The sequence below is a fragment of the Loxodonta africana genome, chromosome 5, assembly GCF_030014295.1.
Source record: "Loxodonta africana isolate mLoxAfr1 chromosome 5, mLoxAfr1.hap2, whole genome shotgun sequence".
In the NCBI taxonomy this organism is placed as follows: Eukaryota; Metazoa; Chordata; class Mammalia; order Proboscidea; family Elephantidae; genus Loxodonta; species Loxodonta africana.
In genome coordinates, this window is record NC_087346.1 from 119964684 (window position 1) to 120524844 (window position 560161).

Here is a 560161-nt window from a genome sequence, read left to right on the forward strand (position 1 = left end):
CATAATTGACGTAACTGATGTCACTGAACTGTACACATGAAAAATGTTGAATTGACAAATGTGCTATCTATGCTCTTAAAACGGAAAAAAAAAAATGGCATTTAAAACTTGATTCTCAAATTATTATTTTTAAAATATAAAGATGAGAAAAACATGAATATTTGTCGATGTAATTTAGATAATAAATGTATGTTCTCCTTGGAGATGAACCTTGATAGTGCAGGATATGAGAGTATGATTCATTTCATAGATGTGTAAAACCCAAAGGGTCTGCTTCCGTAATTCAGTTGGATCAAAGTGCAAAAGGAGGAGATAATGATAGTGTCTGCGACTCTGTCCAGGATTCCACTGTTTTGTGTCTGGCAACAGCCGTTACCACATCCACAATTTGGATTTTAAACTTGAGAAAATGACCCAGAATCTTCACGACATGTGAAGGGATATCACGGCAATAGCCACTCTACAAGGGCTGGGGACAAACCTGTCAGTGTGCATTCTTTGTCAATGAGGATATGCATCAGCTATTGTAACATTTTTTATTGTAAAATCACATGGTAGCACCACATTTAGCTGTGGATCCAGTCTTAAACTCACTTCCCTCCAACTTTTTCAGTGCCAAATTGTTGATCCCAACAATCATTTCAGAAACAGTCACTATCACCTCCTGCAATTACTTGAGTCTCCGTATTTCAAATTGAAAAATATTGGCCTTCACTGTGCAGCTTCTCTCTGCTGCTCGTAAATTACTATTTGAAAAATTAACCAAATAATCTTTAAGCCACAAAGACGATTGGTGAGACCCCTCTTCCAATCTTGCTTGCAAGCAAAAGAAACAGATTCAAACAAACTTAAAAAAAAATTAGGGGGGTTGCTCAAAGCATTTGGGGGAACCTCAGAACCCATGGGAGGCTAGAAGTCTTGGGTTGGAAGGTAGGCAGGAACTAAGAGCTGGTGAAGATCAGGCTGAAGGAAACACTGCAAAACTCAGAGCAGAAATGTATGGTGTGCACCGCACCTGATCCTGCTGTGAATGGCCCTCAACCATCTCCACGTCCTTGCAGTGGTTGTTCAAGATTCTAAATTCCCAGAGACAGCACCTGGCCCCTTCGGTTTGTGAGAGGCAGGCACTTCCACCCAGTACCAGTTGCTGTCAAGTCCATTCCGATTCATGGCGACTTCATGTGTGTCAGAGTAGAACTGTGCTCCATAGGGTTTTGATGGCTGATTTTTTTAAAAATAGATGACCAGGACTTTCTTCCAAGGTGTTTCTGGATGGATTTGAACCTCCAATATTTTGGTTAGCAGTTGAGTATGTTAACCATTTGCACCACCCAGGGACTCCCTCAGCCCACTACCACCCCTCAAAAAATAGCCCATGGTGGAAATTCTGTAAACAGTAGGTAGAGTGCTGTTAGAATGGTAGGATTGGACACTGGGTCATAAAACTTTGCAAGTGTTCACCATACCTGGGCCCTGCGGAGAGTACTTTAGTGGGTTAATTCATCCATGACTTTATTGCATCTTGAGAACGTTCATCTATTCAAAGTTGCTTCAACACATGTCAACTGAGTTGAGCCCTTCTAGGCTAGAGGCTTAGGAATACCTTGGTGAAAAAAACAAACACAGCCCTGCCTTTATGTAGCTCACAGCCTGGCTAAATTATCTGTAAGCCAAAGTAGTCACTGATCTCACTCTTACTGCTATGGGCCCACAGTTGCTGTAAAACAATTCTATCCAAACCTCAGCCCTGACCTGGTAGAAAGCCTGAGCAGGAAGAATGCCATTGGCATAGATGTGGAATATTAAGGACTAATATCTCTGAGTTTAGCAGATCTTAAAATTAAAAAGTGAGCTTGGTATGGACTGAAGGAAATGGAGAATGTGATCATATCACACAGGGCTGGGCCATTGGCTGGTGATTCTCAGAGGCTAATGGGCCCCAGCACAGCTTACCGGAAACTGAGTAACACTGTCACACATTAGTTCAAGTAAATAAGCATTCCCATTCCTACAGATTTGTTTGTTAGAGACAATAATTATACATTCAGTGAATGAGCTGACCTATCTAAAATTTGTGTGCATGTGTGTGTTTAAGTGTGTGTGCACGTGTGTATCTGAGTGTGTGTGTGTGCATGTGTGTATCTGAGTGTGTGTGTGTTTGTGTGTGTTTGTCTTGCTGTGCTAACTAGCAAGCATTAGGAAGAGTTAACTTTTCTTTTTCTCTTTTTTCATGATGTCATCTGGGCATCTATGGTGGTCAGTGTTACGGAAACACCACAGGCCTTGGGGGCCTCCAGGTCTGACTTTGTCAGTTACTTACCTGTGTGGCCTTGTTTCTTTATTTCTGTTAGAATAATAGTATCTAGTATTTATCACACACTTACCATGTACTAGGCTCTACATTAAGAATTTTAAGTATATTACATGTAATTTAATTTTTCCCAAAATCCCTTGAGCTTTTATTTATGTTTATTTTACAAATCAAGAATCAGATGTAGAGGGGCTAAGTAACTTGCCAAAAGTCACACAGCTGGTAAGCGTAGAAGAGGAAGATATTAATCCAGATGTGTGTGACCCCAAAGCCTATGCTCTCTACCACCTCATTCTACTTCCTTCTTGCAAGATCTTTCTGGAATGATAGGTTCAGCTGAAGGTGACCAGAAACCTCAAAATTTGCCCTTACAATCATCAGGGACAGAGGCTCCTTCTGCCTTGTTGCTTCACCACCTTCAACAAGTAGCATCTACCTCATGAACTAAGGTGGCAGCTCATGTCCAGCCATCATGTCCACATTCCAAACAACATAAAGAGGCAAAAAAAGTTCCTGTCCCATCCTTTAATGGCACTTCTTGAAAATTGCACGCTACACTTCTTCTTACATCCTATTGACCACATGGATGCACGTAGCTGCAAGGGAGGCTGGGATATGTAATTTTATTCCAGGAAGCCAGACCCCAAGGTTAAAAAACCAAACAAATAAAATCTGAAGATTATATTATTAAGGAAGAAAAAAGGATGGACACTGGAAGACAACTAACAATCTCCGACTCACAAGATTATTGAAAATAAAGGAGATAATGTATTTAAAGCACTTAGCTCAGGCACATAGTAGGTACAGAAGCACATAGTAGGCACTCAGGAAATAACACTGTTTTATTGACCATATTGTCGGCAGTTGTTTGGACAGAACAAGGGGATAATGAGTGGTTTAAAGTCAGGAAAGGTGTACGTCAGAGTTGTATCCTTTCACTATACCTATTCAATCTGTATGCTGAGTAAAAATTCAGGAAGCTGGACTATACGAAGAAGAACACAGCATCAGGATTGGAGGAAGACTCATTAACAACCTGCGTTATGCAGATGACACAACCTTGTTTGCTGAAAGTGAAGACAACTTGAAGCACTTACTAATGAAGATCAAAGACCACAGCATTCAGTATGGACTACACCTCAACATAAAGAAAACAATGTCCTCACAACTGGACCAATAAGCAACATCATGATAAACGGAGAAAAGGTTGAAGTTGTCAAGGATTTCATTTTGCTTGGATCCATAATCAACAGCCATGGAAGCAGCAGTGAAAAAAATCAAACAACACATTGCATTGGGTACATCTGTTGAAAAGCAAAGATGTCACCTTGAAGACTAAGGTGCACCTAACCCAAAGCCATGGTATTTTCAATCGCATCATATGCATGTGAAAGCTGAACAATAAATAAGGAAGACTGAAGAAGAATTGATGCCTTTGAATCGTGGTGTTGGCGAAGAGTATTGAACATACCATGGACTGCCAAAAGAATAAACAAATCTGTCTTGGAAGAAGCACAACCAGAATGCTCCTTAGAAGCAAGGGTGGTAAGACTTTGTTATCAGGAGGGACCAGTCCCTGGAGAAGGACATCAAGCTTGGTGAAGTACAGGGTCAGTGGAAAAGAAGACCTTCAACAAGATGGATTGACACAGGGGCTACAACAATGAGCTCAAGCATAACAACAATTATAAGGATGGTGCAGGACCGGGCAGTGTTTCGTTCTGTGGTACATAGGGTCACTACGAGTCGCAACTGACTTGACAGCACCTAACAACAACATTGTTGAGGAAGCAAAACAACCATATGCAACACATGGAGAAAATCATTTATTCAAACCAAGCAAGGGAAAGGCACAGAAAAAGGATGAGAGAAGGAAACATTTTTAACTGCCATGGTATCATGTATCGGCACCTCCATTCTCATGCACTTGAAAGCACGACCTTCGCTCATTTGCAGCAACCTCAGGGCTACACGGAGAGCAATAACAAATAGATGCTTCTGCAGCCACCCCTATCAGCATCAGCACATACCACAGGAACCGCCGGACGATGATACCACAGGTAAATAATTTCCTCTGCAGCAGGTAATGGAAATGCAGTTTTCATTACCGGAAGAAAATTGAATTCTCAGCCAGCCTCAGTGGGTTCCATCTGACCCGTCCCTCAGTCCTCATAGGATTGTATGTAGTTTTCATTCCCTTCATGATTAACCTTTGCCATGAAGAGCGGGAGCCACTTGGGTAATGGAAATCCCCAGGAAATCTCACATCGTACTGCCATTTTAACAAGCTCCCGCAGCCATCCTGATGCCAGGGCCTTACATTTTTGTTTTTGCACTTTGTTTTTCAATTGTGGTAAATATATATGTAACAAACGATTTGCTCTTCCAACATTCTTCACATGTACAACTCAGTGAGTGACATTAGTTATGTTTATCATGATATTCAACCATTGCCATTACCAGTTTTCCAAGTTTTCCCATCACCTTTAACAGAAGCTCTGTATCCCAGAAAGGGACAATTTTTAATCTGAGGTGAAGATATGACTCAGTAGGGGAGGGTGGGTCCAGATGGCCAGGGGAGGGTGGGTCCAGCTGGCCAGGCTGAGTTGGAGAAGTGACAGAAGTGCAGCCAGTGTGGAAGGGGGATAGAGAGGGAGGAGTGGAGAAACAAGGGAAGAAGAGTGGCATGGAGGGACCTATGCCATTGACTATTCAGAAATGTACTGAAAGACCTCCCCTTGGGTGGGACGTATCTGGTGAATGATACCGTGAATGCTTCCAAAGACAAACAATTTTTTCAAACAGTTTGGCTCTTTGAACTGAAAATGATCTGTGGCTGTGCAATGTTCTACCTTGCTCAAGAAGAGTCAACTGTACAGGCATGAGGCACAGATGGTCCTTCAGATTCTCCTTTCCTCTGACTTCTGGGTCGCTGTTGCGTCTCTGATTCTTGGAGGCCCCTCACTCCCTTCCCTGTCACTTCAGGCTCCTTCCCCACGGATTTCATTTTTGCCCCACCCAGTCATCAGTGTAGGTAAGGAGCTAATAGACTTGTGACAAAGAGAACATGTGCTGGGCCACATAAGCCAACATGATCAACCTCGTAATTCTGCTGAGAAAGCAAAACAATCATTGGACATCCTCTATTTGGCAGAGGCCCACCCTGCTTAGAGCTTCAGCTTTTATCACTTTCTCATTTTTTCTGTCACTGCTCGTCTTATGACCTAAAGGTTTCTAGCTGCCATTTTCTTAGCCCAGAACTGATAATGTATCAACTATGTGCAAGTAATTTCCAGAAGGGAGACTATTGTAAAATTAGTAAAAAGGAAAAGTTTGATCTTAACTCTTGTTGCCGTTGTTATTAGTTACCATGAAGTCAATTCCAGCTCCTGGAGACTCCATGTATGCAGGGTAGAATTGCTTCATAGGATTCAAAGGCTGTGGCCTTTAGGAAGCAGATCACCAGGCCTGTCTTCTGAGGCACCTCTGGGTGGGTTTGAACCGCCAGCCTTTTGGGTAGTAGGCAGGTGCTTAACCTCTTGCACCACCCTGGGACTCTCGGCTTCCCATTGTTTTGTGGCCCCTTGTATATTTCAGCCATGACCAATTCCACATGCAGTGGTCAAGGGGAGAACCACCTTGTAGAGCTGAGTGCTTTTCTCTCTGAGTGTTCAAAATTCACAGGAAGAGAATTGCCATATTCCGTCATTTATTCATTCATGCATCATCTCGTTCTTCTTCTTGCCCAATCTCTCTTTTTGGGGACACTGCTTTTGCTATCGCTGACAGCAGCTCATGGTCAGTGGAACTAAATTCATCTATTAGTCTCCTGAAAGGCAATCTACCAACCTATGGTCAAACTAGGATTTCTGGCTGAGAGCCTCTCCACTGGTCATCAGCTAGGTTCAATTTCCTTTTCAAGACTAGGAGCTGCCCTTTCCCACTTTTGCTGTTTATCCCTGTTTAATTTGCATATACATATTGGGAAGATATTTGAGTTTGTAGACAATAGAATCAGCTAGGAGATCTGCAGAATCTGACTTATTCTTTCTCCTTTTGCAGCTCTAGATGCTCAGGGAATGCCTAGGCAGATTCAGCCACTTGGTACCCCTCTCAGACCCCAGATATAGAGCTGACCCCTGTTCCTTGGCCTCCTGCCAAAAGGCAGGCCGGTAATGACAGAGAACAGATAGAGTGGACCAAGGAAATTTCATAGAATTTCGTAGTTACGAGGAACCTCAGAGGTCATCCACCCATGTCACCATCATGTCACCTTACAGGGGGAGCTTTGGTCAAGTTCACACATGAACCCATGCAGGAGCCAGGCCGAGAGCCTGGATCTCTGGCTCCCAGTTCAGGGCTCACTCCAATGCACCCACTATACCTGATGGGATGCTGTCCTGGTTTGTACCAAATAACATCCCCTAAATGCTGTTGCTGTTGGTAGCAGCCACTGAGTCAGCCCCCAATTCGTGACAACCCCATGAACAATGGAAGCAAATGCTGCCCAGTCCTGTGCCATCCACATGATTGGTTACAGATTGGACCACTGTGATCCAGAGGGTTTTCACCAGCTGATTTTTGGAAGCCCATTGCCAAGTCTTTCTTCCTAGTCTGTCTTAGTCTGGGAGCTCCGCTGAAACCTGTTCAGCAACAAAGCATCACAGAAGCCTCCACTGAGGTAGAGGTGATATCTATACAAGAGGGGCATTGGTCAGGAACTGAATCCAGGCCTACCACATGGGAGGCGAGAGTTCTACCACTGAACTACAATTGCCCCTCTTCTTCAAATGCTACAGTTCTCTATATCATGTGGAGATACCAACAAGACATAAACGTAGAACAATTGACAGCAAAAAAGAGGCAAGAGCTTTAGTTTATGTTGTTTATGGCCATGTGGTACTTCTTTTGGCCTATTCCTATGGAGGATAATTGAATGGATCTGAAGGAGGGGAGAAAGTAGAAGGAACAAGGCAAGATGGTCAAAACATAGCATGGTGGTTGAGAAATAGGCTATAAGACCAGCCTGCATGGGTCTAAATCCCAGCTCTCAGACTTACTAGCTGTGTGCTTAACCTTTCTGTGTCTATTTATCTGTAAAAATGGGGATAATAATATTATCTACTCAAAAGGTGATGATTAAAGGAGTTATTCCATGGAAAATACTTAGAACAGCGCCAGACAGAGTTAGCCATTGTTATTATTACCACGAAAGGAAAGCAGCAGGAATAACCAAGAGAGAGACACACGGCATCTCTTAGGCCTGAGCTGAAAGTAAATCCATTTGATAACTAAACTTACTCCTACTTACCATGACTTGGAATTGAATCGACGGCAACTAACACTAATTACTTCCCAGTTGAGACCCTGGGTGGTACAGTTAACACACTCAGCTGCTAACAGAAAGGTTGGAGGTTCAAGTCTACCCAGAGGCACCTTGGAAGAAAGGCCTGATGATCTACTTCTGAAAACCCCATAGAGCACAGTTCTATCTGGCACACATGGGCTCACCAGGAGTCAGATTCAACTGCATGCCAACTGGTATTGGTATTCCGAGTAGTATTACTAGGAAGCAGTATAGTGCAATGAAAAGGCCTGGGTTTTAAAAACTGTATTAGTTAGAGTAAGATTGTTGTTGTTGTTTTTGGTTGCTGTGGAGTCACTCCAAAACATGGTGACGTTATGTATAACAGAATGAAATGTTGCCAGGTCTTGCACCATCTTCATAATCGTTGATATGTTTGAGTCCATTAACTCTGAGCATAAGACTAAACTGTTGTAACAAAGAGACCCAAAAATACATGAGTTGAAGAACAAAGGTTATTTCTCTGTCACATAACAATCTTGACGTGAATGGCAGGTCAGTGAAGCAGGTTTATTCGTTGAAAGTCATTCAGGGACCCAGGGTTCTTTCCAGATTATTGCTCTGCCATCCCTTTCAAGACCTTTATCATCTGCATTGTCAAACTGAGTCTTACCACATCTAGGTTTTAGCCAATAGATTGGAAGAAGAGAGAATGGGGAGGCATGCCTGTAGTCTTAAGGCTCAGGCTCAGAAATGGCCTCATCATTTCCACTCACTTTTAACTTCCAAGATATTAGTAACATGGCCACACCTGGCTGCAAGGGAGGCTGAGAAAGGAGTCTGGCTGGGCAGCCATGAACCCAGAAAGGAGGAGAGAGAAGACTCTGTTCAAATCCAACACTGAATTACTTGTGTCTGGGGCATATTATATAACATTTTTCCTCTTCTTTTTGCTTGTTTATTTAACCAGTTCTCTACTGTTGGGTGCCCATTCAACAAATATTCCCTGACCAGCTATTATGTGCCAGGCATTATTCTAGGTCCTGGGGATGCAACTGTGAGCCAGGCTGACAAAGCTCCTGCCTCTCTGAGGCAGACTTACTGGGAGGTGAATGAGGGGCCTTCCAACGGCATTCTAAATCAATACTCATTTTCATACGTAATTTTATATTGTTAATTTTTTGTATTGTTTTTCTTTAAAAAGGCGCTCATATTGATATGTATTTCAGGCCCCATAAAACTTGGGTCTGCCCCTACTGTTCTTGTGGAGCTCACATCCTAGTTGGAGAGAAAGAAGATAAACAAGTAAACAAATAAATACCTATTACACCACCCATCCGTCAATTTGTGGCGCTGTGGTGGCTTGTGTGTTGCTATGATGCTGGAAGCTATGCCACCAGTATTTCAAATACCAGCAGAATCACCCATGGTGGACAGGTTTCAGCAGAACTTCCAGACTAAGACAGACTGGGAAGAAAGGCCTGGTGATCTAATTCCAAAAAGTAACCAAAGAAAACCTTACGGATCTCTTTCAAAAACTATCTAAAAACAAAAACAAAACTCAATTCCAACTCATAACGACCTCATAGGGTTTCGAAGGCTGTAAATCTTTTCGGGAGCAGATCACCACATTTTTCTCCCATGGAACAGCTGATAGATTCCAACCTCTGACTTTTTGGTTAGCAACCAAGCACTTTAACCACTGTGCTACCAGGGCTCCTTAAGTACTATCTGTATGGGATCAAATTGACAACAGCAACTCAAAAAATTAGATAGAAACTTTAGGGGGAGTGAGTTTTTGAGAATGAAGGAGGAACAACTCAGAAAAGCAGAGTGAGAATGGTTGCACAACTCAAAGAATGTCATCAGTGTCACTAAATTGTACATGTAGAAACTGTTGAATTGGTGTATGTTTTGCTGTGTATATTCTCAACAACAACAACGAAATAAATAAAATTTAGAAAAAAATACCCTACAGATCACAACTGAATATTGTCTGATATAGTGCTGGAAGATGAGCTCCCAGGGTTGAAGGCACACAAAATACACAATAGCTTAACAATGGGCTTATGCATACCAACAATCATGAAGATGGCCCAGGACTGGACAACATTTTGTTCTGTTGTACGTGGGGTCGCCATGAATTAGAGCCTGCTCAATGGCAACAAATGACAGCTTATCCTGTGGTGATAAGTATTATCATGTAAAAGAAAAAATTAAGGTTAGGGTAGGGGAAGAGGGAGAAGCCCTGGTGACACAGTAGTCAAGCACTCAGCTGCTAACCGAAAGGTTGGTGGTTCGAATACTCGCCACTCCACGGGAGAAAGTTGGAAAGATGTGGCAGTCTGATTCCATAAAGATTTACAGCCTAGGAAACCCTATGAGGTAGTTCTAGCTGGTCCTGTAGGGTCACTGTGAGTCAGAATCAACTGGATGGCAAGGGGCTTGGTTTTGGGTTTTTTGTTTTTAAAGGGGAGAGAGCATGATGGGAAATGGGGCACTATTTTACTTAGCATGATTTGACTCTCTCTGAGGACGCGACATTTGAGCAGAGGTTTGAACAAAGGGAGTTGTTTCCACTTTTTTATTACTATAAGACTACTATGATTCACCCTTTTGTACACAAATCTTTGTGGATGCGTCTGATGATTTCTCTGAGTCTATTTCTGGTAGTGGGATCAATGAGTCAGAGGGACAAATGTTTTTAAGACTCTTGAAACCATGTGTTGAATCCTATCTTTTAACTGAGACTTCTCATTAGGGTTGTCAAAGAAGCAATGATAAAGATCTGGATTATAAGACATTTTAAACACCATGTCTTCAAAGTTTAAAGATGTGTTAAGACTCTTAAGGGTTTCTTGTATCTGGGCTGTCTGGGCTTCTCCTTCCCTTAGGTCCTCACTAGCTTTTCTCGCCTCCCATACCCACACACCTGCATGCAATTCATTATCTTAGAATTATTTCCTAAATCACAGAATTTTAGTGCTAGAAGGAGCCTTGGTGACAATGAATACATTCCATTTCTCCACTTTATGAATGAGGAAACTGAGGCCCAGCGATATCACCTGACTTGTCCTAAGCTTTATAACCAGTTCATAAAACCAAAAACAAACCCCTTGGTCTTTGAGTCAATTCCAACTCATAGTGACCCTATAGGACAGAGTAGAACTGCCCCATAGGGTTTCCAAGGAGCAGCTGGTGGATTAGAATAACCGACCTCTTGGTTAGCAGCTGAGCTCTTAACCACTGCACCATCAGGGCTTCCGTGAGTTTGTGGCAGGGTCAAAATTCGTGTTTCTTCAGTCAAACTCAAAGACAAATGAAATGTGTTTGCTGTATTTTGTGAAGACAGAATTTAGAGCAGAAGTTATAAAATAAACACCATGGATATGGCCTGCCAGAGTTACCTACCTTGTTATGAGGTAAGAGGATGAATTGAGGTAACATACGCAAAGCACTTCAAAGATCAAAGACCGCAGCCTTCAGTATGGATTACACTTCAACATTAAGAAAACAAAAATCCTCACAACTGGACCAATAAGCCACATCATGACAAACGGAGAAAAGATTGAAGTTGTCAAGGATTTCATTTTGCTTGGCACCACAATCAACGCCCATGGAAGCAGCAGTCAAGAAATCAAAAGACACATTGCATTGGGCAAATCTGCTATAAAGTGCCTCTTTAAAGTGTTGGAAAGCAAAGACGTCACCTAGAAGACTAAGGTGACCCAAGCCATGGTATTCTCAATCACATCATATGCATGTGAAAGCTGGACAATGAATAAGGAGGACCAAAGAAGAACTGATGCCTTTGAATTGTGGTGTTGGTGAAGAATATTGAATGAGCTGCCAGAGAAATGAACAAGACTGTCTTTGGGAGAAGTACAACCAGAATGTTCCTTAGAAGCAAGGATGGTGAGACTGTGTCTTACATGCTTTGGACATGTTGTCAGGAGGGATCAGTCCCTGGAGAAGGAAATCATGCATGATAAAGTACAGGGTCAGCAGAAAAGATGAAGACCCTTAACAACGTGGATTGACACAGTGGCTGCAACAATGGGCTCAAGCATAATAATGATTGTAAGGATGGCACAGGACAGGGCAGTATTTTGTTTTGTGGTACACAGGGTCTCTATGAGCAGGAACTGACTTGACGGCACCTAACAACAACAACGAATTGCAAAGTGCATAGAACAGTGCTGGAACATTTTGAGTGACATTTAAATGTTAACGATAGATGTTACTTCTATAGCAGAGTAAGAGATGTGGGCCCTGTGGGAAAGGAAGCAGGTGTGGGGCAGTGTTGGGTGGTCTTGGGACCTGCAGGCACAGAGGGAAGACCTCAGCAGAAAGAGGCTGGCCATTATGCCCCCAGAATCCCAGGCACTGGGGAAGAGTCATATGAGACCACCCAGAGGGAAAGACTTTACAGCCTGGGTCAAGGGAACTGCAGAAGAAGGGGGCCCAGCTGGAGGCCTCTGCAGAGCCCATGACAGGGTCAGCTTTAATCTTCTGCCAGCCCACTCCAGGGAGGCCAGCTGCCCAGCCTGAGGGCCTGAGGCCACCCAGCCACGTGAGAACTGTCCTATTCCCTTACCTCTCCCTGTTCCTGGGCTTCAGTCCAGGCATGGAGGAGAATAGCAACTAGCCAGGGGAGGAAGTGAGCAGAGAAAGAGGAGAGGAAAAGGACCCTGTCCCCTTTCCAGGGCATGCTTCCAGGATGAGGCCGGGCTGAGCCGAGGGAGGAGAGAAGATTTAAGACTCCATCAGTTTCAGAGATTTAACTATTACCTGGGACTGGGAACGCTGAGATATGAGTTGAGGTTGTTTTTTGCAACTCAAAGGACTTTTTTCTTTTTCTTCAGGAGCATGTTTATTGTGATTGAGAGGATACATCAGATGCTCCCTGAGCTATGAAGGGTAAAAGGAAATCCTTTCATTACAAACTGACAAAGGTAAAAGGTAAAACATTGTCATTACAGCATGTACCACATTCTCAGAAATAGATCTGGGTTTAAGACAAATGACATAATCCCTAGTCATTTACAGCTACTTTTATAACTTTAGACAGATAACGAATTAGGCCAAAATGCACTGTAATATTTGGTAGACTTCAGGCCCAGTATCCTTAGTAATCACAAAATATATTTTTATATCTCAAAGACTTGTCATAGAACTTTTTTTGCCTGAAACTGACAGTAAGGTCACTAGCCTGCCCAAGTAATCACTGGGGGTAGAGGAATTCTGCCACTATTAAATAAAGTTTAAAGGGACAATGGAAAATAGGTAGATAGCTAGACAGCTAGATAGAGGATGGATGGATGGATGGATGGATGGATGGATGGATGGATGGATGGATGGATGGATGGATGGATGGATGAGTGGGTGGGGGTGGGTGGGTGTGTGAGTGGGTGGGTGGATGGGTGGATGGACAGATACGATAGACAGAGTTGCATTTTGTTCACAATCCCTGTTTCAAGCTTATTCAATATGCCAGTTTTATATGATTTCAATTTCACAGACTTTCTGGCTGTGTCACATACATGCAGTGTTGTTTCTTAAATAACCACCTTCCCCTAACAGAATCCACTTTCATTCTACTCTTAGGCACGCCATCATGAGTTAAAATTAATTCCCTTTATTTTAAAATTTATTTTAAGGTTCACTTTCCTGATAGGATGCATGGAAGTTTTATATTCTATAATCCTTTTACTGACCTGAGTCCCAGTAATATACATTATCCCCTGTTGTCATAGAGTCAATTCCGACGCATGGCGACCCCATGTGTTGCAGAGTAAAATTGTACTCCACAGAGTTTTTAATGGCTGTAATCTTTACAGAATTAGCTCGCCAGGCCTCTCTTTGGCAGTGCCACCAGGTGGATTTGAACTGTCAACCTTTCAGTTAGTAGTCAAGTGCAAACTGCTTGTCCCACATGTGGGCCAATATTACTCTGAAATCAACATAAACTCAAAATTTCAATCATCATCTCCTAATGTCCCCAAGCCAGAGTCCCACATGGTGTTCTCATGTCCCACAAGATCTTCCCCATCACCCCCCACTGAAAGCCTACACATATAACGTGCAGTCAGCTGTTCATTTATTCATTCATTCATTCATCCTTTGTTAGGTTAGACTCACCTAGCCCAGGGCCTAGAGACCCTCTATATGCCAATTAGAGAACCTGGGTGGTACATGTGATTAACGCACTTGGCTGCTAATCATGAGTTCAGGAGTTTGAGTCCATCTAGAGGTGCCTCAGAGGAAAGTCCTGGCAATCTACTTCTGAAAAATCAGCCATTGAAAACTCTATGGAGTACAGCTCTATTCTGACATGCATAGGGTCACCATGAGTTGGAGTGAACTCCACGGCAACTGGCTGGTTATATGCCAATCAGTCTGTGGGGTGCTGGAGATACAAACTTAATAGCTGAATAACACGAAGCCCCTGCCTCAAGGCAAGCACCATGTGGGAGGAAGTTGGACATTAAATTATTGGGAGGTGATGAGGACAATTTTGACATTATGTACAAGGTGCAGTGGGAGCACATAAGTAAGAATAACAACTCTAGCGGGTAGTGGGTCAGACCAGCTTCACAGAAAAGAAGATTATTGAGGCTGGGAGAATCAGTAGAACTTCCCCAGGCAGCTGAAGGGAGAAGGGGCAGGCAGAGGGAATGGCCTGTAGAAAGCTGCTGCACTAGTCAGGATAGCTTAAGTTATCCTGTGGTAATAAAAGGACCCTGAAATCTTCTTAGCTTAATATAACAAAGGTTTTTTTTTTTTCTTACCCAAATTAAATGCCCAGCTGGTATGAGAGAGAGTGAGGGTGAAAAATAGTGTGCTACTGATGATGTAAAAATGTAGGTTTTCCCTGGAGTCTGGGATTGGCCATTCTGGAGGCTAATCATGCTTGTATTGTAATTTTACTAATGAAGTTTTAAATTAACAACCACTACTTGCATGATATGAATAATGTTTAGAAATGTTATTAGACTTTTAGGGGTTAGCTGGGAGAAGTATGGGGCAGGGCTCTGCTCCACACAGCCACTTGGGGACCCAGGGTAATGGAGGCTATGCACTCTTACAGCTGTGCCTCCTAGAACATGTAGCTTCCAAGCTGGCATTGCAGGAAAACAAAAAGCTCAAAGGTGACACGCTGGTTCTTAAATGCTTCAGCTTCAACAAGGTGATGCATATCACTTCCACTCACGGCCCATCAGCTAGAACTAATTACATGCCTCACGGCACTGTGAAATAAATGAACATGGATACTCCATGAATAGTAAATGTCTCTGTTATAACCACAAAGTCATAAAATAGTTTCCTGTGTTTAGGAAACTATGACTAGCCCAAAAACAATTGGAGAAAAGAGTACAGAGGGAAAGTTGTCAAGAGATGAGTTAGGGAAGGTAGGAAAGAGTTGATGAAGTTCTTGTGTGACATGCATAGGAATTTGAACTACCCTATGTGAACAGTGGAGCCCCAGTGGGGCAGTGGTTAAGAGCTCAGCTGCTGACAATAAGGTCAGCAGTTCTAATCCACCGGATGCTCCTTGGAAACCCTATGGGGCAGGTCTACTCTGTCCTATAGAAGGGTAGCTATGAGTTGGAATCGACTCAATGGTAATGGGTTTGTTTGTTTTTGGTTTATATGAAGAGTAGAGTTTTTGAAGGGTTTTAAACATGCTATCATGGATATTTGTGTTCAAAATACATCTCACATACAGTGATATGAAGGATGAATTGGAAGCGACTGAAACAGGAGATAGAAAGGCCAGTTCGATTCCTATAATTGTCCAGTTAAAGATGACAAAGGAACTAAAATAGGGTCATTGAGGATGAATATGAAAAATGTTAAAGACGGAGTCAATAGAATGTCATGACTAATTAAAGATATGAAAGAGGGAGAAAAATATGATGGTTTATGGATTTCTGATTTAGATGGGTCTTGGTGCCGCCAATCAAGACAAGGAATACAGAAGGATGAGCGGGTTTGGGGAAAAGATACTGAGGGAAATTTGGGACCTAATGAGTTTGAGGTTCCCATTGGGCATTCAGATGAAGCTGTCCAATTGAAAGGTATGGATGAGGTCAGGACAATGTCCTTCTAAAAGCCCAAGGAGGGTATATTAAGGAACACAGAGTGAGCTGGGAGGCATGGAGCACGCGTTGGAGAGGAAAAAAAGGGATTGGACAGGGTAACTCCACAGTGAAGATGACAACTGAAGAGGGCTTTGGAGAATAAGTTAGACCTTTTTCTCTCATAGCTAACGATAAACTACTGGAGGCCAAGCCTACATATCTATTCAAGCATTTGGCAAATATTTATCGAGCACTTACTTTGTGCCAGGTTCTGTGCTAGGCACTGAGAATATAATGGCGAGCAAAGTCGGTACAATTCTTATTATCATGCAATTTATAATCTAGTGGGTAGACTGACATGGATCAAATAGTCACCTAGAAAAACATATTATCACTTACACTGACAAGTGATATGAAAGAAAATCACCAAATGTTAAGAGAACATAGCGCAAGGAATTGTGCTAGCCTGGAGGCTGTGAAAGGCTTTTTGAGGAAGTATTGTTTGAACTGAGATCTAAGCTAATTTTAAGTGAACAGGGGAAGGAGGGAGAAATAGTCCAGGCAAGATTCTGAAGAGGGCATGGGGTTCATCTGATCTGAGGATCTGAAAGACAGCTAGTGTCGCTTCAGTACTGAAAGTGAGGAGAAGCTGGGGCTGGAGAGCCTAGCCTGCAGGGCCTCATAGGGTGTAATCTTCATCCCACGAGCAAGGGATGGAATGGAAAGCCAGTAAATGAATTTCAGCAGGAGTAGGAGAGTGTAGATTTTTAAGAAACCATCTGGATGGGAATGGTTGGAGAAAGGTAAGAATGAAATCAATTAAGAAACTATTGCTCTGGTCCAGCCCTCAGAGGATGGTGGCTTGAATCGAGGTGGTAGCAGTGGAGAAAGAGGTCCCTAGGTAGTACAAATGGTTTGCACTCAGTTGCTAGTCTGAAGGTTGGCAGTTTGAACCTACCCAGCAGCACTGCAGGAGAAAGGCCTGGTGACCTGCTCCCATAAAGTTGATTCCGACTCATAGCAACCGTATAGTACAGAGTAGAGCCGCCCCATAGAGTTTCCAAGGAGCTCCTGGTAGATTTGAACTGCTGACCTTTCAGTTAGCAGACGTAGCTCTTAACCACTATGCCACCAGGGTTTCCTCCACAAAGATTACAGCCAAGAAAACCCATGAAACAGTTATACTCTGTGACTCAACCCAAAAACCCACCGCCATCGAGTCAATTCTGACTCATAGCGACCCTATAGGACAGAATAGAACTGCCCCATAGAGTTTCCACGGGGCGCCTGGTAGATTTGAACTGCTGACCTCTTGGTTAGCAGTTGTAGCACTTAACCACTACACCACCAGGGTTTCCACTCTGTGATTAGAGAGGTATTTCTCTAGGCATTCAATGAAAGAAAAAACAAATAAATGAATGAAATCAACTGTCTGTATTTGTAGCTATTCCATGTTTTGCCTTGCCTTGAGTTTTAAAACACTGTTTCTCCAAAAGGTTACACTGATGCTTCAGCATACACCCTCCTGACATCCAGTAATGGATATTCGGTCTCTGAGGAGTAGGAAATAAAATGGTGTCCTGGACAGATGGTGGGCCTCCGTCCAGTGAGGAAGAGGAAGCCCCACAGAACACAGAACAAGAAGTTGGACCCCTGAAGAGGTCCACCGGCCGTGGAGGACCCAGGGCAAGGGACTCTCTGAAGAAGGAGGTCTGTACAGCACCTGCCAGCCAGAAAGCTTCTCTCATCTGATTTTCTCTAACAGCATGACTCACAGGAAACGTGTTCAGAAGGAGCATAATATACAATTGAGCTCTCTCAAAGCACCCTACAAGACAGTGTTATTACCTAAAAAGTGCTTATGCTTTTTATACTCAGATTTTCCTTCTCTGTTGTGCTTCAGGAGGTGGTGGTGTTTCAGTGGGAGAATTCTCGTCTTCCATGCAGGAGGCCCAGATTCGACTCCCAGCCAATACACCTCAAGCTCGTCCACCACCTGTGTGTCAGAGGAGGCTTGCACATTGCTGTGACGCTGAACAGGTTTCTGTGGAGCTTCCAGAGTAAGATGGACTAGGAAGAAAGACCTGGGGATATACTTCCAAAAAACAGCCAATGAAAACGGTATAGATCAAACACGGGGATGGTGCAGGACCAGGCAGTGTTTCATTTCATTCCTCTGTGTGTAGTGTCACCGTGAGTCATTGGTGACTGGACAGCAGCTAACAGTACCAGCTGTACTTAAATGCTGCTCACAGGGATCAGAATGGATGAGAATGCTAATGTGGTCTTTGCAATATACAAGAGGGTATGTCTCTTCCCAGTGGCTGGTGCACACTTAAGGGTCTCCTCAGCATCAGATTTCCCCCTCCCGAAGGAGGGCAAAGCTGTAGTCCTTGGCGCGAAGAGGCATGGCACACTTTTGCGACTTGGGATTTGCTGAGTTCAAATTGTTCGCTCCTTTGGGTACCTAATTAGATCTACGAATCTGCACTATGAGGGCCTTGTGTTCCTGCTCCTCCTCCATCATGCCAGGGAAGGAAGGAACTCAGAGAAATGAAAGGCCAGCCATCTTTGTATACCCAAAGTGTCTCACAGCTGACAGAATCTGAAAAACATTGTGGAATTGCTCCACATTGTAACTTCTTACTATTGTTCAACAGATTTAAATCATTAAATTGGAGAATTTAATTTAAAATCAATAGTTATTATCTTAATTTACTAAGCTACTTGTGAAGTGATACATATACAAATGACTCAATGTTTGTTTAATCATGAGATCATATTCAAATTTATGCCCAAATTCCTATGGCTCTGAGCTTCTTGCTCAATGGCAGCAGCTAAGCCCACCTTAAAATTTTCCTTTTATTTGTGGGTGATCCCTAAGGAATCTTTTGGCCACAGGAAGTATACAGTCTTCATTCTCCATTTTCTTTTTCTGCAGTAAATCTTGTGGTTGCAGTCTACCAAACAGACTGTTGAAGAAACCTTCCTGTCACCACTACAGATAGTGCCCTTCCCAGGAAGCCAGTGGCCTTGGCACCCCAGGCTTCTGGTTCTCCCAGGTTGCTGCTTTTCCAGTGTCAGTGTCTCCAGGAGCTATGGGGAGGCTGGCCTTCTTCCCAACTCTGTGCCACATCTTGTCATTTGGCTCCTGAAGCAGGATTGCCTGTGTCTAGAGTCTCACATACATCACACCTCAACATAAAGAAAACAAAAATCTTTACCACTGGACCAATAAGCAACATCATGATAAATGGAGAAAAGATTGAAGTTGTCAAGGATTTCATTTTACTTGAATCTACAATCAACACCCATGGAAGCAGCAGTCAAGAAATCAAAAGACGCATTGCATTGGGAAAATCTGCTGCAAAAGATCTCTAAAGTGTTGAAAAGCAAAGACACCACCTTGAAGGTTAATGTGCGCCTGACCCAAGCCACGGTGTTTTCAATTGCCTCATATTCATGGGAAAGCTGGACAATGAATAACGAAAACTGAAGAAGAACTGACGGCTTTGAATTACGGTGTTGGTGAAGAATATTGACTATACCATGGCCTGCCAAAAGAACAAACAAATCTATCCTGGAAGAACGCAACTGGAATGCTCCTTTGAAGCAAGGATGGTGAGACTATGTCTCACATACTTTGGACATGTTAACAAGAAGGATCGATCCCTAGAGAAGGACATCATGGTAGAGGGTCAGGGGAAGAAAGAAAGGTCCTCAACAAGATGGATTGACACAGTGACTGCAACAATGGGCTCAAGCATAACAATTGTGAGGATGGCGCAGGACCAGCAGTGTTTTGTTCTGTTGTGCATAGGGTTGCTATGAGTTGGAACCAACTTGATGGCACCTAACAACAACAACAGAGTCTCACAAAGTCTTTCAAAAAATACCTCCCGTCTTAGGTGTCTAGTGCTGCCATAACAGAAACGCCACAAGTGGATGGCTTTAACAAACAGAAATTTATCTTCTCACAGTTTAGGAGGCTAGAAGTCGGAAATTCAGAGCACTGGCTCTAGGGGAAGGCTTTCTTTGTCTGCTCTGGGGGAAGGTCCTTGATCCCTCAGCTTCTGTTTCCTGGTTCCTTGGAGATCTTCAGTGGCCTGGCATATCATGGCTTGCTTAAATTGCTCCTTTTATATCTTGGAAGAGATTGACTTAAGACATATTCTACACAAACCCTACCTTATTAACATAATAAAGACAACCCATTCTCAAATGGGGTTATAATCACAGGCATAGAGGTTAGGATTTACAGCACATATTCTTTGGAGGACACAATTCAATCTGTAACACTTCCTTTAGCTCGTGACCCTTACTCCTCCCCTTGGAGAAAACTCAAATCTGGCCCCAAGGGGAGTGGAGGACAAAAGCCATGCCATCCTTCTACTTTCCTCTTCATCTCCTTTCTAAAGGGTCCTCTGCACATTCCTCCTTCAGTCACACACACAAAAAAAACCAGTTGCCATGGAGCTGAGCTCAACTCAGGACGACCCTATGTGTGTCAGAGTGGAACTGTGCTCCATTACATTTTCAATGGCTGATTTTTTGGAAGTAGATTGCCAGGCCTTTCTTCCAAGGTTCCCCTGGTTGGACTCAAACTGCCAACCTTTTGGTTAGCAACCTAGTGTTTAACCATTTGCGATAAGCTCAAGGCATATCCACAGATACCCAAAGAACCACATGGGGAAAAAGAGTGGTAGTTATTCCTTTTCCTTTTTTCACCAGTAGCATCAGAGTCTCAACCCCTGCCTGCCCAGACACCCTTTACACGCAAGCGCACACACACACAGCCCACAGGCATAAAAACCAAACCAAACCCAGTGCCGTCGAGTCGGTTCCAACTCATAGCGACCCTATAGGACAGAGTGGAACTGCCCCATGGAGTTTCCAAGGAGCACCTGGCGGATTCAAACTGCTGACCCTTTGGTTAGCAGCCGTAGCACTTAACCACTACGCCACCAGGGTTTCCAGAGCCCACAGGTATATGTATATGCAAATTAACATATTCATATGTATGTATTATATATGTACACATATGCACATACAAGGAGCCAAAAGGTCAAATATCAAGGTTTTAATAATGGCTACTCCTGGACTCCCGGACCCTGAGTGTCTGAGTGGTTCTTATTTTTGTCTGCTGACATATCCACTTGCTCTGCTTTTGTTGTTGTTGTTGTTGCTGCTGCTGTTGTCGTTTTACCTAAAATAAACATTTCATGCTTTTATTTTCCAAAAATCACTTCAGATATTAACAGTTGGCTAAAAACTGGAAGCCCTCCAATTCATTTTGGTCTTCCTGTAACATACATCCAACCATTCCGAAACTATTAGTTATCGGCTTTGTGTCTCAACCTGACACAGAAGCTGGTGAGAGCTAGCGTCTGCCCCCTGACTGTGTGCCAGGCACGGTGCCAAGCGCTTTACATGCATCGCACCCCTAATCCTCTTCTGAACCCAGGGTGTGCACTGTAATTCCCACTTCGCCGGTGAGGAAATAGCGACTTAGAGCAGATAAAAGCTAGAGCGCAGCACGATTGATGCCAGATGAGACAAGCAGAGACCCAAGTTCTGCAGGAGCCCAGGGGCCCACAGCCCTGCCTGCAGGGAGGGAGGTCTGTTCAAGGCACTAGTTTGGGGGCTCCCTCAGACACTGGCTGGCTGGATTCCCCTTGCTCAGGGAAACATCCTCCGTCTTACATGGACTCCAGCATCCTGGAGGTAACCGAGAAGGGCTGGGCCCCTTTCTGGAGCCTTGCCCACCCCACCCTCAGGCCTCTTGAAGCGTCAGGAAAGCCCAGCCAGCCCATGTTCAGAGTGGCTGTGGTTCTGCCACACCCACCCCACCCTACCTCCTGCAAGAGCTTAAGTCAACAGGCACAGAAAATCAGACAGGCCATCTTGGGAGAGGGAAAAAGGAAAAAACAAAACAAAACACTGCAGCTGCTGTCTAATTGCCATTCTAAATAGCTAGAGCCTTTTCAGGGGCAGAAATGAATTAAATCAGCCTTTTTTCCCCCGAAGGGTGGAGTATTGACTCCACCCAAGTCACACCCTAGTTGCAGCTATTTATAATATCTAAATGCCAAGTGAAACCTGCCAGGGTACAACAGAAGGGTAGACAAGGCAAAGGTCCAGCAAACCCCATTATCCCCGTGAGCAGACACAACCCAGGCCCCGAGAGGACCCTCAGCAGAGGTGGGAGGGGAAACTGAGTGCCTCCTCCGGCTCTTCTGCCCAAGTGGATGCTTCTCTCTTAGGTTCCACAGTGCAGGGAAGGTGCTAGGCAGGGGTCGGCTGTACCTGTTGGATTGGGAGCAGCCACCGGAGTCCGAGAGAGCTCCCACCGCAGCAGGCCAGAGCAGATGGGCCAATGGTGGCTTTTGGAGTTGTCAGTTTGGGTGATTTTGGGGGCCTCAGGTCCAAGGCCATGTAGAAGCTGGGTCACTTTGGAACGCGGTGGTTCAGAGCATAGAGACAAAGATGTAGGGGCAAATCCCAGTTTTCCCTCTCAGCAGTTGCACTTTACGCCTATTTTAAACTCTCCTTGGGGTCTCGGCTTCCATATTTGTGAAATGCAGAAGGCAATTAAACCAGCCCATGGGATTTTTGAGAACACTGAAGAGACAGCATTTAGTGTAGTACCACAGCCTTCAAACAGCAGCTGTTACTATTGGACTTTGTGCCCAGACCAAAATGCCTCTCTGTTGGCCACTGCCGGCCCCAGTGGGCAAACACAGGCTCCTCTCATCATGGAGGATAGAAGGGGCTTGGAGACAGATCACATCACGCTTGTCATTTCCTGCTGCTGGCGTGCCATGGCCGTGGCAGAAGGAAAGGCAGCCTTGAACTAACTAACAGGTTATCTAAAATACCAGTTACTAGTACCTTACTGGGCAGTTCTGTTACCAGAATGATGTTCTTGCCTCTTACTGCTCAAGAATGAGCAGGTAAGGCATGTAGAGTTTTCCACACAAGCAAAGCTTTACTGAAGAGGCTTACAAGCGGAGACGAGTAGGGCCTACAGCAACACTTACCCTCTTCTCACAGAACAAAAGAGGGGCCTGGGTTTTTACAAGTTCTTGGGCGGGAAAAGATTCATGTTTATTCATAGACACAGGTGAGGATATGTTATCTAAGGTGCAGTGCACAGCAGCTTTCCAACATGGCTCCTGTCCCGGAGGCCTCTGGGTTTTGTAGTAGGACTTATTATGGGGTGTCGCACTTGCACAGTCTCTCGCTCGCCAGGTTCGATTCCCTGGCTGGGGCTGCAGCCCCTCACTGCCTGTGGTGGAAAGTCACACAGCAGTCATAGGTGGATGTTCTGCACCTGTCCCTGGGCCTGGTTTTCTCCAGCTGTTTCTGAAAGGCAACTTTAAAGAAGTTTGCGGGCTATTTTTAGATACCCTGCCCCATTGTTCTGGAGAATGGCTTTGTTTCTGCCCTTGGCCTACTTCTTGTTATTTGTTTGCAGATTTGGGGGCCCCTGCTAACCAAGAGGTTGGCAGTTCTAATCCGCTAGGTGCTCTTTGGAAACTCTATGGTACGGTTCTACTCTGTCCTATAGGGTCGATGTGAGTCGGAGCCAACTTGACGGCAGTGGGTTTTTGGTTTTTTTCTGTTCTTTTAGTTCTTTTATAATTCTACTCTGTCCTGTAGGGTTGCAATGAGTTGGAATCCACTCAACAGCCACAGGTTTATTTGTTTGTTTTTAATTGTCAGTGGGAGCCCTGGTAGCACAGTGGCTAAGAGCTACAGCATTCTACGGCTGCTAACCAAAAAGGTTAGCAGTTCAAATCCACCAGCTGCTCCTTGGAAACCATATGGGGCAGTCCTACTCTGTCCTATAGGGGCTCTGTGAGTCGGAATTGACCTGACAGCAATGGGTTTAGTTGACATTTAGTCAGTTCCAACTCATGGCGCCCCTATATGTTTTAAAGTAGAACTGCTCCGCAGGGTTTTCAATCCTTGGAAACTCAATTGGGCAGCTATACTCTGTCCTACAGGGTCGCTATGAGTCGGAATCGACTCGATGGCAGTGGGTTTGGTTTTTTTTTTTTTTTGGTGACCTTTAGGAAGTAGATGGCCAGACCTATCTTATCAAGTGCCTCTGAGTGGACGCAAACGACCAACCTTCTGGTTAGTAGCCAAGCGTTTAACCAGTTGTGCCATCCAGCGACCATTTGAAATAAAACCCACTGCCGATAGGCCCCCGATAAAATCAATTTAGCAGCTGGTGCTCACGCTGCTCTAGCTCAGCTGGTCAACCAGTGAGTTAGCAGCCACTCTCCTAACCCCTCACCCTCACCTCATGCTCGTTTTGTTTTAAATATTGTTGCTAATTAGAGCCCTGGTGGTGCAGTGGTTAAGGGCTACCGCTGCTAACCAGAAGGTCGACAGTCTGAATCCACTAGCTGCTCCTTGGAAACCCTATGGGGCACTTCGATTCTGTCCTACAGGGTCACCATGAGCTGGAATCAGCTTGACAGCAACAGGTTCGGGTTTTTTGGGTTTGTTGTTAGTAGCTGTTGAGTCAGCTCCAACTCATGGTAATTCCATGTACAACAGAAGGAGACATTGCCCGGTCCTGCACCATCTTCGTGATCATTGGTAGGTTTCGGTTCATTGTTGTCAATCCATCTCATTGAGAGTTTCCCTCACCTTTGCTGGCCCTCCACTTTGCCAAATATGATATCCTTCTCCAGCAATCAGTCTCTCCCGATAATGTGTCCAAAATAAGCAGGTCAACATTTCAGACAATATTCTGTGATCCATAAGGTTTTTATCGGCTAATTTTTGGAAGTAAATCATCAGGCCTTTCTTCCCAGTCTGTCTGGTTTTCCCTAGTTGCTCCCAAAACCGAAACTCATTCCCTGTTGAAATCCTTCTCTCCTATCTCCGCTCAGCTCCATCCTCCCTTTCTCCAGGGAAACTTTCCTGACCCCTAGACCACATTGGGAGCCCTGGTGGCACAGAGGTTAAGAGCTATGGCTGCTAAACAAAAGGTCAGCAGTTCAAATCCACCAGCCACTCCTTGGAAACCCTTTGGGGCAGTGTTACTCTGTCTTATAGGGTCACTGTGAGTCAGAATCGACTCAAAAGCACACAACGACAGACAACCCTGGAATATCTTTCAGAGCTTTGAAAGCAGCTATTCCTGTAGAAATATAATACAGGCCACATACGTCATTCTAAGTTTTCTAGTCGCCACATGAATAAAAGTAAAACTAAACAGGTGAAATTCATTTTAATAATATTTTATTTAACCTAACATATGAAAGTAAACCCTGGTGGGGTAGTCGTTAAATGCTACGGCTGCTAACCAAGAGGTCGGCAGTTTAAATCTGCCAGGCACTCCTTGGAAACTCTATGGGGCAGTTCTACTCTGTCCTCTAGGGTCGCTGTGAGTCGGAATCAACTTGACGGCAGTGGTTGGGTTTAATATACGAAAATATTACTTCAAAATGTGATCAGTATAAAAATTATTAAGACAGTCGCATTCTTTTTTTTGTACTCTCTTCAAAATCTGGTGTGTATTTTACACACAAAATCAATTCAGAATAGTCACATGTGCTCGGTAGCCATGTGCCCAGTGGCTACCATGTTGGATAGCACTGATCTAGAGAATTTACTTGTTTTGCTATTGTCTTGTTTGGGAGTCTCCAGCTTGAGTCTTTGATGCTCCCTGTTTTGGGGTTCTGACATATGTAGGGGTGACTGGAGAGGTGGTGGGGGCAGCACTCTATTTGCAGCTAGTTTGAGGAGCTTCCAGGAGGGAATTCCATCTGAGAGACGGAATGCCAGATGGGACAAGTGGGATCCAGGCACACAGCATCACAATGTGCTCCTCTCCGGTCTTCTTCTAATCGTTTGGGTATTAGACTTGGGGTGGAGGATAGGCGATGGGTACTGTGAATAAGACATGAAAAGTCATTTCCCCCTAAAGATCCGTAGAGCATTGGTTGTTAGTTTCTTAGCACTGCTGTATCAGAAATGCCAGAGGCATGTGGCTTTAATGAACAGAAATGCATCTTCTCACAGCTTAGGAGGCTGGAAGTCTGAATTTAGGGCCCCAGAATTAGGAGATGGCTTTCTTTCTGTCAACTCTGGGGAGGACATCCTTGTCTCAGCTTCTCTAGCCCCAGTATTCCTTGATTCCTTAGTCATTTCCACACGACATCTATCTTTCCCATTTGTGCCTAATGTGCTTTTTTACTATCTCAAAAGTGGTCATGTTTAAGACACACCCTACACTGATATGATCTCATTAACATGACAAAGAAAACCCTATTCCCAAAGAGGATTACATCCACAGGTATGGGGGATAGGATTCTAGCATGTATTTGGTGGGGAGGGGGTGCACAATTCAAGCCATAACAGGTATATAGCAGCACTGCTTTGTAACCCCTCTATCAGGGTACCAAAACAAACCAAACCCATTGCCATCCAGTTGATTCCAACTCATAGCAATCCTAGAGAGATGATGTCAACTCCCTCTAAGCTGCATTGTGACGAATCATTTTGTGTGGCTTTTTTTGCTGTGGTCTTGTAATTCTTACCCAACTGCTGACATGGGACTGTGCAAATAAGGTAATCGTGGCCAACCAAGAGGATGGGTCAGTTTTGCCATCCTGCTAGGCTTAAAATGAGCCATCCCAGAGGGCGGAAGGGAGGAATCTCACTACCATCAAGGAAGAAGAGCCAGGAGCAGAGTACGTCCTTTGGACTCGGGATCTCTGAGCTAAGAATCTCCTGGAACCAGGAGACTGAGAGAGAGAGAAAGAGCTGTAACACTGAAGACAGCAAGAAGCAACAGCAGAGAAATGGCAGCAGGAGACCAGCAGAAGAGACTGGCAGGAGATGTCATGGTGGGCTTCTGGCCCACAGAGAGAGAAAGCTGAGTGCCTTTGGGCAGGAGGCTTACTGGAGGAGTAGGATGCCTCTGGGCACTTGGTGGAGCTAGGTTTGCCAACCCCACAGAGCTAGAGCTGAGCGCCTTCCACAGAGGCTCACTGGCAGGAGTGAGGTGCCTCGGGGCACTTATCAGCAGAACTACATGAGCTTTGTAAGGCTTGCTTGAGCAGGGCAGAGGCTAAGGGGTCAGAGAGAGGTGTGGCGGTAGGTACGGCTGAGTAGAAGCTGTCCTGATGGAAGAACTATATCTTGAGAGCTTTCCAAACCTGAATTGTAACCTGCTACTTCCCTTATAAACTCCATACACACGGGTATTGTCTTTGAGTTCCGTGTAGCTGTTGCAGTGAATCATCGAACTCAGCAGAGAAGCAGAGAGTGCCATGGGAGGGAGGGCTGGTGACAGAATTGGTAAAGACGGTGGAGAGAGGAAGCACGTCTGACCTCCACCTCATAGAAATCAGCCTTGGGCAGTTGATCTTGATTCTCCTTCCCCCTTGTGAAGTTAAAGCAGGTCAGATGCCACGGCCATGCCGTTTTTACAAAGCTCGCACAGCCTGGAGTGAAACTTTCCATTGGGTCCAGGCTGTCATCATTGAGGAATAAAAGGAGCCTTCCAGGGAAGCAATCTGATGAAGCAGAAAAAGAATGGAAGGGGTGAATCGTGGGACCACCAGCTGTAGGAACATTGGCAGCGTCTTCATGCAGCCTCAGAAAACTGGAAAGGCTTCTTTGGCTTCCAGCGTGTCTGCAACATTTTTGTGTTTGTGGCCTTTGAAGGATTGGCGGGCCTCTGCAAATGAGAAATAGTTTCCAAACACATCACATGAAAAATATTTTCTTTTCATGCTCTGAGAACCTGAGCTTATTTAGGTCTGATCCTACCAGCGAACATAGAGAAAGAGGCTTTCTGACTGGTGAGGGGCTTGTGGTAGCAGCCACAATCATCCCCATTAAATCACAGGACTGATTCCGCCTTGTGCAGAGAATTCTGGAACCTTCTGGTAAACCCAATAAGGGTCCAAGATGTGACTTTGTGGCTGCCGTCAGTTCTTAAGCCATGGGTGACCCATGGTTTCACACATGCCCCACCCTGCTACAGCAGCTGGTACCATTTCTGGCATAGCCCTGGAGTTGTCCCAAGCCTAGAATTGACCTAGCTTTGCCAGGCATTCATTCCTCTGTGCTGACTGCCCATTATGCACAGACTACCAATGAAATTACTGTATGGATTTAGAATCTTGGTGGTAAGAGAAATCACCACTTCCATTCTCAGAGAATCTACAGGAATAGCCTAAACCAAACGGACATCTTCTGGCAAACATGGCTTTAGTGCAGACCTGCCCTCAGGGAGGCACGATTTTCCCTGGAAACTGGGCCTTCCTGATTTTGTCTAGACTTCTCTAATGCCTAGTCCCTGAGTGGTACAAACTGTTAACATGCTGAAGTGCTAACTAAAAGGTTGGAGATTTGAGTCCACCAAAAGCTACCTCAGAAGAAAGGCCTAGTGAAAACTCTATGGAGTACAGTTCTGCTCACACGGGGTCGTCATGAGTCAGAATTAAATTGACAGCAACTTTTTTTTTTTTTTTTGGTTTCTTATGCACATCCAAAAGATACCACGTGGACACCCTGTCCTAGAAGGTATAATTTGAGCCAAGACCTGAATGAAGATATAATTTCCCAGAGAAAAAGAATTTCTTATCTTCTTAACACCATACAATTTTAAAAATTCTCGGGAAATGAGGTTCTTCTGATAACTGGACTTATCTGGTTAACAGGAAAATGTTTTTATTTTAACCAATGATGCTGAAAATCTCTGTCTCATGGCCCAGTGCCTGGACCTGTTTTTAATCGTTCAGAACCCTGCCAGGCTGCAGGGCATTGTAAATCCAGATGGCATAGAGGGTACACGTAGAAAACGCAGAAGCCACCGCATCAACCCCGGCTCCAGGTCTGCCACTGGAACCCATGCTGGCATTTTGTTTCTCTGTGGTTTTAACCAGATCCTTTATATGAGCTCACTTGGTTGTACTGTATCCTCTTTCCCTAAAATCTAAGCATAAAAAATCAATTTGAGGGCTCCACTTGAGGAGTGTCTCTAGTTAGAGCAAAATGTTTCTGGCTCACACTTAGCGCCTGACCACATTTTGACTACGGGATGACTTTAGCTTTCACTTGGCAAGAACATTTCCATTTGGCTTCTCATGAAGTCATAGAAATTCTAGATATTTCTGTAGTGCATGATTGCCTGGCTTATTTATAAGAACCATCCATTGGGCTGAGCTGTTCTTGTGTCTGGAGCCACTTGTATTATTACAGTTATGAAATGTTTATTTTCTTAGATCAGCTTAACCTGATAAGGCACTTTTGAGCCATTAAGAATCTTGTAAGTCAAAATCGTTTAGCTAGGGGATGACTCTTCTGGTGGGGGCAAAAGCCGATGAATTAATGGGTTTTAATGTTAAATGGGTGTGACCATCACAAGCTCCTTCAAGAAGTGGTGTTGAAAAGTGGTATAGCTTCATTAGGAAGATCTGCTCTCAGGCAACTTTGTTTCCTCTGGCTCACATCCCAGCTAGGAAATGGAGCCCCAAAGAACCTGGAAAGATGAGGCCACCTCAGCAGACAGAGGGATGAATGTTGAGTGTACCGGAAATACAGGGCCTGTTTGCAACCTGGCTGGGTGCAAGAAGCCCAAAGAAAATATTCTATACTAATAAGGTTTGAACAGGCCATGGATTTAAAACCTAAGAACAAATCCAGCTGAAGGGTAATTTGGCAATGACTATCAAAAACGAGAGGTCCCTGGATGGTGTAAAAGGTTTGCACTTGGCTACTAACCTAAAGGTTGGTGGTTTGAACCCACCTGGTGGCATCATGAAAGAAAGGCCTGGTGATCTGCTGCCATAAAGATTACACCAAGAAAACCCTACAGAGCAATTCTACTCTGTAACACGTGCTGTTGCCATGAGTTGGAATTGTCTCAATGGCAATGGGTTTGTTTTTTTTTATTTGGATCAAAGATAGTGATTTAGTGGTGGAATTCTCACCTGCCATATGGGAGGCCCAGGTTCGATTCCTCATACACATAGTCACCAGCCATCGCTGGTGGGTCATATGTTGCTATGATCCTGAGTAGGTTTCAGTGGAACTTCCATACTAAGATGTACTAGGAGGAAAGGCCTGGAGCTCTACTTCTGAAAATCAGTCATTGAAAACCCTATGGATCACTATGGTCCAATCCACAGCTGATCATGGGGATGGCGAAGGACTGGGCAGCGTTTCATCCCATTGTGCATGGGGTCACCATCAGTCAGGGCCTGACTCAGCAGCAGCTAACAACTATCAAAAATAGAAGATGCATTTTCACACATTCAGCAAATATTTGAGCCCCTCTTTTTTGTGCTCTAGGTGCTGTTCTAGGCATTGAGGATATAACCGTGAAGAGACAGGCCTGGCCCTCACAGATCTTACTTTCTTGTGGTAGAAACAAATGGATAAGCAAATAAACATGTAAGGAGCTGCCAGAGAACAATAAGTAAGGGGCGCAGTAAGAGAATAGAGAGTAAGAGGTGGATGGAGTAAAGGAACAGTTTACCGTGTTAGGAGGTCAGCCTTTCTGAGGAGTAATATTTGAGCCAAGACCTGAGTGAAGTAAGGGAACAACCAAGTGACTATCTGGAGAGAAGCTTCCAAAGCAGAGGGAGCAGTAAATGCAAATGTCCTGAGAAGGGAACATGTTGGTTTCAGAGAGCCAGGAGCCAGGGTGTCTGGGGAGTAGTCAGCCAAGATGAGAGGTAATAATCAGGGTCAGAGAGAGAAGAGGAACAGGAGCATATCTTATAGAGGCTTTCACCAGACTGCAAACTGTCCCCCAATATACATTCTCCCCTTCTTCCTCTTAGTAATAAAATCCCTACCATCTTTGCTGGGCTCGTGGGCTAGGGACCATATCTCCTGCCTCTTGTGCAGTTGGGTGTAGCTATGTCACTAAGTTCTTGCCAATGTTATGTGAATGAAAATGATTTCTGCTACCTCTTGTGCTCCTAAAATGTATGGGCAGTGCTCCCTTCTCTTTTTTTCCCTTCTCACAGGTGGAACAAAGACCTAGGGTGATCCATGTGGACAAGGGGAAGATCCCAGGGCAGAAGTTCTTATTAAAGTGTGGTCCCTGGACCTGCAGCATCAGCATCACCTGGAAACCTATAGAAATACAAATTATTGGGGCCCACACTCCAGACCTACTGAATCAGGAACTCTGAGGTTTGGGCCCAGAAATCTGTGTTTTAACAAGCCTTCCAGGAGATTCTGATGCAAGCTCAAGTTTGAGAACCATAGCTACACCCAACTGCACAAGAGGCAGGAGATATGGTCCCTAGCCCACGAGCCCAGCAAAGATGGTAGGGATTTTATTACTAAGAGGAAGAAGGGGAGAATGTATATTGGGGGACAGTTTGCCCTGGAGGAGAGTTTTCTCAACTTTAGCACTATTGGCTTTTTGGACTGAGTAATTCTTTGTTGTGCACTGTAGGATGTTTAGCAGCATCCCTGGCCTCTACCCACTACATGACAATAGCACACTTTCTGGTTGTTACAACTAAAAATGTTCCCATACGTTGCCAAATGTCCCTTGGGGACAATCACCCCTAGATGAGAACCACTGCCCTAGAGGATGAAGGAGCAACAGGACAGAAGAAACCTGGGTCTTTGGTTGGCCTTGTAGAACAGAAAAACTCCCCATCCTAAACTAACCACCTGCTTCTGAACTTGTTAGATGAAAGATAAATAAATTTTTATTTTGTTTGAACAACTGTATTTTGGAATCACTATGCAGAAGCTTAGCTTGCATCCTAACTAATGCCAGTTTTCCAGGCCATGATAAGGACTTAGGATTTTTTTTTTTTTTAGTATAATGGGAAACCATTGGAGGGTTTAAAGCAGGATAGTGGCATGATTTATGATTTTAAAGGATCACTTTATACTCTGGATGCTGTATAAAGACTAGGGAGGCAGAAAAGTTTTTTTTTTTTCCCCAATGGACTAGCTGTAGTACATAAGAGAAAGAAAGGAGTCAACCAAGCACCTGAGTAAAAGGTGGTGCCATTGACTAAAATGGAGAACCACAGGGGAAGAGATGGTTTGAAGGGATGGGGACTACATGGGTCTCCTAGAGTTGCTGTACCAAATTACTACAAACTAGGTAAATTAACACAACAGAATTTTGTTTTTTCACACTTCTGAAGGCTTTTTGTTGCTGTTGGGTGCCGTTGAGTCGGTTCCAACACATAACGACCCTACGTAAAACAGAACGAAACACTGCCCGGTTCTGCACCATCCTCACAATCATTGCTATGTTTGAGCCCATTGTTGCAGCCACTGTGTCAATCCATCTCGTTGAGGGTCTTCCTTTTTTTTGGCTGACCCTCTACTTTACCAAGCATGATGTTCTTCTCCAGGGATTGTCCCTCCTGTTAACATGCCCAAAGCATGTGAGATGAAGTCTTGCCATACTCACGTCTAAGGAGCATTCTGAGCGTACTTCTCCCAAGACAGACTTGTTCATTCTTCTGGCAATCCATGGTATATTCAGTATTCTTCACCAGCACCATAATTCAAAGGCATCTGAAGGCTAGGAGTCTAAAATCAAGATGTTGGCAGAACCATGATCTCTCTGAAGGATTAGGAGTGGGATCCTTCCTTCTATCTTCCAACTTCAAGTAACTCAGGCATTCCTTAGTTTTTGGAAGCATAACTCCAATCTCTGCCTCTGTCTTCACATGTCCATTTTCCCTTTGTGTCTCTGTCTGTCTTTTCTTTTTCATAAGGACATCACTCATATTGAATTAGGACCCACCCTACTCCAGCATGATCTCATGTTAACTTAATTCATAACATCATTAAAGACCTTATTTCCAAACAAGGTCATATTCACAGTACCAGGGGTTAGAACCTCAACATACTTTTTGAGGAACACAACTCAACCCATAACAAAAATTCAGTTTATTCTCTTTGCTACAGCACTTTCACTGCTGGGAGTTTATCTTTCAGACACACTTACACAAATTCACTGAAGTATACATACAAATATTCTCATGGCTATGGACCTAAATGTCCATCAATGTGGGCCTCATTCAATAAATTGTGAGATTATTCTGAAAGGATGTCAAGAAGAATAAAGTAGATATGTATGCTGCAGTGGTCAATAATACAGGCTCTTAAGTCCAGCTGCCTGTGTTTATATCTTTCTGGCTCAATCTTCATGAGCTGTGTGACCTTGGGCAATATTACCTCTTTAGACTGTTTCATCAACTGAAAAATAAGGGTAATGATGGTACCTCTCTAAATAACTGTACCTAGTGTTTTTCAATATTTGGCTCATTCAAAATAAGTACTTTATAAATGTTAATATTATTGTAGTCATCATCTATATGTCCTGATATAAAAATATTTCCAAGATTTTAATTTTTAAAAAGAATGAGCATAAATGTTGTGATTCATGTAAATATATGTCTATCTACAAAAACATACACATTTTTTGTAAGATGTATACCAAATTTCGGAAGAAAAGAAACTGATCAAAGCAATTACCTTTGGGTAGTAGGACACGGGCTGAGGGGTCTTAGGAGGTCTTTGTTTTTATATGTTTCTGTTGTGTGTTTAAATTTTTGTCACATTTATGTCTGGTGTAAGGTCTAAAATTAAGGCCCAGTATTACACACTGCCTTGACATCTGGGGGAAACGGGAAGGGCCTGGAATGGCCTCACCACAAGTTCCTCTCCCAATTCTGTTCCTTCATATAAGATCCCCTAGCCAAACAACCCTCCTTATTAAGAGGACCAGGTACAGTTCCTGCTTATCCCTGAGTGGTAGGTTTTAGTTCCCTACCAGGCCGTAGACTTGTTCAAATAAGGAAACCACATCCTCTCGTGGGAACCAGGGGGCACCCCACACTTTTGATACTACAAAGCCCACCTTTCATAGCCCCTGATTGTTCACTCAGTTTCCGACTGCAATCTCCATGTGACCCTGCATGGTGTACAGTGTCCTCCTCCCCCAGACTGTAAGTATATGTGACGAATAAGCTGCTGTTGGGCTTATCTGTCCAGTGTTGGGTGACCTGTGTCCAACCATTCCCAAAGCCCTAACGTGTGAATTCTTCTCTCATCAACAGAGTGAATATGTGATTAAAACAGTATGTAAGATATGAAAAAAAAAGTTTTTTAAAATATCACATATTGAAAAGGAGGAAATTAGGTTTTTGTTACTGTAGAACTTCTAGCATCCTTACCACATGCTGACATAGTCTTAATCTAAGAGGAGCAAACTGCTTGACATGGTGGGCTTGAGAACACTTTTGGAAGTGCTTATCTAGCAGACTCTGGTTAATCAAACCTTCCTAGGCCAGGAAAGAGTTAAATGCGGATAAGGCTGGCTACCAAAAACAAACAAACAAAAAAACAAACCCATTGCCACGGAGTCAATTCCAACTCATGGTGACCCTATAGGACAGAGTAGAACTGCCCCATAGGGTTTCCAAGGAGCTGCTGGTGAATTTGAACTGTCGACCTTTTGACCTTTTAGCAGCTGAGCTCTTAACCACTGCATCACCAGGGCTACAGCCACAGAAAAATCTGTTCCATGGAGTTTTCTGAATTCAGACTGCTCCTTTCACACACAGCTAAATGCTCCTTAAGTTATGACAGCTCTTTCAGGCAAATTTAAGACTAGCCCCTAAGCAATTAATTCCTAAGAAAAGCCCCCAAAGCAGTCTTGGTCTTTCATGGTTTATACATTCCTTTGTGGATGAATTACCTGCAAATTCCTCAGGAGCCGGAAGAGGGGAATTTGTGCTCTGCCACACTGCAGTATACGTTCACCCTTCTGCACCCCATTTCCCCATGTGTCCTTAGACAGTGTTATGGATTAAATTGTGTTCCCCAAAAAGATATGTTGAAGTCCTTGCTCCTGGTATCTGTGAATATGACCCTGTTTGGAAATAGGGTCTTGAAGATGTTATCAGTTAACATGCAGTCATACCAGCGTATGATGGGTGCTAATCCAACTAAATGATGTCCTTATAAAATAGGAGAAGAAACAGAGGGAGACAGACAGAAAGAGACGAAAGCTATTTGAGAATGTTTAAAACCACCCACTTTGTGGTACTTTGTTACTGCAGCCCTAGGAAGCTAACAAGGAGCCCTGGTGACACAGTGGTTGACAGTTTGGCTGCTAACCAAAAGGTCGGCAGTTTGAATCCACCAGCCACTCCTTGGAAACCCTATGGAGCAGTTCTACCCTGTCCTGTAGGGTTGCTATGAGTTGGAATTGACTCGATGGCAACAGGTTTGGGTTTTTTTTTTTTTTTTTGGTTTAAGAAGCTAACATAGGTACTTACCCTGCCCATGCTCCTGGGATTAAGTTATCTGCCTTCCACAGTCTCTCCCAATTTTTCTGCCTTCTTTTTGTTTCTGTGGTTTGGGGCAGATTTTTCTTCTCCCACTCACCTGCCCCTTTTCTGCAGGGGAGAGTTGGTAGTGGTGGTTGTAAATGTTTAAGTCATGGCGATCATCCATTCTTAGTCATCTTTACTATTTATTCAAAAGATCCTCAGGCACACAGAGGTCCTAGTGACCTATCAAAAACCTTGGCAGCTAATTGAGGCCACCCTCCAACCTTTGCTACCCAACCAATAACGATGATCATTCTGCAATTACAATCTGATCAGCAGCCAATCATATCTTTCCTCATTAAGTGAACTAGTATTCCGTCAAAGGGGCTCCTAACAGTGCTCTGGTTTTTAGCTATTATGATAGTAATCACGTTCTACACTCCATGTTCTCACTTTTAAACCGTCTCTAGAATTACTCAGATTTTTAATTACTCAGATTTATACTATGAGGGTGGAGCAGAGATAAGTGGCATAACCCCCTCAAATGTGGAACGTCTTCACAGCAATGGGAGAGAGAAAATAGAACAGAGATTAAGAAAAGAGACTTTTTTCCCATTTTGCTAACCTAGGTTTCTCCAATTTTGTACTTGTCCAACTGCACCCCGCCTCCCCCACACCAATGGTTCTTTGTCTATCAGAACTCCCTGGAGGGCTTGTCCTGAATTTCGGACTTAGCAGGTTGAGGCAGAGTCCAAGAATTTGTACTTCTATAACAAGTTTTCAACTGCTGCTGATGCTGTGATCTGGGACCTGTACTTTGCGAAACACTGTCCTACACATCGATTTAGAACCTGACATTTAAAATGGCATCTCGTTAGAATTAGGTCATCGTTCCAGCTTGCCAACATCAATCAAGATCCTGTCTGTCATTCATTGCATTTGCTTTATGGCATCCACGCATCTGAGAGGCATGTCTCTAAATCCTCACATAGGTCACTGATAAAAATGTAGACTAGTCCTGGCTAAGGACAAAGGCCAGGTAAGGCAATTAAACTCCTAGCCGGCAGGCTGACCTCAATCCATTATCAACCATAGCCGTCCTCAATCCTGATTAAACTATAAAATCACCGGGGGGGCTTAAAAAACAAAATCCAGGCCCACCCAGGTGCGTCTGAGCTAATTAGCCTGGAGTACCCTCAGAGACCCTTTATTTCAGGAAAGACCCTTATTTGGGCTCCTTGTTATACATATCACCCTTACGAAACTGAAGCAGATCTTTTCCTTGCTTTGTATTTTGAAGTCATCAGACATGGTTCCCAAAACCGACTGCAGTTAGAAGATTGGGGATGAACTCTAACCCTGTGACCAGCCATTAGATTTGAACGTCTCCTCATCTCACCCAGCTATCTTCTTTGTAAAACGAGGTGGGAGATAGTGGTTCTAGTATGAAGTAGAAGGTTTCCTCCAGCTTTCCTAATGCAAGATATTTTTGAATCATGCTGAATCTTTAAAGCAGAATTCAGAGGTAAGACAATGCAACTTGTGAAATATTTTATATCACACAGACAATTTGTGGGGTTTAATTTGTACAACGTTTGCTAACATTTGACAGAGAGGTGGGTGATGGGTGAGAGAAAGTCCTTGGTGCCAGCAGTGGTCTTCTGCAGTTTTTAGTCTTCAGTAGTGCACCATCGCCAACCTTCAAAGTCAAACTCAATCTATGGATCTGAACTCTACGAATTACTAATCACATATGCTGTACTTGGACGAAGGGCTTCTGCAACATGGCTCGTACATGCATGCTACTGTCCAAATTAAGCAGGTTCCAAAATTAACTGTGGTGGTTTATACAGTTTCGACTTGGGTAAGTCAGAACTATGTTTCCCTTCCCTGATGGTTCTAAGTTAGAACTGGTCCAAAGATATATGAGATTTGGAAGGCAACAGTTACTCCAGGGCCATCTTTCTCTGAAGATTATTGTAGTTAAATGTGGTGACTGGTGGACAAAGAGATGCCTGGTGAGTTCCAGGTTAAGCCCTACTCTCCTCCACTCCATCTCCAGCTATTGTTCCAAGAGAGACCCCAGGCCCACCACCAGACACCTGGCTACAGCTCCACAGAGGCGGTTGCTATACAGCAGCAACTGCTCTACAGACTTCTTACACGTCACGTGTAGGCCCAAGTTGGCAGCCGAATATGTTGTGCTTCTAGATTGACTGGTGACTTCTCTGATTCAAACACCTCCTCTAGACCTTTCACTTCCCCAGCTCCTCACACAACTGTGTTTGGTCTAATTCCTGTAACAAATCCCGGATCCCCTAACACTCAGAGCGGCTCTATCCAGTTCACCAACCAACCAAACACACAAATCCCCAAATGGACATTGTTGTTCTGACTACATGTAGCCCCGAAAAGGGAACCAAACTGAGTGTTCAGCACAGAAGATATTCTTATATATGTTTTATGTAACAATAGTGCACTCCTTGAAGGCTCATAATGTCTAAGTGTAAGAGGCCATAAATGCTTTCAAAAGATAGCCTTCACGTGCACATGTATGTGTACATGTATCTGTGTGTTGAGGGAAGTACAATATTAACTCGTTACCATCGGGTGACGTTGAGTCAATTTTCGCCTCATAACCACCCCATATGACAGAAGTGAACTGCCCACATAGGGTTTTCTTGGCTGTAATCTTGTGAGCAGCAGATTGCCAGATCCTCTCATGGAAACTTTGGGTGGGGTTTGACCTGCCAACCTTCCACTTAGCAGCCAAGTATTTAACTGTCGCACCACCACTAGCTCCTTTAAACCAACGAAACTTACTTGGTTTAAAAATTTGCCTCCGAGAGTCCTCACACAGTGATATGAGTTGGCTCTAAGTATCTTTCTTTCCCCTTCTAATTTACCGGCTGAGACTATATCCATGTCATAGCCACAGGTCCTTGTCAACAGTCCACTCTGCCCAGTGCAATCCTGTAACAGCACTCATTGTCACATACAACTGATGTAGCTGGTCTCATTAGTGCTAATATTCACACCCTGTGCAGAAGTGTTGTAACCTAACAAACACTTGGGTAACAAGGGAAACAGACGTGAATAGAGCGCACATGATTTTACTGATGGTTAGGTAATATTCACACTGTGACCTAAAGGTGTTCATGAGGCATTCACTCACTTCTGGGCTGAAAAGCAAAGCTCCAAAGTTCAAATACAATAAAAAGTGTGGGCTTGAATTATTGTTTTATTGCCTTCTTGCTCTTATTTAATGCAGAGCCAATATTCTTAAGTAATGTACTAAGATGTCCAAAACCCAACACTATTAAACATTCAAACAGTAAAATATGATGTGGAAAATTCCCTCAAATGTCAACTCCTCTCAACCATATCTGGTGGAATTAATTACTCAGGACACAGACTACCGGACTTGTCATCTTGCTTTTCATAGAACTGCTAGACTGACACAGGGAACAGAAAAGAATCCCATTTAGGTACTGGGGGCAGCATTTTGTCTCCCTTTGAAATGGCTAAGGAGATTTAGAAAGACTCCAAATATGGCAATCCTTCTTTTTACTCCATGCTGAAGAGAGACCCCACTGCTGATGGAGGTAAAAGAAACTCCTTCTGGAATAGCATCACAGATACTATTATAAAAAGAAAGACCAGAGTGATTCTGTAGTCAAGGAAGGGACAGCTGCCGGTACACTTACTTGCCTCATTAACCCAATCCTTTGTAAGAAAACAATCTGGTCTAAGACTGAAGCTTCATGCAGTGACCAAATGAGACCCAGGCAGCTGCAAGCAGTTGTTTGTTGAAGGCACAGGGTCCTCATCATCCTGAGGGTGGAGGTCACTCTGCTGTGAGTTACGTTCAAAACCTGTGAAAAAGGTGGTTCAGTGGTAGAATGCTCTCCATGTGGGAGACCTGGGTTCAATTCCTGGCCAACTGTACCTCACGTGCAGCCACCACTCGCCTATCAGTGGAGCTTCCAGAGTAAGGCAAACTAGGAAGAAAGGCCTGGTGATCTACTTCCAAAAATCAGGCAGTAAAAACCCTCTGGATCACAACAGTCCAATCCGCCCCTAATCATGGGGACGGCCCAGGACCGGGCAGTGTTTCACCCCCTTGTATGTGGGGTCACCATGAGTTGGGAGCCGACCTGACAGCAGCTAACAATAATAACCAACCTTGGAAAAACTGTAGTCAGCTGCCATACATCTGACTGCAATTTCAGTCTCCCTCTTTTTCAAAGTCCCAGCATTTTTGGCACTGATGAAAATCCTGATGTACCCTGCTCCTTCTGCAAGGAACCAGATTTCCAAGGGGTAGAGACTCACAGGGCCACTTCAGACTGCGTTACGTCTTGCAACAAGCAAAAATAAACACATGACTCTGTAATACGAATATGAAACTACAACAAAGATAGAAGTATCAGACTCCACAACTACTGGCCACAAGCTAGGAATAGCTGGCAGAGTCTACAGAAAATGGTGATTTTCCCATGGAACATTCATCTATCATGATTTTAATCAATACTAAAGGGGTAAGCAAAAATGTATGAAAACACTATTATTATTAAAAAAACAAAAACAAATTTCCTTAAACACTAAGGATAGTGATAAAATTTAAGTTGTCCAATTTAAAGAAATCCCTTTCAGTCCTTCCCAACGGTCATCTTAGGCTCTGTACATAACAAGAATGAACAAGAGCTAAAGGCACCCTGCCAGTGACGCTGAGAGTCTAGTCCCAAAAACCCTCTTTGGATGAACAAGGTACCCACACGTTCTGCCAGAGGACTCATCTCGATCCCTTTTGGCTTTTGAAATTCCATAGCAGTGTGCATGTTCTTCAGAGTCCCCGGGTGGCGCAGATGGTTAAGTGTTCCACTACTAACTGAAAGGTTGGTGGTTCGAACCCACCTAGAGGTGTCTTGTAAGACAGGACTGGAGATCTGCTTCCGAGAGGTCACAGCCATGAAAATCTTATGGAGCAGTTCTGCTCTGCACACATGGGGTCGCCATGAGTTGGAATCAACTTGACAACAACTGGTTTGGTTTTTTGGGTTCATGAGTTCTTTACAAACATGGTGATACTGAAAAAGGAAGCAACAAGGAAACATAAAGGTGCATTTATTCATGTCCATGCCACCTAACTCTACTGGTACAGATTTCAGGAGCAGAAGAGGGCCAAATCAGAACCTAAAACAACAAAAAGAACATTCACCCTCGTTGAGTCACAAGTTTTAGTTCAGAACAATCTGCGTGCTGGCAAAGCCAGTTTCCTCCCCGAGAAGCACACTTCACGCTTCGTTCTCTTCGCCAGCATCTCCTGTCTCTCTTCGTTAAGGCTTGGACAGTGTGAGGTGGTGGTGCAACCTCCCCTCTGGAGGGGTGCTCTGGGGAGGCACCTCCCCCCTTGTCAGTCACCCGCAGGCTCGGGGTCAGCGGGGGCCGGCTCTGTGCGGCTCAGCCCTGCCGTCTGTCTCCGCAGTTCCTCCACTGTCTGCAGCAGAGCAGACCTCTCCAGCTCTAACGCCAGGGTCGCCTGCTTCAGCTTGTTTTCGCTGGTCAGCAGCTTCTCAACTGTGGCTTCAAGACTTTGGATCCTACTATTTGCCACCTAGAGAATAAAAGAAGAAATGAGAACAGAACTGCCCAGTGATAACAAAGCAGGAATCCATTGAACATTTCACCGTCCAGCCTTGGGGCACTTTGGAGCCGTATTTTGGCAGAGCCAAGTGTAGGCATTTACTACCAGTTCTTTTTTTTTTCTTTTTCCAGGCCACACCACACGGGAAGGCTCCATTTCCCAACTTCCCTCGCAGGTAGGCTGGGACAGGCTCTAAAAACACTCCCTGAGATCCTCCAGCATCCCCTTCCCTTGATGTGGCTACTCTGGAAGCCACGTGTGGAGATGGAGCCAAGACCATATGGAAGAATCCTGAGTTCCTGAGTCACCAACTATAGAGAGGAGGCGAAAGAATGTTTCTTGAGGAAGAGGTAGAGCTTCAGGGAGAAAAACAAACTTTTTTTTGTGCTAAACTATTGAGATTTGGAGATTTATTACTAGCCTAGCCTTTTTTGACTATGCACATACCTACATGGGCAAACTGATTTTGCACTGACAGTCAAAATGGCTTCTATGTGAAGGATGCAGTAGAAACAGTGCTGTTATTGGAAACCCTTTTTTTTTTTTTAATTTCTTTAGGGTAACAGACATCACGAGAGACATGGGGATTTCCCCCCAAACATGCTAAGAGGTTGACAAGCCTTACCTCAGTGGGAGAAGCAGTATCCTCATTCCCACCCTAGAGATAAGGAGCGAGGTTCTCAGTTTACATCTTCAGTGCCTCCCGTGACTGTTGAGTTGATTTCAACTCATTGTAATTGTCATGGATTGAACTGTGTCCCCGCAAAATGCATCAACTTGGCTAGTCCATGATTCCCAGTACTGTGTGACTGTCCACCATTTTGTCATCTGATGTGATTTTCCTATGCGTTGTAAATTCTACCTCTATGACATTAATGAGGTAGGATTATTGGCAGTTATGTTAATGAGGCAGGGCTCAATCTACAAGATTAGGCTGTGTCTGAAGTCAATCTCTTTTGAGTTATATGAGAGAGAAGTGAATAAAGAGACATGAGGACCTCATACCACCAGGAAACAAGAGCTAGGAGAACAGTGTGTCCTTTGGACCCGGAGTCCCTGTGCTAGGAAGCTTCTGAACCAGGGGAGGATTGATGACAAGGATCCTCCTCCAGAGCTGACAGAGACAGAAAGCCTTCCCCTGGAGCTGACGCCCTGAATTCTGACTTCTAGTCTACTAGACTGTGAAAGAATAAGTTTCTCTCTGTTCAAGCCACCCATTTGTGATATTTCTGTTATAGCAGCACTAGATGACTAAGACAGTAATACTGTAGGACAGAGTAGAACTGCCCCAAAGGTTTTCCAAGAGTAATCTTCACAGAAGCAGACCGTCACATCTTTCTCCCCCAGAGCAGTTGGAGAGTACGATCTGCCAACCTTTTGGTTCACAGCTGAGAGCCTAACCACTGTACCACCAGGGCTCCTTCTCCAGCACCTAGCACACAATTAATGTCACTTAAATAGGCCTTCCAGGTGCTTCTCTCTAGCAGTTATCCCTCCCTCTCCTATCCTCCGGGGCAGGCTTCCCAGACAATGAGTGAGCCGGCTCCAGGGACACTGCTGGGTTCCCTGTGCAAACTACAGGAACTCCAACATGTGTTCTGATGGCCCTGAGGCCTTTCCAGCCTGTCCCTCAGCTCACAGCTGCATTCTGGAGAGCTCAGGTCACTGGGTTCAGTAAGGCACTACTCTGTCTTATAAATCCAGTCCAGATTTTTATATTTCCCCATTTATTTTAGGCGGGAAAATGGCACATCTATTTTCCTCATTTTCAAAACAAGGGAAGCAGTTTTTTGAACAAGACAACACTAGTGCCAGACAGACAATTCGTGACTCAGAGTCTAGCTCTGGCTGTACCAGCAGAACAATCAAAATAGAACGACTGAGGTCCTCAGAGCATTAGCTTCCAGGCAGCGATGCTCATTCTTGGTCTGTATAGCTAAGCGACACTCTCTGATTCTTACAACCCCACCCACCCATCAACAAGGCCTGGGACAGGTCCCACGTCATCCAGAAAGGATCTCCCACTGCACTCCGAGGAATATCATGTAATTGGCCACTTTGCAGGGCATTTACTGCTCTGCAAGAATATCTAGTCTCCTAACAAGACTGAATGAGGCATTGGTGGTTCAGTGGTAGGGTTCTTGCCTCCCATGTGGGGAGACCAGGGTCCAATTCCCAGACAATGCACCTCACGCATAGCTACCACCCGTGCATAGCTACCACCCGTCCGTCCGTGGAGGACTGTGTGCTGCGATGATACTGGATAGGTTCCAGTGGAGCTTCTAGACTAAGACACAATAGGAAGAAAGGCCTGGCGATCTACAGTTACATGCTGCATGACCTTCATTCAGCTCCAACTGCATATGCGTCCATGGTCCCGCATGAACCCTCAGGGGGATGCCCCACAGCCCTATTTGACATCGAGCCCGTCCCACCACCCTCCATCCATGGGAACAGGTGCCCCTGCTGCTGACAGGAGTGGGTGCCAGATCCAACCCCCGAGCACCCAAGGTCAGCAGGCATCGCAGGGGTGCCCTGTTGCTGAAACTGCTCCCCTGATGCCCCATCTGTGCCTGGAGCCTCCCAGCTGTGACCTTCATGGGGCTGCGCGCCACATACCCGTCGGGACCCGGTTGAGTGCTCTGCAGCGGGAGCTGCTGGGGCTGGCTCTGCACAGCAGCCCGTGGGCTGTGTGCCCGGGAGCCCCAGTCCCGTGGACCCAGGCGTTCACAGAACGTCCAAATCACAGAATGTCCTATTTCACAGAACGTATCATGGACATTAAGCAATGCATGACTGTACTTCAGAAAACCAGCCAACAAGAACCCTATGGGTCACAACAACTTGATCTGCAACCAATCACGGGGAGGGCGGACGACCAGGTGACATTTCATTCCATTATGCATGGGGTCGCTATGAGTCAGGGGCCCACTTGATGGCAGCTAGCAACGATGACAATGGTAGGAAGCACACCCTGTCCTTCCTGTGGGTCTGGCCTCCCACAGTACCTCACTCGGTATGGGCTTGCAGTAACTTGTAGTTGATTATTATGAAAAATTAAATGCATTAGTATTTAGCACTGTTAGATATGTCTATGCAATAGTCTTAAGTATTTGGCTGGACAAAACAGGCTGAACAGTTAGGTCTCCAGCTTATAGACTGCGTTCTTAAGTGTTTAACAATAAGAAAATAAATGGGGCTTCGGTATGCTTAACAACTATATGAACAGGAGAAAGCTAGGAAACAGGTCAACTTTGATACTTTGCAACAACAAAAAATATATACCTATGAAAATTCAGTATTGTATTGAACAACTAGCTTTGGACAATCTATGAAAATTACAAAGAGAAAAGGACCATGATCCCCAAAGAACTTACACAGTCTGGCTAAAAGGCAGTGAATCTTTGTGACTCAAAGAGGGTAACGGGAAAGTGGTATAGAGACACACACAACTGATACGCCACAGTCCATACCCCAACTCTGAGAGCAGTAGGGCCTTATGCACCGTGGTGGCCCCTGGTTCCCAGCACAGCAAGGACCCAGCAAAAACTGGTGGATGTGCCTAAACTGTAGTCACGAGAGACACCTCCAGGAGTAGACCACCCAGTCAAGAGAAAAATCAGTGCAGGGAGAACATCCGTTATTACCCACTACAGTTTGATGCCTTTCCTGAGAACTGTTGATACCTGGGTCGCTATGAGTCGGAATCGACTTGACAGCAACAGTAGATATCTGAGCAGTTTTCCACAAGTCTCTGTCTTCACAAAAGGGGTAGAGTATCACAGAAAGCAACACACAATTGCTTTCCGCCCTTTGTCACAAAGAAACCACTTGGGCATCGTTGCTATCATTGTTAGATACGGTTGAGTTTGCCCCAACTCATGATGACCTACAACGGAACAAAATGCCGCCTGGTCCTGCGCCATCCCCATGATCAGCTGCAGATCCAACAGGTGCTCCAGGTGGCCCACAGGGTTTTCATTAGCCCAGGAAAACAAACCTCTCATTTGAGTGCAGCCTATTTTAACAAACCAAATGCTTCAAAGGCGAATGTGCGCTTTGTTAGAAACGTGTCCATCATGTTATATTTTAGGGGCACAAGTCTTACTTGGAGGCCAATTAAAATTACCCTCCACACCCCATAGTCTCACAGGCCAGACAAGGCTCTTTATCCCCCTGAGACTTCCCTAGTTTCCAAAGCCCTTCACATTAAGCCAAGACTTCCTGGAGAAATTGTACACAGGCATATTTTCAGTTAGAACAGCTCAATCTTAGGGCGAAAAAAAAAAAGGAGCTACATGTCAGAATATGACTGGTAGTTAGGACTGGACAGGAGAAGCATTTGTCTTTGTTCCTCTACAGCAAATACCTACCAGGGTCTACTGGGATTAAGCCCTGCTGGGAGGAATGCATTTTAGACAAGGGTTGATTTGTCAGGCTCTTCAATGCTGGCCTTTCTCACAGTGTTGCCAAGAGTTGTCTGCAAAGCAGCAACTTTCCGGAGAAATATCAGAGCCTCAGTTCAAGACAGAAAGTTTATTCCAGGAATATATATAATACATATTTTGGGTGAAAATATGTATTTTCTTCACAGGAACAACAGAAAAAAAAAAACCCACCCTCAAAATAATCCCTAACGCTGACACTATTGCCACCCATGTGTCACATTAAAAAAGGAGAATGTATGGTTACTTTACTTCTTGTGTTTGACAAAGGGGCATGCTGAGCAGTTAGGGATTCTTTTCCTCATCTCACACTGACAGGGGAATCAGGACAGACAGGGCTAACAGTCTGCCCAGGGTCACAGTGAAGGTGGGGACAACACTGGGGTCTGGCAAGATTCAGGTCTCTTGCACCTCAGCGGTTGCCCTGTCTCACCCTTCTGTGTCTTTATTTGCCATTCTTTTGTATGTCCTCATCTGCTTTTATCCATGTTTAAGATGGAAGCTTCTAGAAGGGAGAACTGTGCCCCTCATTAATCAAATCTTTGTACTTGCACCAAGCACTCACAAATAATGATCATACGGTCTGTTCTGTTAGGCAGATTTCTGTGTCCCTTTCCTCTCTGATGGTCTTAGCTGGTTTCCCTTGCAGAAGTTAAAGCCTGGATTCCCTTGTCATTCTCAAAGCACAATCGCTGGCATTTAGCTAACTGTGCCACATCATCCTGAGCCAAGTTCACTCTGGGTCCTTCTCCTGGAAGGGGTAAGTGCAGAAACTGCCTCACAGAAAGCTCCAGGACTGTCTGACCTTAGAACAGGATAATCTGTCTGCTCCTTAATAAATAAAACGACCCGTTCTCCTAGGATACCTTTGATCTCAACTATAAAAAGATCAGGGCGAGAGAAAGGTCCTCTGGTCATGGGAAAGCCCGGTCTGCTGGTGCCTTTGGTGAGTTAATCAACTACCATATACTTGTGGTTCAGGAAGCTGCTTTATAAACACGCTCTACCTGCAATTGTTCGAGGAGGTCAAGGTTCTGTTTGCGTAAGCTGCTGTTGGTTTTCTCTAATTTATCCATTCTTTGGTTGTCACTGAGAGGGGAAGAATCGATAAGCTCTTCTTGAAGCACGTGGTACTCAACTTCATAAGCTTGTAACTGTTTAGAAATGTCCATCTCAAACACCTGTTATACACAGAAAAGTCATCAGGCACTGGAAAATGAGAAAAACCACACACACACACACACAAACACACATTTCAATAGCATCCATTAAGCACCTACTTTTTTTTTTTTTTTGTAGGCTTAGCACGATGCCTGGTGCTATACGGGACAAATAAGAAAGTCTCTATATGCTGAGAAGGTAACAGTTTTATTTGGGAAGAAAGGATATGAGAAACATCTATAAATAATTCTAAGGTAGCAATAAGTATAGGTTTCAAAAGGCAAAACCTCATTTTTAATTAAAAAAAACCCAAACCCGTTGCCATCGAGTCAATTCTGACTCATAGTGACCCTATAGGACAGAGCAGAGCTGCCCCAAAGAGTTTCCAAGGAGCACTCGGTAGATTCGAACTGCCGACCTTTTGGTTAGCAGCCATAGTGCTTAACTACTGTGCCACCAGGGTTTCCCATTTTTAATAAGGCTTTCTAAAAAGCTATTTTAAGCTCTTATTCCAGTACTGAATTCTTTTCTCTGAAAATTCTATAAGCCTAGATACACCAACTAAGGTTGAAAAGGAGAAAATAATCACAACCCTGTATGCACAGTCACCGAGTCAAAGTTTAATTATAGTTCAGTTGGGTTTTCAGAGTTACAAGAAGAGCTAAATAATGGAACTGTTTACTAAAAATCCTCCTTGCACATAAGAGATGCAGAAATGAGCCCAAACCCAAATGTCACCCGCACAGATGAGTGAATAAGAAACAAAGCTCGAGTTGTCTTCCCATAATAGTAACAGTGACGAAAAAAACCACACGTGTGAAAAATAACCCCAAAGTGCAAAAGTGACTCAAGTTCTTGTGTTTGTACTTTCGATTGATCGATGCAGAGGGAAGAGAGGGTCAGAAGACAGATTATGATGCTGCCCAAGGTGCCTCCTTTCTCCGCTACTGTTTCTAAGGAATAACCCCGCGGGGCTGTGCCTCCCAGTCCAGGAGTGAAGCCTCAATACGCATTTGGAAGATTTGGGATTTCTGTCACGCTGGGATCATATAAGAAAAGTCAGCAGGTTCAGAACACACATTTAGAGAATGAAGTTAGGAGAGCGGAAACCAACTCTTCCTTGCATTTCCTTAAGAAAGAAACTCTAATGAAATCAATGAAAAATTAAGTTCCCCTGATGGCCACTCTATTAGCATTCAACAGGGATGAGTCTTATCTTCCCTGAAATCAGTTTTCAAAGAAACCATGTTTGCTTTCTTATTTTATTTCCGCTTCCTTGAGGTGAAGTTTTCAGCGTCCTGATTTTCAATTTACTCAATGCATAAAAGTCATTCCATGCCTACAAACTAAAATCCACTACATTTGTGGTGTGTGCGCGTGTGCATGTGTGTGGATGGTTTCCTGTACTGAACTGACTCTCTTTTGTCTCTCAGACTGACTGTACGGTTGGTAGTGATTATTATCCCCTTTTATAGATGTGGGAACTGTGGCTGGAAAATGTTCAATGATCTGATAAGGCAGAGGCTTTGGAGTCAGCCCTCAAATAGGGGCTCCATGGGAGACTCTGAATGTCCTTGAACAAGTTACTTAACACTCTGGCCTTTGTTCCTCACCTCATATATGGGGCAATAACACTTATAACCAAATCCATTGCCGTCAGGTTGTTTCCGACTCACAGAGAGCCCATGTGTTACAGAGTAGAAACTGCTCCATAGGGTTTCTTAGCTGTAACTGCTTTTTTGAATTGTTGTTGGAAATATACACAGCAAAACATACACCAATTCAACAATTACTACATGTACAATTCAGTGACACCGATTACATTCAAGTTGTACAACCATTCTCACCCACCTTTTCCAAACTGTTCCTCCCGCACTGACATAAATTCACTGCCTCCTAAGCTTCCTATTTAGCCTTTCCAGTTGCTACTGCCAGTTTGATCCCATAAAGATAGTCCTTTAAAAGAGAACAACGTTCAAAGTAGACATTCCTTACTAATTAAAATAAACTGTCATTTCCCTTAAAGAAAACTTCAGGGAATATTTTTGGTTTAAGGTTTAGAGATATCTCAGGGCTATAGTTTCAAGGGTTCATCCATTGGCTACAAATTTGTACAGGTGCAGATCACCAGGCCTTTCTTCGGCAGCATGGCTGTGTGGGTTTGAACCACCAACCTTCAGGTTAGTAGCCAATCGCAAACCGCTTATGCCACCCATGGGACCATTCAGGTAAATTCTGAGCATACTCCATGGCACAGTGAATAGGTGCTCACTTGGCTAACCGATTTGCTTCCACAGACTTGTCATGCAACCCTCACGTTTCAATCTTGAGTGCCTCCGCAAAATTATAAACGATTCCACGTCACAGAACTTCTGAATAGCTCCAATAGGGTAAAAATCACAAACGGGAAAACTGAGATTGCTGTGGCGTTCGTGTGCAATAATACACACAGTGCTGAATAAATGTCACACCGCACACAATTACTTTTTTTCTTTCTTCTACAACGATTTATCTTTAAATGATCTCCAACCTGGAAAGCTTTGGCAGCAAAACCTCTGGCCTTTTATAAGGATTGATCTGCTGAGGTTAATGGCTCTCAGCTGTGCCCAGAGCCTGACTTCTTCCTGGCCCCCATTAATCCCCAGGAACCATCCCCAGGTCATAACCATCTCTGCTTAATTGCATCATTATCTCCTGATTGCCAAAACACTTACAGTCCTTGATTTTACAGTTATGCCCTGGAATTTATCTCAAACCATGGCAGTGCAAGGCTGGTGGTGAAAGGCGAGCCCTGGGCCCTGAACAGGCTTTCAGTCCCCTGGTCAATTACTTGGGGAAGGGACAGAGGACAGAAGAACTGGAGGGAGGGGCTCTGACCTTGTGCACTTACAGGTCACGGTGACCTACTGCCAGTTTCAGTTCTTGGCCAGAGAAAGAGCAAACCCAAAAACCAGCTGCTATAGAGTCGATTCTGACTCATGGCGACCTCATGGGTTGTAGAGTGGAACTGCTCCACAGAGTTTCCTAGGCTGTAATCTTTACGGAAGCAGATTGTCAGGCATTTCTCCTGTGGAGTCACTGGGTGGGTTTGAAATGTCAACCTTTAGGTTAGTAAAGTTGAGTGCTTTACCAGTTGCACCACTCAGGGGCTCCTAGAGAAAGAACTGGCAGGCAGGCCTAAAATTAAAACCTGATCCTACAGTATTTGTCTCAGAGAAGCATAATCAATTAACAAAAAGAGGAACTGGTTGTTGGTGGGAAAGCAAGGTTCACTGTGAGGTCTTTTCATTTCTTGTCCAAGGCGTATGTGAGGCTCAACATGTGTAGCCCCCTGCCCACCGTGGGCACAGAGACCAGCTCTGGCTGTGTGGCCCTGCCCTGAGCACCAGTCACTTTACGAAGCTGCAAGGGTGGTGGCTCTGCAAGGTGAAGTGGCTTTAATCTTCTTAACTCTGTATTTCAGAACAATTCCACTAGAGATGAAAGCCTGGTGGCATAGCGATTAAGAGCTACAGCTGCTAACCAAAAGGTCAGCAGTTTGAACCCACCAGGAAATCCTTGGAAAGTATGCTCCTTGCTCCTATGGGGCAGTTATACTTGATGACAACGGGTTTGGTTTTTTGGTGTGTAGTCCTTTGGTGGTGCAAACAGTTAACATGCTTGGCTGCTAACTAAAAGGTTGGAGGTTCGAGTCTACCCAGCAGCACCTCAGAAGAAAGGCGTGGTGATCCACTTCCTAAAAATCATCTATTAAAAACCCTTTGGAGCACAGTTTCCCTCTGACACGCACGGGGTTGTCATGAGTCAGAATCGACTGGACGGTAAACGGAAGTACCTTCCTATCACCCTGGCTCTTTGTTTCTCCAAGGTTTTTATGCAAGTTTCAGAATTTGTGGGATGAAGTGAACATGCTTTTCTTCTTGTTGAATTAAGACTTACCCATTTTCATATTTGCAATGGTTTGCCAAAAAGATAAATCATCCATTTTTTAAGTTATTGAAGCAACACAGCTACACTATAGGAAGCTTGAAAAATAAAGAAACACTACCAATACAATTTCCATCATCTTATATTTTCTTTCATCTTTTTTCTATAAGCATGTTTTTCTAGTTATAAACACAAGCACACTCTCCTATCCTATTTTTTCACTTATCATTATATCATAAGAACTTTATCATGTTGCTATGTATTTTTTGTAACCATAATTGTAAATGGCTTTGTGGCATTCCATAACCATATTTACCCATTCATCAATTGTTGGACATCTAGTTACTTCCAAGTTTTTGATATAATAACTCTAAGAAAATATTCTCGTACATATGGTTTTCCCCATATTTTGAGTTATTTCCTAAGGATATATTCCAAGAAGTGGGATTACTGAGTTGAAGGGTATGAATATTTTTCTGGCATATGACACATATCACCAAATTGCTTCTCAAATGGGGATAATCAATGCAGAATGCCATTAGCAACATACAGATGTACCAGACACAGCATATCCTTGGCACTAGATCATGACATTAAAAAATTTCATTTTATAATCTAGTAGGTAAAGCATTAAAAAAAAATTTTTTTTATGTATATGTTATTTAAATTTGAGTTATTCATGAAGCTAAATATTTTCCCAGATATGTTTACTAGATGGATCTCCTCTTTACTGAGTCATCTGTTTATGTTCTTAGACCCCTTGCTATCAAAGACTCAGCATTTCTCTTTGCAGACTATGGCCACGCTGTATAATGAATCCATTAGCTCTGATGTCTGCACAGTCAGCCACGTACTTTCCCCCTTCATAACCCCTAAATCCCACCCCTATCTGTTGATCTCGTGGCATACCAAGGGCGGGCCAGTGGGTGTGGTCTTCCAGGGTATCTGCAAGAAGGGGGTGCGTTGTCTGCGGTGAATTTAAAAACCATACAGAAAACCCAACTAAAAGTTGGTCTGTTTTTTATTATCACCATATGAGAGCAATTCTAAAGAATGCCAGTTGTAAAACACTCCTCCCTACTGTGCCCCACCCTCTTGGTGTGGCATAGATTGGCCTTTTAAAACCCCGACTTGTTTTTAACAGCACACACTGCTCAAGCATTGAGGGCTCCTCCCAAGGGCGGAACAGAGGCCTTGGCACAGCAGTTTTGAGGGGCGTACTCTGCACACAGGAATCTGATTAAGATGCTGGTTTCTGTCCTCCAAGCTTAAGTAGAGCAAGGAATTCAGTGTGTTTTTAATAAAGTTGCTCCCAATAGAGCTTCACAAATGTGAAGTCCCCTAGGGACCTGGATAAATGCATGTTCTGATTCAGTAGGTCTGGAGAAGCACCCCCATGCCCCGCGCCCCCCAAAAAAGCCAAAGCTGTTGCCATAGAGTCAATTCCGACTCATGGTGACTCCATGTGTTACAGAGTAGAGCTGCTCCATAGGGTTTTCTTGGCTGTAATCTTTACAGAAAAGGTTGATCGCCAGGCCTTCCCCCACCTCCCGGCCCCCTGCAGCACAGCTGGGTGGGTTCAAACCACCAATCTTTAGGTTAGCTGCTGAGTGCAAGCCGCTTGCGCCACCCAGGGACAGGAGCATGCCCCAGATTCTGCATTTCTAACACGTTCCCACATGATGTGATGATCTGTGGGCCAAACTGAATAGAGCCTTAAGACAAAAAAAAAAAAAAAAAGAGCCTTAAGGGTGTTAGAAATAGGCTTTTTGCCCCATTTGCCAAAGCGCCCTCTCCCCTGTCAGCTCTGTTTTTCTTCCTTAAACTGAACCTGAGGCTTCATGGTCAGACCGTGCTCACGGTGACAAGAAAACAGCAGACATTACCGAACTCCCTCCCTGCATTCCTGTTTATTCCAAGTTTCCCTTCTTGAGGCTGGCCTACTGGCAGAAGATTCTCATGGCTCATATTCCACCAACAGTTGCCTTGGTAGGTACAAAGCCACACTGAGGAATATGACAGAAGCTTCAGCTGCCCTTGTCCTTCCACCCTGGACCCTGTCAACTTTGGAGCTGCCCCTCCACGGCCACTCCTCGCCTCTCCTTACTGAGCCAGTGCTCCAGAGCCCTGCCCTTAGCTGCTTTCCCTCCCGGCTGGGTCCAGACTGTTCCAGATGCCCAAGCTGAGGCCATCTGTGCAGAGGGCATTTAATGACATGGACCTACGGCTATAACAGAGGACCCCTAGACACCCGCCTTCCCGTCCCCGGCTGATCTGTACAGAGGACAGTATGTTCTGTCACATGCAATGAATGCACGCATCATCTCTTCCCTGTGGGCCTTCAAGGACTTGGGCTTGGGGGTTCTCAGAGGCCACTGCATGTCAACCCCGCTCTCTGAGGACATGAACCTAGAAGACCCTCTGAAGGCAGGGAGGGGCGGAGAGAGGTGGAAATACACAGAGCACTCAGATGTCAAGTTCCAAATGGAAAACAGGGGAGGGAAAGAAGGCTGACAGTTGCCTGACATTATTTGTTTCCCATCAAGACTCCTGGAAGAATGAAAACCTAAGCCCTATAGCGCAGGTTTTGTTCTCCACACTCCCTCACACTTCTAATTCCCTCCAAAAACCTGTGCACATCAGGCTCCCAGGCGTTCTCTGTTCTCTTATCCCAGTGCCTCTGCAAATGCTGTGATCTTTTAGTCCAGGGGTTGACAAACTACAGGCTGTGGACAAAGTCCACTGCACGCTTTTATAAATAAAGTTTTATGGCAACACAGCCATGCTCATTCATTTGCACATTGTCCATGACTGCTTTCATGCTGCCAGGCAGAGGTGGGCAGCTGCAGCAGAGTTGAGTCTCTGGCCCTCTACAGAAAACGTATGCTGACCCCTCTCCTAGCTCATTCCTTTAGGTACAGCTGAAATCAACCCCCTCAAGTCCCGACTGGCAGCACTTGGCCACTCCGTCGGCCAGGCTCCCACGAACCCTTGTATAAGCACCACACACGTAATTAGCGGATTACATAGGATGGAGTGGGTGAGGCCATGGGCTTTGGAGTCAGAGAGACACGTTACAATCTTGGCTCTGCCGTTTAATACAGAGTGTTGGATCTGTTACTTGCTCCATGCCCAGTTTCCTCACCTATATAAATGGGGATTATAATACCATGTGCCAGAGTTGGTAAGGAATCAATGGAAGAATAAATGCAAAACACATGGCCCAGTGCAAACCAGGTACCCACACAAAAAAGTGTTCTGCTTCATGTCATGTCCATTTCTATTCTTCCAACACTTAAAAGAACAATTGATGCATATGAGGTACTCTCAGTAAGTGTTTATCCTTTATAGAAGAGAAAATGGGACTTTGTGGGGAAAAGGCTAGGTATCCAGGGAGGTAAAATGAATGCCAGCTGAAATTGCAGCCGTGGGGCCAGGAGCAAGGGGTCAAGATGGGAACTCACTGAATAAAGACATTGGTCTATATACCAAGGCTCTCTGGGTTTGCCTTAACAGCTATAAAATATAGGCAATGGAAGCTCTAAGAAGGGAATAAATGAATATAAATGCGAGGAAGTGAAGAATCAAAAGGGCAGAGAATTCAGTACACGTATTAGGAAAAAGAAAACCAGCTGCCATCAAGTCATGGCAACCTCGTATGTCAAAGTAGAACTGTGCTCCATAGGGTTTTCAATAACTGGTATTTTGGAAGTAGACTACTAGGCCTTTCTTCCAAGGTGATTTTGAGTGGACTCGAACTTCCGACGTTTTGGTTAACAGCTGAGCACGTTAATCGTTTTTACCACTAATACTGAGGGGTTCCTGAATGATGCAGCAGTTAATGCACTAAAAGCCGTTAACTAAAAGGTTGGAGTTTCAAGTTCACCCAGAGGCACCTTGGGAAGAAAGGCCTGGTAAGCTACTTCCGGGAAAATCAGCCATGGAAAACCCTACGAAGCACAGTTCTACTCTGACACACATGGGGTCACCATAAGTCAAAATTGACTTGACGGCAACTGGTTTTCAGTATTAGAAAGTAGGTATAATACAGAAAAACTCTGATAAAATGACACCCAGGGGCACTTCGTGGTGCTGAGTAGTTGCTAAGAGCACTGAGAGGGTGGAGGGATCCGAGTTTAAAACCCCACCCTTCTACTTTGCAGCTGAGTGATTGTGGGCCAGTTAATTAACCACTTTGAGCCCTAGTTTCCTCATGGGTTAAAACCACCTATCCTCTCAGGAATGTGATCACAACTAAATGAGATCATGTGCGTATACAGCTTCCCACATAACCTTGCAGAAAGGAAGGATTCCACAGTCAAAGCTGTTCACATCAAGAGGAATGCACTAGAGAAGTAAAATACAGAAAGAGGAAGAGCCTGTCAGTTAAACGGGGATAAGTGCAGAGTGACCAGAACTGCACTTGCACATTGGCAGTTAACAATGTGCACACAGAGATCCAAAGGGACAACTGGTGCGAAATCTTCTCCTTTTTCCAGGCCACACTTGCGTCTTTTCCTGTGCTCAATGCCTTAGGTGGAGCAGCAAATGAGAATCACATACACGGCAACTGACATCTCAGTATGATTCACTGGAACCACTGGGTTCCTCTTGGACTATGAGGAATCTCTACAATAAGGATTTCTTTTTTTAATAGCTTTATTTCACTATTTGTCATTAACAAATTGTTTCACGTTTTCATTAAATTTGGAGCAAGTGAGTTAAGTTCTAGGCTTATGAGAGGCCTGACAGCTGACTCTGAAGCAACTGACAAAATCTTTTCTAGAACATTCTTAGCCATCGTGCCTCTGGTTACTTCCAATGGTGACCTCGCCACTCTGCACAGCAGCTCAATTCTTCCTAGTCAGCAATCATTACAGAAAGATTCTTAAAAAAGAAAAAGGATTTTTCCTCATACAGAGTTAAAAATCTGCTCCTCCCCCCAATCCAGACAATTTGCTAACTGGTCTAGTTGTAATTCCCAGCTAAATTTCTCTTTTAACCCAGCCATTTCAGAGAGTAATGGTTGTACTATACACCAGAGTACTGACGCCACAGATATGGAACTGAATTCTGTAAAAGACCATGTCATGGAACAAACTTACAGACTATATACTCCCTACCACAACTCTGCTGTCAAAGACCTATTTTTTGAAAATTCCAATTAATATCATTCAGCAGAAAAATTAAAGCACTCATTTTATAAAAGATTTTTTTTTTATATACTTTATAATTGGATTTATTTTAGAAGAACAAACTACTATGGACGAAACCTCTTAAAAGGCAGAAATTTTCCACCGATAATGTGTGCTGCGATCGCACCTAAACATCACCGCCATGTTTCCATGTGGCATTTCACTAGCAACACACACACATGCACACACACACAACATTTAGTCACTTCATTCACAGACAAGAATATTTGCTACGTGTCTCCTCTATGCCTGACATAGTACAAGATGCTGTTAAGAACACAAAGCGGTAGGAAGCCACCTCCACGCAAAAAGAGATGTAAGTTTCTACATAGCCGGGACCACTTAAGCCTGTGGATGGTTCCAACTGACCCATACCTGATTGATGGTCTTTTCCATTTGTACCAACCCCAGGTTTGGTAGTGTGTTTTTTATAAAGTCAACTATGGTTTCTAGGTTTTCATGTTGCAGAATCAAGGGCTTATGGCTTCCCAACAAACTTAACGCCACTTTAAATACGACTTCTGATCCCTGAAGAAAGATCATATCTGGGGAAACACAGAAATGCAGAAAGTTAAACCAAATCAGTTTCTGACGAAATAACATCCCGTTTCCTTTTCCACAGTAAAAGGCTGCACACTGCAGAGCAGAAGGGTGGGAAAGACAACAGCAAATCATGAACTTTATTTCCTTTCTAGCATGATATGTCAGGTAGGGTTGTCAAGGCAATATTGCAAATAATAATAATTATATATATACACACAACTAAGATTTTGTCATAGCTTCAGAGAAATCTTTTTCACTCCAAAAAAATAAATTCAAGCAGGCTTCAAAATTAAAAATGAGAAAGAAAAATGATCCCTTTTTATTAGTCTGTTTCTCCAGGAATACACTCTGGATTTTCAAGGACTTGGGTTTTTATGGGTAAAACTGAAAGATTTTTATAGGTACAGCATCAGAAATTAAGATAGAATAAGTGAAAAGGTGCCTCTGTTTCCTGTTTTGTAATGAAGGGTTGAATTAGAAGGTCTCTTTTTTTTAAGACACAGCTGCATAAGTATATTATTAAACACTTTTATTGAATTTTAGAGTAATAGAGTACAAAATATTTTTCCCTTTGAGAAATTCAAAGAACTTTGCTATGGTTACTTTCTAGTTCTTGCCATATTTTAGTTTTAGAATAACTGGCAAGCATTAGCAATTCCTGTGCTAATTTTATACAGTGAGAGGGAGGATGGCCAATGTAGCTGGCTAAACAGGAAGCACAGCCCTGACTCCTCCTCCATCATACATTTGAAGCCACTCAAGAGAGAGAGTCAAATGTCCTAGGGTTAAAATACAGCCATAGTAACTAATTATCAGGTGAGTAAATTCAGTCCAGTTATCTAATAATTGGAATAGGAGCCTTTGGGTGAACTCAAACCCCCAACCTTTTAGGTTAGAAGCCTAGCATATTTAACTGTTTACCCCACCCAGGGATTCCTTCTAGGTGGTTTAGCACGATCATATTTAAAAGCCATTAGAAGACACAAAAGAGCCTTGGTAGCGTACTGGTTAAGAGCTCAGCTGCTAACCAAAAGGCCCGCAGTTCAAATCCACCAGCTGCTCTTTGGAAGCTCTATGGAGGCAATTCTACACTGTCCTATAGGGTCACCATGAGTTGGAATTGACTCAACAGCAAGTTTTGTTTTGTTTTGTTTTGTTTTTTTTAAGAAGACAGAAAAGCGAAGGTCAGACTGTTACTATGCAAACGGGAAACATCAAAGTGATTTCTGGACAAAGCACAGGGATGAGAAATTATAGACCTAGGTCTCTGCTGGCCAGGTTAGCCCTTGAGATACTCTGTGACCTTCACAAGGTCCTTAACTGTGTGAGCTGACTTGGTGCCAAATGGATGGGCCACAATGCTGAGCTGGGTGCAGCCCTGAGCAATGATGCCACTGGGGTCAGCCTGTGTCTACCACAGCTCAGAGCCTGCACTGTTCCCAAACATCACAGCTGCTGAGGTTTCAGGGTGGAAAACGGAAAGGACCGAGCCCTTGCCTCGTTCTTAGGTTTGGTTGTACAGGCTGAAAAGACAAACTAGAGAGCTGAGATTTTATCTCTGAAACCTTGAGCTTCTCAGGGGAAGTATTAGATGTATCAAGTCAGTGCCATGGAAGAATATACCTGCAAATTTTGGCATTTTTATTGTTTCTACCATCAGAAATATCTGATTTACAAAATATACAGTCTGTCCATGCAATTCACCACTAGAGGAAATAAAAAGATCTAAAATGGTACTGTAACTAAGATGTATTTTTAAACAGAAACGGCATTTGCAAAGGCAAAACGGTAAAGCAAATTTGAAGTTTCCGCAGCTTAGACAGTAAAACTTCCTTTCAATATGTAAACTGCTACAGCTGTACAGAAACTGATATGATCAGAATAAATATCAAGACATTTGTGATATCCTGGGGATAGGATCTCACTACTAAACTGATGATTTGCTATCATTTGCTATCTTTAGTTTCAGAAGGACAGACAGATTACCACATCTAAAGTCAATTAAAATAGTTATTGGGGAACTTTTCTGAGTATAATCAGATATGCAAACCACATCAGTGGTCTCTTAAGGTGAGCAATGCATCTTCCAAGTTTTAAACCGTTAGGATCTTGGTTTTTACAGCAAATTGACTTAGTAAAGTGCTTTCTGTAATTCTAAATTAAGACATTTCTGAACTGTGTGAAGAAAACAAAGGGAAGCTTGGAGACTTAAAAAAAAAACAACCGAAACTATGGGCACAATACAAAAATAAAACAAAATATAATCCTGGACATGTTTATTTCATTGGGTAATTCCATTCAATGTGATAACAAAGATCTCTTCTTCCTTAATGCTAAAGAAAAGGAGCCCTGGTGGCGCAGTGGTTAAGAGTTCAGCTGCTAACCAAAAGCTTGGCGGTTCAAATCCACCAGCCGCTCCTTGGAAGCCCTGTGGGGCAGTTCTACTCTATCCTATAGGATCACTCTGATTCGGAATTGACTCGATGGCAACGAGTTTGGTTTTTTTTTTGGGGGGGGGGGTACTGCTAAAGAGTACTCTTCTGCTGAGAAGTTTCTTCTAATTTAACTCAACAAACTTTCATTGAATATCTAACATCAGGCAATGTATTAGGCACTGGAGATTAAGTCATGGACAAAGAACAACGAACAAGCTGCAGAGACACCAACAACTACTGCTTAGGTAGAGTTATGCCTAGAGGGAAAGGAAGAAGTCCAAGAAAAGATGACTGCCGAGCCCCGCTTGAAAAACCAAGAAACTTGCTAGGTAAGAAGTCAGGGAATGATATTCTGAACAGAAGGAAACGAAGGTGTGATGGCTAATGTTATGTACGTGTCTACTTGGCTAGGCTGTGATTCTCAGTGGTTTGGCAGACATTGGACTAGGTGTTCTTACATAATGTAATATAATGTAATCACCTTCCATGATGTGATATGATGTAATCAGCCAATTAGCTGAAAGAGTTTCCTTAGGGGTGTGGCCTGCCTCCAGTATATAAATGGATGTTCTGGCAAAGCTTGCTCTCTCAACCCTGCATTCTACTCATCACCTGACTTCTGGTTCTTAGGAAGTAAGCTTGTAGAAGTTCCTGGCCTGCTGCCTGAGGTGCAGATTTTGGGCTTGTCAGCCCTGGCTACTACATGAGCCAGCAGAGGTCTTTGGCCTGTTGCCTGACCCATGGCTTTGCGACTTACCAGCCCCTACAACTGTATGAGCCATTTCCTTGAAGTAAATCTCTCTCTCTCTCTACGTATATAATTTATATATAGAAACCCTGGAGGTATAGTGGCTAAGTGCTGCGGCTGCTAACCAAAATGTCGGCAGTTCAAATCCACCAGGCGCTCCTTGGGAACTCTATGGGGCAGTTCCACTCTGTCCTATAGGGTTGCTATGAGTTGGAATTGACTTGATGGCAATGGGTTTGGCTTTTTGGGTTTTTTTATACTTATATATACATCTTAACGGTTCTGCGCCTCTAGGGAACCCAGATTAAGACAGAAGGTGTAGGCACAGAGAGATGTGAAAGACCCATGTCATGTCCAGGAATCTGAAAATAGTTTGGTATGGTAAGAGCTCTGGCTATGTGGGGGGAAATGGCGGGGTGTGAGGTAAAAGGGAGGCAGGGGCCAGATCACAAAGGGCCTTGTGTGCTAGGCTAAGCAATTCTAACGTTACCCTGGATATAGCAGAAAGTCACTGGAGGTTTTCTCTCCCCCCCCCCCCACCCTTTTTTTTTCCTGTCTGAGCAGGCTAGTGCATTTGGTAAGATGTAAGGAGATGATGTTAATGACAGCCAGGTTGTGGGTCTGATCCCATAGTTAGGTTTGCAAGGTTTAGACTGAGACGAATCACCTTTTAAGAGCCGCTGACAAGAGCACCCCAACTCCTAACACTAGACTTATAAATGCATGTTGCTAGTTGCAAGAGATGCTGGATTTATCCTGTCTCATGAAAATCCACTCAAGGACCCACCGTTCTGAGGAAAAGCCAACGGGCTGTCTGCACTCATGAGGGCCAGGAGGGCTCAGCCTCAGCAGCTTCCAGGCACGTATGCCAAGTCCCTGGGGTGTGCAAACAATTAAGCATTGAGGTTAACCGAAAGATTGGTGGTTTGAAACCACTTAGAGGTGTCTTCGAAGAAAGGCCTGGTGACCTACTTCTGAAAGATCACAGTCACTGAAAACCCTATGGAGTGCAGTTCTCTGACACACACGGTGTTGCCATGAATCGGAGTTAATGTGACAGCAGTTGGTTTGGGGTATGCAGTAAAGGAATGTCTGGGGGTTAAGGGGAGGATCCCTGAGAGTTCTGCTTGGGATGCAAGGGCTCCTACCTTTATCTGACTAACTTAGGGGTAACTCCTATATCCTTTAAGCAATTAGTATCTCCAGAAATTTCAAAAATTAAATAAGCTTTTTAAATAGTAGAAAAATGTTATCCAAAAGCCTCGTGTCCCAATCCAACTATTTTCAGTTTTGCCTATCTTCCAATGCTTATATATTGTATTGTGGAAAATGTTTAAAAAAGAGTGATTCTTCTTGGAAAAGTGAATTCATTTCCTGCATTTGGAAACCACTGCAACAAGAAAGTGAACTGCTGGAGCTACCCGCAGCAGCATCCAGCTCACAACATAGCAGCCAACTTCCTTGCACGGAGACTTTCTTTTTTGCTTCTTCCCTTTCTTCTCTCCTTTTTCAAGCTACCTAGAAACAGGCAAAGGGTTTTACCAGGCAGGCAGGAGAGGGAATCTTAACTTGGGCTGACTCCACCACTCTGCACGCTATTCGCTGAGAATTGTCCAAGTGACTACTTTCCTTTGAAGACATCTGGGGTGCCCTATTATTCTGTTAACGTGCATTGGAGCCCTACTTGAAACACCCCGTGGTCTCAAAGTGCAATTTTCCTATGGGGAAAATGCTAAAAGCAAAGCATGTGGCCTGGGAGTGAACTTATATTGTGCCTATTTCCCAGCCACCTTTGTGAAGGACAACCCCTCTCCTTAACTTTCTCCTGGGTGTCCTCGAGCTGTCACACCTCCACATTCCTATCAGGAGCTGGTAGGAGGGAAGTGAAGGCTAATGAGAGTGCTACAAAAGGACAGAATATGCAAACAAGATCCCCTCATCACCACTCTATCACGTTAACTGGAGAGCTGGATGCTTTTCCTGGCTATATGAACAATATTGCTTTCCCAATCTATTTTAGTCTTAAAGCCTCTCTGAATCCTTCTTTCTCTTACAAGTGGCTTCTGAGTTTTTTGCCAAATCCTTGGTTTTTATACTCTACCTCCTCTCTCGCCCACTTGGAAGCACATCCTACAGAAAACCTCAGGAGCCTAACACTGCAGCCGTCTCCTCCATCAGGGGCCAGCCAGGCCCTATTTCTCAGATGTTCTCCAAAGACAGACGAGATCAGAAGGAGAGCAAGCATTGATCCCAGGGCCCATCTACCCCTAAACTGGAAAGAAGCAGGTCATTTCACATCACGTGACACCCAGGCAGAGGCCTGCCGTTCAGAAAGCAGGGATTACATTTGAAGGTTAAGGCATGTACATCCTTGGTGGCTGTCCCTCCAAGGAGGAAATACCTAATTCAAAGTGACCTATTAATTAACATATGAGCTATGCTGACCTCCGAGAAACGCTTCACTTATACATAAAATTGTCAATAGTTAACAAAGGTCCATTTGTAGTTAGGGTTTATCCAGGCTTATAATGCAACAGGCTCCAGGCCAAAAAAGACCACAGGGCGTGAGTGGCAGCTTTCGGGAACTGAAACAAAACTATCTACCCTCGTGGAGCTGAAAAAAATAATGGTTCTGTTAAGTCACTGATGCTAAATACAGAAATGGGTTTTTGAAAACATCATCTATTCTATGACACCTACTAACAAGACAGTTTGGTTTTAAGTACTGAAAGATGGGACAGGCTGTGCAAAAACGCAGCTTTTGTAAAGTATCATCACAACACAGTGCTGCCTTAGAGAAACACTTCCTGCTTACAATCTGAGCCCGAGCCCCTCAGCCAGCTGGGCACAAACTCACTTAGTACAGCAGGGGCTGTGGGGCTCAGGAATTACAGACAGTGGCACTGCTACAAGTAATATATAAGAAACTCTGAGACCCACCAGTGACTGCACAATGCAGCCATGCATCACTTAACGTCCACAGTACGTCCTGTGGAATAGGACGTTATGTGATTTGGATGTCCTGCGAACAAGTTTCATGCCACAGCAGTGATCACCAATGTGCTGTAAGGGATCTGCTTTTGGGTTTGGTCCTCAATCCACATCACTGGCAATTTCTCCATATCTGATATAGGTCCCTCTCACATTTTAGGTAGCCTTGTAGCTTTCAGTGGAGCCGATCCTTTAACAGCTTGAAGAATTTTTTGTTTTTGAGGATCGTCATGATTGTCGAGTGCGATGTGCCTAAATTGAGAGCAATGGTGTTCACTGATTTTCCACCTTCGAGTTGTTTAATAACCTTTTGTTTCACTTCCAGATCGATACTTCTCCTTTGCCTCTTGCTGCTGCTATCACTAGCACTGGTTTTGCTGTGTTTGGGAGCCAGGAAGCATTTTATAGGAATATTTTTGACATGATGTGGTACATGGCTGTATAGAGAAAAATATCCTACTTTTTACTGGCTTCAGCTTTTATTGACAAAGTCATTACAATGACTTTATGGAACTCCAAATTATTCTGCAACATAAAAATTAAAAAAAAAAATCCATTGCTGTCAATTCGATTCTAACTCATAGCAACCCTATAGGACAAAGCAGAAGTTCCCCAGAGGGTTTCTAAGGCTGTAATCTTTATGGAAGCAGGCTGTCACACCTTTCTCCCGTGGAGTGGCTAGTGGGTTTGAACTGCTGACCTTTCAGTTAGCAGCCGGGCACTCAACTACTACTCCATCAGGCCTTCTTTTCTGCAACATAAAGGATTGTTATTTCCAAAGCAGAATACATATTTTTTAAGTGCCTCTTACCCACTTTTTGTTCTTACCCACTTACACAGTCTAAGGAAACATTTCTTTCCTAGAGTTCTCTGGCCTTGCTGTTATTGTTGTGTGCCACCCGGTAGATTTCTGACTCCTAGTTAGTCCATGTGACAGAGTAGAATTATTCCATAGGGTTTTCTAGGCTGTTCTCTTTATGGGAGCAGAGTGCCAGGTCTTTCTCCCATGGAGCCACTGGGTGAGTTTAAATTACCAACCCCTCGGTTAGCAACTGAGCGCTTAACCATTGTGCCACCAGGGCTCCTAAAATCCATTGCCACAGAGTCAATTCCAACTTATAGTGACCCTACAGGGACAACCTACCCTACAAGTTTTCAAGGAGTGGCTAGTGGATTTGAACTGTCAACCTTTAGTGGTTAAAAGCCAGAGCTCTTAACCACTATACCACCAGGACTTAGCGCCCTAGAATTATCCCTATTTTAGGTGTGCCTGGCCTGGGGCAGTGATGAACTCAGAGACGGCCCCTCCCCTCCCTTCCTCCTCCAGAATCTGTGGCATGCCCAGCCTCCTTTGCTGAAATTTTCCTGACAGTGCAATTCAATGCTTGAGCTGTTTTGAACCATTAACAGCATCCCTTCTTCCCCTTTCAGTCCTTACTACCTTCCATTATTGTGTGAAAAATATAGTAAAGAATAAGAAAAAACAAATGTAATTAGGGTGGTGGTTGGTGTAGTGACCCCGTATGACAGAGTAGAACTGCCCCATAGGGCTTCTGTAATCTTTACAGGAGCAGATCACCAGGCCTTTTCTCCCTTGGAGCTGCTAGAGGTTCGAAACCACTGACCTTTCGGTTAGCAGCAAAGTGTTTGACCATTGCACCACCAGGGCTCTTTGTAATTAAGGTAGACTAATGATTTTCTTTTAATTTCCAGTGAAAAGACAAACACACAGAAGTTATGGGCAAAAAAGGCTGAAGCCTGCAGCTAAAGAACTTGTAGTTGCTGTGAGTCTTTTGTTAGCAAACTAGACACACAACTTTGGGGCCATTAATTATCGTTTCTTTCCCTTTTCACTAAGATATAAAAACTTCCTGAAATCTCACTACCATTTTGTTTAACTACAAGATAATCATTTTATTGTCATGATTTTTTTTAAGGACAGGAATAAGAATCCATTTGTGGAGGTTATTTTTCCAAAGGGAGCGGTCAATATTTTAAGAACATGGATGCTTCTAGTAAAGCCAATGGAAATCCTTTAAAGGCTCCTGTGGCTAGAAATGAATAATAATAATCTAGTACTTTGGGGGCAAGGGGAGGAGAGAAGAAAACTCAAGGCCCATTTATATGAAAGAGCAAGTTTTTTAAAAAAATTCATTTCTAAGATTTCTAGAATTTGGATATATATATCTACTCAAAGTATGCCTCAAAGTACTCTCAGTGCTTTTGAATAGCCTCGTTAAGATGTTCTCTACTTATAAAAACAAGTCTTAAAAAGTATAAGATTACAGATTTTTAAACTACCAAGTGGCTGACCATAAATAACATTTAAAAGACTTCATATGTGATTACGTGTCAATTCTTTAGTAACCTCCTTCTCCATGATGACGGTTAATGTTACGTGTCAACCTGGCTAGGCTATGGTGTTCAGTTGTTTGGTCAAACACTAGTTGCTAAAATAGTTAAAAACTTGTTGCTGTCCAGTCATCTGTGACTCATATTGACCCTATACACAGGGTAGAACTGGCCCCATAGGGTTTCCAAGGCTATAAATCTTCACGGAAGCAGACTGCCACATCTTCTCCCTCGGAGCAGCTGGCGGGTTCGAACCACTGACCTTTCGGTTAGCAGCCAAGAACTTAACCACTGAGCCACCAGGGCTCCTTATGAAGTAGTTACATGTGATTAAATCAGTTGCCCTAAGTAAAGCAGATTATCTTCCGTAATGTGATTAGGCCTCAACTAATCAGCTGAAGGCCTTAAAAGCAAAACAGGAGTTTTTTCTAGGGTGTATTCTGCTACAAGTGATAAAAAGACATGTTGCCAGAACACTTCACTCTTTCTGACGTCTGACCTACAGATCTTGCTGGCCCCCATAATCATGTGAGCCAATTTCCTAATATAAATAATCTCTCTCTCTCTCCTTCTGTCTCTGTGTCTGTGTGTGCGTATACAGCAAGCTATATCTTACTGGTTCTATTTCTCTAGAGAACCCTAAGACACATAGTAAAAAATAAAAAAGAATCTAAATTATCAAAAATATTACTTTCATTTTGAAGCAGAGAAAACGAGCTGGCAAGCAATGACCGTGTTCACCGTATCTCACAAGGTTCCTACTATCCAAGAGAATGGCCCCACCCCTGCCATCTCAAGACAGTTATGAGACTTTGCATGGGAACGCCTATTAACTGACAGGGATAATCTTCTCTAAAAGCAAGTTAGGAAAACGGAAGATGGTTTTAGATGTGAACAATCTGAGGTTATAGCAGGAGCACAGAAGCAGAAGCCACCTGTGACATTTGGGAAGATGAGGCTGGAGGCACCATGAGATGTCAAGGCTGAAGATGGGAGGATGAGTCATTGACAAAGAAGTCACCTGAAGTCCTGGCATGTGGTCTTCAAGAAGAGTGACTACAGACAGAATGAAGAGTTGAGAGGAGAGAAAGGGGGGAAGAGGGTGAGGAGATGAGAAGGGAATCTAGAAAGAACCAAACCAAAAACCAAACCTGCTGCCATCGAACTGATTCCAACTCATAGTGTCCCTATAAGACAGAGAACTGCCCCATAGGGTTTCCAAGGAGCGGCTGGTGGATTCAAACTGCAGACCTTTTGGTTAGCAGCTGAACACTTAACCACTGTGCCACCAGGGCTCCAAGAAGGAACAGTAGCCCAGAAACCACGGGGGTGCGGGGGGAGAGTTTTAAGAGCTATCAGTCAACATGGAGTCCCTGGGTGGCGCAAATAGTTAAGTACTTGACTACTAACCAAAAGGCTGGTATTTCAAACCCACCAGAAGTGCCCTGGAAGAATGGCCTGGCAATCTGTTTCTGAAAAGTCACAGCCTGGAAAAAACTATGGAGTACAGTTCTACTCTGCACACATGAGGTTGCCGTGAGTCCTATTTGACTCAATGGCAGCTAGTTCGGTTTTGTTTCTGATCAGTCAACAGAGTCACAAGCCAGAGATGTTGAAGAACATGACTCATGAGGTTATATGCCTACAATGTATGTCTAGGGCTCTTTGGCCAAGTCTTATAAATGTCTGCTCTAGTGAGAGCCTTGTTTTAAGTGAATCTGATCCAAATCCTGTAAGATTGAAGGCACCTAGGAAAGCCTAACAATTTTCAGAAATGAAACAGGTCTTGAAATGCACAAAACCCAGCCCGATCTGAACTTAGAATGTCAAATAATACCTTGTTCTCATAAAAGACACAGACATAAGAAGAACCACCATGGAGGAACAATAAATGTTTTCTCATTTCCTGGTTCTGGCAGATAGATTTACAAAGACTTACCAAAGACTCTGGCTACAAATCCCAGTGGAAATTGGGAGGCAAACACGGTAAGGAACCAGGGTGCGGCATAGAGGCTGGGGCCAATCTCGTGTTCTTCTAGGTGGTTGTAGAGGTCTCTGTGGTAATCGTGAAGCAGCCTCGAGAGCTGGTACATCTGGATCTACAGGAATATATGCCATTTAGGTTCACAGTCAGGTAGCTGCCATCGGTGTGAAGTTATTTATCCTATTCACAGGAATACTTCCGAGGATATGGTTAATTTTTAAGAGGAGAATTAAAAAAATTCTTTTTGGTTTGTGATATCAGTTGACCTCAGCTACTGACTTATCTAGCAAATGTTTGCTGGGTTTTTTTCTGTATATGAGGCACTGAGCTAGGTGCAGGCCCTACAACACCAACACTGGCTCTCCTCCTACACTACTTCCTCTCCTTTTATTGGTCCCTTGTGTTCCTTGGCTAAGAGAATCTAAACATCTGCCTTCTGGAAATAGTTCATAAATTCTCTTACAAATACACATTCTTAGCAAAACTCAGGGGAATTAGAAATAAAAGGCCAGCTTTCTCTGCAAAGAGTAAACTGAGGGCATATTATGAGTCTGTAGGGGGATTCTGTTGAGCATGGGCCCCACTTCCTACCCCAAATTACTCGATAGGTAGGACAAGTGTGACTTCTTTAGGTTTATAACGTATGAAATATATAGGTACTGGGCAAGCAAGTTAAAATAAGAAAACAAGTGCTTACGCTGAGATAAAGGAAATGGCTTTTTCCAACTAAAGCTGAATTTCAACTTAAAGGGCTCCCCCTTCAGGAAATGATAAGGTTCTGGCAGGAAGCTCACTCTAGTTCCCAGCAGCTCATGATGAGTCCCAGGGCTGCCAGAGTTCCTACAGCCAACCCGGCTTTGAGCAGCCCCTGATCTGAGTCCAAAGACACAATAACCCAGAGAGAGGGAAGACCCTACTGAGATGCTACAAGTTGGATGTGTACTTTTCAAACTGGAGGAAAAGAGTTTTCAAAGGCTCGGGCACCCCAATCCTCTTAAGTGCCAGCTGTGGCTCTTCCATATCCAAAAGAGTCTAATCAACAAGGCCATCATCCCCAAAGCGACTTGTGTTATAATACTAAATGAGATAAAACTCAAAAATGCCACTTCTCTATCACGTGACAGGTGCCCTGACATTGAAGCCAATAGAGAAAAAGTAGGAAGAACCTGACACTATGTGTGGCAAGTGTCATTTGGGTCAAAATCTTTTCGGTGAATGAAATGGCTTACTTTTAGAAAATTCTTTTTCATGCGGTTCACATTCACAGCTCAAGGGAAAAGGATTTTGGTGCTCTGAAAAAGTCCTTGGCTCTAATATATCCTTTCCAAGGATATTTTCTAAAGCTCTGGAATGACGGCATCTTCTTGGTAAATGAATACACAAACAGATGTGTCAATATTTTAAGCAAGGTTTAAAAAATATTCTGGAAGCAGGATACAGAGTTCTCCCCACCTCTGACAGGCAGTAGTACCAGCACAAGACACTTGAAACGCATTTCTTTGTTTGGTTATCTTTTGATGTGACTCTTTCATTCAACAAATATTGACTGGGTGTCTACTTCATCCTGGGCACTGTTCTACTGATCTGTCAGCTTGTCATACCATGGTGGCTTGCATGTTACCGTGATGCTGGAAGCCATGCCACCAGCATTTCAAATACCAGCAAGGTTACCCATGGTGCACAGTTTTCACTGGAGCTTCCAGACTAAGACAGGCTAGGAAAAAACTTGAAGAGTGAAAGCCTTATGAATGGCAGTGGAATTAGCAAAGGATACTGAATATACAACAAATCTGTCTTGGAAGAAGTACGGGCAGAATGCTCCTTAGAAGTGAGGATGGTGAGACTCCATCTTACATACTCTGGACATGTTATCAGGAGGGATCAGTCCCTGGAGAAGGACACCATGCTTGGTAAAGCAGAGGGTCAGCGAAAAAGAGGAAGACCCTCAGTGGGATGGACTGACATGGTCGGTGGTGGCAACAATGGGCTCAAACATAGCAATAATTGTGAGGATGGCACAGGACCAGGCAGTGTTTCATTCTGTTGTATGTAGGGTCACTGAGTCAGAACTGACTTGATGGCAGCTAACAACAACTGTTCTAGGAAACAATTCTAAGATGAGTAGGTTTCTTCCCCTCTCATTAAGCTTATAAACTAAGGAAGTCATAAAAATAAGCAGGTAAATGAATTGCCACTGCCATCAGGTCGATTCCAACTCATAGGGACCCAAAAGGGCAGAGGAGAATTGTCCCATAGGGTTTCCAAGGCTGTAAATCTTTACAAAAGCAGATTGGCACATCTTTCTCCGGAGTGGCTAGTGGGTTCCAACTACCAGCCATCCGGTTAGCAGTCATGCACTTAACCACTCTGCTGCCAGGGCTCCTGGTAAATGAATAAGGAAACAAAAAAGATAATTTCAGATGGAGAGTGTGTAATGCAAAAGAAACGAAACAGGATAATATAGAGTGTGCCTGGGGGTAAAAGTGGGGAACATGACATCATGGTGGTTAGGAAGGGTTTCTCCCAGGATATCATATTTGAGCTAAACCCTGGATGACAAGAAGGTACTCAAGTAAAGTGCGGGGGTGGGGAGTGGGGGAGAAATAGGGGTATCACTGGCAGAGGAAGTGGCAAGTACAGAGGCTCTGAAGTAGGAATTAGATCACCTGAAGATGGTTTGGGAGTCCCTGGGTGGTACAAGTAGCTAAAAAGCTCAGCAGCTCACTGAAGGTTGGAGGTTCTGGTTCACCCACAGGAATCCTGGAAGAAACCCCTGGCAATCTACTTCTGAAAAATCAGCCATTGACAACCCTGTGGAGTACAGCTGCCATGGGTCGGACTTGACTTGTTGGCAACGGTACTGGTACCGGAAGATGGCGTAACACGTTGTTTAATCAGTGTTCCTTGGGAGACAGCGTTTGGCCTAGGGAGTGAGAGTGAGGGCTCTGGAGTAAGACAGGTCTGGGTTTAAATCCCACCTCTGCCTCTTGCTGGCTGTAGGACCTGGTCAAGTGACATAACCTCTTTGAGCCTTAGTTTTCCCATCTATAAATTGAGCCAATTAATAGTGTCTTCCTGGGGTTACCTTGGAGGTTAAGTGCAGAGGGAACACCTGGCAAAATGCCTGGCACAGAGTAAGTTATCAGCAATGACAGCTATTACAATGTTAAGTGATGGTGAAAAAGCGCCTTAGATATGGACATTTTTACCATGTGTCTTCATCAAAGACATAGGAATGCTCCATACCTGTAAAATAATCATGTCCGGCCGATACTGTTTCCGCAGTCCCATGTCAAACATGAGAAACTTGAGCATTTTAAATGCCTCCTCCTCACTCATATGAAGCAGCAAAATGCCTGCGACGAAGCTGAGGCCTTGGCAATACCCCACCTCCTGGTCTAGAAGTGAGTAGGCCTTCAGAATGTTGTACAGTGACAGCTGCCCTGCTCCCAGCTGGGCCGAGAAGTACGGATGTGTCGGGAAGGTTCGCCCTGTGAAAACAACGCATGTGAATTGTTATAAAAAAGAAAGCCTATTGAACCAGAAGCCTGATCTGCTTCAGGTTAAAACAATAAATCTTTCAAAGTGGATCAAGTAAGAAATCAACCTGTTAACACTACTACCCCCGCTCTGTAAACAAGGTCAGCCGGTTGTTCCTGGAATAAGGCTTGCAATTAAAAAACAGCAATTACCCAGGCTTTATTTGTGGTGTTTCAGGGGAAAAAAATGAGAATTACCTTCAGTCCTGCAAATATCTGGATTTCAATCTAAAACAAAAAGAAAACTGCTGATCCTCTCCTTGAAACATAGCCTCTATTCTCAAGGGGAACAACAACAGCTGGAATGTCTTTACCACCACCCTATCTCAACTGAGCTCTACTGGCACAAAAGGTTAAGCACTTGGCTAACCACAAGGTTGGCGGTTTGAACTCACCCAGCAGCTCCACGGGAGAAAGGCCTGGTGATCTGCTCCCATAAAGACTACAGACAAGAAAACCCTATGGGGTAGCTCTACTCTGTCACACGGGGTTGCTATGAGTCAAAACTGACTGGAGGACACCCAATACCCCATCTCGACATCAACAACATGGGGCTGGAAGGCCTCACCCTGCTACAGCCACTCCCCTGGTCGGATTTTTCTGAGCCGCACAGACACCACATATCTTGCCTGTCACGTGCGTATTTCTGTAGTTTTAGGCCACCGGCTGTGTTTTACAATGGGCTGAGGAGCAGCAGGGATTTTCTTTTACATCAAGCATTTACCTTCCAGAAAGAGATTTAAAAAAAAAAAAAAAACCCATAATTTCCTGATTATTTTCACAAAAAGCTGGTATTCAAATGAGGTTTACAGATTTCTTTTGCCCAGGAGGCTCCTGTGGCTGATACCTGTCAAATCCTACCTCGCCCTTCTTCTGGAATGCTGCCTGGGAAGTGTGTTTCCCAAGAGTAGAAAACCGCCTGATGAAGAGAAAAAAAATCTGGAGCCAACCTGCTGGCAATGAGGGCCAAGCCCAGACCTAGGTTTGAATTATGGTTTAGTTTGTATCTGCAAAGGCAGAAGGTGCATCTATGCCACAAGTCAATTATTCACCTGAATTATCTGGCCTCGCTAAAGGGAGAAGGATACATTCGTGTGTCCTACTCAGCCTTGTGAGAAAGCATTTAATCAATCTACCTTGGTTTAGCTGAACTTGATTTCAGAAGACAGCAATAGTCTTCTAACTACTTTCCTGATTTCTTGTCCTGTATTTATTTCTTGCTTGTTCCATCTCTTCCCCCCAACAAATCTTGTAAAACAAAACAAAACAAAACAAAACAAAAAACACTCTGCACATATCACTCTGCTGCTAGAAAGCAATCAACAGATCACTAGTGCTCAAACAGCAAATCAATAGCTCACTATCAGCCTGTGCTTACCTCCCTGCCTAACCTCCCCCAGCTTGATCCTCTACTCCAGGGCTTAACCTAGGGACTATGGAGCTACGGTGGGGGCTCTAGGGAGTCTCTGAGCCTCTTCGATTGTGTGCAGAATTGAGTGTGCATGTGTATGTGAGTGTGAGTGGGTGTGGTTATGGCTGCTTATTGTCCAAGTCTAGAGCAGCCAACTCAGTTCTAGAGTGTGAGGCTGCCATTCATGAGTGCCAGGGATGGGGCCAGATCCGCTGATCAATGTTGAGAGGGTGAAGCTGCCATGCTCAAGGGGGCAGAAGAATGGGGGCCAAAGGGTGGGATGTCTGGGATTGAACTGTGTCCCTCAAAAATTCGTGTCAACTTGGCAAGGCCATAATTCCTAGAATTGTGTGATTGTTATCCATTTTGTGATCTGGTGTAATTATGTGTTATAAATCCTAGCCTCTATGCCTGTGGTTATGGTCATATTTGGGAGTGAGTTATGTTAATAAGGCATGATTAGGTCATGTTAATGAGGATTAGGGTGGGATACACCACCCTTGCTTGAGTCACGTCTTTTCTCTTACAAGAGATCAAAAGAGAGAGAAGAAAGCAGAGGAGGGACCTCACTATCACCAAGACAGAAGAGCTGGGAGTGGAAAGCGTCCTTGGGACCCAGGGTCCCTGCACTGGGAACCTCCTAGAGCCAGGGGAAGCTGATGCCAAAACACAGGAAGATTTCCAAGAACACAGGGCTCACAGATGTTAGAAGAAGACAAGGACCTTCCTCCAAGGCTGACAGAAAGAGAAAGCCTTCCCCCAGAGCTGGTGTCCTGAATTCAGACTTCTAGTCTCCTAAACTACGTGAGATTAAAGCCATCCACTTGTGATATTTCTGTAACAGCAGCACTGGATAACTAAGACAGTTGATGATTTAAACCCACCCAGAGACACCTCGGAAGAAAGCCCTAGTAGCAATCTGCTTCCGAAAGGTCAGAGTCATGAAAACCCCATAGAGCACCGTTATACTATGAAACATGTCATTCGCCATGAGTCAGAATTGACTCAATGACAGTGGGATAACCTAGCACTGGGAGCAGGAAAAAACCTACAATTTATAAAGACCATATATATGTTTGGGTAAACATGTTCACCTGCCACAGGTGACTCAAATCTTGGGGAGTGCTCACACAAGAACATTTTTAGCCCCTTGAACCTCTGTCCACATTAACAACAAGCAAAGTTTTGTCTACTATTTGCTATGTTTGTTCAAAGTTTGTGAAAAGATTCTAGATTAAGCTTCCAAACAAAAAGACAGGCTGTTGAAAGATAGACACACCCAGAAGAAGCACATTTACTCTAGAAGACTCCAACGACAGGAAAGTGGCACAACAGTTAAACTCTCAGCTACCAACTGAAAGCCTGGGGGTTCAAACCCACCTAGCAGCTCTGCAGGAAAAAGGCCTGGCAATCTGCTCCAGTAAAGATTACAGCCTAGAAAACTCTACAGGGCAGGTCTACTCCGGCACATGGGGTCGCTATGAGTCGAAATCAATTCGACAGCAGCTAACAGTGCAACAAGAAGAGGGATATCAGGTACAAACTGGAATCCTTCCTACAAACGCATCCAGCTGAGAGGCCTGCCTCTATAAACTGCATTTTATCATTTACCATGAACAGAGAAACACAGGTCTTTTAAACCTCCCTTTGTAGCAGAGTCTTCCTTCACATACAAAACGAGAAGCGACATGAAGTGGAGAAAGTCAAACATGAGCACAAAGAAACCCGCTTGTTCACATGTAACAAGTTTGTGTCTTGTGTGTCTAAGTGGAGAAACATGCTGGAAAGGTCCACAAGGTGACCCATAATTCAGACATTATTTTCTCAAAGACCGACAACTTAATTTTCATCAGGTGTCCCACAATCTAAGTGTTCCTAAGGAATCTGACTCATCTACAGAATGTTTTTCAGGATGAATCTTTTCCTTCTCTGTCATTTTGAAGACAAAGAAGAGCCCTCATCCAGTAGCTTCAAACATGAATGGCACCAGCACCACCTGGGTACTTGTTAAACATGCATATCCCAGGCCCCTCACCCAGAAATTCCTAACCAGAGCCCATCAGGGATGGTGGCCTCTGGAATGTGTGTTGTTGACAAGCTCCTCAAGGGATTGTGTAGGCGATCCATTTACTGAGTAGTGAGAAACACCATTCCAAACTTAGAGTGTCCTGCCTACTTGAATTAATCTTAGGTGAGACCCGTGGTCTTCTCAGCTTTGTTTACTACGCTGCAGCTGTTCCAGAGGCCAGGGGTCTCTCACAGCAAACACAGGGCCACCTGCAAAGCTATTCAACTATTCTTCTAGGGGATCTGAACAGTTGACTGACAAGCTTCTTTCTTTTGCTCCTTTCACAAACAGCCTGGAGGTTTCTGCCTCTCTGGGGAGTGGTTCTGGCAAAGCAGCAATCCGACTCTCACCCTTTATTTCTCTGGGCCTCAGTTTCCTCACTTGCAGAAGAAGAGTCATCCTATGATTGAATGAACTTTAAGGTCCCTTGTGGGTTGAGGATTTGTGATCTTAAGGTTTTCTTAAATTGATGCATTTAGCGCTGAGTAGAATTTGCATTGGGCAAATCTGCTGTAAAAGACCTCTTTAAAGTGCTGAAAAGAAAGATGTCACTTTGAGGACTAAGGTGCACCTGACCCAAGCCATGGGATTTTTGATTGCCTCATACGCATGTGAAAGCTGGACAATGAATAAGGAGGATGAAAGAACTGAAGCATTTGAATTATGGTGCTGGAGAAGAATACTGACTATATCATTGACTACCAGAAGAACGAACAAATCGGTCTTGGAAATGAGGATGGCGAGACTACATCTCACATACTTTAGACCTGTTAACAGGAGGGACCAGTCCCTGGAGAAGGACATCATGCTTGGTAACACAAAGGGTCAGCCGAAAAAGAAGATCCTCAACGAGATGGATTGACACAGTGTACATCAATGGGCTCAAACATAGCAATGATTGGGAGGATGGTGCAGGACTGGGCAGTGTTTTGTTCTGTTGTACATAAGGTCACTGTCATTAGGAACCAACTCGACGGTACCTAACAACAACAAAAGAACTTGAGATGAGAGACTAAGGAAAAAAACGCCCTTTCTCTGATCCCTCCTAATTTTAATTAATTAATTTGGTCATCAGCTGTTTACCTTAGTATCTGTCTTCCCCACTAGAATGCATGCTTCCTAGAGTACCTGGATTACACTAGGTGCTCAAGAGCTATCTGTGGAGTTACTGGTGAATGGTATGGCTGGAGAAATTAAGGAGGGAGCACTCTTCTAAAAGCAGATTATTAGGAAGCATCTGGCTGAGTCCAGTGACCACTGGAGCTAGCTTCTACTGACTCTCAAGAGCCGACTACGCATACCTCTACTCAACTCCAAGACCAGTGACATCAAGTCGGTAGCTTGAAATTGGCCATGGTGGGAGTATTTACACTCAAACCAAAACCAAAATCCACTGCCGTCAAATTGATTCCAATTCATAGTGATCCTATATGGAAGACCCGGTGGGGGGTGGCAGAGGTAGGAGGAGTTCCTGGGTGGTGCAAATGGTTACCACGCTAGGCTGCTAACCGATAGGCTGGAGGTTCTGGACCACAGAGGCACTTTGGAAAAAAGACTTGGTGATCTACTTCTGAAAAATCAGCCACTAAAATCCCTACGGAGCACAGTTCTACTCTGACATATATAGGGTTGTCATGATTTGGAGTTGACTCCATGGCAACTGGTCACGGAGGCTCCTGGGTGGTCTTCACAGTTTACACTGAACTACTAACTAAAAGGTTGGAGGTATGAATCCACCCAGCAGCACCAAAGAAGAAATGCCTGGTGATCTACTGTCATAAAATTATGACCATTGAAAACTCTATGGAATACAGTTCTACTCTGACACACGTGGGGTTACCATGAGTTCAAATCAACTCAGCTACTAACTGAAAGGCTGGCAGTTCCAATCCACCCAGAGGCGCCTTAGAAGAAAGGCCAGATCTACTTCCAAAAGATCACGATCATTGAAAACCCTATGCAGCACAGCTCTACTCTGAAACACGGGTGGTCACCACAAGTCAGAATCAACTTGACGGCAACTAGTTATTGGTTTCGGGGCGGGGGGTAGGAGTCAGCTGTTGAACATTCACCAGCACACCACTGAGTCAAAGAATGCAGGGGGATTCCAGGCCTCTAGGAAACAAAATCACCTCCGGCATTATTCTTTCCTTTACCACCCCCCTTTCTAATTCAACCAATTTGTGCTTTGCAGTAATAATTATATACACCCTCTTCTCATTTATTGACATGGTTAGGTTCCAAAGGTCAAGTTATTAAGCAAAATCGGCATTATGTGAAAATGGAGGACGATCACATCAGGTCACAAAATGGAAGATGATACAGCATTACACAACTGCCAAACCACTGAGAATCACGGCCCAGCCAAGTTGACGCATACCTTAACCATCACAGCCAACGTTACTCTCGCCTCCCACCTTGGCATTCATTACTGCCAGATGTATGTCATTCATGAGCAAAACAATCAGTAGATTTTTCTTTAATACTGTTGTAATTGCAAAATGTCAGATAACAAGACAGTCAGTAAGGAAGGAGAAGGTACAGTGTTTCATAGTTTATGAAGCACTTGCTCCAGCCCATCACCCACATAGGTTTTCACCTTTTCTCTTCATAAGACGTGTCATGCAAAAACTGTATACAAGGATAAATGTTAACTCCACATCCTAATTTCACAATTTCTTTAAGAAAATATTTTTGGGACTTGCCCTTAAGGAAGTCCTCCTCACACGTGCTTGTAGTTATGTTAGTTATGTGGTTTTATTTTCTGTATCCAAAATACATCTTGACTCCCTCCAACCAGATCGTATCTTCTCTGCCCTAGTCATTTTTAGGTGACCAATAAATACTGGTTAGTAAGGAGATAAAATGTACACACACGAAGTACATAAAAAGTACATGTATTACCTCTAAAGTGGAAATTGCCAGGCCTTTTTTCTGTCTTAGGCTGGAAGCCTCATCGTAACCTGTTCATGCAGGTGGATGGTGGCTGTGCGTGAGGTACACTGGCCAGGAATCAAACCCAGTCTCCTGTATGGGAGGGAAGACTTCTACCACTGAACCACCACTGCCCCGTAAGAACAAGAAGAAAGGCCTGGTGATCTACTTCCAAAAAAATCAGCCAATGAAAACCTTAAGGATCACAACAGATCACAACAGTCCAAACTGCAATCCACCACGGGGAGGCGAAGCTGAGCAGCATTTTGTTACACTGTGCACAGAGTCACTGTGAGTCTCAGGTCGACCTGATAGCAGCTGACAACCAAGTGGAAATAACAGCTGCCCAATTTCATACGGGTTATGAAATCCAACAAAGTTTGAGAAAATGTTTCTCACACTATAAAACATGACAAAACTATGTCAGGTGGAAACCTGTCAGAGAAGGAAAATTCAAATATTTTCTGTTAAATAGTGACAAAAACGCCATGACTGCCCCCTGTCAAAGGTGGAAGACTTGTAAGACCCAGAAAAACAAGGCAGTCCCATTGAGTCCAGCTCTCACAGGTTTCGCTGTTGTTATTCTTGCATGCCATCGAGTCGATTCTGACTCTCTGGAGGAAAAAATCTTATAAAGAGCTATTAAGACTAAAAGCCAATTTCAGAAAGTAAAGCAAGAGGCAGGAAAACAAATACCAGTGAAAACCCAAAATACATACAACTGACAACCATCCTGTTCTTCCGTCCAAGATATGGATGATTGTTTTTAAGAAAAGCTAAAAATACTGATTTGTGTTTGTTCTGTATCACACACCTGTATTGGGCCTTGGGTTAGTTATAAATCAGAAAACCAGTTGCCACTAAGTTGATTCTGATTCGTGGTGACCCCACGTGTGCCAGAGTAGAAGTGTGTTCCGTGGGCTTTCAGTGGCTGATTTTCTGGAAGCAGATCACTGGGCCTTTCTTCCAAAGCACCTCTGGGTGGACATGAACCTCCAGTCCTTCAGTTAGCAGCCAAGCGTGTTAACCATTTGTACCACTCAGGGACTCCAAGTTAGCCATTGCTGTTATTGTTGTTGTTAGTTGCCATCAAGTCAATTCCAACTCATAGCGACCTCACGTGTGCAGAGTAGAACTGTGTTCCAAAGAGTTCTCAAGGCTGTAACCTTTTGGAAGCAGCCTCACCAGGCCTGTCTTCGGAGGCACCTCTGGGTGGGTTTGAACTGCCAACCTTTCAGTTAGCAGTCAAACACTTAACCACCTGTGCTACCAAGGAACTCCTAAGGTAGCCACGTTGTTGTATGCTGTCGAGTCCCTTTTCAACTCACAGAGACCCAATAGTGTAGGTTAAACAGTATAGATTAAATAGAGTGTGTAGATTAAACAACTGATTTGGCAGAGGTACAACCTCTTGGTGAGAGGTGAGGCAGAGTCTAGAGGAACTTCTAAGTGAGGTCTTCCTGTACCCGAAAGAGCCAAGCCAGGCTGTGACCCGCTCTTGGGTTATCCCAGTTCAAGTGAGGAGAAAAAACTAACCGGGTCAGGTCACTGGATAGAGCCTGGATTGTCGCATGGAGGTGACTTGGGAAATGTATTATTGGAAACAGAGGTTATTTTTGACCCTTGGGAGGGTGATAGGAGGGCATCCAAAATGGAGGTCAGGCCAGAAGGACCGGGAAAGAAGTGAGGTAGAGAGAGGAGGCCAGCGCTGTCCTGTTGGGGTGGCAGTGGGGGCTGTAGATGGCCTTTGATGGGTTTAGGGGGTGAGGCGGGAAGAAGGCCAGGGATGGGGAGGATGTGAGGGTATGCTTGGCTGTGCCGTGACAGAAACGGCTGAGTCATGGGCTTGCATAGATCCTGTGCCAGCTGGAGGAGAGGCTGCGGTCAAGCGTCTCCTCAGGGGAGGTCAGTGTCTCCTCCCTCAGGGGAAGGCAAAGGCGAACACCACTCCCCAGGGGATATGCCTGGCCTGGAGGCGGCCCTAGTGCTGATCTAGCGTTTTCTGTTCGCTCTTGAGAAAAATCATTACATCTGGACAACACAAGACCCAGACAATCCTGCCCGTGGAAGGATGAGAGGAATACTGAAGGGAAACCGAGGGAAGAGCTCATCTGAATCAGAGAGGAGAAAATATGTTCCCTTCTCCTCCTCCCATCCTGCCAAGGGGCTGGGGGAGTAGAGAGAAGCTGTCTGTACTGACTCCCTCTCTAACTCCTAGCCTAAATTTATTTTTTACTGCATTTCACATGATAGGAACATGATGTCATTTTTCTGTTACTCATCACATTAGCAAACACAAGCTACTGCCAATTCACAAAAAAACTGATTTCCTTGGGGTCAGTGGGCCAGACAGGCTCCAGCCCCACAGCTTGCACTTTGATTGCCCTCATGGCTTGTCAGCATCCTCTTCGACCCAGCCAACCACTTCTCTGGGCTCAGAGGGAATGAGGGACGGAGGCGCCTTACTGTAGCACAGATCGACCGTGAGTTTACGTCCCAGCACCTCCGCTCGCTTAACTGTGTGTCTGTGGTCAACATTTGACTTCTCTGTGCCTCAGTTTCCTCACCATTTAACAAGGATATGGGACCAACTTCCCAGGGCTGTTGTGAGGGTTTTGTGAGATTGGGGAGCTTGTGCAGTACTTCATATTCAATATTGTAAAAGACCAGGCATCTCCTATGTGACAGGCACGGTCATGCAGCCCAGTCCAGCCTACAAAGGGCTGCATCCTATTTGAGAGAAAGGTGATACAAAGCTGCTAAGACAGAACTGTGAACAGTGTGGATGGTGTAAAAATCATGGGCTCTGAAGTCACACAGCTTAGCAGCAGATTGGGCTGTGATGCCTTGAGCCAAGTTGCTTAACCTCCCTGTGTTTCAATTTTCTCATCTCTAAAGTGGGGCAGAACGATATCTACCTGACTGTGTTGTGAGGATTAAAGAAAGTTAGTTATTTAAGTAATGCTTGGCCCAAAAACCAAAACAACTGCCATCAAGCTGACTCTGACTCATGGCGACTCAATGTGTTTCAGAGTAGAACTGTGCTCTGCAGGTTTTCAGTGGCTGATTTTTCTAAAGTAGATCACCAGGCTTTTCTTCTCAGGTACCTCTGGGTGGATTCAAACCTCTAACCTTTCACTTAGTAGCCAAGCACTTAACTGTTGGTGCTACCCAGGGATTCCTAATGTTTGGCCCAAGGTAAAGGCAAAACGTTAGCTTTAATAATGACAAGAATAATACATGTGTTAAGTATCATGAGAGCAAGAGGACGAGGTGGTACAGAAGTATATAGCACAGGTACCTAATCCAGTCTGGAGGTGGGGACAAAGGCTATGGGCAGGGACAGTTTCTCAGTGATGACATTTAACCTTAGACCTAAAGACTTCTTGTTGTTAGTTGCCATTGAGTCGTTTCTGACTCACTGTGACCCCGTATGTGCAGAGTAGAACTGTGTTCCATAGGGTTTTCAGGGCTGTGACCTTTCAGAAGCAGAAGGACAGAGCTGTCTTCTGAGACACCTCTGTGTGGGTCTGAACCGCCAACATGTCAGCTAGTAGTAAGAACTCAACTGTTTTTGCCACCCAAGCCTACGGAGAACCATTTATGAAATTAGCCTTTAAGGTTTGGTGTGTGGCTGGACAGAAAAAAGACTCAACTCTGGCTCATCCAACTCACCACCCCATACTCTGGGGGAAAGTCCTGCATCCTGGCTGCTGAGCTGCAGCAACCCCTCAAAGAGCAGAGCCACTGCAGGGCCCCACAGCACTGAGAGTGAGCAGAGACCTGGGGAGTTGGTGGTGACAGTAGCCACCAGGCTATGTGTTCCTGAAGCAGGGCTGTATGCTCTCAGAGCAGCAGGTCAAGCTCACTCTGCACCTGACCAGCTGGGTTCCTCAGGTGCCCTGACACCAGCAGAGAAAGAGGCCCTTCTGAGTAGCAGCAAGCAAAAGAAAATCTACTGTCCCTTCTGCTGACAACCCATCAGAAAAGGCATGAGTCCCATGGGCTTTTACACATCATAACCAAACCAAACCAAACCAAACCAAACCAGAAGCCACTGGGTCACCTCTGACTCATGGCGAACCCACGTGTGCAGAGTAGAGCTGCGCCCTATAGGGTTTTCAAGGTTGTGATGTTTCGGAGACAGATCCCCAGGTCTTTCTTTCCAGGTGCCTCTGGGTAGGTTCAAACTGCCAACCTTTTGGTTAGTAGTTGAGTGCTCGACCATTTACACTACCCAGGGATTCCTTTATTTGTAATTACATCCTAATTCAACAAGTTCTTCATTGTGGCAATTGCAAGCCCTAACTAATACGTCACTTCCACCTTAGTGTTTTTCAAACTGTTCAACAGACAAGAATGCCCAGTTTCCAAAATAAAGTCCCTCAAGGTGCACGCACAAGCTGCACCTACAATTTTTGTAATAAATTCTCTTTGAAAGCAGTAAAGATGTGGGAGTGGCTCCTGTAATTAAACCAAGCCTCGGTTTTGAAGACTTGTATGTTTTCCAGGATGTTCCTTCAGTGACTATAAAAGTCTCCTATCAATATTTGAATGACTGAGCTGAACCGTGGATGTGACTGTAGCCTTAATGAACACCACTGTCCATGCTAAGCAGGGTTAACAAGCTGCCCAATGAAAACATTGAGTTTTTATATACTTGAAGATGACATTTGTGATTATTCTGGGGCTTTTTAAATTAAAAGTCACAGCAGTAAATTTTGATTGCCAAACCTAAAGGCAGATCACTAAATAACTTGGACCATCTCTTCAGCTTTTCCATTTTCATTTCAAGTCGATAGTACAGACTTACCGAGGTCAATAAGAATCGCGTGCTGATGCGAGGTTAGCTGTTTTAGGAGTTCTTTATATGGCGTGTCCTTTGGCTGTTGTTTACTGGGAAACTGGTGCCTAAGGTGGTATTGCTCTGCTAGGAATTTCCAGATTTCACCCCGGTGATGGCGCGGCACACCTTTAAAAAGGGAAGTAAAAAACATAAAGAGTGACTTTATGCACAGAATGGAGTCCCTGGGTGGTGCAAATGGTTAGTGCACTTGGCTGCTAACTGAAAGGCTGGTGGTTTGAGTCTCCCCCAGAGGCTCCTTGGAAGAAAGGCCTGGCAATCTACGTCTGAAAAACCAGTCATTAAAAACCCTATGGCGCATAGTTCTACTCTCAAACACATGGGGTCACCATGAGTTAGAATCAACTTAACTGCAAGTTACTGATATGTACAGAATAAAAAACAACAACAAAAAACCCTGCTGCCGTTGAGTTGATTCTGACTCACAGCAATCCTGTACAGAATACAATTTATTAATAAAAATGAATTGCATGGCATTCCATCAATCCAAATTCTTGTTCTATTATAAATTAATGGCACAGGAATGGAAAGGATGCCACCAAAATTTGTCATATTAGCTGCTTTCCTTCCTTCCTTCCTTCCTCCCTGCCGCCAATCTTCCCTAACTCGTCCTAATCCCTTTCCACTTTCCTTCAGTCTTTTAAGTATATACCATGTTTCTGCGTTAGGCTTTGCAAGCAATAACCAATTGATAACACATAAGCCCCCAACTTAAGCCAACTGATAATGTTCTCAGGAAATAAGATCAAGAATGAAAAACTGTATTGCAGAATGTGATAAAAGTCATAAAAGGGATATAATCAAAGGGAGGGAAAGAGCAGATGAAAGATGGCTAGCTCATTTCTAACTAAGCGATCAAGAAAGTTTCACAGAATCCTTCATTTAGGATAGGAGAAAGAGAAAAGAGAAGACAAGCCAGAGAAAAGAGCCAAGCATTTCAGTTTGCCTTGTGCACAGCATACGTGTGTGGAAGGAACAGTTAGCAATAAGGCTGGGATGGTTTTGTCTTAAGCATAATTGGAGGCAGAAACCAGCACTTTACTTGATAGCTGTAGGGAACCAACGAATGTTTCTGAGCTGGGAAGGGTTTGGCCGGATCAAAGCTGAGATTCTGGAATATAATTAGAAAGTTTCCTGCCGGGTGGGCTGGAGGAAGGGACCAGAGGCTGGATAGGTGGTTCTGTGCATAAATGTGCCTGGTGGGTATTCAATGAAGACCCCAAAACAAGAAAAATGATCCAAGAGCCTCTACCTAATGTTTTAAAAAAGATTAACTTGAAAAAGTGATTAAAAATGTTGTCTACACACAATACAGGAGAGGTCAGCACAACTGGACTAAGCCAAAAGCAATTAAGTTTCCTGAATAAACTGAACACTTCGAAGTCCAGTGTAGCAGGGGTGGAGGTTTGGGAACCATGGTTTCAGGGGACATCTAAGTAAATTGGCATAATAAAATCTATTAAAAGATTCTGCATCCCACTTGGAGAGTGGCATCTGGGGTCTTAAATGCTAGCAAGTGGCCATCTAAGATGCATCAATTGGTCTCAACCCACCTAGAGCAAGGAATAATGAAGAACACCAAAGACACAAGGTAATTTTGAGCCTAAGTGACAGAAAGGACCACATAAACCAGAGACTACATCAGCCTGAGACCAGAAGAACTAGATGGTACCCAGCCACAACCGATGACTGCCCTGACAGGGAACACAACAGAGAACCCCTGAGGGAGCAGGAGAGCAGTGGGATGCAGACCCCAAAATTTCATAAAAAGACCAGACTTAATGGTCAGACTGGGACTAGAAGGATCCCGGAGGTCATGGTCCCCAGACCTTCTGTTAGCCCGAGACAGGAATCATTCCCAAAGGCGATTCTGCAGACCAGGATTGGACAGGAATATGGGGCAGAAAGTGATAATGGTGAAGAATGAGCTTCTTGGATCAAGTAGACACATGAGAGACTATGTTGACATCTTCTGTCTGGAGGAGAGATGAGAGGGTGGGGGTGGGGGGCAGAAGCTGCCTGAATGGACACAAGGAGAGAAAGTAGAGGGAAGGAGTATGCTATCTCATCAGGGGGAGAGCAATTAGGAGTCTATAAAAACCCAAACCCAGTGCTGTCGAGTCGATTCCGACTCATAGCGGCCCCATAGGACAGAGCAGAACTTCCCCATAGAGTTTCCAAGGAGCGTCTGGCAGACTCGAACTGCCAACCCTTTGGTTAGCAGCCATAGCACTTAACCACTATGCCACCAGGGTTTCCTAGGCGCCTATAGCAAGGTACATATAAATTTTTGTATAAGAGTCTGACTTGATTTATAAACTTTCACTTAAAGCACAATAAAAATTAATTTAAAAAAATGTTGTCTAAAGCTAACAAGAGTTCTCTTAAAGTCAAAAGTGACAGCTGTGAATCAAAATTCATTTGTTCATTATTCAGCTGTTACAGGCCCAGATGTAGAAATAGGGAGAGAGAGAAGATTGCACAATAAGACATCAAAACTTTCTCACATCTGACAGAAGTTCCCTTGGGAAAAAGAAACCTCCGAATTAGGGATTAATCTTCCCAGACAGAAAAAAAAAAAAAAAATGACCACTTTGTACACTCCCTGCCACTCAGAAAGTCTGCCCAGGAAGACAGGTTTTCTGTTTCCCACTGGCCATCTTCAAGAGAAGTTTCTACTCTGGCAAGTTAATAACAGCGGCAGCTAACATTTACTGTGAGGTCACTATATACCAGGCACTATTCCAACCACTTTACAGGTATTAGCCCATATCATCCCCACAACCTTCTCAGGGAAATATTAGGATTATTCTCACAGTCAAGATGAGGAGAGAGGAGCCACCAGAGAGGACAGGCCCCCCACCAAGATCCTTTCTGCCCAGCTGGCTAGTGGTGGCCCAAGGAAATGCCTTTACTTTTCGCTTGACATCCTCCCCGTCAGACAATGCAGCTGCTCAGATGGGTACTGCAGAAAATTTATTTTATGTTCCTACCTCGCAATGAATAATAAAATGACCACCTGTGGATTTAAACTAAGTAGCAGTGAATTTCATTTATTATCAGATCCACAAGGAACTATTTAGAAAGCATCACGCAGCCACTTCTTGGAAATGTATAAGGTGTATGTAGTAAGTACCTTGTTTCACCCTTTCATGAATCAGTTGTTTAAAAAAAAAAAGTTAGCCTGTGAAGAGAGATACAGGACCACACTTAACCGTGACCACGTGCTTTGCCTTCTCTGAACGTTTAACTCAACATTCATCTGATGATTCTGTGTATGGGTTGAAAGGTGGTCCCCAGAACCTGTTATGTCAACTTATTTGGAGAAAGTGTCTTTGTAGATATAATTAAGTTAGGGATCTTAAGAAGATCATCCTGGATTATGTGAGTGGGCTCCAAATCTAGTGACAAGTGGAGGTGGCAAGGTGACCACAAAGGCAGAGGCTAGAATAACACGCCCACAAGCCAAGGAATGCCAAGAGCCACCAGAAGCTGGAAGAGGCAAGAAGCAGACTATCTTCTAGAGCCTTTGGAAGGAGTATAGCCCTGCTGACACCTTGATTTCAGACTACTGGCCTCCAGAACTGGGGGAGGATAAATTTCTGTTGTTTTAAGCCACCCAGTTTGTGGTAATTTGTTATGGCAGCAACAAGAAATGAATATACCCTAATTGCTGCTTGTTAATATTCTTCTTTTCCTTCTCTCCCTCTCTACTATTCCTGCTCAGAGATACATACTCTGTGTGCACACACACACACATACGCGTCCTTAATACTTCATCTTAGTTCTTCAAACCCTGAATAAAAGTTAAATGTTGGCTGAGAAACAGCCAGCATGTTAAGTGATTTATTGTGGGGCTTTTTAAAAAACTTTCTTTTTTTTTTTTCAAAGTGGAAAATTTTCCCAAATCACAAGATGTTCAATTTCCTCTTATTACTAAATCATTCTCATTATCTCATCAGACCTTTATTTCTTGGAGCCAAGGAATGCTGGCTGTGTCACCGGACAGTGCCACATATTCCGGTATTTAAGAGTAAGCTTGGGGTTTCAGAGTTAAAAACAAAGAGTCATTCCAATCAGAGCCAATGTTTTTGCTAAGAAAGGCCTGAAACATCCTTCCCAACGCCCTGCTGCGCCTTCACACCTAATCCGAGAGAGAAAGCTTGCCATGGAGTCCTCGCCCAGCGCCTGCAGGCAGGGCTCGGGGGTTGGGGGGGGCAGCACGCCATATTGCCACGAAATGTAAGTAGCTTTTAATTTTTACTGACTTTAAAAGTAACATATGCTCACTATTAAAAACAAGCAAACAAAAAACTGAAAATGTAGAAGGTATAAAGAAGAAAATGACAAATCATCCATCAGAGTGAACATATAATTTACCCTCTGTAGGAGGAAGCTTTTCAAAGGGAAAGGAGAAGGACTATGCCGGAAAATCGGCTGTACGGTCACCTGCCTATAACCAAGAGAGCTGCGAACACATCATGGATGTTTTTCCATGCATAAAAAAAAATGCACACGCACATAGAAATATATACTGCATGTTTGGTAAAGCAGAGGGCCGATGAAAACAAGGGAAGCTTCAATGAGATGGATTGACCCCAAAGCTGCAACAATGGACTCAAATATACCAACGATCATAAAGATGGCACAGGACCAGCCGACGTTTCATTCTGTTGCACACAAGTTCACTGAGCAGGAGCCAACTCATCAATGACAACTAACAACAAAACAGGAGCCCATGCTGTACTGTAATTTTCCTCTTTCATTTAGCAACTTATATCAGACATCTTTTACGTTGCTAAATATATAGCTCTATTGTGTCATTTTTCAAGAAACACAACATGAAGGGTCGCATGGGTTTTTTGGGGGGGTCTATTAAACAATGTCACAATAAGCATTCTACTGAAGTACATTTTTGACTAATTTCTAGAATTCATTCCTATAAATAGCACTGCTTGGTCAAAGGTAAACAGGATTTACATCTGGTGCATACTGCCAACTGCTCAGGTGGCCACTTCGTAATCCCATTCCTAGAAAAGTACCTCCTGGCTTATATAGTTCTACCCTAATCCCTTTAGACAAACCATTTGGAGTCAAACTGAATTTTGAGTTATTTAAAATTTCACATAATCAGTCTTCCTTCCCCCAAGTTGACACTCTAATCATGACACTGTGCCTCAATTTTAACTTGAAACGTTTTGTAAATCACTTTATGTCTGTCGTTTAGGGGTGTAGAAAGGAGACCTGGTGGTACAATGGTTAAGCATTTGGCTGCTAATCTAAAGGTCAGTGGTTGGAACACACCAGTGGCTGCTCCTGTAAAGATTTCAGCCTAGGAAGTTCTACAGGGCAGTTCTACTGTGTCCCGTAGGTTCCCTGTGAGTTGGAGCTGACTTGGTGATGCACAATGACAATGGATCATTACAAGGACAGAACTCACTACCCAAATAAGGTCTCTGGAGTGACTTGGCCTCCATCTGAAAGAGCAAAAGTTTGGTTCTGACTTAATCTCATTTTTTATTCTGTGCCACAAGATGGACGGAGGTCATCTGTTTAAAGCTATTATATCTTATGTGTTGAAAGCAGCTGAATAACTGGCAAAGCCCCTTCTACAGTTACAGATGTCCCACTCTCTGTGGCAGAAAGTGGTGCGGCAAAGTCAGGGGATACATGGGGAAATCCCGGGCGAGCCTCTGCTCACCCCAGTATGTGAACTGTTCAACCATCTATACCCACCTTCCCTAAACGGGTTCCAGATTCCTAGAGTATTTCTACTAATCTCCCTCAAAAAATGCAAAATGAAATCCCATATATCCAAGTGCCAGGCTTCTAAGAAGTTCAAACATATGGAATAGTTGTCATAGACCCATGCAATGTGCTTCTTGGGGAAGCAACATCACCTGAAAACCATCATCTAGTGAATTGTGAAAGGGAAAGAATGAACTCGTTCTTTTCTCTGCTTTCTGCTTTTTCATAACAGCAATGTGGGATGATTTACTTGGTGAAGGGTAAACCTGATTAGAAGTAGCCCTCCTGATACCTTGATTTTGGACCTCTGGCCTCCAGAATGGTTAGAGAATAAATTTTTGTTTTTGAAGCCATCAAGTTTGCCTTTACTGGTGTGAGGGTGAACCTCCAGCAACGGTTGCAGAGAATATCAGAAATGGAAGAGCGCCCCAAGATTCTCTGCTCCAAGCCCCTCATTGTACAAGCGAGGAGAAAAGAGTAAAAAAAGGTGAGAGGAACTGCCAAAGGTCATACTGGAAGCTGCTGGTGACTTAGAAACTGACTCTTCACCACCAGCAGACATTTCTAGTCTCTGAGAGCAACACTGTCCAGGTGAGGTTCAGTGGCAGGCAGTACTGTATAATGGTTAGACCTCCAGCAAACTGGCGTATATATAGGCCCAGCTCTTTGGCCGTGGGCCCCTAACTCAACTGCTCTAAGCCCAAGTTTCCTTATCCATGAAAAGGGGACAGTCATAACTAGCAGTAGCTACCTATTATTATTAAAATTGAGGTTCCTAGGTGTTGAAAACAGTTTGCACTCGACTGCCAATCGAAAGGTTGGTGGTTCAAACCCACCCAGAGGTACCGCAGAAGAAAAAGCCTGGTGATCTGCTTCCATTAAAGATTATAACCAAAAACGCTCTGTGGAACAGTTCTACTCTGTCATACATGGGGTTCCCAAGAATCAGAATTAACTCAAAGGCAACTAACAATGACATTATTAAAATTGATGCTGTCAAAACTCAGAAAAAAAATATTAATATCTAATAGACTACAGTAGCAAACACTGCGTTGTTCCATTTACATTCTTAGAGATGAAAAATGCTCTTCCACTGTACAGCTCATAAGGTCAGAAGAAACACATCATCTATACATATTTGTAACTCATTCTAAACACCCGGTTATTCATGACTATATTGGCCAGAACTCAGTAGCGCAAAAATTAATTAGAATCACAAGGCTTCCAATCTTTCCAGAAGACAGTGACATACATTTTAAAAGAAATTACCATTGGCTTTACTTGAACATTAATAATCACTGGAGTTAAGCTCTTAAACAGTGCTTCTCAAACTATCTGTCATGAAGAACCAGTTTTTCCTTTTTCTTTTTAATTTTCCAATCCTCTGCAGACTGATGCTTTTAAAAAAAGCATTATAAAATGAATTAGTAGAAAAGTAAAACAAGTACAACACTAACAAAAACCCACCCACATTTTTTCATAAGGATCACGCTGTTGAATTCCTGAAAACATTTCCAAATGCTTAAGCGCAGTTTCTGTACTTATCACATCTTGGACAAGTAACAGTTTGGACTGGCACCAGTCAAAAGACCACGCTTAAAAAACAGTTAATACTGTTGGCTCTCCAAGGCCTTACAGTGTGCTAGACACAAGCTGTGTGCTCCAGGAATCTGCTCGCTTACTCCTCACAACAGCCAGGAGGGAGGCAGGAATTGTCATCACCCACATCTTACACATGTGGAAAGCGGGGCTCAGAGAGGTTGGGTCATTTGCCTGAGATCGCATAGCAAAGGAAGTAGCAAAATTGGGATCCAAATCTGGGACTACTTACACTCTATCTTCTCTCCCTAATTCAAACTCATGAAGTTGATTCTGACTCCTAGCAAGACTATAGGACAGGGCAGAACTGCCCCATAGGGTTTCCAAGGCTGTAATCTTTATAAAGCAGACTGCCACATCTTTCTCTAGTGGAGTGGCCGGTGGGTTTGAACCACTGACTTTGGTTAGTAGCCAAGCATTTAACAGAGCAATGGTTAAGCACTTGGCTGCTAGCCAAAAGGTTGGTGGTTCGAATCCACCAGCTGCTCTATGGGAGAAAAGACGTGGTAATCTACTCCTGCGAAGATTTCAGCCTAGGAGATTGTAATGGTGCAGTTCTACTCTGTCCTGCAGGGTTGCTATGAATCAGCATCGACTTGACAGCATGCAACAACAACAGAGTACAGGAAGAGAATCTGCACAATTTGTTTTCAATTTCCTATTTAACTCAGGGTGTACCATCATATCGTTATCAGGTTTGTAGGCAACTAAGCCCTTGGGTTTTCTTCTGCCTCCTCCTTGTTTCCTAGTCTTCTGAGCATTTTATTTTCTATTAGGAATCATGAAAGGTGATGAAACTCACATCAATTAAGATATCTGGAAATAACTCAGGTAAATGACTTAGGTAAAAAGAAGGAGACAGCCACTAAAATTAGACTTCAAAATGTTTGCGAATCTTAATTTTTTTATTCCATGCTTCTCCCCATAATCAATGAGGGATGGGGTTGGCTGGATGGATTCCCAATAAAGCTTACCTTGCCCAACAGCTGAATGCATTTTTTCCATGTCAAACTTAATTTTTGATCTTCCTGGAGTACTTAGCATCTTTTCCCACACTGTAGTTACCTCTTTAAGACAAGGAGTGATTTCTTCATAATCAAGCTTCAGACGCTTGTTCAGCAAATCACTTTCAGAGGCTGGAAGCAGAACATTTAAGTGCTAGTTAGTAAACGTTATGTGTCTTCAACTACCTGACATGGCTGCCTAACTTGTTATCTTTACTGAGATGTCCAGCAGTCACAGCCAGGTAATGTCCAAATTAAAATCACTGTTCCTACCTCACCCCATTTGGTCCCCCGATTTTCCTTATCTTGGAAAATATGAAAAACTCAGAAGTCACTTTGATTTCTCTATTCCTCCACTCCCAATATGTCCTGTTGGCTCTACTGCTAAAATACATCCCATATGGGCTCATCTCTTCCCATCTCCTATATTACCCATTTAAGCCATAAACATCTCAAGAGCAGGAGCTATGTGAAAAAATTCCTGATGCCTGGCACAGTTAGAGCTCAACAAGATTTTTTCATCTAAACAAGGAGAGGCTCTCTGAGGGTAAATTCTTTTTATTTAGAGTCACAGGTTACTTCCACCTATTGGTTCTATTTCTGCTTCCTAGAGCTGGACAGAATAAATCTACTCTTTTCATATGACATCTCCTCAAACATACAAAGATAGCTATCATTTCTCACCAAGTCTTAACCTAAGGCTGCATTAAGAATTCTACCTAAATTACCAAACAGGAAAAAAAATCAATAAAGGAAAATTTTAATTGACGATACTAAGAACCATTAAACCTATAACATCACTCCCACTTCACAGCCACTAAATCCTACTTGGGATTGCTTTGATAGGGATCACAACAAAGAGTCCCAGACCGACTAAGAGAAAAATGTAGAACAGAATTCAAATTCACAAAAAAAGACCAGACTTACTGGTCTGATAGAGACTAGAGGAACCCTCGAGACTATGGCCCCCAGACACCCAGCTAACCCAGAACTGAAACCATTCCCAAAGCCCACTTCTCAGACAAAGATGAGATATGCCTATAAAATAAAACATAACACATGTGAGGAACGTGCTTCTTAGTTCAATCAAATATACGAGACCAAATGGGCAACTCCTGTCCAAAAGCAAGACAAGCAAGGCAGGAAGGGACAGGAACTGGATGAATGGACACAAGGAACCGGAGTGGAAAGGGGGAGCGCACTGTTACGTTGTGGGGATTGCAACCAATGTCACCAAACAATGTGTGTATAAATTTGAACGAGAAATTAACTTGAGCTGTAAACTTTCACCGAAAGCACAATAAAATTATAAATAAATCCTACTGTCAGTCCTCATATCCAATCTACATCATATTTCAGATATGGAATATATGTTTATTGGACAAGCAGGTATGGTACAGAGCTACTTATAAGCCAATACACAGATTCTGCAGAGCTGATAAACTGGACCTCTTTGTTATAATAATAAATACTTATGTTACATGTCTATCTTAAGTGCTTTATGCTTAGTAATGTTTTTGGATGAGAAGACTGAGGCACTGGGAGGCTTAGTAGCTTCACCAAGGACCCAGGGAAGAGGTGACAGAGACGGGACTGGAATCCAGGCATCTGCTGCAGAGCGTGAGCCGTTCTCCACCACACTGCAGAACCTGGTGTTGTTAATCAAACATTTTTTTTCTGGAACTCGGCACACATGGGGCAGTGGTGGGTTCAGTGGTAGAATTCTCTCCTTCCATACTGGACACCCAGGTTTGATTCTCAGCCAATATACCTCAAGCACACCCACCATCTGTCTGTTACTGAAGGCTTGACTGTTGCTATGATGCTAAACAAGTTTTGGCAGAACTTCCAGACTAAGAGAGACTAGGAAGAAAGATCTACTTCTGACGATCAGCCAGTGAAAACCCTGTGGGTCACAACGATCTGATCTGCAACTGGTCATGAGGATGGTGCAGGACCTGCAGCCTCTCATCCTGCTGCACACAGTGTCGCCGTGAGTTGGGGACCCAAATGATGACAACAACAAAAGGCATGTATCACTTAGAGACCTTAAATGTTTGATAAAATCCAATGAAGCTAATTTGGCCTACAGTTTTTTGTGTGTGAAGGCTTTTTAATACAAATTTGATCTTTTTAACAGATACAGGGCTATTCAGATTTTTTTCCTTCTCATTTCAGTTTTGGTAAATTGTGTCTTTCAAGAAGTTTGTCCATTTCCCATCTAAGTTTTTGCATTTATTGGCAAAAAGTTGATCTTAATATTTCCTTATTATGTTTTTAATGGCTGTAGAATCTGTAGTTCAGACTACAGATACTAACACACCAGTACACATCTCTCAAGATGGTCCCCCTTCCCTAGCTGACACACACACACACACAAACACCCTCCCTCCCTGCCCTATTTTATTCCCAAGGATACTGAGACATAAGGTTTACTGGTTTCAAATAGGGCCAATTAAGTTCTAGAAGTAGGATTTGAACTTATGCTTAACCACTATATTTCTGTCTCCCAGTGTCTTATTTTTGTAGTAGGAATTACAGGTAGTCCCCGACTTACAATGTATCCGAGTTACGACGAGCCAAACAACTGTGTTTTTTTGGTGTATCTTATTGTCAGTAATATGTACTACATACATTGCTACAGAATGTAATCTGCTGATGTTATCATTCTCAGATGTTCACCCACAGATGTTCAAATAGAATTTATAAAGATACTAATTAAAAGAAAGAATAACAGTGAAAACAAAGAAACAGGGACTCAACTTATGTCAGAGCCAACTTACAAAGGAGTCATCAGAGTATAACCTTGTCATAAGTCAGGACTGCTTAACTGAGCTGCTCTTCTGAGGACCAAATGAGATTAAATACACTAAGCACCTATAAAATGTCTGCTAATTAACAAATACTCCACAAATTATCAGAAATAGACAACAGTGAATGGTACAAACTAAGCCTTGATAACATAAAATGTTTTCTTTGTCCATTTCAGATATTCAGCAAACGCTAACTTGGTTAACCAGGCTAATGCTATGCCCTGAAGGTAAACGCTGATTCATCTGATTTATGAATCCTACACTTACTAGCTGTAGTGACTGCCTTCAAACACAAATGCATCGAAGGATAACAATGAAAAGAGCCACAGAGATCATCTGGTCCAACTACTCATCTGGGCACGGAAATTTTCATTTATTACAGCTTTTCTTCTGCCATGTTTATTCTTATAAAGAATAATAAGCAGAATAAGTTTTCAAGGTTCTGTTAAACAATTCTCTACATCTGTGGTGCTGACTTGTTTTTTGCATTTTTTTCCTAAATGTCAACTCCAGATTTTGGGGGAGCTATGAGAAAACACAATACATGTAATTAGAGTTGAGCTAACTCTTGTGGCAAATCAGGCTTAGAGCTCGTCTTGCCAAACACTCATTGCCATTGAGTTGATTCCGACTCATAGTGACTCCATAAGACAGAGTAGAATTGCCCCATATGGTTTCCAAGGAGTGCCTGGTGGATTCAAACTGCCAAACTTTTAGTTAGCAGCCAAACTCTTACCCACTATGCCACCGGGGTTTCCTCCTGCTGAACGGTAACTGCAAACAGTTCTGGACTCGTGGTGCCAACGTACATTTATTTCTCTGGTGGTGAATTATGCTGTGACTGTGTCTGGCTACCCTAACACAGCCCAGCAAGCAATGCAAGGAATTTCCGCTGAAGTCAAAAGAACTTCCTCACACAGTCAGACATATCTGACCAGGAGATGCAGCTTAAAAAAGCTGAATCCGGAGGCAGGGCCAAGATGGCAGACTAGGTGGATGCTACCGCGGATCCCTCTTGCAACAAAGACTCGGAAATACAAGGGAATCGATCACATACATAACAATCTACGAACTCTGAACAACAAACACAGATTTAGAGACGGAGAACGAACAAATACGGGGAGACAGCGATTGTTTTCAGAGCCAGGAGCCAGCGTACCAGTCAGCGGATTTTCTGGAAAAACTAGTTTCCCAGTGATGGCTCGGAGACAGCAGTCCATATCAAACCACATAAAGAAGCAGACCATGACAGCTTCTCCAACCCCCCAAACAAAAGAATCAAAATCTTTCCCAAATGAAGATACAATCCTGGAATTATCAGATACAGAATATAAAAAACTAATTTACAGAATGCTTAAAGACATCACAAATGAAATTAGGCTAACTGCAGAAAAAGCCAAGGAACACACTGATACAACTGTTGAAGAACTCAAAAAGATTATTCAAGAACATACTGGAAAAATTAATAAGTTGCAAGAATCCATAGAGAGACAGCATGTAGAAATCCAAAAGATTAACAATAAAATTACAGAATTAGATAATGCAATAGGAAGTCAGAGGAGCAGACTCGAGCAATTAGAATGTAGACTGGGACATCTGGAGGACCAGGGAATCAACACCAACATAGCTGAAAAAAAATCAGATAAAAGAGTTAGAAAAAGATGAAGAAACCCTAAGAATCATGTGGGACTCTATCAAGAAGGATAACCTGCGGGTGATTGGAGTCCCAGAACAGGGAGGGGGGACAGAAAACACAGAGAAAATAGTTGAAGAACTCCTGACACAAAACTTCCCTGACATCATGAAAGACGAAAGGATATCTACCCAAGATGCTCATCGAACCCCATTTAAGATTGATCCAAAAAGAAAAACACCAAGACATATTATCATCAAACTTGCCAAAACCAAAGATAAACAGAAAATTTTAAAAGCAACCAGGGAGAAAAGAAAGGTTTCCTTCAAGGGAGAATCAATAAGAATAAGTTCAGACTACTCAGCAGAAACCATGCAGGCAAGAAGGGAATGGGACGATGTATACAGAGCACTGAAGGAGAAAAACTGCCAACCAAGGATCATATATCCAGCAAAACTCTCTCTGAAATATGAAGGAGAAATTAAGATATTTACAGATAAACACAAGTTTAGAGAATTCGCAAAAACCAAACCAAGGCTACAAGAAATGCTAAAGGAGACTGTTCAGTCAGATGACCAATAATATCAGGTACCAGCACAATACAAGGTCACAAAACAGAACGTCCTGATATCAACTCAAATAGGGAAAGCACAAAAACAAACAAATTAAGATTAATTCTAATAAATAAATAAATAAAACAATACACATAACAGGGAATCATGGAAGTCAATAGGTAAAAGATCACAATAATCAAAAAGAGGGACTAAATACAGGAGGCATTGAACTGCCAGGTGGAGAGTGATACAAGGCGATATAGAACGATACAAGTTAGGTTTTTACTTAGAAAAATAGGGGTAAATAATAAGGTAACCACAAAAAGGAATATCAACTCCATAAGTCAAGAAAAAAGCCAAGAAAAACGTAACGGCTCAACTAACATAAAGTTAAACATTATGAAAATGAGGATCTCACAATTTACTAAGAAAAACGTCTCAGCACAAAAAAGTATGTGGAAAAATGAAATGGCCAACAACACACATGAAAAGGCATCAAAATGACAGCACTAAAAACTTCTTTATCTATAATTACACTGAATGTAAATGGACTAAATGCACCAATAAAGAGACAGAGAGTCACAGACTGGATAAAGAAACACGATCCATCTATATGCTGCCTACAAGAGACACACCTTAGACTTAGAGACACAAACAAACTAAAACTCAAAGGATGGAAAAAAATATATCAAGCAAACAATAAGCAAAAAAGAAGATGAGTAGCAATATTAATTTCTGACAAAATAGACTTTAGACTTAAATCCACCACAAAGGATAAAGAAGGACACTATATAATGATAAAAGGGAAAATTGATCAGGAAGACATAACCATATTAAATATTTATGCACCCAATGACAGGGCTGCAAGATACATAAATCAAATTTTAACAGAATTGAAAAGTGAGATAGACACCTCCACATTTATAGTAGGAGACTTCAACACACCACTTTCGGAGAAGGACAGGACATCCAGTAAGAAGCTCAATAGAGACACGGAAGACCTACTTACAACAATCAACCAACTTGACCTCATTGACTTATACAGAACTCTCCACCCAACTGCTGCAAAATATACTTTTTTTTCTAGCGCACATGGAACATTCTCTAGAATAGACCACATATTAGGTCATAAAACAAATCTTTGCAGAGTCCAAAACATCGAAATATTACAAAGCATTTTCTCAGACCACAAGGCAATGAAACTAGAGATCAATAACAGAAAAACTAGGGAAAAGAAATCAAATACTTGGAAAATGAACAATACCCTACTGAAAAAAGACTGGGTTATAGAAGACATCAAGGAGGGAATAAGGAAATTCATAGACTGCAACGAGAATGAAAATACTTCCTATCAAAACCTCTGGGACACAGCAAAAGCAGTGCTCAGAGGCCAATTTATATTGATAAATGCACACATACAAAAAGAAGAAAGAGCCAAAATCAGAGAACTGTCCTGACAACTTGAACAAATAGAAAGTGAGCAACAAAAGAACCCATCAGGCACCAGAAGAAAATAAATAATAAAAATTAGAGCTGAACTAAATGAATTAGAGAACAGAAAAACAATCGAAAGAATTAACAAAGCCAAAAGCTGGTTCTTTGAAAAAATTAACAAAATTGATAAACCATTGGCTAGACTGACTAAAGAAATACAGGAAAGGAAACAAATAACCCGAATAAGAAACGAGAAGGACCACATCACAACAGAACCAAATGAAATTAAAAGAATCATTTCAGATTACTACGAAAAATTGTACTCTAACAAATTTGAAAACCTAGAAGAAATGGATAAATTCTTGGAAAAACACTACCTACCTAAACTAACACATTCAGAAGTAGAACAACTAAATAGACCCATAATAAAAAAAGAGATTGAAACGGTAATCAAAAAACTCCCAACAAAAAAAAAAGTCCTGGCCCGGACGGCTTCACTGCAGAGTTCTACCAAACCTTCAGAGAAGACTTAACACCACTACTACTGAAGGTATTTCAAAGCATAGAAAAAGACGGAATACTACCCAACTCATTCTATGAAGCTACCATCTCCCTGATACCAAAACCAGGTAAAGACATTACAAAAAAAGAAAATTATAGACCTATATCCCTCATGAACATTGATGCAAAAATCCTCAACAAAATTCTAGCCAATAGAATCCAACAACACATCAAAAAAAATAATTCACCCTGATCAAGTGGGATTTATACCAGGTATGCAAGACTGGTTTAATATCAGAAAAACCATTAATGTAATCCATCACATAAATAAAACAAAAGATAAAAACCACATGATCTTATCAATTGATGCAGAAAAGGCATTTGACAAAGTTCAACACCCATTTATGATAAAAACTCTTACCAAAATAGGAATTGAAGGAAAATTCCTCAACATAATAAAGGGCATCTATGCAAAGCCAACAGCCAATATTACTCTAAATGGAGAGAACCTGAAAGCATTTCCCTTGAGAACGGGAACCAGACAAGGATGCCCTTTATCACCGCTCTTATTCAACATCGTACTTGAAGTCCTAGCCAGGGCAATTAGGCTAGACAAAGAAATAAAGGGTTGTCCGGATTGGCAAGGAGGAAATAAAGCTATCACTATTTGCAGATGACATGATCGTGTACACAGAAAACCCTAAGGAATCCTCCAGAAAACTACTGAAACTAATAGAAGAGTTTGGCAGAGTCTCAGGTTATAAAATAAACATACAAAAATCAATTGGATTCCTCTACATCAACAAAAAGAACACAGAAGAGGAAATAACCAAATCAATACCTTTCACAGTAGCCCCCAAGAAGATAAAATACTTAGGAATAAATCTTACCAAGGATGTAAAAGACCTATACAAAGAAAACTACAAAGCTCTACCACAAGAAATTCAAAAGGACATACTTAAGTGGAAAAACATACCCTGCTCATGGATAGGAAGACTTAACATAGTAAAAATGTCTATTCTACCAAAAGCCATCTATACATATAACGCACTTCCGATACAAATTCCAATGTCATATTTTAAGGGGATAGAGAAACAAATCACCAATTTCATATGGAAGGGAAAGAACCCCCGGATAGGCAAAGCATTACTGAAAAAGAAGAAGAAAGTGGGAGGCCTCACTCTACCTGATTTCAGAACCTATTATACAGCCACAGTAGTCAAAACAGCCTGGTACTGGTACAACAACAGGCACATAGACCAATGGAACAGAATTGAGAACCCAGATATAAATCCATCCATGAATGAGCAGCTGATATTTGACAAAGGACCAGTGTCAGTTAACTGGGGAAAAGATAGTCTTTTCAACAAATGGTGCTGGCATAACTGGATATCCATTTGCAAAAAAATGAAACAGGACCCATACCTCACACTAAGCACAAAAACTAACTCCAAGTGGATCAAAGACCTAAACATAAAGACTAAAACAATAAAGATCATGGAAGAAAAAATAGGGACAACCCTAGGAGCCCTAATACAGGGCATAAACAGAATACAAAACATTACCAAAAATGATGAAGAGAAACCCGATAACTGGGAGCTCCTAAAAATCAAACACCTACGCTCATCTAAAGACTTCACCAAAAGAGTAAAAAGACCACCTACAGACTGGGAAAGAATTTTCAGCTATGACATCTCAGACCAGCACCTGATCTCTACAATCTACATGATCCTGTCAAAACTCAACCACAAAAAGACAAACAACCCAATCAAGAAGTGGGCAAAGGATATGAACACAAATTTCACTAAAGAAGATATTCAGGCAGCCAACAGATACAGGAGAAAATGCTCCCGATCATTAGCCATTAGAGAAATGCAAATTAAAACTACGATGAGATTCCATCTCACACCAACTAGACTGGCATTAATCCAAAAAACACAAAATAATAAACGTTGGAGAGGCTGCGGAGAGATTGGAACTCTCATACACTGCTGGTGGGAATGTAAAATGGTACAACCACTTTGGAAATCCATCTGGCGTTATCTTAAACAGTTAGAAATAGAACTACCATACAACCCAGAAATCCCACTCCTCGGAATATACCCTAGAGATACAAGAGCCTTCACACAAACAGATATATGCACACCCATGTTTATTGCAGCTCTGTTTACAATAGCAAAAAGCTGGAAGCAACCAAGGTGTCCGTCAATGGATGAATGGGTAAATAAATTGTGGTATATTCACACAATGGAATACTACGCATCGATAAAGAACAGTGACGAATCTCTGAAACATTTCATAACATGGAGGAATCTGGAAGGCATTATGCTGAGCGAAATGAGTCAGAGGCAAAAGGACAAATATTGTATAAGACCACTATTATAAGATCTTGAGAAATAGAAAAAACTGAGAAGAACACATACTTTTGTGGTTACGAAGGGGGGAGGGAGGGAGGGAGGGAGAGGGTTTTTTATTGATCAATCAGTAGATAAGAACTGCTTTGGGTGAAGGGAAAGACAACACTCAATACAAGGAAGGTCAGCCCAATTGGACTGGACTAAAAGCAAAGAGGTTTCAGGGATAAAATGAATGCTTCAAAGGTCAGTGGAGCAGGGGCGGGGGTCTGGGGAACGTGGTTTGAGGGGACTTCTAAGTCAATTGGCAAAATAATTCTATTATGAAAACATTCTGCATCCCACTTTGAAATGTGGCGTCTGGGGTCTTAAATGCTAACAAGCGGCCATCTAAGATGCATCAATTGGTCTCAACCCACCTGGAGCAAAGGAAAATGAAGAACACCAAGGTCACACGACAACTAAGAGCCCAAGAGACAGAAAGGGTCACATGAACCAGAGACCTACATCATCCTGAGACCAGAAGAACTAGTTGGTGCCTGGCCACAATCGATGACTGCCCTGTCAGGGAGCACAACAGAGAGCTCCTGAGGGAGCAGGAGATCAGTGGAATGCAGACCCCAAATTCTCATAAAAAGACCATACTTAATGGTCTGACTGCGACTAGAGGAATCCCGGCAGCAATGCTCCCCAGACCTTCTGTTGGCACAGGACAGGAACCATCCCCGAAGACAACTCATCAGACATGAAAGGGACTGGTCAGTGGGGGGGAGAGAGATGCTGATGAAGAGTGAGCTAATTAAATCAGGTGGACACTTGAGAGTGTGTTGGCAACTCTTGACTGGAGGGGGGATGGGAAGACAGAGAGAGAAGGAAGATGGCAAAATTGGCACGAAACGAGAGACTGAAAGGGCTGACTCAATAGGGGGAGAGCAAGTGGGAGAAGGGAGTAAGATGTATGTAAACTTACATGTGACAGACTGATTGGATTTGTAAATGTTCACTTGAAGCTTAATAAAAGTTAATTAAAAAGAAAAAAAGCTGAATCCGCATATTTCGCCGTTGGTCCAAGCAGCATCCTGCTGTTTCGGTATCCTGATAACATTGCTGCTGTCGAAAATCTGTGACCTTCAAAAATGTCTTATCACCCAACACAGGTGGCACATCCCTGCAGCAAGTGTCAAGGCTCCAAGGCAAGAAGTTTGGACACAGGACCACATTGTTTAAAATAGTAACAGTCCACAAACCCCTGTTGTTTATGGGGTTAGGGAAAGCCAGGACTAAACAAGGTCAAATGTAACTTTGCAAAAGTGTCATTTTTCAAAACATCTATTACCATTTAGGAAATCCTGGTGGTATAGTAGTTAGTGCTACAGCTGCTAACCAAAAGGTAGGTAGTTCAAATCCACCAGGCACTCCTTAGGAAACTCTGTGGGGCAGTTCTACTCTGCCCTATAGGGTCACGATGAGTAGGAATCAACTCAACGACAGTGGGTTTGGTTTTAGTTTATTACCATTTAACCCACTGCCACTGAGTCGATTCTGATTCATAGCAACCCTATAGGACAGAGTAGAACTGCCCCATAGAGTTTCCAAGGCTGTAATCTCTATGGAAGCAGACTTCCACGTCTTTCTCCTGTGTGGCAGCATAGGTCAGCGCTCAGTTGCTAGCCAAAGGCCAGTGGTTCGAACCCACAGCTACCCCGTGGGAGAAAGGTGTGGTAGTCTGCTTCTGTAAAGCCTTGGAAATCCGTATAAGTTTATATGGGGCAGTTCTACTCTGTCCTATAGGGTGGCTATGAGTCAGAACTGACTCAACGGCAACGAGTACTACCATTTAACATGGATGTATAAACTAACTTGGATTTTGTGACTAAGGCTCAGGTCTGATTTATGCCCACTGTGCAGGGTGGGCTGCCACTGCCCCATCCCTAATTCTACTCCATTAGCAACTGCTTTCACAGACAAAACTCTCTCGCCAACTGCCACCATTTCTTGAAAGCTTAGAAAGGCTAAGAGTCTGGTAAGCGCAGCAAGCAGTGATCCCAAACTTGTAGAGGCTTTAGAAAAGCTACTCAATATTTGTTTTTATAATAAACATAATTTAATTAGAAATAAACCTTTAAAAATTAAAATGCCTGCAATTACAATTCAAAATTTAATGTGCTATTACATCACTGTACAGATGTGATATTTGTAATCTTTTAATCTAGTTAAGAGCCCTGGTGGTGCAGTGGTTAAGAGCTCAGCTGCTAACAAAAAGGTCGGCAGCTCGAATCCATCAGGCGCTGCTTGGAAACCCTATGGGGGTCAGTTCTACTCCGTCCTATAGGTTTGCTATGAGTCGGAATCAACTCGACAGCAATGGGTTTGTGTTCGGTTTTGAATTTTAGTTAAGCATGAAACGCTAAGTTACATGAATCAGTTCAGGCAATGACGTGCCACTGAAAATGAGCTGTTTGGGGAAATCACGACTTCTGCTTCCAACTGTCTACAGTGGATTGGGGTAGACTGAGATGACGTGGCTTGAGTCTTTCCAGGATGCAACGCTTCCAGAATAATAAAGAGGTGTTCCATATATTTGAAAGCCAGGAAATAGGCTTAACCATAGGAAGACTCTCTCCATTCACGTTCCTTCCATTTCTTTCCCAAAAAGCATGCAAGGCAGCTTAAAGCCTTGATAAATTTCAAGAGCCACTCCCAGTTGCAATTTAACCTTCCTTTAAGAAGCAATTGGAAAAAATGCAATAGAATGACTGTCTTTCTAGTACACAGAAAACTTCCCAGTTAGTTCTTATCAAATCTTGCTTCTGTATTTAATGAGAAAGTTCCATGCCCACCCTGACAAACAAAACTACCTACATATTTTTAGGCAAATCATGATTAGGCTCTTATTGCTGGTTATTTTTCTCAAGTCATACAAGTACTTCACACCCTAATACAATGGGCAGATGCTTCATATATTCAGCAAGTTTATTCTCCTTCCACCACAGAGATAAACATACAGTGACTTTTATGAAACTACAAAGAGAAATGAATTCAAAAAGTAAAATAAAAGACCACACAGATTTAATACTGCCAACAAGCCAGATGAATGAAGAATGAAAGATGCTGGCACGGGCCAGCAAATTTACTGCAACACCTGGCCCATTGTTCCAGGTAACCTTAGGAAATGTACCCGTTCACTCTAATCTGTCCGGTCATCATTTACACTGCAGTGTGTGCTTTGCTTTGTAGCATACTGGTATCACCTAATCAGTTACAGTCACAATTCCTTCCAGCATTCCTAGAACCTGGTCAGAGTCATTCTAATTTTACAGCTACACCCTGATTTTACATGGCTGTCATTTGCAAGAAGATTGGCTAGGGTAAGCATTACGGTTTATGACCTACATGATGAATGTAAATGCCTTTTTACTTTTCAACAAAAATCCCAACCCGTACGTGAATATAAGTGCTGTGCTCCAAAACTGTCACTTAGCCGATGACATGCTCACTGATGCCATTGCTATCAAACTCCTCTTAGACTCTGATTTTAGACTTACTTTTCGGCACACACAAGAAGATGGTAGAAAAAGAGTTGGAATAAAACTCCTCCCCCTGTGACAGGACCTTGTGGAGCATCCTCACAGTTATAAAAAGCCCATTCCAACTGTTGGACTACTTTCATAGCAGAAGGGTCTTATTACTTTATGCTTCACTTCTTGTTACTGGTCAAAAAATGAAAGACTCATTTTGACTATGAATCATTCATCAAATCTGGTGTCTTAATGAAGTTTATTATTTTATTTTCAATTCATTATTTCATTTTTATTAATGACAAACATCAAGATCATTATCAAAAGATGAACATTTATAACCACGGAGGAGGTACAATTAAATGCTGTCTAATTCCAAAATGGTCCAGGCAATGGCATCATGAGTGAACTACCTGTATGGCTTTCCCTTTCAAAGAGTTAAGTTCAAACCTTCCAAACAAAAATTCTCATTGTTTTATATCCAGGCAGCTTTCTGCACTCCAAAGACAGTGTGCTTCCCCATTGTACCAGGACAGGTACATAAGCTTCGTTTCTTAGTTACTTTGAAAAAAGTTATTTATTTATTAGTTCAAGTGACAGTATGGAAACAAACTTTCAAAATTCATGTCTTGTTTTGATACTCTCAGTATCAGAACAGGTAGAGCTCAGCTAATGCTCAAGTTTAGCCCCCTTTTTCCAGGTTAGCAACTCGCTAAAAATGCACACAGAGCAAGGCATATAAACTTTAACAATTTAGGCAGGATCGGTTCACACCTAACAGTCAGGTGTACACTACGGCTGAGGACAAAGTAGGAAGAAAGAAAGAGATGACAGTTTTCAGAATGTTAGAGTTTAAACTTGAAGGTTGCATCTTGAACTTCCAGATACTATGCCAATAATGACCATATGAAAATAATCAATATAGGTGTCTGATTATCATTAAATCTTCAGAAAATATTTAATCTACTTTTGAAAAAGTAAGCAGATCTACAGGAAAAAGTGAAACATATATGTATACACGTGTGCATGATGTATTAGGCCACATTGCCCTTTAAGAGATCATGCTTATATCTGATTTGATTAAGATCATCAGGCCTGTTCAATATCAAAAACAGCAAACCAACCTTGTAGCTTCTGATTCTCCTTCTCCATTCTGAGGAGCAGTATCTGCTGTAGAATAGCCTTTTGCCATAGCTCTCGAAGCTCACGAGATGTCCTTTTCTTTTCCTCTGGTACCAGGCCAGAGGACCCATCTTCACAAACTGGTTCTAAAGGAGACCGTGGCGGGAGTTCGCCCAGGTCTGGGTAATCTGGAGAGGGAAAAGAACATTTCAGAAAGGTCATTTTTCAATGAAAATTAATACTCAAACATGGTGCCAAATCAGCAAACTCTGCTCATTTAGATAAAATGGTACCACCAACTTTAAAAATGTTTTTTAATATAGGAATAAATTATGTTTGAACCACAAACATGAAACTTATATCAGATAGTAAGCACAAGTTACAGTGAACAGCATCTGAGAAAATATTCAAAGATATCTAGCTTTTAAGATATAATGCTTTTATCTTTGTCTGAGTTTAAAATCAAATTGTGGACATGTTATCAGGAGGGACCAGTCACTGCAGAAGGACATCATGCTTGGTAAAGTAGAGAGTAAGTGAAAAAGGGGAAGAACAAGATGGATTGACACAGCAGCTGTAACGATGGGCTCAAACATAGCGACGACTGTGAGGATGGCGCAGGACCAGGCAGTGTTTCGTTCTGTTGTACAGAGTGGTCACTATGAGTCGAGATCGACTCAACGGCACCTAACAATAACAGTAGCAAACATTCATATATATAAGCATTTGGCTGCTAACCAAAAGGTTGGCAATTTGAATCCACCAGCCTGCTCCTTGGAAACCCTATGGGGCAGTTCTACTCTGTCCTACAGGGTAGCTATGACTCGGAATCGACTGGATGGCAACGGCTAGTACTAGACTGTTTTAAGGGCTTTGTGTTTAATAATTTAGTTAACATTCACAACCATCCTATGGCGTGGGTACTGTAACTATTCACAATTTAAATAAAAACAAACTGGCACAAAGGGAGCTTAAGTAACTTGCCTCATGTTACATAGCTAGAAAGCAGTAGAGCCTAGATTAGAACCCAAGTGGTCTGGCTTTCATGTGCTTGTTGCTGTTGTTAGCTGCTGTTCAGTCAGGCCCCAACTCAGGGCAACTCCGCACATAAATACTGCCCGGTCCTGTTCCATTCCCGTGATTGGTTATGGACTGGACCGTTGTGATTCAAAGGGTTTTCATTGACTGATTTTGGAAGTAGATCACCAGGTCTTCTTTCCTAGTTTGCCTTGGTCTGAAACCTTTGCTGATACCTGTTGGTATCACAGCAACACGCAAACCTTCACTGACAGACAAGTGTTGGCTGCACATGAGGTGCACTGGCCAGGAATCAATCCTGGGACTCCTGCGACAAAGGCGAGAACTTGACTACTGAGTTATATGCCTAGGTATTTTGAAAGATGATGGAAACATATTCGATAGCCAGTAGTAACGGTGACCATTAATCAGGGCTCCAAACTGGTTCATTCCAGTTTGACGTCCTGCTGAGAATTTGCATTTCTAACATGTTCTGCTGAAAGTGAAGAGGGCTTGAAGCACTTACTGATGAAGATCAAAGACCACAGCCTTCAGTATGGACTGCACCTCAACATAAAGAAAAGAAAAATCCTCACAACTGGACCAATGAGCAACATCATGATAAACAGAGAAAAGATTGAGGTTGGCAAGGGTGTCATTTTACTTGGATCCATAATCAACATCCTTGGAAATAGCAGTCAAGAAATCAAAAGACACGTTGCATTGGGCAAATCTGCTGCAAAAGACCTCTTTTAAAGTGTTGAAAAGCAAAGATGTCACTTTGAGGACTAAGGTGCACCTAACCCGAGCCATGGTGTTTTCAATCACCTCCTACGCATGTGAAAGCTGGGAGATGAATAAAGAAGACTGAAGAAGAATCGACGCCTTTGAATTGTAGTGTTGGAGGAGGCGACGCCTTTAAATTGTAGTGTTGGAGGAGAATATCGAATATACCAAGGACCACCAAAATAATGAACAAATCTGTCTTAGAAGAAGTACAACCAGAATGCCCCTTATAAGCAAAGATGGCGAGACTACGTCTCACATACTTTGAACATGTTGTCAGGAGGGATCAGTCCCTGGAGAAGGACATCATGCTTGGTAAAGAAGAGGGTCAGCAAAAAAGAGGAAGACCCTCAATGAGATGGATTGACACAGTGGCTGCAATAACGCACTTAAGCATAACAACGACTGTGAGGATGGCACAGGATCGGGCAGTGCTTCATTCTGTGGTCCATAGGGACTCTACTGAGTCAGAACCGACTCAATGACACCTAAAAACAACATGCTTTCTGCTTGAGAATTTGCATTTCCACCCCAGATACACTGAATCAGAACCTACATTTGAACAAAATACCCAGATGTTCCTTATGTATAACTTCCTGGGAACTTGTTAGAAAAGCAAATTGTCAGTAGGAGTCTGAACCAGAACAAACTTGGTTCGAAGCCCTGCCGTTAACATACTCTCTACCCAGTGCTGGGCACTATGCCAGGCGTCTTATATGTTGTTGTTGTTAGGTGCCATCGAGTCGGTTCCGGCTCACAGCAACCCTATGCACAACGGAACGAAACACTGCCCGATCCTGCACCATCCTTAAAATCGTTGTTATGCTTGAGCTCACTGTTGCAGCCACTGTGTCAATCCACCTTGTTGAGGGTCTTCCTCTTTTCCGTTGACCCTGTACTCTGCCAAGCATGATGTTCTACTCCAGGGACTGATCCCTTCTGACAACATGTTCAAAGTATGTAAGACGCAGTCTCACCATCCTTGCCTCTAAGGAGCATTTTGGCCGCACTTCGTCCAAGACAGATTTGTTCGTTCTTTTGGCAGTCCATGGTATAGTCAATATTCTTTGCCAGCACCACAATTCAAAGGCGTCAACTCTTCTTCGGTCTTCCTTATTCATTGTCCAGCTTTCACATACATACGATGTGATTGAAAATACCATGGCTTGGGTCAGGCACACCTTAGTCTTCAGGGTGACATCTTTGCTCTTCAACACTTTAAAGAGGTCCTTTGCAGCAGGTTTGCCCAATGCAATGCGTCTTCTGATTTCTTGACTGCTCCTTCCATGGATGTTGATCGTGGATCCAAGTAAAATGAAATCCTTGACAACTTCAATCTTTTCTCCATTTATCGTGATGTTGCTCATTGGTTCAGGTGTGAGGATTTTTGTTTTATGTTGAGGTGTAATCCATACTGAAGGCTGTGGTCTTTGATCTTCATTAGTAAGTGCTTCAAGTCCTCTTCACTTTCAGCAAGCAAGGTTGTGTTATCTGCATAACGCAGGTTGTTAATGAGTCTTCCTCCAATCCTGATGCCCCGTTCTTCTTCATATAGTCCAGCTTCTTGGATTATTTGCTCAGCATACAGATTAAATAGGTATGGTGAAAGAATACAACCCTGATGCATACCTTTCCTGACTTTAAACCAAACAGTATCCCCTTGTTCTGTACAAACAACTGCCTCTTGATCTATGTAAAGGTTCCTCATGAGCACAATTAAGTGTTCTAGAATTCCCATTCTTTGCAGTGTTATCCATAGTTTGTTATGATCCACACAGTCGAATGCCTTTGCATAGTCAATAAAACACAGGTAAACATCCTTCTGGTATTCTCTGCTTTCAGCCAGGATCCATCTGACATCAGCACGTCCTCTTCTGAATTCAGCCTGAATTTCTGGCAGTTCCCTGTCGATACACTGCTACAGCCATTTTTCAATGATCTTCAGCAAAATTTTGCTTGCATGCGATATTAATGATATTGTTCTATAATTTCCACATTCGGTTGGATCACCTTTCTTGGGAATAGGCATAAATATGGATCTCTTCCAGTCAGTTGGCCAAGAAGCTGTCTTCCATATTTCTTGGCATAGACAAGTGAGCACCTCCAGCGCTGCATCTGTTTGTTGAAACATCTCAACTGATATTCCATCAATTCCCGGAGCCTTGTTTTTTGCCAATGCCTTCAGAGCAGCTTGGGCTTCTTCCTTCAGTACCATCGGTTCCTGATCATATGCCACCTCTTGAAATGGTTGAATATCGACTAATTCTTTTTGGTATAGTGACTCTGTGTACTCCTTCCATCTTCTTTTGATGCTTCCTGCGTCGTTTAATATTTTCCCCATGGAATCCTTCACTATTGCAACTCCAGGCTTGAATTTTTTTTTCAGTTCTTTCAGCTTGAGAAACGCCGAGCATGTTCTTCCCTTTTGGTTTTCCACCTCCAGCTCTTTGCACATGACATTATAATACTTTGTCTTCTTGAGAGGCCCTTTGAAATCTTCAGTTCTTTTACTTCATCAATTCTTCCTTTTGCTTTAGCTGCTCAATGCTCAAGAGCAAGTTTCAGAGTCTCCTCTGATATCCATCTTGGTCTTTTCTTTCTTTCCTGTCTTTTCAGTGACCTCTTGCTTTCTTCATGGATGATGTCCTTGATGTCATTCCACAACTCCTCTGGTCTTCGGTCACTAGTATTCAATGCGTCAAATCTATTCTTCAGATGGTCTCTAAATTCAGGTGAGATATACTCAAGGTCATATTTTGGCTCTCGTGGACTTGCTCTGATTTTCTTCAGTTTCAGCTTGAACTTGCATATGAGCAATTGATGGTCTGTTCCACAGTCGGCCCCTGGCCTTGTTCTGACTGATGATATTGAGCTTTTCCATTGTCTCTTTCCACAGATGTAGTCAATTTGATTTCTGTGTGTTCCATCTGGCGAGGTCCGTGTGTACAGTCTCCGTTTATGTTGGTGAAAGAAGGTATTTGCAATGAAGAAGTCGTTGGTCTTGCAAAATTCTATCATTCGGTCCCCGGCATTGTTTCTATCACCAAGGCCATATTTTCCAGCTACTGATCCTTCTTCTTTGTTTCCAACTTTCACATTCCAATCACCAGTAATTATCAATGCATCTTGATTCCATGTTCAATCGATTTCAGACTGCAACAGCTGATAAAAATCTTCTATTTCTTCATCTTTGGCCATAGGGGTTGGTGTGTAAATTTGAATAATAGTCGTATTAACTGGTCTTCCTTGTAGGCGTATGGATATTATCCTATCACTGACAGCGTTGTACTTCAGGATAGATCTTGAAATGTTCTTTTTGACGATGAATGCAAGACCATTCCTCTTTGAGTTGTCATTCCCAGCATAGTAGACTATATGATTGTCCAATTCAAAATGGCCAATACCAGTCCATTTCAGCTCACTAACGCCTAGGATATCAATGTTTATGTGTTCCATTTCATTTTTGATGATTTCTAATTTTCCTAGATTCATACTTCGTACATTCCAGGTTCCGATTATTAATGGATGTTTGCAGCTGTTTCTTCTCATTCTGAGTCATGCCACATCAACAAATGAAGGTCCCAAAAGCTTTACTCCATCCACGTCATTAAGGTTGACTCTACTTTGAGGAGGCAGCTCTTCCCCAGTCATCTTTTGAGTGCCTTCCAATCTGGGGTGCTCATCTTCCAGCACTATATCAGACAACGTTCCACTGCTATTCATAAGGTTTTCACTGGCTAATGCTTTTCAGAAGTAGACTGCAGGGTTCTTTTTCCTAGTCTGTCTTAGTCTGGAAGCTCAGCTGAAACCTGTCCTCCATGGGTGACCCTGCTGGTATCTGAATACTGGTGGCATAGCTTCCAGCACCACAGCAACACACAAGCCCCCACAGTATGACAAACTGACAGACACGTGGGGGGTGTCTTATATAGACAGACTCATTTAACCCTGATGACAATCCCAGATAGCAGGGATCAGCTGTTTGCTGAGGAAACGGGCTCAGAGAGGCCAGGTAACTTGCCCAGGGTCACAGAGTGAATAAGTCGGTGAGTTGGGATTCCAACCTATGTCTGCCTGACTTGGAAGGTCATTCACTATCTGGATACCACTGCAATTCAAATGCTTCCTATTTTGTCAATATTTAAAATTCTTATTAGTTTAAATCTCTTTATATTTCATGCATATGTACCTTTTTCAACTGCAGAAAGTCTGTTTCCAGTATACGGCATTGCTATAATTCACAAATCTTTTCCAGATGTACAAAGGGAACAACACTCCACCTGCTCACCTTGGAACGAGCTCTGCAGAGTGGCAGAGGTTCCCAGAATAATGGACCTCATATGATACGCACATCCTTGAGAACGTGTGTCTAAAGGGAACCTTGGTGAATAAAATCCTGATCTTAACATATGCTGTGAAAAACACTTCACTGGCAACTTGAGCCTCACAACCACCCCTAATACGATGCAGTTTTTATAAAGAACAGTTTCTAACCAGGCTCAATGATCTCTTCAGCTGATAGCTCCAATTCAGTTTCGTGTTATGATAAATTTGCATAACACTCATCAGCACTGACTGCTCACTATCTAAAGTTGAGTTTGAATTCCTGCTCCAAAATCAAACACAAGCTACAAAATGCTTAATTTCCTAAAGTAACCTGTCTGCCTTAATGCCTAAGATTACTGAATTAAAACTTTTCATAAGCAATTATATAAGACTGTTTTAAGATCTCTGTAAGCATTTAAATGCTTATCACCATTATGTCTAATGTACACTTATTTCATTATGAACCTACTAAACAAATGAATACATTAAAATGATGTTTCTTTTGGGAGGAAGTAAGAAATAACTGGGCAGTTTATTTAAGGAGAATACTCACATATAATGTTAAATAAAAAATCATGAATCAAAACGGTCTATACGAGATCAATTTTATAAATACTATAAAAGGCAGTATATTCTAGTGAGTAATAGGGCACCAACTCTGGAGCCAGGCTGCCTGGGCTACAATCAAGATTCTATCATGTATTGATTTTGTGAGCAAAAGTTGCTTAATCTCTCTATGCCTCAGTTTCCCAATCTGTCATGTGGAAAGAACAGTACCACCCTCACAGTGGTGTTAAAAACATTGAGTTAATATATAATATGTACGATTTAAAAAAACCTAGACCAGGGCCTTTCACACAGTAAGAGTACAATAAATATTAGCTCTTATTGTCTGCTATTATATATTCACAAAGAGGCAAAGAAAAAATACTTGGCAGGAAATATATCAACATCTTAGCCACTCAACTGTAAGCTCTAAGAAGGTAAGAACCTTGCCACGCTGTCAACCAGGGTCCGCCCAGCACTGAGCACGTTTCCTGGCACCCAGAAGGCGCTTGATAAATAATTGGTGAATAAGAGAAGAGATCAACAGGTTCTGGAGGTGCTATTAACATTTTTGTAATTTAAAAAATTATTAAAGATAAATTTTATTTAAATCATTATTTGATTTAAATAAAATACTGAAAAATGTCCTGTGTTAAGGTCAGCAAGTAAGCCTAAGAGTCTACAGCAGGGGTTTCTCAACCTCAGCAAGACTGACATTTTGGGTAGAATAATTCTTCATTGTGGGGGACTTCCCTGTGCACTGAAGGATGTTCAGCAACATCTCTGACCTCTACCCACTGGACACAGTAGCACCTGCCCGCCCTAGCCATGACAGTCAAAAACGACTCCATTGCTAAATGTCTCATGGGTGGGTGCAGGGAGGAGGAATCACCCCCAGTTGAGGACCACTGATTCAGAGTAAAAAACTCATCACCTGTTTCTCTCCTAAACCCTCAAACCTGTTGCCGTCGAGTCAATTCCAACTCATGGTGACCCCATGTGTCACATAGTAGAACTGCTCCTTAGGGTTTTCTTGGTATAATCTTTTTTTAAAACTGTGCTTTAGATGAAGGTTTACTGAGCGAATTAGTTTCTCATTAAATAATTAATACACATATTGTTTTGACTGGCTGTAATCTTTACAAAAGCAGATTGCCAGGCCTTTCTTCTGCGGCACCACTAGGTAGGTAGGTTTGAACTGCCAACTTTTAGGTTAGTAGACAGGTGCAAGCTGTGTGTGTCACCCAGGGACCTTCTCCAAACCCTGGAAAGGAGTAAAAATAGAACTCCTTCACCCAAATTTATTTTATGCAGTAACAATTACTGATTTTATAGTTTATGATTAACAACAAATTTATAAAAAATACTTATGTCCATAGTAAGAGTAGCCTAGTTACATAGCAGTTTAGTAATTTACAAAAGGGGCTAGTTAAAATATTTGTTTGTTCTGTATTTTGGCTAGCTGAATCAGTCTAAGTGAGTTATTTTCTAAACAATACAAAAAGATTCAGATTTAGGACAAGTCTATAGTTTTATAATCAGTCCTCTTTCGCGTGTGTATGTGTGCATGTTGTAGGGAGTGGGGGCAGTCTTCTGCGAGGGGGGCTGGGTAGAGTGCAGGGTGAGGATAAGATGATGAAAATATTGGGCAGCTGTTAGTTGAGGACCTTGCTCTAATAATAAGTATGTGCATTATTTTAACTTGGGTAATTCCCAAGCCAATCATACCAGCATTTGAGGCCCTCATACACACCCAGCAACATGCTAGGCGCTCTAAGAAGGGCTACTCTGATGTTCCTATTATTCTCCAGAACAATCCCAGGGCTCTGGCTTCTTTCCTTGACTTGTATTCTTGCTGAAAGACTGCAGCTCTGAGGCCAATGCCGAAAAGTACGACTCAGTTACAGCAGAGACTGAATCGGGGCTGGGGGCTGCTCCACCCCCTGACCCCCTACCCCCAGGCCAGCATTGACAGTGCCTCTTTGGAAACACACACGTCTTTTGGGTTCCAGTCCCTCAGTGCAAAATATGAGAAATGATATTCACCTCTGATTGCACCAAACAGTGAGACCACAGGCCCTGACAGACATAAAGTCTGCAAAGCCAGAAGACCAAAGGGTTCTGATAGCATGTTAGTCTAGGATTAGATTTTATTATTCTGACATCTCCCATAATGACAGGATGCAGAACCCTTAAATTCAATTATGTAGACCTTCAGAAACAACAACCCACGATGGGCTAGACGGATTTTAAAACCAGCCATAATGCAAGAGCCCTAAGAGACAACTGCCTCCATTTAAATCATTACTGTGACATTTCCAATCGTGTCGTAAATATGAACTATGCTGGGGTGTCGATATTTCAGAGGCCAAATCATTCTCCATCAACTCTGTACTGCTGCATTCTTCTTTGGGCCTGCACATTTATTTATTTGCAGGGAAGAGTATGGTGTTGCATCATCACTGGTGTGAACAGAGTCAATGCTGCAACAGAGCAGGAGAAAATGTAACATGAATCTGGCCCCCTATTTGCCCACTATCTGTCTCCATCAAGGGCTGAATACAGGTCTCCTTTTCTGTATTTCCACAAAACACTGGCATTAAATTTTCAAGTGCAGTTCTCCTCCTTTTATAGACCTGACATTAAATAACACATTAAGTGCCCTGTAAGAAAGAGGAGCTCCAAGAAGAAAATGGCAGACTCTTATTCTCCAATATTCTGGCTTTTTCTGTTGCCCTACGATACAGCATGTTATAATTCTCTCCATCCCTCTTAAAAATCCTGAACTCCCAACCCGCAAGAAAAAAACACTTCTTAAATTCCAGTTCTTCTGAAACCTCTGATTTAATGACATGAGATTTTGAAAACAAGAATTGAAACTGAACATTAAATCTCTGGAGAACTGTTAACAACAACAGCGATTAACAGCTGAAGCAACTGTTGTGACCAACAGCTAAAGATGATTTCTTAAAATAAATAAGTCAAATGACTATGTAAGATTTAAAAGACAAAGAGACAGTCCTTTATGAATGTTGTCAAGCTGTTTGCCAAGTATGACCAACTTTAGCTGGTGGTGCAAAAGGTTGGCAGTTTGGACCCATCTGGCAGCTTCACGGGAGAAAAGACCTGGTAATCCGCTTCTGTAAAGATTACAGCCAAGAAAAGCCTATGGGTCATTTCTACTCTGTCTCTTGGGGTTGTTATAAGTTGAAGATTGATTTGACAGAACACAATAACAACTGTTCACCTTGGAAGAAAACCCTAGAGATCTACTTATGAAAAATTAGCCACTGAAAACCCTATGGAGCACAGTTCTACTCTAACACGTCAGAATCTACGGAGGGCACAGGTTGGTTAGAAAGATTCCTCTGCTCACAACTAGTTTTCCTTGTCCTATAACTGACTTGCCCAATTCTCTGGAAGCCTCTGAAAGAAAAGGAAGTTTTCATTGACAGAAGTTGACAAACGTAAGGAAAACCAGCTTTCATTGTTTACTGGAATTATGAGTAACATGGCTACTAACCTAAAGGTTGGCAGTCTGAACCCATTCAGTGAGAGAAAAGCCTGGCAATCTGTTTCCATAAAGATTACAGCAAAGAAAACTCTATGGAGCAGTTCTACTCTGCCACATGGAGTCACTATGAGTCAGAATCGCCTCAACGACACCCAGCAACAGTCACAACAGAATAGAATAGAAATGCTACGAGGGCAGAGATTTCTGTGTCCTATGCCCAGAGTCTAGGACATTCCCTGGGAAGTAGCAGGTTCACAATGAATATTCACTAGACAAATGAATTCTTCTAAATCTTAAAATCTAAATTCAAATCTCAATCTTATGCAGGCTTCTTTGAGTCTTTTATGGAAAACGAACAAAAGAAAGCCCCATTATTTTCTACAGTGATATTATATGACTTTCTAGGTATAGGAAAACATTTTAAAAAATAACCTTTGTTAGGTAAAAATAAAATATTTTTAAGTTCTTGCCACATACAAGGTAGGCCGCTAGGAATTCAGACAGAAATAAGGCACAGTCCCTTAAATTTCAAATAAGGTGACATACGTACACAACTGCTATAATAAGAAAAATACAAAGAAACTGTTCTAGAAGCTCAGAAAAGACAGACCATCCAGTCATCAACCAAAATGGGCCACTGGTTCATTCACTGATAGTCACCTGTACACCGACTTTATTCTGCCACCCCTCCCACTCGGCAAGTGCCACTGCCCACTCCTGTGCCATTGGACTAATGATAAGCAGTAGGCAGCACCTGCCCAACCTGCCTTCAGCCATCCGGCATGACCAGGAAACAGAGACCTGCACTCACACACCCAGCTGCTACCCCACCCAACCAGAGACAGGTGCTGAGCATTCCGATGCAGCCAGACTAGCAACCAGAGTAGCGCCCCCATTCTACCTGCCCAGATACATCAAAACAAAACAAAAAATTGGGATGCAGCAAACAAACATACAATTAATAAATAAATATAATAACACCTTAATGCCTTGGAGACAACAGACAATATCAAATCACCTAAAGCAGGACAAGATGGCTCCAGCAAGTAACCAAAATAAAGCACCAGAAAACCTCTCTGAGGAAGAAATGGTAATGGTACTACCTGACAAGGAATTTAAAAGATGATCTCCAAGAGATCAAGGAAAATACTGACAAAACCAATGAAAACACAGACAAGACACTAGAAGAATTCAGGAAAACAATACAAGAACAAAAATGACAAAATAGACAATTAGAAACCATACAAGAACAGGAACTAGAAATCCAGAAGATTAACAATAAAGTTTCAGAAATATACAACATAATGGAAGAACACAAGAGAAGAAGTCAATGGAAAGCAGAATCGGTGAAATAGAGGACAAATCCTTTAACACTAATTAGCTTGAGGAACAATCAGGCAGAAGAACGAAGAAAAATGAAGAAACCCTGAGAGTTATGTGGGACACTATCAAAAGGAATAATTTCACATGATCAAAATTCTAGGACAGGAGGAGACTATAAAAAGCAAAAAAAAAATTTTGAAGCTTTGTTGGCAGAAAACTTTCCTAATACCATGAAAGATAAGAAGGTATCCGTCCAAGAAGCACAATGAATCCCATAAAGGATAGATCCCAAAAGAAAATCACAAAGACATATCATAATCAAACTTTCCAAAACCAAAGGCAAAGAAAGAATTCTGAGAGGAGCTAAGGAAAAACAAAAGATCACCTACGGAAGGGAATCAATAAGACTATGTTCTGATTTCTTGGCAGAAACCATGCAGGCAAGAAGGCAATGGGATGACATACATAAAATACTGAAAGAAAAAAAATTGCCAACTAAGAATTATATATCCAGCAAAATTCAGACAATTTTAATTGTTTAAAAGACAATTGCTTTAAACAGAAACTAAGGGAATACGTAAAAACCAGACCAATCCTACAGGAAATAATAAAGTAAATCCTTTGGACAGAGAACCAACAACATAAAACAACCTGAGATTAAGACACATGACAGCATGAGCCAGATACTAACCCAGATAAAGAACCATCAAAAATAAAATAAAGCTACACTGAAAACAGGGAACCAGAGGCATCAATCTGTTCATGATGACAAATTCAAAACAAAAAACGGGAATAAATGGTGAAATTAAGGAACTTTCATATGGAAAGGAAGTCAAGGAGCTATCAAGAATAAAAGACTTAAAACTTAGGAAGATTAAGGTAAACTTCAGGTTAACCACAAAGAGAATTAATAAATTATGCATCAAAATAAAAAAAAAAAAAGAAAATCGTAAAGACTCAGTAAATAAATCAACGACGACAAAGGAAGAGAAAATCCACAAAAAGAATTCAGAACAGAAAATTACGCGGAACAAAGAAACTCTCAACACCACAAAAAAAAAGTATAACAAAATGACAGCAGTGAATTCATAGCTATTGATACTCACAGTGAATATAAATGATTTAAATGTACCAGTAAAGACAAAGAGTGGCAGAATGGAAAAAAAAAACAAAACAGGACCCATCAACATGCTGTCTATAAGAGACACACCTTAGAAACAAAGTCATAAATAAAAATCAAGGTAGAAAAAAATATATCAAGCAAACAGTAACCACAAAAAGCAGGAGTAGCAATATTAACCTCAGATAAAATAGACTTTAAGGCAAAATCCACAATAAAAGACAAGGACGGATATTACTTAATGATTAAAGGGTCAACTGAACGAGAATTAACTGTAATAAATATATGCATACCCCAATGACAAAGCTCCAAAATACATAAAACAAACTCTAACAGCCATGAAAAGAGAAACAGACAGCTTCACAATAATGGTAGGAGACTTTAACACACCACTTTCGATGAAGGACAGAACAACTAGAAAGAAGTTCCAAAATACAGAAGACCTAAATATCACAATCAACCAACTTGTCCTCTTAGACATATACAGAACACTTCACCCAACAGCAGCAAAGTACACATTCTTCTGCAACGCACACAATCATTCTCTAGAATAGAGCACATCTTAAGTCATGAAGCAATCCTCAATAAATACAAAATTATCAAAATAATATAAACCAGCTTCTCTGATTATGCTATAAAATTAGAAATCAGTAACAGGAAGAACAAGGAAAAAAAATCAAATACATGGAAACCGAGTAACACCCTTCTTAAACAGCACTGGGTAATAAAAGAAATCCAAGATGAAATTAAAAAAAAAATTCCTAGAATAAAACGAGAATGAAAACACAACACACCAAAACCTTTGGAATACAGGAAAGGCAATGCTCAGAGGTAATTTACAGCAATAAACACACACATCAAAAAAGAAGAAAGGGCCAAAACCAATACCTTAAAGCTATAACTCAAACAAATAGAAAAAGACCAGCAAAAGAAGCTCACGGCCAGCAAAAGAATGGAAATAATAAAAATTAGAGTGGAAATAAATCAAACAGAAAGCAAAAACAATCAAAAGATCAACAAAACTAGAAGTTGATTCTTTGAAAAGATCAATAAAATTGACAAACCACTAACCAAACTGACAAAAGAAAAGAAGATGCAAATAACTCAAATAAGAAATGAGTGACATTACAACAGAACCAACTGAAATAAAAAAGGATCATAACAGAATACTATGAAAAACTGTACTCCAACAAATCTGAAAACCTAGAAGAAATGGAAAAATTTCTAGAAACACATTACCTACCCAAACTAACACAAACTGAAGAAGAAAATCTGAACAGATGCGCAACAAAAGAAGAAACTGAGGTCCTTAAAAAAAAAAAAAACTCCCAGCAAAAAAAAATCCTGGTCCAGATGGCTTCAATGGAGAATTCTACCAAACATTCAGAGAAGAACTGACATCAATATGACTCAAACTATTCTAGAACACAGAAAGGGAAAGAACTCTCTCCCGAATTCATTCTATGAAGACAACACAACTCTGAAGCCAAAGTCTGGCAAATACGCCACTAAAATAGAAAACTACAGACCAATATCCTTCATAAACATAGACACAAAAATTCTTAATAAAAATTCTAGCCAATAGGATTCAGCAACACATCAAAAAATAATACATCATGACTAAGTGGGATTCAACCCAGGCATGCAAGGATGGCTCAACATTAGAAAATCAATCAATGTAATCCACCACATAAATAAAACTAAGGAAAAGAATCACATGATCATCTCAATCAATGCAAAAAAAGGCCTTTGATAAAGCCCAACACCCTCTCCTAATAAAAATTTTTCATTAAAATAGGAATAGTAGGGAAATTCCTTAACATAATTAAGGGCACATATACAAAACTAACAGCCAGCATTGTTCTCAATGGAGAGAGACCAAAAGCTTTCCCCTTGAGAACGAGAACCAGACAAGGATGTCTTATCACCATTCTTATTCAATATTGTATTAGAAGTCCTACCTACAACAATGAAGACAAGAATGGGAAATAAAGGCATCCAAATTGGTATGAAAGAAGTAAAACTATCCCTATTCGTAAACAATACGATCCTATACCTAGAAAATCCTAGAGATTCTACAAGAAAGCTACCAGAACTAATAGAAGGATGCAACAAAGTGGCAGGGTACAAGATCAACACAGAAAAATCAGTTGGACTTCCCCACACTAACAAAGAGAACTCCAAAAAGGAAATCAGGAAAATGATACCATTTACAGTAGACCCTGAAAAGATAAAATACTTAGGAATAAATTTCACTAGGATCGTAAAAGCCTTACATAAAGAACACTACAAAGCACTACTGCAAGGAACCAAAAGAGACCTTTATGAAGGAAAAACATATCATGCTCATGGATAGGAAGACTAACATAGACAAAATGTCAATAGTACCCAAAGCAATCTATAGATACCATGCAATCCTCATTTAAATTCCAACAACATTCTTTACTGAAATGGAAAAACTAATCACCATCTTTACATGGAAAGGAAAGAATGTCTGGATAAATAGAGCATTCATGAAAAAGAACAAAGTAGAAGGCCTCACACTTCCCAAACTCAGGACCTACTATAGAGCTACAGTAGTCAAAACAACCTGGTACTTGTACAACAACAGACACAAAGACCAATGGACCAGAAGTGAGAATCCAGAAGTAAATCCACTCACTTGATCTTGATCTTCAGCAAAGAGTCGAAGTCCATTAAATGGATTACAGATAGTCTCTATAACAAATGGTGCTGGGAAAACTGGATATCTATTTGCAGAAAAAATGAAACAGAATCTATACCGCACACCATACACAAAAACCAACTCAAAATGGAACAAAGATCTAAATGTAAAACCTAAAACTATAAAGATCATGAAAGAAAACATATGGGCCCTAATCTATGGCATAAATAGAATATCAAGCATAACTATAAATGCACAAACTCTAGAAGATAACTATATAACTAGGATCTCCTAAAAATTCAATGAAAGACTTTATTTACCAAGGGAGTAAAGAGAGAACCTACAGACTGGAAAAAAACTTTGGCAATGACATATCTGATAAAGGTTTAATCTCTAAATTATACAGAAAACTTCAACAATTCAACAACAAAAAGACAAACAACACAATAACAAAATGGGCAAAGAACATGAAAAGACATTTCATCAAGGAGGACACTGAGGCAGCCAACAAATACATGCAGAGATGCTCACGATCATTAGCCATTAGAGAGATGCAAATCAAGACCATGATGAGATACCATCTCACTCCAGCAAGAATGGCAGTGATCAAAAAAACAGGAAACAATAAATGCTAGTGACGTTGTGGGGAGATACACTGCTGGTGGGAATGTAAAATGGTACAATCACTATGGAAAAAGATATGGCACTCCCTTAAAAAGCTAGAAATAGAAATACTTTATAATCCAGTAATCCCACTCCTAGGCATATAACCTAGAGAAAGAAGAGCTGTCACATGAATACGCACATCCATGTTCACTGCAGCACTATTCACAATAGTAAAAAGATGGAAACAACCTAAGTGCCCATCAACAGAGGAACGGATAAACAAACTATGGTTCATACACACAGTGAAATACTACCCAACCATAAAGAACAATGACGAATCTGCAAAACTTCTCACAATGTGGCTGAATCTGGAGAACATTATGCTGAGCAAAATAATCACAATCACAAAAGGACAAATATTGTATGACATCACTATTATAAAAATTCAAAAGGTTTACACACAGAAACAATCTTTGATGATTACCAGGGAGGAGAGAGGAATAGAGGGAATATCACTAACTAGATAGTAGACATGTATTAGCTTTGGTGAAGGGACAGGCAATATACAATATAAGCAAGTATTATGTATTAATGTGTCCCCCCAAAATGTGTGTTAACTTGGCTAGGCCATGATTCCAAGTATTGTGTGACTGTCCACCATTTTGTCACCTGATGTGATCTTCCTATGTGTTGTAAATCCTATCTCTGTGATGTCAACGAGGCAGGATTAGAGGCAGTTCTGTTAATGAGGCAGGACTCAATCTACAAGATTAGGTTGTATCTTGAGTCCATCTTCTGAGATATAAAGGAGAGAAGTGAGCGGAGAGACAGAGGGACCTCATATCACCAAGAAAGCAGTGACGAGAGCAGAGCACATCCTTTGGACCCAGGATTCCTGTGCTGAGAAGCTCCTAGACCAGGGAAGATTGAAGACAAGGGTCTTCCCACAGAACTGACAGAGAGAAAGCCTTCTCCTGGTGCTAGCACCCTGAATTTGGACTTCAAGCCTCCTGGACTGTGACAGAATAAATTTCTCTCTGGTGAAGCCATCCACTTGTGATACTTCTGTTATAGCAGCACTAGATAACTAAGACAGGAAGTCAACACAGCTTGACCAAGGCAAAGTAAGACACTGAGAGGAATGCAAAAAAAAAAAAAGGCAACCACAGTAAATACTATAATACATACAGCCCTATAACAATAGTAAAAGCAAACAGTAATTTGCAATCAGATACATAGGTAGATATGTATGCTGAAAAGGGAGAGGAGGGAGTATAGAAGTACACCCACGTATATATATAGGTTTGGTTCTGGTTTTTACACACGTATTTGTACGTGCAATATGCATATACATAGATACAATAGGGTGCATAGGAGACACACTCATAGAAGCTTCCTAGACACAACCAAACACCTCACAGGACCAAACTGCTGCGACTGATGGCTAGGGACCATGGTCTCGGGGGACATCTAGGTCAACTGGCACAACATAGTTCATAAAGGAAATGTTTTACATCCTACCTCGGTAAGTAGCGCCTGGGGTCTTAAAAGCTTGCGAGTGGCCATCTAAGTTACAACTATTGGTCTCAACTCTTCTGGAGCAAAGGACAATGAAGAAAACCAAAGACACAAGGAAGCAATTAGTCCAAAGGACTGACGGACCACATCAACGACAACCTCCACCAGCCCTGAGACCAGAAGAACTAGATGGTGCCTGGCTACCACTACTGACTGCTCTGACCAGGATCACATAGAGGATCCAGGACGAAGTGGGAGAAAAACATGGAACAAAATTCAAATTCACAAAAGAGACTCAATTTGCTGGTCTGACAGACACTAGAGGAAGCCTGAGACTAGGGCCCCTAGACACCCTTCTAACTCAGAACTGAAGCCACTCTCAAAGCTCACCTTTCGGCGAACATTAAGACAGACCCATAAAACAAACAATAACACCATGAGGAATACGCTCCTTACAACAATCAAGCATACGAGACGAAATGGGCAACTCCTGCCCAAGAGCAAAGATGAAAAGGCAGGAAAGGGCAGGAAAACTGACAAATGGAAATTGGGAAACTGGGGTGGAAAGGGGGAGAGTGTTGATACATTGCAGGGGTTGCAATCAATGTCACAAAACAACTGGTGTATAAAATATTGAATGGGAAACTAATTTGCTCTGTAAACTTTCGCCTACAGCACAATCAAATGTTAAAAAAAAAAAAAGTTTAGGTGTACATAGCTTGAAATGAAGCACGAAAATGTTGTAGACAAAATTTAACGTTTTGGGTAAAATTTTTCTTTGAAATAAATGGCATTTGGTTTTCAAATGAGGAAAGACAGTGCACTTTTTGAGGAGGCTGAAAGCCAGGGCTCTTGTTTCTTAATTAAAGATCATCAAGCTACAGAGAGAAACAAACACTGAGCCACAGCTGGAATATAAAATGCTGGTCCTTGTAAGAGTTTTCTCTCTTCTATTACCACTTTTGTAACACTGGATCTCAAACTGTGGTTCTTGCAATTTTATGAGACACCTTGGGATGGAAAAGCAACAATATGGGAAGTGGGGGGGCCAAACCCGTTGCCATAGAGTTGATTCTGACTCATAGTGACCCTACGGGACAGAGTAGAGCTGTCCCATAGAGTTTCCAAGGAGCGCCTGGTGGATTCTAACTGCCAGCCTTTTGGTTAGCAGTTGTAGCACTTAACCACTATACCGCCAGGGTTTCCACACTACAGAAAGGCCTCTTGTTCATGCATGTGACAGGGTGTGTCAGCTAAGTATCAGAGAACTAGTTGTCTCCCCAGGGGGCTTCCGCGGCTGCCTTAGCTCACTTTTCTTCCTTCTCAAAGGTGGGTGGGGGGGAGGAGGATCACGGAAACTTATAGCTGAAAAAGACTGGAAGATGACTTAGCACAATCCACTCCCTTATTGACAGTTGAGAACACTGAGGCTTAAAGAAATGAAAAGCCACATTTTTGAGCACCGACCACATGCCAGGTAACGTGCTTACAAGTATCCACCAATTTGACCCTCACAACCACCCAATGAGCGAATGTGTTTTATTCCTCCGTAGCAAGGCCTGGGATTCAGAGCTAATTAATGGTTGGAAGCTAGACTAGAACCTGGACCCCAGGCTGTCTCTGCCACTGCCTTGGGGCACTGGAATGAATGCCAACAGGGAAAAAAGCTCCTTTTTAATCCCAGCTCTGCCACTTCACTAGTCACCATTCAGTCGACCCGGACTCACGGTGAGCCCATCTGTGCTCAGCTATGGTCATCTGTGTACAACTATGCTCCATAAGGTTTTCAATGGCTTGTTTTTCAGAAGTAGATAGCCAGGCCTTTCTTACAAGGTACATCTGGGTGCACCTTTCGGTTATCAGCTAAGTGTGTTAATTGTTTGCACCAGCCAGGAACTCTAGCTGTGCCACTTATTAACAAGGAAATAAGCAAGCTTTTTGACCTTTCTGTGCCTCCGTTTCCTCATCCCTAAATCACAAAACCTACCTCTCCTCAGTTTTGTTGAGGAGATTAAGTGAATAATTCTTGAAAGCGCTTAAAACAGTACCTGGTCAGCGGTGAGTACTGAATTCCTATTATCATCATATTTATCTATTTTATTCATTCTAAACCTGGCAAAAGCTTTTTGTGGCTTAGGTCTGGGCTGAGGATGAAAATGAAAGAAAACGGATTTACTGAAGAATGCTGGCGGAGATACTTGTTCAAAGAAGAAAATAACAGAGTTGAAGGGCCTCTTCCCAACAATAGGAGGCCTCTGACCACTGCCTTGGTACATCCAGACCCATGGTCACAGGAGACGGAGAGGCGCCCAGAGAGTGACAGCCACTCTCACAATGCCTGGGACACCCTTTTGGCCTTTCTTTGTCTTTCTTTGGCTGACTCCTCTCCTCCTCCTCTTTCCAAGCTCAGCTCTAAGGTCACGCCCTCTGGAAAGGCTTCCTCCTGCCACTCCCTGCACTGTCGGGTTCCAGAAGCGCCTCCTTTATGTTCCCACAGCCCATGGCAAACCTCTGCCCAGCCTCTGTCTCTCTCAGGGAGACAGAGAATGGCATCCTTCTGTTGTCAATCATTGCCCTGAGCACAGATAATAAATGCAAGAGAGCACAGAAAAGCAGAAGACCAAGGCAGTCTTCAGCATCCTGGGAAAGGCTGGCCCAAAGGGAGAGAAGTAAAATAGGGACAGTCTATACCATGGAAAGAGCCCGGGGAGTGCAGTGGTTAAGTGCCCAACTGCTAAACAAAAGGGTGCAGTTGGAATCCACCAGCTGCTCCAAGGGAGAGATGTGGCAGCCTGCTTTCCTAAGATTACAGCCTTGGAAGCCTTATGGGGCAGTTCTGCTCTGTCCTATAGAGTTGCTATGAGTCGGAATAGACTCGATGGCAATGAGTTTTTGGGTTTTCTATATGGTGGCGTGGCGGGGACAGGGAGAAACAAGCACAAACTTGGAAAGAAACAAGCACACCCCAGTATGGCCTGCAAGTTCAGGATCAAGTGACTGGGGCTCAACTCATTCAAACGGTTTTATTCTTGAATTACCCAAAAAAATGATAAAACTTTATAAGAAACATATTTCAAACAAGGCGTTAATCACCTTTTTTTGTCATCACTCATTTCATTCACCCGAGAACATTATAAAATGAAACCAACCTCTGTCCCCAAGGAGACAGCTAAGTAAATCCATCGTGACAGTCAGTGTGAGAGATGGCAGAAGAACACACAGGTGGATTCTCAGAGAGCAAAGAGGACCACCACACAAGACCTACCTCTAAAGAGTAGATTCTCAAACTGCGCCCCTCCTTGGCAGCAGAGGGGGTATCGAGGCAGGGGACAGTAGTAGTGGGAACAGTCAAGTGTTAAGTCCTGACGTATGACGGGAAAGAACTGCCTAAGGAGAGTAGTAGTTGTTGATAGTCATCAGGTTGGTCCCAGACTCATGGTGGCCCCAGACATGATGAAACAAAATGCTGCCCGGTCCTACGCCATCCCCATGATCAACTGGGAATCCGACAATGTTCTGTTATCACCCACAGAATTTTCACTGGCTGATTTTCAGGGGCAGATCGCCAGGCCTTTCTTCCTAGACTTAGTCTAGAAGCTCTGTGGAAACCTATTCAGCATTACAGAAGCCCCTGGTGACAGACAGGTGGTGGCTGTGCATGAGGTGCACTGGACAGGAATCAAACCCAGGTCTCCCCACTACATGCAAGGCAAGAATTCTACCACCAAACCACCAGTGTCTCAGCCAAAGGCAAGGGGGGAGGTCAATCCTTGCAAAGTGCAGGAATCGACAGCACAATGAATTTGTGGATTCCAAATAGTTCTACATGGCTCAGGGAAAGTATCAGGGGACCCACAGATGGCAAGAAATGAGTCAAGTCAAATCTCAAAGGGCTATCTGTGCTAAGGCAAGGGTGCCTTCTTAACACAAGCTCTGAAGAAGAAGTGAAAGAATGACTTCCCATTACATTCTGTTCCTGGCAGCTAGTGAGCATTAACCCAAGTCAAGATTTAGTCTTGACTTGACAGCCACACTTAACTCTTTGATTTAGTCCTATGAATTTAAAAAGAGGGACTAGATCACCCACCTACTTACACTGTTGACTCTCCCTGACTACGACTGCTGATCAAACCTACTCTGAAGTCAACAGCCCTGAAGAGAAGCCATCACAGACTCTGGGACAAAAGAGGTCTCTGAGAACAGCCACTCCTATCCCTCTACATTTGCAGAGAAGATTCAGGTCTGGAGACGCAGAGTCTGCCAAAGGCACAGACTTGGTTCTGAAGCCCAGGTCTCTGGTCTCCCCACCCAGTGCCCTGTCCTAGTTTTTCCCCACTCAAAACTTTGTGGGCACCCATATCCCCAAGATTAATGCCCCCTGCCTTTATTCCAAGATAGAAACCTGGGTAGAGGCAGCAATTATCCTATACCTTTAAATCTGCAGCCTACCACCTTTAGGATGTTGGGAATTAAGCACAGATGAATGGCTACTGAGTTTAACAAGCCAACCCCTAAGCAGGACACGTCCCAGCCATTTCCAAGTACCCCCCCTCCCATCTTACAATGATGCAAGGTCAGTTTGGACTTCAGTGTGAGCTTTGAGGACATCTGCCTGACCTCTCGCTCCAAAGGCATATGGGGTAGCAGTCAACAGAACCTTGACCGTGAGTTCTGTCTATGGCAGCAGTTCTCAAAGTGTGGTCTCCAGACCAGCAGCCTCAGCATCACCTGGGAGCGTGTGGGAAATGCAAATTCTTGGTCCTACTCTGGACCTACTGGATCAGAAACTAGAGTGGGGCCCAACAACCTGGGTTTGAACAACTGGGGATTCTAATGCACACTAAAGTTTGAGAGCCCTGGCCTCTGGCATTTAGCACTTTCTCAGCCCCTTACTTTAACCCACCCACTAACCCACTGCCGTCAAGTCGATTCCGACTCATAGGTTTACCTTAACTGGTGGCTTCTCATTATGTGACACCAGGGAACAGTGCTACCTTTTGAATTATTTCAATTTAACTAAGCAATGATTCCACATTATGAATGAACTGACCATTAAATACCATTTTCAAACGTAAATACACCTTACTTTGCAAATACCAAACATATCTCATTTTTATCTTTGTCAAAGGCAATTGTCTGAACTAAAATTAATACTATTTTCTTAAGAAATGCATTTAGAAAATGGCCCCTCCCTCCTGATCCATCTCAACTACTCACACTGTTACGGCAATTACAAATTTCCTTCCAGAAAACTTCCAGATCTGAACATAAATAGTCAGAGACATAGATAGATGACTCACTCAATTAACACAAACAGAAAATGTACCACTAAAAGCTAAGGTCACGATTTCTCAACCATGTTACTTAACCATCTACAGAAAAGCAGCTCGTTTGTTTCCAGTGAAGTTTCTAATGTGTCTGTCATGTAAGCCTCACCAGCCCTCCACTCACCAAACCAGGCTACTCCCTGAGACTGCACACTTAGAGAAAATTGTCACGGTGCCTTCTGCTTCTCAATTTCTACTAAGCCATGGTGAAAAGAAGTCTCAAGAGGAAATCGGCTTCCTCATCCATCGAATCCCCCCAAACTCTGAGTTAAAATGAGACCTGGAAAAGGTAAAGGGGCTACATTACGGAGTGACAGCTTTCAGACTATATTTGGTGAAGCTCGGTGCGTTTGCGAAGTCCATGCAGGCGACAGGGAAGTGCGGAGGAACTGGGCCAATGTGGTTCTGAAGTCCCCACCCACCTATTTTACAGGGCCTGTAGGAGTCCCTGGTGTGGTTTAAACAGCTCACACACTTGGCTGTTACCCAACAGGCTGAAGGTTCGAGCCTACCCAGAGGGTACTGGGAAGGCCTGGTGATCTACTTCCAAAAAATCTGTCATTGAAAAACCTGTGGAGCACAGTTCTACTCTGACACACATGGGGTCACCATGAGTCAGAGTCGATCCCACAGCAACTGGTAATGGAAAAAAAACAGTATAGTCAGTAGCTAAAAAGATAAAGTTTGGAAAGCATTAGTACAGGCTTTATTACGACCAAAAGGAATAGGGTGGCTTGAGTTAAGTCTTGATGGACTGGCAAAATTCAGGGCTTTTTGCAGGAGGAGAGATCTGGGGGCCAGAAAGAACCTGCTTGAGCCAAGGCAACAACTACTCTAGCTCAGGACATTCTTCTTTCTAAATTCATAGCACCTGCAATCTATATTATTAACATGGCATCTTTTATATTTGTTGTTCTGGGTGGCACAATTTGTCTGCTAACCAAAAGGTGGGCAGTTCAAATCCACCAGCTACTCTACTCTGTCCTATAGGGTCACTATGAGTCGGAATCAACTTGACAGCAACAGGTTTGTGCTTTTCACTAGTGGAAGAGTTGGCAGTTTGAACCAACAGAATGGCACCATGGAAGAAAAGCCTGGCAATCTGCTTCCATAAAGATTACAGTCATGAAAACCCTATAAAGCAATTCTACTCTGTAACACATGTGGTCACTGTGAGTCAAAATTGACTAGACAGTAATGGGTTTTTGTTTTGTTTTGTTACGCTTTTTGTTGTTGTTGAACCTTAAACCAGGTATTGGGATGGGACTTAAAAGTGGCCCCGTTCATCTGGTCTACCTTTTATCCCACTCCCTCACCCAGGCTGTCTACTTGTCAGTGCAGGATAACCCAACCCCAGTAAGCAGATTTTAAATGGTGCTTCCAATCAACCTGTTCCAGTGCCCCAACGTGAGCAGACACCAAACATGTGCTTCCAAATCCCCAGATTATCATGAAATGGAGTGACACTGCCTGATTTATAAGCCCAACTTCCCATTTACATTGTTTGAACACCCGTAAGAAGACAAAGGAAAAAAGGACAACCGTCCCACAGACTCAAGACATGAGACAAACATATCCTTTCAATACAAAATCAGACAAAACCCATTTGAGGCAAAAAAGCATTAACATTTTATGAAAGAACTGAGAGTAGAGATGTGGTATCTTGAGGTGATGACAAAGACTGTGTTGCAGCAAAAAGCATCTCGACAGGCAGGAGGAAAAGCTATGGTGGCCATCTAGGTCCAAAAGCTTGAATCCCCGGGGCAGTCGTGGGATAGGAATGGAGTGGGTGAGAGGCACACTGAGGAAGGTGAGAGAACTCAGATGGAGGAGCCAAAGAGTCACCTCACAGTTTTCCATCTTACCAAAACCAAAGCCATCGCCGTCAAGTTGATTCTGACTCATAGCAACCCTATTGGACAGAGTAGAACTGCTCCATAGGGTTTCCAAGGAGCGACTGGTGGATTTGAACTGCTGACCTTTTGGTTAGCAGCCACAGCTCTTAACCACTACGCCACCAGGGTCTCCATCTTGAGGGATTTGGCAAATCGATACAACCATGGCAGAAATGGTAATGTTCAAGAGAGGAGGCCATGTTTTCCTCCAGTAGCCCAGGAGGGAGTTTCCAGTATGTTGAACTGGCTTTTTTTTCTGGTAAAAGTAATACAGGTAGTCCCCGACTTACAACACATTCTAGTCACAATGAACCATTTACTCTCGTCTTTTTTTGCTCTACATACCATGTTGTAGCACATAATTTGCCAATGTTCTCATTCTCAGATGTTCACTCACAGATGTTCATATGCAGTGTTTCCAAGCCCCAAAGACAATAAAGATCAGATTTATAAAGACATTTAATAAAAGGCAATAATGAAAACTAAAAAAAAAAAAAAATGGGGGCTACCTGTATTATCTATTCTACACGGAAACTGAAAACACTTAAAAAAAAAGGAAAGTTACCTATATATACTTTCAATTCCCAAAGATAAGTGCCCTTAATATTTTCATGTATCTCCCTCTGGTCTTTTCGTGTACTTTCCCTGTATATAGAAACGTACTTCCATTCTGTATTCTGCTTTTTCATTATCATCACCTTGTACACATCCCCGAGGTGTGGACTGTTGTTGTTAGCTGCTGTGGAGTCACCCCCAACTCGTGGTATACAACAGGATCAGACCATTGTGATCTATAGGATTTTCACTGACTGATTTTTGGAAGTAGATCACCAGGCCTTTCTTCCTTGTCTTAGTCTGAAAGCTCTGCTGAAACCTACTCAGTATCACAGCAACATGAGAACCTCTACTGACAAATAGATGGGGCTCAAGCATAACAATTGTGAGGATGGGGTAGGACCAGGCAGTGCTTCGTTCTGTTGTACGTAGGGTCACTATGAGTTGGAACCAACTCGATGGCACCTAACAACGACAACAACAACCCAAAGCAATCTATAGATGTAATGCAATCTCAGTCCAAAACCCAACAACATTCTTTACTGAAATGAAAAAACTAATCACCAACTTTATATGGAGAGGAAAGAGGCCTCAAATAGCCAAAGCAATATTGAAGACAAGTAGGAGGCCTCACACTTTCCAACTCAAAACTTGAAGAGTTCAAAAAGCCTGGTGCTGGTTCAATGATAGACACATAGACCAACGGAATAGAATCCAGAACCCAGAAGTAAATCCATCCACCTATGTATAGCTGATCTTCGAAAAAGGGTCAAAGTCCATTCAATGGGGAAGAAACAGCCTCTTTAACAAATGGTGCTGGCAAAACTGGATATCTATTTGCAGAGAGATGAAACAGAATCTATACCTCGCACCACACACAAAAACTATCTCAAAATGGATCAAAGACCTAAATTTTAAAGCTAAAACTATAAAGTTCCTAGAAGATAACATAAGGACAAAACTAGGACTAGGGAGTTTAATTTTTGGCATAAATAATCTATCAAACACAACTACAAGCGCATGAACAGCAGAAGACAAATTAGATAACTAAGACCTCCTAAAAATTAAATATTTGTGCTCATCAAAAGACTTTACCAAAAGAGTGAAAAGAGAACCTACGGACTAGGAAAAAAATCTTTGGCAATGACTTATCTGATAAGGGTCTACTCACTAAAATATGTAGAAAACTTCGACAATTCAACAACAAAAAGACAAACAACACAATCACAATATGGGCAAAGGACATGAACAGGCACTTCACCAAAGAAGACATTCAGGCAGCTAACAAACACATGGAAAGATCCTCGTGATCGTTGGCCATTAGAGAGATGCTAATCAAAATTACAATGAGATACCATCTCACTCCTGCAAAAATGGCACTGATCAAAAACAAAAACAGAAAACAAATACTGGTGAGGTTGTGGGAAGACTGGAACCCTTATACACTGCTGGTGGGATTGTAAATTGGTACAATTACTGTGGAAAATAGTATGGAACTTCCTCAAAAAGCTAAATATAGAAATATCTTATGATCCAGCAATCCTACTCCTGGGTATCTATCCTAGAGAAATAAGAGCTGTCACATATGCACACCTACGTTCATTGCAGCATTATTCACAACAGCAAAAAGAGAGAAACAATCTAAGTGTCCATCAATGGGTGAATGGATAAACAAATCATAGTATATACACACAACGGAATACTAAGCAACTACAAAGAATAATGATGAGTTCGTGAAACATAATATGGATGAATCCAGAGGACATTATGCTGAGTGAAATAAATCAATCACAAAAGGACAAATATTGTATAGTCTCACTTTTATAAAAAGTCAAGAATAGGTATATACACAGAAAGCAATGTTCTTTGATGTTTACCAGGGATAGGAGGGGGAATAACTTTCTAGACAGTAGATACTTATGATTTTTGGTGATGGGAAAGGCCATACCCAATATAAGTGAAGTCTGCACAACTTGGCCAAAGTAAATGAAGACCCCAAGAAGTATGTGAGAATAGAATGAAGGAAACCAAACATTCAAAGAAGAAACTAGTCCACAGGACTAACAGCCCACACGAACCATGGCCCATCTAGCCTAAGACCAGAGCTAGATGGTACCTGGCTACCACTACCAACCATTCTAACCAAGGATACAATAGAAAGTCCTGGACAGAACGGAAGAAAAATGTAGAACAAAATTCAAATTCATAAAAAAGGCCACACTTACTGGGCCAACAGAGTAGAGGAACCCCCAAGACTATTGTGCTAAGATACCCCTGGAACTCGAAACTGAAGCCACTCCTGGTGGTCACCTTTCATTCAAATAATAGATTAACTTACAAAATAAAATATCATTTTAAAAAAAAAAGGGCTCAGGAAGAGGATAACGTGGGGAATATAAGGAAGAAATATGTGACTACAGAGAAGAATTTGAGAGAGAGAGGGAGGAAAGGTCCCAGAGGCATCTAAGGCTTTCAACGTGTACAGGTGATCACAACAGCAGTGAGCAACCCTTGACGCAGTTTTTGCTTGCACAACAGTCCCAACATGAGAACGCTGTGATTTAGTCACTGACAAGGGATTAAGTGTTAAAAGTTCCAGCTATAAACTTTGCTGCCCTCCACCCTCCCTCCTGTCTCGCATGCATCTGTGACTAAAAAAATCTAACCCCACCCATCCCATTACACAATGCTTATCTGGATATGATCTAAGGTTGGAATCCATGAAAGGAAGCCCATGACTTAAAAAATAAAAAAAAGTTAGGAAATACTTGTGTGCTTCACTGGGGAGAAGGGATGGGAAAGTCTACACCATGAAACAAGAACTTTAAAACTGTGAACTCCATTCTCCCTCCAACTCAACACAATGCTCACTGGGTTATACGTGGAAATGTGACATTTCCACCTAAAACACCCCAAGCCTCACTGCCTTCCTTACAAGGACCCGTATCAACTTGGGAAGCAGCATTCTGTGTAGGGATCCATGACGGTTGGTCAGTTAGGAAACCTAGGTTTTAGCTGTGTGATTCTGTGTTAAGTTTGGAGCTTCAGTGTTCTCATCTAGAAAACGGAAACAGATTATGTGATCACTGAGTTAGCTTCATTCCTCAAAAGTCAGTACGCTCTGAGGGTCGGACCTAATTCAGAAAAGACTGCTGACCGATAGATTAGTCAATTTAGACCAGCATATGCCAAAAATGGTCAATCAAGTTATCCCAAATGTGACTCCCCAATATCCCTAAAGGCTCTTGAGTGCTATCCTTTAGCATGGAGGTGGGCTTATACGTACATACATAGACATGTAAATAAAACCTTGGCCTGTAGCTTCATTTTATAGCACTATAGCCCTCTATCTGCAAAGAGCATAAGACCTCACTTGGACTTTTAAATGAACACAGATTTTACTAATGAAGCAAATTCTATGAACACACACATCGAATTTCAAGCAACTATCCTTTCACCTTTCTTGTCTTTTCGTGTTCCTCTACAGTAAAAACAACAGACATTCAAGACCCTAATTGTCCATATTCTCCTCACCTAATAAAACCATTATTTTTTTTTAAGTCAATACACTGATATTCATTTAAAATCCCAATATATTTCAAACACATAAATTTAACATTTTACAAGTTAAAGTGGACACATTACATCCAAATATTCTTTGAGAACGCTTTTTATAGTGAGCAAATTTTTTATTCACTACTACGGTTTACTTAGCCCCAAAAAAACCTCATTAAATAGGTTACATTTCCTTTGAAAATCTCTGCCGACCACAGGTGAATACGGAAAACCCCAGCACGCTGAGCTTCCATGCAGGGTTATTAAGGTATGAGAGTTGTTACTTATAACCAAGTACTTAAGCCCAGGACATAACGAAGAGGGGAAAACAACAATTGCTGTCCAGTCAGCTCCGACTCACGGCAACCCCATGTGTGTCCCGGTGGAACTGTGCTCCACAGGGGTTTCAATGGCTGATTTTTCAGATCACCAGGCCTTTCTTCTGAGGCACCTCCGGGTAGACTTGAACCTTTCAGTTAGCAGCTGAACACATTAACCATTTACACCATCGAGAAACTCCCAACAAAGAAAGAGGGGAGGTCAGAGAAATTAGCAGATTTGACTGAATAAACAAAGCGATTAGGTAAAGAATTACATATTTGTCACTTCAGATGAGGGACACTTTACTTAACACTGGGGCCCAACACAGAAATCAAGTACCGTGCACTCAGCTTAAAAGATGCTCCTTAGATTCTGAGGAGGGTCAGCCAGCACAGGAGGAGATCGATTCCTCCTGAGCCTGTTAATTGCATGCGAAGGCCAGGCTTCACCTCACCGCACTCATCAGCCTCAGGGACGTCTTGAAAGCTGCATGTTATTTAATCTTTTGCCTGGGATGGTTTGAAAGAGTGGAACATCTATGACTAATTTCTTCCCAGTGAATCCTGGTCTTTTGTCTCCCCCCTCATGGAGAAAGTTTTGAAAAGAAACCCGTCACCTGTGTCTTTCGGCACTCTGGGCCCAACTGCAGTTTTCCTACCTCTGAATTCAGAGCACAGGGCAGCTCAGAGAGGGGGGCCAGCATATATGTGAAGCTGGAGCAATTGTGCAAGCCACAGGCAAATTGTCCAGGAGGCCCAGAGAGGGTCTTTTCAGCAATATAACTGTCTCCATATGCCACAGAGTCTCTCAGGTTGTCCAAGAACATCCTTTTGGGGTTGTTCATAAAAGTCTAGTGGTGTTAAAAGAGAAGGTGGGGGTGGAAGTAAGAACGGCTGCCATTTGTGGAAGGAAGAGAGGAGGCAGGTAACTTTAATTTCCCTCAAAACCCTATTAAGAACAGACTGCCTGTCCACCTTTCATGTAACAGTGATAATAGTGATTGCTCCAACATCCCTTCCTTTGCACGCCATCACCAGTAGCTGTCGAGTGGACTCTGACTCATAGAGACCCCAAGCATGTTGAGCAAAACTGTGTTCCACAGGGTTTTCGACAGTCATTTTTTTGGAAACAGATCACCAGGTCCTTCTTCCAAGGCACCTCTGGGTAGACTCAAACCTCCAACCTTTCTGTAAGCAGTCAAACATCTTAACCATTTGCAGCACCCAGGGACTCCCTACTTCTATGAGGTCGGAGTTATAATCACGCCCATCCTACATCTGAGTTACTGTGGCACAGAGAGGCTAAGCAACTGCCCTTGGTCAAACAGCTCGTAAGTGCAGGTGCCAGGATTTAAACTCAGACCAGTTCGATTTAAAAACCCATACTCTTAACCAGGACTCTAAGCTGACTCTCTAGTCATTTAGCCTATGTCCCTCAAGTGGCCAGGAGCCATTTACAGCAATGTTTGTTACAAGGGGAATTATTAACTAGAATGGAGTTTCACTTTATTTTGCCTCATGACACAGCAAGAAAACAAAGGACCACAGGCTGGAATGAGCAAAGGAAAAAAGACCCTAGGGTCCATTTTTAAGACTCCTATGGCTCGGAAAAGGTGAGTGTGCAAGGAAAGAGTCATGATCCAAATGAAGATTCCAGGATATCCTCTCAAACGTCACACCAATTCAAACACTAAAACACAATGTTCCCAAGTTCTGCTCCTCTCCCATATGGTCTCCCTAGGTCAATGTGGTTTTCTGAGCACTTGCAACTTTCACCTTATTTAGGCCCAGGCTCTCATTTATTATGCAATACAGCCTCTCATGGAACGAGACAGTGACTGCTATCCCCAGACCCTGCAGCCCAGACCCACTTGAGTACAGGGCTACTAGCCAGCCTCTCTGCCATCAGCAGATAGTGGGGTACTGACACTGTACACTATTCCTAGATACAGTGCAAATGACGGCTCCTGTGGGTATAACAGAGTCCTTGGGTTGTACAGTTAACATGCTTGGCTGCTAATCCAAAAGTTAGAGGTTCGAGATCACCCAGCGGGACCTTGGAAGAAAGATCTGTCAATCTCCTTCTTAAAAATCATACATTGAAAACCTCATGGAGCACAGTTCTACTCTGACATACATGGGGTCGCCATGAGCCTGAATCGACTGGAAAAAAATTTATTTATTTTAATAGATATAATGGTGTTTGGTCCTTGATCTATCTGTGAAATGAGGCATTGGATTAATAAGCCCTTTTCCTTCTAAAACGTAATGCTCCAAAAATTTAAGCCATCAACAATATCAAGTAGAATATATTGCACTCCACAGTATATGATGATATTACACAAGTGAACAAAAGAGACTTTTTTCCCTGCCATCTAAGATTTTAAAGTCTCAAGCACATTTTCCCTGTCAGCGAAAATGAAGGAAACTCTCAGTGAGACAGATTGACACCATAGCCTCAACAGTGAACTCAAACATACCAACAATCATGAAGACAGCACAAGACCAGGCAACGTTTCTTTCTGTTATATCTAAGGTTGCCGTGAGTCACAGCCAACTCAATGGCAACAGACAACAACAACAAATCTGAGTAGTTACGATAAATATTTTTACAGTAAACGTACCAATATTTGGCTAATGTTCCAAGTCATACATTCCTTTACTCAACAGAAATCAAGGACCACCCATGAGCCAGGGACTGTGCCAGGTCCTCGGAATACAAGAAGACAGTGTTCCATCATCACCAAGCTTAAATTAGATTTTAGAAAAGCACTGTTAATGCTTTCAATGGCTTGGCAAGGCGTGAGAGGACACAGGAGGGTAACACCTTCCCAGAACTGGTTCTGCGCTCACCGCACGTCTAAGGCTGACAGCGGGGGGCCAGCAATGGCTCATCAGTCTCTCCTCCTCCAAGGTCACCCTGGCCACATTGGCTGCTGAGCTGCATGACAACATTTTGCTCTAAGAATCCCAGATTCTTATTACCAGGTAAATACACTGATCAAACTTCTTTCCCAGCGGAGGAATCTCCAACATTAGGTCACCTAGCCTCTATCTAAGTATTTCCAGTAACAAGGAAGTTATACTACTTGCTCACATGCAATTTAATCTACTTTTCACAATAACCATTAACTGTTTTAAAAAAAAAAAACTGTGGCATTTCCCCACAGCCCCGTTTCCCCCCTCCCCTCTTATTTTCATTGTTCTAGTTCTGCCTTTGGCTGGTAAGCAATAGAGTTGACGAGAGCCCACCAACTCACGGAGACCAAAGGCTAAGCCTCTCACAGCTGGCCCCACCCCTCATCTACCCACAACCCCGGATAATACCCTGGGTGAGTCTCTGCTGCCATGCTGAGTCTATACTTCTCCTACCCTTTCCTGGACAAGCAACCATGAGCTGAACCAATCAGTTCTCCCTCTTAAAACTCTGGACTAAAACGCAGGCTGGCAATCAGGCAGTGGTGCCTCCACAGCTAGAGGGCAGCTGGGAGCTGGGGCAACTGTATATGGTGATGAGTAAACTGGGAAAGCTGCGGTGTGAAACAGAGACCACAGAGAGAAGAAAGGTGACATGGCCACAAAGAAAGGGGGACAAGAGGGACTTCTTTGGTTCCTGCCAACTTCCTAGTTCCCAGCTCTGACTCGTTACCTTGATTTTTAATAGCCTCCTTCTGACTAAGTGAGCTTGAGTCATTTTCTGTTTCTTGGAACTAAATGATTATTGACTAACAAAGGCTTACATTCATCTGTTTCTTGAGCATTTCCTGAGTGCTTCCTATATGAACTGGACATTTGGGGGTTGCTAAGAAGCTGAAAACAACCAGGTTGGTGGTGCTCAATAAGGTATGGTTTGATAGAAGGAGAAGTGAATATGGATATGACAACCAAGGTTCTAGTCCAGTCTACCACTGACTGCCTATATGACCTTGACTGCCTCTCTTTTCTTCAAGTCTTGGTTTCCTCGTCTATAAAATAAGGACTTAGGAATAGATGACTTTCAAAATCTCCACTTACTTTTAGGATTCTTTGAAAGTAGTAGACTCAATACCTACTACATATCCAGTAACACTATCTTTAGGAGCCATGTGGGTAGCAGAATATCTTCACTCTGTCCCCGATTCACTGCTTCAGTTAGGAGACAACACAACACGAGCACTGCCCAGAAGGCACTGCACTTGCGGTTCCGAGTGACAGAGTTGGGGGAAGGGACATCTTAAGGAGTTTATCATCCAGACAGCATGTCCAAGGGAACTTTCTGTGATGAGGAAAAGGTTCTAGAGCCACGCTGTCCAATAGAGTAGCCACTAGCCACCAGGTTCTTGAGTTTCCAAAATGAGGCTACTGTGAGGAACACAGATCTAGAAGCCGAGATAAACAACTCCAAGATGAAGTAAGACGTACTCTAACAGGAACAAACACAAAACCCTAAGGAACATCAGAAATGGAGAGACTGTTCTGCCTGAAGGAAAAAGGGAAGAAATGGTGACTTCTGCAAGTGGACCAGAAAAGGTAAGGAAAGTTTGTCAGTGTTAAAGCATTGTATAGGTTGGGGATCAAAACCCAAACCCAATGCCGCTGAGTTGATTTTGACTCATAGCAACCCTACAGGACAGAGAACTGCCCCACAGGGTTTCCAAGGAGCAGCTGGTAGATTCAAACCGCCGACCTTTTGGTTAGCAGGCAAGCTTTTAACCACTGCGTCACTAGGGCTCCGTAGTTTGGGTGTGGAGGACAGAAAATGAGCAAGGGGTGCTTTCTTGGCAAAGGAAACAATCTATGCAAAATTATGGCTGCAGGAGGAGGCCCAGCATACCCATGGAGAGCAAGAAGATTCCACATGGGCAGCACTGCAGTCCCTCTGGTTGCCTCCCCATATCAACTCTCCGCTTCGTCCTTACTAACAAAACGCTGATTCTGTACCACGTGACAACATTTTCAAAAATCAACATTTCCCAGTTTCCCTTGTAGCTTCAAGTAGTCAGGTGACACAGCTCTAGCTAATGAGATCAAGCAGAAGTCTCACTTGATGTAGAGGGGTCACCCTTTCCTCCATGTTGCTTCCTTCCTCATTCTATTTGGAACTGAAGGGGAAGCTTAAGGTAGAGCAGCTATCTTGTGACCATCAGGCATCTTGTGACCATGAGGATGAAACAGAGAAATAGAAGGGGTCTGGAACTCTGATAGGAGGCCCTGGATGGCACAAACAGCTAAGCACTGAACTAGTGCACAGTTAAGCGCTCAACTACTAGCTGAAAGGAAACCCTGGTGGCGTAGTGGTTAAGCGCTACGGCTGCTAACCAAAAGGTCAGTAGTTCAAATCCGCCAGGTGCTTCTTGGAAACTCGATGGGGCAGTTCTACTCTGCCCTATAGGGTCGATATCAGTCAGAATCGACTCGACGGCAGTGGGTACTAGCTGAAAGGTTGGTGGTTCAAACCCATCCAGAGGTACCTCTGAGGACATGCCTGGTGATCTGCTTCCAAAAGGTCACCGCCTTGAAAAACCTAGGGAGCAGTTCAACTGTATACATGGGGTATACACGTATACATGGGGTCACCATGAGTCACAATCAACTTGGTGGCAACTAACAATTAACCAAAAAGTTGGGAATTTGAATCCACCCAGAGGTGCCTTGAAAGAAAGTCCTGGCAATCTACTTCCAAAAGATCACAGCCATTGAAAACCCTATGGAGCACAGTTCTACTCTGACACACATGGGGTCTCCACGAGTCAGAGCTGACTCAACAGCAACTCGTTTGGCATACTGATAACATCATGGAGACACTGAGCCAGGCTTGCTCTACCCTTGTCTAGACTTGTGTATGAAAAATAAATCCCAATTTGTTACACCACAATAATAAGGTTTCTGGTCCATGCAGTCAGGTATAATCTCTAAATGAAATCAAATGTGGCACCTGGAAGTGAGGTGCTGAAAAACGTGGAATTGGCAGAGTGGAGAAAAGTGGGCAATGAGAGGTGAGGAGGCACCGCCCAGGGGCGAATGGAAGCCTGGTGACTTTGTTACATGCTGGTGGAAATATCTGGTCTAGCTGTTGCCTTCTGTACTTTGGGACATAAACTACATTTGACCGAGGCTGTAGGATTAAGGGTAATGGGTAACAAAACCTTTCAGAGCATGGTGCATATTGGTTTGTCTGAGGGTCTTAGTCATCTAGTGCTGCTGTAACAGAAATACCACAAGACGGTGGCTTTAACAAACAAATTTATTCTCTCACAGTTTAGGAGGCTGAAGTCTGAACTCAGGATGTCGGTTCTAAGGGAAGGCGCTCTCTCTGTCGGCTCTGGGGGAAAATCCTTGCCTCTTCAGTTTCTATTCTTTGGCTCCCTGGTGATCTTCATGTGGCATGGCATCTATCTCTCCCCCATCTCTGTTCGCTTGCTTGTTTAATCTCTTTTATATCTCAAAAGAGATTGACTTAAGATACACCCTACACTAATGCTGTCTCATTAACATAAGAAAGACGACCCATTCCCAAATGGGATTATAACCACAGGTATCAAAAAGGAGTTAGGATTTACAACACATATTTTGGGGGGACACAATTCAATCCGTAACACTGAGGGAGAATGATAAAGTCAGACTACAGTAGCTAGTTTGCAAGGAGCAACAGAAAGAAATTTTGCTTCGCTAAGGGAGGTATGAAGTCCCTGGGTGGTGTAAACGGTTAAGGCGCTAAGCTACTAACCAAATATTGAAGGTCTGTGTCCATCCAGAGGCACCTCAGTGGAGAAGCCTGGTGATCTACTTCTGAAAAATCAGTCACTGAAAACCCCATGAAGCACGAGTCTGCTCTGACACACACACACAGTACCATGAGTTGGAATCAACTTGACGGCAACTGCTGTGTTACTGTTGTTTTTCTTTTTGGTAAGGAAGATACTACCACCTACAGCCTTCTGAAAAAGCAAACAGCTTCTATACCCTCAAACACAAGCCCTGCCAGAAAAGGCTGGTAGCAGTTGGAAAAAGAAAAACTTTCCCATCTTTTCCTCCCCTGAGGGAAATAATCCTGCAAATACAATTCCAAGAAGTGGACCAGCTGAGGTAGGACCATAGCTTCACATCACCAGAACGATGCTCAATCGAAATGTCTCAAGCTAGAGCACCTGGACAGGAAACGAGCCACAATCCTTCAGCTTGTTGTAGAAAACCTATTATTCCCTCAAGTATAAAATCCATAGTTTGGTACTACAAATCATTTTCAGAATTATGTAAGACCATAATTACATGGCTCCTGCTTTGCTAAATGATGTTTAAAATGCTGTTAGGACTCATTCTGCGAATAGTTTCATGTATGTGATGGTGATAAAACAAATTTATCTGGAAAAGGTCCATTTAGAAAGCAGTTTAATGTATCCCTTGGCTTTATCTCAGGATTTTACAAGTCAAGAGCTCTGAGCAGATGTAACTGCAGCAGCTCGAGCGTGTGTGGTGGGGAATCCGGGGGCTCGGCCACCTCCGGGAGATACACATTCTTTCACTGAAATAAATGAAATTATCAGAACCATCTAACAAGGGAAATTCTCCTCCTGTTTGGAAAAAAAAAATTGAGATTATCAAAAATGTCCAAAATTGGTAGTTTTTTTTTTTTTTACTACCAAGTGTTGACATTTAATTCTAGCATACTTCCAACGTAAGAATCGTTCATTCACTCTGCACAAACAATATTTTCAGCAAGCAAACCAGTCAAAACTCTAATCATTTATTCCTAAAACTGTCAACGGTTCATTACTGTGGTTAAGAGGCTGGATAAGGAGTCAGACTTGATCTGAATCCTAGCTAGGTGACCTAATAGCTGTGGGGGCTTTGGACATGTTGTTCAGTCTGTCTAGTCTCATCTCTTCACCACCTACCCATCAGCTTGTCACACTGTGGTGACTTGTGTGTTCCTGTGATGCCGGAAGCTATGTCACCACCATTTCAAATACCAGCAGGGTCACCCATGGGGGACAGGTTTAGTGGTGCTTCCAGATTAAGGCAGACTAGGAAGAACGGTCTGGTGGTCTACCTCAAAAAATTGCTAACGAAAATCCTATGGACCTCAACAGAATACCGTCCAACACAGTGCTAGAAGGCGAGGCCCTGAGGTTGGAAGGCATTCAAAATGCAGTGGTCACAACAGTGGACTGGAGCATTCTGCTGACCATGGGGATGGTGCAGGACTGGACAGCATTTCATTCTGTTATGCACGGGGAAGCCATGCGTCAGAGCCGACAGGACAGCAACAATAACAACAGTCTCATCTCTAACACAAGCGGTAATACCTACCATCACGGAGGTGATGTGAGAATTCTGGCCTGTGTAAAAATGCAAACATTAGTAAATAATAATAATTACAGTGGCTCTTATTATTAGTTTCACCGCAAAGAAAATAGGAATTGCTGGCTGTTTCATAATCTGCCACAGAACACATTTCTAATTTTCAATCTGTTGTTTATTTAACTAACAGCCACACAGGGCTTCTTGTCCAGCGTTTAAATCAGAATAGGATGTATCCTGGCTTCTCTGCTGCTGCAGCTTGAGAAGCTCGGCTTGCCTCAAAGTGTGGACCCCACACCTACAGCACCAGCATCACACAAGAACTGAAGAGAGATGCAAATCCTCAGGTTTCTCCCAGGGGAATTCCTTCTCTAGAATCGGAAATTCTAGGGGCGAGGTCCAGCAATCTGTGTTTTAACAAGTTCTCTGGGGGATTCTGGGCACACTCAGTTTGAGAACAGCTGAAAGGAATGTTTACCAGTTGCCACTGAGTTAGTTCCAACTCATGGCGACCCCATGTGTTGCAGGGTAGCATTGTGCTCCACAAGGTTTTCATGACTATGACCTTTTGGAAGCAGATTGCTTTCGTTATTTTTCTCATGTATAAATTGAGGGAAATGTTAAATGTCTGTGTGGTAACTTGCCTAAAAATACTTCAGTATTGTCCGTGTGATATATGGTCTTATAAGATAAATCCGGTCTACTCTTAGGGTGTTTGGCTGGTATTCGGAAGTTCCCTCGTCAGGAATCCACAGTGCAGAGGGTTGCTTGTGTACTTCAAATACCACTGAAAGGCACATCAGGGGGCTTGCTATTAGCATCCAGTTCCAGTTGCCATCAAGTAGATTCTGACTCATGGCGACCCCGCGTGTGTCAGAGTAACTGTGCTCCACAGGGCTTTCAATAGCTGATTTTTCAGAAGTAGATAACCAGACCTTTTTTCCAAGGTGCCTCTGGGGGGGTTCGAACCACCAACCTTTTGGGTAGCAGTCAAGTACTTCACCGTTTGAGCCACCCAGGAACTACTTGAAAGAAATGTAGCTCCACTCCAGGCTAAGGTCACTAACTGGTGGCCCCTTGGGCTGCCTCCGAGGGGCCTGGGCAAGATACGGGAGCTGATTGGGGCTCTTTCCAAGGCCATTCCCAGATGGGGCCTCCCAATTCCCGGGTGAGGCTGCTTCCTAGGGACTTGACTTCCCCCAGTCTTCCCAGGCACTTCTGAGGGCTACACAAGAATCCTCAGCCGTCTCTCAGCTTGGGGTAGGGAAAGAGGTGAATGAGGCCAGCCCACAGGGAAGCCTAGGGCTGGGGGACCAAACCTCTCCCACAGCCCTAACCGCCCTAACCAGTCAGAACTGATCAGAATGGGAGGTAACAACTCAAGGCTCCAGAGAAGGAGATTCCATGCCACTTAAAGTTTAAAACCTTTTTAACATATGCCCACATAAAAAACACGTAAAGGAACGTTCAGAGTAGTACTATTCAGAATCACCAAAAGGTAGAAATCCAAATATTCATGAACTAGTGAATGGATAAACACAATGTGACATATTTGTATGACGGAATATTAATTAGGCAAAAAAAAAAAAAAAGAATAAGTACCAATCTATAATACATTATGGGTGGACCTTGAAAACATCATGTTAAGTGAAAGAAGCCAGTCACAAAGGACTACATATTGTAGGGTTCCATTGATACAAAATGCCCAGAATTGGCAATAGGCAAATGCATACAGGCAGAAAGTAGATTAGTGATTGTCTAAGGCTTGGGAGTAGGGAGGAATGGGAAGTGACAGCTATGGTGTTTCTTTCAGGGGGAACAAAAATGTTCAAAAATAGATTGCTAGATGGTTGCATAACCCTGTGAAAATTCCAAGAACAATGAATTTGTATACTTTAAATGGGTGAATTATGTGGTATGAGAATCATATCTCAATAACCAATTTGAAAAACAAAAACCATTCCTGCCGAGGAGTCCCTGTGCAGAGCTAATCTGACCCTCCCTAGTGGGTCTGTACTGTTTACTCAAGTAGGCTGTAGCACAATCAAACCACTATTTGGAGGGGGCTGAGACTATGATGAGGCAATTGGGATGCATGCAGAATTTAAGGAGGCACGCACTCTCAGGGTCATATAAGTACCGGGTCGGCACTTACATGACCCTGATAGTGAATGCCTCCTTAAATTTTGCACCCTAGGCATTTGCTTGCATCACCCTAGTAGGGACCCTGCTTTTGAGGCTGTTTTTCATGTTCTGAAATATCTACAGATTTTGTTCCCCTAAAAATATTTTCAAACTACTTGCCATTCTTTTGCTCTGAAAACCTCACTGGCTCCCTAATGCCTACAGATTAAAGTTCTAAACTGAGAATTTAAGATCTTCCACTTTGAACTTTACCGTTTGGGCAAACTTAGCCCAAAGGAGTAATTCCTTGCCAGCAAAGGTGCTGTGAGCATCACAATGGGTCACCAACATCAGAATGGCATGGCAGGGACTGAAACCCAGGCACTGATTCCAACCAGTGCCCAAGCCCTCAGCCTTCCTACCAAGGAGTGGCTGAGATGCTATCTTTGGGTCACTAACACTTAGCTCCAGCCCTTGCACAAAGGAATCCTTTAAGAACTGACGCCAGTGGTTAACTAGGAAAATCTCAATCAATTCCAGCTTAACCATTGTTAACAGGTACAAAAGGAGCAAGCCAAGGTAAAATTTGCCATTCACTGTGGAATTTTTGACTTCTGTAATGGTATGCCTAAAAGCACAATAAAAGAAAAAAATCTAATAGCTTCAAACTATGGAAATCGTATATCCACACATATTTCTGGCTTGCAATATTTATCTTAACCTGGTCTTCATTCACCACAAAAAAGCAAAGTTATGTAAGGAGTAAATAAGACCAATCTTGAAAAACCATGTGTCTCCAGCAATCTGAGACATTTTTCTTTCTTGTCTTGCCCACTCCGTAAGACCCTGTAGAAAATGAAAGGGAAACGCCTCGATTTCAGAAAGTAGCTCTCCACTCAACTGAGTTGTGAATGAGCAAGGAAGAAAGATACCACAAAAACAAGAACAAAAACAGAAAAAGAAAGCACATTTTTCTGGGATTGGAAAGAGACCAGAGCCATCTGGAGACAGGGAGCAACAGTGCCACCAAGTGGCAACAGTTTGGCAAGTCACCCTCTGAGGTCTAACCTGCTCTATCTACATCCAGGCAGCAATCAGGATCTTTTTTTTTTTTTTTTTTGAGAGGGAGGAGGTGTGAAGAAAAAATGCCAGACTTCATCACTGACAAACTTACTTACTGAGGCAGAGTAGAGGGAGGCAGATTCAGTCTGTGTTTTTTTTTAAATCTCCCGAAGGTCATTTCGAAACCCTTGTGGCCTAGTGGTTAAGAGCTACGGCTGCTAACAAAAAGGTCGGCAGTTCAAATCCACCAGGCACCCTATGGGGCAGTTCTACTCTGTCCTATTGGGATGCTATGAGTAGGAATCAACTTGAGGACAACAGGTTTTGTTTTGTTTGGTTTTGTTTTAAGGTGATTTTGTTGCAAAGTGAAAGCTGAGAACCACTGATCGAAACAAAAAGGCAGTGGCTGGACACAGATGTGACTTAAAAAAAAAAACCCATTTCCGTCGAGTCAATTCCGACTCATAGAGACCCTATAGGACAGAATAGAACCGCCGCCGCCCCATAGAGTTTCCAAGGAGTGCCTGGTGAATTTTTTTTTTTTCAGATGTGACTATCATGCTTTTATTTTCCGGTAAAGTGTCACTTGTAGTTACTCCGTTTATACCATCCATTGTAATTTCCTAGTGGTATATAAATTCTTGAAAATTTAACTATGTACAATGCAAATCAATCATAATCATACAATACACTTTCTACATTTTCCACAGTTAACATAAAATAGTCATCAAAACTACCCAGATTGCATTCCTTAGTTCTGCCATTACTGCAAACATCTCATAGCTAACAGACTTACTCTCACCATGAGTTAAGCATACTGACACATCTACACTCAACACAAAAACTCTCTGAACTTCAGTTTCACTGGACCATCGAACTGCTGACCTCTCAGTTAGCAGTCGAGTGCTTAACCAGTGCACCACCAGGGCTCCTTTTATGTGCTTATACAAAGGGTTTCAAGGCAATAAATCGTTCTTATCTATATGAGAATGGGTTTGTTTGCTTTTTTCTTTTTCCTGTAAATAAGAGTTGTAAAGTCTGAAAGCCTCTATTGTTGGTAGAATCTGTAAATGTACAATCTAATCTGAATCGTTTAAAATGAACAGTATTAGACCAAGACTAAAATTATTTCCTAACACACAGAGGTAAAGGAAAGGATTTTTCTCCATTCCAACATTAAGGAGTTGCCTAAAAATTTTTTTCTTAACAATAAAGAACTATGTTTTGTATGATACACTAAGAGGGGAAAGCACGGAGTAGTTCCACTACCAAATATCTACATCAGAAGTTGATTTTCAGCATTTTTGCAGACGTGACAATTAGGTTAGGGCCCACGGCAAAGAAAACAAATTCTTGCACTTTCTGTGCCCTTGGTGCTACTGATGAGACAGCTTCCCTGGAAAATAAAATGGCAGGAATGAGGCAAGGTACAGTATGTTTAGTTTTATTTGGCACATTACTAAATTTTTCTTAATACCTGCCTTAGTCATCTAGTGCTGCTATACAAAAATTAGGGGAAAGCTTTCTCTCTCTGTCGGTTCTGGAGGAAAATTCTTGTCATCAACAACTGAGGAGCTTCTCAACGCTGAGACCTTGGGTTCAAATGATTCACTATTCTCCTGGCTCTTGTGTCTTGGTGATTTGAGCCCCCCACCCCCACCCCGTCCCTCTGATTGCTTCTCTCTTTTATATCTCAAAAGAGAGTGATTTAAGACACACAACCTAATCTTGTAGATTGAGTTCTGCTTCATTAATATAACCGCCGCTAATCCCACCTCACTAACATAACAGATGTAGGATTTACAATACACAGGAAAATCACATCAGATGACAAAGTGGTGGACAATCACACGAGAGTGAGAATCATGGACTAGCCAAATTGACAGATATTTTGGGGGGACACAATTCAATCCATAACAATACCTATTCATGTTCCTTATCACTCCATTATCCCCACTACACTGTCTCTTAGTTTCTCCAGGCAGCATAAGTCTTTACAAGTAGCTGTCAGTTGCTGTCCAATCAGATCTAACTCTTGGTGACCCCACGTACAACAGAACGAAACAGGCTCTAGTCCTTTGCCATCTTCACGATCGTTGGTATGCTTGAGTCCATCGTGGCAGCTACTGGGTATTTTGAGAGCCTTCCAACCTAGAGGGCTCATCTTTCACTAGTATATAGGGCAATATTCTTTTGTGATGCATAGGTTTTTCATTGGCTAATTTTAGAAAGTAGACTGCCACGCCCTTCTTCCTAGTATGTCTTGGTCTGGACGCTCCGCTGAAACCTGTCCAACCATGGGTGATTGTGCTAGTATTTGAAATACTGATGGCATAACTTCCAGCATCATAGCAACAAGGCAGCCACTACAGCAAGACAAACTGACAGACCGGTGGCAATCACATACAGTAGTTCTTCAAAAAAATGTCACTGATAGCCCAGATTTATTTGAGGCCTGAGATACTTGGGTGACCCCTTCCAGTCCATGTGCAGAGACGGACAGCAGCCTAATAGAATGAGTCCCAGCCTCGGACTATAGATCTGGGTTGGAATTACTTGTGGTCACTTAATCTAAGCCCTTGCTACTCCAGGTGTGGTCTCCGGACCAGCAGTGTCCACATCACTGGGGAGCTTGTTAGAAATGCAGAACCTCAGGATGCCCTCAGACCAACTGAATCAGAATGTGCCTCTTTGCAAGATCTCCAGAGGGCTCCTCGCACATGGAAAGTTTGTGAAGCGTTGTTCTAACCTGTGACCTGGCACAAGGCACTTAATCTACAGGCGCCCTCACGTCTTCATCCGAGGACTGAACGTAATTCTACCTGCTTTACCTTCCTTACAGGCCGATGGTGGCATCAAAAGTGAGAATGGTTTGTATGTGAGAAAGGGCTATGGGACAAATATAAGCATCATTATCCTCTCCTCAGAGGAACAACTATGTCTGTCCTCAGCTATGCCTTCCCAAATGCAGTGTTAAACGCACTTAACCATCAGCAGCTTTGCCATGTAACAGAACTAACAGTACCCCCAGTTAACACTACGCTTTTCCAAACTTATGGAGTTCCTGGGTGGTGCAAACAGTCAATGTGCTCAGCTGCTACTAGAAAGGTCAGTGGTTCGAGTCCCCACAGAGGCACTTCAGGAGAAAGGCCTGGAGATCTACTTCTGAAAAAATCAGCCATTGAAAACCCTGTGGAGCACAGCTCTGCTCTGTCACACATGAGGTCTTCATGAGTCAAGAGATGGCTTGACGGTAACTGGTTATCAAATTTATAGTTTAACAAGTCGTATCCTTTCACGTACTCAGCACTTCGTAAACCTTCTGCCCTAAGACCCCATAACATGAAGAATATACTTCCCTAGGGGTCTAGGGTAACAGCCGTAAGTAGCAACCACAAACTTACAGCATCTCTGAAACCTTCTCCTTTAAATTTAAACAGTTATGTAGCTATTAGCATTCTATTTTATAACATATCTGTGCTTGCATTACCATAAAAATGCTTGTCTTGCCAAGTCTCCAGGTAAAAAAGGTGACGATTCCTGTCTTTATCCTATAGTTTCCCTTCACTCTAGCACCTGCTGTATACCTTACCCCTCTGAGGTTGAGAATTAAAACCATCCCCCCTAGACTTCGGAGACCCTGGGTGGGGCAAACAGTTAATGTGCTCAGCTGCTAACTGAAAGGTTGGAAGTTCAAGTCCACCCAGAGGCAACTCAGAAGAAAGTCCTAGTAATCTACTTCCCAAAAATTTGCCACTGAAAACTCGATAGCACACCGTTCTACTCTGGCTCACGTGGAGTCACTGCAAGTGGGAGTGCATTTGATTGCAACTGAATTCCTAGACTTCATGAACTTAAAGCTAGAATTCCTACAAGAAACCAGCTGGTCTCTGTTAAATTTAAAACAAACAAACACACTTGGAATTTGGGGATGTTTGCCCAGGTCTTCCTAGACATACATAAGGAAATTTCTAAATATAAACCAATTTCCTACCTATTTCATTCCAAAATGAAAAATTCAGATTCTTGCATCTTAATTGTTTCCCAGAGACTCTGTGTGTAGCAACAGTGACATATCCCTGAGTACAGGGCAGGTTCACTTCCTCCCAGACAGTATTTACCCAGTCTCATCTCTCTACTTCCAGCTACACTGCCTGGCTTGCTATTTTCCTCTTTCTTTACCTTATATTTTGTCTGGTCCACATTCCTTACTCACTAACGTCCTTCTCTCTATCGTTCAGCCCATCTCTAAAAACCAGAACCCAAAAATAAAAGAAAATTCTATTTCTCCAACTTTCACTAGTATTCTTACCGCTATGCAAACACCATGGTTTTTAAATTACAGGTTTTATCCTCCCCCTGCCCCCCGCCCCCAGTATTTTCAAGGTAGGATGGGAGGGATGGAACAACAGAATTATCCATGCCTCACTTTTTCCCCTTGAAGGACATTCTATGAAATTTCCTGCCATTTAATTAAAGCTTATACTGCCAGAACGTGAATGCGAAACAGTCACACATTAACATTTTGAGCTTCTGAGGCGGGTTCCAAAAGGCACTGTTTTTAAGTATTTCTTACAAGCATCCTTTGTCATCTTTTGTGCCAAAGTAAGAAGTGAGCTCACTGAGTCCACTGGCTGCAGATTCCTCCGCTGCCCTGGGACCAACCTCCACAGATCTCGTACCGTCCCTACGCAGCGCATACCCTGCTAGGAACAGACAGGCCAAACCAGGGATCTCTGGGGAAACAAACCTCAAAAAATAAACAAACAAAAAAATAAGCTGCCGTTGAGTCGACTCCAACCCCTGGCGGCACCATGAATGTCAAAGTAGAACTGCGCTCCATAGGGTTTTCAATGGCTGATTTTTTTTTTTTTTTTTTTTGCAGAGGGGGGCGGTGGGGAGTAGATTACCAGGCCTTTCTCTTAAGATGCCTCTAGATGGACTGGAACCTCTAACCTTTTGGTTAACAGCCAAGTGTATATACTGTCTGGCCTACACAGAGACTCCAAATAATTACCTCAGGCCCCTAAACTGTCTGAGGATCTAGAGGTCTCCCAGACCTGAACTGGGATTCTAGGTACTCTGTTTGTGTGTGTGCAAGAGAGGGAGGAGAAACAAAAGCATTTTAGACTCTGAATTGGTATATTAATAATAGACACTTACCATGCCCTTAATATATGGCAAATGCTACACTAAGAATTATTTCCTCTAAATCAACCCACAAGCTCAAATCCTGCTGCTGGCTCCTACTAGCTCTATGACCTGAGGAAAGTGATTTTAACCTCTCTGAGGCTCCAATTCCTCATCTGTGAAACGGGCATCATAAAAATGCTGACTCTTCTACGGGTGACTGGGAATTAGAGGAAATGATTCACGTACTGACCGTGTAGGTCAAAGCAGTCCCAGACAATGCTGGGATACGCTGGCATCTCTGTGCCCTGAGGATGGGGAGCAGACAGTGGCAGAGGACTAAGATGCCTGATCATGGAGAAGAAAATTCAAAGAAAGATTTAAGAAGTCTATCTCCATCCCCTCTACACTCAGTCCCAATGCCAACACGGAGGGAGAGAGGGACTACTGATTGAGGCAAGTCCAGAAACAAGCTTTCTATTCTGTGTTGGTGCCTGTGACCAACAAAGAGACACGTACACAGACTGAGAATGCAGCCCAACGCAGATGCCAACATGGGAACATCCTGTGGGACGGAGCTCCAGAACAGGAAGCAGACCCTTGTGTCCACACCCATGGGGCCATGCTGTGCATGTCCGCCACAATTCCCGGCCTATGTGCAATTCATAGCGTGAGCCTGGAGTACAGACCCATGAGCTTAAGTCCTGCCTCAATCTCCCACTAGCTCTGTGATCTGGGGGAAGTGATTTTAACCTCTGCAAGCCTATTCCCTCATCTGTAAAATGGGCATGATAAAAATGCTGACTCTCATAAGGTTGACTGGCAATTAGAGGAAACAATCCATGCACAGCACTCAGCATAGCATCTGCCATATAATAAGAGCATAAGTATTGTTTATCACCATCATCATCATCACTATTGTTATTATTATAGCAATTCAGAGTCTTAAATGCTTTCATTTCTCTTCCCTCTCTCACACATACACACAGTACCCTAAAACACAAACCAGAAATCCAAACAGCATTTAAATTCTTAGAAGAGAACAAAAAGGACATGCACCTATAGAGAAATGGGAGGCATACGGAGTTAGGAAATCACAAACAAATACTAAGTTTGTAAGAATCTGAGTGATTTACTTGCCTTCCTGTAAGTCATAAAGCCTATGTGAACTGCAGGAGACCGATGAAGAAAACAGCGAATAAGTAAATCTTAGAGTATGTTACAGGGAGATAAGTGCCATGGGAAGCAATCAGGATATGGAGATTAGAAAGATCTGGTAGGGGGAGGGAAGCACAATCTGAAACAGAGTGGCCAGAGTGCTGAAAAGGTGATTTTAATCAACAATGTTTAGGAGGTAAGGAGTAGGCATGGGGGTCTCTGGGGTAAGAGTATTCCAGGCAGAAGCAACAGCCAGTGCAAAGGCCCACAGGTTGGCAGTGATTGAGATAGGGTAATGGGTTGTTACCCCAGCATTTGGAGCACTGAGCAGATTCCTCTGTTTTGGGGCTCTGGCCTGTACCCCAGACCTTGAGTTAGCTGGTCTTTGGGGAATCAAGAACAGGAACACTTGGTATCATCCATCTCCCCTGCTGGAAATGGTGCTCAAAATAGTACCTAGACGTTCGCCTGGTAGAAACCCCCCGGGGCTCACTCTCTGGCTGATAGGAAAGCAGAGGGCTAGCCTCTTCAGCATGTAGAGTCTGAGGCAGTCACATTGGTCCAGTTAGGGAAGGAATACAGCACTCATTCAGGGCTACCCCCAAAAGTAGGAGCAGAGCTAGCTCTCTGATGTTCATGGTGGTCAAAAGCACAGAGTTAGGAGAGTCTGCATTCAAATCCCAGCCTTTCCCCTTGCTAGGTGTGAATAGCAACAAGCCATCTAAATTTCTCACGTATATTATTAATTATGCCTACTGCCAACCTGGTTAAGGTAAGGGGGCATAATGTCATTAAAACCAGTTGCCGTTGCTTCAATTCCAACTCATGGCAACCCCACGTGTATCAGAGTAGAACTGTGCTCCCCAGGGTTTGCAATGGCTGATTTTTAGAAGTAAATCACCAGGCCTTTCTTTCAAGGCACCTCTGGGAAGGCTTGAACATCCAACCTTGCACCATCCAGGGACTCTATAATGTCACTATCGACCTTTTATTTAAAAGTGATCAAAATTGGTAAGATTGGAAAGAAAATCAGTGATGTGGACGTTTCCAGTATAAAGTTCATCTGTTATGGTGTGAAAATCCCTCTGCTTCTCTTGCCTTCAGTCCCTCCCCATGGGGTTTCCGTGGAGCTCTGGTAGCATCCTCCTGCTGCAGGCAGCGCCCCCGGCGGGAGCTACCTGCCATGCTACAAGGCCAGGGTTTTAATTTCTCATTCCTAACTTAATGTAATTCCATGAGCTAGGAAGAGTCAACATTACTATACCCATTTCACAAAGGAAGGAACGAAGAGTAAATGAATTAATATGATTGACGTCACAAAGTTAGCTTAGCCAAAACCAGGATCAAAACCAGGCTCTTCTTTAATTTGGCAGAAGATTCATTTTGAAAATTAAATATTACACAGACCTGAGGGAGGGGGAGAAGGGGAGAAAGGTGAAGGGAGAGATGGAGATAGAAGGGCCAAAGTATCAAGGGAGGGGGAAGGAAAAGAGGGGAGGGTAAAGAAAGAGCAAGGGCTCCTTCAACAGTGCCCCCCTCCCCTGTGGCAGCTCCATGGAACCTAGTCTGAAACTTTTGGATTAGACTGTGCTGCTTCGTAACAGCACAGTAACACAGTTAAGCTGATAGTTAAACAAACAGTTGCTAACCAAAGGCTGGAGGTCTGTGTCTACCCAGAGGCACCTCGGAATAAAGACCTGGTAATCCACCTCAAAAAAATCAGCTATTAAAAACCCTATGGAGCACAGTTCTACTCTGACACGTATGGGGTCTCCATGAGTTGGAATCAACTCAGTGGCAACTGGCTTTTGGCTTCATACGAGATATAGTGAAATATGTCAAGGGACAAGAAAGAATCCACGTTTATGCAATCTGAGAAACTCAAGAAATCTTTGGAGTTCTACTGTTTTACTTTGCTTTTTTAAGGAAAAAAATGTTATCTGGTTAAAGAACATTACAAAAAGGAAATACTTCTGTTGAAAGTTTATGATATCACTGGGCAGAGAAACAAACTATAGTCAAGACAACTGTGTTTAATCTCACTTGTTGTTATAACTCAAAACAGAAAGGCCTAACAGTAGACTGCAGCACATTCTGTATTTTTGGGGTGGCACAGAGGGATGCAAGGGGACAAGATGGTCCTCCCATGACACCAGACCGACCGACAGCAACTGACCCAGGCAGGGGCGTTATAAGTATGGCCAGAGGGTTGGGTGCCAGGGTGCCTCTAAGGCCATACCATGCTGAGGTCAGTGTGTAAACCCTCACTTAGCTGGAAGGGAGGGGAATATAGACAAGCTTAGGAACACAGAGGGAAGGCAAAGAAAGAAGTGGGGGATACCAGGCTGAACCTCTAAAACAACCCCATGGCAGGGTGGATGAGAGCTCACATAAGCTCGGGGAGGGGGGGGACATCATCTTCAGCACAGGTGTTGTAAACAGATGACTCCCACTACAGGTTTTACCTGGAATGTGGGAATCTTCTGGAAATTGTTACATTGTCGTGAGAGCTTCTTACTCAAGGAACTTTAAAACAGGGGATGGCTTTGACTCAATATCTCATTTCACTTCTTCCTCTGGATGTACTTTTGTTACAAGGAAAAACTCAGGCCCAAATCTAGCAGGTTCATTTCAACAGGGCCTTACCTTCGTATCTGCTAGGAGAATCACAGGCTTTCTGTGGGGTCGCCACTCGGAGAAAGATCTGTTGCCTCCACGAATGCCTTCGTGTTTTCACGGGGGTTCCACTGGCATCGCCTGGGTGGTTTGTTTTGGTTTCAAAGTCCCTAAAATTACAGCATAAATGAGTTGTGACCGGTGGGGAGACATCAAATGGGTTTGTTCGTTAGTTTTTTTTTTTTTTTTAAACAAAGCACCAAATTATAAATGTTCTTTGTATACACAAACATAATTAGATAATCACTGAAGTCAAGCTAACAGTGAGTCAACACTCCTGAAGGACTGCTTCCACGGTGAAGGATAGAGAAATGTGGTCTACAGACCACTTGCTTCTAACGAGGCCTCTCCTAGAGCCACTTCAGGCAAGAGAAACTGCTTAAGGGGGGCACTGTCACTGGGGTCTGGTCTGCACTAGTCTGCATGTAGGAGTATTTCTCTGCACAGGCCTACATCCCCATGGTTTGCCACCCCAAAGGGAGGAAGGTTCCAGTTCAGTTACATGAAACCATCAAGGAAGGCAACAGTTACGCAGTCACTTGCTGATGAGGACTGTATTGTAAAAGAAACAAAGTATGTATCTATCTGTGTGTGTGTGTGTGTGCGTGTGTGTATAAACAACAAAACAAAGTATACCTATCAAAAAAAAAAAAAAAAATCCATTGCCATTGAGTCGATTCCGACTCATAGCGAACCAACAGGACAGAGCAGAACTGTCCCAGACAGTTTCCAAGGAGTGCCTGGTGGATTTGAATTGCTGACCTTTTTTGTTAGCAGCCGTAGCTCTTAACCACTACGCCACCAGGGTCTCCCCGTACATATATATACATATATATAAATGCAATCTAAGCACTCATTTTCTTCCTGTGCACAGGCCAACTTGGGGATGCCCTTGTATGTCACACCGGAATATATATGCACAACTAAGCAATCTCCTGAACTTAAAGGTCAGACATCCTAACTTATTTATGACAGCCACATGCTCACTATCCAGAAACACTGCTACCGCTTCGGAGAATTGGTTGAGACTTTCTTTAGTCTTCTGACGATAACAATAACACATTAATAAACTAATCCTTGTCAAAACTGAAGAGGTAGAGTCCACAATTTTAAATGACACCCAGTAAGAAAAGGGTGTAAGAAGATACAGTAGATTTAGCTAAAATGACTTTTAAAGTGGCAAAAGAACAGCTAAAAAATCCCTGTATTATCTATCAATAATTCAACACTTATAATGCCTAGGCTTAATATATCTAAATTAAGCCCTACCTTTTTGTGTTCATAAAGTCAGAGGTGTTATTTTCGTCTACAGGAGCCAGAAATTTTAGAAAATTTGGCACAGAGGAGGAAGAATGAAGCTTTTTCCGCAGGGCATTACGGTAGGAGATGCTGAGAGTATGGTTGAAAACAGAGTTTAGGAGAAAGAAATATAAACACACAGAGCATAAAGTATAAACTACAAAATAAACATTTTAGTTCTAACACTAAGAACTAAACCGGAGATAGTTTATACATGAGATTTAACTTTCCTATTCATTCGGTCAATAAAATTCTATTTTAAATGAATGGTATCAATGAATTAATTTAAAAAATAGAAAACATCAGTCCATGTTCCAGATCACTCTTCCTTTCAACCAGAAGTAATCTTCCTATGTTAATCAGGAAGTTTCTGATAGGGCACAAGCTTCAGTGTATATGGCACAAATACCAATTGCCATCGAGTTAATTCCAGCTCCCGGCGACCCCATGTTGTCAGCGTAGAACTGTGCTCCATAGGGTTTTCAATGAATGATTTTTCAGAAGTAGATCTCTAGGCCTTTCTTCCGGGGTGCTTCTGGGTGAACTCAAACCTCCATCCTTTTGGTTAGCAACCAAGCATGTTAACCGTTTGCACCACCCAGGGACTCCCATGACCAAACGCAGTCGTTGTTAACCCGTGAGTGGATGCGCGGAGGCAGAGGGATGTGAAAATAACTATATAGAAACAGCTTGTCATCGAGACTTGTTCTCATAATACTTTTGAGAAAATTAATAGTAACATTAAGTCAGCTCTAAGGACAGGCTGAAAATAATAAAAGCGAAAACAAACAGGCACAAGCGCACACGCACAAGCGGTGGATCCAGCTGCTCTGCACCGACTCTCCCTCCACTCAGCACATCCTCTCTGTGGGTGGAAACTTCCGGGAAGACAAACGACAGTGAACTCGCCATGCAGTGTGCTCACCTCTTTGGCACGGCATTCCCACTTTGTTCTCCGCTTGAGTTATGTTTTAGGTACTTAAAAAAATTTGGCGAGGAGGCGGAGGGATTAAGGCGAGGTGGAGGATCAGGCGGTGAAGACTGACCTGAGCCACTTTTAGACTCGCTCACAGGTGGATGGTTCACACTAGGTAGCAATTCGAGAGAAAGCACGGAAGGATTAGAGGGGGATAAAAGGGGGGAAACACTGAAGGGTAAATCTAGAGGAAAGAGAAGGAAATGGGCACGACTGCTTTTGTCTCATTATTTGAATACAAACTGTCAGAGTTAGAGAATTTCTTCTCACTTCTTTTCCACATCCGAACTGTGCTGGTAAAGGTAGTTTTCAGTAAAAAGGAGAGTAGATGAAAGGTTGTTACTATTTCCCACATGTCTACACTCCTATTAGGACTTTTTCCTGTACAGGGAGTCCCTGACTCATATATGACAGGGTTTCTTCCAACAACTCTGTCCTAAGTTGGTTCTGACGTAAGTCCTCATTTTTTTTTTTTTAAGTTTTCATTATTATTGCCTTTTATTATCAGTATCCTTATAAATCCAATCTCTATTTGTCTTTGGGGGTTGGAAACATTACATAAAAACTTACAGGTATAATTTAACATTGTATATAGTACACAATAAGATGTATTAAAAAAAAAAAAGATGGTTGATGTGTGGTTTGTTGTAACTCGCCTACATCCTAAGTCAGGGACTAACTGTACTCCCTTTTTAAGACGTGACAGGGAAAATAAAAAATAAACAAAAACAAAAGAAAATCCAGAGACTTTAGAATGCATCACCCTCTTTAAAATGAGTTTCAATGTCTTGTGTCCCGCAGGTAAAAGAAAAAAGGATTGACTGTGGAGCAGAAAGAAAAACAGACCACGCTTATAAGAGAGAGAGAGAGACAGACATTTCTCTACCCTCTTGTCACCTATGTCCAGCACAATCCATTACGAAGCTGCATTCTTAGGGAAGGAGGGAAATGGGTTAGCATAATTTCCTACCACCTCTGGCTTGTGTGAAACAGCAGACTTGGCAAGAAAACCAGGGCTGTCCAGATAGGAATGCTTCCACAATCTCGGGAAATGCCAGAAACAGGAGTGAGAACAGTGGCGTCACTAGGGTTGGTGTCACTCAGTGCGGTAACTCATGATGCCACCCCTCTCCACCCATGGACCTTCTCCTGTACCAGACCATACAGAATCTTTGGTAATGTTTTTTGTACTACTGTTACTCACAGATCATAATTTCTGTATATCATTCTTTTCCTTTAATTACTTCTTTCTCAGAAAAGTTATTGATACAGGTTCACAAAGGCTAATTACCACAATATTGTAGCTAAACACCAGAAGATCTGACAAAATCAGTGACTATAAAAACAGTGGCAGCAACATAAATAACAGCACGTGCTTGAAATGCTTGTCTAAGAAGCTACTGATGGGGAAACAATGGCAGCTCTGAGGGACAGCAGGAGAGGGTTCACAACGTAAATTAGCATAGAGGTTTAGCCTTGTAGGCATATTATACATGTCAGCTGGGCTTACGAAAAACGTTTTTGTGGTTGTGACTAAATACAGGGGTATTTTTATAAGAAATAATAAATTTCTGCTGGAACAGGCCTCAAAAATTTTATAGACAGTCATTTTATGTTATACAGTAGTAAAGCAAAACAGAAATAGCTTTAATACAGGGTCTTAGGGAACCTAAGAACCACCTCATAGAACTTTAGCCAAACTACGCTCGTCTTTGAAATGTCATTAAAGGTTAGCTTCTGAAGTAAGTCCTGCTTTTGTGATCATAGTTACCCAGCTGAATCAAAGAACCATCAGTACCTACTTTCAGTGGCTGATGGAAAACCAAGCTGAGAGGCTCTACCACATCATCACGAGGTTGTTAATGCCTGACATATCATCACTCAATACTTCAAACACCTCTGCTCAGACTCTCTGCTATCCATGTATGAACTTCATGAACACGTATGTCTGGTCGTTTCCAGTGACTGTACACAGGTGTGGCCCTAATCTATGCTGCTGTGTAACGTGGGGGGATGTTCAAGAGTTTTTAAAGTTATTTTTAAAGATAACTGTGTGTCCATGTATGTATAGTCTCTGGAGCCCACCACGGCCAAATTAATCGCCAAGGGATCTAGAAGGGACAGGAACAGCTTTTGCCACTGTATTGCTTACCCATCTCTATAACCAGAATACTACAACTGCTCTTTAGAGCCCAACTATTTCTCAATAGAAGAATCCAGAATTCTCACAGGGGGAGAGACTTTAGGAAACATCTACTCCAATCTTGTCAGACAGAGAAGGAAAGCAAATGTGCCCAGGTCACCACTAGTTCATGACAGAGCTGGGTCCAGAACCCAAGGTCACTGAGTCCATTACAGGCATCCATGTCACTGTGTGTCCTGAACGCCTCTCAAGCTCTGTTATACACGGGTCATTGCACCTCCATCTTATAGCAGTTCTGTTCCACGTTTTCCAAACAGCAGACAAGTCTGCTCACCATCTCACTACCTCTCCTCAAAGCCAGCAGCTAGGTTCCAAAGCCAATAACGCCTCCTGTATTGTTTAAGGGATAAATATTATACATTTTAAGTACTATTTTTGCTCACTCTTACCTGTTTCCTCGCCGTATTTGTTACTTGTAAATACAAGTCTTGTAAGTAAACAAGTCTCTCTTACATCTACATGGGAAGGAACATGTTACTGCTTCAAGTAAAACCTGCCTCGGGTTTCTCTTTCACGCAAAAGATATACTTGGGATGCACATACCTGGTTAGTCACAGATATGCCCCAGGTATTTATACAATAAATTAACATTCTGAACAAATCTTACTTTCGCTCGTGAGGCGTCTCTGTGCTCACTGAGTGATACCTCATAAGTTTCCTTTGCGAGACCCCTGGAGACACCTCGGCAGGTTCCGGAAGCTCCTGACTTTCCGTGGGTAGATGGCTCAGGGTGTTGGCTCGCCTTCGGAAGCCCTGCTGGGGTGAGAGCTGAGCAGCCTCTTCACTAAGATGGCTCTCCGAGTCACTGGAGAGGTCATCCGAGGAGCTGAGCAGCTTGAAGGAGCTCTCAGACACGGGCAAGGCCTCCTTCTCACACACAGATGGCTCCTGGCAGCAAACAGAGAGCAGGTCAGACATATCACAGGGGAAATTATGGGATTGCCACATCTCTAATATATCCCTGGAGCCTGGCAGTGCAATGGTTAAGCACTTGGCTAACCAAAAGGTCAGTGGTTTGAACCCATCAACTCCTGTGAGCGAAAACACCTGGTGATCTGCTCCCATAAAGATTTATAGCCTAGGAGACCCTATGGGGCAGTTCCATTCTGTTCCATGGCGTCACTGAGTTGGAATCCACTTGATGGCAGACAATAGAACAACAACCCCAATGCAGGAAAACATTTCAATATGGAAACACATCTTCTGATTACAATGACATTTAGGGGCCACCAAAAACACAAGGAAACAAAGGCTCATTAACAGCCTGACTGTCAAAAACAAGATACAGGTTTGCTGGATAAATTTAAAAATAAAAACTACACAAATGCAAGTGTGAAGGACATTGGTCATAGTATATAACTGTTCTAAGCACAGCCGTAAAGAATTCCCTCTAATAACTGAATTCTTTAGTACTGCTTACAAAAATCAGTTGTCATTGAGTCGACTCCAATTCACGTGTCAGAGTAGAACTTTGCTACACACAGTTTTCAATTGTTCAGAAGCAGATCATCAGGACTTTCTTCCAAGGCATCTCTGGGAGGATTCAAACCTCCAATCTTTCAGTTAGTAACCAACCACATTAACCATTTGTCCTGCATTACTTTTTAACTACTCTCCACTGTTTAAATAAAGTTTTTTGTTTTTAATCTGTCCAAAGGGTGATCAAACATCTTTTATATCCATGTTTTAAGGCCCTCTGAATTTGATCTAACTTAGTAAACTGGAGGTTAAAATTATATCCTATAAACTACTCTTAAAATATGAGAAATTTCTTTCTAGGTACTTATCGCCTCAGCTTAGGGCAAATCACTTAATATCTTTCTGCACCTCAATTTCCTCATCTGTAAAAGATATATATGAGGTTGTTAGGTACTGTCAAGTCGATTCTGACTTATAGTGATCCTATGTACAACAGAACAAAACACTGCCCAGTCCTGCACCATCCTCACAATTGTTATGATAGAACCCACTGTTGCAGCCACTGTGTCAGTCCATCTTGTTGAGGGTCTTCTTTTTCACTCACCCTTCTACTTTACCAAGCATGATATCCTTCTCCAGGAACTGGTCCCTCCTGATAACATCTCCAAAGTACATGAGATGAAGTCTCACCATCCTCACTTGTAAGCAGCATTCTGGCTATACTTCTTCCAAGACAGATTTGTTTGCACTTCTGCAGTCGATGGTATATTCAATATTTTTCACCAACACCATAATTCAAAGGCATCAATTCTTCAGTTTTTCTTATTCATTGTCCAGCTTTCACATGCATATAAGGCAACTGAAAATACCATGGCTTGGGTTAGGTGCACCTTAGTCCTAAAAGTGACATCTTTGCTTTTTGCAGCAGATTTGCCCAATGCAATGTATCATTTCATTTCCTGACTGCTGCTTCCATGGGCATTGATTATGGATGCAAGCTAAATGAAGTCCTTGACAACTCTGATATTTTCTCCATTTATCACGATGCTGCTTATTGGTCCAGTTGGGAGGATTTCTGTTTTAGGTTGAGGTGTAATCCATCCTGAAAGCTGTAGTCTTTAATCTTCATCAGTAGGTGCTTCAAGTCCTCCCTGCTTCCAGCTAGCAAGTTTGTGTCATTTGCATATCACAGGTTATTAATGAGTCTTCCTCCAATCATGATGCCACGTTCTTCTTCATATACTCCAGCTTCCAGGATTATTTGCTCAGCATGAAGATTGAATAAGTATGGTAAAAGGATACAACCCTGATGCACACCTTTCCTGATTTTTAACTATGCAGTAACCCTTTGTTCTGTTCAAAAGACTGCCTCATGGTCTACATACAGGTTCCTCATGAGCACAATTAAGTATTCTGGAATTCCCATTCTTCACAATGTTATCCATAATTTGTTACGATCCACACAGTTGAACGCCTCGGCATAATCAATGGAACACAGATAAATATCTCCATGGTATTCTCTGCTTTCAGCCAAGATCCATCTGACGTCAGCCATGATATTCCTTGTTCTAAGTCCTCTTCTGAATCTGGTTTGACTTTCCAGCAGTTCCCTGTTGATGTATTCCCAAAACCACTTTTCAATAATCTTCAGCAAAATTTTATTTGTGTGTGATATTAACGATACTGTTCAACAATTTCCGCATTCTGTTGGGTCACCTGTGTTTGGAATGGGCACAGATATGGATCTCTACCAGTGGTTGACCAGGTAGCTGTCTTTCAATTCCTTGGCATAGACCAGTGAAGCACTTCCAGCATTGTATTCATTTGTTGAAACGTCTCAGCTGGTATTTCGTCAATTCCTGCAGTGTTGTCTCTCAACAATGCCTTAGGGCAGCTTGGATTTCTCCCTTCAGTACCATCGGTTCTCGATCATATGCTACTTCCTAACATGGTTGAATGTCGACCAGTTCTTTTTTGGTACAGTGATTCTTTACATGTTCTCTTGATGCTTCCTACGTCGGTCAATATTTTGCGCATACCTGTTGCTGTCGAGTCAATTGTGACTCATTTGCCCGTTGAATCCTTCAAAATTACAACTCAAGGCTTGAAATTTTTCTTCAGTTCTTTCAGCTTAAGAAATGCTAAGCGTGTTCTTCCCTTTGGGTTTTCTAACCCCAGGTCTTTGCACATTTCATTATAATACTTCGTCTTCTTGAGCTGCCTTTTGAAATCTTCTATTTAGCTTTTTTACTTCATGCTTAGCTACTCTACATTCAAGAGCAAGTTTCTTCTGACATTCATTTTGGTCTTTTCTTTCTTTCCTGTCTTTTTAATGACCATTTGCTTTCTTCATGTATGATGTCGTTGATGTCATTCCACAACTCCTCTGGCCTTCAGTTATTAGTGTTCAATGTGCCAAATCTATTCTTGAGATGGTCTCTATATTCAGGTGGGATATACTCAAGGTCATACTTTGGCTCTCTGGGACTGGTTCTAATTTTCTTCAGCTTCAACTTGAACTTGCAGAGGAGCAATTGATCGTCTGTTCCACAGCTGTCCCCTGGCCTTGTTCTGACTGATGACATTGAACTTTTCTACTGTCTCTTTCTACATATGTAGTTGATTTGATTCCTGTGTTTTCCATCTTGAAAGGTCCACATGTATAGATGCTGTTGATGTTTTTGAAAAAAGGTATTTGCAATGAATAAGTCATTGGCCTTGCAAAATTCTACCATGTGATCACTGCCATCGTTTCCATCACCAATGCCTATTTTCCACCTACCGATCCTTCTTTGCTTCCAACTTTTGCATTCTAATCCTAGTAATTACCAATGCATCTTGATTACATGTTTGATCAATCTCAGACTACAGAAGTTGGTAAAAATCTTCAATTTCTTCATCTTTGGCCTTAGTCATTGGTGCATAAATTTGAATCATCATTGTATTAACCGGTCTTCCTTATAGGCATATGGATATTATCCTACCACTGACAGCATCGCACTTCAGGACAGATCCTAAAGTGCTCTTTTTGACAATGACTGTGACGCCACCCCTCTTCAAGGTGTCATTCCCGGCGTAGTAGACCACATGATTGTCTGATTCAAAATGGCCAATACCATTCCATTTCAGCTCACTAATGTACAGGATATCAATCTTTATGCATTCTATTTCATTTTTGATGACTTCCAATTTTCCAAGATTCATACTTTGTACATTCTATGTTCCAATTATGAACAGATGTTTGCAGCTGTTTCTTTTCATTTTGTGTTGAGCCACGTCAGCAAATGAAGGTCCCGAAAGCCTGACTCAATCCACTCTATTTTGAGGCAGATCTTCCCCAGTAATATTTTGAGTGCCTTCCAACCTGAGGTGCTCAGCTTCAAGCACTATATCAGACAACGTTCTGCTGCTATTCATAAGATTTTCACTGGCCAATTTCCTTAGAAGTGGATCTCCAGGTGCTTTTTCCTAGTCTGTCTTCATCTGGAAGCTCTGCTGAAACTGCTTCACCATGGGTGACCCTGCTGGTGTTTGTAACACTGACAGCTTCCGGCATCACAGCAACATGCGAGCCACCATAGTAGGACAAACTGACAGATGAGTAGTGGAAAAGGCATATAGTGAAAGTTTATCTCACTGGATTATAAGGATTAAGCAAGATAAGTACTTCGTACGCTGACAGTACTTTGTACCATATAAAATGCTACACAAATATAAGTTACTGTTTTTAAGTACTCAATGATTTTATTGAGTGGGCACTCAAATATTCATTAAGAATGACTATTTACTGTATACTTTTGAGATACATTTTTTAAAAGAATGATTACTACCACTCTTGCAAACTGATGCTTAACACTGCACCTAGCACACAGTTAAAAATCCATTGCTGTCGCGTTGATATCTATTCATAGAGACCTTTATAGGACAGAGTAGAACTGCCCCGTAGGGTTTCCAAGGAGCGGCTGGTGGACTCGAACTCCCGACCTTTTGGTTAGTGGTAGAGCTCTTAATCACTGCACCACCAGGGCTCCAGCACATATTTAGTGGTCAATATTATTTTTCTCAAAAAATATATAAAATAAGCAGAAGTACACCAGCTTGGCTGTACTGCAATTGCTATGAGGGATAAGTAAATCAACATGTATAGGGTTAAAAGGAATGAATGCATTTAGTGAAGGACTAGAGAGACTAAATTTCATCTGTTCATTCCATAAATAGTTGAGTGCCTTTTAGGCACCAAGAATTTTAATTTTAGGAAACTAAAGTGAGGAAGCAGTTATATACATTTAATTTTTTAGGAATTAGTCAGGAAAAGCATAATTCCCAACATACTATGAAATGCTAATTTAAACATAACTGAAATTTTTCATTCTTCAGGACTTTATGGTCCCCGCCAAAATCCACTGCCATCAAGTCGATTCCAACTCTTAGCGACCCGATACGAGAGTACAACTGCCCCGTAGGGTTTCCCAGTAGCGACTGGTGAATCGAACAGTGATCTTTTGGTTAGCAGCCAAATACTTAACCACTGTACCACCAGGGCTCAAAAAAAAAAAAAAAAAAAAAACAAAGATCCTTTTAATTCAAGGATTTAAAATATTTGTCTGAGACAATACATTACAGGAAACAATCCCCATCAGGCAAATCTGTTTCATCTCATTAATTTCTCTCCAAGATATATGAGAGCTCTAGCCCACAGCTTACTTGGATAACTAAAAGGGCCACTCAGATGTTCAACTTCTTTTTGACTCCTAGATGATCAATTTATTTGAAGAGATACTATTACATAAGATAGCATTTCTTTTCAATAGTTTCTGAATCTTCAGGATTATAAAAGCAAAGATAGTAAAAAAAAGTACACATAAAGATAACACACCACAGTTCACACAGATGATTCTCAAAAGTTGTATTTTCCTTCAAAACTCAAGATATGTGTGTACTCCTAGATTGGTGGTTTGGAAAAAAAAAATGAAGTTTACTGAAAAAGTCACATATATGACATGAATTTCTTCATGGTGTCTTTATTCACACTGTATCTATCTGAAATGTCTTCTTCTCTGCCCATTTCCACAAGTACAATTCCTTCGCTTTCATCAAGACTCAACTCAAAAGTATCCTTCTCCCTCCATCAAAGCTTTCCCTGGTTCCAACTGCCCAAAAAACACTCTCCTTTCCCCTGCCTCTCTGACCTCTAAGTTACTACCCATCTCTTATTTTTAACTCTCTTGACTCCTACCATATTCTACTTGATGCCTGCCCCACCAGATAAACCCCTACAGTGCAGGGCCTCTGTGTCATTCTTCTGTATACAGCAGACATACCATAACATTTCCAAAACTTGAAACGAATTGCAGTTAAATCAACGTGCGTTAGATGGAAGGATAGATGATGCTACGTTCTACCAGACTGAGCTTAGAAAACCACATTCAGAAGACTGGTACCTGGGGCCTCACTACCCAAAATGGTCTACAGATCAATACCATCAGCGTCACCTTGGAGAAACTTGTAGAAGTGAAGCATTTCCTGCCTTACCCTGGGCCTACTAGATCAGAACCTGCGTTTTAATTCTGTTAAAGATGTACATTAAAATTGGAGAAACCAGCTGCCCTCAAATCAACTCATGGGGACCTTGTTTGTGTCAGAGTAGAATTGCACACTACAGGGTTTTCGATGGCTGATTTTTTGAAGTAGATCACCACGTCTTTCTTTCAAGGCGCCTCCGCGTGGACTCAAACTTTCAACCTTTTAATTAGCAGTATGGCATGTTCACTGCTCACACTATCCAGGGACTCATCTAAGGCAGTGTTTCTCAGACTGGAGTCTATAACCCAGTTTAGCAGATAGTGATGCCAGTTTAATGGCTAGCCATGAGCTTTTTAAAATAAAACAGAGAATATCAGTATGTATCACATGTTGTTTACAGTTAATACTGTTTTATGAAATTTTTATCGTAATTTCATATGTGTATGTGAATATGCATGTATGTGTTCACTATTATCACAATGTTAAATGTATTTCTTACTGTTGGTCTGAAAACTTTGAAAGCCACATGTCTAGGAGTGATCTCAGGAGAACTTAAACAGACCCCTTGGTAAGGAGCTGGGCTCCACAAAAATCCCTTCATTCCTCGCTCTTAGATCAGAGGGCACTCTGATAGCAGAAGGGAAAGCTGACCACCACCCCCGCCCAGCACAAAAGCCCAAACTCACTTTCTGGTAGTTAAAAGGTTAAACTAACCAGATTTAAGTATGCTTAAATATCTGGAAAGCGAAAAAAAAAAAAAGACAAGGCACAGACACTGACTTGTTACAAAGACCAAAAAGAACTGCTAGCTTACTCATTATCACAAATTCTGCTTGGCAGCAGATGCTAGGGGTGAAGCTTGGTTGCTTATTTACAAAAACAGTGATGTTACTTACAAACTTAGAGCCAGTTAGTGGTAAGGTTTCAGGAATTTAAGTTCATAGTTCTCTGAATTCATAAGCCCACTTTTGAGGTTTTTCCAGTGTTAATTATTTTTAACATTGGAAAATCTGCTTGAGGAAAAAAAAATCTATTGGCTACTCTGTGATAAGTTAGATTTTAGTAGTGATCTTGATTCTTTGCTTATGGAAAGGCCATCTGCTTTGTTCTGTAAAACTTTCATGTTATGGTAGAACTCCAGGATTGATCCCCTGCCCCAGCCAAGAAGTCTCCAAGTACCAAACTTTTTTATGATTAGAGGTATTAGGCTTCTTTTTCTCCTTTTGATGGGGTCCGTAGGTAGGAAGTACCAAAAACCAAACTAAACCCGTTACAGTGGAGTCGATTCCAACTCATAGCGACCCCTACAGGACAGAGCAGAACTGCCCCATGTGCTTTCCAAGGAGCTGCTAGTGGGTTTGAACTGCCAACTTTCTGGTTAGCAGCCAAGCCCTTAACCACTGTGCCACCAGGGCTCTGTTAGAAGATAAAGCCTATCTGCTGCTTTCTTCAGGGTATTGTATACAGAGGGGTGTGCTTACTTTGCTGGTGTTACTTAACGTGCTAGACACGGAGCTGTCCAGATCCACACTCAGGGAAGGTTCCTGTGGCGGGCCTCTGGCTTTATTACCCTACATAAAGAAAAGGCAGTCAGAGTTCCCATCACAAACGCAGGAGCAGGACTCAGGTTGGTCTACTTCAGTAAGTTCAGGAAAAATGCATCTACTGAGAAATGCTGCTGACCATATGTGTACATTAAGACAATCAACATATCTGTCATCTTGGTTTTTTGTTTTTTTTTTTTTTAAATAATACACCAAACAAAATATTCCAAAACATCTTGTGCATTTAGTCATTTGGAGGGAATGATAGGCAGGAAGAAGAGACGATCCATCTATGAAGAAAAGCAAGTGCCCACTCAACAGCTCTCTCCCCTGAGTCACAGGTCATCTCAACTGGCCGCCTGTATGACGCTCAATCCACATTCTATCCGTTTGGGGGATCTCACAGGCAGCCCCTCCCAAAGCCGGTTTTGTACACTGGCTGTTTTAAATTATCTCAAAGGATGTTGCAAAATTCTCAGAAACATCTTCAAACAAGATAAATTTTAACTTTCCTTAACTAAGGAAAAAAGTCTATGTTTCAAAAAGAGTGTGTCATGAAATAAAAATGAACCATAATAAGATATTGCGAGTTCCAGAAAGGTGAAAGCTTTGAAAGAGAATTGAACACAGATTTCTCAGGCGTGCCATTAAAGGTCTTTACATTTGGTGGGAGTGGAGGGGGGATGGTGACATCTTAAAGAACTCTCCAGATTGGTGCATGTGTGTACTTTGTTCTTCCTATAGAACTGTGGTCAGACAAACTCTTTTCTACAATCGGCCAGATAATAAATATCTTCTGCTTTGTGGGCTACCTGGTGTCTGTGGCAACGACGTAACTGTACACAAAAGCAGCCTTGGACAATAAGTAAACAAATGGATGTGGACATGTTTCAATAAAACTTTATTTACAAAACAGGTGATGGGTGGGATTTGGCCCATGGGTCATAGTTTGCTGACCCTTGCTACAAAGTGTTCCAAACACATAACAGCAGCAGCTGACAGTAACTGGTTTTTAAGCTGTACCTAGTGACACTTGGGAGAACAAAACCCACACCTCAACGTATCTACTCTGTGCTCTTGACAGAAACTGGTCAATGAGTAACCTTTTTTCAGGAAACAAATAATTCCGTAGAATGTAGTACAAAAGAGTGGAGAATATCTTTTTAACCCAGATCCAGTTAAAAACTGAATTTTACACCAGACTGAGTCCAGCACAACTAGATGGTGCCTGGCTACCACCACTGGCTGCTCTGACAGGAATCACAATAGAGGGTCCTGGACAGAGCTGGAGAAAAACATAGAACAAAATTCTAACTCACAATAAAAGATCAGACTTACAGGCCTGTCAGAGACTGAAGAAGCCCCAAGAGTATGGCCCTGGACATCCCTTTTAACTCAGTACCAAAGACACTCCTGAGGTTCACTCGTCAGCCAAAGAAAGGCCCATAAAACAAAATGAGACTAAAGGGGCACACCAGCCTAGGGGTAAGGACTAGAAGGCAGGAGGGGTCAGGAAAGCTAGTAATGGGAAATCCAAGGTCAAGAAGGGAGAGTGTGGACATGTCGTGGAGTTGGTAACCAACGTCACAAAATATGTGTACTAATTGTTTAACGAGAAGCTAATTTGTTCTGTAAACCTTCATCTAAAGTACAACAAGAAAAAAAAAAACTAAATTTTAAACGTAGTTAACATTGCTCTAAGATCAAGAAGACATAAAAAAAACTGTGCCCTGTTTTACTTTATGATGAACACTGATGGAATAAAAGCATAGAACTGAATCTTATTCTCTCTTTTAAAAGGATTTAATTTAAATCAGGAGAAGTTATGCTACTTACCCGGGACAAAATACTTTCTAAAGACTCTGTTAAAGATCTCTTTGCTTTGTTTTTCAGCATATCTAGCCTAAATCGCGTGGCACTAGGCAGTAATTCACTTCCAATATTCTCTGCTGCAACCTGTGATGTCTGAAAAAGCAAAACAGTGAAGAGTTAAGTCAGTTCTTCCTTTTTTCCTTTCTTTTTTAAGGGGATGAAAAATCTCTAGGGTGCATCTTTTTGACACCAGGCCATTATTCTGATTCTGTCGGTGATCTCAGTTCATCTGCTCCTTAGTGATATGGCTTGCAAATCCTAAAATTAATTCTGCCTCAAAGAGTTGCTTTGGCTGCACCAAACAGGACAAGGAAATGTGCTTTGAAACCAATTTGTTAACGAAGTAGTTTAAAGCTCAGGTATCTTGTCATTTACTGTGACCTTGTACCCGTGACCTTGTGCAAGTTACTTTCTCTGCACCTCAATTTCCTCTTTGTAAACTGAGACCAACAGTACGATCTAATCCTAACGCTATTTTTTGAGATTAAAGCAGGTAAGTATGTAAAGCATTGAGCACGGCACCCAGAACAGGGGTAACTGGTAAAAGCTTTTCAAAATAAAGTAATAATTTACCTTTTGGGGCATTTCAGAGTATGAGACAAAATAAATTTATCACGTGAAAATCCACTCTACACTAATCCCTTCATCCCTTTCTATGGAGCTCTTCTCTCGAACTTCTTTTGTTTTCATCCATCCCCCTTCCTTCTCATCTGCTCCCCAACTTCTCTCCCTTAACTGACCATAATATGAAACTCAACAGATAACGAAGTTTGGATATTTTCCAACCACTAAACGAAGTACAAGGAGGTATATGTTCTTAAAAATTGCAACAAACATCTAAATTTAATTGCTTCTTACTCATATGGATTCTCACCTGAGTGTTTCCTGCTGGACAATGATTTTGCTGGAGAAACACTCAAGCAAACAAATCTCCACCATTACTCTAAATACCAAGATAATTTGATTTTGTTGTTATTAAATATTTCAAGCACTCAGAAAAATGCAGAAACTAATACAACAAATACCTTTGTACCCATCACCCAGCTTTGGCAAAATGAGCATTCTGAGAGGTGTTGAGAGCCCTGGTGACACTGTGGTTAAGTGTTCAGTTGCTAACCGAAAGGTCGGCAATTCAAACCCACCAGCTGCTCTACAGGAGAAAGATGTGGCATTCTGCTTCAGTAAGATTTACAGCCTTAGAAACCCTATGGGGCAGTTCCACTCTGTCGTACAAGGTCACTAGAGTTGGAATTGACTCAACAGCAGTGGGTTTGGTTTTGGTTTGAGAACAGTGAGGAACACAGGCTCTGGAGCTCCATGTCCAGGCGAAATGCTGGCTTGGCTGTTTCTTAGCTGTGTGCCTGGGCAAATTATTACCTATTGTCCTTCTCAGTTCCTCCACCTAGAGAAGGAGGATGTAAAATGAATTTTCCTCACAGAGTCATTGTGAGATTTAATTACACATAAAGCACTTAGAACATACCTGGCAATCGAAAATTTTTATCATAGCTATTTACCACGAGGGCAATGGTAGCATTCTCATCTTCCGTGAGGGAGACCTAGGTTCGATTCCTAGCCAATGTCCCTTATGCGCAGCCACCACGAGTTAGTGGAGGCTTTTGTGCGGCTCTGATGCTTAACAGATTTCAGCAGAGCTTCCAAACTAAGATGAATGAGGAAGAAGGCCTGGATATTAACTTTTGAAAAACAGCCAATGAAAACCCTATGGATCACAATGGTCCAATCTGCAACTGATCATGGGAATGGTGCAGGACTGGGTAGCATTTCATTCTATTGTACATGGGGTACCCATGAGTCAGGGCCAACTTGATGGCAGGTAACAACAACATGGTTATTAACTATTATATTTGCTTCCTACTTTTAATATGAAACAAAAATTACAGCAGTCTCCAAAGCCTCCTGGATGCCACTATCCCTCACTCCATTCACAGAGATAACCAATCTCCTGAATTTGGGGTTTACTGTATCACTTCCTGTTTTACATTTGTACACATCTGTATATTTCCATTAAGCATATGTTTCATTTTACATGTAGTTAAAACTTTAAATGGATGATATTATACTGTATATAACTTCCTTTTTCAATGTTGTTTTTGAGACTGATCCATGCTAACAGGTGTTCTTCGGCTCACTCACTTTAACCAGAGTACAATGTTTTATTGTACAATTAAAACACTATTCATTCATGTTCCTGTTATTAAGTATTTCTTTCTTTTTTTTTTTTTTAAACAAACTAGGCTGCGGTGACCTCTCTTGTACATATCTCCTTATGCGCACACGTGAAAGCTTTCTCAAAGTCGGTAAACAGGACGTCCTTGCTGGGTCACCGGGTGTGTGCATTTGCAGCTACACTAGGTATTATCAAGTTGATCTTCTAAACGGTAACAATTCATACTCCCAGCAGCAGCCTATGAGAATTCACCTTTACATGGTATCATCAGATTTTTTAAATTTTTGCCAACTGATGGATGTGAAATGGTCGCTCATTTTAATTTGCCTTTCCCTGATTCCTACTGAGATTGAGGATTTTAGATTTATTCACGTATCTGTCATCCAAAGATCCTACACCTTCTCTGAATTCATGAGACGCTACAACGAAGGTTATTCAAAACACTTTCAAGGTATAAAAGAGAAAGAAAAGATTCTGATGAGAGCTACAGTTGGCTTTGTCTAATCATCTATAGTTCTACTTGCATGAGAATTAGAACATGCATTAAAGAATGACTTGTTTTTGTCGTTAAATGGTACCTGACTCATGGCAACCCCACATACGACAGGATTGGACCATTGTGATCCCTAGAGTTTTCATTGGCTGATTTTCAGAAGCGGTTCGCCAGGCTTTCCTTGCTAGTCCGTTTTAGTCTGTAAGCTCTGCTGAAATCTGTCCTGCATCATAGCAACATGCAGGCCTCCAATGACAGATGGGTGTGGATGGGGGTGGTGGCTGTGCCTGAGGTACATTTGCCAGGAATCAAACCCGGGTCTATGGCATGGACGGTGAGAAATAGCTTAGAAATCCCTCCAAGAAAGGCGGCTATCATTTAAATTTATATTTTCATAGTTCTGAGCATACTCTGGACATTTCACTCTTGCTTGCTGAGGAATGAGTGAATAAGCTATGACCACCAGGCAGGCCTATCCCATGGGAAACAGGTGCCGGAGATAATGGAAAGGCTTGCTACACTCTACACACGACAGCTAGGTGCCTTACTAGCTGCAGTTTGTCCTGCGCAATCATTTACCATGAACAGGAGCTTGTCTGGACTGGAGGCAGCCTCCGGGGCAGAGGGGATTAGCCACAAATGGCCCACAGAGGCCTGCCTCTCACTTGGTACCAGTTTACTCACAAAGTTAAAAAAGCTATGGACTTGCTTTCAAACTCATAAATAAAATTCTCATAAAATAGAAGCACACTGAGTTGACCAGTTTGAAAAACAGAGGAGATAACTGGCTTAGAGATTTAAAAAAAAAAAAAAAAAGTGGCATCAGATAGCAGATCCTGCACAGAGAGCAGAAAAACTGTTGTTTTGTTTTGTTTACCAGGCCATAAGGATCTCTGAACACTTAATTAAATGCTTCCACTGGTTGCCTCTACAATCTAAAAAGATCTTTTCTGCGTCTACTGCCATTATATGGAATCCTAAGAAAAATTCACATTTAGAAAATAATATATTCATGTTTATGTTAAAATAAGCATCTTAAAAATTTCTTCTTTGGAGAGGTCAACACAAATGGACTAAAACAAAAACAAAGAAGTTTCCTTAAAAAACTGAACACTTCAAAGGCCAGCATAGCAGGGGCGGAGGTTTGAGGACCATGGTTTCAGGGGACATATAAGTCAACTGGCATAAGAAAATCTATGAAGAAAACTTCCTGCATCCCACTTTGGAGAGTGACATCTGGGGTCTTAAACACTAACAAGCAGCCATCTAAGATGCATCAATGGGTCTCAACTCACCTGGAACAAGGAAGAATGAAGAACACCAAAGGCACAAAGTAATTATGAGCCTAAGAGACAAAAAGGACCACATAGGCCAGAGACTACATCAGCCTGAGACCAGAAGAACTAGATGGTGCTCGGCCACAACCGATGACTGCCCTGACAGGGAACTCGACAGAGAAACCCTGAGAGAGCAGGAGAGCAGTGGGGTGCAGACCCCAAATTCTCGTAAAAAGACCAGACTTAATGGTCAGTCTGGGACTAGAGAAACCCCAGAGACCATGGACCCCAGACCTTCTGTTAGCTCCAGACAGGAACCATTCCCAAAGCCAACTCTTCAGACAGGGATTGGACTGGAATAGGGGATGGAAAATAATACTGGTGAAGAAGGAGCTTCTTGGATCAAGTAGACACGTGAGACTATCTTGGCATCTCCTGTCTGGAGGGGAGATGAGAGGGTAGAGGTGGCCAAAAGCTACCCGAATAGACACGAGGAGAGAGAGGGGAGGGAAGTGCTGTGCTATCTCATCAGAGGGAGAGCAATTAGGAGTGTATAGCAAGGTTTATGTAAATTTTTGTATGAGAGACTGACCTGATTTGTAAACTTTCACTTAAAGCACAATAAAAATTTATATATAAAAAAATTCTCCTTTGAAGGTGAGATTGGTGCTTACTTAGATCAGTTTCTAATGAGGGGACAATATACTGAACTACGGAGTCCTTGGGTGGTGCAAATGGCTAAGCACTCAGCTGCTAACCCAAAGGCTGGCGGTCCGAGTTTACCCACAGGTGCCTTGAAACAAAGGCCTGGGGATCCACTTCCAAAAATCAGCCATTAAAAACCCTGTGGAACACAGCTCTGCTCTAACACTCACGGGGTCATCATGAGTGGGAACCAACTCAACAGCAACTGGAAAAAAATGCAGATTATGGAAGGAAGTGCTGGTGACCTGCTTCCGAAAATCAGCCAGCGAAAACCCTATGGATCACAATGGTCCAATCTCCAACCGATCGTGGAGATGGCGCAGGACTGGGCAATATTTCACTCCACCGTGTATGGGGTGGTCACGAGTCAGGGGCCAACTCGACAGCGGCTGACAATAACAACATAGCGGATTATACTGCAGTCTCTATATTGCCCAACCCTCAAGAGAAGGATGAACTCTAAGCATGAAAGTCTGGAGCCAAGTTTTAAATTCTGATGTTACACTAAGGCTCTCAGTTCAGAACCCATCTTACTTGTGTTGTCAAAACGTTATCTTCTACAGCAGCTTTGTTCATAATAGCCAGAAACTGGAAGCATCTCAGATATTCATCAACAGGAGAATGGATAAACAGACTTTGGTATTAACACAACGGAAGAAAAATGAACAAGCTAATGATACATGTAACAACCCAGAAAAATAGCAAAAACTTTATCCTGAGTGAAAGAAGCTAGAACTAAAAGAGTACATACTATATGATTCCATTTATAAGGAGTTCTAGAACAGGCCAAAATGAATCTATTGTGCAACAAACCATTAGCTGCCTGGAAGACTGTGGGGAGCGTTGTGGGGGGGATTCAGAAAGGAATGGGCGGCACTTTCTGGTGTGATGGAGATGTTCTATATCTTAATAGGCATTTGGGCCATGTGAATATACAAATGCCTCAAAATTCATCAAATGGTACACTTACTACTTGTGCAATCAACTGTGTATGAATTTTTTCTTAAAAAACAAATAAATACTAAATTCTAGTGAAAGATATGCATGCTGAAGTGTCAGGGATAAAGAGTATCAGAAACGTACTCTGGAAGGCACCAAAAAATAAGATGGAATGACAGATGGATAGATATGTGACCAAACATATGTAACAAAATGCTAAAAATCACAAACTCCAGGTGGTACATTCATGAGTATTTACTGCACATTTTCTCCAACTTTTCTGCATGTTTGAAATTTTTAATAAAATATTATTTAAAAAAGAAAAACTTATTAGAAAATGGACCCAGACCAATCAATATATATATAAAACATTAAGTTTTGTTAGACTCCTAAAAATAATGATTAAGACAATGTTCTTAGACCTTAGATAAACAGGCTCCACTACTTACTAGCAAAGTGCTTAACCTGTTCTCCATTTCCTTGTCTCTATAGTGGGCACTCTACTGATCAATCAAACTGGCTGCTGCTCTAGCATACAGCCTGGGGGACATCCGGCCACACCTGGGATCAGGGTAATGTCTCTACAGAGACAGACAGGAGCCCACCAGGTTAGAGTGTTCAGGAACCTGGAGAAGGATCTGTGCAGATGCCAGTTCTGTTTTGTGAAGCTCAGTAACTTTAATGTTAAAATTCTCTGATGTTTTGAAAATGGAAAAAATCCATTAAATATATTTCTCCATTGGACTAACACATGCCAAATCATAAAGATATCACACTGTTCTACAAAAATGAGACCACACTTACGTCAAATGTTTAATAAAAGAACAGTTTCCATCCACCATCCGTGCCTCATTTCCCTTTCTAAGAGTTATAAATTATTTCAAAACGATCAATTTCCTGTAGGAACAAGTCAGACAGACTTCCAAGAAAGAAAATCAAAGTAGGGGAAGAGCTATTAGTGTCCCCGCCCCCGCCAAAAAAGGAAAAAAGGGTGGAAGAGAAAAAAAGAAATAGATTGAAAGGAGAACTAGCGAATTGACTGAAAGCTTGGGAATCTGTCCCCTCTCCTGTGTACTTTTGAGTGTACCAGACTGGGTAGCTGGTACACTCAAAAGTACACAGGAGAGGGGACAGATTCCCAAGCTATCGTAAAAGAATTCAGGCTGGGAAGGAAGGAATTACAACCCACAAAACCCAAAGGCCAAAAACACTGACAATACACTGGCGTTAGGTCACTGCTAGTAGACCCTATACAGTTGGGCAAAGGGATAAAAACAATGTCGGATGCTATATGGGCTCGAAGAGTTGAATAAAGCACATAACTGCCACAGCCAGCTCAGATGAAGATATTGAATGAGCAGACTTGCTACGTGCACGTTCAGGGAAAACCACCATCCTGAGAGGTCACCAGAAGAGTAAAGGGCTGAATGTATGGAAGAGCACAGAGCATTTAGAATAAGCATTCGGCAAATGTTTAAAAAAAAAAAAAGGCAAAATAGTTTTGGAAAACTGAGCAATTTTCACATCCTTCATTGACTTTTCTTTAGACTTTCTGGCCAGCAGGTAGCCTTAGCAAATAAAAATGTACATGGTTTGAAACTATAATGGTTTATTATGAATCGCTCACACAGAGTCTAAAATATACAGGAAAACGGCCCACGGTACCGTGTATACTGAATTTCAAGCTTGAGGCTCTTCAGTGGCAGGAATTTGCAGGGAGCCTCAGCTCCTGACATACGTCCCACGAGCAGAAAGTTAGAGTTTATGGACAGTAGAGAGTGGTAGGCATAATCTGTAGTGCCATTACACAAAAGGGAATTAATGGAAGTTCTCTATCTGAATAACAGATAGATCAGGCTTCTAACATTGTATCTGATTTCTCAATCATACTATCTTACATTCACATAGCATTTCTATTACTAAGAATGTTCAGGCAACGATACAATGTCATGTCCATTTTACAAGGAGGAAGGTGAGGTGCCTGAAACAGGCTTCCTACAGTACGTGTAGCTCACGATGTCAGTATCTAGCTCTTAAACTTTGGTCTTGGCACTCAAAGCCACCTTCACTACGATGTGGACAGAAACTTCTCCCATCTTCCTAGGCACGATTTAAACATCCCCACGTTTTCCCTACAAGCCCAACAATTTTAAATAAAACACAGAAGGCAAAAGGTGTTTCAGAGCTTCACATAACCCTCCAAAACTCTGCCTACATAGCGAATCGGTATAAATTTTGAGAAGAAAAAAGCCATACCTACCTGCTTCATCTCCCCAATATGAACGTGATCTTTTTGTTTTTCTTCATATAAACATCTCAGGAAAGAAATAATCAATTCATTCTCTCGTTGCTCGTTTCTTGGTCTCAATTTCTTTAAAAAAAAATCGAAAACCAACATGTTACATTTATTTTTAATTGTCAACAAAACTGCTAAATATTCCTTGGGAAACACAAATAGCTTCCACCCATCCATTAACTAGTGATTTTACCCAATCATCTCACTAGGGGGCACCAATGACCCTAAAAGTACAGACAATTCTAACAAAGACCAGGTACTCAGGCTATGGGCCAGCTTTAGCTTTCCATCTCTGACGTCCTTATACTTAAATACTTTACATCAGATAGAGACCTAGTCAAAATATTTAATGAATAAATAGTTTTGAAAACAGGAGGAAAGATCAAAATCTGTGTAAACACCTGGAGGTCAAGAGCCAGGACATCTGCATGTTTATAAACTCTTATGATTAAGGGAACTGGAAAGAAAAACGAGGAATTGAATTCAGGGTCATGGTCCCACATGTAAAATGTAGCAGTCATGAGGTACTTCGTAGAAGCCCCATGAGACATGCACTTCCACACAAAATATCATGGCAAGCAACTCAATTTCTTTTTCCTTTTCATTCTTTCTTTCTTAAATTCTATGACTTTTCTTTTTCAGACAGGACAGTGGCCAAGCACATACTGGACTTTAAATCAGGACATCTAGGTTCTAGTTGTTGCCTAGAAATGTGACCAAAGACAAGTCATTGAATCTCAGCTTCCTCATCTGTTAAAGTGAGGATGATGAGATAAACTCCAAGGCTTCCTCCAGCTCTTAAATTTTTTAGATTTGAGACATCCAGTCAACAGTTTTTAAGAGACTATCTAATTTAATGTGCAATTTTCTCTGAGTAGGAAGAAAACAAAACTGAAATTTGTTTGGAGATACACAAAGCTTCTAGTCTATAAACTTGGAGCATATCTTCTTTACTGGCAATTATCCATTTCCCAGCTCTTCCTCCTCTTTCCCAGCCCCAAACGTCTAGTCTGTCCTTTAAAACAAAGTCAGGGTATAATAAAGGGACCTGAGTCTTGGTCAGTGCCGTTCCTGGCAATGCGCTTCCCCATCTAACTAAGGAGCAATGATTTTTATCTTGATGCCGTTGGCACTAGAAGCAAAGGTAACACTAGCCTATACCTTCTGATATTTCCTCTCTTAAAGAAAACAAACATTTTAAAAGTTAAGGTGCTCCTGTTAAGCAAGGAAAAATAGCAAGTGATTAGAAGGGATTGTTTTCATTGAGGACTTCCTGTTCTTTCAAATTTTAGATTTCAGGATTAAAATATTTTAGAGGTTAGAGCTAAGGCTATCAACCTGGATTCCAGGCCATGAACCCTGATATTATAAAATGTTCCAGACATTACATGCAAAACCCTGGATTTTTCCAGAGAAAGTTTCCATCCGATCCTCAAAAAAAGAAAGAGGTAGTCAAGTACCACGGTCCCAGTTGAACCAAAAGGTTATGGATGTACTATGAGACTGGGCAATGTTTGGTTCTGTTACATGTTAACGTCACCACGAGTCAGATGCAACGTAACAACAACAACATGAGTTCAGAAGGCCAGGCAAGAGAAGCAGATAGGAATTATGAGAGGCAGCCAAGCGGGTGCAGGGTCCTGAGAGCTGACCTATTCTTTTCCTCTCCTGTATCTTTAGTTAAATCTTTGTGCAGCCTTCATAAGCAAATGGCTATTTTGCTTGTTGAATTTCTTCACGATAGCTTATTTCAAAATATCAAAAGTAGTTGTGACTAAAAATGTAGTTAATAAGAAAGGAATATTAATACATTTTTCTTCTCAAAATATACAAGAAAGTAACTATTCTAATGGGCAGAAAATGTAACCTCAACATTATGTACTGCAGTCATTACTTCCCTGAAAAAACTGAAACCAAGAAGCAGAAAACGTGTCACAAAGCTTATTAAACATCATGGAGAAAAAGTCACTAAAGAAGTCCATGTGTACGGTCTCATGAGAGGTCAAAAAATCAATCTTTCCTTAAAGTAATTTGGAAATCTGGTTAGAGGCTACCCCTCCACAGAATTCAAGAAGATTAGCAAGGTGTTATCTCCTCAGTGGGCCCACCTGACTTCCCCATCCTCAACAATGGCAATCATCATTTCTTAAAGGTGATTTAATTTTATAAACATCCATTAGTCAGACAAGTCCAAGGAATATGATGAGGACTCAGCTGGATAATGTTTTAAGTAAAAAAATAACTCGTTTGTGCAAAACTAATCTGCAGTGTCAGAAGTCTGGGTGGTGGCTGCCTGGGAGCAGTGATAACTAGGGGGCAAGGGGGGGCTTCTGGGTGCTGGAAGTGTTCTATTTCTAAATCTCGGTGCTAAAATTATTGAATTATACACCACTGATTTTTGTTTTTCTGCATGAATGTTATACCCCAATTCTCAAAAAAAAAATGAGAAATAATACAAGAACAAAACAATAATTGCCTATCAAGTAACAGAACTGACTTTGTTACATGTTTCTTGACCTTATGTCTATGATGGACTGGTAAAATTGGTTGTAAAGGCAATTCAGAAAGGACCTTCTCAGCATGCTGGAAATTCAAATCCAGCATGCTGAGAAAGTCTGTGGTCTTCTGAATAAACCACTTAGAAAGACAACATTCACTTGGACACTTCATTCTGATATCGTTTTTTAAAATGATAATCACATCTCGTGATGGTTAGCCTTATGTGTCAACTAGGCTACACCCACTGCTGTCGAGTTGATTCCAACTCACAGTGACCCTACAGGACAGAGTAAAACTGTCCCATTGGGTTTCCAAGGCTGTAATCTTTTTTTTTTTTTTTTAATTTTTATTGTGCTTTAAGTGAAAAGTTTACAAATCAAGTCAGTCTCTCACACAAAAACTTATATACACCTTGCTACATATTCCCAATTGCTCTCCCCTTAATGAGACAGCCCACTTCCTCCCTCCACTCTCTCTTTTCGTGTCTATTCTGCCAGCTTTTAACCCCCCCACCCTCTCATCTCCCCTCCAGACAGGAGATGCCAACATAGTCTCAAGTGTCCACCTGATCCAAGAAGCTCACTCCTCACCAGCATCCCTCTCTATCCCATTGTCCAGTCCAATACTTGTCTGAAGAGTTGGCTTTGGGAATGGTTCCTGTCTGGAACTAACAGAAGGTCTGGGGGCCATGACCATCAGGGTCCTTCTAGTCTCAGTCAGGCCATTAAGTCCGGTCTTTTTATGAGAATTTGGGGTCTATATCCCACTGCTCTCCTGCTCCCTCAGAGGTTCTCTGTTGTGTTCCCTGTCAGGGCAGTCATCGGTTGTAGCTGGGCACCATCTAGTTCTTCTGGTCTCAGGCTGATGTAGTCTCTGGTTTATGTGGCTCTTTCTGTCTTTTGGGTTTGTAATTACCTTGTGTCCTTGGTGTTCTTCATTCTCCTTTGATCCAGGTGGGCTGAGACCAATTGGTGCATCTTAGATGGCCGCTTGCTAGTGTTTAAGACCCCAGACGCCACTCTTCAAAGTGGGATGCAGAATGTTTTCTTAATAGATTTTATTATGCCAATTGACTTAGATGTCCCCTGAGACCATGGTCCCCAAACCCCCGCCCCTGCTACACTGGCCTTCGAAGCATTCAGTTAATTCAGGAAACTTCTTTGCTTTTGGTTTAGTCCAGTTGTGCTGACCTCACCTGTATTGTGTGTTGTCCCTCCCTTCACCTAAAGTAGTTCTTATCTACTATCTAATTAATGAATACTCCTCTCCCACCCTCCTTTTCTTTCCCCTCTGGTAACTATCAAAGAATATTTTCTTCTCTGTTTAAACTATTTCTCGATTTCTTATCCAAGACTGTAATCTTTATGAAGTAGACTGCCACATTTCTCCCCCACGGAGTAGCTGGTGGATTCGAACTGCTGACCTTTCAGTTACCAGCTGAGCACTTACTCATTGTGCCACCAGGATTCCTCGACCAGGCTGTAGTAACCAGCTATTGAATCAAATACGAATCAGGAGTTGCTGTGAAGGTGTTCTATAGACGTGGTTAACATCTACAAAGTAAAGCAAGTCACCCTTGATCATGTAGGTGGGCCTATTCCAATTAGTTAAGGTTTTATGAGCAAAAACTGAGGTTTCCTGGAGAAGGAATAATTCTGCCCCAGGACCGCAGCATCAAATCTTGCCTGAGTTTCTAGCCTGCTGCTCTGTGCTACAGGTGTCAGACTTACTAATAACCCCACAATCGCACGAGCCAATTCCTTAAAACGTATTTCTTTATGTATATGTGCGTGTGTGGATGTATGTATACACATACACACATCACCATCCTACTGGTTCTGTTCTTCTGGGGAACCCTAACTGATACACATCTCATTAACAAATAATTTTAAAATCATGGAAAGTCCAATTAAGCTGATGTATACTCTCCATAAAATGAACAAACGCTATTCTCATCTCTTAAAACTTGGGAAAATCAACTTATTCAATCCATTCCCGATGCCTATAAAGTAAAAATCTACTGCTCAGTATTCCGTTAAGCCATTCCCTGAAATACACTCACTCAGGTTAAGAGAATTAGACACTGAGGCATTTTATTTACTAGCCCTACTTTGGCTTCACGTCACTCTCCACACTGCTGTGGAGCAGCAGGAGAGAGAGGGAGTCCCCGAGGGTAATCTTCACACACGTCCACTTAGAGATCTTTGAAAGTTACATATTTCAAGAGTCATAAATAAAAAAGTGGCTTTGCAGCATCATAAGCCCTCTTATACATAAACCAAAAACCTAAACCAGTTGCTGTCCAGTCAATTTTGACTCATAGCAGCTCCCTCTGTGCAGAGTAGGACTGCACTCCATGAGGTTTTCGTGGCTGTGACCTTTGGACTCAGACTGCCAGGCCCTTCTTGCAAGGCACCTCTGGGTGGGTTTGAACCACTAACCTTTCAGTTAAGTGCTTAACCGTTTGCACCACCCAGGAATTCGTTTTCTTATAAATAGAAGGGTTAATATCCCCAAATGGCCAACTGGCAATCAGATCTCTCAGAGTGCTTGAAGTTGGCCTGGTTACGGCAGTGATGACGGTCAGCATCATTTACATAAACCAAAACCAAACTCGCTGCCATCAAGCCGAGTTTGACTCATAGCAACCCTACAGGGCAGAGGAGAACTGCCCCACAGGGTTTCCAAGAAGCAGGTGGTAGATTCAAACCGCTGACCTTTTGGTTAGCAGCCATAGCTCCTAACCACTGTGCCGCCAGGGCTCCATAATTTATATGGTTTTCATGTATTTGTTTTTTTTTAAGGCTCTGTTTGGGTTGCATGCTTTTGCATTAAATATTCATTTATATAAACATCGAATGTGTGATATGTATGCTCTGCTAACTATTTAAGTAACTGTTGTTACTTACTGTTGAGTCACCTCTGACTCGTGGCAACCCCATGTACAACAGAATGAAACCTTGCCTGGTCCTGCGTCATCTTCACAATTGTTGGTATACTCAAGCTCACTGTTGCAGCCACTATGTATGTTGAGAACCTTCTAACCTAGGCGGCTCACCTTCCAGCACTATATTAGACAATATTCTGTTGTAGTCCATAGGGTAATTTTCAGAAGTAGATTGCCAGGCCTTTCTTCCTAGTTAGTCTTAAGCCTGGAAGCTCTCCTGAAACCTGTCCACCATGGATGAGCCTGCTGGTGTTTGAATTTATCAGTGCCATAGCTTCCAGCATCTTAGCAACATGCAAGGCACCACAGTACAGCAAACTAACGGACTACTGATAGATTTAAGTAACTAAAACCCAGTGCCTCGAGTCGATTCCGACTCATAGTGACCCTATATACCATTAATTCTGCCCATGGAAGCAGCAGTCAAGAAATTAAACGATGTATTGCGCTGGGCAAATCTGCAGCAAAAGACCTCTTTTAAATCTTAAAAAGCAAAGATGTCACTTTGATGACTTTAGGGTGCGTCTGACGCAAGTCATGGTATTTTCAATTTCATATGCCTGAGAATGCTGGACAATGAAAAAGCAAGACTGACGAAGAGCTGACAAATTATAGTGCTGGTAAAGAATACTGAATACCTCAAGGACTGCTAGAAGAATAAACAAATCAGTCTTGGAGGAAGTACAGCCAGAACACTCCTTAGAAGTGAGGATGGTGAGGCTTTGTCTCACTTTGGTCAAATCATCAGAAGGGACCAATTGCTGGAGAAAGACAACATGCTTGGTAAAGTAGAAGGTCAGCAAAAAAGAGGAAGGCCCTCAACGAGATGGACTGACACAGTGGCTGCGACAATGGGCTCAAACATAGCAATGACTGTGAGGATGGCACAGGATCAGGCAACGTTTCATTCTCTTATACGCAGGGTGGCCATGAGTCTGAGCTTATCCAAAGTCACATAACAATAACACACTTTTAATTCCAGTAGTAACTACATCTGGCTTATGAAAATTTGCCCTTAGAGGAGTTTGTCAGAGCAAATTACACTCCAGCAAAAACTAGACAAAGGAAATTATTAACCATCATCTTATAAAGATGACTCAGAAACTACAAAGCCACCTTTTTATTTTTGACCTCTTGAAATGTAAAATTTTCAAATACAGTATCAGACACTGTTACCTAAAAAAGAAGCCAATGACTTGGTTTATAAAATATTATATAAAATTTAAGAATGGTCACTTAGCAAATAATTCAACATAACTATCAGTAAGCCTTTAGAAGATCCACAACAAATGTATACCATTCAAGAAGAACCCTGCTTCAATAATGGAGGACAAAGTATGATCCAGCTTCTCAAGTCCACTTAACAAGACAACTTCCTGTTGGTGTTCAGGTCATCCAAAAATTTAAAGAGACTTCTAGAATGACATAGCGGTCCAAGGGTATTAACTGAATGTATTTTTCATGACATAGCTTAAAAGTATTTTTTTTTTTTTCCCCAGCAAACCTTTGTTATCTGCACTTCTCTAAAGTCTCTGCCACAATATATTGGGTATCTCAACACTCGTAGGGGTCAAAAAGAACCTCAGAATCACATCCATTAGGAAATTCTCCTTGCTGCAGATGAATATTTTGTTGTATATTACCTATACTGATTCGCTGCACTGTTTTAGGGAAAGCTACACATTGCTGAATGGATTCATTTCTTCAGTATGGATCGCACCTCAACATAAAAAGAACAAAAATTCCCACGACTGGACCAATAAGCAACAGCATGATAAATGGAGAAAATACTGAAGTTGTCAAGGTTTCATTTTACTTGGATCCACAATCAACACCCATGGAAGCAGCAGGCAAGAAATCAAATGATGCATTGCATTGGGCAAATCTGCTGCAAAAGACCTCTTTAAACTGTTGAAAAGCAAAGATGCCATCTTGAAGGCTAAGGTGGGCCTGGCCCAAGCCACAGTCTTTTCAATTGCCTCGTATGTATGTGAAAGCTGGACAATGAATAAGGAAAATCAAAGAAGAATCGGTTCATTTGAATTATGGCGTTGGCGAAGAATACTGAATATGCCGCGGACTGACAGAAGAACAAACAAATCTGTCTTGGAAGAAATACAGCCAGAATGCCCCTCAGAAGCAAGAATGGCGAGAAATCGCCTCATGTACTTTTGGCATGTTATCAGGAGGGACCAGTCCCTGAAGAAGTACATCATGGTTGGTAAAGTACAGGGTCAGCTAAAAAGAGGAAGACCCTCAACGGGATGGATTGACACAGTGGCTGCAACACTGGGCTCAAGCACAACAATAATCGTGAAGATAGTGCAGGACCGGGCAACGTTTCGTTCTGTTGTGCATGGGGTCACTATGAGTCAGAACTGACTTGGTGGCACCTAACAACACCACCATCACACAATACTGTCTGAATAAAAAAGAAAACCTACATTAGGGAAGGGACACACACCTTGCTCGCTAGAAAGATGTTCTTTAAGGTGACTTGACAGCAACTAGAACAACAAGAAGTTTGTTGGCACTGGATGGAAAAGGCCTGGCTTTAACTGTAAGCACATTACCAATTAGAAGAAAATTCTCCATCAGTTTCTGAATTTCAAGTACAAAGCACATTAAATTTGTCTAAGGTCATTGTGTACACACAACTCTAAAGATGCTTCAAGAAAAAACAAAGCAGTATGTCTCAAGTTGATTCAGAAGTAAACAAGAAAATTTAAAGGCCAATTGAGGGAGATAAAGATAATGTGGCAATTACCCTCCAGGCTACTTGTGAAATAAAACTTTTCCTATGCTTTCTCTCTAAAAACTATGCCAATTCTATTTTAGAAGAGAAGCAGAGAGAGAGAGAATTCAAACATCGTAAAGATTACAGCCTGGAAAACCCTATGGGGCAGTTCTGCTGTCACATGCGGCTGCTGAGTTGAAATCACCTCCCCAATACCCAACAACGAACATGTGATTAAAAAGAAAAAGAGAATCCTTTGGTTTTTTTTACACCAGCAGTAAACAGATCATGGACTCCATCTGCATAGTGTTTCCCCCAAGGAGGAAGAAGAGAGGACTTAAACGCAATGAGTTGCTACCATTCTTGTTTCGTTTAAATACGCCTGTATTTGTTGAACTCCTAAGCCTACCCCATTCCCAATAAAAAGAGATATTTATTCTTTGTTCTGCTGTACTCTGCACAGCAAAGTGCCAGGAAACCACAGAAAACGCCCCTCAGCTAAGGTAGACATGAAATCTTTTATGAACTCAGTGAAGATTCATAGTGAACAGACTCCAGGCATGCCAGCACATGCAGCGAGGTTTCCCCGAGATACACTGCATCTAATGGACGAGGGTTAGTTTCCAGGGATTCATGCAGAAAGTCAATGAGCTCGGGTCTTTTTTTTTTTGCTTTTCTTTTCTTTTTTAGGTTTGCTATACTATATGCATTCAGAGATAACGTGACCTAAATTTATCTTCAAAACAAACAAAAAAATGGAAGGAAAAACAATTTGTTCAGCTTCACGTAGAAAACACTGTCTCCTTCAACTCCCACATTTAGGGCTGAATTTTTGAATGGGAAGGGGCTGCAGAGGTTTCCCACTAAGCAGACAAGCACATGTGGGCCAGTGACAGGTCTCCTGTCTCCCAGGGTCGTGTGCTCTCTTATGGATTGTGTCCCCCTCAAAATGTATGTTGAATTCCTAGCCTTACACCTCTGGATGTGATTCTGTTTGGAAATAGGGTTTTTCTTGTGTTATGTTAATGAAAGCAGGCCAATGTAGAATGGATCCTAAACCTAATCACTTCTGAGTTATAAAAGACCAGAAAAGACAATGTTTCTCTCTCTCTCACACCCACACAGTCACAGGGTTGGGGAGCAGACACCATACGAGGATCGTCTAGGAGGCAAGGAAAGCCCAGGCCTTCAAACCAGGAAAGAATCAGCACAGCCAAGACTCTGATGTGATCTTTTAGCCTCCAGAACTGTAAGAAAATTAATTTCTGTTTTTTAAGGCCACTCACTTGTGATACTTGTGTTGACAGCAGCCCTGGGTAACTAAAATAGGTTCTTTCCACTATATAGTAATTTCTTTTCCCTGGTTCTAAAATATTTCTTTCAAACTTTTCAGGAAGAGGCTTCCCTGTTTTAGTCACTTTCACCATGAAAGCTGAGATGAGAATCTGCCACTCTGACCTGGCCCCTGTGCAGGAACTGTTGAACGTAAACAAGAAGAACTCAGTGCCACTTTCTCAGTGTTGCGACGGCACCAGTTCACAGGTAACATTTCACAGGTAAGGTGACTGCCTTTTCTTTCCTTCTAGAAATTAAAAACAAGCACTATACCTGAACCTCCTCAAAAATAGTTGCTTGTTCCTGGTTAGTTAACGTTGTCAGATGCTTCTGGAGTTCTAGTTTTGTTTTGGAAGTATTCATTCCTATTAAGAAAAGAGGAAAAAAAAAGAGACATGAAAATTCTCTACGTAAAAGTTATGAGGTGGAGTTAACCCTTTCCATACACAGTCCCTTTACATCCTTACCACCTGACTTCTTGGCATTACACAGCATCTCAACTTGCTTCTGGCTTTTGAGATTTTATGGAAACTCTAATCAATGATGATGATGATGATAACAATTAACACTTTTTAATTGAGCCCTTATGTACTAGGCACCATATTAAGTATTAAGGTTATATTATTTTATGTAATTCTCCAAACGACCTGAAGAAGTGCGTTCTATTTTCCCCGTTTTACTTATGGATGCCCAGAGAACTTAATTTCCACCCCCACCAACTTGGACTCTACCTCAGGTTTGTTTGATTCCAAATTACTTTCTTTACCACTACTCTATGTTTAAACATCTTACACCATGAGAACATTCTCCTCAGAAAGAAAGAAATTCTCACGGAGTCCTTTTGAAAAACACAACTTCTTAAGGAAAACATAACTACTGCCAAAAGAATGAACAAACCTATCTTGGAAGAAGTACAACCAGAATGCCCCTTAGAAGCAAGAATGGCAAGATTATGCCTCACATACTTTGGACATGTTACCAAGAAGGACCAGTCCCTGGAGAAGGACATCATGCTTGGTAAAGGAGATAGCTGTTGAGTCGATTCCGACTTGTAGCAACCCTATGGGACAGAGTAGAACTGCCCCATAGGGCTTCCAAGGAGTGCCTGGTAGATTTGAACTGCTGACCTTTTGGTTAGCTGCAGAACTCTTAATCACTATGCCACCAGGGTTTCCTGGTAAAGTTAAGGGTCAGCAAAAAAGAGGAAGATCCTCAACGAGATGGACTGACCCAGTGGCTGCAACAATGGGCTCAAGCATAGCAACAATTGTGAGGATGGTCCAGGACCAGCCAGTGTCTCATTCTGTTGTACATAGGGTCACTATGAGTCAGCACTGCCCCAACAGCACCTAAGAACAAAAACAGCAACCACAAAAATAATAGCCAACATTTCCTCCTAAATGAATGGTATGCCACTTTGCATGCACCATCTCATTTAATCCTCGAAATAATCCTGTGGTGTGGGTACTATTTTTTGTATCCCCAATGTATTGATGGGGTCCCTGGGTAGTGCAAACAGTTCACGTGCTCAGCTACTAACTGAAGGGTTGGTGATTTCAGTTCACCCAGTTGCTCCTTGGAAGAAAGGCCTGGTGATCTGCTTCTGAGATATCATCCAGTGAAAACCCTATGGAGCACAGCTCCACATGAACACACATGAAGTCGCCATGAGTTGGAATTGACTCCACAGCAACTAGTCCTGTTTGGTTTTTTAATGTATCAGTGAAGAAACTGAGGCACAGCAAAATCAGAATTTTGTCCAAGGTCACCCGCTGTCTTAGTCATCTAGTGCTGCTGTAACAGAAATACCACAAGTAGATGGCTTTAACAAACAGGAGCTTATTCCTTTACAGTCTAGTAGGCTAGAAGTCCAAACTCAGGGCACTGGCTCCAGGGGGAGGCTCTCTCTGTCAGCTCTGGGGGAAGGTCATTTTCCCTTGGTCTAGGAGCTTCTCTGTGTAGGACCTTCAGATCCAGAGGACGTGCTCTGCTCCTGGCGCTGCTTTGTTTGTGGTATGAGGTCCCCATGTCTCTCTGCTCACTTTTCTCTTTTATATCTCAAAAGAGATTGGCTTAAGACACTATCTAATCTTGTAGATCTCATCCATGTAACTGCCACTAATCCATCTCATTAACAACAGAGTGACAGGACTGACAACGCATAGGGAAATCACATCAGATGACAGACTGGCAGACAATCATACAATACCGGGAATCATGACTTAGCCAACTTGACAGGTATTTTGGGGGGATACAGGTCAATCCATGACACCAGCTAAGTAAGGGACAGAGTTAGAATCTGAAACAGTGTCTCTCTGCCTCCAGAGACCAAAGAATTAAGCACTCTACTGTCTCCCTCAAGTCGCCTGCCACAGGGGTGGCTTCAAAACAAAAATTAATTCACAGGTGGGTAAAGATGCTAAAAATATACATGGGTTTTGTCAGCATGCAATTCAGTTACTCTTCTGGAAAGCTGTCAGGTCATACCAGCCAGAGTTACAGATATAAGATTTTATCATGTTAACTACTTAAATGTTGAACCAAAATAGTGTTAAAAATAAGCATTCTGTAATCATTAACTAAAAATCTTCCCCAAATACAACGAGTCTCTCACCACCTAAGCATATTTTAGAAATACTATATTGTTTGATGGAACATCCACACGTTGGGGTGGGGGGAGAATCCAAGCTCTAAGAAGAGTTAGGCCAATTATGCACTTTTAACACTCTTTAGTAAAATCATGAAACGGACTACTCTTCATACTCATCAGGTCTGAAAAGACCCTCTAACTAGTGTTCTCCTTGTCTTCAGGATGCCTCAATTCATTAGGCCTTTCTTACCCCATCTCAAAACAGAGGTGGCCCACCCAGGTCTGAGGGCTCACTCTTCACTCCTTGCTTACTTAGCCCCTTCCTCATGGCTTCTCGCCAAGCAGCCTCTCTCAGTGAGTGGTTTTTGCAGCAAAATTCCATGCTGAAGGCACCTACTCAGAAGACCCCATGGGATGCCAAAAGGATTTAAGGGGGAAAAAGGAAGGCAAGGCACAAAGCAGAATAGGATCATCAGGGTCAAGGAGATTCCCAAACTACAATCCCTCCCACCGTCAGGTAGTAAAACACGCTCTCATTAGAGGAAGCTTTAATGAATGGGTTTGCTCGGCTGGAGGAAAATCTACTCTGAGAGCAAAAGGAAACCTCAGACCAACTTTTTTTTTTTCTTCCCAGTGAAAATATAATTTATCCTAGTACTTCCCAAAATGTTCCTCTAAACTTTAAGAGAAGGAAAACACTATATAAATACCACTCATTAGAACTAGCAGTCGTTTGTAGTTCAAGTACAGAATTGGTAGAGACATATTACCTTTTACACTGCATGTTCTAAGTGCAGTTCAGAGTGGACAAAATGTCTAACATTATCATTACGGACAGTGTATTTATTCTGCTTTATAGATCTCAAGGTATAATTTAACCACGTAACTGATTAAGAAAACAGTCTTTAAATCTTTCCTTCTGTGACCCCATCATTGGTCCTCTCCTAGGTTTATGGAGTTCCTGGTCAGACCATGGAGCCTGGTGGCACAGTGGTTAAGAGCTATGGCTATTAACCAAAAGGTTGGCAGTTCAAATCCATCAGCTGCTCCTGAAAGCCCTATGGGGCAGTTCTACTCTGTCCTATTGGGTTGCTATGAGTTGAAATCAACTCCATGGCAAAGAGTTTTTTGTTTTTTGTTTTTGGTTTGGTGAGACCATAATTTCTTGCTACAACCGTTCCTATGGGAACATATAATGAGTTTTAATGAGCTGCTTTATTCCTACTTATTAGGAATGCAGTACAGCGAAAAGCAGAGGCTACAGCTAAAACTGTTCAGAAAATAATTAGCACCTCCTCCCTACAAATGCCCTTAATAACGCGCCATCTATACTTTCAGGAATGCTTCCAGTCAAGTAGGCAAAACACACCCTCACAAACCTTCTAACTGTTTGAATGTTTTTACATTAGCATAGCTTACGGATTTTACCAGGTAAAAAGATGAATTAAATGATTAATTGGAGCCCTGGTGGTGCAGTGGTTAAGAGCTTGACGGCTAACCAAAAGGTCGGCAGTTCGAATCTACCAGCTGCTCCCTGAAAACCCTATGGGGGCAGTTCTACTCTGTCCTATAAGGTCGCTATGAGTCGAAATCAACTCAACAGCAACAAGTTTTGTGTTTTTGTTTTGTTTTTTCGGTTATAGCTTACAGATTTTATCAGGTAAAAAGATGAATTAAATGATTAATTACAAAACAGCAGCAGCAAAATCCCTATACTGACTAAACCTTCTGCCTACAACATTCTGAATGCTAACCCAGACCAAAGAAAGACTGATCATGTGGAGCTCCAAGCCTTCCAGCTAGGACTGCAGGTGAGGGCCTGCTCTATCATCAAGGCCAAAGTCACTGCTGGCTCCTCAGAATAAGCTCTTAAGGGATGTTTCTGTCATCGTTTCCCTTATCTTGACAACTACTAAGGAAGGGTTAGCAATCATCCCAGTTGGGACCTCTGGTTACAGCAAAACTTTTCCTGTTCCCAGCTGTATTTCGTACGATGTCAGCAAATGGTAGCAACTTGGAAAACAAAGTTTTTAGAAGTGAGTCATTTTGACTCATTTTAGTGTAATGCCAGCGGCTGAACCCTCCCAGGCCATAAGGTGACGACACTCTATGTATCTTATTTAAAAAAGGAAATCGGATCTAAATCACAATGTAGTTTTTCTTTACATAATTATAGCTTATGGTGAGTATTCAAGATATTCCAAAAATGACCAAATCTCTGTTTTCTTTTTACAATAACATGGGTTTTTTAAATCATGAGACTTCCCCAAAATCACTAACAACAAAAAAAAAAGATTTAGACATTTTCCCATAAATGGAGCAAAATGCAAAAACCAAGAGAAGAGAGACCTAAACTTCTTTGCCTTCTGGATCCTGCAGTGAGCACCACGGCCACACTTTCATCCTTGCCTGGGTTCTGTCCTTGCCCCTCAGCCCTTCCCTGCAATGGCTGAGAAAGGGAGTCTATGGTGCCAGAGGCTGATTCCCTCCCTCTTGCTCAGGAGGCAGCACCTCCATTCCACTCTGATGGATCTGGCCCCTTAAACTCTGAAGTTGCTCAAACCTCTCCAATTCTTAAAATAAAAAAAAAAAAAAAAAAGTTGGCTGGCATCCTTGGGTTTTCCCCCCAGGTATGGCCTTCTCTTGGGAAGACACATACTGTGGCAGGGAGTCAAAAAAAATCCCCTCAGTTGCCGTTGAGTCGATTCCCACTCATGGCAACCTTGCATGTGCAGAGGAACAGGTCTGTGGAGTTTTCAATGGCTCTGATCTTTTGGAAACAGATTGCCAGTCCTTTCTTCTGAGGTGCCTCTGTTTGTGGGTTCAAACAGTCAACATTTTGGTTCGTAGTCAAGCACTTAACCATTTGGTGGCAGGGAACAGCTAGGGGCTTAATCATCTGGGGCTGAATCCTGGGTTTAGCAGAGACTAGCTTATTTCTAGACTTCTTTAATCCTCAGTTTATTCATCTATAAAATGTACAAAATAGTCCTTTTTCTCCCAGAAATGTGGTGAGGATTAAATAAATGAGTAACATGTGTTAAATAAAGCACTCAGCATAGTGCCTGGGACATTTTAAGTACTGAATAAATACTAGCTGCAAATCATGTTTTATTATGGTTTACTCCTAAACCATGTTTCTAGAAACTATAGTCAAAGTTATAGTATTTCTTTTATTCTTCTTTATTCATCCCTCAACTGCAATCTGTCTTCTGCCCCCCACTCCTTTAGAACTATTCTGGCAGAAGTCACTGATGACCTTTTACTTGAGAAGCTCAGTGAAACTTCTCCAGCTCTTACTAGATTTCTCTATTGAAGTCAATATGGCTGACAATTCCCAGACTGATAAAAGCTATACAACTGGTTTGTACGTTTCCCTAACTCCTTCACTACCTCAGAGTGCCTTGGAGGGAAGATGACCAAAGGTGGGATGGGTTTTTATCATTGTATCCCCAACACTAGCACCAAGCCTGATAATACAGAAGATATCTGCTACATGTTAAAAGTTTACCCATAATCCCGTAACAAATACAAGCCTATGTTATGCTGAACATTTCAATGCATATCACCTCAGGTTTTCTCGTGACCTTTATGTGAGAGCTCAGAATGGTTCCACTACTCACCCTCTATCCTCTCACAGAGCTTGTGCAGGCACTGCACAGGGCAGCCCTCACAAAGCTGAGCAGGGGCTTTAGAAGTCCTCTGGACCGCAGCCACCGTGAAAGCCTGCTTCAAGGTCATCATAATCTCATCAACCTAATTGAAGAGAAGGGAAACACAGGTAGCAAACAGTAAATTTTAAATTAGCTGGGCTGATTTGAGGGTTCTGTGGAAAGACTCAGTATTTCAGATTTTTCTGGACTATTAATCACAGGTTGACAGATTTTAACAGTAATAACTCTTAGAATTGCAGTCTAAGAAATATATTCAGGTGCTTGAATCTTTTAAAGGAAAGGAGGTAGAAAATACTAAAAAAAACACAAATACTGAGGGTAAAAGCTAGCTCCTCTGCTAAAAAGTCCACAAGAACATTTTAAAATGCTAAACCAGAGGGTGAAAATGGGCAGGTTCTTCAAAAATAATTAAGTTTTAAAAGATACACCTAAATAAAGCTAAGATGTGTACCTGCTAGTTATTAAACTGTCATGAATGAATTATTAAATAATGATTATGTCAATGAGGCTATATGACTTAAAGACAAAAAAAAAGAAATCCGTTCGGAATTCTTTGTAAATAAGGTTTCAAGGTAAAAATGAGCAATCCTCTCTTACCAGAGCTTCATTTGTGCACTGAAACACATAGCAGACGAAATGAAAGCCTCCACCTCCTGAAGACTCTCGGCAGATAAACCCAAAGTGGTCCACATGCCTGATGCCCTGTTGGAGGCAGAAGGGAAGGAGAATGGAACTTCGGGTTGTGTCTAAAAGAGACACCATTCTCAGAAATGCGACTTAAGGTTTACACACTCCAAGTTTAAAGAGCACTGCAAAATTGCTATTCTCAGATATTTTAAAATCGACAAATAACTAAAAGCATCTCAAAGACGATGAAGGTTAACATCATTCTACAAAAATGCCACTTTGATTGCTCCACAACAATAAGAGGGGTAAGATCCGAAAACTGGAGTTTTTAATGCTCATTCTATTACTAAATAAAGCAAGTGGAGAAAAGATAACAGAAAAACTAGAATTTTCATTTGGTACCAAAGAGAGAAAACAACTTGGAGAATCAAAGAGATTAATGAATAAATACAACCATACGTATACATACACAAAGTTTAAAAAAATGTAAACAGATTTATAGTCTTAAAAATAACAAGGAGATAAACACTAAACTAATACAAAGAACAAGTCAAAAGTTACACACAGAGAATAGAGGAGCTTTTAAGTATAAGACATTAAGGCCAAAGCTCATAGTTTCCTAAGAGCTCTTTTCAATAAATATTAATATATAAACTTGTTTTGAAAACAGAGGCACCTTAATACAGATAAAACAACTTCCATAAATATTAATACGACAATGCCTTCTGAAAGCATCGCCACATGGAGGTAAGAATGCAGATATCCTGAAGCTCAGGTAATCCCATTAACTCGGAAACTGCAACCTTTAGGAAATAATAAAGCTATTAGATAAAAAAGCAAGCATTTAACATTAACATATCCATTAGGAAATGGCAACAAATCAAGAAAAAAAAATTTGGACATAACCTCACTCTCAGGTCAAATATTTTCCAATAAATGAGTTGTCACTGGCAGATGCCGTCATTTCAATCAGTGTTCTCCAATGGCAAATTAACAGTATGCTAATTTTTAAAGGTTACTTCTTAGGGGAATATGCTTTAGAAGAACTTATTCTTTGTAAATGGATTGAGAATGTTATTATCATATTTCACAAAAGAAAATTTTCCTTTTGAATATGTAAGTAGATCACATTATACACTGGCAAACACTGAGATATTCATTGTATTATATTAATTATGGAACTGAGAAATTAGAGTTAAAAAAAAAGTGTTCTCGTATTTGATAGAGAGGACCTGAATAAAACTTATAGCTAATCATAATTGATAGATTCTTCCAAAATCTCTCTCTAAAACACACCTGAGAGATTATCAAGGAAGAAATTTTCAAGTAGACACAGTATTCTAAGTACTTAAGATACCCACTATGTGTTATATTTTAAGGGAGAAGAAACGACGATGATTGGTACTCAAAAAAGTTACAAATCTTTGTAAAGTAAAAATAAATATCTATTTTAAAAGAAACATATCTGTGTGTACGTGTAAATACATACAGGCAGTCCCTGACTTACAAAGTATTTGAGTTAAGACAAACCGCACTTAGGACTGTCCTTATCGTTAGTAATATGTGCTATATGTACTTTGCTGATTGCATCATTCTCAGATGTTCACTCACAGATGCTCAATTTTATGACTTACTGCTCAAAACACTGCTGTATTTATAAAGATACTGATTTTAAAAAAAGGCAACAATAATAAAAGAAATGAAGCATTCAACTTAAGTCAGAAATAACACGATAGAGTCACTGACACGGAACTCCGTCGTAAGCTGGGGACTTCCTGTATATAAAACATACATACACACTTTTGGAAATCATGATTGCTAAACATTATTACCAACAAAAAGAAAAGGCAAATAAATTTACTTTTTCCAGTAAGTTATTGTCACTTAAAGCAAAATTCTTATTTCAAAATTTGGTACTTTACCATAATATAACAAAGCGTAGAAACAAAAACTCAAGATCACAAATCAAGTTCCTAGAAAACATGTCCCTTGTAATCCAGTGCACTTCTGTTGTATGACAGATATTAAAAGAAATCATAGAAAAAATTCCATTGCAACTGAACCAATAACCCGTTTCCATTTACCTGAGAGCAAAAAGATATCTCCTTAAAATTTTTCTCAAATGCAATTTTTTTGGTGTCAGGGCTGATGAGGTAAACTTCAGACTGGCCAATCTTAAAAAACAAACAAGAAACTAGCTTAACATGAAAGTTGAATTTAAATTTGTCACACAAACTTCTCTCATTTCATGATCTATGAAAACAAAGAATAAAGGAACAGGCTCCTATAAAATTCTGACTACGTCATTGCAGGAAATCACCCCGAAGTTTGTAGTTTATCCTAAGGATTTCCTGTAGCACAGGACAACCATTACTATACTCACCTACATCCTTTGAGAGAAAAGAACCAAATATCCAAAAAGTAGCAATAAAGCCTAAGGCTGAACATCTCCTTTATATGAAAATGAGATTTCTACAGAAGTGAATCTTCTGGAAAACTGAAGCTTTTCTTTTAAAACTTTCAAACATTTTCTACAGGATTTTTTTTTTTTTTACTACGGAGTCCCTGGGTGCTGCAAATGGTTAGCGCACTCTGCTAGTGACCAAAAGGATGGTGACTTGGGTCCACCCAGAGAAGCCTCGGGAGAAAGGCCTGGTGATTTACTTCCCAAAAATCAGCTGCTGAAAACCCTACGGAGTACAGTTCTACTCTGACACATACGGGGTTGTGGTGAGTTGGAATCAACTCGATGGCAACTGGTTTTTATTTTTCACTGTAAAGTCTTCTTTAAAATTATTTTTAAGATAATCTATCATTTGTTGAGTATATACTATATATTAGGCATTTACATATATTACTTACCTGACTTTCTAAAGTTAGCACATTAGCATAAATGCACATTGCCTATTGACTTGGGACATCATAATAGGCATCCATTATAGTAGAGTAATATGTTGGGATACCCATATTGTTAATTGTATACTTGCTCCCCAGCTGGCTACAGGTGGCTGTCTCCCTGGACTTCCTGATTCCAGATGGCTAAATTTCTTGAGTTCTTGTGTGTGTTTTCTACAGTTCTGGTTTCTCCTCAGGATAAAGAAGTCAGTGGTCACATCCAGATGCTGTCACTGTAAGACACAGTTGCTTCCTTCCCTTTAAACTCTTTACACTTTGATGTAAAGTACAAATCAGATATACAAGTTTGTTGGAAACTAGGGTATAAATCAGGAGTAATTACACTCCCAATGTGGAGTCAGTTAAGATGGACAGGTAGGTAGGCTTTTACCCTTACTCTTCCTTGAAGACAGGTAACATCTTTCTGAATTAGACTAGGCTATGTGTCTCTCTAGAGTAGAGGCCAACACAGTATCTCCCTTGCCTAGTACAATAAAGTGTAAAGATGGAAGAAGGCTGTCAACAATGAATGAGTCTCTACTTTGGATATGTGTAGTAGTCTCTTTAGAGGTCAATGAAGATACCTACACACAATGAAGATAATCTCTATTTTTAAAGAAGAAGCTTTGAAAATCTCATAGTTGAGAAGTCCTGAAGCATTATTATTTGCTTGTGGCTGGGCTATAAAGAGGAAATCAGAATTTAAAATTGGGTGGGGCTCTTAGATCCTTCTCCTTCCCCATCACTTCCAGTCAATCACCATGTCCCACTTGACTTCTTGAGTATTTGTCCATCCTCCCTTCTCTCCATCCCCACTGCCTTCATATTCCAAGCTACCACCATCTCTCACCTAGGCGACTACAACAGCCTCTTAACTCTTCTCCCCAACCTACTCTTGCCCTTCTTGAAATACATCCTCACTGTGTAGCCAAAAACATTCAGTACCATTCTGTGTTTAAACTCCTCAGTAATTATCCACTGATTTTAGGATGAAAACCAAACTCCTAAGGAAGACTCATGAGGTGATGTCTAATGAAGCCCCCATCTGTCTCACCAGCCTATCACCCCTCCTAGCTCCCAGGGAGTCACCTGGCCTTCTTTCTCGTTTCACAAGTATTTACTGAACACCTACCATGTGCTAAGTTGTGTTCTAAACACTAGTAATAACAGCAGTGAACAAACATGAAAATCCATGCCCTCATGGAGATTACCTTCTTGGGGACATATGGGACAGAAGATATATTGCTTGTTTATTTGTAATTATATGTCAGATGATAAGTGCTACAGAGAAAAATAAAGCAAAAAATGGGATAAGAGATTGCTAATAGCCTCACTGATAAGATTATTTCTCCACACCAAATTAACATTTTCGCAGAAACCTAAAGGCAGAGAGGAGACTCATGAAAATCTAAGGAGAAAGCCTGCGAGCAAAAGAATCAACAAATGCAAAGGCTTCAGGGTTTCTCCCAGGTACCATGGTCCATCTCTCCTCAGGGCCTTCTCACCTGCTGTTCCCTGCACCCAGGATACCCTCACCCACTTGACCACACTCAACGCTCTGCTCAGTCAAAATCACTTTCTTAAAGTTTTCCCTGATGTCCCAGCTGTTCTTGCGACATCCTTTGCTTCTCCTTTGTAGCATTTATCACAACTGTAATGAGGTAATTACTTGTGCCATCAATGTCTGACAACAATGTCTGACAACAATGTCTGACATCTGTCTCCCTTAAACCAGGCACCGTTGGGTCAACTCTCATTCCCGATGATGTCATATGTGTCAGAGTAGATCTGAGATCCATAGGGTTTTCAGTGGATGATTTTTTGGGGAGTAGATTGCCAGGCTTTTCTTCTAAGGTGCATCTGGGTCGACTCGAACCTCCAACCTTTCAGTTAGCAGCCAAGCATGTAAACTGTACCATATAAGGACTTCCTGGAATCTAAATCCCAGGCTGGGAGTTTTGTTCACTGCTGTGTTTCTAACATATTGTACAGGACCTTACACACAGATGTCACTCATAAGTACTTAGTAAATAAATGAACTAAGCAGCTTTCCTAGTGAGAAGAGTTTTTTTTGTTTAGCATACAGATCTCAGATTGAAACACAAGTCCAAATGCTGACGCAGTACTCTATATATACTAGGTCAATGATGAAAAGGAGAAGAAATAAATCAGTCCTACTAACCTATTATACATTATCTCGATTTTAAACCTGAATATACCCACACAGCATTTCTTTTCTCATAGCTATCTGACTACCCTAATTTAGGTACGAAAACAAGGTATTATATTTAAAATAATTTTTGTTCTCTATAGAATGTTTTTATAGAATGTTAATCGGCATTAAGCCAAAGAAGAGATACAGAAGGGGCCAAGGAACAACCAATCCCTTATATTGTCAGAGGCCAGTTCACCTCTGCGTCAACGCTTTGAGTCCCATCAGCTGAGATTAATTCATCTAACCAGGGGGCTCCCAGGGAAGGCAAGCTGGCCCAGAAGAGCCCCAGATCTGCTTGGAACACAGGAACCCCAAACTCCAGGGACAGCTCCTTTGTCTGTTCCTTTTCTAGCATGTGGCTATTGGTTTACCAAATTTTTTTCTAGAAAAACTCAAGCAATTGGCTAAACTGGTATTTCAGTTCGGGTATAAACCTCAAATATCATGTCATCCAATCATGCTGATTAACAATGAGTAAGTTTTACAAATTAATGAAAATATTTAAGAGAAGGCATTTTCCAACTCAAAGATTTTGTTGAAATGTATTACTTGAAATTAAGACATATTTTAAAATCCCTTTTTTTGCCTCTTTCACATATTTTGGAGCCCTTGTGCTACAGTGGTGAAAGCACTCAGCTGCCAACCAAAAAGGTCAGTGGTTAGAAACCACAAGCCACTCTGCGGAGAAAGTTGTGGCAGTCTTAGAAACCTATAGGGCAGCTCTACTCTGTCCTATAGGGTCACTACCCATCAGAATCACTGCAACAGCAATGGGTTTGGTGTGGTTTAACATATTTTAACATATTCTCCACATCACTGAAAAAGGTCTTTACAGCCATGGGGGAGGGGGTGGAGATAAAAATCACACAAGGATATAAGATGAATTCCCTGGAGGTGAAGCAGTTAAGAGCTCAGGCTGCTAACCAAAAGGTCAGTTTGAACCCACAAGGTGCTCCTTGGAAACCCTATGGGACAGTTCTACTCTGTACTGTAGGGTCGCTGTGAGTTGGAATGGACTCCACAGCACACAAGAATAACAGCAGCGTTTTTAAAGGACCATAACTGAAGTATGGATTTTATCCTGAGAAAGAATATGTGGATTCACACGTAACTGCCAAAAACAATTTACTAAGAATCTTCGCTCAATAAATCACATCTTCTTTTGAACAAATATCGCAGAGCAGGGACGAGCTCGAGGCTCAGTATTATTTTACCGTGAAGAGCATAGTTCGATTTTCTTCAATATCTGTCGGCTGCACAACATTGTGTCCACTCATTAGGTGGCTCTCAATGTCATTTTCCTCAAAAGAGCTGAAAAAACGACTACTTCTGAGGCTTTCGTCTTGAAATTCCTTCTTAAAGGCCAAGGAGCGAAGTCCGGGCTGGGAGAAGGATTTCCGCATAGGCCTCCGGCCCTGCTCCTCATGGCCCACAGGCTGGAACACAGATCGGAATTTATCAGTTAAGGACGATCCCACCACAGTATTTGCGGTTTCAGAATTCTGGGAGAGCAGGTCGAATTCTGATTTCCTGCTGCAACTGATGTGATTGAACTTCTCAATGCATTCGTCTATCAGTGCTGGCGGGGCCTTCTTGTGGGCCACCGTCACTCGGCCGCAGAAGAGCACCTCGAACTTCTTGGCAAACGTGTCATCAAACTCAGACGGGCAATGGAGTTCCTCCTGCCGGGCGATCTTCCCGGCCTGTCTGATGGAGCTGATGATCTCAGGCACCTACCAAGAGAGGGAAGAGTGTTATTTGGAACAGGCAGTGGCTGGCACTCACATGTTGGCACACATGTGGAATGAATATTCAATGAGCAAACTATGTTCATTGTGTATTCACTATTCCAATGTGTAAGACTGAAGGAGGGATCCATGGAGAGACAGGGACTTTAAACGTCTTCCATGGGAAGTACATACTCAACTTTTACAGATAACGGGAACACTATTAAGCACCTGTTATGGACTAGGAAGAAAGGCCTGGCAATCTATTTCCAAAAATCAGCCAATGAAAACCCTATGGATTACAACGGTCCAAGGCATTCTGTTCTGTTGTGCATGGGGTCACTATGAGTTGGTGGCCCAATTCAAAGGCAGCTAATAATAACAACAACATGTGCCAGGGGCTGTGCTAGAGGGTTTACGTACCCATCACACTCTATGAAGATAAGTAACTAGTCCAAGGATGTATATAGCTCAGTGGTGGCAGGCCTAGGACTCAAACCCAGGTTGGTTCCACTCCAAAGTCAAAGGTCCGCTCTGGAGAAGGAATCACCTCCCAAAGTGTTTTTTCTCCACTGTGGCTCACCACAACCTCATACAATTATTGTCGATTTCATGGCAGTTTTCCCTGGAAAGTCTTCCACATTAAATGGTGGGATGAAGCTGACAAGCAAAAACTCTGAAGGAAATTATAAAATGTGTATTCACATCATAACATCGTTATTTTCTTCAACAACTGACAATTTATTACTTAGTGCTGTATTTTCTGATAGTTAAAGAGTATGACTAAAAGGCAGGAGATTTTAATCAAGAACTAAGCAACCCATGACTAGTATCATTATCATAGCAACACAGCGGGGTATCTTCAAACAGAGACTATAAGCTTTTGGTTTCTAATGTAAAACCATGATTAAGAGAATGTGCTAGAGGGTCTCATCTGTGATGCTGTTGTCCCTACCACCAATATCTCTCATCATTAGCTTCTGACAACACCCTTCAAAGAGTAGCAGACATAAAGGTGAGTCTACAACTGTAATGAATAAACATCTGTGCAACAATTTAGATGCTATACAGCCGCTGGACTAAATTTAATATTCATTGCCAGTGAAAACAAGACAGAAACGAATTTCATGTTCAAAAGGAAGGATCTAATTTTTGTTATGCCCTAACACCCAAGCCATTTTTTCCCTTTTTTCTAAAGTAAGGAAAATTCAATTTCAGGCTCTATACCCAAAGGCCCAGTGTCATTTTAACAACATTATAGAGAGGAGGAGAAAAAAAAAAAAAAAAACTAAATTCTTTTCAATTCAGGTCGAAGATCAACATATATAGTAAAGGGAGGTAGTTTTAGCAGATTTTAAAACACGCCTATATTCCATGTTCATAACATGATTCCCAAAGACCCAATGACTCAAAAGATTTTTCTCTTTCTGGTTTCATATCAAGCTCACCATAAAGACAATCTCTCTGCCATAAAGATTATGATACATCCTTTCACTGCATTTTATCATACAAAGACTAAAAGTATCCCTAAGGATATTTTATATTTAATAAATTGATTCCTTAAGTATAAGACCTAAGCAATACTAAAAAAGTCGAATTTTCAACAAATGTCAAGCACCTACTTGCACTGAGTATTTGGTTGTGATGTAGCTCACTCCGGACTGTCAAATAATTATATAACATGTGGAGGCCTAAAAATTGTTCATTGGTATAAATAAAAAAAAAAAAGACAGGACAGAGAAAAGAAAGAGGTAGAAATTCTAGGTTTCCTTCACACCTTTGCCAATATTCAGTCAATGACTCACTCCTTGGCAAAACCAGCCCTCAGTTTCTCTCTTTAGGATACTTATAAAATTTTCCAGGTGAACGCTACTTCTGTGAGGTTAAAAAAAAAAAAATTTTTTTTTTTCAAAGAAAAATAACCAACTGATGCAAATAAAGAATTTTGTTGCTTTTCCAAGCAAGTGTACGAGATGGTTTTATCAGGAGTCTTTGAAGCTTCCCAATTATTAACCCATTCTCTGGACAGAAAATTTAAAGTGTATTCAGTCCTTTGAAACTTGTTAAAACATCTGACATTCTCATATGCTCTGTCTTCCACTGCATCAGATGTAACAATGTATTTCATTATATACCAAAAAAGATGACAGAAAATGTGTCAAGTCATGTGAATTTATGGTGATTCAGTAGTAAACGGCACAAACAAAAATAAAACACAAAATAGAACACTTGATGGTTCCTTTGCTTCACAGGGTCAGTAGCAGCTAACGAGTACTTCACCCCTGGTCAGGACTGGGGCAGTGGCAGTTTTTCCAACCACCAATCTCTCCTATACTTTAATCAATATTTTAAAAAGACATGCTGTAGTCAAAGATCAGAGTCTTTCTCTCCTACTCTCATAAAGGCATGTTTTTTCAGTCATAATTTTTCTCAAGGGTTATCATGGTCAGGGTAAGGAGCATTCCATCATTTGCAAGCATCCAGACGTTGAGTTAAATGGGTATAAAGGAGAGAACTTGGAGTTTAAAAAAACCACTGTGTTACTGACCAGAAGAATATAACATTTTCAAAATATCTGAAGGCAAATGGCATATTGCCAAATATAATTTCAACACAAGTTGCAAATAGTTAAAACTCTAATGCTGTTTAACAGTCAGTATAAATTATTCAAGTATTGTTATTAGTTGCAGTCATATTGGCTCCGACTCATGGAAACCCTACTTATATAGAGGAGAACTGCCCCACAGAGTTTCCAAAGAGCACCTGGTAGATTCAAACTACTGACGTTTTGGTTAGCAACCATAGCTCTTAACCACTACACCACCAGGGTTTCCAACCTTACGTATAACAGAACAAAATGTTGTCTGGTCCTGTGTCATCTTCATGATCATTGGTTTGAGTCTTTGTTGTGGCTATCGTATAGTGCCTTCCAGCCTAGGGGATTCATCTCCCAACACTATCTCCTAGAAGACTATTTAAACAAAAAAGCGTTTCTGTAAAACTTTATTGATAAGTTTAGCTCCCCTTACCAGAACTGACCTGGGGCACTGTTTTCCAAAAAACAAAGGCATAATGTCCACTTGTGATCATTAGTGTTAATTCCCCATTCTTTATAACTGTCATGGGCGCACCTACACTGTTGACTTTTTACATGAAGGAACAGGCTCATTCACTTCATTTTATTACAAACATTCTTCGAAGTCTCTACTACATTTCTAGAATCTCCAGAGCGAGACCAAGGGAATTTCGAAGTGTAGATGACTGTGAGTAAAATAAGAAACGTGTATCCTTGCCTGTGGAGGGAGTGGGGAACCAAGGGAGACTTCGTTAGAGTTGGTTACAGTAGCCAAGACGGGTATACTAAAAATCAAGCACTGACAATCAAGGAAAGGGTTGAGTAAATGATTCTGGAAGACAGAATCCTCGGGACTTGGCGATTACCTGAATGAGGGATTGAGGGTATGGGGAAGGCTGCAGGATGATTCCCAGAGCTCTACCTTAGGCTTCTGCATGGATCACTGTATCTTCAGTCGAAATAGACAACAGAGATGGACGTACAGGTTTGGGGGGATATTACAATGTGTTCTACTTTTGTACATGTTGAGTAAGAAAGACCAGGAGGATTTAAAGGCATCTAGCTGGCAGTTAGATAAATGGGCCTGGAGTTCAAGATTGGAGACCTAGATTGGGTTATCAACAGCTTATATACAGGAGGTGCCTGAAGTCTCGGGAACAGCTTACTCAAGGAAAGCTGGAAAAGGGAACATGAGGGAAGCAGGAAAAGATGGGACTCTAGGCTATACCAGCATTTCAGGTATAAGGAAACTGAGAAGCACAAGCAGAGAAGTAGAAAGGAAGCAAGGCAAGGATGCGGTTATGGAAGCCAAGGGAAGAAAACACTTCATCATCAAGAAAGGGAGAGTAGGCAACTGAGAATAAACTCAGGGCTAAGACAGGCCCACTGGAGTTGGCAGCTTATAGATACATGAAAAGAAATAAAAGTGGTGATATGCCAACACTGTTGCTGTTGTTAACCGCTGCCAAGTGGGCCTGACTCATGTCAACACTATGCACAGTGGAATGGAACGCTGCCCAGTCCTGTGCCACCCATCTCATCAGGTGCATTTAGATTGCTGTGATCCACAGAGTTTTCATTGACTAATTTTCAGAAGTAGATCACTAGGCTTTCTTCCTGGTCTGTCTGCATCTAGAAGTTCTGCTGTAACTTGTTCACACACACACAATCTACCACTGACAGATGGGTGGTAGCTGTGCACGAGATGCACTGGCCAGGAATCAAACCTGTGTCTCCTGCATGGAAGGCGAAATTCTACCCCTGAACCACCAATGCCTCATAGGCCAACATTAATCTCCCCAAACAAATTTAATTTAAAATTTTCCTTAAAATAAAGTTTTAGCCTACAAGAACATGTACTTCAAGTGACAATATTTATTGTAAGCACAAAGACTGTGTGTGGCCAACGGTTTATTTATTCCCAGCAATATGATCTGAGTACTTTCGACAAAAATATATTTTTAGTTCAGTCACGGCAATAATATCTACGTCATTCCTGTTCACAGACAAGCAGATAAAGTAAATACAAACTGCAGCAAAAAACAAGAATCTGGAAAACATTTTACTGGGATAAATTTAACAAGGATTTCGGGTTTGGCTTCATTTCATTTCACACTGGAAAGCAGAACAAAAATGTTAGATAATTAACATCAATCATCAATAGTGAATAAAGAAACAGGCCCTGTTTAGTTATACGAAAATTTGGTAAACTACCCTCGTATTTACCAGTTTTGAGTTTACACCAAAGCTCAGCTTTGAAAGTAAGCCTGGGCTTTGTTCAGAACTGAAACAAGTTCTTTAGAAGTCACACGCTAACAAATGCACTGTGTAATATGAAGTTTCTAGAGCAGCTCTGAGTATTACTGTACACCTAGCAGGAAAAATGATACTCAAGAGAATTAGAAATATCCAATTCTGGTAATAAAGTCCTTATTTAAACATTTGGGTCAACTTCCTTCTTAAGGATTTAGGGGTTTTAAAGGATTATAAACATACTGCAAGCGTAAGTTTATTCACAAGGACTTAGGAAAGAGCTCCTGAAACATAATATTTAGGATGAAAAGTCATTTTGCTTAATATTAACACTTTTGTTTTTCTGCCAACTAATAGCAAACAAATATATGTGAACCTAGAGAAGCCTGGTATATGTATTTAAAATTCCAGCAGTTTTTCCTATTATATAACATTAAAACATTCTACAGCTACCAAAATATGGCAGGGCACACCGTGCTTTGTCCCTTGGATGAAATCTTTGCTCATGACAAAGAGTTAAAACAAACATTTCCAACAGAAAATAATCCATTTGGTATAGTTCTTTTCCCAAAGGAACAGCCTTCTGGGTTGTTCTTGCTAGTAATGAGTGGTTATTTGTATTTGCTGGTCATGAACAAGGTAAACAAAATTAAACCAAGTAGTTCTGCTGTGCCCCATAGGGTCTCTATGACTCAGAATCAATCCCCGGCAATAGGTGTGGGGTTTTTTTGGTTTGTTTGTTTCCTCATTCTATCTTACATGCCTTGAATTTTAGGCAAATTACTGAAGAAAATGTCTTCTTACTATTTTAAATTATTTAAAGAGAAAAAAACAACCATCTACACTACCTAGATAAGACCCAAGTAAGCATTCATATTATGCAGCAGTTTGGCCTGTTATAGTAGGCTTGATCATGAAGATTGGAATGTACTTCGCACAATGAATAAGACATGATTCCTCCTGACCTGTGAGGCTCACGGTCTAGGGAGTGGTATGTAATTTCCACTGCAAAATGACAGCTGCTATCACACAAACATGAGCAAAGGAATGAATGAATCCACGTTTCAGAGGCTGGTCCTGAAAGAGGAGGTCTATCAGTCTGTCTGGCATGGCCTCATGTGGTGAACTAATGTCTCAACTAACAGCTCAGAGCTTACAATTAGACAGCAGGTCAGACTAATATGTTACATCTTCCAAAAAAAGAGGTCAGATGTGCTCATTAGCTGCTGAGGTAGCATCTGGGGATCTATGAAATGCTAATGACTCCTAGGCCCTAACTCAGGGCCACCTGACCTCTTTCAGCTCCTCCGCCTTAACCTGCTGGCCTGTGGGTCTTAATCTTTCATTGCATGTAAAATAGAAGTCGTTATTATTCAGCTTCCTTAGCTCTGAAATGGCATGTAAAAATAATTGGAGAAACTCTTAGAAGCTTTTAAACCCATGGAGATAAGCTGTGCCAATACAAAACCCAGCACCATATTCCAGAACAAGGGTTTGGCAGGTTCACTATAACCTTCTACCTAAACCAACACGTTTCTACAAACATTTAAAACAAAGACACTAAAATCTGACATAAGAAATGGTTTAATGGCTGCAGAAGCTAACAAAAGACGGCGAGAGACGGTAAGAAAGGAAAATGGAGGGGTAAGATATCACTAGAAGAATATGTAATTACTTTGTAGATTTCCGAAAACGATTTTTGTAAGTCAGAACATCTTGATTAGTCAGTGTAAACACTAACAGAAACCACAGGATCGCTGAACGCTCGACGTGGAAGGGAACAGAAGCCCTCCAAGTCCAATCCCTTAACTTAACACAATGATTCCCAGTCGATGTGGCTGCACATTAGAACTGTCAGTATTTTTAAACACTGATGCTTAGGCCCCACCTCGGCCAAATGAAGTGGCCTGTGTGAAGGTGGGGCCCTGAGACCTGCAGCTTCCAGAAGCACCCAGGCAGTCCCAATGGGCAGCCAGGATCCAGAACCCCTGATTTATCACACACCAAGGTAAGGCAGTGCTTCACAAGAGCGCCTTCTTCCTAACCCCGGCCACGATACCATCATACCCCAAACTATTTGATTAATAAGCCCCTAGGCAAACTGTGTGGGGGCAGTGGTGGTTCAGTGGGAGAATTCTTGCCTTTCCTTCGGAAGACCCAGATTCGATTCCCCACCAATACACCTCATGTGCAGCCACCACCCATCTGTCAGTGGAGGCTTACATACTGCTATGATACTGAATAGGCTTCAGGAGGGCTTCCAGACTAAGACAGACCAGGAAAAAAGGCCTGGCAATCTATTTCCAAAAATCAGTCAGTGAAAACCCTATGGATCACAATGGTCCAACCCACGGTGGATCATGCGGATGGTGCAGGACCAGGCAGCATTTAGTTCTGTTGTGCTTGGGTCACCATGAGTCAAAGTCTGACTCAAGAGCAGCTAACAGCAAGTGAACTGTGAGCAGCCAAACTGCACAGATCCAGACCATGCTTCCAGTTAGAGATGAACAAACTGATGAAAACACAAAACACTGCATCACTAGAGGACATCTGACAAGCTATTTATACCATTTAAATGCAAATTTAAACAGCAAATCCACTACTTTTCAGAGTCCTCAGTCAAATACATAAGCATGAATACCTTGTAAGAAATGCTACACCATAATTCTGATCAACATTTACTTCAGAATAATCTCTCAAAGAGAAACAACAGATCAGAAATATAATGAACCAGTAGTTAATCACTGAAGTCACATATTTCTTATGTATTCATTGTATATGTTTAATAATCTCTGAAAAGAGACACTGGAATCTCCCTTCCGCAAAGCATGGAACTAAAAACTAAGCAAATTTGCTATGAGAAATCATTAAACAAAGCAACTGGTTTCCATGCTCCAGACATAAGCTAAGTCCTTTTTTCAAAATGATGCTCTTTTAAACTGTGACACGCAGAGGGAGAGAGTATCAATAAAGGAATATGTAGTCATACTGTCTCTTCCTCTAAATGCAAAACAGTAAAATCAGCTAGAGTATTGGGTACCACTACGGTTTAGCTTCTATTTAAAATCGCCCAAACATATTAAACTTGTTAAAACTGATTTTCAGACCAAGTCCCCATCTGTTGACTGCCCACATCCAAATAATCAATCCAAAATAAAGCACTTAAAAGGAGATGGGTACAGACCCTCTATTAGATGACAGACACACAAGTCTTTTTTACCTGTTCTCATTTATGCCTCAGAACAGAGAGTCCTCAAGAAATTACCGAGCAGTTAAAACCCTAGTGCAGGACCAGCAATCCCAATCCAGGCATTTACCCGACAGAGGTATGTACCAGACCACCAATATTCACGCTCAAGGACACTCGCGGCATGTCTAACAGCTGAAAACTAGAAACTACCCGATGTCCATCAACAGTAGAACTGGAAAAACACTGTGGTATATTCATAAAGTTGAAAACTTATAGAATGAGAATGGACAAGCTATTGATCTAGGCAGCAACATGGATAAACTGTCATAAACATAATGTTGGGTGAAAGACCCCAGACATAAAAGAATCGATCATAAGGAGTAATTCCATTTTTACGAAAGTTCAAAAAGCCCCAAACTAAACTATGATGCTAGAAGGCATCTGGAGGAAGGACAGAGATGGGGCTTAATGAAGGGGCTTCTAGACTATTTCTTGATCTGAGTCATTTATATTGTCAAAAGGCATTAAATGTATAACTTATGTATTTTTCTATTTGTACATTACACATCAATGCAATTTGACCAAAAAATATTATTTTTATGAACATGATATAAACTGATTGAGAAGGGGGGTGGAAAAAAAACTAGCCCAAAATTACCCAGCTAATAAGTGGAGGAACCAGGATAGCAACATAGTCCTACCTGTTGCCAAGACCCACTTCTTTCTACCACATTAAGACTACACTCTCAATTCAAAACGACTTCCCAGTCCCTGCTGTGGTCCGTGTGGTTTTTGTTTTTGTTTTGTTTTGTCCTACATGGAATCCACTCCTCTTGCCTCTAATAATAAATAGTACCCCACCCTTCCTTCCCAATGGTTAGGTGCCGTGGAGAAATCCAATCCCAACTCATGAGTGGACTGGGAACTCTGGACTAAGCTAACCAGCATATTCAATTACCCCATCCCACCACCTCAGTCACAGTACTTAATTCAGAGTTGGGCATATAACCCAATCCAGGCCAATGACTTCTAGGCCTAGGAGTTTCACAGAATTAGTTGGAAGAGAGAAGCTGCCTGCTGCTTTAGACCAATGGTTCTCAACCAGAGGTGATTCTGCCCCCTAGGGGATATTTGGCAATGTCTGGAGACATTTTTGGTTGTCAAAACTCAGGAGGGAAGGTTATGCTACCAAACATCCTACAATGCACAGGACGCTCCCCACAACAGAGAATTGCCTGGCCCAAAATGTCAGTAGTGCTGAGGTTGAGAAACTCAACTTTAGACTTAAGTTCGGAGGGTATTAGCTTAGAATTGCTGGTACCATTACATACAAAAACCTGCCAGAGAGTAGAGCCACCTCAGAGGAGATGGAACAGAGACAGAGAAAGAGAGAATGGGAGAAGAAGGATGAGAATGAATGGTTCAGCTAGCTTTCAGTACCTGGATCCAACTATGCCTGAAGCCAGTAAACTGGGATTCTTGTGCCACTAAATCTCCTTTTCAATTATGCCGTTTTACATTGGGCTATTGTCACTTGCAACTAAAGTCCTGCTTCACACTCTCATCAGGTACATTATCTTATGCCAAAGTCTATAGGGAATGCAAAGATGAATCATGCGTAGATCTTGTTTCTCAAAGAACTTACAATCTGGACAGAGGGAATAAAGGATACCCTGAGACCAGAAGAACTAGATGGTGCCCGGCTACTACTAGCGACTTTCGATCAGGACTACAACAGATGAATCCTGACAGAAGGAGAAAAATGTGGAACAGAACCCAAATTCTTAAAAAGTCCAGACTTACTGGACCGGTTGAGACTACAGAACTCCCCAAGACTATCGTCCTTAGATACTCTATAAGTCTTGAACTGAGTACTTCGTACCTTTAAGAAATCATCTAAATGAGACCAAACGGTCAATAATTATTCTAAAGAAAAGATCAAAAGGATAAGGGGACATGGAAATCAGATTACTGAAACCAAAACATCCAGAATAGAATCAATGAGAATGTTGACATGTGGTGAAAAATGTAACCAGTGTCACTGAACAATTCGTGTGGTAATTGTTAAACTGGAAACTAATTTGCTGTGTAAAGTTTCACTGAAAACATAATATTATTTTAAAAATAAAAGAGGGAATAAAGGAGTATGCAAAGAACTAAACAAGGTGGAATGCCAAATGCTACAGGAGTAGAAGGGCCAAGGAGGTTGACGCCATAAACACAGAATCTCAAAGCATAGAGGGCTTTTCGAATTAACTATGAAGAGCAGGTAGGATGATTTAACAATTTACCAAACTCTGCCTTTCCTAGAATAAAACAAGGCACTGAAAGATCCCCAGGGAGTTCAAACTGACTCGATTTTTTTTTTCCTGTGAAAAAGAAGATTTAGTAAAATTTTAGGTATCAAAACATTTTCAGAAACAGAAACAATGTGGAATTTATGTTTGAATGACTTGTTTAGACATTATCCCCATGCCCTCTCTATGCCCTGTCACATAAAATGAGAAAGTCTGCAATCACATACGATACAAATGGACGCAGAATCAGGACCAGAAAACACAGGTGATTTGCAAAGTTATCTACACACTGCTAAGCACAGAGATTTGAATGTGCCACTCAAAGATGACACTGCTTGGGGCAGGGGTCTGGGGACCATGGTTTCAGGGGACATCTAAGTCAACTGGCATAATATAATCTATTAAGAAAAGATTCTGCATCCCACTTTGAAGAGTGGTGTCTGGGGTCTTAAACGCTAGCAAGCAGCCATCTAAGATGCATCAATTGGTCTCAACCCACTTGGATCAAAGGAGAATGAAGAACACCAAGGACACAAGGTGATTACGAGCCCAAGAGACAGAAAAGGCCACATGAACCAGCGACTACATCATCCTGAGACCAGAGGAACAAGATGGTGCCTGGCTACAACCGATGACTGCCCTGACAGGGAACACAACAGAGAACCCCTGAGGGAGCAGGAGAGCAGTGGGATGCAGACCCCAAATTCTCATAAGACCAGACTTAATGGTCTGACTGAGACTGGAAGGACCCCAGTGGTCATGGCCCCCAGACCTTCTGTTGGCCCAGGACAGGAACCATTCCCAAAGCCAACTCTTCAGACATGGATTGGACTGGACAATGGGTTCGAGAGGGATGCTGGTGAGGAATGAGCTTCTTGGATCAGGTGGACACTTGAGACTATGTTGACATCTCCTGCCTGGAGGGGAGATGAGAGGGTGGAGGGGGTTAGAAGCTGGCGAAATGGACACGAAAAGAGAGAGTGGAGGGAGAGAGCGGGCTGTCTCATTAGGGGGAGAGTAATTGGGAGTGTGTAGCAAGGTATATATGGGTTTTTATGTGAGAGACTGACTTGATTTGTAAACTTTCACTTAAAGCACAATAAAAATTATTTAAAAAAAAAAAAAAAAAGATGATGCTGCTTCTCTCAAAAGGGAATTTCCTTCCTCTTGCACCAGGGCCCATGACTGCAGTTGGACCCCCTAATCCTTGGTGATGAGGGTCACTGGAGTATCATATGTCCTTGCCCTCTCTCTGGGTCTCACTTCCAGCCTTTGCTTACCTACAAACAAGAACCCATCTCAATGAAAAATATGGCAAAGGACTTTCCTGGGTTTCAGCCAGACCTCCAAGGGCAGGACTTCATTTCTTAGGTAAAAGATAAGACTTTCTTCTCTCAGAGGAATTGAATGAGAAAAGAGGAGCTACCTGTGCCAGGTGCAGGGTTCAGAAACACAAGCACCAAGAAACAGACAGGTCCCCAAGGAGGATGCACTTGCGTCTCAGAACCAAGGCAACGCAAACACAAGGCTGGGGAATAACACGTGCAGGCAAACACCGGTGAAGGAAAACATTGTTTAACATAATTACTACCTAAGCCACAAACGGTCAGTCTTTTTAATCAAATCCGAGCCTTCATTCTCAGTATAACACAGAACACTCAAGATTCATATGCTAGCCCCAGACAGCATCTTACATACTCTATTTGAAACACAATGAATAAAATCAGTTTATCAGAATTGAGGCATCTACTGAAAAATAGAAGCTTTGCTCTTGAATTCTCACCATCTCTTGCCCCTTTAAAAAAAATAGTAAAGCATACATTTTTATGAATGGAACACGCACCTCTTCCATACACTCTTCTCCCCCTCTGCTCCCTGGGGTCTCCAGTCTGATTCAGTACCAGGGGCAAATATGCTGATGTCCCTCGGCTGACTACAAGGTTCAACATTTCATTTTATGCCCAAGTTAAAGATGCTGCAAGAGTCCCTGGGTAGTGCAAACGGTTCATACACTTGGCTGCTAACTAAAAGGTTAGAAGTTGGAATCTACTCAGACGTGCCTCAGAAGAAAAGCCTGGTGAGAAATCAGCCACTGAATATCCTGTGGAGCACAGTTCTGCTCTGACACACATGGGGTTGCCAGGAGTCGGAGTTGACTCATCAGCAACTGGCTGGGGTAAGGATGTTGCAGACTGGTTGGTTACTACCGAGTAGAAAAAAGGATCATCTTGCCCCTGCCTCTCACTCCCGTCCAGGCAGTCCAGGTCAGGGCCCTTACCCAGGGAGTGTCACAGAGCCAGTGGGGCTGAGGCAGCTGCTGAGGGAGCTTGGTTGGTGTAAACTCCAAGAACCAAGGAAAAGCAAATGTGAACTATATTTCTACTTCTCAGTAATTCAATCTTCTTTTGAAACAAAGCAACAGGATATATTCCTTCATCTTTTTGTTCCCCAATAAGTTTAAATGCATGCCCATGTAAACAAAAAATACAGAAATATATAACATTAACATTACCCAAGAAAAAAGGGTTTTTTTTCCCCCTTCCATGTGGTTCTTTGTGTATAGAGCCACAAAACCAAACCTGTTGTCGTCAAGCCAATTCCAATTCATAGCAACACTACAGGGCAGTGTAGAACCACCCCATAGGGTTTCCAAGAAGCAGCTGGTGGATTCGAACTGTCGGCCTTTTGATTAGCAGCCATAGCTCTTAACTACTGTGCCACCAGGGCTCCTCTTTGTATATACTAAATGGTAATTATTTTCACACACACACACAAAAAAAAAACGACAGGATCATTCTGCTCTACAGCTACCTTTTATCATCATGGGCATATTTTAACATATCCCATCCATATTGAAGCATCTCATTCTTTTCCAACAGCCACAGATTCGATTTCACTCACAGCAAACACTATATACAATGAAAATACAAAACAAAGTCAAACCAAACAAAAACCAAGTATTCGGGATTCAATTCCAATTAACCTTACACTGGCTATCATGAACTTGCTCAATAATAAGCCGTTTCTGGAAAAGAGCGAGACTCTCAAGGCAGATAAGCATCCCAATCTCTGTATAAATTACCTGGACCCCTAGTTGCATTTTTAGGGTATGTGTGGGTGTGGGTGTGGGTGTTGTGGGGAGGGGAGGTGGTGAGTAGGAGAAATGATGAGAGTGAACACAGTAAATATTACTTACTAAATGAGCTCTGGTAGCACAGTGGTTAAGAGCTTGGCTGCTAACCAAAAGGTCGGCAGCTCAGAACAACCAGCTGCTCTTTGGAAACCCTATGCGGCAGTTCTACTCTGTCCTGTAGTGTCGCTGTAAGTCGGGATCAACTCAACTGCAAGGGGCTTTTTTTGTTTTTTAATGACCACCACAGAGAAGCATTCCACTGGGGGAAGTGGGTGGAATTTAGGAGCAGAAACTGAAACAAGACAACCTTTAAAGAGACAAAGAGGGACTCTCCAACTCTCAGCAGAAAGTTGGCTCTAATCCTGTGCAGCTGAAGCCATCAATCTACTGACACCAACAGGTTCCACAGGAGCATTCTGTAATGGGAACGCTGCAATATGCTCCAGGATTCTTAGTTAGTGCATAACCCCAGGTAAGTTACTCTACACCTCTTGGAACCTCAGCTGCCTGTTCTATCAAAAATGGGGTATTACCGGCTACCTTATAGGGTTGTTTTCAGGATAAAATAATGAATCCAAAAGTTGTTAACATAGAGCCTAAAAAACAAACAAACCCGTTACCCTTGAGTTGATTCTGACTCATAGTGACCCTATAAGACAGAGTAGAACTGCCCCACGGAGTTTCCAACGAGCGCCTGGTGGATTTGAACTGCCGGCCTTTTGGTTAGCAACCATAGCTCTTAACCACTATCACCACCAGAGCCTAGAACATAATAAAACCAGTTGCTGTGGAGCTGGCTCCAAGTCATGGCGACCCCTTGTGTATCAGAGTAGAACTGTACGCCACAAGGTTTCCAACGGCTGATTTTTCAGAAATAGTTCACCAGGCCTTCCCTCCGAGGAGCCTCTGAATTCGAACCTCCAATCTTCTGGTTATCGGCCAAGCATGTTAACCATTTGCACACTACCCAGGGACTCCTAGTAAAAAAAAAAAAAAAAAAAAAAGGGACTCCTAGTACATAATAATAATAAACATTGCCATCGAGTCAATTCTGACTCACAGCGGCCCTATAAAAAAGAAAGGATAGAGTAAAACTGCTTCATAGGGTTTCCAGGCTATAATCATTATGAAAGCAGACTGTCATTTTTTTCCTATAGAGCAGCTAGTAGGTTCGAACCTCTGACCTTCCAGTTAGCAGCCAAGTATTTAATCACTGGACCACCAAGGTTCCTTTAGCACATAATAAAAAAAACCAAAAAACCCATTGCTGGCAAGTCAATTTTGACTCATACTGACCCTATAGGACAGAGTAGAACTGCCCCATAGAGTTTCCAAGGAGCGTCTGGTAGATTTGAACTGCTGCCCTTTTGGTTAGCAGCCATAGCACTTAAACACTATGCTACCAGCATTAATAAAAAATAGCTCCCAATAAATGCTAGCTATTAAAAAAAAAAAAATTTTTTTTTTTTTTTATTATCTTGGTGTTTGCAAGGTAAGTGAAAGCCAACTTTTTATTAAAGTAACAGTACCTAGTGGCAATGAGCTTGTTATTATTTCAACTGCCTTTCGGTACAGAACTGATAAGTGACAAAAATGTATTCTATCATATCAGTGAGCAAGCAATAGATAACATCTATCACATTCAAAAATATGTCTGACATTTCCAAATATCCCATAGGCAACAGAACTCTCTTCCCCTTCATCCTACCCTCAAGTTTCCAGCAATCCCAAATATAAACCCTGATTAAAACAGGGCTGAGGAAGTAGTACATTCTCTTCTTCCTCTACCAGGTAATACAAGGATCCAAAGGAACAGTGTGAAAACCACCACCTTACAAAACACACAAGGTGTGTGAGTGGCAGACAGTTTTTATGGCACATTCAGGGTGGCCCTACAAACTGCTGGACATAAAACACACAAATGCTCAAATGTCAGCTCCAAAAGAGTAAGATTACTGTCTATTTTGCTCACAGATGTAGTCAAAAGTGCCTAGAATGGTACCTGCCAAACAGCAAGTTCTCAATTCGCTCACTGTATGAGTAAGAGCAATTCAAAAGAAAAACTAAATGACACCAGAATCGGTTTTTTTACATGATGAATGTGACTGATGTCAGTAAGTTGTACACCTGTGAAGAGCTGAACTGGAAAATGTTGTGTGATAGATACATTCACAACAATGAATAAAAAAATAAAAGAGCAGCTGCTGACAACCAAATGTCTCACGGGATTTGGTTTCTTGGTTTGGAGGTTTAGGGTTCTGGTTTCATGAGACATCCCAGTTAACTGGGCCTGATATCTTGTTTAGAGCTTCTATTCTACCTCCTAGTTCATTGTGTTCCTAGTTCCTAGTGCCTGGGGTCTTAAAAGCTTGCAAGTGGCAATCAAAGGTACAACAATTGGTCTCTATTCACTGGAGCAGCAGAGGAAGAAGTAGAGCCAGGAAAAGAAGGAAATGGAATGTGTGGCTAATTGCCTCCATGTACAATTACCTCCTTTGCCATGAGAACAGAGCTGAACTGGGTGGTGCCCAGCTACTGAATGCTTGATCAATAGGGGGATAACACACAACAGAATTTCAAATTCTCATGGAATCCTGATTTGCTGGAACCATTGAGGCTGGATGAATCCTCAAAACTATTGCCCTGAGATAATCTTCAAATCTTAAACAGAAAATATCCCCTGAAGTCTTCCTAAAACAAAATAGTTTAGCTTAACTAGTAAAGTGTCTCCCCTGAGCATTGTGCTCTTTTAAGATCTATCTATATGGGATCAAACTGACAATAACAACTCAAAAGATTAGATAGGAAATTCAGGAAGTAATGAGTTTACACTAATGGGAAAGGAACAATTCAGAAAAGGAGGGTGAGAATGGTTGCACGACTTGAAGAATAATCAATGTCATTGAACTGTACATGTAAAAATTGCTGAAAAGGCGATGTTCTGCCACTTATATTCTCAAAAACAAAAATAAAAATAACAAAAAAATGTAAGTGATGAGAAATATCTCAAATATATCTTAAAAGAGAAACCACAATAAACTTGTTGCATCTTCAACACAATGCCTGTGCATGCAATAAATACTTGCAGAAGGAACAAGTGCCGTAACAAGAGTTAACCAGAAATGCTGGGAATAAATCCTTCCGGATTATAAGACTTTTCAGACAGCTGAAGGCTGACCCCTTTAAGCACATAAGCTATTTTTACTTTAACCATTTTTGGAAGCACCTCGTTCAGTGTGTGTTTTCAAAGACTATAGAGAACGTAGTTTAACCCTTCATATTTTTGTGGTGAGTGTATATTATGATGGCCATGGGACTTACTGAGATTGTGTTTAACTGTGTGAGCTGGGGTAACAGGCAACACTGTACGGGATTCACGGGCATCACAGATGAGCGATAGTATCTTGGCTTTTAATTATTTACCCCACATTCCTGGCAATCCTCACTGAGCAAATGTTGGCATGCTCTCATTCAGATGCACCCCAGGATCTAAAAGCAGAGGTTAGTAACCGTTTTGTACCACAGACTCCCTAACAGCCTGTGAAGCCTATGGAACCCTCTCAGAATGAGGTTTCTAAATGCACAAAATGGCGCTCAAAGAGACATTATCAACACTCAAAGAGAATTATCAAAATAATTATGATATAGTATGTGCTTCTTTATTATTGTATTTAACACGATCTTTTTTTTTTTTTTCCTAGTGGCAAGTCAAATAGACACTGCAATTTCAAAGTAATGATGAGCATAACCCGTAACCCGCTGCCATTGAGTCAATTCTGACTCATAGCGACCTTATAGGACAGAGCAGAATTGCCCCAAAGAGTTTCTAAGGAGCGCTTGGTGGATTTGAGCTGATGATCTTTTGGTTAGCAGCTGTAGCTCTTAACCACTACGCCACTAGGGTTTCCATGATGAGCACATACAGTACTTTTGAGAAATGTGCTACACTGTAATGCAATACGAAAACAATTATGGTTTTACTACTGTTACCATCATAGGAACTGTTAATGCTACTGGGTTTGCTGACTGAATTTATAATCAAAGGAATCACTAAATTTCAGCTTCTTCTTCTTCTTGTTAGTTGCCATTTGAGTCAGGTCCAACTCATGGCAACCTTATGTACAACAGAACGAAACGCTGCCCAGTCCTGGGACATCTTAAAGGAACGTTGGTATGAGTCCATTATTGTGGCTATTGGTGTCAATCCATCACATTGCGGTCTTCCCTCGTTTTCTCTGACCTTCTCTCTGCCTTACCAAACATAATGTCCTTTTCTATCATTTGGTCCCTCCTGACGATGCATCCAAATTACATGATCCAAAATCTCACCACCCTCACTTCTAAGGACCATTCCGATTATATTTCTTCTAAGGCTGATTTGTTCATTCTTTTGGCAGTCCATGGTATATTCCTATTTTTTGTCAACACCAGAGGTTAGTAAAAATTAAAGTGTAAACTTTTTCCCCATTCAAGCTCTTGGACCTCCTGAATTCTATCCTCAAATTCCAGGTAAAGAACACTTAGACTAAAGAAAGCCCAAAGGGGAAAAAAGCAATGAAGAGAACTACAACTCAGAGATCACCACCACCATCAGCCATCTCTCTTAGCACCATGGTACATATACGTCGTATACGTGAATAATACAACAAAGCTAGCTTTACCATTCCAATGCAAACATGAGTTCAACAGAAAATGGGAAGATGGGAAAGCCAGCCAGGAGCTATCACCGTCAAAGTCTACAAAGAAAAATTAAAATGACGCGATACAATCAGTAGGAAGAGTATAAGTAAGAGTTATAGAAATAATTTCTACAGAGTGTAAATTCTTCGTTAATATAAAAACTGCAACTCTTTTCATGTTATGAATACTCAATTTAAGTCTGATGTGACTTATTGCCTAATTAGTCTTTGTACATGACAACTTAGTATAATATAGAAACTTCGCCTAATACACAGTCTAATACAGATGGAAATTATTTATTTCCATTGTTACATGGGAATTGACTTTCCACTATCAACTTTATATTATCCTTGCCAATGGGAGAACAGAAAAAGCATGACAAAGTAAATGCTGGCATTCCGACAAACTCATTTCAAAAAACTGTTGTTTGGGTTGCAGCTCGCATTTCTAAAACACTGCAGACAAGCAGCCGAGCCTTTATTCTAGGATGGCCCTTACAATCGACTCTCCACTGGCATCTACGAATTCTTCCAGATGCAGTTCCAACATCTCTTCTGCTCCTTTCATTCCCCCAGAGGACTGCTCTCCCGCAGACTCCCACACTGGGCCGTCCTCTATCATAACACATGCCATAGCACCAAGTCTTTCTCCCACACAAGACCGCGCTGGGGCAGGGTACTGTCTATTTCATTTCTCAGGACCCTCTAGGCCTGTGTCAGAGTGTTTACTCAACAAACGCACTTTAATGTGTGAGGCAAAGAATGGCAGCTTTCCCTTTATCGACATTAAAGTGGATAATATAAAACTAATTTCACATCCATCTAAATATATTTACTTGAAAATACGTCAAGGTGTCGTACGTCAACTTTATAGGTTAGAATAAAAGAAACAAACAGGAAAAAACAAAACCTTTATTTTCTAACCTACCTAATATTATGTAGAGAAACTGTGACCACCAATATTTTATACGATCACATGCAAATTGTTGAAGGAAAAGCTAAACTTCTCATGTCTTCACTTGAACCCACTCATCTACTTTAGGTTAGTATAGCATCTTGGGCACTAATAATATTTATCGGATGCTGAATGGGTTTCAGACGAGCTTCCAGACTAAGACAGACTAGGAAGAAAGTCCAGGTGACCTACTTCCAGAAATCAGTCAATGAAAACCCTGTGACGTCAACCGTCTGATTTATAACCGATCATGGAGATGGTGCTGGACCAGGCGACATTTGTTCTGCTGTGCACCGGGTTGTCATGAGTTGGAGGCCGAGTAGATGGCAGCCAACAACGACACTTACCAAAGTCCACTGTGTGCACACAGGTTACCTCATTTAACCCTCACACCAAGAACACCCCCGTTCCCACTTCACAGAAATGCAGACCACTCTGGATCCAGAACGGTACAGGCACTGGGGCTGTACACGAATGTATCCTGGCCTGGAGGAAAAGGGGATGGAGGCAATGGGGTAATACAAGCCTGGGTTAACCACCAGGAATGCTGAGAGGCACCTACATGCGGGGGTAGGTGGGACAGGAAGAAAGGGGTCGGGGAAAACTACCTAGAGAAGAGGATCCCGAAGCTGAGCCTTCAAAAAGCGGTCATTGGTCAGGGAAGGTGAGGAGGGAGATGCTGCAGGCCCAGGACACAGCCTGCCAGAGGTCACCAGCAAATGCTGTAGAAACAGGTGTCAACTGCTCAGACAGACAGGTGGGCCAGTCAATTTGGTGACTTGGCCAGGTTTGGGTTTCCAACACATCACCATGGATGCTGTGGAGAGACTGGGTATGATGGCAGGAAATAGGAAGGATGACAGGCAGGAGGATGCAGAGGTGGAAATGCCTGTTTACCTTCCTTTGTCCCCAATAAGACCATCGGTCGCTGAGGTGGAGGCCACGTAACCCCTGTTCCTCACACCCAGAGTGGATGTATGTATGAATGATGACTGAATAGACGGGCAACCAGGGACCTTAACTAGGGCAGGGCAATACAAACGGAAAGAGGATGAAGTAAGGAACTATTTAGAAGGCAAAACCAGCAAGAATTAGTAATTGATTGAATGTAAGAAGTGAAAGGAGAGAAGGGGCCATGAGTAGTTAGATGACGGAATCATCCAAGAAGCCAGGAAAAAAAAAAAAAATCCAGAAATCTGGATACCAATTTCACTTCAATACTCATTTGTATCAACGTCTGTCTCCCCAAGAGAAAGACAAGTAGAAACTGTGCAGACGGTAAACCAGGGTGTGCTGCTGCTCAGAGATTAATTCTCCTCCCATCTGCCCCCAGTCTGCTCTGGCATTCTACCCAAAAATTTTGGCAGGTAAAAAATAAAAAAAAGAAATGAATGTGAAGAGAAATTACTTCTGCTTATTTTTAGCAAAAGAGATACAATTTAGAAGAGGCCTTATCAATAAAAATTATCTGAAAGGGGTTACCCATGGAAGTCTCTGGGTAGCAGGAACAGGGTGGTTGATTACTTCTGCTTATCATAAATAATCTGTTATTTTTCCATAATTCGCATATTTAGTAACCTGTGAGAGTTAGAACTCAGTGGAACTGCCTTGTTTTTCTGGGTCTGCAAGTTTTCCACCTTTGACAGGGTACAGTCTTATCACTTTTCTATCACCCATTTTAGTCGAAAATATTTGACAGCTTTCCGCCTTACACAGGTTCCACTTTTTCACAGGTTTTAGTGTGCTACTTTTGTAATCTTAAAAAAGCTATCTTTTTCTTTTTTAAGTACATTTTCTTAAGCTTCCTTAGATTAGTCTTTTAGAGATCAGTACCTACTGTTATTATGTATAACCTTCCAGGGCAAAATTATTTGGAGCAAGGAAAGAAATCATTTTAAATATATGTGATAAATTACTGCAATGTACAAGTACAATGGCAGACATTTCTAACTGTCCCCAAAAGCTTCACTACATAACGTACGAACGCATTTAAGTCATGAAACAATACAAAAACTAATCCTCAGTATCTACAGAAACCAAAAAACTTACACAACAGTTTAGATGCAATATTTAAAAGACCGCCTCCTCATACGCATAGACAATCACTTAAGATGAAAACTTGCAGCTTAAAATTGTGACAAAAATCAGAACTAGTCTGTTTTACGAAACTGACAATGCAAACTTGAGTTTGGATAAACCATGAGCCTTGTTAATCAGATGACTACGCTTGCTCCTTCCTAGGAACTGTAGTAAAATGAATGTAATTCAAATTATTACATTTGCCGACCACAATGTGGAACATCTTGATAACACTGATATTATTTAAAAAAAAAACACAAAGTAATTCACAGCATGTGTCGATATTATGAAAAGCCAAATTCCTGTCCTCCTCCCACCTCAAAGACAAAAAACCCATGGGTGGCCAGTTCTAATGAGCCCAGCGTGGGCTGGATCTTAATGCCCAATTGCACCTTCAGCTGAGTGCTTTTGCGCAGTGTGCAACCTGCACAAACATATGTAGCAGCCCCACCACAGTCCTGCAACCAACATCTGTGTAATTGGTAAAACTTTTTCGAAATGAATGTTAGAAATGTAAACCTACTACTGCGTGACTGTCAGACCCAATCTCACGAATAGGCTCTGGTATATCTTATAAATTATTTACCATGTTTAAATACACTACAGAAGCTTTTACAGCATTAACTTCATTCTTGAATAACACCTATCACACATGTTAAGAATCCTGACCTGATCATTCAGATCAGCGGTAGAAGCAGGTCTTTTCTCCCATATCATGTCAGTGCTTGCCTCCAAATAAACTACTCAACAAGTTGCCATTCCTTTTATTTAATCTCTATCAACAGGCAAATCAGAACTTTCACCAGTAAAGGATATTACTTCAAACCAGTCTGAACTCCTTTATACTTTATGTATTTTATACTTCATGTCATACCAAGTGCAGCAACAGAAATACTATTTTGAAAGTTCGCTTTACATCACACCTTGCCTTTACGAAAGACCTACATTAGTACGTTTTCAACAACCAAAAGAAATCCGAAGAGGATATTTGCTTTTACAAAAAAAGGCAAAAAGTAGAAATAGTGTTCAATGTTTGCTTTGCAGCGAGCCACTAGAGAGGCAACACGCACCCCGAGCAGCGAGAGTGGCGTCGCCAAGCTCCTTCCCCAGGAACTACGCTCAGCATTCCTGCCTTTACTATATGTTAGTGCTACTTTAGGTTTTATGTGTTATTTGCTATGATTTGGTAGGTTAATTTTTGGGTTTGGGAACACAAAAATTTTTCCCGTGTAAATTAACGGTAATTGCTTCTCCACTTTATGCCATTTCAGCTTAGGAAAGGTTTCATTGGAACGCTCTACTTTCAGATAGCGGAGAAAACCTGTATTCTATGTAAGTTGCAAAAACTCAGCTGGCTAAATGCCCATGGGGTAGACCCAGCTTGCCAGAAGTTCATGTGAAAAAGATTTAAAGACTTGAGTAAGCTGTAAGCCTAGAATAAGCCAGCAGAGTGACCTGGATACCAAAAGAAAGAAAAGGAACAAAAACCCTAATGCATCGGGAGACATGTCATCCCGACATCAAGGGAGGAGTCACAGTCTCACCATCCTTCACGTTGATCAGACCACACAGCAAGTTTCATTGTCGGTTTTAGGAGTATTTTTTAAGCAGCAGCAGCAAGGGTCACATGGTGCTCACAAACCCATGAATGGAGGCTAGGGAATGGAGCTTCGGGCTTTCGGCTTGAAAGAAGCAACATTTCAGCAGCCCTTGAAAACCTGTCACAGGGAAGAGGTGTTAACTCTATCCCTCTGAAGAATGGGAAGAAAAGAAGGTAAACGAAAAGTGAGAAAGATTTCTGCTTAGAGTAAAAATATCTTTCTTTCCATTAGCGCTATTTAGAATGGCTGGATTTTTTGAGGCCTGCTGAGCACAAGATGGAGAGAGCATTTCCACACTGTTCAGAAGTCAGACTTTCAATTCCATGAGTTTAGGGATTTATTGGAGTCCCTGGGTGGTACAAATGGTTAAGCACTGGGCTACTGACTGAAAGGATGGCGGTTCGAATTTACCCAGAGGTCCCTCAAAAAAAAAAAAGGCCTGACAGTCTACTTCTGAAAGATCATAGCCATTGAAAACCCTATGGAGCACAATTCTACTCTGACATACACGGGTTGGAATCAATGCAACAGCAAATGGTTTGGTTTTGGTTTTAGGGCTTGTCATGGACTGAATTGTGTCCCCCCAAAATATGTGTCTACTTGGTAGACCATGATTCCTAGTATTGCATGGGTGTCCTCCATTTTGAGATCTGATTATCCTCTGTGACATGTTGTTAATCCTAGCCTCTATGCCTGTGGTTACAGTACCATTTGGGAGTGAACTGTCCACCATGTTAAGGAGGCAGGATCAGGTCATGTTAATGAGGATGAGGGTGGGATATATACTGAGTCACCGACCTTCAGCACCCTTCAAGAGATAAATAAGCAGGATTAGGTTGGGATGTGACACCCTTATTTAGGTCACAGCCCTGATAAAATGTAAAGGGTGTTTCCCTGGGTGTGGCCTGCATTACCTTTTATCTTACAAGGAGACAGAAGCAGCAGAGAGAGAGACCTCACTACCAACAAGAAAGAAGAGCCAGGAGTGGAGGGCATCCTTTGGACCCAGGGTCCCTGCACTGAGAACATCCTAGACCCAAGGGAAGATGGATGCCAAGACATATGAAGATCTCCAAGGAATGCCAAGCCCACAGTTGTTAAAAGGAGATAAGGGCTTTCCCCCAGAGCTGACAGAGAAGGGAAAGCCTTCCTCTAGAGCTGACGCCCTGATTTTGGGCTTCCAGCCTCCTGAACTGTGAAAGAATAAATTTCTGTTTGCTAAAACCATCCGCTTGTTGTACTTCTGTTACAACAGCACTAGATAACTAAGACAGGGCTTTGGTAAAGACAGGCACCTAGAACTTGCCTTCCACTTCCATGGCCTTCCCTCAGCAGTGATTCCTACCAGACAGGAGTTTGACAGCACAGTTCTTCTCTCCCCTTCAGCTGTCTCTATATTTTGAAGGGAGGAGGGGGGATAAGTGGAGAGTGCTAACATCATCTTTACAAGATCAGATATTTTACAATCAGGAACATTCCTAGAGAACCAATACCAAAATCAAGGCAGACAAGAGATAAAGCCTCAGCTGCACCAGCCAAGAGCAGCAGCTGGGAAACTATTCAGAGCTTTGATGTTTCTCTCCTGCCAAGGGAACAGCTAATGTGCGCTGAGAAGCTTCAGCCAGGGCAGTGACTTGCTGAAACTGAACTTTGATCCACCTGCCACGCTCAAGTAACAAAAATTCCCAGGACGGAATTCTAGTCTCTGAATCCTGATGACATTTTCAAAAGTGAGACTTCATCTTGATTTACAAGGACAAAGGTTAAAAAATAAAGATAAGCCCTAAGAGAAGGAATGGGGTAATGAAATCTTGCAAACGTGATTATCTCATTTAGGATATATTTAGTAAAATGCATCTGTATTTCATAGTCGTCTTCATAGTGCTCTGCTTTTCTCTCTGTCTGTCCGTCTCCAGGGATCTCATCGACTTCCCCAAGGCCTAAAATGGTGATTTCTTAATCCACATCTCTAGCTCTGAGTTCTTTCTTAAACTTGACTCAAACTCCCAATCATCTTTTCCAAAGAATCACCTACTCTTCAAGTGCTTTCACCTCAAAACATCCCAAACCAAGCTCATTCTCTTCACCCTGAAATAGGTCTTTCTCCTTACTTCCTTTTTCCCCAGATGCCTTCCAGGTGAGCGGGCTCAAAATCTGAAAAGGTTCTCTTCTAGTTACTCCTCATTCCATTTTTCCATCAGCCATCCAAGTATATATTCTCTCCCCATGAGCCCAAGAGCCTCACTCAGTGGTCCATGATTGTACTTCAACTCAGCCGGACCACTGTAAGACCCCCACCTGCATCCCTGCCTCTGGCCTCTCCACCCATCAACCTACCCACTGATCCATCCATCTTACTCTCCACTGACAACCTTGGATCTCCCAGAAGCACAGCTCTGATGGAATCAGTCAACCACTCACAAACCTTCTGAGGCCCCTCACCCATTTCTACTGACATGGAAACATCCCAGCCTGACCCTCAAGGTGCCACCCCCCCAACCCCTGATGGGGTTGCAATCAACCCTTCTTGCCTTATTTTACTTGGCAACGAGAGCGGATTTCACTCAAATATATTCTGGGCATCTACTCATTCGGATTTCCACCTCCAAGCCTTTGCTCATTCAGCTTCTTCCATCCACAATGTTCTTTCTCATTCTGCCCTCCACAGCTTCCCACCCCCTGGATGGGACCATCAAATCACTTATTCTACCTTTTTATTTTACAGGTCAGGAAACAAAGCCAAGAAGGGCCGGAGTGACTTGCACCTGGTCACAGAGCCAGGCTGGACAGAACCAGATCTCCCCATTCAGGGCTCTTTTCCTAGACCATACTAGCTCCCCCGATTTGTTTTTAATTGGGATGAAATTTCTTTACAGGGTAAAACCTCTAAGCCCACTAAAACCACTGCTGTTGAGTCAATTCCGACTCCTCGCAACCCTACAGGACAGAGTAGAACTCCCATAGGGTTTCCAAGGCCGCAAATCTTTACAGAAGCAGACTGCCATATCTTTCTCCCATGGAGCAGCTGGTGGGTTCAAACCGCTGACCTTTGGGTTAGCACCTGAACACTTTAGCCACTGTACCACCAGGGCTCCTATAGTCCACTAAATAGATAATAAAAATAAATAATTAGAAGATTAGCCAGCGCTCACACTTCCAGTGACTTGGGAGTGAGGGGGATTTCTCTTAGGTCACAAGTTTTTCTGAGTTTGTACTTTCAGGTTTAGCAGCAAGTACTATGCGGGTGTAAAGGGCTTTGGCACCCACCCTGGTGTCTGCATGAAGGGCCTGAGGGCAGTCATCCTCTCCCCCAACCTTAAACAGGGACCAGGTGGGCTCCACTGCCTCTGTTCATTCAATCAGGATTAACATCAACAAACAGACACAATGTGCCCCCAAAATCAGCACACCGCTGCAGGAGAGGTTCTCAGGACACTGGAGACCTTTCTTAACACCCACATTCAAACCACAGCTCTGGCTCCCAAACTGAAAACTCTGTTTTTGAGAAGGACAATTATTTAAGTTAGCAGTGGACAATGGGTTCTGACCAACCACGCTGATGAAAATCAACGGGAAGATTGTAAAGTGGGATTTACTGCATTTGGAACCTTATTACCCTCCATATACCTCCAAAGGGCTACTTGGGGGTTTTACAGCTCCACACGACTACTATGTAACCGCCTTCACACGTGCCTGCCTTCTTCTGTGAGCTCCGTGAGGCAGAGGCAGTGTCTTGCTCATTCTGGTACCTCTCTGTACCCCAAATGCCTGGAGCAGAGAAGGTGCACAATAAACATATCCTGATCACCTTTGAACTTAAAGGAACTTGAAGCCAGTTTTCACAGCCAAGAATGTCGAAATATCACATCACTCCCTCAAACAGAGACTGCTGAGTTCTGGGCTCCGGTGGTCCAGTACATTGAGCTCTTTCCCTGGGGAAAAATCCGGAGACCACACTCTACAGATCTCTGTGGTTCACAGACTACAGAACTGAGGATACCAGGCAGTCCAAATTTGTTCTTCAGCTACACTAAAATTGGGTGGCACAAATTCACAGGCTGTCTTTCATGAAACTCTAGTGTAATGTAATTCTTATGTATTACATTCATCTATTTTTAGAAATGGGAAGAGAATTCTTCCCATTCACCTGGAAGCTCGGTAATATGGTTCTTTCTGCAACTATAAGAAGGTTTGGACCTTAGTAAACGTATTAGTGGGGGCAATGGTGGTTCAGTGTTAGAATACTCACCCTTCACATGGAAGATCCGGCTCCGACTCCCAGCCACTGCACCTCACGCACAGCCCATCACCCACCCATCAGTGGAGGCTTGCATCCTTCTGTGATGTAGAACAGGTTTCAGTGGAGCTTTAGACTAAGAGGATCCCTGGTGGCACAGTGGTTAAAGTGCTCGGCTGCTAACTGAGAGGTCAGCGGTTCGAACCCACTAGTCACTCCATGGGAGAAAGATGTGGCAGTCTGATTTCATAAAGACTACAGGGCAGTTCTACTCTGTCCTATAGGGTTGCTGTGAGTCGGAATTGACTCGACGGCAAAAGATTTTCTAGACTAAGATGGAATAGAAAGAAAGGCCTGGCAAGTTACTTCTAAAAATTAGCCAATGAAAACCCTATGGATCACAACAGTCCAATCCATAACTGATCATGGGGATGGTACAGGACCTGGCATTGATTCATTCTGTTGTGCATAGGATCACTGTGAGTAGGGGGCTGACTCTACAGCAGCTAACCACAAATGTATTAGCAACATATCATGTTTATTATACAATTAATTTATTAATAAATAGTACACAAGGAGCAAGAAGCTCATTACTCATGAGAAGGCTTTTGGATTGTGTTTCTGAGGTCAAATTATATAACTAAATCTCTAATGCTTTAAATTTGGAAATGTACAGGTAAAAAAGCCTGACACAACAGAGGCCAAACACAATAGAAACCATCACAATAGACCTGTGTAAAAATCTCTAAGCCAATATTGCCTCAAAGATCTTATGATTTATTTTCACCTAATGACCGGTTTCCTTTGGGTCCACCCTATAAAAGGAACTTCCACAAATTACCAATGGGCTAATTCTCTGCCTTTGGCAGGCCTATAATTATAACTCCTTCTAAACAAATAAACTTCCTTCCTATTTTTAAAGATTTCCAAAGTTGGAGAATCTACATCTTTGGTTGGCAAATGAGTTTCTGGAAGGGCAGAAATGACTCATCGCGTTTTGAGGTGCAGAAAGGACTTCAGAACTGTGGAGCTGCCCCTCCTCATCCCTATTTTAGGGAAGAGGAAACCAAGGTACAGACTTGTGACCTCGGGCAAGCTCACACAGGCTGCTGTGGTAGAGACCACATTTTCCTCTTATCTGATCTAAATTACTTGTGGCCCGACAAAAGCCTTTTTGCTCTTTTTCTGTACTAAAGAATCAGGGCTTATGTTTAACTCAGGCACAATGTTACAAAACAGAAGGAAAGAATCTAAATATCATAATGAGTACCAAGTAATACAATGAGCACTGGATTAAAACACCTGCTTTTAACCTTCACTGTGACTTGGGAAAGCCAGCTTACTTGTCGAAGGCTCTGTCTTACTTATCTAGTTCGCTGCTACAACAGAAATACAAGTAGGTGGCTTTAAAGAACAGAGATTTATTTTCTCACACTTTAGGAGGCTAGAGGTCTAAATTCAGAGCACTGGCATTAGGAAAAGAATCTGTCTGCTCTAGGGAAAATCCTTGTCTCAGCTTCTTCAGCCTTCTCAGCGTTCCTCCTTGGAGATCTCTGCATGGCATCTATCTTCCCGCATCGGGCTTGCTTGCTTCTGTGCCTCGTCTGCTCCTTTTATATCAAAACACACCCTACACTGATACATCTTCATTAATACAATAGAGAAAACCCTATTCCTAAATGAATAGGATTTACAACACATATTCTGGGGGGACACAATTTAAGCTCTAACAGGCTCAATTTTGTTTCCATCTTCAAAGAGAGGGATGTAAAATCGGCTTGGCAGAAGTGTCTGACCTCCTCCAACCCCACAAGGGGGTAGGAGGACCAAGGTCAACAGCATAAGGCTGACTCCCATGAGGCAGGAGCCAGGCAAGCATCCTCGCTCTGCCATCCTGTCTGATTTTGACACTAACTGTCCCTCCCTCAGCACTCACTACTGGGTTTGATAATTCATTGCAATGGTCACACAGAGCTCACAGACCGTACTCACAACCATGGTGTTTATTAGGGAAGCAACAGTGACAGTTCAGGCTCAAGAGCACTGAGGACACAGTTTTTCCACCAGGATCGCCTCTCCCTGGCCCTCAGTCTCTGCCCAAAGACACTCAGCGTTCTCTCTCCGTGGACCAGGAAGCCCACAGGCCGTCTCCTGCTGCCCAGTCTCTGCTGCTCTCTCCTTCCTTGCTGGTGTTGGGTTCTCCCTCCCTGCTCTAGAGTTGGCTCTCCTTAAGGCAAAACTGACCAATCCCCTTATAGGCCACACGACCACCTGGGTGGGAGTTACAAACCCATGGCTAGAAAGGCCACACACAAAAGTAATTAATCGCACTACAAGGGAACAGAACTAAAGTAACTGCAGAGGTCCTTCCATCCCTCAGTTTAATGATGACAGCAATGATGGTGATGGTTATCAAGCACTTAATGAGGGCCAAGCACTGTTCTAAGTATTTCATGTGTATAAATCCTCAAAAACCTAGAGGGCAAATGCTGTCATTGTTGTTAGCTGCCACCAAGTCAGCCCCCACACAATAGAATCAGATTGTTGTGACCCATCAGGTTTCCATTAGCGGGTTTTTCAGAAGTAGGTGACCAGGCCTTTCTTCCTAGTCTGTTTGAGTCTGGAAGCACGACTGAAACCTGTTCGGCATCGGAGCAGCACACAAGCTTCCACTGGGGGACTGGTGGAGGCTGTGCATGAACTACCCCAGCCAGGGATCAGACGCAGGTCTCCTGCATGGAAGACGAGAGTTCTACCACTGAACCACCACTGCCCCCAGTGGAGGATGAATATCAACCCCATTTCATACATAAGAACACATTAAAGTTTAGAGAGAAGTAACTTGCCTAAGGGTGCATCTCTACTGAGTAGATGGAGATGGGGTTTTTCACAGGCCAAAGGCTCCAGGGACCCTCTCTTCCTTACCACGGGTGAACAATCTGAGAAGTCTGACCTTACTGCAGTCTCAGAGACACAAATTCAGAATTGAGAATGGCTGTTGCAATCATTTCACACAATATCCTCCTTTTTTAGATCAAGGACAGAGACCCAGGGATGTACAACTTGCCTGAGGTCAAGAAATGTAATGGAAATACGTGGTTGCACCCCATTGCCTAGACAAGTACACCCTACAAACCAAACCCAAACCCATTGCCACTGAGTTGATTCCAACTCACAGCAACCCTACAGAACTGCCCCATAGGGTTTCCAAGGTTGTAAATGTTTACCGAAGCAGACCGCCACATCTTTCTCCCGCAGAGCTCCTGATGGGTTCAAGCCGCCAATCTTTCAGTTCGCAGCTGAGCACTTAATCACTGCACCACCAGGGCTCCATAAGTTCAGCCTAAAGAGTGCTTTATAGTTTACGTTCTCTTACACTACCTCTTTTGACACCTAAACTAACCTACCTGAGGGGCGGGCAGAAATCATCATTCCTATGTCATCTAGCTAAGGTCAAACAGCTCACGCAGGGTGGACCTGGGCCTCTAACCCAGGTCTCTTTATTTCCTGTCTAGTATACTGTCGTTCTGGTAACTCTTGTTATGTTTTTGTTATTAGCTGCCATCGAGCTGGTCCCCGACTCATGGCAACGCCGTGAGCAACTGAATGAAATGCTACCCAGTCCTGCACTGTCCCTGTAATAGGTTGTGGATTGGACAGTTGTGATCTATAAGGGTTTTAACTGGCTGGATTTTGGAAGTAGATCACCAAGCCTTTCTTCCTAGTCCATCTTACTCTGGAAGCTTCGCTGAAACCCGTTCAGCATCATAGCAATACACAAGCCTCCACTGACAGATGGGTGGTGGCTGTGCGTGAGGTACATTGGCCAGGAATCAAACCCAGGTCTCCTGCATGCAAGGCAAGAATTCTGCCACTAAGCAACCACTGAAATTAACTCTTGCTAAAGGCTGGAGAAAATGCCCACTCTGGTAGGATGTTCTGGTGAGCTTATTCAAAATAAACTCTTGGTCTAAAGACAGTATTTCCAAATAAGTTGCATAACTGTGAACCATGGTTCCATGAAGGCTTGACAAGAGTTCCAGAGACTAGAAGATAGCACTCTAATGCCCACAACTCATGTCCGCAGCAGAATGGAATCTCAGGCCACGGTCCCCTCAAAACCGACTCCAGCCTCTTTTGGTCTATCATTTAATTCCCTCATCCTACCCCGAATCCTGACCTAGCTTCCATCTTCCTAGCAGCAATTTTTCTCTTATCTCCCGTTTTCTTCCCTCCTTAACCAAGAGCATCATAAAATTCAGGGATTTTTTAAAATGTTTCTTGCACTTTTTGTATAGTTTCAATTTTATACACTCATTTTTTAAAGCAGGTTAGTCGAGCATTTCTACGCCTCTCGCTTCAGGAAGAAAAAAATATGTTTGGTTTCTCGGTGGGCCAAGACTTTTTCTAACTTTGGCCACCCTTGTTTCACATCCTGAACACATGCTGTAATCCCCTTGTCGTAGAGATAGCATAGGTGCAACGGATAAAACATGAACTTAGAGCCAGACAATTCAAGCTTTAATCTTAATTGCAAGTTGACTAACCTTTCTGAAATTTCAGTTTCTTCATACTCCCACCCCCCCCAAAAAAGTGAAAGAAGGAATAATGTCATCTCCCTCCATGATGATTCTTGAAATTTCTTTCCCCTATTTCTTTCATAAATTATGAAATACGACTACTCCCAGTACAACGGCTAAGACACATTAAGTGCTCAAAAAGAAATCATTTCCTCTCTTCCATGGTTGTATTAATGCTAAAGTAATTTTCTTTCCTATTAAACCCCCTTTGCCAGGCAGGGTTTTCTGAGCAAGCCTAATTGCCCGTATTAGAGGAGTAGAAGAGATATTATACAAGCCTACCACACCTCCCATAGGACGCCTTCCTGGAAAAGCGGAGCGCTAACTGAGTCAGTGGGTCACTGCAGCTCGGTCCTAGGAAGCCATGTCACCACACTGGGCTTTGGCAACTTCCACTCCTTTCAAAGCCTCAGGACATGGTTTCTTCTAGCACACAGTGCACACAACTGGTCAGTTCTCCCAGGCTGCAGGGATGTTTATGACATCCTTCAATGTGAAAGGATCCCCCATCCGCCCCAACCAACCACTCATCTTCATCCTTCCTTTAATTGCCCATTCCCTTGCAGGCATTTCTACTCTGAAAATCACATTTATACATTCAGGCAATTGAATAAAGCATTCCGAAAGAGAATATATTGCTTAGTAGACAGGTATACTTTTGCTTCTAGGAAAACAGAGATAAAGTACAAGCAAATCAGTGGGGCAACATTAACAAGATAGGCAAAAACCAGTTGTCCAAGACCTGGGTTCTCACTTAAGCTCTTCCAAAAACTATGTGTGATCTTTTTCAGATTAAGTTACTTCATTGCTCTGGGTCTGTTTCCTTATTTAGAAAACATCAAATGGAATTAAATTCAGCATTCTACACCAGAATGGCCACCTTGCCAGCCACAATTATTGACAAATGTGTGCAGGTCCTGCTGTATACTAGAATGGAATGGTCACTCTTAATCCAGTCAGCTCCCTGAATCCAGGTACATTTTTAAGATGGTGTGCCCTACCAAAGGTTAAAAATCACTGGTCAAAAAAAAAGAGTAAAGGGTAATTGATTAATTCTCAAACATGCTGGAAAACTTAGCTATTCTTTTTCATAATCTACTATACATATCAACGACCTACGCCTTGAACATCCTTTTTAACAATTCAGCTCAGACCTCATCTTCTCTAAAAAGTTTCCTCACATTCCCAGCTGTGTGAATTCCTGTGCAGACATCTATATTATCACCTTACAATTAAAGTAACTTCACAGGTGTCCCTCTTTCCACTAGACTGCAAGCTGCTCAAAGCCTGGGCTTGGGTCCTACTGGCCTCTGTGCCTGATAACCACACACCAGCCAACAGCCGTTGATTTAAACTGTCAGTTCAGCCATGCTTTAAATAAGTCTACGTCTGCAGATGGTCTCCACAATTTCCTAAGCAGATTTTGACATTTACTCAATGTTTCCCATAGGGTCTGTAAAAAAAAAAAAAAAAAAAAAAGATAAATATAGAATAATATGTTCATTTTGTAGATCAGGAAACAGCCTCAGCAAAGCTAACATAGCCAAGCTCAACCAAAGTGAGTGAAGAGAACTGAGTCTAACCCCATTATAACGTGGCATATAAAAAAATAATGTCAAAAAAGTAGCAAAGTACATGTAAAACTAAGGAATTCTTTTTCTATCACTTCTTTCTTACAAATGTAACAAAAAAATAGCAGGCTGCTGGTTTATCACTCCTCCAAAAATCAAAATTAATGGGAAAATCAGGGGCACTTAAATTTAGATTTACAAATATAAGAAAATAAAGTTTCACTATTTCTACAGATTTTTCAAAGGAGCCCTGGTGGCACAAGGGTTAAGTGTTCGGCTGCTAACAGAAAGACTGGCAATTCAAATCCATCCAACAGAGTCTCAGGAGAAAGACCTGGCGATCTGCTTCTGTAAAGATTACTGCCTAGAAAACCCAATGGGTCAGTTCTACTCTGTCACATGGGATCACTGAGTCAAAACTGACTAGATGGGACCCAAGAACATAGGTTTTTCAGATGCTCCCGAAGACCAGCGAGTGTTATAAACTAGAACTCATCAGAACTAGCTTATTATTTCTACTCCTTAAAAGCTAACAAAAGAAAAGGGTACAATTTGAGTCTATTTTTCAAACGAGGATCAAATAAGACTCTGATTCCTTATCTGTTATAATGTTCTAATGGTATTTGGAACAAAGTTGAATGCACTAAAAAAGAGGAAAGGCCATCAAAGTTTTTTATAATTTGTGAAACTGAATAATACATAAAAAGTTCTAATTTTTAAAATGGTGCAAGAGTATGCAGTACAAATTTTTCCTTCCACTCCTCTTCTCAGGCACCCAGTTTCAAAGTCATTGATGATTTAAGTTTCATTTCATGGGACACTAATTCCACCATTATCTTCCCAGAAGACACAAATGAGTAATCTGAAATTATGACACTTATTCCAAAAAATATGAACAACTCCTATGTCCAATGGTAGATGCACCTGAGTACATACATTGAGAAACTTGCTACTCAAAGTGTGGTCTGCAGACCAGCAGCATCGGCATCACCTGGGAGCTTGTCAGAAATACAGAATCTTGGGTTCCACCCCAGACCTACTAAACCTGTGCTGCATTTTAACAAGATGCCCAAGTAATTTGTAGTGCTGATATAGAGGACAGTATACCACCACCCCTGCCTTCATGGAGTTACCAGCTAGTAGAAGAAATAAAATATTCAAATAACTGCAACCCACACAAGGCATCCCACAGAATGGACTACATAGTTATAGGAGTTTGGCGAAAGATCAGCTCTGGCTCCCTAATGGGTCCCACACACCTCTGAAGGGGTCTGTATACCATGTATACCTGCTCATCTGTCCAGTCTCACTTTCTGCCACTCCCTACAGCAGATTTTCCCTCCAGCCCCACCAAACTCCAACAGACCTCCAGGCCTTTGCACATACTGCTCCAATCACCTGGCACATCCTTCCCTTCCCTGGCTACTCTTCCTTAGCCACCTTCAGGATGGTCAGGAGCCACTCCCTATGATCCCATGGCATAGTCCAGCTGACTACTGGTCTACTGTCTACCCTTCTCTGCCAGAAGGAATTCAGTGTACAGAGCTCCTGCAGCGTAGAGGAATGCTTTACTGGATATTTTCTTCCCTATTTAATACGGTCACTGAATGGATGGGTGGACAGATGGGTGGATGGATAAATGAATAAGTAATCAGAGATACTTCAGGGAAAGGGTAAAAGATGAGAAGGATTTTGATAGTTGGAAATGGAAGCCCCAGGCACAGGCACGTATAGGTTAAGATCTGTCTCAGGAATTTGTCTAGGAGTACACACTATAGTTCGCCTTTTTCTCATTATAAGATCTGCTCTGGGCTAAGTGTTCTATTCTAGACTATGTGGGGTTTCTATCCCTGCTTTCCTCTATTCTCTCTCAGTAAAACCAAACTGTCTGTGCCCAAGCTATTATCACCCTAAAAAGCCAGTGGCCATTGATTCTGACTCATGGTAACCCCGTGTCTGTCGTAAGTAGAACTGTGCTCCACAGGGTTTTCAATGGCTGATTTTTCTGAAGTAGATCATCAAGGTTTTCTTCTGAGGTACCTCTGGGTGGACTCAAACCTCCAACCTTCTGGTTAGCAGCCGAGTGCGTTAACCACTTGCACTACCCAGGGACTGCACTGTCTCCCTAAGCAACGAGAATTCCCCAGGCCCACAGAGAGTCAGCTGTGGCTCCAGAGTGCTCTGCTGGAATCTCAGTTGGGGTTACACCAGCGTTGCTTAGCAGAGGCAGCAAATTTTTTAAATTCAAAGAATAGTTTGACTATGACAACAATGAGTTCTTCCCCCTTTATTAAGTTTAAACTTAAACATCCACTAATTAAAGGTTATCTGAGTCTACAGAAGAAAAATGTTTAAGCCGCTTTTAAAAAATAATCCACCACATTAATGAGGGACACACCTCAAGGACAAACCAACATTGGACTGACTTTCAACAAGACATCGGAGGAAATGCTGCCTGAATACTTGCTGTCCTACAGACTCACACCTCACAGGAAGGCTGCTGTGTGCTGGTAAACAGAAGGGCAAATCCAACTGGTAAGAGGCACCCAAGGCGGGCTGCTCCAGCCTACAGGAAGCCACAAAAGTGAATAAATAAGTCCAGCACCAGGACACAACTGTGCCTGAAAGCTGTGGTCAGAAGCAGCTGACCAGAGGACAAGCTGCACTTGTACTCAACATACAAGAAGCAATTAGTTACTTGGTTATTTGCAACAATCTCAGTCAAACAAGATAGGAAAGCCATTGGGTCACATCATTTCAGAAGATAAAGAATAATCATGTGCTCCTACCAAAGTCAAAGATTCCATCGTCTCCTCCTGCCTGAACCACAGCAGTCTCTTAAGTGGCCCCCTTGATTCCATCCAAAATATACATCAGATGACATCATTCCTCTCTGTAATACCCTCTAATGGCTTCCCACTGCACTTCAAGGCAAATCCAAAACCATACTGTGACTAAAACCAAAACCAAACCAGTTGCCATCGAGTCGATTCCAACTTGGTGACCCCAGCTGCATCAGAGTACAACTGTGCTCTCTATAGGGCTTTCAATGATTGGTTTTTGCCAGGGCTTTTTCCTCTGAGGTGCCTCTGGGTGGCCTGGAACCTCCAACCTTTCAGCCGGCCGAGTGTTAACTGTTTCCACCACCCAGAGGGACTTCCATACTTTGCCTTAAAAAAAAAAAAAAAAAGAGCGCAGGGGGTTGATTCCAACTCATGATGACCCCATGTCCTGCAGAGCAGAACTGCTCCATAGAGTTTTCTTGGCTGTAATCTTTACAGAAGCAGATCACCGGGTCTTTCTCCTGGGGCACCACTGGGTGGGTTAGGACCACCAACCTTTTGATTAGTAGTTGAGTGCTTAATCTTTTGTGCCACCCAGGGACTCCTGTGTTAACAACGGCCTAACTGGCCTGTCCCAGAGTAACCCTCCCAGAGGTCATGGCCCACCTTTCTGCCCCCAGGTCACTGCACTTCAGCCATACCTGCCTTCTTCCTGTTGCTTGAACATGCCCACGTGCTTCCCACCTCCACGTCCTGGTTTCCTCTGCCTGGAACATGTTTAGTGCCCCCTCACCACTCAGATGAAATGTCACTTCCTTACCTGGAGACCTGGTGGCACAGTGATTAAGCATTTGGCTGCTAACCAAAAGGTTGGCAATTTGTACCCACCAACCAATCCATGGGAGAAAGATGTGGCATTCTGCTCCTGTAAAGATTACAATCTAGGGGGCAGGTCTACTTTGTCCTATAGGGTCACTGTGAGTCCAAATCAACTCAACGACAATGGCTTTGGTTTTTTGGTTTTTACCTCCTCACCACCCCAGGCCCTGGCTGGTATCTGCCAAACCACCTTGTTTACTTTCTTCATGGCAGTTACCACCATCTGAAATTATCTTGTTTATCTATTTGCTTCTTTATGGTCTGTCTCTCTGAGACCATATGAGCTCCATGAAGGCATGGACCTGGGCTCTTTTCTTCATTGCTAGATTCCCAGCTCCTAAAACGGTGCCTGGCACATAGTAGGTGTTCAAGGAATATCTGTGTTGAACAAATTTGTTAAATGGCTTGTTGGATGAATAGGGGCTATAAATCTATGTTTTAAGCTATACCAAAATACGGAAAATCTGGTTTTACATAAAATACTAATTAGCGATCAATTACCTGTTGTAAAAATGAGTTGTAAAAAAAGGATTCCTTCTCTAATGTAGTTTTAAATATTTGTTTTATAAAGCTTCAGCGTGCATACTTTTTAAAGGATAAGCCTACTGTGCAAACTAACTCCTCCAAGGCATGAAGAAGACGTCTGCTGAATAAATATGTGAGCCCGGAAAACTAAATCAATACACGGTATAAAACTACAAAACTGCGTTTAGATTTGAGAACACAGCAAGATATGGCTATACTCAGGTCCCATTTTTCATTTTAACTGATAAACTGAAATATATATTTAATATCCCCTCATTTGAGAAACTAGCAATAATCTTAGTCCTATTATTATTTACAAGCAGGTGCAAATCCGAGTAAATTCAGAAAGTTGCCTGCCAGTTCTGCTGCGTTTTCCAGCCTTCACTAACAGATACATAACAGATACATAGAGACTTAAAAACAATCGGTATGAACATTCAAATGTGCCAGGTTGTTGGGGATGTCTGTGGGCTCAGAATGAAAACTGCAAAGCTCCAGAAATTAATTTTTATTTGCAATCTATGTGAAAAATTCAGTGTCCCCAGGGAAACACTAATCAAGACACTGCACCTCTACAAAGCCTGGCCCCATGTGCGATGCCCCGCACACCTGCCCTAGGGTTCCCAATCATGTCTAATTAAAAAGATTTTTTTTTTTAATTGCATCGCAATCTTTTTGTTTTAAAAAAACAGATAAACTCTTTGAAATACAACTCCTCCCTTATTTAGCTTTATCCCTACACCGTAATGTTGCTCACTCAGCACATTCAATACTCATACACTATGAATGCACCGACCAGGAAAAACAATTTCACCCCCAGGTGTCCATCTGCATCAAGCAACTGATCATTCACTTTCTCCTTCCCCACCAGGTGTTCAGCTGCAGTGTGAAAAGGTCACAATGGGAAGGGAAGTGAGCTAAGTGGATGTGCAAGTGTTTGTGTGAGGTGTGTGCCCATGTGCATCTGTGTATTCTTGAAGGGGTGTTCTAAAATTGAATGTCAATGCGCTTTGTGATTATGCACATTGTATGCATTATCTGTGCCTCTTAGTCTTTAAAACATTCCCTGGTTTGTAATGTAAAGCGTGTTAGTGACTTGTCTCTTAACTGTAAACCAAATATATTACATAGAAGTCCCTCTCATAATCTATAACCCCCAAGAAATGAACTTTCGAAGAATAATTTCAGAGTCCGAAATCTTTCACAGAACATATTGTCTACATCAATTTCATTTCAGTATACAAGAGCTACACCACTTACATGAAAAATATAAATATAAAAGTAATAAACATTTCTTTTAAAATTGTGCTGAAAGCTATAGATAAATTTGCTTAAAACATATTTCATGTTTGAACAGATACATGCACACCCATGCTCACTGCAGTACTGTTTACAATAGCAAAAAGACAGAAGCAACCAAGGTGCCCATCGATGGATGAATGGATAATTATGGTATATTCACACAATGAAATACTACACATCGATAAAGAACAATGATGAACCCATGAAACATTTCATAACATGGAGGAATTTGGAAGGTATCATGCTGAACAAAATTAGTTGCAAAAGGACAAATATTGTATGAGACCACTATTATAAGAACTCGAGAAATAGTTTAAACAGATAAGAAAATATTCTTAGATGGTTACCAGAGTGGGGAGGGAGGGAGAGGGGTTTTCACTAATGAGAGAGTAGATAAGAACTATTTTTAGGTGGAGGGAAAGACAACACACAATACAGGAGAGGTCAGCACAACTGGACTAAAAAAAGCAAATAAGTTTCCTGAATAAACTGAATGCTTCAAAGGCCAGTGTAGCAGGGACAGGGGTTTGGGGACCCATGGTTTCAGGGGACATTTAAGTCAATTGGCATAATAAAATCTATTATGAAAACATTCTGCATCCCACTTTGGGGAGTGGCATCGGGGGTCTTAAATGCTAGCAAGTTGGCCACCTAAGATCCATCAATTGGTCTCAACCTATCTGGAGCAAAGGGGAATGAAGAACACGAAAGACACAAGGTAATTAGAAGCCCAAGAGACAGAAAAGGCCACATAAATCAGAGACTACATCAGCCTGAGACCAGAAGAACTAGATGGTGCTACAACCAATGACTGCCCTGAAAGGGAACACAACAGAGAACCCCTGAGGGAGCAGGAGAGCAGTGGGATGCAGACCTCAAACTCTCGTAAAAAGATCAGACTTAGCACTATGACTGAGACTAGAAGGACCCCGGAGGCCATGGTCCCCAGACCTTCTGTTAGCCCAAGACAGGAACCATTCCCAAAGCCAACTCTTCAGACAGGGATTGAACTGGACTATGGGATAGAAAATGATACTAGTGAACAGTGAGCTCCTTGGATCAAGTAGACACATGAGACTATGTGGGCAGCTCCTGTCTGGAGAGGAGGTGAGAGGGCGGGGGGGCGGGGGCGCAGGCAGGTCAGAAGCTGGCCTAATGGACATGAAAATAAGTAAAGGGAAGGAGTGAGCTGTCTCATTAGAGGGAGAGCAACTAGAAGTATACAGCAAGGTGTATATAAACTTCTATGGGGCAGTTCAATGGCACTGGGGTTTTTTTTATTTAAGTTTTTTTTTTATGAGTGACTTGGTTTGTAAACTTTCACTTAAAGCACAATAAAAATTTTTTTAAAAATTCATAGACGGGATTTTTGTTCAGTAGTTTAAATAACTTTGGAATAATATGGCTCAGAATCTAAATCAATTTATCTACAGCTCATTTACATGAACTTTTCAAAAGTTCTGCAACTTGGAGGAGGCTGACAATCTTGGTAACCCAAAAACCCGTCCCCTTTCCAGTCGATTACAACTCATAGTGACCCTACAGAACGGAGCAGAACCGTCCCATAGGGTTTCCCAGGCTGTAATCTTCACAGAGGCAAACTGCCAGGTCTTTCTCCCTCAGAGCAGCTGGTGGGTTTCAACTGCCAACCTTTCAGTCAGCAGCAGAGCACTTAACCACTGTGCCACCAGGGCTCCTAAATCTTGGTAAAGTTTTTTGATATTTTTTTAAATAAGGCTTTGGTCTAATGTTTTCACATCTGTAGGCCAAGTTAAACAAAAGCCACCTTTTGCCAGTAGTGAACTGCATCTTATTAAATATGTTTTGGAAAAGTAAATAAGACTATAAAACAGTACTTGCGGTAAGGTTTCTTTTTCTTTCTTTCTTTTTTTTTTTTTTTTTTTGAGATTTACTTCTTATTGATTTTGGAATAAAACAACATAAGGAGTGTCAATTTGTTTTGTCTCCCTTTAGCCTTTCAGTCTAAAAGTAGATTCCAAATCCTCAGCCTAAAATGAGTAAAATATAATCAAACCACAGCCTGAATTCTTTTTTTATTACATAACATCTTTTTTAAAAATCAGCATTATTTATTAAAGTTAACAAATACTCAAACCAGAAAATCTGAGAATTATCAACTTTTCTTCAATACAAAAGCTGGCTTATAATAATGCAGAACTTGTTTTGAACGTCATCTCACTTTACCACCAGCTCTGGGGAAGTCAAGATTCTGTTGGAGTCTCAAAGATGGAATGTTATTACACAGTGTTCAATAACTAATGTTATCTGGTTTCTATCTTCATTTTCTTATCACTTAAATTATAGGTGCAATTTTATCCGTCCCACAAATAGGTATTCATAAAAATATACTTAGAAAGCAGCATTCTAAAAGTGTTGCGTTATAGTCAGATACATCAACCATGTAATTATTATCTGTAAAGGGTCACAGTGGCTAACGGGTTCTCTTAATATGAGCTTATTACTCAATCGGCCATAGCTAGGAAGTAGGACCCGCAAGGGCCCAGCTGGGGTGGTGCGCCCGGGAGGTGGGAGCAGGAGGCCCTTTCAACCAGCAGGTGAACTAACGAAGTGGGAGTCAGTGAGTCCAGCACTCTACAGGCTGCGATGAATGTAGTATTCAAAACAAACATCTGGTACTAGGGGAGAGTATAAAAATAATTCTATTACTGTGTTCTCAAACCGGTGGGAACTCTAGAAATCTAATCCAGATACTGGTGGAATTGGCCTGGATTTGTAACGCTCAGTAATTCTGAAAGCGCTGATGCTCTGAAAATAAAACTTCCTGGGATGGAGAGTTAAGAATTTCAATTTAAAACGCAGACCCCAGAACCTGCCCTTTGAAACCAGAGAGTTAAAAAGCAAAAGACACCCTCCGTGTGCACCCGGTTCATCCTCTGGGCAACCTTAGCGAACTAGCCCAGATAACCAAGCACAAACTTGAATCAAGGAGGATGACATACGAGGTTCCGACGCCGTGGAAACAAGCGGAGAGTTCGCGGCGACTAGGGGACTGCCGGACCCGGTTCAGAGAAGCCAACTGCAAAGCGCGAACATCGGGGTCCGGGAGGCGAGCCACACTCTTTCCACCTGTACAATGGGTGTGACGCCACCTTCCCCGTTCGCCCCCCGGCGTTGAAAGACTAATGAATGAGAAGCTGCTTAGCAAACCGCCCCGGGCCGCCCTGACGGCTCGAGGGCCCCGGCCCCCGGGCTGCCGGCGCCCCCAGCCGCGGGCGGCCAGGGCAGGTCGGACCCCACGCCGCGGGCGCCCCCGTCGCTCCCGGGCCCCCGCGGCCCGGCCGACCCCGGCCCGACAGTTACACGTTTCCAGAATCGCGCCCGCGGGCTCTGCCACCGTAACGGGCGCCTGCCAGACCCGGGGAAGCAGCCCGGACGCTGCCTACCTTGGCCACCCAGCTGAACAATGGTGACATCGCGGGCCGGGCGGCGGCTCCTCGTCCGCCGGCTCCCGCTCAGGCCCGCTGCAGACCCGTAGGGCCGCGGGCGGCCGGGGGCGGGCAGCGGGGCCCGGGCATCGCTCCCCGGGCAGCGGCGGCGGCGCGGGCTCCTCCCGGCTCGTCACTGCTGGGTGAGGTGGTGCCCGCCGGGCAGCCGGGCAGCCGGGCAGCCGGGCCGAGAAAGGGAAGTGGGTGGAGAGCGCGCCGGGGCGGGGGGCAGGGAGGGAGCGCAGCCGACTCCGCCCCCGCCCCGCCCACCCCCCAGCTCGGCTCCGGGCGGGAAGCTGGGCCGCGCGGGGGTCGCCCTCCTCCGGGACGCCGGGAGCTGCGCGGCTCCACCCTCATGCCGGGGGACACGACTTTGGAGGCCTCTGAAGCCCGTTTCGCACAACTTCCAGAAAACTTGGAATTGATGTCTCCGATGTTTGATAAAAGCCCCAGAGTTGGAGCGAACACAAAGCCCAACCAGCTTTCCATGGGACACCCCCGCCGTCCTATCGCGATTCTTCCTAAACGTGCTAGATTCCTACTAACAAAAGCACCAGTGTTTCCGCAGCCCCTAATACCTTTATATAATCAGCGGTGGTTTTCGTGGAGTCAGAAAACCCAGCTATTGAGACTAGAAGTGGGCAGAGGAAAAGAACCTTTGGTTCCTGCCAAAGAGAGGTTTTAACAACTTGAGATATGTGGATTACACCACAGTTCTCTCCCAAGGCAAGAGGCTACAACAGTGTGGTCAGTTTATAGTTACAAAGATTAAACTCAGTTGCAAACTAAAGCACTGCTGAGTTCCACTTAAAAAAAAAAAAAAGTCCAAAGGTCTAGTGGTAAACGTGGAAATAGATGTGTCATGCTAAGCCATTCACGATAGTCACTCAAGACCAATGACCAACCCAGCCCAAGAGTTGTGTTATATGCCTTTTGTTATATTAACGTGAATGACCTTCATGATAGGCCAGTAGGACATTTCAGTTATGTTCCCTAAATGTGTAGTATCTGAGTTAGTGGATGTATTAGTGGGTATATTTTCCCCCCTTCCAGGTGGGGTGCATAGGAATGAGATAAACTTAAGACATGGGGAAAGTCGAGAGTGATTATCAAACCAATAACACTTGTCTGGGGTCACTGGAAATGGCCTTAAGAGCATCTTGTTGTTGTGTGGCTTGGAGTCCATTCTGACTCAAGAGACCTTACAGGACAAAAGAGAACCCATAGGGTTTTCTAGGCTGTCATCTTTAAGGGAGCAGATTGCCAGGTCTTTTCTGCCAAGGTGCCATTGGTGGGCTCCAACCGCCGACCTATCGGTTAGCAGCCCAGCGGTTAACTGTTGCCACCAGCTCTCCTTAGGAACATCTTAAGAAACCAAACCAAACTGGTTGCCATGGAGTCGATCCTGACTCGCAGCGACCCTACGGGACAGAGTAGAACTGTCCCATTGGGTTTCCAAGGAGCGACTGGTGGATTCAAACTGCTGACCTTTTGGTTAGCAGCTGAGCTCATAACCAGTGCACCACCAGGGCTCCAGGAGCCTCTTTAGGGAAGTGCTATTGTTATCTCATCCTTTTAAGCAGTCATGTTCCCTGAATAAATTAAGAGGGGGAAAAGGGAAGTGCATTTGCAGCCATGCAACCAAATCATTACCTATTACCACATCACTTTCCCAAACAAATACAGGGGATGGAGGTTGAGAGCTTCATTAAAGTGAAAGTCCTCTTTTCTCTATGACCTTACTACCCAAAATGTAGTCCCATGGACCAACAGCACTAGCATCATTTGGGAATTTGCTCGAAATGCAGACTCTTGGGCCCTCCTCCAGATTTATTACATCAGAACCTCCACTTTACAAGATCCCCAGGTGGCTAGTATGCACGCTAAACTTTGAGAGGCACTAGTCTGAGATTCACTGTCATTGTTGCTCTTCTTATTGTCCTTAGGGTGCCTTCTAGGGGGTTCAGATACATAGCAACCCCATGTACAATGGAAGGAAACGCTGCCTAGTCCTGCGCCATCCTTATAACCATTGCTATGTTTGAGTCCATCACTGCAGCCACTGTATCAATCTGTCTCATTGAGGGTCTTCCTCTTTTTCACTGAACCTCGGCTTTACTAAGCATGATGTCCTTCTCCAGGGACCGGTCCCTCCTGATAACATGTCCAAAATACCTAAGATGAAGTCTTGCCATCCTCCCTTCTAAGGAGCTCTCTGGCTATACTTCTTCCAATACACATTTGTTCGTTCTTCTGGCAGTCCATGGTATAGTCAATATTCTTCACCAACACCATAATTAAAATGCATCAATTCTTCTTCAGTCTTCTTTATCCATTGTCCAGCTTTTGCATGCATCTGAGGCGACTGAAAACACCACAGCTTAAAGGGTCAGGCACACCTTAGTCCTCAAACTGATATCTTTGCTTTTCAGTACTTTAAAGAGGTCTTTTGTAGCAGATGGTCCGATGCAATACTTCACTGGACTTTTTGTCTGCTGCTTCTACGGGCACTGATTGTGGATCCAAGTAAAATAAAATAATAATAAAATTAAAAAATAATGACCAACCCCTCCCCCAGTACCTGAGTCCATGCCAACTCACGGTGATCCTGTGTGACAGAGTAGAACTGCCCTATAGGGTTTTCTTGGCTGTAATCTTTACAGAAGCAGATTGCCAGGTCTTTTTTCCCTGGTGCTGCTGGGTAGGTTCGAAGCACCAAACTTTAGGTTTGCAGTCGAGGGCAAACTGTTTGTGCCACTCAAAGACCTTACTGACCAACAGCCCCTTGGAAAAGCAGCTAAGATTTTCCTGTGTCCCTGAACTGATGTGGACTAGTTTAGCTAGAGAGCTACCCAGAGAACTCCTGGACAACAGCATAGTTTTGATGTGAGTGGATAGGCACATGAGGACCAAGCTGGACAAGCTGGACCCATAGCAAACATCATCATCCGCATCACTCCAATCCCGTAACAGAGCTCTACAAAAATGCCTGGAACGTAGAAGCAGCTCTGGGGAAAAGATGAGGAGGCCCTGAATTGACTAGAGAAATTTCAGTTACCTGTAACTGACTGAGATACATTTTCTGCCACATGGACAGAAGAAGTGGGCCTAGAAAGAGAAATTCCATTAAATTTAAGGGCATAGAAATGGCATTGTTTGGGCAAAAGAAAAGAAAAAACTAGAAACTGACCACATGATATTAAAGTCAGACCAAATCCTGAATATAACAGTCACAACTGGACAGTGTGCAGCAAGCGAAGTAGAGACATGAAGGCCTCATTGTCTAAGCCTATGTCCAACTCTCCATATATACACACATCCAGGGCAGAGGCTCCTGCAGGGCTTGGTCTGCACTTGCCAAAAGTTTATGTACCTTTAGATTCACAGAAGTCTCCCTTTGATCCAGGTCTCCCTGCCAATCCAGGACTTGGCAGAATCACTCATTCCGTGGGAAGGTAGGGGCCTCTGCCTGGGGTAGACCTGATAAACAGTAATATGTGGAGTTTTAACACCAAATAGTTTAAGAAATATACGTGAAAAGTCTTGTTTTAATTCACTGCCAACATGTAGCTTGCCAGTCACACTGCACAAAGACATTCTCCGTTATCTGGGGCTTCATTAAAGGGAAACTGTTAACATCAGAGGGTCTAACTGAGTCTACACACAACTGGAGCAGTTTTCTTTAAAATACCAGTCTCTCTCCCATCTTAAAAAGTATCCTTCTCCCAGGAAATGGTAAATTCCTCCACAAAAGAACTGCGTGTAGAACAGGTGTCAGTATTTTTTAACAGCTCCCCAGGTAATTGAGAATCCCTATAGACAGAATAGTCATTGCACAAAGACATTGACACAGCTGGTGGTTCCCAGCCCTGATGGTCTATGAGTCACCTGTGGTGATCGAGTCACGTGGGGCTGGGGGTGGGGAAGATGATTGATTTGGCTGGTCTGGGACAAAGGTACAGCCACAGTAGTCCAATGGTTAAGTGCTCAGCGACTAACCAAAAAGTGAGTGGTTTGAACCCACCAGCCCCTCCACGGGAGATGTGGTAGTCTGCTTCCTTGGAAACCCTATAGGGACATTCTACTCCATTAGAACCAACTCAACAGCATTGGGTTGGGATAACAGGACAATGGTGAAATACTCAGACCCCAAAGGGCAGGCAGGTCATTTAAATGTGTAAAACGGCCAGATGTAAAGAACCGTGTCATCCTAGAGAATGCACGTTTAGTGTTTAAAACACTCCTAGCCAAACAGAATGTGTCAGCCAATTGAATTCAGCCAGAGGGGTCACTGGTGTTGACCTTTGGCTTACATAAAACTTAATCTCTCTCTCACACACACACCTACACACGTGTGTGTATATATACATATATACACACACATATATACATTTTTTTTTTTTTATGCTCCAACAAGTGATTCTGATTGACAGCCATGTTTGGGAATCACTTCCCTGATCCTAAATGGCTTCTAAAAATAATAATATAATGTGTTTGCCCTATGGACAGCAATTACCTGATGGTTGTCGGTTCAAACCTACCAGACGGCTCTTCGGGAGAAAGATGTGATAGTCCGTTTACGTAAAGATTACGGCCTCAGAAACGCTATGGGGCAGTTCTGTTCTGTCCTATACAGTCACCATGAGTCATAAGTGACTTGACGGCACTGAGTTGGGAACATAGTTTCCTTTGTTATGTTAAAGAGACCATATTAGTGTAGAGTGTGTCTTACACCAGTCACTTTTGAGGTATAAAGGGAGCAGAACAGGCACAGAAGCCAGCAAGCTCGAATGGGGAAAGACTGATGCCATGTGAAGATCTCCAGGAAACACCAAAAAGAATGCTAGAGAAACTGAGACGAGAATTCTCCCCCAGAGCAGACAGGAAAAGCCTTCCCCTGGAGCGTATGCTCTGATTTCAAACTTCTAGCTTCCTAAAATGTAAGAAAATTAGTTTCTGTTCCTTAAAACCACCCCCTTGTGGTATTTGTTATAATAGCACTAGATAACTAAGTGAAACCCTGGTGGTGTAGTGGCATAAATAGCTATGACTGCTAACCAAAAGATCAGCATTTCAAATCCTCCAGGTGCTCCTTGGAAACCTTATGGGGCAGGGCAGTTCTATTCTGCCCCCCATAGGGTCGCTATGAGTCAGAATTGACTCCATGACAATGGGTTTTGGGGTTTTTTTTTTTTTAGATAACTAAGATATCATCTGACAAAGCCTGAAGTTTTCCAGGCAGGATGGGATCTTTCTTCACAGTCTGAAGTTATCTCTCCCTCCTCTGGAGATGCCATGGAGCTTCACGTGGGCATTTCTTGTGGCCTTTTCACTCTTTTCCCTGCCCGATCTTCCCTGCTCCCCTGTGCCTTGAGGGCAGGACTCAGGTGTGATTTACCTTTAGGGTTTCTGCAAGAGCACGTGTTGCTTTATACAACAGGCGTTAATTGATATTTTTGAACTGAATAAATCCCTTACAAGTTGCTTAGTGCCAAGTGGTTCTGATTCACCTGAAACCAAGTTGGACTTTTGTTGTAGAGTTGGTATTACAATGGGCCTGTTTTTACCCAGGTCTTGTGGTGGGGAGGAATAAGCTGGCGGAGTGATGTCATTCTTTTGCCTGCTTCCCCGCCTCCCTACCCTCAACATTTGATGGAAAACAGCCTGTCCGGAGAGGTTTTACTTTCCTCCTCGCTTCTAGCTCCTCCTCAAATGAAGAACTTGGCAAAAATGGAGAAGAAGCAGGAGTGTCAGTGTTTGTTTGCGGGGCATGATTTGGACAGTGGGGGAGCAACTCTTCCAGTTCCTGGTTTTTTTGGGTTTTTTCTCACCTCTTGTCAAGGTCTCCCTTTCTGTCTCAGGAAAACTGAGATGGTGAGACATTAAATCATCCTTTTAAGGCTCTTTAGAAAGACGGCAGTAATGCAGAAAATAGAAGCTAGTTCTTCAGTGCCCTTTGCTAGCGGAGGTAACACTGCCCTTGTTCTAGGCCTTGGCCTATTTGCTCCTCTACCTTCCCCAGAAAACAGCTTTCTCCATTCTCTGCCTTGTCTTAGCACCCTTCAGGGATCTACTGGAGCACGTGGGACTGGTACTAGAGTGGCTGGTGGTCCCAGAAAGAGCCTTGGGTGGCACAAGAGTTTGCTCTTGACTACCAGCCTAAAGGTTGGTGGCTGGAACTCACCCAGAAGCGCCACAAGAAGAAACGCCTGGCAAATTGCTTCAGTAAAGATTACAGGCAAGAAAACCTTCTGGAGCTCAGTTCTACTCTATAATATATGGGATCGCCGTGAGTCGGCAACTGCTTTGGTTTGGTTTTGGCTTGATGGTTATTTTAATAAAAAAAGGACTCCATGGGCCAGTCTGTGGAGACATAAGAAATATGTAGAAAATCTGGGAAAGAAAAAAATGTAAAGATAAAAACAAAATAATTTTTACCCCACACCAGAGAGAATTACTGTAACATCTTGATAAATTTCCTTCTAATTTTTATATGGTCATTCTTACATAAACTATATATACACAGTTTTGTGCCCAGCTTTGCCCCCCCTGATTCTCTCATGAATACATGGCTATGTCACTTATTTTTAAACACTACTTCATATTCTACGGATGAATCATTTATTAACCAGGTTCCCACTGCTGTACCTTTAAGTTTGAAAATTTTCAGTGGTAGAAATAATGTTAATCTTCTTTGTGCACTAATCTCTGTCCCTATTTCTGATTAATGCCTTAAATGGTATTAATGCCTTAAGTGGTATTTCCAGGGCAAAAGGTGTGAACGCTTTGCAGGCTCTTTACTAGTTTGTCACATACGTTGGTTCTTGACAAGCCTCCGGATGATTTGATAGAACTCTGTTGATTGCTGCTTCTTTTATGGAAAAGGAAGGTACATTTTTCTCCCAACGTACAACTGTTTTAACATTGCCTACCTACCTTCTTTTTGGGGGTTTCAAAGACAATCACCTCTTTCCTTGAACTTAGGTTTTCCTTTGTCTATAGGGACACTGTCATGTTCTCATCTCTGTGGTCCCATGTGGATAGCATATTACTCTCCATAGGAGTCCTGGGTGGTGCCAAGAGTTAATGTGTTAGGCTACTGACCAAAAGGTTGGTGGTTCGAGTCCACCCACAGGCCCTCAGAAGAAAGGCCTATGTACTTGCCAAAAAATCGTTCATTGAAAACCTTATAGAGTACATTTCTATTCTGACACATAAGGGGTCTCCACGAGTCAGAGTCAACTTGACATCACCAGGTTCTTGCTCCACACAGAGCAAATACATCTTGTTCTTTTAGGATGTGGCTTAGGACTAGGGAAGTGATTCCCGAACATGACTGTCAATCAGAATCACTTGCTGGAAGGTTAAAAGAAAAAGCAAATTGCTAGGCCTTTCATCTGGTCAGTGATGCGATGGGATTCCAGCCACATTTCTTCCCATTAGAACTCAAAAGGGGCAGGTTATGTTTATGTCAACCATTCATTCATTTAAAGAAGGTGGAAGCTTGTTCCTTGAACTCTTATATCATTTTAAAAAGAAGCAATTTCAAGCACTTTCACTTTGCAAAAAGCCTCCATATTTTAGCAGTTAGCTACTAGCCAAGCTTGCTAGCGACTCTTATTACAATTGGGTTCTCAGTTTATTCTTAGGCTCCAGAGTAATATCGCTTAATATGTATATATATGTGTGTGTGTGTGTGTATAAATGTACATATGTATGCAAACATATACCCACACACACACGTGTGTGTTTATGAGATTGAGTTTTATGCAAGCCAAAGGTCAACACCAATGACCTCTGGTTGAACTCAGTCTGTTGACACATTCTATTTGGCGAGGTGGCCTGTTTCAATAACTGAACGTGTATCCTCTCGGATGCCACGGTTCATTTACACCTGGCCCTTTTTACATATGTATATGACCTACCTGCCCTTTGAGGTCTGAGTGTTCCACCTTCATCCTGTAAACTGAACCTGTTGGTGTCCTGTCGATTCTGACTCATGGGGACCCTATAGGACAGAGTAGAACTGCCCTGTAGGGTTCCCAAGGAAGCAGACTACCACATCTTTCTCCCAAGGAGTGGCTGGGGGATTCAAACCGCTCACTTCTGGGTTACTGTAGTTAGGTGCTTAACCATTGCATCACCACAGCTCCACCCTTGTCCCAGACCAGCCAAATCAATCATCTTCCCCACCCCCAGCCCCACGTGACTTGATCACCACAGGTGACTCTCATAGACCATCGAGGCTGAGAACTACCAGCTGTGTCAATGTCTTTGCGCAATGACCGTTCTGTCTACACAGAGTCTCAATCTCAATTACCTGGGGAGCTGTTAAAAAATACTGACACCTGTTCTGCACACAGTTCTTTTCCTGGGAGAAGGATACTTTTTAAGATGGGAGAGAGACTGGTATTTTAAAGAAAACTGCTCCAGTTGTGTGTAGACTCAGTTAGACCCTCTGATGTTAACAGTTTCCCTTTAATGAAGCCCCAGATAACAGAGAATGTCTTTGTGCAGTGTGACTGGCAAGCTACATGTTGGCAGTGAATTAAAACAAGACTTTTCACGTATATTTCTTAAACTATTTGGTGTTAAAACTCCACATATTACTGTTTATCAGGTCTACCCCAGGCAGAGGCCCCTACCTTCCCACGGAATGAGTGATTCTGCCAAGTCCTGGATTGGCAGGGAGACCTGGATCAAAGGGAGACTTCTGTGAATCTAAAGGTACATAAACTTTTGGCAAGTGCAGACCAAGCCCTGCAGGAGCCTCTGCCCTGGATGTGTGTATATATGGAGAGTTGGACATAGGCTTAGACAATGAGGCCTTCATGTCTCTACTTCGCTTGCTGCACACTGTCCAGTTGTGACTGTTATATTCAGGATTTGGTCTGACTTTAATATCATGTGGTCAGTTTCTAGTTTTTTCTTTTCTTTTGCCCAAACAATGCCATTTCTATGCCCTTAAATTTAATGGAATTTCTCTTTCTAGGCCCACTTCTTCTGTCCATGTGGCAGAAAATGTATCTCGGTCAGTTACAGGCAACTGAAATTTCTCTAGTCAATTCAGGGGCCCCCATGTCCTTTCCCCAGAGCTGCTTCTACGTTCCAGGCATTTTTGTAGAGTTCTGTTATGGGATTGGAGTGATGCAGATAATGACGTTTGCCATGGGTCCAGCTTGTCCAGCTTGGTCCTCATGTGCCTATCCACTCACATCAAAACTATGTCATTGTCCAGGAGTTCTCTGGGTGTCTCTCTAGCTAAATTAGTCCACATTGCTTCAGGGATACAGGAAAATCTTAGCTGCTTTTCCAAGGGGCTGTTGGCCCGTAAGAACTCCGGGTGGTGCAATCAGTTTGCCATCAACTGTAAACCTAAAGACTGGTAGTTCCAACCCACCCGGCAGCATCACAGAAGAAAGACCTGGCAATCTGCTTCTGTAAATACCCCAAACCCACCTCCGCTGAGTTGATTCTGAATAAAACTGCCCCAGAGGGTTTCTAAGGCTGTAATCTTTACAGAAGCAGGTTGCCACATCTTTCTTCTGCAGAACGGCTGACGGGTTTGAACCACCGACCTTTTGGTTACAAGTCGAGCACTTAACCACCATGTGAGCCAAGAATATCCTATAAAGCAGTTCTACTCTGTCACATGGGATAGCCATGAGTTGGAAGGGACTCAGGTTTTGCTGTTGTGTTTTTGTTTTTTAGATGGAGGGGTTGGTCGGTATTCTTTATTTTATTATTATTTATTTCATTTTACTTGGATCCACAATCAACACCCATGGAAGCAGCAGTAAACAAATCAAATGAAGTATTGCACTGGATAAATCTGTCAATGAAGACCTTTTTAAAGTGATAAAAAGCAAAGATGTCACCTTGAGGACTAAGGTGAGCCTGACCCAAGCCATGGTGTTTTCAATCGCCTCATATGCGAGTGAAAGCTGGACAATGAATAAGAAGAACAGAGGACTGATGCATTTGAATTCTGGTGTTGGCAACGAATATTGAATACATCATGGACTGTCAAAAGAACAAATAAATCTGTCTTGGAAGATGTACAGCCAGAATGCTCCTTAGAAGGGAAGGTGGTGAGACTTCGTCTTAGGTACTTTGAACGTGTTCTCAGGAGGAACCAGTTCCTGGATAAGGACATCATAATTGGTAATGAAGAGGGTCAGCGAAAAAGAGGAAGACCCTCAATGAGATGGATTGAGACAGTGGCTACAACAATGGGCTCAAACACAGCAACCATTGTGAGGATGGCACAGGACCAGGCGGTGTTTCATTCTGTTGTACCTAGTGCCACGATGAGTCGGAACCCACTGGACTGCACCTAACAACAATAACAACATTAGTTTTAAATTTGCCACATTTTAAGCACAACTGAAACACTTTGTAAATGTTCTCACCCTTTTCAAAGTTTAAGGTTATGTGCTTCAGTGTTCTGGATCAGAACTGCACAAGAAGCGCCTAGAAAGCTGAACGGTGACTCCTCCCAGTTTATAAACTTGTGCCTGACACAGAGCCATGCATGTCTGCAAAGACAGGCTAAACAATTCTTATTTCTATTGGCTCCAGATTCCCACAGAAAATTCACTGAGCCCACATACCCTTGCATTTCACCCAGAGGAATGTGCCTTGTTCCACAACCCGTTTGTCGGTTTGTTGTACTGCGGCCACTTGCTGTGAGGCTGGAAGCTAAGCCACCAGTATTTCAACTACCAGCAGGGTCATTCATGGTAAAGAGGTTTCAAGGGAGCTTCCAGGTTGAGACAGGCTAAGAACAATGGCCTGGCAATCTAATCCTAAAAATTAGCCAATGAAAATCCTTATGGATCTCAACAGACTATTGTCTGATCTAGTGCTGGAAGATGAGCCTCCTATGTTGGACGCACTCAGCATACAGAGTGTCTGCAACAACAGATTTGAAGGTACCAACAATCATGAAGATGGCACAGGGCAGGGCAGCATTTCATCACCATGCATTGGAACCAACTGAACAACAGTGTGCCTGGTTACACCCAGCACAATATTCAGGTGCACAGGGCAAGCATGCTTTCCAGAAATTAAGACACAAGTGCCATGTTCCCAGGTAAATGTTCTTCCAAAAAACATTAAGAAAAAAGGTCTCTCTGGGTCCAACGTTTACCAAAAGGGATGTGAAAGTTAGAAAAGAAACCATCACCCGCATCCTAGACTCTATACACGGGTAGAGAAGGTACCTAACTGAAAACAACTTGCATTGGCTTTGACAGAAAGGTGACCTAAGGGCTGAAGAGATATACAAAGGAAAGGACTTCTCTTTTCCATTTGTGTGTTGGTATCTTTTAGACTTATCAAATGCTTTTAAGTGGGGAGGACTGAGTCACTGTTCTCACCTGGAATTTTTCAAACATGACAGGGTTTTATATTCTGGGTGAAGGGAAGATAAATTCAGCTTTCAGAGGAGTGTCAGGAGTCACCTAACATGGCCTGACTGATTTGCACATGGCCCCAGTGGGACTTTTCTCTCTGTGGAGGCAGCACAGCTTCTAAGGCAGCTCAGAAAGAACACAGAGCTGGGCACCCAGGTGCCCACTTCTAGCTTCTACCTCTCAGTGACCAGCTGTGTGACTTCAGGCAGCTCAAGTCACATCTCTGGGCCCGTTTCACCTTGTAAATTGTAGAAGTTAGATTGGTGATCTCCAAAATCCCTTCAGGAAAGCTATGAAATAAATAGGTGCTAAAAATTTAAATGTTAATGCCCTAGTGGTTAAGTGCTACCGCTGCTAACCAAAATGTTGGCAGTTCGAATTCAACAGGTGCTCCTTGGAAACTCTATGGGGCAGTTCTACTCTGTCCTATAGTGTCGCTATGAGTCGGGATCGACTCAACGGCAGTGGGTTTTAAATGTTATGCCCATGACAGCGTTTGCTCACTTATCTTGTGGCACCTTGACCCAAGTTGTTCCTGGAAACCTTAGCTCAGGGTCCAGGTGGAACTAAACACACATGTTCACCAGTCTCAAGGCTTGTGTTAGTTTCCGAGGGCAGCCACAACAAATTACCACAAACCTGGTAGCTTAACATAAGAGAAATTTACTCTCTCACAGTTCTGGAGGCCTGAAGTTCAAAATCGAGGTGTCTGCAAGGCCACGCTCCCTTCAAAGGCTCTACAGGAGGATCCTTCCTTGCCTTTTCTAGCTTCTGGTGGCACCTAGCGTTCCATGGCTTGTGGCAGCATGATGTCTTAGTCATTTAGTGCTGCTGTAACTGTAATACCACAAGCGGATGCCTTTAACAAAGAGAAGTTTATTCTCTCACAGTCCAGGAGGCTAGAAGTCTGAATCAGGGTGCCAGCTTCAGGGGAAGGCTTTTTCTCTGTGTTGGCTCTGGAGGAGGGTCCTTGTCATCAGTCTTCCCTTGGTCTGGGAGCATCTCAGCACAGGAACTTCAGGTCCAAAGGACACGCTCTGCTCCCAGCACTGTTTTCTTGGTGGTATGAGGTCCCCCACTCTCTGCTTGCTTCCCTTTCCTTTCATTTCTTGTCAGATAAAAGGTGGTGCAGGCCACACCCCAGGGAAACTCCCTTTACATTGGATCAGGGAGGTGACCTGAGCAAGAGTGTTACATCCCACCCTAATCTTTTTAACCACAGGCAGAGATTATGATTTATAACACATAGGGAAATCACAAAATGGAGGACAACAACACATGGCCTAACCAAGTTGACACATATTTTAGGGGGACATAATTCAATCCATTATGCATGGCTCCAATCCCTGCTTCTCACTTTACATGGCCTTCTTCCTGTGTCTGTGTGTCCTTTTCTGTCTCTTATAAGGATATTGTCATGGGATTTAGGGCCCACCCTGATCCAGTATGATCTCATCTTGAGCCTTACCTAATTACACCTGCAAAGACCCCTTTTTCCAAAGAGGTTTACATTCTGAAGTTCCAGATGAACATGAATTTTCGGGGATACTCTTCAACCCACTACAAGGTCATATTGTTGAATGGGCTCCAAAGATCCTGGACCTTTTCCAGAAATCTAGAGTCAGTTCCTTACCTCAGGGGAAAAGAGCCTAGAATAAATGCCTCCAACTCAAGACGGGGGCCATCCAGTTCCTCTCTGAGGTCCCTCTTCTCCAAGATCAAGGGTCAGGAAGGGAAAACAATAAACCAATTTTCACGTATTATCTCATTAATACTCAAAACAAAATCCAGGAAGTAAGAATAATAATAATGGTAATAAAACATAATATGTATTGAGTACTTGCTATCTGCTAGACACTGTGCTAAAGCACCATATATTTGGATAGTTCTTTTAGTTGTAAGCATTTACGATACATGAGGTAGGGGCTGGGGTTACCCCTGTCCCCCTGTACATTTCAGATGGGGAAACCGAAGCTCCCAGCTGGGAAGGGCAGACTCAAAATTCAACTTAACCACATTGCTACAAACCAAAAAACCAAACCAGTTGCCATCCAGTTGATTCCAACTCATGGAAGCTTCATGTGTTGCAGAGTAGAAACTAAACTTCATAGGGTTTTCAAGATTGTGACCTTTCAGAAGCAGATCACTGGGCCTTTTTTCCAAGTTGCCTCTGTGTGGGTTCAAACCATCAACCTTTCAGTTAGTATAGTTGAGCACTTAACTGTTTGCATCACCCAGGGACTCCTTCACCACTTTACTACACTGCCCCTAATTATTATCTGAAAACTCTGCTGTAAGGCATCATTTTTTCCTGTTTTACAGGCCTGGAAGCTAAGGTTCTGAAAAGTAAAGTAACTCACTTGAGGTCACTCGAGGTAGAGTTGAGGCTCTCGCTGCAATGTCAGGAAAACAACAGCGCAGCATCTGCATGGCCACCTGTCAGAGTCCCTCCAGGCAGATCCTACAAGTTCTAAACCCACAGCTTTGCGCTCTAAGAACTCCAGGAACCAGTCCGGTCAAGAAAGTCTCTTGAGAGAGCTAGCAGGCACCAGCAGCTTCCGGCCAACAGCAGGCCTTGGCAGGGAAGAGGTCCTGCTTTTCTCATGAGGCTGGGGACTGAGCTGAAGCTGGCTAGGCTAGATGCAGTTGGTCTGGAAACAGCAGCAGATTCTAGTGAATAAAGGATGAGAAATAGACAGGAAGGGAAAAAAAAGAAAGAGGAAAAGAAAGCAAGTTCTCTTTGGGTCTGAGGCATCAGGGCCCTTTCTCAAGGGGGTTGTGAGAAGAAAATGAGGCCTGCAGCAGGCTCCCCACTAAGGCCTTGCAGAAAGCTGCCCATCCTGACCCCCCCTCCCCCACCCCGAGCCCAAGACAAGGCAGAAGCAGGGGTCCTCCCTGTGAAAGTTGGCCTGACTGACTGGACCTCCCAGTTCACAGGAAATTTGTCTGGGTGGTTATTTGAAGCTTCCAAAGCCTCATGGAAACCTGACCCTTAGGTTGGATGGGTCAGTGGGCCTATGATAAGGTTTCTCACATGCAGAATATCACCCTGTTCCTCCTATCCAACTATGAGACTGTGGTATAAGAGCCATGGGCTGGCAGAATCCAAGGGGCACACAGCCCCAGTGGGCCAACAAGTGTTACATTGCAGTTTTGATTCATCACACAGTGATTTCATGCACCTAACTCAGGCCCACAGTGTGCACAGCACTGAACTTAATAAAAAAAAAAAAATTATTAGCATCTACTAATTCAGGCACTTTATAAATAGCTATTGTACACCACCATACACCAGTCCCCAGAGATGTTACAGTGAACAAGACACTCGCCCTAGAGGAACATCTCATGGTCCACTGGGCCCAGAGAGCAAGTAAACAGGAAACTGCATGACTGGATAATAAGCACTGCAAGAAGGAAAAGAAACGGTACCGAGAAAGCATACAGAGGAGGCCTTAACCCAACACTAGGGGCCCTATAAGGTAGCCTGGAGGAAGTGATATTTATGAGGCACCCAAAGACCAAGTAGAAATTATTCACCAGGGAGAGGAGAGAGATCATCCCTCATCTACAATGGAGTGGAATCTGATATTGGGCTTCTTATCACAGCATTCTTCTTTTCTGGGGTTTTTAATTAGAGAATATTTCAAAAGAATTTTTTTTTTTAAATGCAGAGAATAATATTAGAGGTACCCACATAGCTACTACCCAGTTTTAACAGTTCTTAATATTTTGCACATATGTACATATATGTATTTTTTTAAGAAGTAAAATGTAACTTATAGAGTTCTCCTTCCATCCCAAGAGGTAACCACTATGGGGGCACTGGATGTATCTTTCCCCCTATGTTTTTATATATTAACCAAGAGGTATCAATCCACAAATAATACAAAGTGGCATTTTGTGCTTTTAAAAACTTTCCTGCATCGTATCATAGTATGTATATTCTATCGGAATTTTTTTTTTTTAATATTCAACATTGTGTTATTTTAACTGCTGAATAGTATTCAAGTATTGAATTGTATGATTATTCCATAATTTAATTATCCATTTCCTTTTTGATGGACATTTAGATTTCTTCCCATTTTTTTGCTATTGCAACAATACCCTTGTACCTGTCTCCTTGTGCACATGTCCAAGATGTATGCCTAGAAATGGAACTGCTGGTTTGGGGCATTCACATCTTCATCTTTACTGCACATGGCCACTCCTCTGCGGAATGTGCCAATTTATACTCCTGTTTCTTCACATTCTAACCAACCCTTGATGTCATCAAACTCCTAAGTTCTGTGAATCTAATGAGTGCGAAATGTTATGTTCTTACTTTAATCTATCTCTTACTAATAGAAGTTGCCCATCTTTTCATATGTTAAATGGCTATTCACACTTCCTTTTCTGTAAATTGCCTGTTCACATTGTCAGCCCATTTTTTAAATGGGTTGTCTTTTTTAAAGTGATTTGTAGGACTTCATTATATAGTCTGAATATTAATTCCTTATCAATTGATCTTTGACTTCACAATTATTCAGGAACTATTTAGTGAATCAGTTAAAGGATGGATGTGATCTAATAGTATGCATGACTTCAATTAAATTATTTTTATTGGCTTTAGGCAAGGACTACTAACCTGGCTTGTATTTTCTTAATGATTTCATATCCTATGCCCTAGGGTATCATACGCAAAGAGATATCTAAAAAGAAGAGCTCAGGTTCTTTGCCAAAGAGATACTTAAACAAAATGAGTCATTAATGTCATGGAGATGTTAAAGATCTTCAGAAAAGCGGCAAACTATCAACTCTTTGCAGACCATAGACATTCTTTAAATGAAAGACCAGATTGATCACTGGAGTTAGGGTGATCTTTGAAATATTTTCTCTTTTCCGTCCACTTTTTTGTTCAATCGTTTGATTTACTGTAGTTTAGAATTTAATTTATTATTCTTCATAATATCCTGAAAAAAACAATATAGCATAACCAAACATTATCATAATTTCTAATAATTTAATCCATAGGATTTAGAACTGAAAAGTTATCATTTATTTTAACTTCTTTATAAAAAGCAAAGATGTCATTTTGATGACTAAAGCGCACCTGACCTAAGCCATGATATTTTTAATCGTCTACTATGCACGTGAAAGCTGGACAATGACAAAGGAAGGTCGAAGGAGAATTGAGGCATTTGAATTGCGGTGTGGTGAAGATTATAGAGTATACTATGGGCTGTCAGAAAAATGAATAAATTAGTTTTGGAGGAAGTACAGCCAGAATGCTCCTTAGAAGTAAGGATGACGAGACTTCATCTTGCTTACTTGGGACACAACATAGGGAAAGATCAATCACAAGAAAAGCACATCATGTTTGGTAAAGTGTAGGTTCAGCAAAAACCAAGGGAAGCCCTCCGTGAGATGAATTCACATGGTGGCTGCAACAATAGGCTCAAATTTATGAACATTTGTGTGGATGGCCCAGGACAAGGCAATGTTTCATCCTGTTATACAAAACGTCTCCATGAGTCAGAACTGACTAGATGACAACTGATAACACGAACAAACCTCTTTATCTACAGGTGATGAAATTGAAGTCCAAGAGGTTATGTAATTTATTTATTCATTCATTAAACAACTATTTATTGAGTATCTAACAGATACCATTCAGATGCTTACTATATGCCAAGTTATCAAGTTAAGATATTTATATAAATTATTTCATTTAGTGTCTCTAACAACAGCTCTACAAGGTAAAATGTGACACATTAAATAGCTTGCCCAAGGTTGTACAGCCATTAACTGGAGCTTGACTTCAGCAATACTTCCAGTGTTGTCCTAAGGATATGCCTATGGGGCTTGTCCTGAATTAGAAACGCAGAGGCATGAATATTACAGGAAGATGGGGCCTTAGCATTCATATAATATGATGCCGTCATGCATATATAGATGAAATTCAGGCCTCCTAGTCAAGAGGGCAATGGATGGGTAGGTGTTTATGCCCAGGCCTAATAGAAAGGCATCCTTGACCTACATGGGCCACTGATCCAAGACAAAATTTACTTATATAGAGAAGGACACCACAGGATCAGCTTGAAAGTAAGGAGCTCATCACACTGGGTCCTCGAACATTGTGGTGATCAAAACAGACATGATTCCTGACCCCATGGAGCTTACAATTTACTGGAAGAAACAGGCAATAAGCAAATGCGGAAACCAATTAAATACATAATTTATGAAGACATAGAACAGGATACTGTGAGAGAAAGAAGCTCGTGGGAAAGAGACTTACTTTAGGATAATTAGTCAACAAAGGCTGTTTTAGTACTAAAGCCGAGACCTGAAGCATAGGAAGAAGTTAGCTATGTCAGGAATAAGGAGAAAACATGTGCAAAGGCCCTCTAAATGGAAGCAAAAGAACACCTCTGTAGGTACAGCAGAGATTGAAGTGGGAAGTGGCTCAAGATTAGGCTGAAGAGATAAGCAAGGGACAGATTACCTAAGGCATTGAAAGCTGTGGTAAGGAGTTGGACTTTATCCTAAATGCGATTGGTGGGTTTAAGTAGGGGAATCACATGATTCAAATTTTTACTTAGCAACTCTGACCTGCTATTTGGAGAATGGAATATTGGGGGGCAGCAATGGGAACAAGAGACCAGTTCTCAAGTTAGGAGGCTATGGTGGTGGTGGCTTGCATTAGGATAGTGGCAATGAAAATAGGATAGAAGGGGATGGATTTTATATGTATATATACATATATATATATATATATATGTAGATATAGATATATCTGGAAATAGAAAACCCAGAACTTGCAAATAGATTGTATGTAGGGTATAAGTAAGAGAGATGAACCAAGGATGGCTTTTAGGTTGTAAAAAAATGTGAATAAGAAACCATTTATAATTCTCAAACATTTTATGATTCGTCTTGAGTTTTTAAACTTAAACCTCCAGTTTTTAAATACTATGGGAACAGAAAATGAAAGAGAAAAGTTACAAAATTGTGACTTTTTTATAAGAAAAAATATAATAGCCTAGGACCAAGACCTTGAATTTTTTCTAGAGGTCAGTTCGGACTATACCTTGAACAACCAAAGAAGCAAGAACCCTTGGCCTATCACTGTCTCTGATGGCCCTTAAACTGCTATGTCCAGTGGCTGTTTGTGAAATAAGATGTGCTCAGAGACAAAACTAACACCTACTTTCTTCAGCAGCAGCAAAACACCTAACATGCATGATAACTCTCAACTCCTGATCCAGAAAAATCCACCAAATCCTGGAACTCAGCAACCACAGAGGACTTCCCCAAGCCTCATGGGTGATCCAAATTTGCACCAGACACCTGTGCTTCTAGCCGAGCTTTGTGCAGAGTACATGGCATGGACATAAAACTGTTTTACAGTCATAAGACATTAGAAGCAAAATGAGAATTCATGACTATTATATTTAACCATGTGGATATGTTAAGATAATCAGTGTTAGTCCTGACAGCAAACAAGTTTCCTGATTTTTCAGCATTTCACTCAACTCTCAACCTTCTCTTGATTGTCTACCCTTTGCTTCTAAGACCTCCTTACAGCTTCCACCTGGTTCACACTAGGCTGGGAAGAGAGATGTGGGAAGCTATTGACCTGACCCTGCCCTTTTCTCCCTTTTCTTTTTCTGTTTCCTGTCTCCCGTTTTCTCTGCAGGAGTAAATCATATTCACAATAGTCCAAAAAGTGGAAGTCTTCCTACAGAAAGAGAATGGAACCAGGGGACAGCTTGAGGGTGAATAGAGGGAACACAATTTATATTTAAATAGAATGTTGATTTTAGTAGAAATTAATGTTGTAATAACTTAGGTGCCTAGCACATGATCTGGGGAGCCAACATGGCCTTACACAAAGAATACACCCCTTTGAACCTTAGCAACACCACTTACTGTGGCTGTGAGACCTTGGACAAGTTACTTAATACTCAAAACTTATTTCCATATCTGTAGAATAAAGACAATAATACTATCTTTCGTTGTTGTTGTTAGGTGCTGCCAAGTCAGCTTTGACTCATAGTGACCTTATGTACAACAGCACAAAATGTTGCCTGGTCTTATGGCATCCTCACAGTCATTGCTATGTTTGAATCTGTTATTGCAGCCAGAGTGTCAGTCCATCCCATTGAGGGTTTTCCTCTTTTTCGCTGACCCTCTACTTTACCAAGCATGATGTCCTTCTCCAGGGATTGATCCCTCCTGATGACATGTCCAAAGTAAGTGAGACGAATCCTCACTTCTAAGGAGCATAGTGGTTGTACTTCCTCCAAGACAGATTTGTTTGTTCTTCTGGCAGTCCATGATATATGTCAATATTCTTTGCCAACACCACAGTTCTAATATGTCAATTCTTCTTTGGTCATCTTTATTCATTGCCCAGCTTTTGCATGCATATGAGGCAATTGAAAAGACCACAGGTTGGGTCAGGCGCACCTTAGTCATCAAAAGACGTCTTTGTTTTTTAAATACTTTCAAGAGGTCTTTTGCAGATTTGCCCAATGCAATACGTTGTTTGGTTTCTTGACTGCTGTTTCCATGGGCATTGATTGTTGATCCAAGAAGAATGAAATCCTTGACAACTTCAATTTCTTCACCATTTATCATGATTTTTATACCATCTTACATACCATCTCTTAGGCATTCTGGAAGGATCAGAAACCAGTTACGTAAAGTACAAAGCAGCCAACAAATAAACAGCAACTGCTTTTATACCTTTTCATAATTGATAATGTACTTTCGCCTACGTGATTTCACTTTTACTAACCTTTAATAAATTCAAGTCTGCCACTTTTGTCTAAAGTAGCACTCCAAATTTCCTCTAACTGTAGGATAGCAAACATGTTTCAGCCTGAGTTCATCTCTTTAGCCGGCTCCGATATATTGGTAATGGCAATTTAGCAAGCAGCTGTGATGAGAGCTGAGCGGCCTTGTGTGAGCTCAGTGGTGATGGCACATGTCATGTGACTCTTAATGATGCCTGCCATGGGCACCAGATAGCTGGAGTGTTGAAATGAGTACATGTATTTAATAACCTACTCCAACCTAGCCCAGGGTCTTAATTCACTTCTGTTTCTAGGCCCAGAGTTAAGTTGAAGCCCTTTCAGTTCAGTGATAAATATGATTGTTCTCAATTCATTCCAGGACTCTTTGACCCATGCCCATGTGTGTGTGTCTGTATTTGAGCCCACACACAAAAACATACCTGTTAATTTGCATATAGCCCACCTCAAATACAAAGGGCCATTCAAAGATATTATTAGGTCTCCTACTGTTTACCTGAGACAGGTAGTAAGGTACTGAGCCATGATTCGGACCTGGTGTCTCCTGCCATTAAGTTAACCACTACCTGGAGCTTGTAAGCTCAAATGCCATCAGGGGCCTGACAGGTAATGTAAGCATGTGAAATGCCAGGTGAAAGGCAATAGCAGAGGGGAAGGCTGGTGAGGTACAGCTTATACACCAATCTGCAGGCATTCAAATTGAATTGTTTTCTTCAAGCACTATGGTAGTCAAATTTTGTAAACGTCCGCAGGCTACCAGTCTGCAACACTGCCCCATACTATACCATTGGTGGTAACTGCAGTCTCGCTAACCGCCTTCTTTCAAAGGGTTTTGATACATTCCTTTTTTTTTTTTTTTTTTTTAATGAATGCTTTAAAATGGTTCTTTGAATTTAGGTAAAAATAATTAAAGTAAAAGATGTAGTATATATGTCCTAAAGAAAAGGCAAAAAAAGACTGCAGAGGTTTAGAAGTAGAAACGTAAACCCAATACAGGAAAGGTTTTTGAAGGAGGTGGCATTTAAGCTGGGAGAGATGGATTTTCTGTTGTTGCTGTTTGTTTGTTTTTGTTTTTAATTAAAAGGAGAGGAAAACTCTCCAGGTAAAAGAAACCGCAGTGAGCAAAGTCAGGAAAGCTTGGCTGCTTGGGAAAAATACATAATCCCCATTTGGCTGAAGAATAGGTTACATATCTTAGAATTTGAGGAAAAAATATGAACTACCATCTGCTACCAGATGGTGAAGGCCCTTGACTGCCAAGCTAAGGAGTTTGGTGTTTATTGGGTCTAAAGGGTCGGGGAGTGGACCAGCCGGAAGGTTTCTGAGATGGGAATGGCCTAATCACAGAAATGAGTTTCTAGAGAATTAATCTGCTTTGTTGAACTTATAGACTCTCTCTTAACAACATGGAGCATACTTTTTCTTAGACAACTTCAAATCTGAAAAATATGTCTTAACATATGTTTTGAAAAGTAAACTTGGTCACCATAAATATATATGAGAAAAGGGGGCATAAAAACTGGCAACGAGTCCAGCGACTATAACCATCTGTTTCTATCGTTCTGAGTAGAGATAAGCAAAAATTGCTTTGAAAGAAGCATACAACTACAGCTGAAGTCATATTTTCCAGTTTATGTTACCCATGAGTGACTGCATATGATTTTGTTCATCTGGCAATTTCAATAAAACATACTATCTACGGGTCATCATGAAAACTATCATCTGTTGAATTATGAACGGGAGGATGGGAGGGAGAGAGAAAAATGATATGTAGTTTGTCAAGAAATGTAAATCACATGTCAGAATTGACCTTTTCTCAAGTCATAATGAAGAAAAAGAAAAACACCAAACAATCTGTTCTGAGCTTTTATGAAAAAGTGGTTTCAGGGTGAAAAAGTGGTTTCAGGGTAAAAAAGTATTAAGAGTTTGGACTCAGGAAAGCTATGTTAGAATCTCAATGCTCTTTCCTTACATTATAGTGTACAGATCAATTTCCTCATCTCCAAAAAAGTGATATTCTTCATTAATTTAATGCTTATGGGGGTTAAAAAACATAATATCATGCACCTGATGCATTGTCTCCTTCCTTTGGAAAGGAAGGGATCTGCCTGCCACATTTTGCTACCATGGTCATGGGTATTATAAAATCCCATCAGTTGCTTATGCTCTGTCAACCCACGAAGGGTATCTGAATGTATAAGCAGGCTGCTTGATCTTCATTCAAGTGGGAGAGGCTGTTGTGCAGATAACCTCAAAGACCAGCTAACAATAATCCTTCATATTTGGCTGTGGTGTGCATCAATTCCCTGGGGGAATCCATTACTGTACTCCTGTTTTCTTTAGGTTAATACTAAGATTAGATGGTACTCCTGAGCACACTATCCACGCTCAGGGAGAAAAGACACAGAATGGCAGTACAGAAAAAGCCATTTGGGGATTTTAAGTTGATTAAAGCAAAGCACGATGAGGATAAAGTGCTGGACATGTGTTCACTTATCCCCAAATACTGATTGAGCACCTATGTGGGGCCAGGTACTATCTAGGCTGTAGGAAAGAATACATCTGTGAACAAAACAAACTAAAATCCCTGCCTTTGTGAAACTTACATCCTAATGAACAGACAACAAACAAAACTTTAAATAACATAGTACCCTAGATGTTCATTAGAAGCAGACTGTAGTATAATCTGTACATAAATAGAAAAAGCAAAAGGTGTAAACTTTGAGGTAAAGCCCTCTTATACTTAACACTGGTCATTCTTGGAACACAGGCTTCCCGGGATAAATAAAAGGCACGGATTTTGTGAAAAGGGGTAACAATGGAAACCACATGCTGCAGACTAATACGAATAGCATGATTATATACAGAGAAAGGGAGAGATATGTACATTTATAGGAATGTACCAATTTACCTGTATTACTTTCGGAAAAAAATTTGGTGAGGCACGTGCATCAAATTGGAAACAGTGATTAGTCCCCGTAGCACGATGGAGGAAGGCTTTCTTTTTCCACTTTTTATAGTTCCTTAAATTGATCTGATTGTGGGTAGTTTTTAACTTCCTTACGTTTTACAATAAGTTTCAAATAAATAAAAATAAAAACTGAGTTAAAGATGGATGGTTGTGATAGTTCAATATGTACTGACATTGAAATCAGTTCGTGATACATTAGGTGGAAAAACTAGGTTACAAAGCCTTGTATTATGTAATCATATATGTGTTAAATACATAAAAACTTTTTTTTAATGTCAACTAATATTAGACAGCTGAGTGAGTTATTCCATCAAAGTCTTGGTGAATCATCTCTGAGTTCCCCCTCCTTCTCGCCACCCACAACCAGCGTCACCAAGCAGAGACTACAGCCTCAGAGCAACCTTCCAAATGTGTCCCCTTTTCTCCCTTCCGCCTGCCACAGCCCTAGGTCAGCCCTTCATCATCTTTGACTTGGACCCCTGCAAAGATCCCCTCACTGCACTCATTCCTTCCTCCACATGGCCAGGCTTAAGGGCTGATTTTGTCACTACCATGATTTCTCAGTGACTACTGGGTCTTCCTGGTATGACTTTCAAGACCCTTCCAAATCTGACCTCAACCTATTTGTGGCAGACATTGATTTCTAACTAATAATCATTTTTTCCTTTTTATTTTATTAACAGGACTCTAATTTTGTTCAGGTAATAGACAGAAATCCTTGATCTCAGGTTTTAGTCCCAATGGATGTTCATGAGTTAGCACATAGCAAAATCAAAACCCCTTTCCCTCGAGTCAATTCTGACTCATAGCCACCCTACAGGACAGAGTAGAACTGCTCCACAGGGTTTCCAAGGAGCGACCGGTGGATTCAAACTGAGCTCTTAACCAATGGGCCACCAGGGCTCCTGATATACAGTAGGCAATCAACTTTCTTATGGCATGACTAAAAGGTATAAATTAGTCATGTTAATCCCATTCCTCTTCCCAAGTGATAAGTTTACAACTCGGCATGTGACCCATTTCTGGCCGAAAAGATATTAAAAGAAGTCTGCCCCTTCCATTATGTAAGGAGCTGTAGCAGCCATCTTGGAAGCATGCAATCATGTGAGAATTAAAAACTACATGAACAATGCTCTCTTATCAGAAACGATATGCACGTGCCTCTCCTTGATTAAGCTTTAATTCGCCTGGCACTTTGAAAAAGTTTCTTATAAAGCCTGATATTAAAATGTATCCAAAGTATTATTCATAATCACTCCCAAATTAAAAAAACCACCTACCTCTTACCTGTCCAAGAAATCCTGCCTGGTTCTATCTTGTAAATTAAGAGCATGCTTTTCATACCACTCCGTGTATCTTTTTTTACATTATTCCAAAATTTGGCATTCGTATTTTCAGCCCAAGCTTGCCAGGAAAGGCATCAAATTGGTGAATTTGAACACAAAACAAAATATGCCCATGTGCCATGGTGGGAGAGGAATGGAGATATGTGGATAACTATTACCCTGCAGCCATCAAGCAACAGATGAAGATGATTGCACATTATCATTCAAATGTGTTGATTTGACTTAATTTCCACCATAAATTAGCACAATTTCTCTGCAGCCCCAAACAGCTCAAAACCACAACAAGGCCACGTGGGATAAATGAGAAATTAGGGGCTAGGAGATGGGAATTTTAATTCAAATTCCACCAATGACTTGTTTGGTCCCATGCCATCCTCACAATAGTAGGTATGTTTGAGCCCCTTGTTGCGGCCACTGTGTCAGTCTATCTTGTTGAGGGTCTTCCTCTTTTTCACTAACCCTTTACTTTATCAAGCATGATGTCCTTCTCCAGGAATTGGTCCCTTCTGATAACATGTCCGAAGTATGTAAGGCAAAGTCTCACCATCCTCCCTTCTAGGAAGCATTCTGGCTATACTTCCTCCAGGACAGATTTGTTCATTCTTCTAGCAGTCTACTACTGTATATTCAACACTGTTCACTAACACCATAATTCAAATGCATCAATTCTTCTTAAAAAAAAAAAAAAAACAATGCCATCAAGTCGATTCCAACTCATAGCAACCCTATAGGACTAGAACTGTCCCACAGAGTTTCCAAGGAGCATCTGGTGGATTTGAACTGCTGACATTTTGGTTAGCAGCCATAGCACTTGACCGCTATGCCACCAGGGTCTCCTTAGATCTTCCTCATTCATTGTTCAGCTTTCGCACGCATATGAGGTGATTGAAAAGACCATGGCTTGGGTCAGGCATATCTTAGTCATCAAAGCAACATTTTTAATTTCTACGATTTTAAAGAGGTCTTTTGCAGCAGATTTGCTCGATGCAATACATCACTTGATTTCATGACTACTGCTTCCATGGGTGTTGATTGTGGATCTAAGTAAAATGAAATCCTGGACAGCTTCAATCTTCTCTCTGTTTATCATGATGTTGCTTATTGGTCCAGGTGTGAGGATTTTTGTTTTCTTTATGTCCAGGTGTAATACATACTGAAGGCTGTAGTCTTTGATCTTCATCAGTAAGTGCTTTAAGTCCTCTTCACTTTCAACAAGCTAGGTTGTATCATCTGCATATTACAGGTTATTAATGACTTAGCACAAGAATATCAGCACCCCTCAAGATCAATAGAACTTTAAGTCACATACTATAAAACTTAAAAACTACCCAGTGACCTCCATAACTGATTCAGTGAAGATCACAAGGAAACCTCAAAGTACAATGTAAAGGTGTAGGGTAAATAACTCCAGGGTCATTGGTATAAACTGAAACCATTAGGCTACTTTTGGGTGCAGGCTTTGTGACAGTCTTGACCTTGCAATACTGGTAGCTCCATATGGCTTTCCAGAATCATCCTTCTTCCCTGCTGCTCTTCACCGCCATCTCCTTCAAAGGTCTCCTACAATGATGGTGAACAATTACAATCCAGGGAAAAGCTTGTTCATAGTTTGAGGACTCTCAGGTATTAATGTGTAGATCTGTGCATTCATAGGAGGGGAGGAGGCAGGATAAAAGTCATTTCCATTATCAACTGAGCTTCATGTCAATATTTTAAAAGCTAAAGATCTTAGTGGTTTACTCCTCTAAGCAAAGATTGCAACCTCTTTATAGGTCTTTAGCGTTTCCTTATCCCGAAAAAATATTGTAACCACTTAATAGATCCTTACATGTTTTACTAAATAGGTACTATGACCTCTTTCAAATGGTTGTTTCGTACATCCCTTTCATACTCTTCTTGAAGTTTGCTGATTTATGACCATACGGTCCACTTTCTTTGTTGGGAATCACTATGTCTCAGCTTCTCCAGCTGGATGTCATGAAGCCCCTTAACCCATTGCTGACCGCTTAATATAAATCTTGAAGGGGTCTTAGTTATACTCAGGAATAAAAAAGAGCCTGCTCTTTCAATATGTTAAGTAATTAGGTGTAATGGCCCCCAGCTCCTAGCCATAACTAATTCCCCTCTTCCCCTCCTGTTATGGATTGAATAGTGTGCCCTGCCATCCACCCCCCCGACAAAAAAATGTGTTGAATCCTAACCCTTATACCTGTGGATGCGATCCCTTTGGGAATAAGATTTTCTTGTTATATTAGTGAGGCCATGTCAGTGTAGGGTATGTCCGAAACTTTATCACTTCTGAGTGATATAAAAAGCAGCCTAGACACACAGACAAGCAAGCAAAATGGAGAAGACGGATGCTATCTGATGACAACAGAGGCAGACAACTCTACAAACCCAGGCACTGCAAGGATTGCAGGCTACTAGAAGCTGAAATAGTAGAGTCGCACTCTGAATTTGGACTTCTAGCCTCTTGAACTGTAGGAAAATACATTTCTTTTCCTTAAAGTCACCCACTTGTGATATTTCTGTTATTTAAAAAACCCATTGCCATCGAGTCAATTCCAACTATAACTAAGACACTGCCTATAATGCTGTCATTATAACATCAGAGTTGTGTATTTAGATTCCAAAACATCAAAGTTGTGTTTTTAAATTCCTTTGTTCAACTGATAATTACGGAAATTTTCAAACATATAGAAAACTAGGGAGAATATTATAATGAACTCCCAGTTCCCATCACCTAACTTCAGCAATTTTCAACTAGAGCCAATCATCTTCCATCTAAATCCCCACCGACTTCTCCCCCAACATATTATTTTAGAGATGATCCCTAACATATTATTTCAGCCATAAATATTTCATTATATGTCTGTAAAAGATTTTTAAACGTGAAGGACAACAAACTTTCAAATCATTCTAGACCCACCCAACCAAAAAAAACACCAAAGCCATTGCCCTCAGGTTGATTCCGACTCATAGCGGCCATGTAGGACAGAGTAGAATTGCCCCGTAGGGTTTCCAGGGCTGTAAATCTTTATGGAAGTAGCCTGCCACATCTTCTGCAGAGCAGCTGGTGGGTTCAAACTGCCAATCTTTCAGTTAGCAGCTGAGCACTTTAATCACTGTGCCACCAGGGCTACTTTCAAGGTCCACACTGAAGGAAAAATGCATAGTATTGCTCAGCTAGTTATATTTCTCACTTATAATAAATAATAACCCACTACCCCAAAACCCATAATAAATAATAAAAAATCCATCAATTCAATCTGAAGTTAAACAAAACTGAATGACAATAGCGGCATTATTTGTAATAGCTAAAAAGAGGGAACAACTCAAAAGCCCATCAACTGATGATAGATAAAATGTTGTATTTCCATACATTGGAATACTATCAGGCCATAAAAATGAGGTACTGGTACAGGTTATAACAGGGATGAACCTTGAAAACATGCCAAGTGAAAGACGCCAGTCGTCAAAGACCATATATTGTATGATTCCGTATCTACAGAATGTCCAGAGTACCCAAATCTATAGAGACAGAAGTAGATTAGTGGTTGCCTAGGGTGGAATGGAGGGGAAGGCCTATAAAGGAGTGAGTGCTAACAGGAGCCGAGTGCTTTTGGGGGTGAAGGAAACGTTCTAAAATTAAGTTGTGGTAATGGTTACACAGTTCTGTGAATATACTCTACTCTTTGAATTATAACTTTAAATGAGTGAACTGTATAGTATGTGACATATCTCAATAATCTCCGTATTTTTAAATATACTGAATGAGAAAAGGTAGGCTCCCGTACTTAATAAAGAATGTCAAAAAATGTTCTTGGTGGAAGCTCTTCTTTTCATCCCCTCTGCTCTCCATTTCCTGCTGCTCTGACAGGCTGCCTCTTAAGATCTCTCTGGACCTACTCATTCTTCTAGCTGTCTTCACACTCTCCTACTGTGGGATTCTGGTCTCAAAGTCAAGCTGCATCCTGGACTCACCACTGACTGACTGTGTGAAGCTAGGCAAGTTGCTTAGCCTCTCTGGGCTTGAATTTCCTCATCTGTAAAATAGGAATAATTATAGTGCCTACCTCTTCTAATTAGTATTATTACTATTAACAACTGACATTTACTGAACACTTACTGTGTAAGGGGGCCTGTTCTCTTTCTTGGTTTTTGTTTGTTTGTTTGTAGAATTGTTTCTACAGCTACCTGTGCATATTTAAAGTATACAATTTGGTATGTTTTGACATATGAATATATCTGTGAAACCAATACAATCAATTTATTGAATATTTCCATCGCCCTCAAAAGTTCTCATGCCACTTTGCAATCCATCCCTTCCTCCACTCCATCCCCAAGTAACTACCAATCTATTTTCTGTCACTAAAGTTTGCATTTTCTTGAGTTTTATATAAATGCAAGCACATAGTAGGTACCCTTTTGGGGTAGGTCAGGCAGGTCTAACTCATTTCACCATAGTGATTTCGAGGTTTCGCCATGTTGTTGTATCAGTAGTCTATTCCTTACTTTTGTTGAGTAGTATTCTATTTACCACATGTTGATGAACATCTGGGTTGTTTTCAGTTATTTGGCTATCATACATAAAGCTGCTAGGAGTATTTGTGTACAGGGCTTTATGTGAACATGTATTTTCATTTCTCTTGGGTAAATACCGGACACCCTGGTAGTGCAGTGTGTAGGTGCTATGGCTGCTAACCAAAAGGTAGGCAATTCAAATCCACCAGGTTCTCCTTGGAAACTCTATGGGACAATTCTACTCTGTCCTATAGGGTTGCTGTGAGTATGGTTGTTTTTTTACTTTGGGTAAATACCTAGGAGTCCCGTGGCTATACTAAAAGTCTGTAAGGTTTCAGTAGAGTACCTAACTCATGGTATTCTCATAGGAAAGACTAGAATTAGCATTGTGTGACTTCCGCTTAAAACTCTCCTCCTCCAGGTGCCCTCTCCATATACACTGATGGTCTCCTGCTGCCCCTATCACAGCTCTACCCCACCACCACCACCCTACCACCCACCCATCTTGTCACTGTGGCCACCACAGTTCTGCTTCCTCTTTCTGCAGCAGATGCCTCTAATTCTCTTCCTTGGGCCACTGCTAACCTTTCCATGCCCTAGTTGTGGTCTAGCCTCTCTCTGAGGACACAAGAAAATTGTTCACTTCCTGCTCAGACAAAGCAAGGGTATTATTTTAACAGATTCATATGATCCTGGTTTTTCCAACATTTCTAGTCTACTGAGGATTGTCAAAACACATCAAGTTGCCAAGGTACCTAGGCAGGAGCAAATTAAATTCAAATATCAAAGTTCACTGCTTTCATGTACTTTTAGATGCTGTCACTTTAACTGGTACATTCTTTTAAAGAGCCAGTGTTCGCATGAACAAAATATTATTCTTCACAGCTTTACTGTAATCACATGTTGTGAAATAACATTTTTTTTTAATGACGGCCCTTCTCTGTTATACTCAAAATACCCACATATTTTCAAATGAATAACAGCTGACTTTTATTTTGCTGTGATTCCAAATGGAATTGTCTCAATTAATCCACATTTTTGAATTATCCATCCATATCTATTCATTAGAGTCTATCAAACAAACTTAAAATTTATCTCATTTCATGAGTGTGGAACAGAACTGTTACCAGGTTAGGTACTAACATGGCACCAAACATCAAGGCTTTGTATGGGAATCCTGGATGTTACATCAGAATCATGTCATGTCTGATCACTTTTGTGTAGAAATACTATGTGCTAGCTGTTGGGCAAAGAAGAAATACATGGCGCCATTCAAAAGTTGCATATGCAATATCTTTCATTGACACAGACCTGGGCATATGACAACAAAGAGCAAAGCATGCTGGTTTTGAGTGTTGGCTGCTTCTTCTAGGCTTTGGAGAGGCCACATTGGCTCCCAACTCGAGGCCCTATTTTGGGGCCATTGTTGTTGACTGATTCAGGTCAGCCACGTAACCACCTGAAATGCATTTATCTAACCTCACTTGAATACACTATTCAGTGACAGCTGTAGCATATGGTTCAGTCCTTTCTTACATATAAGATTTTTAACAATAACCAATCCTACTTTGTTTTTGTTTTGGGGTCTTTTTTTTTCTTTTTTGGTGAAAATATATACAACAAAACATACACCCATTCAACCATTTCTGCATGTACAGATCGGATTAATGCCATTGGTTACATGCTTCACATTGTGTCAGCATCCTCACTATCTCTACCCATATTCCTTTACAACTGTTAACTTCTACCCTGTGTCCCCTAAAGTTCTCATCTGTGCTTTAGAGTTACTGCTGTCAACTCGATCTCAGACAGATGATTCTTTAAAAGAGCACAATATTCAAGGCCGACATTCCTTAAAATTGAGAATTATAAAGAATTATTTATGGGCATTTATACAAAGCCAACAGCCAACATCATCCTAAACGGAGAGAGTCTGAAAGCATTCCCCTTGAGATCGGGAACCAGACAAGGATGCCCTTTATCACCACTCTTATTCAACATTGTGCTGGAGGTCCTAGCCAGAGCAATTAGGCTAAATAAAAAAATAAAGGGCATCCGGATTAGCAAGGAAGAAGTAAAAGTATCTCCATTCACAGATGACATGATCTTATACACAGAAAACCCTAAGGAATCCTCAAGAAAACTACTGAAACTAAGAGTGCAGAAGAGTATCGGGATACAAGATAAACATACAAAAATCAGTTGGATTCCTCCACACCAACAAAAAGAACACCGAAGAGGAAATCACCAAATCAATACCACTTACAGTAACTCCCAAGAAGATAAAATACTTAAGATAAATCTTACCAGAGATGAAAAAGATCTATATACAAAAAAAACTACAAGACACTACTGCAAGAAACCAAAAGAGACTTACATAAGTGGAAAAACATAACTTGCTCATGGATAGGAAGACTCAATATTGTAAAAATGTCTATTCCACCAAAAGTGGGATACAATGCAATTCTGATCCAAATTCCAGTGACATTTTTTAATGAGATGGAGAAACAAATCACTAACGTCATAAGGAAGAGAAAGATGCCCCAGGTAAGTAAAGCATTACTGAAAAAGAAGAACAAGGTGGGAGGTCTCACTCTACTTGATTTTAGAATGTATTATACTGCCACAGTAGTCAAAACAGCCTGGTAATGGTACAACAACAGATACATAGACCAATGGAACAAAATTGAGAATCCAGACATAAATTCATCCACCTATGAACAGTTGATATTTGACAAAGGCCCAAAGTCAGTTAAATGGGGAAAGGGCAGTCTCTTTAACAAATGGTGCTAGCACAATTGGATATCCATTTGCAAAAAAATGAAACAAGACCCATACCTCACACCATTTACAAAAAATAACTCAAAATGGATCAAAGACCTAAATACAAAAACTAAAACGATCAAGATCATGGAAGAAAAAATACGGACAATGCTAGGAGCCCTAATACATGGCATAAACAGTATACAACACATTACTAACAACACACAAACACCAGAAGAGAAACTAGATAACTGGGAGCTCCTAAAAATCAAATGCCTATGCTCATCCAAAGCCTTCACCAAAAGAGTAAAAAGATTACCTACAGGCTGGGAAAAAGTTTTTAGCTATTACATTTCTGATTAGCATCCGATCTCTAAAATCTACATGATACTGCAAAAACTCAACTACAAAAAGACAAATAACCCAATTAAAAAATGGGCAAAGGATATGAACAGGCACTTCACTAAAGAAGACATTCAGGTAGCTAACAGATACATGAGGAAATGCACACGATCATTAGCCATTAGAGAAATACAAACCAAAACTTCAACGAGATTTCATCTCACTCCAACAAGGCTGGCATTAATCCAAAAAACACAAAATAATCAATGTTGGACAGGTTGTAGAGAGACTGGAACACTTATACAGTGCTGGTGGGAAGGTAAAATGGTACAATCACTTTGGAAATCGATTTGGCACTTCCTTAAAAAGCTGGAAATAGAACTATCACAATCCCACTCCTTGGAATATATCCTCGAAAAATAAGAGCCTTTACCTGAACAGATATATGCACACCTATGTTCACTGCAGCACTGTTTACAATAGCAAAAAGATGGAAGCAATCAAGGTGTCCATTAACGGATGAATGGATAAATAAATTATGGTATATTCACACAATGGAATACTATGCATTGATAAAGAACAACAATGAATCCATGAAACATTTCATAACATACTGGAATCTGGAAGGCATTATCCTGAGTGAAATTAGTCAGTTGCAAAAGCACAAATATTATATGAGACCACTATTATAAGAACTTGAGAAATAGTTTAAACAGAGAAGAAAATATTCTTTGATGGTTATGAGAGTAGGGAGGTAAGGAGGGAGAGAGGTTTCACTAATTAGATAGTAAACAAGAACTATTTTAGGTGAAGGGAAAGACAACACACAATACAGGACAGATCAGCACAACTGGATTAAACCAAAAGAAAATAAGTTACCTGACTAAACCAAATGCTTCAAAGGCCAGTGTAGCAGGGGCAGAGGTTTCGGGACCATGGTTTCAGGGGACATCTAGGTCAATTGGCATAACAAAATCTATTAAGAAAACATTCTGCATCCCAGTGGTGTCTGGGGTCTTAAATGCTAGCAAGCGGCCATCTAAGATGCATCAATTGGTGTCAACCCACCTGGAACAAAGGAGAATAAAGAACACCAAAGACACAAGGTAATTATGAGCCCAAGAGACAGAAACAGCCACATAAATCAGAGCCTACATCAGCCTGGGACCAGAAGAACTAGATGGTGCCTGGCTACAACCGATGACTGCCCTGACAGGGAACACAACAGAGAATCCCTGAAGGAGCAGGAAAGCAGTGGCATGCAGACCTCAAATTCTTGTAAAAAGACCAGACTTAATGACCTGAGACTAGAAGGGTCCTGGAGGTCATGGTCTCCAGACCTTCTGTTAGCCCAGGACAGGAACCATTTCCAAAGCCAACTCTTCAGACAGGGATTGAACTGGAATATAAGATAGAAAATGATACTGGTGGGAAGCGAGCTTCTTGGATCAAGTAGACACATGAGACTATGTGGGCAGCTCTTGCTTGGAGGGGAGATGAGAAGGCAGAGGGGGACAGAAGCTGGCTGAATGGACCTGGAAATACAGGGTGGAGAGAAGGAGTGTGCTGTCTCATTAGGGGGAGAGCAACTAGGAGTATATAGCAAAGTGTATATAAACTTTTGTATGAGAGACTGATTTGATTTGTAAACTTCCACTTAAAGCACAGGAAAAAATTTTAAAAAGTCTTTATAATTCTTTAAAATTTAAACTCTAGTTTAAAGATGACTTCATGTAGCAGTTTCAGTTCAAAGCTTAAAGATTATTTCAGGACAATAGATTCAGGGGTTCCTCTAGTCTCAATCAATCCAGAAAGTCTGGTTTCCATAAGAATTTGACATTCTGTCCAACATTTTTTATCCTTTCGATGAGGATCCATCTATTGGGCTCTTGATTAAAACCTTCAGTCATGGTAGGCAGGCACCAACCTTTTCTTCTGGTCTCATGGCAAAGAAGATAGTAATTCATGAAGACAGCCAGATCTGCAATTTATTTCCTTTTCCAATTCCTGGGTCATCGTCTTCTACTGTTCCAGGTGAGTAGAGATCAACTGTTGTTCTCTACTGTTGATCTCGGGTGGCCACTTGCAAGCTTTTAGGACCCCACGTGCTACTCATCTAACTAGGAGGTAGAATAGAAACTCTAAAAACCTTAGGCGAGTTGACTGCATAGGTCCACAAACCCATGATTCTAAACCTTCAAACCAAGAAATCTAATTCCATGAAGTGTTTAGCTGTAATTTTAAATAGTATCGACAAATTCAGCCTTTTTTTTTTTTTATGGCTGCTGTTGTTGTAAACTTATGTATAACATTGTATTTTTGATGTACAGTTTAGTTGTATCACTTCTGTTAGTCAAGCTGTGTAACCATTCATTACCAGTCCTATTTTGTTAAAATGCAAATCGCTTATTTGCGCAACAACTCTGTTCTTTCTGCAAAATTGTCTCATATAAAAGTGTCTTATATTTGCACCACCCACCACTGTGTGGCACCTGAGTGCTGCTTCCTGGGCTTTAAAGACTAGCCAACTGCCATCATGAGGAAAATTAATAGCCACACACCCAAAGCTAACTTCCCTGGCAGTCAGTTGAAGATGAGTTCATTGTAAAACCTTATTTCTTTAAAACCTCAACGAAGTATTATTTCAATTTTTTTTTTTTTTTTTTTAAGGAGAGCAAAACTCTGCACAGGGAACATTCTGAACAGGAGGCTGTCCCCTCAGCAGCTCAAGTGAATTAGGGCAAAGGCACAGTAAGTACCTCCCCTCCAACAGAATAAAATTTTGTTTATCCATTGTTATGGATTGAAAAGTGTCCCCCCAAAACGGTATGTTGAGGTCTTAACTCCAGGTACCAGTGAACTTGACTTTATTTAGATATAGGGTCTTTGAAGATACCATTAGTTAACATGAGGTCATACTGGAGTAGGGTGGGTTGTAATCCAATATGAGTGGTGTCCTTATAAAATAGGAGAAGAGACAGAAAAAGAGACAGACAGAGGGAAGCCAATCATGGCAAGATGGAGGCATCTACAAGCCAAGGAACACCAAGGATCACTGGCCGTCTCCAGAAGCTAGGACAGGGCATGGGACAGATTCTCCCTCAGAGCTCTCAGAAGGAATCAACATCACCCTGATTTTGGACTTCTGGCCCCCAGAACTGTGAGAGAATGTATTTCTGCTCTCATAAGCCACTCCATTTGTGATATTTGGTTACAGCAGTACTGGGAAACTAATGACCTAGTAAACCAGTTGCCTTTGAGTTGACTCCAACTCATGGAGATAGCATGCGTGTCAGAGTAGGACTGTGCTCCATAGGGTTTTCAAGGGCTGATTTTTCAGAAGTAGACTGCCTCGCCTTTCTTTCAAGGCACCTCTGGGTAGACTCAAACCTCCAATCTTTTCTTTAGCAACCAAGCATGTTAACCATTGTACCACCCAGGGACTAGGGACAAATATACCCATCAAAATGACAGATACCATCACATACCCGACCTCGCTCAGCAAAAAATATCCAGTAATATTTAATGCAGCATGTGCAAAGCAAACGGCACTGAAAGCCAATCTGCTTACCCTTTATTTGGTAGGTAGTCCCCACCTGTGAGTTATGAGTAACACCACACACAGCCAGATTTTGAGAGTCCAATCAACTGCTTTATTACCAAGAAAAAAATATTAGACTACAAGTGTTATATGTGAATTACACGCACACAGAAACAGCTACGAAGTCCAGCCACGTCCAGTTTAAGAAACAATGCTTATCCAAGAAGCTTCTTGAGGAAGTGTATAAGGACACATTCCCACTGATGTTGTTGTTGTCAGCTTCTGTTAAGCTGACCCTTGACTCGTGGCAACCCCATGCACAATGGAATGAAATGCTGCCCAACCCTGTGCCATCTCCATGATCATTGTGATCCATAGGGTTTTCATTAGCTAATTTTCTGAAGTAGATTGCCAGGCCTTCCTTACTGTTTCATCTTAATCTGGAAGCTCTGCTGACACTTGTTCAGCTTCATAGCAGCACACAAGCCTCCACTGACAGGTGGGTGGTGGCCACGTATGAGGTGCATTGGCCAGGAACTGAACACAGGTCTCCTACACGGAAGGCAAGAATTCTACCACTAAATTTGGTAGAATGGTAAATTTGGTAAATGACCAGGTGGAATGGGGATTGGAAAGTAGGAAATGGGCTGATATTTTACACTTCACAGCCTTCTGATCCATTAGAATTTTTATGGTGAGCATTTATTGTATTATTAATTTAATATTACATAATTATAATATTTTATATTATATAATTTAATATATATATTAATAAATGCTCACCAAAAAATTCAAACAGATGAGAAAATACATTCCTTGGTTCTGAATTGTTTCTGTCTGGTCCTCCTATAGCGGACATTTTCAGCTTTTTTGGCTATCCAGCATTGAATAACCGTCTTATTTAGAGAGACATCCTAAACCAGATGGCAGCATGGCCCCCTCTGCTGACAGAGGACAAATATTCACTCTCCTAGACTTTCTGGCAACCAATGAGCAGACAATTCACCTTGGTTCAGCCGATCAGATATGCCTGCCTGGGACTTGGAGTCAGGAAGAAGTAATGTCGAGACACAGACAGGGTCAGTGAGAACTGACTCACAAAGAGGGCAGTGGAGCCAGGAATCCAGTGGCGCCACAACTAATGACCAGGGGTGGCAGTGCCAAGTTTAGCAATGTCTGGCAGCAGCAGTGCCAGCAGTGGTGCCCTTAGTTATACATTCATCCCTGTGACATGATCTTGGCCATGGATTTATCTGCCTGGCTACTCCCCTTGGTTGCTGCTCAATTTGCCCAGCTTGATTCTCTGGCCTTTAGGTTTATTCTTTGAACTACTCTATATTCTTCCCCAGAAAATGTTTTGTCTTGTTTTGCTTAAGTCAGCCAGGGTTAGTTCTTAGAGCCAAGAACCCTGACCCACAATTTGTTCATTCATTCAATAAATACTTATTAACTGCCTACTATGTGCTGGGCAAAGTCCCTGGATGGGGCAAACGTTAATGTATTCAGTTGCCAACCAAAAGGCTGGACGTGTGACTTCACCCAGAGGTGCCTTGGAGGAAAGATATCTTAGTTACCTAGTGCTGCTGTAACAGAAGTACCACACGGGGATGGCTTTAACAAACAGAAACTATTCTCTCACAGTCCGGGAGGCTAGAAGTCTGAATTCAGGGTGCCAGTTCCAGGAGAAGGCTTTCTCTGTCTTTCAGTTCTGGGGAAAGGTCCTTGTCATCAATCTTCCCCAGTCAAGGAGCTTCTCAGTGCAGGGACCCTGGGTCCAAAGGACGTGCCATTCTCCTGGTCATTGAAAAATGTATGGGACACAGTTCTGCACTGACACGCATGTGGTCTCCAGGAGTCTCAGTCAACTCGATAGCAACTGTTTTTTTGTTTTGTTTCTTGTGTGCTGGGCACTGTTTTTAGACACGGGGATTCTGCAGTGAACAAAACATGAAACATGTATTTTAACCACCATGGCTCTCTCTCTCTCTATATATATATGTATATATATACACACACATACACATGTATGCTTAATTCATATATACACACACATCTACATACACACAAATATAGCAGAATAGTAAAAGAAATAAAAGCCCTGGAGTCAGGCAAACTTATAACCCTACTAGTCCTTTAAGTCTAGGTTTTACCATCTGTAAAACAGAGAAAGTAACACCTACTCTTAGATGGACTATGAGAAACAGATAATATATGTTAAAAGTTCAGTACATTATCAGCCATCTGATATGCTTTCAATAAGTGTTAGTAGCTAATACTGTGAACAACATGTACAAAATGTTAAGCGATGAATAAACTTTAAAAAGATAGCTATGATTCAGGATCCTGGCCTCCAGGCTGATCATAGTCATCATGGGGAAGCTGGGTACCTCTGGTTTGAGGGGCTCAAACCGTAACAGGATAGTCTCAATTTGGGGGGGAAAGAAAGGGCTTTTATAGAGACGGTGATACTCTCAGTCCTGGTCTATGGTGGAAGAAGAAAAATATCTCAGAAGCCCGGAAGGTGGGGAAGCCAGACAGCCTGTTGAATAGCCGTGTCCCCAGCTGAAGGTGAGCAGAAGCCCCCTGTGTTGTGTGTGTTCGGTGTATATATATCGTTCTGGGTAAACAGCGACTCTCTGGGTCAATTGGGAGAAAGCAAATGGGTAAAAGGCTTTGGACACAGGCGTCTAGTGTGTCACGGTCTGAATTCTGAGGGTGGGGGGTGGGAGTGTGAAGGAGAGAAGCCAGACTTAATGGAATCTGGAAAGGTCAACTGGCCGGACAGCTGTCTGTGGGCACATCCAGGAGCAAAGGCCAGAGCTCAGGATGAGTCAGAATGGACACTGGCAGCACAGGTGCAGGGTGTCCCTGGCAAATGTACATCGGGCTGGCCAGACAACCCCAGGCACACGGAGGCTTCAAGACTCATAACAAGGTTAGCCAGAAGCAAGTCCATTGAACTGGTTGAAAACTGGAGGGAGCAAAGAGTCACGGGCCGGGCCAGGCCAGGGACAGATTGGAGGAAAGGAGAAGTCGTGTTGCTTCCATAGTCTTCTATCCCCAGTTGTTACCTGGGCAGAATTTGTGCCAGTAAGTTGATGCAGATTGTGTCTGACAGAGGGAAAGGGAGCAGAATGAACAGGAAAAGAAAAGACTGGTTTTCTTTCGTTAGGATGGAAACCGCAGTTGTCCAGTGGTGGTGCTTGCCGTCAAGTCGATACTGATTCACAGGGACCCTACAGGACAGAGTAGAACTGCCCCATAAGGTTTTCTTGGCTGTAATCTTTACGGAAGCAGACTGCCACATCTGTTTCCCGAGGAGTGACTGGTGGGTTCGAACCACCGAAATATCAGTTAGCAGCCAAGAGCTTTAACCAGTGCGCCACTAGGGCTCCTTTGCCCAGCATACCAAAAAAACTAAACCCGTCGTTGTCGAATCAGCTGACTAAAATGTCACAGCTCAGATGAAATAAATTGTCAAAACAAATCCCTCTCAAAATAATAGCTTTTCATCTGAAGAAAAATAATATTACTTCTGATGGTTATTAGTATCTGCACTCTTGATTTTCTAGAGCCTTTTCCATCCTGAAATTCTTACAAAACTATTTTTCCCAAGTATCAGTGAGAAAAAAAAGTTTATTCCATACGACCACCAGTCTAATAAATGCATAAAAACAGAACGATGATAAAATATTTGTGTTCTTTGTTTCCCACATAAATTAAAAGCTCAGAAAACAATAAAATTGTATATTCTCTCTAAGTTTAATGGGCACAATGGGAGAAATCAGTTTGAGAGAACTGACAGAAGCTATTTTTGTAAAAGGGCAAACTAAAGGGACTCCATCTTGACATGTCTTTTAGAAATGACTTGGGGTTAGGTTTCAGAGATCTTGCTAAAGATTCTGACTGTTTATTCTGGCAGAAGCCCATGCATGCAATCTTTAGCTGCCACTGGGGAAAAACAGTGACAGATGTGTTTAAGATTTTCTCAGATGATTCCAAATACGTTAGTCAAAATCCCATGACTGAAGCCGATGGGAGGAAAATGGACCATATATAAAAAACAGAGGACTTTTAGATATAATTGTTTTAAAATTTGTTTCTTGATCCTACCCCGTTACTACCATCAGGGCAAAGTAACAATAGATCCAAGGTACAAAGAAAAGGAAAAGTTGTTTTACATCAAAGTTTGGGAAATATCTTCTGTGAATGAGTTTGGATGCAATGGAATGCAGGGAATGGAGGCAGGGATGATGGAAATAATAGCTCTTCATTCTCAGGAATGTTTGTGACAATTGGAAATAAAATTTATGAGTACCTATAATGATGAGGTGCTCTGGTGGTACAATGGTTAAAGTGGTCACCTGCTAACCAAAAGGTTGGTGGTTCAAATCCACCAGCTGCCCCTTGGGAGAAAGATACGGCAGTCTGCTTCTGTAAAGATTTACAGCCTTGGAAATTCCATGGGGCAGTTCTACTCTGTCCCGTACGTAGGGCCGCTGTAAATCGGAATCCACTCAATGACAGTGGGCTTCATTTGGTTACCATTGTGATTGGCACAAAGTAGGCATGGAAGAAATGGTAACAATCTTCATTATTCTCAAAAACTCTCCTAATTTATTCTTTCTCCATATGAATGGGAGACTACTCAAAGTATAATCCAGCATGATTTCCTTTACTTGTGATATAGTCAATTTTTAATCTTGCGAATGTGCTGAATTCTTTTCTTTGTTATTTCTGTTTTTATGTAAATTATGATATAATTTAAAATATTTACTATTTTATTATTAAAGTTCCTGGGTAGTGTAAATGGTTAATGGCTCGGTTACTAATCCAAAGGTTGGTGATTCAAACCTACCGAGAGGTGCCTCAGAACAAAGGCCTGGTGATCTGCTTCCAAAAGGCTGTTGTTGTTTGTGTTAAGTGCCGCCGAGTCAGTTCCAACTCATAGCGACTCTATGCGCAACAGAACAAAACGCTGTCAGTCCTGCGCCATCCTCACAATTGTTGCTATGCTTGAGCCCATTACTGCAGTCGTGCCAAGCCACCTGATTGAGGGTCTTCCTCTTTTTTGCTGACCCTCTACTTTACCAAGCATGATGTCCTTCTTCAGGGACTAGTCCCTCCTGGTAACATGTCCAAAGTATGTGAGAAGTAGTCTAATGGTCCTTGCTTCTAAGGAACATTCTGGTTGTATTTCTTCCAAAACAGATTTGTTCGTTCTTTTGGCAGTCTGTGGTATATTCAATATTCTTCACCAACACCACAATTCAAAGGTGTCAATTCTTCTTTGGTCTTCCTTATTCATTGTCCAGCTTTTGCGTGCATATGAGGCGAGTGAAAACACCAGGGCTTGGGTCAGGAGCACCTTAGTCCTCCAAAAGGTTACAGTCATGAGAACCCTATGCAGCAGCAGTTCAATGCTGCAACACAATGAGGTTGCCATGAGTTGGAATCAACTCGACAGTAACTGGTATTTTAAAATTTGGCAGACACTTCTCTAGAAAAACAAATACATGTTTAGTATTTATTTTATTCAATATAAAATCTGTTGTTGGCCAAAGACCTGCTTCTGTTATCGGTCCTTCTAGAAACCTGTAATCCTAGAACTCAGCATTTTAAGGAAAAGTTCAATACCTTAATTGGTTTTTCCTAGCTTAAAAAAGTTTAATTATTCCAAACATCTATCTAATTAGTTTAAATACTTGGCTTTTAGTATTTCACTTATTTTGGGTTAGCCATGTTCTTAAAAAACGATTTTATTTAAATTTATCTCAAGCAATTAAAGCTATGCACAAAAACAGAACCAACACACAATGCAGTTAAATATGTTAAGCTCATAAACACCTATGCTGTCTGTTGTTCAAATAAACACACTACATCAACACATAGATTTGTCTTCCAAATAGATTATTTTAATGAGTTTCTAAGAAACGAACACTTACTCAAAGCCACTTCAAGTCCTTCTTGTCTGAAGTCTGCAGGAGCTCTTAGTGAGCAACTAAGTTGCCAAATTTGAGAGCTCTCCTCTTTTTCCCTTACTCAGTAAAACATCACAGGAGAGGAGAAGAGAAGTATTTATGTCCAATTTACAAATGAAGAAGAAAAGGCACAGTGACGGACAGGGCATGGTTATCCTCAAACCCTGGCCAACCTGGAATCACTCACATCCAAAGCAATAGTGCCTCTTGCTCAGCCTTGGCGTGAAGGGTTTCCAAGCTTAGTTGTGAGAAGGCTTGGTTAGGACAGTTCCTTTCTTGGGGATCTCAGACACTTAATTTTTTTAATGGCTTTATTGAAGCATAACTGACATAAATAATCTGCATATATTTAATACGTGCAATTTGATAATGAAAATATCCCTATTTCAAAAAGTTTTTTCATGCCCTTTTACAAACTTCCACACCCACCCCTACTCCAACCTAGTTCCCAGGCAATTGCTTAGCTTCTTTCTGTCACTACAGAATAGCTTCCATTTTCTAGGATTTTTATATAAACGGAATCATGCAGTCTGTACTCTTTGTTGGCTGGCTTCTTTCATGAGCACGATATTTGGAGACTGATCTATGTTGCACATAGCAACAGTGCATTCTTCTTCATTGCTCGTTAACATTCCATTGTATGGATATACCACCCTTTGCTTCTCCATGAACCTCCTGATGGACATTTCCTTGACATTTTAGAAACATTTTATTGTGAAATATAACACACATACAGAAAAGTGTATAAAACCACTTAATAAATTATAATAAAGCAGATACACACATAACTAGTAACTTAGTACAGAACTGGACACTGCCATCTGCCCAAAGACCCCATGAGCCCCTTCATGAGCCCAGGTAAAGGTAGAAACCGTACAGGTAGTGTCTCTCAACTTCTAAGCGTACAGCCCGAAACAATTTATCACTTCTCTTTTTCCCATTTTGAGATTTACAGAAATGGGATCTTAAAGTATATATTTTCTTCCACCTGGCTTCCTTTGGTCAACATTACGTTTTTAAAATTCATTTACGTTTTTGCACGTAAGTGGAGCCCTGGTGGCATAGTGGTTAAGAGCTCTGGTTGCTAACCAAAAGGTCAGCAGTTTGAATCCACCAGCTGCTCCTTGGAAACCCTATGGGGTAATTCTACTCTGTCTTACAGAGTTGCTATGAGTCAGAATCGACTCAATGGCAACAGGTTTTTTTGTTTGTTTGGAACATCTTATCCTTAGTAATATGCACTACATGCAATGTTGCAATGAGTAATTTGCTAATGTCATCATTCTCATGCCAACCCCAAAGACAAATAAAGATAAGGTTTATGAAGATACTGATAATAAAAGGCAATAATAATGAAAACTAAAAAAACAAAAAAAGTGAGGGTATTCTACTTACATCAGAACTGACCTACGACGGAGACGTAGATCAGAGCCCCACGGTAAGTCGAGGCCCCCCTGTAAAAGCTTTCTGTTCATGTTCCCCTGCATTCATGTGCACAAATTTCATAGCGTACCTTCTTAGGAATGGAACTGCTGGGTCATGGGGTATAGATAATATCAAACTATTGTCCAAAGTGGTGGCCATCTTCATTTTCAATCTCTCGTTCTTCTGCCTGTCTTGTAACCCCCATCTTTCTCCCCCCTTTTTTTTTTCTCCCTAAGAGACTTTTGTACATACTCCAAAAAGGTCAGTTAAACCAGTTGTTATCCAGTTGATTCCAATTCATGGTTACCCCATGTATGTCAGAGTAGGACTGTGTTCCACAGGGTTTTCAAGGGCTGCTTTCTCAGAAATAGATTGCCAGGCCTTTCTTTTGCAGTGCCCCTGGGTGAACTAGAATCTACAAGCTTTTGGTTAGCAGCTGAGAACATTAACTGTTTGCACCCAGGTTAAGTTAATGTCATTGAATTTAATACAACAGAACCATCGACATATTTAGTGTTAGGGAAGACTATAGAGCCATGTTTCTTTTCTGAATTCCTACACAAGTCAAGAGGCTATTCAGCTATTCAAGTTGATAAAAGAATTAATTAAGCCTTCATTTATAGCTTATGTCAAAGATGTCATCTTCTGCACACAATGAAAAGACAGCAACCCTCTTCATGTTGGCTGCCAGAAAGCTTGGAGCCAAATTTACCTATCTGCAGCAAGTAAACAGGTCAGTGCTTCTAGAGTGTGGTCCTGTAACCACCTGCATCAGAATCACCTGGGCACACGTTAACAGTGACGGTGCCAGGATTCAGGGTTCATGTTTAAACAAATACCAGCACACTAAGCCCAATGCATACTAAATTTTGAAAACCACTGGTGTCAGGCTATGTGGCATTCATTGCATTTTAACTTTCCTTTCCAACTCAATATTAGTTCTTATCATTGTTTCTTTCCTCTGTCACCCAACATTTGATTCATAGGATATTGTTATATTTTATGTACACTTGTAAATCACTTATGATCCTTTCAAGTTCAAGGGGAGGACTGGTAGATAAATAAACTCTAAACTAACTATATGGAAAATAAAAGTTAGTCTGACATTTCCTAACTACAAAAAAAAAAAAAAAAACCCATTGCCATCAAGTTGATTCTGACTCATGGTGACCTCATGTGTGACAGAGTAGAACAGCTCCGTAGGGTTTTCTTGGCTGTAATCTTCATGGAAACAGATTGCCAGGTCTGTCTTCCTCAGTGCCGCTGGCTGGGTTCAAACTACCAACCTTTAGGTTAGTTAAAAAAAAAAAAAAAGCTATTGCCATCAAGTCAATTCTGACTCATAGTGACCCTAAAGGACAGAGTAGAACTGCCCCATAGGGTTTCCAAGAAGCACCTGGTGGATTCAAACTGCCTCAAATACCGATACCACTAAACCAAAAAAAACCCAACAAACTCATTGACATAGCGTCGATTTTGACGCATGTGTCACGGAGTAGATCTGCCCCATAGGGTTTTCCTGGCTGTAGTCTTTACGGAAGCAGATCATCAGGGCTTCCTTCCTCCATGCCACTGGAAGGTTCAAACCACCAACATTTAAGTTAGGAGTCGAGTGACAACCGTTTTCACCACCCAGAGACCTTTACAACAACAACACTAGTCCCAATGAAATCATCAAAAAGAGATTAAGGTATAAATTACTAAACGTGTTTTCAAGAAAGTATAAACTACTGAATGTGGTTTTAAATTGAGCTGTTTTACAATCTCATCATGACAAATTTAGCACCAATAAATAAAGACAGACATTCATGGGCTCTGATTAGCAGCCCAGAAATAAATTCTTTGCTTCCTCACCCACAATTCCTAAACCAAGCCTAGAGACCTTTCAGGAAAAGTCCCACAGCAAGCACATAATTCTGCCCATGGTTCCTATGACCTTGGATTTCAGGAATTACTTGTCTAAAATAGCTACTGCAGTGTAAAAAGAGAGATAAATGGCCTTCATAAATCTCTCAGAATTAGAATGACACCCACTGCTGCAACAGAAAAGATTGGCATAGCTTAAGAATGAAGGTTGGATTTCCTACACTTTGGCTAAAACTCTGGCCACTCACTAGGAGCCCACTGCATTCATGACCCAGCGCAGCCAGCCACCTTTCCTCTGCCAAGGACCTGGAAGGAAACTGGCACAGGTCGGTTGTTTATCGTGCACAGGCAAGCTGAAAAATCAAGAGCTAATTTCCAAAGGACACCAACTGCAAGGGCTGGATGCCTTACCTCACAAACGGAAAGAGTAGAATGCAAACAAGCTGTGCAGGAGGAAAACAGAGCAGGAGCTTTTGCCACGGGGATTAAGAAATTGTCACAGAAGCTGAGGCTCAACAAGCAGATGGGAGAAAGAAGAAAAAAACGTTAAGGTTCTATTTATTGCACTTACTCTAAGAGCAAACACACCCTACTCAAGAGAGAAAAACCCTAGAGTAATTTCAATTACCAAAAGTTTGCAAAACAAAACACTATGTTTAAAAAAAAAAATTTAAACATTTGGTATTTATCCTTGTTGTATTTAATCACAACTAGCTCGGCCAAAGCTTAAAAAAAAGTAATACTATGTTGAATCAACTAGACAGCTGCAGGTTTGGTTTTTGGGTTTTGGTTATGTTATAAAATATACACCTAAATTTTGCCTGACTTCCAGAAAATAATATTATTTTTCATGTTCTACCTAATATTAATATACTAGTAGTTCCTACTAGGTGCCAGCCCTATCCTAAGCACTTATATTTATTAACTCATTTAATCCTCAGAACAACCCAGGAAAATGGGGCACAGACATTCAGAACATTTCCCAAGGTCGTAAAGCAAGAATGGCTCGTGAGTGAGTGCTTTTAATCACCTTTGCCATCTACCAATCATTACTCTTTTTGTGAAGGGACAAAAATAGCTTCAACAATAATAATTTCAACCTAACAATATTTTTGAAAGTGTATTAACTAGACAAAAACATGAGAATTTGTACTCAAGCATCTCAGCTTCACTCTGAATCCCATACTTCTATACAATTACATTTTATTTGCACAATGATTGTTTTTAACACAAAAAAGTCATCCACCACCTCTAATATAATTGGCGTCATATGTTCTTATAAGGTGCATTGAAAAAAAAGAAAGGCCTGGCAATCTACTTTTGAAAGATCAGAGTCATTGAAAATCCTCCAAAGAGCAGTTCTATTCTGACACCCTCAGGACCACTTTGAGTTGGAATGGAATCACACATGAAAATAGTATAATAAAGCAAAAACTCGTTATTGTCAGTTGCCGTCCAGTTAATTCTGACTCATGGCAACCCCATGTATTTCAGTGTAGAACTGTTCCATAGAGTTTTCTTGGTTGTAATCCTAATGAAAACAGATTGCCAGGCCTTTTCTTCTGTGGTACCACTGGGTGGGTCCAAGCCCCCAACATTTAGATTAGCAGTCAAGGGCAAACCATTTGCACCACCTAGAGACCTAACACAGACTAGGGATGCCTTTATCTAGAAGCACAGATCTGCGCCCTCCAGACCAAAGAAAATATGAGTTATATAGTAGCAGTTATAATAGAGAGACTCCAGGATTAACTTAAAAGAGGAAAAGAGTCAAAGCAAAGATGCCCTGGTAAGTTTAAGAACCAAACGCTAACGGAGAAGTAGAACATGTTTTATGGAAGGAAAGTGGCCCTTAGCCTTAAATGACAAAAGATGTTACAAATAGGTGACATTTTATTTATTTTTATTGTGCTTTAAGTACAAGTTTACGGTTCAAGTCAGTTTCTCATTCAAAAACTTATACACACATTGTTATGTGACCCTAGTTGCTCTCCCTATAATGTGACAGCACACTCCTCTCCACCCTGTATTTCCTGTGTCCATTCAACCCGCTCCTGTCGCCCTCTGCCTTCTATCTCCTGTCCAGACAGGAGCTGCCCACATAGTCTCATGTGTCTACTTGACCTAAGAAGCACACTCCTCACCAGTATCTTTTTATGTCTTATAGTCCAGTCTAATCTTTGTCTGAAGAGTTGGCTTTGGGCACGGTTTTAGTTTTGAACTAACAGAGAGTCTGGGGACCATGACCTCCGGGGTTCCTCCAGTCTCAGTCAGATCATTAAGTCTGGTCTTTTTACTAGAATTTGAGTTCTGCATCCCACTTTTCTCCTGCTCCATCAGGGATTCTCTGTTGTGTTCCCTGTCAGAGCAGTCATTGGTGGTAGCCAGGTACCATCTAGTTCTTCCAGTCTCAGGGTGATGGCGTCTCTGGTTTATGTGGCCCTTTCTGTCTCTTGGGCTCATATTTTTCTTGTGTCTTTGGTGTTCTTCATTCTTCTTTGTTCCAGTGGGCTGAGACCAATTGATGCATCTTAGATGGCTACTTGCGAGAGGTGACATTTTAGATGGGGCCATTGCTTTGGAAGATCTAGCTGACCTATTCTTGTCTATATTAGCAGCCTGTGTTAACTTGAATAGCTGCTAATAATTACTTAGTAATATTTCAAAGCTCCTGGAGACAAAACTACTTCCAGTAAATTCAGCCAAAATTCAGAAAAATGTGTTTAAAGTTCTAGTCTCTGTAACGCAGAGTTGGTAGTGACAGTGGCCAAGGAGAAGGCAGGGCTGATGTCCTAGGTCCAAGTCACTCTCTGTGGAGATGAGGCTCAGAGAGTAAGAGCTCAATACACGGGTGTTCCATTGAGAACCACATACTCAGGGGCCACCTGGAATTGGGGCTGCATCACCCAGATTCATCCAGAATAACTACAGCTTCCACATCCCCAGAAGGGGATGAGCCTCAAAAAGGCAGAGCCAGGACTACTACATACAGTTGTATCTGTTGTTCACCAAACAAGAGCACTTGGTCAAGAAAGCAAGTGAGCAAGAACTCACCTCTGCTCCACTGGCCAAGTTGTAGAGAAGGGCTGCCTCCTTCCAGAAGTATGAAAGAGTGGGTGTCTTTTTCTAATTTGTACAAAGATGAGGATGGTACAGGACCAGGCAGTTTTTCGTTCTGTTAATATGGGGTCACTATGAGTCGGAATTGACTCAACGGCACCTAACAACGACAGAGGTGCCATCTGACTTCAGCAGCCCTGAAGAGCAAAGTTAAAGCATCACTACGGAGCCACAGCAACCTGACCTAAAGAATACCCCAGGAGAGGCACAAAAAGGAGTCCTTGTCATGGAGTATATGCTGATGTCGTTTACATTATTTCTGCCTCTGGCATTAGAGATTCAGATGCCTAAGTTTATTGTTAGAATTCATCTTCCTCCCTAGAGAGGTCTTGCTATATGTTTTCCTCATGTGGTCCTTTATTCCAAAGCACTCACATTCCTTTCAAATAAAGTTAATGCAGACAGATTATGGAGCATTTTCTTCTCATGATGATGGATAATCACAGAGCCATCGCAGGGCACCATCTGGCAAATTCTGTAGAATGAATGTCCTCCAAACAGAAAAACATAAATCTACAGTAACTGAATTGAGCAATTCAAACACAACGGAGGTAGTTGGGGGGCTTTGGGGGCTAACTTCTCCCCCTCCACAGACATTTTTTTACAGAGCAAACTGATATCAAATTACTTTTATTTCTTTCTAATAGAAGAGACAGTGTATCATTTTATTCATGTATTTTTTAAACCTTCATTGAAAACAATCCTCTGAATGCCATGATTAAAAGGTGGATTTTTGTTGTTGTTGTATGGTTCTGTTTTTTTCCAAATTGTCTACGATGGCTATGTATCATTTTTATAACTAGAAGAAATACATAAATACTTTTTCTTAGCTTTTTCCTTTGTTCCCTCCACCTACAGACAGGATTGGGTTAATGCAAGAAAGCAGCAGGCACGTTCTGAAAGAGGCTGGCACACACGGTCAGGGGCTTTGGCAAGAATATAGCTACAAGTATGAACAGAGAAACATCTGAAAAATAAACCAGGCGCTATGGAGTACCTGCTACTTGATTATGCTTCCTCTCAATTCACTATAAAGACCACACTAGGAATTGGTGGCTCAGTGGTAGAATTCTCACCTTCCATGCAGGACACCCCGGTTCGATTCCTGGCCAAAGCGCCTAATCTACAGCCACCACCCATCTGCCAGCGGAGGCTTGTGTGTTGCTACGATGCTGAACAGGTTTTAGCAGAGCTTCCAGGCTAAGAGGGACTAGGAAGAAAGGCCTGGTGATCTACTTCCAAAACTTAGCAAGTGAAAGCCCTATGGGTCACAACTGTCTGATCTGCAACAGATCATGAGGGTGGTGCCGGACTGGGCAGCATTTTGTTCCACTGTGCATGGGGTCGATGTGAGGCAGGGGCCAACTAGATGGAGTTAATGACCTCATCAACATTAGGAATGCACACGAGACTATGTACTTTGGCATACAGCTCAGTCCCTGACACAGTATATGCATTACATGGAAGAGGTGACTTTAACAGCCCAGCATTCTGACTAAGAGCATAATCAACTCATGTCTGAAGTCCAACTAGTGTGCGGTTGTTTCCTGAAAAGGGTGTTTCTTTGGGTATATTAATTTCTCTGAGCCTCAGTTTCCTCAACTATAAAACAGGAATAATAATACTATCTCATAAATTTATTGTGAATATTAAATAAAGAGCCAAAAACAGAGCACAATGCCTGGCACATAAAAAGTGCTGGATTCATGGTAGCTATTTCTTCTGTCATTATTAAAGTAGCAATAATCACTGCACACTAACAAAGATAGGCAGCCTATAAACATAGAAGCTCTGACTCATTGCACTATGACCAGAAAACATCCCATGACGGCAGGTGGGGTGACTGGGGAGAGGGCAGGTGTGTGTGTGTGTCTGGTGGTGACAACAACCAGAGCCTAGAGTTTGGATCCCAGGACCTAGGGAAGGGACCAGCAAGGTGTGAGGTACCTGAAGAAGCCCAGAGTAAGAAGAGCCCCAGAATCGTCTGAGGCAAATCCTAGAGAATGCCAAGGATCAAACCCAGTGACTCAAATTAAGTCACAGTACAGAAACAGGGCTAAAAAAGAAGAAAGTATTAGTTAAGGCTCTTGTGGCTACAACTGCCAGATATTAAAAAAAAAACTTGTTGACATTGAGTTGATTCCGACTCACGGCGACCCTACAGGACAGAGTAGAACTGCCCTATAGGGTTTCCAAGGAGCAGCTGGTAGATTCAAACTGTCAACCTTTTGGTTAGCAATTGAGCTCTTAACCACAATGCCACCAGGGCTCCACAACTGCCAGATACTTGGCTTCAAATTAAACCTAAATGTAAACTTCCAGTTAAAACGCAATAAAAGAAAAAAAAATTAAACCTAAACAGGGACTTTATGGACTTGAGTACCTGAAAATTCCAGGCATAACTCCAGCTCTGGGCACAGCTGTATCTGAGCAAGCAGAGGATGTCATCAGGACCCTGGGACTCCACCTATCAGGGCTTCATTCTTGCAGGCTCCTTCCAGGTAGTGGCCACGTGGGCCCCAACAGAGAGCTTCTCTTTCCAGATTTGATTCCCATTTGCCTGGCTTGGACCACAAGCCCACTCCCTATTACCCTAGCCAATCACTGAAGCCAAGGTAACAGAATATGCTAATTAGCCACAGGTCATCCCCAGTGGACCTATGGAGGTACTGCAAATAGAAAAGGTAAGAATGGATACTGCTCAGACAAAAAGGATGAGGTCCACCAATAGGAGATAAAAAACAGAGGGTAGGAAGCTAGATAGAAACAGAAAAGGAATTGAGAACAAGCAGAGGAAATGAGTGGGAGTAGAGTGAAGGATTCTTAGGCAACCACAGATGAGGCTGGAAGGTCTGTCGTTGGTTTAACTGCCTACCAGCAATTAGCACATGGGTGGGTCAGGATGATTTAAAGCTACAGGACCTTGCTTGGCTGTGGGAAGCTCTTCCCATTAGTTCTAACAAGGATTCCTGGACCTCACCAATGGCCCTCCTTTGTAATTGCAGTCATGTAGTGAGAAATCAGGAGATAGGCTTCTTGTGCCAGCAGCCTTCTAAATAGCTATGAAATTTGATGTTAAGACATTAATTCTCTTTCAGCCTATTTTCTCAATATAAAAGACACAATCCTATGTGTCTGGGCCTCCATCCTGTTGGTTCCTTCTGTAAAGCAGAACAAAACATTGCCTGGTCCTTCGACATCTTCACAATTGTTGCTGTTTGCAGTCACTGTGTCAATCCATCTCATGGAGGGTCTCTCTCATTTTCAGCGACCTTCTACTTTACCAAGCATGATGTCGTCTCCAGCGATTGGTCCCTCCCGATGCTGTGTCCAAAGTAAGTGGGAGGGAGTCTCGTCATGCTCACTTCTAAAGAACATTCTGGAGAGTGTGTTGGCAACTCTTGACTGGAGGGGGGATGGGAAGATAGAGAGAGAGGGAAGATGGCAAAATTGGCACGAAACGAGAGACTGTAAGGGCTGACTCAATAGGGGGAGAGCAAGTGGGAGAAGGGAGTAAGATGTACATAAACCTACATGTGACAGACTGATTGGAATGGTAAATGTTCACTTGAAGCTTAATAAAAATTAATTAAAAAAAAAAAAAAAGAACATTCTGGCTATACTTCCTCCAAGACTGATGAGCTCCCATTCGAGACCACTGTACGTTAATTATAATACCACCTCAAAGAGCAAGTGAGCATATTAAATGTGGTATTGTATGTGAAACCAAATTAGCTATGGTTATTACTTTTAAGGCCAAAGGCATGGGTGGTAAAAAGGATGAACAAAAAAGTGCAGAGCTTGTATAGAGATAACACAGGAAAACAAACAAAAAAATAGGGCAAGCAGAATTAAAATTAGATACACACACATACATATCATTTCACATAACTGTTAAAAAAGATAAATAATTTTTCCTTTAAGGTTTTAGAGGACATTCTACTCCTTACAACAAAATGTCAGCAACAGGAGAAAGGATATGTACATTTTCAGAGCTGGGTTTAAGAAGTCACAAATGGCATCTCCATGTCCTTGTCTTCTGTTCAGTCCTCGCTGACATCTGGCATCCACTCCTACTACTTCCACTAAAACTGCCACAGGTCATGAGTGACCACCCACACCGCCAAATCTAGGTGACATTTCAGTGGTTTTCCTTACAAACTTCATCACTGCTTTTGACACAGCTGTCCATCTCCTTATTCTTAAAACTTCTTAGTGCCTTGCCAGCCAGGTTCATGCTACCTCATGGGTCTCCTACCTAATATTCCTTTCTGGACTCCCCTTCCCCTACCAACCTCCTAAAATTCTTATATTGTCCAGTATTCCTTTCCCCTTTGGTGTCATCAACTACTCTCTAGTTCTGACTACCACGTACATGCTCAGTCTACACATCTCCAGCCCTGACCACTCTTCTGAGCTTGAGTTCACTGGATGGCCCTGAGACAACTCCAGCATCCCACAAGTCCAAAATAGAAGTCATCAGCTCCTCTCCCCAAGCCTGCTCTTTATTTCTTCCTCTTCACCATCTCAGGTAGTCACTAAGGCCAGAACCTACTCACTCATCATTCTCCCTCCTCAGGTCCGCCCTCTGCACCTCATGCTTTTTGTGTGCTTGCCTCTTCGCTTGATTCTCATTCTTCCTTAAAGACTCATGCATCGTCCTCTCCAAGATGGCTTCCCAGAACCCCCAAGTATAGAAATGCTCACCTAGTGCCTTGGGCTCTACCTTATTACCTCTTATCAGATTATATTGAAGCATCTGTCTTGTGACTATTCTTCAAACTCCCCAACCCCACCCTCACAGCCCATGGGCTCCAACTTCCTCAAGGGCAAGGGCTGTTTGTTGGGTTTTGTACTCCTTGTGCCTAGCACAGGGCCTAGCACATAGTAGATGTTCAGTTAATGTTCACTGAACTGAACCAATTCTCACCAGCTGTAGTGAAATAATTTGTAAACTTCTTAAGTGTTAGTATATTGACTTAGTACTGATAGAGTGGAAAAAAAAAAAAAGAGGGGAAAAGCTCATATATCTAAACTGTGAAACAGATGATACAGCAGATCCTACATTTACATCAGAGTATTTATTTTGAGAAATACACACATGCATTTTTTTAACCAAGTATTACATGTTGAGTCTTAAATAGTAGTAGCCATTTTTGACCCAATAGCTAACTGCATCCAAACTGTCAGATTAAATTATAACCTTAGAATTCTTCAGGTGAGTTTTCCTTTTGTACCTTTCATATCTAAGATGCAAGCTGCCAGTTACAAAAAGTGTCTGTGTGGAGAGGTGGGGGTGGGGAAGATAACTCTTCAAACCTCCAGATAGAAATCAATGTCTTGTATGTCCGTTCCCCCTGTTGCTGACATTCGCTGTAAGGAGAACATCGTCTAAAACCTTAAGAGAAAAGTTATTCAACATGAATTTTTAACAATTATGTGAAATTATGTTAACATTTAAAAAACATTATATATACCAGAAACGCAGTAAGATATCAGAAAATAGTCTATGCTGTATATCTATAATAAAAATAATAGTATTATAATTAGTTGATAGATTAAGTGTACATTTGTACACCTGGTTTTGGATACTGATCAAAAATGAGCAATCGCTAGAATTACAAAGAAAATGCCAGAAAACACTCCATGATGATATTGGTTTGTTCACTATTTAAAACCTAAACCCAGGAAAAAAGAACAACTAAAATCTTATTTAGCATATTTTTATTTTTTTCATAAACCACAACTGCTATATACAGCTTTCTCACGTAAAGCAAGGCTTCTTTTTTCTTTTCGTTATTACAGAAGTCAATGGTAATCACCCCATTTATCATGAGCAGTCCCGAGATACTCCTTATATGGTAGAAGGAGAAAGGGAAGAACGGATTTTAGAAACACAAGTGTTATAAATCAAGCTTTGAGAAGGGAAATCACATGGATGTGACATTTATTCACTTGCGTGTGCAACTTGTCCCCCATTGTTGCTATTTTAAACTGTGAATCCCATTAAGGCACTCCATCATAATTAAAATGTAGTCTCTGGTTTGAAATCAACATCTGGGAAGTAACATAAGGCAACTACGGGCCCCAAGTCATTCTTGCTGCTAAGGGATCACCTTAAAAACATTCTTAATCTTTTTTTTTTTTTTTTTTGAAACCCTGGTGGCGTAGTGGTTAAGCGCAACAGCTGCTAACCAAAAGGCCAGCAATTTGAATCCACCAGGTGCTCCTTGGAAACTCTATGGGGCAGTTCTACTCTGTCCTACAGGGTCACTCTGAGTCAGAATCGATTCGACGATAATGAGCTTGGTTTTTTTTTTTCTAATCTATTGGGGGCGGGGGGCATTGTTACTATTAATCCACGGTAATTGACTATATCTGTTTAAAAACAGGCATAAAGCTATGCAAAACTTTCAGTGCAGTAAAAACTATAATAAAGAGTGGAAACATGGGAAAATCTAAATGACCATCAAATGTGGTTGTTAGCTGTCCTCAAGTCAGCTGCTGACTCACGGTGACCCCATGCACAATTGAATGAAATGCTGCCAGGTCCTGTGCCATCCCCACAATTGGTTGCAGATCGGAAAATTTTGATCCATAGGGTTTTTGTTGGCTAATTTTTGGAAGGGGATTATCAGACCTTTCTTCCTAGTCTATTTTAGTCTGCAAACTCCACTAAAACCTCAGCATATAGCAACGACGCAAGCCCTCACTGACGGATGAGTGGTGGCTGCACGTGGGGTGCACCTTCTGGGAAGTGAACCCAGGTCTCCTGCATAGAAGGTAAAAATTCTACACTGAACTACCACTGCCCTCAAATGACCATCGATAGGGACTGGTTCAGTTATGGTGGTGGTGGTAGTGTTAGGTGCCGATGAGTCAATTTCAACTCATAGCAACCCAATGTGACAGAGTAGAACTGGGCCATAGGTTTTTTAGGCTGTAATCTTCACAAGAACAGATCAACAGATCTTTCTCCTATAGAGCCACTGGGTGGATTCCAACTGCCAGCCTTTCAGTAAGCAGCCAAGTGCTTAACCATTGCACCATCAGGGTTCCTTTAAATTATGGTATATCCATATACAGTCTAGATAACAGCAGAGGTCATACTGTCATTTGAGAGATTTCAAAAATCAGATCAGAATCTCTTTTCCATGGGGATAGCGAACCCAACATCCATCCCAAACTCTCTGGGGGCTCTTGGGAGTCCATAGTTCCTCTAAGTACCCCTGCCACCAGTTTCCTGCCCACAGTGAGTGAACCCTGGCTCTCTCTCCTGTCCTGCCTCCTACTGCTCTTACTGCTCTTCTTTTCTCTGCCGATTGTGGACAGACATACCACAGAGGCCCTTTTCTTTGATTTCTGCAAGTAATACACAACCTCTTGTGTGCAGTTGACTGCAGAAGATATTTGGGAATATTAGCAAGGGGAGGCCATATGAGTGGTAGTGAGATGTTTTACTGCAATGTAATACAACATAGCAGCTAACAGAACAGACCTCTCATTCTTAAAATATCTTGGTCATTGCCCCTGCTCTGCCATTGAAAACAGACATTTTGTCTTGGACTTGGCTTCCCACACTGCTGAGGTCTGACTTTCTTCAAAGTCTTGTTCTTTACTTATGTTGAACTGGCTAAGCATCTATTACTTTCATCCTGTGCTAGTCATGCTTTCTTTTCTCAACCAAAATGGCTCATTAAAGCTAAACACCTAAAGAGCAGTTCTGCCATAGCCATGAACCTAGCCCTCCCTTCCTCCCTGCTGCGTACAAGAGACTACTGTGTAGTCACTAAAAAGGATGTACCTCTACTGCTATAGGAGACATACAGACAGAGAGCAGAGCTAAAAAAGAAGGGGCAGAACAGAATATATAAAATGATTTCATGTAGAAACACTTGTTTATATGATAAAATAATAAAATCTGTAAGAATATACAGCAATCTGGTAATGCTGGTGTCTCTCTAGGAAGTGGGGTGAAGGGAGAACTTTAAACTCTTTTGCACTAATATACATGTTTTTTACATTCAACAGAAATGCCTCTGTAATCAGAAAAATAATCCTTATTTTTGAAAAAAAAGAAAGATTGTTCTATCAGTTGTGTTTTCATGCACCAGCAATGAACAATTTGAAAAGGAAATCAAGAAAGCAATCTTATTCATAATAGCATCCAAAAGAATGAAATACCTAGGAATAAATTTAATTGGGGTGAAATTTAACCAGGTAAAAGACTGCCGAAAGAAATTAAAGACTACTTAAATAAGAGGAAAGACATCCCATATTCATGGTTGGAAACTTAATAATGTTAAGATGTCAATACTACCCAAACAATCTACAGATTCAATGCAATCTCTATCAAAATTCCAACAGCCTTTTTTGCAGAAATGGCAAAGCTGATCCCTCAAATTCATATTGAATTTCAAGGGGCCCCCAATAGCCAAAACAATCTTGAAAAAGAAGAAAAAAGGATGACTCACACTTCCCGTTTTCAAAAAATACTATAAAGCTAATCAAAACAGGGTGGTGCTGGTATGAGGCTAGACACACAGGTTGATGGAATAGAATTGAGTGTTCAGAAATACCCATACATCTATGGTCAACTGATTTTCAACAAGACTGCCAAATCAATTTAATGGAGGAAGAACGGCCTCTTCAATAAGTAATGCTGGGATAACTGGATCTTCACACGCAAAAGAATGAAATTAGACTCATACCTCATACCATGTATAAAAATTAACTCAAAATGATCTAAATATAACAACTAAAACCATAACACTCTTAAAAGAAAACATATGGGTAAAACTTCAAGACCTTGTTTTTGACAACGGACTCTTAGATGACACCAAAAACTCGAGTAACAGAAGAAAAAATAGATAAAAAGGACTTCATCAAAATTAAAAACTTTCATGCATTAAAGGACTTTTCAACGAAGTGAAAAAGTAATCAACAGAATAGGAGAGAATATTTGGAAACCATATATCTGATAAGGGTTTAATATCTAGAATATATAAAGAACTCTTACAACTCAACAACAAAAAGACAAACAACCCAATTAAAATATAGGCAAAGAACTTGAATAGACATTTCTCCAAAGAAGATATACAAATGGCCAATGATCACATAAAAAGATGCTCAACATCATTAGCCATTTGGGAAGTGCAGATCAAAATCACAATGAGATACCCACTAGGATCATTATCATTAGAAAAATGGAAAATAACAAGTGTTGGAGAGGGTGTGGAGAAACTGGGACCCTTGTGCATTGCTAGTAGAATGTAAAATGGTACAGACATTGTGGAAGCCAGTCTGGTGGTTCCCTCAAAAAGTTAAACATAGAATTACCATATGGTCTACCAATTCCACTCCTGAGACTTGAAAGCAGGGTCTCAAATAGATACATGTGCACCAATATTCACTGTAGCATTATTCTCAGTAGCCAAAAGGTGGAGACAACCCAACTGCCCTTGAGTAGATGAATGCATAAACAAAACGTGGTGTATACATATAATAGAATATTATTTAGCCATAAAGAGAAATGATACATGCTACAATAGAGATGAACCTTGAAAACATTATGCCGAGTGAAATAAATCAGACACAAAAAGAGAAGTATTATATGACCCCACTTATATGAAATAGCCTGAATAAGCAAATACATAGAGACCAAAGTTTATTAGTGGTTACCAGCAGCTAGGAGAAGGGCACACAGGGTTGCAATGAGTCCGAACCAACTTGACAGCACCTAACAACAACGGGAGAAGGAATGGAAATTATTGCTCGAGGGGTACTGATTTTTGGTTTGGGGTGATGTAAAACTTTGGGAAATAGTGTTGATGGTAGCACAACATAGTGAATGTAACTAATGTCACTGAATTCTACATGTAAAAATCTTTAAAATTGCAAACTTTTGTTACGTATATTTTATCACAAGAAAATTAAAAAAAAAAGATTGTTGCAAAGAAAACGGGCTCAAATCACAGCAGATAGGACTTAACTTACACACAAGAAAGAATTTCTCAGTAGTAAAGACTGCTCAACGTTCATGAAATTTATTCTATAACTATCACCAATAAATGCCAAGAAAATGCCAAGGGGGAACATTGTGAGGTAATACTTTCCTCAGAGTGGGAAGTGTGGAAACAGAGGAAGAAGATGACTTACTCCTTGAGATAAATTCCATCCACATCGACTGTTCAATATAATCCATCTAATTATTAGAAGTTATAATTGTTTGGAAGAGCCCCAAATCTGCCTGTCTATAAATTTCTATTGTTCTACCCTCTGGAGCGATTCAGAATTAGTCTGTCTTTTTATACATGGCAGGTTTTCAAATAACTGCAGGCCCTCATTATACAAGGCCTCCTCTCATTTCCCCAAATTTTCTTTTCTGTAACTTACAGATGTTTGCTAACGCCAGGCAATGCGGCATTCAGAACCTACATTTGGCATATAAAACACAATTATACTTCTTGGGGGTACAAAAGAAAACTGATTTTGCACCCCTGGCACCCAGCAAAGTACATGACATGTCGGCAGCATTCCAAGCATGGATTAAGGTAAAATCTGTGAAGTTTCAGATACCTACATCACTTGCCTACACAAAATGATGGCTTCTGACGCACCTCTGCTAGAACTAACCAGTTGTTTTTGAGTTGATTCTGAGTCACAGCGACCCCATGTGTGTCACAGTAGAATTCTGCTCCATAGGGTTTTCAAACGCTCATTTTTCAAATGCAGAGCACAGGGCCTTTCTCCTGGAGCCCCTCTGGGTACACATGAACCTCCAACCTTTCGGTTAGCAACTGAGCACTACTCTGCACTACCCTGGGACTCCTCTAGGAGTAAAACAGCAAGGGAAATAAGGTGCTCACCACACATAGTAACCACACTCAAGTCAACCTCTTTTCTTGTTTGTTCTGTATGAGGCTCCTCCCCCAAGCTTCACCCACAATCCAGCCTCTTCTGAGGCTTTCTCAGAGCGTCACCTGGCCTGCTCTGGTTTTGGGGTCAGGCTCACAGGAAACAATTAGTAGGATGGATGCCCAAGCATTGAAAGGGAGGAAAGGAATTAAGAAGGGAGAAAAAAGTACAAACACCTAATACTAAAAAGTAGAAAGATCTATTTACTTTAGTATTTTCCGAACTAGTGGCTCACAGGGCTCTTGTCCACTGCAATATGCTAGAGTATAAAACGGGCCATCATTTTGAATGCAATCTTTTCAAAACAGCTTTGAGCAAAATTCTATCACTAACAAATAGAAGGCAGCAAAGAAAAGAGAAAAAACTATGATCACTCTGTAATTAGTGTTCAGATTATTTCCAGGATACTGCCTAGGCGCTAGTCTAGTCCAGTGTTCATCAAGAGAAAGGTAATAAAAGCTACATTTGTAATTTTAAATTTTGCAGTATTCACATTTTAAAAAAAGTAAAATGAAACAGGTGAAATAAATTTTAATAATATGTTTTATTTAACCCAATGTATCTAAAATAATATTTCAAGATGTAATCAATACAAAAAAATTATTCAGGTTTTTTATATTCTTTTTTGTACTAGATCTTCGAAATCTGATGTGTATTTTATACTTACAACATGTCTCAATTCTGATTAGACACATTTCATGTGCTGAATAGCTTGAAGAGAATAATTTATAGCAGTTACCATGCTATAAATAAATCCTTTTAAAATACAAGTCAAATTTAGATTCAAGATACTTGTAAAGTCTGTTCTTAGAGACAGATTTATTTTTAAAAATATTTTTAAAAATAGCTATCAATAATATAAGAGAACTCAAAGCACTTGGTGAAAAATCCAAAGCTATCTAAAGTGATACGTATTGATAAATAAGAAGCATCTATCACAAAGTGGATGCTTCTAAAGCCCTTAGAGTTATTTTTCAAAGTCAAAAATAAATTATGTAATCAATCCTGTGTCACGAACTCAAACCTTCCAACAAATACTTCAGAGTTCATGCAGTCCTGGACATTCTTTTTATAGATGAAAAAGAATCCTTGCCAAGCCTTGCACTCAGCCACCGACTCCTGTCTAGCATGACAGACGGTCAACTGTTGATGAGCGGACACAGATACACTGTTTCATGCAGCCATGCACTGGGTCATGGCCACTGTGTGGGAACCCAAGCAAAATCTTACATACTAAGCCAGGTTGGGATTAAAGATGCCCAGTGGACATTTAACATAGAGGGGACGTCCCCCAAAGCATACACAACACAACCTTCTTAGAACCCAGTCCCTGAGTAGCAAAAAAAAAAAAGCATTACCTCTGAAAGTTAGAAATTACAAAGACCAAATGCAGAAAGGGTGATTGGTAAGAATATCTGCAAAATAATACTATGTTCTTCAGAATAATCACTCCCAGGAACAAAATGCTCCAGCTCAGTATTGTAATTTTTGATCTTCACTCTAGCAAAGAAAGAAAGTAATGAGCTAGCAAATATAACAGCCAAGCAAGAGATGGCAATGGAAGCCAGGCTCCGGGGAAACTCTGAAATAAGTGGTGCTTATTTTAAAATATTAACTTATAATTCCAAGCAGATAGTGAATTATTAAGACAAACAGGTAAAATCCAAGTGTAACAAAATTACAATCAAAATTGAAACTAAAAAAATTTAAAAACTCAGCTAAAGCAACTCTGACTGTCCATTGAAAAACTATTTTCAACCACCTTCTCCTTTTACATACTAGGTACACGAGTCCAGAGAGGCTCAGTGAGGCAGCTTAAGTCCTGTGCAGTTACTGAGAAAGGTGGTGTACTTACAGGGCCTCACATAGAAATACACTGGTTCTTTACTGGAAATTTCAAAAAAGAAAAAGTTTATTTTTCTTAAATTAAGTCTACAGATAATTAAGTCATCTTAAAGTCAGCAGGAAGGAGCCCTGGTAGTGCAATGGTTAAGCACTTGGCTGCTAACCAAAAGGTCAGGGTTGGAACTCACCAGCCAGCTCCACAGTAGAAAAGACCTGGTACTCTGCTCCTGCAAAGGTTACAGTCTGTGAAGCACTCTGGGGAAGTTCTACTGTGTCCTATAGAGTTGATACAAGTCGGAATCGACTCGATGGCATATAACGACATTGACATAAAACAGCAATGTTTAACGTCAAAAGCCCCAGCCAACCCACATTTCCTCTAACTGCTTCTCAGGGCTGAAAAGTCTTTTTAAAGAGTTGAGTTTTTTATTCTGTGCTTCAGGAACGTGGTTAAAATGTAAATACTCTTATACATGATCTAAAATAACACTCAAGTATGAGCAGCAGATCAGATGTTCTTCTCAGTACAGATTTTAGAAGGGGAAGCAATGCTGAAGAGCTGGAGAGGGAAAAACTCAAGATAATTTCCTTAGACCATAAAATTTTTTCTAGGGCAGAGGCCAGGCAGACGCTTAATTTCTTTGTCCTGTGATGATGTAAAGATCTAGTCAGGGTCACCCAGAGAACCATCTGTTTCCCTGAGTGGATGTGTGCCTCGGATCCAAACTCAGAACCTTATGCCACTGTGTTCACACATGAGTGCTGAGGGATGTTCATGGCGTTCTGAGAAATTGTAATTGATGGTCCAATAAATTTTGGAAAGATTGAGCTAAACAAGATTAAACAGTCTGTCTTGCTGCAGAATTTTTCAGAGCTCTTAATGCGCTAATGTCCAACTCAAGGGGGGAATAGGAAACACAGCATTTCCCTGAAACTGTGGTTTTCAGAGTGTGATCTGCATAACTCAGCAAGCCGGTATTTCCAAATAGTCATTGCATGATGTTACAGAATCATGTATGGTTAAAAGATTCATTAAAGGGCAAGACAGGCCAACTGATTTGAATATAACAAAGTACAAAAAGTACTTTGATATGGTTTCAGACTTCATACTGTAATGAGCCTTTAGGAAACTATCACTTGTCAAGTTTTGGTGTAGTATCAAAGAAAATATCTACAATTCTCTAAAAGACTATTAATATATCCCACTGTTTTCCTACTATATATCTGTATGAGGCCAAATTTTCTTCATATACCTCAATCAAAACAACATAAGAAGGAATAGAGAAACAGATATGAGATTCTAGTTGTCTTCTACTAAGACATTAAAGAGATTTGCAAAAAAAAGGAAAACTAATATTTTCTAATTTTTTCAAATATAGATATTTTTCCACAAAAATGTTATTTATGTTGACATGTAAGGAGGTTACTATTGTATTTTTAATGACTTAATTAGTTAATACTTTTAAAATTCTGTTTTAACTTCTAATACAGTAAATATATATATACATATGCATGTGTGAGTATGTATATATATGTATTTATGTATATATATCCCATATAAACAAATGTTCTTTGGGCTTCTCAATAATTTGTAAGAGTGAAAAGCTCTCCTCAGGTCAAAAAGTTTGAGATGCTGTTCTAATGTAAACTTCTTCTGTGGAACACAGTGGAAAACAAAATCTCATGGTGTGCTTGTAACTTATTCCTTCACAGCCTCTTCTCCCTATATATTCTTCAGCAAGCTAATTCGTATGGTGAGAAAGGATTGTTTCTCAAACAGTCATTTTATGCTTATGACCCTGGCAGTAAATGCATATCTCCTCTCTGGTGAACACACTCTATGCTGACCTCATCTGTTTAGAAGAAGCCTTAATCTAGAGAATTAATTCACAGAGCAAACGTTACAAATAGCAAGAGAACTGACGAGGTAGGTTAAGGTGCTTCTGCACAGATAACCCTCTATGTGAGCTAATCCTCTACCTGAGATGCAATGCCAGGGGTGTCCCGAGAACATAAAAAAATATCAGGCCAGAATCAGGGCTAATCTGGTTTACCATTCTGTTCCCAGCAACAACAGAAAATAACTGATTGAGCTGCCCCCATTATACATCATTAAACATTGTGTGGAGCACAGGTGGCTCAGTAGTTAAGGGCTTAGCTGCTAACCAAAGGGTCAGCAGTTCGAATCTACCAGCTGCTCCTTGGAAACCCTATGTGGCAGTTCTACTCTGTCCTATAGGGCCACTAAGAGTTAGAACTGACTTGACGGCAATGGGTACATTACAAATTAATCTCTTACATAATGATTGGGATGGCAGAAATTTATTACTCTGAATGATGACATCTGTGCTTGTAAAAGCTGTGTGGAAGCCAAAAGTAACTGAAGAACTAATTCATATTTCAACCACGATTTTTTTGGGGGGGACATAGAATAAAGCCACTTTCCAACTTTAGGCGAGATTGGAAGCCCCAATTACGGTATTTTGTTATAAATCTCTTCCTCCTGTCAGCTATCTGAATGACTGGCCAAAAGCCTGTTTTCAGATGGCTGCAAAAGAATTTGGGAATGAGTCAAAAGTGTAAAGTTCTGAACTATAATTTCATGCGAAAACTCTTCCCGCAAGAAAACCGGTCCTGGCACAGAGCTTGCCTGGAGTACAGACTGTTCGACCCTCTAATTTTCATGCTGGAATGTATCCAAATATTATAGGAACCACTCGGTTTTATTTATGCAGTTTTTCAATAGCTAGTTTATAAAATTTTGTTCAAGGATGACTAGGATCTCATCCTAAGAGCTGAAGACACTCATCCCTCTCTTTTTTCTTTTAAACTGAGAGTTAGAATGATATTAGCATGTATTCTGCTTCCAATAAAATTTACTGGAATGAAAATTTCTTATGGCCATAATGTTCCAGGTCCTGTTCTACCTCATTAGTCCTTCCAGCAATTCCATGAGATAGAAACTATAATAATCCCCATTTTACAGGTGTGGAAATAGGCTCTTTTGCCCACGGTCACCCAGTTCACAGGTGGCAGAGCTAGAATTGGAATCTGGGAAGTTCATTCCTCTAAACCTCTGAAATGCCACACCGTCCTGCCCATTTGAGATGCACAAATAATAACGTTAAATGCTTTATAATAAAAAGATGTCTAGTTTTGCAGGAGAGGGGCAGTTGTGATTTCCTGATTAGCCGTTATTTCAAAAAGGCCTTGCTACACTTTTGGTTACACTTTCGGTTTGTGCTAGCCCCCATTTTTTTGTCCTCCTGCCATGCGCTGGAGCACGGACCACATATTATTTACCTACTGATGCTTCTGCCTTCCCACTAAAACCCAAAGCCTAATCAACTGTCTTCAAGTCCATTCCAACTCATATCAGCCCTATAGGACAGAGTAGAACTGCCCCGTGGGGTTTCCAAGGAATGGCTGGTGGATTCGACTGCTGACTTTGTGGTTAGCAGCTGAGCTCTTTACCACTGCGCCACCAGGGCTCCGCCTTCCCACTACACTGTACTAATATTCTCTCCCACATTACCTGAAGCAGCAATCACTGACTGAACAAGTAAACCAGCGAACCAAGGAAGGAACAGATCTACTTGGTCACCAAGCACATTAATTCCCATATGAAGTTTCTGCACCCTGGAGGTTATGCAAAACAACCCAGTGGGGTGCAAGGAGAAAACATTAGCATCTCTATATTTTAAATTCAAAACATCTGAAAGCTTACCCTAGACAAAGACAGGATTCCTCAGTTTATGGGGTTATCAGTGGGGCCTTCATTAGTTTGTTTGATTTCCATATACTGGACCAAACCACAGTTTGCACAGGACCAATGGAGAAAGTCACTGTATGGATTATATTTTCAATTTTATCTGAATCAACCCTCACAAAATGGGCAAGTGGCTTTGGGCAAGTGGCTTTAGACGAGTCTTCAACAGAACTGCAAATAATGCTAATAAGAGTGTGAGCACAAATGAACAGGAAACAGCAGAGCTGACAACACATTTAACACTTCTCGTATATTTTTCACAGCCATATCACAAGATAAAACAATAAGTGTCTCATCAGATCTGACATGAAGTTGGCAAAACCCCCTGAAATTACCATTACTCTCTGAAATAGATTCATAACCACTATTGTTATCAATGACCCCTGCCCAAGCAAACACAATGCCTTGTGAAATTAGCTAATAGTATTTTTATACCATTTATATATAAATATATTCTTATTACTAAGATCAAAAAGTGTAATTTGTGACCTGCAGCATTAACACCACCCAGGAGCTTGTTAAAATTCGGTCTTAGGGTTCACCCTAGCCCTAAAGAATCAGAATCTGCGTTTTAACAAAATCCCGAGGTGATTCATGTGCACATTTCAGTTTGAGAAGTCCTGCTTTCGAATACACCTCTTAAATAACAGAAACCCTTGAACGCTAACACTTCAGCTCTTATTTGTAGCTTTAGACAGATCTCTCTGCTGAATTTTTGAACTCATAAACTGACAATTTCTAATATCTATTCTCAAATGTTCTTCAAAACTATAATGAAAGTACCCCCAACCCCAAAACCTAATGAAATAATCTTATATAAGTAAATTATTATCTCTTTTATTCATTGCAGTATACTTGATTTTTCTGACCCGCATACAATTAAAACCTCCCACCATACCATGCTCTTTTGGACCTCCAGCTCAACTTACTTTTGTTTGATCATCAGCTTTAAACACATAGCAGATACTCTGCTGGCTGGCTACATCTTCCTTAATCAGACAAGCAAAGTAACTTGGGTCGTGACTGTTGTGAATCAGTTTGTGAACTTGCTGAGGCTTACACTCAAATATGCTGGAACAGAGCAGTGGATCCCATTGTTGACTTTTCCCTGGCTCATGTTCACATCTCAATCCAGAGGGTGAAACACAAAGTCGGACTTGCTTGGTAACTGGCCCCTTTCTGGAGGTGCTCAGTCTCCGCACCTCTGCCACGATCCAAGGCAGCATGGGCATAGTGGTCAGAGAATGCACCGGCAAAGAGCCCACCAGCTGAAGGCCAAAGTCCACCGACACCTCATTAGGGAATGGATGTTTCCTTGCTGTGAATGTTATGGGTTCCATCTTGGGAAAAGCCTGGAAACTCAGCAAAGCGCTGCCACTGTTTTTCTATTTTAGACCAAGCAGTCTATTTTACACACTTTTGATGCAGAATCCTGAGGGAGAAAAAGAGAAGCATTAGAATTTAATGAAGTCATAGCAATAGCTACTTTCAAAGAGATTATTTCAGAAAGAACTTAAAAGACTAAAAATCCAAATGCAGGAAGAAGTGAATATCAGTTCAAACAAACTGTTTCACCTAGAAAGAGCTTTCTTGAAATTGTATTACATATAAAACCTGGAAATGACATAAATGCCACACTCACTACAAGTTACAAAGATCCCACTGGGAAATTACTGTTAAACGTAAGCCTCACAGAATCCAACACAGGCAAGCACCATAGGAAACAACATAGCACTATCCTGACAGCTTTAAGCACTGCTATATTATTTAACACATATTTCAAGGAATTTTTTTAAGATAATCAACTTCCGTACAAAAGACTCCCCAAAAAAGCAGTTCCTGTGGGAAAAAAAAAAAAGATCAGTTAGTCCTCGGGTAGCACAAACTGCATTCAACTACTAATTTAAAGGTTGGCAGTTTGAACCCACCCAATGACACCACAAAAGAAAGGCCTGGCAGTCCGTTTCCATAAAAAAATTACAGCCAAGACAACTCTATGGAGTTCAGTTCTACTCTGTTACACACGGGGTCACTGTCAAAGAGCAAACTAGAGTCTCTATTAAAATTAAAATGAAAGCAAAGACTTTTATTGAAGGAATAAAGCAATCTGAATCGGGCAGCATTTGGTAAGGATTCACCAAAGTACTCCAGAAAAAGGAATTTTTTCACAGAGCTTAAGTACAGAAAATTCGGGAATTTACAAGGAAAAGTTCTGATTGGTTGGTATTTACAAAATCATACTTTAAACAGACACCAGACAATTATGAGATCCCTTAAGCATTATTTTGTTAATCATAAACTTTTGAGTTATTTTTTTTAACTGACAGATATTCTGAGGGCCAGCCTGAGTAATTATACTTCCTGGGGGCATGCTCTGAGAGGAAAGGGGGGAGGAGAGCCCAAAGGCTTCCTGAGGTATTCTGGCTAGCTGACTTTTGAAGGTCAGCTCAGAATGAGCACTAAACAGCAAAATAGAGTCTGGCCCACATCTTTGCAGAAGCATCTCCTTATGCCAATCACCTAGATTTTGGCGGCTCCTTCACAACCCCCTCTTCTGGTCAAGAATTTCTATAGAAATTTGTTGATCACTATTATAACAATGTCTTCTTCTAAATAAACTTATTTTCTTTGCGTTTATTAGATAGCTGTCTATTTAAAATAGGCTTTTAAGATCCTAGAGGTTCTAGATGAAAGCTAGCCAGGCACCATCTATTCTGTCTTTGCCATGCCATACCTTGGACCTCTGCTTCTGTGATCTTTTAACAGCAGTATGTAAGAGCAGGGATGAATTAAGAGGAATATTTCGCAGAGGGGCATTGAACAAGGTGAAGAGCTGAACTAGTCTCTAAGAAATTGCTGTTTCTTTAAAATACATGATCTTTTTCATAGCAAGTAATGTTGCATTGTGAGTACAAGCATTTGATAAACATTTCATAAAACATTTGATTAATCTTACTACAATTATTATAGTGATTAAGAGAATTCAGTTTGTAAAATTAAATGTAACCAAGAACAAATTTCAGTAGGTAGCCAACTAAAAATATTAAGAAAAGGGGAGTTGGACATAAGGAGTAGTTGAAGCCATGTAGCTTTCCAGTGGACTTGTTTAAGGTCTTGTTCTACTTCTCCTGATGTATTTACCCAAGTACAAGCGGTATTAGCAATTGCACAAGCTCCTCCTTGTTGTGCTAGAAGAAAACCATGGTCAATTCTATGATTCAACACAGTTTTGGCAAGAGAATTTAAAGATTTTTGTTGGACTTCTATGCTATTATCTAGTTCATTCGTTATTTGAAGCATAGTAGCAGACAGATTACAAAGAGATTTTTCAAGTTTGGGGATATCCATAAGTGGAAAAAGGCCCTAGAGAAATGCCCATTCACCCCTGGATCTGTCCATTACAGGATTTTCATAATTTCTTTTGTGTCAGGAAATGAGTTTCAGATCATTGGTCCAGTGTACGCTTTTATTATAAGAGTGGAAACTCAGGGGAATCCCTAAAAAGCCTAGTGTACATTGACCTGTCATTTTAAAACCATCTAAGTATGGTAATGCCCAAGCATAGGGTTCATTATTTGGATTTGGGCTTTTCATAGTGGGGTATTTTGAACCCCCACATAAAATTATATATCCATGACAAGCATAGATCATATTTCTAGTCATTTTGTGGAAAAGGGATATCTTGGTTGACCTTTTCAAGCCATTCCTCAGTAAAAGAGTTATTACAAATAGACAACGGCCTCCAACATGTAGGGTGGTAAATGCTATGACAAAGTGGTTGCCTACCTTTGATGCTATTGCAAGGTCCTTGTGTAAGAGTTTGAAGATACCTGGGATTCCTTGGGCGTATGAGTGACCAATCAGAACATGGATAACACTTCCCTATATTTTTGGTACAGTTTTTCAAGCTTTCCTCTGTATCAGTGACTCGAGGGCGTCAAGTTAAACTGAAACACACCACCTACGGACTTTTTAATAATACTGGAGGGTGAACCACCTGACATGTAGAGCCCATTATAAATATTAGGATTTATAAGAGAATCAGGTACAGAGCTATAGTTAAACACAGGCATAGCTAAAGGGTCCATATTAGTTTGTCCAGATTTGGGGATTTGATGGCAAATCTAACAGTCAGTCAGATTACATATTAAATTACTGATTAAGCTAATCTAACAAAGGCATTACCATGCCAGGTACCAGCAAGAGTCATGATACACAGTAAGAGAACACTTAAGAAACACTTCACAGTGTAAGAATACTAACTAAAAAATAATACAATAAGGCAAATAAATATCATAAAAATAATAGTTATGATACAGTAAAATTTTCCTTCAGTTATTGGCATGGCAAAAAAAACAAACCCATTGCTGTGAAATCGATTCCAACTCATAGCGGACCTATAAGACACAGTAGAACTACCCCATAGGGTTTCCAAGGAGCAGCTGGTGGATTTGAACTGCCAACCTTCTGATTAACACCCAAGCTCTTAACCGCTGCACCACAAGGGCTCCTTGTATGGAAGAAAGAGGATTTTAAACAAGGGGTGATACCACATGTGTGTAATAAAGCAACTACCATAATAGTACTAGTAATCAGGAAACAAAGTCCAAAAATTTCAGCAGGTTGCATGAAATCTTGTTCTGTGATCTTGGGAGTAGCCATTTACTTTGATGTTATCTGCTTCTAGCCAAAGGATGTTTGGGCTTCAATTTAAGCCCTCCAGTAGGTTTAACAGTCCCAGTAGGGGCTTTAGCCTTCTTAGTTGGGATAGGTGGATCCAAGTTTTAACTCCCTATAATTTAGTGGCACAAGGGTTAGTAAGAAAGACCAAATATAGTCCTTTCCAGTGAGGCTCTAGGGAATCTTTTAATTGGTGCCTCTTCCAATATACGTAATCACTTTGTTCAATAGTAGGTAGTTTTTTATTTCTAAATTTTGGCTGTGAAAAGCTTCTTTGACTCATGAAAGGTGCTCTTAAATTATTGAATCAAAGACTGACAATATTTCAATAATTCAGATTGAATTAAATTGGAATCAGAATAAGTTGAAAAATAAGGGAGAGTCATATGCCTGCCAGTAATAATTTCATGCAGGGTTAATTTACGTGGCCCAAATGGAGTGGACCTCAAATTTAGAAGGACTAAGGGAGAGGCCTGGTGGCACAGTGGTTAAGTGGTGGACTGCTAACCAAAAGGTCATCAGTTTGAATCCACGAGTTGCTCCTTCGAAACCATATGGGGCAGTTCTACTCTGGCCTATAGGGTCACAATGAGTTGGAACCAACTTTACAGCAAAGGGCATATATATTACTATAAGGGAAGGGTCATAGCCCAGGATAAGTTTAAGGACTCAGAAAGGTTACCTAGTTGTGTTTTTATTATACCATTCATTATTTTTACTAGCCCAGGAGATTGTGGATAGTAAGGGCAATGAAGTCTTTGATAAATGGGGAAAATCTTATATATTTCTTTAATTACTTTTCCAACAAAATGGGTCCCCCTATCACTACAAAAAAATGTTGATGCTCCCCAATTGGGGATTATGTTTTAAAGAAGTTTCTTAGCTTCAAAGGTTACAGTGGCATAGTGACTAGGAAAAGCTTCTGTCCAATATGAAAATCTGCCAATTATCATGGGTATATATTTGTAATCATTTGAAGGTAGAAGCTGGATAAAATCTAACTGCCATTCAAGCTCAGGTCCTGAAGGTAATGGGTATTTTCCAGGTGAAACTTTTAAAAAGTTTGCCTGGGTTACAGAGGGAGCAAATACAGCAATGAGAAGCAACATGCTCTACAGCCTCAAAAAATTGTCCCCGCCAGTATTTATACAAATTTTCAATCATTTTATCTTGTCCTTAATGGGGTCCATCATGGAGAGCTTTCAACAGAGAAACACGAAATGATTTAGGTAAGACAAGCTTTTGATCAGGCCCCAACCACAATTTGGTTATAGAATCCTGAAACAGCCTGCTATCTTCCATTTTTCAATTTCCTCAGTTTTGGCTAATTGTTGGGTTTTTATTAATTTTTCTAAAGATAGTTCATTATGGTTATGATTACTTATGAACAAATCAGACTAATCTCCTTTTTCTGTTTTCATTAGGGCTAAGATAATTGAGAGATGGCTTGTTTGGCTGCTTTATCAGCAAGTTTATTCTCTCTGATCTCTGCAGTCTGAGGGACCCCTTTAGGTTGACGAGCTCATATTTTTATTACAATAATCTCAGAAGGAAGTATAAAGGTACCTAAATGGTCTGCTACTAAAGCTCCTTTTTTATGGCAGTTCCAGAAGAGGTTACTGTAACATGTCAAAGAGGTTGCCATAACAGAACCATAACAAAAGAGGTTACTATAACATGTCTATAGCATGTCAACATCATGAGTCCCTCCAAAGGCATATTTAGATTCGGTGTAAACATCTGTGGACCTTCCTTTAGAAAGTTTGCAGACTCTAGTAACAGCAATTAATTCAGCTTGTTGGGCCAAAGTAACTTTGGGAAGGGCTTAACTTTCAAGAAGCTCAGTAGACGTTGTAATGGCATATCCAACCTGATAGCAGGAGCTAGTAGGGTCAGGTTTAAATAGGTGCCATGAACAAATCGGGATAAGCCAGAGGAGTTTCTCTTAAATCTTTTCAGGAAGTTAAAAGCTGCTTAGTTAAATTTAAACAATCATGTTGGTAAATCCTTATTGTGAATTTCTAAAAGAAGAGTGGTGAGATTTAAACAAGCCACAGAACGTAGTCTAATATTAAGTGTAGCCAGGAAGAGCACTTCATAGGAAGTGAATCGACTGGTGGGAAAATGTTCAGTCAAAGCAGGGATACTTATCACAAATATCACATGGGGAACACAAACATTTAGAAAACCTTCCAGAACTATACCTGCAGTGCTTTTATCTAGTTTGTCTGTGGCAGCAACATCCCTAAGGCATGGTGGGTACTCTTTAGTTACAGGGTCAAGATGCAGTCTGTACTAGACTATTGGCCTCTGATGTTCTCCATGCTTCTGGGATAAAATGCCTAAAGCCTTTCCAGGGGCTTCATGTGCAAACTGGGAAATATGCATGTGACAGTTAGGAAAGCCTTGTGCAGGAATGTTTGCTAGAACTTCTTTCAGTTTTATTATGGCTTCCTAATCCTCCAGTAAAATTTGGAAAGAATCTGGTTTAGAAGCCTTCAAGTATTCATATAGGGGTTGGGCTAACAAGAAAAAATTAGGAATCCAAGTTCTACAGTAGCTGCAAAGCCCCAAAAACCCATGTAATTGTTTTTTGGTTCTAGGGATAGGAAAAGCAACAACAGCTTCTTCCTGCTTAGAATCAATAGATTTGCCTTCTGCAGAAATCAAATTACCTAAACACTTAACAGAAGGCTGGGCTAATTGTAGTTTTTCTTTAGAAATTTTATGCCATCCAGCAGCTAAATTTTGTAACAAGATCATACTATCTTCTAGGCAAACCTGTGAGGCAGAATATACCAGTAAATCATCGACATATTACAGCAGTGTGGACTTGTTTGCAAATTGTAAAGGTTGCAAGTCTGCTTGTAAAATTCAAGAAAAGTAAATGGGGCATCACAGTCCAGATAAACTGTTGATTTTCCCAGTTGAAGGCAAACGAATATTGGCTTTCAGAGTGTACAGGGATACTAAGAAAGCAGTACAAAGATCAATTAAAGTAAAATGTGTAGCATCCGGAAGAACATTAGAAAGTAGTAAATAAGGGTTTGAAACTACTGGCAATCTATGAATAACAGTGCAGTTCATACCCTACAAATTCCAAACAAACATACAGCATCTGTTGTTTGGTTTCTTAACAGGGAATAGAAGAGTGTTACAAGGGCTGGTACAAGGAACAATGAATCCTTCAGAAAGGAAGTCCTGAATAATAGGGGCTATTCTCTCTTTCCCCCACACATCTGTCAGTTTGTCATACCGTAGGCTTGCGTGTTGCTGTGATACTGGAAGCCATGCCACCAGTATTCAGATACCAGCAGGGTCACCCATGGCAGACAGGTTTCAGCTGAGCTTCCAGACTAAGACAGTAGGAAGAAGGATGCGGCACTCTACTTCTGAAAAGAATTACCCAGTGAAAACCTTACAAATAGCAGCAGAATACTGTCTGATATAGTGACAGAAGATGAGCCCCCCAGGTTGGAAGGCACTCAGAACATGACTGGAGAAGAGCTGCCTCCTCAAAGTAGAGTCAACCTTAATGATGTGGATGGAGTCCAGCTTTTGGGACCTTCATTTGCTGATGTGGCATGACTCAAAATTAGAAGAAACAGCTGCAAGCATCCATTAACAACTGGAACATGGAATGTACAAAGTATGAATCTAGGAATACTGGAAATCGTCAAAAAATGAAATGGAACACATAAACATCAATATCCTAGGCATTAGTGGCTGAAATGAACTGATATCGGCCATTTTGAATCAGACAATTATATAGTCTACTGTGCCAGGGTGACAACTTGAAAAGGAATGGCGCTGCACTCATCGTCAAAAAGAAGATTTCAAGATCTATCCTGGAGTACAGTGCTGTCAGTAATAAGAAAATATCCATACGCCTACAAGGAACACCAGTTAATACAATTATTATTCAAATTTATGCACCGACCACTAAGGCCAAAGATGAAGATGCAACAGTATACTGACAGGGAACTGCCAGAAATTCAAGCCAGTTTCAAAAGAGGACATGGAACCAGGGATATCACCACTAGTGTCGGATGGATCCTGGGTGAAAGCAGAGAATACCAGAAAGATGTTTACCAGTGTTTTATTGACTATGCAAAGGCATTTGACTATGAGGATCATAACAAATTATGAACAACATTGTGACAAACGGGAATTCCAGAACACTTTATTGCGCTCATGAGGAACCTGTACATAGATCAAGAGGCAGTCATTCGAACTGAACAAGGTGTGTGTCTGGGTTGAATCCTTTCACTACACCTATTCAATCTGTATCTTAAGCAAATAATCCAAGAAGCTGGACTATATGAAGAAGAACGGGGCATCAGGATTAGAGGAAGACTCATTAACAACCTGAGTTAGGCAGATGACACAACCTTCCTTGCTGAAAGTGGAGAGGACTTGAAGCATTTACTGATGAAGATCAAAGCCCACGGCCTTCAGTATGGATTATACCTCAACCTAAAGAAAACAAAAATCCTCACAACTGGATCAAAAAGCAATATCATGATAAATGGAGAAAAGATTGAAGTTGTCAAGGATTTCATTTTACTTGGATCCACAATCAACATCCATGGAAGTACCAGTCAAGAAATCAAAAGACGCATTGCACTGGACAAATCTGCTGCAAAAGATCTCTTTATGGTGTTGAAAATCAAAGATGTCACCTCGAAGACTAAGGTGTACCTGACCCAAACCATGGTGTTTTCAGTCACCTCATAGGCATGCAAAAGCTGGACGATGAATAAGGAAGACCCAAGAAGAATGGGTGCCTTTGAATTGGGGTATTGACAAAGAATACTGAATATACCATGGACTGCAAAAAGAACAAACAAGTCTGTCTTAGAAGAAGTAAAACCAGAATGTTCCTTAGAAGCAAGGATGGCGAGATTATGTCTCACATACTTTGGACTTATTATCAGAAGAGATCAGTCCCTGGAGAAGGACATCATGCTTGGTAAAGTAGAAAGTCAGGGAAAAAGAGGAAGACCCTCAGTGAGATGCATTTACACACTGGCTGCAACAATGGGTTTAAACATAACAACAATTGTGAGGATGGCGCAGGGATGGGCAGTGTTTCGTTCTGTTATACATTGGGTTGCTGTAAGTCAGAACTGACCGTACGCCACCTAACAACAAAAACATCCCTTATGAACCACTTAAATCTTAAAAAGACTCTCCCCTGAGGCAGTTCAGATATTCTGAATCACAAATTCATATGCCATTAACACTTCCTCAGTGCCTGTTATTGTTAGTTGCCATCTAGGCATCCTCAGACTAAAGACAACCCCATGCACAATGGAACAAACTGCTGTCCAGTCTTGTGCCATCCTCATGATCAGTTATGGATTGATCCACTGTGATCCATAGGGTTTTCATTAGCTGATTTTTGAAATAGATTACCAGGCCTTTCTTCCTAGTCTGGCTTAGTCTGAAACCTGTTGAGCTTCACGGCAACACACCAGCCTCCACTGACAGACAGGTGATAGCTGCGCATGAGGTGCACTGACTGGGACTTGAACCCAGGTCCTCCATATGGAAGGTGAGAATTCTACCACTGAACCACCAATGCTCCCATAGTGCCTATGATGTTCCCAAAACTGTTACAGACATTGTATATTTAATTCATGTATTAAAAGCCCTCACCCCCGAACACCTTACCTCTAACTCACCGAAATTTGAACATAGGGTTTATTCTGAGTATTCTATATGCATATACAGACACCATTTTGATTCCAGAAAAAGCAAATGGCTTGAAGAAGCTAGGTATAATGGAGCTTATAAAGAAAACAGGAGGGAGAAATATAGAAGATTAACCGTTGGCTAATCTTAAAGTGATTGAGCCCTGCCTTCCCTCTTCACTGAGATCCGCTGATATCAGGTTACCTCTGGACTGGCTGCTAGTAATTTGGCCTTCCACCTTATGCGGCAGTTCTACTCCGTCCTTTAGGGTCACTATGAATAGAAACTGATTGGATGGGAATGGGTTTTTACCCACCTGTGGCCAGGAGGCCTTTTGAAATTTAAATTAGGGGGTAATGGTTTGACAACTATCCTTTTCTAGCAGAATAAGACAAATTTACATTGCTATAGAGCAGTTTCTGGCAGGCTTTTGCAGTTTGGGTCAGGCTTTTTATGGTTAATATTTGGATTAGTGGTTAAGAAAAACCTTAAAATCAAAGTAAGATGTCTGTTAATTTTCTTATTCAACAGCATCAATAGAGGGTGTTGCTACTAGACCCAAACTCTCAACTGTATTTCCCTCTCAATCTTCAACAGCTGCATTTGATGCATCCTTATTTCTTGTCCCACTAAATGAAAAAGCTCTTCTGTCCAAAGCTAAGTTGTCCACAGGATCTCAACCCCTCCCATTAATTCATTTGCCCCCTGGATCTTCAGTCTCTCAAGCATTTGTGTAAATATTTTTTTTTTATATATATACATATAAAAAAAAATATATATATATATATATATATATATATATACATATTATACATATGCAGAGGGGAAACTCAGTGAAGGCCATGACTGCCTCTGTTTCATTCACCACTGTACCTCCAGTGCCTGGCACAGTGCCTGACTCAAAGTAGAGACTCAATAAATATTTTTAAAGAGTGAATGAAGTCTCTCCCATCCTAAATATACATATGAGTTCAAACCTCCCTTAGGCACAACACCTTCGTCCTTACACAAATGTCTGCAAGGTAAACTCTACATTTGCTGTCTCCACTTTCTACTGCCCATCTATACTTGGTTTGTAAGATCACAATGTGGATTGTAGGGTCAGAAAAATATGGATCCATTAAAATTCTCCCATTAAGGTCGCCCGGGTCCTCCTGGTTGTGAAAGCCAAAGGGCGCTTTTCAGTCCTTAACTGCCTTGTCCTCTCTGATGAATTTCTCAGCATTGACCACTCCTTCCTTTGTATAACTCTTCAGGTTCTCACCTTACCTCTTCAGTTGCTACTTTTCAGATTCCTTTGAAGGCTTTTCTTCCCTTGTTTGACTCTCTCCTCTCTCCTCATTCCATCTGCTTTCTTTGGACAATATCACCTAATCTTTTAGTGCCAACACCAGATCCGAATACTCCTACTGATGACAATAACAATTAACTTATATGGAGTACCAGGCACTAAAGTCAGTATTCAAATTCTATTTTTTTCGGAAATAGAACTGGTCTACTTTTTACTTTGACTATGTTTTTCTACGTGACATACATGTATGTAAGCTAAAAGAAAATCTTATATATAATTTAACATAATGAAGGGCTAATTTCTTCATTTAAAATCTTCAAAAGTTCAAAAATAAACCTTTACTTTATTTGGACCTTCAGTGTATTTCATGAAAGTGTATTCCCTGTCTTTTTCATCTTTAAAGTACGGCTTTTCCAGATGATAAAAACAGAGTTGAAGTTCATATAATCCCATAAATAATGGTTTCTCTCTTTCTTTTTACTTTTCTCTCTGTCACCTTCAGGTGAAAGCGGCATGAAATGTCTAGCTCAACTTCCACTCCTGTAACTGAATCTGTTTCAAGTTCTAACTGCTGACAGCTGCTAATCCCAAGACATGTTTAAATTATTACAAAGGATAAACCCAAGATCTATCAATTATTGTTATGTGACAGTTATTAATATAGTGGCAACAAGCAGAGCAGAATTATTTTCAGTTTTCTTGTAAGGATATACGTATACAGTGCAAAAAATTACTCAATTTCATCATTTTAATCATTTGGTTAAAAAAAAATAGTTATCATAAGAAGATGCAAATCAAAACTACAGTGAGATACCATTTCACCCCCACAAGAATGGTTATGACCAAAACAATGGCAAATAACAGATGCTGGCGAATATGTGGAGAAATTGGAACCTTCATCCACTGCCGGTAGGAATGCAAACCAGTACCCCTCCTACGGAAAACAGTTAAACAGAGAGCTACCACATGACCCAGCAATATGCTACAACACGGTTCAATCTTGAAAACATCATGCTGAGTGACATAAGTCACAAAATGACAAATATTATATGATCCCACTTATGTGAAATAGGCAATATATAGAGTTCTACTCTATCCTATAGGGCCGCTATGAGTCGGAATCGATGGCACTGGGTTTGTTTGGTTTTTTTTTTTTTTGGCTTTTTTATAGAGACCAAAGTTTATTAGTGGTTTCCACATGTGAGAGGGAAAAGGAAAGGAGTTTGAGCTTAGGGGGCTCTGAGTTTCTGCTAATCGTGGTGGAATAATTTGGAAATGGAAAGTGGTGAGTGGCACAATATGATGAACGTAGCCAATGTCTCCAAATTGTACAGGTAAAAAATGTTGAATTGGCAAAGCTTTGTTAGATATGTTTTTTTTTAATCAGAATAAAACAATTTAAAAAAATTAGTCACTAAATTAGTTCTGTCATTTCATTGACAAACTGTTTGAATGTCTGAAATTTTCACCTTTCAATCCTTAGTTTTTTTATAAAAACTGTAAACTATAGGGTCACTATGAGTTGGAATCAACTCGACGGCACTGGGTTGGGTAAACTATAAGCTCTACTTCAGACATAATTATTTGTAAGCCATTCAGATTCTACTGAATTCATGCTAACTCAGACTAGGTGAATAACTGTTTGCATTACTTTTCAATAAAAAGTTCCAAGAAACAGATAAACCATTCAAATAACGTGAACAAACCGTTACATTAATTTTTAAATGATCTTGATTGATGTAATTTGCACACAACCTCTGACCATCCTTTAAATCCCAAGTGGAATCACCTATTCCAAGGAGGCCTCTTGTGCTTTATACCCTCAGCAAGAAATTCCATGATCTGTTATTCCATTTATGTTATTATTATTTATGTATAAGCTCCATCCCCCTAAACCAAAAACCAAACCAGTTGCTACTGAGTTGACTCCAACTCATGCCAACACCACGTATGTCAGAGTAGAACTGTGCTCCATAGGGTTTTCAATAGCTGATTTTTCAGAAGTAGATTATCAGGCCTTTCTTCCAAGATGCCTCTGGGTGGACTCGAACCTCCAACCTTTCAGTTAGCACCTGAGCACGTTAACCATTGGCACCACCCAGGGACTCTTCTATCCCTCTACAGAGACCCTTTGCGCTCCACACATCTAGCACAGTTCTTAATTACAGTAGGTACAAAAATAACCTTTATTAGAACAATTTCAATAATTCTTGTGAGTTCTACTGTGCTAAGTAGCCCTGGAAACATGCACTTAGAATTATAAAATTTTAAAGCTAGAAAGGTCTTTTTCAGCCATTTAGAAATCTCCTTCATATTGGAAATGAGGAAATTTGGTCCTGGAGAAATTAAGGGGCTTGTCCAAGTTGGTGACAGAATTAGGACAATCCAAGTCCCTGGTTCCTATCCAAGTGCTGCAAAGAATCTTCGGTTTACTCATGAAAACACTTTCAAGTGTGAAGTTGTAAAAAGTAAGTTACTTAACTTCTCCAAATCTCATGTTTACTGTTATAAGACAATGGAACATGATCATCTCTAAGTTTTCTTTTTCCTCTTAAATCTGATGAATTTAATTTTCATAATGTGCAAAACCAAATGTCCCAACCTTGTGTGGGGATAGAAAGCTGCTCTCAACTCCCTTCAAGTATGTAAAGGTGGCAGATGAACATGAAGACAGATGGAATTTATTGATCAGGAAGTAAGAGAAGCAATGGCGGAAGTGAGAAGCTCTCTTTTGGGAACCCCCTCTCTTCCCAGCCCCCTCCAGTCCCTCCCAGTAAACCACAGGGAGTAGGTGGGTAGGGGACTCTCCAACCCTCATGTATCACAAATGCTGGTGGGAAGGGAAGAGGGAGAAAGAGAAGGATAGAGGGAAATGTGCTGGTCTCTAGCTTCTAGGCCAAACCCATTGGCGTCAAGTCAATTCCAACTCATAGCAACCCTATAGGACAGAGTAGAACTGCCCCATAGGGGTTCCAAAGAGCGCCTGGTAGATTCAAACTGTCAACCTTTTGCTTAGAAGCCATAGCTCTTAACCACTAAGCTACCAGGGTTTCTGCTTCTAGGCCAGGTTAACATAAACCCAAGCCCATTGCCTTCAAGTGGATTCTGAATCATAGCAACCCTATATGACAGAGTAGAACTGCCCCTAGGGTTTCCAAGTCTGTAATCTTTATGGAAGCAGACTGCCACATCTTTCTCCTGAGGAACAGCTGGTGGGTCTTAACTGCCGCCTTTTGGTTAGCAGCTGAACACTTAACCACCGCACTACCAGGGTTCCTTCCAGGCCAGGTTAGAAACTTGTTATTGTTGTTGCTAGTTGCCGTCGAGTCGGCTCCAACTCACAGCAACCTTACATATAACGGAGCGAAATGATGCCCGGTCATATGCCATCTTCGTGATCATTGGTATGTTTGAGTCCATTGTTTTGGCTATTGAGTCAATGGGTTAGGAACTAGACAATCTTTATGAGCTGTTGGGGACCCACAGGATGGACAGGAAGTCCCCCAGTGGTCACTCACTTCTCCCTGTGAATCAATGATCTAATTTTTCTGCTCTTCACACCACATAGAATGGGCATACACCTGAACAGAATTACTCCAAATACTCTAACCCCATGCAATTAGATCATTGGTTTAGCTAAACTATTTGTCCACTTCCTTCAGAGAAATCCATCCCAATTAGAGCAGAGTGCTGTTCATTCAGGAGCTGCCCAAAGGCGGTTAGAGCAGTAGGCTAGTTTGTCATCTCAGGGAGTTCCTGAAGCCAGTGGTTCTAACCTCCTCATTATCAGGGATACTCCAGTACTGGGGTATCAAAAAACCAAACCCATCGCCATCAAGTAGATTCCGACTCATAGCGACCCTATGGTACTGGGGTACATCCCTCTAATTGGATGGCTGAAGTAAGGTTGTTTTTGAATGATTTCCTTCTTGTGTAAAATAGAGCCACTTCAAGACTAGCCCTTTAGGATGTCACTGCCATTTGCTTGCGCTCTGTTAAACTTTACTGTAATAAAGGCGGAAGGCTCCTAGCTGACCTTCAGGGATTGTGCTACCTATCTGCTCAGCTGCTTTAAGTGATTTTCCTAAGAGTAATGATAATTAATTGTTAATACATAATAAAAATAATGTCTATTGAGTTCTCACAAGAATGCTACAACTAATATTATTATCAACCCTGATTTGAAGCTGTGGCACAGAGAAATCAGACCACTTGCCCAAGGTCAAGGTCACACTAGTAGGAAGTGACAGAACCAAGATTTGAATCCAGGTCCTTCAGCACCAGAGCTTGTACTTGCTCTTAGCCACTTTGCTAGAGTGACATATGTTGTCCATGTCTTGGACATTTTTCATATATTCTGTACTCTCACAACTCTCAGAAGCATGTTTTATCATCCCCGTTTTACAGAACGGTCCCATAGCCAGTAAATGGTGAAGGCAAATTGCAATCCAGGACTGTCTTATGCCCAAATTCCTGTTCTTTGCAATTTAATAGTATAGAAGGGAGTAACCATCAAATATCTTTCTAGTAGATTAGCTGTATTGTTCTTATATCTAAATTTTGCTTGGCCTCCATTACCTAAACCTAATGTCTAAGTTATAGTCTAAAAGTAAAAATAAACAAACATAATAACAGCGCTAATGATACTTATTGAGTGCTTACTATGTTCTAGACACCGTTCTAAACCCTTTAAACAACAACAACAAAAACCCAGTTGCCATCAAGTTGATCTCGACTCATGGTGACCCCATGTGTGTCAGGGCAGAACTATGGTCCGTAGGGTTTTCAATGGCTAATTTTTTGGAAGCAGACCCCCAGGACTTTCTTCTGACATGCCTCTGGGTGGACTCAAACCTCCAACCTTTCAGTTTGCAGATGACCTCATCAACTATTTGCACCACACAGGGACTCGAGCACTTCACATGTACGAATTCATTAAATCCTGATAACAAACTCATAAGTGCTTACCCACTTTTGAAATTTAGAATCACTGATAAATAAGTATAATCTCTTTTTAAGAGAAAAATAGCTGAGGCTTGTCTCAAAGAAAACCAGCACATTTAAAATGAAATGCCTTTGAGTTGGCACTAAAACATTTCCCATGTTCTCTGCACCTTCTCTGACAACTAGGTGCAAGATTGTTTCATGTCGCCCAAATATGACACATCTTTTTCTAAACACTTGAAACCTGAAAAGGGACACTTGCTCTTAAGTATAAAAGAATAAGAACCTATCAAATGGAAACCTCAGCTTGGAAATGTCACACACACACACACACACAAAACTTTAGAAATGGAAGCCTTTATGCCTTTTGTGAAGAATCTGGTTAAAAAATATTTTTGTGGGAATGTGGGGGTGGAAAGAAGAAATGAGGATAAAAGTCAGCAAAGGAAATTATAAGGTAACACTTCTATACTGAAAACCTAAATCCTTTATTATCACTAGAGAGATACAAGCCCAACACCTTGGTTGCTGAGTGAACCAGACTCAAAGCATACAGTCATTTTAATGAACAGATTCTGCTCCTCCAAGTTTTAATGACCATGGGGAAAAAAAAAAAGCTGCCACCCAACCAGAATGTTATCATAGTAAAATAGTAGAAGCAGAAAAACCCCAGAGCTCTCAGGGAGAGAGAGAATGACAGACTATGGCAGGGGGTACCATTTGCAAACCTTTACATTGATGCTAATTTAGAAGTACACCAATGAATTCTTTTCCCTATCTTAACTGGTTTTAGAATGGTAAATGGATAAATGCACATACAGGTATTTATTTTCATTATCTCCTAGCGACTTTATTTCCAGCTATATTCCCTTTTGTTTCTCCCTGCACTCAATTAATAGTCTCAGGTTACTTCAGGTGTGTCACTTGCATTCTCTTCATAAACATTTTACACAGTGCCCTTTAACTCACAGCTGTGCCACTCTCCAGCAGCTCATATTATGCCAGTGGTTCCTTATAGATAAATCTGGAGAGAAAGCACTTTTTACAGCCTCATTTCTCTATAACTTGATAGAAAGAAAACAAAAACAAGAAATAGACTCCAGACTGTGGCACATTCAATTTCAAGCAGCAGTAAAACACCCATTTACCAAAGCAGCCAAACATTTTTCATACAAATGTTTTCATGCACTGTCCTTATTCCTGAAGACAATCTTCAGAGTCCCCAGGAAGGAGCTGATCGCCAGGCACCTCCCCTCCAGCCAGGAGAGAGCACTTGCACTGGACAAAAAGGTACAGCAGAGCTCACCTACTTCAGGGATTCCTAAGCCAAGGGACTGATAAAAACATGAAGTCTGCAGAAAACTGAAAAGTCGTTCTGCAAGGTGATTTCCCAGCCTCTTGGAACAGCTCTTCTTTTTCATTCTTCCACCCCAGCCCCTCCCACACAACCCGGGCTCCCCAAACACAAGGAAACCGCTGTGGCTATGCTCCGACTCCAAGCCATCCATTACATCTCTCGGGAAGAGAATGAGTTTCTGCTTTCCTAAAAAGGGCTGTTTATCAGGGACTCTGTTTTCAGCTTAGTTACAGTGCAAAAAAGTTTAGAAATTTGGAATTGTAGGGACAGCTGAGTTTCTTGGGTGTGACCAATTTCAAACCGGTCATTTTAAAATGCTCTTTCCATGTCTGATTATATTAATAAATGAAATCATCCAATCACCTAAAAGAAAGAATGAGAGAACTATGAAGTGCACACCCATGGATGTAGGACTTTCTGAAAAATTAAACTGGTGAAAGGGAGAATCATCACTTTCCATTTCTTTTTAAGCAACTTTCAGAGAACACGCTATTTTAAATAAAATTATAACAGGTAAAGCCACATCTAGGTGGATTTCAAACCTATTAAAAAAAAAAAAAAAAAAACAGCAATGTGCGGCTAAATTTGAGATCTCAAAATCAGACTGCGACCAGGAAGCTGCTATAAACAATTAAGCAGCGTTTCAAAATGACTGGTACAGGATGTGCCCATAGAAAGAAGTGTTGCGCGCACTGCTGGAGCTGCCAAAGTTACTACTGCAAAGTACCTTGAACTTTTAAAGGGTGGCATGGGGTCACTGTGGCCACCCTCGCCCAATTCGGTCGCCCCTCACAGCCGCTAGCCCTTGAGAGAGTCGGCGGGAGGAGGGAGGGGGAGATGCGAGGACGATTTGGGGTGGGGAAGCCTGGCAGAGCTCCGGGTCTTTCCGAACGTGAAGGTTTCGCTTCCGTCCGAATCGGGGGCGGCGAGGCGGCAATGAACTTCCTCCCCCGAACCCCTGCCCGGCGGCGAGGAGGGCAGAAACGCCCAGGGCTGCCCCATCCCGGCTTCTCCGCGGGCCCGGCGGGCAGGGGCGTGCTGGGGCCCGGGGCGGCCGGGATGCCGGCGGAGCAGCGAGCGGGGCGGCGTGCGCCCAGCCCCAGAAGGCGCCTACCTGTGCGGCGGCGGCGGCGGCGGCGGCTCAGAGCGCGGGGCCGGGCCGGGGCGCGCAGGTGCCGGGGGGCCGCCTGGGGACGGCTTGGGCGGGCGGAGCGGCCATCGTGCCGGGCCGGCCGCGCGCTTCCTGCCACGAGGGGCCGGGGTCCCCTGAGTCGGCTCCCGCCGCTCCTCCTCCCGGCCGAGGACAGGCGGTCCCGCGGCGGCGGCAGCAACAGGCACAGTGGCGGGGGCGGCGGCGGCGAAGGAGGAGGAGGTGTCTGTGCGCGGCTCGCGTTTCCTCCTCCCGCCTGGGCGAGCGCAGGGGAGGCGAGGGCAGGGCAGGGGCCGGATCTCCCGAGTCGGCCCCCGGGGAGCCGAGAGGGGGACGCCGTGCCTTGCCCCCCGCCCCCCACTGCTCCGTGTGACTCTGCCCGGGCGGCACGGCCGGGACGGCCGAGTCACACGCGGGCGACAGCTGCAGCAGTGCGGGTCCGCCGCAGCCTCCCTCCCCGCCCTTCCTTGCTCCTCCCGGGCGACCCATCCTCACCCCCCTCCCCCGGGGACGCCGACTCCCACCTGGAGGAGGGAGAGGGGCGCGGGCCCGGGGCGCCGCTTCGGGGCCGAGCCTGGTCAGGGGCGCTAGGGACTCGGGCCCCGCGCGTGGTTAAGGCCCTCGCAAGGGGATGTGGGGTCGCACACCCTGTCGGCCTATTTATAGCAGGTGGCACTGCTGGTCGCCAGACCCGCCGGGTTCTCAGCAGGTGGCACTGCCAGCCCGCTCTGCGCTCTCCCGCGGGGGCCTCGCCTTTGCCCTCCGAAATGGACGTGACGAAAACTGCACAAAACGCCGGGAGGCGACCAAGCCACCTGGCCCTCCGCGGCATCACCCCCTTCTCCAGTTCTAGGGTTGGGTAATGGCAGGGAGTGAACTGAGGCAGGGAGGTCCTATGGGGCTGGACTCGGGGTAGGAAAATCTTGAACTTGGGAAAAGCATAAAAGGGGAATTAGGGAAGGCTGAAGTGTCCTCACCCAATTAAAGGCCAGGAATCCCATTTCCAGCTAACTGCTGAGTGAGGCAGGGGCTGCTTGGGCGTTTTCTCCCTTCTGAGAGTTCAGTACACACACACACACACACACATGCACACCCCAGCAGGCTTGCCTGTATAAGAGTGAGCAGGGAGGGGAGAGCAAGAACAATAAGGGAGAGGGACTTGGGGAGAAGGAGATGGGGTGGTGGAGAAACCGAAGGGGTATCATTTTGTTTGTTTAGTGTAGCTGAAGGCTGGCTTTCAGGAAGTGGCTGAGAGGTTGAGCTGCAAGGTTAGACTTGAACACAAATCCTGCCTCCACCACTGGTGTGCAAGCTGCTGGACCTCCCTTAGCAGGAAAAAGGGACCAGTACACACTTTACAGGATCATTGTGAGGGTGAAGCGAGAAGAGTAAAGTGCTTAGCACTGCAGCATTTCCATGGACCTCAGCTAGTGGCAGCAGCTATTGTTACCTGGTGGTGCAAAGGGTTAAAGCGCTGGGCCGCTGATGAAGATAGGTCGCCTGAGTCAGAAGTGTTGCTGGGGCCCAAGGTCCAAGGTGACTTCTCCTACCCAGGAGCAGACAATGTGTTCCTAGAAGCTGCTTGAGGTTCTTAGAGCCTTTTTGGTTAGGATTCCCTTATAGAATAGTCTGTGGGGTGCCCACATCCAGGGGTGATATATTTAAGTGTGACACAAGAGCTTTTTCTGCAGCTTGATTTAAAACTCTCATAGTAGTAGCGGTTATTTATTATTTATTGGCATGTAAGTGCATTTAGGGCATTGTACAGTGTTTTTTTTTACTAGGTACTTTATGTACATTGTTTCTAACTCTCACAAAAACTGTGCAGGGCAGTTAAATTCATTTGACTAATAAGGAAACCAAGAGGTTCCTGTCTGTTGGAGGCCACAGACCTGATAGTAGGTGCTACAGTCCCCAAGATCCAAAGCCCATTATAACGCTTTTTCCTTCACCACTGGGCAGCTCTCTTGTAGCACTTAGCTCATTCTTTGTTACAGCATAGTTATTAGTGTGCTTGGCCTCAAACCCTTTTTAAAAAGAGGTGAGGAATAAATACTAGGGTATTTTTAAATAGACACAAGTATTCTAATAAAAAGAACATTTATAAAAACCAAATGCCGTGGAGTCAACTCTGACTCATGGTGACCCCCGTGTGTCAGAGTAGAACTGTGCTCCAGAGGGTTTTCAATGGCTGATTTCAGAAGTAGATAGCCAGGCCTTTCTACCGAGGCGTCTCTTAGTAGACTCAAACCTCTAATCCTTTGGTTAGCAGCCAAGTACTCAAGTGTTTACACCACCTAGGAACTCCAGAACGTTTATAGAGTTATGGAAATTGTTCTACTTTAGGTTATAAGACCAGGTAAACCAGCTAAGCCATATTGTCATCTCACGGGTTATACCACAATTGTGTCATGGCTTTCATCTCCAGCTCAATTGTACAGTTCTCTTTCTATGCAGTGGCCTGGTGAACACGCTTCCCTCCAGAGCACTCACATATCAAGGCAGGCACACTGTCATCCATTTCATTGACATCCCTAACTGCATTTCACACATGACCTGACAAATGATGATTAAAACTATTCAGATGGGACCTTCCTGCCAGCCCCTGCTCCTGGGAAAAGGAATCGGGCCAGAGGGTAGGGATCAGAGATGATTTACTGAAATGATGTTCTCCTTACAGACCATCCTGGCCACAGCCCCCTTCCATCCTGCCATTCTGTTCCCTTCTCTTTTCCTCACTTGTTTCTCCCCCCTCTCTACCTCCACCACCTGTCCTGTAGTGCTGGAAGGCTGAAGTGCATGTAGGCAGATGAGAAGCCTGACCTGGTCACATAAGTAGGAAACGGACAGGGTGAGGGAGGCAAGCCTACACCTCATGTCTCTCGTGTTGTTGTAGCTGTGGGAGAAAACATCCCTCCCCCGACCCCACTGCTGAAATACAGCAAGTTCCAGCTCAGAGATTTATAAACTAGTGGTAAATGGCCTGACCCCTGTCACAGTCAGTGCCTCCCGGAACGATGATAAGGGGTTTTATTATCCTTTTAGCTACCTGGAAACAGAAATCCCTCCATACCTGTTAAGGATTTTCAAACTTTTTTCCTGTAAAGCATTGTCTCAGAGAGTAGGGGACAGCCTGCCGTCCAACCCATTTGCCCTGAATTTTCTAGCAGGCCTGGAAGAAACAGTAAAAGGGGACTTTGCTTTTGATGGCGACATCTGGGAGAGCAGGTTGAAAGTGAGAGTCACATTGTCCCAGAGCAGCGTGGAGAAGCAAGAGCTCACCACTCAGCTCTTACCTGCAAGTGCTGCTGCTGTGGGAGGGCACTAGCTCCTTCTCTTCCTGTGTGGATACCTGACTCCCTGAAGAGCTGGTACACCACCATGGCAGAGGCTTGGGGAACAGGGCCTTGGTGATGGCAACAGAGAGCTTCCTTGGGCCCCAGGAAGGTATCTATTGGTAGTACTTTGTCACCAATAACGAAACTAAGTAGGAAACGGGGCCAAACGCTGTAATTTTGCTTCAGGTCCCCCATTCTCCTGACTAGTGTCACCCAGCAGCGCAAGAAGTGTGTAGATGTTCCCAGGAGGGGCCATTTAGCTGACATCAGGTTACTAACTAACCATTGGCTCAGTGATAAAAACCCCTGGTGGGAAGGCATGAGCCTTCCTGGCTGCTGCTGCTTCCTTGTGTCAACAACCTCAAGTCCTCCAGCTTTCCCTGAAATCCTGTAGTAGATCATTATTTGGGCATTTCCCCTATAGGCTCTTTGTTAATTTAGTCATTTGCAGCATAATTAATTGCTCTTTGCTAAAAGCCAGGAACATTAATACCAGCTTTAAGATGGCTACATAGCTCTGGAAGATGGCGAACCATTGATGTCATTAAATCAAGTGGAAGCCCAGACGCTGTAAGAAAATAGAGACTTTTATTTTAAACAGGTAAGGGAACGATATGTAAATCTAGAGTATGAATCTTTGACTAATGTAGAAAAGAGGGGTTTAATGAGGCTATTCATTGTTATTAAATCTATCAGTTATTTAAATTTTCATATTGGTTAGGAATCCAAACTCTAATCATGGCTGTGATGCTTTTTGACTTAATTCTAAAACATGCATAATAAGATAAATAAAAAGCATAACATACTTTTTAATAGGATTCCAAAACATGATGTCTTAACTGCAGGGCCCATTTCCAAAACTGGCATAAATAAAGGCAACATATTAAAGGTTAGAGGATCCCTAGGATAGTGAGATGTTTTCACCGGGTCCACTTGCTCCCATAGATTGGTGGCAACTTCCTGGAGCCCTTTCTAGAGAAGGTTTGTGAGGCAAGTTCAAACTCTGTGGGAAAAGGTGCACAATTGTGAAGCAGCATCTGCTCATGCATGGGAGGAAGGAGCATCGCAGCACCTGCGCTGGGTAATTTGCCAACGCTGCCAACACATGGCCCGACGATTAGCATCTGAACAGCACATTAAGTCACCCAAGGAAAAGGGCATGACAACAAGTGTCTTAATTGTTGTTGCTGTTAGTTGTCATTGAGCTGGCTCTGACTCATGGTGATCTTATGTGTAACAATGAAACGTTGCCTGGTTCTGTACCATCTTCATGATCATTGGTGTGCTTGTTATAGATATCGTGTAGTGCTTTTCAGCCTAGGGGTCTCATCTTCCAGCACGACACTGAACAATATGCTATTGTGATCCATAAGGTTTTCATTGACTAATTCTTAGAAGTAGATTGCCAGGCCTTTCTTCCTAGTCTTTCTCTGGAAGTTACTGGTATTTGAAATACCAGTGGCATAGCTTCCAGCATCATAGCAACACACAAGTCATCACAATACAATTAACTGACAGATGGGTGGTAGTGTCTTAATTAGCCATCGGAAACACTGTTTATGACAAGAAAATAGATTGACGTCAAGATCAGAAATTATATTACATTGACTTGCTTACAACACTAGGTCCCTGAAATTGCTTTCTGAAAAGCATAATAATGACACCATACATGGGAACAAAAAAATAAAATGAGCAAAGAGATTTGGGACCCTGCTTTAACCAATGTAGATGTTGGCATCTTAGTGACTTAAATAAATAAAAATTTTCCTGCATGGAAAACTCATTCTTACCGTGGATGAGCCTTCATGAATCCGTGCAGTGTGAGAAGGGTAGATCCTATCCTGAAGCACCAAAGCAGGCTTCTGTAAACTGTCTAATCTCCTTTTATGGACAAAGCAGATAAAACTCCGGGCACCGCTTCCAGTTTCCTTTTCAGTTCTCTTTCCTCTTAGCTAAATCCTTGCTGTACACAAGCAGCTGCTCCATGCAGCTCTTTGATGGTATCCAGCCTTCACTTAGGGATTCCGCCTGAGCTGGCTTTATGGGGCTGGACATCAAGCGCAGAGCTGAACAAGGGCTATGGAGTGCATCACTTTATTATGAGATCTAAACTTGCCTAAGTTCTGTGGAAATTTCTTTGTAAATTGTCAGAGTCATAGATCTCAGTGATTTTATCCAGACTGAGTGCTGACTAAACTTCCGACACTGCAGGACCCCCATTTCATTTTAGCCCAAATGCTGTTCTACCATTGCTGATACACTTGGAGCTATAGAGTAGTGGGCTAACTGGCCTCCCTGCTGCTGTCCTGGCCACTCTACAGTCTACTCTCAACACAACGGACAAACTATTAATTTGGCAAGGTAACTACTTGGCTCATAACCTCCCTTAGCTCCCCATGTCTCCCAGAGTAAAAACCAAAATCTTTATAATGGCTTTAAAAAACAAACCAACCAACCCGTGGCTATCGAGTCAATTCCGACTCACAGCAACTCTACAGGACACAGTAGAACTCCCCAATAGGGTTTCCAAGAAGCAGCTGGTGGATTTGAACTGCTGACCTTATGGTTAGCAGCTGAGCTCTTAACTACTGTGCCACCAGGGCTCCTATAATGGCTTCTAGGACCCTAAAAGGACCCCTCTCCCCAATTCCCATGTCACTACCTCTTGTTCTAGGGTAAAAACATCACGAAGTTTAGTAAAGCAAAAAGAAAGGTTTTATTCAAAATATGTTCAAAGAGGCAAAAGTAGAAATGGACAAGCATGCTGCCCAAATCCAAGCAATATTACAGAATAGACAAAAGTGGGAAAACAGGCAAGCACGCTGCTACAGCCATGTATTACAGAATAGGAAAGAGTGGGAAAATGGACAAGCATGCTGCTGAAGCCATGTCTGTCCTAGTCCAAGAAGTGTTACTGAATCACCAGTATTCATTAACATTACAAATGGGCAAAACCATTGAAAGCTTCACCTTTTCACTGATTGGCTAGAAACTGTTAAGTCAGTGTGATTCTACATTTTGAATCATCTTTCTTAACAATCACTGGTACAGGTTTCAGTAACAACAGTGAGGAGGGTATTCGTTGGCCAAGTGAATCTTACTATTCACTAAATGCTAACAGAAAAAGATGAGTGGAAAGTACATGAATCTTTTGTGCTCTGTTTATGATTTGTTTCTGTGAAGCATCTTTCCCTAAAAGATGTTTTCCAAGATTGTCCTAGCTATCGTCTTTAAGGAAACACTGGTGGCGCAATGGTTAAGAGCTATAGCTGCTATCCAAAAGTTTGGCAGTTTGAATCCACCAGGCACTCCTTGGAAATTCTATGGGGCAGTTCTACTCTGTCCTTTAGGGTCACTGTGAGTCAGAATCAACTTGACAGCAAGGGTTTTTTTGTTTTGTTTTGTTATTGTCTTTAGACCTCACAAGGGCCCAGTTGATGTGTCCTTGTGAGTCCTTATGGGTTCTTGTGAGTCCAGCTCCAGCTGGGTCACATTCTAGCATAGGGAATAATGACTCCAATATTATCTCATAACTCACTCTGTACTTCGTCACCCTGCTGCAGTCACACTGCTGTTGCTGTTTGCACCCACTCTTCCCTCTGCGTAGTGTGCTCTTCCCTCAGATGTCCGCATGGCACCCTATTTCATCTTTTTCAGGTCTTTGTTTAAATATCACCTCCATGCAGCCTTCTCTCACCACCTCTTAAAAATGGATACCGCCACTTACGCCTACACACACACGCACACACACACACTTCTTATCCCCTTTTCCTGCTTTATATTTCTCCGTAACACTTACTGCCCTCTAATATACTAAAAACCAAACCTGTTGTCATCAAGTCGATTCAGACTCATGGCGACCCCATGTGTTACAGAAGCAGAACTGCACTCCATGGCTTTTCTTGGCTGTTACATTATGCAAGCAGATCACCAGGCTTTTCTTCCATGGCACTGCTGAATGGATTTAAACAGCCAGACTACAGGTTATCAGCTGCTTAGTTACTTGTGCACCTTATTTGTCTTCTATCTCTCCACTCCCACCCTCCCACGAGGGCAGGGAATTTTGTCTGTTTTGTTCACCACTGTATCTCCAATGCATAGAATAGTGTCTGGTGTATAGCGGGCACTCAAAACCTATTTCCTGAGTGAATGAATGCATGAAAATATTTGTCACACATGACATTTGTGAGTTTATTGACTGTCTTCCTATAGTATTCCCTTAGGTTAGAAACTTTCTAGTTTCTCCTCTATTTACCCCCTGCATCCTCACCAGGTTTCTCAACTGTCCTAAAAGGTATGTCAGTCTTTCCACGCAGGCGAGCTGAATGCTAAAGCACGTGACTCACCGATTAACCATTGCATAGGATCTGACTTTCAGATAACATATTTAAGGATTTTCAAGTCATGGAACAACAAAGAATTCACTAGTATTAAATATTTACCAAAGTTTGGTTGAAAAAAAATCATTTTTAGACACCAGTCTGAAGGATATGTAGTCTAACCATCTCCTAGAACCTGGATTACCTAAAACCAGTCCTGTAGCAGGTCAACCCAAGAGAAGAGCAGTTTACCTGGACTGTGTCCAGAGATAATTCCTTCTCTCAAATTGCACTTTGATTATCCAATTAGCCTATATTGGGGGAATATATTTTATAAAAATGTCCCCTTCGTTCTGAGGATATTGTCTGATACTTTACACATTGTCATTTTAAGAAGAATTCAGGAAAATTTTTCTTTCAAGGGTCTACCAGGAATAATTTTTCTTTCCTTTAGCAAACTGTTTGTGTCTCTATCTTTGCCCTGACTGATGGGCTCAAGGGTCAGAGTTGCTTTTCTAGTGTGAATCTCTGTACTACCTCAGGGGTTCACAAATAACTTTTCTAAGCCATTGCTAATTTGTGCCAGTTTTTATCCAGCCAAGACAAAACATAAATAACAGCGTGTTAGTTCATAAATTAAACTGGACTACCCTATATTCTGTTTGACCCTATATTCTGAACTCAAGTTCATGCCCCTTTGTAGGCGTGAAAACAGGCTTTCATTAAAGAAAGTCTTTCTTTTATGAAATGATAATGAGAGTTAGCGGTAAGACCCTTTGCTTGTTTTTCTTTTTTAATGTCTTTCATTTACTTGGCAAAAGAACATCTTATCAACCCCTGTTGATTCCCAGTGATCTGGGAGAAAAACTTAGAAAACCTAAAAGTCTACAAAGTATCAGTTTTCAACCTTACTCCTAGTCTCATTCTATTTTCCCCACTTCATCTTCCTTTAGTGCTATTTCCTTATCCACTTATATTTAAATTTTATCACATTGCATTGTATACATTTAAGCCAACTTCAGTCCTCTCTGGAAAGGGGTTAGATTAAATGAATGAACGAACAACCAAATGAATCTCAACTTTCTGGGCATAGCCTCCGGCTTCATGCTGTACCAAATGTTCTTACTCATCGTTACCAAAACAAACCAAACCCTTTGCTGTCGGGTTGATTCTGACTCATAGCGAACCTATAGGACAGAGTAGAACTGCCCCACAGAGTTTCCAAGGAACATCTGGTGGATTCAAACTGCCGAGCTTTTGGTTAGCAGTCATAGCTCTTCACCACTATGCCACCTGGGTTTCCTATTCATCATTACGTTGCATGTTATCTGAACAACGTATTGTTGTTGTTGAGGGCTGTCTAGTAGATTCTGACCCACCCTATGTGAGCAGAGCTGCCCCATGTGGTTTTCTTGGCTGTAATCTTTAGGAAGCAGATCACCAGGTCTTTCTCCTGTGGAGCTACTGGGTAAGTTCAAACCACAAACCTTTGGATTAGCAGCCAGGCTCTTAACCGTTGCACCACCAGGGCTCCTTACGTAATATATAGCCCTTGGTAGTTTACTTGTCTTACCTCACTTAATCCTCACAGGAACCCTCAGAGGAAAATGTTATTTCCCCTCATTATATGCATAAAGAAATTCAGGCCTAGAGAGTTTAAGCCAGTTACCTAAGGCAAAAAACGTGGTGGGGAAAAATTGGAATTTTAACCTAGATATTATTATATGCCTTCAAGCCTAATTCTTTTCTTCTTTACCATGTCACTACCTTTGAAAGCTACTGTTTTTAAGGGTGGTATTTATTGTACAGAGTTGTATTTTTTGTTTTTTAAGAAATAAGGAGTGTCTGGTTATTTTCTTGACCTCAGAATAACCTTCCTTGTTGCAAGGTGCTGTGTGCTCGGGCTGTGCTTTGCCTGGGCCTTACTGACCCTTCAGCTTCAAAGGAGCATTCATTGGACCAAGGTTCCCTTGATCAGCACATACTGAAGAAATACACTGTGGGGTAGTCTCCTTTTGATCACTTCTTCAATTGCATGATAATTCATACTGTGCAACAGCATGATAGTGGGAGCTTGCTTCATTACTTAGTAATTTCCTTTAACAGTAAAGCTGAGCTAGAGGCATTCGGTCCTTTTCTCATTTTCCTGTTGCTAAATATAAAACATAGGATGAAGTTCCCCTATTATTCAAGGGAACATAAGTCCTTCAGAAAGCTTAGAGAAAAAAAAAATTAAGAGAGAGGTAGAATTCGCCAAGATTCCCCAACTATCAAGCATATACCACAAAGGGCTCAGTAGAATCTTTCAACCAGTAGGGATTTGCTGAAGCTAGGCACCGAAGTGATGCAAAGAAATATGGGACATTATCCCTGTCCTCAGAACGCTTACACTTTTCTAATTCAGTATAATGGATTGAATTGTGTCCCCCCAAAATATGTGTCAACTTGGTTAGGCCATGTGTGGTTGTCCTCCATTTTGTGATTTTCCTTTGTGTTATCAACAATAATCTTTGCTTGCAGTTAAAAGGATTAGGGTGGAATTATAACACCATCCTTATTCAGGCCACCTCCTTGATCCGATGTAAAGGAAGCTTCCCTGGGGTGTGGCCTGCACCACTTTTTATCTCTCAAGAGATAAAAGGAAATGGAAGCAAGCAGAGAGTTGGGGACCTCCTACCACCAAGAAAGCAGCGCCTGGAGAACAGCGTATCCTTTGGGCCTGAGGTTCCTGTGCTGAGATGCTCCCAGATCAAGGGAAGACTGATAACAAGGACCTTCCTCTACAGCCGACAGAGAAAGCCTTCCCCTGGAGCTGGGGCCTGAATTTGGACTTCTAGCCTACTGGACTGTGAGAGAATAAACTTCTCTTTGCTAAAGACATCCACTTCTGGTATTTCTGTTATAGCAGCACTAGAAGACTAAGACATTCAGGAAACCAACAAACTTTGGACAGACTATAGGGCAGAGTAGAACTGCCCCATAAGGTTTCCAAGGAGCAGCTGGTGGATTCAAACTGCCAACCTTTTGGTTAGCAGCCATAGCTCTTAACCACTATACCACCAGCGTTTCCAGCTTTTACTAAAGTCCCATTTAATAAATGTTTTATGCTTTGCAAGCCGTACAGCCTCTGACCCAACTTCCAACTCTGCCGTTGTGGAGCCAAAGCAGCTATAAATGATATGTAAACAAACAAATATGGGTGTGTTTCGGAAAATTTTATTTATGGACACTGAAATTTGAATTTCATATAATTTTCACATCATAAAATATTATTCCTTTTTAATTTTTTTCAACTATTTAAAAATCAAAAAGCTATTCTTACTCCACAAGTCATATAAAAACAGGCAGCAGGCCAGATTAAGCCCTCAGGTCACAGTTTGCCAGCCGCTACTCTACTGCATGGGTTCTTAGCAACTTTTATGCCATAGACCTCTTTGCCAGCCTGATGAAGCCTATAGGCCTCTTACTGAAATAATACTTTTAAGTGTCTAAAATAAAAGGTATAAGATTACAGAGGAAACTAATTATAGACAAACACAGTTATCTATCTATTTTTGAAAGTGTGATGTTATGCATTCTTTAGTATTAACATAAGAGATCTGATGGTGCAGTGGTTAAAGTGCTCGGCTGCTAACCAAAAGGTTGACAGTTCAAACCCACCAGCCACTCCTCAGGAGAAAGATGTGGCAGTCTGTTCTATAAAGATTTACAGCCTTGGAAACCCTATGGGGCAGTTCTACACTATCCTACAGGGTCACTATGAGTCAGAATTGACTCAACAGCAGTGGGTTTGGTGTTTCTTGGTTTTATTATTATCAAATAACAAGATCTAACATATTTTGAGGTAGTAATGAGGATGGAGCCCTGGTGCACTGTGGTTAAGAGCTCAGCTGCTAATCAAAAGTTGGCAGTCTGTGAATGCTTCGAAGGCCTGCGTAGCAGGGGCGGGGGTTTGGGGACCATGGTTTCAGGGAACATCTAAGTCAATTGGCATAATAAAATCTATTAAGAAAACATTCTACATCTCACTTTGGAGAGTGGGGTCTGAGGTCTTAAACACTAGCAAGCGGCCATCTAAGATGCATCAATTGGTCTCAACCCACCTGGATCAAAGGAGAACGAAGGACACCAAGGACACAAGGTAATCACGAGCCCAAGAGACAGAAAGGGCCACATAAACCAGAGACTACATCAGCCTGAGACCAGAAGAACCAGGTGGTGCCTGGCTATAACTGATGACTGCCCTGACAGGGAACACAACAGAGAACCCCTGAGGGAGCAGGAGAGCAGTGGGATGCAGACCCCAAATCCTCATAAAAAGACCAGACTTAATGGTCGAAGACTAGAAGGACTCCGGTGGTCATGGTCCCCAGGCCTTCTGTTGGTCCAGGACAGGAACCAATCCCAAAGTCAACTCTTCAGACAAGGATTGGACTGGACAATGGGTTGGAGAGGGATGCTGGTGAGGAGTGAGCTTCATGGATCAGGTGGACACTTGAGACTATGTTGGCACCTCCTGCCTGGAGGGGAGACGAGAGGGTGGAGGGGGTTAGAAGCTGGCGAAATGGACGTGAAAAGAGCTAGTGGAGGGAGAGAGTGGGCTGTCTCATTAGGGGGAGAGCAATTGGGAGTATGTAGCAAGGTGTATATAAGTTTTTGTGTGAGAGACTGACTTGATTTGTAAATAGAGCACAATAAAAATTAAAAAAAAAAAAAAAAGGTTGGCAGTTTGATGCTCTGATGGGGCTCATTATAGAGGGTCCCGGACAGAGCTGGGGAAAAATGTAGAACAAAATTCTAGCTCACACAAAAAGACCAGACTTACTGCTCTGACAGAGACTGGAGAAGTCCCAAGAGTATTGTCGTTGGACACCCTTTCAACTTAGTACTGAAGTCACTTTGAGGTTCACCCTTCAGCCAAAGATTAGACAGGCCCATAAAACAAAACAAGACTAAATGGGTTGGCAGTTCGAATCCACCAGCCGCTCCTTGTAAACCCTATAGGGCAGTTCTACTCTGTCCTAAAGGGTCACTGTGAGTTGAAATCAACTTGACTGCAGGAAGTTAATGGATAATGACGATATATGATATTCTGAGATGCCTGCAACAACTGTAAGCGACATGGAAATCTGTGCTTTTTATTCATGACAAAACCCAATAATGCTCTTGTGGTTTGTTGTCTACATTCAAAATAGAAGGGAAATCTAAATTTTGACTAGAACTACTTCCCACCAGCTAGTACAGTGGAGTCAACTCTGACTCGAGGCGACCACATGTGTGTCAGAGCAGAACTGTGCTCCACAGGGTTTTCAGTGGCTGATTTTTCAAAAGTAGATCATTAGGCCTTTCTCCTGAGGCACTTCTGGATGGACCTGAACTGCCAACTTTCTGGTTAGCAGCCAGGTGTGTTAACTATTTGCACCTAGGGACTTAGAAATAGTAGGCACAACTAAAAAAAAAAAAATGTAATTTTTTTTTCTGCCCAGATGCATAGATTCCCTGGATTCTATGCACAGATCCACTGGAGAAAACTTGGATATCAAGTTAAGGACCCCTGAGAAGTCAAGGAGAACATAGACCAGAAAACTGGGCGATTATAAGGTTGTTGTCTTTGGGAGTACAATTTTAACAGAGGTGAAAAGACAGAGGCTGTCTTGAAGGGTGTTGACTCAGTGAGGAGAGAGGAGGTGGTTCTCAGTTTCCTATGCAAATTTGTCCGCATCAATTAAGCCTATTCCACCATTCCTATAAGAGAAGCAGAGGCTAGGGTTGGTTCAGCTTGGGCTCCATAAAAGAATTCTTAGGATTCAGCAGATACTGTGCCATGCAAACCAGGCCAACCCACAGTGTTTACGTACCATGTCTGCAACTGGACTTTGCAAGTATGTTTATTAAAACATTATTTTTGGAAGAGCAGTTTGGAACAGACTTGTTCTCCCTTAGGAATACAACCCAGATAGTCAGAAATATTTGCTACATCTTTAAACTTTGCTGATGGAGACAAAGATGATGATCTCCACTGGATTTTTACTTTTCTCTATAAAGCATGTGTTATTTTATAATAGGAAAAGCTTTATTTTAAAAATTCGGTTTATCTCTGCTTTTTATTTTGGCGTATCTAATCTGAATAAAACAATGTATAGTAGAAAGTCAGCCTGGTTCCTCAGTATTAGATCAGAAGCTGAGGAAGGAAAGAGGGAAGGAGGGGAGGAGGAAGGGTAGGAAGAAGTAAGGAAGGAAGGAAAGAGGGAAGGAGGTGAAAGAGAGGGAGGGGGTGGGGGGGAGTAGGAAAAGTAAGACAGCTCTTCAGTTTCCTTACAATTCCAAGTTACCCAAAATTAAGTAGGCCATGACTACCTCTTGGTAAACTTTTTACTCATCTGTTATCTATTCTTTAAAGCCTCTTTAAAGCTCTGTTTTTGACCCACCACTTCAGTTTTTCTCCTCCACTGTGAAGACTGAGCATTTCTAAGGCTTTCCAGTATGAGCTTCCCTCAGCTTTCTACTTTATTTCACAAATATTCCTTCCTGTTCATTTCTAAGAAAACAAAGAAAGAGAGAGCACTTCTACCCACTCCAAAGTTAAATCCTCTTGTTGTACTCTAAATATAATCCCCATCTTCTCCTCCAGCACCAAATTTCATCAACTATCCTTTCTAGTAGTTTTTGCATGTTTCTCACCTCTACTCTTTCACTCTAAACTACAATATAGTTAAGCATTTCTCACTGAATGTCTTTATATAGTTTAAAAAACAAACCCAAACCTGTTGCCAGTGAGTCAATCCTGACTCACAGCAACCCTACTGGACTGAGTAGAACTGCCCCATAGGGTTGGGATTCGAACTGCTGACCTTTTGGTTAGCAGCCATAGCACTTAACTGCTACGCCACCAGGGTTTCCTCCATAAAGATTACAGCCAAGAAAATCTATGGAACAGTTCTACTCTGACACACGAGTTCACCATGAGTTAGAACCAACTTGATGGCGACGGGTTTGGTTTGTTTTATGCAGCAAAAGCTAATTAATACACGTGGATAATAGCATTTTCCAAATCTATGTTTTTTATAAATTAGGTCAGTTTCCTGACAATTTTCTCATTTTCCATGAGTTCTCTCAAATTAACTAACACACAGCATGTTAGGATAACACAACTGTTCTCAGTACCCAGGATAACGCCTACAACTGTTCTCAGTACTCCCAGACGTTCTCCTGAGTCTCCAGTATTCTCTTCCTGTCTCCTTACCCATCCAGGGCTTCAAAATCCCAGTAAAAATCCACATGCTACAAGATCACATGTTACCTCAACAGTGACCACTGATAGTCACAACTCACTTCTTCCTGTAACCGATGACGAGACTCCACCGACTGGAGAGTTAAATTCCTCTTTAATATTCCAGGACCATGAGAAGCTAAAGCTCCTTCAGGTTTGAATGCTCCTTTGAAGGACGATCCCATACCTGTTGCATTGACTGTTCGGTCTCAGATGGCTGCGGATCACTTCCTGGCTGTGTAAACTTGGGCGAGTTACTAAATGGGCCTCTGTTGTATCTCAGCATCCCCACCTATGAGGGTAAAACTAATAGTCATCCTCTTATAAAGTTGTTGATGAAATTAAATGAGTTAATAAGCAGAAAATACTGAGGACAGAATCCGGCATGTAGTAAAGCATGCCATTATCATTATTACTGGGGATCAATTCCTCTTCTTTTCTCTGGATTTTATTGGCTTTCACATGACCTCTCTTTTTCTCTTCTATCTGCAGGGAGAACAGGAAGCTAACCCAAGAGGATATTTTGAAAATTCAAAAAACCCCAACCTTTGAAAATGAGGAGTTGAGGAACTCAGCATTTGTGTTGGTACAGAAACAATATAGTGGGGCAGGCATTGGTGGTTCAGCGGTAGAATTCTTGTCTCCCAGAAACAATATAATGATTACTGTAAAGAAAAAGTTTGTAGCAGTTTCCCCCTTTGCCATGGATTGAATTTGTCCCCTCGCAAAGATATGTAAAGTCCTAACCCTCCTCCCTTCCTATGATGTAACTGTCTGGAAATAGGATTTTTGAAGATGTTATCAGTTAACCCGAGGTCACGCTGGAGTAGAGAGGGTCCTAACCCAGTAGGAGCATGTCCTTAATACAGAGAAGAGACACAGCGAGAAGAACGCCATGCAAACCAAGGACCACCGGGGGCTATCAGAAGATAGGAGAGACAAGGACGGAGCTTCCCACAGAGGCTTCAGAGACAGCATGGCCCTGCTGACACCTTGAATCAGGACTCCTAGCCTGCAGGACTATGAGACAATATACATCATTTTAAACCACACACTTGGTTGCACTTTGTTACGCAGCCCTAGAAAACTAATACACCATTTAAACGGTCAGAGTTTTGCCAGCAAGGGAAGGAAAGCTTATCCAAAACCAGCAACATTTTTCAAGTTAAATTTTAACAATTTAGAAGTCGCTCAGAGTTCCTTTAAGCCTGTCCCCCCTGAAATGAGAGCTTGTTGGGAGCTAGCAGGGTATAGAGGAGAATGCAGCCAGGAGTGGTGGGTCGGCTCTGGCAGCATGCAGGCTGAGCAGGTGTGGATAATCCAGTGCAAATCGATATTAGTGCTGGAGAAAATAGAGTAAGTTTTAAATATATAGCTGGACTTCAAAGAAAGAAAGAAAGGGAAATTCCCTAAGTGCCAAAAATTGTCAGACTAAGAACAGCCAAAGCACCTGTGGCCTCCGGGAGGCATGAGACCTGTTGTGCCTCACAGGTTAGGGTCTGGAGTTCAACATCCACACACAGGACTGGAAACAGGGCCCCGGGCTGTAGCAGGCAGGGAGTTGGAACTGTCTGTAGTTCTTTTTGTTTTTTCTAAAAGTTCCATTGGATTCTTTTTCAAATGTCAGTGTTCTTATTCCTGGTGTCCTATTCTTTCCCTTGTGCTGTTGTTAGGTGCCACTGAGTTGATTTTGACTCAGCCGCCCCATGTGACAAAGCAGAACTGCCCCATCTAAGGGAAAGGTGGGCGGTTCTGAGCGAGAGCCCCACAGTGCTGTATTCTTCACCGGGCTTCCTCCCCTACAGTGCTGCACTGAAAAATAGTTTTCTTTGCTGGGCTCCTCCCCACCCCATCTTTGTGTTTGAATCCTGCTTTTGCTCAGAGGTTATATGTAAACCCCATTGCGCCTGCGTACTATGATTAAGAATGTTGCTGACATAACTTGTTTAAACTCCCTACTTGTAAAACACCTTTGAAAGTAACCTGCCTGCCTGCCCTTGGCGAGCAGTCTGCTCCCACTGACTCCTTTTCCTTGTACAATGACATAGAAGGTGCCTCTCCTGTTCTCCCACCTCGGTCTCTTGTTTATTGGCCAATATGAGTCACGCAGAGCATGAGCTTGGGGTTTCCACTCAGTAACAGTTTGAACCCCCTCAGGGGCTCTGTGGGAGAAAGACCTGGCAATCTGGTACGCAGGCGCAATGGGGTTTACATATAACCTCTAAGCAAAAGCGGGATTCAGACACAAAGATGGGGTGGGGAGGAGCCCAGCAAAGAAAACTATTTTTCAGTGCAGCACTGTAGGGGAGGAAGCCCGGTGAAGAATACAGCACTGAGGGGCTCTTGCTCAGAACCGCCTACCTTTCCCTCTCCCATAAAGATTAGAGCCTAGAAACCCCTATGGAGCAGTTCCTACTCCTATCCTCTGCTGCCCCAGAAACCTGAAAGGGCTGATCTCTGTGTAAAAACCAGTTGCTGTCGACTAGATTCTGAATCATGGCAATCCATGTGTGTTAGAATAGAGCTGTGCTCATCAGGTTTTCAATGACTGAGTTTTTGGAAGTAGGTTAGCAGGCCTTTTTTCTAAAGGCATCTCTAGGTAGACTTGACCTTCAACTTTTTGTTTAGCAGCTCAGCATGTTAACTGCACAAACCAGGGACTCTTGTGGGAAAAAAAAAAAAACCTAGAAAAAACTTTGCCCCCTGGTTCTGGGAAGCATCAGGTTTTTCTGTAGTTTGCCTGAGACTCTGGCTGGGGGACTGAGGAAAAGTGGGAAGAGTTCATGATCAGAAATCAAAACTCTAAGCCTGTGTCACACGGGTGTTGTTAGTTGCTATTGAGTCCATTGATTCCAACTTATGGGTGCCCATGTGTGCAGAGTAGAACTGCTCCACAGGGTTTTCAAGGCTGGGATCTTTCAGAAGCAGATCGCTCACCTGTCTCCTGAGATGCCTCTGGATAGGTTAGAACCAACAACCTTTCAGCTAGTACTTGAGCACTTCACCATTCGCACCACCCAGGGACTCCCATCACAAAGCTATAGGTAGAATGAGTTTCTACTCACAAATTGGTGCAGAAATCCAAATCTAATAAAAGTAGCATAAAAACTCAGCACTAACTTTGTTAGTTAGAAGAGTTGCAAATATCTTCTCCCAGACTGAGGACTGTCATTTAATTCAAATTATGCTGTCTTTTGTCACACAGAAGTTTTAAATTCTAATGTGATTCAATCTTTTGCCTTACGGTTCAGGCTTTTCGTGTCTTAAAGAAATCACTCTGTACCATGATATCTGTTATGAATTAAATTGTGTCCCTCCAAAACATGTGTTGGAATCCTAATCCCTATACCTGTGGGTATAATTCTGTTTGGAAATAGGGTTTTCTTTGTTATGTTAATTGAATCATATGTTAACTGGATCACACCAGGTAAATATGAGCCCAAGGGGCAGAAAGAGCCACATAAATCAGAGACTACAGCAGCCTGAGACCAGAAGAACTAGACGGTGCCTGACTACCACCAAGGACTGCCCTGACAGGGAGCAGAATCGTGGAATGTAGACCTCAAATTCTTGTAAAAAGACCAGACTTAATGGTCTGACTGAGACTGGAAAGACCCTGGGGGTCATGGTCCCTGGACCCACTGTTAGCCCAAGACTGGAACTATTCCTGAAGCCAACTCTCCAGACAGGGATCGGACTGGACTATAAGACAGAAAATGATACTGGTGAGGAGTGAGCGTCTTTGCTCAAGTAGACACATGAGACGATGTGGGCAGCTCCCGCCTGGAGGCGAGATGAGAAGGCAGAGGGGCACAGCAGCTGGCTGAGTGGACACGGGGAATACAGGGTGGAGAGGAAGAGTGTGCTGTCTCATTAGAGGCAGAGCAGCTAGGAGTACATAGCAAGGTGTGTATAAGTTTTTTGTATGACAGACTGACTTGATTTGTAAATTTTCACTTAAACAACAAATTAAAAAAAAAAGAATTCAAGGGTCTGAGAAGTCATCCAGCTTGGCAGCTAACAAGTTAACCTGCCTCTATCTCGTAGTTACAAGCAGAAGACACAAGACTGCTGAGTCAGAGGCAAAGAACTTTATTACTCACAGCACAACAGGCAGTATAAGCTTTATGTTCACCTCAGTTACCCTTGTCTGCCAAGTCCCATTGGTGGTGGGTGACCCAGAGGGGCTGAGATGAATGCTGTGCACATTGTGGAGAGGAATCCAAGCTTAGGAAACCCCAGTCTTTTAAAGGGAGGTGCTAGCAAACCTGCCTAACCTCTACTCCAGAGGGAGACATTATCGGTACTATCTTGGAGATCAAACAGATATGCCTTCTGCCCTGGAAGGAGACACTATCTCTATGTTCCATGCTGTACAAATGTCCTTGAAATGATAGTCCAGAAAAAAACTATCAGTGTCTCTGCACAAAAGACGTTCACAAATGCAAGAGACCAATGGAAATTGTCTCCTAACACTTCTTCAATATTATTCTGACTTTTTTGTCACTTTAATCTCCCTTTTCTGGGGTAGCACTATGTTTGGGGTAGTGCTATGCTTGGGGTAGTGCTATGTTTGGGGTTAGCACTATGTTTGGGGTAGCTCTATGTTTGGGGTTAGCACTATGTTTGGGGTAGCACTATGTTTGGGGTAGTACTATGTTGCTAGACATAAATTAAAACAGATCATTTTCAAATGTATTCTTTACAATAATGTGTAAACTGTGTTATAATTAGTAACACCAATTTTAGGTATGCAAAACAAGTAACAGTTAAAAAAATACAAAGCCAAAAAAAATTCATTAAAAAAAAAGAAAAAAACAACAGCAGCAACAAAACAGTACAACCCCTAGGATCTTGCAAAGGCAAACATAAAATTGCTTTGTAACAACACGTCTACAATGTAGGGCACAAGGTACTCCCACAAATTAAAACAAAATAAAAACTCTACTGAAGATAAGTCACCCTGAAGACTAAGGTGCGCCTGACCCAAGCCATGGTATTTTCAATCACATCATATGCATGTGAAAGCTGGACAATGAATAAGGAAGACCGAAGAACCGTTGATGCCTTTGAATTGCAGTGTTGGCGAAGAATATTGAATATACCATGGACTGCCAAAAGAACAAACAGATCTGTTTTGGAAGAAGTGTGGCCAGAATGGTCCTCAGTGGCAAGGATGGTGAGACTGCGTCTTACATACTTTGGACATGTTGTCAGGAGGGATCAGTCCCTGGAGAAGGACATCATGCTTGGCAAAGTACAGGGTCAGCGGAAAAAAGGAAGACCCTCAATGAGGTGGATTGACACAGTGGCTGCAACAATGAGCTCGAGCATAACAATGATTGTAAGGATGGTGCAGGACCGGGCAGTGTTTTGTTCTGTTGTGCATAGGGTCACTATGAGTCGGAACCGACTCCACGGCACCTAACAACAACAACACTGAAGATAAAATCAAACAAATTCATAAACATTAGAAGCATGTACAGATGTGAAATGGGGCATGTACAATCACGTCATTCACTGCAGCATTGTTTGAAGCCGCCACAAATTAGAAACAATCTCACATTCATCAATAGGGGACTGATTAAATAGATTACATTACATGCATACATTGGAACACTATTCAGCCATTAAAAAGAATGAAATATGTTTTAGAGTATATTATACATTTCTGTATGAGTCAGATTTTGCTGCATTAACAAACAACTACAAAATCTCAGCGGTTTATAACATGGATTTCTCATATGTTCCATCTACAGGGAAGGAGTCGTCTCTGGGTGGTACAGTTAACATGCTCTGCTGCTACCTGAAAGGTTGGCAGTTTGAATCTACTCCGAGGCACCTCAGAAGAAAGGCCTGGTGATCTACTTCCAAAAAATCAGCCATTGAAAACCCTGTGGAGCACAGTTCTGTTCTGACATGGGGCCACCGTAAGTTGGAATCAACTTGACGGTGACTGGGTTTTCTTTTTTTGGTAGAGAAGGACGGAGTGAAAAATTGCAAACATTAGAGCACGCGTTCATAATTTTTAAGCAAAAAAAGCAGAGGGCAGAACAGTGTCTACAGTAAGCTACCATTTGGGTAAAATAAATCAAGATAAAAGGATCCTTTATGTAATTACACAGGAGCTCTTCAAAAGGACACACCTGAAACTGATAACTTTGTTGCCTCAATGCGTAGGAGCTGGGTGGCTGGGAGTAACAGCAGACAAGGACTTTTCACTGCATGTCTTATTATACTTTTTGAATTTTGTCCAGTTTGAATATATTATCTAAACAGAAATTAAATTCCTTGCATTGTTCGGGTAGAGGCTAGAGATACTAACTTTAGACTTGATTAGGCAAGTATACATGTTAAGAGTTTAAGAGTGACCAAAAAGAACCAGAAATGGAATGTATAATTTCTAACAGGATCGTATTTGCCAGTACAGGCGTAAGGATTTTGACACATATTTTGGGGGGGTGCAATTCCATTCATAACAGAAATGTTAGGAAATGTGTCTACTATCCCATAGTTATACTGTCTCAGGCAGTCTGGCTACAGAGCCCACAGTCTTAACCCCCATGGGTTTTTGTGGGCACAGCCTAGGAATGATTATTGATTTGTCTTTCTTTTTAAAGATTACTGTCGACATCTGGGAAATAAAGGCAGCAAAAAAAGATACTGGTTTTCTAAGAGATTGCTGTAAACACTAAACTGGTGTATTATGAAACATAGTCCATAAATCCAATTTGTTCATTTATTCAATGGTAGTAATACTTAACACTGTGAAATTTAAAAAGCGTTCTTACATATATAATCTCATGCCACCCTTTCAACAATGTGACATTTTACCTGTTAAAACGGCATTTGTACTAGAATGGGTGAAACCTGACATGTATACAATGTTATTCATTGCAATATTATACTAGTAAAAGATTGGAAACAAATTAAATGTTCACCTTGTAATTTTTTGTTTCCAACTGCCATTAAGTTGATTCTGACTCATGGTGTCCCCAATGTGTGTCAGAGTAGAGCTGTGTCCCATGGGGTTTTCAATGGCTAATTTTTTTTAGAAATAGATCACCAAGCCTTTCTTCTGAGGCTAACATTGACCAAACCCGGTGTGACTTTCACAGACCGCTTCTAGCTTCTTTTCCTTTGTCTTACTTTGTGTGATGGATCCAGCCTGTTGCTTGCCGCAGAAATGCATAATTCCAAGGGGCTTACTGAAGCAAATTTCATGGCAATCACGTAATTTAACAGTTTTCTGAGCAGCAACCTTTCCACAGAAGTTACTAAATGTAGACTCTTTGTTCTAACCAAACATGGGATGTAGATCTCGAATGAGATCAGCCTTCTCAAAAAGCCTCACAGGGCGGGGGTTCGGGGACCATGGTTTCAGGGGACATCTAAGTCAATTGGCATGATAAAATCTATTAAGAAAACATTCTGCATCCCACTTTGGACAGACACGTCTCGGGTCTTAAATGCTAGCAAGCAGCCATCTAAGATGCATCAATTGGTCTCAACCTACCTGGAGCAAGGAAGAATGAAGAACACCAAAGACACAAGGTAATTATGAGTGTAAGAGACAGAAAGGGCCACATAAGCCAGAGACTACATCAGCCTGAGACCAGAAGAACTAGATGGTGCCTGGCCACAACTGAAGACTGCCCTGATGGGGAACACAACAGAGAACCCCTGAGAGAGCAGGAGAGCAGTGGGATGCAAACCTGAAATTCTCACAAAAAGACCAGACTTTATGGTCAGACTGGGACTAGAAGGACCCCAGAGGCCATGGTCCCCACACCTTCTGTTAGCCCAAAACAGGAACCATTTTCAAAGCCAACGCTTCAGACAGGAATTGGGCTGGTATATGGGATGGAAATTGATACTGGTGAAGAACGAGCTCCTTGGATCAATTAGACACATGAGACTATTTGGCATCTCCTGTCTGGAGGGGAGATGAGAGGGCAGAGGGGGCCAGAAGCTGCCCGAATGGACATGAGGAGAGAGAGTGGAAGGAAGGTCTGTGCTATCTCATTAGGGGAAGAGCAATAAGGAGTGTATAGCAAGGTGTATGTAAATTTTTGTATGAGAGACTGACTTAAGTTATAAACTTTCACTTAAAGCACAATAAAAATTAATTAAAAAAAAAAAAGAATGGAAGAGATTCTACTGACTGCTATGACCAGGACCACAACAGTAGGCCATAGACAGAGTGGGAGAGAAATGTAGAACGAAATTCAAACTCATAAATAAGACCAGACTTATTGGGTCTGACAGAGACTGGTGGAACCCCTGAGACTATGGCCCTTAGGCACCCTTCAAAAGTGGAACTGAAATAATTCCCGGAGATCACGTTATACCATACAAGCAGCTGTAGCACTTAACTACTACACCACCAGGGTTTCCAGCTATACAATAGACAGGACTATAAAATGAACAGTAACACCAGTGAAGAATGTAGACCTCAGATCAACTATACGAGACCTAAAGGGTAGATTTGACCAAAAGCAAAATTTAGAAAGATGGGAGGGGCAGGAAAGCTGGGCGAATGGACAAGGGAAACCCAGGAAGGAAGGGGGAAGAACAGTGACACATTCAGGGGTTTGCAACCAATGTCATGAAACAAGCCGTGTATAAATTGCTGAATGGGAAATTTATTTGCTCTGTAAACTTTCACCTCAACAACAATAAAATGTTAAAAAAAAAAAAAAAAAAAACAAGCCTCACAAACTTATCCCCATTTAAATTCCTTGGCGCCTTATCAGCAAAGATTGCGGTTTCAATTCAAGGTTGGACACCAGAGCACACAACGTGTGAAGAAAGACCGCCATGTTTCCTGACTTGTGTGCCCCTTTCTGTGGGAGGCCTGCCTCCTTCAGTCTTGCGGTATTCTGTGTGAGTGACACTTGATAGATGGACTCTGCCTCTCCTTTTCACTGTACCTCTTTGCCATCTACCTGATCAATCTTTTATTAAGCAAGGCAGACAAGGAGTGGGCCAGCTGGCCTCTGAAAATGAATCCAAGCACTTGAAAAACAACTAGGAACAGTGTGTATGATCATTAGTTTTAGTGTGAACTTGGCTAGGCTGTTAAAAAAAGAAAAAAAAAAATACTATCTATTTAATCAAACACTAATCTTGGTGTTGCTGTGAAGGTATTTTTATAGATGCGGTTAACAGTTGACTTTACAATCAGTGCACCTTAATTTAAGGAGATTGCCCTTGATAAGGTGGGTGGGCCCCAGCCAATCAGCTGAAGGTCTTAAGAGCAAAAACTAAGGTTTCCTGGGGGCTGGGAGGGGGGACCCATTGCCGTAGAGTTGATTCCAACTCAGAGCTACCTTAAAGGGCAGCGTAGAACTGTCCCATAGGGTTTCCTGCAGTAGAAGGAATTCTGCCTCAAGACTATATCATCAACTCTTGTCTGAGTTCCAACCTGGTGGATTGCCCTACAGATTTCTGACTTGCCAGGGCCCACAATCACAGGAGCCAATTCCCTGAAATAAATCTCTTGATATATATTCATTTATAGAATACATTATAATAATATAAACATCATGTTTGTGTTTGGGGCCCTGGTGGCACAGTGGTTAAGTGTTTGGCTGCTAACCAAAAGGTCAGCAGTTCAAATACACCAGCCATTCCTTGGAAACCCTACTGTTTTATATGATATATGTAATACCAAAAAAACAAACCCGTGGCTATCAAAACGACTATAGGACAGAATAGAACTGCCCCAGAGGGTTTCCAAGGCTGTAATTTTAACGGAAGCAAATTACCACATCTTTCTCCTGTGAAGTGGTTGGTGGGTTTGAATCACTGACCTTTTGATTAGCAGCCAAATGCCTAATCCCTTTGCCACCAGGGCTCCTTGTGTAATACATATTACATATTATATATTGTTGTTATTGTTGTTAGGGGCCCTCGAGTCAGCTCTGACTTATAGTGACCTTAAATATAACAAAACAAAATGTTGCCCAGTCCCATGCATTCTCACAATCAGTGTTTGAGCCCATTGTTGCACCCATTGTGTCAATACATCTCACTGAGGGTCTCCCTCTTTTTTGATGATCCTCTACTTTACCAAGCACGATGTCTTTTTCCAGCGATTGTTCTCTCCTGATGACATGTCCAAAGTAAGTGAGTTGAAGTCTCACCATCTTTGCCTCTAAGGAATATTCTGGCTGTACTTCCTCTATGACAGATTTGTTGGTGCCTCCGGCAATCCATGGTATATTCAATATTCTTCACCAACACCACAATTCGAAAGTATCAGTTCTTCTTTGGTCTTCCTTTTACATTATCCAGTTTTCACATGCATATGAAACGACTAAAATACCATGGCTTGGGTCAGATACACTTTTGTCATCAAAGTGACATGCTTTCTTTTTAACACTTTAAAGAGGTCTTTTGCAGCAGATTTACCCAAAGCAATATGTCATTTGATTTCTCGATTGCTGTTTCTATAGGCATTGATTATTGATCCAAGAAAAATGAAATCCTTGACAACTTCAATGCCTTCACAATTTGACATAATGTTTACTGGTCCAGTGGTCAAAATTTTTTGTTTTCTTTATGTTCAGGTATAATCCAAACTGAAGGCTCTAGTCTTTGATCGTCATCAGCAACTGCTTCAAGCAGTCTTCACTTTCAGGAAGCAAGGTTGTGTCATTTGCATATTACAAGTTGTTGAGGAGTCCTCCTCCAAAACTGATGCCCCATTCTTCTTCATATAGTCTAGCCTCTCGGATTATTTGTTCAGCATACGGATTGAATAAGTAAGGTGAAAGAATGCAACCCCACCACACATCTTTTTCAGTTTTAAACTATGCAGTATCCCCTTGTTCTGTTCAAACGATTGCCTCTCAATCTATGCACAGGTTATGCATGAGCAGAGTTAAATATTTGGGAATTCCCATTTTTCACAATGTTATTCATAACATGTTATGATCCATGCAGTTACAGGTAATATATTTTTTCTTTTTTGTACTTTAGATGAAGGTTTACGGAACAAGCTAGGTTCCTGTTAAACAGTTAAAACACATTGTTGAACACTAATGAACAAAGACCAGACGGTTGGGGAATGACATCAAGGATATCACATGTGAAGAAAGCAAGAGGTCATTAAAAAGACAGGGGAGAAAGAAAAGACCTAAATGGATGTCAGAAGAGGCTCTAAAACTTGCTCTTGAATGTTGAGTAGCTAAAGCAAAAAGAAAAAACGTTGAAGTAAAAAAGCTGACCAGAAGATTTCAAAGGACGGCTCAAGAAGACGAAGTCAAGTATCATGATGACATGTGCAAACACCTGGAGAGTGAAAACCAAAGGGAAGGACACGCTCAGCATTTCTCAAGCCCAAAGAACCGAAGAAAAAATTCAAACCTCATGTTGCAATACTGAAGGATTCTACGGGGAAAATATTAAACAACACAGGAAGCATTAAAAGCAGATGGAAGGAGTACACAGAGTCACCATACCTAAAAGAATTGGTTGATGTTCAACCATTTCAGGAGGTCACATATGATCAGGAACCGATGGTACTGAAGGAAGAAGTCCAAGCTGCACTGAAAAGAAAAGGAATTGGGAAAAAACAAGACTCCAAGAATTGACAGAATACCAACTAAGATGTTTCAACAAATGGATGCAGCACTGGAAGTACTCATTCGTCTATGCCAAGAAATTTGGAAGACAGCTACCTGACCAACTGACTGGAAGAGACCCATATTTATGTCTATTCCCAAGAAAGGCAATTAACCCAATGTGGAAATTATCCAACAATATCATTAATATCACATGCATGCAAAATCTTGCTGAAGATCATTCAAAATTAGCTGCAGCAGTATATTGACAGGGAACTGCCAAAAATTCAAGCCACATTTAGAAAAGGACATGGAACCAGGGATATTATGGCTGATGTCAGATGGATCCTGGCTGAAAGCAGAAAATACCAGAAAGATATATTTACCTGTGTTTTATTGACTATGCAAAGGCATTTGACTGTGGATCATAACAAAGTAGGGATAACGTTGTGGAGAATGGGAATTCCAGAACACTAAATTGTGCTCATGAGGAATCTGTACATGGGTCAAGAGGCAGGTGTTCAAACAGAACAAGAGGATACTGCATGGTTTAAAGTCAGGAAAGGTGTGTGTCAGGGTTGTATTCTTCCACCATACTTTTTCAATCTGTATGCTGAGCAAATAATCTGAGAAGCTGGACTCTATGAGGAAGAACAGGGCATCGGGATTGAAGGAAGACTCATTAACAACCTGCGTTATGCAGACGACACAACCTTTCTTGCGGAAAGTGAAGAAGACTTGAATCACTTACTGATGAAGATCAAAGACCACAGCCTTCAGTATGGATTACACCTCAACATAAAGAAAATAAAAATCCTCACAACTGGACCAATAAGCAACATCATGAAAAACAGAGAAAAGATTGAGGTTGGCAAGGATTTCATTTTACTTGGATCCACAGTCAACACCCACGGTAGCAGCAGTCAAGAAATCAAAAGGCGCATTACATTGGGCAAATGTGCTGCAAAAGACCTCTTTAAAGTGTTGAAAAGCAAAGACGTCACCTTGAGGACTAAGGCGTGCCTCACCCAAGCCTTGGTGTTTTCAATTGCCTCATATGCATGCGAAAGCTGGACAATGAATAAGGAAGATGGAAGAATAGACACCTTTGAATTGTGGTGTTGGTGAAGAATATAGAATATATCATGGACTGCCAAAAGAACAAACAAATCTGTTTTAGAAGTACAACCAGAATGTTCCTTAAAGGAATGGCAAGACTATGTCTTACATACTTTGGGCATGTTATTTGAACAGATCAAGGCCTGGAGAAGGACATCATGCTTGGTAAAGGAAAGGGTCGGCAAAAAAGAGGAAGACCCTCAATGAGATGGACTGACACAGTGGCTGCAACAATGGGCTCAAGCATGGCAACAACTGTGAGAATGGCACAGGACCAGGTAGTGTTTTGTTCTGCAACAGACTCGACCACACCTAACACCACCGCATACTATTTTATGACATTGGCTAACAACCCCACGGCATGTCAACACTCTCCCTTCTCAACCTTTGGTTCCCTATTACCAGCTTTCCTGTCCTCTCCTGCCTTCTAGTCCTTGCCCTTGCGCTGTTGTGCCCTTCAGTCTCATTTTGTTTTATGGGCCCGTCTAATCTTTGATTGGATGTCTCTCAGGAGTGACTTCATTACTGAGCTAAAAGGGTGTCCAGGGACCATACTCTCAGCATTTCTCCAGTGTCTGTCAGGCCAGTAAATCTGGTCTTTTTTGTGAGTTAGAATTTTGTTCTACATTTTTCTCCAGCTCTGTCCAGGGCCCTCTAACGTGATCCCTGTCAGAGCAGTCGATGATGGTTGCCAGACATTATCTACTTGTACTGGATTCAGTCTGGTGGAGGCCATGGTAGCTGCGGTCCATTAGTCCTTTGGACTAATCTTCCCTTTGTATCTTTGGTTTTCCTCATTCTCTCTTGCTCCAGAAGGGTGAGACCAGTGGAGTACCCTAGATTGCCACTCATAGGATTTTAAGACCCCAGATGCTCTCACCAAAGTAGAATGTAGAACATTTTCTTTATAAACTATGTTATGCCAATTGAGCTGGATGTTCCCTGAGACCACGATCCCCGCAGCTCTCAGCCCAGTAACTTGGTCCCTCAAGGAGTTTGGATGCGTCTATGCAGCATCCATGACCTTGCCTTGTATAGTTGTGCTGGCTTCCCCAGTATTGTGTACTGTCTTGCCGTTCACCAAAGTTATCACTTACCTGTTGTCTATTTAGTGTTTTTCCGCCCCCCCCCCTCATAACCATCAAAGATCGTTTCTTTTTGTATGTAAACCTTTTCGTGAATTTTTACAATAGTGGACTCATACAATATTTGTCCTTTTGTGATTGACTTATTTCACTCAGCATAATGCCCTCCAGATTTATCCATGTTGTGAGAGGTTTCGCAGATTCATCATTGTTCTTTATCTTTGCATAGTACTCCCTTGTGTGTATGTGGCATAGTTTGTTTATCCATTCATCTGTTGATGGGCATCTAGGTTGTTTCCATCTTTTTACTATTATGAACAACACTGCAATGAACATAGGTGTGCATATGTCTTTCAAGTGATGGCTCTTATTTCTTTAGGATATATTGCTAGGAGTGGGATTGCTGGATCATAATGGTATTTCTTTTTCTAGCTTTCTAAGGAAGCACCATATTGTTTTCCAAAACAGAAAACATTTTGCATTCCCACCAGCATTTTGCATTCCCACCAGCAGTGCATAAGAGTTCCAATCTCTCCACAGCCTCTCCAACATATGTTATTTTCTGTTTTTTGGATCCGTGCACATAATGCTGGGGTGAGATGGTATCTCATTGGGGTTTTGATTTGCCTTTCTCTAAAGGCTAGTGATTGTGAGCATTTCCTCACGTGTCTGTTAGCTACTTGAATGTCTTCTTTGGTGAAGTGTCTGTTCATTTCCTTTGCCCATTTTTTAATTGGATTATTTGTCTTTTTGTTGTAGAAGTGTTGGATTTTCTTATAGATTTTAGAGACTAGACCTTCTTTGGATCTGGAATAGCCTAAATTTTATTCCCAGTCTGTAGATTCTCTTTTTACTCTTTTGGTGAAGTCTTTTGATGAAAGTGCTTAATTTTTAGAAGATCCCAGTTACCTAACTTATCTTCTGAAATTTGCATGTTGTTAGTTATGATTTGTATCCTGTTAATGGCATGTATTAGGGCCTCTAGAGTTGATCCTATTTTTTCTTCTATGATCTTTATAGGTTTTATATTTAGGTCTTTGATACATTTTAGTTTTTCACATATGGTGTGAAGTATGGGTACTGTTTCATTTTTTTGCAGATGGACATCCAGTTTTGCCAGCATACTTATTAAAAAGACTGTCTTTTCCCCATTTGATGGACTTTGGACCCTTGTCAAGGGTCAGGTGACCATAGGTGGATGGAGTTACATTTGAGTTCTCAATTCTGTTCCATTGGTCAATGTATCTGTTGTTGTACCAGTACCAGGCTGTTTTGACTACCATAGCTGTATGGTAGGTTCTGAGGTCAGGTAGTGTCCTCCTACGTTATTCTTCTTCTTCAGTAGTGCTTTACTTATCCAAGGCCTCTTCTCTTTCCATATAAATTTAATGATTAGTTTTTCCATCTCTTTAAATGTTGTTGGTATTTGGATCAGGATTGCATTGTATTTGTAAATTGCTTTGTGTTGAATTTTCATTTTCACAATGTTGAGTCTACCTATCCATGAGCATGGTATATTCTTCCATTTATGTAGATCTCTTGGTTTCTTGCAGTAGTATTTTTGTGTAGTTTTCTTTGTATAGGTTGATAATATATTATTATATGTTGTTGTTGTTTTCTAGTCAATTCCAAATCATGGTGAGCCCATGTATGCAGAGTAGAACTGCTCCACAGGGTTTTCAAGGCTGACTTCCAGAAGCAAATTTCCAGACCTGTCTTTCAAGATGCCTGTGTGTGGATTCAATCTGCCAACCTTTTGGCTAGTATCCACTTAACCATTTGTACCACCAGGGACTCTTACTGGTGTATATGTATGTGTGTGTTATTGTTAATTGCCATTGAGTTGATTCTGATTTGTGGCAACCCCATGCGTGCAGAGTAGAACTGCCTTCCACAGGGTTTTCAGATCACCAGGCTTTTCTTCCTAAGTGACTCTGGGTGAATTTGAACTGCCAACCTTTTGATTAGTAGCCTGCCCTATACTTATGACAATTAGAGCCAGGAGCACAAAGAAGCTTGCAAAGGGTAGAGAACCAATGGTTACTCCTGTAGATAATGAACCGCCTTAGGGTCCAGAAGGGAAAAATTGAAGCCTGCTGGGCCAGCAAAGGTGATAATTAGCCCAAGTCTCCACCTAAAGTTTACTCTTATTAAACCACACAAGCACTTTTCAGATGTGGAGCTACATTTTACTTTTGCTGCCTAAATACAGATTTTTTAAGTGATCTCTCTCCAGTTACAGGGAAGAAGTTCTGAACAATGTATTTTAAGGACATAATCAGGCTCTGTCATCTCTGTAACCTGCAACCCTAACTTCCTTTGGAAATTGCACAATGCTATTTTGAAATGGTTTCAAAAGCCATTTAGACCTGGAGCTAGCTCTCTGTATGCCTAACTCCATTGTGCACCAGGGTTGGGGCAAACACCAATGTGGCTTTATCTAGGCTTGAGTGGGAGGTGGCCGGCAGCTGGTTTCTCAAATTCTATGTTCAAGGACCTATACAAGCGAGCCAGGTGGGAAGACTTTCTAACACTGTTCTTCATGTCAGCCATGCCCTTATGTCTGAGGGCCTCACCTCTCTGAACTGTTTCTTTCTCCTCCAGTCAATCTAAGTAGTCATTGTGTAGGCTGAACTGGGGCCTCCCAAAAGACGTGCTGTCATCCTAACCCCAGGTACCTGTGAATGTGACCTTACTTGGAAAGAGAGTCTTTGCAGATGTAATGAAGTTAAGATAAGGACATACTGGACTAGGGTGAGTCCTAAATCCAATGACTCATGGCTTTTTAAGGAGAAGGGGATTTGGAGACAGATACACGAGGGAGACATAGAGGAGCTATATGAAAATGGAGGCAGAAATTGGGAGTGATGCAGGTACAAACCAAGGATTGTGAGCAAACCCAGAAGCTAGGCAGTGACAAGGAAGGATTCTCCTGTAGACCCTTTGGCGGGAGCATGGCCTTGCTGACACCTTGATTTTGGACTTTCTGGTCTCCAGAACTGTGAGAATAAATTCGTTGTTTGAAGCCACCCAGTCTGTCATATTTTTTTTAAGACATCCGTAGGAAACCAATACAGTCATCATGCTTTGCTTAAATGGAGAAGTCCATAGAGGAGGAAGTGAGGTTATGTTAAACTTTGACTTTCATCTGCCTAACAATGTGACATCTTGTTTTAAATGGTTGAGTTACTTTACACAAATATACAAGAATGGAACAAAGGAACACTGCAGGAAAGTAACATGCAAATAGCCTCCCAGAGTCACATTGTTTTAAACAAAAATAGAATTTCTGTTGAACTTGATAGTCTTAAAGAACAGACAAGTCCAAAAGAGGGCATTACAGAATCGTTTGCCCACATTCAAATACTTCACTATATGCAGTTTGAGATATTGCAGTTCCATGTGTTCATGTGTATCTCCTCTGCCAGGCGAGTTGGAGATCAGGACTCCCTGCGCATTACCAGTACCCAGAAAAGTGTCTCTCACAGCAGGATTCAAATATGATGCAGTGAGCATATGCATGAATGTACAAATAGCTCTCAGGATGTGGTCTTTTACAATGTGGAAATTATAAATATGATTAAGATGCCATCCTTTCAAAAATCCCTTCAAAGTAGGATACACATTTGTTCTGTCACTTAAAGCATTTCTTTTTAAAACCACATGAGCTTCCAATGTCAAGGAAATAGCAATATTTTCCCTTAATGGCAGGATGATTGAGGTAAATTGATGAGATAAATAAATGGAAGGTAGTTTCACTGTTTCTTCAAGGAAAGGCATAGCTGTTATTTCACAGACAGACCACAAGGAAAAAAATGAAGCAGTTAGCCAGCATTTCCTCCTCCAAGTCATTCTCTCAGACTTATGCTAGGACCAGTTCTTTCTGGGCACCAAAAGAAAATGGGCTGCAGCCTCTACTCTCTCATCAGATGGTCTTCTCCAAGCTGGTCTGGCTACTTGAATGCAGAGCAGGCTGCTGCGACAGTGCTCAGTCCTGACCACAGGCCAGTGATCACTGCCTTCCTCCGGTGGAAAGCATTTTCATGGCATCTGCACGCCACGTGGTTTTGCTTTGCTTGTTTCCAGTATCAGCACACGTCCCCTTCTAGGACCATGCAAGGTAGGATATGAACAAAAAAGGTTTTTTTTTTTTTGGTTTTCTTTGGTACAAAGTTTTTTGTTTTTTTTTTTTGGTGGCACAATGGTTAAGTGCTCAGCTGCTAACTTAAAAGTTGGTGGTTCTAACCCACCAGCCGCTCTGCTGGAGAAAGATGGGGCAGTCTGCTTCCATAAAGATTCACAGCCTCGGAACCCTATGGAGGAGTTATACTCTGTCTCACAGGTTTGCTATGAGTTGGAATCGACTTGATGGCAGCGGGTTTGGTTTTTCTGGACCTCGGATGTTAGGTCTTGTACGAGGGCTAGCTGCTCATTCTTCTAGAGAACTGCCAGTGATTTACCGATGCTGACAGTTGCCCTTACAGAGCACTTAGTACAACCTCTTCACTTTAAAAAAGACAAAATTGAGACTTTAAGAGGTTAAATGACTTGACCAAAGCCACAGAGCTGGTTCATAGCATAACAAAATAAGAACCCAGAGGCCTTGTGTTGCGAGCTTTATGTACCACACAATCCATAGTAACAGGAGAAAGTCAAAGAATACTTAATGAGCTTCCATGGGGTGCTATTTCTCAGAAATATGTAAAAGAAATTAGAGAAAGGAGGATCCCCTCTAAATCATCTTCATACGTGAATGGCATGGGAGTGGGTCAGTCAGTCCTAAAGTTTCTGTCTGGGAACTGTTTCCACCATTTCCCCTTAACCCTCTGCCTTCCCTTCCCAGCACATCTACACTTCTGTTAATGCCATGCTCTCTCCTGGAAGACTGTATCCTCAATCTTGGGCTGCTCCTCATGCCAGCAGATGAAGCAGCTCACTCACCACCTCTTCTATGAGGCCTTGGTGGGGCAGAATGAATCTCTCTTCTACTTCTGAATTCTGAGTAATCTGCAAATAACTCTACTATAGAGTGTGTATGTATTGCAGCTACTAGGCGGTACAAATGGCTTGCACTTGACTGCTAACTTGAAGGTCGGCGGTTTGAACTTACCCAGCGGTACCTAGAGAGATAGGCCTGCCTACAGGCTTCAAAAAAGATGACAGCCAAGACAGCCCTATGGAGCGCAGATTTACTCTGTAACACATGGGGCTGCCACGAGTCTGAATCGATTTGAGGACAACTAATGGCATTAACCCTCCAACTAGGCTATGAGCTTCATCACAGCACAATTGGGTTTTAATCATTTTTGTATATTCAGAAACAAATTCTGTTACGGGTACAAGATACCAAAACCAAACCCACTGCCATGGAGTTGATTCTGACTCATGGCGACTGCCCCATAGGGTTTCCAAGGAGTAGAACTGCCCCATAGGGTTTCCAAGGAGCAGCTGGTGAATTTGAACCACTGACCTTTTAGTTAGCAGCCAAGCTCTTAACTACTGCACCACCACAGATGCTCAAAAAATGTGTTTGTAGAGATGATGCAAATCTGAAGTTTCTTTTTCTAGAGTATGGTTTGAGACTATGAACACTGTAGAACAAAACAAAGATGGCTTCCAGAATGAAGTGGCTGACAGAATATATTGAATACTGTAGATCTGGTTCTGGTAGGACACAAGCTATGTATCACAAAGGTTTAAAAACACTGATTCCCTTTACTTTAGAAAAATCATTGTCAACAGTATTATACTTTTTCATTGCCCTGAAACTGTTAATAACCATTTAGACTGACAATAATAATAATAGGCAGTCATTTGCTGTAAATAATTTGAATCCAAGTTCAAAATAGAAAATAACATAAAACATACAAATAAAGAATAGTTTGGTCCTAGGTCATGGGTGCTCAAGTGCAGTCACTTTGGAAGGTTGCAAGACCATCAATTAAGAGACGAGTTGAAGGCAGAGATTAACTAACAAGCTTGGAAAAGGAAATCTATTATAATAAAGTCTGGTGTTAGATTTTGATCACACCTGAGTAAAGCAGAAATCAAGGTCAGATGAATAGTTAACGGTCATAGTCACTGCTGTCTCAGAATTATGTGAAATTGTATTAAATAATAAAAAAGGGACAGTAAATTCCGTTTTAAGTTTTAAATAACCAACTGTCTAGTTTTCAAGATTTAGAGAGAAATGGATTTTAATGGAACTAAACAAAGATGGTTAAGCTGTTTTTTCCTGGCACATACACAAGGTTTAAAAACAAAAACCACTGCCACCAAAGTTAATTCCGACTCATAGCGACCCTACAGGACAGAGTAAAACTGCCCCATGGGGTTTCTAAGGAGCAGCTGGTAGATTCAAATTGCCCACTTTTTGGTTAGCAGCCGAGCTCTTAACCACTACGCCACCAGGGTTTCCTTAATTGTGTTACTAGTATTAAAAAGTTTTAGGTCAAAAAAACTTTTTAAAGCATTTTTTGTGAATTGTATGTTCCCTAAACGTGAACACAATATTTGATCTGTTTGTTTATTTTACTTTATAAGCATTGATAAAAATGTAAATACATATATACCTAAAACGCTGTTCTCCTACCAGCACAGACTTTAAGCTCTCCGGCCATTTTAGTTATACATAAAAAGAATTACAGAGAAGATATACATTTATTACTTATGTAAACTAAGGCATGTTAATTACAATACTATTTTCAAAGGTTATTTTTAAAAGCTTCATTTAAAAAAAATTTTAAATTTGGATACTACGCAGGTTCAATCTTTTTTTTTTTTTTTAATTTAAATGCTAAATACCTTTATTTTTTTTTTCCCAAAATTTTATTTATTTTGTTGTTGTTGTTGAGAATATGCCCGGTTCAACCTTTCAGTAGGAATGCTGGTTTGTTAGGTTTGGCCATTTTTTCTTTATCCACCTTAAAAAACAAGGAATGTCAGTTTAATTAAAAAAATATAAATACTTGTAGTGATACTTTAAATTATTAGCCCTTAAAAACATTGCTTAACAAATCAAGTTTAGCATAATTTGAGGCAAATTTAATTTCACCTAAGGCTGGAATGTTTTACTCTGCCTTTGGCTTCAGGTTATACTTTTGTGGCTGGAAAAAATATTCTTCAATAGCACTGACTAGTTCATTCAGTTCCTTCTTCAGCTGCTCGGGATCACTGAAAAATAAAGAAAAAAAATCCAGGTTAATGGGTTATTTCAAAGCATATTTTAATTAACTCTGCACATTGATTAAAGAACATTGAAAGTTAACCTTAAGAGCAGGGTTAAATCAGACAAAGTAAAACCCTAATGACCTAAGCGTGGGAACACATCTGTTGAATTAGACAAAACCCTCATGAGACAATATGCCTGATTTTCCCCAAAGGTTTTCCAAGGTTTTTATTATAAAAAAAAAATCATCCCTTTGCTCTTCTCATAAGAATTTTTAAGAAACACAATTTTTGGCCTCGTATATCTAAAAGATCTCCAATGGTTGTACCTAACAGTACAGAGAAAACTTTCATGGCTCCACTTGTCATTAAATCCTGCTGGACTTTTAAAAACAAGACATCTCTGTTGAGTTCTCAGTCTCCAGGGGTAGGAATGCGTGCCATCAAACTACGGGAAAGCAAAGCTGCAACCTTGTCTGTAAAATCTTCTTAGAATAGATAGAGGTGAGGAGCTGCCTACTGGGACTGTGCAGTCACAAACCTGAGCTCAGACCCAGCGGGTTTTATCTTTATCCTTCTATCTCCAGGACTAAAGGGTCATAACTAAAGTAGATACAATACGCTAAGGAGACAGGACAGGGGCATTGGTGGTTCAGTGGTAGAAGTCTCGCCTTCCACGTAGAAAACCTGGTTTCGATTCCTGACAAAGGCATCTCACGCTCAGCTCCCACCCATCTGTCAGTGGTAGACTGTGCGTTGCTATGACGTTGAACAGGTTACAGCAGAGCTTCCAGACTAAGGTGGACTAGGAAGAGTGGGCTGGCGATCTACTTCTGACAATCAGCCAATGAAAACTCCAGGGATCACAACAGTCTGATCCCAATCCATCATGGGGATGGTGCAGGACGGTGCTGTGTCTCACTGAACACAGAGTTGGTAAGAAATCAAGTTTTCAAGCCCAAGGAGAACATTTACATGCAAACAATTGGAAGGTAAATATTAGGAAAAACTGACTTGTAATTAAACAGTCTCCCAGCAGCTTATGTAAGAGTCAGGCTACTGTTGTTGTTGCCTGCTGTCGAATTCGGACTCACAGGGACTCTGTGTACAATAGAACAAGACACTGCCCGATCCTGCACCATCCTCACAGTCGTTGCTACGGCTTTAGTCCATCATTGTGGCCACTGTGTCAGGCCACATCATTGAGGGTCTTCTTCTCTTTCACTCTATTTTTTTTTTTTTGGTTGTACATAAGTAGCCTCAGCAGCTACTCTTTTTATTCTTGGTCATTGTTGTGAACATATCTATCACATGGCTTTTGGCGAGTCAGCTTTTCACAGGTATACAATTTACTGACAGCAATTACAATAATCAGCTGTGCAAACCTACCCTTAATCAATGTGATTTTTCCATCACTGTTAACCCCCCTTTCCTCCATCACTGCTAACCCCCCTTTTCTCCCTCCCCCCCACCCCGGTAACCACTAATAAACTTTGGTCTCTATACATTTGCTTTTTCTTGTCTTTTTATATAAGTGAGGTCATACAATATTCATCCTTTTGTGATTGGCTTATTTTACTCAACATAATGTCTTTAAGCTCCATCCATACTGTAGTATTTATCAAGATTTCATCTCTTCATTATTCCTAACTGGTACATACACTGCATAATATGTACCACATTTTGTTTATTCATTCATCTGTTGATGGGCATTTAGGTTGTTTCCACCTTTTGGCTATTGTGAATAGTGCTACAATGAACAGTGGTATACAAGTCTCTTTTTGAGTCTCTGCTTTCAAGTCTTTTGGGTATATACTAGGAGTGGAATTGCTGGGCCATATGGTATTTCTATTTTTAGTTTTTTGAGGAATTGCCACACTGTTTTCCACAACAGCTGTACCATTTTGCATTCTCACAGCAATGGGTAAGGGTTCTAATTTCCCCACATCCTCGCCAACATTTGTTATTTTCTGTTTTTTAAAATCTTTGCCATTCTAGTGAGAGTGCAATGGTATCTCATTGTGGTTTTGATTTGCATCCCTCTGATGGCTAATGACACTGAACATCTTTTTATGTGATCAGTGGCCATTTGAATGTCCTCTTTGGTGAAATGCCTATTTAAGTCCTTCACCCATTTTATGGTTCTTTCACTGACTCTTTACCAAGCATGATGTCTTCCTCCAGGGTCCCTCCTGATAACCTGTCCAATAAGTCTCCACCATCCTCACTTCTAAGAAGCATTCTAGCTGTACTTCTTCCAAAACAAATTTGTTGGTTCTTCTAGCAGTCCATGGTATATTCAATATTCTTTGCCAACACCGTAATTCAAAGGCATCAATTCTTTGGTCTTCCTTATTCATTGTCCAGCTTTCACATGCATACGAGGTGACTGAAAATACCAGGGCTTGGGTCAGGTGCACCTTAGTCCTTAAAGTGACATCTTTGCTTTTAAAGACTTTTACGAGGTCTTTCACAGCAGATTTGCCCAATGCAATACATCGTTTGATTTCCTGACTGCTGCTTCCACGGGCTTTGATTGTAAGTGATGAACTGGGCTATCTGGCTGAGGAGATTTCTAAGCAAGATCTTAAAGGGATTGTGGGGCTTCTCCTTGCCACTTTCAGTAAAATGTGAGGAAAGAGATGGACTTAAAAATGAACTGTGCCAAAAGAAAACCAAACTTAAAGACTTGGAAAATTCTGTCGTATAAACTAAGGACACGTGTCCTAGAATGTTTACCAAGGACGTGGCTGCACCATTTTTTGTTAAAGAGATTACACCTGTGACTGATGGACTTCACCAACTACCACAGCAGAAAACCCATCAGTTAGACTGAAGGGGACAGAGAAAGAATGAGAGAAAAGAATGCTGTCTGCCTCTTGGAATTTTACCAGCAGAAAACACGCTGAAGGAGCCACATCTGTGGTCCTCCAACTAGCCTACCATAAATTGCTGTAAGTAGTAAGAGCTGAAAAGCTGAATTAAAAAAATCCTTCAATTTATACTTTCATTACTTCATAATCACCCATTTTTAATATATGCAAACTTTATTTTAATTGGAAAAGCAACCCTTGTAACTAGTTAAGATCATTTTTACATTGCAATAGCTAGGCAGAATAACCAGAACAATCCATTTTATAATGGATATTAACTGTGGCTCTACTACTTACTAGCTTTGTGCAGGTGGGCAAGTGACTTAGCCTTTCTAAGGCCCAGATTCCTCATTTGTAAAACTACCTTCTCAAGATAGGTGTTGTGTAGATTAAGAGAAATTATATAAGACAATTAGCACAATTAGCGCCTGGCCCAAAGTCCTCAACAAATGTAGCTACCATTATAATTATTTTTACCCCCATTGGCAACATATAAAACAATTATGCTTCATAAAAGTACATATAAATTACACAAGTCTTTTTTTCCTTCTCCAGTAAAATGCTTTGAAGAAACCAACAGTTCTTAGGAAGGCACATATGCTGTTAAAAAAAAAAAAAAAGCAACTAAGATGTCCTTCAGTAGGTGACTGGATAAACAAATTGTGGCATATCCATATAACAGAGTATTATTCCGTGATAAAAAGAACTGAGCTATCAAGCTACATGGAGGACCATAAATGCATATTGCTAAGTGAAAGAAGTCAATCTGAAAAGGCTATATGCCGTATGTTTTCAACTATATGACATTCTAGAAAAGGCACAACTATTGCTGTTATAGAGACAGTGAAAAGATCAGTGGTTGCCAGAAGTTCAGGGGGAAGAGGGTGGTGAAAAGGTGAAGCACAGGGCACTTTAAGGGTAATGTAACTCTTCTGTGTAATGGTAGATACGTGACATTATGCATTTACCAAAACACATAGAACTAGGCACTTACTTTTCTCTAACGATCACGAAAAACGTTTAAGCTAAATGAGAGCTAAAAACAGTGCAGGATTCTCGATTGGGAGAAAACTTTATTTTGGGGACTTGTGAGGAAGTTTGAATTTATATATCAATTTGGCTAGGCTGTAGCCTTAGCTGGAGACTGGGTGGTGTGGTGGTCAAGTGTTCGGCTGTTAACCAAAAGGCCAGCAGTTTGAATCCAACAGCTGCTCCTTGGAAACCCTATAGGGTAGTTCTACTCTGACCTATAGGGTCACTATGAGTCAGAATCAACTCAGTGGCAATGGGTTTTATAGTCCTTAATTGGAGCCCTGGTGGCACAGTGGTTAAGAAAGAGCTCAGCTGCTAAGCAAAGAGTTGGCAGTTTGAATCCACCAGCTGCTTCCTGGAAATCCTATGGGACAGTTCTGCTCTGTCCAATAGGGTTGCTATAAGTTGGCATCGACTCGGGCGGCAACGGGTTTGGGTTTGGTTTTGGTACATTCCTCACTTATCCAATCAGACACTAATCTAGGTGTTGCTGTGAAGGTATTCTGTAGATGTTATTACAGTCTAATCAGTTGACTTTAGGTAAAGGAGGTTATCCTAGATATATGTGTGGGCCTGATTCTATTAATTGAAAGGCCTTAAAAATATAACTAAAGTTTCCCTGAAGAAGAAATTCTACCTGTGGATGCAGCTTCAGCTCATGCCCAGGAGTTCCAGCCTGCCCTTCCTTATAGCTTGTTGTTAGGAGATACATATTGAAGTATTTAGGAGTGAAGTACCACGAGGCCTCAGACTTACAATGGTTCAGGCAAAAAAAAACCCAACAAAAACAACATACAATATATACGGTGAGAGAGCAAATACTGCACAACGTGAACAACAACTGTTGAGTCTAGGTTAGGTCAGCAAACTATGGCTTGCAACTTGCTTTTATAAATAAAGTTTTATTTTAATACAGCCCTACCAGTTCCTCAACTACAGAGCTGAGTAGATGTGACAGAGGCCACATGGCCTGCAAACCCTATGGATATTATATCAGCATTTCTACAGATTTTAAATTTTTTAAAATAACAAGTTGGAAAAAGCTAGACATTTTCCTCAACAACAACAAAAAAATCTTTTAATGCAGAATTTTATTTACAAAGGCTTTTCTCTTCTAAAATATTAGTAGGTCATGGAATTCTAGGAACAAAATGAAATCCATGGTATATAATAGAGTAATAATATTTCAGGTCATAAGGAAACCTTAGCCATAGCTATATTGCTGTTACACCATTAGGGATGCTGGTGCTTTCTCTGAGCCCTGACAGCATACCCATGGGCTGACCTAGTGTCCAATGTTTCATTTAATAAAGGGCAACAACATTTCAATGAATATAATAAAAGGACAATTTCCCAAAGTACTTTCAGCAATTTACAGATTAATATTTAAATTGAAGTCTACTAACTAACACATATAAAAATTTAAAATACCATAAAAAACCCAGTGCCGTCAAGCCGATTCCAACTCATAGTGACGCTACAGGACAAGGTAGAGCTGCCCCATAGAGTTTCCAAGGAGCACCTGGCGGATTTGAACTGCCGACCCTTTGGTTAGCAGCCGTAGCATTTAACCACTACCCCACCAGGGTTTCCTTAAAATACCACAGATCCTTAAAATACTAAGTAGTGTTATCGCTATTATTACAAAGGAGAGTTTTCTGAAATGTGACATATATTTTCACAGGATAATGAAAAGGAAAGGACAAGTATACAGAGAAAATACATCCTTAAGCTGAACTAAGATCTATTTGTTTTTTAAAAGAATGAGACATAGAAACATGAAAATACTAAGTGAGAATAAGAATTACAAAGTAATATCTATGGAAAATTATACACAATAAAGTAGCAAAGAGCTTATTATTTCATGCACCTGGAAACACTGATACTAGTACAATATTACAGTAAAATTTTGGTAATCCCTAACTTTAAGAAAATGAACTGTTTTATATGTTCATTCAAGTGGCTTAATAGTTGAGTTTCTGCTCTTTAAGCATAAAAAGGTTTTGAATGAGAATTTATAGCAAAATGTATTATACAGCCCCAAGGCTTCTTAAATATATTTTTATTAGACACGTTGACATCTGCAACAGTAATCATGACTCTGATTGTTGGACCAAAAGCTGCTACTCAGAGGGCTCAGGTACATTTGAGATGTGGGATGCTATTTCCTTTATGAGACAACTCCTGAAGTGGTATATTTTTTAACTTTTTGTTTTTTCAAGTATTTCCTTCTTTGTTATAGCAGTCACTTCTCCCTGTCTAAGAAATGTCTAACTGTAACAATTCTTCCCCCACCCCTCTAACTTGCTACACTTAATCTGCTACAGGTTTGCCAATTTAAGGTACTTGGTCATTTTTCTCTGCTTTATACTCACATAAAGCAAACTTGATCATAAGGCTGGAAAAACCCTTCTATGAGCAAAGCTTTGGTTTGTATATGTGGTAACAACTACCTAGACCTGGGCTGTCTACTACAGTAGCCACTCGCCACACAGGGCTACTGAGCACTTGAAATGTGGCTAGTGCAACTGAGAAACTGAATTTTTCATTTTATACAGTTTCAATTAGTTGAAGTTGAAATATAAAAATTGACACTTAATTCAGTTACTGGAAAACTTAAGTATGTTTAGAACAACTTGGGTATCAAATTCTACTTTTTCAACTCTAAATTTTAGGAATTGAAATATAGATCAAATATTTCTGATGAAAGATTTGTGCTGAAATTGAGATATGGTGAAGTATAAAATACTGAACAGATATAAAAGCTTAGTATGAAAAAAGGAATATAAAACAATTTTTTTCTTGATTCTGAACTATATTCTGAATACGCAAGTGGTGGTTAACTGAGCGCCAGACAAGTGTGCAGTATCACATTTACACATGCTAACCACACGCACCAAGGCTGTTAACACACAAAAGGTTCTGGTTTTTAGAAAGTGACTAAGTCAAACCCTTCACCAAGGTCAAAGAAACATGGCACTGAAGCTACCAGGTTATCAGTTCTTTGACAGCAAAGGCTCTTTATTCTCCCTGGGGCCCAGCAGGCTTGTGCATGGTAGGTACTCAAAGATATGTGCTGACTGCATATGGAATGGATTTTAATATATTCTATCATACACAGGGGAAGGCTGTAGGAGAAAGAGAGCTCATTGGTGTTAGCCTCAAATGAAAAATACTTAGAAAAAGGAAGTATTATTACTATTACTGAAATTAGGTGGGAAACATTCTCATATAAAGAAAGTTAGGAGAGAATAAAGGAATTGCAGATTTTTCGACAACTAAGTAAGCAAGTAATCTTGTCCTTGGATACTTTAAGCAACTCTCAATATCACTTACAAATATTGCTCAGGTTTTGAAACAGCGTATCTATTAAACTACATATTGGAAAGGTGAAAAATTTTACTTATAATGTGAAAAAAAAAAAACAATCTGGAAGTTTAGGCTATAAAAAAAAAAATCACGCCAGCTGCCGTTAACATCATACCTGTTTCCTGGTGGGGCACAAAGCTCTGTGTAGTACTTTATTTTGGGTTCTGTCCCACTGGTCCGCATGGTGGCCACACCCCCATTAGCAAATGTAAAGGTGATCATTTGGCTGCTTCTACTAGAAGGGAGAACCTGGGAATTAATTTACAAATGTTACATATGTAAACAGTGAATCCTCGGAATGTATTCTGACATAAGTAGTATTACCCACTGGATAAACAATAAATACTGAACAAATATAACAATCCCTAAAGGCCCGAAATCAGCTTCAATCAATTATATGATTAAATAAGTTGATCTGCTCACAGTATTTTTAAAAAGGTAAGTAGAGAAGACTTTAGCTGGTAAAAGTAAACATTACTCACCGCTTTTTTGTCAGGTTGGCTGTCATCATAGCCAGTTGTGAGGTCCCTAATGCCAGAAATTTCAAACTTGCCACAAGTCTTTGGGTAATTATTCTTTCCATCGTAATTTCTAAGGTTTTCAAATATCGTTTTAATGGTGCCTTGATCATGGCAGATAAAATATGAAGCCTTGGTAATATGGTAGCCATACCTATCAAAACAAATACAAACACATACAAAATGAGGAACAAATAATCCTGCATAGCATACACAGGGCATGTACCAACCAGTATGTTCTAAAAGAAATGAAACAGACAACCATAACAAGCTTCACATGAATAATTTAGCATTTACTCAAAGGAATAACTTAGCATTAAAAAAGAGGTTTAACAAATTACCCCTGGGGTAACAAACCACTGCCTGGCGTTCAGCCCGTTTTTTTGCGCATGAGTTTTACTAGAATATAACCTTGCTGTGCCCTTTCCCTTATGTGCTGTTTCTGGGGGCTTTTTGCACTACAGAGGCACAGCTGGATAATTGCTACAGACAGTGAATGGTCCTCAAAGCCTAAATATTTACTCTCTGGCTGTCCGTAGAGCCCTGATCTACCCAAATGCCTTTAAAATCCTTAGTACCTTATTGAACATAATGCTCTGACTTCCTACTATACATGCCTTGAGGAAGAGACATCTGCTCATGGCAATGGAACTGCCCAATACGATGGTCTAAAATATGTGTTCCAGCCTTGAGTCACTAACTAGTAACTCACTAACGTTTCCTCTTACAATACACTTGTAGGAAAATCTGATCCAAGAAGAGTCACGTTTATCGAATTTCCTACAAAATCTCTCAAATCCTGAGTCACCCATGCTCGAAAGACTTTATTGTTCAAAACTTTGCTTGGGTGGTAATATTAGCCTATTACTCCAATTCATGTTAGTCTTTGGTGCTTTTTTAGAAATTCCCTGTTGGAGCTCATCAAAGAAGAAAAAAAAATTGCTTAAGCAAGCTTAATAATTTTTCCTAGGGGCATGACTTCATAATTGAAAGTGTTGAATTGTCAGGTTTTAAAGCAGGTCTTTTAAAAATCATTTAATCTGGGTTTGAAGGCTTAGGACCATAGTCTCATGGACAACTCGGTCGAGTGGTATAACACAGCTCACAAAAATCATGATCTGCATCCTAGTGAAGTAAGTAGCATTTTTGGCCTTAAAAGCTTATGAGTGGCCATCTAAGACACAACTATGTGTCTCTACTCACCAGGAGCACAGAGAAGAAACAAGTCTTTAAAAGCCACAACCTCATCTACTCTGAGACCAGAAGTACTAGATGGTGCCCGGCTACCACCACTGACTGTTCTGACCAGGGTCATGATAGTTGGCCCTGGATAGAATGGGAAAAAAATATGGAGCAGAAAACTCAAATTCATTTATATATATACACATATGGCCCAAACACCAAACCCATTGCCATCAAGTCAATTCTGACTCATAGCGACCCTATAAGACAGAGCAGAAGTGCCCCATACACACACCTATATACATACATATGTATACACGTGTGTACGTGTATATGTGTATATATATATAGATAGATAGATAGCTATGCCAGACAAACGAACAGTAGAGAACAGAGGACTCCCTGAGACTATCGCCTTGAAATGTTCTTTAAACCTAGAATGAGCCTATTCCCTGAGACCACCTTTTACTGAAACAGCAAAGAGGCACATGAAATAAAGGATATTGCCCATAAGATTGGTGCCCTACTTTAAAAACCATCAGTATGAGACCAAAAGGTCAACAATTACTCCAAAGCAAAGATGAGAAAATAAGGGGGCAGAGAAACTAGAGTACTGGAAAGAGAACAAGCTGAATGCAATTAAAGATAATGTTTACACATTGTGATAAATGTAACCAATGTCACTGAACAATTTGTGTGGAACCTAACCTGCTTGTAAACTTTTACCAAAGACTCAGTATTACTTGGAAAAAAAAAACAAAACACTTAAAGTACTATTTAGTAAGTGGATGTTTTATGTAGATTACGAATAAAGGATAAAAATAAGGACTGTACTAGTATTATGTAAACAAATGAGTACTCATGGCTTGGGATAAAACTCGAATGACAGCATCATACACAGATGCAGGAAGTGCTTTATCTCAAACATCTAAAACAGCAGTGAAAACTAAGTAGGTGACAATGACTCCAATGTCAAAGATGCACCCAGTGTCATGTGGACAAAACGCTGTATTTTGAAATTAATGTATTATTTTGTGATTCTATGTGTAAAATAAGAAATTAAGTACTGGAAGAAGAGACTTGACTACTTCATCTCCATCTGTAAAAATGATCCACACCTCTATATATTCAAGTTGGCCAAAAAAAATTTCTTGAGGCTTCTCACTGGGAAAATGGAGCACTGCTTTACATTCCTAAGTATTCAGTAATCACTATGCATCATAAGAATATTGCACCTACAAATAACCAAACAACAGTTAACAAGCCATCAAAAGAGTCATTTAAATGTTTTCTATATAGTAAGTTCATATCATGCTTTATTTAACTTGGAATTTGGTTGTGAATCTTATTTTAAAGCAATACATTTAATCTTTTTTGACATTGGACATTTAAAAGCATATTTTTCAATTAGACATTTTCACAACTAATGTCCTCATTTGTTAAGAATTCATGTGATTATGAACGGCAATTAATATTAAGAGGTTAAGCATCAGTAGGAAAAGGTGATCTCTGACTTAGTTTTTATAAGAAATCAAATCCATAACCAATAAATGTTAGTATCTTATATACAAGAATAAAGGATTTAAAAATGTTACTTTAATTAAACAGAGCCAATAGCAACTTACTCAACATAGATGGCCTTCAGCTGCTGAGACAAAGACAAATTCTTGGTTGCTAGAAAGCTAGCTAACTCTGCAGTAATGACAGCAGCACTGACTCCATCTTTGTCCAGGACAAAGGGGCAGCACATGTACCCTGCAGAAAACACACATCATACACAGAGTCTTAGGTTCCTTCATATCACTGTGTAAAGTCACATGTGGGTACGCATCCCAGCTATCACAATTAGAATTCACACAGTACTGAGGATAAGGATGACTCTCCTTTAGCACTATACATTAAAGAATCTAGCCCAGTGCCTAACATATGGCAAGCCTTCAAGAAATATTTGTTGAATAACCTATAGGTGCGTTTTCTGCCTTGCCAAATCATGCCCACTCACTTGGTCCAGCTCAAGTCCCTCCAGCTCACATGAAATAACTTCTAACTGTTCTAGGCAATGCTTATCTCTTTCTTCTCTGAGTCCCAATAAGCCCTTGCTGTTGAGTCAATTCTGACTCATTAGTGACCTTATAGGACAGAGAGCTGCCCCATATGGTTTCTAAGGCTGCAAACCTTTACGGAAGCAGATTGCCACATCCTTTTCCCGTAAAGCGGCTGGTGGGTTCAAACCACCAGCCTTTGGGCTGGCAGCTGAGCGCCTAACCAGTGCACCACCAGGGCTCCTCTGAATCCCAAGAGTTCTGTTATTTACATTATTCATCTTGATACCTAGCCTATATTCTTTTGTGTGGTTATATAACCAGATCTCTATAAGCTGCTGTGGACCAAGGTCAGCAGCAGTCATCTCACTCAGAGTCACTGCCCAATAATAGGCAATAAATATTTGATGAACGAATGCAAGAAACTCTTTCTTTTTAAAAATAAAGACCTATAGAAACGCAAGGCATCGACAAGAGAAGTGGTGAGCAGGGGAAGTGGACATATAAGAAGTCTCTGTACTTTCTGCACAAATTTTTTGGAAGCCTAAAACTGTTTTAAAAAATAAAAGTCTATTTAAAAAAAATAAAAGAAAGTCAGATCATGTTTACACTAATAAAAAAAACAAAACACTGTAGAGTGACAAGTCTGCCAAATCCGACAACAAAAAAGCAAAAGCTGAGCTATTACACTTTATTCAGTTAATTAAACAACTAACGTGTATCTGTGCTGCAGAGAATATACAGATAAACCAGAAGAGTACACATTTTACAATAAATACAAAGTGTAATAGTTTTTACTAAACAGCTAAAATATTCCTGGTGTGACCATCTGAATTTCAAATTTCTATAGCTGGCTCTCCTTTCTGCTCATGTATATTGACAAATAATTTAGGACAAGGGTTTTTCAGTCATTCAGGCTGGACTTGGAGCTGTCCTCTGGAGTGACCAGCACTTTGATGAGAGCATCACGGTGGTGCCATATCTTATCTTCCTGATGGACCTCAGCACAGATCTTCATGTGGTGCTTTCAGGGGGAAGTGGACTATATTAGGCCTGGACGTCAAACCAGCAGTTGAGGAGTCATTGTAACTCTCAAAAACATGTGGACTCTCAAGCTACTGGCAGCCTTGCACAGAACACTGTTTTCAGTCACCTGGAAATGCATTTTCTTTCTTACGCTAATGTCTTCGTTATTTGTAAGCTATTCCTTTTAGCTGAAAATAAATCTGAGATGATAATTTTGGACTAGGGCAGCTCAACCTCAAGGAACAGTTACCCAAACATCGCAGAAGCAAAAGCAAATTGTGCGCTCCTGCTTCACTGCTGACCTCTTGAGCTCAGATCCAAACCCAAATCCTTTTCCCAGAATGTGCCTTAGAAGCAAGGATAGCAAGACTTCGTCTCTCATACTCTGGACATGTTATCAAGAGGGACCAGTCCCTGGAGAAGGACATCATGCTTGGTAAAGTAGACAGTCAGTGAAAAAGAGGAAGACCCTCAATGAGATGGATTGACACAGTGGCTGCAACAATGCGCTCAAGCATAACAAAGATGGTGAGACTGATGCAGGACTGGGCAGCTTCGTTCTGTTGTCGTACACGGGGTCGCTATAAGTCAGAACCAGCTCGATGGCACCTAACAGCATAACAACAACAGGCGTTAATCGATTCTATCATTCACATTATCATTTCTTACCTATAGCTTCTTCAAATGCAAAGAGCACATTTTTCCCCTGGTCTATTAGTTGTTTGGCTCTGTTTCCCATCCACTTAAAGCCAGTTAATGTTTCCTAAAGGAATAATTCAAAAGAGAAAGAAATGCCTTAGATCTTCTACAAAGCAAAAGAAAGGGAAAAGAGTGATTCTTGCAAACGTCTTACCTCAAAATGAAAACCCTCCTTTAAGGCGATGGCCCGTAAGATTTTGGAGGAGACGGTGCTAGACAACATATATGTGTCTTTGAGGGCACTGCGATCTTGGTTCTTTTCTTTCCAAGAGGTAAAGAGCCACCAGCCCAAGAGGGCCCCCAACTCATTGCCTGAAAACACTCTCCATTCACCACTGAAAGAAAAACCAACCCATTCATTAATTTCAGGGAAGCTACTGGGACAGGACAACTAAGCCAAGTAAGACTCGTAGTAGTCTTATTACTGACCATCTTCAAATACATGGCCAAAAATGTGACTGCTATCTCACAAACATTTGAGATACATGATACCGCATATGAGCAACTTGCTTGGACAAATATCCTGTCTTTGTGGATAGTTTAAGTATGACAGTGATCACACTTAATGCCTTTATTTCTCTGCTTTGGTTTTAAGCATAACTGGAAGATGCTGGCAAGATCCTCTCAAACATAAGTGTGTGTATCTCAATGTTTGATCTGGTTAGTGCTGCTGATTCTAGATGGTAATAGTTTAGCAGTCTTTAAGACTGAGCTTGGTATTAAAACAGTTAGAACACCAAAGAATAGATGTGCAATTTATGTTTCTCTCTGTAATACAGGGAAACCCTGGTGGCGCAGTGGTTAAGAGCTACGGCTGCTAACCAAAAGGTCAGCAGTTCAAATCCACCAGGCGCTCCTTGGAAACTCTATGGGGCAGTTCTACTCTGTCCCATAGGGTCACTATGAGTCAGAATCAACGCTATGGCAATGGTTTTTGGGGGGTTCTATAATCCAGAAGGCTAGAAGTAAATCTCCCATTTCAGCATGTGTCACATTAGCTTATCTTCCTAAAAACTAATATAGAATTGAACCTATTTCTCATGATCTAAATTCCTAACTCTTCGGTAGTACCTCACCACCCACAGAACATCACAAATGCTTGCTTTAACACATGAAACTACTTGGATTCTGCTTACCTTTCAACTTTTTTCCCCACCGACTACTCCTCTGTACAAACGCTATGGTCAAATGCATCTTAAAAACTCTGTAAGCATCCTACAGGTATTATTCCTCTCTGGTCTGCTCACCTGAATCCAACACTTCCTTGAAAGTCCAGCTCCTTACCAAACTCTGTGGCAAATACTGAACTGCGAACCCAGCACCAAGCAAAGTACTTTCCCTCACTGAGCACTGAATCATTCTGGTTGTCGTCATTGCTATTAGATGTCGTCAAGTTGATTTTGACTCAGCAATCTCAGGTGACAGAGTAGAACTGCCCCATAGGGTTTTCTGGGTTGTAATCTTTATAGAAGAAGACTGCTAAGTCTTCCTCCCTGGAGCCGCTGGGGAGGGGGAGGAGGGGGCTCAAACTGTCAACCTTTCCATTAGCAGCTGAGTGCTTAACTGTTGTCCCACCAGGGTTCCTTGTCCACTGATTCTAATAAAGTCAATTATAAAATAACAATACAAATAGTGGGCTGATTTACTCTGCATTATGCATGCTGATCATGAGACCCCCACAGATCAGCATCTTGCTTCATTAGAGGACCCGACAGAAGGTTCAGGAAGATGATCATTTGCAAAATAAATGGGAAATATTTCCAAATAGGTCCAGCCTCCCCAGGACAATTCTGGTTTTGAAGATGTGATGCTCTAATTTTCATCATTTAGGTTATCGCAATTAATTTTACCTGTCTTGCTTTTCCGCCACAGCAAGTCTATCAGCATCTGGGTCATTTGCCAAAACAATTTGGGCCTTGATTTTGTCAGCCAGATCGAAAGACAAATTCTGAAAAAGAGTTTGGAAATTAAAAACATAAATCAAGAATTGAGCATCCTGTAGTCTTTAAAAACTTTCAGTTTTTAAGAACTAAAAGAAGACTGTTAGGGATTGAATTATGTCCCCTAAAAAGATACACTGAAGTTTTAAGCCCAGTACCTGTGAATGTGACTTTGTTTAGAAACAGTCTTTGAAGACATTACCAGTTAACATCAGTTATCAGTTAAGTCATTCTGGAGTAGGGTGGGTCCTTATCCAATATGAGTGAGGTTGTCAGGAAAAAGGAGGAGATAGAGAGACAGAGGAAGGAAGGCTAGTGAAGATGTACCTACAGGTCAAGAACACCTAGAACTACCAGTAGCTAGAAGAGAGGCATGAAACACTCTCGCTGAAAGCCTCAGAAGGAATCAAAACGGCCAATACCCTGATCTGGATTCCCAGCCTCCAGACTGTGACACAATGTATTTCTTTTGTTTAAAGCTGCTTACTTTGTGGTATTTTGTTACAGCAGCTATAGTAAACTACTACAAAGACTTTCCCTAAACTAAGGCTGAATTTTATTTCCAGAGCTGGTCTTCGTTGGCCATATATGATCTTCCTAAGTCAAAGGTCAGATGATGAGAGAATCAACACAGGACCCACACCTACCTGTGGAATTCACCCCATCTGAGAGTATGTGGGTGGTTGGACTGGCATTTCCAGGTTTTCACCGTGTGATCAACCTCACAAACCAAAACAAACCAACTCTCTGAATATCCCTAAGGTTAATCATAATCTAAACAATACTTCTTCATATCAGAGAAATGAAAATTAAGGTATAAAAACTATAGTGTGATAAATCTACATTCTATTAATGTCTCTTTTTGGCATTAAGGAGCACAGCAACTAAAACTAAATTAAATAGATTTAAACTAACACATAGATTTCAGCCCTCACATCCTCACTAAAAAACAAGCCAGTTGTCCTTGAGCGGATTCTGACTCATGACGACCCCAGGTGTGTAGAGGAGAGCTGCTTCTTAGAGTTTTCAAGGCTGTGGCCTTTCAGAAGAGGATCACCAGGCCTGTCTTCCGAGGCTCCTCTGGGTGGGTTCAAGCTGTCAACGTTTTGATGAGTAGTTAGGTGTTTACCCATTTTCACCACACAGGGACTCCCACATCATATACTAGGGTCTAATTTGAAGGTTTCTTTAAGAAATCATTGACTAATAAATATAAATATTTCTGATGATGAAATGACTTTTCACCAGGCACACTACAAATACTTAAAAATTTCTTTTACTGGATAGTAATGGTTTTGAATATAAAAGATAAATTTTGTAATAAAGAAAAAATAAGGTTACCAAGACTCTTTTACCCTCTTCGGGGTTTGGGAATATCACTGTTGGAAACTCAGGGTCAGGATCTTTCTGCTCGGGAACAGCCTCGGGGGGAGCAAAGTCAAAGGCTCGGAAAGCCGACTGCACGAAGTCGTGACCCACGCCGTGCACGGAGGTGTGCACGAACTTCACCTTGGTCTCCCTGTTCACACTCCTAGAATCAGATATACCATGGGAAATGATGAAATATAGAAAGTTGGCTCTCAGAACTGGAACATTTGCAAAATATCAAGAAACTAGATTCTTAAGAATGTGAGAATCAATGCAGAAGAATGTCCAAGACAGCTGAATATCTTTCTGTTAAAAGAAAATGAAATAAAACTTATCTACTCCCTCCCAAGTAGACATATACACTCTTTCAACACATTAGTTTTAAACATTAGTTGTTTTCAGTAAATTGGATGGTGCTCGATTTTGATTCATGTTAGAGCTTTCACATCTAGGGTAGAATAAAAGAAAGAAACCCAAGGCTCAGGCTCCAGGATAAGACTCACCGTGGGCTCAGTGCATGCCCACCCCACTGCAGGGCCAGCTCCAGGGCTCCAGGGACTTTCTACCAGCTTCAGAAATGATTTTTCAAACATCCCTTTTAACAAAATGTGATAGAATATCCCACAGATTTAAAAAAAAAATGCTGTCGAGTCAATTCTGATGGACGCATAAAAAACATATTCTTTGTCACATAATCATCCTGCTGGGCCAAGTGTCATGTTTTAGGTACTTAGCATTGCTGTTGGCTACCACTCAGTCAGCTGGCCTAAACAAAAAAAGCTCTATCACTAAACAAAATATGAAAGCAATCAGATTTATTGAAGATAACTATATAAAGCTTAAAACTCATGCATTGAAGGTATATGTGTACCTTTGGGAGTGGTAAGTTTTATTTTATGCACAACATAACAAAATGCTGCCCAGTCCCACACCATCCCCGTGATTGCTTGAGGATAGGACCATTGTGTTGTGACATATAAGGTTTTCATTGGCTGATATTTGGAAGTAGACAGTCAGGCCTTTCTTCCTAGTCCATCTTTGTCTGGAAGCTTTACTGAAACCTGTTCAGCATCAAATCAATGCACGAGCCTCCACTGCCAGCTAGGTGGTGACTAGGCATGAGATGCACTGGTTGGGAATCAAACCCATGTCTCCCGCATGGAAGGTGAGAATTCTACTATTGAACCACCAGTATCCCCCTAGGTACTTAGTATACTATAGCAGTACATGTCAAAATTTAATGGAAGCTATTTTTTTTTATATAAAGGTAAACACAAGTCTTTAAAAAATTCCATTGCTCTGACTGCTAGAATTTTAGGTTGTTTTTCTTTCAGAAATAAATGAACAAAAGCTCTCCTTTAAGAGAATATGGTTTCAAACAAGCAATACCCTTGAAAATAAAATATACCTGGAAAAATAAACACGTTAGTGAGGCCAACTCCGAAAAAAAAATCTCTTAAATATTAAAATGTATTATAAAGCTACGCTAAGTAAAAGAGTTTGGTACTAGATATAAAAAGGCAGGTTAAAGGGACAGAATAGAGTCTAGAGGTAGATACCATTTCAAATGGAAAATGTGTATGAGAAACACAGAACTTAGTGGTTCACAGGTGCTGAAGACAGACCATCTGAAATTGAGTCCTGGGGCCCCACCACTCACTAGCTATGTGACTGTTGGCTAGTTACTTAACCTGTGTCTCAGTTTATTAATCTATAAACTGGTAATACACCAACACCTATCCTCAGCATTAATGTGATTAGTAAAATAAGATTAAATTAATTAGTACATGTGAATGGCTGTCTTAGTTACCTAGTGCTGCTATAACAAAAATACCACAAGCAGACAGCTTTAACAAAATTATATTCTCTCACAGTTTAGGAGGCTAGAAGTCCAAATTCAGGCTGCCATGGTTTTTTTCTTTCTGTTGGTTCTGGGGACAGGTCATTGTGATCAATCTTCCCCTGGTCCAGGAGCTTCTCTGCACAGGGACCCTGGGTCCAAAGGATGCACTCTGCTCCTAGAGCTGCTTTCTTGGTGGTATGAAGTCCCCCGTCTCTCTGCTGTCTTCTCTCTTTTATATCTCAAAAGAGATTGACTCAAGATACAATCTAATCTTATAGATTGAGTCCTACTTCATTAACATAACTGCCTCTAATCCTGCCTCATTAACATCATAGAGGTAGGATTTACAACACATAGGAAAATCACATCAGATGACAAAATAGTGGACAATCACACAATACTAGGAATCATGGCCTAGCCAAGTTGACACATTTTAGGTGGGAACATAATTCAATCCATTACAACAGCCTACGGCAGTTATCTGTCATATAACAAGTACTCAATGTAAGAAATTGTTTGATAAAGGTGGCATTTCCAATCAGTCAAAAATAAGAGATTATTCCGTTTAAGGTGTTGATACAACTGCAAACCTTTTGGGGGGGAAAAAAAAAACTAATCTGGTTTCCAACTTCACACCTCGTACAAAATTAAAAATTACCAATGATTCAAAGACTTAAGCATTATAAAATATAACATGAAAGTTCTAAGAAAAAAAGAAAGAGGAAATTTTAGATCGTATACTGTTTCATATTCTGTTGGTGTGAGTGTCAACTGGTGTAACATTTTTTGAGGGCAATTTGTTAACTGGCATCAACTTTGTAAATGCATATATACAATTTTGCTGCCAGAAATTTACCCTGTGGATATATACACACAAGTACCCAAGGACTGCTCACAGGGATGTTTATTCCAGGGCTGCCTGGAATAGCTGAGAACTGGAAACCCCCTTGGTTTTTGTGAGGATAAATCAGAAGGGTGGAGGGAAAGCTCAAAATGTGTTTTGTTTGTATTACACATCATTTTAAAAAGCCGTTCCCCAGGTTCCAGATTCTCTTGGAGGAAAAAAAGGACAGACGGCTTGGCAACTTAGGACCCACATTTGCCCACTGCCCCACTCAGCTAGAGCCAAGAATGGCGGCTCCCTTGAGATGAGATTTAGGCTCTACAAACTATACAGGAGCCACAGCTTCCAGGTGATCCAACCAACACAATATTGGAGACAGTCTAGAGATTCCGTTTCTTTAAAATCAGTAGTTTCTTGCTAAGGGGACAATTAGGAGTAGTGGGACCTGCAGCATATGAGAAAAGGAAAACACTGTCACTAAGCTGGTCTGCTTCTTACCTGTCACATGTGTCTATCAAGTCTGTGAACTGGGTGAAATAAATGGGAATAGCAGCCATTAGAAAGAATGAGTCAGGTCTTATCGGTACTGCTATGGATTGAATTGTGTCCCCCTAAAATACTGGAATCTTAACCCCTATAAATGTGGATGTAATTCAGTTTGGGAATGCGGTTTTCTTTGTCTTATGGGTGTAGAGTGTGTCCTAAACCTGATCACTTCTGAGTTGAAAGGAGCAGCAGAGACACAGGGACAAGCAAGCACAAACTGGGAAGACAGGGGCAGTGTGACCATCACCAAGTAATCAAGGAACATTAGGGTTACAGAAGCTGAGGCAAGCAGCATTCCCCTACAGCCGGCGTCCTGAATTTCGACTTCTAATCTCCTAAGCTTTGAGAAAATAAACTTCTGTTCTTTAAACCCAACTACTTGTGGTACTTTCCTTTTTTTTTTATTGTAGTGAAAATACATATAACAAAACATATGTCACCTCAACAATTTCTAATGTACAGTTCAGTGACACTGATTACATTCTTGAAATTGTGTGCCCATTTGGTATCCTTTTCTAAATCATTCCACCACCACTTGTGGTATTTCTGTTATAGCAGTGCTAAGAAACGAATACAGGGGCCAACATAGAAAGGTACGCAGGACAAGTTAACTAGACGAAAAAGGCATAGAACAAACTACGCACAAAAACTATAGGCACAGAACAAGCTATATTTATGTTTTTGTAATACATTACACATATATATGCTTACATATGCACAGGCAATTTCTGGAAAGACATGAGAAAAATGTTAGCGTTTATTAATATTCTACCACTTTCAGTAAGTTTTTTTTTTTTTACATATACACACACTGATATATTATATATACACACACACACACAGCAGTTGGGGTCAGCAGATGACCCCATGAGATGGCCACTTGTCTTTATAGATAAGGTTTCTTCGAATGCAGCCACGCTCACACCCTTCCTGTACATATTGTCTAGGGTTGCTTTCATGCTCAACAGCAGAGTTGAGTAGTTGCAACCCAGTCCGTATGGCTTGCAAAGCCAAAAATATTTACTATCTGGCCCTTGAAGAAAAAGTTTGCTAAACTTGACCAACAGCCTCTAAAATCTGATGCAGCTGCCGTACATGTACAATTAAAAAGAAAAATTTAACAAAAACTGATAGAATTTGGCTGAATAAGATAATTTAATTGACTTAAGGTCAGTGAAGACACAAACAATTTACCTTACCTGTGAAAACAATATTTTTTAAGGTCTTCAAAATAGTCTTTATTGATGGAAGCACTTGGGTTATGAAGAAGCAAATTGCCATCAATTAAAGAATCATTCCAAGCTTCGGGCCATGGCTCCAGATTTTCTTTAATTGCTTCAGAAATTCCTTTATCATGAGGAAAGATGATCTGAGCTCCGTTATCCCAATAGACCTAGAGGATGCAGTAACAGATCAAAAAAGGTTTAGGGCTCAGGGTTAAGGAAAACAAAGTAGCAGTTACCTATGCTCCCAAGCAGTAAAAAGTATAAAATTTAAATAGAAAGAAGTATGTCTGGAAAGAAAAATGAAAATACCTTATAACCATTATCCTGCTTTGGGTTATGCGAGGCAGTTATCATGATTCCCGCACAAAGTTTCAAGTGTGATATTGTGTAGGGCTGTAATATAAAAATTTTGACAAAAAATTAGATATATTTAAAATATCCATCACATCTTATTTGTACCAAGTTATTCCTTTTTAATAAACATAATATATAAATATCATAATCTGTCCATTCAGAATTTTCATGCCACACCCAAGTAGTAGACTATTTCCCTTGGAACAAGTTAATTTCTCAGAATTCCTGGATGTGTAACCTAATAAGAGAGAGAAGTATTTTTCTAGGTGCCTTCTCATTCCATCTTCTACTTGATGGAGCTAGGAATGTCTTCAAAAAGTCTTTTAAGCCTTTTGTTGGGGACAGAATTTTATGGATTCACATTATTTCCTCCAACTGCCTACCCTTCTCCTCTTCACCCTCTCACATTTGCTTTTAAGAAAAAGGTTGAGAAAAAAGTTGAGGAAACAGAGAGTGATTTTACAGTCTGCTCATTTGTCTCTCTCTCCAGGGTTAAATGCCCCTCTCTTGTATTTCTACTTGGAGTCCCTGGGTGATGCGAACAGTTAACGTGTTTGGCTGCTAACCCAAAGGATGGAGGTTTAGAGGTGCCTGGGAAGGAAGACTTCGCGATCTACTTGCAAACAAATCAGCCATTGAAAACCTTATGGACGTAGTTCTGCTCTGAAACACATGGGATCACCATGAGTCTCAATAGCAACTGGTATATTTCTACTTAAATCCCACTTTTACAAGAAAGAGTACTTTCCAAAATAGGGAGAGGTAGGCGTATTTCCCCTATAGATGCGTTTTAGGTTTACTACACGGAGGCAACCTGAGATTTTAACCATCAGTCCCCCTCCATCTTCCCACCAAGAATCACTGCAATCATATGCCCTCCTAGGAGTATGTCGCATCTCTCAGGTATGTTGGGGCAAAGCAAAGGGGAGAATCACTCCATGGTGTGAGCAAATGATCATGAGACACTAATTTAATTCATGTCTGATATAAAAATAACAGCTATGAACACATATCTATAGAATACAACTAGGATGCTTGAAGAAACTACAATGTTCCCATCAAACAATGAAACTTGAACTAAACTTGGATGTGATATCGAGTGGTCTCCTGGATTACTTCCAGTCTAGGAGGTGCTGCAGCTGCCTGTCACCGCACTGAAGACAGAAAACACAGAACTGCTGAAACTTACTTCTCCTCTATTTATATTGCCGCATTTATATTTGATGTACGTAACTGCATCCAAATCAGGTTTTTGGCTTACTTTCTAAAAATACATATTCTCAGCATCTGGACCTGCTCTTAAAAGTTCTGTCTACTTAAAGGCAACACCTGCACAGTCCTTACTGTCGTTTTGTTCAGATCCTGCTACTTGAAGATTGGACAAAATTCTTGCTCAAATACACCAAGCATGCTTTCTGGGCTGTCCATGATTAGTACTCAGAATGAAAGATTTGTATAAGAAGCTATTGCACCAACTTGTCAAAAATACTCATGATAAGACAGGGTGTGAGTTGATTTCAGATTTAGACCCAAGAAGTCTCCTAATATTGATAGTAGGGAAAAAAGAACTATAAACAAATCTTAAAAAAACTAAAAATCAAACAAACAATAAACCCATTTTGCTATCAAAACTCATTGCCGTCGAGTCAATTCTGATTCATAGCAACCCTACAGGACAGAGCAGAGCTGCCCCATAGTGTTTCCAAGGCTGTAATCTTTACGGAAGCAGACTGCCACATCATCTTTCTCCCACGGAGCGGTTGGTGAGTTTGAACTGACAACCTTCGGTTAGCAGCCAAGCGCTTAACCACCATACCACCACGACTCCTATTTTGCTAGCTTGCTAAAATATGTCCAGAACGCAAGCATAAAAAAATTGTACTTTTTAAAAATTATATTCTGATGAATCAATAGCTGAATACCAGAGAAATAATACTAGGATGTGGGAGAAATGCTTCTGGATAGAAAAGAGAATGACTGAGAAATGCCAAGGAGCTCTTCTGTCACTCAAATACCTGAATTCCAATAGCCCTAAATACTGTGAAACTCAGCCAGGTCCCATCGGCCTTTCTGTGATAGGAAATTAGAAAAGGAAATGGTTACTCACCACAAACGGGGTTGGGGTGATATCAGAAAAGAGGTAGACAGGAATCCCCTGACTGATAAATGTGGTGGCAGCAAGTCGGGCAAACCTGGAAGTGACAAGGGGAAAAAAGGAAAAGCATTGTCAAGACCATTGGTGATGGGAAAGGAGACAATGAATGTCTGACCACTTCTTTAAGCTGAATACAGCATCCAGATCAAGGAAAACATTTATGGTAAATTATTTACACAGGGATAGAGCACTAACGCTGGAGGAACCTTAGCAGTCATCTCATTCCACTCTCTGTTTTATAGAAGGGTGACCAAAGCCGAGAAAGGCCAGGTGACTTTCTTGCACTATGTCCAAAAGCCACTCAGTGGCTGAGCCAGGCCTGCACCGAAGTCTCTGGACTCTCCACCTATCTCAGGGGTTCTTGGTCAGGGCGATTCTGCCCCTAGGGGACATCCGAAATGTCTACAGACATGGTTTTTTTGTCACACTGGGGTGAGGTGGTACTACTGCCATCTAGTGGGTAGAGGCCAGTGATCCTGCTAAATACCCTACAATGCACAGGACAGCCCCCGTAACAAAGAATTGCCCAGCCCAGTATAAAGTCACATGTCAACAGTGCCAAGGCTGAGAAACCCTGGTCTAAACCTATCACGATAGAGCATATACTATGCAGACTAACATTTGATGAGATGTTGTTGTCTATGAAATAACCAGGAACAATGTCTATAAATTTTGGCTCTCATTAGACTACAAGTCTGTAAAAGACAAAATCTCTATTTTTCTCAATTTCCAAGGGCAGGACACAAAGAATGGCATCAAATCTTTTTCATGCTTGGGTTAAAATACTTTATTACAAATAAATGAGCCTTTTACTTTCAAGGAACACTTCACTGTGGCAGGATTAAACCACTTGATTACTCATTCTCTCCCCAAACACTTCCTGAGCACCAGCTCCACTGAGCCCTGTCCTGAGAGCTAACTGGGCCCTAAAGAGGAGATCTCTGCACTTAAACTACTCAGGTGTTAAAACCCCTATGGTCAATAATAATATAAAAATGTCTTTGACAGTTAAAAAATGCATCTAAATAAGTCATAAAAACAAAATTCAACAAAATGATTTAAATGAAAACCTGACTAAAGTCCAAATTACATTCACTAGAAGGCACAGAAGTCACTTTCACCTCATGAAACGTTTGTCTTTAGAATGACTTTACAGGTACTGTTTTAAAGTTGGCAAAGGAGATACTCAACAACTATATGCTATATGAGATATTGGCGAAGAATACTGAATACACCATGAACTGCCAGAAGAACAACAAATCTATCTTGGAGGAAGTACAGCCAGAATGCTCCTTAGAAACAAGGACAGCGAGACTTCATATCATGTACTTTGGACATGCTATCAGTAGGGACCAGTCCCTGGAGAAGGACATCATGCTTGGTAGAAGGTCAGAGGAAGGTGATTTCGACTCATAGCGACCCTATAAGGCAGAGTAGAACTGCTCCATACGGTTTCCAAGGAGCGCCTGGTGGATTCGAACTGCCGACCTTTTGGTTAGCATCCCAATGCTTAACCACTATGCCCCCAGGGTTATATTCTCTTTTGGGAATGGGAAGACCCTCAATGAGATGGGCTGACACAGTGGCTGCAACAATGGGGTCAAACACAGCAATGAGGATGAGGATGGTGCAGGACCAGGCAGTGTTTTGTTCTGTTGTATGTGGGGTCACCACTATGAGTAGGAATTGACTCAGTGGCACCTAACCATGACACTGCATGTTGTATACATATATACTGTCCTAGTTACGTAGAGTTGCTATAACAGAAATACCTCAAGTGGATGGCTTTAACAAACAGAAATTTATTTTCTCACAGTTTAGGAACTAGAAGTTCGAATTCAGGGTGCTGGCTCTAGAGGAAGCCTCCTTCTCTACTGGCTCTGGGTGAAAGTCCTTGTCCCCTGGTGATCTTCATGTGGCTTGGCATCTATCCTCCCCCTACTCTGCTTACTTAATCCGCTGCTTTTATATTTCAAAAGAGATTGACTCAGGACATACTCTACACTAATGTCATTAATATAACAAAGAAAACCCATTCCCAAAAGAGAATATAACCCTGGGGGCATAGTGGTTAAGCATTGGGGTGCTAACCAAAAGGTCAGCAGTTCGAATCCACCAGGCGCTCCTTGGAAACCGTATGGAGCAGTTTTACTCTGCCTTATAAGGTCGCTATGAGTCGGAATCAACTCGACAGCAATGGGTTTGGTTTTTGGATTTGGATAGGGGTTAGGGAAACCCTGGTGGCGTAGTGGTTACAAGCTATGGCTGCTAACCTAAAGAGTTAGAAACTATCACAGTCATGGAATTTTATCTAAGGAAATGTTTGTTTATTCTTTAATCATTAAACTGGTCAGCAGTTTGAAACCACCAGGCACTCCTTGGAAACCCTATGGGGCAAGTTCAGTAGAAGAGTACTGTCCTTTAGGGTTGCTTTGAGCTAGAATCGACTCGATGGCAACGAGTTTGGTTTTTTTTTTTTTGGTATAGGAGTTAGGATTTACAACATATATATCTTGGGGGACACAATTCAATCCATAACATATACCTGTAAACATGTTGCCACTGAGTCGATTCCGACTCATAGTGACCCTATAGAACAGAGTAGGACTGCCACCACAGGATTTCCAAGGAGTGGCTGGTGTATTCCAACTGCGGAACTTTTGGTTACCAGTTGAGCTCTTAACCACTGCACCACCAGGAATCTGTTACATATACAATGTATAACATATATTGTGTGTACATATATGTATGTACATTGAGATATGCGCACATGAGCTAGTTATAAACGTGTGCAAAAAAGACTCCATGTTTTCTCTGTATATGCTAGCAGTTATGTTCCCTACTAGATGTTTAAAATTTGAAGATTAAAGAATAAACAAACATTTCCTTAGATAAAATTCCATGACTGTGATAGTTCCTAACTCTTTAGGAAGATTCTATTTGCCCATTATAAATACTTAACCATGTACTGGTTTAGTATTTATATTTACGTCCTGATCGCCAAATATCTTACACATTGCAGGTGATACAGAGTACATGAGCCCACTCCATCCCATTCCATCCAACTCTGAGATTTGAACCCTAAGCTCAAATAGAATCAGTAACGTCAGCCACTTTAAAGAAATGATACGGCTCCAGGGCCAGAGAAAGAAATATTCGTACCTTAACTGACACTGCTAACATATCAGAAGGATGCAGCAAACAGAAACAGGGTAATCAGTCTAAAATGAGGAAATGTGAGAGCTAAACAGGAAGAGTTAGCTATTATAAACATCGTGCATGCTGTGGCTAGAGGATTCAACCCGTCTCTATGGCAGGCAGAGCATAGCTTTGACCTTGTTCTTTGAAGAGCTAAATGTTTCACTGTTAGTTGACAAATTGATATTCAGCTTATATCACATCACTCTTGTGAATTCAGTCCCCCTGGATCTATCCCTGAAAGCTACAGCTTCCCTTTGGTTTACTAACAAAAGCCGTATTTCTTAGCCTACAAAGCTAAAGGCCAGAGACAACCTCAGACACTGTTTCCAAGTTCAATCTGGGGCTGATGTCATCTGGTCTATTGTCCTGGCCATGCTCCCTTCTTTACGGCTACACAAGTGTTCCCATCAGTGCTTCTCTCTTACCTTAAAAGCTAATGCACAAAGATTGTTGTTGTTAGATGTTGTAAAGCCTATTTCCACCCATAGCGACCCTATAGGACAGAGTAGAAATGCCCCATAGGGTTTCCTAGGCTGTAATCTTTACTAGGGAAGCAGATCACTAGGTCTTCCTCCTGCGGAGCCACTGGGTGGGTTTGAACAGCCAGCCTTTGGGTTAGCAGCTGAGTGCTTAACCATTGTGCCACCAGGGCTCCATAAACTCATCTCAGTCCTGGAAAGTCAATGAAATCTTTCATTGATATTAAATATTTGTATGTTCTTCCAGTCTAAGAAATGACTAAAATTTATGGTCTGGAATGGTTAAAAATATATATATATATTAATCATAATGGGGAAGTGTTGACATAAAAAATTTAAAAAGATAGCTTCAGTTAATTAAAAAAAAAAAAGTCACATAACATGGTTAAGAGCAGGGGTTGGCAAGCTGTGGGCCACGGGCCAAATTCAGCCCACAGCCTATTTCATAGTTTTATTGGAACATAGCCATACCCATTCATTTACTATTGTCTACGGCTGTTCTGAGGAGCCCTGGTTGCACAGTGGTTAAGCACTCAGCTACTAACCGAAAGGTCGGAGGTTCGAACCCACCAGCTGCTCCACAGAAGAAAAGTGTGGCAGTCCGCTTCTGTAAAGATTTACAGCCTTGGAAACCCTATGGGGCAGTACCACTCTGCCCTATAGGGTCGCTATAAGTCGAAATCCACTCAACAGCAATTTTTTTTTTTTTTTGGATGGCTATTTTGGAGTCTCTGCATGGTGTAAATGGTTAATGTGCTTGACGGAAAGGTTGGCAGCTTCAGTCTTCCCAGAGGTGCCTGGGAAGAAAGGCCTGGTGATCTATTTCCAAAAAAAAAATCAGCACTGAAAACTCTGTAGAATGCAGTTCTACTTTAACATACACATGGGGTCCCCATGAGTCGGAATCAGCTTGATGACAAACAAAAAAAAACTGTTTTTGCACTCCAACGGCAAAGTTGAATAGTTGCCACAGACATCCTTTGGCCCAAAAAACCAAAAATATGAATAAATAAATAAACCAGTTGCCATCGGGTCAATTTCAACTCACAGTGACCCTATGGGACAGAACAGAATTGCTTTGGAGGGTTTCTAAGAAGCAGCTGGTGGATTTGAACTGCTGACTTTTTGGTTAGCGGACGAAGCTCTTAAGTACTGTGCCACCAGGGTTCTGTGGCTTAAAAAGTATGATATTTACCATCCGGCCCTTTAAAAAAAATTTGCTGATCCCTGGAACCAGTCTCCTTAAGCTTGAATCATGGCTCATCTTCTCTTTTTATGATCTTGGGGCACTATAGTATATACTTCACAGGTTGTTTTGAGGATTAAAAGAATAAACAGGCTCAGTGCCTGGACCATAATTAGCACTCAGGAGATGGCTGCTATTATTATTATCATTATCTTCATCACCATTATACCCTTAAGGCTACATAAGAGAGAGAGCCATTAGTTTGGGAAGGTTATAAGAAAGCAGCTTGGGATGGGCAATCCAGAATGGGAAGGGGGTCATGAAGCTTATGAAGAGCTGAAGAGAAGAAAAATAAGTAAAAAGAAGAAAATGAGAGGGAGAAAAAATACTGCCACTTTGAAAATTTCTTTCATTTAGATAGGCATTAAATTCTAAATCATCTAAATAATAGTATTTCCCTAACCCAAATGTAAAACCAGAATTTTTAAAACTTGCAAACAAAATTTACTCATTTTTTATAATTTTTATTCTGCTTTAAGTGGAAGTTCACAAATCAAGTCAGTCTCTCACACAAAAACTTACATACACCTTGCTACATACTCCCAGTTACTCTCCCCCTAATGAGACAGCCCGCTGTCTCCCTCCACTCTCTCTTTTCGTGTCCATTTCGCCAGCTTCTAACCCCCTCCACCCTCTCGTCTCCCCTCCAGGCAGGAGATGTCAACATAGTCTCAAGTGTCCACCTGATTCAAGAAGCTCACTCCTCAGCAGCATCCCTCTCCAACCCATTGTCCACTCCAATCCCTGTCTGAAGAGTTGGCTTCGGGAATGGTTCCTGTCCTGGACCAACAGAAGGTCTGGGGGCCATGACCATTGGGGTCCTTCCAGTCTCAGTCAGACCATTAAGTCTGGTCTTATGAGAATTTGGGGTCTACATCCCACTGCCCTCCTGCTTCCTCATGGGTTCTCTGTTGTGTTCTGTGTCAGGGCAGTCATCCACTGCGGCTGGGCACCATCTAGTTCTAGTCTCAGGATGATGTAGTCTCTGGTTCATGTGGCCCTTTCTGTCTCTTGGGCTCGTAATCACCTTGTGTCCTTGGTGTTCTTCATTCTCTTTTGATTCAGGTGGGTTGAGACTCATTGATGCATCTTAGATGGCAGCTTGCTCGTGTTTAAGATCCCAGACACCACTCTTCAAAGTGGGATGCGGAATGTTTTCTTAATAGATTTTATTATGCCAATTGACTTAGATGTCCCCTGAAACCATGGTCCCCAGACCCCTGCCCCTGCTATGCTGGCCTTCGAAGCATTCAGTTTATTCAGGAAACTTCTTTGCTTTTGGTTTAGTCCACTTGTGCTGACCTCCCCTGTATTGTGTACTGTCTTTCCCTTCACCTAAAGGAGTTCTTGGAAACCCTGGTGGTGTAGTGGTTAAGTGCTATGGCTGCTAACCAAGAGAGGTCAGTCGGCAATTCGAATCCGCCAGGCGCTCCTTGGAAACTCTATCAGGCAGTTCTACTCTGTCCTATAGGGTCACTATGAGTCGGAAACGACTCGATAGCAGCGGGTTTGGTTTTTTGGGGGGTAAAGTAGTTCTTATCTACTATCTAATTAGTGAATACTGCTCTCCCACCCTCCCTCCCTCCCCTCTCTTGAAACCACAAAAGGATGTTTTCTTTTCAGTTTAAACTATTTCTCAAGTTCTTTTAACAGTGGTCTTATACAATATTTGTCGTTTTGCAACTGACTAATTTCACTCAGCATAATGCCTTCCAGGTTCCTCCATGTTATGAAATGTTTCACCGATTCCTCACTGTTCTTTATCGATGCATAGTATTCCATTGTGTGAATATACCATAATTTATTTATCCATCCATCCATTGATGGGCACCTTGGTTGCTTCCACCTTTTTGCTGTTGTAAACAGTGCTACAATAAACATGTGTGTGCATATATCTGTTCGTGTAAAGGCTCTTATATTTCTAGTTTATATTCCAAGGAGTGGTATTGCTGGATCATATGGTAGTTCTATTTCTAGCTTTTAAAAAGCAAGGGCCAAATCGATTTCCAAAGTGGTTGTACCATTTGACATTTCTACCAGCAATGTATAAGTGTTCCAATCTCTCCACAGCCTCTCCAACATTTATTATTTTGCATTTTTTGGATTAATGCCAGCCTTGTTGGAGTGAGATGAAATCTCATTGTAGTTTTGATCTGCATTTCTCTAATGGCTAATGATCGTGAACATTTCCTCATATATCTGTTAGCTACCTGAATGTCTTCTTCAGTGAAGTGTCTATTCATATCTTTTGCCCATTTTTTAATTGGGTTATTTGTCTTTTTGTAGTTGAGTTTTTGCAGTATCATGTAGATTTTAGAGATCAGGCGCTGATCACAAATGTCATAGCTAAAAACTTTTTCCCAGCCTGTACGTAATCGTTTTACTCTTTTGGTGAAGTCTTTGGATAATCTTAGGTGTTTGATTTTTAGGAGCTCCCAGTTATCTAGTTTCTCTTCTGCATTCTTAACAATGTTTTGTATACTGTTTATGCCACGTATTAGGGCTCCTAACATTGTCCCTATTTTTTCTTCCATGATCTTTATCGTTTTAGATTTTATATTTAGGTCTTTGATCCATTTTGAGTTAGTTTTTGTGCATGGAGTGAGGTATGGGTCTTCTTTCATTTTTTTTGCAGATGGATATCCATTTTGCAGATGGAGCACCATTTGTTAAAAAGACTGTCTTTTCCCCATTTAACTGTTTTTGGGCCTTTGTCAAATATCAGCTGCTCACATCTGGATGGATTCATGTCTGGACTCTCAATTCTGTCCCATTGGTCCATGTTATCTGTTGTTGTATCAGTACCAGGCTGTTTTGACTACTGTGGCGCTAAAATAGGTTCTAAAATCAGGTAAAGTTAGGCCTCCCACTTTGTTCTTCTTTTTCAGTAATGCCTTGTTTATCCAGGGCCTCTTTTCCTTCCGTGTGAAGTTGGTGATTTGTTTCTCCATCTCATTAAAGAATGTCACTGGAATCTGGATTGGAATTGCGTTAAATGTATAGATGGCTTTTGGTAGAATAGACATTTTTATAATGTTAAGTCTTCCCAACCACGAGCAAGGTATGTTTTTCCACTTATGTAAGTCTCTTTTGGTTTTTTGCAGAAGTGTACTGTAGTTTTCTAAATTTTACCAGAGGTATAAGTCTTTTACATCTCTGGTAAGATTTATTCCTAAGTATTTTATCTTCTTGGGGGCTACTGTAAATGGCATTGATTTGGTGATTTCCTCTTAGATGTTCTTTTTGTTGGTGTAGAGGAATCCAACTGATTTTTGTATGTTTATCTTGTATCCTGATACTCTGCTGAACTCCTCTATTAGTTTCAGTAGTATTCTTGAGGATTCCTTAGGGTTTTCTGTGTATAAGATCATGTCATCTGCAAACAGAGAAACTTTTACTTCTTCCTTGCCAATCTGGATGCTCTTTATTTCTCTATCTAGCCTAATTGCTCTGGCTAGGACTTTCAGCACAATGTTGAATAAGAGTGGTGATAAAGGGCATCCTTGTCTGGTTCCTGATCTCAATGGGAATGCTTTCAGGCTCTCTCCATTTAGGGTGATGCTGGCTGTTGGCTTTGTATAAATGCCCTTTATTATGTTGAGGAATTTTCCTTCTATTCCTATTTTACTGAGAGTTTTTTATCATGAATGAGTGTTGAACTTTGTCAAATGCCTTTTCTGCATCAATTGATAAAATCATGGGATTCTTGTCTTTTGTTTTTATTTATGTGGTGGATTACATTAATTGTTTTTCTAATGTTGAACCATCCCTGCATACCTGGTATGAATCCCACTTGGTCATTACTCATCATTTTTATAGTTAAGCAATGTGGCTAACGAATATATTTAAAGTCAAGCTACTGAAGTGGTGATTAAAAATAAAATCACAAAATACGCTACCAAAAAGTCACTTCCTAAGAATGTTTAAATACCTTCTGCTGCTGCCTCCGCTTGGTGGGTGAGCACGGGCGTCAAAGCTGATCACTACACCTCTTTGCTTCAGGTTGCTGAAATGTTTTTCCAGGTACCTGCAAAATCCCTAAAAAATGCCAAATCCATTAAAGAAGTATAGATAACACATCTTCTAAACATACACGATACACAAAAGTTTTCTCACCTTCCAGGAGAGAATATTGTAGCAGAGAGTAGGGGAAACCTCTCAGTAATTAAACTAAACAGTAAGAACATAACAACTTTATTATGTGTCAGTCATTGTGCTGGACATTTTATATCTATTATCTCTATCCCCAGATCAACTTTGCCAAGAAATTCCATTTTACAGATGGAAAAACTAAGGCTCAGAGAAGCTAAGTGACTTGCCTAGTTTCAGACACATAAGTAGCAGGGCCGAGGTTTGAGTCCAAGTCTAGTTAGAGGTGGTTCAGTGCAGGGGTTAAAAGCACATACTCTAGAGCTGGAATCCATGGGTCTGTACTCTACGTGGTCAGCTATGAGCAAATGACCCTGGACAAGTTCCTTACTCTTTTTGTAAATGAGGAGTAGCAACAGTCCTACCTTTAGGGCTGTTGTAAGGACTGCTGTTGTTAGCTGCTGTTGAGTCGGCAGGGCGAACCCATGTGCAATGGGATTAGATTGTGATCCACAGTGTTTTTACTGACTGATTTTCAGAAGTAGATCTCCAGGCCTTTCTTCCTAGTCTGTCTTAGTCTGGAAGTGCCACTGAAACGTGTTCAGCGTCACAGCAACATGCCAGCCTCCACTGACAGACAGGTGGTGGCTGTGCTTGCGGTGCATTGGCTGGGAACTGAGCCTGGACTGCCAGCATGGAAGACAAGCACTCTACACTAAACTACCACTGTCTTCCTTGTAAGGATTAAATAAGTTAAAACACGCAAAGCGCGAAGAACCCAGTACTAAGTAAGTATACTACGTATGTGTTCGATGCTATTAACATGATGTTTATTGTTGTTTTCCTTCAGAGTGTCCATGCTTTTTCCTTTACACCAGTTCTAAAATGTCTGACTGTGGACAGGAAGGCATTTTGGACATTTTTGCCTGTTCTGTAATACCAGTAGGTGAAAGTAACCCAATACATTTTATAAGATTTTGACAATTAAGTGATCTAAACCTCTTTCGTTTGTTTTAATACTGTTTTTCAGCATGCAGAGACCTTAATGAGGCCATAATCAGTCTAATAACAGAGAAAAACCAACTATACAAATAAAAACTGTGTTGAGTTTCAGGCTATTGCTACCGACTGGAAATGCTGGCACACACAGTGTACACAATTCCTTCATCTCAGTGGGTACGCTAACATCACATCCATCTGAAATACAGAAGATGAGAGAACAGTGATCTTTGCACCCAGCAGGTTTAGAACGCTGGTTAGTATTAAAGAACAAAGAGGACTCCGGTTGATTGGACAAAAATGATGGTTCATATTGCATATTTCACTTTGGCTAAAGGAAGTCTTATAAACAAAACTCAATAAACAAACCATGGTATACCCATACCTGTTAAAAACTCGTTGCCGTTGAGTCGACTCCAACTCATAGCGACCCTAAAGAACAGAGTGGAACTTCCCCATAGGGTTTCCAAGGCTGTAAATCTTTTATGGGAACACACTGCCACATCTTTCTCCCATGGAGCAGCTGGTAGGTTTGAATCACTGGCCTTTTGGTTACCAGTTGGTTACTGGCACTTAACCACCATGCCACCAAACCAAAAAAAAAAAACCAAACCTGTTACCATCGAGTTGATTCCGACTCAGCGACCCTATAGGACAGAGTAGAACTGCCCCATAGAGTTTCCAAGGAGCGCCTGGTGGATGTGAACTCACGACCTTTTGGTTGGCAGCTGCAGCTCTTAACCACTGCATCACCAGGGCTCCTTACATATTCATACAATGTAGTGTTATTAAGCAATAAAAAGAAATGAGTTAATAAGCCCCTAAAAGGCAAATGTATACTGCTAAGTGAAAACAGTCCATCTGAAAAAGCTACGTACTGTATGATTCCAATTTTATGACATTCTACATGAGGCAAAACTATAGAGAAAATAACAAGAGTGGAGCACATGGCATTTTTAGGGCAATGAAACTATTCTTTATGATGTTGTAATGGTGGACACATGATATTATGCACTGTAAAAACCTAAAGGACTCTACAATACAAAGAGTCAACCCTAATACAAACTATGGACTTTAGTTAATAATCATGTACCAATATTGGTCCATCAATTATTACAAATGTACCACAGGACTGCAAGATGTTAACAACAGGAGGAAGTATGCAGCCGAGAGGGGTACGCGCAAACACTCTGCGCTTTCTGCACAATTTTTCTGTAAACCTGAAACTGCTCTGAAAATATAGTCTATTTAAAAGATATATACAACTTTTATTTTTGGCAGGAGGATTCTTCACAACCTTGTGGCCAGTATAGTGCCAATTCAAACCAAACCAAACTCGGTGCTGTTGAGTTGACTCTGACTCATGGCGACCCTACAGGTCAGAGCAGAACTGCCTCACAGGGTTCCAAGAAGCAGCTGGTGGATTCAAACTGTCAGCCTTTTGGTTAGCAGCCAAACTCTTAACCACTATACCACCAGGGCTTCACCAATTTAAGGCGTACTTATTTTTTCCCTAATAGTTGGGAATATCATGTTTGGCGTATCTTCTGAGGTTGATCAGTACAGGGAAATGAGGACACATGTGTACTGATGCTCTGAGGCCTACAACAGGAAGGTACCTACCCACCTTGTCGACTCCTGTCTTGTAGGCCCGGTGCTCATTGCCTTAGCCCCAAATCCTCACATGTCCAACTTGCTCTAAAAAACTCTGGGGCCTGCTGAGGCTGAGCACCGGGGAGACTGGCTAAGGAAAGGGCAAATGCTTATTCTAGAGGAAAGTCTCCGAGGAGCTGAGGAAGGTTTTCAGAACTGAAATGTTATCATAAAACACAAGAAATAAACCTGTTCGTATGGCTTCAAAACGCAGAACAGTGACCAACACATAAAGGCTGCAGAAAGACAGATTTTGGCTTAAAATAAGGGGACTGTTTTTTAATGAGAACAATTCAAAGATGGAATGGGGTACTTCAGAAGACAGTGAGCGCTCCATCATTGACTATGTGCCATATCTAGTTTCAGAAGTCTGAGAGCACATAGAATTTTTTTTTTTTTTTTAAAGGAAGGGGGAGGGATAAGTTAATTGGCCAAAGGAAATTATAAGTTTATCAATGAGGCAAAGAATACAAAATTTTCCCTCCAGTCTCTAACCTGTTTCCCTTTAGGATGTTCTTTACTCACACATATCTGCTTCCTAACCTCAACAGGGAAAACCTTGGAGCACCTTTAGGATGAAAGCTCACACCCAAGAGAGCCCAAAGACTCCCAAGAGGGTGCACACCACAGTGAAAACCATATCAGTGAAGGTGACCAATACAATCCCACATCAGCATTCTGTCAGGCGACACAGCCCAAGGTTGGGGTGGAAGCCTGAGAGGTTTGTCTTGGGAAGCTTCTTCCCTCTATCTTGAAACCATTGCTAAGACTTTAAAAAAGCACCTACTGCTCTCATAAAACCGGCTTAACCTTCTACATCCTTGCCTCCAATATAAGGCTGAATGGCTACCTTGGGGTGACAGGTGGTTGTAGAGGACATTCCCTAAAGGTAGCTGGTTGAATCAGATGATATTTAAAGTATCTACTCATCTTTTTTTTTTACTCATCTTGATTTTGTAGGATTCTTAGTTGTCACAGGCACTATAACAGGGTGATAATATTATTAAGTTTCTTTGACCCACTGATGTTACTGATGTTCCCATAAGAGATCAATTCCTCCAGGGGACAGGGAAGGTGAAATAGGTTCTTCAACCTTCCTGGGATAGATTTCACCATTTCTGCAAATTAGATGTAAATGAATATAGGAGAAAAGGCTCTAGGTTAATGGAGAGTCCCTTAGAATCCTCCTAACAATTAGGCCTAATAGAAGGTATGACAGGTTGTATTTTCCACAAATGGCCCATCCCACATGCACTTTTTACAATGTGACATTGAGACTCCTCCATTAAGAGATGGGTATCTATGCACCCTCTCCTTGAATATGAGCCAAACTTACTGACTTGCTTTTAACAAATAAGAGTGGAAGTAGGTGACTTTGGAGCCCTGGTGGCACAGTGGTTAAGTACTATGGCTGCTAACCAAAAAGCTGGCAGTTCGTATTCACCAGCTGCTCCTTAGAAACCCTGTGGAGCAGTTCTACTCTGTTCAACAGGGTCGCTATACGTCAAAATTGACTCAACGGTGACGGGTAAGTGACTTCCAGGACTAGATCATAAAAGTCAGTAGAGCTTCCATCTGGCTCTCTGTCTCTCTCTGGATGCTCTCCCTTGGAACCCAGTCACCACGTTGCAGGGAAGCCCAGGCCACCATAGGTGTTCCAGCCAAGAGCCAGAGTAACTGCCAGACATGTGAGTGAACCAGCCTTCAGATGATTCTGCTCCAGTTGATGCCAAGTGGGCAGAAATAAGGTATCCCTACCGAGCTTGCCCAAATAGCAGATTCATTAGCAAAATAAATGGGATTGTTGTTTTAAACCATCATGTACGCTTCAGGTAATCTGTCACTGTCTATAGTAAGTGGAACAGAAGGTTCCTATGTTGTCCATAACCTGGAACAGGATTCCCAGGCTCATTCCATTCCAAGCCTTCCCTCCAAGATCTCTGGGAGCTCTATTGCTTTACCAAGAGTATGTGACCAGGGGTTCCCATGGCAACTCTGCACCCCTACATAAACTCTTCTTACTGGGGTTTCACGAGAATATTCCCAGATGTGTCTTATACATAGGAGCTTACTTATAAAGCACATGCAGTTTTCATTAGCTCATTTGTCTGGTCTTCCCTTTGTTAGAACTAAAATGATGTTCATTTTAAACAAGTCTAAGTAGTTGAAGAAACAGAATAATCTGTTCTAGTTCCTTTCCCTCATAAACAGTACTCTCAACACCAAGTGGCATTCTGTTTTGTCAAAGTCTTCATCTCTATTCCTAAAAGTTGGGTCTGCACTCTGACAACAAAACTCACAAATTAAAGCAAGGGAACACAGCAACAGCGTCAGCCTATATTGTAAATAAAAACTAAATAGAATAGGCTTTTGGTAATTTGGACCATTACAAAAGCTTTTCAGTATTTGCACCTGCATAGCCATGGCAAAAATTACAAGCCCATAAAAGTTAGTCAGCTCCAACAATATGATATTCTGCAAAAGGCAAAACTATAGAGACAGTAAAAAAGATCAGGAGTTGCCAGGGGTTCAGAGGGAGGGAGGGAGGAATAAGTGGGGTACAGGGCATGTTTAGGGTAGTGAAACCATTCAGTGATTCCACAATTGTGCGCACACGACATTATATGGTATTTGCCAAAATCCACGGACCTGTGCAACACAAAAAGTAAACCCTAATATATATATAAACTACGGACTTCAGTTAATAATGACGTATCAATATTGGCTCATCAATTGTAACAAACGTACTACACAAACGCCAGAGGTTAATAACAGGGGAAAGTGTGTGTAGGGGGAAGAGGAGGCTATGAGAACTTTCTGTGCTCTTTTTGCACAATTTTTTTTTTAAATCTAAAACTATTCTGGAGTCCTTGGGTGGCGCAAATGCTTAAGCACTCAACTACTAGCAGAAAGGCTAGCGGTGCAAATCCCCCAGCGTCGCCTTGGGAGACAGGCTTAGCGTTCTGCTTCCTTGAAAACCCTATGGAGCACTTCTGCTCTACATACATGAGGTCACTATGCATCGGAATCAACTTGACGGCAACTAACAACAACAAAACTGTTCTGTAAAAAATAAAGCCTGTTAATAAAGGGGAAAAAAAGTCAGTCACTTCAGTTGGTGAACTTGCACTGGAATGAAAGCTCCATGAGAGATTCTGGTCTATTTTAGTCAATATTACATTGCCAAAAGGAGTCTTGGTGGCATCGTGGTTAAGCACTCAGCTACTAAGCGCTTGGTGGGAGAAAGATGTGGCAGTCTGCTATTGTAAGGATTACAGCTTTGGAAACCCTATGGGGCAGCTCCACTCTGTCCTATAGGGTTGCTTTGAGTCGGAATTGACTCGACGGCAAAGGGTTTGGCGTTGGTGACATTAACAAAGCCTGACACACAGTAGACACTAAACAAATCTGTTAGATAAGAAATGAATGAATCAGTTCTGAAATAAGTACTATTTCAACCAACTGCGGCAGACTTACTTTATGGAGTAAATAGTGGTGACTCCCTGTGCCTAGACACACCTTAAACATGTCAATAATTAAAACAAATTAGGTCTGTCAAGTACAAAAGGGGCCTGGGGATATGGCATGGGTAACTAAAAATTATAAAATAAACATGGTACCTGTGTAGTCTGGATGATGGTTAAGTCGTTCATACGAGAAGTTCCTGCTCCCATAGCAGCTCGAAGGCCAGCTGTCCCAAACTCCATTCGGGCCCCAAAACATTTCTGTAGTTCTTCTTTATTACCTTCCTCAATCAGTCGTTTCACTAACTCTAAGGTTAACGGATTCTGTAAGACAGAAATGCATATACCAGATACAGCCAGGTGAATAAGACGATGAACTATCTGAAATATAAATGTATATATAAACCCACAATAATCCAAACCAATATAAAAATTATTATGTACATTTTGCCTTTCCAATGTATTGATGCTTCAGAAATTTGAAGTATGAAGTCACTTTGTTGACGTTATAATGTATCATTTTCTTTCCTACCACTGCAAACACTTTTGGAGAAACGGAATGAACATTGGTCTTAGAGTCTAATACCCAGAAAGGAACCCTAGTCCTATCACTTATCAACTCCACTTTTGTTAGGTAATTTAGCTTCTTGAATTCTCAGTTTCCTTGTTTGTAAAATGGGAACAATCTAGAACACCTTTTACACGATGGTTTTGAAGATTAAATGAACACAAAGCATCTTTCTCTGCCTGGCTGGTAGTTCTAATTAAATATTCTCAATGTCTTCTTCCTGAACATCCTCAAGTTTTCCCAGATTTTATAATCTAAACTGAAACCTTACTTTTGTAGTTTCATGGTTCGTACAGTGCTTTCACATACCTAGTCAAATCTGAACCTTGCAAGGACTCCAAGAAGCAGACAAGTAAGAAAAAAAAAAACATTTTATAGATGAGGAAGTCACAGAGATGACTTGCTTAAGCTGATAACCGTTAGCCTAGTGCGTTGTCTATTACGTTAATCATTGAAGTTTGTTATATAGTTCTCTATTTCCTTTGTACAACAGTTGCAGAAAAAATATTAAAAATGGAGAAAAATAATGACAATCATATTAATTCCACATTAGACTTTTTCTTTGTAATTAAGAACTCAGGGGAACAAGAAGTAAATACTTTCTTACAGTTATCATCCAATTAGACAACCACTTGGGCAACACATGGCCACATAATTAAGCATTGAAGTGCTACTGCAATAAAACCTTGTCTTTCTGGAATTAAGTCCACACTTCCAGATTGTTCCAATTTCAAGAAGAAACAAGAAAAACTGCACCTTTTTGATTAAAATCAATAGACACCGATCACAGAATCTTTCCCATCAGATTGTCAGGCATCCCCAAAGAAGGGCTCATACCTGGTATAGAAAAGAGATTCCAAAAGTATTTGCTGACTGAATCAGAAAACACAGAGGCTTCAAGGTCACATCAGTGATTCTCTCATTTACAAAGTACATTTGTCCTCGAGTAAAAGGAAGGAGACAGATAAGAATGAAAAGTCAAGAGAGCTGCATATCAGAATCTGGCATGGGAGTGACCAAAATTGACAAGAGAGAAAAAGAAGGATGGTGGAAAGGCCCAGCAGGGCTGGGGGCAAAGTTTTTTCCAGGAAACCTCACCAGTCTTAGGATAAATCACAGCTGGGCTGCAATGCTTCTAGCTGGCTGGAAGCTTGCTAGGGGCCCTAAGGGCCCTTAGTTCATCCAAGAAAGGCACAGTAAGGATGAAGGGAATCCTTCTCCACTAGATGTCTCAAGCCAGAAAAAAAATTGGGAGAAAAAAGAGAATGAGGAATGGTAAAAATTCAAAAACAAAGAAAGACAACATCCCTTCAGCTCTACCAAAACCCTAAAACCAAATCAGTTGCCTTCGACTTGATTCAGACTCATGGCGGACCTCATGTGCATTATAGCAGAAGTGTGCTCTCTAGGCTTTTCAAGGCTATGACCTTTTGTAAATAGATTGCCAGGCCTTTCTTCCCAGGGACCTCTGGGTGAGTTTGAACTTGCTAGTCCAGTGCTTAACCATTTGCTCCACCCAAGGACTCCACAGCTCTACCAAGGGAGGTACTACCTCTCAGTACTATCTCAGACCCAACATCTCATAGAAACTAGGTTTTTATTTCTTCAAAGGGAAAGTTTTACAGAACACTGAACTACCAACTCGACTTAAAAAAATAAAATTCTACACACAAGTCACTAAGGTATCAAAAATGGCAACATTATCTTTCCCTTAAGAATCACAGCCTGTCTTTTTCACCCAAGGAGTTGCCAATGGCATTTTGGAAGCAGGATCTGCTTCATAACCTGGTTCCTGCTAAAGGGGCTTGCAATTTCATTCATCATTCATTCAGCAAATATTTTTAGGTACCTAGTATAGGGTAGGAAACCCTGGTGGGTAGTGGTTAAGTGCTATGGCTGCTAGTCAAAGGGTCAGTAGTTCGAATCCGCCAGGCGCTCCTTGGAAACGCTATGGGGCAGTTCTACCCTGTCCTATAGGGTCGCTATGAGTCAGAATCAACTCGACGGCACTGGGTTTGGTTTTTGGTTTAGTATAGGGTCAGAAACCCTGGTGGCCTAGTGGTTAAGAGCTCAGCTGCTAACAAAAAGGTCAGCAGTTTGAATCCATCAGACGTTCCTTGGAAGCCCCATGGGGGAGTTCTACTCTGTCCTATAAGGTTGCTATGAGTTGGAATTGATAGCAACGGGTTTGGTTTTTAGTTTAGTATAGGGTTGGTATGTGCAGTGGTAGTTCAGTGGTTAAGAGGTGGCTGCCAGCCAAAAGGTAGGCAGTTGGAATCCACCAGCCCCTTCTTGGAAATGCTATGGGGCAGTTCTACTCTGTCCTATAGGGTGGCATTGAGTCAGAATCAACTTGATGGCAATGGGTTTTTTTACTATGTGTTCTGCACTATGCCAGGTGCTATAAACAAGGGGATATACTCAAGGAGACAGAGCAGACCAGCGATATAGTTTGTTGGCCCAAAGCAAAATGAATACACCAGATCTCTTGTTCAAAAACTATTGAGAATTTTAAGAAGTAGACGGCAAAGCATTACTGAGTACCAAGTCCATGCTTACGAAGCCAGCCCTGGAGACAGACATTACACAAATAAACCTACAAACGAGTAGATTTTATTATTTGTTTTACAAGAGTCATGAGTTTTTCTTGGAATAAGAGCTACGCAGGGCTGCTTTGAGAGAGACTATTGGGGGAAAATATTTATGTTGGGTAGTCGGGACATAGAGTCGCCATGAGTCCGGAATCGACTCGACGGCAGTGGGTTTGGTTTGGTTTAGTCGGGACAGGCTTCTCCACGTAGGCGACTATAAGCCCAGAACTGGAACATGAGTCAGAGCTCGGCGGGAGAGGGAGCATTCCGGGAAAACGGCACAGCACACACAAATGCACAGGTAGGCAGGAAGGGAGAGACTCAAGTTAGAAAAGAGTGAGTGAAGCGCGGAGCTGGGTCCCAGATGCTTTCTTTGCTTTAGCATCTAAGAAAGAGTGAAGAGGAGAAAAGCTGGGGTGCTGTGTGAAGCCCTCCCGTCTTCTCCGAAAAACCATGGGGACACTCTTTCCTGAACCCGTACGGACCTACACGGACGTAGCCAAGCCCACTGGAGAGGTGGACGGAATTGCTGCTTTACAAAGACCCCAGGAGGGAGAGGAAAAGGCGTGACCGAGCGACTCTGGGTGTGCGTGCACGTACAGACTACTGAAGAGGACGATCCGACGATCTGAGTGACAGGACTGCGAGCGTGTCTCCACCACACAGAGCCCAGAACCGGGCCGCGTTCAGACCAACCCTCGCTCCTTCCCTCATTCCCTAACTTGGAGCCCCACCCAGCCCGGACGCTGCATTTGTCCCGGGGCACCGACAACGTTTCCCGGCCAAACTCAGGACCTGCCAGAAGCCGGCCGGGCCGGGGAGGCCTGGCCGCCGCGCCCTCCTCCTCCGTCTTCCCGCGGGTGCAAGGAGGGAGCATGGAGGAAGCACAGGCAGCAGTCTCCCTGCAGGAAACGCGGCGCCAGAGCCTGGGAGGCGGCCGAGGACAGGGCGCCTCCTCCCGACGCTCGGAGCCCTCGGCTACCCCTCACCTTGTCCCATCGCAGCCACTGGGCGGTCTCCCGGTCCAGCCAGGTGTCCACGCCGGGGCCGCTGCCCTCCGGAGCCGCTGCTGCCGCCGCCATCCTCGCGCAGCCACAGTCAAGGGAAGTAGGAGGAGGGAGCGCCTTTCCGGCCGCCTAGGCGAGAAGGAGGCGGGGCGGGGAGAGCTCTTAAAAGGCAGGGGGGCGGGGGAAAGGACGGGCTCAGCCCAACCCGGATCCTTGCACCTCACAGGGGCGCCTCTGGAGATGGGGTGGGGGTGCTGGTGGCACCCGGAAAGGGAAAGAGGCAACAACTATGCATTGGGTTCCCACTGTGCCCCCGGCCCCTGTCATGTGCTGAGAGCCAAAGTTAAGTCAGATAAGATCCTAAACAAATATGTAGAAATGCAGAGGATCAAGAATAGGCACGAAAATCTTGAAAAAGAAGAACCAGGTGGGAGGATTAAGATAAATAGATCCATGGAATAGAACGGGGAGTCCAGAAATAAGGCTACATGTGTATGGACAGTTTATTTCAAAGGGGAAAGGACTTTAAAAAAAAAAACAAAACTAATGGTGTTGGGTCGACTGGTTATTCAAAAGAAACTTGACACACTACCTCTGGCCATACACAGGTATGAATTACGGGCGAATTGGAGATCAAACCCATTCCAACCAAACCCATTGCCATTGACTTGATTCCAGGGCATTGCCGCTCTGTAGGACGGACAGAGTAGAACAGCCCCCATACGGTTTGCAAGGCTGTAAATCTTTACAGACGCTGACTGCCACATCTTTCCCAAGAGCAGCTGAGGGGTTTGAACTGCCCATCTTCAGTTAGCAGCCCGGCACCTAACCCGTAAAGGAGAAGCCCTGGTGGCACAGTGGTTAAAGCGCTCAGCTGCTGACTGAAAGGTTGGTGGTTACGGGAGAAACATATGGCAGTTTGCTTCTGTAAAACTTTGCAGCCTTGGAAACCCTGTGGTACTATGTCGTATAGGATTGCAGGTTGGAATCCGACCAGACAGCAGTGTTTTGTTTTTTTTTTTTAACCCATAAAGGAGATGTATGCATGTGAAAAGGCACGTGCAGGACTGGCTATAGCAGCACTATTTGTAGTAGCCCCTAACTGGAAACAACCCAAATGTCCAACAACACAATGGAGTGGTTTGGGAAATAATATTGGAGCCATTATTCCCTGTCCTTGAGCATAGAGAATGTGACCCAGATGGAGCTGGGCTCACAAGAGTTTACAGAGACTCACAAGGACACATCAACTGGACCCTGAGGTATAAAGACAATAGCTAAAATAATCCAGGAAAATATCTTTTAGGGAACGTTTCACATAACAAAAGACTTTCCACTCTTATCTTTTTCTGTTAATGGTTGTTGTTGTTGTCGTTAGGTGCCGTCGAGTCAGTTCTGACTCATAGCGACCCTAGCACAACAGAACGAAACACTGCCCGGTCCTGCGCCATCCTCACAAGCATTGTTATGCTTGAGCCCATCGTTGCATCCACTGTGTCAGTCCACCTCGTTGAGGGTCTTCCTCTTTTCCTCTGACCCTGTACTCTCCCAAGCATGATGTCCTTCTCCAGGGACTGATCCCTCCTGACAACATGTTAACATTTAGTGATTAGAAATTTGTTGGACCAGAGAAGACCTTCCTGACTGTCATTACTGAAACCTGTAGTAATGATTACTGAGAGGGACAATTTGAAATGTAGGATCACAGTTTCTAGCCAATCTGTGAAAAGGTGAAGCTTTCAATGCTTTTGCCCGTTTTGTAGTGTTAATATATACTGATGACTCTGTAATGTCCTTTGAACTCGGGCAGACAAGGCTGTGGCAGCATGCTTGCCCGTTCTCCCACTCTTGCTTACTCTGCAGTACTCGGGCAGACAAGGCTGTGGCAGCATGCTTGCCCGTTCTCCCACTCTTGCTTACTCTGCAGTACTCGGGCAGACAAGGCTGTGGCAGCATGCTTGCCCGTTCTCCCACTCTTGCTTACTCTGCAGTACTCGGGCAGACATGGCTGTGGCAGCATGCTTGCCCGTTCTCCCACTCTTGCTTACTCTGCAGTACTCGGGCAGACAAGGCTGTGGCAGCATGCTTGCCCGTTCTCCCACTCTTGCTTACTCTGCAGTACTCGGGCAGACAAGGCTGTGGCAGCATGCTTGCCCGTTCTCCCACTCTTGCTTACTCTGCAGTACTCGGGCAGACATGGCTGTGGCAGCATGCTTGCCCGTTCTCCCACTCTTGCTTACTCTGCAGTACTCGGGCAGACAAGGCTGTGGCAGCATGCTTGCCCGTTCTCCCACTCTTGCTTACTCTGCAGTACTCGGGCAGACAAGGCTGTGGCAGCATGCTTGCCCGTTCTCCCACTCTTGCTTACTCTGCAGTACTCGGGCAGACAAGGCTGTGGCAGCATGCTTGCCCGTTCTCCCACTCTTGCTTACTCTGCAGTACTCGGGCAGACATGGCTGTGGCAGCATGCTTGCCCGTTCTCCCACTCTTGCTTACTCTGCAGTACTCGGGCAGACATGGCTGTGGCAGCATACTTTTGTCTGTTCTGTAATATTTTCTTGAACTCAGGCAGACGTGGCTGTGGCAGCATGGTTGTCTGTTTCCCACTTTTGCCTTTTTGAATATATGCTGAATAAAACATTCTTTTTACTTTTTTAAACTTTGTGATATTTTTACCCCACGACAGAAGAAAGACACTGAGGTATAATCCAATGATATAAATCAATTGTATATATTCATACAGCAGTAAAAATGAGCTACAGTTATATACAGTGTCACAACTGAATCTCACAGACGTTGTGTTAAATGAAAGAAGCCAGATTTAAAACAAAAAAACACTGGATAATTCCATTTATATGGTATTCTGGAATTCGTAGAACTATAAACCCGTTGCTGACAAGTCGATTCTGAAAGGAAAGAAAATATAACTGTGGTTTCAAAGAGCTGAGCTGGGAAGTTGACTATAAAGGGCAGAGGCTATTTTGGGGGTAATTGAAATGTTCTAAACTTGATTGAAGCGGTGGTTACATAATAACTTGTTTATCAAAACTCCGAGAACTGTACACTATAAAGGGTGAATTTCACTGCACGTAAATTATACCTCAGTAAAAAATGTCTTAACCCCGAGAGTATGGTCCTGGTGTCCCTTTCTACTCAGTGCTGAAGTCACTCCCGAGGTGTCACCACTCAGTCAAAGATTAGACAGGCCCATAACACAAAATGAGACGAAAGGGCATACCAGCCAGGAGCAAGGATGAGAAGGCAGGAGAGAACAGGAAAGCTGGCAATGGGGAACCTAATGTCCAGAAGGGGAGAGTGTTGACGTGTGGTGGGGTTGGCAACAATGTCACAAACCAATATATATATTCATTGTTTAGAGAGAAACTAATTTGCTGCGTAAGCCTTCATCTAAAGCACAAAAAGAGTCTTAAGATTTAAAACTCTTAAAAATAATTTCTTTTAATGTTTGTTGTTGTTGAGAATATATACAACAGTAAAACTTTTTTAAAAAGGGACAAAACTAATCTATGGCAGTCAGGAGAGGCTGCCACTTGGAAGGAGGAATGGTGGCTTCTGGGCTGCTGCTGTTGTTAGGGTCGATTTCAACTCATAGCGACCCTCTAGGACGGAGTAGAACTACCCCATATGGCTTCCAAGGAGCAGCTGATGGATTTGAACTGCTGACCTTTTCGTTAGCAGCCGAACTCTTAACCACTACACCATCAGGGCTCCATCTCTGAACTGCTGGGACTGTTCTGTTTTTTGACCTGGGTGATGTTCGGTCAGATGTGTTCACTTTGAGCTGCAGTCGCATGAGTCGTAGTTGTGCATTTTCCATACATGTTCTATTTCAATCTTAAGAAGTTATTAAAAAAAGAAATCCAGGATCTAAGATATCTGTTTAAGTCTAACGAGGGAGGCATCTTAGTTATAAAATCATACATACTTACAAACTATTAAAGATGCTAAAAGGAAAGCAAGGGGTTTCCTTGAGGGTATACTTTAATAGGGAGTCCCTGGTGGTGCAAAGGGTTAACCTGTTCAGCTGCTAGCTGAAAAGTTGGAAGCTGGATTCCCCCCAGAGGCACCTCAGAAGAAAGGCCTGGCTATCTGCTTCTAAAAATACCAGCTGTGGAAAACAGTTCTACTCATAGAAGTGTCCCTGAGTACATGAAGCCTAAGGAGAGACTTGAGGGAAGGATGTGGTAGTTAACATTGGTGGAGACAGCTTGGGAAACGCTTTTCAGATAGAGCCACTGAGATGAGACCTAAGATGCTGGAGCACAGAGAGGAAGGATGGGTAGCTTCAGCTTCCCCATCTGTTAGATTGTCTGTGGGTCGGCCAAACTCTGGGCTGTTTCCCCCAAAAGTTCTTTTTAATCACTTTAGGACAGATAATGCAGTACATGTAGAGTCAGAGGCCAAAGGTCACTTGCCCTTTTTTGCCTCGCAGCTGCCAGATTTCACCCAGGTGGTGCTTCTAGCCTTCTGCCTGGAGGTAATGGAGGGGATTCCCCAAACGTTGAGCAGTTCTAGGTCTCGGAGTTCACATTATTCTCCCATGAAGGGAGTGGCTGCAGCTGAGTTTCTGCTAAAGTTTGAAGGATGTGGAGAGGGGGTAGTAAGGAGGCATTTTGACACTTTCAGTATTTTCCTCAGCTCAGAAATCGGTGACATCCCATCAGAACTATTTTAGTGTCATTTGGGACACCTAGGGGCCCATTTCTCAATATTCTTTTGCAGAAACAAGGATGGAAAGCAAGTAGGACTTTCAGGAAGAGAGAAGAATTTTTAACAAAGAAGTTGTCGAGCCAAATTCTCCTCCCTTACCTGAGAAGGGCACTGAGATCTTAGGTATTGTGCTGAAAAAGAACACATAATGTCGTTGTTGTTGTTAGGCGCCATTGAGTTGGTTCCAACTTGTAGCTACCCTACGAACAACAGAAGGAAACACTGCCTGGGGTCCTGTGCCAGCCTCATAGTCATTGTTCTGCTTGAGCCCATTGTTGCAGCCACTGTGTCAATCCATCTTGCTGAAGGCCTTCCTCTTTTTCACTGACCTTCAAAATTTCTTTTTTTTTTCTACCTTACTGAGCATGATGTCCTGCAGGGACTGACCCCTCCTAATAACATGTTCAAAGTACGTGAGACAAAGTCTCAGTATCCTCACTTCTGAGGAGCATTCTGGCTGTACTTCTTCCAAAACGGGTTTGTTTGTTCTTCGAAAGTCCATGGTATCTTTAATATTCTTCGCCAAATGCGTCAGTTCTTCTTTGATCTTTCTTATTCATTGTCCAGCTTTTACATGCATATGAGTCAATAGAAAATATCATGGCTTGGGTCAGGCACATCTTAGTCCTTAAAGGGACATCTTTGCCTTTTAACATGTTTAAAAGGGTGTTTTGCAGCAGATTTGCCCAATTGCAATACTTTGATTTCTTGACTGCTGCTTCCATGGGTGTTGATTGTGGATCCAAGTAAAATGAAATCCTTGGCAACTTCAATATTTTCTGTGTTTATTATGATGTTGCTTATTGGTCCAGTTGTGAGGATTTTTGTTTTCTTTATGTTGAGACGTAATCCATACGGAAGGCTGCAGTCTTTGGTCTTCGTCAGTAAATGCTTCAAGTCCTCTTAGTTTTCAGCAAGCAAGGTTGTGTCATTTGCATATCTCAGGTTATTAATGAATCTTCTTCCAATCCGATGTCCTGTTCTTCTTCATATAGTCTAGTTTCTCAGATTATTTGCTTAGCATACAGATTGAATAAGTATGGTGAAAGGACACAACAATACACAATAGTCTCACTGTTTTACTCTATCTGTTTCCCATGTGAAGTAGAAAACAGTCATTCTAGAGTTGTGTCAGGGAGTCTCAAAGGCTCTATGTATGGATTTTCCCATGGTCTTGGCACTGGAATTCTTCTTGGTTTTGACAGTGATCCAACAATGATGTGGAGTAACTGATATCCTGCACATGATCCCACAGTTAACTTTCATCATCTGTGGAAACCCATGTGCAATAACAAAACGTTGGAAGGGCAAGAGTTCTTAGGGAACAACACAGACTTCCTCATTTTATAGATGAGATGGAGACACGGAAAACGTAAGAGTCTTTCTCCAAGATATAGCTGGTCAATGACAGAGCCAGACTTCTTGTCCCCAGTCTCCTGATCTCCTAATCCGATGTTCTCTCCTCTATTCCACTTATTACATCTCTACACAGGTCCATAGACAGAAACTCCATGAACTCTGGCAACCTGATTCCATGTGATAGCAACTTGCACTTGGACAAATATTAACTGTATCTGGCATCAGTAACATTACGTGATCCTAAAAATAATTTGATTTGTTTGTGCATGCTCCCTGGCTGCCTAAGGACTATTTCACATGTGGGGCTTTCCTTGGAAGCTTTCCCGATTTCCCAACACCTTGTCAGCAATTCTACTGGTTCCTTTGTATCCAGCCAAGAAATGAGCCTTCTAAAACTTTTTACTGTTGAAAGTTTTCAGATGGCATATAAATGTATTCATATTTTGTTTATATAAATATTTACATAAATATACAGGGCTTCAAACTGGTTCTTTCCAGTTTGACCCACTGCTGATAATTTGTGTTTTGACCCCAGATATATCTGTGATTAATATCACAAAATATGCCTTTAGTGTTCACATTTTCAAGCATCTAATAAGTGTTCTACTTTTTTTTTTTTTTTACAGTTTGCTTGAACCAAGATACAAATAATCTTGCAAAAAGTTGATAGATCTTTTGTTGTTATTGTTAGGTGCTGCCAAGTCAGTTCCAACTAATATGCACTCTATGTACAACAGAACAAAACACTGCCTGGTCCTGGCCATCCTCACAATCATTATGCTTGAGCCCATTGTTGCAGCCACTGTGTCAATTATTCTCGCTGAAGGTCTTCTTCTTTTTCACTGGCCCTCTACCTTACCAAGCATGATGTTCTTCTCCAGGGACTGATCCATCCTGATAACATGTCCAAAGAATGTGAGACATAGTCTAACCATCCTTGCTTCTAAGGAGCATTCTGGTTGTACTTATTCCAAGACAGATTTGTTCGTTCTTTTGACAGTCCATGGTGTATTCAATATTCTTTGCCAACACCACAATTCAAAGGCATCAATTCCTCTCTGGTCTTCCTTATTCATTGTCCAGCTTTTGGATGCATATGAGATGATTGAAAATACCGTGGTTTGGATCAGGCACACATTCGCCTTCAAGGTGACATCTTTACTCTTCAACACTTTAAAGAGTTCATTTGCAGCGGATTTGCCCGATGCTATGCTATGCGTCTTTTGGAAACCTTGGCGGCATAGTGGTTAAGTGCTACCGCTGCTAACCAAAGGGTCAGCAGTTCAAATCTGCCAGGCGCTCCTTGGAAACTCTATGGGGTAGTTCTACTCTGTCCTATAGGGTCGCTATGAGTCGGAATCGACTCGACGGCACTGGGTTTGGTTTTGTTTGGTTTATGCATCTTTTGATTTCTTGACTGCTGCTTCCATGGCTGTTGATTATGGATCCAAGTAAAATGAAATCCTTGACAACTTCAACCTTTTCTCTGTTAATCATGATGTTGCTTATTGGTCTAGTTGTGAGGATTTTTGTTTTCTTTACGTTGAGGCATGACCCATACTGAAGTCTGCGGTCGTTGATCTTCATCAGTAAGTGCTTCAAGTCCTCTTCACTTTCAGCAAGCAAGGTTGTGTCATCTGCATAACGCAGGTTGTTAATGAGTCTTCCTCCAATCCTGATGCCACGTTCTTCTTCATATAGTCCAGCTTCTCGTATTATCTGTTCAGCATATAGGTTAAATAGGTATGGTGAAAGAATACAACCCTGACACACACCTTTCCTGACTTTAAGCCAATCAGTATCCCCTTGTTCTGTCCGAACAACTGCCTCGTGATCTATGTAAAGATTCCTCGTGAGCACAAGTAAGTGTTCTGGAATTCCCGTTCTTCGCAATGTTATCCATAATTTGTTATGATCCATGCAGTCGAATACCTTTGCATAGTCAATAAAAAACAGGTAAACACCTTTCTGGTATTCTCTGCTTTCAGCCAGGATCTATCTGACATTAGCAATGGCATCCCTAGTTCCACATCCTCTTCTGAATCTGGCTTGAATTTCTGGTAATTCCCTGTTGGTATGTTGCTGCAACCACTTTTTTTTTAAATAATTTTTATTGAGCTTTAAGTGAACGTTTACAAATCAAGTCAGTCTGTCACATATAAGCTTATATACACCTTACTCCATACTCCCACTTACTCTCCCCCTAATGAGTCAGCCCTTCAGTCTCTCCTTTCGTGACAATTTTGCCAGTTTCTAGCCCTCTCTACCCTCCCATCTCCCCTCCAGACAGGAGATGCCAACACAGTCTCAAGTGTCCACCTGATACAAGTAGCTCACTCTTCATCACCATCTCTCTCCAACCCATTGTCCAGTCCCTTCCATGTCTGATGAGTTGTCTTCGGGAATGGTTCCTGTCCTGGGCCAACAGAAGGTTTGGGGACCATGACCACTGGGATTCCTCTAGTCTCAGTCAGACCATTAAGTCTGGTCTTTTTGTGAGAATATGGGGTCTGCATCCCACTGATCTCCTGCTCCCTCAGGGGTTCTCTGTTGTGCTCCCTGTCAGGGCAGTCATCGGTTGTGGCCTGGCACCATCTAGTTTTTCTGGTCTCATGTAACCACTTTTGAATGATCTTCAGCAAAATTTTACTTGCATGTGATATTAATGATATTGTTTAATAATTTCTGCATTCAGTTGGATCACCTTTCTTGGAAATAGGCATAAACATGAATCTCTTCCACTCAGTTGCCACTCATAGATGAGTGAGCACTTGCAGTGCTTTATCTGTTTGTTGAAACATCTCAGTTGGTATTCTCTCAATTCCTGGAGCCTTGTTTTTTGCCAACACCTTCAGTGCAGCTTGGACTTCTTTCAGTAACATCGGTTCCTGATCATTTGCCACCTCCTGAAATGGTTGAATGTTGTCCAATTCTTTCTTTCTTCCATATTCTTTTAATGCTTCCTGTGTCATTTAATATTCTCCCCCTGGAGTCCTTCAATATTGCAGCTCGAGGCTTGAATTTTTTCTTCAGCTCTTTCAGCTTGAGAAATGCCGAGCGTGTTCTTCTCTTTTGGTTTTCTATCTCCAGGTCTTCGCACATGTCATTATAAAGGTTTCTCATGAGCACAATTAAGTGTTCTAGAATTCCCGTTCTTCGCAATGTTATCCATAATTTGTTATGATCCACCCTTTGAAACCTTCTGTTTGGCTCTTTTATTTCATTATTTCTTCCTTTCTCTTTAGCTATTCTATGTTCAAGAGCAAGCTTCAGAGTCTCTTCTGACATCTATTTTGGTCTTTTCCTTCTTTCCTGTCTTTTTAATGACCTCTTGCTTTCTTCATGTTTGATGTCCTTGATGTCCATAACTCTTCATTAGTGTTCAGTGTGTCAGATCTGTTCTTGAGATGGTCTCTAAATTCAGATGGGATATGCTCAAGGTCGTATTTTGGCTCTCGTGGACTTGTTCCAATTTTCTTCAGTTTCACCTTGAACTTTCATAGGAGCAATTGATGGTTCGTTCCATAGTCAGCCCCTGGCTTTATTCTGGCCGATGATATTGAGCTTTTCCATCATCTCTTTCCACATATGTAGTCGATTTGATTTCTCTGAATTCCATGTGTATAGTCACTGTTTACGTTGGTGAAAAAAGGTATTTGCAATGAAGAAGCCACTGGTCTTAAAAAATTCTATCACGCTATCTCCAGCATCATTTCTATCACCAACTACCAATCCTTCTTCTTTGTCTCCAGCTTTCACATTCCAATCACCAGTGATTATCAATGCATCCTAACTGCATGTTTGACCAATTTCAGACTGCCTCAATTTCTTCATCTTTGGCCTTAGTGGTTGGTGTGTAAATTTGAATCATAGTCATATTAACTGGTCTTCCTTGTAGGGGTATGGATATTATTTCATCACTGACAGCATTGTTCTTTAGGATAGATCTCAAAATGTTCTTTTTGACAATGAATGCAACGCCATTCCTCTCCAATTTGTCATTCCTGGCATAGTAGACCATATGATTGTTTGATTTAAAATGGCCAATACCAGTCCATTTCAGCTCACTCATGCCTACGATATTGAAGTCTTGTGTTCCATTTCATTTTTTACAATTTCCAATTTTCCTAGATTCGTACTTAGTACATTCTACGTTTCACATATTAATGGATGTTTGCAGCTGTTTCTTCTCATTTTGAGTCATGCCACATAGCAAATGAAGGTCCCCAAAGCTTGACTCCATCCACGTCATTAAGGTCAAGTCTACTTTGAGGAGGCAGCTGTTCCCCAGTCGCATTTTGAGGGCCTTCCAACCTGAGGGGCTCATCTTCTGGCACTATACCAGACAATGTTCTGCTGTTATTCCAAAGGTTTTCACTGGCTAATTCTTTTCAGAAGTAGACTGCAAGGCCTTTTTTCCTAGTCTGTTTTTGACTGGAAGCTCAGCTGGAACCCGTTTCCCATGGGTGACCCTGCTGGTATTTGAATACCAGTGGTATAGCTTCCAGCATCACAGCAACACCCAAGCCCCCACAGTATGACAAGTTGACAGAGGCGTGGGGGATAGGTCTTTTACATCTCTTTAAATCTGTAAGTCCCATCTTCATTTCCTTGCAATCTGTTTGTTAAAAAAACTGGATCACTTGTCCTTTAGTGTTTCCTGCAGTTTGGATTTTGCTCATTGCACCTCTGTGGTGTCCTTTAGCATGCTCTTCTCTTTCCTGTATTCCCTGTAAACTGGTTGTTGAATCTAGAGCCTTGATCAGATTCAGGTTTTAGGGCCTGTGGTAGTCACAATAGTGACCCCTCCACCCCCAAAGATGTCCATTTCCAAATCTCTAGAATCTATGAATGTGCTACCTTACGTGGCAAAAGGAATTTTGCTAATATGATTAAATTAAGAATTTTGAGATGCAGAGATTATCCTGGATTATCTTGGTGGTCCTGGTGTAATCACCCTTATAAAACGGAGGCAGGGGAAGCAAATATATAGACAGAAATGTGACAACAGAGATAGAGAGCAGAATGATGCTGTTGTTGGAAGGGAGCCACGAGCCAAGGAATGCAGGCAGCCTCTAGAGCTGGAGAAGGCAAGGAAACTGATTCTCCCACTAGAGCCTCGAGGGCCCTGCCCACATCTTGATTTCAGCCCAGTGAGAGCCATGTTGGACTTCTGACCTCCAGAACTGTAAGATAATACACTTCTGTTGTTCTAGGCCACCAATTTTATGGTAATTTGTTACAGCAGCAATAGGAAAGTAATACAGGGGCTCCTTCCTAGCTGTATAATGAAATCATTAAGTCCTTCTAAGTTTCCCTGAGCTTGAAGGCCACAGGAAATTCAAGTCACCTTGAATTTTTTTACGTTTAAGCCTTTTAAGATACCCTCTAACTTAAAATTTCTTCTCCTGGCTCTGGTGGCATTACTCTCTCTTGCTTCTGTTTCTACTCCTCTGCTTTCTCCTTCCTGATGTTTTTGAATGAAATACAGGATTCTTCATAATCTAGCTCCCACAGTGCTGTCCAGACCCATCTGCTGACACCTTTTCAAGAGCAAGCTGAGCTCCAGCCAGGCCCACATTTTCCCCAAAGCCACCAGACTATTCCATCCTTGGTGGTCTTGCATTAACTTTCCTCTGTCTGAAACACCCTATGACTCCCTCTCTATGCCTGGCTGATTCCCTTTAAGCCTATAAGATCCAACTCAGGGGTCCCCTCCTCCAGGAGGCCTCCTCTGGCACCTCAGTTTGCCCTGACCTTCATCATATACTCATGAACGTACAGGTGCCCAGTACAAATTTGTTGACTATTCATTTCATTATAATTTTCTCTTTATGGTCTCTTCCCCCTAGACTGTGAGCTTCTTCAGGACAAGAATGGTGTCTTAATTATCTTTGCCTCCCCAGAGCGTAGTACTGTAGGTGCCTGGGTGAGGAAATGGATAGAACCAGGAGCCTGATTTTTCTTTCTTTGTGTAGGAAGAGAAGGATCTAGAGTCAGACTGTCTGGGATGGGATCTTGGCTCCACTCCACTTTCTGGGGGAACTGGGCAAATCACTGATCTCTTTTGGCTTCAGTTTCCTCATTTCTAAAACAGAAGCAATAATAGTGTCCACCGCATAGGGATGAGGAGCCCCTGGGTGGTACAGTTAACGTGCTTAACTGCTAAAAAAAAGGTTGGTGGTTCTAATGCACCCAGAGGCATCTTGGAAGAAAGGCCTGGCAATCTACTTCTGAAAAATCAGCCATCAAAAACCCTATGGACTGTGGAGGAGGCGGAGCCAAGATGGCGGACTAGGCAGATGCTACCTCGGATCCCTCTTACAACAAAGACACGGAAAAACAAGTGAATCGATCACATACATAACAATCTACGAACCCTGAACAACAAACACAGATTTAGAGACGGAGAACGAACTAATATGGGGAAGCAGCGATTGTTTCCAGAGCCTGGAGCCAGCGTACCAGTCAGGTACGGCACAAATACAGAGAGCTGCTCCACCCCCCTGAACTAACCCCCGGAGGGAGACCAGCCGGTTCTGCGGGTGGCGTGGGACGCAGCCGGTAGGAGAAGTCCCCAGGAGGCAGCGACTGGAATTGGAGCGGGGAGAACAGCTTCCCAGCCGGGACACTCGGTCACAGCACAAGCACGGGGAGCTGCTCCACCCATCTGAACTAACCCCGGGAGGAGGCCCAACTGGCTCTCGGGGGCGGCAGGGCCACGCGGCTGGAGGAACGAGAAGTCCCTGGGAGGCAGCGACTGATTTTGGAGTCGAGAGTGCACCGTCCCAGTAGGGGAGCCTTGACGCTGGGCGTGGGGCTGGAAGCGGAGGATCTGACCATGACTCCAGCGGGCCAGACCCCCTGGGGGCAATCTCCACACAGCCAGCACACATAGGTGACGCGCCCCACGGGAATCTCAGATATAATAGTCATTCCAAGCAACACAAGCAACTCTGGCTATATTCTGAGGTGCTACTCTCCTATCTCTCTGTTCCCTCCCCTACCCTTCCCAGGCGGCTTCATTAACATCCGAATAGCCTGAGCCAGAGGGAGAACTCTGATAGGGATCTGACTGCATTTTTTTTTAGCAGATTTTCTGGAAAAACTAGTTTCCCAGTGATGACTCGGAGACAACAATCCATATCAAACCACTTAAAGAAGCAGACCATGACAGCTTCTCCAACCCCCCAAACAAAAGAATCAAAATCTTTCCCAAATGAAGATACAATCTTGGAATTATCAGATACAGAATATAAAAAACTAATTTACAGAATGCTTAATGATATCACAAATGAAATTAGGATAACTGCAGAAAAAGCCAAGGAACACACTGATAAAACTGTTGAAGAACTCAAAAAGATTATTCAAGAACATAGTGGAAAAATTAATAAGTTGCAAGAATCCATAGAGAGACAACATGTAGAAATCCAAAAGATTAACAATAAAATAACAGAATTAGACACCGCACTAGGAAGTCAGAGGAGCAGACTCGAGCAATTAGAATGCAGACTGGGACATCTGGAGGACCAGGGAATCAACACCAACATAGCTGAAAAAAAATCAGATGAAAGAATTTAAAAAAATGAAGAAACCCTAAGAATTATGTGGGACTCTATCAAGAAGGATAACCTGCGGGTGATTGGAGTCCCAGAACAGGGAGGGGGGACAGAAAACACAGAGAAAATAGTTGAAGAACTCCTGACAGAAAACTTCCCTGACATCATGAAAGACGAAAGGATAGCTATCCAAGATGCTCATCGAACCCCATTTAAGATTGATGCAAAAAGAAAAACACCAAGACATATTATCATCAAACTCACCAAAACCAAAGATAAACAGAAAATTTTAAAAGCAGCCAGGGAGAAAAGAAAGGTTTCCTTCAAGGGAGAATCAATAAGAATATGTTCTGACTACACAGCAGAAACCATGCAGGCAAGAAGGGAATGGGACGACATATACAGAGCACTGAAGGAGAAAAACTGCCAGCCAAGGATCATATATCCAGCAAAACTCTCTCTGAAATATGAAGGCGAAATTAAGATATTTACAGACAAACACAAGTTTAGAGAATTTGCAAAAACCAAACCAAAGCTACAAGAAATACTAAAGGATATTGTTTGGTCAGAGAACCAATAACATCAGATATCAGCACAACACAAGGTCACAAAACAGAACGTCCTGATATCAACTCAAATAGGGAAATCACAAAAACAAACAAATTAAGATTAATTAAAAAAAAATACACATAACAGGGAATCATGGAAGTCAATAGGTAAAAGATCACAATAATCAAAAAGAGGGACTAAATACAGGAGGCATTGAACTGCCATATGGAGAGTGATACAAGGCGATATAGAACAATACAAGTTAGGTTTTTACTTAGAAAAATAGGGGTAAATAATAAGGTAACCACAAAAAGGTATAACAACTCTATAACTCAAGATAAAAACCAAGAAAAACGTAACGACTCAACTAACAAAGTCAAGCACTATGAAAATGAGGATCTCACAATTTACTAAGAAAAACGCCTCAGCACAAAAAAGTATGTGGAAAAATGAAATTGTCAACAACACACATAAAAAGGCATCAAAATGACAGCACTAAAAACTTATTTATCTATAATTACCCTGAATGTAAATGGACTAAATGCACCAATAAAGAGACAGAGAGTCACGGACTGGATAAAGAAACACGATCCATCTATATGCTGCCTACAAGAGACACACCTTAGACTTAGAGACACAAACAAGCTAAAACTCAAAGGATGGAAAAAGTATATCAAGCAAACAATAAGCAAAAGAGAAGAGGAGTAGCAATATTAATTTCTGACAAAATAGACTTTAGACTTAAATCCACCGCAAAGGATAAAGAAGGACACTATATAATGATAAAAGGGACAATTGATCAGGAAGACATAACCGTATTAAATATTTATGCACCCAATGACAGGGCTGCAAGATACATAAATCAAATTTTAACAGAATTGAAAAGCGAGATAGATACCGCCACAATTATAGTAGGAGACTTCAACACACCACTTTCGGAGAAGGACAGGACATCCAGTAAGAAGCTCAACAGAGACACGGAAGATCTAATTACAACAATCAACCAGCTTGACCTCATTGACTTATACAGAACTCTCCACCGAACTGCTGCAAAATGTACTTTTTTTTCTAGCGCACATGGAACATTCTCTAGAATAGACCACATACTAGGTCATAAAACAAACCTTTGCAGAGTCCAAAACATCGAAATATTACAAAGCATCTTCTCAGACCACAAGGCAATAAAACTAGAGATCAATAACAGAAAAACTAGGGAAAAGAAATCAAATACTTGGAAAATGAACAATATCCTCCTGAAAAAAGACTGGGTTATAGAAGACATCAAGGAGGGAATAAGGAAATTCATAGAAAGCAACGAGAATGAAAATACTTCCTATCAAAACCTCTGGGACACAGCAAAAGCAGTGCTCAGAGGCCAATTTATATCGATAAATGCACACATACAAAAAGAAGAAAGAGCCAAAATCAGAGAACTGTCCCGACAACTTGAACAAATAGAAACTGAGCAACAAAAGAATCCATCAGGCACCAGAAGAAAACAAATAATAAAAATTAGAGCTGAACTAAATGAATTAGAGAACAGAAAAACAATTGAAAGAATTAACAAAGCCAAAAGCTGGTTCTTTGAAAAAATTAACAAAATTGATAAACCATTGGCTAGACTGACTAAAGAAATACAGGAAAGGAAACAAATAACCCAAATAAGAAATGAGAAGGACCACATCACAACAGAACCAAATGAAATTAAAAGAATCATTTCAGATTATTCTCAAAAATTGTACTCTAACAAATTTGAAAACCTAGAAGAAATGGATGAATTCCTGGAAAAACACTACGTACCTAAACTAACACGTTCAGAAGTAGAACAACTAAATAGACCCATAACAAAAAAAGAGATTGAAACGGTAATCAAAAAACTCCCAACAAAAAAAAAGTCCTGGCCCGGACGGCTTCACTGCAGAGTTCTACCAAACTTTCAGAGAAGAGTTAACCACTACTACTAAAGGTATTCCAAAGCATAGAAAATGACGGAATACTACCCAACTCATTCTATAAAGCCACCATCTCCCTGATACCAAAACCAGGTAAAGACATTACAAAAAAAGAAAATTATAGACCTATATCCCTCATGAACATTGATGCAAAAATTCTCAACAAAATTCTGGCCAATAGAATCCAACAACACATCAAAAAAATAATTCACCCTGATCAAGTGGGATTTATACCAGGTATGCAAGGCTGGTTTAATATCAGAAAAACCATTAATGTAATCCATCACATAAATAAAACAAAAGACAAAAACCACATGATCTTATCAATTGATGCAGAAAAGGCATTTGACAAAGTCCAACACCCATTCATGATAAAAACTCTTACCAAAATAGGAATTGAAGGAAAATTCCTCAACATAATAAAGGGCATCTATGCAAAGCCAACAGCCAATATCACTCTAAATGGAGAGAACCTGAAAGCATTTCCCTTGAGAACAGGAACCAGACAAGGATGCCCTTTATCACCGCTCTTATTCAACATCGTGTTGGAAGTCTTAGCCAGGGCAATTAGGCTAGACAAAGAAATAAAAGGTATCCGGATTGGCAAGGAAGAAGTAAAGTTATCACTATTTGCAGATGACATGATTATATACACAGAAAACCCTAAGGAATCCTCCAGAAAACTACTGAAACTAATAGAAGAGTTTGGCAGAGTCTCAGGTTATAAAATAAGCATACAAAAATCACTTGGATTCCTCTACATCAACAAAAAGAACACCGAAGAGGAAATAACCAAATCAATACCATTCACAGTAGCCCCCAAGAAGATAAGATACTTAGGAATAAATCTTACCAAGGATGTAAAAGGCCCATACAAAGAAAACTACAAAGCTCTACTACAAGAAATTCAAAAGGACATACTTAAGTGGAAAAACATACCCTGCTCATGGATAGGAAGACTTAACATAGTAAAAATGTCTATTCTACCAAAAGCCATCTATACATTTAACGCACTTCCGATCCAAATTCCAATGTCATATTTTAAGGGGATAGAGAAACAGATCACCAATTTCATATGGAAGGGAAAGAAGCCCCGGATAAGCAAAGCACTACTGAAAAAGAAGAAGAAAGTGGGAGGCCTCACCTTACCTGACTTCAGAACCTATTATACAGCCACAGTAGTCAAAACAGCCTGGTATTGGTACAATAACAGACACATAGACCAATGGAACAGAATTGAGAACCCAGACATAGATCCATCCACGTATGAGCAGCTGATATTTGACAAAGGACCAGTGTCAATTAACTGGGGAAAAGATAGCCTTTTTAACAAATGGTGCTGGCATAACTGGATACCCATTTGCAAAAAAATGAAACAGGACCCATACCTCACACCATGCACAAAAACTAACTCCAAGTGGATCAAAGACCTAAACATAAAGACTAAAACGATAAAGATCATGGAAGAAAAAATTGGGACAACCCTAGGAGCCCTAATACAAGGTATAAACAGAATACAAAACATTACCAAAAATGATGAAGAGAAACCCGATAACTGGGAGCTCCTAAAAATCAAACACCTATGCTCATCTAGAGACTTCTCCAAAAGAGTAAAAAGACCACCTACAGACTGGGAAAGAATTTTCAGCTATGACATCTCCGACCAGCGCCTGGTCTCTAAAATCTACATGATTCTGTCAAAACTCAACCACAAAAAGACAAACAACCCAATCAAGAGGTGGGCAAAGGATATGAACACACATTTCACTAAAGAAGATATTCAGGCAGCCAACAGATACATGAGAAAATGCTCTCGATCATTAGCCATTAGAGAAATGCAAATTAAAACTACGATGAGATTCCATCTCACACCAGCAAGGCTGGCATTAATCCAAAAAACACAAAATAATAAATGTTGGAGAGGCTGCGGAAAGATTGGAACTCTCATACACTGCTGGTGGGAATGTAAAATGGTACAGCCACTTTGGAAATCTATCTGGCGTTATCTTAAACAGTTAGAAATAGAACTACCATACAACCCAGAAATCCCACTCCTGGGAATATACCCTAGAGATACAAGAGCCTTCATACAAACAGATATATGCACACCCATGTTTATTGCAGCTCTGTTTACAATAGCAAAAAGCTGGAAGCAACCAAGGTGTCCATCAACGGATGAATGGGTAAATAAGTTGTGGTATATTCACACAATGGAATACTACGCATCGATAAAGAACAGTGAAGAATCTGTGAAACATTTCATAACATGGAGGAACCTGGAAGGCATTATGCTGAGCGAAATTAGTCAGAGGCAAAAGAACAAATATTGTATAAGACCACTATTATAAGATCTTGAGAAATAGTAAACCTGAGAAGAACACATACTTTTGTGGTTACGAGGCGGGGAGGGAGGGAGGGTGGGAGAGGGTTTTTTTATTGATTAATCAGTAGATAAGAACTGCTTTAGGTGAAGGGAAAGACAACACTCAATACATGGAAGGTCAGCTCAATTGGACTGGACCAAAAGCAAAGAAGTTTCCGGGATAAAATGAATGCTTCAAAGGTCAGCGGAGCAAGTGCGGGGGTCTGGGGAACATGGTTTGAGGGGACTTCTAAGTCAATTGGCAAAATAATTCTATTATGAAATCATTCTGCATCCCACTTTGAAATGTGGCGTCTGGGGTCTTAAATACTAACAAGCGGCCATCTAAGATGCATCAATTGGTCTCAACCCACCTGGAGCAAAGGAAAATGAAGAACACCAAGGCCACACGACAACTGAGAGCCCAAGAGACAGAAAGGGCCACATGAACCAGAGACCTACATCATCCTGAGACCAGAAGAACTAGTTGGTGCCCAGCCACAATCGATGACTGCCCTGACAGGGAGCACAGCAGAGGACCCCTGAGGGAGCAGGAGATCAGTGGGATACAGACCCCAAATTCTCATAAAAAGACCAAACTTAATGGTCTGACTGAGACTGGAGGAATCCCAGCGGCCATGCTCCCCAGACCTTCTGTTGACACAGGACAGGAACCATCCCTGAAGACAACTCATCAGAAATGAAAGCGACTAGTCAGCGGGTGGGAGAGAGATGCTGATGAAGAGTGAGCTAATTATATCAGGTGGACACTTGAGATTGTGTTGGCAACTCTTGTCTGGAGGCGGGATGGGAGGATAGAGAGAGAGGGAAGCAGGCAAAATTGTCAAGAAAGGAGAGACTGAAAGGGCTGACTCAAGAGGGGGAGAGCAAGTGGGAATAGGGAGTGAGATGTATGTAAACTTATATGTGACAGACTGATTGGATTTGTAAACGTTCACTTGAAGCTTAATAAAAGTTATTTAAAAAAAAAAAAAAACCCTATGGAGCACAGTCCTACTCTAACACACATGGGGTTGCCATGAGTTGGAGTCAACTTGATGGCAACTGGTAACTTGCATAGGGATTATGTGGAGATTAAATGAGAAAATACATGTAAAATGCTTAGCATGGTGCCTGGTACAGAGTAAGCACTCAATAAACGTTAGCTATTAGTATGAAGTTTCTACCAGCTTGTGCTAATCAGGAGAGGCTAGGCCAAGCTGAGGTAATAAATTAGGCCTTAATTCTCAGGGCTTGGTGCCACAAACATTTCTTTCTTGCTCAGGTTACACATCCAGAGAAGGTTGGTGGAAGTTATAGTTCACATAGTCACTCAAGGATCAGAACCTTCCATCTTGTGGCTGCTCCATCCATCTCAATGTGGCCTCGGCAGTGACCAAGAAGGGGAAAAGAAAAGTGTGGAGGTAGCACAATGGGTATTAAATGCAACTGCCAGGAAGTGAAACACATCACTTCTGCTTACATTTCACTAGCTTGAGCTCATCACATGGACACACTTCACTGCAGGAGTGCTGGCAATTGTAGGGTGGCCATGTGTCCAGGAAGCAGAAGAGAACTGGGTAGGGGTAAGCCTTTGGAGTGTACCACACATTCTATGCTGCCTGTGATTAAATGTTACCATGGTTATAAATATCAGTGGTTTTGGTATATATCTAATAAACAAGGATGAATTCTTAGATAAGACTCGGTTGAAATTTAGAACCACCATCTCCACATAGGAGTCCCAATGGCACAGTGGTTAAGAGGTTGGCTGCTAACCAAAAGGTCAGCAGTTTGAATCTACCAGCTGCTCCTTGGAACCCCTATAGGGCAGTTCTACTCTGTCTTATTGGGTTGCTATGAGTCAGAATTGACTCGACAGCAATGTTTATTTTTTTAATCTCCACATAATAGAGTGACGCTTTAGAATACAAAGGAGTCCCTGAATGGTGGAAACAGTTAACATGCTCAATGCTAATTGGAAAGTTGGAGGTTTAAGTCCACCCAGAAAGTCCTGATGATCTACTTTTAAAAAATCAGCCATTGAAAACCCTACGGAGCACAGTTCTACTCTAACGCACAGGGCCGTCATGAGTCAGAGTAGACTTGACGGTAAGCCATGGTTACAACATAAACCAGAACATAGCCCTCTTCTGTTTTCAATCCTCCCATGGCTTCAGAATGAGCTTAGAATAAAATGCATATCATTTCCCATGGGCTTCAAAATTCTACTTAATCTGGCCCCTGATCTCATTGCTGCCACTCTGTCTCTGACTCACTGAGATTAGCCATTTTGGTCTCTGTGCTGATCCTTGAATGTGTCAAGCAAGTGCTGACCTAAGGCCTATGCCTCCATTGCTCACCCCAGATATTTCAATGGCAAATGTCCACATTTAATGCAAGCTTCTCCTTGAATATTGCCTCATCAGAGATACTTCTCTTCCATAAAGCAGTGATAAGTATTTAACAAATGGCTCCTGGAGTTAAAAAAAAAAAAAAAAAGAAACCCTGATTTGTAGTGTTTGCCAATTTCCTCGGTGTAAATACAACCACCACAGCTGATTTCAAGCTACCAATGTGACATCACAGAACACAGAGTTGGGTTAAGATACACAGTAGCATACCATTTCATAGTATTTCTAATACACGGATACAACAGACATAAATAACTTAAAGAGCATAAATAATAGTAACGTAGTAAAGTAAATAGAAACTGGTGATTTTTGAATATTATCTTTGTTTTTAAGACAATGCACTTATGGAACAGAATTTCAGATTCTCATAGAATCCAGACTTTCTGGATCCATTGAAGCTGGGTGAACCTCCGAAACTATAGGTCTGAGATAATCTTCAAACCTTAAACTAAAAATATCCCCTGAAGTCTTCTTAAAACCAAACAATAGTTCAGCGTAATTAGTGAAGAATGTGTTCCTTGAGCATTGTGCCTTTTTAAAGAAATATCTACATGGAATCAAATTGACAACAGCAACTGAAAAGATTAGATGGAAAACTTAGGAGCAGTGAGTTTATGTTAATGGAGAGGAACAATTCAGAAAAGTGATAATTATTTTACAACTTCAAGACTATAATCAATGTCACTGAATTGCACATACAGAAATTGTTGAATTGGTATATGTTCTGCTGTGTGTATTTTCAACAACAAAAAATAAAATAAATTATTTTTAAAAGATAATGCATTTAATTGTAAGTTTACACAATTTTTGTTAATGGGTGTGTTTAACAACTGCCTCGTAAATATCCTAAAAATTTAAAGCCAGACCTTACGAACCAGTCTGAGCAGGTACCGATATACCATTGCCTTTCCTGTTCACCATACCCAAGATAAGACTCCCATCACTCTCTTATGCTACTTTATTTTTTTCAAAGGTTTATCAATACCTACCATGATATTGTAAATTTGATTTTTTTAACTATTACCTGTCTTCCCTGCTAAAATGTAAGCTCTTTTGCTCTGACTATATCCCCAGCATCTAGAGCTGTGCTTGGTTCACAATAGATGCTCAGTAAATATTGAACTTTTTTGTACTCACATTTGCAAAGAAAAAAAGAAAAATAATATAAGGCATGGCTACTAAACCTGTACAACCTTTTTTTTTTTAAAGCTAGACCTAATTATATTTCTAAATGTAACAGAGAAAAACAAACTGCTTGTCATCACTCCCTAGAGTCCCAATTTCAAAGCTGATGTAAGAATGAGTAAATAAAGTGTCAATAGACTTTATCAGTATACTCACTGTCAGTCATAAAGCCAAACTACACCAACGCAAGCATTTCTGAACACCAGCTGGAGTTTAATAGTTCTACCCAGTCAAAATGTTAAATATCTATTTTATGTGCCCATTTTCATTAAATAAATTCATGCAATTGGCTAGTTTTCTCTCATTACTCATTTTAATTATTGTTTGCACTTGAACTCCCACTGGTTCTTCCGATCATTAAAAATTGAACACTAAGGCTGGTTTATGTTCCCTTATCTCATCTTTCTCTTTCCATTTCCCTCTTTCCTCCTAACGGTGCCCACTTGTTCAGCACCCTCCCCCATCCTGTCATAACCAGATGTCAGGGGAAGAGTGAGTCGTTCTCATGACTCTCACTGTATCACTGTACACAGTGATTGGTTAAGCATCACTGCATCTTTTTGTCTGAGATATGTGGGCATTTGACCAGGCAAATGAGTTGGTGAAGGTAGGGAAGCACTATTATTAACTAGGGAAGCACTGTTGTTAACTGTTGTGTGCCTTGGTTTCCGCTTTGGTCAGATGGAGAGATACCCTGACCACATCATCAAAGAATGTGAGGCTTAAATCCTCCAAGAGTTCTGTGTTTAAAAACTTCAGCTCACTCTAAAGTGTCATTCAAAGCATTCCAGGCTGGAGATAAGCCAGAACAGCTACAAAGTGTTGAATTTAAGACACTTGGTGGGAAGGTAGTTTTTTTTCCCTTCTGGGTACCACATAGTTCCTGTTTCTGAAACATCACTGTTTTGACAACTGTATATTTAGCCTTGCATCCTAAGTCAGAGCCCATAGAACCCAGGGTCTGGTTGAGCAGCCACTAGGCACGTTATTATTCTCCAAATGAAGCCGCCTGATGCATTGTGTTTTTCTTTTCCAGCAAAAATACTTTGATCTACCCCCTTCTCATCTCTCCCATCTCTAATTCTACCTGCACTAACATGGAGTTTACTTTGTACTTCCCGGAGTGAACAGTATTAGAAAAGAGGTCAAGAGTGTGCTGTTAGAAGAGATACTGGCCCCAAATGTAATGATATATCAAAGATAACCTGAAAATCACAATTTAAAGTAGATAATCCGGTCTTAAATTCCTTGGAGTAAAATTGTGCTTAACTCAAGAAGAAAAAAATTTTAAATCTGCAAATTTGATTATACTGTTTGCTATTCAGTTTTCCGCTAATACCATTTTCTTTCTTCAATGTTTTAAGGTCTCTTTCTCTCTATTTTTTCTATCTATAGTGATATATATATATATATATATATATATATTTTTTTTTCCGATGCCTCATGTGTCCACTTCCCTGTAGAAGGCTTATATATATACATGCCTGACTTTTGCCATGCAACACTCTGATATGTTATTTTTAACTGCTGTTGAGTTGGCCGCTGACTCATGGTGACCCCAAGCACAATGGAAGAAAACGTTGCCTGGTCCCGTGCCACTCCCATGATGGGGTGCATATCAGACCGGTTGTGACACAAACGGTTTTCATTGGCTGATTTTCTGAAGCAGATTGCCAGGCCTTTCCTCCTAGTCCGTCTTAGTCTGGAGCTCCACTGAAGCCTGTTCAATATCATAATAACACCCAAGCTTCCATTGGCAGTCAGGCAGTGGGTCCACATCATGTGCATTGGCCAAGACTCGAACCTGGGTCTCCCACATGGACGGCAAAGTTCTCTACCACTAAACCACCAATGTCTCATGCAACAGGCAGGGAACTCCCTTGGGAGGAGTAACTTCCCCTTCCTATCAACCTGGAACTTGGCCATGTGACTTGCTTTACTCAGGGGAATGTGAAGAGATGTGACTTTTGTCCCGTTTGAGCAGAAGTTTAATAAGCATCATGACTTGGGGACATCTCTCATTCCGTCTGCCACAGATAGCATGTCCCAGATAGCACTGCTCTTTCAGCCTGGGTCTGAGGATGAGAAGTCACGAGCAGCGAGCACCAGCAGCCGACCCGCAGCCGCTGCCATATAACGTGAGCAAGAGAGAAATGTTTGCTATTGTAAACCACTGGATTTAGGGGGTCATTTGTTACTGCAGCCAAGCTACTAACCCACTCCACAGTGGCTTTTTACCTGCCTTGAGGATGACTGGATTTTAAAATGTTTGGATTTTAAAAGCCAGCCCTTCTAATTTAATTTCCCCCACACCATATAGAGGCAAAAATATTCGAGAAAGTTCCAGATGATCTATAACATTTTCCCCTGGGGCCACTAGCTTATGGACAGACAACTGGCTAGCGCCCTTAGTCTCCTCTCACTGGCTAGCAAACCCATTGTTTTTCACAAAACCTCAGGTACCATGTACCCAAAATAACTTAAAATTTTTATTATTAATTTTTTTCAGGTTTTGTTTTACAAAATGTCTTTTGATGGACACACAGATAAATAGACTTCTGCAAAAAAGCACAAAGGAAAAATTTGCACAGTTCCTGAATACTGGTAATTATCACATTCTGAAAAATACTATGTGATAGTTTGACTTGGTGCAGTCTTTTTAAAATGTGGTTTGAGAACTATGATTTGCTCCAGACAGGCTTCTTTTTCAGATTAAAGGCTTAGGTAATTACATAGATGAACAACTAGATAATTAAGGGTTTTCAGTAAATTTGTTCATTTTTGTATGTCAAATACCCTGTCCCTTTGCTTTACGTCTTAATGTTCACTTACATTTATTTATTAGCTTTTAGCTTTAGGAGTGGAGGAAAGAATTCTGTGCTCAACTTAAAATTACCTTTTAAAATGTCATTTTTGACAAGAATGTGCTAAAACATTAAATGGTTAAATTGTGCATGACATTGGTAATGTATCTAATACATAAAAGGCTAGAAGCAGGAGCTATTACGATGTATGTACAAGAAAAACACGAAAAACACAGTAAGGCTCAGCAAGGTAAATGAACCATTCCAAATCATAGAATCAATCAGACAGATAACATAAAAATATTAGCTTAATTAACGTAAAAACCTAGTTCAAAGCTTTGCATCAAAAATGGCAGGTTGACGACATACATTTGCTTCCATTTCCTCCAGAACCACACTGTCTTAGTCATCTAGTGCTATGACAGAAATACCACAAGTGGATGGCTTTAACAGAGAGAAATTTATTCTCACAGTCCAGGAGGCTAGAAGTCCGAATTCAGGGTGCCAGCTCCAGGGCAAGGCTTTCTCTCTCTGTTGGCTCTGGGGGAAGATCCTTGTCATCAATCGTCCCCTGGTCAAGGAGCTTCTCAGCTCAGGGACCCTGGGTCCAAAAGATGTGCTATGCTCCCGGTGCTTCTTTCTTGTTGGGACGAGGGCCCCATCTCTTTGCTTGCTTCTCTCTTCTATATCTTGAAAGAGATTGATTTTAAGACACAGCCTAAATCTTATAGATTGAGTCCTGTTTCATTAACATAACCACCTCTAATCCTGCCTCATTAACATCACAGAGGTAGGATTTACAACACACAGGAAAATCACATCAGATGACAAAATGGTGGACAATTACACAATACTGGGAATCATGGACTAGCCAAGTTGACTCACATTTTGGGGGGACACAATTCAATCCCTAACACACACTAAAGCATGATGTAGGAGATAATATTGGAGCCATTATTCCCTGTCCTAGAATGTGACCCAGTTGGAGCTGGACTCACAAGGACCCACAAGGACTCACAAGAACACATCAACTGGGCCCTGAGGTTATAAAGACAATAGCTAGCACAATCCTGGAAAACATCTTCTAGGGAACCTTTCACATAAGCAAATTATAAACAGAGCACGAAAGACCCACACACTTTCCACTCTTTTTCTGTTAGCGTTTAGTGAATAATAAGATTTGTTGTACCAACGAGGACCCTTCTGACTGTCGTTACGGAAACCTGTACCGATTGTTAAGAAAGACGATTCAAAATGTAAAATCACATTGATTTAGCAGTTTTTAGCCGATCTGTGAAAAGGTGAAGCTTTCAATGATTTTGCCCATTTTGTAATGTTAGAGTATACTGATGATTCTGTAATATTCTTTGGATTCAGGTAGACATGGCTCTAGCAGCATTCCTGTCTGTTTTCCCATTCTTGCCTGTTCTGTAATGATCCTGGGACTCAGACAGACATGGCTCTAGCAGCATACTTGTCCATTTTCCCACTCTTGCTTATTCTGGAATATTCTTTGGACTTGGGCAGACATGGCTGTAGCAACAATGCTTGTCCATTTCCCCCTTTTGTCTATTCTGTAATATTTCCTTGAACTCAGACGGACATAGATCTGCCAGCATGCTTGTCTGTCTTCCTGCTTTTGCCTTTTTGAATACATGCCGAATAAAACTTTCCTTTTGCTTTCCTAAGCTTTGTGATGTTTTTACCCTACAACAAGTGGCAACAAAGGGATATTTTAGAAATCTATAAATGCACAAAGAGAATGAGGAGAGGAAGAAAACTGCAAGAAATTGTGGTGGCTGGGAAGAAGTTGTAAGAATATGAGCTGACATAGCAGCCCTGGAAAGCTGAATCCTAAACTGGCAGCAGAGTCCCCAGGAGGTATAAACAGTTAACGCACTTGGCTGCTGAATTAAAGATTAGAGGTTTGAGTTCACCTCGAAAAGAAAGGCCTGGCAATCTACTGAAAATTCACTTTATGAACTATGTTTGCCAATTGACCTAGATGTCCTTCAAGACTATGCTCGCCAGGCTCCAGTCCCAGCTACTCTGTCCCTCAAAGGAAACTTCTTTGCTTTTGCTTTGGTCCAGTTGTGCTGACTTCCCTGTATTGTGTGTTGTCCTTCCCTTCACTGAAGCTGACCCTGGTCTACTCTCTAGTTAGTGAAAAATCACCCAGTTTTGAGCAAATCCTCCAACATGAAAGGCAGAGGCCAAAATAAACAAACAAGGAAGAAGAAATAACCTATAGGAAAGAGAAAGGTGAATGCAAAAAATGCAAAATTAATCTCTTGAGAAAGATAAGCAAAATGTGTGTTTATGAAGAATAGAAGATTTAAAAATAAGAGAAGGTTTAGGGAATAGAAAACAGCTTGTGGAAGTTGAAAAAATGTAATCACAAGAATGAAAAATTCCAAAGAACACTTGGAGAAAAAAGTTAAGGAAATCTTCCAAAGAGTAAAGCAAAGACAAAGAAAAGAAAAGAAAAAAAAATTTTTTAATGATAAATTTGAGGAATATTCTAGGAATTCCAGAAACAGGAAAGCAGAGAAAATGAAAGAAGAGAAAAGGCTTGAGGAACACTGGCCTGGCTAGCTTTATGGAAACGTTAGCTGATGGCTGAACATTGGCCACACCAACAAATCCCACCCTTCATCAAACTTGAGCTATTTTCACCCTCAAAAATAATTCACGTATAGATCCTTCTATTAATAGCAGCTTCATATCTAGCAGGGATGGACTGCAGTCTGTTAGAGATTTTTCTTCTAGAGGTTTTCATTATTACAGATGATGTCGATTCTCTTAAGTACGTTTGTCTGTCAGATATTAAAGACAGCTTGTTTCTTCTCGATAAAATCATTGGGCAGCCTTTGAGACAAAGAGGCATAACTGCTCTTTCAATAGCTTTTGTAAAAAAAACAACCTGAGAAGAAGAAAAAAAAAAATTTATGATTCAGTTATTAAGCTTGCAGCCATCTGTCAAGCCATGCGACTTCCTGTAACAGAGAGGACAAATAATAATTTTTTTCTTGCGTTAATGGTCATTTCTATTATGCAAGCTAATAATACTATTAACTTCTCTGAAAAGGAAAATAACCATTAAAAACAGCTTTTTTTTTTTTTGTAATTGCCTGGAAATGGTTGTTTTAGATAGATACATAGCTGCTATTCAGTCAATTCCGATTCATGGTGGCAAAATGTCACCCAATCGTGCATTATCCTCACAATTGTCAGCATGTTCAAGTCCAGCTTTGTGACTTTTGTGTGAATCCATCTTATACAGGATCTCCTTCACCCTTGCTGGCCCTCTACTTCACCAAATATAAGGTTCTTTTTTAGCAATTGATCCCTTCTGATGACATGGCCAAAGGGAGGGTTTAGCCATAAGGTTTTCATTGGCTAATTTTCAGAAGTAGGTTGCCAGGCCTTTCTTCCTAGTCTTAGTCTAGAAGCTCTGCTAAAACCCTGTCCACTTGAATGACTTGGCTGTTATTTGAAATACCCATGGCATAGCTCCCAGCATCACAGCAACATGCAAGCCACCACAGTACAACAAACTGATGAGTAGGCATTGGCTCATATGCTTATTATACATGAAAAAATTAAATGTTGACCAAACTAATAAAAACCAATACAAATATTAAGAGAATACTAATAAAATATTTTATTGATATCCTGAAATACCTCATTTCCTTCTTTTTTTCCCCCCTACTGTGTTATTTATCTATTGTTGGATAACAAATTACTCAGAGCTTAACACCTTAAAACAACAAATATTTTCCATTCTTTTTATCATACTAAGTCTTTAAAGTCTGATGAGTATTTTACAGTTACGGCATACCTCAACTCGGACTAGCCTCACTTCAAGTGCCCAAAAGCCACCTGTGGTTAGTGGCTACTGTACTGGACAGTGCAGGTCTAAGTGCTACAGTTACCTGTGAGTTTCGGTAATCTATCTACATCTACATCTTTACCTTTGGAGTTCTTAAGTGGTGCAAACAGTTAACAGTCTTGTCTGTTAACCAAGAGCTTGGTGGTTTAAGTTGACCCAGAGGTCAGTCAGAAGAAAAGCCTTGTGATCTACTTTCGAAAAATCAGCCATTGAAAACCCTGTGGAGCACAGTTCTACTTTGACACAAATGGGAACGTCATGAGTCTGAATCAACTCCATGACAACTGGTATTATTAATAGCTTATCACAATTGCAACAGAGTTATTATAAATTTCCACCACAACTTACATGTATGCCAAAAAAAGTAGCTTCTATTGTCCACACTGATCTATTTGTCCTGTCCTCACCATAAGAACAATGAGAATGTTCATACACTGGTGGGGGAGGGGATGTATATTAGTAGAGCCACTGTTATGGATTGAACTGTGTCCCCCCAAAAGAAATGTGGAAGCCATAATGCTGTACTTGTAGATATGGCCCTATTTGGAGAAAGGGGTTTTCTTTTGTTATATTAATAATGAACTAGCAGAGTACGGTGAGTCCTAAACCTAACCACATCTGAGTGGTGTCTTTATAAAAAGAGCAGAATAGTCACAGAGACACACATACACGGGGAAGACAGCTGCCATGTAAAGATTCATCTATAAGCAAAGGAATGTCAAGGATTCCTGGAAGACACCAGAAAGTGTCTAGGAGAGAACTAGAAGAGTGGCCCACAGAAGGAAAGGACATGGCCAAGGCCTTGATTTGGAATTTTAGCTTTGAGAACGGTGAGAAAATAAATTTGTGTTCTTTAAACCCAGCCACTTTGTGGTATTCTGTTATGGCAATACTAGCAAACCAAGATAAAGCCAAAACTTGTTGCTGTTGAGTCAATTCTGACTCCTATAGGGTAGAGTAGGATGGCCCCGTAGGGTTTCCAAGGCTGTAATCTTTACAGAAGCGAACTATCACATCTTCCTCCCGTGGAGCAACTGGTGGGCTTGAACCACCAACTTCTCAATTTTAGCAACGAAATGCTTAACCACTGTGGCACCAGGGCTCCTTAAGACAACTACTGTGGAAAACAGTTTGGTATTACCCAGTGAAACTGAAAATGCATATACTCTTTGGTGAGTAGCATCTGGGGTCTCAAAAGCTTGTGAGCAGCTATCTAAAATACTCCACTGGTCTCATCCCATCTGGAGCAAGGGAGACACAAGGGAAAGATTAGTCCAAAGGACTAATGGACCACAAGTACCACAGCCTGCACCAGACTGAATGCAGCACAACTAGATGGTTCCCAATATCACCACTGACTGCTCTGACAGGGATCACAACAGAGAGTCCTGGACAGAGCTGGAGAAAAATGTAGAACAAAATTCTAACTTACAAAAAATGAAGAGACTTACTGATCTGACGGAGACTGGAGAAACCTGAGCGTATGGCCCCCAGACACCCTTTTAACTCAGCAACGAAGTCACTCCTGATGTTCACCCTTCAGCCAAAGATTAGGCAGGCCCATAAAACAAACATTAATAAAAGTAGCTCATCCACGTATAAGGGACTAAATGGGCACACTGGCCCAGGAGCAAGAATTAGAAGGTTACAAGAACACTGGACAAATGGAAATGGGGAACCCAAGGTTGAGAAGGGAAGAGTGTTGATATGTCATGCGGTTGGCAACCAGTGTCACAAAACAATATGTATATTAATTGTTTAATGATAAATGAATTTGCTCTGTAAACTTTCATCTAAAGAACAATAAAAAAAAATCTATCTATATCTATCTGTCTGTCTATCTATTTATCTATCTAAATCATTCTTAGCTTGTGGGCCATACAAAAACAGATCACAGGCTGGATTTGGCCTGGGCGTCATGTGTGCTGAGTTGGAGCCCTGGTGGTGCAGTGGTTAAGTGCTATGGCTGCTAACCAAAAGGTCGGCAGTTTGAATCTACCAGCCATTCCTTGGAAACCCTATGAGGCAATTCTACCTGTCTTATAATGTCACTATGAGCTGGAAACGTCTCGGCAGCAATTTTTTTTTTTTTTTTTTTGGGTTCTAGAGGAACTATTGTACATATGTACTGAGAGGCTCGTGCAAGAAGGTTCACAGCAGTGTTACTTGTAATAGCAGGAAAACAAAGGCCTGCCACAGAAGCATAGGCAATAAGTAATCATTTTCGATATATTTGTATGAAGGAGTATTACACAGCACCAAAAATGAATGAAGTACAGCTACGTGTGTCAGTATGGATGAGTTGCAAACACTTAATATTGAGTCAAAAAAAATAAGTCACAGAAAACTACATACTTCATATGCATGGTACCCAGAAAATGAAATACGCGTGGTACAGTTATGGTTAAAAAAAGAAAAGCAAAGCTTAGCAATGCATAAGGGATAAAGCTGTATGAAAGGTAAGGAAATTATAAACACAAAATTCAAAGAATTGATTCCCTCGGGGTTGAAGAGAGATAGATACATTGGGGAGAAGTATACAAGAATTTCCAAGCTACTGAAGTTTTCCTACTGTGTTTCCGAAAGGAAATTGTTGGGCACACAGTACTCTTTCCTTCTCACGCTCTAAACTGCCTATATACACAATATACGCGTTTGAATACATAGTATATTTTACTAAAAATGCAATTAAAATTTTCCTAAAGGCACTGCTACCAAAAATTTGAAGTTGATACAGTGTTTTTACTTCCTAGGTATCTTTTACCAAGTGGATTTTGGTTTTATAGGAAAGTGCGCCCCCTTCAGGCAATATGTGCAATTTTGTTACAGGCTTTAAATAGAAAATATGCACTACTAAAAACCCAGAAACTCATGTAATTACATGACTAAGAACCTCTTTGAGAAGTGTACTATGTCTATTCTTATCTAGCCTAAAATATTTTATTCACAGAAATCTCCAGGGAAAGATTTATTTTTTATTATGATTTAATAGTATGACTTGGCTTAGTTTTTAAAATCCCCACTTGCTCTATAAACTAATTTACGTTTCATTTTAATGTATGAAACCCTTTAGGTTCCTTTCTTGGAATATTTAAGGTACAACTGACAGAGATTCTTATCGCAGGACTCCCTACTTGGCCTGTAGTAATACCAAAATGTAGGAAAGGCAGGCTTCCTCAGATATTAGCAATAGCTTATATATACTCTCACAAGTATTTCAGAATTCTGTTTCTATTCAAAAAAGAAAAATCTACCCAGATCTGAGATCTTGTGGGGATTACTCTTGTTAGCCCAAATATTTAACATACGTCTGCATTTAATGTGTATATTACACTGCCGTCTATGAAAATGAGCTAAACAAAAATTAGCAATAGTTGCTGAAAATATAGTTGAAGTTGTAGCATTGTTGTTAGGTGCCATCGAGTCAATTTCAACTCATAGTGACCCCTTGTTGTGCAGTAGAACTGTCCCATAGGGTTTCTAGGCTGTAATCTTTATGGGGTGGAGCCCTGGTGGTACAGTGGTTAAGCGCTCTGCTAACTAAAGGTCAGCAGTTCCAACCCACCAGCCACTCCATGGAAGAAAGACATTGCAGCCTGCTCCTCTAAAGATTTAAAGCCTTGGAAACCTTACGCGGCAGTTCTACTCTTCCTATAGGGTCGTTATGAGTTGAAATCGACAGCAATGGGTTATGGGTATTCTTTATGGAAGCAGATCACTGGGTCTTTCTTCCAAGGAGCCGTTGGTGGGTTTGAACCACAGACCTTTTGGTAAGCAGTTGAACGTTTAACCACTGTGCTACCAGGACTCCTTCCTGTAGATTATTATAGTTGTGTGCCATCAAGTCAATTCCGACTCATAGCGACCTTATAAGACAGAGTAGAACCGTGCCCACAGGGTTTCCTAGGCTGTAATCTTTACGGGCCGAAACCCTGGTGGTATAGCAGTTAAGTGCTACAGCCGCTAACCAAAAGGTCAGCACTTCAAATCCACCAGGTGCTCCTTGGAAACTCTATGGGGCAGATCTACTCTGTCCTATAGGGTCGTTATGAGTCGGAATCGACTGGATAGCAATGGATTCGGGTTTTTTTGGTTAATCTTTATGGGAGCAGGTTGCCAGGTCTTTCTCCCTGGGAGCCACTGGTTGGTTCAAACCACCAACCTTTTGATTAGCAGCTGAGCACTTACCCACTGCGCCACCAGGGCTCCTTGTTGTTGTAGTACTAGTAGCTTAGAATTAATAATTTTTTTAACCCAAGCATTACAATTTCATTACATAAAGGTTGCTTCTTTGTTAACTCACTAAACAAGCACTTGTTTACGACTATTATTACTGTAGCCTTTAAATCACGAGTAACATTAATTTTCACATATCATCTTATATCACTGTTGTATTCAGGTCCAAAAGAATTTATTTTTGACATTATAAGTTAGTTAAAATAATTGAAAAATGTAAGTTAATTCATGACCATCCTTTTCTTTCAAGGCTATTTTAAACTTAATTTCTGTGAAGTTTTATTGGCCCTAAAGTAGTTTTAAAACCAGACCCATTGCAGTCAAGTCAATTGGTGTAGTAGTTAAGAGCTACAGCTGCTAACTATAAAAAAAAAAAAAAAAAGACAGCAGTTCGAATCCACCAGGCCCTCCTTAGAAACTCTGTGGGGCAGTTCTCCTCTGTCCTATAGGGTTGCTAGGAGTCGGAGTCAACTTGATGGCAGTGGGTATGGTTTTAGTTAAAGTAGTTTTACCGAAAAATACTGAGGCAAAAATTGGTTCTCCTTCTTTAAAAAATTGATATTTTTATTACGTATGGAAGAAGGAAAAATGGACAGTGAAAACTAGAATTTTAAACTGGAAGAAAATTTAGAGATCATCTTGCCTGTTGCCCTGTTTTCACAGATAAGTAAACTGGATTCTAAAATGGCTGCTTGATTTATCCCAAATCACACCATTTTAGTGAGCCAGCAACTCTTTTAACTAGCTCCAAATGAATTTAAGAAGAAGGTTGGTTTTTGTCTTAAAGGAATAGATTTTTCGGTGGGCATGCCACATGCCTAGTCTTTTGTTATTGGGTAGCTGGAGGCAGGGCTGTGTAGTGGAAAAACTCTTTCAAGTCAGAGAGGTGGAGAGAGAGTGGCTCTTCTGCCACTTGGTGGCAGGAGATGTTGGGCCGGTTATGAGGCACATAAATGGGATTAATAATACATACCCTATGGGGTTTTCATGGAACTTAAAAGAGGTGCTTGGAACACAGCTGATCTTCAATTAATTGTAGCTGCAATTACTGTTACTATTTCCACTGAGTTATTTCAACTAATAGTGACCCTATAGGACAGAGTAGAATTGCCCCATAGGGTTTCCAAGGAGCGGCTGGTGGATTCAAACTATCAACCTTTCGGTTAGCAGCAAAGCTCTTAACCACTGTGTAATTATTATTAGCTTTTTTTTTTTTTTTTTTAATGTTCCTATGCATTTTTTCTTCTGAAATCCGTCTCCTTATAGTTTCATGCCTTAATTGTCTATATTTATCTACGATACCCAGAAGAGTGCCTCATATCATATTTAATTCATTGATCCCTCATTTTCCTCATTTATAATAGGAAGAGTTGTACAAAATGATTTAAAACTCCCTTTTATCCCTAACTTCTACATATCCACCATTTGGCTTTTTCTTTTTTTTTACCATTTATTTTCTTGAAGCCAAAATTCCTGCTTCTCAGGGGAAGTGTTCAGGTCTGAATTATGTATATAGCCTCCTAGAATGATCAACTCCTCTGGCTGCATAATGAAAAATACTGGATTGAAAAATTGTTGTCAGAAGTGAAAAAAAAAAAATGCTGAGGGATTGTGAATCACAGTTTAATAAATATTGTCAGACTAGCAATAACAATGTGGAGAAAAATTAACTCGGATTTATACTTCATATCATGTAGTGAATTTCAGGTGGGTCAAAGAATTAAATATTTAATACCAATCTATTAAAGAAAAAAAATCCTTGGAAAAAGGGGATGCTAAATTTATCACAACTGTGGTTGTTGTTGTTAGGTGTCATTGAGTTGGTTCGATTAATAGCGACCCTATATACAACAAAACAAAACACTGTCCAGTCCTGTGCCATCCTCAAAATCATTGTTATTTTTGAGCCCACTGTTGCAGCCACTGTGTTAGTCCATCTCATAAAGGGTCTTCCTCTTTTTTACTGACCCTCTACTTTACCAAGCATGATGTCCTTCTCCAGGGACTGATCCCTCCTGATAATTTGTCCGAAGTACATGAAACAAAGTCTTACCATCCTCACTTCTAAGGAGCATTCTGGCTGTACTTCTTCCAAGACAGATTTATTCATTCTTCTGGAGTCCGTGGTATATTCAGTATTCTTCACCAGCACCATAATTCAAAGGCATCAATTCTTCTCCAGTCCTCCTCACCCATTGTCCAGCTTTTGCATGCATCCCAAATATAAAGAGAGAAATCTCTGAAGCTGTAAGAATTATAGGATATTATCAGAGATGCAGTAGCCTATAATATTGCAATAGCCAAATATTGCAATAGATTATAATTAATGGTATTGCTTGATATTTAATAATATCATTAATATCACACGCAAGTAAAATTTTACTGAAGATAATTCAAAACCAGTTACAGCAGTACGTTGACAAGGAACTGCCAGAAAGTTAAGCCAGATTCAGAAGAGGATGTGGAATGAAGGATATCATTGCTGATATCAGATGGATATTGGCTGAAAGCAGAGAATACCAGGAAGATGTCTACCTGTGTTTTATTAACTATGCAAAGGCATTTGACTGTGTGGATCATAACAAATTATGGGTAACATTGTGAAGAATGGGAATTTCAGAGCTTAATTGTGCTCATGCAGGACCTGTACATAGACCAAGAGGCAGTGGTTCAAACAGAACAAGGGGATACTGCATGGTTTAGAATCAGGAAAGATGTACCTCAAGGTTTGTCTTAGGCTGGGTTCTCTAGAGAAACAAAATCAGTAAAGCATATAAATGTATATACATATATAGATTTATATCAAGGAAATGGCTCATGCAGTTGTTGAGACTGGAATGTCCCAAGTCTGTGGGTCAGGATAGGGGCTTCTCCTAATTCACGTAGCCGCAGGGGCTGGTGAACCCAAGATCGGCGGTCAGAAAGCAGGGCTCTTGCTCATAGGCTGTGATGATTGACAGATCCCAAGATCGGCAGGCAAGACCACAGGTAAGCTGCTAGCTCAAGTCCCAAGAACCAGAGGTCAGATGAAAAGGAGCCAGCTGCAGGATCCAGAGTGAGCAAAAGCCCAGGAGCCTTGCCAGAATGTTCACTTATATTCAATGCAGGCCACAAGCCCGAGGAAACTCCCTTTCACCTGATTGGTTATTCACAGGAGATCCCATTATGGGAGTGATCACAACGTCATATGGCTGCCAAACCACTGAGAATCACGGGCCAGCCAAGTTGACACACAATCTTAACCATCACGGGGTTATATCCTTTCTCTATTTTTTCTAAATTTAAAAAATGTTATGAATGTTTTGTTGTAACAAATTTCCAATTTGTTCAGCTTTTATAAAGAATGTCTTAAGGAGATGAATTACAGTGCAGAAAAATCAATGTGACATAACAAAAAATGACCACAGTAAAATATGACATAAGAAGATAAAAATCTTTTGTTTATGATTTTCTTAGTTTAAAAATAATTAGCAAAGTGTTTGATTTGTTTGGTAAGCAAGTCATTCGGTGAGAGACATCTAAAAACATCAATGAGCAGTGAGAGCTGATGGAGGAGGCAGTTCTGTAGATGTTTAGACCCAAAACTTCATGTCCCTTGTCTGAGAGAAACCACAGGTGTTCTCCCTGACACATTCACGTGCTCTGTTCTCTTAGGCGCAGGGTTGTATCCTTTCACCATACTTATTCAATCTGTATACTGAGCAAATAATCCAAGAAGCTGGATTAAATGAAGAAGAAAGGGGCGTCAGGATTGAAGGAAAACTCAGTAACAACCTGCGTTACGAAGATGACACAACGTTGGTTGCTGAAAGTGAAGAGGATTTGAAGCACTTACTGACGAAGATCAAAGACCACAGCCTTCAGTATGGATTACGCTTCAACATAAAGAAAACAAAAATTCTCGCATTTGGGCCAATAAGCAACATCTTGATAAATGGAGAAAATACTGAGGTTGCCAAGGATTTCATTTTACCTGGAACCACAATCAATGCCCATGGAAGCAGCACTCGAGAAATCAAATGATGTATTGCATTGGGCTCATCTGCTGTAAAAGACCTCTTTAAAGTTTTGAAAAACAAAGATACTGCCTCAAAGAATAAGGTACAGCTGACCCAAACCTTATTTTTAATTGCCTTATATGCATGTGAAAGCTGGACAACAAATAAGACCAAAGAATTGATGCCTTTGAATTACGGTGTTGGCAAAGAATATTGACTACAACCATGAACTGCCAGAAGAATGAACAAGTCTGTCTTGGAAGAAATTTAGCCCGAGTGCTCCTTAGAAGCAAGGATGGTGAGATGTCATCTCACTTACTTTGGATATGTTATCAGGAGGGACCAGTCCCTGGAGAAGGACATCATGCTTAGTAAAGTAAAAGGTCAGCAAAAAAAGAGGAAGACCCTCTATGAGATGAACTGGCACAGTGGCTGCAACAGTGGGCTCAAACATAACAACGATTGTGAGGATGGCACAAGACTGCTCAGTGTTTTGTTCTGTTGTACTTAGACTCACTGTGAGTCAGATCCAATTCGATGGCACCTAACAACAACCGCAACAGAGATGCAATGCATATAATCAAATATGTGAAATTAAGTGAAAACTCATGTACATGATGTAGTAAAATAAATGTGGTAAAAAACCAACAAGAAAAAGGAAATAAATGTGACAACTGCATCTGATAAAAGTTTTACTCTTCAAATTTAGCAGGTACAGGAATATAAAGATCAACAACTAGAATTCATTTAGTAGGTGATTAAAAGTGATCCAGAACAAGAGGTAGAAAATTATCTCCTGGGAAAAACCAATAGAAAAAGCACACACACACAAAGCAAAAGTTAGTAAAGAAAAATGTCCCGTGTAGCCAGAGCTACAAGTCACCATGGGAGAACAAAATGTGCTTTCCCGCTGCAGAAGGGTTACATCTCTCTGGAGAATAAGTTTCTAATATGTAGCAGGCTCTTTAAAAATTGTTCATACCCTTTAACCTAGTAATTCTATTTTGGAAACATACCCTAAGGAAATAAGCTTAAAAGAAACAACATCAACTGTAGAAACACCAATGTGGCTGCTCCATTTATAACACAAAATAAATAAATGAAATGAAAAGGGAAGAATTTATTCCAACACAAGGACAAAATATGGGATACACATCCTCAAACATACACATATGTACATGTATACGCATTGACGTACTTTCTAGGCAGAGAAAACCTATGTGGTCTATGTAAATACTTGAAATTCTTTTTAATGAAGATGACGAAAAGGAAAAAAGAGAAGCCAAGGTAGTAGTTACATCCTGATTGCAGCTGTAATCATTCATGTGCTGACTTTATTCAACTGAGTTTATGTCACGTGGCTTTTGTTTCCTCTGTGAAGCAAAGGGTGAGGTTGTTTGTGCAAAGTACTTGGGAATGAGGGTAAAGATGATGGAGGGGGCACTTGAGAAGAATTTCTAAGAATTGAAGTAATGATTTGGGGAATGGGATAAGCAGCCAAGCATTCCTGGAAGGACTGTGGCTGTGGGTACACAGCCTGAATTTGTGAATTTCTTATAGTCCTAAGAGTTTTTTTTTTAAGTTCTGGACCAAAGTCAGGATATGGGAGCAAAATAGGAGGATAGAGTGAATGAAGAAAGGCTCAAGTTTGTAGAGAGATGAAAAGAATGACAAAGCAGCACCTGATTTAAAGCCTTGGTAAATGTATTAGTCATTTGGCTAACAGTAACAGAAATGAATCATTAACTTAAGCAGAAAATGAATGGCTCATAGATCAAACGAGAGGTTGGAGAACCAGGCTTAAAAAAGAGGTGGGAACCAAGGGAGATTAGACAGCATACCATAGGCACGATCAACCGGGAACCTCCACTGGAATGGCAGCTACTGCTGCCGCTGGATCCCAGTATTACTGGACACCCCTCTGGACCCTGTCGTGTGTGTGTGTGTGTGTGTGTGTGTGCTTTAAGTGAAAATTTACAAATCAAGTCAGTCTCTTATACAAAACTTATATACACCTTGCTGTGTACTCTTAGTTGCTCTCCCCCTAATGAGACAGCACACTCCTCCTCTCCACCCTGTATTGCCCGTGTCCATTCAGCCAGCTCCTGTCCCCCTCTGCCTTCTCATCTCCCCTCCTGACAGGAGCTGCCCACGTAGTCTCCTGTGTCTACTTTAGCAGAGAAACTCACTCCTCACCAGTGTCATTTTCTGTCTTATAGTCCAGTCTAGTCCCTGTCTGAAGAGTTGGCTTTGGGAATGGGTCCAGTCTTGGGATAACAGAAGGTCCAGGGACCGTGACCCCCGGAGTCCCTCCAGCCTTAGTCAGACCATTAAGTCTGGTGTTTTTGTGAGAATTGAGGTCTGCATCCCACTGTTCTCCTGTGGACCCTGTCTTGCTTTGATGTTGCAGCCATGAATACATTCTAAATTATCCATTTGTGTCTGGTAGTCAAGAGCTGAGGCCTCAGAGAGGAGCATCCAATTGGCTAAGCCTTGGTCATGTGTCCAATCTCTGCTTCCAGCTTCTGTACTGAGAGTGAGTCTCCACCTCCCAGCAGGCTCTCAAAATAGGGGTTTCTCCCCAATTGGGAAGGGTTTTAGTTGCCAAAGAGGAAAACAAAAACAGCAATAATAACAACAAAACTCAGTTATTCACTGTAGGAAGAGAGTGGTTGAGTGTTGGACCATGGTTTTTAGAATGTCTAGGTAAAGAAGCCAGAAAAGGTGGTCATCAATAAATTTGGAGAAAATGGAGGGATTATAGGACTGGCGAGCTTGATGCATTTTTAAAAATGTATCAAGAGTGAGAATACTGGAATGATAGGAGATTGTGTCAGAGAGTAGGACATTAGAGTTTAAAATTTCCAAAGTAGAACAGACAAGGTTTGTAGGCATGGATACAGTTGCAGTTATACAGTAAGAACAACCAAGGGAGAATTTGGAGTAACAGGAATGGGACAGAGAAAATGTTCAGTATCTTAATCTATTCCAGTTCATAGTAGAGAGCCTGGCAAATGAGTAAGTGAGTAAATAAGTAAGTAAATGAGTGAGCAAATGGTAAATAAGTGAATGCATATTGAGTTCTATGGAATTTTTAAATTTCCTGACTTATAAAGAAGGCAAAAAGTTGAGACAGGCCCTAGGTGCGCAAGCTGTTTACACTCAACTGCTGACCTAAAGGTTGAAGGTTTGAACCCACCTAGTAGTACTTCAGAAGAAAATGTCTGGCAATCTGCTTCTGTTAAGATTCAAAATTACTGCCAAGAAAATCCTATGGAGAAGTTCTACTCTGTAGCACATGGGGTGGCCATGAGTCAGAATTGACTCAACAGCAACTAATAACAATATTTGTCCTGACAATGACTTAATCAGATTGTGTGATTTCAAGTTATGCTACAACAGAGCCAGGAAATGAACACACACATACACAAAGCCTGGCTTCATTGTTTTTTTTGCTTCATGGAATTGGTATTAACATTGCTTTATTTATATAGAAATAAACTGAACAATTTTAGTACATTTGTCTGCTGTTAGGTTTAAAGGGTAGGTTTGGAGAGGGTTAGGTATCATTGCCAGTCATTTCTCCATTGGCCCTTAGATCCATTCTCTGCCCTTTCACTACTCTGCTCTGTATTACAGGGACCAACATTTCTCAGGCTCCCTTGCCCTCTGGCTTCTTGTAGGTCTAGCCAAAGAGAAGCACTACAGGAAGACTTGGGAAAAGAGGAGGAAAGAAGCCAGAATGTCTGTCTCTCTGTGCCTCCAGTGAAGTCTCCTATGGCAATTGTGTGTCCTTTGTGGTTCCAGTTCCTTCCAACCGCCCCTTCCTCCTTCTGGGCATCTCCTACTGGAAAGCCCCAGCTCAGAGAACACCACCCTATCCTATGACCTTCCTGTCCTGAGGTTGGTAGTTGCTTTCTGCTTCTCTTTAATCTCTGGGTGATCTCACTGTCCCTCCCTTGGCTTCTCAGTCCTTTTATTAATTTGTTGTATTAAATTCCCATTGTTTGAAAGACCTGTAGTGTCTTCTGTTCTTATTGGATCCTGACTGATACAATATTCATAGCAACAGCTGAATATTGTGGAATTCACCTGATAGTCACCTGAAGTCTAAGGTCATCAGATCAGCAGAGCTTCTGATTACCTGAGAATACTTCTGATCAAATGGGGAGTTACAATGTGAAGCCGAGACTGTCTAACTGTATGACAAATCCTTTCTCTTTCCTCCTAGATACTTGGCTAGACTACACTTCCCAGTCTTGAAGTGGAGAGCTGGCAAACAGAACATGAAGAGAATTTATGGATGGCATTCTCAGGCTTGGACCATAAAAATCTGTGACTGGACTTCAACACTCAAGGCACACCAGGAAATGTATGTTAAAGTTGTCGGTGCCCCCATCTACCTGGGTCCTTGGGTGTCTAAGTGGAGCAGACTCCTCCCTCACAAATCACTGCTAATCAGACCTGGTAGGAGTGAGCGATAAACTCCTGGTAAGTCCCTGAGATTTGGCAGTTTATCTGCTACAGCAACTAATGTTACCATAACTGATATATATGTATATAACATGAGATATGTTTTTATTAGGGAGCATACTGATTAAGATTGGTGGTAAACAGGCTTAGAATCTCTGCTCTGCTGCTTATTAGCTATATGACTTTTAAGGAGTCAATCTCTCTAAGCCTCAGTTTCCTCCATTGTAAAATGAGAATAATAATATACTTATCACCTCGGAAGAAGGGCTTGACAATCTAATTTTGAAAAATCAGTCACTGAAAACTTCAAAGAGCATGGCTCTACTCTGACAGAATAGATTCAATGGCAACTGGTTTGATTTTTTTGTATGCCATGTTAAGGTGAAAAGAAATTACTACGCATAGAGCATTTAGTAAAAACTCAATAAATGTTAGCCATTTTCATTATTCATCAACTAAAAAGTGGATTCGATCATAAAGTAGTTTTGCTTACTCTATGTGCTATTTCAAAGAGGTAGTAACTTGAGAAACCTTAAGGTGCACAATGTAAGTTGAGTAAAGCTATTTTTAGATTAATGGAACTTCATTATACAATCACATGACCATTGAAGTTGTAATCAGACTTTTCCATCACATTTGCCAGAAATTAATGCAGCTAATTCCATCCTTTTTGGAACTGTCAATGTTCAATTGGAAGGGTAAATAGGAACAGACCTTATAACCACAGCCTTACCTGGCCTCCTGGTTAGGACTGATGACTCCTTTGTTTGAGTTCCCATTGCACATTTGACAATATATAACATTTACTTATTGTCCAGCTTGCCTCTCTGTATAAGTATACAGGAAATAGATGGAAGAAAGTGTAACGAAGGGATCATTTGCAGATCAAGAAGAACCAAGAAGGGGTGACACAGCATCCTCAGACTAGTGACAGTGGAAAGCCACCATCAGCCCAGAGCCTGAAGGAGCACAGAGGAGGAAAGATTACTGAGATCTGGCTCTACAGACCTGTAGCTCCATAACTGTGGATGTAGGGGAATGCAGCCACTATCAATCCTCAGTAGGCAATGAGGGAGCCAGGGCAATGAAAACCTTCTCCTCTCTCTCCTTCACCCTCCATCTCCTGTTGTACCTCCCATTGATCGAGCCTAATCTGAAGCCAGAGGGAAAGGGAGTCTGTTTATAATATCCATAAAAGTCAGCCTCCAGGAACACTAGGCAGCGTGGACAGTGGACCACGAGGATATCCAGCACTCTGCCCCTACTAGACTGTGCATAGAGGCTCTGTTTTATTGCCTTTGTATCCTTGATGCTCAACAAAGAACACTCAACAGATGTTGGTTGAACAAATGAATGAATGAACAAGTGGATGTGGAGAACAAAGATGCTTTCATTTTAATTTGAAGAAAAATAGATAATGTCCCTGTTATGAATTGAATTGTGTCCACCTCCCTCCAAGTGTGTGTTGAATTCCTGGCCCTTGGACCTGTGGAAAGGAGCCCAAGAAGTATAGTGATTAATGCTCAGCTACGAACCAGAAGGTCAGCAGTTTGAACCCACCAACCATGGGAGAAAGATGTGGCGGTCTGCCTGTGTAAAAATTATGCCTTTGGAAACCCTATGGAGAAGTGCTGCTCTGTCCTATAGGGTCACTATGAGTTGGAATCCACTTGGCGGCAATGAAGTTGGGTATTTGTGGATGTGGTCCTATTTGGAAGTAGCTTTCTTGTGTTATGCTAATAAGGCCATACCAGAGTAGGTTGGATCCTAAACTTAATCGCTTCTGAGATATGAAAAGACCAGAATAGACACAGAGACACACACACATAGGGGAAGACAGATGCCATGTGAAGATCATCTACAAGCCAGAGGAATGCTAAGGAACCAAGGAGCACAGGGCTACCAATAAGGAAGGAATCAACAAGTCCCAGTCCCTGATTTGAACCTTTAGCCTTCAGAACTATGAGGCAATAAACTCTTGTTCTTTAAAACCACCCACTTGTATTTGTATTATAGCAACAGTAGTTAAAGGAGCTCTGGTGGCTCAATTGTTAAGTGTTTGGCTACTATCCAAAAAGTCGGTGGTTTGAACCCAACCAGCAGCTCCATGGGAGAAAGACCTGGTGATCTGCTTCTGTAAAGATTACAGCCTAGAAAACCCTATGAGGCAGTTCTACTCCATCCTTTAGGGTTGCTAGGAGTTAGAACTGACTCCATGGCACTGAACAACAACAATAATGACAACAACACTAATCAACTAAGACGTTCCCCATATCCTTGACTTGCCCTGAGGGTGATGACGTTCCCTCCTGGAAATAGGGGCTCTAACTGAATCCCAGCTATCAGTGCTATATAGGACCCATTGCTTCCCCATCCTTGAGATCCATCCTTCATTTTATATTGGAGTTTGCTCTTCTCCCCCAAAGGCATGCTTTGCCTGTGCCCACAGTTTGCTCTTGTGAGGATTCAAACAATTATTAGTCAATCTTCCCAGGTTATAGCACTGTTTCTGATGTTTTGCAGAAAGTCAAAGGACTTCCACCAATGCCTAGTTGCCCGTGATTCCTTATCCTAGATTTTCTTGACCTTGTGCTTCACTAAAACCTCCATTTCCTTCATGTCTTTATTGTAGGTCCGGCACTATCAACGGCTCAAGCTTGTCAGCCAATGGGTCAAAACTGTTTGGTAATGGCAAAAAGAGAGGGCACAATAGAGGAGCAATGCCTATTTCAGAACAGGGCAGTAGATGGCACTGATTGCAACAGGGATGTACCGAAGAGCTTTGTTGCACTTCTTAATATGCATTATTCCATATGTTTTTTTGTTTTCACTTTTTGGTTCATAAGGATATTTCATAAGTGAACAGTGTGTATGTCATGGGTTGAATTGTGTCCCCCCAAAATATCTGTCAACTTGGCTAGGTCATGATTCCCAGTATTGTGTGATTGTCTACCATTTTGTCATCTGTTGCGATTCCCCTATGTATTGTAAATCCTATCACTCTGATGTTAATGAGGTGGATTAGCGGCAGTTATATTGATGAGATCTACAAGTTTGGATGGTGTCTTAAGACAATCTCTTTTGCGATATAAAAGAGAAAAGTGAGCACAGAGAGATAGGGACATCATACCACCAAGAAAGCAGCACCAGGAGTAGAGCATGTCCTTTGGACCCGGGGTTCCTATGCAGAGAAGCTCCTAGCCCAGCGGAAGATTGATGACAAGGACCTTCCTCCAGAGCAGACAGAGAAAGCCTTGCCCTGGAGCTGGTGCCCTGAATTGGGACTTGCAGCCTACTAGACTTTGAGAGAATAAACTTATGTTTGTTGAAGCCGTCCACTTGGGGCATTTCTGTTAACAGCAGCACTAGATGACTAAGATAGTATATAATAAGTCAACACTGCCCCAGGTCTGCAGTTAATAGCACATGCATTTACTGGCAAAAGAGAAGGTTTTTTGGAAGGCTATAAAAACTCATACCATCTGAATAGTAGACATAATTTTATTATGAAACGTCACACTTTTTTAAAGAAACGAGTTTCCATCTATTTTTAAATCGATTTGAGACAAGTCTTTTTGCCCTAGGATCAAGTATGCGCCTATATGGAAAATAGACAATCTGCATATGGAAAATGTGTTTCCTGTGCTTTTTCTGGTTGGCTTAGTTGCTCTGTTTGCTCTGATGACTGTTAGAAGGCAATAATATTAGAACAGATATTAGGTCAGAAGGGCGTCACCTAATCCCTGCAGGCATGTGCAGCCTTACTATTCACAAAAATAGATTGTTTAAGCCTTAGCTTTTAACAACCATCAGTAAGTCCATTTATGTTTTCTACATTGAGTGGGTCACAGAAGGTTATGGATCAAGTTTCTTTTTGATCAAACTTCACCATGTGATATTAGGCCAAGCTTACCTATGATTTGGCTTGTAGGCAAGATTTTCTCAGGGTGACAAGGTGCTTCTCCTTTAGTTCATCAAGGCCAAATTAGGAGTCTGAGGACATAAGATAGTATGTTTATATTGTCTTGAACATATACATTCACGTGCATATTTTATTCACGAATTCACTGTTGATTGCATGCTTTTCTGTTCAAATTTTATATCTGGTGCTCCAGGGATCTGCCTAAAAAGACAGTCTTCAGTAAGAGAGAAAATCAATGTTCAATAACTACATGGACCAAAATGAGAGTGCTGTCACAAAGATATGTTAATTTTCCCTGGTCCTTGAGTTTGAGCAGAGAGCTGTTTCTCAGTTTTGGCACTATTTATTGACTGGGGCCATCCAATACATTACAGGATATTTCATGACATTCTGGTTCTACCCACCAGATGCCACTAGCACACCTCACTCCCCAGTTGTGACAACAAAAAAAGTCTAGACATTGCCAAATGTTCCCTGGGGAGCAAAATCACCCCTAGTTGGGAACCACTGGTTTAGACAAATGCATGTATTTTTTTTAAAAAAGTCCTGAATGGGTTTAATGAAGGATCACATGTGGGGGGGGGGCGGGGGGAGGTAGAGTATGGGGATGTCACGGAAAGAAAAAATAATAAGGCATTTGCAAATATTTGTGCAAGGAAGCACTTTCCCTATTTTTCCTACACTGGTAGAGAACACACAAAATAATATTTCTGAAAAAGCCACTGAGTGTCCTGAGCTTCCCAAGCCAAGACTTAAATGTTCTTGTCAGATAACCTCTGCTGGAAATTTCTGAGCCCAGTATAGTGCTGACTGACATGTTTCTATCTGGTGAGTCTTCCAGTGGCTGATCAACCTCACGGCAGGGGTTTTGATGAAGCGTTGAGGCAGATGGCCTTTTCCCAGCGTTTACAACCTCGTCTCAAAGCGAATTTGCTAGATATTGGGAGCATGCTCAGTTGAATAACCCTCACGGAAATGACCTTTCCAGTCTGGAAAGAGCAAGCCAAATCACTCAGCCTTTGATGGGCAGCACTGTGTAGTCAGACAGAGTCAACACTTTGATCAATTCTTATCACTGTGCAGAATTACCTCATCAATAATGGCAATGTTGCCCTTTTTCCAATCTCTAGGGTTTTAAGCATTGGTATTCTTTTTAGAACTGCTTTATATTTTATGTATGAAAGTTGAGAATATTTTTATCTGAACACCTGGCACCAAAATTCTTTTTAGGGAGGGAGCTGACGTCATTGGAAAAAAAAACTTGGTAACTATTTGGAATGGAGGGAGAGAAGTCTACATTTAAGCAAAAAAGTTAACCGTGATTACAAATGCTCTATGTGAAAAAAACAAGAAGATAATTTTGCTTTGCTTTCGGAGAGGATTAAAAAAAAAAAACCATTGTTGTCAAGTTGATTTCGACTCATAGCGGCCCTATAGGACGGAGTAGAACTGCCTCAGAGTTTCCAAGAAGCGCCTGGTGGGTTTGAACTGCTGACTTTTTGGTTAGCAGCCATAGCACTTAACCACTACATCACTAGGGTTTTCAAAGAGGATAGGGAGAAGAAAAGGGAGGAGGGGAAGAGAAATAGAGGGGATGAGGGACAAGCAAGATGGCAGAAGATTATATAATATTTATCCTCCCTAGGACTCCCAGGCTGGGATGGGTTAGGACTCCCAGGGACATATTAGGCTGCAAGTAACAAAATAGCAAACTAGTGATGGCTTAATAAATGGGTGCTTATTTTTTACATCTAGGGCCCTGGGTGGTGCAAACAATGTGCACTTGACTACTAACCTAAAGGTTGGTGGCTCAAAACTACTCCATGGCACCATGGAGAAAGGACTGGTGATCTGCTTCCATAAAGATTACAGCCAAGAAACCCTGTGGAACAGGTCTACTGCTGTAACACATGGGGTCTCTGTGGCAGTTAGAAAGTAACTACAGAATTATTCAGTATAATTCTGATCTTGAGCTGCCCCCTGTTTTTCTCCTGAGAGCTCCCTCCTCAAACACAGAGGTCCTTCAACCTCAGCTCCTCCATCTTTTCCGTAGTAAGTGGTAGAGCCTTTGAGTGCTCATAAAAAAAAAAAAAAAAGTCATGCTCACCAATAATTTATGGTGCAAACTATTTGTAGAATTCAAATAAGTTGTTGCTGTTGGTGGTTATTGTTGCTGTCAAGTTGGCTCCGACTTATGGCGACCTTAAGTATAATAGAAACGTTGCCTGGTCCTGTGCCATTTTCATGATTGTTGGTATGTCTGGGTCCATTGCTGTGGCTATTGTGTTGATCCATCACATTGAGGGTTTCCCATGGTTTTGCTGGCCCTCTACTCTTCTAGCAACTGGTCTTTCCTGATAATGTGTCCAAAGTAAACATGGCAAAGTCTCACCATCCTTGCTTGTATTTCCTCCAAGACCGATTTATTTGTTATTTTGGCAGTCCATGGTACACTTGATAATCACCAGCACCACAGTTCAAATGCATCAATTCTTCGGTCTTCCTGTTTCACTGTCCAACTTTTCCATACATACAAGGCAACTGAAAATACCATGAGTTGGGCCAGGTGCACCTTAGTCATCAAACTTTTTAAACTTTGCTTTATAAAACTTTAAAGAGGTCTTTTACAGCAGATTTTCCTAGTGCAATAATGCGTCATTTTATTTCTTGACTGCTGCTTCCTTGGATTGTTGATCCAAGTAGAATGAAACTTCAATTTCTTCTCCATTAATGATCATATTGTTTCTTGGTCTAGTTGTGAGGGCTTTTGTTTCATAGATAATAAGTTACATCTCTCCAAAGCTAGCAACAGAAATATATTAGAACAAACTTTGAGCAATAATCCTGAATAGAAAAATGTGTTTTAAATTATTCAACTATCATGGGAAAATGTTTAAAATAGCTTGCTAAGTGGGAAAAGTGGGCTCCCCACTTTCTGATAATCTGAGTTGTTTTCATATACAGAGAGAGAGAGGAAGAAAGAGAGAGAGAAGAGAGAAGGAAGGAGGGAAGGAGGGAGGAAGAGAGAAATAGTAAGGGACAGAGAGAGAGGAATTGCATTATATCTGCATCTTAGTTTAGCCGTCAATTTTAGAATTTAATCCAAGTAAAATGTGACTCCCTTATCCTGCTTAATCCACACAACAAACAAATCTGTTAATATGTAACAAGGTTATAGTTGCTTAATACTAATACATAATCTTTATAAAATGTCCTTTCTTGTTTTTTATGGTGAATTTGACCTTAAAGTCTACTTTATCTGAGATTATTATTGCCACTCCTGTTCTTTTTTTGGTTAGTTTGCTTACTATATTTTTTCCATCCTTTGATTTTTAATATATTTATGTCTTTGCTTCTTTCATTGTGGTATGAGGTCCCCAACTCTCTGCTTGCTTCCCTTTCCTTTTATCTCTTGAGAGATAAAAGGTGGCGCAGGACACACCCCAGGGAAACTTCCTTTACTTTGGATCAGGGAGGTGACGTGAGTGAGGGTGGTGTTACAATTCCACTCTAATCCTCTCAACATAAAATTATAATCACAAAATGGTGGACAACCATACAATAGTGGGAATCATGGCCTAACTAAGTTGATACACACATTTTGGGGGGTCATAATTCAATTCATGACATTCCACACTTTGACCTCCCAAAAATCACATTCTTGCAATTTGCAAAACATGTTCATCCCATCATAGCATAGCAGAAGTCTTAAGTCAAGTCCAAGTCCAAAATTCAAAAATCCCTCTTCATCTGTGAAATCCAGAACACAGGTTTTCTGCTTCCAAAGGTAAAATGGCAGAAGAGGCACAAGCTAGACATTGCCATTACAAATGGGAGAAACTGGAGGGGAAGAAGGCATAACAGGACCAAGCAAGTTAGCAAAACACATTACATTAGCCCTCAAGTCTTTGAAAATAACCCTTTGTTCTCTGAGACAATTTACACAATAACTCTGCTCTCCATACTCTAGGTATTGGCTACGTTCTCCAGATTCTGAGTGGAGGCCCCTTGGCCCTGGGCTTCTTTCTGCCTTCCAGACCCACTGGGACAGCAACTGTACTCCCTTGGCTTTAGGCGCACCATTCTCCTAGTCCACCTGAGTGGCAACTCCACCCTTAGAAACACCAGAGGCCATGGCTCCACCCTTTGAAATCCTTGAGGTCACGGCCATACCTTTTGAGACTGAGGCAGCACGGCTTCTTGTGTTTTTTGTCTCTTCAGCTTCTGTTTCCTGGTTCCTTGGCCTCTCAGACCCTGGGTCCTCACGCCTGCATCTGCCCTGCTGGGGCAAGTGTTCTGAAGCTCAGTAACCCACTGATAAGTGCCTAGATGCACCCTACTCTGCCAAGAAACCTTCTGCACACAGGCACTCAGTTCTTTTGCTCCGTGGGTCGGCAAGCCTAGCTCTACCGATAAGCGCCCAGAGGCACTCCACTCTGCCAGGAAGCCTTCTGCGCACAGGCACTCAGCTCTCTCTCTCTGTGGGTTGGCTCCAGTGCCATATCGCTCTGGTCTCCTGGCTCTGCTGCTGCTGGTTCTCTGCTGTTGCTCTCTGTCACTGCAGGTTTTCTGCTGCACTGGTCCTCTGCCGCTGTCACAACTATATCCATTCACAGTTTCAAAAGTGCTTCCACATTTTAGGTATCTGTTAGAGCAGCACCCAACTCTTGGTACCAATTTCTGTCTTAGTCATCTAGTGCTGCCATAACAGAAATACTACAAGTGGATGGCTTTAACAAAGAGAAATTTATTTTCTCACAGTCTAGTAGGTTACAAGTCTAAATTCAGGGCGTTGGCTCCAGGGGAAGGCTTTCTCTCTCTGTCGACTCTGGAGGAAGGTCCTTGTCTTCAATCTTTCCCTGGTCAAGGAGCTTCTTAGGCAGAGGGATCCCGTGTCCAGAGGACGTGCTCTTCTCCTGGTGCTGCATTCTTGGTTGTATAAGGTCCCCCTCGTTTCTTTCATTATTGATGATTTTGTGTTTACTGAGTCTTTATTTTTTCTTCTTTTTTTATTTTGATAAGTAGGTTTGTTAACTTTCTTTGTGGTTATCTTGAAATTTATGCTTGTCTTCCTAAGTTTGAACCAGTCTTTTATTACTTGATATTGCCTTGACTTCCTCTCCATTTGAAAGCTCTGTGCCTATACTGTTTATTTCCCTTTTTACTGTTTTGACATTGTCATCATTTACAGGTTGACGTCCCTGGTTGCCTGTTTAAAGTCTTTTAGCTTTGTTTTATAACTGAGAACTCTTTGCCTAGGTTGGCGTATGGCTGATGCTGTTCTGTGTCCTAGACTCAGGTTGTTATCTGATGTTGTTTGTTCTTTAACTCAAGGACTCCCTTTGATATTTCTTGTAAGTTTGCTTTGGTTTTTATGAATTCCTTAAATTTCTGTTTATCTGGTAATGTCCTAATTTTGCCATTGTACTTAGAGAGAGTTTTGCAGGATATATTATTCTTGGTTGGCAGTTTTTTTCTGTCAAGTTTTTACATACATCCTCCCATTGCCTTTTGCTTGCACAGTTTTGGCTGAGTAATCAAAGTTTAGTCTTATTGTTTCCCCTTTATAAGTGACTTTTTGTTTTTCTCAAGCTGCTCTCAGGATTCTTTCTTTGTCTTTGGTTTTGGCAAGTGTGATTATGATATGTTTTGGTGACTTTCTTTTGAGGTCTATCCTACATGGGGTTCATTGAGCTTCTTGGGTAGTTAGCTTTTCGACTTTCATGGTATTTGGGAAGTTTTCTACCAGAAAATCTTCAACAATATTCTCTGAGGTTTCCATTTTCTCCTCCTGTTCTGGAAATCCAATCACATTCAAATTTTTGCTTTTGATTGTGTCCCACATAATTCTTAGGTTTTCTTTGCTCTTTTCTCTGATTTTTCCTCAAAGGGGCTTCCAAGGATTTGTCTTCAATCTTGCTGATTCTGTCCTCCATTGTTTCAAAATTGCTCCTAAAGCCTGCTATTGAGTTGTTCATTTCTGAAATTCTGTTGTTTATCTTTTAAATTTCTAGTTGCTGTTTTTGTATGATTTCTAATTGTTCATTAATTTTGTTCTTGCATTATTTCCCCAAATCATTCTATTGCTTTGTGTGTTTTCCTTGATTTTGGCTACGTTTTTGTTGTTTTTTTCTGTGTTTTCCATGATTTTGTACATTTTTCCCTTGGTTTTGTGTGTGCTTTTCTTGATCTCTTTCCTAATCTCTTGGAGAGCCCTAAATATTAGTCTTCTGAATTCCGTAGAAGGTAGTTCCATTGCCTTTTCTTCTACTGAAAGTTTATCTGATTCTTTATTTTGGTCACTTGCTGCAACCATCTTGTCCTGCTTTTTTTTTTTTTTTTTTAATATGTTTTGATACTGTCTCTGAGACATTAAGGTTGTTTTCTTTATTTACTGATTGTATGTTTGTTTTGCCCTGCTTTTTTTGTTTTGTTTTGATATGTCAGGGCAGGTGAGCTTTGCTGCTTACTTGTCTGTGGGCATGCTAGTTTTCACCACCTTGTCTAAGTGGGCAGTGCAGCAGCAGGCAGGATGAGGCCACTTTGTTATACACTTGTTTGGCGAGATGGCTGAGGGCAGACTGGGCAGGCTTTGTCTGCCTCCTGATGTTGGTCCACCAGTGTGAGAGCATTCACAGTCCCTTTCCAGATGGACAAAGATGTCTGATGGGGGGTTGTATGGGCTTCCTTCTCACTGTTCAGCAGCTGGTCCAGTGGTCGAAAGGGAGGGGAGGTGTGGGCCTGATGCAGCAGTGGGCCTAAGTGCCAAGGGTGTTCTAGCTATAGCTGGAGCCAGTGGAAAGGGTGGGAGGTGGTATATGGGGCTAGGTGGGAGGAAGAAAGAAAAGAAAAGAGAGAAAAAAAAGGTGGTGTGGCAGGAGCTGGCAGGTGGGGTGGGGTGGGACCAGAGACTAGCAGGAAGGAGATGGAGGTGGCATACAGGGCTAGGTGAGAGAGAGAAAGAAAAGAAAGAAACAAAAGGAAAAAACTTAAAAAATGGCAGCACAGTGGGGCTGGTGGGTGGGGGTGGGGCAGACCCAGGGCAGTGGTGAGCTGGTGCACTGCTTGCACTCTATTCATGGTAGTGTGGTGGGGGCTACCAGAAAGGGGGAGAGGTGGTGTATGGGGTTAGATGAAAGGGAGAAAGAAAAGTAAGGAAAAAAGAGAAAAAAAAATGATGGCATGGTGAGGGCTGGCGAATGGGGGCAGGGCATACCCAGGGGCTGGTGGGAAGGGAAGGGAGGTGGAGTATGGGGCTAGATGGGAGGGAGAAAGGAAAGGAAGAAAGAAAAGAAGGGAAGAAAAAAAAAAAGAAGTTGGTAACAGGAGGGCACGGGGCTGGCCCAGGTGGTAGGCTCGTATTGTGGGCCCCAGGAAGGAGGGATTTTTGCATCTATTCACCAGAAGAGCGAGGGGTAGAAAGTGTGTTTCCCTGGTTACTGTGTGCTCTGCATCCTGTTGGCAGCTACATGAAGTTGCCTTCCTGTACTCCCTGCCTGGGGTCATTGCTGTCTGTGTTTCAAGATGGCATGCTGTGCCAGGTTAGTTAGCAGGAGACCTCCACTCCATACCTCTCCTCATTCTCTGTTTTTTGTCAGTTTCTTCTTTCATTTGGTGTTTCATCTAGTTCTTCATCCCTTCATTGATGCTTAGGGTTCCAGGTTTGACCTCTGTGTCTGTTTCACTTAGTTTTTCAGGTTTTTGCTGCAGAAGGATGGCATGGTGCGTCTGTGTAGGATGCCATGGTGGTTCTGCCTCCCTCTTTCTTTCTTTCTTTTTTTTTTTTTTGCTATCTATGAAGCTGGAAACAGAGGACCTAGAAGCCCTAGGGTATGACAGAGACACAATGTGGAAGGAGCCTGCTTGGAAGAGAGCGACTTAAGAGAGCTACCTGGCCATGAACATCCACATTGGACTGTTTTGTGAGTGAGAAATGAGCTTTTATTTTGTCAAGCACTGACATGTTAGGGCTGGTTATTACAGTAATTAGTCAATCTTTACTAAATACAACTGGATTCCACACTGCTGTAGCTATAGATATCATTCATATATGCCTTCTAATTATGCTTTGATGAATATCATTAATCTGTTTTTGTTACTTTTTCTTTTTCCTTACTTTCTTTAATTTTGTTAAGAGAAAATGTATAATACATACTCTATGGCTATTAGAAATACCAGCAAAATATACAAGAAAGATTTTTATTATATCGAGAGGATTAAATACTATTTAATTTCTATGCTTTTGAATAATGAACTACTGAAGTTTAAGACAATGTCTACATTGATCTACTTGTAATAGGAAAAGCAATTTACAATTTCTCTAATGTGAATTAAAATAGTCCTCTTGAAATTAGTAAACAGGAAAACCAATTCATTTTTTCTTTGTTAATCTAATATAATTAATTTATATGAACAGTTCATCAGACTAAAACCCAAGTATTTTGAGAGACTACATAGTAAAAAGCAGGTGATTAAGTTGCTGCTTGTCAAGTTGGTCCCTACCTTTCAAGTTCACCTCTCTCACCTTTCTTCCTTGTAAACAATGAAGCCATTGCTTAGAATTTAGCTACTTCCAGGAACTTACTGTATGATTTTCAGTGACCTTACTGTATGACATTTGTTTTAGTACATGGACCCAAAAAAGAGTCAAGAGTAAACTTCAAGTTTATTTAATAAAAAGGCTTGATATTTAACATGCAAACATTGTTTGGATACTCAAGGTAACATTTTTATTATTTCATAGACTGTATCGATTGGTTAGCTAATTGGTTGACATTAAGTTATGTTAAATTAAGCCAAAGATATTCTGATTTCCACAGGAATGAATTGTCACAAAGATGAGGCGACAAAAAATATCAAGCAATGGTATAAAAAATGAATAGAACAGAAAAAAAATAATGTTTGAATCATGATCACTTAAATGTGAAGAAAAGGCTACCAAATATGAGAAGAATGAACATAAAGAGACATCAAATAAGGGAGCTGTGAGCTGAAAGAAAAAATAAACATAGATGGACACATTTTGTAAATTACAGACTTAGGAAGGAAAGGGGGAGAATAAAATAAAAACTGAAAAACTAAAGGAAATGAGAAATGTTTTAAAACTGAAGATATTAATAAGAACAGAAAGGAATGTAAAATTTATTAAATGTTCAAGACAAACAAGGAAAAGAAGCTTTAAAATCTTATAATCCTGATTTCAAATTCTAGTTCCACTTTCAACTAGGTAAGTGACCTTGGACTAATTACTTTACCACTGTGAGTTCAAACGTCCTCAACTGTCAAATTAAATTAATAATACCTCACAAGAAGCTTTTCCTGTCTATGGCCCTGGCAGAATCAGCTAAAAAACAAAACAAACCAGTTGCTGTCAAGTCAATTCTGACTCACAGCAACTCTATAGGACAGAGTAGAACTGCTTCATAGGTTTTCCAAGGCTACATAGGGTCGCTATGAGTCAGAATCGACTTGAAGGCAATGGGTTTTTGGAAACTCTGGTGGTGTAATGTTTTAATAGCTATGGCTGCTAACCAAATGGTTGGCAATTTGAATCCACCAGCCACTCCCTGGAAACCCTATGGGGCAATGCTACTCTGTCCTTAGGGTCCCTATGAGTTGGAATCGACTCCACGACAATGAGTTCTTTTTGTGTGTTTTTTTTTTTTTTTTTTTTGATTTACAGAAGCTACCAGGGCTCCTTTGCAGAGTCAGCTTCTCTCCCCCCAAATCAGGTCTCCCTCCTTCCATGGTAATTAAAAGATACGCGGACAGGGACCTGCTCAGTCACTCTGTATTTCCCAGCCTGCCTTGCATTTAGAAACTGACTAAATTCATACAATCAGAATATGAGTGAACACTATGTGGGCCACTCTTGGCCACTGTCTAAGCCACTGGCTATGCTTCCTCCATACTCTCCTTTTTCCCTGGTAGAACCACTGGAGGCCCAGTCTTGACCATATGGATGATACCAAAGCCCCAAATCCCTAAATTACTGTGTGGAGTAAAGCTCCTGATGACCTGGCTACCCACCTCGAACTGTTACATGGAGAGAAATAAACTTTTCCCATCTTTAAGCTCCTGAATAATTGTTGCATATCTTTGTTACAGCATTTAATCTTATCCTAACTACTATAGCTCCTTTTAAACTTGTTGCCATTGAGTGGATTCTGATTCATAACCACTCTTAACCACTATGCAACCAGGGTTTCCGTAGCTCATTTTAGATAAATGTAAAAGTCTCTCTTCCTCCCCCTTGTTTATGCCCTCCACTGCTGACCTTGGTGGAAAATCACTGCAGATTCTAGATATTTCCACCACTGAGAGGATGGAGTCAGATTTTACTTTGTTATTTGAAGTTCCAGAATTGTATAATTTTCCCAAGTAAAAAAATTACAGTATTTAATTTTTGCACACAACCTCCCCCTGAAAAAATATGTTACTTTCCCCCACTGCTTTGAAACTCTCTTTGCCTGGAAAATAGTATGTATTCAATAAATCATAAATATATTTTTATTGCATGCCAATTGTGCCTTAAAAAACAAAAAAAAACAAACCTGTTGCCGTTGAGTCTATTCTGACTCATAGTGACCCTATAGGATGGAGCAGAACTGCCGCACAGTGTTTCCAAGGACTGGCTGGTGGATTTGAACTGCCGACATTTTGGTTAGTAGCCATAGCTCTTAACCTCGCGCCGTCAGTGCTCCAGCTGTGCCTTAGACACAAAAATATGAAAGACGGTAAGACTGCTCCTACCTTCAGCATTTAATAATCATTCTGCATAGACAATACACACACACTCACACACACACAATGTCACATAAGCAATATAAGCACCAAAACAGCAATACAGATAGAGCTAGGAAGGTTTTGAAGATGCCAGAATATTATGGGTGTGATGACTTGGGTAGAGTTGGAAATGCTCAGATGGAGCTCTTGAAGAAAGAATAGACTTTTGATAAGGAGATATAAAGGCAGAGGGCCATTCCACCAGAATGTGGGCTCCAGGAGGCTGTGTTGTACTTGCTCATTACTGTTATCACCATGACCTAGCACAGTGTTTGGCATAAGATGGAAAGTCTGTAAATATTGATTGAATGAAAATGAATTCTTGGTGTGGAAGGGCCATGAGTGCATGATTGAGGTACATCTACGAAACCAATTTGAATGATAAAGAAATGTGTTTGGAAAGGTAGGTTGGAGCCTTGTGTTAGTCTGGGTCCTCCAAGAAGTGATATCAAGATGGGATTAAATGTGTAAGGAGGATTTTATTAAAGGAAACACTTGTGAGACAAAATGGGGAGGGAGTCAGGCAAGGCTAGGGAAGTCAACAGACCACAATGTAAGTTTACCCAGAGTAAAGGAGAGAACAAAGGAAGGTAGGGTAGAAGCATCCTACGTTGCCGTGCACTCTAAGGAAGACTTGGTAAGGCTGTCAGGGAGCCCCTGAGCCAAAGTCAGCTGTCAGATGATAAATTGCCCAAGGCTAAATATCAGAGTCAGGACTAGAACTTAATTCTCCTTTTTCATTCCCAAGTCAGTGACTTTTCCTTTTTTGATGCATGAATAAAAGCATTAGGAGGTCAAATGCCTTTCCCAGAATTAAAGGGGAATTTTGGTTTAAACCTATTTCGAGTTCAATGATAAAGCATAGAACTTTCTGGAAAATGATGTAAAGAGAGAACCTGTTTGCCATATGCCTTGCTCGGAATAGGTCCAGGCTGGCACCTAGAAAACCCCCTGAAGAATACCAGTGCCAAAGTCCTGCTTTGCAGTCTATTTGCAACTATGCCTTAGTGAGGAGAAGCAGTATGACCTCATAGCAGGAGCACTGGTTAGGCCATTGGCCAGATGAGTAACCTCCCTGGGTTCCATTTCCTTGTGCGGAAAATAAAAGGTTTGGGCTATATGTATGTCAAAGTCAATCCAATTACACATCCAAAGATTCTAAGAACCAAGGATTCTAAGGTGTGAACATTGTGGCTCCCTAAAGGAGAAAAGGAAAATTGTCACCCTTGTGGGCGAGAATGAGGTGGCACCAAGGGTGACTCCTGTTAGAGTTGTACTGAAGGTGCTGTGACAGCATTGCATTTTGTTCCAGTACTTTTTATGTGGCCACATATGTGCTAGGCTCTGGGCATAAAATGATGAGTAAGACAAGGTGCCTGATCCTGAAGAACCCACAGGTTAGTTAGAAGATTAAGTGAGAGGTAGTGTGGGACAGTGGGAAGGGGAAAGGCTTTGAGGGGAGTCCTGTGAAAACTTGGGTATACCAGGTGTCTTAGGCTGGGTTCTTCAGAGAAGCAAAACCAGTAAAGTGTATAAATATGTATATATATAGAGAGAGATTTATATGAAGGAAATGGCTCATGCGGTTGTAGAGGCTGGAACTTCCCAAGTTTGTGGGTCAGGGTAGAGGCTTCACCTGATTCACATAGCTGCAGGGGCTGGCAAACCCAAGATCAGCAGGTCAGTGAGCAGGGCTTTTGCCCACAGGCTGCAAACATTGACAAATCCCAAGACTGGCAGGCAAGACCGCAGGTAAGCTGCTAGCTCAAGTCCTAAAAAGCAGAGGTCAGATGAACGGGAGCCGGCAGCAGGATCCAGAGCGAGCAAAAGCCCATGAGCCTTGCCAGAATGTCCACTTATATTCAATGCAGTCCACATGCCCAAGGAAACTTCCTTTCAACTGATTGGCTACTCACAGCAGATCCCATCATGGAGGTGATCCATTACATCACATCTCATCATGGAAGTGATCACAATATCATATGACTGCCAAACTACATCGTAACTGCCAAAGCACTGAGAATCACAGCCCAGCCAAGTTGACACACAACCCTAACCATCATAACAGGGTATCGCTGAGTCAATTTCTTCCAATGAAATGTCTACTTTTCATGATTGTTGGGAAGATTAGAAATAGTATAGATAAACTGACTGGAATAACATCTGGAACAGAAGTGGCACTCACAAAATGAATTACTATTAGTGTGACAAGGTAAAAAATTATTGAGTGTTCCCAGGCTGTTCCTGGCCCACCTCCTAACTCTGGTATAGATGAAGAGACTACTCTCTTGGTCTGCTCACCACTGGACCTTTTTTGGTTTAAAACATGCTCTGAGGTGAGGTAAAAAATTGTGATCCAGAATTAAAAATAGCTGACGGGACTTTAAAAGACTTAGAAGATAGCTACGTAGATCTGATGGTGAGGGGTTCAGAGAGAAGAGATAAGAAAGTGAAAGAAAAAAATCTTTTCAGGCCAGGGGAGAACTTCTGAAGGATAGGAGAGGCTCTGGAACTGTAGGGTAAGAGAGAGTTGGGAAGAAGGGAGAAAGAGAATATAAAAATGTTGCTGAGAAGTTTGAATTACATCTCACCCTTTTATTTTTGAGAGACAAAGATTTTCTTTTTGAATATTTTTGATTGTTTGTGCCCTTTGAATCATGATAGCATAGAAAGACTGAACCACAGGGTTTGGTAAATCTAAGGGTTTACATTACTTAGCACTGTGTTTTGTTTTGTTTTTTTTTGTATATACATAATAGTGATACACTGTGGTAATAGAGGCATTTACCAGTCCTATGAGGTTCAGAGGAGGAACAATTCTTTCTCATGAGTGGGTCACAGATATTGAAACATTTGAACTGTGCCTTCTGTTTGAGGCTTGGCTTTTACTCTTACTGGATAAATGATCTTGGTAAAATCACTTAAGTATTCTGAGTCTCAGCTTTCTCCTCTGTAAATGAAAGGTGATTAAAAACAATGCCCTCCTTAAAGGCTTGACATAAGCAGGTGTTAAGGCTGAGACCTCGGTTTGAGACTTCTGACTCCACACCTGGATGTGACATAGAACCAGAGTGTCCATGTTACAGCTGGTAGATGGAGGTTTTCATTTCTTTCTACTTATTTTCATAAGTAGAACAGTCAGAACATTTGTTCAAAATGTTTTCTTATAAATCAACAACCATGAAAAATTTCTATGGTGGTGCTTTTAACTTTGGGTGTGGCCCTTGACTTTGTTCTGTGTGTCTATAACCATACCCCCAGAGCTGCTGTGTTCCTGCTACACACAGCCTGGCAGGCAGTACGCAGCTGTGCTCTTTCCATACTGAGGGAAAATTTAAGATATTTTCTTATAAGGCAACAACAATGAAAAACTTCTGTGGTGATTCTTTTAAGTTTGTGTGTTGCCAGCCCACAGCTCTGAGTTTATGTTCATTGTCATTCATTCCTGCTGGGCTGGTCACATGAGTGGAAAGGGCTGGCTGGAGAACACAAAAGCCGTAATTAGGGGCTAGGAGTGAAAGCTGTCTCAGTTGTGCTACGCCAGCACACATACTGAAGTATGGATGTTACAGACACTAGCAGGCCACCCTAAGTGCTCACCTGTGCTAAAGAGAGTGTGTACAGAGTGGCTGCCAGGCTATGTCTCACTTATGTGGCAATGGAAAAAGTTTGTCCCCTCTGAATAGACATGACCTTGTGAACATAAGGAGCCCTGGTGGAGCAGTGGTTAAAAACTATGGCTGCTAACCAGAAGATCGGTAGTTCAAATCCACCAGCTGCTCCTTGGAAACACTGTGGGGCACTTCTACCTGTCCTATAGGGTTGCTGTGAGTTGGAATTGACTCAGTGGCAATGGGTTGATTTTTTTTTTTTTTTTTTTTGTGAACATGGGGCTTGGCCAACAGATGTTTCTCTGAGCCAATTAGAAACAAGTGCTCGTCCTCTGGGCAGACACAGTTCCATGCCAAAGCACAGAGCTGGCCAAGCAGAGCCCTGGCTGAACTTCAGCCCCCACCAGTTCTGCAGGCCCTGGCAGTACAGCAAAGTGGTTAAGAGCAGAGATTCTTGTCTTAGCTTCTTAGTGCTGCTGTAACAGAAATACCACAAGTGGGTGGCTTTAATGAACAGAAATTTACTTTCTCATAGTTTAGTTAGCTAGAAGTCTGAATTTAGGGTGCTGACTCCAGAGGAAGGCTTTCTCTGTCCCTCTCTGGGGGAAAATCCTTGTCTCTTTCAGCTTCGGTTTCTTTGTGATCTCCATGTGCCATCAATCTTTCTCCATTAGTGCTTCCTGTACCTAATTTGCTCTTTTTATATCTCAAAAGCGATTGGCTTAAGACATACTCTACACTGATATGGTCTCATTAATATAACAAAGAAAAGCCTAGTCTCAAATGGGATTATATCCACAAGCATGCTGTTGTTGTTGTTAGGTGCCTTTAAGTCAGTTCTGACTCATAACCACCTTCCGTACAGCACAAAGAAATATGTCCTGTCCTGCGCCTTCCTTACAACTGTTGTTATGCTTGAGCCCATTGTTGCAGCCATTGTGTCAATCTTTCTCGTTGAGCGTCTTCTTTTTTGCTGTCCCCCTATTTTACTAAGCATGATGTCCTTCACCAGGGACTGGTCTCTCCTGATAACATGTCCAAAGTAAGTGAGATGAAGTCTCTCCATCCTCTCTTCTAAGGAGTATTCTGGGTGTACTTCTTCCAAGACAAATTAGTTTGTTGTTCTGGCAGTCCACTGGTATGGTCAATATTCTTCTCCATCACCATAATTCCAATGCATCAATTCTTCCTCAGTCTTCCTTATTCATTGTCCAGCTTTCACATGCATATGAGGTGATTGAAAATACCAAGGCTTAGGCCAGGCACATGTTAATCCTTAAAGCAACATCTTCATTTTTGTTTTTGTGAACACTTTATTGTGCTTTCGGTAAAGGTTTACACAGCAAATTGTTTTCCATACAATAATTCATACACAAATTATTCTGTGACATTGGTGGCAATCCCCACAATATATCAGCACTCTCCCCATTTCTACCCAGGTTGCCTGTTTCTTCCATCCTATTCCCCTGTCCCTGCCTGCCTTCTCATCTTTGCTTTTGGGTGAATGTTGCCATTTAGGTCTCCTATAATTGATTGCTCTGTGGAGCACATTTCTCATGGTGTTATTGTTTATCTTATAGGCCAGACTATTGTTTGGCTGAAAGGTGGCCTCCGGGAGTGGCTTCAATCCCAAGTTTGAAGGGTGGAGTGGGGCAAGAGGAAGGGAATCTCTTGGAATTACCGGAGGTAAAATTCAAAAGATTAATATACAGAGCCCTTCAAGATATCAGGAAGAAGATCAGGCAAAACATAGACCAAGCCAAGGGACACACAGAAAAAGCAACAGAGGAAATAAAGAAGGTTATGTGAGAGCATAATGACAGATTTAACAGGCTGCAAGAATCCATTCAGAAACAGCAAATAGAAATCCAAAACACTAACAATAAAATTTCAGAATTAGACAACTCAATAGAAAGTTATGGGAGCAGAATTGAGACAATGGAAGTCAGAATTAATGAAATTGAAGATAAAGCACTTGGTACCAATTTATTTGAGGAAAACTCAGATAAAAGAATTTAGAAAATGAAGAAACAACATGCTTGTGAAGAATTATGTGCGATTCTATCAAGAGGAATAACCTACGAGTGATTGAAGTGCCAGAATGGGACAGAGGTGGGGAAGAGATAACAAAAATACAGAGGGAACTGTTGAAAATTTGTTGGCAGCAAACTTCACTGATATTGTGGAAGATAAGAAGATATCTATCCGAGAAGCTCATCACACCCCACACAGGGTAGACCCCAAAAGAAAGTCACCAAAACATATTATAATCAAACTTGCCAAAACCAAAGATAAAGAGAGAATTTTAAGAGCAGCTACGGATAAACAAAAAGTCACCTAAAAGGAGAGCCAATAAGACTAAGCTCTGACTACTCAGAAGAAACCACGCAGGCAAGAAGCAAATGGGATGACATATATAAACCTTTGAAGGAAAAAATTATATATCTAAGAAATATATATCCAGCGAAACTGTCTCTCAAATACGATGGTGAAATTAGAGCATTTCCAGATAAACAGAAGTTTACAGAATTTGCAAAAACTAAACCAAAATTACAAGAAATACTAAAGAGAATCCTCTGGTTAGAAAATTAGTAACATCAGATAACAACTCAAGACTAGAACACAGGACAGAACAATGAGATATCAACCCAGATCGGGAAGCCAGAAAAGTGAATCCAAGCTAAAACATTGAAAAAAGGGAAACAGAGTCATCAATACGTAAAAGATGACAACATTAAAACAAACAACAGGGACTAAATAATGTAGTCATAGGACTTTCACATGGAGAAGAAGTCAAGGTGATATCATGAAATAAAAGATAGGTTTAAACTTAGAAAAATTGACGTAAATATAAAGGTAGCCACAAAGGAAACTAACAATCCTACACATCAAAATAAAGAAGAAGAAAACATAAAGACTCAGCAAATACAAATTCAACAACAATGAAAAAGATGAAAAGAAAATACTTATAGAAAAATGACTCAGCATAAAAAATTAAGTGGAACAAAAAACGTCAATAACACACAAAAAAGTATCAAAATGACAGCACTAAACTCATACATACCAATAATAATTCTGAATGTAAATGGACTAAATGTACCAATAAAGAGACAGAGAGCAGCAGAATGGATTAAAAAAACATGATTCATCTGTATGCTGCCCAGAAGAGACACACCTTAGACTCAAAGACACAAACAAACAAAAACTCAAAGAATGGAAAAGATATATCAAGCTAACAACAATCAAAAAAGAGCAGCAGTGGCAATATTAATCTCTGACAGAATAGGCTTTAAAGCAAAATCCACCACAAAGGATAATGAAGGACACTATATAATGATTAAAAGGTCAATACATTGGGAGGACAAAACCATAATAAATATTTATGCATCCAAAAAGAGGGCTCCAAAATACATAAAACGAGCTCTAACAGCATTGAAAAGAGAAATAGACAGCTCCACAAAAATAGTAGAAGACTTCAACACACCACTTACGGTGAAGGACAGAATATCCAGAGAAAAGCTCGATAAAGACACGGAAGATCTAAATGCCACAATTAAACAACTTGATCTCATAGACATATACAGAACACTTCACCCAGCAGCAGCCAAGTGTACTTTCTTTTCCAACACACATGGAACATTCTCCAGAATAGATCACATATTAGGCCACAAAGCAAGCCTTAACAGAATACAAAATGTTGAAATATTACAAAGCATCTTTTCTGACCAAGTTTGAAGGGTGTCTTAGGGCAATAGTCTTGGGGGTTCCTCCAGTCTTTATCAGACCAGTAAATCTGGTCATTTTTATGGATTTGAGTTCATTCTACATTTTTCATCCATTCCAGCCAGGACCTTTTATTGTGTTCCTGGTCACAGTGATTGGTAGTGATAGCCAGGCATCATCTAGCTCCTCTGGTCTCAGGCTAGAGTCGGCTAGTAGTTCATATGGGCCATAAGTCCTTTGGACTAATTGCTTTCTGGAGCCTTTGGTTTTCTTCATTTTCCTTTGCTCCAGATGGGAAGAGACCAATAGTTGTATCTTCGACGGTTGCTTACAAGCTTTTAAGACCTCAGACACAACTCATCAACCTAAGGAGTAAAACATTATCTTTATGAACTATGTTATGCCAATTGACCTAGCTGTCCTCTGAGACTATGGTCCTTAGCCTTCAAGCCCAGTAGCTCAGTCCTGCAAGGTGTTTGGATATGTCTAAGAAGTTTCCATAACTATGCCACCTATGTGCTCTATTATGTATATGAATGCACATGCAGTATGTGCAAATATGTATACAGAAATATCCACAACCATACCTATACATGCATGCAGGTATACTCCTGTACAACCTCCCACACCTACTTAGCATACTCATGTACCTACTTACAAATTATTGTTTGTTATTACTGTTGTTGCAGGATTGTACATGTTATAGTATTTACCCTGAAAAGAAATTAGTCGCCCTTTATTCCTGTGTACCTCTCAGTGTCTTCATTTGCCTTGGTCACGTTGTGCTGACTTCCCTTGTATTGTGTGTTGCCTTTACCTTCACCGGAATTAACACGTGTCTACAAGAGGAAGACTCTCAATGAGATGGATCAACACAGTGTCTGCAACAATAGGCTCAAACATAGCAACAATTGCGAGGATGGTGCAGTACCGATCAGTGTTTCGTTCTGTTCTGTAGGATCGCTACAAGTCAGAACCAACTTCATGGCACCTAACAACAACTACTTAGTAAGTGATTTTCCCTTCCTCTCCTTCCCATCCCTGGTAACCATCAAAGAATGTTTCTTTCTGTGTGGAAACCTATTCTTGACTTTTTATAATAGTGATCTCATGCAATATTTGTCATTTTTGATTGAGTTATTACACTCAGCATAATATCTTCCAGATTCATCCATGTTGTAAGATGTTTCACCATTTCATCATTATTCTTTATCATTGGATAGTATTCCACTGTATGTATGTATCACAATTTGTTTATCCATTCATTCATTGATGGACATTTAGGTTTCCCCCTTTTTGCTATTGTGAGTAATGCTGCAATGAAAATGGGTATGCATATGTCTATTCATGTCACAGCTCTTATTTCTCTAGGATATATACCTAAGAGTGGGATTGCTGGATCATATGGTAGTTCTGTTTCTAACTTTTTAAGATTGAATAAGTATGGTGAAAGGATACAACCCTGACACACACCTTTTCTGAAATTAAACGATGCACTATCCCCTTGTTCTGTTCAAATGACTGCCTCTTGGTCTATGTACAGGTTCCACATGAGCACAATTAAGTGTTCCGGAATTTCTATTCTTCAAGTTATGTTATCCATAATTTGTTATGCTCTTACACAGTGGAATGCCATTCCATAAAACACAGGCAAACATCTTTCTGGTAGTCTCTGCTTTTAGCCAAGATCCATCTGACATCAGCAATGATATCCCTCATTCCACATTCTCTTCTGAATCTGGCTTGAATTTCTGGATGTTCCCTGTTGATGTAATGCTGCAATTGCTTAGTGTGAAAGTAACGATATTATTTGATAATTTCCGCATTCTGTTGGATCACCTTTCTTTGGAATGGGCACAAATATGTATCTCTTCCAGTCAGTTGGCCAGGTAGCTGTCTTCCAAATTTCTTGACATAGATGAGTGAGCACTTCCAGTGCTGCATCCCTTTGTTGAAATATCTCGATTGGTATTCCGTTAATTCCTGAAGCCTTGTTTTTCACCAATGCCTTGAGTGCAGCTTGGATTCCTTCCTTCACTTACCATCGGTCCTTGATCATATGCTACCTGCTGAAATAATTGAACATCAACCAGTTCTTTTTTGTATGGTGATTCTGTGTATTCCTTCCATTTTCTTCTGATGCTTCCTGTGTTATTCAATTTTTCGCTCATAGAATCCTTTCAGGTTGCAACTTGAGGCGTGAATTTTTTCTTCAGTTCACTTAGCTTGAGAAATGATGAATGTGTTCTTCCCTTTTGGTTTTCTAATTCCAGCTCTTTGCACCCTTCGTTTTAATACTTTACTTTGTCTTCTCGAACCGCCTTTTGAAATCCTCTGTTTAACTCTTTTACTTCATCATTTCTTCCATTCACTTTAGCTACTCTATGCTCAAAAGCAAGTTTCAGAGTCTCTTCTGACCATCATATAGTCCACGAGTACAGGGGTTAGGATTTACAACACTTATTTTGGAGGGACACAATTCAATCCATAACAACTCTGGAGCCAGAGCGCCTAGCTTTGGATCATATAGCTCAGCCATTTACTATAGTGTGGTATTGGGCAGTTAAGCTGTCTGTGACTTGAGTTCATTATCTAAAAATTGTGGCAAATAACTATCTATTTCAAAGGCTGTTGTGAGAATGTGATGAGTTAATACATGTACAGGCTGTAGAACAGTCCCTAGTTACAGTAAGCACTAAATCAATGTGAGTTAACTTCAAACCTAGTTACTGGGAGGAGACAGACTCCCCAACTTTCTCTTTCCCTCCAATTCCAGACTGTAGGCCCTTTTTTTAACCTCTGTGTTCCTCTTCCTTATGGGATACAATGTGAAGTGCATAGGATCACCTATGAAGTATTCATGCCAAAGATGTTTAACCTGAATCTTGCCAAACCTCTGACCTAACTTCCAGCTGACAGGAAACACAGGGTGACAGGAACAAGATGAATGTCACCATGAAAACACAAGCAGATAAATCCAAATGTGAAACCTTCTACAAGACAACTAGTCTAGTCTCTTTAAAAGGTCAACATTAAAAAAAAAGCCACTTTTTTTTTTTTTTTGGAACTCTGGTGGCAAAGTGGTTAAGAGCTTGCCTGCTAACCAAAAGGTCTGCAGTTAGAATCTACCAGCTGCTCCTTGGAAAGTCTATGGGGCAGCTCTACTCTGTCCTGTAGGGTCACTATGAGTTGGAACCAACTCCACAGCAACAGGTTAATAGGTTCCTCTTCCATTCTAGAAAAATCCTGTCTGATACTTCCCACTGACTGACCTCCTCAGACCCAGTGAATTTATCTAGGAATAAGTTTGCATGCCTGCATGCTTCACCATGTATCTATCAAGAACTTAATCTGTCATGCTGAGCGTATTTGTTAGAATAAAAGCTAAGCGTTTGAAACAAACAAACAAAAAATTGTAGTGGTTTAAAGGAAATGTTGTTAATTGCCATTGAGTCAGCTCCAACTAATGGCGATCCCACATATAACAGAATGAAATGTTGCCTGGTCCTGCACCATCTTCATGACTGTTGGTATGCTTGAGTCCATTGTTACAGCCACTGTGTATTTTGAGTGCCTTCCAACCTAGAGATTTATCATCAAGCATTATGTTGAACAATATTCTGTTATGATGCATATGGCTTTCGTTGGCTAATTTTTTTTTTTAATTATTTTATTTTTATTATACTTTAGATGAAGGTTTACGGAACAAACTAGCTTCTCATTAAACAGTTAGTACACATATTGCTTTATGACATTGGTTAACAACTCCACAACATGTCACTGCTCCCCCTTTTTGACCTTGGGTTCCCTATTACTAGCTTTCCTGTCCTCTCCTGCCTTCTAGTCCTTGCCCCAAGGCTGTTGTGCCCCTTTAGTCTTGTTTTGTTTTATGGGCCTGTCTATTCTTTGGCTGAAGGGTGAACCTTGGCAGTGACTTTGTTCCTGAGCAGAAATGGTGTCCAGGAGCCATACTCTTGGGGTTTCTCCAGTCTCTGTCAGGCCAGCAAGTCTGGTCTTTCTTTTTGAGTTAGAATTTTGTTCTACATTTTTCTCTAGCTCTATCAGGGACCCTCTATTGTGATCCCTGTCAGAGCAGTCAGTGGTGGTAGCTGGGCACCATCTAGTTGTACTGGACTCATTCTGGTGGAGACCATGGTAGATGTGGTCCATTAGTCCTTTGGACTAATCTTTCCCTTGTATCTTTAGTTTTCTTCTTTCTCCCTTGCTCTCAAAGCGGTGAGACCAGTGGAGTGGCTTAGATGGTCTCTCATAGGCTTTTAAGACCCCAGATGCTACTCACCAAAGTAGAACGTAAAATATTTTCTTTATGAACTATGTTAGGCCCATTTAGCTAGGTGTTCCCCAAGACCACAGTTCCCACAGCCCTCAGCCCAATAATTCTGCCCCTCAGAGAGTTTGGATGTGTCTATGGAGCTTCTGTGACCTTGTATTGGCTAATTTTTGGAAGTAGATCATCAGACCTTTCTTCTTAGTCTGGCTTAGTCTGGAAGCTCTACTGAAACCTGTCCACCGTGGGTAACTCTGCTGGTATTTGAAATACCAGTGGCCTAGCTTCCAGCATCACAGCAACACAGAAGCCACCACAGTACGACAAGCTGGCAGACGGGTGATGGTTAAAGAAGATAGAAGTTTAGAATTTATAATTGCCGCCAGTTACTCTTTGGGAACAGATGAATAGAATCTCAGACCTCAGACTACCTTTCTTAAAAGGTAGCCCCTGTCTTCTTCAGTTAATGCAGTCATGTGCTAGCCATTTTGTCATGCGCAGAAAGTGTCTCTGAATCTAAAATAATATTTACATGTCTCTGAACATAAGATGATAATTAGACATAGTCTGTGCTCTAGGAAGTCTAGAACCTTCTCATGGATTGAATTACGTCCCCCCAAAAATGTGCGTGTCAATTTGGCTGGGCCATGATTTCCAGTACTGTGTGGTTGTCCTCCATTTTGTGACTGTAATTTTATGTTAAAGAGGGTTAGGGTGAGATTGTAACACCCTTATCCAGGTCACATTCCTGATCCAATGTAAAGGGGGTTTCCCTGGGGTGCAGCGTGCACTACCTTTTATCTCTCGAGAAAAAAAAAAGGGAACGAGTAGAGAGGGTGACCTCATACCACCAAGAATACAGCACCAGGAGCAGAGCACATCCTTTGGACCCGGGGTCCCTGCACCTGAGAAGCTCCTCCACCATGGCAAGGTTGAGGACAAGGACCTTCTTCCAGAGCTGACAGAGAGAAAACCTTCCACTGGAGTTGATACAGTGAATTTGGACTTTTAGGCTACTTTACTGTGAGGAAATAAATGTCTCTTTTTTAAAGCCATCCATTTGTGGTATTTCTGTTACAGCAGCACTAGATTACTAAGACATACCTCTAAACCGCTATCTTTGTCATATCATGCACCCAACGTTTCCCCCTTCATCTGTAACAGTCCATGTACACTTCCAAGAAATCCATCACTACAATGCTTTCCTTATGGTGGCTGGATCCCACAGTCAAGAAAGGGCCATTTTTACCTTGAGACCTAATCTGATAATTGCAACAGTTTTCTTTTATTTGTCTGTTAGAGTGACAGTATGTGCTCATGTGGAAAAGGTGAGAAGGAAATTCATCCACATATGAGCAGTTGATATTTGACAAAGGCCCCAAAACAGTTAAATGGGGAAAAGACAGTCTTTTTAACAAATGCTGCTGGCATAACTGGTTATCCATCTGCAAAAAAATGAAACAAGGCCCATACCTCACTCCATGCACAAAAACTAACTCAAAATGAATCAAAGACCTAAATATAAAATCTAAAATGATAAAGATGATGGAAGAAAAAATAGAGACAATGTTAGGAGCCCTAATACATGGCATAAACAGTATACAAAACATTATTAAGAATGCAGAAGAAAAACTAGATAACTGGGAGCTCCTGAAAATCAAACACCTATGCTCACCCAAAGACTTCACCAAAAGAGTAAAAAGACTACCTACAGACTGGGAAAAAGTTTTTAGCTATGACGTTTCTGATCAGCGCCTGATCTCTAAGATCTACATGATACTGCAAAAACTCAACTACAAAAAGACAAATAACCCAATTAAAAAACGGGCAAAAGATATGAATAGACACTTCACTAAAGAAGACATTCAGGTAGCTAATAGATATATGAGGAAATGTTCACGATCATTAGCCATTAGAGAAATGCAGATCAAAACTACAATGAGATTTCATCTCTCTCCAACAAGGCTAGCATTAATCCAAAAAACACAAAATAATAAATGCTGGAGAGATTGGAACACTTATACACTGCTGGTGGGAATGTAAAATGGTACAACCACTTTGGAAATCGATTTGGCCCTTCCTTAAAAAGCTAGAAATAGAACTACCATACGATCCAGCAATCCCACTCCTTGGAATATATCCTAGAGAAATAAGAGCCCTTACACGAACAGATATATGCACACCCATGTTTATTGCAGCACTGTTTACAATAGCAAAAAGGTGGAAGCAACCAAGGTGCCCATCAACGGATGAATGGATAAATAAATTACTGTATATTCACACAATGGAATAGTAAGCATCGATAAAGAACAGCGAGGAATCTGTGAAACATTTCATAACATGGAGGAACCTGGAAGGCATTACGCTGAGTGAAATTAGTCAGTTGCAAAAGGACAAATATTGTATAAGACCACTATTATAAGAACTTGAGAAATAGTTTAAACTGAGAAGAAAACAGTCTTTTGTGGTTATGAGAGCGGGGAGGGCGGGAGGGAGGAAGAGGGACATTCTCTAGTTAGATAGTAGATAGGAACTACTTTAGGTGAAGGGAAAGGCAGCACACAATACAGGGGAGGTCAGCACAACTGGACTAAACCAAAAGCAAAGAAGTTTCCCAAATAAACTGAATGCTTTGAAGGCCAGCATAGCAGGGGCAGGGGACTGGGGACCATGGTTTCAGGGGACATCTAAGTCAATTGGCATAATAAAATCTATTAAGAAAACATTCTGCATCCCACTTTGAAGAGTGGCATCTGGGGTCTTAAACGCTAGCAAGCAGCCATCTAAGAGGCATCAATTGGTCTCAACCCACCTGGATCAAAAGAGAATGAAGAACACCAAGGACACAAGGTGATTACGAGCCCAAGAGACAGAAAGGGCCACATGAACCAGCGACTACATCATCCTGAGACCAGAAGAACTAGATGGTGCCTGGCTACAACCGATGACTGCCCTGACAGGGAACACAGCAGAGAACCCCTGAGGGAGCAGGAGAGCAGTGGGATGCAGACCCCAAATTCTCATAAGACCAGACTTAATGGTCTGACTGAGACTGGAAGAACCCTGGTGGTCATGGCCCCCAGACCTTCTGTTGGCCCAGGACAGGAACCATTCCCGAAGCCAACTCTTCAGACATGGATTGGAGTGGACAATGGGTTGGAGAGGGATGCTGGTGAGGAGTGAGCTTCTTGGATCAGGTGGACACTTGAGACTATGTTGGCGTCTCCTGCCTGGAGGGGAGATGAGAGGGTGGAGGGGGTTAGAAGCTGGCAAAATGGACACGAAAGAGAGAGTGGAGGGAGAGAGTGGAGGGCTGTCTCATTAGGGGAGAGTAACTGGGAGTGTGTAGCAAGATGTATATGGGTTTTTATGTGAGAGACTGACTTGATTTGTAAACTTTCACTTAAAGCACAATAAAATTATAAAAAAAAGTGAGAAGGAAGAGAACATTTAAGCTGGCAAAAGGAACTGATGGTACATAAGAACTGGCATAAATGTTGATTACACACGAAAAAGTGTGACGTGCATACAGACAAAGCATAGAATTCACATTTGTAAAGAGTCTTGATTTTGCCATCTGTTCTTTAATTTTTTACTTAAAGAGATCTGACACATGAGCATTTGTGCTTGGGGGTAGTTGGCAATGCTGTCGAATTCATTCTCAGAGCACATGGGGGCCAGTGTTCCTGTCCCAGTTTTTCAGTGTCCCATCAGCAGCTAAATGGTGCAGAGGTACAGTGGTCCATTCCTATCTATGCATGTTATAACCCAGAGTGACCCTGTACAGGTTGAAGCTGTCTTCGGAGACACGTTGTCCCCCAAAGAAAACAGTACAATACAATATGCTCCACTGTTCTAGACATATGGTTGTTAGTTGCTGTTGACTTGACTCCAACTCATAATAACTTTACATATAACAGAACAAAACATTTCCCATTCACTATGTGATTAAGTGCTATGGCTGCTAACCAAAGGGTCAGCAGTTTGAATCCTCCAGGCACTCCTTGGAAACTCTATCGGGCAGTTCTATTCCGTCCTATAGGGTCGCTATGAGTCGGAATCAACTTGATGGCACTGGATTGGGTTACACCAGGCAATATTCTGTTGGGATCTGTAGGTTTCCTTTGCTCATTTTTGTAAGTAGATCACCAGGCTTTCATCCTAGTCTATCTTAGTCTGGAAACTCCACTGAAACCTGTCCACCATGGGTAACCCTACTGGTATTTGAAATACTGGTGGCATAGCTCCTAGCATCATAGCAACATGCAAGCCACCACAATCTGACAAACTGACTGATGGTGGTAGTCTAGACATATCAGGAAATAGGAATTCACTTACACATCACTCATGCATGCATTCATTTGTTCATTTATTCAATACGTGTTGGTTGTCTATTTACTCCATCTCTCTCAGTGGATTTGTCAGGAAGAGGTTAAGCTACTATAACAAAGTGTAAAAATGGCATGGGGGTGATGTCTGACCTCCTCTAACTTCACAAGGGAAAAGGAGAATCAAGATCAACAGCCCAAGGCTGATTCCTATGAGGTGGAGGTCAGATAGCCTTCTCTCTCCGTCTTTACCAACCTGACACCAACTGTCCCTCCAACAGCGTTCTTTACTTCTCTGTTGGGTTTGATAATTCACTGCAGTGGCCACACAGAACTCACAGAACATACTCACTATTATCGGGTTTATTAGAGAAGTAACAAGTTACAATTCAGGCTCAGGAACACTCAAGGATACAGTTCTTCCATCAGGACAGCCTCTTCCCAGGCGTGCTCACAGGCACACCTCTCCCTGGCCCTAGGCCTCTGCTCAAAGCCTTTGTCTCTTCATGAGCTGGGAAGTCCACCACTCTGTCTCCTGTTGCTGAGTCTCTGCTGCCGAGTCTCTGCTGTCACTGCTTCTCACCATCTTCAGGGTTACAGCTTGCTCTCTCTCTCTGTCTCTGCTTCCAGGAGCTTCTTGGCGCAGGGATCCTGGATCTAGAGTATGTGGTGGCTTCTGGCTGTTTTTCCTTGGTGGTGGTTGCGTCCTCTCTTTCTCACCTCTGGGGTGGCTCATTTCAAACCCAGCAGGATGGTAAAACTAACCAATCCTCTTGGTAGGCCACAATTATCCTATCTCACAGTCTAGGAGGCTAGAAGTCCTAATTCAGGGTCCCAGCTCCAGGGGTAGGCTTTCTCTCTCTGTCAGCTCTAGGGAAAAATTCTTGTCATCAATCTTCCCTGGACACACAAAAGCAATCCATTACACCAAACAAAGAAATTAAAAAATGAAGTGTCTTAAATAAGAAAGAAGCCTTTGCTCTTTCCAGCAACAGTCTGGGTCAGGCAGGTGGGCTGCATGTGGTCACTGAGGAATCTGGCTGCTCCTCGGTTCCATCGACTATGTCCTTGCGATACATGTAGTTTGTGTAAGTACTTGTAAAAAATGCCTCGCTCCCCTTCCCCATCAAAGGGAACTTGTTTTAACACAGTGCTTACACCCCACTTTGACAAATTATATATATGTTGTCCTCAGGAAATGTCATAATAAAGTTTACATGAAATTTGTCATTGATTATGCTGTTTTTGAGAAAAGGTGAAAAAATCAAGGAAAACATGCTTATACCTGAAAAGTGAGCATTGTAAACAAATTGCTTGAATTGAAGAGACAGTCGATGGAGGCACCATGGAGTATCTAAGCTGATGCTCGTACCCCTGGACGTGTAACTCCCAACCCCCTACTAACAGGTTTTACCGGAAAGCCCAGCCAGCCATAGCGTCCCTGAGCCCTGAGCATTGATCTCGTGTATCTCTTCAGAGAATGCGGACCCGGGTTTTTGCAGGCTGCTACACGCAGTCTGGAGGAGATCCCAACCTCCTTCTGCCGAAAAGAAGGAGAAATCCTGCTAGCAGAAGCCACTGACACATCAGCTGGGAGTCAGCAGAGGCAAAGACAGAGAGAGTGATCACCTCGATAAGGTCGTGGGTGCCTGTCATCCAGATAATCCAGATAAACGAATCACCATACTTTTCTCCACTCCCTGAAAGAGGTAGTTGCCCCCTCTCCCCGCCTTCCTTATAGGGCAAGTTCAATCCTGCCATTAACTTTTTTCTTCCTTGGCACAGTGATTCATTGTTGCCAGGAATCAAACATTTTTGCCATGGGTGTGCTGGCTGGCCGTAGGTGCTGAATATAGTGGCCCATGCTGAAAATGAGCACACCATTGCGTGACTGTACATCCATCTAGCAAGAGTACCGCTCAGATCCTGCGTGGCTTTGGATACCTCTATGTTAAGCCCCGAGGGAATTATTCCAAGGTAATAATTTATTGAGTGTCTACTGTGATCTTTTACGATACCTTGTACTTAGTGATTTGTGTATGTTTTCTATAATTATCATAAAGTCTCTGACACTATTTCTATGTCATTTCCTGGGATCACCTCCCAAAATCTTTGCATTTGACGCTACTCATGAGGGAACTCGAACTGTGATAGTCAGCTTAGATTAGTCAATATTTACCTCCTGGCACTGGGAAAAGAACCATGCAACATATGGTGTCCAACATCTATAGAACACTGGGGTTCTGAGAGCAAAGAATAAGGGGAACAATTATGGGGTAGGCAAGTAGCAGTGGCTAGCACAGGTGGCTTTAACTGTCTCTGTCTCTCACACAGTCATATCCAGATTGATAAGTAGCCAGCTGTTCCCATGGAAGTCCTTGGGTTGTGCAAATGGTTAACGCTCTTGGCTGTTAACCAAAAGGTTGGAGGTTTGAGTTCACCCGAACCTCCGAGGCACCTAGGAAGAAAGGCCTGGTGATCTATTTTTTAAAACATCAGACACTAAAAACCCTATGGAGCACAGTTCTACTCTGACACACATAGAATCACCATGAGTCAGAGTTGACTTTACAACAACTGGAGCCGTTCCCCAGTTCTTGAATTTATCTTCTCTACATTGTACAATTGCCTTGCAACAAATTGTTGTACTTCTATCAGGTCCGGACTGCTAAATTGGACACCAAGTCTGCTCTTGTCAGGGTGAATCCAGAGAGAAGGGCCTGAATAGGCCTAGTGCTCCCATTCAGGTAGGACCCATTTGCTTGGCAAATGTCCCAGACGAGACCAGGCAGCCTATCAAAGTCCGGACTGTTGGAGCCAGACTATTGGAGATGGCCTATTGAAACCAAATGCCCTTGCCTTGTGTTATTGAAACCAAATGCCCTTGCCTTGTGTTATTGAAACCAAATGCCCTTGCCTTGTGTCTCTTAGCTCTCTGGGCAAGTGTCTCCCTCTACTTAAAATGTTCCATGGTAATAATCTGTCAACTTGCCCGGTAACCCATCTAGAGGTTTTGTGCAAATTTAAAAAGGCCCCCCCTCTGGTTAGATGCAACCTCATAGGTGCAGCTCGGTGAATGGAAGTTTGTATTGTGCAAATGCAGCCAGGGTCAGGGTCATGGTTTGTGAGCAGATCTCCGGCTCAGTTTTGGTTCTAATTACTACCCACCCAATGGGCCAGGCATAGCTCAAGCTGTGCAACCGCACACACGGCAGCCCTGTCAGGGCCCGTGTCTTCATTTCTGACCCCCAATTGCCTAGTATAGTGCTTGGGAATGACCTTGAGAAATTCTTTTAACTTCTTTCCCCAACCACCATGTAGTGATTTTAATAATGTCTTGTCTCAAAGGACTTTTATGGGAACTAAATGGGCAGAACATGTTCAGCAAGGGCTCCACAGTCATATCACCTTGGGTCCAAATCCTGGTTCTGCCCTAGGGATGTAGCCTTGGGCAGGCTAATCCTCTGTGCCTTAGTTTTATCAACTGTGGTAATAAAAGTCCTTACCACACAGGTTTATTAACAAGGTTGAGTGAGATAATACTAGAATCCATAAGCTAGAATCTGGCATGTATCAACCATTCAGTCGAGGTTAGTTTTTATTACATTTTGTTTTTCTGTACAGCCCCTAGTGTAGATTCTGACACAAAGTAGGTAGCCAGAAATGGTAACTCTCAGGTGATAAAAGGGCATGGAACAAACTAAAGGAGGTTGTTCAATTCTGAGACAGAGGACTTGTATTTACTTGCAAACCTTCCTTGCATAACCATCCATCCCACTCTCTGGGGGCCTGGAGGCCCCTCCTTCTCCTGCCCCAGGGTGGCCTTGGGACCTATACCAGTCAATCTCAGAGGTCCATCTCTGAACAAAGCAGTTTTTTCAAGGGTGAGCAGGAATCAAGTATGGTCAACTGGGGTTGCCCTTGAACGATGACATGTGCGTGCTGGAGGAGAGAGGGCTCCTCCTCTCGGATTGTGAGCTACAACGCTTAAGGCATGGAGAATTGCCTTGCTTCCGGTGGGCAACTTGTCCACATCATGGAGAGAGGCTGCCAGAGAATGAGCCCACCACCAAAAAAGAAGCAGAGCTGAGAGAAAGTGTAGGACTACTGTAACAACATACCACAAAAAGCATGGCTTATAAGGACAGAAATGCGTTTTCTTACACTTCTGGAGGTTAGAATTCCAAATCATCATGGCTAGAGCTGGAATATGCCCCTTCTAAAGTCTCTAGGGGAAGGTTCTTTTTTGTCTCTCCCAATTTCTGGTTGCCCCAAGCATTCCTTGGCTTCTAGATGTATCTTCACATAATTGTCCTCCTCTGTCTGTCTCTCTGTGTCTCTTCTCTTTTATAAAGACATCTGTCAGATTGAATTAAGTACCACCTCATGTTAACTTGGAAACCCTGGTGTTGTGGTTAAGTGCTGCAGCTGCTAACCAAAGGGTCAGTGGTTCAAATCCACCAGGTGCTCCTTGGAAACTCTATGGGGCAGTTCTACCCTGTCCTATAGGTCGCGATGAGTTAGAATTGACTTGACAGCAAAGGGTTGGGTTCATGTTAACTTAATTGATAACATCTTCAAAGATCCTATTTCCAAACCAGGCCACTTTCACAGGTACCAGGAATTAGCACCTCAACATATCTTTTTGGGAGACACAATTCAATCCGCAACAGATGGAGAGGAAAAACAGAGCTTTAATGTTGTTTTGGAAACCCTGGTGGCGTAGTGGTTAAGTGCTACAGCTGCTAACCAAAAGGTCGGCAGTTCGAATCCACCAGGTACTCCTTGGAAACTCTAGGGGGCAGTTCTACTTTGTCCTATGGGGTCGCTGTGAATCGGAATCAACTTGATGGCGGTGGGGGTGGTTTAATGTTGTTTTAATCCTGGATCTAGCCATACCTAAAGCTAGCACTGCACTTGGACTTACCAACTGGATGGTCCCATTATGTTATTTTACTTAAGCTGTTTTGGGTGAGATTCTCTCATTTGCAACGAAAAGGTCATCTCACTCAAGGTCCTATGCAGGAAGCTTAACTGGAAAGTAGTATGTCTGAATATTTGATAAATAGTAGTAACAATATTTATAACAGTGGCTAATGTTTTATTGAAACTTACCGGAGGTCAGACTTGTTTTAAGTGCCTGGGTGTATTAGCTCGTTCGGCCTCACAACTCTTTGAGGTAGGCATTGTTGCACTTGTTTTACAAATAAGATAACAGAAAGATTCCTTAAGCAGTGATTTAGAGTCAAGATGCATATTTCCACATCCAAGGGACAATGGACCATCTGAACAGGTTACATTGCAAAGTTTTTCAAATGATGCTGACATTGCCTGAAGTATTTTTGAACCACCTTTTAAAAGAAATATTATCAGAGCCAGTTTATTTCAGAAAATAAATATCACCGTGCATAGTCACAAAATTTGTGTTTGGCCAGAAAGGCATTCCTGAGCTTCCTTGATTACTTTATTTCAACGTGCGACCTCAATGATGTTTAGCTGTTCACACAAATCAAGTCCAGCCTTAAAGGACAAATGTTTGTGACCACTGGGAAGAAGGTAAAGTAGGCTCGGAAAGTGATTCAAAGAGGCAGACTTTCAAACCTGTTTTGTGCAAGGTATGTCCCTGGGTGGTGCAAACAGTTAACATACTTGGCTGCTAACTGGAAGGTTGGAGGTTCAAGTTCCCCCAGAGGTACCTTAGAAGAAAGGCCTGGCAATCGTTCCAAAAACCAGCCATTGAAAGCCCTGCAGAGCACAGTTTTATTTTGACACACATGGAGTCATCACGAGTCAGAATTGACTCAATGGCAGCTGGTACCAGTATGTTGTTGAAGGGGACATTTGGGTATATAAATTATGTTTTATTGTTTTTTTTAAAAAAATCTCATCACTGTATGCATATATATATATATATACACGTATGTTCTTTTGAGTATGTTTCCAGCAAAGGTAATACATGGCAATTGCATTAAGGAATCTGGTAAGTCTAAGTAGGTGTATAGAGGGTGAGTCAGCTCCTCAAATGACCTCAGAAAAGCTATTTAAATAACTCTAGAAACATGTAAGATGGAGATTGAGAAAGAAACTGTCCATTGATGCAATTACACATGAACGAACCCTTCCAGAAGTCTGACAGAAGAAACTCTGAGAACGTTTCAGGAATGACGCCAACCTCCAACATCCCAGGAGAGCCGATCTTGAAGACGCGTAGCAAGGAGAGATTACAACTACTGTGATTTCCTTCAATTTATGAAAATCACTTAAAATATTCCCAAAAGTTGTAAGAACGCAATGAGTATCCACAACCTTTATTTAAACAACTGTTAACAGTTTGACAACATTTGCTTTGCTTGTATGTAAGAGTGTGTTTATGTGTATGTAAATGTAATTTTATTTTGATGAAGCATTTGAAAATAAGTTTCAGACATTGAGACACTTCATCCCTACATAGTTCAGCTAAAAATAAGAACATTCTTCAACATAACCATAATACCATTGAGACAAATAGCAATTATTCACTAATATCATCTAATATCCAGTCCACATTCAAATTTCCCCAGGATGTCCCTAAAATAGCCTTTGTAAGTTTTTCATTTTCACCTCCCAAAACCAGAATGCAAGCAAAGTATTGCATTTGATTAGTATACCTTTTTATTTCCTTTTATGATTAAAAAAAAAAAAAAATTTTTTTTTTTTTTTTTTAATGTTGACTTTTTAAAGAGACTAGATAGCTGTCTTGTGGATGATTCCACATTCTGGATTTACCTGCTCGATTTTTCATGGTGCCATTCATCCACCTGGTTCCTGTTACCCTGTGTTTCCTGTCAGCGGGAAGTTAGGTCAGAGGTTTGACAAGATTCAGGTTAAGCATCTTGGGCACCAATACTTCATAGGTGATCCTGTGTACTTCACATTGCATCCCATAATGAGTCAGATAATGTCAGGGTGACCCACTGTGATTGACACTAACTTTGACCACTAGATTAAGGTGGTGGCTGTCAGAGCTTCCCATTGAAATGCTATTTTTTCTCTTTTGCAATTAGAAACCTGTGGAGGAGATAATTTATCCACCTTGCATTGTGTGCATGGAGCTTTCACTTTCTCGTTTACTTTCTGCTAGTACTTAGAGTTTTCAAAATGATTTACAAGACAGGTACTTCCTTATTTTCTCCGGATACAGTGGCTTTCAACCCTGGCTACGCAACAGAATCATAAAGAGGGCTGAAAAATACATTCTGGTCCTTTTCCAGACCACATGAGTCAGGATCTAGGAGGGTGAGGCCAAACATCAATATTTTTAAAAGGCCCTCCCCATCTTTCTATTGGGCAGCCCAGATGGGAACCACCGAAAAAGAGACAAGTTCAAAAAGAAGAAGTAGTAGTAATGTCACCATTTAACATTCAGGCACTATATACTTGCCTCCAAAGTGGTGACTGCCAAACTTTTCGGCCCTTTAGAATCACCTGGAAAGGTTTTAAAATCCTGAAGGCCAGGTATCTCTACATGCTAATTAATTCGGAATGCTTGGGCATGTGAACCAGGCACCAACATAACCTAAAAATCCTGGGTGACACCAAGCAAAGCAAAGTTTTGGAACCACAGCTCCAGAGACTGTCTTCGAAAGGGGCAGCTGTGATTTACTGGAAAAAGCATGGACTCTAGAATCAAACAGTCCTGCTCCTTGTTGTTGTTGTCAGCTGCCATCGAGTTTAACCCGACTTGTGGAGACCTCACACACAACAGTTTGAATCGTTGCCCAGTCCTGTGCTATCCTCATGATCACCAGAATGTTCGAGTCCATCCTTGTGGCTATAGTGCCAATCCATCTCACTGAGGGTCTCCCTCGCTCTCACCGGCCCTCAGCTTCACCAAACCGTTGACTGATTCCTCCTAATGATGTGTCCAAAGCAAGCAGTTGAACAATGTTCTTGTGATTCATAGGGTTTTCACTGGTTGATTTTCAGAAGTAGATTTCCAGGCCTTTCTTCCTAGTCTGTCTTAGTCTGAAAGCTCCATTGAAACCTGTCCACCATGGGTAACCCTGCTGGTTTTTGAAAATATCAGTAGCATAGCCTCTGGCATTACAGCAATAGACAAGCCACTGTAGTATGACAAACTGCAGATGGGTGGCAGTCTGCTGCTTACTAGCTGTGTAATCTGGGTCAGGTTACACCCTTAGCCTAAATTTCCTCATTGGTAAAAGAGAGATCATAATGCTAACTCTTAGCTTTGTTGTGTGGATTAAATGAGAATGTATACCCTGCCCCATAAAAAATTGGTATCCGTCTTACCTCTTTAATTAATTCTCTATGGCTGCTGTAACTACTTACCACAAATTTAGTGGCTTAAAACAACAAAAATTTATTATTTTACAGTTCTGGAGGTCAGAAGTCCACAATGTGTCTCTCTGGGCTAAGATCAAGATGTTGACAGGGCTGTGTTCCTTTGTGAAGGCTCTAGGGGGAACCTTGTTTTCAGCTTCTAGAGGCCACCTACATTCCTTGGCTTGTGGCCCCCTTTCATCTCCAAAGCCAGCAATGCTGGTAGCCTTTCTCCCATTGCATCACTTTGACTTTGACTCTTCTGCCTTCCTCTTTGACATTTAAGGATTATTGTGATTACATTGGGCCCACCCAGGGAGTCCAAAGTAATCTCCTTATTTTAAAGTCAACAGATTTCCAAACTTAACCTCATCTGTTACCTTAATTCTGCTTTAGCATGTAGGGTAACATATTCACAGGTCCCACAAATTGAGACGTGGTCATCTCTGGGAAGCCATTATTTTGCCTGCCACACCCCTGAATACATTTTCTCTCTGATCAGGATACGAAATGTAATCGTAGGTTTATGACAACTGATGTCTGTAAAGCCACGGGAATCCTGTTAATGTTTTATTACAATTACACCAACTAAGGCTTAGAGATTCAGAACCGGGATTGGCAACACGGCAATTCAATGCCATGTGGCAGCCCAAGTTTTACAGCAGGAGTCAGGAAATCATGGAGGAAGGTGGCGGGCAGAGAGGATGGCTGCACACGTTTACAGAGAAAAGCTGAGATGTGAGTCTTTTCAGGTGCCCAAAGGGAGATGGTCAGTTTCTAGAAGATTCCTCTTCCAGTCGGGCTTGGCTGTATTTCAGGAAATAAGGTTTTGAACAAGGTATTACAAACAAGAACTTACGACAGCAAGGAGAATTAAAAAGCTAGAATATTAGTTCTGGGGGGTTTTAGAAAGTCTTCATGGCTTTCTCTTACCGGTGTAACAAATGGATAAGAAAGTGGAGAAAAGAAAAGGAAAAATAAATTTTAAAGTTTATCATGTTAGTATTCCTGACCTTCCATCTTTTACAAATAACAAGGGAAGTTCTATAAGGAAGGCAATATATCGGTTAGAAATGTTTTTGGCAAAAAATAGCAGCAAAACCAGCTAGTGGCAGCTAAACGCTAAGGACTTTTTTTTTTTTTTGGCTTAACAAAAAGTCTGGAGATGATGGCAGGATTTGTTTCAAGGCTTCATGCTGTCATCGAGGACTCCTGCCCTGCCCTATGGAGGATGTTCTCAGTTTTGGGCTTCTCATTCTTGCTCTCCTTGCCTCATGGTCACAAAATGGCTGCTGCAGCTATGAGTATTTTGACTTCATAACAGCTTCCCAAGGTAGAATGAAGAGGAGTGAGTCTTTGGGCGTGGGGTGGGGACTGCATAAGGACTTTCTCCCTCTGGGGTTCTGTCATCTTATCTGAAAAGGAAACTCCTCAGTCAACTTCCCCGTACAAATCTTTGACCAGAACAGGCTCACATAGCCACCTCTAGCTCAACACTATCAAAATGGAAAGGGACAGCCACAATGGTTCAGATCATACATGAATAATCACTTGTAAATGGAAAAGATGTCCCTGTCCCTGAGATGAAGGGATTTCTACTGATTGATTTCTGTTACCAATTGGATGACTGGGTGTTGGGAAGATGGTGAACTGTCTGTAACAAGTAAGAAATGAAACGGCTGAAAGGAAGAAGAAAGGAGAAACAAGATTTAGGAAACCACAAACTTCCTGTTTGCAAAGACTAAGCTCTAGCTCTGCCTGTTGCAGCACCTCTAGTTGAGGCTGCTGGGACCACCTCAGAAATACATTGTTTTCCCTGAAGATCTTCCACAGTCTGGTTGAAGGTCTCGTCTGGGATTCCCTTTCTGCTCTTTACCCTCAAATGTCATTTGAGGAATTCCTGACTGGTGCTTCCTCGATAGCACATTAATACCACCAGGGGGTCTAAGCCCTGAACAGATTTTGGTACCCCTCTTTCTCCTCCCTCCAAGTAATTAAAAAAAAAGAAAGAAAGAAAATCCAACCATGACTACCACAGTTTCTCCCATGACTACCACTTCAATGGTTTTTGAAATAAAAATAGTCAATTTTTCAAAAGCCAATGCTTTGGTGATTGCAACTTTTTGGAGTCCTTAAAGTATATCTTAGTCTCTATTTTAGGTGAAGCATTAGTTTCAATTTTCGGTAAAGGAGCAAGAAAATATCAAAAATACTTTCTCATCTCAATGCTTTGAGAGTTAATTTAGACCATCTAGGGATAAGACTGATTCCCAAGGCACAAAATTCAGTTTCAATAGCTAAGTCAATATTTGTAAAACATTAAAAATACTGTTGACACATAGTGAGTTCTATATAAAATGTTTGCTGTTGCTGTTGCCATCTACCTCAAAACTATCTCTTGAGATGAAAAGAGTTCACATCACTTATACAAAAACACTATGTTAAAGAGAGAACATCGGGGAAAGAAGGGTAAGAGAACATTTTTTGAGCACGCTTCCTGTTCCAGGGACAGGCAAGACAATGTACAGGTGTTATTACATTTCATCCTTACAGTCAACACGACAGGATAAGCATTACTACAGCCACTTGACCAGTGAGAAAGCAGAAGCTCAGAAAGCTGAATGACTTGTGCAAGGTAACAAGTGAATGAGCAGCAAAGCTAACTAAGGTTTGTCTCACTTGACTGAGCCATGGTGCCTTCCGTAAGAACAAATGCTCCTTTTTTGGACAGATGCATGGGCAAAAAAATATTTGCTCTATGGGCAAAAGCTTTAGCTGGTCATAAATCAAGGCCATCAAATCCACTTAAGCTGAGTTGCTGTTGAGGTAGCTCTTCTAGATAACTATTGTAGATTATTTAAAGTCTTGGAGTAAAAAATATTAAAAATGCTGTGATTCATGGCCTCAAAGAAATTACAGACCAGTGGAGAAACAGAAGTGCAAATAAATGATTACTATCCAACATGGTAACTGCTACAATGGGCACATATAAAGTGGAAGAGGGTGGGAGCACATTGGAGAAAGACTTGTAAGGATATAGTTTATGATACAAGAAACTGGCTTGAAGAATGAATATGGGTGTATCAGGCAGATAGCCTGTGGGAGGGCATTCCAAGCAGAAAGGACAGTCGGCTAAACAGGGAGGTTTAAGAGAACTCTGGGAAATATAAGTAGCTCAGTATTGCTGGCTCATATAATTTAAAAAGTGGGAGAAAATGAATCCCTATGGGAAATCAAATGCTAGACACTGAACGAAAGTGTTTCTTTTTCAGGATAAAAATAATAATTATGTAGTAATATGATGTCATCCAATAAAAGATGATATAAAAATATCTAAAACAAAACAAAATCCCTTGGTGTTGAGTTGATTCTGACTCACAGTGACCCTAAAGGACAGAATAGAATTGCCCCATAGGGCTTCCAAGATTGTAAATTTTTACAGAAGCAGACTGCCACATCTTTCTTCCACGGAGCAGCTAGTGGATTTGAACCTTCAACCTTTCAGTTAGCAGCCAACTGCTTAACCTCTGAGCCTCCAGGCCTCCTCAGATAAAAATATGGAGATCTAAAATCCATTAATGTTTTAAATATTCATGCCTGCAAAAGATTGAAGGCGGCCTGAATGACCATCAGTGGAGAACTGGTCAAACGTATTTTGTATATACATACATGAAAAACTATGCAGCTAATAAAAAAGAATGAGGCAGATGTATAGCATCTTATATCAGGGCCTTTAGAAAGCAAAGCTAACAGTTTACTTGGGAGGTACAAGCCCAGGGTGGTAAGGGTTAAGCAAAAGAGAAGTGAGTCAGAGAAGGTACAATGCAATGTCCTTACCATTCTGATTATGTCAACTGCTTGTAAAGAGACACAACATTTCACTTAGCAGAAGGGCTTACAAGTGGGAACCACACTGCAGAGTAGTCTGGGGAAGGGAAGAGAAAGGGAGAATTTATTTGTTTGTCTCCTGTTTCCAAATGTATGAGGTCCATCCTATAAGGAGGAAATGGCCTAACACTTCCAAGCTATGTCATTTGGCTCTTTAGCAGTGCACAGTAAGGCAGGACCTATGTCTTGTAGTGTGGTGTTTTATCCAGGTTCACAAAAGGAGGGGCAATGAGGCTCAGGAGGAGCACCAACCAAGAGAGGAAGAGAACATTTTTTGAGCACTCTTCCTATTCCAGGGACAGGTAAGGCAAAGCACACATGTTGTTACATCTCATCCTTACAACCCACACAACAAGATAAGTATTATTATAGCCACCTGACCGAGAGAGGAAGAAGGAGACCATCGAGGGAATCTCAAAGGGCATACAAGATACTTAACCCAATACACAGGTATTTTATCATATACCAAAAGACTAGTGCTGTGTAATAGATTCCAATTCATGGAGACCCTCCCTACGTGTGCAGAGTAGAACTGCATTCCATAGGATTTTCAAGGATGTGACCTTTCAGAAACACATTGCCAGGTATTTCTTGCGAGGCCCTTCTGGGTGGGTTTGAATCGGTAACCTTTCACTGTTAGGTGCTGTTGAGTTGATTCTGACTCATGATGACCCCGTGTGTACGGAACAGAATTGCTCCACAGGGCTTCCAAGGCTGTGAGCTTTTGGAAGCAGATTGCCAGGTCTGTTTTCAGAGGCCCCTTGGGTGGGTTTGAACTGCCAACCTTTCAGTTAGTAGTCAACTGCTTAAGTGTTTGCACTGCCCGGGGTCTCCTATTTTATTGTATATCATGTATCAATAAGGTGTTTTTAAAAACATATTCCTTTTGTTTTTAGGGTTGACAACCACCCTGTATTTTGATATAAAACAAGCTTCAAAATGTACTTTAAGTGAAGAGGCAAGGTACAGGATAATGTGAACAAAATGCCGATAAAGAATTTAGGTATGTTGATTTCTGTGTAGAATTCTTCCAGAAGGAGACACAAAAATCCAGAAGCAGTATGTGCTTTTGGGAGGAGGAATGGGGTGGTTGAAGGATTGGGTTAGAGGGAGACTCACTTTTCACTGTATACCCTAGTGTGCTTTTCTGATTTTGTACTTTATCAATCTATTATCTGTTTATTTCATTATAGTATACTGAGAAAAAAAATTTTAAGGTTAGAAAGATCATACTGGCAATAAAACCTACCGCCCTTGAGTCAATTCCGACTCATAGCGGCCCTAAAGGACAAAACAGAAGTGCCCCATAGAGTTTCCAAGGAGCGCCTGGTGGATTCAAACTGCTGACTTTTTGGTTAGCAACAGTAGCTCTTAACTGCTACACCACCAGGGTTTCCATACTGACAATAGTAAAGTCAGGGCTGGGTCTGCTGTGTTCACTTAAGTATCCACCCCAGTATCCCGATGCTCAGGATATATACTTGTTGAGTCAAATGACCACCTTCAAAATGGTCCTTACTATTGCCAGTAAAGACCATTTTGAAGGTGATCATTTAACTCAACAAGTATATGGTGAGCATCAGAATACTGGGGCGGATACTGAAGTGAATACGGCAGACCCAGCCCTGCCCTCACAAAGTATACAACCCAGTAAAGGAGCCGGACAATTACACAAGTGTTAAGGCAACCACATAGTGCTATGAAGCTCTAACCAAGGGAAGATGCTAAGTCCTTGCTATGAATATAGTCCTAAGTGCTGTAGACGAGCCCCTGGGTGGTCCAAGCCATTAACACACTCAACTACTCAAAAGGTTGGTGATTCTAGTCCACCCAGAGGTGCCTCAGAAGAAAGACTTGGCAATCTAGTTCCAAAAAATCAGCCATTGAAAACCCTATAGGGCCCAGCTCTACTCTGACACACATGGGGTCCCCATGAGTCAGAATCGATGGCCACTGGTAGTGCTGAAGAAGCTGTTTTTATGGCCAAGCCCCTACCTAGCAGACCTCAGTTTCTCATTTTTAAATCATCAAGGTTGGCCTGGAACAGGGGTTGGCAAACTTTTTTCTGTAAAGGACTAGACAGTAAGTATTTTAGCCTTGGAGAGCCACACTGTCTCTGCCACAACTATTCAAATGTGCTTTAGTAGCAGAAAAGCAGTGGTAGGTAATATATGAATGAATAGGCGTGGCTGTGTTGCAATAAAACTTTATGGGCACTGAAATTTGGATTTCATATAATTTTCACACGCCATGAAATATTATTCTCCTTTTAATTTTCTCAACCCTTTAAAAATATAAACACCATTCTTAGCTTGTAGACCATGCAAAAACAGACAGTGGACTGGATTTAGCCTGCAGGTTATAGTGTACTGACCCTTGTGTTAGAAGGTGGTTCCCATGTTAAAATTCTAACTCTGTTCTTACAAGATCTCAACACTCCTCCAGCCAATAGTTGGCACTATGATCCACCTCTACTAGCCTATTAAAGCTTTATGATTCTGTTGCTGATTGTTGATTTGCATTTTATTTTAGTTTAACTTCGTGTTTGTTCTCCCCACCTCCGTAACACTGACTCTTGCTGCATTGTATGTTGCTTTGAAATGGAATCCTGCGTTGCCATGAAGGTCACAAAAGAAAATTTAATTCCTGTGTGACTGCGAGTTAATGCATTTCTGGACATTAGAGCCACTTTTATGAGTCTCACACAATATGCCATATGGAATATCATTACTCACTCCTAGAGCTTCTGCTGTTGCCATCTGTCTGTGACTTCCCGTACGGCGTCTTTGGCAGTTGGGGATTTATCTGTTAGAAATGCCCCAGTAAAGTAAGTTTGGAAATGGTGTCATAAACAATGCCTACCTCCGAAGTTAGATATATGCTTTCAAGGCTTATACATTTGAAGCTCATTAGTAATGATCTCTACCATGAGGCTACAGTTGACACTCACAACAGTGTATTGGATAGCTCATCATCGGGGTAACACCCAGATACTAGCACTGCCAACACTGTAAAATCCTCCAACAAGAAAATCTTCAAAATCTCTCATTTTGAGAACTCTGACATGTTGGTCATAACCCTGGTATTCTGCCTAAGCTAAGCCTCTTTTCTCAAACACATCCAGAATTTTCCATCCTTAATGGTTGGAACTATATTTGCTTATTTTGTATCCTCAGTGTCTATTACAATATCTAGCACTTAGTAGGGGGCACTCATTGAATTTGTGTTGGCCTGAGCTGAAAGAAGGAATTTCACCCTGCAAGTTTCTAGGTTATATTTCTATACAGTATCACTGGCAGGATTCTCACTTGATGAGAAACTGGTGATTAATTGCAAAGATAATGAATTGTTTGTTATGCTGTCTTGGCAGTTGATTTTGAATGTATATAGAATGTAGATTTACAATATGAAGATAAATGAGATACTTAGAATAAACCATTTTAGATCTTCAGAGGAATTCATGTTCTAGACTGTCCAGGGTTACCAGGTGTGGTGGGAAACACCTTGACCTCTGAATGTGAAGACCTGGGCTTAACTCTAGCACTTTATACCAGTTGCTGTCAAGTTAACCCTGACTCATGACCACCCCACGTGTGTATCAGAGTAGAACTGTGCTCCATGGGGTTTCAATGAATGATTTTTTGGATCACCAGGTCTTTCTTCCAACGTGCCTCTGGGTGGACTCAGATTACCAACCTTTTGGTTAGTAGCCAAGCATGTTAGCCGTTTGCACCACCCAGGGACTCCCTGGCTCTTTATAAGCTCTAACTTACTAAAAAAGTCCACTTACCATCTTGAATCTGCTTTAGTCTCTGTGAAATAAGAATAATAATCTCTGTCCTGCTACCTCAATGAATTGACGTAGGAATCAATCAAGATAGTGTAAACACCAAATATTTACAAAAGAAAAGTCACAAGTGCCAACTATGGGATTTATGCATCCACGTGCACGATTACGGTACACCAAGGACAAAATGCTGGGGAATACAGATATGCTGAAAAACAGAGACAAACAAATGAGGGCCCCACAGAGGGAGATTTTATGAGTATTGTCTTCAAACTTGAGTGGGTATGAGAATCAGATGGACAGCTTGCTAAGCATGTAGATTCCTGAGCCCCAACAGGGAGATTCTGGTGTGAAAAGTCTGGCTTCAGGCAAAGGGCTCTATAGATTAACAAGTTCCCCCAGCAGATTCTGACGATGCAGGTGATCCATGAACCAGACTTTGAAAATATGAACTTATAGCTTAGTGGGGAAGATAGGAAACCAGTAATTAATTCCTTACCATTTTTGAGATCCCCGGAATGGGTCTGCATAGTGAAAGTTGGTGTTGGCAGGCTGTGAGTTGGGAAAACAGTGAGATGATGAGATTAAGACGGCTACGGCAATGGTACAATGGAAGTGATTGTTCCTTCACCAAAAAAAAAAAAAAACAACAGTTGCCGTCAAGTCAATTCTGAGTCACGGTAACCCCGTGTGTTGCAGAGTAGAACTATGCTCCATAGGGTTTTCATGGTTGTGACCTTTCAGAAGCAGATCACCAGGCCTTTCTTCCATGGTGCCTCTGGGTGGGTTCACATCGCTAACTTTCCAATTAGTAGTCAAGTGCTTCACTGTTTGCCATTTTCTGTCCATGCCACTGGCAGTGACTCTAATCCTAGATCCTTTTGGGAATTTACATATTTTGTTAAGTTTCAATTGGGTTCTATGTGTCAGAAAACCCCAAAGAACAAAGGTTTAAACATGCTCAGAATTTTATTTTTCTTACATGAAAAGAAGGTACAGAATTAGGTGGTCCAGGCTGGGATGGTGGTTCTACCAATTTGCTAAGGATCCTCCAGGCAACTTTTTGTTCATCATTCTATCATTCCTAGGGCATGGCTCCCTCTACCTCATGGCTCAAGATGGCAGCTAGAGCACCACCAGTCATAGCCTCTTTCTAGACATCAAGAAAGAGAAAAGAAGGGAGCGCCAGCTGTCTTTTAAGGAGGTTTCGTAAATGTCACCATGCTTATATCTCATTGCCCAAATTCAGTAATGTTGGGTCACCTAGCTGCAAGGAGGTACAGAAATATATTTGTTATTTCCCAGGCAGCCACATGCCTTGGATAGGTGAAAAGGGCTGGGGGATAGTAAACAAGTGGTAGGATTGGCCTTAGCTAGGAACACAGGCGCTCTTCATTTAAGAGGAAAGATGAGTACATGGAGATGGAAATTGGTGTTTCTATTGGCAACGAATAAGGTAAGAATGAACTTCGAGGTAGGCAACCAACCTGGGTTTGGACCGCTGGCCACGATGAAGACAAGACTTGTTTTTTCTTTCCAGTGATTTGGTGTCTCCAAGTACAGGCCTTGGATCACTTCATTAGAATTACTTGGAATGTTTATTAACAGTGCAGAAGCCTGAACAATGCAGAACAATCCAACCTTCCTGGAATGATTCTTATGCACCACCAACATTTAGGAACCAGTAACTCATCAGTTGCTTTCATCCCTTGCAATACATTACAATCACCTGGGGAGTAAAATGAAAAAATGAATGTTTGTCCCTATCCCAGTTGAATTAGAAAATTTGAGAATGGGTTCTGGGCATCGGTGCCTTTTTAAAGCTCCTCAGGATATTCTAAAGGTAGCCAAGTTTACCAGTGCCCATTCAGTTTGTCATATTGTGGTGACCAGTGGCAGATTGGAAGCCCTGGTGGCAGAGTGGTTAAGAGCTATGGCTGCTAACCAAAAGGTCAGCAGTTCAAATCCACCAGGCAGTCCCTTGGAAACTCTACTGGGCAGTTCTACTCTGTCCTATAGGACTGCTATGAGTCGGAATCAACTTGATGGAAATGGGTTTGGTTTTGTTTTTTGGTTTAGTGGCGGATTATCCAAAAGGCAAGGTAAGCACGATGCTTACCTTGCTTACCAAATCATCTGTAGTGATCAATTTCACATTTTTCACCGCATCAAAGAATCTGTTTCTAGGTATGGCTGGCATCTGTCTTTCTCCCAATGCCACAACACCTTCCTACAGAATCAGTCTCTTTTCAAATTTACAATCCCTGCAGGGATGGATTTCCCAGTGAGAAAGGCAAGCATGGCCTTACTTGTGCTTACTTCCTAATCTGTAGTGAAAAATTTCACTGGTTTTTCACCACATAAAATGTGAAATTCTTCACTACAGATTAAGAAGTAAGCACAAGTAAGCCCATATTTGCCTTGTTTATTGGGTAATCCATCTCTGGTGGTGGCTTGCACGTTGCATATTGCTATGATGCTGGAAGCTATGCCGCTGGTATTTCAAATACCAACAGGATCACTCATGGTCGACAGGTTTCAGCAGAGCTTCCAGATTAAGACAAACTAGGAAGAAAGGCTTGGAAATCTACTTCTGAAAATCAACCAATGAAAACCCTATTGATCACAACAGAATATTGTCTGACTGGACCTGAACATACCAACGATCATGAGGATGGCACAGGATCAGGCAACATTTTGTTCTGTTATATATAAATTTGCCATGAGTCAGAGCTAACTCCTTGGCAACTAACAACTAACAGCAAAGCCAAACTACCTAATCTTTAAGTCTCTTCTGCAGTTAAGTCCTGAAGTACCACTCCAGTTTTTCCACAGACTATCCCTGACTCCAGCTACTGCCTGATGATGAAGTATCATGAGAACTGACACAGCAGAGAAAAGCTAGTGGGGCTGGTGGGTGATTGATAAAGACAGTGGTTCAGGTATGGACACAGAGGAGTGCATTTAGTGTCCTCTGGCCTCTGCCTTGTAAGGTTTATTTCCCTCTAATACCTGTATCTACAAGAGGCAGAGAGTTAGATCTTTCGAACAGGGTTCAAATTCCAGGTTGGCAACTAAATAGCTCTGTTCAGTAATTTGGCTGCTAAAGGCCTTTGTTTTTCTCTCTCTAAAACTGAGATGATTCCTGATTTAGCTCCTTCCCCCATGGAGTTATTTTGGCTTATCCAGTGATGTATGTGAAGTGCTTTTGAACTTCAGAGTAAGAGCCACATATAAATTATTTTGAAAAAACCATATCCATCTGGCCTATGCTAAGGATTAATAAAAGTATTTTGAATTATTTAAATTGAGTTTATCTACCTAAAAGTTTGATTTAAACTTTCCTATTAGCAGGTGATATGAATAATTAAAATTTCGCATTTAATCTTAGGGAAATTTCTTCTCCTGAATTTTTAATGAAGTAACCAAACTATGAATACTTTAGCTATTGCCTCCAGTTCTCCTGGATTAATACAGCTCATCAACGCTAGAAATCATCTCTCTTGAAACTGATCATTTTTTCTCAACAATCTTGTCATTTCTTCTTCACAAAAAAAAATTAAGAAATCTTCTCTTTTTTCAATGACCCTTCCTTTTATATGTATATTTAGGTGCAGCTGAACTGAGCTGGGGAAAAACATAACCAGTTTGATTGTTCACACTTTAAATGTACAATGATGGACCACAAGTGGGCCCCTTACAGTGCCTTGGCCCTTCCTTCGTCCACTCTCCTGGATGACTATTTCACACCTTCTCGTCTCTCCTCAAACCTCCAACAGCAACTCACTCTGGGCTCATTAGCTGGACCTTGCTTCTTAATGCACTGAGGAAACAGGAGCATTCAGAGGAGAAGCTGGCTGCATCGACACACTTTCTAAGCCCATATGCTCCAACTTCTCTCCTGTTACAGTGAAGAACACCTGTGTTCCTAGCTAAGGCCAACCTCACCACTTGAAAGACACTATTCATATACCAAGAGCCCTGGAGTCACAATGGTTAATTGCTGGACTGTGAACCAGAAGCTCAGTAGTTCAAATCCCCAGCTGCTCTGAAGGAGAAAAGACCTGGCAATCTGCTTCCATAAAGATAACGACGTAGGAAATCCTATGGAGAAGTTCTACTCTGACATATAGGGCAGCTGTCAGTCAGAATCAACTGGACAGCCATAGGTAAAAGGCAGAATCAACTCAATGGCATGCAATAACAACGTCCGTATACAAACATGCTGTTATTTCTCACCTTAGAAACAAAACCCTCTCAAGATCCCATTTCCCCTCCAGATACCACTCTATTTCTCTCCTTCCTTTTGATGCAGAACTCCTTGAAAGAGGTGTTAGTACTCAAGGTCTCCAAGTGGTTTCCTCCAGTCTCTTAGAAAACCCAAACCCATTGCCACAGAGTCGATTCTGACTCATGGCAACCCCATGTGTTACAGAGTAGAACACTTCCATAAGGTTTTCTTGGCTATAATTACAGAAGCAGATCACCAGGTCTTTCTTCTGTGGTGCCACTAAGTGGGTTCGAACCACCAACCTTTAGGTTATTAGTCAGGTGCAAACCACTTGTGCCCCAGGGGACCTTAACCAAAAAACCAAACCCGTTGCCATTGAGTTGATTCTGACTCACAGGACACTATAAAACAGAATAGAATGCCTCATGGGGTTTCCAAGGCTGTAATCTTTATGGAAGCAGACTGCCACATCTTTCTCCCGTGCAGTGGTTGTGGGTTTGAACCATTGGTCTTTGGTTAGCCACCAAGCGCTTAACCACTGCACTGCCAGGACTCCTTAAACTCCCTGAAATCAGGACTTCATCCCACCAGTCCATCAGAGCTGCTCTCATCTAGATCACCAGTGACTTCCACTTGGCTAAATCCAGGACCAGGTCCCCACCCCGCCCTAACAAACCTATTAGCAGCACTTTACAATTGTTGCACTCTGCTTAAATTCTTTTTCCACTTGGCTTATGGATACCACACAGCCTTCCTTCATCCCAGCTCACCTCCCTGACTCACTCCATGTGTCCATGCTGGTAGGGGGAGATTAGCCAGTAAGCTAGGTACTCCCTGGTTTACATTAAGCAAGGTACACATGGGCTTACTTGTGTTTACCTACTAATCTGTAGTGCAAAATTCCACATGGGTTTCACCATGTGTGGTGAAAAACAGGTGAAATTGTGTACTACAGATTAGTAAGTTAAGCACAAGTGAGCCCATGCATATCTTGCTTATTGGGTAATCCATCCTGCACACCAGTTTTCTTGTAGTTCCTGGAGGAAGCTACGCATGGCTTCCTTTCAGGGCCTTTTTCCTGATGTTCCCTCTGTCTGGAATGCTCTTTCCCTGGATATATGCATGCCTTTTGCCCTCCCTTCATTTACCTCCTCAACTTTACTATTTAATTTCCCTTTAACACTTATCACCATCTAATCTAGTATATGTTTTACTGATTTATATTTGTATTATCTAGTTGATATAAACTCCATGAAGACAGAAGTTTTTGTCTTTTTCATTTACAGCTCTACCCCTAGTGTCTAGAATATTGCACCTGCCATATAATAGATGCCCAATAAACATTTGTTAAATAAACAATGGATGGCCAGCCACCCAAGGCAAAATAATTGGTCTCTATTTTTTATTCACCTGAAGCAACAAGGGAAGAAGGAGAGTCAAAGATAGGAAGAGGAAATGCAATGTGTGGATAATTGCCTCCATGAACAACTTCTTCCTTTGCCAGGAGACCAGAAGAACTGGGTGGTGGCTGGCTACCATTGCTAAACATTTTGGTCAAGATTCTATAAAAGAATCCTGATCAAAGGGGGGAAAATGTAGAACAGAACTTCAAATTTTCATGGACTCCAGACTTTCTGGAACCATGGGGGCTGGATGAGCCTCCAAAACTATTGCCCTGAGATAATCTTTAAAACTTAAACCTTAAACCAAAAATATCCCCAGAAGTCTTCCTAAAACCAAATAGTGTAGCTTAACTAGTAAAGAATGTCTGTCTTGAACATTGTGCTCCTTTAAGATCTATCTATATGGGATGAAATTGACAGCAGCAACTCAACAGATTAGGTAAGAATCTTAGAGGGCAATGAGTTTATGTTAATAGGGAGGAAGAACTCAGAAAAGGAGGGTGAGAATGGTTGCCCAACTCGAAGAATGTAGTTAATGTCACGGAATTGCACATGTAGAAACTGTTGAATTTGTGTATGTTCTGCTGTGTATAGTCTCAACAATGGCAAAAATAAAACAAATTATAAAAATAAATAAATAATGAATCAACCCCTTATCATTTCAAACACTTTAGGAAGTATACATTTATATAGTCAGGTATTTTATGGTATTATCTCATTTAATGGGGCCCTGGTGGCACAGTGGTTAAGAGTTTGGCTTAAGATTTTGGCTGCTAACCAAAAGGTCAGCAGTTCAAATCCACCAGCCTCTCCCTGGAAACCCTATGGGGCAGTTCTTCTTTGTCCTACAGGGTCATGATTTTTCAGAATGACTCAAACAGCAATGAGATTTTTTTTTTTTTTAAATCTCATTTAATCCTCCCAAAAAACCCTTCAGAGAAGGTACTATCTCCATTTTATAAAAGAAGAAATAACTTTAGGGAAGTTATGTAAATTATCAAAACATACCAGGTAGTTGATGATAGGGTTGTCATGTTGGACCCAGGCATCCTGACTTACAGAAAACACCACATTCCACACACTATTTACATTAGTTATTGCCAGATAAGACTGCTCTGAAGCTAGTTGAGCAATTACATTCCTGTTACTTATCGTATTTCTAATGTACATATAAAAAAAACCAAACCCAGTGCCATCGAGTCAATTCCGACTCATAGAGACCCTATAGGACAGAGTAGAACTGCCCCATAGAGCTTCCAAGGAGTGCCTGGTGGATTTGAACTGCCAACCCTTTGGTTAGCAGCTGTAGCACTTAATCACTACGCCACCAGGGTTTCCAATGTACATATACATAGTTCTAAAACAATCTCAGACAAAAATGAAACTCAGTATCAGGGTCCTGCTTTAATCTACACATCTAAACCTCTGTGTAGGCAAGGCTCTAGGCTGGACCCCTTATAGAAGTCCAGATTTGTAGACTAAGATTAAGAATGTACTAGCATTCTTGCCTTGCCTTTAAAACTCTTTTCCTGCCTATTTATGCTCGTTTACCAAGATTCAGCACAAATACCACCTTCTCTATGAAGCCAAAAGCTCTATCTTTCTCCTCTGAACCATTAGACTAATTTACAGCTCTTTCTTGGCACCTACCTCACGTTGATTTGATTTATGCAAAAACCTGTTGCCATCGAGTCAATTCTAACTCATAGCAACCCTATGGAACAGAATAGAGCTGCTCCATAGGGTTTCCAAGGAGCAGCTGGTGGATTCAAACTGCCAAACTTTTGCTTAGCAGCCATGCTCTTAACCACTGCACCACCAAGGTTATAATGGTTTGCACCGGTGTCATTTCTCCAATGTAGACTGTAAACCAGTGAGCAGGAACCACATCACACATCCCTGTGTCTCTCAGGCACTGAGCACAAGAGCCCAACTTGTGCTTAAGTGATGAATCCTTGACTCAGGTTGTGACCTTCACCTGTCATTCATTCAATACATAACTATTGTGTACCAGCTATGGGCCAGGCCCTGTCCTTAGAATGGGTGATATAACAGTGGACAAGGTAGACCGAGTCGCTCTCCAATTGGAACCCCATTTCAGTGGCTGGAGACAGACACTAAAATTAAACGAAAATATTAAAAAGTCAATTGCTCCAAGAATATTTTTATAGTCAGTGAGTCAGGACTTAAAAACTATAGAAAAGTGATCTCCCAAACTTGGAATTCAGAAATGTTTCCTCTCTGACCATAGACTAGTTCTGCCTGCTTTGAACTTCATATAAATGGAACCATACAGCTTACATTCTTCAGAGCCTAGCTTCTTTCACTGAACACTGTCTCTGTGAGATTCACCCATTTTGTGGTGTATAAGCCAAAAAAACCAAACCGGTTGCCACCAAGTTGGATGGATTGGAGCCCCATGTGTTGCAGAGTAAAACTGTCTTTTATAGGGTTTTCATGGCTGTGACCTTTCAGAAGCTGACTGACAGGCCTGTCTTCCACGGTGCCAATGGGTGGGTTAGAACCATCAAGCTTCAGGCTAGTAGCCTAGCACTTAACTGTTTGCATCACTCAGCCACTGTTGTTGTGTTGGGTGCTGTTGAGTTGATTCCGACTCATAGTGTCCCCATGTGACAGAGTAGAACTCCCCCATAAGTTCTTCTTGGCTGCTATCTTTACAGAAGCAGATTGCCAATTCTTTCTCCTGTGGAGTCACTGGATGGCTTCGAATTGTCAAACTTTTGGTTAGCAGCTGAGCACTTAACCATTGCACCACCAGGGCTCCTTGTTGTTGTGTATAGCAGCAGTTTATTCTTTTTCATCGCTGTTTAGTATCCCATTGTGAGGCTATACCACTATTTATCCATTCTGCTCTTGGTTGACATTTGGGTATTTCCATCTGGGGGCTATTATAAATAATGCTATTATCAACATTCTCGTACATATTTTTTGGTGAACATAAGCACTCGTTTCTTTTGAGTGTTTTCCCGGGAGTAGAATTCCTGGGTCATTGGATGCTTATATTTGGCTTCAATAGATGGTGTCAACGAGCTTCCCAAGGCAGTTGTACTGAATTACAGCCCTACCACCAGTTTATATGAGAGTCCCTGGTACTTTATAGGCTCACAAATACTTGGTGTTGACAATCTTCTTAATTTTAGCCATTCTGGTTGATGTGAAATGGTCTCTCACTGTGATTTTGATAATGCTGAATTTTACCTGAACCCTGTGATATTGGAAATGGTGATGGTTAAAGAAATCCCTCCACCATCTGTGTCCAGGAAAATGGCTTATTGAAAATAACCACCCTTCCCATATAGCTTACATAAAACTCACAGAAGCCCCCTTCTTTACCTATAACAGAGCCAGACACCAAAAACCAAATCAGACGCTGTTGAGTCAGTTCTGACTCACGGTGACCCCACATGTTGCAGAGTACAACTGTGCCCCCTGGGGTTTTCATGGCTGTGACCTTTCCCAAACAGATGGCCAGGACTTTCTTCTGAGGTGTCTCTGCATGAGTTTGAAGAATCAACCTTTAAGTTAGTAGGCAATCAGTTAAACGTCCCTTGTAGCATAAACGAGTAATTTAATTGCTTGTCTCCACTGATCCAATCAGAAAGAAAGTGCTTATTAACCAAAATTTGGTTAAACTTCTCTCTTTACCCCAAGTCCCTGAACTTTGGCTCTTCCTCAGCCTGAGCCAACACACTACCCCTCTTTAAGGGCCACTCCTGGGGAATAGGCTGGCCCAAGCATTAAACATTCTGATTTAATATCAGACGGTATCTTCCTTTCATTCCACTTACCTACACCTGGGTTTGTTGGTTGTTTGTGGCCTTGTTTATTCTCAGTCTCTATAAACCATACTTGCATCATACATACTTTGGACATGTTGTCAGGAGGGATAAGTCCCTGGAGAAGGACATCATGCTTGGTAGAGTACAGGGTCAGTGGAAAAGAGGAAGACCCTCAATGAGGTGGATTGACACAGTGGCTGCAACAATGAGCTCAAGCATAACAACCATTGTAATGATGGCGCAGGACCAGGCAGTGTTTCGTTCAATTGTGCATAGGGTAGCTATGAGTCGGAATTGACTTGACGGCACCTAACAACAACAATAAGCCATACCCATTGCCACTGAGTTGATTCCGACTTATAGCGACCCTATAGGACAGAGTAGAACTGCCCCACAGGGTTTCCAAGGCTGTAATCTTTATGGAAGCAGATCGCCACATCTTCCCTGGAGCAGCTGGTGGGTTTGAACCACCAAACTTTTGGTTAGCAACTGAGCTCTTAACCACTGAGCCACTAGGGCTCCCTTTGACTCTGTAAAAGAAAGCACTTTTCCCCTAACTCTTTGAGAGGCTTGCAGATCTTATGGTCAGAGTGTTCTCTCTAGTGCACTAGTCCCCTCCTCCCTATTAGCAATAGTCAGTTCCCTCTTCCCCCTTTTCTTTCTGAATAGAGCCTCTCCCTCTCAAAGCTGGGATTTGTCTTTCATTGGAAAGTTTCAGCTGTGAATCCCAGGTGATTATCTACAACAGCGTTACTCCGAGAGCAGTTGGTTACTGGTCTGGAAGATGCTAAGCACTGAGATGGAAAGTAAGCATTTTTAAGCTTTTATCGAAATTTGATCAATAAATGTTACGTCTGTTGGCTCTAATAAAAATATGGGTTTGTATTTTCTGTCTTTTAAATTTATTTTTCAGGTAATTCTTTTTTTGTGTTGTATAAAAGTATCAGTCTGAGATGGATTGAACTTTGTTTTTTTTTTTTCTTTTTAAACTTCCTTCACCACAGATGTTTAAGGAGCACTGAAATACTAAAATATAAGATCAACCCACAAGGCAGAAATACCTCAGTAAAGTCATCTAAAAATGGGCTCAAGGCCAGGAAACCGTGTAGAAAATATAAAGATCGTAAGGAAAGAAGTTGCTCAACTTAGGCTGAGTAGGTCAACCCCGAAGCGGAGAGGAGAGTCGCATCCTTTGGCAGTGGCCCTGTCTGTAAAGCTGGCCTGGGGACAGTGAGCTTTCCAACAGCAGGCCCAGACAAACGCAAGGCTTGCAGCAGACAGTTTTGTTTGATGTTTTGAAAGATTCAACTCATGCTCAGATCCGTGCTTAGCACTGCTTTCAGGTGATGAGTTAGCTTCCTGTGGTGTGGTTAAGAGCTTGGCTGCTAACCAAAAGGTCAGCAGTTCAAATCCACCCTCTGCTCCTTGGAAACCGCATGGGGCAGCTCTACTCTGTCCTATAGGGTTGCTAGAAGTCAGAAGGGACTCAATGGCAACAATGGGTTTTGGTTTTTCTGGTGGGGTAAGGGCTTTGCTGACCGGGCAAAAAGCATCAAAGTGTACGTATATTGAACATTCTAATGCCTGTGACAGTCACTTCTCATTGTAAATTAATTAACTGGCATTTTTACCTTATACATCCCTAGGCCTGTAGGAAAAGGCCATACGTTTGCTTTCCTGGGTGTTGCCAAATCACGGTTTTGAGCCTGCAATATTGAGATTCACCCTTCAGAACCAAGGTGTTAGTTACCACCCTGTTCAGTGACCACCTGCCCCTTTTCCCTGCCTTCACCACGGGCTACAGTTTAAAAAAACCAAGAGCTATGGAGCCCCTGGGTGGTGCAAACAATTAAGTGCTTGGCTATTAACTGAAAGGTTGACAGTTCAAACCTACCCAGAAGTGCCTTGGAAGAAAGGCTTGGCTATCTGCTCCTGAAAGGTCACCGCCATGAGAACCCTATGGCGTGCTGTTCCACTCTGCCATGAGTGGCATTGCCGTGAGTTGGAATTGACTCAGCACTGACTGGTTTGGCTTTGACTATATTAATACAAAACAAAGACCCACTTTTTTTTTTTTTTTAATTCACCAAATATATTTAAATAAGTTTAGTTTCTTAACTGGGTACAAGAGGAAGATCCTAGAGATAAGACCTTTCAGACAGTGAGTTTGCACAACACGGTGGTACCTCAACTATTCTCCAGAGGTGAAGGCTGCCCTGCTCCTACCTATTAGAGATTTACTGCCTAACAGTCATTCTTTCTGCCCTTGAATATAGAGAATTGCCAAGGATTGAATAAAGTTCAAAGTGTTGGTTTTATTAATGCTTGGGCAAGTGCCCAGAGTAACCCCAAATGCAAGCAAAGTTCGATTGGAGACAAAAATTGCCCCCAAGGCCTACATGGAGACCTCCTAGTGCCTAGATTTAGGAACCAAGATGTAGGAGCTTGTGTGTAAAAAACAAAACAAAACTGAGTCCATGCTGGAAAACCTGAGTGAACCCATCCAGCCAACCCCCAGTATATTTTGCCAGAAGTACAAACAAATCTGTCTTGGAAAAAATGCAGCTAGAATGCTCCTTAGAAGCAAGGATGATGAGACTTTGTCTCATGTATTTTGGACATGTTACCAGGAGGGAGTAGTCCCTGGAGAAGGACATCGTGCTTGGTAGAGGGTCAGAGAAAGAGAGGAAGACCCTTGACAAGATGGATTGACACAGTGCGTGCAACAATGGGCTCAAACATAGCAATGATTGTGAGGCTGGTGGGGGTCCAGGCAGTGTTTTGTTCTGTTGTACACAGTGTTACTATGAGTTGGAACCGACTTGATGGCACCTAAGTGCGACAACAACACAGTAATCAAAATATTCAAAAAAAAAAAAAGTATGCTCTTTGATTAAGACATTAAATAACATATCCAGAGGCAGGTCTAATAACACCGTTATTTAAAATGATGATAAGTGTAAGCGATATTTCTATACATCTGTCCAACAGTAATACTACTTGACATTGTCTGTGGTTTCTATTGATAATAAATTCACAAGTACTACTAATACTACTGAGGTTTGTTGCCTACATACGTAATTGAAGTGAGTGCTAAATTCCAGGTAGAGGTTAGTGAAAATACAGATGTAATGTTTCTCATCCAAATTCACAGATAGGGTAAACAACTCTCCTGGTTTGCCCAGGACTGAGGGGTTTCTTGGAACTCCGGACTTTGAGTGATAAACCAAGGAAAGTTCCAGGCAAATCAAGTCGAGCTGGTCATCCTATCACAGATCCCCTGAACGTTATCACTGGACCATTTGTGGGTACCTAGGTTAAGAACTCCTGGCCTGATGCTGTTGCTGTCATTGCCATCTAGTCAGCTCTGACTCATAACCACCTTATGTAGAACAGAACGTAACATCACCTGGTTCTGCCCCAGCTTCATGACCTTTGATATGTTTGCGCCCATTGTTTCAGCTATTGTCAGTCCATCTCGTTGAAGGTTTCCCTCATTTCCACTGACCCTCTACTTTACCAACCATGATGTCTTTTCTAGCAATTAGTCTTTCCTGATGATGTGTCCAAAATAAGTGAGCGAAAGTCTAGTCATTCTTGCTTCTAAGGAACATTCTGATTGTATTTTTTTTCTAAGACTTGATTTTTTCCTTCTTTTGATGGTTCATAGTATATTCAATATTCTTCAATTCAAATGCATCAATTCTTCTGTCTTCTTTTTCCATTGTTCAGCTTTCACATGCATATCAGATGATTGAGAAGACCATGGCTTCGGTCAGGTGCGCCTTAGTCATCAGTGACATCTTTGTTTTTTAGAATTTTAAAGAAGTCTTTTGCAGCAGATTTGCTGATAAATTTCTAATGGGAATACAAAAGAGGTTAAGCACATATTGAGATAGTACTTCAAATTAGACTGTTTTTGAAGCTGAAAAGAACCTCAGAGAAAGGGAAACTCAGAGAACAGTGAATTACTCAAAGTTGCATAGAGTAGTTGGCACATTTGAGATTTAAATTCTAAATTTTGTATCAAATATCTAAATTACAAATGGAAATGCTTAACATGGCTAATGGATAGATTATTAACTTGAAACAATTAGAACTGGAAATGAGCAAGTAGCCATTAGCATCCTTTCAAGTTAATGCCTGGAGTCCTGTAGGCAAACGTTATGTAATAAAATAAAATTTCAACAGAGGCTGAGTTTTTTAGCTGCAGAGCACCAACATGTAAAGCTAGTGGCTGAAGGAATTGGATTTTTCTTCAAATCCTTACTTTTCTATTGTAAAATGTGGTACTTCAAGAATCAGTGAGTATTCCACTGATATCTCGTGGTGGTAGGAGGGGTAAAAATTGAGCATTATAAGATTTGGGTTTGAATTTTGTTTTTGACACTTACAGGCTATGTTTCTTTGGGCAAATTACCCAACATCTCTGAGTCTGTCTCCTCATCCCTAAAATGGGAATACTCTTTTCCACAGCTCAATGTCAGTAAAATGATCCTGAAAGTTGTCACCAAATAGTCTGACAAAACCAAGAGAGATTTCCAGAATTCAATTGGATATTATTTTAATGTTAATAAAAGTTGTATGGACATAGAAAGTATATTTTTAAAAAGTATATGAATCCCACAGAATCCTAAAATCTTCAAATCTCAGCAGGAAGGTGTGGGAATATTTTAAAGCCAGAGAAATTGTGGTGGGGGGATGGGGAGAGTGGTCAGTATGGGTTGAAGTTGCAAACTTCAGGGTTAGGCAGAAGGATTAAAAAAAAAAAAAAAAAATTTTTTTTTTTTTGCAGAAGGATTAGGTGTTGTGTAAATGGAATCCAGCCAAGTGGGCCATGTGACACCCTTCTCACCCCACTAAAGTTGTGGGGCCACTGGCCTAGCAACTTCGAAAAGGTTCAGAATCTAAAAAAGAAGGAGAAGGAGGAGGAGAAGAAAGAGGAGTAGGAGGAAAGCAGAAGGAAATAATGTCTCGTCTGGGTTGCCAAGAAAAGCCCAGTCAGCAGCCCAGGTGGGTTATGGTTTCCTCAAGCAAGAAAGAAAGCAACTTCAAAAATCACATGAAAACATAACCTCCTCCAAACTGTAAAAAATAATGGAGAGGTTTCCTAAGTGGGCAATCATCTATCATCCCTGGGAAGTTTAGAATTAAGAAGAATTGTTCAAGAGAATGAAGCACTTAACGTTAATATAGGCAGTTCCTGACCTACTATGTGGTTTCCTTCTGACATAAGTCGAATACATCCTTTTTTTTTTTTTTTTAGTTTTCAATATTATTGTCTTTTACTATCCATATCTTTATAAAGCATAACATCGAACATCTGTGAGTGAACATCTGAGAACGATAACATCAGCAAATTATGTGCGGCAACATTGTATGTAGTATATATTACTAACAATAAGATGTACAAGAAAAGAAAAACGGACCGGCTGTAAGCATGGTTCATCGTAACCCCAACACGCTGGACATCAGTGACTACCTGTAATGTAGAGGAATCAATACATATTTGGGAGGAAGGGAGGGACACCACCCTTCCCATCTCTCTCTCCCTTGTGCCAGAGAGATTTCCCATAGGCCCCTGAAGGGGTTAAGAGCCTCAGCTTTGGGATTGAATGAGCGTGGGATTTAACCTTGCCACCTCACTTCCGAAACGTGTGACCTGAAATAAATTCTTTGACCTCTCTAAGTCTCAGTTCCAAACCAAAACCCAGTGCCGTCGAGTCGATTCCGACTCATGGCGACCCTATAGGACAGAGTAGAACTGCCCCATAGAGTTTCCAAGGAGTGCCTGGCAGATTCGAACTGCAGACCCTTTCTTTAGCAGCCGTAGCACTTAACCACTACACCATCAGGGTTTCCAAGACTTAGTTGCTTCATGCGTATAATGCTGCCTACCTGATAGCACCATTGTGAGGATTAGAGAACACATGTAGAATGTTGGTACAGAATACCATGACAAAAACCAAACACCAAACCCATTGGTGTCCCGGCAATTCTGACCCATAGTGACCCTACAGAACAGAGTAGAACTGCCCCATAGAGTTTCCAAGGAGTGGCTGGTGGATTCAAACTGCCAACCTTTTGGTTAGCAGTAGAGCTCTTAACCACTACACTGTCAGAGGTCCAGTACAGAATAAATGCTTAATAAATAGTAGCTGCTTCATTTATCTGTTGCTGAGTAACAAACCACCTCAAAACTTAAAAGTGTAAAGCATAAGTCAGAACCATATAGGTGGCAACTTTTTTTTTTCTTTTTAACCCAGGAGAATCAAGTGAGTCTCTGTAAGTCATCACACACCTGAGGGAGATCACCATCCCCGCGTTCACTGCCACTGGATGGATAGCCCAGTACGTATCATCAGAGACTGATCTGGCAGGGGACCCTAGAAATCAATAGAAAGCTTTTCCCTTAGCTTTGCTTTTAGTGTTTTCTTAGCATGCGTGGATTTTTGCCCCTCAGCTCATTATGAGCCTTCATGTTAAGCCCTCTTTCTTTACTTTGTAATTTTTTTATTTTTTTTAATAACTTTTATTAAGCTTCAAGTGAACGTTTACAAATCCAATCAGTCTGTCACATATAAGTTTACATACATCTCACTCCCTACTCCCACTTGCTCTCCCCCTCTTGAGTCAGCCCTTTCAGTCTCTCCTTTCTTGACAATTTTGCCGGCTTCCCTCTCTCTCTATCCTCCCATCCCCTCTCCAGACAAGAGTTGCCAACACAATCTCAAGTGTCCACCTGATATAATTAGCTCACTCTTCATCAGCGGCTCTCTCCCACCCGCTGACCAGTCCCTTTCATGTCTGATGAGTTGTCTTCGGGGATGGTTCCTGTCCTGTGCCAACAGAAGGTCTGGGGAGCATGGCCGCCGGGATTCCTCAAGTCTCAGTCAGACCATTAAGTTTGGTCTTTTTATGAGAATTTGGGGTCTGTATCCCACTGATCTCCTGCTCCCTCAGGGGTCCTCTGCTGTGCTCCCTGTCAGGGCAGTCATCGATTGTGGCCGGGCACCAACTAGTTCTTCTGGTCTCAGGATGATGTAGGTCTCTGGTTCATGTGGCCCTTTCTGTCTCTTGGGCTCTTAGTTGTCGTGTGGCCTTGGTGTTCTTCATTTTCCTTTGCTCCAGGTGGGTTGAGACCAATTGATGAATCTTAGGTGGTCGCTTATTAGCATTTAAGACCCCAGACGCCACATTTCAAAGTGGGATGCAGAATGATTTCATAATAGAATTATTTTGCCAATTGACTTAGAAGTCCCCGCAAACCATGTTCCCCAGACCCCCGCGCTTGCTCCACGACCTTTGAAGCATTCATTTTATCCCGGAAACTTCTTTGCTTTTGGTCCAGTCCAATTGAGCTGACCTTCCATGTATTGAGTGTTGTCTTTCCCTTCACCTAAAGCAGTTCTTGTCTACTGATTAATCAATAAAAAAACCCTCTCCCTCCCTCCCTCCCTCCCCTCCTCGTAACCACAAACGTATGTGTTCTTCTCAGGTTTACTATTTCTCAAGATCTTATAATAGTGGTCTTATACAATATTTGTCCTTTGGCCTCTGACTAATCTTGCTCAGCATAATGCCTTCCAGGTTCCTCCATGTTATGAAATGTTTCAGAGATTCGTCACTGTTCTTTATCGATGCGTAGTATTCCATTGTGTGAATATACCACAATTTATTTACCCATTCATCCGTTGATGGACACCTTGGTTGCTTCCAACTTTTTGCTATTGTAAACAGAGCTGCAATAAACATGGGTGTGCATATATCTGTTTGTATGAAGGCTCTTGTATCTCTAGGGTATATTCCCAGGAGTGGGATTTCTGGGTTGTATGGTAGTTCTATTTCTAACTGTTTAAGATAACGCCAGATAGATTTCCAAAGTGGTTGTACCATTTTACATTCCCACCAGCAGTGTATGAGAGTTCCAATCTCTCCGCAGCCTCTCCAACATTTATTATTTTGTGTTTTTTGGATTAATGCCAGCCTTGCTGGTGTGAGATGGAATCTCATCGTTGTTTTAATTTGCATTTCTCTAATGGCTAATGATCGAGAGCATTTTCTCATGTATCTGTTGGCTGCCTGAATATCTTCTTTAGTGAAATGTGTGTTCATATCCTTTGCCCACTTCTTGATTGGGTTGTTTGTCTTTTTGTGGTTGAGTTTTGACAGAATCATGTAGATTTTAGAGATCAGGCGCTGGTCGGAGATGTCATAGCTGAAAACTCTTTCCCAGTCTGTAGGTGGTCTTTTTACTCTTGGTGAAGTCTTTAGGTGAGCATAGGTGTTTGATTTTTAGGAGCTCCCAGTTATCTGGTTTCTCTTCATCATTTTTGGTAATGTTTTGTATTCTGTTTATACCTTGTATTAGGGCTCCTAGGGTTGTCCCAATTTTTTCTTCCATGATCTTTATCGTTTTAGTCTTTATGTTTAGGTCTTTGATCCACTTGGAGTTAGTTTTTGTGCATGGTGTGAGGTATGGGTCCTGTTTCATTTTTTTGCAAATGGATATCCAGTTATGCCAGCACCATTTGTTAAAAAGGCTATCTTTTCCCCAATTAATTGACACTGGTCCTTTGTCAAATATCAGCTGCTCATACGTGAATGGATCTATGTCTGGGTTCTCAATTCTGTTCCATTGGTCTATGTGCCTGTTGTTGTACCAATACCATGCTGTTTTGACTACTGTGGCTGTATAATAGGTTCTGAAGTCAGGTAAAGTGAGGCCTCCCACTTTCTTCTTCTTTTTCAGTAGTGCTTTGCTTATCCGGGGCTTCTTTCCCTTCCATATGAAATTGGTGATTTGTTTCTCTATCTCCTTAAAATATGACATTGGAATTTGGATCGGAAGTGAGTTAAATGTATAGATGGCTTTTGGTAGAATAGACATTTTTACTATGTTAAGTCTTCCTATCCATGAGCAGGGTATGTTTTTCCACTTAAGTATGTCCTTTTGAATTTCTTGTAGTAGAGCTTTGTAGTTTTCTTTGTATAGGTCTTTTACATCCTTGGTAAGATTTATTCCTAAGTATCTTATCTTCTTGGGGGCTACCGTAAATGGTATTGATGTGGTTATTTCCTCTTCGGTGTTCTTTTTGTTGATGTAGAGGAATCCAAGTGATTTTTGTATGTTTATTTTATAACCTGAGACTCTGCCAAACTCTTCTATTAGTTTCAGTAGTTTTCTGGAGGATTCCTTAGGGTTTTCTGTGTATATAATCATGTCATCTGCAAATAGTGATAACTTTACTTCTTCCTTGCCAATCCGGATATCTTTTATTTCTTTGTCTAGCCTAATTGCCCTGGCTAAGACTTCCAACACGATGTTGAATAAGAGCGGTGATAAAGGGCATCCTTGTCTGGTTCCCGTTCTCAAGGGAAATGCTTTCAGATTCTCTCCATTTAGAGTGATATTGGCTGTTGGCTTTGCATAGATGCCCTTTATTATGTTGAGGAATTTTCCTTGAATTCCTATTTTGGTAAGAGTTTTTATCATAAATGGGTGTTGGACTTTGTCAAATGCCTTTTCTGCGTCAATTGATAAGATCATGTGGTTTTCGTCTTTTGTTTTATTTATGTGATGGATTACATTAATGGTTTTTCTGATATTAAACCAGCCTTGCATACCTGGTATAAATCCCACTTGATCAGGGTGAATTATTTTTTTGATGTGTTGTTGGATTCTATTGGCTAGAATTTTGTTGAGGATTTTTGCATCAATGTTCATGAGGGATATAGGTCTATAATTTTCTTTTTTTGTAATGTCTTTACCTGGTTTTGGTATCAGGGAGATGGTGGCTTCATAGAATGAGTTGGGTAGTATTCCGTCATTTTCTATGCTTTGGAATACCTTTAGTAGTAGTGGTGTTAACTCTTCTCTGAAAGTTTGGTAGAACTCTACAGTAAAGCCATCCGGGCCAGGGCTTTTTTTGTTGGGAGTTTTTTGATTACCATTTCAATCTCTTTTTTTGTTATGAGTCTATTTAGTTGTTCTACTTCTGAATGTGTTAGTTTAGGTAGGTAGTGTTTTTACAGGAATTCATCCATTTCTTCTAGGTTTTCAAATTTGTTAGAGTACAATTTTTCATAATAATCTGAAATGATTCTTTTAATTTCATTTGGTTCTGTTTTGATGTGGTCCTTCTCGTTTCTTAATTGGGGTATTTGTTTCCTTTCCTGTATTTCTTTAGTCAGTCTAGCCAATGGTTTATCAATTTTGTTAATTTTTTCAAAGAACCAGCTTTTGGCTTTGTTAATTCTTTCAATTGTTTTTCTGTTCTCTAATTCATTTAGTTCAGCTCTAATTTTTATTATTTGTTTTCTTCTGGTGCCTCCTGGATTCTTTTGTTGCTCACTTTCTATTTGTTCAAGTTGTAGGGACAGTTCTCTGATTTTGTCCCTTTCTTCTTTTTGTATGTGTGCATTTATCGATATAAATTGGCCTCTGAGCACTGCTTTTGCTGTGTCCCAGAGGTTTTGATAGGAAGTATTTTCATTCTCGTTGCTTTCTATGAATTTCCTTATTCCCTCCTTGATGTCTTCTATAACCCAGTCTTTTTTCAGGAGGGTATTGTTTATTTTCCAAGTATTTGATTTCTTTTCCCTTGTTTTTCTGTTATTGATCTCTAGTTTTATTGCCTTGTGGTCTGAGAAGATGCTTTGTAATATTTCGATGTTCTGGACTCTGCAAAGGTTTGTTTTATGACCTAATATGTGGTCTATTCTAGAGAATGTTCCATGTGCGCTAGAAAAAAAAGTATATTTTGCAGCAGTTGGGTGGAGAGTTCTGTATAAGTCAATGAGGTCAAGTTGGTTGATTGTTGTAATTAGATCTTCCGTGTCTCTGTTGAGCTTCTTACTGGATGTCCTGTCCTTCTCCGAAAGTGGTGTGTTGAAGTCTCCTACTATAATTGTGGAGATATCTATCTCACTTTTCAGTTCTGTTAAAACTTGATTTATGTATCTTGCAGCCCTGTCATTGGGTGCATAAATATTTAATATGGTTATGTCTTCCTGATCAATTGTCCCTTTTATCATTATATAGTGTCCTTCTTTATCCTTTGTGGTGGATTTAAGTCTAAAGTCTATTTTGTCAGAAATTAATATTGCTACTCCTCTTCTTTTTTGCTTATTGTTTGCTTGATATACTTTTTTCCATCCTTTGAGTTTTAGTTTGTTTGTGTCTCTAAGTCTAAGGTGTGTCTCTTGTAGGCAGCATATAGATGGATCGTGTTTCTTTATCCAGTCTGTGACTCTCTGTCTCTTTATTGGTGCATTTAGTCCATTTACATTCAGGGTAATTATAGATAAATAAGTTTTTAGTGCTGTCATTTTGATGCCTTTTTATGTGTGTTGTTGACAATTTCATTTTTCCGCATACTTTTTTGTGCTGAGGCGTTTTTCTTAGTAAATTGTGAGATCCTCATTTTCATAGTGTTTGACTTTATGTTAGTTGAGTCGTTACGTTTTTCTTGGCTTTTATCTTGAGTTATAGAGTTGTTATACCTTTTTGTGGTTACCTTATTATTTACCCCTATTTTTCTAAGTAAAAACCTAACTTGTATTGTTCTATATCACCTTGTATCACTCTCCATATGGCAGTTCAATGCCTCCTGTATTTAGTCCCTCTTTTTGGTTATTGTGATCTTTTACCTATTGACTTCCATGATTCTCTGTTATGTGTATTTTTTTTTTAATTAATCTTAATTTGTTTTTGTGATTTCCCTATTTGAGTTGATATCAGGACGTTCTGTTTTGTGACCTTGTGTTATGCTGATATCTGATATTATTGGTTCTCTGACCAAACAATATCCTTTAGTATTTCTTGTAGCTTTGGTTTGGTTTTTGCAAATTCTCTAAACTCGTGTTTGTAAATATCTTAATTTCACCTTCATATTTCAGAGAGAGTTTTGCTGGATATATGATCCTTGGCTGGCAGTTTTTCTCCTTCAGTGTTCTGTATATGTTGTCCCATTCCCTTCTTGCCTGCATGGTTTCTGCTGAGTAGTCTGAACTTATTCTTATTGATTCTCCCTTGAAGGAAACCTTTCTTTTCTCCCTGGCTGCTTTTAAAATTTTCTGTTTATCTTTGGTTTTGGTGAGTTTGATGATAATATGTCTTGGTGTTTTTCTTTTTGGATCAATCTTAAATGGGGTTCGAAGAGCATCTTGGATAGATATCCTTTCGTCTTTCATGATGTCAGGGAAGTTTTGTGTCAGGAGTTCTTCAACTATTTTCTCTGTGTTTTCTGTCCCCACTCCCTGTTCTGGGACTCCAATCACCCGCAGGTTATCCTTCTTGATAGAGTTCCACATAATTCTTAGGGTTTCTTCATTTTTTTTAATTCTTTTATCTGATTTTTTTTCAGCTATGTTGGTGTTGATACCCTGGTCCTCCAGATGTCCCAGTCTGCATTCTAATTGCTCGAGTCTGCTCCTCTGACTTCCTATTGCATTGTCTAATTCTGTAATTTTATTGTTGATTTTTTGGATTTCTACATGTTGTCTCTCTATGGATTCTTGCAACTTATTAATTTTTCCAGTATGTTCTTGAATAATCTTTTTGAGTTCTTCAACAGTTGTATCAGTGTGTTCCTTGGCTTTTTCTGCAGTTATCCTAATTTCATTTGTGATATCTTTAAGCATTCTGTAAATTAGTTTTTTATATTCTGTATCTGATAATTCCAGGATTGTATCTTCATTTGGGAAAGATTTTGATTCTTTTGTTTGGGGGGTTGGAGAAGCTGTCATGGTCTGCTTCTTTAAGTGGTTTGATATGGATTGTTGTCTCCGAGCCATCACTGGGAAACTAGTTTTTCCAGAAAATCCGCTAAAAAAAAAATGCAGTCAGACCCCTATCAGAGTTCTCCCTCTGGCTCAGGCTATTCGGATGTTAATGAAGCCGCCTGGGGAGGGTGGGGGAGGGATCAGAGAGATAGGATAGTAGCACCTCAGAATATAGCCAGAGTTGCTTGTCTTGCTTGGAATGACTATTATATCTGAGATTCCCACGGGCGCGTCGCCTATGTGTGCTGGCTGTGTGGAGATTGCCCGGGGGGTCTGGCCCGCTGGAGTCACGGTCAGATCCTCCGCTTCCAGCCCCACGCCCAGCGTCAAGGCTCCCCTACTGGGACGGTGCAGTCTCGACTCCAAAATCAGTCGCTGCCTCCCGGGGACTTCTCGTCCCTCCAGCCACGTGGCAGTGCGGCCCCCACGAACCAGGTGGGCTCCCTCCTGGAGTTAGTTCAGATGGGTGGAGCAGCTCCCCATGCTTGTGCCGTGACCAAGTGTCCCGGCTGGGACACTGTTCTCCCCGCTCCAATACCAGTCGCTGCCTCCCGGGGACTTCTCCTATCGGCTGCGTCCCACGCCGCCCACGAGACCCAGCTGGGCCCCTTCCCGGGGTTAGTTCAGGGAGGTGGAGCAGCTCTCCGTGTTTATGCCGTACCTGCGTCCAGTCCAAATCCCGGCGGGACGGTTCTCCGGCTGGGACGCTGCTGTTCCTGCTCCAAGACCAGTCACTGCCTCCGGGGGACTTCTCCTACCGGCTGCGTCCCACGCCGCCCGCGGAACCGGCTGGTCCCCCTCCCGGGGTTAGTTCAGGGGGGTGGAGCAGCTCTCTGTGCTTGTGCCGTACCTGACTGGTACGCTGGCTCCAGGCTCTGGAAACAATCGCTGCTTCCCCGTATTAGTTCGTTCGTCTCTAAATCTGTGTTGGTGTTCAGGGTTCGTAGATTGTTATGTATGTGATCGATTCACTTGTTTTTCCGTGTCTTTGTTGTAAGAGGGATCCGAGGTAGCGTTTGCCTAGTCCGCCATCTTGGCTCCCTATATCTCCACTCTACTTTGTAATTTTTAAGGCAGTTATTATGGAGCCTCATAAAATTCACTCCTTCAGTTCTGTAGGCTTCTGGATGTTGTCTTTCTGTTTGAGGTTAGGTTTTAGGAGCTCCTTCCACATACTTTTTTTACTTTAGTAGTTGTTTTGGAATTTATCCGGAAACTATGCACTGAGTCAGAACGCAACCATTTTAGAACAACTCTCTAAATTGAAGAAGGCAAGAGAGCCAATATATTCAAGGGGTATGCTTGAGGAACAAGGTTTGGCTGCTGTTAGCTAAGTACAGGGATTTGTTCTGCTGAGTGGACTACGCAGGCTGAGGACAAGAGCTGAATTGCTTGGAGACTTTTAGAAGCTGTATTATGTCGGAGTACGAATGAAAGATGAAGGGCCAGTCAAAAATTGGGAGTAGAGACTTAGCTGGGAGGACACAGAAAGAAAGAGACTAGAGAGAGTTAGTGGGAGAGGATGATTAAGCTCAGCTGGATGAGGTGCGATGTCACCTTCTCCTTAACCAGATGCCACTGAACTGACTCCAACTCATGGCGACCCCACGTTCGTCATAGTAGAATGTGCTCCATACCATTTGCAGCGAATGATTTTTCGGAGGTAGGTCACCAGGCCTTTCTTCCAAGGTGCCTCTGGGTTGACTAGAATCTGCAACCTTTTGGCTAGTAGCCAAGCACGTTAGCCATTTGCAGCACCCAGGGACTCCAGCCTTCTCTTTAGTCTTCCCATAAAATCTATAAAATTGATTTTGAAGGTAGATTTTTTTTAAAAAAAATAATTAAAAAAATTTTTTTAAATCAGTTTTAGATTTACAGAAAAATTGTGAAAATATTACGGAGCTTTCCCATATATCCTGTCTCACACCCAGTTTCTCCTATGAACATTTTACATTAGTGTGGTACATTTGTCACAGAGGACCAATATTGGCACATTATTACTAACAAACATCCTTACTTTATTCATGTTTTCTTAGTTTTTACCTAGGGTCCTTTTTCTGTTCCAGGATCCCACATTACATTCAGCTGTCATGTCTCTTTAGACTCCTCTTGGCTGTGACAGTTTCTCGAACTTTCCTTATTTTTGATGATCTTGACAGTTTTGAAAAGAACTGGTCAGGTATTTTTTTTCTTAATCATTTTTATTGTGCTTTAAGTGAAAGTTTACAAATCAAGTCAGTCTATCACATAAAAACCCATATACACCTTGCTACACACTCCCAATTACTCCCCCTAATGAGACAGCCCGCTCTCTCCCTCCACTAGCTCTTTTCGTGTCCATTTCGCCAGCTTCTAACCCCTTCCACCCTCTCATCTCCCCTCCAGGCAGGAGATGCCAACATAGTCTCAAGTGTCCACCTGATCCAAGAAGCTCAGTCCTCACCAGCATCCCTCTCCAACCCATTGTCCAGTCCAATCCATGTCTGAAGAGTTGGCTTCAGGAATGGTTCCTGTCCTGGGCCAACAGAAGGTCTGGGAGCCATGACCACCAGGGTTCTTCCAGTCTCAGTCAGACCATTAAGTCTGGTCTTATGAGAATTTGGGGTCTGCATCCCACTGCTCTCCTGCTCCCTCAGGGGTTCTCTGTTGTGTTCCCTGTCAGGGCAGTCAGCAGTTGTAGCCAGGCACCATCTAGTTCTTCTGGTCTCAGGATGATGTAGTCGCTGGTTCATGTGGCCCTTTCTGTCTCTTGGGCTCATAATCACCTTGTGTCCTTGGTGTTCTTCATTCTCTTTTGATCCAGGTGGGTTGAGACCAATTGATGCCTCTTGGATGGCTGCTTGCTAGCGTTTAAGACCCCAGATGCCACTCTTCAAAGTGGGATGCAGAATGTTTTCTTAATAGGTTTTATTATGCCAATTGACATAGATGTCCCCTGAAACCATGGTCCCCAGACCTCTGCCGGTGCTACCTTGGCCTTCACAGAGTTCAGTTTAGTCAGGAAACTTTTTTGTTTTTGGTTTAGTCCAGTTGTGCTGACCTCCCCTGTATTGTGTGCTGTCTTTCCCTTTACCTAAAGTAGTTCTTATCTACTATCTAATAAGTGAATGACCCTCTCCCACCCCCCTCCCTCCCCCCTCTTGTAAAAGAATGTTTTCTTCTCAGTTTAAACTATTTCCCAAGTTCTTATAATAGTGGTATTATACAATATTTGTCCTTTTGCAACTGACTAATTTCACTCAGCATAATGCCTTCCAGGTTCCTCCATGTTATGAAATGTTTCACAGATTCCTCACTGTTCTTTATTGATGAGTAGTATTCCACTGTGTAAATATACCATAATTTATTTATCCATTCATCCGTTGATGGGCACCTTGGTTGTTTCCATCTTTTTGCTATTGTAAACAGTGCTACAATAAACATGGGTGTGCATATATCTGTTCGTGTAAAGGCTCTTATTTCTCCAGGATATATTCCAAGGAGCGGGATTGCTGGATTGTTTTATGGTAGTTCTAGTTCTAGCTTTTTAAGGAAGCGACAAATCGATTTCCAAAGTGGTTGTACCGTTTTACATTCCCACCAGCAGTGTATAAGTATTCCAATCTTTCCACAGCCTTTGCAACATTTATTATTTTGTGTTTTTTGTATTAATGCCAGCTTTGTTGGAGTGAGATGAAATCTCATTGTAGTTTTGATCTGCATTTCTCTAATGGCTAATGATCGTGAACATTTCCTCATGTATCTGTTAGCTACCTGAGTGTCTTCTTTAGTGAAATGTCTATTCATATCTTTTGCCCATTTTTTAATTGGGTTATTTGTCTTTTTGTAGTTGAGTTTTTGCAGTATCATGTAGATTTTAGAGATCAGGCTGATCAAAAATATCATAGCTAAAAACTTTTTCCCAGTCTGTAGGTAGTCTTTTTACTCTTTTGGTGAAGTCTTTGGATGATCATAGGTGTTTGATTTTCAGGAGCTCCCAGTTATCTAGTTTTTCTTCTGCATTCTTAATAATGTTTTATATACTGTTTATGCCATGTATTAGGGCTCCTAAAGTTGTCCCTATTTTTTCTTCCATGATCTTTATTGGTTTAGATTTTATATTTAGGCCTTTGATCCATTTTGAGTTAGCTTTTGTGCATGGAGTGAATTATGGGTCTTGTTTCATTTTTTTGCAGATGGATATCCAGTTATGCTACCATGGTCAGGTATTTTGTAGAATGTCCCCCAGTTGGAATTTGTCTGATGTTTTCCTTATGATTAGACTGGAGTTATTAGACAATTTTTGTTTGGAGTCCCTGGGTGGTGCAAACGATTAACACATTCAGCTGCTAACCAAAAGGTTGGAGGTTCCAGTCCACCCAGAGAGCCTCAGAAGAAAGGCCTGACGATCTGCTTCTGAAAAATCAGCTGTTGGAAACCGAATGGAGCACAGTTCTACATTGACACATATGGGGTCACCATGAGTCAGAACCAAATAGATGGCAACTTTTTTTTTTTTTTTTTTCACCCAGAAGAATTGAGTGAGTGGGTCTGTGCAAACCATCACATACTTGAGGGAGACCACAGAGGTTAAGTGACATTTACATCACATCATAACAAGGGGACATACTCTCAACGTGATTTATCGCTGTTGATGTTGACCTTGATTCCCTGTTTGTCAACTATTTTCACTGTAAAGTTATTTTTATGAATACTTTGGAAGGAAGTCACTATGCATAGGCTACATTTAAGGAAGTTAGGCTCCACCTCCTTGAGGGTAGAGTATCTACATAAGTTATTTGGAATCTTTCTGTATGGGAGATTTGTCTCTTCTCTCCAATTTATCTACTTCTCCAAGCATTCATTTATATCAGTGTGGACCCATGGATGTTTATTCTATACTTTGGATTGTTGTTGTTGTTGTTGTTGTTGTTGTTAGGTGTCCTTGAGTCAGTTCTGACCCATAGCGACTTCATGTGACAAAGCAGAACTTCTCCATAGGTATTCTAGGCTATGCCCTTTACAGGAGCAGATGTTAGAATCCAATGATATTTTATTTTATTCTTGCTCAAATTGTTCCATTTCTGGCCTCTGGGAGCTCTTTCAGTTGACTTCTACATCTCTTTGACATGCTCTTTAATTGTGGTTTTCAAATTTTTATTTTTTAAATCGTTTCTTTACTTTCTGGCACTACAAAATGTTCCAGGCTTATTTTGTATGTTTTTTCCCTCATCCTAGAATCAGCCATTTCTCTGAGGAAGCTTGGTTCCTTTGATTGAAGAATGGTATTAGAAACCAAGTTCTGGTTGCTAGGGGTGTGCTTTTTGTTACTGGGTGTCATTGCTTTTAGGCCCTCTCAGATGACAGAGCAAGGAGATACATGGGGCCGATTATCCAATAGGCAAGGTAAGCACAGTGCTTACCTTGCTTACCAGATCATCTGTAGTGAACAATTTCACATTTCTCACCACATCAAAGATTCTGCTTCTAGGTACGGCAGGCATCTGTCCCTCTCTCAACTCCACAGCACTTTCCTACAGAGTCAAGACTCTTTTCAAAGTCACAATCCCTGATGGGGCGGATGACCCAGTAGGCAAGGCTTACTTGTGCTACTTACTAATTACTAAAAATTTCACATGGGTTTCACCACATCAAGATATACTAAACCCTAACCCATTGCCATTGAGTCAATTCTAACTCATAGTGACCCTACAGGACACAGTAGAACTGCCCCATAGGGTTTCCAAGAAGCGTCTGGTGGATCTGAACTGTCAGTCTTTTGGTTAGCAGCCTGAGCTCTTAACCACTGCACCACCAGGGCTTTGTGTATACACACATATCTGTAAGTATTTCTACATGTAGCCATCTGTATTTATATTAAGCTAAACATCAGTTTATACCGATGTCCCCAACTCTAACCTATTATCACACGATTCTTTCTAGTCTCCTCTTCTTGCTTATCTGTGAATTTCCACTACAATAGTGAGAAACCATCCATTTACTTAACTGTTCAGTTTCAGTATACATGCGTAATGGTATCAGAATTGGTGGCCTGCACCTCCATGAGAAACAACTTTATCAACTAGAGTATAATTCTTATGTACAGTTTCTTTTGCCTTTAGTCTTACAGACTGCTCTTGTCCAAAGTTCCTTAGGTCGGCACTTTTTCTCCTACTCCCTGCAGGGAAGTTGTTGCGTGCATTTGTAATACAGGCAGACTCTTTTGTCACAGTCTGCATTCCATCCTGGGAGCCTTCGACCTCTTAAATGATTCTTTTTTTTTTGTAAATTTGCATTCATTAAGGTTCACTCTTTATGATGTAAAGTTCTATGGGAGTTGCCAAATGCATGGTGTCATGTATCCACCGTTACAGTACCCTACAGAATGGTTTTTTCAGCCCTTAAAAAAAAATCCCCCGTGCTTCACTTAGTCAATCACCCCTTCAAATCCATGGCAACCACTGCTTTTTTTCTTATAGTTAGAGCTTTGCCTTTTGAAGTTAGATTTTTGGCCAAAGGGTGAAAGGGGAAAGGTGTCAAAATGCTCAACCTGGCTTCAAGATGGATGGGGAGAGAAACAATGGGCGCCACTGGCAGCCCAGAGATAAATGAACTACTGTTATTGTCATTTGTGGGCAAAATTAGAGTTTAACCCCTTTATTAGTGGCACGGGAGCCCTGGTGGTACAGTGGCTAAGCTCTCGGCTGTTAAACCAAAGGGTCAATGATTTGAACCTACCAGATGCTATGAGGGAGAAAGATGGGGCAGTCGGCCTCCATAAAGATTACAGCCTTGGAAACCCTATGGGGCAGTTCTACTCTGCCTTATAGTGTTGCAATAGGTTGGAACTGACCTGACGACGATGGGTTTATTCTTGGACAGTCATTTCATCTTTATTGCTAGGGAGGGGCAGATTATCCAATAGGCAAGGTAGGCACAGTGCTTACCTTGCTTACCAGATCATCTGTAGTGAACAATTCCACATTTTTCGCCACATCAGAGATTCTGCTTCTAGGTACGGTTGGCATCTGTCTCTCTCCCAAGCACCTTGCTCCAGAATGAAAGCCTCTTTTTAAATGTACCATCCTGGACAGGGGCGGATTACCCAGTAAGCAAGGTAAGTATGGGCTTATTTACTAATCTGCAGTGATCAATGTCTCATCAAATGTGGTGAAGCCAATGTGAAATTGTTCACTATAGATTAGGAAGTAAGCACAAGTAAGCCTGTGCTTACCTTGCTTACTGGGTAATTCTTTCCTGGTGCCAGGTGCAAAGAAGGCAATGAAGAATAAGAGAGGGTTTCTGTCCTTGTAGAACATACACCTTAAGCTAATTAGTAAGCAGGCAAGAAAGTAAGGGAGAGTATTTTGTTCGCTTACCTAATTAAAAATATATCCAACATCTCCCACAGAACCTTTATGAGTTATTTTCTGATCAGGACTCTAAGAGAAGCTTAGAAATGCTTTATAAACGTAATAATAGCCTAAGATGAAAAGGGACTGAAAATTGGCCTCAGAATTTAAAAAGCACAGACCTGGATCTATCTGCCACTGTGAGGCCCAACCCTGTCTGCAAACTTGACAGTCAGCCCTGGGCTGCCTCTCTTATGGGGCTGCCCTGTAATCCTTCCCAACTCCCCCTCTAACTAAAACTCACCTGCCCGAAGTCAGGTCATTGCTGGGCGAGAAAGCCAGGCAATACCAGGGCTTTTCTCATTGGCTATAGGTCCCCAACTGGAAAGGGAAAATGCACACCTGAGATCAGTAGCTCAATTGCCCAGTGCTGTTTGCATATTCTAGGGTCACCCTTGGGCTGGTTTTTCCAGCACAGATTTAGAAAGGGAAGAACAGGAAGGGTGTTCTCACGCAACTCTAACACAACAGCCTAGTGCAGGGAAAACAAGACCGTCACCTTTTCTAGGGCTCAGCCAAGGGCCATACGCCCAAGCTGGTTCTCTGCAGATTGCACTCAGTCCTGTCTCCTGAATCCCTGACTGTAAACGTAGGCTGTGGCTTAGGCATGGGTTGTTGGGGTTTCTCCACAAAAGGAAATTGTCTTGACATTTCTTACCTGGGGACATTTCGATTGCCTGGAACAAGAGGCGGTTTTTTGTTTGCTTTTTTTTTTTTTTAGTAAATAGAGACCCCGGTGTGCTGCCAAGTCTACATGTCCCAGTTTATTAGCTCTGCAATCACTAGTCCTTGCTGGATTTGTCGGAACTCTCCAAATGTCAGCCCAGTGGGACTGGATAATGGGCACTTTGTCTGGTGGATGATACTATAATGAAGCAGACACAGGCCCGCCTTCCAGGAGCATAAAGTCTCTTAAGGGGTCATAGGACATATATGTGGGGAGTTTTGTTTCAAATTGTCAAATCAGGAAAAGAGGCAGCACCGCACAAAGCTGGTGAGTAAGGATTCTGAAGCCTGTCTCTGCCATTTAGCAGCAGTGTGACCTGCACAATTCCTTTATCTCACTTCAGTTTTCTTGTCTGTAAAGCAGAAATAATAGGAGCACCCTGACATGGGTTTTTGGAAGTGTTAAATAAATTTAGCCATGTGAAATATTTAGAACGCCATCACTACATATCTGGTACATTTGTGAAAGCTGAAAAAAGTTGGCGGTTATTATTATTATGTGTTTATTACATACCAGGCTAAGTGCTTTACATTCAGTATGTAACTCAATGGTGTCATAAACTTGATGAGGTAGATACCATTATTATCCACCATTTACAGGGCAAAGAGAGGCTTAGAGAAGTTAAATAACTTGCCCAAGGGCATAGTAAATGGCAGAGCCAGGCAGGTGACTCTAGAGTCCTTGTCCTCAATTATTCTGCAAAAATACGTACTCGTGTTTCATGGAAACCAAGGCTCTTTGATGCTGGAACTTATATTAGAAAATGTCAGTGGAAGGTTCTCACTCGACTCTAACACAATTTCTACCTTAGTTAAGAACAATTTAAGACACCACTGATTTTATGAAGCATTCTGATCTTGAAGGGGTTAAAATAAATGTAAAAAAAATGTGTATTTATAATTGATAAAATACGTTAATTTTACATAAATATTCTGAGTACTTTCTGTGAGTTGAGCATAGAAAATCTTTATATATTTTGCCGTATTTAGTCATTATAACTCATGAGGTCAAAACTATTATTATCTTTATTTTCTAGATGAGGAAACAGAGGCACATAGAAGTTAAATAACCTGCTTAGATCCATCCCAACGTCTGGGTCAAGAACTGATCCCAAACTGTCTGGCCCAACTACCATGACCTTGTGATTTGACATCATAACCAAAACCAAAATAAAAACAAACCCAGTGCCTTCGTGTCAATTCTGACTCATAGAGACCGTATAGGACAGAGTAGAACTGCCCCACAGAGTTTCCAAGGAGCACCTGGAGGATTCAAACTGCTGACCCTTTGGTGAGCAGCAGTAGCACTTAACCACTGCGCCGCCAGAGTGTTTCAGCTTGACTAGCAGGGTAATGGGGAAAAAAAGGAGAGAGTACAGATCCAAACATCAAGTCAAGAAGTCTAGCTGCATCTAAGAGAAAGGTAAAGCTTGTAGACTTCACACACTCCATGCCAAACCCTACGACTATAACAGTGTTCTCAGAGAGGACTTGGTGTATTTCTTAGGGACACAGGGAAGAAAAACAGTTTATATTAATGTATTTAATTCAACAAAGATGCCTGTTTGACAAGTGTATTGAGTATTATTCTTAAAGGAGAAAAAGGGAGAAAACAATTTATTTCAAATATTTGCTATTTTTCAGTTATCTTCGTGTGGAGATATTAAAGGTATGATTTTTTAAAATATTATCTCCTTACATATTTTTTGTGTTTTCCAAACTCAGCATGCATTATTTTTACCATCAGAAAGACTAGGCTACACTGAATAGTTAACCCTTATCTTGACAGTTATACATTCTGTCTTGTTTGTAATACTTTTATAGGGGTTTTTAATTTCATCATAATAAATGCCTTCCATCTATTGACACAGCATCTTTCTTCTGAAGGGCTTCACCACCATCTATTTAGATCTCACCGGAATCCTTAGAGGTGACGTTTTCACATATCTCTGAGAGCTGAGTAGAACAGAAGATGGAAAATTTGGCAGATTTTCATCCTATTCGATAGCTCTGAAAAATGAGGCTCTGGAGAGTCATCCAAGTGATTCATCCAAGGCTAAGTAGAGAGTACAAGAACTGGAAGAAGTCCCAAGTTCTAGTTGAATAAGAAGTCTAGACATAGCGTCCAGAATGTCCACATTAGTGTAAAATGATTACTCAGAGGCAGCCGATCCACAGCTGACCACATTTGCAGTTTGATGCGTGACCTTTCACAAGGAAATGTTTGGAACTCAAATACAAATGGAAAGAATTGCTCGGAAGTGTTTTTCCGGCTTCTAGTACATGATTATATTTATCAGTTGGAAAAATTCACCAATTTATTTGTGGTCAGATGGTGCAATCAAAGATCTCCATTCTATCTAAGTTGAAATATATTAATAAATCAATATCCCCAACAGAGATACTTTGTATTAATATTTTAAAAGTTTCCCTATGACCATGGCATTTTAAAAATAGATACAAGCTTAATTTCGTTTTCTGATTTAGCAACGAAACTAAGGATTATTCATTTGAATCCTTGGCTAGAGTATTTTTTTTTTTTTTTGCTTAATTGTAGTTATATTTATTGTCATTATTTAAGTCCCTTGGAAACCCTTTTATTGAGTTAAACAGCCCATATTAGGATTTAGCATAGAAACATAGAGTTTACATAGATAAAAATAATTTTCATACATTGTTTAATTCGATACTATTCATCCGTAGATCCATCTGATTCTGAACAGTGTACGTCAGTCTTATTTAAAGTTATTTTTCTTATTTTGTAAAACTTAGAGGTAGGTCACTGCATTTCCAGAAATGCAATGTATGGTATGATCATAGCGTATAGAGATTTCGATGGAAGCTGGGTTTTGTGTCTACCCTCGAATAATGCATGGGTTGGGAGGGGGCATAGGTGTATTCTTATAAATGAGAACAGAAAGGTCTCCACAGCCAAGCATTATAGAGAATTGCCAAGTAACATATGCATGATTTTGAATCGTGCACTTTTATGATTTGAGTCAAGTACATTCAATAACTCAGCATTTCCCCTGCTTTATTGATTGCAATCTCTATCAGGGTGACTTTGCCCCCAAGGGCCTCTCTTATCAGTAATTGACACTGGAAGGGGGCAGGATGATCTAGGATATGTGGATGGCTCCATTGTAGGAATTTTATGCTATAGTTGCAGATACCAGAGCTAGTGACTACTGCACCATCAGCGACACGAGAGGTGCCCTTGGTAACGTTTGAATACTGAATTTTTAAAGCATGTACATTCTTAAAACGGAGAGCTAGAGAAAAGAGCATTGGCACCTGGTAGGCACTGTGGCCAAACAAGCTATCCACTCTACGGTAGTTTTCATAAATCCATAGGCAGAGTGACATCGCTACTGATGAGGCCTGATGTACATGTCATGGTGCAGAACATTGGGCCTAATTATGCTTGATCACAAAAGTGGGGCCCTTGGTGCAAACACAACATCTTGTGCATTCCCTTTCTATTCCTGTCACTGACCCAAAGATGTCATGCTCTTGATTTAAACTTTGGCTGGGTGATTGACCCCCTCCCACACACACACCACACGGGAACCATCGATTATTCTAGTTCGCATTTCAGCACTGAGGTTTTCTGATGACCATAATTTTTTAGATTGCAACTGAAAGCTGGTGACTCAAGAGTTTTGAGTCTCAGGTACGGGCGTGACTAAGCTATCCTTGACTGGACTAGAACCTTTAATATGAAGATTTCTCCAAACTTATTTCTTATTGAAATGAAATGGCTTCCAACTTTTTGGTGTTGGCAAAGACAAATAACCAGAACAATTTGTCTTGGAAACTAGAGGTAATCACCCAAAGATGTCATTGTTGGTGTAATCTTATTATCTATAATTACTAAGATTTTGGATGCACTTCAAACACAAGGCATTTCCTGCCTTAGGATTAAGCAAAAATTTAAAACAAAGGTTAAACTCTTAATAGCAGAGTGCTCAATGTGCTCTTCCTCCACTAACCTTAGCCACTATAACCAACCCCTTACCTACTTCCCTTGAACGATACTATGCTACCCCTGTGGTAAAAGATTATTCCTTAACACAACAACCTCATTCTTCACCAACTCTATATCTTGACCTTTCTCCATTCTCTTCTTAGATAATATCATCTCTGACATGGATTCTTGGCTTCCATTTTCCTTTAGCCCACTCTTCTTTTTTAAACACTACGGGTTGGTCATCAAGTACATGTATTAAGTATTCTGATTCTGTGACCATTACAATACACAGAGTGTATTTGTTTTCTGGTGCTGACATAACAAACTACCACAAAATTGGTGGCTTAAAACAAACAAAATATATTCTTTCACAGTTCTGGAGTCCAGAAGTCCAAAATCAAGGTGTCAGCAGGACCATGCTTCCTCTAAAGTCTCCAGGGAAGAAACCTCCCTTACCTTTTCCAGCTTCTGGTGGCCTCAGATGTTCTTCGGGTTGTGACAACCTAACTCTAATCCCGGTCTCCCTCCATCTTCATATGGCCTTCATCTCTGTGTGTCTCTCTGTGGCTTCTCTTCTTGTGAGGACACCAGCCATTGGATTTAGGATCCTAAATTCAAATGATTTCATTTTAAGATCCTTAACTAATTACACCTGCAAAGACACTATTTCCAATAAATTCAAATTCTGAAGTTCCAGAGGACGTGAATTTTTGAGGGACACTATTCAGCCCACTACACAAAGTCAGATGCCAGTTTGGGAAGATAATAGCTGGTCATGCCTCCATCCAGAATCAGATTCTCTTACCAGGATGAAAGCAGCACAGGGTGTCATTAGAGAATATTTTTACTACCTAGGATTCTTAGCCAAAAAAAAAAAAAAAAACCCATTGCCGTCAAGCTGATTTTGACTTGTACTTGTAGCAACCCTATAAGACGGAATAGAACTGCCCCATAGGGTTTTCGAGGAGTGGCTTGTGGATTCAAACTGCCAACCTTTGGTTAGCAGCCAAGCTCTTAACCACTCTCTCACCATATTATAGTCTCTTCTTTCATGGTGCACTTGCTCCTACACGAGTTTCATTAAGTCTTTTTCAGATTATGGACAGAGACACAGACACATAAGTCCTAGGTCTTCCTCAGTTCCTGGAGACAACTCGATCTCCAACATAGCATCAGAGAAAGCCACTGAAGACCTTTAATGAATTGCTTGGAAAATTCTCCTTCTAGAGAATTCCTGTGATTTTTGCCAAAATCTGACTCCCAATTGTGAAAAAAGGAAAGATACTATTGACTGTGGTAGCTTGATGTGCCATTTGGCCGTTCATGTCTTTATTCATTCAACTTATTCATTCATTCATTACTGAGCACCTTCATGTGCCAACCACTCTGCCAGGCATTGGGGATACAATGATAAGCAAAACCTGCATCATCTCTGTCCTCAAATAGCTTACTTATACTGTGTTAAGCTGGGCATTAGTCAAAGAACCACACAAATAGGTGGAAATTTTCTAACTGTGGTAAGTGCTGGAAGTTAAGGAAGCCTTCCCTGATGAGTAATGGTTGATATGAAACCCGAAGGCCCATAAACCTCTTGCCGTCAAGCTGATTCTGACTCATACCAATGCTATAGGACAGAGTAGAACTGCTCCATAGGGTTTCCAAGGAGTGGTTGGTGGTTTCAAACTGCCAGCCTTTTAGTTAGCAGCCAAACTCTTAATCACTGTGCCACCAGTGCTCTGAAACCTGAAGAAGGGATGGAATTTTACTAAGTAAAGGAAGAGATCATGTTGAGAACATCAAAGCTTTAGTGAGGGTGGTTCACAGGGAAGACCAAGCATACAGGTTAAATGATGAATATTTCCTACAGAAAGTGACAATTGGCAACATGTCAATTACCCTCATCCCATCCTTACTCCAAAAAAACCCAAAAACCAAACCCAGTGCCATTGAGTGGATTCCGACTCATAGCAACCCTATAGGACAGAGTAGAACTGCCCCATGAAGTTCCTGAGGAGCAACTAGTGGATTTGAACTGCCGACCTTTTGGTTAGCAGCTGTGACTTTTAACCACTATGCCACCAGGGTTTCCAAGGAATCTCTTAATCAAACCAGCCCTTCTGTGTTTAAACTTTCTCTAGTCAATTCAGTTTGGCGATTACCTATCTAGACAGTTTATTGGTCACATTCCCTGTAAAATGTACCATCTCATGTAGTTTTGTTTGTTTTCTGAGGAAGGGTGGTCCTGGGGAAGGCACTACATGAACAAATGCTTTATTTAGTGTTGTCTTTTTATCACCTCAGTCACAGCCTTAAACCTGAAACCAAACCTTTTGCCACTGAGTTGATTCTGACCCATAGTGATCCTATTGGACAGAGTAGAACTGCCCCATAGTGTTTCCAAGGAGCGGCTAGTGGGTTCAAACTGCTGATCCTTTGACTAGCAGCTGAGCTCTTAACCATTGTGCTACCAGCCCTTAAAACATAACTCTATTTTATGTTTATTCTTTCTGGGTCCTCCACTTCTAATAGTTCACTTGGAGATAAGATGGACATGCCTGGTAGCTTTATCAAACCTGAACCTGGGAAGATAAAGTGGTCAGGCTGCTTTTTCCATCTTCTTTCTTCTCCCAGTCACTCATCCAACAACTCACAGTACTCCCATTTAAAGTTTGCCACCCTTTGGTATAATTGCCTCCCTTTAGCTAAAAAGTGCAGCTGGGTACATGATATCAAACATTTACTCCACAGCCTATTACAGGCACTATACTAAGTGATTTATATGCATTAAATTTTCTATTGAGATATATCATGCACTAAGGTGCATAAATCTTTATTGTACAGTGTAAAGTTCAATGAATTTTTATATATGTATACTTATACAGCTGTTTAACCACCACCCAGATCATGATATAGCACATTGCCAACACCCAACAAGAATCACCTTTCCCCCTGAGAAGCCCTATTCTGACTTCCACAACCATAGCTTACTTTTTCCTGTTCTTGAATTTTGTGTAGAGTTCTTCTAGTCCATGCTCTTAGAATTCCTTGAAAAACTTTGTTGGTTTTCTATGTATCATGGATTGAATTGTGTCCCCCTAAATATATATGTCAACTTGGTTAGGCCACGATTCCTAGTATTCTGTGGTTGTCCTCCATTATGTGATTGTAATTTTAGGCTAAAGAGGATTCGTGTGGGATTGTAACACCCTTACTAAGGTCACATCCCTGAGCCAATGTAAAGGGAGTATCCCTGGGGTGTGGCCTGCACCACCTTTTATCTTACAAGAAATACAAGGAAACTGAAGCAAGCAGAGAGTTGGGGATCTCATGCCACGAAGAAAGCAGTGCCCACCGGTAGTAGAGTGCTTCCTTTGGACCGGGGGTCCCTGCCCCGAGAAGCTCCTCAACCAGGGGAAGATTGAGGACAAGGATCTTCCTCCAGAGCCGACAGAGAGAGAAAGCCTTTCCCTGGAGCCAACACCCTGAATTTGGACGTTGAGCCTACTTTGCTGTGAAGAAATAAATTTCTGTTTGTTAAAGCCATCCACGTGTGGTATTTCTGTTATGGCAGACTTATTTCAAAAAATTTGAAGGTAAGGCTTTTGCATAATGGAGTGGATTATAAATGGGTTCATAGTGTCTTAGTTATCTAACCCAGAACTAGTGCTGCTAAAAATTGTGCTCCAAAAGGTCCACAGTTCGAATCCACCAGGCACTCCTTGGAAGCCCTATGGGGTAGTTCTGCTCTGTCCTATAGGATCGCTATGAGTCGGAACCTACTCAACAGCAATGGGTTTGGGGTTTTTGTTTGTTTGTTTGTTTTATGTGCTCCCTGTGAGGCTGCTGTAAGCCCTGGGCTCACTGTAAAGCTGCAACGAACTTGAGATTCTGAGAGGTTCTGTTATTTAATGGAGCAGGTGTGAGAGGCACCATCTTAGCATCCTCTGAGGACCTTTTCTCAGTTTGAAAGGGCCTACGGAACACTACTCTGAGGTCTTAACAAGGAAATTTATTGTAATACCTTCAGTTTCATCTTTAAACCTTGTTTTCCTGATTGGTCCTTGGATCTGATCTCTGAAAGCCATTTCTTAATTTTAGCATTCTTTGCCATCTAGAGAAGCTAAGAATGAGAAACAATTTTCTTTTTGAACCCAATAAGTCCCAGCTCCTTTGTATTTACAGTTCTTTCTTTAGTTTGTATTTCTCCTTACCCTATAGGCAGTGAGAAGAAGCCAGGTGGCATTTTCAATACTCTGCCTGGAAGTTTTCTTGGCTATTTCACCCAGGTCATGAAGTACATTTTCTATTTCCCATGTAACCCAGGTAACAGTGTTTCTAAACTTTCTATAGCTATGTAATATGGATCCCCTTTCCTCCATCTTTCTAAAACATTTTCCTTACATATTTTAAGCCCTCACCAACAGCATATTCAAGGCCTTTTAGACTTCCACTACTAGCTTCAAGGCCCATCATCATTTGCCCAATTCCTCATCCCAAAGCCATTGTCATATGTTTTAGGTTTTGTTCTGGCAGCATCCCACTTCTACATCCCATAATTTTTTGGTTATCTATTGCTGCACAACACACCACCTCAAAACTTAGTAATTCAAAATAACATCTAACATTTATTTTGAAGGCTTTTCTGTGCTCCAAATGGCATCAGCAGGGGCAGCTCAACTATGGCAGGAAATTAGCTTCCAAGATAGCTCGCTCACACGGCCGGTGTCCACTGTCAGCTGGGAGCTCCACCAGGGCTGAGAGATGGAGACCTTGATTTCTCTCCATATAAAACCAGTTGCTGTCAAGTTGATCCTGACTCACGACCCCAAGTGTTTCTGAGTAGGACTGTGCTCCACAGGGTTTTCAATGGCTGATTTTTTCAGAAGTAGATCATCAGGTTTTTCTCTCAAGGCATCTCTGGGTGGACTCGAACTTCTAACCTTCCAGTTAGCAGCCAATTGTGTTAACATTTTATACCACCCAGAGACTCTTCCCTCCATGCAAACCCATTGCCATCGAGTCAATTCTGACTCACAGCGTCCCTATAGGACAGAATAGAACTGCCCCATAGGGTTTTCAAGGAGCATCTGGTGGATTTGAACTGTCAACCTTTTGGTTAGCAGCCAAATTCTTAACCACTGCACCACCAGGCTCCCCTTTCCATATAGGCATCTACATATGACTTATATTTCCTCATAGTATGGTGGCTGAGCACCAAAGGTGAATGTCCCTAGAGAGATGGAAACTGTATGGTCTTTTATGATCTAGGCTTGGGAACACACATAACTTCACTTCTGCCATGCTCCATTAGTTGAGACAATCACAATAGTCCACCAAGCTTCAAGAGGAAGAGATATAAACTGCCCCTTTTGACGAGAGAGTGGCAAGGTTCTGAAAGTGCATATAGGATGGGAAAGACTGTTGCAGCCATTTTTGGAAAATACGATCTGCCACACTTTCCTAAAGTTGTCTTGCGGTCAATGGCAATTCAGTGGTAAAATTCTCTCCTTCCATACAGGAGATCCATTCGATTCCTGGCCAATGTATCTCAAGTGCAGCTACCACCCATCCCTCAGTATGGGGCCTTGAGTTGCTACAATGCTGAACAGATTTCAGTGAAGCTTCCAGACTAAGACAGACTGGGAAGAAAGGTCTGGTAATCTGCTTCTGAAAATCAGCCAATGAAAATCCTATGGATCACAATATTCTGATCCTGTTATGCACAGAGTCACCATGAGTCAAGCACCAATTTGATGGCAAATAATAACAACAACAATGTTGTCTTATGATTAATAAAAGCTCTTAATTTTAATGAAGTCCAATGTATCAACCTTTTCTTTCATGGTTAGTTCTTTTTTGTGCTTTACTTTGGTATTTTTGCCTACCTTAATGCTACATTACATTGGAGCCTCTGAGTGATGCAAATATTTAAGTGTTTGGCTACTAGCCAAAATGTTGGCGGTTCAAACTCAACTAGAGGTGCCTTGGAAGACAGGCCTGGTTGCAGCCTTGAAAACCCTATAGAGCAATTCTACTCTGCACACATGGGGTCTCCATGAGTCAGAATCAACTCCATGGCGACTAACAACAACAATGCTACATTATTGTATTTAATCCTCATTACAACCCTATAGGTAGGTTCTTTTGGTACCATGGTCCTCAGTTTTTACAGAAGAGAAAATTGAAGCACCGAGAAGTTAAGAAACTTACACAAGGCATAACCCCAAATTCCATGTTTTCGTCCTTCGTTTCACCTGGCTGTCTTGGCCTCCTAACTCTTAGAGTGACCCCTTACTCCTGCTGAACCTGCTCTGATGAGGCCCAGCACACCTGGGACCATCTCAGAGCTGATTCTCTCTCCAGAAGCCTGTTTGCCGATCCATATTTTCTTTTCACTCCCCTGAGACTAATACCCTATGGGAAACAAACACTTTCAAGTCCCCAGATGATCTTGCAAGAAGTCATGCAGGTCATGAAATTGGGTACAAATGCAAGAATTTTTATTTGTTTTCTTTTGTATTTTTGCTGCTGCTATTATTGTTGTTTTGTTTTTTGGCTTCCAGGCAGAAAAATAGAGTAAGGAAAAGAGAAAGGCACAGTTCAAATTCATATGGCCCTAAAATTGGGTTTCACTTCTTATATTGACTATAAATAGCTATACAATCTTAAGAAGATCAATGAACAGGTCTGTAAGATGAGTATAAAAATTTCTGTTCTATGTTCTTTGCCAGGTTGTTGTGGGGATAAAATGAGCTAATAGGCATAAAAACCATACGGCCAATGACGGTAATGCTTCCTTACTCAGACTAAAAACAGCAAAATCGTGCCAAGGAGCAAGCCAGCAGACAAGGTGGAGAGCAGAGCCATTTGCTAGCCAGGGGCCACCTTAGGAAAGCTTTGTGGCTCAGATAATGTCATTGTACTTAAACCCCTATGTGTTTATCTAAATTGCATGACCAGGCATCTGGAAGCTTGCCAACATCATGCGCTTATTCGCTTCCTCCCATGAGTTACAGGGTAATTTAAGTTAAATGATTTATTAAAGGAGGGAAGAGGCAGCTCAGGACTGTGCTAGTTCATTTTGCAGGCTTCCTGGGGTTAATATAGGTATGAAGTGACCAGATGATCATCCTTTGCCAATTCAGAACCATTTCAGTTCCAAATGCGGTTTGGTATATGACAAGGCAAATAAGTTATTTTCTTTGGCTTATTGCTTTACTTCAAGTAACATTATAATAGATTTACTGTATTTAATCTCCATTTGCTCAGTGGCCGTCTCATAAAGATCCTGACATCAAAAGAAAGTATAAGCCTCTCTTTGGTGAGCAGTGTCTAGGGTCTTAAAAGCTTGAGAGCAAGCATCTAAGATACTTCTATTTGTCTTATTCCACTTGGAGCAAAGGAGAATGAAGAAAACCAAAGACACAAGGAAAATATTAGCCCAAAGAACTAACAGACCCCGTGAACCAGAGCCTTCAGCAGCCTAAGCCCAGAAGACCTAGATGGTGCCCGCCCTACCGTCACTGATCTGTTGGACAGAGATCACAGACAGAGTGGGAGAAAAATTGAGAACAGAATTCAAATTCACAGAAAAAGACCAGACTTACTGGTCTGACAGAAACTGGAGGAACCCTAGAGAATATGGCCTCCAGACACTGTGCTAACCCAGAACTGAAACCACTCCCAAAGTCCGCTTTTCAGACAAAGATTAGAGAGTCCTATAAAACAAACAATAACACACGTGAGGAACATGATTCTTGGATCAATCAAATATATGAGACCAAATAGGCAACCCCTGCCCAAAAGCAAGATAAGAAGGCAGGAAGCGATAGGAATTAGACGAATGGACACAGGGAACCTGGAGTGGAAAGGGGGAGTGTGCTGTTACCTTGTAGAGAATGCAACCAATGTCACAAAACAATATGTGTACAAATTTTTGAATAAGAAATCAACTTGAGCTGTAAACTTTCACCTAAAGCACAATTAAAAAGAAAGAAAACATAACCTCTAATCAGGTCCAAATTGAACATGGGTTAATATTTATTGAGTCCTAAGTTGTGCTAGTTCTCTGGGTGGTGCAAACAGTTAAGCACCTGACCCCTAACTGAAAGGTTGATGGTTCTAACCCACCCAGAGGCACCTCAGAAGACAGGCCTCAAAATCTGCTTCCAAAAGGTCATAGCCTTGAAAACACTATAGAACTGTTCTACTCTGCACATATGGGGTCCCCATGAGTTAGAATCAACCCTAGGGCAACTAAGAACAACAACAAACATGTGCCAGAAGTCCTTGGGGGCGGGGGGTGAAAACAGTTAATGCTCAACTACTAGCCCCAAAGATTGGCGGTTCGAACCCACTCAGAGTACCTTGAGTGACAGACCTGGAGATCTGCCTCTGAAATATCACAGCCCTCAAAATGCTACGGAGCAGTCCTACTCCGCCTACGTGGAGTCACTGTGAGTTGAAATTGACTCTACAGCAACTAACAACAACAACAACAAAGTATAAGCCAGGCAGTTTTCTAAGCATCATAGAGTTGTCAGCCCACCCAATGCCTGTGAGAAGCAAACATGATCATTATCCCTATTGCAGATACGGAAAATGAGACACAGAGAAACTGCAGTAAAAGGACTTTGGGCAAAATGGTAACTGTGCAGGCATTTCACAGAGAATGTCCACGGGAGGAAAGCAGCTGAGAAACTGCAGACGAGAGTAATTCTATATAATAACATTAAATGCCCTGATGCAAGGGTGTTACCATTCCAAAGCAAACAAGCCTAGTGCCTGAATGGAAATGGAGCCCAAAACAGGATCAGCAGATGATGCAACACCGACATGTTTAAAAGGGAGTGAAGAGGATCCTTCAACCATATCCGGTTAAAGGTTTCTTCTACTCCTTAATGTGGAAAAGTTGGAATGAACATCAGAGCTAGACAGCATATTGGTTACGGTGGATGGGAAAAAAAAAATTTTTTTTTACATGTAGCTCTACTCATATGTCTTTGAAGCACTTAATATAACCCTACCGAGCCTTCAACTGCCAGGATTTGCAACTCTTTACCTAAGCCATAAGGGACTTCTTGGTCATACAGAGGTGCTGGGGAGTTAACTATCCTTTTCCCCAACACAGGAGCCCTGGTGGTGCCATGGTCAAGAGCTCGGCTGCTGATCAAAAGGTCAGTGCTTTCAACCCACCAGCCACTCTTCGAGAAAAAGATGTAGCAGTCTGCTTCTGTAAAGATTACAGAAAATTTGTGGGGAAGTTTTACTCTGTCTAAAGGATTACTATGAGTCGGAATTGACTGGAAGGCAATAGGTTTTTTTTTTTTTTTCCTCCCAGTCGTGGATTAAATTGCCACCCCCCCCCCCCCAAATATCGGTCAGCTTGGTTAGGCCATCACTCCTAGTATTGTGTAATTGTTCACCGTTTTGTCCTCTGATATGACTTTCCTATATGTTGTAAATCCTATCTCTATGATGTTAATGAGATGAGATTAGAGGCAATTATGTTAAATGAGGCAGGACTCAACCTACAAGATTAGGTTGTGTCTTAAGCCAATCTCTTTTGAGATATAGAAGAGAGAAGCAAGCAGAGAGACATGGGGACCTCATACCACCAAGAAAGCAGTGCCTGGAGCAGAGCGCATCCTTAGGACCTGAGGTTCCTGCAAGGAGAAGCTTCTAGACCAAGGGAAGTTTGATGACAAGGACCTTTCCCTAGAACCGACAGAGAAAGAAAAGCTTCTCTTAGAGCTGGAGCTCTGAGTTTGGACTTCCAGCCTCCCAGACTGTGAGAGAGTAAATTTCTCTTTGTCAAAGCCATTCACGTGTGGTATTTCTGTTATAGCAGCACTAGATAACTAAGAACTTCCCAACAAACACGTTGCCCAGCAGCTCCCAGCCAATGACTGATGGGAGATGGTGGATATTTAACCCAGCTCCCTTGCCTCTTAGCAGACAACTCAGAGAGCCAATCACCTCTGCAAAAAAGGGAGGTGCCAGTTCCAAATCTCATCCAATCCGTAAACTGCTCTCTTCCTCCCCTAACTCAGTGTTCTTCCCTGTCTCCCAGAGCCTCAGGAGGATTGCGCTTCAGATGCACACAGAAGGAACTTGTGTAAAAACACCATTCATTGGCTTCCTCTTCTTTCCTGTCTCGCTTCCACACTTCCCTACCAGCATTTCCTGGAATGATCTCCCAAATAAACTAGTTGCACTCCAGGCTTTGTCTCAGAGCCTAAATTTGGTGAAACCTAAACCAAGATATTATTTCAAAGTATACTAAAGTTAGGGCTTAGTAAGCTATATGTAATTCTTATTCCATAGTATGTGTTTAACCTGTTGCCATTGAGGCAACCTCATGTTTTAGAGAGTAGAACTGCTGCATAGGATTTTCATAGTATAATCATTATGGGAGCAGATTGCCAGGCCTCTCTTCCACGGAGCTTCTGGGTGGGTTCAAACCACCAACCTTTAGAATAGTAGCCAATTGCAAACCACTTATGCCATCTGGGCTTACAGTATGTGTCCTATAGGACAGAGTAGAACCGTAATCTTTAAGGAAGCAGACAGCCACATCTTTCTTCTGAGGAACAGCTGGTGGGTTTGAACTGCTGACCTTTAGGTCAGATTTGAATACAGGCTGCTCTGTTTGGGTTGCCTCAGCTTAGACTATTAATCAAGTGTTTCACAGAACTTAGATAATTTTCCCAGTTGTTAAGAAATGTTGCCTAAGTTATTGAAGAAAGCAAGAACCTTACCCGTCTTGTTCATAGCTACAATAGCCCAGTTTCCAGAAAGATGTTCAACACATAAGAGATATTTAATAGATATCAGTGAATGAATTTTAAAAAGAGTAAATAATTTTTAAAGACTACATTAGCAAACCATTTGATATAAATTATTAAACTGAGTTTCTGATTAAAGATGCATATTCATGAAAGAAAATGTGGATCATTAAACTAGGTGATACGTATGAAAGCAGTTAGTACTGTAACTGGCAATTGCTGTTGTTGGAACTAACCATTAACGAGCATGTGCTCATTGTCATACACCTTGTGTACTTTTCTGAAAGACAGCATGAGTTTTGGAGTAAGTCAGACTTGCGGTTGCATCTCAGCATGCCATTTACTAGCTGTGTGCTTGGGCTTTCTCATCTGTAAATCTGCAAACACTGCATTTCACTGAATTACAAGGAAACCCTGGTGGCATAGTGGTTAAGTGCTACGGCTGCTAACCAAAGGGTCTGCAGTTTGAACCCGCCAGGCACTCCTTGGAAACTCTATGGGGCAGTTCTACTCTGTCCTATGGGGTTGCTATGAGTCGGAATCAACCCGACGGCACTGGTTTTTTTTTTTTTTACCAGTTACAAGGAGCCCTGGTGAGGCAGTGGTTTAAGAGCTCAAGTTGCTGACCAAAACAGCTCCTTTGAAACCCTATGGGGCAGCTCTACTCTGTCCTATAGGGCTGCTATGAGTCAGAATCAGAATCGACTTGATGGCAATGAGATGAATTTATTAATTATAAAGCAGCCCCAGTGGCGCAGTGGTGAAGCACTAGGCTGCTAATCAAAAGGTCGAGTTTCAAACTCACCAGCCACTCTACAGGAGAAAGATGTGGCAGTCTGCTTCCTCAAAGCTTTATAGCCTTGGAAATCCTATGTTGCGGTTATAAGGTGCACCATTATTTTATACACCAATAAGAAAGAAAAAAGCTATCAATTAAACTTTGGCAATATGCTTTCTTATCACATACCTTGTAAGATGCATTCTGAATTCAAAGATGTTAAAAAATATGAACAAATATGCATCTTAGAGTCAATAAAATATGGAATCATAATGACCTTAAAGATTATTCTTGTGGCCATTAAAATGGAAAGAAAGCACATATAGAAAGTGGCCAATAAATATTAATTCCTTTCCTCCTCTCCTTAATTAACCTCTTTAGTTAAGGATCTAAACGTTAGAAAAGCACTGATTTCATAGGCTTATATTCAGCCATATAGATAAAGGAAGTATAAGAGTACCGGGAAGCTTACTGTCTGAAAAAAGCCAAGGACTTTGCAAACAATTAAACTTTAATATATTAGATAATTGATGAGGCAGAAAAGGGCATTAAACTCTGAAGTGAGGAGAGAATCGCTTCTAATACATTTAGAAAGCAATTAATGAGGATTAAAAGCAGCTGAGCATTGCAATTGTGAAAAAAATTTTTTTTTTTTTTTTAGGCACTCAAAACTCAGCAAACTGTTAAATAAAAACATTTGAAGTTGAGACTACTGCAAGTTTCTCAGGATTCTGAGCCAACCAATCAGAGCAGCGAATAAATGTAGACAATAATAAAGATATGGGAGTGAAATGTTAGACGTATTCCCTTTAAAATTAGGATCAAAATAAAGATGTCCACTATCGCTACTTTTAGTCTATTTAACGTTGTATTGGAGGTTGTAGCCAGAGCAATAAGACAAAAATAAAAAAAAGTATAAGGATCAGAAAGAAGTCCATCTGTAATTATTTGCAGATAACATCATTGTCCTGATAAAAAACACAAAAGAACAATATAAAAATCAATTATATTTCTATACCAACAGCTGAAAACATAAACATACCTTTAAAAAAAGGGAGGGGCTTGTTAGTGCTGCAGAGACCCCCCAGGTGGTGAAAATGGTTAAGTGCTCCACTACTAGCCAAAATGTTGTAGGTTCAAACCCACCCAGAGGTGCTTCACATAGCAGACCTGGCTACCTACTTCCAAAAGGTCACAGCTTTGAAAACCCTATGAGGCAATTCCACTCTGCCAACATGGGGTCACCACGAGTAGGAAAAAACTTGACTTGATGGCAACTAACAACAACAACAATAGCTACAGGAAGAAAATTAAGATACCTGTGAATAAATCTAACGAAACTGTGCAAAACCTTTAGAGAGAAAAAATTTTAAATTTGTTGAAAAACTTAAAAGAGAATCTTAGTATATGTAGAAATACATCATGTTCATAGAAAGGAAGACTCAATACGATAAAAATGTCAGATTTCTCCAAATTCGATCTACAGAAAAATCCAATTCCAGTCAAAATTCCAACAGTCTTTTCAAGGAACTTGACACCTTGATGCTAAAACTTAAATGAAAGTACAAATTGCCGAGAACAATCAAGGTACTCCTCAGGAAGAACATTGTGTGCAAACTTGCCATCACAGATGTTAAGATTTATTATAAAGCTAGTTATACGGGACTGTAGTACTGACATAGGAATTGACAGAGAGAACAGTGGAACAGAACAGAAGGTCTGGATACAGACAACACAAATAAGGAAACTTGATGTATGGTAAGCGTAGCATGGTAGATTAGTAGGAGGAAAGAAGAGTATTCTTATACATTGGATTGTGTTCCCAAAAAATATGTGTTGTAAATCCTAACCTCTATCCTTGTGGTTGGAGCACTGGTGATGCAGTGGTTAAGAGCTTGGCCGCTAGCCAAAAGGTTGGCAGTTCGAATTTGCCAGCCACTCCTTGAAAACCCTGTGGGGCAATTCTACTCTGTACTGTAGGGTTGCTATGAGTTGGAACTGACTTGACAGCAACAGGTTTGGGTTTTTTTTTTTTTTTTTTTTTTCACGTACCTGTGGTTATAATCCCGTTTGGGAATGGGTTTTCTTTGATATGTTAATGAGGCAGTATTAGTGTAGAGCGCAACTTAAATCAATCTCTTCGGAGATAGCGAAAGAGTAGATTAAGCAAGCAAGTACAAATGGAGGGGAAGATACTCACCACATGATCACCAAGGAACCTAGGAATAGAAGCTGAAAAGAGACAAGGATGTGTGAGGACTGTGTGGATCATAACAAATATGGATAACATTACAAAGAATGGGAATTCCAGAACACTTAATTGTGCTCATCAGGAACCTGTGCTTAGACCAGAAGGCAGTCATTCAAACAGTTTGAGGGGATACTGCATGGTTTAAAGTCAAGAAAAGTGTGCGTCAGGGTTATATCCTTTCACCACACTTATTCAATCTTATGCTGGAGCAAATAATCTGAGAAGCTGGACTATACGAACAAGAACAGGGCATCAGGCTTGGAGGAGGACTTATTAACGGCCTGCGTTAAGCAGATGACAGCCTTGCTTGCTAAAAGTGGACTTGAAAGAGGACTTGAAACACTTACTGATGAAGACAAAAGACTACAGTCTTCAGTATGGATTGTATCTACACATAAGGAAAACAAAAATACAACTGGACCAATAAGCAACAACTTAATAAATGGAGAAAATATTGATGTTTTCGAGGATTTCATTTTACTTGGATCCACAGTCAAAGCAGCAGTCAGGAAATCAGACACCATATTGCATTGGGCAAATCGGCTGCAAAAGGCCTCTTTAAAGCGCTAAAAAGCAAAGGTGTCACTCTGAGGACTAAGGTGTGGCAGACCCAAGCCATGGTATTTTCAATGGCCTTGGAAAGTTGGACAATGAATAAGGAAGATTGAAGAAGAATTTATGCCTGTGAATTATGATGTTGGCGAAGAATATTGAATACAGCATGGACTGCCAAGAGAAGGAACAAATCTCTCTTGGAAGAAGTATAGCCAGAATGCTCCTTAGAGCCAAGAATAGCAAGACTTTGTCTTTGGACACAGTATCAGGAGAGACCAGTTCCTGAAGAAGGACATCATGCCTGGTAAAGTAGAGGGTCAGCAAAAAGGAGGAAGACCCTCAACATGATGAATTAACACAGTGGTCACAATGATGAGCTCAAGCATAATAATGATCGTGAGGATGGTGCAAGACCGGTGGTATTTCGCTGTGTTGTACATGGGGTCACTGAGTTGAAACTGAATAGAGGGCACCTAACAACAACAACAACAAAAAACAACAATCTGTCTATCTTGGCATGGTGGGTAAGAGCTACAGCTGCTAACAAAAAGGTCGGTAGTTCAAATATACCAGGCGCTCCTTGGAAACTGTGTGGGGCAGTTCTACTCTGTCCTATGGAGTCATTATGAGTTGGAATTAACTCGATGGCAGCAGGTTTGGGTTGTTTTGTTTATCTACCTGTCTGTCTGTCTGTCCATCTATCTACCACCTATGATCCATTCTTTTGAAAAAATTAAAGAGAGAGATGGAAGCAATGGAAGTATGCCTCTATTGCTGTGCCCACATCATGCTGTCAGGTGTATAGAGCAGAGCCTGGGGGATCTTACTAGCACTGTATCTGTTTGATATCTTCACCAGGGAAAGATGATAGGTATGTGCTTTGCTTCCTGCTTTTTTCTCCCCCAAATCCAAGTTTCCAAAGGACTGCATTTTGTCATTTCAAGCACATGATCTTTTGTCATGGCTTAGTATGATGCTTTCTGAGCACATGAGCAGCGTGCTGCTTCCTGCATTAACACTGATGTGGAAAAGCAGATGGCTATTTATGAGCTGGGAGCATGAAAGTCAATAGACAATGTGTATCAAACACAAGACACTATAATTCTCTCAAATGTTCAAGCTATTCCCTGATGTAGGAGAGTCTAACTTTATCAGAGGCTAGGGTTGCTTTTGATATGCAATCAATCACTTGATACCTACCATAGACTTGAACTGTGCTGGTGATTAGGGTATAAAAGCATATAAGTGTATGTTGAAGAAAATTGAAAACATATGTCCACCCCAAAAACTTGTATACAAATGTTTATAGCAGTATTATTCCTAATAGCCAAAAAGGGAAAAAACTCAAATGTACATCAACTGATGAATGGATAAACAAAACTAGTATAACCATATAATGGAATATTGTTGTTGTTGAGTGCCAACAAGTCAATTTCAACTCAGTGACCCCATGTGACAGAGTAGAATTGCCCCATAGGGTTTTCTTGGCTGTAATCTTTATGGAAGCAGATAGCCAGGTCTTCCTCCTGTGGAGCTGCTGGGACGTTCAGTTAGCAGACAAGTGCTTAATTTTTTTTTTTTTTTTTTTGCCACCAAGGCTCCCCATAATGGAATATGATTCAGTCATAAAAAGAAATGAAGTACTGGTACATGTTACAACACGGATGAACCTTGAAAACATTATGCAAAGTGAAGAAGCCAGACATAAAATATCCCATACTGAATGATCCCATTTATATGAAATGTCCAGTAGTGGTAGCTGGGTACCATCTAGCTCTTCTGGTCTCTAGGAAGGTGAGGCCATGATTCATGTAAGCAGTTAGTCTTATAGATTAGTTTCCTCTTTGAGACTTTAGTTTTCTTCTTTCCCTTTTGCTCCAGACAAGTAGAGACCCATAGTTGTATCTTAGATGGCCGATAGCAAGCTTTTAAGACCCCAGGTGCCACTTACCAAACTAGGATGTAGAGCATAAACTTTATAGACTATTTTGTGCCAATTGACTGAGTTGTCCCATAAGACTATGGTCCTAAGCCCTCAAACTCAGTAGACCAATCCTTCGAGGTATTTGGTTGTGTCTGGGAGGTAGCCATGACGGTGGCCCCTGTGTGCTTTATTTTATATGCGTAAATATATGTACAGAACACAAAAACATGTATACGCTTATGCCTATAGACATACCTATGTATACACATGTATATACACACATACACCTTGCTGTACACATTGATGAATACATGTCTACCTGTGTAACCAATCACATATTTTTTCATTGTTACTGCTGTTATTGCCAAATTGTATGCGTTATAGCATTTACCAGTAACGTCCCGTAATCTTCTGTGTTTCTTACTGTCGTCCTGGTTAAGTTGTGCACACTTCACTTACATTTGATATTGTCTTCCTCATCACAAAAATAACAAGTGTCTACAGTCTAGAGAGCAATTCCCCCTCCCTCCCAATTCCATCCCTTTTAATCAGCAAAGAACAGTGATTTATGTATGTATACCTATTTTTGTCTTTTTATAAAAGTGGTATCATACAATATTTGCTCTTTCATGCTTGATTTATTTCACTTAGCATAATGTTCTCCAGATTCATCCATCTCACAAGGTGTTTTGAGGATTCAGCATTATTTGAGCCTTACTTTTCTTATCCACAATGGGAATTGTATTCTTTTTTTCCTCCTGCTGTAACTAAATACCACAAAGTGGGTGGTTTTAAACAAAAACAATTTCTTGTCTCACAGTTCTGGAGGTTGGGAGTCTGAGATTAAGGTGTTGGCCACACTGATTTTTTCTGAGACTTTGAGGGAAAATCTGTTCCGTGCCTCCTTCCTAGCTTCTGGCAGCTCCAAGCAGTGCTTGGCTTGCAGCTACAGTGTCAAATGACATCCTTTCTTTGTCTCCTTGTCTGTTTGTATCTTCTCCTCTTTTATAGGGACACCAATCATATGGGATTAGGACCCACCTTACTCCAGTATGACGTCATGTTAATCTAACTGATAACATCTTCAAAAATCCTATTTCCAAAGAGGGCTAAGTTCACAGGTATAGGGGTTGGGACTTCAACATATCTTTTCAGGGGACTCAACTCAATTCATAACGGAGATGAAAACCCCCTTCTTTGAGTGGTGGTTATGAAGATTAAATTCATTCATTCATTCATCAAATATTTATTGAACCCCTACTATTTATTATGCCAGACACTTTGTATATAGCAATGAAGAAGACAACAGGTTTATGGTCCTTGACCGCACAGAACTTCTAGTGTAGAGGGGAAGACAGACGTTGAATAACAAGTAACAAGTTAGAATGTTACCAAAGTGAGAAGTATGGGCTGCTATGGGCCTGTGTGGCGGGGGACATAATTAGTCAGGGAAAAATGAGATTTCCACAGGGAATTAGAAGATGAGCAAAAGTTATCTTGTAGAAAACAAAGGAGGTAGGAGGAAGGAAGAGCGTTCCAAGTGGAAGAATGTAATATCACTGAAGTCTTCCCTGGTGTTGGCTGAATCAGCAGTGAAGGAGCTGGTGATAGGGCTTGCAATTTCAGGTTGCATTGACTGAAACCCCATTAATGTGAACTAGGTAAGATTATGATTCAAAGACAGATTTTCCTGAAAATGCACAAAAGCGAGTTTTCTCTCAAACATGAACCAAAATGTCATTTAACTTCTTTTTAGATATGAATTAAGAACAAGAAAGTGGGCTAATTTTTTATGCTTCTTTTTCCAGAATATAGAACACTTAGCAACACTTTGGGGTAATCTGTCATTCATATTCTCCTGGTGTTCTGAATCGTGTCGTATTTTCACTACACCTCAAACCGCTTCACAAAAAATTGAATAACGTAATTGGTCTTTGTCAAACGTAACGTCTTAAGAGTGTTTAGATCCTGGGTAATTAAAATTACCACAATTTCTGTAGAAGTTGTTAGGTATCATTTGAACACTGCCATTCATCAAAGCCTGTCATTAAACTAAATAACGGGCAAGGGAGAGGTGCTGTAGCTAAAAAGTTAAGGTTTCAAATGCCAGTAATTAGGGACCATATGGATTTTTCTCTTAAAGCAAAGATGGTTTTAAAAATAGTACTTAGCAAACCCCAGGTACAATAAAGAATATTCTGCTTTTTCCAATGTGGTAGCCACTAGCCACATATGACTATTTACTTTTAAATGGATTAAATTTCAATAAAATTTAAAATTCAGTCCCTCATTTTCACTAGCCACATTTCAAATGTACAATAGCCATATGTGGCTAATGGCTAGTGGCTACCATATTGGATGGTGCAAATATCAAACAGTTCCATCTTTGCAGAAAGTTCTATTGACCAGCCTTGCCTTAGGACATCTATTCAGTAAAAAGAACTAGGAGGCTTCCTCACACAAGCCTGGGCTGAAATGGCTTTTTCTTTATTCCCATGTCTACAGAAACATTAAGAACATTTGTTGCCTCTAGAAATGTATGCTTAAACATGTTGATATGCAGCTAATGGTTAATGAGCAAGGTTGATTCTCATGTCATCATTACAGGAATTCACACAAATGTTCACAGTAAGATGATGATTAATATGTTACAATCACTAAAATCATATTTTTGGAAACCATTTAATGGCATGAGAAAACACTACCAATATAACAGATGTTGAAAAAAAACCATGAATACAGTACCAGCATGCACCCAATATGGACATTTCAGTGGTTAGTTTATGATGTTTTTTATAATTTACTTTTTTTTTTCCGATAAGTATGTATTATTTAATTGCCAGGAAAAAATTCTTCAAAAAAAAGTACAAATATTTGAGGTTTGGGGCAGATAAAAAAAAAGCAAGACCAAACGCAGTGCCATCAAGTTGATTCTGACTCATAGGGATCGGGGCAGATGAATGAGTAAAACCCAGAGCATAAAGCAAAGGTCTCTTTTTCTGTATCAATTGGTTATAGAAACATTGGTGGCTTAGAAATTGTTTTGATAACAATCTCCATATCTGGGATCTGAATTTACCCTTTGTTCGTTCTTGTTGCCCATCAGGGATTTTGTAGGTGTTGTTCAGAAGATAAGTTTGCGACCTGGAGTTTTTAAGGAAGGTGATACCCATCGTTATCCAGCCAATTCCAACTCAGTGATCCTACAGACAGCATAGAACTGCCCCATACGATTTCCAAGGAGCAGCTGGTGAATTCAAACAGGCCACCTTTTGGTTAGCAGGTGAACAGTTAACCACTGTGCCACCCGGGGTCCCAGGAGGGTGATACTAAAGCTAGTAGTAATATACCAGGCCATTTGCAGACACAGTTTCAAACAGAGAAGTCAAATTGTCAGGGGCATGAAAAGCAAGTCAGTTCAAAACCTCGCCTTTATGAATTAAAACAACCAACTCATTTAAAAAACCATTTTCTGTGCTTAATTTTAAGGATCCCTGGTGGCACAGTGGTTAAGAGTTAGGTTTGGTTTGGTGGTGCAGTGGTTAAAACACTTGGCTGCTAACTGAAATGGCAGAGGTGCAAACCCACCAGCCGCACTATGAAAGCAAGATGTGGCAGTCTGCCTCTGTAAAGATTTACAGCCTTGTAAGCCCTATGGAGCTATTCTCTGTCCTGTAGTGGTGTCACTAAGAATTGGAATTGACTCGATGGCAGTAGGTTTGAGTGCTTAATTTTGATTATTTTAACTTTTTTATAAGTAATTTGGATACAATTGGTTTTACCCACCAGCCTAGTTGAAAATTTAGCAATTTTATGAATACACCCTAATCTCACATACACTGCAGTTTAGATACATTTATAATACACATAACCTAACCTAACTAACCGGTTGCTGTCGAGTTGATTCCAACTCAGGACAGCCCCATGTGAGTCAGACTAGGACTGTGTCTCATAAAGTTTTCAATAGCTGATTTTTCAGAAGTAGCTGGCCATGCCTTTTCTTCTGAGGTGCCACTGGGTGGGCTCAAATTTGCAGCCCTTCAATTAGCAACCAAGCATGTTAACAGTTCGCACCACCCAGGGACTTCAGAGTATATATGCGGTTGCTGTTAGCTGCTGTTGAATTGGCCTCCAACTCAGGGTGACCCCATGTGTCATAGAGCAGCACTGAGCTCCATAGGGTTTTCTTGGCTGTAATCTTTTCGGAAGCATTTTGACAGGCCTTTCTTCTAAGGGGCTGCCGGGTGGGTTTGAACTGTCAACCTTTAGGATAACAGCTGATAGAAAACCACTAGTGCTACCCAGCCTCTTCCATGATATTCACACATGTATAAAAATGGATTGATGTAAAGAAAAGTGAAGTATGGACATGTGCAAGAACTTAAAGTTAGCTATTGTAATAAATCAATAAACTTCATATTTATTTATTTAATTTTTTATTGTGCTTTAAGTGGAAGTTTACAGATCAAGTCAGTCTCACACAAAAACTTACACATACCTTGCTACATACTCCCAATTGCTCTCCTGCTCATGAGACAGTCCACTGTAAACTTCATATTATTTTGCTCATCATTTTCTTTTCTATGACTATATCACACACAGGGACATTTTGTAGAGTATGTGATAAAGTAGTCAGTTGAGCACATTATATTAATTAAGGGATGATTCAAAGGTCAAAATTCTTAGCAAAAATAAGAACACTTTTTGTAGTACTGTGTCTTAGTTACCCAGTGCTGCTGTAACACGTATACCACAAGTGGGTGGCTTTAAATAACAGAATTTTTTTTTCTTTTTCACTATTCTGGAGACTAAAAGTCCAGATCAGGGACTTGGCCCTGTCAATTCCTTCCTGTCAGTAACCTTGGGTCTTCCTTGGTTCCTTGGCATTCCTTGGCTTGCAGACAATCCTCACATGGTGTCAGTCATCCCCCCTGTGTGTCTCTGTGTCTATTCTGGTCTTTTTAAAACTCAGAAGTGATTAGGTTTAGGACCTCATTAACATAACAAAAGAAAAACCCTATTTCCAAACAGGATCGTATCCACAGGTACAGAGGCCAGGGCATCAACATATGTTTTGGGGGACACGATTCAACCCTTAACGGACTGACAGTTGACCAGTGGATCACACTTCATCTGACTGAGACCTGGAGCATAGGCTTTTGAGCAAGAGGATGAGGAAAGACATAATTTGAGGCTGGGGGACACTTCTTAAGGGTAGCCAGAGGAAAGATTGGAAGAGGGTGAATTACCCTGTGAAGGTACCGAAAGGAATTTCATTCATTTTGCAATGCCGCCCAACATGATTTTGAATGCAAACCCCAGCCATAGTCCTAAAAATCCTCTTGCCTTAGAGCATCTGTATTTGGCTACTTGGAGCCTATTATAGGCCAGACAAAGGACCCTTACCACCAAGTGACGGCTTGCCAAGTCACCTTCCGGTCATTTGACAATCAAATAACTTAGATTTTCTTTTTTTTACGTCTCCTTGTGAGGACAATGTTTGATTCATTTCACAATATTTTGTATCTAAAACAACCTGCTAATATTTCTCCCCAATTTAGCTGCCAACCACTTAAGAAAAGTCCAGGAATAGATTTCCCCCTGTGGCATTTCGGTCCACTATTTTGCTCCTTCATGGTCATGTCCAGACTACATACTGCTTCTAAAAGTCTTCACCTACAAGAGATGGAATAAAAAACAAACTGCAAAAAATGAACCCAAACTACACTAAATTTGCAAATGTCAATTTTGAATCTAAAGCTTTAATCAGCAAAATGCAGGTGTTAGGAAGACTGGATCTAATCTTTTCATTATGCTTCTGACACAGAAAATATGCTAGGGTTCATTAGAGAAAATTGCATTGTTCATCTGTACTTTTCTTTCTTGGAACTTGACGTGATCGATCTTGGCTTAGATTGTCATTTAAATTCAGATGGCTTATCACAGGACTGCTGAGTGTACTCATAATCAAAAGAAAGTCTAAGATGCTATGATAACACATTTATTGAATGTGTAATGAGTACATGGCACAGGGTTCGATACTGGGAATGTAATGACAGATAAAACCAGCTTCAGCATTTGTAACCTTATTTGGGTTATATGTATTGTTTTTCCAATAACTAGTCTGAAGCCCTGGTAGCTCGGTGGTTAAGAGATCCACTGCTAACCAAAGGGTCAACAGTTTGAATCCACAAGCCACTCCTTTGAAACCATACTGGGCAGTTGTACTCTGTCCTATAGGATCACTGTGAGCCGGAATCAACTCAACTGCAACGGGTTTGGTTTGGTTTGATATAGGGTTGCTATGGGTCGGACTCAGCTTGACAGGCAACGGTTTTTGGTGTTTTTTTTTTTTTTTTTGGCTGACACCAAAGAGCCCTGGTGGCTCAGTGATTAAGTGCTGGACTGCTAACTGAAAGGTCTGCAGTTCAAACCCACCCAGTGGGTCCTTGGTAGAAAGATTTGGCAGTCTGTTTCCATAAAGATTACAGCCTTGGAAACCCTAATGGTGGGGGGGAGGGAGAGGCAGTTCTACTCTGTCCTATAGGGTCTTTGTGAGTTGGTATCAACTCAACCCAATGGTTTTTTTTTTTAGGCTGACACCTCATGCCTCTGTGGTTGACACAAAAGGGGATCACTCTACTTCTAATTCCCTGGCAGAGAAAGAACTCAGGGGGAAGAGTAGGGTCTTTCCCCCCAGGAACAACACTTTGATTGCAGCCTCATGAGAGACCCTGAAGCAAACGATTCAATTAAGACACACCTGAATCCCTGACTTACAGAAACTGGGAGATAAAATGTGTGTTTTTTAAAGGCACTGATTTTATGAATTATGGGTTTTGTTAATTCTGTGATGCAGCAATCAATAACTAATACACTTACCAAACAGCCTCATTTGGAGCTATCCCAATCCACAAAATCGTTGCTCACAATGTTGAACTTTAAAAGTGTAGTTTGAAGTACAGACTCCCGTCACTTCAAAATGTAGTCCACGATTGCGCTGGCAACCCCCAGATTGTTAGAAATGCAAAAGTCCAGAAGCCATTCCAGACCTAGTGGATCAGAATCTGCAGCTTGACAAGATTCCCCAGGTGTTTTATATTTTCATGCTACAGTTTGAAAAGCACTGGTGGAACTCCTTTCTCCTGAAGAGTTTTCATCTCTCTGTGAATTTGCCTACCAGCTTTGCAGTTACTAAGATCTACATACCATGGGCCTAGGAGAGCACCTTTGTTCAGGTCATAAAAGCCCAGCTACACCCTTCTCCTGGGTCAGCGAAGCATACTCAGGTTGCTCCACCCACATCCCATAATAAAGAAAATCTATTCCAGAGGACTTCCTGCCTTAACAACTAGATAGAGGATACGCAAAGTAGACCTATCTGGATGGGTTATAGAATTTAAGGGACAATGAGAGATCAGGAAAGCAGGGGCTCAAATCATGCAGATTTTAAAATTCTATGTAATAGGAAGGAGAAAATAGAAAGAAAGAGAGAAAGAAAGATTACACCAGAAGATTTCCATTTCAGCTAAGGCACCAAGTTATAATAGATGCCACATTCCAAAGTGAGCTGTGAGTTGCTGATTTACAAATGAGGCAGTTGAAAACCAGTAACAGGACTCTGAGCTTCTCACCCACACTGGGGGCATGAAAGAGTTGGAAATAATTGAAGAGGAGTTTTAGAAAAAGTGAGTGGTGTACTGTGGGTATTTTGCCCATTCCCCCACCCCACCCCACAAACACCAAGGAGGAGAGGAAGGGGTGCACTTCCTCATTTACAAAGGCAAGGATGGCCCTTTAGAACACCACTGAGCTTAAAGCGTGTCCTGTGCTTGCCGCCTGACTCCCATTCAAAGAGTCTAATGAGGAATAAATGATCAGCTGCTCTGACAGGGGAACAAAGGGGAAGTGGCTGCATTGGGGGAAGAAGAGGGCTGTGATTCCCACAGTTTATTTGGTGCAAAGAATGTGTTTCCTGTAGTTTCAGGCATGTGAGATGTCTTATGTCTTGTCTATGAGGGGAGCTGGGAGGGGCAAGCAGATTCCAGGGGAAAGAAGCTGGAGGTACTATTGAATGCTGAGGGCCTAAGGAAGGAGTGAGACATGACCAGAATAGATGTTCTCTCTTTAAGGACTATTGAGGAAGATAGATTTCTAGGGCTGGATGGCGGGAGTAGAGTATTAGAGGTGTCACTAAAGAACCCATGAAAATTCCCAAGAGAGGAAAGTCTGCTTTAAACCCCTTCCGTTACCATTTAGCTCTGATGAGAGTACCATTATAGAAATTTCTTTCCTTTCACCCTCCCTCACCCTCACAGCCCAAGCCTGTAAAGGTAAAAACTGGTCAGCATGATGGAGAATGAGGAGCAGAGGACCTAGCTGGGAAGGTGAGAAAAAGGTTGGGTTCCCCAGGAAATAGACTCTGAGGCAGAGATTTGCATGCAGGAGGTTTCTAGGTTTCTTAGGCAGTGCCCACCAAACCAACCCCTGTGAGAAGTGCAGCATCTTAGTCTTTGGAAACACTACAAGTGGGTGGCTTTAATGGACAGAAATTTATTTTCAGAGGCTAGAAGTTAAATTCAGGGCACTGGCTCTAAGGGAAGGCTCTCTCTGTCCGCTCTGAGTAAAAATCCTTATCTCAGCTTCTGTAGCCAGCCATCCTAGGAGTTCCTGGGCTTATCAATTGGTCTGTCTCCATCATCTTCAGATAGTATTGGTCTTCCTCCTGTGTCTGCTTTCTTCCATGCCTAATCACTATTTTATATCTCAAAAGTGATCAGTTTAAGATACACACTACACTGGTATGGCCTCATTAGCATAACAAAGCAAACCGTATTCCCAAATGGGATTACATCCACAGGTACACAGGTACGGGGGTTAGGATTTACAACACATATTTTTGGAGAGACACAATTCAATCCATAGCAGTTGGGGAGTGGGATTGGGCAGAGGGAGAGTTTGAACACTAGGACCCAGTTGCAACGGAGGCCTCAGCCTTTTCCACTGGGAAGTTCTGGAGCTGAGTGGCCCTTCCAGAGTTGCCCCTCCTTGGAAGAGGGTACTGTACTGCAGCCTCTCCCATTAATGACTCATTAGACAAGGGCTGCCCCTAGAGAGAAAGCAGGAGCTTGGGTGAGGTAACTCTCTTGCTGAGAGCGATTTCCAGAGAATCACTCAGCTGAAAGTTTTCAGGAACAATACCCCCAGTATCTGGGGGAATGCGTGGGGGCAGCCCTATGGATTGTGCAGCACAGAGTCCACCACCACCAAAAAAAAAAAAAAAAAAAAAAAACCACCTCCCCAGGGCAGGCATTCTGCCTGCAAGGTCATGAGCAGAGGAGAGGAAAGAATTTTTAACCCATTGCAGGGGACTGGAATTTAATTATTGTCCAGAGTAGCTTTTATTACCTTAAAGTTACCAGGAAAATGTGGGGCTTATATACTCTAAATTTTATCCACGATCAAGGAAAGAAATATCCCCGGGAATGTGTATCTAGCTACCTAAAGTTACGTCCCCCAAACCTTGGTCTTAACTGCAGCCGTTTCTAGAGAAGCAGCATCATGGAAGATTCCTTTTGCATAAGAAAATCCTTCAATGAGCATGAACAGGGATTCTTCATTTTGTTTGCTTTTTTTTTAAAATATGGCTGTAGAAAATTTAAATTCACTTATGTGTCTTATGTTTTATTTCTATTAGGCATAAAGCTATTTCATAGAGTTAGAAATAACTTATATAGTTAACTCATCTAGTTACAGTCTGGCCTAGACTATACAGAAACTTTGTCAGGTTCTGTAATCTTTGTTACTTTGTCATGTTCTCTTTTTTCTTATCTTTTTTTTCTAGTTCCCTGTGGCCATTTCAGGAGAACATTTAACGTAAAAATGGCCTATGTGCTAACTTCCTGGGCATTAAGGAAGTGGGAGCTGTGAGGCCATGGTGGTCCACAGTGAATCTAGGATCTCGTGGGAAGACCCCCCGCCCCAACCGAGGAACATACTTCATGGTGGCAGGTACTAAAAGGTTAGCAAAGAAGACTAATTTTGGTGGTGCTGTAAGCATTTGTGTTGCTGACTCAGGCCTTGGCAACAGAGTGACCCATATGGAACCTCTAAGAATTCCAAAGAAACTGGCAGCACCTGGACTATGTAAAGAAAAGGATCCCCCATCCTTCAACTCTTTCATTCCCTCCATCCTCCTAAACTGATCTTACCTCCCATAGACCACCAAACCAGAACCCATTGTCGTCGACTCAATTTCAACTCATAGGAAACCTAATAAAGGACAAGGTAAAACTGCCCCATAGGTTCAAAGGCTGTAAACCTTTACGGAAGCCGACTGCAATCTTTCTCCTGCAGAGAAGCCGGTAGGTTTGAACCACTGACCTTTTGGCTAAAAGCCAAGTGCTTTAACCACTACACCACCAGGGATCTCACAGACCACCAGACCCAGCCCCCCCATTTCAGCCCTTTCGTGGCCTAAACAGCTCATCACCTGAATCCCTTATTCTTTCAAACTGCTGTATTCCTTGAAAACACCTCTTACATGTCAGGCTTCTTCCTGGCAAAACCCTAAACCTGGATCCATCTCTTAACTTGCCTTCTCCATTCCTATCCCTGGGCTGCTAGGCACAGTTTTGGAACATCAATCAATCATGCAGATCGGCCCATGAAAAATTCTTGGATGCCAGCCCCGGCTGCATCTCAGCGGTGCTCAACAGTGCATCCACTGGGCAGCTTGCCTGTTCTCTGAGTAACTGTTCAAATCCTTACGGCTCACAGAGCCCCTGAGAATTAGCAAAAAGTACCGTTTCCTCCAGAGTCCTGGGGTAGTGCGAGCTGTTAACGTACATAGCTGCTAACCGAAAGGCTGGAGGTTTGAATCCACACAGTGGTGTCTCAGAAGAAAGACCTAGAGACCTACTTTTGAAAAATCAGCCACAGAAAACCCTGTAGAGCACAGTTCTACTCTGACACACATGGAGTCACCATAAATCCGAGTTGACTAGACCAGCAACTGGTTAACTGGCTGCCCTTTCCTCTAGTTAATTTATTATTGCACAACCTGGACAGCAGTGTCTTGGGGGTGGAGGGTAAAGGGGGATTTCCAGAGTCCCCGGCCGCATATACATATGTGCACACATTCTTGCCCATTCACAACCCTCCCACCCAGACTTTGGGCCCTCACACTGTCAGCAGTCTGCACGTTCTGTGCCATCTCCACCCCCAGGTAAAGAAAAGTGTCTGGTGTGGAGTCTGGCACCAAATTTGGAGTCTGGCCTCTGAGGGCAAGAGAAGAATTCTCAGGGGTTCTCAGAGCATGATCGAAATAGGACAGAGCCATGCGTGTGTGTGTGTGTGTGTGTGTGCGTGCATGTGCACCAGTGAGAGTGCCTATGTGAACTCTTCCAGGTGTGTGCATGGCCTGAGTGCAGTGTGCACTTATGTAGGAGGAGCATCTCCGCTCTTCCAAGACTTGACTTGGAGGCCAGAATCTCTCGCCTTCACATTTTGGTATAAATTAGTACATGGCACCCTTGGGCAGTAAACCACCCAGACCCCTGTACTGCCAGCCTTGACCATGGTCTCCTCAAAACCCTTGCACCATTTTCATCCCTTCCATTGTTAGAGGTTTGCCTCCATTAATGTGAACCTCTTCAACTTTCTGTTCCCCTGTGTGCAAATATACCCACATTTATGCTTTCCTTTGGTCTTTTGCTTCTATTTCAAAGCATGAGGTGTTTGCCTTTTGTTCAAGGCAACAACTACACTCTTGATCCCATCATCAGTCTCTTCTGGATTTTGCTGCGTTGGTTATCCCGCTTGCTATAGTTTCTTCACATCGTCACCTCTGTGGGCTTTCCATTGTCCCATAAAAACTGATTTCATTCTATAATGTTTTCTCTTGACCCCAAAGCCCCTTCTACTACTCCTTCTCTCTTCTCCTTTCTTGGCCAAGCTTCTAGAAAGAGAATTTTCAGCTACTGTTTTCACCTTTTCACTAACTACACTCTGGCTTCCATCTCTATCACTTTCCTTAAAAGGGTCATCAGTAACCTCTGTGTTGCCTTATCTGCTGGATAACTTTTCAGTCCTTATTTTACTGGACTATACTATGAATTTGACACCGATGACCACTTCCTTCTTATGGAACTCTCAATTCTATTAGCATCCATGATACTTCCTGTACACAACCTATCAGTCAGTGTGAGGACCACTCCCAACGACCCCGTTTAGGGTGAATCACCACATTCAGCTGGAGACAAAGGAAACCAATCTACAACTCATCTGTGGTCCCATGCTGAGCATGCATTGGGTTGAGGCAGTCTTGGGAAACCCTGGGCAAGATAAGTAAGCATAAGATAGGAGAGGGACAAAGAAAGAGGGAGTAAGCGAAAGAGAGTGAGATGCAGGGAGAAAGTAAAGCATGAAGCATACACTTGCTAAGATATAAAGACGACAGCCAGACAGTTAGAGAGGGGAGCCTCAGTTCCTGCATTTACTTCCTAGTTCTATTTGCTTAAGGGCTTGAGGCTTGGTTCTACTCTATTTCAGTGAGAGCACTTGCTCCTTAAAATAAATTTATTGCTTATTAAATTAGTGTTTAAGTTAAATTTCTGATGCTTACAATCAAGAAGGGGTACCCTAAAACCAGCTCCTTGCACCTAGAAAAATTTACCTGAAATATGCATTTTTGGACTTTACTTGTCTCGAGCCACGTGGTTCCTCACTATAATTCTGTCTTGCTCTTTACTGAGAACAACCATAGCAATGTTATGTCCACTTGACTTTAAGACTCTAGCAGCAAATGGCCTGAGTCAATTTTCAGGAGACCATGTGTCCGTGAAACATAACTTGATGTGGTGATTCAGTGAACTGGACAGAGGTTATGACCATCATTGCTAAAGATCAGAGTCCTCTGATCTTTGACTGAGGGCATGGGCAAAATTAGGATTTCTCTATTTGTAGCTTCCTGATTTATGATGGAAAATACCTAATTGAACAATGGAAATTCTTCCCACCATCCCTTAAAAACTAAACAAAACAAACTATGTTGGTGATATTGTTGTTGTTGTGTGTCATCTAGTCAGTTCTGACTCAGGGACCATATAGGACAGAATAGAACTGTCCCATAGGGTTTCTTAGGCTGTAATCTTTACAAGATCAGAACGCCAGGTTCTTTCTCCTGCAGAACTGCTGGTGGGTTTGAACCTCAGACCTTGATAGGCTCATTCATTATAAATTACGACAAATTTCTAGACATTTGTGTTCTCCATTCTCCACTCACCGACTATTACTTGAAACTATGACCCACAGTTACTACTAATCCATTCTCCTTTCCCTCCCTCTCTCCCTCATGCACACTCATCAGTGCACAACCCACACCTTGTAAATTCTTTCACTGCCGTTCACTGCCATATGCTCTCCTCACCTCTCCATCAATCCTTCCAGACTCAGCTGAAGCTGCCCTTTCTCCAAGAGCCCAGAGCCTCCAGGTACAATCAATTCATCTTCTTGGAATTCTCCTATCCCAGTGGTTCTCAACAAGGGGCAATTTTTCCCTCCAAGGAAAATTCGGCAATTGCTTGAGACACTTTTTATTGCAATAAATGGGTGGCGGGTGCCGCGGACATCTAGAGGGTGGAGGCAAGGATGATGCTAAACATCCTACAGTGCACAGAACAGTCCCCCACAACCAAGAATTAACCAGCCAAAATGTCCACAGTGTTGAGAAACTCTGCAGTCTAGCCTGACTTTGGCACCATGCATCCTATCATTTGATTATTCATGAAGATACAGAATGTTAGGGTTGGATGGAACCTTTAGAACTCTACCTATTGCTCCCTGAATTATATGGGTAGGAAGACAGACCCAGAGGGGAACTACTCAAAGTCGCAGAGTGAGTGACTTTGCCTCATATTGGCAGGGCTGTGTCCCCTGGCCTTTGACCATTTTTTTTTTTTTTTTTTGGCTTTAACAAAGAGGTATTTATTTCCTCACAGTAAAGTAAGCTAAAAGTCCAAATTCAAAGTGTCAGCTCGAGGAGAAGTCTTTCTCTGTCTGTCGGCTCTGAAGGAAGGTCCTTGTCCTCAATCCTCCCATGGTCGAGGAGCTTCTCAGGCTCAGGGATTCCACGTCCAAAGGACGCACTCTGCTCCTGGTGCTGCTTTCTTGGTGGTATGAGGTCCCTAACTCTCTGCTTGCTTCCCTTTCTTTTTTTTTTTTTCATTAACTTTTATTGAGCTTCAAGTGCATTTTTTATTTCATTATGCTGTTTCCTTCCTTCAAAGGTTAGCAAGGTTAAGATCTTTTATTAAACTTTCACTGACTCTCCCCTTCAACCTCCTACCTTCAGCTGAGTACTAGGAACACAGTACATAGCTGTTGTCAGAACAAAATACCCCTAGACTTTGCAAAATATCATTTTATTTCCCTGCAAACATACATTTTTAAAGAACTTTAAGCTTATTTCCTGGATATAACTTCTTAAAAGGATCTATAACTACACCTGAATCACAGAAAGAAAGTTAATTTGAGTAAATACTAGGCAACTGAGTCTTGAGCACTTAAACTATGGTGATGCAAACTACCACCCCAGTAGCATAGAAGAAAACAGGAAAGGTTTCTACCTAGGGGAATGATTAACTGCATTGCTACAGAGAAAACCGAAAAAGAAAAGAACAGCGTGCTGAAATTTGATTCCTATTAACTTTTATTTATGACTCATTCCCATAAATAAATAAATTATTATCCTTGAAGAAAAAGAATATTAAGCAATTATTGATACCAAGTTCAAAGAGGCTAGGTTAAGCATAAAATGACAGATTAAGACATTCTATTTAAAAAAGGAGAGCTGATTGGCTAGTATTCTGCATTTCAGAGGCAGAAGAGTCGAGAATGACTCGATAGCACCCAAACTACTAACCTAAAGTTTGGCCATTTGAACCCACCCAACAGAGTTACAGGAGAAAGGCACGGCAATCTGCTTCTGTATTTTTGTTGGCAGTCTGCTTCTGATTGTTGTTGTTGTGTGCTGTTGAGTAGATTCCAACTCATATTGATTTGATAAGACAGAGTAGAACTGCCCCATAGAGTTTCTAAGGCTGTGTGCTTTTCTCGAGCAGGTAGGTCTTCAGGTCTTTTCCCCCATAGTGCAGCTGTTGGGTTTGAACCACAGACCCTTCAGAACCGTTGAGCTACCAGGGCCCCCTTTCAGAAAGATTACAGTCCAGAAAACCCTGTGGAGCAGCTGTACTCTAATTCATGGGGTTGCCTGAGCCAGACTGGACTCCTCAGCAATGAGTTTGATTTTATTGTGTTTTTGTTTTTATTGTTACAACTAGGAGTCCCCAGGTGGTACAAGTGGTTAACATGCTCTGCTGCTACCCTGAAAGGTCAACCAAGAGGTTGGAGGTTCGAGTCCATTTAGAATTGCCTGAGAAAAAGTCCTGGCAATATACTGCCAAAAAAATCCACCGTCGAAAACCAGCTCTTCTCTGACACACGTGGTCGGAGTGGACTCGAGGGCAACTGGGCTTCACTGGTGTTGTTGCAACTACCATCTCAATCTATTATTCTGTAATTTTACTTCTGAAAAAATGAGATCTTCATAGTCTTGCAATGACAATTTTATGTCTTTAGAAGTAATGTGACATCGCCTTTATAATATAAAGAACTTCCATAACATTGGGGTCCTCATATTTACGATTCAAAATAAAACAGGGAGCAATGGCTTTTAGACATTCGTATGTGGTGGGTTTTTAAATTGTAAACAAATCTGTAGGGTTAAGGACCTAGAAAATAATTTAAGCTTGATTTTGTTTCTTTCCTCCCTCTCACCCTTCGTTCTTTTCTTCCCTTAACAAGATGTGCGAACACGTGCATATGGTGTTATGTGGAAGTAAGCCTAGCTGGGCTGCTAACCAAAAGCTCAGCAGTTCAGATCCGCCGGCGGCTCCTTGGAAACTCTATAGGGCAGCTCTACTCTGTCCTACAGAGTCATTATGAGTCTGAACCTACTCCTAAAAAAAAAAAAAAAAAACTCCTAGGGCAAGCTTTTTTTTTTTTTTTTTTTTGGCTTTTTCTGTAAATCAGGCCACACTCATTGACCAATGAAATCCTGACAGCTCTTTCACCCGCTGCCCACACCCCCTCCCTTGACCAATGAAATCCTGACTGAGCTTCATGTGAAGTGTATAGGCCAATCAGAAATACGCTTCTTTATTTCCGCGTTTTGTCTGTAAAAAGCCAGTCACTGGTGATACTTGGAGGTGTACCTTTACCGTTTTGGTTTGGTCTACCTGATTCTCCTTCCCCAATAAGCCTCATGCAATGACTTAATTTTCTTATTGACTGAGTTTCTACAATCAAAGTGGGCTTCATGGGTGTGTGACCTGGGTACTTGCACAGGGTCTGGTTTAAGGCTCTGGTGTTTTGGTCTTGAAATTCTTAATTTTGTAATAAGAGGCCTTCATTTTCATTTTGCTCCAGGCAGGATATTATGAGACTGGTTCTGGATACGATTTATAATTTACAGTTTAATTTCTAGGCCCTGTACTCTCTCTCTCTTTTTTAATGTGGGAACCTACATAGATCTCTTTTCTCTGCCCCCGTTCTCAGTTTTATGTTGCATAAAACTAGGAAAGGCTGCTGGTTAGCCTGCAAGACTGCAGTGTCTCCTGCCGACCATGAACAGGACGCACAGCACCCGCCTTTGACTTCAAAGAGTAGAGGCTCTTTCCATCTGCCTCAGCCATCTGTAGGGGCTTCTATCACGGGTAATTTCCATATCATGGCAACCGTTTGTCTAGCAAGCTGCAGAGAGGACTTGCAAGAAGATAAACAGCCTTCCTTTTAAAAATTAGTCTGTCAAGTCAAGAGAGGGGCGCGTTCTGTGAAATCCACAGCCTCCATGCCCCTCCTTTCTTGTGTTCTTGAGCATTCGTTTGCCCAAGATTTGCCAGTATTTCCATCGAAGATGTGCTTGACCTCCCTGTTTCAGAAGTATCTAAAGGGTAGTAAGGAGGGAACTACTTAGACGTAGGCTCTAAATTCTATCCATGCTTGTGACAATGATTCAAATTCAAAATATACTTCTGACCTATTACTTGGTCTGTGCTGTCATTGTGCTGGGCGCTGAGAACACAGCCCTGAGCAACAGTAACAATGAGCTAATTCCAATTTCTGGCTGTAACACAGCCATTGTGGGTCTATTTCCTCTCCTGTGAATGGGGATAATACCTCACTGAGCTGATGTGAGGATATAGGGGCTAATAAGTGACAGGGTAAAGACCCCTGGTGGTACAGTGGTTAAGCTACTGAAAGGTCTGCCGCTCTAAAAAAACGCCGCTCTAGAGGAGAAAAATGTGGCAGTCGGCTTCCCTAGTAAACAGCTTTGGAAACTCTATGGGGCAATTCTCCTCTATCCTATAGGTCACTGAGTCGGAATCACTCCACCTCAACGGTTTTTTTTTTTTTTTTTTTTTTTTTTAAGTGACAGGGCACTTTCAAGGACTACTTCGTGTAGAGTACTTGCAAGGTGCAATGTGGCAACATGATTAAAAAACAGTTTGTGGATAATATGGAGGTATTTTCCCCAACTGCTATTGGGTCCCGGAGTGGATTTTTGACTTAAGCCTACCCCATGTGACAGAGTAGAACTGCCTCACTGGGTTTTCTAGGCTGTAATCTTTAAGCCTGAGCCCTGGGGGGCCAGTGGTTAAGACCTCGGCTGCTAACCGAAAGATCGCAGTTTGAACGCCCCTGCAGCTCCTTGGAAACCCCAGGGGGCAGTTCTACTCTGTGGCAAAGAATTCACTCCACGGCAATGGGTTTGCTTTGAATCTTCAAGGCAATAGGAACAGCTTAAAAGGAAGCACTTTTAAGTGATTTATCGTTTCTTTTTTTTCTCAATTTTTCAAATAGCCTATCATGAAATCTGGAACCCTGGTGGTGCAGTGGTTAAGAGCTCGGCTGCTAAACAAAAGGTCAGCAGTTCGGATCACCAAGTCGCTCCTTGGAAACCCTATGCGGCAGTTCTACTCTGTCCTATAAGGTCGCTACGAGTTGGAATCTACTCCACCGCAACAGGTTTGGTTTTTTTTGGTATTACAAGAAGCCCAGCGCAGCGCCCCTCCTTTGACTAGTCACTGACGGGAACGCAAGCAGGATGGAGACTCTGAGAAGGTGCTCTCCAAGACTGCCAGCGTACGCCCATCCAGCGCTTCCCGCCTCGCGTTCCCTCCTGGTCTTCCCACGCCGACTTCGCCCCAGGGCCCGAGCAGGCGAGCCGCGTAGACCCCGCCCCAGCCCCAGGCTACCGCGTAATCCCGGCGGCAGCGGTCACGC

General features: G+C 41.6%; 2 protein-coding genes across 5 annotated transcripts; both read right to left on the reverse strand.

Moving 5' to 3' along the window:
* Positions 1-40117: 40117 nt before the first annotated feature.
* TBC1D1 (TBC1 domain family member 1) lies at positions 40118-324893 on the reverse strand. 4 transcript variants are annotated; one of them, XM_064285963.1, is made up of 22 exons: positions 324829-324893; positions 306675-307177; positions 198505-199023; positions 194265-194354; positions 192151-192255; positions 191503-191635; positions 185563-185654; positions 175736-175846; positions 167835-167963; positions 165936-166025; positions 158120-158400; positions 155259-155420; positions 154304-154423; positions 153005-153144; positions 103534-103719; positions 89573-89734; positions 81201-81359; positions 69682-69926; positions 66391-66550; positions 55758-55927; positions 46107-46280; positions 40118-40624 (listed from the first exon to the last, which is right to left on the reverse strand). In XM_064285963.1, the coding sequence occupies exons 2-22, from the start codon at positions 307083-307085 to the stop codon at positions 40424-40426; spliced, it is 3840 nt and encodes a 1279-aa protein (XP_064142033.1). In that variant the 5' UTR covers positions 307086-307177; positions 324829-324893; the 3' UTR covers positions 40118-40423. The 4 variants fall into 4 exon arrangements, with proteins under 4 accessions (XP_064142033.1, XP_064142037.1, XP_064142036.1 ...); XM_064285967.1 differs by lacking the exons at positions 306675-307177; positions 324829-324893 and adding an exon at positions 241082-241189; XM_064285966.1 differs by lacking the exons at positions 154304-154423; positions 155259-155420 and having other exon boundaries at positions 158159-158400.
* A 32803-nt stretch (positions 324894-357696) lies between these two features.
* Positions 357697-403160, reverse strand: PGM2 (phosphoglucomutase 2). Its single transcript, XM_003411389.4, has 15 exons — positions 403029-403160; positions 399037-399204; positions 392607-392713; positions 383702-383786; positions 381550-381633; positions 381214-381407; positions 376755-376944; positions 375324-375421; positions 373628-373808; positions 373444-373537; positions 371332-371461; positions 368489-368678; positions 368122-368255; positions 360620-360738; positions 357697-360488 (listed from the first exon to the last, which is right to left on the reverse strand). The coding sequence occupies exons 1-14, from the start codon at positions 403119-403121 to the stop codon at positions 360636-360638; spliced, it is 1851 nt and encodes a 616-aa protein (XP_003411437.1). The 5' UTR covers positions 403122-403160; the 3' UTR covers positions 357697-360488; positions 360620-360635.
* Between the last annotated feature and the right edge of the window lie 157001 nt (positions 403161-560161).

Bases quoted from the DNA above. Each gene is read 5' to 3' on its own strand.
- TBC1D1 (XM_064285963.1), bottom strand. From the start codon at position 307,085: ATGGAACCCATAACATTCACAGCAAGGAAACATCCATTCCCTAATGAG. The intron at 81,360-89,572 runs GTAAGCTTTATT...CCCTTTTTAAAG, and splicing joins GCATTCAGCTGTTGGGCAAG to GTGTGCCGCGCCATCACCGG. The intron at 66,551-69,681 runs GTATGGAGCATT...ATATTCCTGTAG, and splicing joins CGGACATGATTATTTTACAG to ATCCAGATGTACCAGCTCTC.
- PGM2 (XM_003411389.4), bottom strand. From the start codon at position 403,121: ATGGCGGCGGCAGCAGCGGCTCCGGAGGGCAGCGGCCCCGGCGTGGAC. The intron at 383,787-392,606 runs GTATTTAAACAT...TGTCACTTCCAG, and splicing joins AGCGGAGGCAGCAGCAGAAG to GTTTGCCCGACTTGCTGCCA. The intron at 373,809-375,323 runs GTAAAATTAATT...TTTTTCTTTCAG, and splicing joins GTGGCGGAAAAGCAAGACAG to TGGTGAATGGAGAGTGTTTT.